The sequence below is a fragment of the Natrix helvetica genome (genome assembly GCF_964273705.1).
Source record: "Natrix helvetica genome assembly, chromosome: 2".
NCBI classification, from domain to species: Eukaryota; Metazoa; Chordata; class Lepidosauria; order Squamata; family Natricidae; genus Natrix; species Natrix helvetica.
The window spans coordinates 125,408,746-125,953,127 of NC_138552.1; the positions used below are offsets into that span (position 1 = coordinate 125,408,746).

The 544,382-nt window shown below is 38.9% G+C and overlaps 1 protein-coding gene and 1 long non-coding RNA gene across 2 annotated transcripts; both read left to right on the forward strand.

Annotated features, from left to right (window-relative positions):
* Window positions 1-58,407: 58,407 nt before the first annotated feature.
* PKHD1 (PKHD1 ciliary IPT domain containing fibrocystin/polyductin) lies at window positions 58,408-365,116 on the forward strand (the record flags this gene model as incomplete). The annotated part of the gene is given in 62 exon segments (XM_081943866.1): window positions 58,408-58,441; window positions 61,546-61,623; window positions 63,100-63,241; window positions 64,964-65,072; window positions 74,802-74,842; window positions 80,238-80,276; window positions 85,405-85,495; window positions 86,804-86,937; window positions 88,892-88,907; window positions 88,909-89,007; window positions 99,839-100,114; window positions 101,495-101,584; window positions 105,663-105,753; window positions 121,577-121,783; window positions 122,416-122,534; window positions 128,358-128,377; window positions 131,028-131,222; window positions 131,819-131,886; window positions 134,686-134,877; window positions 134,972-135,294; window positions 135,298-135,775; window positions 136,364-136,596; window positions 136,598-136,904; window positions 138,080-138,117; window positions 138,121-138,223; window positions 147,991-148,168; window positions 150,589-150,739; window positions 187,929-188,085; window positions 196,350-196,539; window positions 214,379-214,403; window positions 214,407-214,585; window positions 214,893-215,050; window positions 216,632-216,826; window positions 218,046-218,171; window positions 223,855-223,985; window positions 232,601-232,735; window positions 236,183-236,315; window positions 240,484-240,730; window positions 243,218-243,400; window positions 250,472-250,569; window positions 266,772-266,841; window positions 266,874-266,914; window positions 277,190-277,303; window positions 278,371-278,458; window positions 279,863-280,017; window positions 281,100-281,246; window positions 281,814-282,014; window positions 282,017-282,694; window positions 284,933-285,098; window positions 285,331-285,468; window positions 296,788-296,857; window positions 300,102-300,213; window positions 327,078-327,238; window positions 327,240-327,664; window positions 327,739-327,861; window positions 341,733-341,868; window positions 345,996-346,112; window positions 347,253-347,259; window positions 348,660-348,767; window positions 352,029-352,187; window positions 353,356-353,481; window positions 364,782-365,116. Coding segments are annotated over 61 exon segments (9,432 nt in total). The 5' UTR covers window positions 58,408-58,441; window positions 61,546-61,565.
* Window positions 111,684-118,755, forward strand: LOC309386170. Its single transcript, XR_014174364.1, has 3 exons — window positions 111,684-111,759; window positions 112,389-112,527; window positions 118,691-118,755. It is a non-coding gene; the product is annotated as an uncharacterized lncRNA (long non-coding RNA).
* Window positions 365,117-544,382: the final 179,266 nt, after the last annotated feature.

The following is a 544,382-nucleotide window of genomic DNA, read 5'->3' on the forward strand; positions in this document are numbered from 1 at the left end:
AGAGTTTTATAAATTCCAGTGTGGTAATAAAAATGTATTTGCAAAGTTAAAATTAGAATAAGTTGAGTGCTCACATATGCTGTATCTCCTCTTATACGTAACAAGCCCTACTACCTTGAACTATATATTTTAAATTTTAGGTAAATGTTTTTGATGGATTGTATAATATAAAAATATTTTTTTCTATCAGAAAGAGCTTTTATCTGTTGGGGTAAATAGCACCAGCATTCTGAAAGTGGGCCTGTTCTTAATGAGCATTTAGTTTACTGCTGAATCACCATGTCTTCAAATGCAAGCAGGAGAAGCTAGCTGGAATGCAAAGTAGCACTGATAAGGGGCAAAGAGGAAAACAATAGGCTGAGTCTTTCTGCCTCAGTGTTTTTTTTCATGCACAAAAGTATAATGTTTACTGCAAACAGTAAAAACCCCTATGTTTTTTATGATATCAAGATTGCAAAAAGCTTTCCTTTTTAATGTTGTTTGCATTGCACATTACAATACAGAATAAAACTGAGCCCATTTCTAAACAAGTGGCTTGATCTTACATCAGATTATATATGGAGCAGTTCCAGTGCTTATTATCTGAAATTTAGTTTCAGTGAGCTTAAATATTAAAAATAAGGATGTATGGTACTATCCTTTTATAAATCACATTTCAAAAATAAAATTGATTTAAATATCTTCTGGTTCCCCCCCCCCCCCCCCGAGAGTACAATACCAATCTCAATTTAAAACCTTTAAATATGTGTGCATGAATCTAAGTCTTTCGAAGTGGTTCCATTTGAGACACTGGCTGAAAGAACATAATGAGCTTGATGTTTAAAAAAGCTATAAAATGATGGGTGACTGATCAGAGAAAAGGGAACATTTCTAAGCAAGTTCTGTTTTGTTACATATTACCAGTTTATATTTCCATCTCTTTCAGATCTTCAAACAATACCTTAAAAGACCATAATATTTTTATAATATAAATTATATAAATAATTTTATATAATTATTTAAATACATGAATTTGCATAAATATGTTGTGAAACATTCATTGTTTATGGCAGTTTTTATACATCATGTTTTCAACCATTAAATATTCCAGCAGCCTACTTTGAATTTCTAGACAATTTTTTACTCAGGACTTGACTAAGCAAAACACAGAACAAAATGTGTGTTTTCAATTAGAGATCAGCTAGTTCTCTGAAGACTAACATGTAAAATGTAAATTCATATAAGAAATCAGGAGTGGTGCATTTGATATTTATTTATTGGATACATTTAAATAATATTGTTATAGACACAAGTTATTTTTGCACAAGATTATTGGCTTTTCACTCCAGTATATCTATCCTGGAAACTAGAGCGGCACAAAAGTTTTGAATTCAGACTATTTTGCATGCCACTGAATTATTTTGATGAATCTGAATTAATTCTAATCTGCTGCCTTCAGTTTGGCAGGAGAAGCAAATACTACACTGTTGACCTGCTCAGACTCTAGTTTTGGCCTCCCTAATTATCTTCTCTGAGTCACCTTCAGATAACATTACTTTGCAAATTGTGATTTGAGATAATCTTACGCAAGAGTTTTACTGAATTTAGTAGGACTTACTTTGGAATAGATACACATCAGATTGTTACACATTTTGCCACTTTTCTTCATATAGTCTTATGAAGAGAATCTTATAGTCTCAATTTACCAAAAGCCTCTTTTTTGCATTCATTTGCTAAACTATATTTCATTTCTATAATGTCCTGGTATTTTTTTACAACTTCTTTCTGAAGCCTTAATAGGAGTTAGTAAATTTTCTTGTCTTACTACTTTTCTACTCATTACAACTTTATTTCTTTATCCCCTCATGTATGTACTTGTCTTTCTCTTTTCATTTTTCAACCTTTTTTCCTTTATTATTTTTCTTTTTTCATTCTTTTTGAAATGACTTTCATATGTATTTCATTAGGGAAAAATAAAGTTACTTTGCTTTCTGTTATGAGCTGACTCTAACTTCTATATGTAATACTAAACTCAGACTTTTCAAAAGTTCTGATCTGCTAACTACTACATCGTCACCTTCTCTATTTTCATAAAACGTAATTAAAGTAACCTGATAAACTAACAGAATAAATTCACCATTTAGAAAAACTAAGGTTCCACATGCTTCCATCGCATGTCCATGCAGTGTGCTTCTCAACCTGATGGAATATTCTCTTTCTAATTCACTTTCCCATTTAACTGCAACCCTGGGCAACCCTAATCCCCCTTACCAAGTATTAATCTGATCTGATTGTTCTTTTTTCTAAGATCAACCAGGGTTTTGTAGGTTATATTTACATCTATATATAATGCGACTTATAAATATCTCTAAGATGGGCCAAGTAGTTTTTTTCTCTAAACGGTCAGACTTCTTTACCAAACCTCACCAAAAATTATTACTTAAAGCCGAGATTGCCAAAGAGAGGCTGTTATACTTTGGTCATGTCATGAGTCCTGACTCACTCAAAAAAACAATCATGCTGAGAGTGATCAGTGGAAAAAGGAGAAGGGGCCTCCTTAGAACCCACTGGCTGGCCACTATAAAGGATGACACCAGGATGAGAATGGAGGATCTAAAAGAGGCGGTATGAGATGGGCATGGAGAATGCTGATCCATAGAGTGGCCAAAGGGTGGATACGACAATGGCTGATGACAATTGCCACTTAAGGCAGAACTGGAAGCTCTGCATGCAAAGGAGCCCTAAACCTGACCATACAAAATAATGCTGGGCTAAACTCTCAAACCATTAAAACTTAATTTACATTAGGAACACTCAAAAATAGGATAATGTCTCATATTTTAACCGAGTAATCAGATGTAAAATATTTCATTAGAGTTAAGGTGGCCTTAAGGAGCCAGCAAACCAGTGGTCCTACCTGATAGGCTGAGTATTTATGTCCAACAAGAAACTTGATGAGAAATTCCAAAACACCCAAAATTGTGTATCCCTGGCAACTTTGTGCAAATAAAGAAGCTGCTTGCCAGGGATGACACATGACGGGGGGGAATTTAGAAGTGTCATTAATAAACCTAACCACATTTTACCCAAGCATGCTACGTGGATCCAGCTTGACTGATTAGTTGATGATTCACTGTTTTAGCAAAACTAGAAAACTGGGTGGAATAAACACGGTTTATGGTTAAATACCCAACTGGGTATTGTGAGCAAAGCCACCCAAATAGAAAGGAACTCATTTCAGAAAGGAAGCCTAAACAGTGAACAAACAGAGTTCTATCCAAGATAAGAAAATAACTATAACTAGTAACTGCTTCAGGGGTGGGTTGCTGGCGGTTTTACTACTGGTTTGCAATATGCACACACGCTGTTCAATGTAAATTATTTTTCACGCATGCACAGAACAATTTACAGTGAACTGCGCACACGCAGTCACTAAAATCCAAAATGGCGGCAGCCCAGTGGCAGCGAGGGAACAGGTTCGGGGGCGTGGCAGGCCTGGGACACTGCTTGTTTTGTGACCCCAGCCGGAATTCCACTACCGGTCTAAACCAGGAGCAACCCACCTCTGAACTACTTCCATAGGAACTGCACAAATAGTTCTTATATTGAAAGTTAGATTTGGCCTTCTCGGGGGGCAGGGGGAGAAAGAAATGTGGAAGCTCCAGCCCAGCTCTTCTATACCCACCCTGCACATAATAAGAATCGAGAGAAGACCAGGAAGAAAAAAGGATTAGAAGTCACCCTCTGTGGGATGTGCTCACATCTGGGAATAGGCTGTCGTCTTCCAAACAGCACCTGCTAACCTTAATCATGCATACACAGACTGAGAAAGTTACTGAGGGACCTAGTAAGCCCCAATGGGACAATAAGGAATTCATCGTTTGAATTCACAGTTTGAAAACAGCTATGAGAATCACCCTCTGCCCTACACACCTTATTCTGTGTTTGGTTTCCCCCCTATCTCCTTTGGTCACTGGTTGGAGTCACACCACGCTAAATCATAAAATGTTCTCATTTTGGCTTAGATTACTCTGTGAATCCTGCCATTGTTTATTCAGTTTGCACAGTTGAACAAACCATGACTTAACATAATGTGTGGTTGCCATAGTAACCAACTAGAACAAAACACAAATGCTTAGAATAATTATGCTGAACACATCAGGCTGACAATAGTAAATCTTAGCAAGAAAAGAGTATTTCTATATTCCCTATACCAGGGGTGTCCAAACTTGAGAACTTTAAGACTTGTGGACTTCAATTCCCAGAATTCCCCAGCCAGCATGGCTGGCTGGGGAATTCTGGGAGTTGAAGTCCACAAGTCTTAAAGTTCCCAAGTTTGGACACCCCTGCCCTATACATTTAGATTTCCAAACTGCAAACCTCTTTAAAATACTGAAACTCCTAGTTCTACAAGAACTTTTTTTGAGTAGTTGCTTTGTTTTACGTATTATACATTTGTTTTACTTACTATAAATAAATATAAAATATTTATAAATAAAATCTTATAGGATGATAAATATAAAAATAAATAAATAAAATAGTCTAAAGGCAGGAGTTACTAATATGGAAATAAATACCTAGAATTATAGGTTAAGACATACAACTGTACTGCTAAAGCTTGCTATTTCTTTAGCATAACCTATGTCTCGCTCCTTTCTTTCTGCTTGCCTGTTTTCAGTTTTAAACACTGGTCTTAAACTGATCAGCTTCAAAGATATCAATCTGAACCGAAACATTATTTTATGCAAAAATTCAGCTTATGAAAATAGTAATCTAAAAAACCCTCTGCATTTGTGCTTATTGTGTACAGTCAGCTAAGTCTGTTGTGGTCTGTGGGTGGCTGTTTTATCTTCTAGCTAGCTTCTTTGCCAGTAGAGCCATGCTGTTGCATCATAAATGCCAGATTAGACACCTCTTCCATCTGCTGCAGGTTTCTAGCATGCCTATTTCAGTTGCTGCTGCTGCTGCTGCTGCTACTACTGCTGCTGATTGGTTGTGTGTGTGTGTGTGTGTTAAAAAGCCCACTTTACTCAAATGAAATAAAATATATATAAGGAGCATTAGGAGGGTAGGATACAAACAACTTATAATTTTAAAAAATATTAAAACAAACATTACAAAAAGATAGGTAGGTAGGTAATATATATCTAAAAGCAAAAATATAAAAATTATATATGAAGAGATATAAACATTAAATAAATATTTTTAAAAATAGCAATAGTATATTTAATATTAATCTTTTGCCCAGGGGACATTCCCTTAACCTCAGAGGAGCCTCAGACAGGTACTAATTGTTTTATTTTAAACATTCACATGATGTTTTGCTCCCTTCCCTTTTGCTGCTTTGTTTTCAGATGTCTTTATTTTTATTTTAGCTAGGAGCTTCAGATTGGGGTCTCTGAAAGATCCTCACTTTTACCTCTACTCTCAGTTGCAACAGTTCCCAGCTGCACAAATACATTGGCATTAGATGGTGGGCTGTTCCAGGCATTTTGATGCTAGATGTTTTGGCCTATTTGGACAAACATTCAGAACCAGCACTATCTTTAGGTTCTAGAGAAAACACTCTGGAACCTTTTGGAGATACCTCCTTCATCAGCAGGCTTATGTGGTAGGTTTGTCTTTTCATTCAGATCCTTTTGCTTAATATAGATACTTTAGATACTTTCAACTAACTTGGTCACCTCTGTTCTTCTTCATAAACTAGCTAAAAGGCACCAATTACAACAAGAGCCTTTGGGGAATTCTACTTTGAAACTAACTCCAACATGAAAATTGTCCACTTATTTCATTCTGATTCTCAGAGGGGGACACTTGAAAAATCCAAAAGTTCTAGAGTTACCATCGCATCTGAATAATTAGCAGATGAAGCGCCAGAGAAGATGCCTAGAGAGTGGTTGGAGGGCCGGCCAGTCCAAATCTGACCGAACACTAGTAAGAACTCATATTAAGTCCTACTTAGTGGTGATAAAAGCAGCAAAATGGGAACATTTTTCCGCTCTTATCGCATCCGCAGATAACTGCCCAGCTGCCCTGTTTAGGGTGACCCGTTCCTTACTTAATCAAGGAACTGGGGAAGACCATTTGCAGGGCAGGGCTGAGGAATTAGTCCAGTATCTGCAGGACAAAATTGCTCAGATTCAGATAGGCTTGGACTCTGACTGGGTAGATTCGGGCAAGTCGACGGGGATTAATCTTGTGGAGACTATCTGGGATGAGTTTGATCCTGTGATTCCCGAGGGCATGGATAGGATTATGGGGAGACTTATTGCTGCCACTTTTGTGCTGGACTCGTGTCCCTCCTGGTTAGTTTTGGTTTCCTGGGAGGTGACACGAGGCTGGCTCCAGGCGATTACCAACACTTCATTGAGAGAGGGATTCTTTTCCACCATCTTGAAGGAGGCAGTGGTGAGGCCCCTCCTTAAGAAGCCTTCCCTGGAGCCAGTTTCTTTAGCCAACTATCTTCTGGTCTCCAACCTCCACTTTGTTGTTGAGAGTGCAGTAGCACGTCAACTTCCCCAGTACCTGGATGAAGCTGCCTACCTGGATCCGTTTTAGTCGGGTTTCATGCTCGGGTACAGCATGGAGACGGCATTGGTCGCATTGGTTGATGATCTCTGGCGGGCCCGGGACAGTGGTTGCTCCTCTGTCCTGGTCTTATCAGGCCTCTCGGCGGCTTTTGATACTATCGACCATGGTATCCTATTGCAACAACTCGGGGGATTGGGAGTGGGGGGCACCATTTTGCGGTGGTTCTCCTCCTACCTCTCGGATTGATCGCAGTTCATGTCGACTGGAGGGCAGAGATCGACCCCGATCGGCCTCACTTGTGGGATGCCCCAGGAGTCGGTTCTATCACCCCCTCCTGTTCAACATATATATGAAACTGCTGGCGAGATTATCCATGGTTTGGAGTACGGTATCATCAATACGCTGATGATACCCAACTTTTCATCTCTACCCTAAACCACCCCAACGATGCCCTCGACATGATGTTCTGGTGCCTGGAGGCTGTGCGGATCTGGGTGGGGACGAACAGGCTCAAGCTAAATCCCTCCAAGACTGAGTGGCTGTGGTTCCCGTCATCCCAATTTGTGCATCACGTACCATCTTTGATGATAGGGGGAGAAATTTAGTCCCTTCAGAGAGGGCCCACAATCTGGGAGTCCTCCTGGATACGGGGCTTAGTTTAGAAGAACATCTTATGGCCATGACCAGCCTGGTATGCCAGTTGCGCCCCTTCCTGGACTGGGATGACCTGTGAACAGTCACTAACGCCCTCATCCTTTCTGGCCTGGACTACTCTAATGCTCTCTACATGGGGCTGGCCTTGAAGAGCACCCAGAGGCTCCAACTGGTCCAGAATGTGGCTGCACGAGTTGTCATGGGGGTACCTAGGTGCTCCCATGTTACACCCCTTTTAAGCACTGGTTGCCGGTTGTTTTCTGGGTGCTATTCAAGGTGTTAATTATGATCTTTAAAGCGCTCCATGGCTTAGGCCCAGGGTACTTGCGGGACTGCCTACTGCCACCGGTAGCCTCCCATTGTCCAGTACGATTCCACAGAGTTGGCCTCCTCAGGATGCCGTCGGCCAGGCAGTTTCAGCTGGTGATCCCCAGAGGGAGAGCCTTCTCTGTAGGAGCACCTTCCCTTTGGAATGAGCTGCCCCCGGAGCTTCGCATAATTCCAGACCTCTGGTCTTTCTGGCATGCCCTAAAAAGTTGGCTTTTTCAGCAAGCCGGCCTGGACTGAATAGAATAAAATAAATTATTAATTTTAAATTGTCAATTTTAATTTAATCCTAAATTTGATTTAAATTGTCAATTGAAGGTTATTGGATTTCCTATTTAATCTTTTTTAACTTTTGTCATATGTGTTTTTATGTTGTACGCTGCCCTGAGTCCTTTGGGAGAAGGGCGGCATATAAGTCCAATAAAACCTAAACCTAAACCATGTGGATGTAGTACCATTAAGGACTACACATTGAGTATGGTTTATCAGCTAGTTACAAATCCATCTGATGGTGATGCTATCTATCTCACTTTTTTCTATCTTACCAAGAAGTAGGTTAGTACCAAGACTTTGTCTTCTGGCAGATTCTGGCTAGCTGCTGATATTCTGCCTTAGTTATGTGTTCCTATTTCCATTTTTGTACTTATCCTTTTTGTCTTTCAGTTTATCAGAAAGATGTTTGTGCAGCCATGCTGGTTTCTTCTTGGATGTCTTGTTTTTCTTTTTCAGTGGTATTGTGCTGGACTGGGCTTTTATGATAATATTTTTCGAAGTTTCCCAAGCTTCTTGTTTGTTTTCTACTTTGGTATGTGGCAACAACTCTGAGGATGCAGGTAGAGAGCAACTGGAATCACCTAGTAAGCTAATCAATAATGCAGTTCGGATCTTTCACATGATAGGTATTAGTTAATAGGACATCGTAATCCTAGGGCAATCTTTTCTAGCATGGTACCTTCCAAATACATTTGTAATTCTAAGAATTGTAATCAAACTGGGAAAATTCAATTAATTTGAATTTGATTAAGAAACTTGATTATTTCAGAAGGTAGTTTATTACTCTTCAGATGTCTGCATCATTAGAACAAACTCAGAGTGGTAAAATCACAGATGCCAAAATTGTTCACCAAGCTTAGCTTACCATGAGACTCCAGTTGATCCTCCTCTTGATTCCCTTGGTTACACATATGTGATGATACAGAAGCAAAAAAAACCCCAACCCCTTTCATTGATAGAAGGCCCTTCTTCTCTGAGGGACTCTTGGGGTATCAATCCTTATTCATCCCTTAAACTGAATAAGTTTTTTGACTGAACCAGGAACCTTAAACACATGGTGCTGTCATGTTCTTTACTAATAGAAAATATGGTAGGAAAGTAGGGAAGGCTAACTGCAAGATGAGTAGAAGAGAGAACTATAGTCTGTAGCCCTCCTTTGTCAGTAGGATTTCTTGGCATAACTTTCAATTACCTCTTCAATATTTTTCTCCCAGGACTGTCTCCCTCTCACCTGTTCAATTAAATGACTCTGAAATAAAATGGAGTAAATATCATAGGTGAATTTATTATTTTTAACCTGGGCAAATCTTTTTTTCTGGTGTGTCTGGATTAAAGTTCTAGAAAAAACACTGGAACTTTTTGGAGATATCTCCTTTATCAGCATGCTTATCTGATGGGTTTGTCTTTTCATTCAGATCCTTTTGCTTACTGTAAATACTTTAGATACTTTCAACTAACTTGGTCACCTCTGTTCTTCTTCATAAACTAGCCAAAAGGCACCAATTACAACAAGAGTCTTTGGGGAATTCTACTTTGAAACTAACCCCAACATGAAAATTGTCCACTTATTTCATTCTGATTCTCAGAGGGGGACATTTGAAAAATCCAAAGGTTCTAGAGTTACCAGGGACCGTATTACTGTAGTCTAAGTATGATCAGAGCAAGATTAACATGGCAATGTTGTGATCTGTGTGGCAACCATCATTCATGTACATCAGAGGTGGGGAACTGTGTTTTTTTGTGATTTGTGGACTTCAACTCCCAAAATTCCTGAACCAGAAATGCTGGCTCAGGAATTCTGGGAGTTGAAGTCCACCAGTCATAAAAGGGCCATAGTTTCCCACCCCTGATGTACACAAACACTATTTGAGGCTTTATATTTTATGAGCTTGACCAGCATGTTTTCACTGTCTGACAAATCCATTGAAACTGAAAGCACCAGTAAAACGATGTAACTTAATACTTTTGCAAGTTACAAGGAAAGCAAACAAAATTGTATTTTTGCAAAGGAACATAAATCCCATTTTTATTAATTATTACAGCATTGATTAGCATTGTGTCAATTGCCTAACATGATTTTCAAATAATTTTTTCATCTCTAAATATCTGTACCAGCTACAAATAATTTGATTGATCAGAAGTTTTCAATAATAATAGTGATCAAAACTAAAAAAGTAACCCATAATCAAGTTAACGATTGTTGATAAGAAAGACAAACAAGTCTGGATAGTATCTGGAGACAGCAGAATAGAAAAGAACTGGAGAAATATCACAAAATACAAAAGCCTGCAAATAGAAGTAGAATGACTGTGTCAAAAGAAAGCAAAGGCAAAAGCAATAGTAATAGGTGCCTTAAGTGCAATCTCAAAACAACTGGAACACCACTTGAATATCATTGACATTGACAGAATCACCATAAGTCAACTGGCAAAAGGCAGCTTTGCTTGGAAATATCTTACATTGTGCAATGATACCTCTAATACCCTCAAGCAAGAACATCATCTGCCTATTGCAGATCCTTGAGAAGGACTTAATTAAAATAGGCACACTTTAACTACACCAGCTCCTCTTCCCTCCGGAAGCTCCTCCTCCCCCCCTCTCGCAGGTATGGCCTCCTGCCCTTTCGAGGGCCCACCTTGAGGACGGGTTTATTAACCCAGAGAGGTGGCGGAAGCGCACATTGAGGGGTTTTTTAATTAAATGTTGTAATTGGTTACCTCCTCCGTGCATGTGTGTCTCTGTATTTTTGTATGTTTATGTGTTTGTACACATGTTTCTATGTTCTATATGCCCATTGTACGCCGCCCCGAGTCCTGCCTGGAAAGGGAGCGGCTAATAAATTCAAATTTATTATTATTATTATTAATTATTGAATTATTAGGTTTTACTGTGTTTTTTATTTGCTGTCTTACAACATGTTTTCTTTTTGTTTTTTGAGCAGGTCAATGACTATAAAGGTAATAACTAAATGCTCTCGGGTAGCTAAGAATACAAATCAGTAAAAATTATTTGTGCAATAACCCAGACAAAGGAACAAAAGTGTCAGACTGAAAGACATGTCAGCTGCTGACATTATATTCTTGGTATTTCACTTAAGTACAATTAGTAGGGTACCAAGCAGGTCACCTCATTTCTGAAGGAAATAAGTAAAGCTATAAAGAGCATAACTGGGATTCATGCAAGAGGACTCATGATTAATACCATTCTGGCGGTAACTGCAACGTGGGTACAGAGCTCATCTTGCTGGGCTGCTATTTCATTTCCCCCACTGTACACCCACATTAGGTCTGACCTCCCTCTCCCCTACATTTGCAATGAATCAAACTGACATCAGCAATAGGATGGGAAAGATTTGTTCTGCTGAATGGCTTGTGCTGAACTTGCTCTCAATCACAGCCCAGGGAAAGTGCGGGGGAAAGTTTCACAGGCAACTCAACTGGCCTACCGGTCATAATACTTTCCATTTGATGCACTACCTGCCATTACAACAAATTGATGACACTCACCATTGTCTGTCATTCAGTTAAAAAAAATGAAAATAGGTCACTCTGTCATTCTGTCCCCTTCCTGAAAATTACGGTTATTTAGCTTACAGACAAATGTTTACTACATAAAAAGTCTTTAAGGGTAGAGTGAGAAAAATGATTTATCCCCCAACAGCATTCTGAAACAACCATTTAGAGAAAATGTGCTATCCAAAAGCTATAATGAGATAAAGTCTCCTTCAATCCCTGGGGGATTATTGGAAAGTTTTTTTTGGCAACAGTGTGATAGTGGTTTACCATTGGCTTTTTCTGGGATTTTCTTCTTTTGACTTCACAGTGTTACCTGCAACCATGGATCTTCCCCATCCAAGCATCAACATGTTTTGGCCTGCCAGCGGTCAGCGGAACTGGCAGCAGATTTGGACAGTGAGGAGATTGAGGAGGAATATGAGCCAGTCCTGGAGTCTGGGGATGGCTCTGATGAGGGGTCTGTGTTGGAGGCAGAGAGGGGCCAGAACCCTATGCCAGCTATCAGCTGCCTTAAGAGTCAGACATCAGTGAGCAGATGAACAGCTGGAGCCTGTTCCCAGTGTGCGCATGCGCAGAGTTGCCAGATGAAGGGAACAACTAAAGAACAGGGGCAACTTGGAAATAAAGCCAGATGAGGAATGCCCCCTCCCAGAGGAAATAGGGGAGCGAAAGGGGAGTGGAGTTTGCAGGGTTTGCTAATTGGTTCGTGACTCTCTGAGACTCCTTGTCAAGTTCTGCAGATATCGGCCAGTCAGTTCTCCCAGCCAGATAAGGTCTGTGACCGTAAATCCTCCTTTGAAATATTTTGCTGGCTGTGAATGAGCAGAATTCACAGCAAATTAAGAGAAGGGACAAGGAGTTTGTTTCATGCTCTTGGGAAGCCTCGGTCAGAACACAACCAGCTCTCAAGCCTTGATAAGGTAATCAGTTGTTGCTACCTGAGGAGGAATCTGGCCTTATTCTTATGTATGCTAGTGATGTCTAGATTATTATTTGGAGAAGAATATCAGTGTGCGCCCATTTCTGTTACCACTTAAATATTTATTCCCATTCACCACTAATATTTTGATGGTTACATGCACATCATGGGGAAGGATTCATTTCCTTGGCAGAACAACACAAATGCCTTTCTCAATCTCAGTCACCCTCCATATTTTATACCAGTGTTGCCTTTAAAACTCACTTGGGGCTGGAAGAACTGTTCCTGGATTTGGGAGAGAAAACACTATGACTTTTTCATCCATCTTGATAATGCAAATCATGAGTATGCCAGGCAAAGCAAAAAACATTTATTAAAAGGGATATATCCTTATATTAGGTAATAAACTTTAGCCCAATCTCTCAGTCTTTTTTGGTATATGTGATGCATCATAAAACAATAAATCAAACTATAAGATACATTGATTAGATATGAGAAGTAAACAATAGAAAGCATTGATCCTAGATAAAATTCCACAACTGGGAAAATTATGGGTTATGTCAACCTCTTTCCAGGTCAAATTTGTATCTTCCTTAATACTTGCAAGTGTAAGGATTTCCAGAATGCAATCCCTATTATTCAGTTTCCGAAGAGGCTAGTATTGACTAACAACAAAATAGTGTTGGCTAAAATAAACCCCACCATGGTTTCTTGAACTTTAAAGGAGACATGGAGTCCATGCTGAATGTGCTAATATTATCTTTAAGAAAAAACAAATAAGGAAGCTTAAAAAGACTGAGAGAGACTAACTGGACCAAGTCACTGGCTAAAGCAGGACTTGAAATCATGATGTTCTGCTTTCTATCCTACTGCCTTAGCCATTAGACCAAATTGGCTATGATTTTTTTTAATTGCATAGATTATAGAATAGAATAGAATATTTATTTCTAAGCCGCGCCCTCTCCCGAAGGACTCGGGGCGGCGTACAATAAAACAAATAAAATACAAAGTACAATACAATACAATACAAATCTGGACAGGACATACATATTACAAGGACGTATATAAAACGTATACAAAACGTATACAAGGAGGAGGTAGGCTAATAGCTAAAAAACAATTAAACAATTAACAATTAAAAGAATTAAAAAGTCACAATATTTAAAAACCCCGATAAATAAATTCTATTGAATTACATTAATAAAAAACCCGTCAGGAGCGATATAGTTGGATCATGGTTGAGCCAGGCCAGCTACTTGGAATAGGTGGGTCTTGAGCTTAACTCTGAAGGAACGGAGGTCGGACGTCGTCCTAATATCCGGAGGGAGGTCATTCCACAGGGCTGGGCCCGCCACAGAGAAGGCTCTACTCCTAGGCGCCGCCCCTCGACACTGTCTGGTGGACGGCACCTGGAGGAGTCCCTCTCTGTGCGAGCGAATTGGTCGCAGGGATGTATGGGGCAGAATACGATCCCGCAAGTAACTAGGTCCTGAGCCATGGAGCGCTTTAAAGATCGTAATCAAGACCTTGAAACGCACCCGATAGACCACAGGAAGCCAGTGCAGCTCGCGCAGGAGAGGTGTCACATGGGAGTACTTCGTACTCCCCATAATCACCCGCGCGGCCGCATTCTGGACCAACTGCAGTCTCCGAGTGCATTTCAAGGGAAGCCCCATGTAGAGAGCGTTACAGTAGTCCAGGCGAGACGTCACCAGCGCGTGGGTGACTGTGCGTAGGGCGTCCCGGTCCAATAGGGGGCGCAATTGGCGCACCAGGCGAACCTGGTGGAACGCCCCCCTGGCCACGGCTGTCACATGGTCATCCATGGACAGCCTGGCATCCAGGAGGACGCCCAAATTGCGCGCCCGCTCCATGGGGGCGAGTTGAATGCCCCCAATGCCCAGAGATGGGATTAACTGGTTGAACCGGGGGGGGGGGGGGCGAAACCCACAGCCACTCCGTCTTGGAAGGGTTGAGCCTGAGTCGGTTGTCATCCATCCAGACCCGTACGGCTTCCACACACCGGGACATCACTTCGACGGCCTCGTTGGGGTGGTTCGGGGTGGAAATGTACAGCTGAGTATCGTCAGCATACAGATGATATCCCACCCCGAAACCACGGATGATCTCACCCAGCGGCTTCATGTATGTGTTGAACAGGAGTGGCGAGAGGACCGACCCCTGTGGCACCCCACAGGTAAGGGGGCTTAGGGTCGACCTCTGCTCCCCTGCCAACACACGTTGCGTCCGGCCAGAGAGGTAGGAGCCAAACCACCGCAAAACGGTGCCCCGGACCCCCAACCCCTCCAGTCGGTGCAACAGAATACCATGGTCGATGGTATCAAAAGCCGCCGAGAGGTCTAATAGGACCAGGATAGAGGAACAACCCCTATCTCTGGCCCTCCAGAGATCATCCACCAACGCGACCAAGGCCGTCTCTGTGCTGTGCCCGGGGCGAAAGCCGGACTGGCGCGGGTCTAGATAATCATTCTCCTCCAGATGTCGTGGGAACTGAGAAGCCACCACACTCTCTACAACCTTCGCCAAAAAGGGAAGGTTGGAGACAGGACGATAATTGGCCAGCTCCGTAGGGTCCAGGGAAGGCTTCTTGAGCAAGGGTCTCACCACCGCCTCTTTCAAGGCGGCCGGAAGAGACCCCTCAACCAACGAAGCATTCACTAGGCCCAGGAGCCAGTCGCGTGTAACCTCCCAGGATGCCAGTACAAGCCAGGAGGGGCACGGGTCCAATAAACATGTGGTAGGTCGCAGTCGTCCACGCAATCTGTCCAAATCCTCGATGACATCCAAGTCAAACTCCTCCCAAAAAGGTTTCTCAAGACTCGCCACTGGCGTCTCGACTGGGCCACTGAAGGGGACCCAATCCTTCCGGATTTGAGCGACTTTATCCAGCAGATATTTCCCAAATTCCTCTGCCCTACCCTGTAAAGGGGCCTCCCGCGGCCTCTGAAACAGAAGGGAGCGGGACACCCGAAACAGGGCGGCAGGGCGGTTCTCTGCGGATGCAATGAGAGCGGCACAGTATTGACGTTTGGCCGTTCTCAATGCCACTAGGTATGTCCTCAAATGGGCTCGTACCTGTGCTCGGTCAAATTCGGATCGGGAGGATCTCCAACGACTCTCTAGGCGTCTCTTGCGGCGCTTCATCACCCTTAGCTCCTCGGTAAACCAAGGAGCCAGGGTGGATCGTTGCCGCCGGAGAGGCCGCAAAGGCGCCACCCGGTTCAAGGCCCCGGTAGTCGCATTATTCCACGCGGCCACCAGGTCCTCTACCCGAGGGCGGGTCAGGGCTGCAGGAGGTGGCCCAAGCTCCGTCTGGAACCTATCTGGTTCCATCAGGCGCCTGGGGTGGAACCATCTAGTGTTTTCCGGTTCCGCCTCCCCGCAGCGAGGGGTAGCACCAGGGAAGTCAAGTCGGAGGAGTGAGTGATCTGACCATGACAGAGGAGTGATGGTTAAATTCACTCCTCCCAGATCACTCAACCACTGGCCAGAGACAAAAACAAGGTCCAAGGTGTGACCTCCCTCATGTGTTGGGCCCTGAATCATTTGAGTCAGGTCCATGGCTATCATGGAAGCCATGAACTCCCGAACCCCCTCTGATGCTTCTCCCACCGATGGCAGGTTAAAATCCCCCATCACTAGAAGTTTGGGGGTCTCAACCGCCACCGATGCGATCAGCTCGAGGAGCTCAGGCAGGGTCGCTGATGTATGGCGGGGAGCCAGGTATACTATCAGCAGGCCCAACTGCCTCCCAGGGCCCCATTTCACAACAAGGGATTCACATCCGGACGTCTGTGGCACAGTGGACTCCCTCGGCTCTAAGTCCTCCCGGATAATCACTGCTACCCCACCGCCCCTTCCCCGGGCCCGGGGCTGGTGAAATGCTTGGTAACCTGGTGGGCACATTTCCACGAGGGGTAAACCTCCCTCGTGGCCCAACCATTATGAATGTGTGCTAGCTTTCTAAATGACTTTTTTAAACAATAGGCTATAATCACTGAATATATAGCATACTGTCTATCATATTCCTGAAAGCTGATCAGGTGAACTCACAAAACATGCTATTATCTTACATAACGTCTATATTTTTTTCAAACAAATCATTTGGTCCAGTAACCCTGTGGATTCCCCTTCATATCCCCTTGATTGTGTGTGTGTGTGTGTGTAACTACAAGGAAATAGTTAAAAGGAAAAAAAAAGCCACAATTGCCCAGAACCACAAGTGGAAACCTATCTCTGCATTACAGTGGAAAAATAATGTCTGAGATAATATAAAAGGAGATGCTATTGCATTCATGAACACAGTTTGACCTACTAATCTCACTGTTAGAGCAGGAAGCAAGTCAAGATAATAACAACACAGAGAGTAATTATGACATCCAAAAGATTGCCCTTATTGGTGAGTGCACTATTTATTGCTGTTAAAAACTATTCTTTTATCTCTGTATTTTTATCTCCAGATATCTAACATTTGATTTTACATACTTGTTCTGTCTTTATAATTTTTGAAATCATTTTTTTTATGCTCACGTTATAGTTATTATATTTTTTTATCATAAACAAAATACCTCCAATCTATTTGATACCAAAAATGAAAACTATTGGTTATTGAAAAAAGTTTTTTTTCTATATAATTATACTTATTTCAGACATTTCTGATAATCTGAAAGATGAGCTGTACTTGATTTTCTTTTTGTCGCTTAATCATTGATCATTTGGTTTTCACACTCTTAATTGTACACTTTAACCACAATACCGCACTGGCTGTCTTAAACAATTCTCAATGCAGTTCAGCATTTCAGTAAATCTTGAGCAGTGGTGACTCTCAATTTGCAAATTAATTATTGCTTCCCACCAACTATCTTAATGCTTGAGTTGTAAACTCTAATATTAAAATAACGCAAGCTACCAAGGATGGACATTTTTTGCAGAAGAGATGATACTTTACTCTTACCTATGTCTGATACATCCATGGATTCTTTTACAGGTTGTTCTGCTGGTACTGGTACTTGCAGTGGGGAATTTAGCCCATGGAAGAAACACTAATACAACTAATAACAAACCAAGGGGAAGAATGACTGACAATTGTCCAACTCAGCCAGGAATCCAAGAAGATACTGAATTCCCAGAGACAGTGAAGGTGCGCATATCTCTTGCTCATGCAGAATCAATGACCAGGATGCCTCGTGATGTTAAAAACAGATCTCTCTCTCCATGGGATTACAGGTAATATTCACTCTTTTACTGTTAAACTATATTAGCTACAATATATTATGGCAGTGACAATCCCTCAATGCTTTTTGAGTGCTTCAAAAATTCTGGGATATGAGAACTTCTAAAGGTTGCAAGATCTTATGAGGTTGGCAAACCTAAAAGCTATACACATTTTCTGGAAAAAAAATACACTGGACAATTCATAATTGGATAGGCAAATGTCACTTGAATTGTTCATCAATTTGTTAGATTCTTAGTGATCACATTTATTATTCTGCAAGAATATAATATGGCTTTGTGAATATGATTTTTAGTTAGTTGGTCAATTCCAGTCTTTGCACTTACATTCATTACTATAAAAGCAATGTAGGAGAATTTTCTTTATGGTTCCTTTCTTAAATCTATTATATGAGATGAGAATGGCCTTTCTTCAGGATAGGGCCACATAGGGAATTGACTCATTGATAAATTCTAGCTGACAATAGAGATAACACTAAGCCACAGATTCAACCATTTTCTTATAAGGCAAAATCTCTTTTATCAACAAAGGGATGCTATAAATATCAGATATGATTTCTGAATAAAAAGCAATGTGGTGGTAATTGTTAAGGAGACCAAACAGTCTTTTCTGGGTTTTTTGGTTCAGGACCATAACCAAAATATGGGGGAGAGAACTAGAAAATTCTGAGAAACATTCACCATAAATATTTATGTTCACATTTAAGGTATGATTAAGGATTTCTGGGTGATATGATTCTGTCTTGTAGGAGACAAAATTAAGATTCCTCTTTAGTCTATCTTTCTCCCCTAATGGGTGCTGATTAACATTCAGGGTTCCATATTCATCATGAATTTTGTTAAAGAAACGTTTTTGCTATCATGTGAACCACATCTTTCTCTGTCTCTTGTGTGTTAATTTGCAGTGTTAAGGAAGATCCTAACAGATTCCCACACACCATTTCTGAAGCCAGCTGCCGTTATACCTTTTGCCTGGATTCCACGGGGAAGAATCTAAACTATGCTATGAACTCTGTTCCTATTCAGCAGGAGATCTTGGTTCTGAAGCGCAAACTTATTGGCTGCAAGCAAAGCTATTGGTTAGAGAAACAGGTGATCACTGTTGGATGCACCTGTGCCTTTTCTAGTTCCAATGCTTATCAGAAAAAGGTTTTCTAATATAGTTGAAAGGTGGCACTTTATTGACTGAAGTAATCAGGGTGATACAACATTTAGTTGGCTAATTGGAAAGAAATTGGTAACCTTGAAGGTCAAAGAAAGTAGCCTCCTTTGGAATTTTATTTAGAGCTCTTACAGTGTTTCAAAATGTGTTTAAATGTTCTGGGAATGTATCAAATGGTCATTTTCTTTAATTGGGGGTGGGGGTTGGGGGGTTGGGGGGCGCAGAGTTCAGATGTTCACTATCCGGCCACTCCATTGAAGTCTTGCTCTTTACTAATTTTGTATGATTCATTGCCTGTTGTCTTGTTGATCTCTGTGGATGTCCTGAAAATTGCAATGCATATGATATTTAAAACTCGAGGAGGAGCAAAGAAGAAATATGCTTTTGTCTCTATTTATAATATGTATTTATAATACCATATTTATGCATTTGCAGAAACATTGTTGGATAAAATTTTTGTAGTTTATCAGTATTTATTCAGTAATTTATGTAGTAAATAAAAAGGTTGATATATTTAATTGTCCACATAGTCATTGGTTTCCCAAATCTCCATTTTGGGACATGAACATCATTGTGAGACACAACTATTTGGTATTTAGAAAAGGTGCTCTGAGTCCATGGGATAGGCTAAACCAGAGCAGACACATGTCTTAATATGGATGAAAATGTAACTCACCTCCCATTACGATCTTTTTGAAGGAAAAAAAAAGAGCTACTGAAGAGTAGCATGGAAAGCAGAGCTCAGGATCAAACATGGCAAACTCTGTCCTGGAACAAAGGTTCATTCCTTTCCAAAGCTCAGCGGGGCTGGGTGCAGTTGGTGACCTTGATCATGTCAATCTTCTGCTCGAACAAAGTAATGGATTCAATGCTGGCCCAGTTTCTTAAGGATCCTATGGTCTTACGCTGGTCTTCCTAAGGGACACAGTTAATAGTATCTGACCCTGTTTCAGGATAAATAAGCATCTGCTTATGTGTCAGGATCTCATTTTGGATCTAACTCTGTCTGCAGGGTCTATTCAGTCCCCAGTCTAGTGCATCTCCAATCTCTGTCAGCTTTTCTATCATTTTTGGCAAATTGGCGAGACTATATACTATGCAGAAATTCTGGGTCTGATATAATAAAATAGAAAAATAAAGAAAGCTTTAACGATACTTTTTGCATGACTTTATCTAAGGGATTATTGAAAAGAGGCTTCTGGAATAACCTTACTTTATATTCCTTCCTTCGGACTAGTTTCTATGGTTTGTATGGAGGTTCTATTTTGGAGTGTTTCTGACTTTCTCTTTGGGCTGTTTCAGTTCTATGGGGCAATGACAAATGAGCCTAGTGGCCCTGATATGTGGGGAGTCATACAGGTCAAGCCTCTCTGTTTTATTATTTTATTTTATTTTTTTGTTTTGTTTCAACCATGTTATCTTTACCTTTTATCCCTTTGGCAACAATAAGGACATTGCACTAGTATCTGATGGCTCCAGCATAGCCCTAACTATCAGCATGAATCTTTCTTTCTTGTCTCATTTTTTGGGATATATTTATTTTGATTAGTCTAAAACTTCATTTTGATATTCTTTGGATTAAATCTTCCAGTTTGCACTGGGATTACAGATATGTAGTAGCCTCCCCTCCCCCAAAAAATCACCTTGCATTTAATCTGTTTCTTGGTATCTTATCATCTTTTCATTCTATTGATTTTGTGGAATGAAGACTCATTTCATTTGATTGATGTAAGTTTAAAACCGCAGACAGTCCTTGAGTTCCTTCCAAGAATATTTCCTGAACTAACTGAACACTAACCGAGAGCTTCAGAATGTGGTGCACTGTGGCTTTGTGCGTTTTGTTCTATCAATTAATACTTTGAATAAGGACACACTTGATCTTCTACCTCTCCTACATGTCTGCTCAAGTATTGAGGTTGAAATGCTTGGTCAGCCTGTCCTAAATTTCACATCCATGAAAACCTCTTTTGGATACCGGTCAGAGCAGGAGGGCCACTGACACAACAACCTCTTTGGGTGACTATTCATCTCTGCTAATAACCAGGCAGTGTTAGAGGGGCCAGAAGATAGCTGCAAACCTCCCTGCCATGCACAGGTATTTACATTATTTTTTTCCTCTGTGCAAGGTGCAGTGAATTTCACTCCAGGATACTTCTCTTGCCTTATTTCCCCAGTACTTGGAAAGTTTCACATGGGTCTTCTGTGTAGGCTACCTTCACAACAAATTACAATTGTTCCAGGGGTGGGTTCCTGCCAATTCTAACCTCTTCTATAGAAGAGGTTCCACAAATCTACAGTGCCATTTAGAACCCGTTCCAGCTCCCTCCCCCCACCCATCCACACATCATCAAGATGAAGAGTGAGAGGAGGAATTCTGGGAGCTGAAGTCCACAAATCTTAAAGCTGTCAAGTTTGAACGCACTTGGGTTGTTTTTCTAAAGGGTTAGGGGTGCAAGGGTCTTGTAACTTGACAGCTTTTAGACTTGCGTGCCTCAAATGCCAGAGTTTCTGAGCCAACATTTTGGTTGCTAAGCAAGAGTGTTGTTAAGTGAGTTTTACCACATTTTACAAGTTGACCACACCCACCCAGTCACATGACTGCCAAGCCACTCCCATGGCCGGCAAGCCACTCCCACAAAGCAGACCACACCTACAGAAGAGGTTCTAAAAAAATTTGAAACCCACCACTGAATTGTTCCCATTGTTGATTCTTTTAGTGGTGAGGCAGTATGTGCGCATTGGATACATTTTGATAATCTGTCTTCTATTCTCTCTTAAAAACAAATCTCTCTCCCCTGAAGAGAGGCATATGGAATTCATAGTAATTGCCACAAAGGGTATGTGAGAGTCACTTATATTCAAATGGCTAGGATTACTATTAAGATTCTTATGATATATGCATAAACTTTAAAGCCAGGGAAAATATATCTGAACCTTCATTTCACAAGGGAGATGTCATATTACAAAGGACCAAACTACTGAATGTGAGCAGTATGCTTCTCTCACCCCTTTTAGTCTCTCTAATGTCAAGAATGGAAGTCTGATTGGCCTTCAGCTTTGATGGATGGATGGATGGATTTTGTGTCATTGAGTGATTTTCTCCAGGAAGATCTGTTCCCAACCTGGTCCTTCAGAACTTCAAATGGTGCAGCATACCCTTGTAACTGAGTCCATCCACCTTGCTATTGATCATCTTCTCCTCTTTCCTTCCATCTTTCCCTGCATGAGATCCTTCTCCAGAGACTTATGCCTTCACACACAATGTGTTCAAAATGTGATAATTTGAATCTGGTCCTTTGGGCCCCAAGTGAGAATTCTGTATTGATTTGTTTGAAGATCCATTTGTTCATTTTCTTGGTTGCCCAAGCTATTCTCAGGAGTCTTCCTAACACTAAAGTTCAAAAGCACCAATACTTTTTCTAGCTTGTTTTTTCAAACTCCAATTTTACTGTCAGAAAACGTTACTTCTGTATTAATATGAATGCATAATATTGTGTTCCAAACAAATGTGACTTTGCTGTTAGAGCACTTTGACTGTGAGAACTTCCAAACAGCCCACACTTCTCCAATCCTTACAAACCATTTGGAAACTGACTGTGTGGATACTTATATTCTTTGGTATGGTGGGAGGTTGACGAGATCACCATGAGCTATCAATTCTCCCATCAGAAAAGGGTGAATCCAATTCATTCAGTGCTCTACTTCTTGGATGGTGAAGAATCAATGTAGAGTGACAAAGTATGCCCAATAGTCCTGCTTGAGAATATTTCATCTGCTATTTATGGAAACATTTTATACTGGTGATTTATCAGGAGGGCTATGACTTTATTAAAAATTTGGCTTTATTGGCATGTTTAAATGTTGCAAGGATCTCCTAATGTGTGTACTGTATGTGTGTGTGAAAGAAAGAGATTCAGGAATTCTAGCATGGGATTAGATAATCCTGACATAAAGTTATCTTTGCATGAGTTGCATTAAATATGCAAACATGAATTGAAGCATAGAACCTAATTTATACATAAATTTCTGAATACACAAGCCAATGGAAAAGTTTTTATCAGAAGAAAATGGTTTCCTTTTAGCCACCTGCAGATATCCTCATACCACCATATGAAATGTTTTGGTTTCATGTTACTTTAAATAAAACACTACTCAGTGAAAGAGACTGTACGTTGTTTAACATTTTATGATACTTTCAAGTTCAAATAAACAAAATGGAATAGGACAAGCGATCAAATCTGAAAACATGAAATCTTTATTGTATAGAAGGATATTCTACAGAATATGCAACTTTTCTCAATTGATCTTGCCTAATGGAAGATCTTAATTCAATTTTTCTGCTGAAAAAGTACTGTCTCCCCCCCCCCCTTATCCACAACAGTGGTGCTTAAAAATTTGTGAACCCATTTGAATTTTCAATATGTTTGCATGCAATTATCTAAAATGTATTGTGTTCCCCACACAAGTCCTAAAACTAGGTAAAGAAAACCTAATTAAACAAATGAGTCAAAAACACTATACTTGTTTACTTTTTTATTGAGGAAAATAATCTAGAATTACATATGCGCCTTTTAAACAGTGAGAACATATGTGGAAAAGTATGTTGGAATGCAGCCAATATATATTTAAAACATATATATTAAAAGGATTTCCTCCTAAATGCATTTTAGGAAATTATGTGGCAAATTCATTCATATCACTGTATTTTTCCTCCTACACAGTTTAAAGTTAATCTGGAAAGTTGCAGCATCAGTCTTTCCTGTCTTAGATCTGTTTTTTAACTGATCCATGACTAGAGGTTAGGGTTAGCGTTATGATAAGAAATGGATGATACTGAATGATAACAGATAATGAATGAAAACTAACAATCAGTGCTTAGAAAAACTTGCATGTAAATGTAAATTTATCCTTCAAAAATGTTTAAGATCTTCGCATTTAAAATGTTGGCTGAAAATATTAATAAAAGTGAAACCACAATGCCATTTAAAATAAGTAGAAATGAAAGAAAGAAAACAATATAAAATTCTGAAGTTAAAAAAGAGTGCTTGCTTATTCAATTTCATATCTGCAATATGAACTGTAATATGAAACAGATTGGGATCTTTTGTTAAATACAGAATTCATTGTTGTTGCGGTTTTGCACAGAAATGTAAGAGAAGCTTAAAAACAACCAGTGACAATATCTTCACTGGTTGTTTTGAAATATAGAAATATAGAAGAGTTTTTGAGTAGATAAGAGACCTCATTGATGATAAATTGTTTTCTATGGATCTTCCAGATAATATGGAACCAATTTAGACTATGAAGAGATTTCTTAAAATTTGACCAGGAAACTATATGAAAATGAGTTGCATTAAATAAAAGTATTCAACCCTTTCTAATAGAGTTTATGCATGTATAACATCACTTTTAATTTTATAATTGTAAAAATTGCATACAAGAAAATTAAAATGATGATCTCACCTTGAGTTGGCTTTACACAGGTGGAATAACCAATATGTGAGTTGTACATACAGAATAATATTGGCCCCAACTTCAGTATTTGAAGATAATAAAAAACGATAACAAGGACCAGTTCTTTCACATTTTCCATTATAAATGGAGAAGCTGTTTACTGCTACATTGCAATTCATATGGGAGCTACCAGCTGATGGTCAGATTAATTTGAGATGTAGTAATCCTACTACATTTGAGGAAAATAGTTCTAAAGCATGTACTGTATGTGAAAAAAATACTTTTGTAGTATAGTCACATATTGTTCAAGAATTTCTGAACAATAATTAAAATTTTTAAACAATATTTGGAATATCAAACAATATTTTAAACCTGTCTTTAGAATTTATGGATTCATTGTTTGAATGGGACTATTAAAGTACATTTGAATTGAACTATTGAACTAAAGGAACTGAATAGACTAGTAAATACAATCAAATGTTTTTAGTACTCTCCTGTTATTTGAAACATTTGGAATATTTACCTTGATCTGTTTCCTTAGAGCACTGTAATAATCATACTGACTTAGTTAACGTTATATTTGTCTCTTTTGTAAAATATAGAATTTGCCACTTTAATGGGAAACTGAGCTCTCCTCAGCAACAGCCAACTAGCTTTGTGGCAGATCATTTAGTCCTGTTAAACGCAGTATTTCTCAACCTTGGTGATTTTAAGTCCTGTGGACTTCAACTCCCAGAATTCCCCAGTCAACATATCTGGCTGGGGGATTCTGGGAGTTGAAGTCCATAGGACGTAAAGTCGTCAAGGTTGAGAAACACTGTGCTAAAGAATCACACAGATTCACACAGAATCACACAGAGTTTTAAGGATCTGCATCTTCCTTTTGCCTCACAACAGTTTAACATAGAAAGCTTTGGGCAGAACTTCCTGGAGTTTTCAGAAGTGGAAAATCTAAATTTGAATCAGCTGAATGTATGTTGTGGTAGAACATTGAATAAGGTTAGCACTGCTATAGCTGGTTGAAGGGGACCAAACCTCCAGGAGAGACGGCCTTGGTTCCTTTTGACCAGCCAGAGCAATGCTTTTCTTCTAATGTATATATGCACATGCTAATACATATGAAGTCATTACCAGACCCTCAGAAGAACAAGTAGACAGCATACAAATGCTACAGGCTGACACTAAAACTCTTATGTGAACTTCAAGTTGAAAAGCTCTCTGTTTTGGCAGCTGGGCTAAATAATCATAATCTGTTTAGTTTTACAAAAATGACAAGATTTGACAGGATTCAGAGACATAACCCAATACTAGTACACGTAGGAGTACTTATCTTCCCCTTTGAAAGAAATGGGTTTTTCCTCTTACTTGAAGAAAACACTGTTGTCAGCTGGAATCACCTGCCAGCTGTCATTCAAACACTGATTTTTGTAAAGCTATTCCAGCTGTACCTGACTGACAGCTGCCAGGGGCTGTTCAACTCCTTGGCACGTGGCAACTTTGTAACCGCAACAAAAGAAGCATTTTCTAGCCTATATGGAACCCACAAGCAATGAATGTATGAGGCTCATCACGAGCTGGGTGAAACTTAAAAGTATTTTCCATCAACTTTCTGTAAATCGCTTAAGCCATTTATGGATTTCTATGATTTAGGCATGATTATGCATGATGGGTCTTTTATAATGTATCCTCTATTTTCTATAGCAACATAAAATTAATCAAAAATGTTAAATGAGCAAAATCAGTATAGGTTTTTTTTCATATTGGCATTAAGTGATCAATTTCAGATTTAAATCCTGTCTTATTGTATTAGAAGATTGCAAATAACAAAACTTGTCTAGAGCAGCAAATATAAAAAAGAACTTAAATAACCAGACATAGAGGAGAATATCATATTCTTATGTGTTATAGTTGCTGATTGTTATAGCCCTAGGAGGTGTTACTGTTGCTATCAAAAATCCTGACATAATTAAAGTCACTAAAGTTGTGTAACATTTCATCATTTTCTGACCCCATTCTGAGTCTTTTTACTCAATTTCAATTTCATAAATACTCAAGCAATTTATTTGATATTTTTGGATTTTTTAATGTATAACCTCAATTTCTGTTTGCTAGATGTATTTTTTTTCCTTTCTAAACTACACAAAGACATTATTTGTTACCATCTCCACTTATTATTTCTCTCTCTTTTGCTCAAGGTACAAAAACTATTGCTTATATTTGCCATTTAATGAGAAAGAAATTGATTAAAGCATATCCTGCTAATTAAAATACATAATAATACTTAAAAATATATTGGAGAAGCTTATTTAGTGACAACTGCAGTCTGTTTGCATACGTTCCAATAAGCCAAAAAATATTCACATTTCTGAAATCAGGACAAAACCTTAATTGTAGCATAATTGATTTCTCTGTCTATGTCTTTCTCTTTCACTCTTGCCTCCATATTATGAGAAAGAAACACAAGTATCTACATAAGCAGACAAGGATTCCTCAAAGTGCAGATTCATCTTTCTGAAACCACACACTTCCTTACATTCCATAGTCATACAATTCATATGAGATTATAAAGAAGCGTGTTGTCTCAAAAAAAAAAAATCCACTTCTGTCAGGAGAAAAGATTAATGATTAGAAAGCTCACTAAAATGATGCTTCTAGAGAAGGGTATTAATGTGCAATCACTTTGCATTTTCAAACATAGAATTTTGTTGGAGATTCAGATTGTATTTTTTCAGTTGTAACCCTTCCATTTTTTGTCTCCATCTTTTCTGAAGCCATCATTCTTTTTTTTTCTGGAAAAAAAGAGGGAGAGGGAAGAAAAAAAGCGATATTTCTAGCAAGATCTCAGTTTTTCAGAATACGATAATTATATTTCCTTAGTTTCAGAACAGTCGACTGACTTTGGTGCATACCTATATAATCTGATCTGCAAATTCTACACATATCAAATACATCTAAAAGACGTTTCAAATATTTTCAACTCACCTGTAGCCCTGTCTCCCATCATTAAATGATGATAGAACTGAATGTGATTTAAAATGGTCAACTGCCATAGATAGCTTCTAAAGAATAGATTGGAGTAATCTTCCAATAAGTATTAAAGTAAAGCTCTATAAAATTCACTTCTCACTTCCTGCAGTCTACGTGAAACAGAATGTATTATTTGTCCAAAGAAATCCACACTTTTAAAATCATTTTGTAATGTGGACTGAAATTCAAAAACTGCATACAAAAATATGAATATTGAGATAGAACAATGCATTAAAGTGTTAAAGAAAACATACATTACTTTTTTAAAAAAATAGCTTAGATTAAGGATATAAAAATGTATTGGGAAAAATGCATACAACTTTTTGTACTTTTTTTGGTCAAATTTAGCAATATATACAAAAAAAGTGAAAAGTAACCTTATAAAATTAGGTGATCCACTTTTACATAATTTAAACTTTTATTTAAAATTGTCTCAAAATTATTTTTAAATATTAAATTTGTATCTTTAAGCACTTAAAGTGGTTTCTAACAATAAATTTATCTTATTTTTTTTTATAGAATTAGTTTCTTTCCCATTCAGCTATGCCTGATAGATCATGTGCCACATCTATAAAGAAATAGAAAAGCTTAAGAAGTATAAATAGCAATGCTTAATGAACAGAAACAAATGGCTACATTTCCTTTAGTTTTTCATACTGATTTTTTATGGTTAAATAATAAATCCAAGCAGCACTGGGAACAATTACTATGTGACTGGATCATAGCTATTACAAAGATGGATGGATAGATGGATGGATGGATGGATGGAAGGAAGGAAGGTAGGTAGGCTGAAAAATCCCCTATCTATGGAAAGTCAGTTACAAATTTGCATGTAGCTTTCAATAGGACAACCAACCATAATTGGATATGAGGAATCATCATTATGGAAGTGCTACCTACATTTTCCTTAAAAGAAAGAATCAAAACATGATTAAGAAGTCTCTTATCATTATGAATAATTTCAGCCCAATATGCCACCGGGTGCAATCATGGTGTAGAGATAAGGTTAGAAGGAGGTGAGTTGTTGACATGATCTGGAAGTGAAGGATGATCTTCAGAGAGAGCTGAAGTTATGATCTTAGGCAATATCCTATTTTGGACATAGGAAAAAGAATACAATTATGCCTAATTCTGCAAGGGGTTAGCTCCAAGGGCTAAGCAAACTGTTCTTCCTTCAGAAGTCAGAGTCAGAAACAAGGAAGGGCAGATAAAACAGGGTAGATAAACCACCAGGCCAACATATTTCATTACCTCAAATGAAGCAGTACATGACACCTTTCACTGTGGACTCCAGAGACTAAAAAACTGAAGTATGATCCTTCTTGGGAGAGAAATATACAATATATTTTTAAAAAGGCCTAATAACTTCGGGCCATGCCAAACAAAGGCTGCTTGGCAATCAGAAAGAGAGAACGGGAGCAGCGTAGCCTCTTTGGAGTTATAGTTTTGATCTACTTATGGTCAACATGTGACCAGAGGCCTTTCCCAGGATGCCCATCAGGGCTCCTGATTCTCTCCCACTTGCAGGTAGTTCTGTAAAAGAAGAAAAAAGCAAACTCTTCTGCAAACTCTAATTGGCAAACAGCACTCCCAGCAATAGTAGCTATAGTTCATTCACCAAGATTAATTGATATTTTACTTTTCTGACTCCCACTACTTAGAACACCCCCCCCCCCCCCAGTGTAGCAACAGAAAAATTCTATGGAGCTAAGTTAAGGTGACCAACTTTTTTACAATGAAAAGGAGGACAAATAAATTGGAAAAAATATATCGTAAATAAAAGAAATATTTTATTCATTGCAACAATAATACACTAAAATATGATATATGCATAATAAAAACATTTGCAACATTTTATATTGTAATTATGCTTACATGCCTGTTAATTATTATTTAAATGAGTACTTTTCCATTGAATTAATATTTTTTGTCAATGTATCATCTTCTAACAATATATGGGAAATATCTGAACAAGAAATATCCTTCATATTGAATTTTACGGCAAGTGCTGCAGCTAGAGTATCAACATTCAATCTCGATTTCTCACTTGTCGAAAAATCATTGGCAATTGAAAAAAACTCTTTCAACTGCTGCATTAGTTCCAGGGCAGCACAACGTAAATTGAACAAGTATAAATAAATGTTCACATGGAATATGTTCATTTTTGAAATGGCTGAAAATATCCACCCATCTTTTATTAATTTCAACATGTTGATTTTCCCATTGTATTAATTTTTCAGAATTTAAATATATATTCAGTCTTCTAATTTCTTCAAAGAGACAATTGTCATCTATTTTAATGTCTAGCATTTCTTTAGATAAAAATTCAGCACAAGATTCAATATCTGTTCAATATACTTGCAATGAAGTAAAAAAAACACCATTAAAAACTGTTTAATAAAATACGTCACATAACGCGCAACAGATTAGCCTTCAAATATCAAAAAGGAGGACATGTAGGAGGACACTTTTCAAGGGAGGACAGAACTTACAAAAGAAGGACTGTCCTCCCTAAAGGAGGACGGTTGGTCACCTTAGCTAAGTAGTTCAAGATCATTTCAAGGTTGTGTCCTTACCACCATAACATATTGTCTCATTTTCTAAAAGTGTTGAAATAAACTCAGAGAAGGCTATTCCAAGCATTGAGATTGAATATATCATACAAGGACAAATCACATCTCTGTCTAAACATTTGCAGCTGGGTATGAAATCAAACTGGCAAAGCAGAGGAGTAATAACTGTAGTTGTGTGAATTATTCTATCAACTTTATCAGTCTACTGGTATAGCATATTGTTTTTCAACCACACTGGCTGGGGGAATTCTGGAAGTTGATAGTCACAGAATCTCAAATTTGCCAAGACAAAGCTGAAAAACACTGTTATAGGATTTAGGCATTGAAGTCATTCTGATTATTAGTAGAGCAGGGGACAATGTAAATGAAAAGAGAAGATTTTGCCAAAAGGTGAATAATATAACAGCAAGGCCAATGGAAAATAAAATTAACTCCTATTTTTTTCTTATTAAAAATAAACACATAAAAAGCAAATTAAAGGGGACAGTTTGAAGAAGTTATTAACACCAAAGTTAAATTCTCATCTATAAATAGGGGTGATTATATAATGAATAAGCCTGATCTGGTGACAGTAACCCAATCATCTCTGGACTATAGAGTGACACATCTGTCCATTCCTGGCATGTAATATACAATGGGAGACTGATAGATGCAGCTGTTTCTTACTCCTTTTAAATGGGTGACGATTTAAGTACTAAGCAATTGCGATCAAACATTTCCTATATTTTTTAATTGCTTGTCAGTTGGAAAACTTTCTGGTTGTTTGATAAGTAATATATATAGAGCTTGCCCCAGATGCTTTATAAGAAATGTAGAACATTAAATCACTATCCAACAACTTAAAAGATGTACCCCCATACTACCACTTTTGATTCCTGAAGGTCAATGTAGATGTGGGAATTGCCTTTAAGATCTCTCTATACAGTAAATATTAATTTTTACTGTACATGCTAGGTTTCTGACCACCTGGAGAAGCATTTAATTGGACAGTGATATAATTTTACAATAGGTAGCCTTTCAAGGTGATGTATGGCTGCCAGATAACCTGCAATATTATTCCTGGCTCCCAAATTTGTACTCAATTTGCTTTTTGGTAACATAGTTCTTCCTGAAAATCAGCTAAAAAATATTTTTTCAAACAGATCGTGTCTTCTGTTATTTCTGTCACCCAGCTGATTTTTAATATTTAATGCATTTAATATACTATTACTTCTTAGCATATAAAAACAGAAAGGGATTTGGGGTGTTTGTCTGAGTAAACCTTTCTGCTCTATGAGAATTATGGTAGACTGTACACTGGTTGGATCTTCCTGGCATGGCTGGCAGTGAAAAGCCCTTCTTGTTCTATTTCTGTTCCACTGTTCTTAAATACCAAATGCTACTGCAGGAAAGATAGCTATGAAATTGAAGAATTTTCCAGCTGTTCCTCAAACAAACGCCTGATATAAATTCATGCTTTATACAATTTAGTAGCACTGATAAAGGGTTATGTTGTGCCTCAGCTCTAATAGTCATCCAAGAACTGTTGAAAAACAGCAGTATAATGACAGATTGCAACATGCAGCTACAATAGAAAAGAACCTCAAGCAAAAAGATGGGGTGATCCAACAGCCAAATAATTAGAGGTCAATTTCAGTGTCAGCTAAGAAATAATTTAATTTCTGGCACTGGGAATAAACCTGAAATGTTTTTATTCCTTGAATTATTTTCTATATAAATTATATTAAAATAATTGATGTCTCCTTTAAAATGCTTACTGGAAAGTAGTATGGGCATAAAATATATGCTTGAATGTAAATTTAAAAAGAAAGGTTGCTTTTGGTTTTCAAAAACTGTTACATTCTTACATAAATTTATTCAGCCTTGATAAACCAACTAGTAGTCATGTAATTCCCCAACTAAAATTAATGTAACAGAACACAGGCCTAATAAACTCTAAATTATAAGTAGTCCTGCACTAACTAGCTGTGCTATTTAGAAGTCTGTCTGACCAATTTTCTGAAATATTTCTGAAATGCAAGATAGCTTTAGATAAAATAAAATTATACATATATTTAAGGCATAAAACAGAACATAATGTAGTTTGTTTGGCATCTGGAAAACTGACTGTAGGTAATGTATATCCTAGGTAAACAAAGATGTTTCTTCTCTGAATATTGGGGACAAAATGGAATGCACCAACTAATACACATCTATTTAGAAGTTAACCCTATAATACTGAATTTAGTCAGATTTTACTTCTGAATAAATATGCAAAGCATGATTGCTAGTATCTTTAGCACATCAAGCATCTTTGCTTAGTGAAGCTAATGGATGTGTCAGAAAGTATGGGAGTGCAAACTCACAAACTACACAATAATATATATTTTAAATGCCCTATTTACATTAAAAGTACATGTTATATTTATTGTTATGAATAAGCGATATACTAGAGATAGTATTATAATCAGAAAGACAGAATGACTTATCTTTCCCTCCTGAGTGATTCTTAATGGTAGCTTGCATTAGCTGTCTTAGCAATGTGACATCTCCCTCTGGTTCTTCATTTTCTATTTAAGTAAAAGCTAGTCTTTCTTAATAGTCCTATATTAATGCATTATGTACAAGAATAAGACATATTGAAAGCATTATATGTAAAATCAATAAATAACAATTAGAGCTTAAATGAAACCATTCTTGATAATACCTCATAAATCAACTGGAGACTTCCTCTTGATTCTTGTAATGCTGATGGACCCATAATTCCATCATCCATGTTTGTAGAAGAGTATGTGAAGAATTTTTTTCTGTAGACAATCAGACCAAAAATATTTCTCCTAGAAGCCTTAAGACTTATCATTTATTTTCTTTAGGTTTTTAATTAATACAAAAAACTTGCTTCTCCTTCTTCTTCTCCTCCTTCCTTCCTTCCTTCCTTCCTTCCTTCCTTCCTTCCTTCCTTCCTTCCTTCCTTCCTGATATCTGTATTTGCTTCATTTTCTATTGCTTTGACTAAAATATATCTATTCCTCTCTCTTAATCCATATAGAATTTTGCTCCTGGCAACAGTTCTTAAGTCCCTTTTCAACCATTGTAAAGCTGCTTAATGCAAGTTTCAGTATTTCTTGTCTCTCTTATTTATTCCAAAAAAAGAATGCCTTGGAAAGGCCTGCATGATCTTTTTTGTACTAGATGCACTTCCCCGCCTCTTAGCTTGGCCTCCCACCTGTCTACGTCCTTTATGGACCATAGCCACATCCACACCTCCTGTCCACCTCAATCATTAGCAGTGACAGCAGCACAGAGAGCTGTTGAATTACACCTCTTCAGCTGTCCTATCTTTTGATTTTGTTTCATATAAGATATCATCTTTATATGCAAACATAAGATGCTCTTAGAAAGAAGTATTTTCCTTTGCTATATAATTCGGTAGGATAAGCAGTTTTATATTGATCACTTCCAGCAAAAATTCACTGAAAAAGGGAATGAACTATGAGGAAAATCAGACAAGAAAGTAACAGACAATTGGACATGGCAAAAATCAGGAACTTGAAATTGAGGAAGTCTATAAAATGAGAAATTGGCACCCCTCCCCTCCCCACAAATGTAATGTATCTGTTTATAAATCGAATTAATTCAAGGAGCTTTAGGATATCCATTTAACCATTTCTTCAGATCTGAGAATTTCCTTGAATGTTTATTGGGAAATTTCAGTACATTTAAAATCTAGTCTTTTTTAAAAAACCTTAGAATTTCATTTCAGGATTCAACAATACATTTGGCAAGAATATAACATAATTGAACAAAACTACTTTTCAAATATATGTATAAATATATTTGAATTTCATTTATCAGGCATTTTAAAAATTATATTCTTTTATGATTTATTTTATTGACACTATCTGTATTGTTTTGTTTCTAAATTTTGTTAGTTATCTTGAATATTTGTCACACTGCAAATGAGGGTAGAAATAAAAGCAAGTAATAGTGAGTAATAGTAATAATAGTAACAACAGCACAATATGCTAGTTGATGAAAAGAAAACCCTTATTTTTTACACAAATGTAACAAAGAATTGGAGTTTTTGGAAATGTACTTAGTCAAATATGATGTTATGTGAGGATGCATGTTGGCCAAATCTTGATGTAAAATCAACATTAAATTACTACTTAGTAGGCTCAATTCTATTCTTTTTGCTACTACAATTTCCAGTTTCACAAACAAATAAATATTAAAGAAAATGAAATGAAATGAAAGAAAATTTCTGGAAAATGTATACAACTGGAACCTACAACTTTTCCCAATTACTTTGGTATATGTATTTGTATACACATGTACATATTATAATTTCTCAGCTCTATGTTTTAGGAGAGAACTGCTTTCAGAAGTTTCCCATGCCAGAATATTTCTACTAAAAAGAAATGTCTCTAAAGCGATATCTCTGTTGTAGGAAATATTGATGATACATTTTGCTTCATATAGCTTAGTTGTCTTGCAATATAAATTTTCCTCTTTCAAGAATCACTGCCTCAAGCCATCTTTCTTTCTTTGAAGAATGAGCAATCCAAAAATCAGTGCTGAACTACTTCATAAAAGCCACAGCCATCATTCTTCATAGCTGAAATTCTTTACCAAACAGGTGGACTTTCAGTATGTCATGGGTCAGGACGAGAACGTCAGAAGAAAAGGATTTACAAGTAGACAAAAGAGGGAAAAGAGGTTAAACATACGAATCTACAAACAAAAAGGTTCAAATGTGAAGGGAAACATGTCTGCACAGAAAGTAGAAAATGTATTTACATTATTCCTTGTTTAAACATGATTTGGTTATTAAACCCAAATTGGTGCAGTTCACCCAGTGTACCAGTGACGTGCAGTCAGGTGAGGCAAGTGAAGCATAGCCTCACCTCTCATCATGAAAAGAAAAAAAAAACATAAAAAGAAAAAATAAATTTACCGTTAAACTAGTCAGGCGAGAGCTCGCGGTGAGGCTTTAGCCAGCTCAGCCTCTCAGGTGACAGCTGAGGTAAGGCTGAGCTGATGACTCTGCTTAACTGTTTAAAAAAAGCCTCTAAAAAGCGCCCTCTACTATGAAGCAGCAGAACTGCATGCCTCTTAGTCTGACTTTTTAGGTGTTTTATGATCGCTATGTGTGGAACATGTTTCTTGTGCTGAACAATCATAAAACGCCTAAAAATTTAGACTGGATGAGGCAAGTAGTTCTCCTGCCTCATAGAAGAGGGCGCTCCTTCTTCCTGTGACTCAGCGGCAGCAGGGTAAGTGACAGCCACAGAGCGCGACTCATTCCGGATTGCTGATTGTGGAGGTGTGGGCTCCCAGCTGCTTTCGCAGCTTCCTAGAGTGCCGAGAACCTTCACACTCTCCCATTAGCCCCAAATGCCACTTCTTGACAAAGAAGCCTAAGCAAAGGAGGGCTGGGCAGAGTAAGAGGGAAACCTTAGTGAGGGCTGCTGGGGCTGCATTGCCCCACTGGGTTCAGGGACTTCTGCCTCTCATGCCGTGCTTTGCAGCCACTGCAGCCCCACGCAGATCTCTTCAGGGTGCTGGGCAACCTGGTTCTGGGGATTTCTCCCCCCCAAAAAAGACTGACCGTGGTGCTGGGAGCCGGGTTGTGCGCGGAGGAGCTGGCGGCCAAAGTGGCCTAAAGCAGCGCTAGCAAGCATGTCCCACAAGAAGAGCCCCAAGGGCAAAGGCGGCAGTGCTGTGCTCTCCTCCTCCCTGCCCACTGCCCAGCAACATGCCGCTGCCAATGCTGCCTTCTACGTCTGCCTTATGAAAAGAGATAGCCTAGCTGTTAGATCTGGGCAACGAGAGAACAGACTGCGGACACGAAGTGACTTAACAGCTCTTTATTAGTAGTAGTAGTGATCCAGCTTGCTCTGTGGCTGGAGGGTTCCCCTTTTATAGTACTCGGGTACGCCTCTCGACCAATCAGAGCGATACCTGTTTCCCGCTGTAGCAGCGGACCAGAGAGGAGACTTCCTCCGATATATGCTAATATCTAACACCCCTCCCCTCCTAGACGGAACATTGCGGTTAGTAACATAGTCTTTTAGGTATGTTGGAGTTTGCCTTAATCGGGAGGAGCGTCGCAGTTTGGGTTGGTTAGAAGTGGTTGCAGGATCGGATGCTTTTTCTGCTTTGCGTTCGGAGGTTTTCGTGCCTTCGTTGCTAGGGCGTTCCGGAGTCTGCTCGGCTATGTTGCTTGGGGGTTGCTCTGCTTCGTGCTCGATCTCTTGTTCAGACCTGGGCTCGCAGGTGTCGTAATTCTCTGCGATGGGGCTCTCGAGTGGCTGGCTTTGTAATGGCAGATAGCTCTCGTCCTCCGTTCGTAGATCTGAGTGCGCCAGGCGACCCCGTAGTTGATCGATGTGCCTTTTCCAGTTCCGCCCATCTTCTAGTTCCAACAGATACGATCGTGGACCCGTGATGCCAATGACCTTTGCCGGCATCCACAATGTCCCCCCCTGCATAGTTGTGGGCGTATACTGAATCCCCTATGCTAAAACTCCGAATTTTGCTTGTAGAGTCTGGGGGAGCTGTGGCAGAGTAATTTGGGTGAAGACGGTCCAGATGAGACCGTAGACGGCGGCCCATGAGTAGTTCAGCGGGGCTCCTACCCGTCGTTGCGCTGGGGGTAATGTGTTGGATCAATAGGTAATGGTCAATGCGTGTTTGCCAATCACCTGGACCCATCCTAGCGAGGGCCTCTTTTGCGAATCGCACCATTCTCTCCGCCTGTCCATTTGATGCCGGATGGAATGGCGCAACGAGGGCATGCCGAATTCCCTGACCTGCTAGATATGTCTCAAACTGCATGGCCGTAAACTGGGGCCCGTTATCGGAGACCAGGAGGTCGGGCAGGCCATGAGTGGCGAAAAGTCGCCGTAGAACCTTAATGACTGCCTCTGCCGTGGTTGAAGTCATTAGGACTACTTCTAGCCATTTCGAGTATGCATCCACAACTATAAGGAAGATCTGACCTTGGAATGGCCCTGCGAAGTCGATGTGTATTCGCGACCAGGGTGCTTTAGGCTTCTCCCATTCTGTGGCGGGCGCTTCCGGGGGTGCTGGTCTCGATTCCTGGCATGGGTCGCAAGTGGCCACCCATTTCTCTATTTCTTTGTCCATGTTTGGCCACCAAACGTAACTTCTTGCTAACGCCTTCATCCTAACAATCCCCGGATGACCAACATGTAAAGCATCTAATACATTCCTACGCAAAGCATACGGAATAATAACTCGATCCCCCCACAATAAACAACCTTGTAACACTGATAGTTCATCCCGTTTTGACCAAAACACTTTGAATTCCGGGCCCACGTTTTCCTTTGGCCACCCCCTCCAAACCCAAGTTTGAACTTGCTTTATTAAACTGTCTTTAGAAGAAAACCTTGCAACATCGTAGGACGAAACCGGTCCTGAGTCCAAACAATCAATGAGCAGCACCGGTACTTCGGGAGTGGGGTCTGGCAAAAGGTCCGGTAGTGGGCAACGGCTGAGTGCGCCTGCGTGTCCTAGAGTGGAACCCGGTCGATGAATTAATTTGTATGAGTACGCAGCCAGGAAAACAGTCCACCTGGTCATGCGTGGAGAAAGGGAGACTGGAGTGGGGCGGTTTCCCGCCAAAAGTCCCAACAGCGGTTTGTGATCTGTAATCAGTTCAAAATTGCGGCCGTAGAGGTATTCGTGGAAACGTTTTACTCCAGCTACAGCAGCTAGCGCTTCCCTGTCCATCTGGCTGTAATTCCTCTCGGCCGATGAAAGAGTCCTGGAGTAGAATGCGATGGGTGCTTCTTTCCCGTCGGGCATCCGGTGGCTGAGGACTGCGCCGACTCCAAAAGGTGATGTGTCGCAGGTCAATACCAGCGGTAGTGTCTGGCTGTATTGGACTAACAATGAGTCAGTGGTGAGCAGGCGCTTTACTCCGGCAAAAGCTGCTGCTTTGGATCGTCCCCATTTCCATGGTGTGTTCCTCTGGAGTAGACGGTGTAGTGGCTCAGCAACGGTCGCCTTCTGTCTCAGAAAAATGCTGTAGAAGTTAAGTAGTCCGAGGAAGGCCTGCAACTCGGTCTGATTTCGTGGTGTGGGGGCGTCCTGGATCGTCTTAATTTTCTTTGAAGTGGGGTGTATTCCCTGACCATCGATTCTATAACCCAGGAATTCTACGCTAGGCACGTTAATTTGGCATTTTTCTTTTTTGAGGCGGAGACCCTTTTCTCTGATTCTGGCCAAAACAGTTCTGACTCTTTTATTTAATTGCTCCTCATTTGCAGCGGACACCAAGATGTCGTCAAAATAGGGGACGACTCCCGGTATCCCTTGCAAAAGTCGTTCCATGACGCTCTGGAACAATCCTGGAGCAATACTCACACCGAATTGTAGCCGGTTGCATCTGAATGCTCCTCTATGCGTCACTATAGTTTGGGCCTCCGCTGTGGCGCTATCTACGGGCAGCTGCTGGTAAGCTTGTGCCATGTCTAATTTAGCAAATACCTTTCCTGGCCCCAACGAGTGCAATAAGTGCTGTACTACAGGCACAGGATATGCGCTTTGTTGTAGCGCGACATTAATCGTGCATTTATAGTCCGCGCAGATGCGGACTGATCCGTCTGGTTTGACTGGGGTCACGATGGGCGTTTCCCAGCGCGCGTGATCCACCGGCTCAAGGATTCCTTGCTCCACTAACTTATCTATTTCCTTATCTATTTTTGGGCGGAGTGCAAAAGGCACTCATCTCGGTTTAAGTCGGATTGGCGCCACTTTGGGGTCTAAATTGAATGAAATTGGTTTACCCACATACTTACCAAGACCGGGGCTGAACACATCCTCGAACTCCTTAAAAATCTGCTCAGCGCTGCTGTTTTCCACGGCGTTGATCCCGGTGACTTCTAACCCCAAGGATTCAAACCAATCCAGTCCTAGGAGGTTTTGTAATGGTGCGCTGGCAATGGTCACGGGCAGCTGGGCTACGATGTCCTTGAAGCGGATCTGGAACGTGCCTTGGCCTACGATGGGGACTCAGTTCCCCTGGTAGTCTCGTAGCAGGATGTCTGGAACGCGTAGTTGGCTCTTTTTGAGGCTAGGGATAGCATGTTTCATGGATGCCCATGAAATGATCGTCAGGGACGATCCTGTGTCAACTTCCAGCTCGCAAGGTGAGCCCTCCAAGAGGACTGTGACTTTCAGCTTTTTAGGCCGCTTGGTGCGGACCTGGCTTATTGTTGTGAGATACGTTCGCAACTCCTCTCTCTGGGTCAACTCTATCTCAGCATCTGTATCCTGAAAATACTCTCGCTGAGCGTCTTGATAGAACGCTCTCTCAGCTCTTGGTGTGTAATCTCTCTGGGGATACGCTCGCTCAGCTCTTTGGGAATTTTCTCTCTGGGTAAACACTTGTGGATTTCTCTCTGGGCGCCCTTTTTGATTTCGCCAAGCCCCTGGGTTGGGCTTCTGTTGGCGGTACATTGGTGGCTGCCGTGAGGCAGGGACTTCGCTCCGGCACACTCGTGCGATGTGCCCAAGTTTGTTGCAGTGCGAACAAACAACGTGCCTGAACCTACAGGTAGACCTGGGGTGATTCCCTCCGCAGTTTGCGCAGGGCGGCAAACGGAATCCGGGTCTCCCCCCAGGCCTCAAGTGACTGCTCCACATCAGGTGACTGTCCTCGAACTCGGGATCCTCGTAGTCGGGGCTTGCGTCCTCGTAGTGAACTCTGGTTTGCCTCGGAACTGGCTGGTTTTCGCTGAAACCGCGTTGTATGGTTACCGATGATTTCTCCGCTGACTCTGACGCTCTTGCTTCGTTTAAAGCTATCTGTAGGGTTAAATTTGGGTTTGCCAACAGCTTTTTTTGTAGTGAAATGTCTCTTAACCCACAGATAAGCTGCGCTAAGATATGCTCGTCCAGATCCCTGAACTCGCAGTGAGTTGCTGCTTTACGCAGGGCTGCAACATATTGATTGATTGATTCTCCCGCTTTCTGGTTCCTCGTGTTGAATTCCTTGCGGCAAACATGGCGGGACGGTTTTGGCGCGTAATGAGTCTGTAGAGCCTGTTGCAACGCCGTCCATGATACTGCCTGTATTGGAGTAGGCGCGGTGAGGTCTCTGGCTGTGTTGAAGACTTCTTTTCCGCAGTAGCCGAGGAAGATGTTTTTCTTCCGGGCGTCGGTGATTCCCGTGTATTCGTTCGCTTCGAGAAAACACTCGAAACGAATCATGAAGGCTTCCCATTCGTCGTTCGCTGGGTCGAATGGAGCGGGGGGAGTGTGCATCGCCATCTTCTCTCGTTTGAATTTGCCGCGCTGCGGTGACCGAGATGGCTGTCGGAATTTCTGCCGAATTCCTGGGCTGGATCAAATCCGGAGATTCTGGAGTAGCGTTCTTCGTCCTATCTGCCTCTCGATCCCATCCTCGTCGCCAATGTTAGATCTGGGCAACGAGAGAACAGACTGCGGACACGAAGTGACTTAACAGCTCTTTATTAGTAGTAGTAGTGATCCAGCTTGCTCTGTGGCCGGAGGGTTCCCCTTTTATAGTACTCGGGTACGCCTCTCGACCAATCAGAGCGATACCTGTTTCCCGCTGTAGCAGCGGACCAGAGAGGAGACTTCCTCCGATATATGCTAATATCTAACACTAGCCGTGTCAAATGAGCTTGCCCTGCAGCCTCCTTCATTCACACGTTTGGGCAGGGGGTGGGGCTTTCTTGCATGCCTTCAGAAAGCCGCCCCCCCATTGCCCGAACATGTGTGAATGAAGGAGGCTGCAGGGCAGGATCATTTGCCTCTGCTATCTCCTTTCATTCTCTGCCTGCGTCACAAAATGAGATAGCCTAGCCAAGCAAATGAGTCTGCCCTGCAGCCTCCTTCATTCCTTCCTTCTCTCAGCACCCACCAAAGTGTTCCCAAAGCGTTCTCATATCCCAGATTAGGAGTTCCCAGGTGATTGCAGACAGAATGAAGAAGAAGAGAAATAAAGTCCCCCCTGCAATCTCTTGGATGTAACTCTAAGCTATTGTCCATGTGACTGGCTTGATTGGCCAGTGGGATGAGTGGATTCCAAAAGGAATCTGTTCATCCATTTAGACCCTGGACAGATAAGATTTATCTAGTCCAGTGATGGCGAACCTTTTTTGGCTCGCGTGCCACAAGTGGGGGGAGTGCAGGGGGGTCATGTGCGGGCGTGCCGCACCCATAATGCAACATGCGACCCCCCCAGTGCGCATGCTCGCACAATGCACGACCCCCCCATTTTTACATGCTTTTTTCACCCTCCCCAGGCTCCAGGGGCTTTATAGGAGCCTGGGGAGGGCGAATAGAGCCTCCCCCCCCCGGAGGCTTCAGGGACCGTCCGGAGGCTTCCCTGAAGCCTTCGGATCGCTTAAAACCACCCTCCGAGCAAACCGGAAGTGTTGCTCGGAGGGTCATTTTAAGTGCTCCGAAGGCATCAGGGAAGCCTTGACAGTCCCTGAAGCCTCCGGAACGCTTAAAACCACCCTGTGAGCAACACTTCCGGTTTGCTCGGAGGGTGGTTTTAAGCGCTCCGAAGGCTTCAGGGAAGCCTCCGGACGGTCCCTGAAGCCTTCGGAACGCTTAAAACCCCCTCCGAGAAACCCGGAAGTCACTTCCGGTTTGCTTGGAGGGTGGTTTTAAGCGCTCCGAAGGCGTTAAGGAAGCCTCCGGATGGTCCCTGAAGCCTTCGGAATGCTTAAAACGACCCTCCGAGCAACCCGGAAGTCACTTCCGGTTTGCTCGGAGGGTGGTTTTAAGCGTTCCGAAGGCTTCAGGGACGGTTCCTGAAGCTTCTGGGGGGCGGGGGAGGCTCTTTTCACCCTCCCCAGGCTCCTATAAAGCCTCTGGAGCCTGGGGAAGGGGAAAAATAGCTTTTAAAAAGGTGAACTCAGCTGGCCAGTGCCTTGCGTGCTCTGACAAATGGCTCCGCGTGCCACAAGTGGCACGCGTGCCATAGGTTCGCCATCACTGATCTAGTCCAACCCCTTCCCAAGGCAGGAGTCCTTCCTTCTCTTTGAGAGCTGTCAGTGGCAGTCTGGCAGACATGAGGGAAATGGTGTGTGTGTGTGTGTGTGTGTGTGTGTGTGTGTGTGAGAGAGAGAGAGAGAGAGAGAGAGAGAGAGAGAGAATGAAAAAATAAGAAAGAAAGTTGGAGACAGATAAGAAAGAAGGAAGAAAAAGAAAATAAGTGGGGAGAGAGACACAAGAATGAAAGAAGGAAGAAGAAAAGGAAGGAAGGAAGGAAGGAAGGAAGGAAGGAAGGAAGGAAGGAAGGAAGGGAAAGAAAGAAAGAAGCCCAAAATTTTGGTTGCTAAGCAAGAGTGTTGTTAAGTGAGTTTCACCACATTTTCCACCCCACCCAGTCACATGGCTGGTAAACCACTCCCACCTAGTCACATGGCCAGCAAGCCACTCCCACAAAGCAGGCCACACCTTCAGAAGAAGCTCTAAAATTTTTTGAAACCCACCAGTGTATCAATGCCTCACCAGCCATAAACCTCATCGCACGTCACTGCAGTGTACTAATCCCAAAACAAAAAAGCCAACACATTATGATTTATTTGGGACATGTAATCCCAATCTGTGTGCAACCAATATTTATCCTACCTAAGAATTCATTCCCTTTACACAAAGAAGAAATCACTTTTTATAGGATCTTCATGTTTCCTTAGTGGAAAAGTGTTTGCTTATTTGTTTATAAAACTGGAAATTGCAATAACAGAAGGAAACCAGAGGTGTTGATGCTTCAGATTCCATCTAGTCAACAAAACAAAACAAAACAACTATCTTATTGCTACTTCCATATTGGAGCAAATAAGGGGAGCTCATTTTGTCATGAGACTCAAATTTGCCTAATCAGAGGCAAAATATTTCCAAGCAAAATTTCAAATTTTAGGTAAATATGAGAAAGACCATCTGCAAATAACAACAGATTGCCTGCTTCTAATGCACATGAGAGAGATATGTGCTGTGCCAGGGAAGATGGTAATGGAGAACCATTGAAAACAGACTTTGATGATCTATTGATATACAGGTAGTCCTCAACCTATGACCAAATTGAGTTCAAAATTTCTGTTGCTAAGCAAGGCAGTATTTAAATAAGTTTTGCCTCATTTTACTACCTTTCTTACCACAGTTGTTAAGTGAATCACTGCAGTTGTAAGGTTAGTAACATGGTTTTAAAGTGAATCTGGCTTCCCCATTGACTTTGTTTGTCAGAAGGTTGGAAAAAATGATCACATGACCATGGGATACTGCAATCATCATAAATACATGCCAGTTGCCAAGCATCTGAATTTTGACCTCATGACCATGGGAAAAATTGTCATAAATCAACTTGGAATGGTGACTAAATGAAAAGTTGTAAGTCGAGGACTACCTCTATGATATACAGCAGGAAATGCCTTTATCTTTCTTTTAGTTTCTCTAAGCACATAATTGGCCTTAATTATCATTAATTTTTTCTCTAATCAGGTTTCATGAAGTGAGATGAAGGGACTGAAAATTCTATTAGATTACATTTGCCCTTTTGCACTTTCTATAGTTAAGAAGCATTACTTACTTAATTTCAAATTCACAGGTAGGGTGAGAATCAAATATTTGATACCTAATTATGCATGACTCTTTATAAAATACAGGAAAAAGTATTCAGTTAAAAACAAGGAATAATTCATACAAAATATGGCTTTAATATAGAATTCATCCTCCTGAAAATCTGCTTTCATTTTATAAAAATTATATATTTTATATATACAACAAATGTGTAAGTCCAGAAACCAATGAAAGAAGATCTGAAGGGGAAGAGGCTCATTTTCCAGTTAGTTGTAGAAGGGCTTTCTCTGTACTCCACCCTATACTTTGGAATAATCATAGAACATAGAACAATAGAGTTGGAAGGGACCTCGGAAGTCTGCTTGCTCAACCCCCTGCTTGAGCAGGAGATATATTTCAGACAAATGGCTGTCAACTCTCTTTTTGAAAGCCTCCCGTGAGGAGCACTCACAACTTCTGAAGGCAAGCTATTCCATTGGCTGATTGTTTTCACCATTAGGAAATTTCTCCTTAGTTTTAGGTCGCTTCTCTCCTTGATTAGTTTCCATCCATTGTGCACCATTAGTTTTTATTTAAAACATTAAAAAATTTATTTACAAATAAAACATTTTAACCAACTCTTTGGTTAGTTACCAACCATTGTTTGTTGTCTTGCCTTTTCATGCTTTGGAAAATAATTTGACCCTCTTGTCTTTGTAGGAGCCCCTCAAATATTGGAACACTGCTATCATGTCTACCCTAGTCCTTCTTTTCATTAGACTTGACATACCCAATTCCTATAACCGTTCTTATATTTTAGCCTCCAGCCCCCTAATAATTCTTGCTGCTCTTTTCTACACTCTTTCCAGAGAATCTTTCTTATATTGTGGAAACTAGAACTGTATGCAGTGTTTCAAGTGTGGCCTTACTAAGGCTTTGTAACTAGAACTTCATGTAATCTTAATTCTATCCTTCTATTAATGCAGCCTAGGATTGCTGCTACTCATTGTTGGCTCATATTTAAGTGACTATCCACTAGGACTCCAAGATCCATCTCAAAGTTACTGGCATTAAGCCAAGTTTCACCTAGTGTGTACCGATTCAGTTGGTTTTTCTTGCTTAAGTGTAAATCCTTACTTTTATCTACATTGAATTTCATTTTGTTAATTAGGCCCACTGTTCATCTGTCAACATCATTTTGGATCTTGAGCTTGTCTTCTGAGATATTGGTTCATCTGCAAATTTGATGAGTTCCCCTTCTATTCCCTCATCTAAGTCAATTATGAAAATATTGAAGAGTACTAACCCTAAAATGGTATTTTTGGGAACCTGACTGCTTATTTCTCTCTACCTGGATGTAATTCCACTGAGGACTACATGTTGAATGTGGTTTGTCAGACAGTTACAAACCCATCTGGTGGTCGTGCTGTCTATCGTCTTAATATGCCATATTTTTCAGAGTATAAGACACACCTTTTTCCCCAAAAAGAGAGGGTGAAAATCTGGGTGTATCTTATACACTGAATACAGCATTTTTGGCCTCCTAAAAACCCTGCCCCGCGGATCATGTTTTTCGCAAAAATGGACATGCAGAGGGTTAGGGAGGCCTGCAAAGTGCTCTTGGGGGCTGGGGAGGGCAAAAAAGAATGAAAATGGGCCCATTTTTCACAAAAATGGAGGTGTTTTTGCCCTCCCAAGCTCCCAGGAGCACTCTATAGGCCTTCCAAGCCCTCTGCATGCCCTGTTTGTTTTTCAAAAACTGGGCCCATTTTTGCAAAAAAATAGGTCGTTTTTTGCTTGTTTTTGCCCTCCCTGGTCCCCAGGAGCACTCTACAGGCCTCCCAAACCCATGACATGCCCAGTTTTTCACAAAGATTTGGGAGGCCTGCAGAATGCCCCTGGGGGCCGGGGAGGGCAAAAACTTTTTTTAAAATTTACCTCTTCAAAATCTTGGTGCATCTTATACTCTGGTGCGTCTTATAGTCTGAAAAACACAGTATTTAATATGCCTACTGTGTATCTTTGGGATCTTGTTGAAGACATGTATCCTAACCAGCTTTTCCCTATGTGAATGTTGGAAAAGTGATTTCACTTTTTTGTCTCTTTCCTCCCCTGCCCCATCTTTTTCATGTAAATACTTTACATATTTGAATTCATGGTTATAAGATTGTCTTTTATTTTACATTATTGAAAATTTCCTTGAGATGAAATCATATGGAAGCAGTTGAAAAATGCATTACATATGAGGAGGAGTCAACGTCGGGATGATATGGATGTGCGGTCTCGATGCTCCGAGACCACAGCCAATACTTTTGCCGCTGGGTGGTCCAATAGGACCTAAACCATCCCGCAGAGTCAGTGAACAGGAAGAATAGGTCTTGCTGATCTCAGGGACATCACAAAGTCCCTGATGAATCCAAGAGAATTCTTTAAGCCGGTGACAAAAAATCCAGACATTAGGCTGATGAAGTCGGGATGGCTCCAAAATGGAAGGATATAGAAAGAGAAAGTGTTTCCAGCTGGTGAGGAATTTTTGCCATTTTAAAAGAGACTGCTTATAAAAAACTTAAAGTTAATTTAAATTTGAGAAGAGAAGAAATAAGCGGAAGAATTAAGCTTTGAATGGTTTTGGACAGTGGGTTATCTTACTTTTTAAATGCTATGTTCATGGATGGAATTTATGCAAGCCATTTAAAATGAATGGATTAAGTTTTCTTCTTCTATTTTTTTTCTTTTATTATTATTCTTTGTAATCTATGGACTAAAATCCTACTTCTTCACTACTGTGAGTGTTTTCCCCCTTTTCTTCTCTAACTCATTCAAGAATTTGACTTTTGTTTAACTTAGAATATAAAAAAGATACACAAGGAAACAAAGAAAATTGTGACAACAGAGGGAAAGAAAAATGCTGCTGCTCGGAGGCTGGAGGTTTGTGTATTGGAAACAAAACACTCTTATTTTCCTCACTGATTATTCTGGTGCGGCACTTCAAGGTCTCACCATTTATTTATAGAGAGTGATAAGAAGAAAAGCATACAGATGTTCCTTTGAAGTATATCCTTAACCAGAGAAAAGTGAAAATAAGACTTTATTGTGAATTTATGCTTAATCTTGTAAAAACCTTCTAAGCCAGAGCAGCAATGCTTGTCAGCTGGAGATAATGGCACAACTTCAACAGCAGAAAGAAAATTTAAGCCTGCAAAAGATATTGTTAGAAATTCAGAAATTATCAAATACATTTGAAAGAATAGAGAAGAAGTTGGAAAACCTAGGGCATCTAACAGTAAAATATGATGAAGAAGTTGGAGATGTTTATCAAGTGGAAAAAGTGGAGGTCAGAGTCCTAAAAACCGAAGAGGTAAATGACCATAAAGAAATTAAATCCGCTGGTATCTATGATGATTGGTTTGTGTCTGGAAATGGAAAGAGTGGAACACTGAAAGAGGAATTAAATGGAGGGGAACTCTACCCCAGATGGCAAAACACAGAAGAAGAAAAAACAAAAGAATTTATGGATTTAAAGAGAGAAATTTTATTAGCAACATCATTGATAACACCACTGACAATTAAAGATAAGCTGATTAAGGAAACAGAAGAAGGGCATTGAAATTACATGAGAGACTTAATAAGCAAAGAGTTGCTAAGAAGAGTCCCTACAAATTTGATTAAGGAGATGATTAGAGGACTGATACCAGAAATGGCAGAAGACATGAGACTGTTTTGCTACTGGAAAGATACAGGTTGATAGATGGAAGTGCGTAATTTAAAATTAGTTAAACTTAGTGAACTTTAGTGACAATAGATATAGTCAAATAAATAATTGATAATGATAATAATATATACATATGTATTGTTATGACAAGTAATAATTGGATATGAATATTTGAATGGTATCCATGAAAGGAAGATTATAAATCTGTTTGGTTATATATAAAGGCTAATAAAAAAGAACTAAGTTAAATTTAGTTAAATTTTGATTATTAGGGGGAAAATGTTATGATACAGGATACAGTTAAATAAAGGAGGGATAATGATACAAAGGAAAATATATATGTATGGGTACAACATAAGGAAACTGGATGTAAATTATAAACAATGATTTGGTAAGGAGGATTAGAAATTTTTGTTACTAAATATTATGGATGTTTACACAGAATAGGCCATAAGGATTCAGTGTTATTGGAGGATTTTAGAAATAGCAAATGAAATGCCAGTAGGTGGTTATGTTTTAAACCTTGATATATTTTATGATGAAGGACGTGTAAACAATTGTAGTCAAATAAAAATGGAGATATGATGATGGTAATATGTATAAATATCTGAGTGAAAATACTTGAATTAATATGAATTATGATTGATGACTGTGGAAGAGATGCACGAAAGTTTTTTGTAACCAACTGATACACTTTCTACAGTATGTAAAGAAGGAGGATTCTTTGTTGTGTTTTGAAAATTAAAAAAAATTAATAAAAAAGAAAAGAAAAATGCATTACATATATTAACAATGAGAAAGTGATACATCATTTTCATGAGCCTTCATAGTTTAATTGCAAATAATCTTAAAGTGCATAAATGTGCTTGATTTCTTTAATCTGTAAAGGCTGGAAAATTCAGCTTTACCAAAGAAATTTCTGTATTCTTTTGGCCCAGAACCTGTTTGTTAACCTAGACAGGTTCAAGGGTAGGAGTGTATTGGAGCAATTGTGGCCTTCCACACCTGCTTGCACAGTTGTGAGGGTGGGGAAGCAGTTGCTGGTTAAGACAAATTCTGAGAGTTCTTTGGCATGGGAGGCCCAGTGCAGCTGCTCTCTTTCTTGAACATTTTGCAGTGAATTTTGTATATATGATTTGCCTCAGAAATTTGGAAATGTTCTACTGGAACTGAAATCTTTTACATGTCTGTTATTAATGTAATATTCATCCCCTTAATTTCATTACATGTTTTCAGTGAAGACAATCTCAAGTGAAGGAGGGATACCAGCTACTATATAAAGACTGTAACTGAAGAAAGTAATATGATCAAGGATTAAAAAGAAGCAGATTGACTTATTTTATTTAAATTTTATTTAAATACCAAGGCTAATGGCTGGAATGAAATGAAAGATATCAGGGCATAGTTCAGTATCATATCTAGTTAATATTCAAAATGTTATTTATTCTAGAACTGCATATTAATCTGTTAATTAATTGGGTATTAATGACTATCCTTATACTTAATGTTTTTCCTTTAAATACTTAAATAATAAATGTGAGTTAAGAATAATGTAAACAACTGAAAAAGAAAAAAAAGAATGGAATGGAATGGAATAGAATAGAATAGAATAGAATAGACAAAGGTGGGGTGCTACCAGTTCGCACCAGTTCAGGCGAACCAGTTGTTGAAATTGCAACTGGATTGCCAAACCGATAGGGACGGCTGGCTGGCACACCCCTGAACCGGTTCCCCGGTCGTCCATGCCATTGCCGGCATGTTTTTTAGTCATTTTATAATGTTCTGCGCATGCACAGAACAATTTACAGGCAACTGCGCATGCGCAATCAAAGTGCACACGAAGCAAACCAGCAGTAACGCTGGCAGCAACCCACCCCTGATAATAGACTAGACTAGACTAGATTATACCAGATTACTTTATTGGCCAAGTGTGATAGACATTACAGGGAATTTGTCTCCGGTGCAGAAGCTCTCAGTGTATATGTAAAACAACAAGGTAATAATGCTCATAATATCAAAGTAATAATGATCATACTAATGATACCAATAAGAGAACACGATGGAACAGATGAGAAGGATAAAAGTAATACAGCCATGCTACATGAGTAAATATACTTAGACATAAGACTACTGTGGGAATAAATAAAATAATTTGTAACTATTTTAGAGAGAAAGCTTCCAAGTATTTAAAAATGCAAGCATTTTAAGAAGCAGACTAACAGATGTGAAAGTTTTGCACTTTTTTTTCTGTATGCTTGAAGACATTGGCAAGAGTGAACAGCACCTGTTTTCTTGAAGTTTATGCAGCTGCTCTCTAGACTGTAAGCAGAATGGTCAAATGTACAGAATTTCAGAAATCTTGTACCATTAGAGAAAAAAGGTCAGAGGTGGAAAACATCTTGACTGACAAACAGGTGTAAACGAAAAGGGCAATAATACTTGCAGTGTCTTACAGTCTATCCGGATGATAGTGTAGGAAACAATAAAAATAGTATCATAAGCAAGTCACAAAGTTTTGTTTGCATTATACTGTTCTTTAAAACATCCTAATCTGGAGTTGTGTCATCAAAATTTAAAAATAGGGTGTTTATTGGGGGAGGGGTTAATAACCTCACCTTCAATGTTATATTCTCTTTGACATAACAGATTTATTTTTTAAAAAACAAATTGTCAGCTGCCCTCATTCAAATTAGATTATACTGGAACATACAAAATGTTTTTCTTTATGTCATCCCAGTATCTGAAAACTTCTGGAGACATCCAGGAGGAATAGTTGAGTACCAGATTAATTTTAAACTGTGCAGTTTGGAAGTATCTGTTCTTCCAAATTTCTGTTTTCCCTTTTCTTCATAGGGTTTCACTTTTCTTCTCCTAGTTCCTATCATTAAATGCCAGTTACATTTCATGATTCGTGATGCTTAGATCCCGTTACTGTTATACATTTCCACTTGTCATATTTTGAAAGTCATTCCTAGAATCCTTGAAAATAGCTCGACTCGCCTGCATCTCAAATGTGCAGCTTGGGAGGAGCATGGACTGAGGGTGAGACCAACATATAGAAACATTCTTTCCAAGTCATTATCTTTCCATCATTAACATACCTGTTTAGTGAAGAAGAGGATTAATTTACATGGAAAGGAAACAGGCACAGGCAAGGGCAGATTTAAAAGTCTTTATGCATTGCAAAATTCTAACTAGAGAGAAAGCATGCCGCATGCTGGCCAAAACCTCACTTCCTGCACACATGCACACTTTTAGCCTGTGCAGCAAGCAGCAAGATCAGGAAGAAGGTCCTTTTCATGTTCCCTTGTGTTATGTATCATAGTTTTCCCTCTGGTCCATTTCGCTAGAGGGCACTGTGCTCGAATCTGATTGGTTGACTGTTTGACAGCCAGCATATATAAAGGGCTGTCAAACAGGGCTCAACTGTTGCCAGTTAGCTGAGTCGCGCGAAATGTGAAGTGCTGCGTTTGGCAACCTGTTAGCAATAAACTGTTAGCATTTGTTAAGTCCTGTCTCACCTCCATTTGTCCACCCATGTTCTCCCAGCTAGAACATTGGCGACGAGGATGGGATCAACAGGCGGAGCCCAGGCAGAGCTGTGAAAAGTCACTAACCTACGAGCTAAGTCACTGAGAGCTGAATTCCCTCAGGAAATCACTCGACGAGAGGTCGAGTGTGTCACTTGCCTACGAAGACTGCCTCTGGTTAATCGACAAAGAAAGAAGTTACCTCAGAGATGGCTTCAATGAACACACTAGCCGCTTTTAACATGACTGCAGAGACTTGGGGCTCCTATGTTTCCCGTTTTGAGTGTTTTTTAGGCTTTACAGACCTAACTGAACAGCGGAAAAAGGCATGTTTCCTAAATTTATGTAGTACAGAGATGTTTAATCTTGCAGAGACCCTAGTTGCCCCGCACTCCATCCACGATGTGACCTGGGAACTTTTAATGTCCAAGTTAAATAATCATTACGCCCCAGTGCTGTCCCACACAACGCACAGATTTGCCTTTTACAGAAGGGTTCAGCTTGAGGGAGAGACAATAAACGACTATGTGGCTGCTTTACGAGCCACAGCTGTTCATTGTAGATTGATTGTTGGGGGTGTTAGAGACCTCCGTATACAACGCCGCCTGCTGGCCAAACCTGAACTCGACTTACAGACGGCCCTGGATGAAACCAAGGAAGTAGAGCTGTCAATGAAATCTACAGAGGAAATCCAGAGATTCTACAAACCACAACCCGCAGATAAGACTACCGAGGTGCACTATGACGATGTTATCGATGACACCGGGGCCACCGGGAACGACAAAGTACATTGCCTAAGGGGTGAGCAATCCAAAGGTCAGCAGGGTAAAGCCATGTCCCAAACAAATTGCCCAGGGTGTGGGGGTAGGCATGATAGAGCAGACTGCCGTTTTAAAAATGCGTCCTGCCTGTTGTGGAAAAAAGGGCCATTTAGCAAGGGTTTGTAGGGCAGCTGCGCCTTGCGCAAGTGCTTTAGAAGGGAACTCTCGCAGCACCAGCCAGGGTTTCAAAAAACCCTCCAGTTTTGGTAGGAATGCAGGGTTCAGGAAGTAGGATTCCTGTTTTGCAGTCAGTGAGGACAGAGATGAATCTGAAGTAGATCAGATTGCCCATACCCCGAGAGGGAAAATATTCCTCACCGTTAGACTGGAGGGCAAACCCGGTCAGATGAGGTAGACACTGGCTCAGCCGTGTCTATAATATCATGGGCAGACATTAAGAGACTTGTGCCAGACATTTCCCAAGCAAGATTGAAACCGTGCCCATTAAAGTTGAGGGATTTTCAGGGAAATCCCATTCCAGTGCTGGGAAAGTTTTTCTGTAGGGTGTCCTTTAAACAATATCATAAGAGACTTCCTCATATTGTAGTCAAGGGTCCCAGGCCCAGTTTGTTAGGTTTGGAATGGTTTGAAGCCCTGGGACTGACCATAACGGGAATAGATCAGGTTCAGACCACTCCATACCTTGACATGCTAATCAAAGAATTTCCCAAAGTTTTCAGGGAAGGATTGTGAAAATACACTGGCACCCCCATCTCTTTTAACCTAGACCCCCAGGTACCACCATGGCATCTGAAGCCACGTAGGGTACCATTTGCATGGTAGACGCGGAAATAGACAGGTTATTGGCCCAAGGGATGTTACAGCCTATTGACCATGCCCGTTGGGAAACTCCCATTGTCACACTAGTTAAGCATGATGGCTCTGTGTGCATCTGCGCTGACTTTAAATGCACTTTGAACTGTGCCTTGCAGCAGAGCGCATATCCCGTGCCCGTGGTGCAGCATTTGCTGCACTCCCTGGGCCAAGGAACCATATTTGCAAAGCTTGACCCGTGGATGAGGCAACTGCTGAAGCCCAGACTATAGTTACACATAGGGGTGTGTTTAAGTGTAACCGTTTACAATTTGGGGTCAGCGTAGCACCTGGACTTTTTCGGAATGTAATGGAACGGCTGCTACAGGGGATACCAGGCGTCGTTCCCTATTTTGACAACGTCCTGGTATCAGCCCGCTCCCTATCCAACCTCCTGGCCCGATTGCGAACTGTACTTCGGTGTTTCCGTGGCGCTGGCTTAAAACTTAAAATGACCAAGTGCCAGATTGCAGTTCCCCAAGTTGAATTTTTGGGTTTCTTGGTAGACAAGAAAGGCATTCATCCGACCCCTGAGAAAGTGGGGGCTATTAGTCAAGCTCCTCCACCTACCACCAAAGCCGAGCTTCAAGCTTTCCTGGGTCTGCTCAACTTTTATAATATTTTCCTGCCTCACAAGGCGTCTGTTGTGGAACCCCTGCACAGATTACTAGACCACTCAGCGAAGTGGGTTTGGGGCAAGAAGGAAGCCACAGGTTTTGACAATGTAAAAAATTCTTAATGTCTGAGAGTGTCCTGCACCAATACAATGAATTCCTCCCTGTGATTCTGACTTGTGATGCGTTTCCTTACGGCATCGGTGCAGTCTTAAGCCACCGTCTGCAGTCAGGACTAGAAGCCCCTGTGGCATTTTTCTCTCGCACTCTGTCTTCGCCCGAAAGGAACTATAGCCAGCTTGATCGGGAAGCCTTGGCTATAGTAGCCAGGGTGAAGCACTTCCATTCTTATCTCTATGGCCATCATTTCCATATAGTGACAGACCACAAGCCCCTGCCGGGCATCATCACTGGGGACAGACAAACGCCCCAAATTCTATCTCCAAGATTCACGAGATGAACTGTATTCCTGGCTGCCTACAACTATACCTTGCATCACAGACCAGGGAAGCACATTTGCCATGTCGACGCTTTGAGCAGGTGCCCTTTGCCCATCACAGTGAAAGACCCAGCCTGCCTCTGAGGTTTTGCTGATCGACGAGATGCAGCTACCAATAACAGCAGCTGATGTGGCCGTGCACATGAGTTGGGACAAACTACTCGCCAAGGTGCTGGCTTAGACTGAACAGGGATGGCCAGAGAAACCACTGGGCATCGAGTGGCAACCCTTCTCAACCAGGCAACACAAACTCTCTTCTCAGCAGGGTTGCCTCCTGTGGGGTGGCCGAGTGATCATTCCTGCCTCCTTGCGAGAAGCGGTGCTGACAACTCTCCACGAAGGCCACCCGGGCATAGTCCGGATGAAGTCACTGGGCCGGAGCTATGCTTGGTGGCCGGGCATGGACCAGGACATTGTGAGGTGGGTCTCTGGCTGTTCCCAGTGCCAGGAGTCCAACCTGCCTGTCCCAGAGCTCCCATCCAGAATTGGGAGCAGACAAGGGCTCCATGGTCCCGGATTCATATGGACTTGGCAGGCCCAGTAAAGGGTCAGTCTTTTCTTGTTATTGTTGATGCTTATTCTAAGTGGGTTGAAATTGCATTATTGTCTACCACCACTGCCCCGGCCATTATCAAGGTGTTAAGGAGGGTGTTCGCGACCCACGGGTTACCTGATCTAGTCGTTTCTGACAATGGGCCCCAATTTACTGCAGCATTGCTAGACAATTTCTTTGCCAGGCTAGGGGTCCGACACGCTTTTGTAGCCCCTTCAACCCAGTGGCCAATGGCCTAGCGCAGCGGTTCTCAAATAGTGGGGCGCGCCCCCCTGGGGGGGCGTGAGGCTCCGTAAAGGGGGGCACGAAGGCTCCCTTTCCATCTGGGTGCAACGGCGGCGGCGGCGGCGGCGTGGGCGAGGCATAATATATCCCGCCTGGAAGTGGCAGCACTTCGGACTGTGGATTTTCATTGGAGACGCGGGCTGGAGCTGTGCAAGAAGCCTGCTCGGGCGGGGGTGAGAGGGAGGGAAGCATGGCTGTCCCAGGCTTCCCTCCCTTTCCCCCCCCCCAGCCCAAGCAGACTTTTTGCACAGCTCCAGCCCGCGGCTCTGATGAGTCTCTGAGCAGTCCCCAGCGCTGCCACTTCAAGCCAGGATATATTCTGCCATGCCCTCGGCGGCGTCTTTATGCAGGTAGCTCGCCTCCCCGCCAGCAGCTCCACCGCCAGCATTCCGTCTGGAAGCGGAAGCGCAACAGCCGCTGTTGGGGAAGGGACAAAGGGGCGGCGGTCACCCGATCTTGCCACCGCCACCCCTTCGCCCCTGGTAACGGCGACTGTTGTGCTGCTGCTTCCAGCTGGGATGCTGGAGGAGCTGCTGGCAGGGAGGGAGGGAAGAAAGGGAGGAGGGAGTAAGGATAGACAAGCAAGAGGGAAAGAGGAAAGAAGGCAAGCAGGCAGGAAGGAGGCAGAAGGAAGGAGGGAAGAATGGAACTGGAAGGGAGGCAGGGAAGGAGGGAGGGAGAAAGGAAGGATAGGAGGATAGGGAAAGAGGAAAGAAGGCAGGCAGGCAGGGGGAAAGAGGAAGGAGGGAACTGGAAGGGAGGCAGGAAGGAAGGGAAGGAGGAAGGGAGGGTGGAAGGAAGGATAGACAAACAAGAAGGAAAGAGGAAAGAAGGCAAGCAGGCAGGAAGGAGGCAGAAGGAAGGAGGGAAGAATGGAACTGGAAGGGAGGCAGGGAAGGAGGGAGGGAGAAAGGAAGGATAGGAGGATAGGGAAAGAGGAAAGAAGGCAGGCAGGCAGGGGGAAAGAGGAAGGAGGGAACTGGATTGATGGTTTGGACATATCATTTACAACCAGTTCTTGAAATTATGGCTGTTGCAGCAGCCACACTGGCAAGTGATTGTGATCTGAGCTTCTGGCAACCTGTTTGCATGAATGATGGGTTTTTAAGCCCTCTGAAATCATGTGATCACCATTTGCAATCTTCCCTGCCAGCTTTCTCACAAAGTCAACAGGGAAGCCAGCAAGGAAGGTTGCAAGACGCTTCCGTTTTCCAGAACAGTGTTCCCGTTCCTCTGTTTGCCTTGGACTATACAGAGTTACAACCATTTCAGCATCCCTGTGGATATTTGATCAAATTTCGAGTGATTGGCAACTGGCATGTATTTATGATGGTTGCAGTGCATGGGATCATTTTTTGCGACCATCTGACCAGCAAAGTAAATGGGGAAGCTAAATTCACTTAACAACCCTGTTGCTAAATCAACAACTGCAGTGATTCAATTAACTGTGGACAGAAAGGTTGTAAAATTGGGCAAAACTCACTTAACTATTGGTTCACTTAGCAACATAAATTTTGGGTTTCATTGTGGTCATAAGTTGAGGACTACCTGAAGTCTTTCTTTCTAACCCAAGGTGGAAAAATGAAAATGTTCTAGCCAAGGGCAGGCAGGGAAATTAGCATGCTGTGCTGGAGAAAAGAAGCTCTCCCAGCTTCATTTCTCCAGTTCAGGGCACTACCTCTCTTCCGTGTGCTGAAGACTACAAAGCATTTCTAACTTTCTAGCATGATGATGGTGAGGGGGACCAGCTTGCTGGGCCAGAGAAAGGAAGCTCAGAGCAGTGCCGTTTCTGCACATGGAGGGGAGCTGCCCCACTACTTTAAAATATTCAGGTGCACCTGCATATGAATAACATCCCAGGGGTCTCTTGGTAAAAAACTGAAAGGACTAAAATTTTCCCTAGTTTTTTTTAAAAAGTGTAATAATGTTTCCCAAATTCAAAGAAAAAAACAATCAAGTAGGCAACAAGTTTAAGGGTTAGATATTCATTGTAATAAAGAACTTTTTCTTTCAGTTATGTGAATTTGATAATTTGTGGTCTTAATTTTAATCATGAACACTATTTCTAGCTATTATAAACTGATTTAAATAATATTTATGAAGGCTAATAAATGTATCCTAATTCAGTACTCCATCCTCATCTATATAATGCAGTTGTTCTACATAATTAGTTTTATAACTAAAGAAGGGGATTCCATGTGTATACTTTGCTCTGGTGCTAAAACCTTATTTTCTAAGTTGATTGCAGACAATGTTGTTTGTGCAGAATATGTACTGGTCCCATTTTCTCAATTGTGACTCAGCACCGCCACCCAGTGCCCAGAAAACTCTAAATCTTTCCTAGTTAAGCTTGAAATTTTGTTTGGGGCAGGAATTGAACATTTTATTTTCTTTCAAAACACTATATCAGTGCAAGCACACAGATTTATCTGGAAACTGCTGATATATTTTTTATTTGGATTGGAACTAGAAGGGCTTTTAATTAAATGCAGTGATATCATCATATAATTAGTATTCATGGAGCAACATTTTGGGTGTCAAAGGCTTTATAGTCATTCCCTGAAGCCTTCTGGAAAATCCAGATTTTTACCAGCTTCTGGGGGGCCATGAGAATGGGGTTGTTCTTGCCTTGGGTGGATGTGGTGGGCAACCTATTCCATTGAGAAAAGCTACCACAGGGAACTACCCATTCTTAGTGCCTACTGCCACATCTCCTGGGAGGTGGGAATCATTAGTAGATTCCCTGGTTGTCCAGGTCAAATGAGCAGAAGGTATCTGCAAAAGGTGGACTCTTTAAGTACCAGGTTTCAAGAATTAAAGGCTGCCACCAAAATCTTGAATTGCACTTGGAAGCACACTGATAGTCAATGCAGCTCCCACAATACTGGTGTAATGTAAGTATCATAATTGATTAATAAGCATGTGTGCTGCATTATGAACTAGCTGAAGTTTTTGAATGGTCATAAAGGATATCCCCATGTAAACAAAAATTTGAACCCTAGATGAGAGATGACAATCATCTTAGCCCATCCTGTTTTAAAGTCGTAACTAGTACATCCGGTAGAACTGGCCAAAGAATCTCTTGGCCATGATGTTCAGACCTTCCCCAGTTAGGTTCCTAGGAAAGAAAGACCCTCAACTCCATTTGGTTGAAGTGATAGGTCCTTTACTAGAGGTTACTGTCTGCAGTAAAATCAGGCTAGAACTAAGATTCTGCACAAAAGGTTACAAACATTTCCCCTCATCCCAGCTGCCCCCCCCCTCTTGACCAGTTTGTCTTTGGCCAATAGAGACCCACAAAAATGTTTTGAGAATCGCTTGGATGTTTGGAGCAATCCACATTCCATTCTCAGGCTTTGTGGCCTTGAAGTGGACAGGCTGGTTTTGTGCATCTCGGGTCTCCATCAAGATGTCAGCTCCCTCCCAATTTCCCATCTCTGTCCCATACATGTTTTTTGCCCCTAGCCTTTGATGGCAGGATGCTGGCAAGGTCCCAAGCCAAAGACACATTTCTTTCATCTGCTCATCTAGCAGGAGCTGCGAGTCCAAGAGGACCCCTCTCCCCCAGATTGCAAATATACTGATTCTGAAAGAGGACCATTCTACTGGGAGTCATAGTTGGTACAGTCATAGAGTCAATGGGCTTTGGAAGTGACAGCAATTCTGCCTTGCTTGGGTTGAGTTAATGGCCATCAGTATTCACTTACAGTACTGTAATTGACAGAGATATATAATATCTCCCAATTTTTCAGTGCATCTAATATAACAACACAAGCATAGTGCTTTTAGAGTTCATGCATTTAAAAGTGGCTTCATTCTAGGTAATATTTCTGAATAATGAAAAAAATATATACCTTTTTTTAAAGTATGAGGTCACCATGCCTGAGTGAAACAGGTCCAGTTTTCACTCAACCTGTTTAATATATAAAAGTCTGTTAATGTTCATAGATAGGAAGTAAAAAGTATTAAAATGTAATAGATTTTTTTAAAAAAACTTAAAAACATCAAATAAGATACTTGTTGCCTTACCAGAAATATTCTAAGCTACTTATCACTCTGATTATTAAAAAAAACTTGGAGCAAGTTTGTTTAATAGAATAAGTAGCTTATGTTAATCATTAAGCTTGGCCTGAGGGAAAATGGGTTTTCTCCCCCTTTTATTTTTTTTTCTATCACAAGAATTCAGAATGGTGGAACAACTTATTCCCGTTTTCAAAAGAAAGTAATATTTGGATGGAGTTTTTCCACCCCTCTCATTTTTGATTCAGTACCAGAAAAGAGAATGGAACAAAATGAAATTTTATGTATTTAAAGGAACTGTACTGAACAACTAATTCTGAATTTTCATTTACCACAATCAGAATGTTCAATCAAAAAAGAGGAAAAAACAAATGCTATAATGGTAGGTTTCAAAATTTATTAATTTTGAAATGGGTATATTGATGATGGTTGTTTTACTGTAGATTAATGATTTGAAGGGAAAAAGAGAGAGACTCCATGATATATGGCTGTCTAGAGGTGCTTTCCCATTCTTAATGCTGTTCACCTACTGACATAGAAAAATATGAAAGATTTTCTAGCCAGGACAGTATACACCACTATTTAGCACAAAGGTTTTTGTGTTATTCTTTCTGAAGCTGGGAAATCTTGTAACATCGTAAATTTATCTAAAGAAATAAATTGTTATCCACGAAACATTCCATATAATAATAATAATAAACTTTAATTTATATACCGCACCCTTTCCTAAACAGGACATATAGTTAGTGAATGAAGTGAAAATCTCCTTCTCACTCTAAATTTGTATATTACCAAACAGGTTTTTAGATCTGTTTGCAACAACAATAAAATTAAACAAATCCATTAAATCTACAAAATGCTTTGTTAAAACCAACCTATGTAGTTGGTACTAGAAGGATAATAACAAAGAAGCCACTTTATTAATTTTTTGGGAGGGAATTTCATTATGAGGTACATGGAGTAATACTGAGTTTTTGAAGGTGAAACTTTAATAGATTGAGTCCAATATAGGCAGATTAATACAACCATAAGAATTTAGTTTAGGGGTCCAAGCTCTAAATGCCTTGATAGATAAGCATCACTATTTCAAATAGAAACAGAAAATCTGCCTGAGATTATCTTTTTATGGAAGAGAGATGCTTTAAGTCATATTCAAACTTCTTGGGATCCTGAGACACTGCATATACTTCCTAGGATGAGAGTAATTATTTGTTAGCTACTGACATAGAATGGTGGGATGTTGCCTTAGAAAAAAGTTTGTGTTTGTGGCATACTGGCCAAAATGTGACAAAAGTAACTCTACTATCCTTAATATCACTGTGGAATGCTGCACATGGCATAGGTGTGATTGGTAACTTAGACAGATCTTAATTTTAAAAATATACTCTGTAAAAACCTCATTTGACCAAATGAGACATAGAACAAAATGAGTGGATTATTTGGAGACACCAAAATGAAGACTTTTTGGCAAGCGTTCATTTTAAAAAGCTTTCTTTATTTTAAATATGTCAATACAATATTTAAATATATTAAATAAATAAACTTTATTCACATGTACTCATGGCAAAAGAATAAGTGTAAATCTGAAAACAAGATTCATTTGATTTTTTTAATGGGGAAAGATTGAGAATATTAAGAAGGGATACAGGTGTAATAAGAAATGTTGAGCATTGAACAGACTGTTATTTGATAGTGTCATAACTGGAATGGAAAATGAAGAAGTAAAATAAATAATAATGAATTTGCAGTGCAAGAGAAGAAAGTTTGAGATGTGTAGGAAACAGTATTTGAGAATGGTATTAGAAAATAGGCAGTGGAAAAAAAGAAACTGAAGGAAAGGATTTGTTGTTTATTCTATTTGTAACTGATCTATTTGTGTGATCTTGTTAAAGGTTAACATGTGATTATGCATTTGATTTTGAATAGGAGGCTATGTGAATGACTGTGAATCCAAATGATTTTCAGTAAGTTTTAAATTGTATGATACTGTCAGAGTTGTGGAATTGTAAGATGATGTACTGAAGACCAAGACCGTTGTGTTGATAGAAGAAATGGAATGGAATGAAAGATTATATATCAGTATGAAAAGGAAAAGAAGATATATGCGTTTTGCATTTTGTTAGATTCCCCCCCCCCCCCTACTAAAGACAGAAAAATGAATGGAAATTACTAGACATGAAAATTTTGGTAGAAAAAGAAACTAACATGTTGCAAAGGATGATTTTTTTAAAGCAAAAAAGATGGTATATGAGTATACTTTGCCACTTTGCTTTCTTTGTATGCCAAGAAAAATATAAAAGTATGCTGAATGCAGCGCAAGTAGACATTGGGTCAAGAATGAATGGCTGCTGAATGATAGTGGACATTCAGGAGCCATTAAGAAAGAAAGTAATATGGTCATATCAATAGAATAAATGAGCTGTATTTGGACAGAACATATAAGGGCTAGATGAACAAAATTAAAGGCAAAAGGCAACAAATTAAGCTGTCTATAGTATGGTAGAAGTAAAGGTAATTCTGCAAGAATAGAGCAATAGGAAGATGCATAATGTTGGCACAAGCCAGATTTAGCTATATTTCCCCTCCCCCTCCTTATCTCAGCCTTTAATTTATTTGGCTCACTATTTTTCATTCCTTTTCTGTGCTTTGCATAAAGCTGCTTATCCCAAAAGGGAATAGCATGATGGGCAAGCATACATGCAGGGAGGCAGAATGTTTCTGTATCTTCTCAGATCTATCTTTTTGCCTTTGATTTAAAGACATGAGAAGAAATTTCTCTTTGACAGTTTTTTTTTCCTGGTTTTATATAACTATTCTGATCTGGTGTTACATGTCTACTGGGCATCTATCTCTAAGATGCAAAGGGATCTAATGTGAATAAAGGACTGTAGAGTATATTTCTCTTGCAGGGAAAATGGGAAAACTGCTGAGCTTTGATCATTTATGATATCACAATCTCAACAGGAAGTCTCAAATTGAAAGCATAGGAGGAGGATAAAGATGGATTTTTTAATGTCATTCTTTTTCAAGGTTTTGCTTCTTTTTGTTGCAGGTAAGTTCTATGAAACCACTTTATGAAGCAACATTATTATATAACATATTCATTACAGATGTATGTCTGCCTATTTGATCCTATCAAGCAAGGGAAAATCACATATGATTCCTTTTGTTTGAATATTAACATAAAACAAGGGACATATAAGAGAAATGAATGGCAATTGCAGTAATCTCTGACTCCACCGTATTCATACTGTTGTGCGTCCCTGTGAACCTTCTTCCTTCTGTTGGCAGCCACTCAAAATCTCACTTAACCAGAGCAACGGGAATGGCTCATATTGCCATCACATGACATCATGTGTTATAACTGTACCACTTTGTGGCAAAAATTCTAGTCCTAGTTACCGACATTAATCAAGGACTACCTATTTATCAGAAAAGTGGATGTCTCTGCCATTATATAACAGACGGTATTTTCTTTCTTTTTAGTTAACTTGGAAAAATTAATCATGGAACCTAAAGCTGGCAGTCTTGGTGGTGGAATTTGGATCGCAATAAACTTTGATGGTACTTTGAATACCTGTTCCAACTGCTGGGTATTTTTTTTTAGATAAGCAGTTGCTTCACACGGTTTAGGATGACATTATCTAAGAATTGGCCTAGGAAGCTTGTGGCCCTCCAGATATTGCTGAATTACAGATTGTCTGATCCACAATCAGATTCTTCTGAGCAAAAAGAAATAGCAAAATACCTCTTTTAGAATGGTCTTTGTCATATACGCTTTGGAATTCTTTGATTTGAAATTCCAGTGGTAATGCATGACTGGGAAACCTGGATTTTGAGTATAAGAAAAAGAAGGTTGACTCTTTCAAATTATGGATATAATTTTACTAAAACATCATGGGTTGCAACAACCCCAAAATAGAAAATAAATGTTTCCTTAAGGTAATGATTAGCAAAGAAAAGTTGGGTATATTAGGTAAACAGAGGATAGACTTAGAAAGCAATGTCTATGCTTGGCAAGTTTGAGAATAGTAAGCACAGAAGAAGAAAACCACAATAGGTAAGTGGGTGGAATCAAGGACATCAGGCGTGGTATTCAGCAGATTCTGACCAGTTCTGGAGAACCGGTAGCAGAAATTTTGAGTTCAGAGAACCGGTAAATATCACCTCTGACTGGCCCCGCCCTCATCTATTCTCTGCTTCCCGAGTCCTAGCTGATCAGGAGGGAATGGGGATTTTGCAGTAACCCATCACTGGAGTGGGGAAGGAATGGAGATTTTACAGTATTCTTTCCCTGCCACGCCCACCAAGCATGATTTGCCCACCAAGCATGCCATGCCCACTAAGCCACGCCCACAGAACCGGTAGTAATTTTTTTTTGAATCCGACCACTGAAGGACATGCCTTAGAAACTCTACAACTTTTAACTAGAAACAGATTGCAGTAGCAAGCACAGATCCTGCCATCAATAGAAGTTGAGATCAGACTGAGGGAATTTCAAATCTCCTGAATCTCAGGCAGCATTCCTTCAAAACGAAGTGCTGAAATCAGACAATGTTGAAAAAAATTAGAAAAGTTTGTGGCCAAGGATCAAAACAAAATTACGGACCTTTTGTTCTCAGGCTACACAAACTTTCTGTTTTCAAAGAGATATACCTAGTGTGTAAATAGATTAATAGCAAGCCACATGCTCCATAATTATGGAAACAAAAGGAAACTAGGGACGATTTGGCAATCAATTAGTAAATTGCCATAAAGTTACACAATGAAGAAAGAGCTAAAGGAAAAGGTAATCTATTGTATATTTTAATATATTTATCCTTATTAAAGATTTGAAAGCATGTGTGATATATTAGTAATATCTGAACCTGGTACGAATGAAAAGGAATATCAATATTTATTTATTAGTTTATACCATCCATGTCTCTATAAAGTGACTTTTTATCCTATACAATCTTCTTTATTTCAAAAATATTTCAGGTTGGAAATATGATGTGAACGGTAAATAGTAATAATAATGTTTGATGTTTTATTTATTAGTTTGTCACTTACCATTAGGTCTCCCTCATTTGGTCAACTGGTCACAGCTCGAAGTGGCATTATGGAATCCAGAGCTGCCTCCAGTGCTGTGTGACATTATGCCTGTCAGTTTCTTCATGTCCACAATAAAATGCCAAACAAGGTACAATTATTTTCTGCATGATAATTACTAGGAGCAGAGCATAATATTACATGCCTGTGACCATATAGTTAAGATATTTCTTATAAATCATTCAGCATTTTGAGTTTCCTTTAGTGGGCATTCAAACAAGTGGGCATCCAAACAAGAAACATACTGGACATAGGAAGATGTTGGTGCCAGGTCCCTTTGTCCATCTTATCTAGTATTCTGACTAGAATACTAGGCCAGATAAGCTGTCATCTCCAGATGCTTGAGACTTCATCTTCCATCATCATAGCCTGAAGAATCAATGGAAAAATAGTTGGAGAATTATCAGCCAAAAGATCTAGATGGCACCATGTTGCCTGTTCCTGTTTTAGAATTCTATGGATGACAATACTCACTTGACTTTTAGCTACAAAATTATTTTGTTCTATATTGTCACATTATTAATGTTTTCTTTGCTTGTTATTCATTCTATCTTTGCTATCTTGTTGTTTTCAAATCTTTTCCAATTCACTGATCACACTAAACAGGGGATAAGTCCTATTGTAATGAGAATTAACTGATATATTTTTAAAACTTAATATAAGTCTCATGAGTCATCATCAATTTAAAATAAAGGTAAATAATTGTACTGTTTTATATAATATTTCAAGGTAAGGCAATCCAGTGGCTTTGATATTTGGATGTTAGGGGAGCTGTGGTGTAAGACCTTTGGAGATGGGTGGGTAAAGTCAACACAGACTAAGAAGTCATATTGTTGAGTAGGATCTACAACTCCTCAGATCTGGTAACTTATTTCTGTTAAGAAACTGATGAATAATAGTAAAATAGTTTTAGTCTGTGTTCTGACCTAAAAGCCAAGGAGAAAGTCAGTATTTTAAAAACCTATGAATAACGATTAACAAGTCTAACACACACCTGAACAGTGACGGAAAAATATTTAAGCCTAAAGATTAGATTTCTGGACAATTATTATTAACTTAAACCATTGACCTAGTGCACTTTGCTGGTAGTTTGTAACTGTATTCCATATAGAGTTTGCTTTTTTCTACCTCCATCCTTACAATAAACCAAAACCAACCAACCAAACAAACAAAAACATAATCATATCACCTAGTTTTCCTTGGTTTTGTTTTGTACAGTCTTTTTTTCATGAAAGAGCCACATCAGTAACTGAAATGCAGCAAGAGGTGGTGGTTTTTTTTTTCCTATGTGAAGAAAAGCTTACTCTGTTTAAAACTGTTTGTTGCAACTGTAAGCACAAGATCTCTTCAACTGTTACAGTGATGAAGTTGTTTGCTCTTATGTATATTTGAAAAGCCCTAGTTCTTAGCTGGCATGCAGTAAAAATAATAGAATTGTTCCTTTTTTTTAAACTGCACACAAACCAGTTAGTTTTAGGCCTGTTTGATTAGATTAATAGAGAAGACTGTACATGGCTAGGTTATTAAGTTGAAGTTGCCATATCTTCTTGATTCTTCGTCTTCACATCCGTTCTATTGTTAGTTTCCTTTTCCACCTGCTGATCTATATCCTGATGTTTCTTCTGTATCATTCATCCTCTACTACAGAAAGTTGAGGGCAAACAAATTTTGTAGACAAAATCAGGCAGAGGAAACCACAGTTTCCTCATGTCTAACTTTAGTTATAAAATTAATTGAATCGTGCAAAATGAGAAGCTCATTGTCTCTCTTAATAACAGTGTGTGTTTCTCTGTTTCCACTTTTTTACTTGAAGATCTTCTCGGGAAGGACTTTACCATCTCTTGTTGAGTTTGAATGGACAGAGTATCAGCAACCAAGATGAATTACATGAAGGGAACTGTACATTCCAGGTACATAATAAAGTAACTTAAATAGTAAGACTCCGATAACCAGGAACAGTGACAGATTATTATTTTTATTCCAAGAAGAATTTAAATATTCAGAGTTAGTTTTGCTATATGATACCATGGAATATGAGTTTTCTAAGTTAAGTTGTACCTCTTTTCTCCAAAAGAGAAATCATCTAGAGTTTTCTGTCATTGTAACTAGATAATGGAACCGTATCAACACAAATGTGCTTTAAATGATAAACAAATGCAAAATACAAATGCAAAACATTATATACATCAGAACGTCTAGCATTTTCTACAAATACAACCGAACTTTGATTGTACATGACAAAGCCATATTTTAACATATTGCATATTAAATTGCCTGTTCTCCAGTTCAATTGACTTACAAAACTTGTGACAACTCTTGGAGAGATACAGATGAAATATATACCAAGTAAATAAAACATAAATTGCTGGTTTTTGTTTTGGCAACCTGGGACCTATGGACATGAAAACATTATTCTCTTTCTAATAGTTGTGACAATGTAGACAGTATCTGGCTATGACTAATTTCGGGAAAAGGAGTTCCATTTGGTCGATTCCCCTACCCCCAATAGTATCAAACATGTCCAAAAAGTATTGTGAGACACTGATCTCCATCATGATAATCAGCACAATGAGAGGAGTATTCTTATCCCCTTCTTATCCAGAAATATATGTTCTGTAAAGGATGATGGCCTTCTTGGAAGTTCATCAAAATTTATATAGGCACCTAAAAATGAAGCTTAAGAAAATGTAGTCTGAAAAGTCTCCAAATGGGGTTTGTATCAAGATGTTCTTTAAAGTTGACATAATAGAGGTACCATTGCCCAATCTTGAAAACTATGTTATGTATCTAAAAATGGGTGGACCCATATAATTTCTCCAGTGTTAAATGCATTACATTTGCTCTACATATCTATTATAATTATTTATTTTCATCTTGCTGCTTTTTAAAATCGAGATTCTTTTTTTAAAACATATTTTGGTATTTTTCTCTAATATAAATATATTATTTATGAGCAAAAATACACAACCACTACCAGAAAAGTAGACAGTATCATGCTACATTGCACTGCAAGTTTGCTTACATGTTTGCAATTATTTAGTGAAATGACAATAACATGCATATGTTTCATGTGTAGGAAGTTATCACCCAGCCCTCTCCCAGAAAAATGAAATATCCTAGGAAATATTGATAAGGCAGAATATTATATTTTCCTGAATGTGAAAAAGGGAGAAACACATTTTAAACACTAAATTCCTACAGCTTCCTGCCCATCCCCACTTTGTCAATGGGCCATTAAGAAGGCCAAGCTAGTCCACTTTACATAATAAAGAGTTCTCCTCTTCAGCTGTGATGGGATTAAGGCAGGATAATAAGCCTTTACTCAACTGACCACATGGCATCTGAACTCAATCAAACCTGAATTCAAAACAGCCTAGAGGGTTGCCTCTGCATGGGCCCATGTGAGTCTGGCAACCAATCAGAATACATTTCTTACACAGGAACAGGAAACAGATAGGTGGGGCAGAACAGATTATAAAAATCCCTGCAAGCCCTTCTTCAGCCCTTCTCTTCCCTTCTCTTCTCTTCTCCACCAACATTGAAGCATGTGATCACTTTTCTGTTCAGGGCTTAAGCCATGTGGTCCTGTCCACCATTAAAACCATCTTTCCAAGCAGCCTCCATGTCTCCAGTGTCTTTTTCCCCACTTGGAGCCGAACCCAGAAGGACATTTCTTCCAACAATTGGCGACCCAGATGGGACTCCAAGCTAGCCTAACAAATGGATATGGCCCAGGTAAGCCTCCCATGCCGGCACAGACCCCATTGAGTCTGTGGGTGGACTTTATCTTGGCCTTAGCCATTTGGATCTAGGCTTTAAAGGGGTTTTGAGTTTGAGCTCAAAGGCTGCCTGGAAAGAAGGTGAGTACCTCTAAATTTTAATTCTCTAAAATTTAATTTTAAAGCATGGGAAATGTGTGTATGCCTGCCTGTGTGTGACTAGTGTGTGTGAAAATGGATGGAAAAGTGAATGGATTTTTTATTTTTTGTTGTTGCTGCTGTTTTTGTCCTGTGAGAGAAAAAAGCTAAAGCCCATAAGAAAGTTAGTGAGAAAAAGGGAGGTACGCATACCCGCTCCGACAGCACCCCTCCTGGGTCACTGTGCGGCTGGTCCTCTGGGTCTCTTTCCCCAAGACTTGAAACTGTAAGAAAAGTCCCTGCGTGAAAGGGCGCGAATCGAGAGAAGGTTCCCGCGGTGAGGAACGCGTCAAAAGTCCCTCCGAAGGGCACCCCCCGAAAAGTCCCTCCGAAGGGCACCAATAAGACCCTCCGAAGGGCAAACAGAGAAAGTCCCTTCAAAAGGGCGTGAAAGGTCCTCTAAGGACGCGAAAGTAAAGCGGGGAAATACGAAGTGGCAAACCCGGCTAGGACGAAGTGAACCCACATCTAAACGGGATCATGGGAAGCGGTAGCTCGAGGATAGCCATGGAAACCCCCCTAGGGGAGTTGTTGGGGGCCTGGGACGAAAAGCAAATGCCCGTCCTGGCCGGAATGAAGAAAAAAAGAGCAGATTGTAGAAAATGGGCTTTGCTGAAAGATGATACAGGAAAAACTAATTTGGCTAAAAAAGGTACTTAAAAGAAAATGGTGGGATTTCTTTTTTCTCTTGTCTGTCTCTTTCTCTGTCTTTTATGTAACCACGTGGTTTTTGTTTGTTAAGATTTGTGCCTTCCCCAATTTAACTGAAATTCATGGTGGGAATGATTTTGTTTTTCCCTCTTTGTCTGTGTGTGTGTATGTCTAAGTCTTTGTGCACCCTCAAGGTAATTGTAACTAAGATGTCTCCAATCCAAAAGACAAGAATTTTAAAGTGTTCAAAGAAAGAAAGGAGTAAACTGGCAGAAATTGCCTTTGCTCAGTTTGTTGGGCCTAGAAAACTAACTGAAACTGGGAGGAGTCTTTACTTTGTGTCTGTTCTGGCCAGCAGAAACAGAGTAAAAATATTTTTTTTCCTTCCTTCCTTGCCTATACCTTAAAGTAACAACCCAGGAAATGTTTGCAAGAAAAGTTTCATCCTTGCATTTATTGTGTGACTAAATGATTTTACCTGTTCATTTCTTTCCTGGAGCATGTGAATCCATACCCCATTTCTCATCTGTGATATCCCCATAATATCTGTTTATCTGCTGAGTAACTGATGCTTTTATTTTTCAAACTCTGCCTGCAAGCTATCTACCCCCCCCCCCACGCCCCTCCCTTACCTCTAATCCTCCAACAATGCCTTTTCTGTGGGGGAGGGAACCTTGTTCTCATGTCTTTCAGCCCTAGAAGATTGTACTCTTCAGGTGAGTATAGATTTTTTTCCCTTTTGGGGGGAGGAGGAGAGTGTTGCCTTGTGTGTGCATGTATGAAATGAAGGAAATTCCTACTAAAGGTTTGCCTTCAACCTGAGTAAAAACCCTCTGCACATTTTTCTGACCAACCTACTCTATTAGTCCTAAAGTAAAAACCTGGCCTCCAGAAGGCAGTTTTGATTTAGATTTTGTCAACAAATTTGCTGATTTTCTGGCCACCATCAGATGAACCAAGGGCCCCACCCAGATGCAAATGATGTGTTAATGAAAGTCTCCATACATCTTGGATCTTTAAAAATATGCCAGCATGTGCTGGGAGAGCCAACCTAGAACCCTGGCTGAATGCAAACAATGTGTGGACAAACATCTCTGTACATTGTTTCTATACATCTTGATATTTAAAAATGCCAGCGCGTGCTGGGATATCAAGATAGAATTTGGATCTTTAAAAATTAGCCAGCGTCCGCTGGCAGGTCCAAATTAGAAACAAACACCCCAGGGCAGAGACAGGCATTAACAATCTAGTGCGTGATCATTTCCAGACCTGGAGGGAAGTTGAGATCCTTTAATAATAGAAAATGGAGCTCATTGGCTTATGTACAGCTCCCTGAAGTAATTGTAATAACTGCCTTGCATGAAGAAAGAATGAAATGGGATTTTTGTATGTGAAATTAATGATTGCAGTGCAAATGTGAGTATGTTGATGGTAAAAGTTGGTATGAATGTAGTTTGATTCCCTTTCATATAAAGAAGCAGTAAGTTACAAGGTTGTTTAATGGTATGTGTGTGTATGCATGTGTGTTATCATTTCCAAACCTGAAGGGAGGGTGAGATCCTCTAATAAAAGAAAATGAAGCTTGGTGGCTTGTGGAAAAAAAAAAGCTTCCTGAAATACCTATGATTGTTTGGCATGAGCATGCATGAAGGTCTGATTGCAGTATGAATGTCAGTATGTGTCCCCCATGCCCCAGGGAGTGATAAGTGAATGGATCCAGAGATCCACGTGATTGCCTGTGTGAATTCCCCCCCCCCCCCCAATCTTCCTTCTGGGTCATTCTTTGGAGGGAAAGGAGAGGAGAATGAGTGCCTGCTCATTTTTACCATGAGTGTGTGTATGAAACGCCCCAGTGATACCTGTGAATGCCTCTGGGCATTCCCCCCCTCCTTCTTTCCCTCCTTCCTTTTGGGTCATTAAAGGCTGAAATTTTTTCTCCTCACTTTAACCACTTTCCCCCCCCCCCCTCTCTTCTGAGAAATTTGGAGTAAATGGGTGATCTGATCCGCTTACCTTTCACTATTGTGATCTTTTATCTGCATATAAAATTATGCAGTTACATTTCTTTGCTCTGAATACAATTTTGATTTTTTTTTCTTGAAATTTTTGAGGTTTAAAATGCTTAATTAAACCTATAAAAAGGAATGATTTTGAGATATTTTGCTTACATTTGTAAATGTTTTAACATACTTAATGAGAATTTGCTTCCATCTGAATGGAATTTGATATTTTGGAGTGTTGACTCAAAGTACCTTTTTTTTAAATTGCAATTTTTTTAAAGCTGTTCTTCTTACCTCCCTCTTTTACACCTGTGCATTTTTAAATGTTTATGAGTCAAGGTGCTCTACCCTATGATATTTTATTTGTTTGTTTGTTTGCAACACAAGTTGTTGTCCCTCTTGGAAATTTACTCATCTTACTGCAAAAGTGTTTCAATCATACAGGCAGTGGGAATGCCATGTTCCATGAAATTTACCTCGTCTGCCTCCTGAAATAATGTTTGGATTTCCACACTTGGACAGAATGGGTGAGATTCCACAACATGAGACTAAAGATATGTCTGTAAAGAACTGTATTCTTGGCCTCTCCTCTTTTTTTTTAACCTCAGAAACAAAGGACTGCTAACTCAAACCATAACTCTCCAATTTGCTGCTTGTGATTGCCTCCTGATAAAACCTGACATGAGGAAAAAAAACTTAGCCAAGCCTGGGACAGACTGCCAAGACTGACTGACCACTCTTACCAGCAAGCCAAGCCTAGTACCATCCAGCAGACATGAAAGAACCCTGAAGGAGATGAAGAAGTAAAGACCAAAAGACTCTTTTCAATTCCCAGAAGACAGCTGAAAAGATTATGGGGAGGGTGGAATTTGATAAAGTTTTCTTTCTCTGTTTCATTCACAGAAATTTATTATGCTTTCTTCCTTGCCTCATTTATATTGTAATCAGTTTAATGTACTCATGTAAGAATTGTATTTGAGAGTGGCTGGCACAGCAAGATCTGAACACCTTAGATTTCTGGCTGGTGGGAGGGAAATTTTGTCCAAAATGTCTGTATTTTCTGTATTGTAGAAGCAGCTACACACACACACACACACACACACACACACACACACACAAAGAGAGAGGGAGGGAGAGAGTCCCCATTCAGAACTAGATTGAAACTATCTCCTTGACCCAACTCCACAAAGCATTTCCTAGGTTGATTTTTGTCTTTGCACAAAAGCCTAAACAGTGATATCTCCCTTTTAATCCCATGGGGGAGGGTCAGTTCCCCTCAGGCAATTCCCCCACTTGAAGAGTAGCAGAAAAGATCTTCAAAACTCAAACCCTGTGACTCAAAAATAAGTGATGCTGCCCAGTTGCCCAGTAAAGCAGGACATGTTGCACTGGTGGTCTCTGATAGGAATCCCAGGGCTCATTGTGTGTAGTTTTAAAAATACTAAATAGTCTGGATTGCACACTAGCTAAACTCAATTTGGCCTCACTAAAATAGGAGCCAGGGCAAGTTAAAGAAATCCCTTGGAAATGGGCAGCCTGTACTTCTTTAAAAGGAAGAATCCTTCAATGGCTGTGAAGGTTTTTTTGGGACTTCTGCTTGCTTGTAACCTGGAAGCTCACAGAAAGTGATATCAAACATCTGATATTAATTGGCATGGTAAATTGGATATTGTAAATTTCTTTCCAGAAATTGTGCCCTGGTTGCTAAGACCTTCATGGTTGAAAGCTCTCTGGGAGCCACTGAAGGGATCCTTCTGCTGTCTCTTTCAATGCTTTTCCATCAGAAAAATTAAGTTTCCCTGATCTGACCAATTTTATCTTTTGTCAAAAACATGTGCGTTCCACTCACATTTTTTTTTGAAAAAAAAAAGGAGGGATTGTAGGAAGTTATCACGGAAGTTATCAGTTACCTGCAGGATCGCGTCCTGCCCCATACATCCCTGCGACCCGTCCGCTCACACAGAGAGGGACTACTCCAGGTGCCGTCCTCCAGAGAGTGCCAGAGGGCGACGCCCAGGAGTAGGGCCTTCTCTGTAGTGGGCCCCACCCTTTGGAATGACCTCCCCCCAGACATCAGGACAACAACCGACCTTCGCTCCTTCCGTATGAAGCTGAAAACCTACCTGTTTCGACTAGCTGACCTGGCATAATACTACAATCCCTCCAGCCCAGGGCATTTTTAATTGGTAATTTTAGTTTTTAAGGGTTAATTTCACTGGGGTTTTAACTTTTTTAGGTATTGTAACTTATTTATTTATTCTTACCTCCTCTGTACGCTATATAATACTTTTGTACGTCGCCCTGAGTCCCTGTGGGGAGAGGGGGCGACTAATAAGTTCAAGTAATAAATAAATAAAATAAAATCACCTAGCCCTCTCCCAGAAAAATGAAATATCCTAGGAAATATTGATAAGGCAGAATATTATATTTTCCTGAATGTGAAAAAGGGAGAAACACATTTTAAACACTAAATTCCTACAGCTTCCTCCCCATCCCCACTTTGTCAATGGGCCATTAAGAAGGCCAAGCTAGTCCACTTTACATAATAAAGAGTTCTCCTCTTCAGCTGTGATGGGATTAAGGCAGGATAATAAGCCTTTACTCAACTGACCACATGGCATCTGAACTCAATCAAACCTGAATTCAAAACAGCCTAGAGGGCTGCCCCTGCATGGGCCCATGTGAGTCTGGCAACCAATCAGAATACATTTCTTACACAGGAACAGGAAACAGATAGGTGGGGCAGAACAGATTATAAAAATCCCTGCAAGCCCTTCTTCAGCCCTTCTCTTCCCTTCTCTTCTCCACCAACATTGAAGCATGTGATCACTTTTCTGTTCAGGGCTTAAGCCATGTGGTCCTGTCCACCATTAAAACCATCTTTCCAAGCAACCTCCATGTCTCCAGTGTCTTTTTCCCCACTTGGAGCCGAACCCAGAAGGACATTTCTTCCAACACAAGTAAACCCCCATATGGAGTCCCAGGAAAAGAAATGACTTTAAAAGTAAAATACTAATGTAAGTGGTACCCTAATAAGCAATTAGCAAGCAAAGATCCCTGATTTCAGTCTTCAGTCTGTGAAGAAATGGGGGGTGGGGGTGGGGACTTATGCAGGAGTTGCTAAATTGTCAAAGGCTCCAAATGCTGTTGAGCAAAAAGACCAGCCTTTCAAAGAGAAAATAAAAGCATCTCACTCATACTGCTGGAAAAGCAGGGCTGAAGATCATGAGGTAGAAGACATTGCTGGAACCTGGGTAGCCATAGTTTTCCTGAAAGATGCAGGTACATTTTACATTCTACAATGATTTACTTATGTTCCTTCATAGTGATATTTCACCACATGATTTTGTGACAATACAATGGAGGTTTAAAGCAAGCAAAATAAATGGCCGACTAGCCAAAGACAGTTTAATGTGTTTTAGTGAATTTAAATGTAACGAATTTATATTCTGAAGTTTACATTGATTTAAATTCAAGAGGAGAAAATGTCAAATCTTTCAAACTAGCAGTATCTAGGAAACCTGACCTTGGAAAAACAAAACAAAACATCTCACTTGGCATTTGGATGAGAATCCCCCCACAAAGAAGGAAGTTCACAAAACATTTCAGAAGGCAGCAGTGACAACCCACGCCTGTACTGTTGACAAGAAGTCCACATGGATTTGTCCATGAAGCCACAAAGAGAACAGCATGTATAAACAACATGTATGCAATAATTATACGATTGTGTAAGTTAGCAGTTACTAACATACAGGTAGTCCTTGATTTACAACCAATCATTTAGTAACTATCCAAAGGCACTGAAAAAATGACTTATGATTGGTCTTTCCACTTATGACCACCATGGGATCCTCATGGTCATGTGATCAAAATATGGTGGCTTGGCAACTAGCATGTGGTTGCAGCATCCCAGGGTCATGTGATTATCATTTGTGATCTTCCCAAGCAAAATAAAAAAAATCAAGCCAGATTCACTTAATGATCACATGATTTGCTTAACAATTGCAATGATTTACTTAATCATGGCAAAAATGATTGTAGAATTGGTCACGATTCAGTTAATAATCACCTTGCTTAGCAATGGAAATTCTGGTCCCAGTTGTGGTTGTAAGTAAAGGACTGCCTGTACATCCCAACTTCTGATACAAGTCAGAGGTGGTATTCAGCCGGTTCTTTCCGGTTCAGGCCAACTGCGGGAGGCTCTGCCCACCCATCCCAACATAATGCACAAGCACATGAGACGGGCACTTACATTTGCAAACTGGTAGGGAAGGTAAGTGAATCCAACTGCTGATACAAATATATAAATGGTGGCATTTGCATGATGACATCAACACATGTGTGTCATTGTTTACCTTTCTTGTCTTGGCTCTGTGAACACTTGAGCACCAGGAATCAAGAATTTCTTGAAGAATTCTGCATATAATATGCAATATATCACAATAAAATTAATCCTAAACCAACTGGAGGTAATATACAATCAAACTTCAAAACAGTATCCACCCATTAAACTATCTTTATGAACAATTTTTATCACCTCTCAAAAGACACTTTATTTAGGGGCAAATCTAATCTCCAGTGGAAGGCTTTCTGGAATCAATTTCCTAATTTGCAGAAGTAGGTCAAGTAGGGAATTTGCAGAAGTAGAGAAAGAGCAACAGTTTTTCCCAGAAAGTGTGTATCATGCATGCCAATTTTAGCTGAAAAAAGCAGTCCTGTGTGGGATACCATGTATGTAAAATTTTAAAGGTGAAAGGAGTGAAAAATAAAAAGTGAAAGAAGCTTATCATAAGCTAATAAAGACGAGGAGGAATGACAATGTCAAATGGGATGAATGGAATACTTTGAAGTTCATTTATGTCTAGTGTATAGATGAATGAGACTTTTAAAACACATAGTAAAAAGATGTTTTTTTCTGAGCTGTATTTCTTATAAAGGATATTTTTGTTGGTTTGAATTTGCATCAAACAAATCAATGCATCACTCCCCTTTCTCATTTTTCATATAGATTCATTTTGCTTTTGAAATAATATGTTCTAATTTCTGCAATGTAATATAAATTTATGGTCGGATTCTGGCCCAGGATTATGAAACTTATAATTTCAACGTGGAGTTTATTGATGGGTAAACCTACATTCAGTGTTTCTCTGAGTTACAACGTCCAGTAGTATTTTCTCATATTTTGGAAAGGCAGTTAATAGGGATATTGAAGTGATATAAAACTATTGTTCTGTCCATCTGCCTTCCTATATATTTGAAGCAGAATAGAGCAGGTGTGACCTCTTTTTTTTTTAAACAAAGTTTTATTGGTTTTTTAAAAAAATAATAAGGAAAAGGGTATTGGAGTAGGTTACAAATTTTGGCAGTTACAATGTGTGAAGGGTATCCCCGCCCCCCGTACTCATAGTATTCATTTAAACAAATAATTCAATATTACATAGTAGTAATTTTTCAGCATATAAATTCATATAAAAGTTTCAATCAATTTGTATAAAGCCGATTTCCTTTCATTTTTGTGATCTGAGTTTTCTTAGTATTGCCCCTTCTCCCCCCGGCAGCAGAGCTCCGGCCCCTCCCGTGTCTTGTATGTCGGGTGTAGGATCATCAGGTACATCTAGGAGTGCTTTATTTTTTTCCATAAAGGTCTGTGCCTCTATGGTTGTATTGATTCTAACTCTAGTATCCTCCCAGAAAATTAACATACCTTCAGGCATCAACCATCTAAACCACACCCCTTTCTGGTAAAGCTTCTTCGCTAATTGCGAATAATTTTTTCTTTTCTCTCTCACTTTCTTGGGGATCTGTTTCAGAATGGTTATTTCTCTATCTTGATATTTCAACACTTGCCCTCTTTGTGCACTCAGAATCTCATCTCTTGTGGTCTTTTTGAGAAATTTAACATGTACCTCCCTGGGAACATTATGTGTTCTAGCATATGCTGAATTTACTCTATAAACCAGGTCCAGTTCCCACCCCATCTGTTGTTTTTCTTTCTGTATATATTCAGCCAAGATGTTTGTCATGATGTCCCTTAAGTCTTCATCATCTGCCTCCACTACATTTTGGAACCTAAGAAAAAAGGACATTCTTTCAAATTCTGTTTTCATTTGGTGGATTTCAATCTCCTGGTTCCCCTTCTGCACCCCTTGCACCTCCCCCCTCATCTCAGCCATCCCTCCCTCCAAAAGATCCAGTCTCTCTGTGTTTTTACTCGTCTGGTCTTGGTTCGCTTTCAGCTGTTCTCTCATCTCCTTCAGTTCACTTTTTATGTCCTCCTGTCCCTTTAAAATTTGTTGGAACATCTGTTGAAAGTCCGTCTCAGCAGGTTTGGGTTGCATCAGTGATATTAACATTTGTTGTCCACTCGGACTTGAAACTGTAGATGTGGGGGCGGAGACAGCAAAGCCCGGCTTCCCCGGAGGTGGTCTTTTAGGTGGCATTATGTTGAGCAGTGAAAGTTCAAAGTCAATACAGAGAGGAAATTAAGGAGGGAAACCGCGGAGAGAGTTCAGGAGGCTAGGAGTCCAAGCAGAGAGGAAATTATTCTAATTGCTTCTGGCAGTAGAGTAAAAAAGTCCTTTGTTCCAGGGAGATGCAATTCAACAAGAGATTTGTCTGAGTGTCACAGAGGACAAAGACAGGAAGCCTGAACTTCTATAGGTGGAGTCAATTTTCAATGTTTATAAAGACAACGGAAGTGTGCCATCTTGCCCTGCCAGCTTCGGGGTTTAGAGGCATAACAGAAAGTTTCCAAAGTTTCCAAAGTTTTCAGATCATCACCTCATTTATAAAGTTAAAATCCAAAATCCGCCTTTGTTATGGGCATGAAATCATTAGTTGGCTCTCTCCCTTCCTCCTCCTCTAGGGCTGAGAGCAAAAGGTTTTAAAGCCGCCTGTCCGAGGGGGGGGGGAAATCCCCCTCCCTCCAGTCACACCTCTCCAGCCAAGTTGAAAATGACTTTAAAGACAGCTGGCAGTTTTTTCTTTTCTTTTCTTACGAACAAGCAAGGGAACAGGGGGGGGGGAGTTTCCGCCTCACCACACAGCAACCGCGTCCTTCAAATCGTGCATTCTTCCAGCTGCCTCCTCATGAAGACGCCACAGCGCCTCCCCATCATGCCTCCCGGTGCCTAGGTCGATGCGGGCCCCCCTGGCTGCCGCCGACTCAGGGGATCCCCCGCTGCACTGGCCCTTTGGCAGGAGCCTCTACGAGGCATCCTGTGCCCCCCAAGCGGTGGGAGGGCCCACTAGAAGAGCGTGGGGCGAGCAGAGCCTGTCCGTTGGATCAGCAGCCGGAACTGGAAGTCAGGTGTGACCTCTTGATGGTGACATGTGGCTGTGCAAAATGAGATCAAGAGGACTTTTTTGCTAATCTATTTAGATTACACAATTGTCTGAATGGGATTCAAACATCTGATAAGCAAGTGATTTCATTGTTTTTGCTGACTGACATAATGTTTTGGATATAATATTCAATTTGTTCAGAGTGCTGGTGGAAGATACTACCGTAAATGAAGGGCATTTAACTTCCTTGTAAACTTCTTGTTATATTTTGTGAAGAAATAAGAGGAGAGAGATGTGCCTGAATTTAAGACATAAGGAAAGAGACGATTAAATTCCAATAAAAGAAAATATCTCTAGATCAGGGTTTAATTGTGGAGCCCTTGGTGCTCTCTGGGCTTGGCTGTTTGGTTGTAGACATTTAATTTCCCAATTAGTAATATCATCAGTGTTAGTGAGTGTGGGGTTAGCTCCCTGTTCATATAATGTGACTTGCCATGCCAGTGTTGGTGGAGGTGTGGTTTTCCTGTTGGTAGTTCCTTCATTAGGGTATTTGTGTACTGTATGTGTGTATATGTGAGAGAGGGAGAGGGGGAGGGAGGAAAGGAGGGAGGGAGGGGGAGGGAGAGAGAGAATATGAGAATTTTTTTCCCTGGCTTGATTAGCTATATCCCTTCACTACTAGGCCTGTAATCCTTGAGGCAAAAAATGGGTGGATAACTATTTGTTCTGTTGCCAGTCAGCAGATATGTAGCATGTAAGTTATAAATCATTGTTTCTTTTATGCTATATTCTTTAAAGTTTAGAAGTTTACCAGACAAGTCTTGTATTGGTGCTGGTTGTTTGAATCAATATAAATTGGTTTTAGAAGTGCCTTAAAAGCTTTAGGTTGCATTCATTCACCTGAAAATAAGTCCCATGGAATTCACTGAGTCCACCTTCTGGAGTGGACTGCTGAGTATTAATGAAAGTTAATTTCTAGCTTTAGATGGTGAGGGAAACAATCTCAAGTTGTGAAATCAGTTCTGACCATTACAGTATTGGTCAGTGAGACTTCATTGTGGGTGGATTCAGAGACAATGAGACCTTATGTTGAGACTGTTTTCAACCCCTCCTGCTTTTAATTCATGAAAAGACCTCTGTTTCGAATCAGGAAATCAATGAAGCTTTCTTGTGAAGTGTTTTAATAAGTCATTGTTTAGAAGTTCTGAGACTGGATAGTAACTTTTTTTTACAGGAAAAGAAAGTAGGTCAAGTATTAACCAAGTATTAACCTGAGCTTATTTTTTACTATCTTCTGGCACAACAATTTGACTTGATTCAGTTAATGTGTTTAAAACTTTCCCCATCGAATGCATTGGGATTCCATCTTTCCTTCAAGGATAAAAGATCAAGGTTGGGATTCAGAAATTGGTATATTTTATTACAGACGTTGTTCCAGTGTTAGGGTACAGAGACTGGGTGGGCAATAGGAGATGGGAGAGGGCAGAAAGACCTTGACACTCTTATTATTTTTTAATTGCTGTTATACTGAAAGCCATTGAAACCAATTGGCACAGTTCATAAAATTAAAATAAATAATATTTCATTAATTTAAAAAGTCATCTTCATCAGTGAGAGCTGTGTTGTACATCTGGTTACAAACAAAATAGTAACACTTAATATTTTGGGCCAGTTTCAAGTCTTTAAGTGCAATCCATCTCTCTCTCTCTCTCTCCCCCCCTCTCTCTCCCTCTCCCTCCCTCCCTCTCTCATTCTGTCTCTCTCTCTCCCTCTCTCATTCTCTCTGTCTCGCCGTCTGTCTATCTATGTGTTATGTGGCAGGTGTTTGTTTAAATCCATTATCCAGATTTTTTTTATTTTGTTATCAACATAGCGGTATACTGAAAAATAACTGCTTCATTTTTCTGAGCAAGTGAGAAACAGCAAGTGAAAGAAGATAATATCAAATCATAAACTTGGAGGTGGTTACTAAGAAAAATTATTTTGCAAGAATAATTAGCCAGTCTGGGCCAAATATAGACTGGCTACTCCCTCAAGGCAATGATAAGAAAGCAATTCTCAGATTATGAGTAGACATTGAATCAGAAAAAAAAAGCTGTCCTTGGGAAGTCAAAGGCAACAGATAGCATGGATGAATGGAATCAGAAAAAATGCAGCAATGTCTTTGGAATGAGGAACCTAGAGATATGTTAATATAACAGGCATTTGTCCATGTAGTCACCAGAGGCTGATCCTTATTTGATGATATATTATTAATTATCTAATTATTCCCCCATCCCCTTTTTACATATGCAGTATCAGAATGGTCTGATACAAATCTTTGGTACAATCACATACTGAATTTTGCGATCAGTTCTGGTCAGTGTTGTGTATCAAAAATTATATTATAGATTTTGAAGTGGCAAGCAAAATGTTCAAGGAGTTGAAGCGATTTTCTTATAAAGAATGGGTTCCTTATGTTCAGCTAAGCATGGCTATACAGTCCTGAATGCTGGCACATACAGATGCATCTATTCTCTCTTGTGGCAAAGAAAAATATCATTACATTTATTGTTTGTAAATGACAGTAGTTTGTGTAGTATATCTTAATTTAGGATCAAAAACTTTAAAAGCATTTAATATTATCTCAATGATTTTGTGTTCAATTAACACCTGAAGGCAATGGCCTGCAATTCATGTATCATTGCCTTTTTAGAAATCTTTGTAATGAAGAAACATGATCTCTCTTCATTTGAACAAGATATTTTAACCTTTTCAGTAATATTTTCTTTTGCTCTGTTTACAGTTGTGCTATTCATCTAGTTGATGGCCTGGGGACTGTAGTGTGTCAAGTGGAAGGCAACTATATTGGTTAGTTAAAATTAATACATACATACATATATATATATATATATACGTTTTTATTCAGTGTTATAAACATGTATGTGTTGATCTTCTTCTGGAAGGAATCAACTAGCTTTCCTTTCTAACTCTTCCTGTTATATTTATTTCCAATGGATACTCCTAGCCACTGTGACAAAGCATAAGTATAAAACAGTAGCTAAAAGCATTGTGAAAGCTAAGGAGACCAAAAATATTTTCCTAGGGAAAAATGTCAAAGTGAACACAAAATTTCTATTCAGAATTCTGAAAATTGTTTATTATATTGATGAAAAACAAAAAAATCTAAAATATAGCATTCATAAATTATGCATTCAAGTTCTTACACTGAAAGTGTGTTTTCTTTTCTTACAAGGTCACACAATGTTAGCTTTTCAGTATATAATAAGGGAAAGTAAGCAAAGGAAAAGTTCTTTCATTTGCTTAATAAAGCCCCTATTAATTTACATGGGAAAATGCCTTCATGCAGTTGTGTACCAAGGGCAGAGCAGTGGTCTGTCCCAGATGCAGGCAACTGGAGTCATATTGTTTGACAATTTGGAGACAGTAAAGAGGCTCTCTGGAGGTGAGGAGTTAAGTCACTGTGGCTGGTGTGCTGGTTAGATGTTTGGCATCAGGCAACCCGGGGAATCAGTGATAGAAAGGTGAGTGTCAAAAACTGATCTGCTCCAAGTGTCACATATGTCAGGTATGCCTTGCATTCATGAAACCTTCTCATTCCCATCTGGTTTCAAGCATGAGGCCATTTAGGAGAAATGAATAATGTAGAAATAACTTAAAGAGATAACTTAAGAGCAAAAGCAATCTATTTGGAAGACCCATAGTTTAAAAAATGTTGAGGTCCAGCACAAGAGACCACCTTTTATAACTTTCAGGATGAGCTACCAACTTGACATACCATGGCATAAGATAATGCTTTAGCCAGATTTTTTTTTGCAAGTATTGCATTTCAGTAAATACTTAGACTTAGCACACAAATTGGCAAAAGGTCATAAATGTATATATGTATTTAGTATCCTGCAGTCTTCTGTCTTTTTTATTGTTGGAGAAGAGAGCAGAAGATTTAAAAGCTCATCTGTTCTATAATTTTTTCCCCCAGCCTCTGAATTTTTCTGATGAATAGCAAGCTTTCTTGTTTTCTTTAACTTTTAAAAGAATGCTTGCTGCTTACAGGTAGTTCTCAACTTACAACCATTCATTTAGTGATTGTTCCAAGTTGTAATGGTACTGAAAAAAGTAACTTATGACTGTTTTTCATAGTTATGACTTTTGCAGCATGCCCATGGTCATGTGATCAAAATTCCCACTCTTGGCAACTGGTACTTATTTATGACAGTTGCAATGTCCCAGGCTCATGAGATTCCATTTTGCCACCATCTGACAAAGTCAGTTTCACTTAATAACCATGTTACTAAATTAACTGCAATGATCCTCTTAACAAGTGTGGCAAGAAAGATTGTAAAATGGGGCAAAGCTCACAACTTACTTGCTTAAGGATTACTAGTATTTGGATACAGCGGCTTAATCTTTGAATTCTATTTCTGAAGTCAGAGAGACGGATATCAGGGGGTGGGAGAGGAGGGGGTGGAAGCCAAAGAGGTGGTTGAAATGGAATTACTTTTTTTATTTTTGTTAATGTTAACAGAATTGAGCTAGGTACATCTTTTTTTCTTCTAATAAAATTTTTAGTATTGTATTTAATTTTCTTTAATTCAGATCCATATTTAAAATTTAAATGTTTTGTCTTTATTTATCTAATATTTATTAAGCTCCCAAGAGTGCAAGAAGCCTATAAGATGGGAAAACTGTTCTTGAGGAAAAAATTATCTACTTAGAAGCCTGAGTATTGGGCATTCCACCAGAAAAATATGAGAAAGAGACTATATATTTGATTTTACATGCACTAACTGCAGCCAGAATTGTATTTGCACAAAAATGGAAGTAAGATGAGATCCTGACAGATGAGAGTGTAATTAAGAAAATATTAGAATGTGCAGAAATGGATAGACTGTAATGTTTCCTATTAAAGACGAAGAAGAAACTGAATATTTTTTGATATGGGACCTATTCTATTAATGGCTAGATAATATAAACAGAAGTTAGAAATACGGGGATATAAAAGGATAAATGTTAAAACAGAGATTTGTTAAAACAGACAAGCTAAATATTATTGTTATTATAGTATGAATGTTGTTGTGATTAATACTATTACAAACTTTTGATTACAATTGCTTTAAAACAGTTGTATTCAGACAACACACTGTTTGATTGAAATGGAATTTTTTGATGTTATATAATTAAAATAAATGAAACATGGGAAAAAAAAGAAGCCTGAATATTTAAAATAAAGTATGTCAATAAACTCAGATTTTAAAAAAGGAAACAAATCTGCAATGTGCTGCAAAAATTACAATACATGATTATTATGTTGCAAGAAACATTTATTCTACACAATGACAGCTTTTTTTTTGAGGCTCAGGTGCTAGATTAGACCAATTTATATTAGTGGGTACTCAAATGAATCATATGAGATAGTGATTATGCTTAATAGAAACTTTAGAACTGATGTGGAATTTGAGTACTATTACAATGAAGAATAGTTCAGTTCTTTGACAGTAAAGAGAAGTGATACCATTGTTCTGCTAATAGTTTACTTATTTATTTTATATTCTCCTTTTATTATTATTATAAAGAACTCAAGGCAGCAAGCATATACTAGTACTCTGTTATCCTCCTCTTTTCCCCACAACAAAAACCCTGTGAGATGAGTTGGCCTGAGAGACAGTGAGTGGCTGAAAGTCACCCAGCCATTTTTCATGTCTAAGGCTTTTCATGTCTCAAACCCATGGACTCCTAGTTTCTAGTCTGGTGCCTTAACCACTAGATCTGGCTATCTTTTAACTTTTATGGTTCCACTAAGAACAATCCTGAAATATTTAATAAATGTTATCCTGAAATTTTGCAAGCTATCAACTTTTTTTTATTTTTAACTTAAGCAAAGATTCTCTGTTAGATATATTTCCCAAAGACCCTCATTTTACTTTTCAAAAGGACATATTGGACTTTAAGATAGCCTGCATTTTTAAAATCTAGACTGTACAGAATGTACTTTTTTTTCTCAAGTGCACCACATCTGTTTTAGGCCTCATTAGTTTTTTATTTCTTTTGCTTTGCTGTGGACTCCTCAGTAGGCCTTGTTGCAGAGGTGGGTTCCTGCCAGTTCTAACCTCTTCTATAGAAGAGGTTCCACAAATCTACAGTGCTGTTTAGAACCGGTTCCAGCTCCCTCCCCCCCATCCACCCATCATCAAGATGAAGAGCGAGAGGAGGAATTCTGGGAGTTGAAGTCCACAAGTCTTAAAGCTTAAGGTGACCAACCGTCCTCCTTTAGGGAGGACAGTCCTTCTTTTGTAAGTTTTGTCCTCCCTCAAAAAGTGTCCTCCTACATGTCCTCCTTTTCAATATTTGAAGACTAATCTGTTACGCATTATGTGACGGATTTGTATTTGACATGACAATTCGTCAAGACTCGGTATAGTGCGGTATAAGACGCGATTATGAGACGCATGCGCTCCGCATGGGAGACCTTGAGAGAGAGCGCCGCGTGCAAGTGGCTTTGTTTACTTCTTACCGAAACACAACACGGCACATATGCACACAGTAGACTCACGGCACATCGGCAATTGAATGACTCACGGTAATTATTTCTTTCTCAGTGAATATTCAATTATACAGGGGTAAGTACAATTCACGTTTTATTAAAGAGTTTTTAATGGTGTTTATTTTTACTTCATCGCAAGTATTTTGAACAGATATTGAAACTTGTGTTGAATTTTTATCTAAAGAAATGCTAGACATTAAAATAGATGACAATTGTCTCTTTGAAGAAATTAGAAGACTGAATGTATATTTAAATTCTGAAAAAAAAATACAATGGGAAAATCAACATGTTGAAATTGATAAAAGATGGGTGGATATTTTCAGCCATTTCAAAAATGAACATATTCCATGTGAACATTTATTTATACTTGTTCAATTTACGTTGTGCTGCCCTGGAACTAATGCAGCAGTTGAAAGAGTTTTTTTAATTGCCAATGATTTTTCGACAAGTGAGAAATCGAGATTGAATGTTGATACTCTAGCTGCAGCACTTTGCGTAAAATTCAATATGAAGGATATTTCTTGTTCAGATATTTCCAATATATTGTTAGAAGATGATACATTGACAAAAAATATTAATTCAATGGAAAAATACTCATTTAAATAATAATTAACAGGCATGTAAGCTAATATAAAATGTTGCAAATGTTTTTATTATGCATATATCATATTTTAGTGTATTATTGTTGCAATGAATAAAATATTTCTTTTATTTACGATATATTTTTTCCAATTTATTTGTCCTCCTTTTCATTGTAAAAAAGTTGGTCACCTTAGCATTTTGGACAATAGAACGTGTTTTGTCGTCCTTTTCATTGTAAAAAAGTTGGTCACCTTATTAAAGCTGTCAAGTTTGAACACCCCTGGGTTTTTTTTCCTAAAGGATTAGGGGTGCAAGGATCTTGTAACTTGGCAGCTTTAAGACTTTCGTGCCTCAAATGCTAGAGTTTCTGAACCAACATTTTGGTTGCTGAGCAAGAGCGTTGTTAAGTGAGTTTCACCACATTTTACAAGTTGGCCACGCCCACCCAGCCACATGACTGCCAAGCCACTCCCACTCGGCCACATGGCTGGCAAGCCACTCCCATCCAGTCACATGGCTGGCAAGCCACTCCCACCCAGTAACATGGCCGGCAAGCCACTCCCACAAAGCAGGCCACACTTACAGAAGAGGTTCTAAAATTTTTTGAAACCCACCACTGCCCTGTTGCAACCTCAGACTATGTTCAACAATGAAATATGATATCAGAAATTCAGGCCAATAATTGTCAGTTAAGAACTGGTACAGAATCTATCAATTTCCAATTCTATGATTTTTATGCTCAGTTTTCAGAAACATCAGTAATTAAACAGAAATTATTAATTTATTGGCAAACAATTGAAATGGAAGTGATGTCTCAGAATTTTTTTTCTTAAAAAACCTGCCAACTACAGTGATATTATAAGAAATTGTTTAGACAATACAAACTATAAAACTGGGGAAAGGTCCTGACAATTTTCCACTTGAATGGTAAGGGGAATGTTTGCTTTCTGAATTTTGGTTTTAATCAAACATCTGTAAAAGGAAAAGAAGCACAAGAGGAAAAGAAACAATGAATAGCTAAGAGATTTACAAGCACCAAAGTACCGAATAGGTTGGGTAATTTTGATTTCAGTCTAACTAAACATCAAGTATGTCTACTTAGGCTATATATTTTTAATGTTTGCTGAAAGGTTCAGTTAATTCTTTATTTAAACACTGATTTTCTCAGTGTTTCATCCTAATGTTACAATTTCTCCCTCATGTTATAATCTATCGGTGTCAATTTTACCTTCTTCTCATTTGAGTATCTCTGATTGTTTTTCTTGTTTTGATGTTGCAGGTCAATAGTACACAAAGATGCTTGGCTTATAAGTGGTAAACAAGAACTTTTCTTGTACCAGACATTCTCAGATACTGTGCTCTATCTTGCTGTAACATTTGCAGTGCTTCATTTTGAAAGACCGTGGAAGGAATGTGAAAATAAGTTTAATCAATAACTGTTATATATTTTCGTGCTTGTATTCATTACTAACTACTAGGAAACATTGTACAATCTAAATTGTTCTTGTTGGCATGTCGGCCATAGGTAGCCCTTGAATGTGTTTATTTATTCATTCATTAAATTTATCGGCTGCCCATCTTACCATAGGGTAATTCTGGGTGACTTACAGTTATATATACAGTTAAACATAAAAAGTTAAAATCAGCCATTAAAACCAAGGACACATGGGGAGGGCAAGGGCGGAGTGGGGGTGGAAGGTGTGTTCTGTCATTACTAAATCAGCCACCTCCATTTCACTGTTCCCCCACTGGGGCCTCAAGCTAATTGGCAGAGCCACATCTTTAGATCCTTATGAAAAGATGGGAGGGTTGTGGGTTATATGTTATATGTTCAATCCTTTACTGATAGTTCCAGGCCTTGCACATTGATGACTATTATATGGTTCTTTCAGCAGCTTGAAGGAAGAGAAGTCTGTAGATCCAATGAATGGCACACCTTCCTTTCTTATTTGTTTACTCTCTCCGATTAGAGACATAAATTAACCCCTATTTGCAAGATAGCTTTAACCATACCATATTGCATTATAGTCATCAATACACAATCGTGGGAGTTCAGTAAAGAGTTGGACATACATTGAATAACATCTAATAAATAGAGATTACCTAAACCTGGCAAGTTCCAGCAAGAATGAAAATGGTCTAATAGGACATCATTGGTAGATAGTGAATACAACCAATGTAATGGAACATTATATACCAACACCACCCACCTTAGAGGGAAAGTATTGGGGCTCCTAATTTGAGGTGCAGACAAATTAAGATCTATTATTTTCTAGCCTGAAAGTGTAAAGAAGAAAGGAACATGTACCATCTATAGTATTATTTTGATATTCTTCAGTCTAATCCCAGATATATGAGATGTAAGTGTGTTTACCTAGGATCCAGTATGTTTTTTCCCTGCCAATTCTAAGTGAAGACTCAGACTTTCTAGGTGACTGTGAGAATGAGGAATGATTGTTAAACCAGTTTAAGTCAAGTTTTCCTGGAGTGTCCTAAAAAGTTACTTGTTACTTGCCACAATGTAGTAGGAAACAAGCTAACCAAAGAACACTTAGGTACATTTTGCTTCTCTCTCTGTCTTATTTTTATTGCATTCTATGTATTTAAGCCAAAGCTTCAGGAGGTCACATAGGAGGTCTTCCTATGGAAGCACATAGGGTGCTTCCTATGTGATGTAGAACAATGACCTTTTAGGAGCCTTTGTTGCACTGAGAGCTTTCAAAGGCACAGTTCTGGGAGAAGAAACAGAAGCTTTAAGAAGTTACAGGGATCCATTTACTTTTGAATCTGAAGTGCTGCACAGCCCTAATATGTATAAAATTTCAAGCTAATCTCCATTTTAATCACTGTTTTATTTATCTAATCAATTTCAAGCGGCATTTTAATTGGCTGGGAAAGCTGTCTGCCTAAAACAAGTTTTAGATTGATTGATTGATTGATTATGTGTCATCAAGTCATTTTTGATTCCTAGAAATGACATAGATAGATGTCCGTAAAGGAGAAAAATGGAAATGTAGAATATTATATACATTTACATATAAAACCATTCATGGATAAGGGGACTTTGTATTTTTAACCAAATTATCATGAAAAAATTGCCACCTGCAGATAATCTAATCCACATTTTTCATGGTACTTTGATTAACAATTCAAGGATTTCTTTATGCATGAATAAATATGGCAAATACAGGTACCTTGAAAAAAAGTATTACTAGATGTACTCTTTAATAAGCCCATCTGCAGGTAAGCCAAACCCAATTGTGGGTTGTATTTTGGCATGTATAAATCTTAGTTTATCCACAAGTATATGTGATAAATAACAAATCAGTTGAAGGACTAGTATAACAGTTGAAATCAAGAAAGCAGTAATGTATTTTGGGATTAAATATTACATGTATAGATATAAATGCTAAAATTTCCATATATTAATTAATATAGATAATATAAAAGTGTTTATTCAAGAGGCAACTGGAGTTTCTTGCTTTTCTTTAAAGACATTTCACTTCTCATCTAAGAAGCTTCTTTAGCTCTGAAGAAGCTTCTTGGATGAGAAGTGAAACATCTTCAAAGAAACACAAAGAAAGTTCAGTTGCCTCTTGGAAAGCACCTTTGGAACAACCATGACCTGGATGACTGGGAATCTCCATAGATTTTACAACTAACATAATTAAGATTATTTTCCAAAGTAAAAATTACAGAGTCAACCTTCCATCCTTTCTTTAAAATGTGATAATTTCCCCCCATTACATGATCAAGATCAGGAAATGCATCACTATTTAGTTATGAAAACACTACACACTAGTGTTCTTATATAGTGAATGCTTGAACTACCAGACATTCGAACTACCACCGACCTCCGTTCCTTCCGGCAAAAGTTAAAGACTCACCTATTTCAATCAGCTGGCCTGGCACTTTCTTAGTTTTACCTCCCGGGATTTAATTTAATTTATTTATTTTAATTGGGTTTGGGGTTTTATAGGCTTTTAACGTATTATATTTATTATTCTATTACAGTCTCACAACCTCCTTCACCAGTATTAATTTAATTGTTTATGTATGTATTTTACAACGTATTTTAGTGACTGTACACCGCCCCGAGTCCTCTCCGGGAGAGGGGGCGGTCTATAAGTGTGAATAATAAATAAATAAATAAATTGAATAGAATACCAAGGGCTCTGGAAAATATCACGTCTTCTTTCCATTGCTATCCATTGTTTTTGGTATGGATTCACTGGTTTCTTAAGTACGCAGACATGTTCAACCAAGAAACATATTCTCAAAACATTAACAGCAGTAAAGCAATAGCAATAGCACTTAGACCTATGTACTGCTTCACAGTGATTTACAGCCCTCTCTAAGTGGTTTACAGAGTGAGCATATTGCCCCCAATAATCAGGTTCCTCATTTTACCACCCTCAGAAGAATGGAAGGCTGAGTCAACCTTGAACCATGAGAATCAAACTGCCGAACTGCTGGCAGACGACAGTCAGCATAAATAGCCTGCAATACTGTATTCTAACCACTGTGCCACCACAACTCCTAAATAAAGAAGATTTATTTGCCATTTCTTGAGTCATTTCTTGAAATTTCTAATATTCTGGGCTGAAATAGTGAACATGCCTTTATGATTCTTTTAAAAAGGAAAGATCTTTTAATTCAAAGTAAGGATTACTATATGGTAACTAGTTCAAATTACATCTCTTAGACTCAACAGAAGAATCTTGTTTGAGATTAGGTAGCTGAATATCATTGTTTTTGCTGTCCAGTGCACAACTACGTGGTTTTTTTTGTGGCACCAGAGACAAATAATTATACATTTTGGATTCAGGCAGATGGCAATGCTTCTTTGTATCTAAGCCTCTCAGATGATCCCAGAAAAAAGGTATGACATATGACAAGCTATCAAAAACCAACATGGTAAAACGATGTCCTTGATTAATTGTCTATAGAATCCCACTTTTGGGAATTTGAACTTTGGCCTTGCTTGAAATGAAAGGAATATACATTCTCTTTTAATTAACTGTGGACTTTCCAAACATAGCTACTTAAAATGAATTGGATAACTTCAGGAGATATGGAAAACAAATCTGGAATAAAAACCTGAGTTGTGAGACAGATCTATAATTTATATGCAAGATGGGTAAAGTAGGAAATAAGCAATTCTTTTGATAGATCTTAATCTAAAGAGAACTGCAACCCAGTTTTATGTATATATAATAATCTGGAAACCAAACTATTTATTTATAGCATATCGCCATTTCTTATGATGAGGTTCCCCTTTATGGAATGGAACTTTTGGCAGGCTTGGGTTCTCTCTGCTAAATATAAATTGATTGGAATTTTGTTACCAATACTATACAGTACTGGATGAGAGCACAACTGTTTTAGATGTTTGTAGCGATTTTTATTCACTATACCAAATGATTGTCTACAATAGACTGTTATCATTCCCACTCCCATTCCAGTCCTTGCCAGTGAATCAAGTGATTCAAAGGAATTTAAGTGAAATGTTTATATTGCTAGTCCATGTATGATACAACATACACTAAATAAACAAACAAACTGAGTTTTAAACAGTCTCAACTCAAATGGTGCTTTAGTGCCTGGGGACTGAGGCTAAATCTGTCAGGAACTAATTAGCATTAATAGGCAGATATTTATCAGTGGCTGCTTGCTGATTTGTAAATAGCAATAGTAATAGCACTTAGACTTATATACTGTTCCATAGTGCTTTACAGACCTCTCTAAGCAGTTTACATAGTCAACATATTGCCCCCAACAATATTGGTTCTCATTTTACCGACCTCGGAAGGATGGAAGGTTGAGTCAACCTTGAGCCCATAAGGCTTGAACTCCTGGCAGCAGAATTAGCCTGCAATACTGCATTCTAACCACTGTGCCCTCACACAGCACAGTCGGAGAAGGAATAATCACTTCTCCATTGTATTTTTTTTGTCCATACGTGCTTGATGGAATTCCACAACACATATTTCAAAAGATCCAGCTTTATTACTATTTTAAGATGTTCCTTGGAGAGGAAAACACACCTTCAGTAAGTCAATCCTTTTTTTTTTTTTACCAAATTATGGCAAGTCTCTAGTTTTGTGCTTTTTCATTAAACTGGCTTCCTCGTTGTTAAGGAAATAAATGTTCTCAAGTGGAGTAGGTTTACTTAAGTTATTCTCTTTTGTTTCCAGCGGATTGTCATGCAATTGTCCAAATGCCTTTTTCAGTCATCAGTCAAACTAATTTGTTGATAAAGCAAATTCATTTTCTTTATTCCAGATTGATAGGGGTGAAGGTGGTCTCATCAAAAGTCAGTTATAAGGTCTCTTGGATCTTTAAGGCAGGCCGGTATGTTATTTTCCTCTTACTTCTCTCTTACTTTTCCAGGGGCCTGCAGGCATTATTCAGAGAAGTGGGATGTTCTTCTAGATTAACGGCTTTTGCAAACAGGGGTGGCTGAATGCCTGCCCCGTTTTTTGGGTGTTATTGTTTGCTGGCTTGATTGATTATCAAGGGAGGGGTCCTCTTGGGGCTCGGTCTTTGTGTTGCCAGGAGTTGTGAAGCGTACAGTGTGTTTCTTTGTTGGTCTTTCTTCTGATGCTGCTTTTGGCATGGAAGCGTTGGCCATGCTATAGAAAACCTCCTCATCAGAATAACGTGTTCTTCTCTTGGCTTTTTTCTCAAGAGCAGAATGCTTGGCACGTTTTTTGTTAGCTCTTTGCTTCTTCAGTTTGGCTTTCAGAAAAGCTGAACGTGTACGGTTATAATGCTTCTTCTTTCTTGGTCTACCTACTTTCAAGGGCTTCCTGTGATAGATGTTGCCCCTGTAGGAAGTCATTGAATGCTTGGCTTTTTGGGCTGAGAGCACATTGTCTCTGATTCTTCGGTCCAGATATCGGGACACGGGCATACGCCTCTTTCGATAGCCGCTCCTTGCATATCTCATTATGTGTCTGGTTCGTGTTTTCCTACCTCGCCTAGAATTATGCTTCTTTCGTCTACTTAGGAACTTTCGGTATCTCCTTTGGCGCATCCTCCTCTTCCTCCGGAAGTAGGCCTTCCTGCCTCTTTGGAAAGCAGCCATGATTTTGCTGGTTGTTACCCCTCCCGTTCAGCTTACTTGCCCCCTTACAAATGATAGTGATCTCATTCTAGCTATGCACTTATATAATGGGAGCCATTCAAATGAGGGATTAGCTCTAAGTGCTCTGATTGGCTGGTTAGAACAATAGCTCAGGAAGCTACCTAATAATGCTTGATTGTGAGATACTTATATTAAATCATGAGAGTGGGACTCACTGTCTAGTTCAGTGTTGTTAAGGGGAAATTTTCCAAATGATACATATCTTCAGAACTCAGATTTGCTACCAAATATCAGAACTATTTTGGACCCAAAACAGAAAATATTGATTGCTTGTTTGGCTAACATCCTGTTAACTTTTCATTCTATCTTTTTTAGCTCCAAAATGCATAACACAACTGTACAGTATTTTTCCCTGCTTTGAGAAAGTATCTGCAGTAACTAGTTGTACTTTGCAGAATGTTTTAGGGCATGTGTACTGATAGCATATCATAGGGATTTTAAAGGAGTTCTCAGGCCTATTTTTCTAGCATTCTTTTTCATAATACCAACTACATGCCTGAGAACAAGAGAATTTTTCCATTTCCCCAGCTGCTTTGGTCCTGGAGATGATCTCCAGCACTGCCAAAAATATTAGTCCTAGCAAAACATTGCTTTCTATGTCTTACTTCGCTTTCCTAAATGAATTTTTCTTTCTTTCTTTCTTTCTTTCTTTCTTTCTTTCTTTCTTTCTTTCTTTCTTTCTTTCTTTCTTTCTTCTTTCTTTCTTTCTTTCTTTCTTTCTTTCTTTCTTTCTTTCTTTCTTTCTTCACTTGGGCTGCCTTACCTCATATCTTTTAGTTTCATAATTTTCTGCTTAAAAGAATTTTGTTTTATTTCACTTATAGTTGCAACAGGATTTTGTATATAAACATTGCTATACTAGCAATTTTATTTTACACCACTTTTCCTATTTTTTTTAATGTATCCTGGAATTTTTTTGTTTGTTAATATATTTATATTGCAGTACTGATAATTTCTCCAGCCTTGAGGGGCTGACAGTGACATTTTTTCCTTAGTATTTATATGCCGCCCTTCTCCCAAAGGACTCAGAGCGGCGTACAACATTAAAAAACACACATCCCAAAAGTTAAAAAGAAATTAAATACATATCCCCCCCCCCCCAAAAAAACCCTGAATTTATAAGACAATACATTTAAAAATGAGTTAAAATTAACAGGCCAGGCCGGCTTGCTGGAAAAGCCAACTTTTTAGGGCGCGTCGGAAGGACCGGAGGTCAGGGATTATGCGAAGCTCCGGGGGCAGCTCATTCCAGAGGGAAGGCGCTCCCACAGAGAAGGCTCTCCCCCTGGGGGTCACCAGCCGACACTGTCTGGCCGACGGTACCCTGAGGAGGCCAACTCTGTGGGATCGTACTGGACGGTGGGAGGCTACTGGTGGCAGTAGGTGGTCTCGCAGGTACCCTGGGCCTAACCCATGGAGCGCTTTAAAGGTCATAATTAATACCTTGAATCGCACCCGGAAAACAACTGGCAACCAGTGCAGGCCGCCTAAAAGGGGTGTAACATGGGAGCACCTAGGTACCCCCATGACAACCCGTGCGGCCGCATTCTGGACCAGCTGAAGCCTCCGGGTGCTCTTCAAGGGCAGCCCCATGTAGAGAGCGTTGCAGTAGTCCAGGCGAGAAAGGACAAGGGCATGAGTGACTGTGCACAGAGCATCCCGATCCAGGAAGGGGCACAACTGACGTACCAGGCAAACCTGGTAAAAGGCCCCCCTGGTCATGGCCGTCAGGTGTTCTTCTAAACTAAGCCACGTATCCAGGAGGATTCCCAGATTGCGAGCCTTCTCTGAGGGGGCTAAAATTTCTCCCCCTATCGTCAAAGATGGAACAAGATGTACAAATCGGGATGAAACCACAGCCACTCAGTCTTGGAGGGATTGAGCTTGAGCCTGTTCCTCCCCATCCAGATCCACACAGCCTCCAGGCATCGGGACATCACGTCGAGGGCATTGTTTGGATGGTTTGGGGTAGAGATGAAAAGTTGGGTATCATCAGCATATTGATGATACCGTACCCCAAAACCACGGATGATCTCACCCAGCAGTTTCATGTATATGTTGAACAGGAGGGGTGAGAGAACCGACCCCTGGGGCACCCCACAAGTGACGTGCCTGGGGGTCGATCTCTGCCCTCCAATCAACACAAACTGCGACCGATCCGACAGGTAGGAGGAGAACCACCGTAAAACAGTGCCCACCACTCCAAACCCCCCAAGTTGTCACAGTAGGATACCATGGTCGATGGTATCGAAAGCTGCCCAGAGGTCTAATAGGACCAGGACAGAGGAGCAGCCCCTGTCCTGCGCCCGCCAGAGATCATCGACCAACGTGACCAATGCCGTCTCCGTGCTGTACCCGGGCCTGAAACCCGACTGAAACGGATCCAGGTAGACAGCTTCATCCAGGTACTGGGGAAGCTGACGTGCTACCACACTCTCGACAACCTTTGCTACAAAGCGAAGGTTGGAGACTGGACGATAGTTGGCTAAAGAAGCTGGGTCCAGGGAAGGCTTCTTAAGGAGGGGCCTCACCACCGCCTCCTTCAAGGTGGTGGGAAAGAACCCCTCTCTCAATGAAGCATTGGTAACCGCCTGGAGCCAGCCTCGTGTCACCTCCCGGGAAGCCGAAACTAACCAAGAGGGACATGGGTCCAGCACACAAGTGGCAGCGCTGAGTCTCCCCATAATCCTGTCCATGCCTTCGAGGGTCACAGGGTCAAACCCATCCCAGATTGTCTCCTCAAGATTCAACCCCTTCGGCTTGCCCGAATCTACCCAGTCAGAGTCCAAGCCTGTCTGGAACTGAGCGATTTTATCCTGCAGATACTGAATAAATTCTTCAGCCCTATCCTGCAAGGGGTCTTCCCCAGTTCCTTGGTTAAGTAAGGAGCGGGTCACCCTAAACAGGGCGGCTGGGTGGTTATCTGCGGACGCGATAAGAGCGGAAAAATATTGCCGTTTTGCCGCTTCTATCGCCACTAAGTAGGATTTAATATGAATTCTTATTAGTGTTCGATCAGATTTGGACCGGCTGGCCCTCCAGTCACTCTCTAGGCGTCTTTTCTGGCGTTTCATCTCCTGGAGCTCCTTGGTAAACCAGGGAGCCACCCGGGATCGACACTGGGTCAGAGCCCGCAAAGGCACAACACAATCCAAGGCCCCAGCGGCAGCCCTATCCCAGGCTTCCACTAGGGCTTCAGTCGAGCTGTGAGCAAGGGATTCAGGAAAAGTCCCAAGCTCCATTAGGGACCTTTCGGGGTCCATCAGGTGCCTGGGGCGGAATCATCTAGTCAGTTCCGCCTCCCTGCGGTGAGGGGTAATGGTATGGAAGTCAAGCCTCATGAGGAAATGATCAGACCATGACAAGGGTTGAATAGAAATATCCCCTAAATCTAGATCATTCATCCACTGCCCAGAGACAAAAATCAGGTCGAGCGTGTGTCCCCCATTATGGGTGGGGTCTTGAATTAACTGAGTTAGGTCCATAGCTGTCATGGAAGCCATGAACTCCCGAGCTGACTCGGATGTCTCGCCAATGGAAGGCAGATTGAAATCCCCCAGGACCATGAGCCTGGGGAAATCAACCGCCAATCCAGCTAATATATTCAGCAGCTCCGGCAGGGCCAATGAAACATAGCAGGGAGACAGGTATGTAACAAAAAGGCCCACCTGAGCTCCAAGGCCCCACTACACAAAGAGGGACTCACACCCGCCTATCTGAGGCACAGTGACCTCCTGAGGTCTGAGACTTTCCCTAATAACCACAGCTACCCCCCCGCCCCTGCCCTGGGCTCTTGGCTGGTGAAACGCCCGGAAGCCTGGTGGGCATAGTTCGCTAAGGGGCACCCCGCCTCATGGCCCAACCAGGTCTCCGTAATGCACGCCAGGTCTGCTCTACCCTCTTGTATGAGGTCGTAAATGAGGGGAGCCTTATGTACCACGGACCTGGTGTTAAGCGACACCAGCCAGAGACCAGGGTCCTGTAATCCCAAGCACCCGGGCGTGCGAGAAGGGCGATGAGGGTCGGAACGTGCGATCGCTCTTAAACAGCAAACCCGCATCCTCCGAACATCATTTGGCCCTCGGTCCCCACCATATCTGCCTCTCCCACAAACAGTAGAGATGGTGAACCCCCCCATGGAATGGCTTAATGTCTCCCCCGGAATCCCAACCCTTTCTAGCCCTCCCAACCCACGCCCATTAGTTAGCTCTGGCCTGTGCCCTGGCAGACTCCCCCCAAGCCTGTCTGAGCCATCCAAATCAACCCCCCTCCCCCCCTTAAAATTTGGTTTAAAAGCCCCTGTAAAAAACCCTTAAGAAGTCTCTTCTTCGCATGCCACATATAACATCATTGTCAATAGCAATGATCTTCCCAAATAACAATAAACAATAATGTGAAAACCAACAGACAATCACAAAAAGAAAAGATGCATTTCAAACAAAGCAAGATTTATGCCACAGTTAACAGGAACCAAAAAGACATTGAAATAAAACTATTTTATTCTGTTACCAGAATTGAAGTAAGACTGGAGAAATAAGGTGGGAACTAATATAAAGAAGGCTAGTTGACTCACTAATGCCCTGCAGCCTTCAAAATGCCATTTTTTACAATGTGCAATGTTTTCATTTAGTCATCTACCAGAATGATTATTTGCTTTGTTATTTATCACTAATGTAGACCATGTTAGCAAATTGTATACACTGTATTTGCAAAGTTAGGCTTCTAATTTCAATATCTATCACTGCAGACTTGCTTATATTGAAATGACTGCTATTTTAATATCCATCCCCAATGTGGAAATTCATTTTTGGAATTTTTCCCCCTCTGTTTCTTTTTGTTTTTACCACGTAGGAATATCTACAGGGGAGTCAAAAAGAGTCAACCTGTGTCTGTATGATTGAAACAAACTTTTCTGCCACCATCTTGTTTGATGTTATCAGCAAATGTTGTTACTTCAGTGAATGCTCCAACTCCATGTCACTGACAAATAGATTAACAATTTTCACCCCAATATATATCCTTGACTGCCCATTTATTTTTACTGTCAGTTTGTTTAACTAGTTGGGGAAAAATTTTATTCCAGTATTTTCTGAAGATTTAATTTTTGAAAATCGAAGAAAATTGGATTTTTAAGCATATTACCTTTAGGTTACAAGAGGTAAGTATACAACTTAGAATGGCAGAATCTATAGTGATTCTTCTTCAAAAATGTATCCAGATGTAAACTTAACTGGTCTATAATTTTACTCATTCTTTTTTTCTTTTAATTGTGCCAGAGGCTAATATTACTGACTGGCTTACAGTTAAAAACAAATAACTGATTTAAACAGCTAAACTAATCATGAGGATTGACTATGGCAGGAATCTGTCAAATACTGAGCAATTAAGGATTTTTACTGTAATTAGGAAAAGTCATTTTATTTTATTTTGCTTTTGGAATCAATTTTTCTCAACCTGGAAGCTTATGTCAGTGCATTTTATTAGATTGGTATTATTTGTATTAATTATAAATAGAGCTCATGCATGCCTGTTTTCTGTTCTGTACGTTTTTCTCTTATAGAAAAAAATGAATGATGGATATGTGATGAGAAATAATTCTAGGCATGCAAGAAATATTACAATTTTAATTAGTAGATTTTTCAAACTGCTTCAGTCAATCTATCTTTATTATGGTCATGGACCAGCACCATAAATAAAAGCATTAAAACAGAAATAATAATAAAAATAACAATAAAAGGCAGGATAATATATTGTGATTTGTAGGTGGATTAACAGTGGACAGTTAAAGTTACAGTTTGTCTAATTTTATATAAAACGTATCAGAATTTGGCCACATTTAGAGAAACTGCTTCATACTGATCTGATACAATAGCTGCACATAAAAAAGATCAGTAATTCCCAGATATCTCAGATATTTTATTAGGTACTAAACCTTTTGTTATAGAAGAAATACTAGATGAAAAATGTCCCTTTTAATATTTGTGTCCCAATTTGAATATATTTTCTTGTCTTTTGAGGAATGAAATTGTTTTTGTATAAACTATTTCTTGGTATCTCATAGTTCAGTATGAAAAAAAATGTGAAACTGATATCATGATAATTGATAACTGATTATTGCCCTATTCAGAGGTGGGTTCCTACCAGTTTGCACCGGTTCGGTAGAGCCGGTTTGTCAAATCTACCGAACTGGTTAGAAGAGGTTCCATCAGTGGACCCGGGCGGAGGTTCCACTGGTGGACCTGGAAGTAAGTTCTGGAATGCCTGCCCCGGCCCTGTTGCTCACTCGCCCTGCCTGTCCGTTGCAGCTTGCACGCTTCCCCGCCTGTATGCACTAAACTAGCCCAGCCCACCGATCACTGATTGTCTGGAGTCCAGCCAATCAGTGAGCAGGCTGGAGTTGACCCACCTGCTTCTAACACCCATTTAAAAGCATGACGGGTCCTCACTTTATTTCATTTTGTTTCGCTTTGTCTTCCAGCAGCTTGCTGCTTCCCTCAGGTAAGCAACTAAGCGCAAGGAGGGGGGTGGGTGCAGGTGGGAGGCTAGCTTATGCCAGCTTGCGGCTTTCGCGAAAGCCACAAGCTGGTGTATGCCACGTGGCTGAAAGGGGGTTTCCTGCTACCCCTCTCCCCCTGTCTCCAGTCTCACCTGGCTGGCTAAGCCTGCCAGGTTGTGTGCCTAGCTGACCCTTTTGTCCCTTGTCCCTTCAGTCCAGCTTACCTGCTGCCTCATCGCCTGCCTGCTTCCTGCAGCATCCATCACATTAGAGAGCTGCTGATTCTGCCTGCTGGTAAGTGACCCGATTTTTTTTCTTTTATGCTTTTAATGTTTTTTTAAAATAATATTTTATTTATTGTGTATAGAATTTTTTAAAATCGTTTTATTTAAAAGTATTGAGTATATAATTTTTAAAAATGGTTTATTTCAATTTATTGTTTGTAGAATCTTTTTAAAATTGTCTTAGACTATTAAAAAAAATTCTATCAATAAATTAAAATAAACCATTTCAAAATATTCTATACTCAATACATTTAAAAGTATTGTGTACAGAATATTTTTAATGGTTTTATTGTAATGTATTGTATATGGAATATTTTAATGGATTCATTTTAAATTATTTTGTGTGGAATCTTTTTTTAAATTGTCTTATACTATTAAAAAAAATATGCTATCAACAATAAATTGAAATAAACCATTTAAAAATATTCTATACTCAATACATTTAATTCAGTGCAGCTTAACTTCCTGTTTCTCTAGACAGAACAGTGAGTTGCTTCTTCACCCATTTGAGTTATTCAATTTAAGAATGTTTCTTCAGAAGCATGATGGCTTCTAAATGTGCCAAAACCTTGCCACCAGTCTTCTTGGCACCTTTTATGAAAGGTGATAGGAAAAGCATTCAGTGTGGAGTTTCTGAAACCAAAATCTGTGATAGTCAATTAGAAAAAGTAAAAATGTTGAAATTGCTACTTCAGATATGAAGCAAATAGTAACTACTGGTCAATTCTATTGTAATCCATTTGATACAGAGTCTAATAAGAAATTATCTTTGTAAATGTAGAATAATCTCTGAGCTTGGTTGCTTGCTTGCAGACATTTCATTGCCCAACATCATCAGTGCTAGTGAGTGTGGACTTTGCTCCCTGATTATATGCAATAGCTTGCCTTGTTACTGTCACCAGATGTAGGTGAAGAAGCTGAGCTGGAAGGCTGGGTTAAATATGTCCTCAGTTTGGAGTTATTGCATTTTCACAATAGTCACGCTCCCGCCCCCTTTGAATTCTATTGACAGTTATCTAGCATCTATTTATGTTGTGGCCCAGCAGCGGCCAGCTGAGCTGTTGGTGGACTCTGACAGCGATGACCATTATGGGACTGCTCTGGAGGATGAGGAAGACTCTGGAGGGTGTTTGGAGTCAGAGCAGGAACTAGAGAGGCCTGTTGGCCACCAGGTGGCATCTGAGTCAGGGAGCAGTGAGGAGGAACATAGGGAGGTTGTCCCTGATGTGCATGTGTGTAGATTTGAGAGGAGAAGGGAGCAGCTGTGGAGAAGACGTCATAGAAGGAAATAGGGACAGCTGGCTACAATTGTGGCCTCTCCCAAAGAGTTTATAGGTGGAGCAACGGGAGGGGAATCTTTGCAGGAAACAACAGTCCATTTTACTAGCCGTTGAGAAAGCATTCCGTAAATCTAATCTTGGTTTCTTGAAGATAGCTTTCTAGGCTCCTAGCCAAGGGGTGGCTTTATCTCCGAAATTAGTTGTGGCAGACAGCCAAGCCTGTGTCTGCATATTCATTAGAATCATGGGACAGAACAATTTACCTTTACCCTTACCATTAGTTGACTAGATTCTTGTATTAGAGGTAATAAATAATACAATCTGTGCTTTAAACTCAATGGAGGTTCCTGCTTTCATGTTTGATACTTGGAATTATAATTTGGAAAAAAAATCATTTTATTTTTCCTTGCTTTCTGAATCAAATATTCTTTATGACTTGCGGACTTCAACTCTCAGAATTCCTGAGCCAGCCATTTTACTGTTCTCATTTCTTTGGTCAACAGGTGGAAGTTGTATCAATTCCTATGGGCACCACTGATTGGTCAACACTTTGGGAAGAAGATTGGTTTCATCCTAGGAAGCCCAAATTAGAGAAATATGAGCTAATTGCTGGTACAATGTACTATATGGAAGCTGTGCATTATGGGATAGCCCCAAACAATGGAATGAGCATGGGGTTTCAGGTGCATAATACCTGGCTGAACCCGGATGTGGTTAGTACTTATCGCAGAGAGAGATACATAATACAAGCCAGTGCTATCCATCTTCCAGAGATGCAGGTAAATTCCAGAATATAATCTGAATTTGAAATTTTGGCTGCTTCTGCACAGTTTTCCTATAACAGTTGTCAATTGAATTGATAAAATTGATTGATTGAAATTGATAAAACAATGAACTAATGTTGTTACTTGAATTTATTTTCGAGTTGAAATTGTGAATTGAAGTCCCACTTCTTCAACGAGTTGCATAAAAGTCATAGATTGTGTGAATGATTGCTATAAAATGTAGTGTGTGTGTGCATCTGTGAATTTGTCATTTCTTTTTATGTTTTTATTATTTTCTTTGTACTGTTTTATTAAAACAGGATCCTTTATTATAATTATAATGTTAAATCAGGTTTAGATATTATATTTTCATAAATGGCAGTAAAAAAGGCTTATATTATCGTGGCCATCTCAGTGTATTTATATGTACATTTTGTCCATTACAGTTTCCACCATAATATAGATGCCACCAGACTTCATCTTTTTTTCTACTTGTATTCTGCCCATGTATTTTACATGTGACTGCTGGTCAGTCTGAGCCATGTTTATTTCTTCATCCATTAATACATTTATGGATGTAAACTGATGTTGTATCTGTTGTGTACTAAACTCTCCTGCCAAAGACTTGCATTGCTAACTTCACCTGCCATAGACTTACATTGCTCGCTCCTGATTGGCTACAACGCAAGCAGCCTGCCGGCGGGAGAATCCAGCCACCCGATTGGTTAAACGCCTGACAGCTCGAGTATAAAAGAGCTGTCAGCTGTCTTTTGCTGCTGTTTGCCGGTCCGAGATTTGCCGTACTTATGAGCTGTTTGTCACTGTTAATAAAGGTTGTGTTAGCTTCAACCTGTCTTGCCTCAGTCCCTGTCTGCCTCGTTCTCCCTACAGAACAGGATCATTCTTAGCAATTGGGAAATAGGCTGCTCCCTTTCATCCCTGCAAAGGGATGCAAGGCTTCTTATGATTAATTAACTAAAGAGAGTAAAGGTTTTGTTCATTATTTATTTATTTCTCAAATTTATATGCCACCTATCTGGTCTAGAGGCAACTGTCGGCACCTTACAACAATTTAATGAATGTTTTGATGCTAGGATTATTAGAAAATAGTAAACAACAATTTCAGGGATTCTCAGACATTTTCCAGGATGACTTCATGAGTTCCTTTATTCCCTCCTCCCTAAATGAAACTATTTGCAGAAATTTTGCTGCTCTGAAACTGTACATTAAACTGGGACTCAAGGTTATCAAATTCAAAACTCTTCTAAATTACATACTACATTCATTATGTGGTTTAGGAGAGAATGAAGAATCCCAAGTTGTTAAAAAGTACTATTTTTATTCAGAAAAAATAAATATACTTTGTAAGCCACCCTTAATCTTTCTGCTTTATAGTTGCAGACATTGTCTGGCAGAGGATGGTTTGGTCTTGCTTGGGACAATGTGACCAGTAATCCCATGTCAACAAACATTACTGCTGATCAAGTAAAGACTCCCGGATATAAAATAATTAATAATATATACAAAATGTAGAATTGGGATGGTAGCGGTGATTGGTATAACAGTAGCCTCAACATCTAAAACTGTTATTAAATTTTATAAGCAGAGATCACACATTAGGAAAAAATTAGGAAAATAGTATCAGCGTTCCAAGTATCATGCAGAATTAAATCAGAATCCAAGACAAAACTTTCCTTAAAGTTCCAATTTAATAAGTCAGACATCTTAGCACATCTGTGGAATTCCAACTCTGATTTGCTTCCTGGAATTCCACCGAGTTGAAAGTTCATGATCTTATTCCCACACCCATAAATCCATCACATGGTCCAATCTTCTTCTTCCACACTGGCATCTACACCCCTCTGCTTCCGGTCAGGTGTCGAGGTGCGGAGACAAAAGATGACCTTGGCTTCTAGAAAAGAATGACAACAACACATTCCACAATTCTACTCCTTTCTATTCCCCCCTCCCAATTACTACACCAATGACACAGCATAGGAAAATAATAGAAAGTGTGGCAGGCCAAAGATCCTAAAAGGAATATAATTGCAGGCCTGACAGTCGGCCTCTCCTCAGAAGAAAAACGTTTTCTGGAAAAGAGAATTAAAATTAGAAGTTACCATACACAATTAACCACCTCTGCCTCCCCCAGGGGGACCCTTTGGCTTATCGGGGAACTTCTCATCGAATTGTTTCACTAAGTAATCCGCTTTTAGATCTCAACTTTTCACCCCAGTGGCTTCAGACAAAGGGTAACCCTTCCAGTGCACTAAGTACTGTAAGTGACCCCTATTCAGCCTGGAGTCTACGATTTTTTTCACCTCAGATTGTGTTTCCCCTTCTATCACTACAGGAGAAGAGTGAGCTTGGGTGGATGCTCTTATGCTAGACCCAATTACTGGTTTCAACAACCTACAATGAAATTCTGGGTCAATTTTCCCTAGACTTCTGGGTAGACTGAGTTGAACGGTAACTGGGTTAACTATCCTCACGATTGGGAATGGACCTAGAAATTTTGGACCAAATTCCTTGCTAGGCATTCTCAATTTTATGTATTTGGTAGATACAAAAACTTTGTCCCCCACATGAAAGGGGGTTTGGAGCAAGCAATGTTTATCAGTTTGCTTCTTGTAGGCTTCTGCCGCAACTGCTAGAATCTTCTTCATATTCTCCCATCCTTTCTTTAGCGTGTCCATCCATTCATTCAAAGACATGGAAGAAGGAGGTTCTCTAGGCAACTCAGGCATGGCAACAAATTCCATGCCACTGGTAATCTGGAAAGGAGTTAAATCAGTGCTGCTGTGGACTGCGTCATTGTTCGCCACTTCGGCGAAGGGTAGCAAGTCCGACCAGTTGTCTTGTTGATAGTCCACAAAATACTGGATGTATCGTTCCACCACCGCATTGGCTCTCTCTGCTGCGCAGTTCATGCTGGGATGAACCTCTGAGCTCAGTTCTTGTGTGGCTTCACAAGTTCAGTTATTAGTATTCCTTCTACCTGCTCAACCCGAATGGGACAGGCTAGAGGTCTTGTGCGTATGCCTAGTTGCTTGACAATCGACATGCTGATTAAGCATCGAGTGCAACCGGTGTCCACAACTGCTTCAACTTCCCCTTCTACCCCCCTCTCAGGTACTTGGAGGTTAACTTGGAAGGCGAAGGGGTGGATGGCTGCACTCACCATTGGGTCATCTTCGGCATTTTCCTCCTCCGAGGCCTCCCTCTTGGTAGGACTTTTCGTCACCTTAAGTTGGGGATCCTCTTCCAGAGGTTGTTGGCCCAGATGACTTTTTTCTGGTGGCATCTGGGGCCTTCTCTTTACCGCCATGGCAGTTGGTGTGCTTGTTTGTGGCATTGGGGCTGGAACCAAGCACTCTGACGCTCTGTGGCCAAGTTGACAGCAACGGTGGCATTTTATTGGCCCCCACAAAGGAAGGAACCGAGTTACATCTCTAAACTTAGGAACCGCCTCTTCACGTTGTTCTGCTATCCATCCTGCAGCTTCCCTCTTGGTAAACTCTTCTTCCATTGTTGAGAACCTTTCTCTGTAGGAAGGTGGGGTAAGAACCTGTTGGGGCATTGCAGGTGCACATGGTCCTGCCATCCATCCTGCAGGTCTACCTTTGGTAAACCCTTCTTCCATTGTGGAGATTGCTTCTCTGTAGGAAGGTGGGGTAAGAACCTGTTGGGGCATTGCAGGTGCACATGGTCCTGCCATCCATCCTGCAGGCCTACCTTTGGTAATCCCTTCTTCCATTGTGGAGATTGCTTCTCTGTAGGAAGGTGGGGTAAGAACCTGTTGGGGCATTGGAGGGGAGACTGGAACCGGTGGGGAGGTCAATCCCTCGGTTGGCCACTGTCCAGTTATCTGCCATGGTGCCATCTGCTGAGGGAGGGCAGGTGCCCACTGGCATCCCTTCCACCCATGACCTGGGGTTAAGACCCATCCCGGGGTTGCCTGCTTCACAGGTTGCAGTTCAACCAATGATACCTGGCTGGGGGGGGGGTTATGCCAAGGACTCCTCTGCTGGCTTGGAGGAGTTATGGGCCAAGTAGGTGCCCTCTGCTGACTTGGAGGATTTTCCCATGCTGATGGCCACGGATTTGCCCACTGGAATCTTTTCCATCCATGCCCTGGAAAGAAAGCCCAATTTGGTGGTGCTTCATTCACAAGCTGCAGCCCAATTTGCGGTGGCTGGCAAGTGAAAGATGCTGGCCAAATCCCTTCTTGCTGTCTGGGTTGAATTTCCCATTTTGATAGGGAATTTTCCTTCAACTCAGTTGCAGGGTAATAAGTCATTCCATTTATCGCTGTTTGGAAGGAGTAATTATCTCCACTCCAGTCCTCCAGTCCATTGCAGCATTTATTAGTGAAGGGGGGGGGGGGGGATTGACACGTTTGGCTGAAGAAGTTGGTCTGGGATTCCAAACATCTTGTCGTGTCCAGCTGTGTGCAGAATCTTTCCCCCCTTGCATTCCTCCAGATGCTATAAATCTTAAACAGGAATTCCTTCTCCTTTGAAGATTTGCAGAGAAGCGTCTCATCTCAGCTTCTTATCTCAAAAAGCTTACTCATAATTGTTCGCTGATATTTTACGCTGACCCAGTCAGTGTTGGAAATTCAGCCCCCCCTCACCAGCCCCCCATGCGAGGGGGGGTGCTGGTGAATTATTTTAAAGGGAGAGTTGGAATAATGTCAGCATTCTAGGTATCATGCAGAATTAAATCAGAATCCAAGACAAAACTTTCCTTAAAGTTCCAATTTAATAAGTCAGACATCTTAATACATCTGTGGAATTCCAACTCTGATTTGCTTCCTGGAATTCCACCCAGTTGAAAGTTCATCATCTTATGCCCACACCCATAAATCCATCACATGGTCCAATCTTCTTCTTCCACGCTGGCATCTACACCCCTCTGCTTCCGGTCAGGTGTCGAGGTGCGGAGACAAAAGATGACCTTGGCTTCTAGAAAAGAATGACAACAACACATTCCACAATTCTACTCCTTTCTATTCCCCCCTCCCAATTACTACACCAATGAAACAGCATAGGAAAATAATAGAAAGTGTGGCAGGCCAAAGATCCTAAAAGGAATATAATTGCAGGCCTGACAAATAGTTGATCATAGTAATAAATAGCTGTAAAATCTATAATGACATTTTATGGTTAGCTGAGGTACCCCAGAAGCATGACATTTAAAGAGTATGGAACCACAGCTTCTACCCTGAGAAATGAATTTAAAATGTCATTTACTCAAAGACTAAATTCTGACATGGAATCACAATTCAAGCTAAATTAGTAAATACTCTTGATCACTGTAAATGATTTCAAAAATTTTAATGTTATTAGAAACTGTACGCATATCTTTGTACACATAGGATGTATAAAATCTGCTTCAGATATCAGAATAATTTCTCTTATTTTTGGTACAAGGCAACTAGACTTATAGTGAGGAAAAGTATTAGTTGTTGGGTTTCAGACAGCCATATGTCTTAAATTGGGTCCTGGTTGGGTTTGGAACTCTGCACTTTTTAAAAAGAGAACATAATTTTATTTTTCAGATGGAGCATGAACTGGAGGAACTTCTTTCAGTAAAATGTGAAATAGAGCTATCATCTGCTAACATTTTTTTGCAAGCAAGATTTGAGCAAAGTAAGCTTGTCATTTTCAGTTCAAAAGACTTTATTTCTAAAAAAAAAGCTACTGTAAAAGAAAGTAAGGAACCTCTGCAAACCTTCTCCAAAAACTAAATGTGTGAGCACATCAGAAGTGGTTAGCTCCTGGTTTGGCCCGGTTTGGTTGATCTGGTACTGGTTTTTTGGCCTGGGTTACAGAACCGGCAGCGACCCAGGCTGGCCACGCCCCTGAACCAGTTCCCTGGTCCCTGCTGCCGTTGCTGGCATGTTGTTTTGTAGTGCATGTGCAGTTCATTGTCAATTGTTCTGTGCATGCACGAAGAACAATTTACATTGAACTGCATGCACGTGTGCAGCGCCCGTCTGGCGCAAGCAAAGTAAACCGGTAGTAAAACCGGGAGCAACCTACCTCTGGATCACATGCATGTGTGCACATGTGCGTGCACACAAACACAAAATATTGGTCAGAAATAAAATCAAGAAATACATTATATTATTGAATGAAAAGGTATTTTATTTCTTTATTTAATTTATTTAAAGTGAATAAAATGTGCTATTTCTTTGAGGGTAGTTTACAAAAAAATCTGTAAAAATTGGCCACATACGGTTATAACTAGAGTAGACTAAGTGCAATGTGATATATATAGGTTAGCTTACTTCTTGCACAATCTCTCCTTGCTTTTCTTGTGGTCTTGAATGCTGCAAAACCAGCATGTGGTTTCCTATTTATCACCTAGATATGCATCTTACACTTGAGTTGTATAATGTGTACCATATATTATGGGTAATATTCTAATTTATGTGCTTAACTGGAACCCTCTTTCACTAAAATTGTTATGTGCAAGTCTTTACATGCTGCAACTGAATTTTGGCATTAATGCTCTTTTGCAGAACTGAGACTGCCACTTATATCACTGGGCTATTAAAGTTAGTCTTGCACTCAGGTTTGTCTAGGACAGTGATGGCTAACGTTTTTGTCGTCGTGTGCTGAAAGCGTCCACACCTATAATGCAATGCGCACGCGACCCTCCTGCACTCCCCCTGCATACATGCGTGAACCCCCATTGCACCCTTTGCCCTGGGCATGCAACCCCCTGTGCATGTGCACACAACTCCCCCATGATCCTCCCTGCACATCTGCCCCACGCCCCTCACCCATTTTTGGCTTCCAAGTTGGTGCAGGCTTTCCAGGCCCACAACAGGGCATGGGGGGCTCACGCACCCCCCTATGCCCTGTTTTGAGCCTGGAAGACCTCCTGCACCAACCTGGAAGCCAAAATGGGGTGCGGGGTCATTACACGAGGCCCCAAAATGCAATGCAGGCTCCCCCATGCATGCATGCACATGTCCCCCACATGCACCCCGCCCCCATGTGTGGCAGAGACCCAAAGACCAGATGGCTGGTGGGAGGTGTGCATGCATGCGCAGTGGAGCTGGGTTGGGGCGATGGCTGGCATGCCCACCGAGAGGGCTCTGGATGCCACGTGTGACACGTGTGCCATAGGTTCGCCATCACCAGTCTAGGACACACTTTGCATATAATTTTTCCTTACTTTTTCTACATCTGCCATAGATACTGAGAATCCAGTCAACGGTGGAGTCCTCGTCAGTTGGACAGAACCCTTTTGTGGAAGATTCAGCAATTTCAGCCCCCAAAGTCTTAATTAATCCCTCCTTATGATGTCACTACATACACACACGTGAGTAATGTTTTTCCAAGAAGTTTAAAGCAGTGAAAGGACTAAATATTCAATCAACAGGATGACTTTGGTGATGGACACAATCCATACTGGGGACAGGAAATCTCATTTGGCCTCAAGGCTAACTGAATCTGTGCAAGCATGATAAGGGATGTAAAGTGGGTAAGTGTAATACACTTGTGTATGCGGGGCAGATGTTTTAGGATAATAGTAAGTTGCTCAAAAGAAACCCAAGTATGGAAATGTGTTGTTCTTTATTATTGGCAGCCATATTGGAAACAAATCATTTAAGGGGAAATTTTGTTCTTTTCCTTCTTTACAGTTGTGCTTTGCATATAAAGGCTATATGAGCAATACCCTCTACATTGCAGTGCCTTATTCCAATACCTTTCTAGATACTGTGAAGAAACATGTGACCTGCCAATGGAATCCGAAATCCAGTCCAGAAAGGTCTATATCTATAAACATTCATTTTATGCACAGTCCTTTTCTTTTTAATATAATTAACTGCAACATGTATGCGTCTGACATATAGGCAATGGAACAAGTACTTAATGAAAGGGAATCAAAGCCACTTCTTCTGATGATTTTGATTTCCAGATATTTCTTGGATATAGGTCTAAGTATGCTTCTCCATTTTACTATGCTGGCTCAAGTAGCTGAGAATTACATTTCAGCAATATCTAGAAAACTTCTCTTATGTTCAAGAATAGAGACCTAACCATAAACCTCTAATTTCATTCCAATGAGTATATAACTTTGATTTGGCAAATGCTGTAGAGCAAGGGGGTTTTAAACTTTTTCAGGTCATGGCATCTGTTGAAAAGAAAAGAAAAGAAAAGCAATTCCAGAATTCTGATCAAGAGGCAGAGCTCTGCATTGGCTTGCCTTTGAGCAAACTTGTGTTTGTTTGCTTGCTTGCTTGCTTGTTTGGCCTTAGTCTCTCATAGATCCTGTCAAATTCTCATGGAAATGAATGGTGCCATGGAACACAATTTGAAAGCTGGTTTAGGAAATTCACAGGAATATTGCTAGGAAACTTGATTGGAAATTATCAAAGTCAAGTATACACCTTTTAAGATGTTGCCCATAATAAAATCTGAACATGGAATCAAATATGCAGGACTGTTAAGCAAAATGTCTACTTGCATTTTCTTTTATCTATTTTTTTTTATTGAAAAGTTTTACACAAAACAAAAAATTTTTTAAACATTTTCTCCCTCCCCTCCCCCTCCCCCCACCCCCCCCCCGTTTCCCCACCCTAACCCTCCCTAACCCAACCCCTGACTTCCCAGATAGAGACAGAAGCAACAGTTACCAGCAAATCTGAAAAACAAATATCCCAATAATAATATGCATATATCAGAATAAGAACAGGATAATACAAAAAAGACAAAAAAGGAAAAAAAAACCATCATAACCTCCTTTCCAAAACCATTACTACATATTTATGAAACATTTCTCAACCAAATCCCATAGACACTTCCTTTGAACCGTACCTTAATTTTACAAAATCAATCCAGGGATACCAATCTATAATATACTTATCGTAAGAGTGATCTTTTAGATATACAGAAATTTTATCCATTTCGGCAAGATTTGCTACCTTAAGTATCCATTCTTCTATAGAGCATAATTCTGCTTTCTTCCAATATTGTGCTACCAGCAGTCTAGCTGCTGTAATCATATACAATATTAATTTAGTTTCAGCAACAGTGCAGTCAGGTACTATGCCCAATAGAAAAAATTGGGGAGCAAATTTAATTTTTTTTTTTTTAAGAATCTTCTTCTGCATTATCCACCATATTTTAATCCATAAAGCCTTAACTTTCATAAATAACATGCAGCACCAAACCATTCTTTTTTTTCAGGAGCTGAGGCTACAAAGCATTGTCCCAATTTCCAATTGTCCAAAAAATTTTGATCACTAGACTTAATATGCGTCTCCTGAAGGCAAATTACATCATTTTTATTCTGTTTCAAATAATAGAAAACCTTTCTTCTTTTTTGTGGGGAATTGAGTCCATTAACATTCCAGGTCAGCAGCCTGACCATCGTCAAGCTTAGTTTGAAGCTTCTGAAGCATAGCCCTCATATCAGTAGGAAATCTCTTAGGCCTTGCTCCTCCCACGGCTTCAGATTGTGTAGGTACATCAACAGAGATACTCGAAGTTTGCTGTATAGTCTTCTCCATTTTCTTTGCCGTTGCTCTAGTAATTCTCTGTTCTTTAAATTCCAATCCCAAGCCTACTGCTTCTTCCAGTCTCTCCACAAGCTGTTTATCAACTGACGCAAGTGCCGAGGCTGCTATCTCTATTGGCTCCTGCTGAACAGGCTGGGTCTTTTCCGATTCCAATCCTGGCTCGCCAGCATTCAGAACCTTGGAATAAAAATCTCTGGCCTTCTGAGTAGAATCCAATCGATATCTTTTCCCAGAGTAAATCAAAGTAACGCCAATTGGCAACTCCCATCTAAATTGCAGGTTACGTTTCTTCAGCTCATCCGTCAAAAATTTAAACTCTTTGCGCAGCCTAAGCATTTTTAATGGTATTTCTTTCAAAACTTTCACCTCCTGATCTCGCACAGTACATCTCTGATGATATGCAGCCTGTACAATCTCATTACGCAGGTATCTCCTTTCCAGATGAACCACCACATCTCTTGGCAAGTTTCGCTGTCTTGCATACCAGGAGTTAACTCTGTAGGCTTTCTCAATCTGTTGGAGAATCTCTTTTGGATCCACTTGTAGAAGGGGGGCAAAAGCCTCCGCGCAAATCACCCTCAAATCTTCTCCTTTCCCGCTGTCTTTATCCTCTGGCAAACCCCTTACCCGCAAAACAGCCTCTAACTGCTTGTACTGGAATAACAACTGCTCAAGCTCAATTCTATCCGCCCTCTCTTCCAACTTGTCTGCCCGGTATTCCAATTTTCCAACATCCTTCTGAGTCTCTTTAACCGCATCATCCAGGAATTCCAAATTTACAGCCAGTCCAGAAAGGGCAGAAACAACATCATTTCTAATATCTTGATTAGCCCGAGCTGCCTGATCCCTCATCTCTTCCATAGTTTGGTTCATTTGATCCATTTGGTCCTGTTGGCTTCTCATTTGTTGTTTCAAATCCAACATATTTTTCTCCATATCACCAAACTTAATGTTCAAAGTATCCAATATTTCTTTATTGGTAATTGCTGCAGGTGGTGGATTTTGGGATTGAGATTGAAGTTGTGCCAACAAGGACAGCTGAGATTGTTGTAAAGGAGAGGAGGTGCCCTTGGGCTTGGTACCTCTCTGTGCAGCCATAACTTGCCAAGGCGCCAAGCAAGTCAAAAAAAAAAAAAAAAGGAAAATCCTCTTTTCTTTTTCCCCCCCCTCTTTTTCAATTCCAACCACCAGATGGCACTGTTGTATAAGGTTTCAGTAAGAGTCAATTAAGGAGAACAAGCAGAGAAAGAAAAGTAGCCATTTTAAAAGGAAAAAGTTCTCCGTTGTTTTTTTCCCCCCAAAGTGAAAGTCTTTGTTATAAAGCTGTAGAATAATAAGAGAAAGCAGAACCCCCCCCCAAAAAAAATACTTGCAGCCACCGCTTCAGTCTCAGTCTGACCGTTACAATTCAGCACCAATCAACAATGTAAACGGAGACGTGCCTTCCAGAGCTTGCCCTGCAAAGCAGGGGGATCCAGCTGTTGGAGCTTCCTCTCGGGCCACCTGGGGAGCACCGCTTCTGCCTCCAGGAATTCCTTCCTGGAGGGTCCAAACGGGCTCAACCCAGCCCGAAAAAGCTCTCCTCCGCCTCTTTGCCCGAGGCAGAGGATTTTCGCCCCTGGGAATCGCCGATGTCCGCGATTCCCGGCGAAACAATCAGCTGTAGATCGGACGCTCTAAAGGGAGCGTCCATTGCCCTGGTGGCATCCGCCGGAAGTCTGCATTTTCTGAATGCCATGTAAAGTGTGATACTGATGTTTATAAACATCTGCAATCTTGGGGGGGGGGGAAGGCATATAGATAATGTATATTTATTTCTGCTTTCCTTGCAGTTATAAAAATAGCCTTATCATTCAAAGTTGTACATTTCCTTTTAAGTAGACATCTAATATAAATTGATGTGATGAATGCAAAAATATATTTTTCTTTCAGCTGGAAATTCATATGCATCAACTTTTGGAGAAACTGTCTGTATAGTTCTGAATTCCTTAATGATCTTCCCAAAAATTATTCAGTGTTTTTGTGCCAGGTTGATGTAGAAGCTCCTGCTGCTGCAACAAAGAGACACATGCCTGGTTTTTCATTGATGAGATCATTGTTTCAGATCAAGATGTATTTGGTAATCTGATATTCTGCTTTTTTTAATTTTCTTTGCTTTTGATAAATATAAAAGTAAAATATAAATGAATTTGGAGGGACAAGAGCAATATTTTTTCATCAAGAAATAAATGCTTGATAGAATTACAGTTACTGATAATTTGGGAAACATTTCAGTTGTAAATTCTGGATCTAATTAGTGGGAAAGACAATTGGGAAAGTTGGGAAGGAAGCAAAAAGCTGGAACAAGCAAAGTTGGTGCATAAACATTATAGAGATATCATCAATATCCCAATCTGAGACATCAGTTATGAAGGGAACCAAGGATTTTAAACTCAGGACTACACATAATACATATATAAGCAAATTCCTAGATTCTGCAGGATCTGTTCTTCGTTGTTTCTAGGGCTAGTTCATATTGGCAGGCTTCTTATTTATCTGAGCATTTCCCTTAACTTAATGAAACTTTTGAAGAGCAAGTTGAAATTCCTAGAGAGATATTTATTTCAGTGGTAGAGAGAAGTTTGATATAAATTATAATGCAATTACTTTTATTTTAAGAATCTATATTATATGCATATTGAGTGTGGCAAGTGGTAAGTCTTGTCTTTTATAGCAGTACTATAAAAGGCAAAAGTGTTTTCTTTCCAGTTTTTCAGAAGGAACCCTGGTCATCTTGCCCACATGGGAACCTCATAGAATCTGTTTTGGTTGCTGGCATCCCACCTATATTTAATGTATCTTTTTTGGTAGCAAATTATCACAAGAACCTCCCTCTTCTCTCACTCAGGTAAGAATAAAGGTTCATACATATTTATGCTTTGATTTCCTTCCTTCTTCCCTCCCTCCCTCCCTCCTTCCGTCCCTCCTTCCTTCCTCCAATGAATCAGAGAAAGCCAGATAGGACTTTAAAAATAGTTGAGGTGTGTAAAGTAGGCCAACTATATGGTAAAACATCTTTATCTCAGGGACTTTCAGAGCAAGTCAAGAAACCCATTTGGACTTTTCCTAAATTCAGTTTCCATGCTCCTCTTCAGAAAGATGTTACAGTGTTATTTTTGGTATTCCTTCTGTTGATCCTTATCCTGCCACAGGAAAGATGATGCCAAATGATTGGATTCTTATTTCCTGTCTGCAGGACAAGTTAAAGAAAGTGACTGGTGAAGTCCCCTCGATGTTTTCCCCCTATTATGTTAGCTGGTAGAAAGAATTAATCAATTTACTCTTGTTCATTGAGCTGGGACTGGGAAGAGGAGGCAAGTTTTGATAGATGGTAAATTGGTACTTCAATATAAAGTGTGTTGGAATAACAGGAAAAACCCTAACACTGGAACAGCCAAGAATGGGTTAAGGCTGCCTTGGGGATAATCTGGGATCAGGTTAAGGCAATATTGTAAAAAGAGCAGAAAACAGAGATTGCTGGAGCATGTTTCTGCTGTGATTAGATGCATGTAAAGAATGGCACTTAAGTGAATTGCATGCCTATGAAAGGCTTTAAATAGCATCCCACATGGATTGAAAAAAAATCTAGACAGTCCCTAGATTGCAGCCAAGAGATAGTTGAAACTTATCCAGATTGATGCAGCCCAGGCAGGAAAGCTCTAATAGAAATAAGGATACATGCAAATATTTTTCATTAGCTATTGGTTGGATGGAATTAAATTGGGTAGTGGGTAGGGAGGGATAATTTGGTATACAAGCTTAAGAAGAAATGTTGAATCTTGCATAAGTGTGTGGGAGAGAGAAAAAGAGAGAAAATCTTGAAACTTTATTTTTTCCAAATCAGCTCTAGCAGAAATCTTGCATGCAATTTAAATTTACATATTAGACCAAAACAATCTTAGAAAGACATTCAAAACAAACATATGTAATAATGAAGACCACAGTGTTAGCCTAATTTTACACTATTAATAAAATGTATGGAATGAATTTTTTAAAAGGACACCTTAGATTTGAAAAACACTGAGATTTATGTGTTAATTTTATCTGACCCTTTGGATTAGTTTTGAAACTGAATGTAGGTTTAGAAAAGATAAACAAGGTTAGTAATCTCCACAAGAGTTTCACAGAATTACTGTATGATGTTCAGCCTGTATGTGGCAGACACTTGATGCCTTTGTTTACACTTTATACTGTCACACAAACTAATTAATCATGCTGGATGAAGTTTTCCCATGTGCTTTGTTGTTGTTAGTTGCGAAGTCGTGTCCGACCCATTTCAACCCTATGGACAATGTTCCTCCAGGCCTTCCTGTCCTCTACCATCCCCCGGAATCCATTTAAGCTCACACCGACTGCTTCGGTGACTCCATCCAGCCACCTCATTCTCTGTCGTCCCCTTCTTCTTTTGCTCTCAATCTTTCCCAGCATTAGGCTCTTCTCCAGTGACTGCTTCCTTTTCATTAGGTGGCCAAAGTATTTGAGTTTCATCTTCAGGATCTGGCCTTCTAAAGAGCAGTTAGGGTTGATCTCCTCTAGGACTGACCAGTTTGATCGTCTTGCCGTCCAAGGGACTCACAGAAGTCTTCTCCAGCACCATAGTTCAAAGGCATCAATTCTTTGGCACTCAGCCTTTCTTATGATCCAACTTTCACAGCCATACATTGCAACTGGGAAAACCATATCCTTGACTATATGCACTTTTGTTGGCAGGGTGATGTCTCTGCTTTTTAATATGCTGTCTAGATTTTCCATAGCTTTCCTCTCCAGGAACAAGTGTCTTTTAATTTCTTGGCTGCAGTCCCCATCTGCGGTGATCTTGGTGCCCAGGAAAATAAAATCTGTCAATACCTCCATTTCTTCCCCATTTATTTGCCCCCACGTGCTTAGTTTATAAGTATATCCAAGGTTCTAAGGAAATTGACTTTACTCACCATGGTTAATTGTGGCAAATGTATAATTGAACAAAGCTGATAAATTAGGTTTTTGTATTCATAGAAGTGTACTAGCCACATTATATCTTAATGTGCACTTGTCATACGTTTTTCAAATGTCTCCCAAAATCTAAACTTTGAAGATGCTTCTCTGTAAAAGCTTTACATTTCCATGTCTTATGTCTTTTCCTACTGCCATCTAGTGGTTGCTGAGGTTTTCACAGTTGATCAGTGGATGAATTGAAACGTTTAATTTTTATTTTTTGTAAATATGAAGAATTAGGAATAATTAATATTTAATTTGCTTATTGACTTTTATACTTTTGTAGACTTTTGTATTTAATCACTGGCATTCTGTGTTAGTAGGAATATAAATATTTTCTAATTTATTTTTCTTATGATGCATTTTTAATTGCATATGAATTGTATTAATGAAACTTTATGTTACATTTATAATTATCTTTTTTTGGAATGAGGTTTGAAACTTATTTTTGCATAATACATATGGGAAGCAATTTGTATTGTCTATAATTAAAGCCTGAAAAAGTTAAGTTTGAGTTATGTGTAAGTAAATCTATTATTTAAGAATCTTTATTCAATTTTTCTCAGTTTTCTTTATTTTATTCAAAGTGCTTAATAAAAGACTTCTGGTTGTTTTGTAACAAATACCTTTGCTATTCCAGAAGTTTTCCTCTACACATAGTTGAGAATTAGAGGCACCATGTCTCCAAATGTCATTTACTGGAAAACATGAGGAAAAAAAGCAATAATAGTATTACCTTGTGTCTTGTTTATGGATTTCCTGCTGATTTCTGGTTGGAAATGGACACCTATAAACAAATATTCTAGAGTTGCATTTGAAGTAGCTCAATTCTGAGACAGGAATGGTATTGCAAAACTTGCTTTCATTTATTTGCTTATTTTTTCACATAGCAGGGGTATGCCTTTGGAGGGACCCGAGGGGACTGATCAATTGTTGATGTTTATGAATGAGACAGGAATCAATTTGACAGTCCAGAGGATACAAGGTGCAAGGCCACCTCTTGGAGGAATGACCATGGCGCTCAGAGGGCGACAATTGAGTCACCTACCACACATCAATCGGCCAAGTCCGCACCAGGTGGCCAAAAAAGCTGAAGGTCACAGTCCTCATCGAGGACTCTCCATGTGAGATGGAGATCAACACCGGGTCATCACTGACCAACATGTTGTGGTCAACCCTAAAGCAGGCTATCCCTAGCCTAAAGAAGCAACATCTTCGCACCCCTGACATCTGCCTACGCGATTACCAGGGAAACCAGATCCCCATCATGGGCCAAGGCACCTTCCATGTGAAGTTCAAGCAGTTCAGTGGGAAACTCCCAGTGACAGTGTCAGCGGCAACCTGCAGAGCCTCCTAGGGCTAGATTGGTTCCAAGCCCTGGGCCTAGAGGTGACCGGTATCAACGCTTTGAAAGACGATGGTGCTGAAGCCATCTTTAAGGAGTTCGAGGATGTCTTCGGCACCGGTCTGGGTAAGTATGTGGGGACTCCAATTTCCTTTGGTTTGGACCCCATCATAGCCCCAATAAGGCTAAAACCCAGGAGAGTACCTTTTGCTGTCTACCCCAAAATTGACAGGGAAATTGACAAGCTCGTAGGCCTGGGCTTCCTAGAGCTGGTCGATCACGCACGTTGGGAGACCCCTATAGTGACACCTGTCAAATCTGAGGGGTCTGTCTGTATCTGCATGGACTACAAGTGCACAATAAATAAAGCACGACAACAAAGAGCCTACCCTGTACCCATTGTACAGCACCTCCTTCATTCATTAGGCCCCGGAAAGTTTTTCACAAAATTGGACATGGCGCAGGCATACCAAAAATTGCCTGCAGATGGTGCTATGGCAGAGGCCCAAACCATTGTGATGCACAGGGGTGCATTCAAATGTCACCGCCTGCAATTCAGCGTTAGTATTGCACCTGGACTGTTCCAAAGTGTCATGGAATGGCTTTTGCAGCGGATTCCAGGAGTCGTCCCCTATTTCGATGACATCTTGGTATCGGCTGCAAATGAGACGCAACTTTTGAAACGAGTATGAACAGCTTTGACCAGAATTAGAGAAAAAGGCCTCCGTCTTAAAAAAGAAAAATGTCAAATAAATGTGCCTAGGGTTGAATTCCTGGGGTACCTTATTGATGGCTCTGGGATTCACCCAACCACACAAAAATTAAAAGCAATTCAGGATGCCCCCATACCTCGCAATCAAACCGAGCTGCAGGCATTCCACAGGCTCCTTAATTTCTACAGCGTCTTTCTTAAACAGAAAGCCACTGTTGCTGAGCCCTTACACTGTCTCCTGGCTAAGAACACAAAGAGGCAGCCCCATTTGCCATGGTAAAATGACTCCTGTCGGAGGACTCCTTTCTGGTACAATACAGCCAGACCCTGCCGTTGGTGCTGACCTGTGATGCTTCCCCGTTTGGCATCGGCACTGTCCTCAGCCACCACATGCCCAATGGAACCAAAGCCCCTATTGCATTTTACTCCAGGACCTTGTCTGCCGCAGAGCGGAAGTAGAGCCAGCTGGACCGTGAGGCTTTGGCTGCAGTGGCCAGAGTAAAGAGGTTCCATGAGTACCTATATGGCCGTGACTTTGAACTGGTTATGGACCACAAGCTGTTGTTGGGCTTACTGGCTGGGGACCGGCCTACCCCAGTGTCATTATCACCCCGCATGACCAGATGGACCATCTTCCTAGCTACCTACTCCTACTGCCTCATCCACCAACCAGGCTCCACTTTGGGGCATGCTGATGCTTTGAGCTGCTGCCTGTTGCTTGAACTTCTCACTGACCCTACCCCCGAGACTCCAGTCCTCCTCATTGACTGCCTTGAGATTGGGCCTGTCTCGTCCAGTGACGTTGCCCGTCACTCTGCAAAGGACTCCACCATCAAACAAATTTTGAACTGGGTGTGGAGGGGGTGGCCCAAGGGGCCTGTTGGGGCTGACTTCAAAATGTATTTTTGCCAAACGCGATAAGTTATCAGTTGTAAATGGCTGTTTACTGTGGTGGGACTGGGTTGTTGTTCCACCCAAACTGCGCATTGCAATATTAGAGGCTTTACACGTAGGGCATCCTGGAATTGTCAGGATGAAGTCTTTGGCTAGGAGTTAGGTGTGGTGGCCCAACATGGACAGGGAGATCGAAGAATGGGTGGCTACCTGCACACCGTGCCAGGAATCCAGACCAGCTCCCCCAGAGGCGCCCGCTAAGGAGTGGGAGCAACTGCAAGCACCGTGGTCTAGGGTGCACATTGACTTTGCTGGCCCAGTTCACGGCCAGACATTTCTTGTAGTTGTGGACGCCTACTCAAAATGGTTAGAGGTAGTCCTGATGACCTCCACTATGGCAGAAGCGGTCATCAAGGTGCTACAGAGACTTTTCTCCATGCACGGCTTGCCCGACGTCTTGGTCTCTAACAGCGGGCCCCAATTCATGGCTATGCAATTTGAGACCTTCCCAGCATCTCAGGGAATCAGGCATGCTCTGGTCGCGCCATTCCATCTGGCCTCCAATGGTCAGGCGAAGAGAATGGTGAGATCTGCAAAAGAGGCCCTATCTAGGATGGGCCCAGGAGATTGACAAACACGGGTTGACCACTATTTGCTAATTCAGCACATCACACCCAGTGCCACTACAGGGAGAAGCCCCTCTGAGCTTCTCATGGGTCGCCGGCTAAGGTCCCACTTAGACCGGCTATACCCCAATTATTTTGCTTCATCGCCCCCAGACTCCACAAGCAAGATTCGGACATTTAGTGTAGGGGATTCAGCATACGCCCACAACTACACCGGGGGAACTCTGTGGATTCCTGCCACACTGATAGGCATCTTACCTCCTAGAGCTGGAGGATGGTAGGAATTGGAGAAGGCATGTTGACCAACTCCGTGGCTGCCTCTCCAACTCCACTCTTAGACAACTAAAGGTAACTCCTGCATGAGTTAGCCCAAGCCCTACCTAAACAGAGCAAACACTCACTCCTTCCATGGCCAGCTCAAGCCTGAGGGTACCGGGAAACCTATCTGGTTTTGTTGCAGGCCCTCAGCGAGCTCCAAGCGAACCAACTCTAGAAGCTCCAGCCGCGGCCTGTGAAAGGTTCCAGGAGCTTCCACCAAGTGGAGGTGCGGAGCAAACAGGTCCGTCCGACCTGTTCAAGGAAACCCTACCTACTGAACTGCACAGGTCAGGCAGAGTGACCCAAAAGCCAGCCTACCTGCGTGACTACGTAACAAGTAGGATTGTTCCATCCAAGTGGGGAGGGGTGTTAGATACTTGTTCTAACTACAGTGGTTTTCACCCAGGTCCTCTGTTCCAGCAGGAACAGAGGTTTAATCCTATTGGTCGAAGGCCTATCCATTACCCAATCTAACATGAACCTTGCTGGACTTTAGGAAATTAATGTACCCAGTCAATGGCCAAGTCACTGGTTGAGAAGCATGACTAAAGATGATCTCAATCAATGGGAATAAAATGCTTTTTCTTGGGGCTCAACAAATTCTTCCAACTCTTGGTGGTGTTTTAGATCTTGCCTGTCCATCATGATTCTAAGCAACTGACAGCAGAAATATAAAAATGTATAATATAATATGCAGCAATGTAAAATACTGTAAAACAATGTAAAATATAAAACAAACAAAAAACAGCAGAAGAATGCTTTAAGGACAATACAAATCTTTAAATTAGCAAAGTTTGATAAGAACCACAGCAGGTTCATCAACAAAGCCCCTCTTAAAAATGAAGGTGTTTACCAAACTGAAGGAGCTGGAAGCAAGGAAGTGAAAAAGCTTTCCTGAAAAGATGGTTACAGGAACGTGGGCTTAGCCATCAAATAACCTGCTACTAGTTCTGGTTGTACAGACATCAGTGGTAACACACAAAGGAAGAGTCAAGAGGGCAATTAAACTATGATGGCCTGATTCTAGGCATTTTCAAAGAATAATCTATTACAAATAGAACAATGGAATCTAGTTACATCTCACATATTAAAACATTTATTACTATGATAGCTTTTGTGGATTGCAGTCCATTTAATCAGCAGTTCCTGAGGGAGAAATTTCCTGAGAAACAAATAAGAACAACTATCCCAGTGATATGGGACATATGGGACAGGTGTTGTAGAAATATTAGCCTATAGCTTTCTGTATTGTCTCTTTCAGGACTGTAGTTCTGTGCTCATGATTTCTTGGCAAGCCATTTGCTTGGAAATGAAAACACCAAAGTTATGTGACAATCAGCAAAATTTTGTTTGTGTAGGATGATATTACTATATATCAAGGAGCCCTGGTTGCACAGTAGTTAAAGTACAGTATTGCAGGCTAACTCTGCCCACAGCCAGGAGTTCAATTCTGACCAGCTCAAGGTTGACTCAGCCTTCCATCCTTCCAAGGTCGGTAAAATGAGGACCCAGATTGTTTTTTTTAAAATATATTTTTATTATTTTTACATTTAAAACAATGCAATACCGCGGAGTCGGAGTGACCATACATTCACATTATGTACAGCTAGTTTCAACCATTAACAATTACTCTACTTCAGTGACGTGCAGTCAGGTGAGGCAAGTGAGGCACAGCTTCACCACTCTCATCATGAAAAAAAAAAAGTAAAAGGAAAAAGCTGAGCTAGTTGCTGCCTCACTGTGGATGACTCTGCTTAACCTCACTGGTGCTCTCCCTCCCCAAGTGTAGTGACTTCCTCCCCAGGCCCCCATTCATTTCTCTCTCTCTCACACACAGCTGGATAAAACTATATAAACATCTAGCCCAGCTTCACTGATTACAAGTTTGAAAAGGCAACGTGGCTCCACCTGCAATCAAACTACACTTGGGGAGGGAGAGCACAAGCGAGCACTGAGGAGACCACAGGAGGAGGCAGGAAGCCAGGCAAAGAGCCATGCTGTAGTACACACACTTCCCCCCAGCCTCTTTCTTTTGGAAGGCTCGGCTCGGCTCCCCTCCGGCTTCTCTGCCTCTCCTCTCACCCCAGCCTGCCAGCAGGAGGTGGTGGGTGGGCTTTATTGTGTTCCAGGCATTTCCCACCCAGACAGCAGGCTGCATTTGCAATGGTGGAGGTGTTTGGGAAAGGCAGCAGGGGAATGGGGGGGGGGGATGGCAGAGGAGCTGCTTTCAAGCCACTGGAAAAGATATCCAATCCAACTTTTGTGTGTGGGAGGTTTGTTTGAGAGTGAGTGAGAGAGGGAAGGGGTAGGAGAGATAGTCCAATCCAACTTCTCTGTGTGTGTGTGTGTGTTTGAGAGAGGGGGAGGAAGGGAGGGAGGGAGGAAGGAGGGGAAAGAGAAGAAAAAGAAAAAGAAAGAAGGAGCAAAGGAGAAAAACAAATGCTGTCGCTTTAAATTGGAACTGAGCATGCCTGGCTGTGGAATTCTGGGAGTTGAAGTCCACAAGTCTAAACATATTTGAAACCCAGCACTGTGTCAGTGCCTCACCAGTCATAAACCTCACCGCACGTCACTGCTCTACTTAATACATTGTCTGTCCTTCTGTCCAATCACCATATATACATTTGTTCCAGTCTTGTCATCTTGTCTTATACCAATCATAAAATCTGTTCCATACTTCAAAATATTCTGATTCCCCTTTATTTTTAAGTTCAAGAGTGAGCCTATCTGCTTCTGCACAGGCCAACACTTTTCCAGGACCCAGATTGTTGAGGGCTGACATTGTAAATCATCCAGAAAGTGCTGTAAAGCACCAGGACACTGTACATAAAATTAAATGCCATTGCTATATTACTGTATTGTATTTTATGTTGATTTTAATGTAATGCAATATCTATATGTCTTATATTGGTATAACTTGAAGTAATAAATTAATGTTACTTTCTTTGAATTTCAGATGATACTGAACACATAATAGTTCACATTATAGGATCTGGCTTCACTGCAGATCATTAATCATTGCTCATAGAAACAAACAACCTAACTTGCAAAATCCTAAATTCAAACCACACTAATGTCCTTTGTCAGATGAATGTATCACCAGTTGGATTGTATAAGGTGACATTATTGGTAAGACATTTTGGATTTGCAGTCAATACCAGTGGAGAAAGTAGTATCTTCCTGAAGATTACACCTAGATTGACTTCTGTTGAGCCTTCAACAGCTTCAGAGATAGGTATGTCTGAAACATACTTACTTTTGATAAGTGTGTGTTTGTGTGTGTGTGTGCACGTATAAACACACACACATGCTATCTCTATGCCAGTGGCAAAGTGAGTTCAAAAATGAGCAAATGCATTGAAATCCTAGGACTCTTTTTATTTTTATTTTTTCTAGGAAATCACATTTGTGGTTCTGAGCCATATATAAGACTGTGGAAGAAAAACAAGATAAATCTCTTGTTTTTGTAATGTATTTATTATCTAGAATGTGCTCCTTTTATAGCTGTGGATTGTGTGTGTGTGTGTGTGTGTGTGTGTGTGTGTGTGTGTGTAGATGGAATGGTTTGGTGCCCTAGAGGTGGAGCTCTAGCCTCACAATCAGAAGCCTGTGAGTTTGATCCTAGGTAGAGGCAGATATTTTTCTCTCTGGGCACATTGATAATTTATCTGCTGAACAAAGTTCCACATTGGCATCAGGAAGGGCATCCATTTCAACATTGCTAGCTCCATTTAATTGCCCAGACTCCACCCCAGACTCCACCCAGCAAGGGATTATGGGGTAAATGAAAATGATGATGATGATGATGTGTGTGTATACTATACATATATATTATTTCATTCGTTCCTGCCTTGTACATTTTTACAGCAATTCTATCAGGTTCAGGTTTAGATGGGATAAACACAGTACTCTTTGGTTCTCAAACTTGTCCCATCAATTTCAATGCCAGCAGTGCAGGGAAAATGGAATGCAGGCTTCCTCCTTGGGTAAAAAATACTTTCAATTATATTGCAAGGCTATAACAATTCAGACTAATTTGTGATGATTTGATGACTATAACATTGTGTGTGTGTGTGCGTGAGAGAGAGAGAGAGAGAGAGAGAGAGAGAGGGAGGGAGGGAGGGAGGGAGGGAGAGAGAGAGAGAGAGAGAGAGAGAGAGAGAGAGAGAGAGAGAGAGAGAGAGAGAGAGAGAGAGAGACTGTGTTATATTTACCCTTTTGGGATTATTATTTTTCCTTATGAGACTATGAAATTAATTGCATGTAGGCTTATTTGAATTGTTTATTTGTCTTTCTATGTGTTCCTATTCATTATTGCACATGCTGTTGTAATTAGAGATAATAAGAAAGGGTATAACAGCACAGCTAATACGTGCCTCATTATAAATAAAATTGGCTGATATAACTAATTGATCAGTTACTTCAGAAAAGAATTTAGGATATGTTTAATTAAGCATAATTGGAACAGATAAGGTTGCATAGAGTTCCCGTTATATTATATATTATTCCACAATAATATTAACTAGAGTACAGACACCGCTAATGTCAAGATACAAACATTGTGAGGATTGAATATATGAAGTTGTCAATTTCAGCATGTTGTCACATATTTCCTTCAGCATTTCATTCAGTAGTATTTTAATTACTCCATGACTGTAATGAAATTTCAACTCTTATTTGGAAACTCCAAATTCTCTCTTATGCAGTTATGGACAAGCATACAAACTAACTGAACTTCCACTGGGGACTTTATACTGCTCCAAAATCTGCTCTGAACCTCCGTAATCTCATGCTATTTTCTATGTTCAGCAGCATTGAATTGATTTATTTCTAATTTAGCTGTCATTTATTTATTCAATCAATTTATATAGCTCCCAATCTCAACAATGACTCTGGGTGGCAGAACAGAATACCCCCCCCCATATATATATATATATATATATATATATATATATATATATATATATGTATGTATGTATGTATGTATGTATGTATGTATGTATGTATGTATATGTATATGATGTATATGTATATGTATATGTATATGTATATGTATATGTATATGTATATGTATATGTATATGTATATGTATATGTATATGTATATGTATATGTATATGTATGTATGTATGTATGTACGTACGTACGTACATACATACATACAAAAATTAGATTATACAGCAGCTGAGAAAACAAATCATCACCACATAGCCAGAAGACTGATCCGTCATGCATCTGGAACTTGATCCAACCACAGAAGTAGGTCTTTAGGCCTTATGAAAGGCCAACAGGGCTGCATCAATCTGATCTCTGGAGGAAGCATAAGGGTGGACACTGAGATAGAAAAGGCTTATATTCTGGCCCTTGATGCACTGCATTTCTTAGCCAAAGCATAATTTGCCCATCTTGCCAGACCAGAGTAGTTGAGTAGAAACAACTGGGAAGATATGGTTCCATGAGTAACAAGGCTTCAAGACATAGAGGGTTTGGGACTTCCGGTTCCGGCGGCTACAGCGACGGGCAAGTTCCTTGCCTGCTCCCGCTCCCCGGTGAGCTTCCCCGTCGCTGGGGGGGCACAGGACGCCCCCGAGAGGCGTCCTGCCGAAGGAGCGGCTCGCGGAGGACCCTGGCATCGGCGGCGGCTGGTGGGGGCTTCTCCGCTTTGCTCCAGGCATCGAGGAGCAGTCTCGGAGGGACGATGCAAAATTGAACGAAGCAGCGGCGGTGTGGTGAGATGCTGCCTCTCTTAATTCCCTTTCTTTTGATTTGATGGACTTTTCAGCAATTTTAAAAGTTAAACTCTCGGATTTTTTTGGAGGTGCGGCTGGAGGGAGGGGGATTTTCCCCCCCCTTGGACAAGCGGCTTGAGAAAATTTTGCTTTTGCCCCCAGGGGAAGGAGGAGGGGGGAGAGCCAACCAATGATGCCTCACCCCTGTAAAAGTGATTTCCACTGGATTTAGCTCCAGGACTTATTGATGACCTGAGAACTTTGTGAACTTTTTAAAACTTTACTATGCCTCTGAGCCCAAAGCTGGCAGGGCAAGATGGCACACTTCTGCTGTCTTCATGAACTGTGAAACCTGACTCCACCTTTAAAATTCAGGCTTCCGGTCTTTGTCTCCGTGTCACCCAAAAGACTCTCTTGTGGACTGTTATTTTTTGAACTTCCTGGGGGGAAAATCCCTCTCTATTGCTAGACTGACTAAAGGAACTCCCATCTGCTTGGATCTTCTGGCTCCTGGACTCATCTGTCTGCTCTACTTCTCCAGCTGTCCATTCTCTATACTGACTGACTTCTCTACTTTATAAACTATGTCTCCAAAAAGACCACCCCCTGGAAAACCTGGCTTTGCTACTTCTGCACCGACATCTGCAACATCCAGTCCTGCCACACAGTCAAAGATTACAGAACTGATGCAACCTAAAAGTATAGAGATGGATCTGCAACAAATGCTCCAGCAACTTATACAGGGCCAGGAAGAAATTAAGAAACAATTAAAGGAAATGAAGGAAGAAATTAAAGAGAATCAAGTCCAAATTTATAAGAATTCACAGAGACTGGACCTTGTGGAGGGTGGGGTGGCAGAGGCAAGGGGGGGGGTAGAAGCATTGCAGAAGGGAAACAAAGAACTTGATATCCAACAAATGAAAACAGAGTTTGAGAGAATGTCCTTTTATCTTAGATTTCAAAATGTTATAGAAGCGGATGGGGAAAATATAAGGGACATTATGACTAATATTTTAGCTGAATACATACATAAAGATAAACAACAGATGGAATGGGAGATAGATCTGGTCTATAGAGTGAATTCAGCATATGCCAGAACACACAATGTACCCAGGGAGGTCCATATTAAATTTCTTAGGAAAAGCACAAGAGATGAAATTCTGGGTGTACAAAGGGGGCAAGCATTGACATATCACGACAGGGAGATAACCATCTTGAAGCAGATCCCCAAAAAAATTAGGGAGAAAAGGAAAAATTATTCGCAATTGGCGAATAAATTATACCAGAAGGGGGTGTGGTTTAGATGGTTGATGCCTGAAGGTATGCTGATATTCTGGGAGGAGACAAGAATTAGAATCAATACACCCATAGAGGCACAGGCCTTTATGGAAAAAAACAAAGCGAACCTAGAAAAAACAGAAGACTCTACAATGGTTATACAGGACACGGGAGGGGCCGGAGCTCTGCCAGCGGGGGGAGAAGGGGCAATACCAAGAAAGCTCAGATCACAAAAATGAATAAGAAAAACACATTGGTATAAACAGACCGAAAGTAATAATGAAATTATATGTAGACTTCATATTATAATATATAAATTGATTGAAAATGTTTCTAGAATTAATATGCTGATTTTATATAATCATGTATTAATGTTTCATACTTAGATGTACTTGATGAGTTTGGAGGGAGGGGGCGTCTGCCACACTTGCAACTCCAAAATTTGTACACCATTCCACCTACCCCTTTCCCTATAAATGTTTAAAAAAACCAATAAATTTTTTTGGAAAAAAAAGAAGACATAGAGGGTTTGAAAGTGACCAACTAGAATCTTTAATTGAACCTGAAAGCATACTGGCAATCAACACAGCTCATAAAATGGCATTATATGCACCAAATAATCAACTACCCTTGCTGCTGCATACTACACCAGTTGAAATTTCCAAATGTTCTTTAAGGGAAGTTCCATGTTGAATGAATTGCAGGAGTCCAGATGAAAGTTCAGAAGGACATGAGTAATTGTGAGCAATGTCTCCCACTCCAGGGTCAATTCGATCAGATGGGCAACCCTACAAATTTAATAAATCAATGAATAAACAAATGGATTTGTTTATTCAGAAGAATGCAAAGACCCTCTGAACCATGGTTGCTCTTCAAGCTTGATTTACAAATCCAGAAGCTCCAGATTGAGTACTAGGTCTGTTCTGAAGTAGCACCACTGCATCCAGAACCAAGGATGGAAGGTCCCAGGCATCAGCATGTTCAGACATCCAAAGCTACTCAGTCTTGCTTGAATTGAGCTGCAGCCTGTTGCATCCCATCCAGGCCCCCCACAGCCTCTAGGCATTGGGACTGGTTGTCTATAACATCACTTAGATGGCCTGGGGTGGAGATATAAAACCAAGTATCATCAGCATACTCACTCCACCATCAGATGTCCTTTCCTAATAACTTTATGTAGAGGGTACAGAGACACCTTCTCCTCCCACCAACGCTGTCTGGAACCAGTCCCAGAAGGAGGAGAATATTTTCATTTGCATGGCTGAGAACTTCCCTCATCATTCTTGTCCCCCAATTCCTAGGACAAGACAGTTTCTCTGTACTCTCCATAACCCACTCAGTAGCTGAGCTGCAATATGTAGGCTACAGCAGGTATCTCCTTCCCCACGAGGACCAGGATGAACCACAGAGCAAATGTATATAGTATGAACCAGGATATGGATGAGAGGAGCCAATGATAGGGTGCTATTCTTTGAACACTCCTAGGCATAAACCCTTTGAGCCCCAAAAGAACTGTGTATTGGTGAAAGTGCTCAGTCACCAAGCCTTTCCTAGACTGTAACAATGGAGAGGAGATGGGAGAAAGAGAAGAGATGACTTCTTCCCCATCACTGCAGCAGGCTTAAACTTTGTGAGAACTGAACAGGGGAAGCCATCAGGGCTCCACTCTTTCCATGTGGTCTAGCTCTCATTCTCTTGCTTTCAAAATAATGAAAGGTAGAAGAGGTAGAAGGCAGGGGAGAGCTACTGCTGATGAGTCAAAAGATTAGTTGGGGGAGCAGTGGAGAACAAGATGGTACAATAGCACTAGTGGCTCCTCACTCCCTCTGTGTTGTTGATCTGCTCCAGTTCCTATTCTTTGAAGTCATAGAGCAAAGAATAGGAAAGAGGGAGCCCAGCATCCCCTCTGGTAGTGTCCTCCAAGCTACCAGTTTGGCTGCCTTTAATACAGAGGTGTCAACCATAGCAACTTTAAGATCAGTGGACTTTATCTGTAGGAATTTGCTAGCCAGTCAAGCTTAAAGTCTTAAAGGTTGCCAAGGTTGGGCACCCTTGGTTTAGTGTTCGCATGTGCCTACTTTTTCCTATTGGGCAGCTGGTTGGCTACTCTTGTTTTTTATGACCTGAAAGAAGAAGAGCTGAGGTTGGCCACAAACTGTTTTTGAGAGTAGAATGTTTGCAATGTCAGAGGGCCTTGGATAGCAGGTCTTGTTACATACAGACGTTCATTGTTTGTTTTAAAGAATTTTATTGATTTTTAAAAATTTATGGGAAAGGGTAAGTGGATATACATTTTTTTTGGCAACTCCATCGTGCTAGAGGTAGAAATCTCTCCAATTCTCACAACTTTTACAGAAAAGAAAAAAACAAAAGATAAAAGATGAGCAGAAACAGCATCTTATTATACATTGTATCAACCATGTGTTCAATCATTTCTTTTGCCACTTTCTAATGTATCAACAATTACAATGATATTTCAAATACATTTATTTTTGTGACCTGAGTCTTTCCAATATTGTTCCTTCCCCCCTGTCCCCAGGCGGAGCAGTGGCCCCTCCCTCCTTCATGTCTTGTATATTGTCACCTTTTTTACTACCTCTTATATTTTCACCCTCTAGGAGGGCAACTATGTTTTTTAATGAAGGCCTCTGCCTCCACAACTGTATTAATTCTAATTCTGTTTCCCTCCCAGAAGATCAACATTCCTTCTGGCAATAACCATCTAAACCAAACTCCTTTATTATATAATTTCTTTGATAAGGAGGAATACTTCCTCCTCTTATCTCTTATATTATCTCTTAAGATCTTCGTCTTCTGTCTCTGGTAGGTTCTGGAATCTGAGAAAGAAGGACATTCTTTCAAGTTCTATCTTTACCATAACATTTTCCAATTCTATATTCCCCTTCTGGACTGCCTTAACCTCCTCCCCAGCCCGGCCTCACCCTCCTCCAGCACACCGAATCTTTGTTTATTTTCTGTTGTTTGCTGCTGTACAGCTTTGAGCTGTTCTCTAAAATCTGCCACCTCTTTTTTCAACTCATTTTGTCCATGCATAAGAGCCTGGAACATTTGTATAACAGATAAGTCTTTTGAACTATCTCCAGTCCCTTCTTGTTGTGAGAATGATGAAATTTTTGTCTGTTGAGTCGTAGGGCTGGATGTAGAAGAGGTAGGTGCTGAAGCTGCCTTGCCTGAAGGTGGTTTTCTGGGCCCCATTTGTCTGAGTTCAGAGATGACTGTAAATCTTTTGCAAAAGAAAAGAAGCGTGCAGCCGAGCATGTCCGAGAAGACAGGCAAATCCAAAAGTGAAAGTTAACCCTCAGTCACAGTTCCAAGCCAAGAAGTCACAAGAAAAAAACTTAAATAATTCAAATCCAGAAAGACCACATAACAGGAGGAGCTCCAGGAGTCCTTCAGGAGGGAATAGCAATATAAAGCCAGACTTTCTTCAAAGGTAGTTTCAAAAGGCAGACTTCATTTATAAGTGTGAAGACGAAGATGGAAGTAGGCCATCTTAGCTCCCCCTTTCACAGGGAACCAGGGAGCAGAACATCAAAAATTTCCATAAAATTTTTAAAACAAGTCAGCAATCGCCTCTTCCAATTGTAATATAAATCTTTTCACATAGTTAGTACAAATGACTAATTCAACTTTTTTTTCTCTCTCTCCATTCCGAGATTGAGAGATAGTCCAAATGCTTTGCCCGAGAGGGCTGAAAAAAAACCCCTCCAATCTTCCAACTTCAAATAGATTGAATCCATAACTTACAAAAGGCTGCTGCTTATCAATTAAAAGGGGTTAGGGAGGTTGGAGCAAACTTCTCATCTCCAGTACTTCAGCCGCTACTTCTAATTAGCTACTTCCTTCTGGAATCCATTCAGTGGTGCTGCTATGCACCCTCCACACTCCCCGGCTCCTGAGGCAAAGCTGGGAACACCCCCCCCCATGGCTGCTGCCGATCCGGGGGTTCCAGCAAGCCGCCCTACGGCAGGTGGTCCCTCCAAGACCGCCTGTGCTCCTAAAAGGAGCCCACCGGAGAAGCAAACAGCGGACCAACGTCCGTCGCCTTTGGAAACCGGAAGTGATCTCTCAGACGTACATTGTAAAATGTATATGTTTTCACATGCTCACCCGGGATTGGTTGCCCAAACCCTGGGAAGTTTAAACAACTGTCATTGGCCAGCTCCTTAAAAGGCAAGTTCCGGCAGCCCAGCCACCAGAGCGCAGTCACTTACTCTTGAAATAAAAAGTGCTGAAACTCACTCGTGCCTCTCACCTGCTGCTTCTCACTGATCAAACAGGTCTATGAAGCAGAAACAGGTGGGAGATTCAAAACCTTAGAATAAGATCAGCAAGATTTTTTTTTCAATTGTAGGCTTTCCCCACATAATCTTGGTGCCTAGTTCACTTCATGGACAACAGATATGTTATCAATATTTTGTCATTCTTTTTTCTCCTAGAGAGGAGGAGAGGATACTGTTCATCTAACCCTAATTAATGAACATGGATTGACTGCTTTGACAATGCTTTTACCTATAACCCTTCTCTAAATCCATGCATTGTGTCAATGAACAGAAATCAAAGTGGCATAACAGGTAAAAAGAGAGAGATAAGTTTTTTTGTTCTATTCTTATTTGATTTTTCCAATATTTATATCTTTCGATGTATCGTTTGAAAGTGTTTGGCATATTTAGGCAAAAAGGTAGTTAAAATTTAGTGGTTCAGAATAAAAAAAGATCACAACTGTGCTGTTCACGAGGCATCATGTTGGGTAGGTAGGATAATTTTGATACCAAAAGTGCTACCTTCAGGAGTCTCTCATTAATATCTCAAAGGCAGCCTTTTCAGGGTTTTCCTTTCAACTAGACCTAGATAAAACATTTGTGCTTGCTCAGTACATTCCTAGCTGTTAGTCATGCTTCCAATTGGCAGATTTGCTTAGGCACATCATTGAAGGAAAAAGGTTGAGAGATCGAGGAGGCTATCTAATATCCAATTATACCTGTCAAGGCTGCAAGTGCAAACGGGAGAGACGACTGTCAATGTAAAGAAAATCCCGTGTTAACCGTGAATACTTTCTGAGTGCAGCACATAACTTGCATATTGGTAGAATGAATTGAGACATAACAGCCACTGAGATTTATTGCAAGATTTCTATCAAGAGCACAATGTCTTTGATTGCCAGGTGTTGAGGCTAAATTGTCAGACAGGTTTTTTTTTGCCTCAATGTCCTGCTTATCACCTTCCCCTTATCTTACAGAACTGTATTTTTGGAGATAAAAAGCAGAACCCAAACTGTCCTCTCTGAAGACAGTTTTATTTCAGGCAAAAATATAAAACACAAACATATTGTCAACCTTTCAATGTGGAAATAAAACAGAATATCGGGGTTTGTGGAAAAGGGTTGTTATGAGAGTAGGAGGTTACTAACTATAACAAAAAAGTATTGTCTGTATTTTTTTCTTCATTGCAGGAGGTCAGCTGCTTGTGATAGGTATTTTTCGTTTTCCAACTATACTCCATTTGATGTGAAGGTCAAAATTGGGGATACTGCAGTTCAGATTCAAACAGTAACAGATCATGGAATCAGTGTATTGCTGCCTTCTCTTGCAGAAGGATTGCATAGGCTTTCAATATTGCTCCATCATCTCCCACTCAACACAAGTGGGTAAGAGGCTCTGATTTTTCATGGTTAACATTTGCAACGTAATAGAATTTTAAGAGAAATAATAAGACAAATGAGAATGGAACCTGATGCCCATCTGTCAACATGTGTTGACAAGACGGAGCTGTGATTATTTTGGGCAACTTGATTAGGTTATTATGAAATGTCCAGTATTGTATTTGCAGTTTTCATTTATCTGCCCTTCTGAAAACCACACACAGTAGGACATTATTCTCTCTTTTCTTTTTAAAAAAATGGAGAAATAAATTTATTATTGGAAAGCAGTGCACTTAAGATCTTTCTGGTAGGCTAGCATGAGAAGCTGGAAGGAAAAGAGATTTGTTTCAGTCAGCTGAGGATCACATGCAATTGAGCAGAGGGGTAGGCAAGACTTTTGGTAAATGTTCAAGAACATATGCATTTCTGTACATACAGCATCATGTCGAAATCCAGAACTGAATATCTTGCAAATCACATCTGCCATTTCCATTGAGGCAAGTGATATTTGAGTTAATCAAGACTGAATTAAAACTTTTTGCAGATGATGAGGGAAAAAACCCCAAGCTCAGTTAGCCATAAGAGTCTTATTTATTTTCCAGATTGGAGCCATTAATCCAGTATGTTACAGAGATCTTCAGAATAGAACCATATTGTGGCTCCTTCCTAGGTAAATAATGTCATTGCTTTGTACATGCATGTTTAAGAAGCAAAATCTTGGAATGACTGAGAAGAGACTCTAGAACAGTGATGGCGAACCTATGGCACTCGTGCCACAGGTGGCACGCGGAGCCATTTGTCAGGGCACACGAGGCGCTGCCCTGTTAGCTGGCCAGCGCGCATGCATGCTGGCAGGCTCAGTTTACCCTTTTTTAAAGCCATTTTTCGCCCTCCCCACGCTCCAGAGGCTTTATAGGAGCCTGAGGAGAGCAAAAAGAGCCTCCCCCGCTCTCCGGAGGCCCTCCGGAGGCTTCATGAGCTTCCCTGAAGCCTCTGGAGTGCAAAAACCCGGCCCTACGGGCAAACTGGAAGTTCAGGAACAGACTTCCTATTTGCTCGGAGGGTCATTTTGACTGCTCCGGAGGCTTCAGGGAAGCCTCCTGAAGGTCCCTGAAGCCTTCGGAGCGCTTAAAACGACCCTCCAAGCAAACCAGAAGCGACTTCCGGTTTGCTCGGAGGGTTGTTTTGACTGCTCCCGAGGCTTCAGGGAAGCCTCCTGAAGGTCCCTAAAACCTTTGGAGTGCTAAAAACGACCCTCCAAGCAAACCGGAAGTGACTTCCGGTTTGCTCGGAGGGTCATTTTGACTGCTCTCGAGGCTTCAGAGAAACCTCCTAAAGGTCCCTGATGCCTTCGGAGCGCTCAAAACGTCCCTCCGAGCAAACCGTAAGTAACTTCCGGTTTGCTCGGAGGATCGTTTGACTGCTTTGGAGGCTTCAGGGAAGCCTCCTGAAGGTCCCTGAAGCCTCCGGAGGGCTTCCGGGGGGGGGGGGGCTGGGGAGGCTGTTTTCGCCCTTCCCATGCTCCTATAAAGCCTCTGGAGCCTAGGGAGGGCGAAAAAATCATGCAAAAATGGGGGGGTCGCACCTGTAGTGCACGCATGTGCACTGGGGGAGGTGCATTGCATTATGGGTATGGCACGCCTGCACATCACCCCCCTGCGCTTCCCCCACTTATGGCATGTGAGCTAAAAAAGGTTCACCATCGCTGCTCTAGAAAATAGCACATTTAATGGATGAAGCCTGCCGTCTATTCTATGAGAGAGCTCAGATGGTCCAATACTATTTGTATCTTGTCTGCTTTTTCTAAACCCTCTAGCTACCTAAGGGATGAATATAATATATCACCTTTACATTGAAAAATCAAACCATTTGCTTTCTATTTTGTAATTAATATTTTATAATATGATTTTCTATCTTCAACTCTCATTTTCCAGTTTTGCTTCCAATTCCTTTTCTTTTCTTACATTACCATTAATGCAAAAGTGGCATTCAGCTGGTTCTCTCTGGTTTGGGTGAACCAGTAGGGGCAGCTGCAGGAAGCTCTGCCCACCCACCCCAAAGTAATATGCAATCTTCTGCGCATGCACTTACCTTCCCACCGGATCGCAAATGTGAGCGCACGGACGCTCGCATTCACGAACTGATAGGGAAGGTAAGTGAATCCCACTACTGCATTAGTGAGTTCACAGGAGCTAATTATTTTAGCAAAATAAGTAAGTGTGGAGAGGAGTTAAATCTTATTTCAGAAAATGAAATAGTTTTTTCTGGCTTTCTCTAAAGAGTAAATGGCTTCCATCTCCTTTAGGTGCAAAGAAAGCAAATAGATGATTCTCAGTCCCTAATGTCAGGATAGAGGAAAGAAATACTTTCCAAGGCTGAGTCATTCCTGCCTTTAATCTTTTCCACTCAGAACAGTAATGTATAGGTTAGTCCTCGTAGCTTATTCGGTATAAGTGCTGAATTTTCCTCCCTCTCAGTTTTATATAATAATACTTTATTTACAGTCACAGACCAAACATGAACAGTACAAAAGAGACACAGCAGCCAGTCACCAAAAGCCCAACTAAGGGAGGTTAATTGTGGAGGTTAATCTCTCAGTTGATTGTGGACAGGTTGGGTTACTAGGGAGAATTTGGATTACCCAGCAAATAAATAAGGCACCAAAAGGTGAAGGACTTGAGACCCAATCTATTTAATATTGCAATATAGTTGGTGAAAATGGAAGTTGAATATGATTTTATTCTTTATAGCAATAGCACTTAGAATTTTACAGCACTGTAAAGAAGTGTGGTAGCACAGTGGTCAGTACTGCAGGCTATCTCTGCTGACTGCTAGCTGCCAGCAGTTTGGCAGTTTGATTCTGAGTGTCTCAAAGTTGACTCAGCCTTCCTTCTGAGGTGGGAAGATTGAGGACCCAGATTGTTGGGGGCAATATGCTGACTCTTTAAAGCATTTAGAGAGGCTGTAAAGCACTATGGAGCAGTACATAGGTCTAAGTGCTATTGCTATTTACAGTATCAGCATATTGTCCCCAACAATCTGGGTCCTCATTTTACTGACCTTGAAAGGATGGAAGGCTGAGTCAACCCTGAACCACTCAGGATTGAACTGCTGTCAGTGGGCAGAGTCAGCCTGAAATACTATATTCTAACCAATGCACCACTACCGCTCTTTATATTAAAGTTTTGTTTATATTAGTATTGTAGTAAATTGACAAAATCTCAGAACACTAAACCACTAATATAGAATTTAAAATACAGAAACACCAACAAAACATATATAGAAAATTTAAAATACTGGAAAAGACAAAACCCTGAAACAATTAACAGCCCGAGCTTCTTTCTATCTGGGCTGCCTCATTGGACATCTTATTCTGTGCTAACAATTAATACAATAGAAATTTAAGTTTTCAAATTATATTAATTGTGAAAAAAGTTAACATTCGCTAACATTTTTGTCTCTTTCCTAGGTGGAACATTGCTCACCATTTCTGGAATAGGTTTTAGCAACAGCCCAGCCTTGGTATTGGTTCTGATTGATTTTCAACCCTGTGCTATAATCAGCATAGCTGAAGATAAAATTCTATGTCGGACCCCACCACCCACTCAGCCATCTGATACCATTCTCAAAAGTCTTCTGGCAGATATAGAAGTGTACATAGGCAACCAGTCATTGGTAGAGCCATTTCAAATGAACATCTTACACTTTTCTTTACAACATGTCTTTGACTCCAAATATCATAAACATTGAAACAGAATTATTGAACAATAGTCTGAACCTAGGCATAGAAGGAGTCAATGTAACAAATTCAGTAGCTATCCTGGAACACGTGGAATGTCCCCTTGAAGTACAGAAGATCGACCACTCTATAACTTGGTCTCGGTGTTCCTTACCTCTAAGGATTTTAAAACCAGGGCGCTGTGTTATGAGAGTTCTCCAGAAGCAAATGGGCTTTGCCAACATACCAGCTGAGATGCAGCATTTTACAATATACCCACAGATAAAGACTATCTTTCCATCTCGTGGCTCAGTGTGTGGTGGGCAGTTGCTCACAATATCTGGCCATTCTCTCAAATCTTAGACAAATTCTGCTTGGGTAAATCTGACAGGCAACTTGTCTTGTGATGTCCAAAGCTTGAGTGAACAGAGCATAATATGTGCACTTTTTTCAAGCAATCCCCTTTTGGATGATCAGCAATTTCCTGACGTACACCAAGCTCTTAATATCACAGTAAATGTCAATGGAATGTATAGCCGTTGCTTAGGAGACTGCTCCTTCCATCTTTTTGCAAACAAGACTCTTGTTATTGATGCTGTCACTGTGAGGTTTGCTGGGATCTTAATTTACTTGTTAATCAGAATTCAAAAATTAGTTTGGGCAGTGGATGAAATGCTTATAGAGGTGGATGGACATCTCCCTTGCAATATAACTTCCTTGAACAAAACCAGCATTGAATGTCAGATGCACAGCCTTGATGCAAAAGAACATAGCATTTCAGTATGGAGCAGAAGCTGGGGTTCAGCCTGCCTGAGACAGAATGACTCCAATATCTTCAGAGGTACTCCTGTGGTGCAGTGACGTGTGGTGAGGTTTATGGCTGGTGAGGCTGGTGACGTCATCAGGAAGGCGGGGAATGGGACCACGTGTGCTGGAGGCTGAGGCTGCCTCAGCCTCCAGCACACGTGATCCCATTCCCCGCCTTCCTGAGCGTGCTCAGCCAGCTCGCGCTCCGCAGTCCTCGAAAGCAACTGGGGAACGACGAGAATCTTCCTGCCTCTGCTGGACTTTGTGCGCTCCTCACGACTGCATATTGCAGTTGCGAGAGCGCACGAAATCCAGCAGAGGCAGGAAGGTTCTCGTTGTTCCCCAGTCGCTTTCGTGGCTTTGTCATCTGGGAGTGCCGACAACATTTCTGCCTCCGCAGCTCCCGGGCGCGGCCGGACGGAGGTAGCCAGAATGGCATCAAGGCGGTCCGGGCAGACGAAAGAGCGAGCGAGGCAGCCTGATCCTAGGTCACTCGCCCGCCGGACTGCCTCGGCGCCATTCTGGCTACCTCCATCCGGCCGCGCCTGGGAGCTGCGGAGGCAGAAATGTTGTCGGCGCTCCCGGATGACGAAGCCACGAAAGCGACTCCCCTGTCTCCCGTGACCGCACGTCCCTGCTGTGGTGCTCCATCTTTATCCCCAGAATTTTAGTCTCAATGATGGAGGCCTCCTGACCTTAGAAGGTGCAGCACTTCAAGGCAGGAGCAGCACCTCAGTTCTTGTAGGAAATCAGAGGTGTCTCCTCACCAAAGTAACGTATTGGGCCCTTAAGTGCCTTGTGCCTTCAGGCCAAGGGACAGCAATCGTGGGGCTCAACATAGACACTATGTCATACATATCCTGCTGGGGAAATAAGCTACAGTGAAAAATTCACCCCAGTTTTCCTCTCCCTTCTGTCTTCCACAGGCCAGTTTCTCACAATAATGATTTCAAAAGTTAGGCAAATGGAAGACATGTACGTTTTCATTGGAAGCTCTTCCTGCATCAATGTTACTAGCAAAAGTACCAGTTTGCAATGTGTGGTTTCTCAGCTTCCTGCTGGAGAATATAATGTGACCGGTGGAATTGTGCAGAGAGGTTCGGCCACCTCCACTTTGGTATTCACTTCGGTCCTGATAGTTATCACAATGAAAAACAGCCATGGTAAGTATGTGGTTGCTTCCTCGGAATGGAAGTCTGTAATCTCAATGAATCGACGTGAGAAGCAGACCTGAGAGTTGTAGCAGCAAACTTAGAATTTCAGAATGAGATTTGGTTGGAGTCTTGTTGTCTTTGTGAAATAACTTGCTGTTTCTTCTATATTAGAATTTTTCCTCAAAGTGATAAACATATGGTTTTCCTTGCAAGTCATAGATCATGTTTATGTTTTCTGTTCTCCTGCAACAAAATGTAAGAAACTTTTTTTGTTTGATGCTCAGAAAATACTTGTGATATCACATTTCTTACAGCAGAAATGCTTCATCTTCTGAGCTAAAAAATCCCATTACTAGCTTTGAAGCAAGTCCAAGTATCATAGCTGACTTTCACCACCTTATTTGACTTTCCTTAGTCATTCTACAGTTGGAGACATGCTTCATGAAAGTAGATGGCCAGCAAAACCACGTGTTAAGTGTCAACTGAAGGATATTACGAAGTGTTAATACATCACATTAAAAGAGATACATCGTAGAAAGCAATAGCTCTGCAGATGATAACAGTGGGATTCTAATAGGTTATTAATAATCAGCTTGTACACTGCAGTTTAAATTTGTTGTTATCTGTCTTAGAGTTTATCTGTTGTGTTGTTTGGAGTGATAAACAGGGATGGGCAATCAGAGATTCTCAGGACACTGTAAGCCCCCCTATTTTTTTTCTCCCAAAACCTCTCAAACTCCCGCTTTCACAGAATGATTTTTGGTAGCCTGCTTACTTTTATATACAAATCAAAATTGAAAGTAGGCATGGTAAGCCTCCCTTTTGGGTGACTTTTGGAAAGGCTCAAAAACTTTTCCCAAAATAATCCCTACCAATAAATAGATTTTCTCCTGCTCCACTCCAAGACTAGATTAAAAGAAAATAAATAGAAAAGAACAAATGAAAATTGCTTACACTTTGTGTAAGGTTTTATTCTTCATACTTATATGCCATCTTATTTGTATACTCATATTACTTTCCTTAAAGATTTGTGAAAGGAACAAGGAGAGTCATTGCCTTTATATATTATTAACTTTCTTCTAGAACATAATGCATGTATTTCCAAAATGTTATGGGAAGCTGTAGATGATAAATTTTAGCAATAGCAAATTGTGAAATGCTATGCACGTTATTTCTTTTTCAAGGCAATATTGATAGAGGAGAAATATATATACATGGAAATTGATTTTCTCCAGGAAATACCTCAGTTACCATTTGTGGTTCTCCTTGTGAAATGCTGAATGTGACCACCACAACTGATTTGAGCTGCTTAACGGGACCTTTAAATGGTCAGTTGAATGACTGAAATGTGTTAATTCTGATAAGAATAATAGAGAAAGAAAATATGTTGATTGCACTGCCAATTACTTCTCACTGCTGTGGTCACTGTGTGATTCTCTTGTTATTTTAAATATAATGAAACTGGTAAGTTAGGAATTGTCCTTCAGTATGAACTTAGGGATGCAGTGGCTCAGTGGCTAAGACGGTAAGCTTGTTGATCAGAAGATCGCCAGTTCAGCGGTTTGAATCCCTAGTGCCACATGATGGAGTGAGCTCCCGTTACTTCTCCCAGCTTCTGCCAACCTAGCAGTTCAAAATCACATTAAAATGTAAGTAGAAAAATAGGGACTACTTTGATGGGAAGGTAAAAGTGCTCCGTGCTCCTTCAGCATTTAGTCATGCTGGCCACATGACCAAGGAGACGTCTTTGGATAGTGCTGGCTCTTCGTCTTAGAAACGGAGATGAGCACTGTCCCTAGAGCTGGAAACGACTAACACGCATGTGCGGGGGTACCTTACCTTTATGAACTTGAAAGAAAATGGCATATCCATGAAAATGTTACAGGGGTTAACTAAGTAAAAACTGATCTTGATTTCTATCACATCACATGCATATCTATTGATTGTTAGGTCTGTTTCATCCTCTTTTTGTGCAATTTGTTTCTTGGAAAGAAAACCCTAACATGCAAATGTTTTTAATAATTTTAACAGTGTTCACAGTTTTTTTAAGTGCATGAGGAAGTTACAACTTCTCCGCTCCTCTCCTAGCTCCTCTCCTCTCCTCTTCTCCTTGTTGTAGAATCTAGAAAAATGTGACATCTGGCACACTAGGTGAAAAATGCCCTAGAATTAGCCATGCATTTTGACTTGTTAGTCTTTCCTGTTCTGTCAATATTATGATAAGGCAACTACCTATCTTTCTAAAGCAACCATAATCTCCCTTTAAAAATATCTTCTTCCCAAAAAGTTAAAATCAGCAGCCAAAGTTGTACTGCTTTGCTAAAGAAACCAAGGAGACCTCCATTGGCTAGATGAGCCAAGAGAGAAACATTAGGCATAATCAATTAGCTGACAATTTGTTCCTAAAAAGGAAAAAGAAGGGGAGAGAGTATTTCAAGTGTTAGTAAGGAAACAATTTCTTGTACAGAAGATTGCTGTCTTTCAGAAACTTCAGAAACTTATTTGATAAAGGGTGCTGGAAAGCCAGTTTGTCCTTGGAATTAGATAAGATAAAGTCAACATTCAGCACAATTTGTTTTTAATAATAAACAAACATTTTATTAAGTTTATCTCTAAAATACTGAAATAATAAACATGTCTAATAACCTGGAGTGAATAACAAGAACAACCTTTTGCACAAATGGAAAATATCCACTTTCATGGAAGAAATGGTAAGCTAGGGTACATTTAAGTTTTCAAAACATTTCCTTTGCCTGTGTTTGCTTATAAGCAAAGTGAACAAGTAAAACAAATGAACTCACAAATATTATATTAGTAGTGAGCTCCCTCCCATATTTGGGCATACCAGGGGTCATAACACAAATACATACCTATTTCCCTGGCTCAGCTGATAAGGAGGAGAGCCTGTGGCTTAGTGGCTAATACATCTGCCTAATATGTAATACAGCCCAGATTCAAATCCCAGTAAGGGTATGGCTAGCTGATGAGAGCTAAATAGCTTGAAATAGATCTATACTAGTCTCCCTTTATTTATTTATCAGCACAAATACAACACAAACATAGCAAATATGGTTTTCTGCCTGGATGGTCTTCTGTAATGAGCCGAAAGACAGAAAGGGAGAGTAGTGAGCTCCCTCCCATATTTGGGCATACCAGGGGTTGTAACACAAATACATACACACACACACACACACACACACACACACACACACGGGCATACCAGGGGTTGTAACACACACATACATATACATATACATATACATATACATATACATATACATATACATATACATACATACATACAGCCCAGGTTCAAATCCCAGTAAGGGTATGGCTAGCTGATGAGAGCTAAATAGCTTGAAATAGATCTATATTAGTCTCCCTTTATTTATTTATCAGCACAAATACAACACACATATATATATGTGTGTGTGTGTGTGTATGTATATATGTATATGTGTATATGTGTATATGTGTATATGTGTATATGTGTATATATGTATATATGTATATATGTATATATGTATATATGTATATATGTATATATGTATATATGTATATATGTATATATGTATATATGTATATATGTATATATGTATATATGTATATATGTATATATGTATATATGTATATATGTATATATGTATATATGTATATATGTATATATGTATATATTTGTGTTACAACCCCTGGTATGCCTTTATTTATTTATCAGTACAAATACAACATATATGTATATGTGTATATGTGTATATGTGTGTATGTGTATATGTGTATATGTGTATATGTGTATATGTGTATATGTGTATATGTGTATATGTGTATATGTGTATATGTGTATATGTGTATATGTATATTATTGTATTGTAATGTAATATAGTATAATATTATGTTATGTTATATTATATTATATTGTTATGTTATGTTATATTATATTATATTATATTATATTATATTATATTATATTATATTATATTATATTATATTATATTATATTATATTATATTATATTATATTATTATATTATATTATATTATATTATATTATATTATATTATATTATATTATTATATTATATTATATTATATTATATTATATTATATTATATTATATTATATTATATTATATTATATTATATTATATTATTTCTGAATTACTGTTCTCCGCCAACATTCCCACAATGTTTTAACATTTAACATTTCTTTTTTGTGGCAAATAATTTAGGAAACATCAACTTTAAACTATACAAAAATAATTTTTCTAATGATCAGAGTAAAACGAGTTCAGCTAAGTTATGAAATATACAAAAATCATTGCATTGAATTTCGCAATTGGATTATATTTATTCATAAGAAATATAGTTAATTGTTAGATCTTGCAATATTTTAAACTGCCATTAGATGTCAGTAAATGAACATTGATTACTATTACTGATACCACAGGGAGAGTTTTCTTTATATGTGTTAGGCTGGTTGCTTCAAACCACAAACTAATTACTTTTGCTAGTAGAAGAAGATAGAACTTGAGAAATAGCTTGCAAATAAAAGTTTGAGTCAGAGAAGAAATATTTGAGGTTTTTAGTTTACAATAAATCAGTTGAGCTAAATCAAAGGCAGGCTAAGAGGAATAGTCAACATTGGTTATGTGGTTATGAACCCAAGGAAGAACTTCAAGAATAGGCAAAGTCTTTACATCATTTTCCCCCACAGGGAAGGTTAGAATGGGAAAATCAAAATATTTTTAATGAACAGGAAGTATTCTGAGGCCCCGGGTTAGGATTAGGTCTGCATTTCTCTGAGAAGATACACGGTGATGGTGGTTCCATGGACTGAAAAAGATATTTGTTCATACAACAAGCAATAATGTATGTTGTAAGAAATGGCTCATTCTGTTGGAGATTTGTGTCAATTTGGCATCTGTTTATTGCACTGTAGTACTGGAACAGTTAATAGGCAAAGACAATTGCTGACATAATCTCCTCTTCCTCTTGCTGTTTTTTGCAAACAGCAAAAAAACATTCCATCTAGGCTTCAAACTAGCAGAGTTGTGTGGCCTGAAGAGATAGGAAGTCCCCATTTGTTATTCTACAGCTAGTTCCTCAGAATATGAAGCCTTGGTGATCTTCTCTCTTGTTGCCTTCTTCCTAAAGAGTATCAGAGATGGTAACATGATTATTAAGCTCATTAAAGTAGGATCTGAAAGCTTTTGTCAGGCCTGCAGAGATTCCTTTAAGAATCTTTGCCTGCCACACTTTCTTATAATTTCCTATGCTGTTTCATTAGTATAGTAATTGGGAGGGGGGAATAGAAAGGAGTAGGATTGTGGAATGTGTTGTTGTGATTCTTTTCTAGAAGCCAAGGTCATCTTTTGTCTCCGCACCTCGACATTTGACCGGAAGAAGCTGGGTGGAGATGCCAGTGTGGAAGAAAAGGATTGGGGCATGTGATTGATTATGGGTGTGGGGATAGATCATGAACTTTCAACTGGGTGAACTCTCAGGATGTAAATCAGAGTTGGAATTCCACAGATGTGCCAACATACCTGTATATTAAATTGGACCTTTAAGGATGATCCTGCCTCGGACTTTGATTTATATCTGCATGGTATTTGGAACGCTGACAGCTTTGTTTAAATAGAAAAAAAAACCCTCCTAAAACACAATTCTTCTGATAAAGAACGTTAAGGACCTAGTAAAAGATATAAAAAGAGGTTTTCTGAAATCTATCGCTAGAAAGATTAAAATGGAAGAAATTTTAGGAGATCAAGATCGAAAGAATCGAAGAAGAAACACTAAACAAGGGTAAGAGGTGATAGTTACTTGGTAAGAGGTGATAGTTACCTAGTTACTTGCGGGATCGTATTCTGCCCCATACATCCCTGCGACCAATTCGCTCGCACCGAGAGGGACTCCTCCAGGTGCTGTCCACCAGACAGTGCCGAGGGGCGGCGCCTAGGAGTAGAGCCTTCTCTGTGGCGGGCTCAGCCCTGTGGAATGACCTCCCTCCGGATATTAGGACTACCTCTGACCTCTGCTCCTTCTGTGTAAAGCTCACCTATTCCAAGTAGCTGGAATACCAAGTAGCTGGCCTGGCTCAAACATGATCTAACTATATCGCTCCTGACGGGTTTTTTATTTGTGTAATTTAATTGAATTTATTTATTTATTTAGGGGTTTTTAAATATTGTGATTTTAATTGTTTTTATCCATCAGCCCACCTCCTCCTTGTACACGTCTTAGTACACGTCTTTGTTATATGTATGTCTTGTCCAGATATGTATTTTATATGTTTTTATTGTACGCCGCCCCGAGTCCTTCGGGAGAGGGTGCGGCTAAGAAATAAATATTTATTCATTCATTCATTCATAGAAAAGCTTGAATGGATACTTTGCATCATCTTCATTGTAGAAAAAAATATTAGGTAAATCTGAGTTGATAGTTTCAGAAAGGGAAGTTGAGATGCTGAGAAAAAGAGTGATGATTAAAAAAAATGGATGACATCAGTCCAATAGGTACTGCTATAAAGCCTAGAACAATCAGGAAATACTTTTTTTTAAATAAGGACAATGGGAACCCTGCAGTTCAGATATTCAGAAAAAATTCCTGGAATCAGATTGCTTCAGTTCTATATATTTCTTTTATGGTTGGTTCCAGATTTTTTTTCCTGCCAAACTCTGAAAGATTTAACAAGAAAGGTGCTGAAATCTTTATGTCTTTTCTTTCTTCCATTGTGTGTTACAGACAAGAACAGAAGTAGAATCTTTAGCTCCAGATTGACCTTTTCAATTGGCTGATTTAGTAACTGATTTAAGATGCTGCTATTGTCCTTTAAGAATTGTACAGAGGTTGTGACTTTTCTTTTTTCTTTTCCATAGTCAACATTTATTAGGGCATGATATAGAATGACATTCAGTTAATTCGTCCTTTTTATTCAACTTACAGTGCAACTATGTCTGGGTGTAGGTATGCACACACACAAACATGTAAGTTGCACTGAATTGAGTGGAATGTACTTTTAAGAAAACGAGTTCACCCCATAACTTTCCAGATGTTGCTGATCCAGAATTCGCAACCAATGTTACCACTGCTGAGGAATCATGGAAAGTGTAGCACCACAAGCAGGAAACTGTCAAGTTTCTTTCATTTATAATATAAAGGGATAGATTTGAGAGCGTTATAGTTATCTTATTTCCATAATGTTTTTCTTTATCTTGAGAGATAGTGGACCCTGTCAAAACCAAAAGGGCAGACAGAAACAAACCAAATATCAGGCGTCATATATCGAATCCTGTGCAGCAACTGTGAAAATAACTTTGTTGGCCAAACAGGAAGAAAACTATCAGCCAGACTGCATGAACTGCAATTCCTGGCTACCAAAAGCCATGACCTACTATCCCTCATGTCCATCCATGAAGACTCAGAAGGACACAAATTTGATCTAACTGGAACCACAGTTGTAACCCAGGTGAAATCAAGGAGAGAAAGAGAATTCCCTGAAGCCTGGTTTTCCACCAATAAGTCAATAAACAGACACATTGACATCGATCCAGTCTACCAATAGCTGAGAATGAAAGAACTGCTCCCAAAGATAGTATTTTAAAATGAACAAACAGGCACCCCACTACGTAACAACAAAAAGCATAACTCATCAGCTCACAAGAAATCGGATAATGTCTCATTAACAACCAGCCAATCAAACAGCCCAGACCATGACTCAGAAGCATCTGAACAGACAACACTAATTTACATCACACAGACAGTACTTAAAATCAAAGACCATGTCTTGGTAACAACAGCCATCCAATCAAACAGTCTGTAATCAGATGTACGTATGTGTGTATATAGGTGTGCTTGTATGTACAGTATGTGTATAGGTGTGTATATATATGTGTATATAACATACATACACACACGTGTGTGTGTGTGTGTGTGTGTATGTATGTATGTATGTATGTATGTATGTATGTATGTATAGTGTCACAACCGCTGGTATGCCCAAATATGGGAGGGAGCATACTGCTTCCCTTTTCTGTCTATTGGCTTCTGTCCCTCATCCAGGAAGAAAGCCATTTTTAAAATGTTGCCTTGTTACATTTGTGTTGCATTTGTGCTGATAAATAAATAAAGGGAGACTAGTATAGATCTATTTCAAGCTATTTAGCTCTCATCAGCTAGCCATACCCTTACTGGGAATCGAATGTATTTATCAGCACAAATGCAACACACACACATGTGTGTGTGTGTGTGTTGCATTTGTGCTGATAAATAAATATGTATATTTATGTGTATATGTGTGTATGTGTTATATACACACCTACACACATATATATACACACATATACATACATATATATATATATATATATATATATATATATATATATATATATATATATATATATATATATATATATGCTGGTTTTGTTGTATTCGGGTCTTTTCCCGTGTAAACTTTACACGGGAAAAGACCCGAATACAACAAAACCAGCATACCTACACCCGTGAAAATCTACGAAAACAAATATATATATATATATATATATATATATATATATATATATATATATATATATATATATATATATATATATATATATATATATATATATATATATATATATATATATATATATATATCTTGCACATATATATATGCTGTCTTTTATTCAAAACTATTTCCATGGTAGTTTATAATCAGAGAGTATAATGAAACATTCACTTTGGTTGATATAGTGGTATTCATAAAAAAACTATCAATATCAAGGCTTACCTAACTAACAATAGTGTTTACTTAGATCAACTCTATATTTATATTTATGTAACTCTAGAATCATCTCCGTGTTCCAGTGATCTCAAAGTGTTGTCCCTTTTGGGCCCTGAGCCATTTATTTTCAGTTCAGCTGCTGGGCAATCAAAAATGAGGATTGTCTTGTTTTTGTAGTTAAAATTGTGGGTGGACCACTTTCTACATTAATGGCAGCTCCTATCTCTGAACTTGTTCCCACTCACCTATGCAGATAACATACCAAGACAGTATAATTCATTCTTCTGTGGGCAAAATATGGTGCTGTAATGGCTTCCCTTTTTAAAAGTGATTTTTAAAACAAGACAAAAAAAGCAAATGCAGAACATAATATGGTACATGTAGATTGCTTATATGGAAAAATCACCCTTTTGAACCCTTTAAAATTGTCTATTATCTATGAAAATATTGTTGAGAATTAGAGGAATAAAATTAGTGTAAGTATCAGGGCCAGATTAAGGCCAATGGATGCCCCAAGCACAGTCCAAATACTGCTCCTCAGTCCTTCCATTGCTAAAGTGGAAAGATATCAAGATTTAACCATTGCTGGAGTCCTTCAGAAAATGGCATGCCAAGTGGCAGGATGAACTTTTTTCCTGCTGACAAAAAGCTGACTTTGATTTACATCTGCACTGGACCACTGCAAGGATTTTGTATTTTACTAGTTTTTAAAAGAACTTTGCTGCTTTATTTTACTTTTTGAATATATTTATGATCTCTTTTTTATTCTAAAGAGATGGGAATTTTCTCTTTCTTTTTTATTTACTTTCTATTATGGGAAATGTTATCTTAATTTTTCCTGCAGATATTTTTTTATGGAACATTTACTTATTTTGTCTTTGAGAGGAATTGTCTATGTTTTGTTGTGAAAGTCCAGGTATAAAGGAAATGTGGATTATTGTATGTGTATTTTAATATTATGTATATTAAAATGAAAACTATACATTAAGGATTAACATTATATATTATATAATTTTTACAATGCTGACAAAAAGAGATACAAAGGAAAGGTGAGAGCCTCATCAACTTTATGTCAAAGTCTTCTTGGAAGCTTTTGGGGAAAAATGCTTACAAGCCCTGAATGAAAATTTAGATAAAAGACTTGATGATGTAACAACAGTCATAAATCATCTTAAGGATGATACTCAAGTACAGGTAACAGCAGCTAAATCAGAGTTGCAATTGGGTGGATTGGAAGTCAATTTGTTGCTGACAGAATTGAAGGAGGAGGAGCTTTGAGAATTGCAGGCTCTTTGGAGAAGGCTGAAAGGGGCATGGATTTAAAAGGCTTAGTGATGGCCATATGGATTAGTGATGAATTGGACTTTCTCACGAAAACTGTTGGAGATTGTGGATTATATTTATTCTATTCAATCAAAGATGAGATGTTGGTGGTTCAATTTGCACAAAAAACATCTGAACAACAAGTGCTGTGGAGATATTCACAACAGAGAGCTATGATTTGGGGGAATGAAATGCAATTGTTGGGAAAGATCCCAGCTGTAATTTTAAGGAAAAACTTTATTATTAATAATCAGTCAAAAATATTTGATCTTAGAAAGATCAGAGATAATAACTGCAATGATTTATGGTAGATTAGAAGCCATTGGGTACTTGCTGTGTGTGAAATACAGTAATAGATTGTTAACAGTGGCCTTTTAACTTTAGTTTTCTTGTTGGATTTACTTGTTAACTGTTTTTTTTTTACAGTAAATAGATGGTAGGTCAAATTACCTGGAAAGTAGAGCTGTAGTTCATCAACTGTAGACCTTAGTTATGCAAACTATATATATTCTTAAATATACTGTATATATCAGTATTTAATTGGAGGGACAATATGTGTATATATTTTAATGCATATTTTTGTCTTCTATAGTTTTCGCTTTGTTTGTTGCTATTTCCCCTTTTTCTATTGAAATTTGTGTTTTCATTTTGGAAATACAATAAAAAAATTATTAAGTCTCAATAACTGCTGAAAGCTAAGGGTGGCAGTGAAAGAGTTAAGGGCATGACAGCCCAGGGACAAAAAATGTGGTTCTCCCCTTCCTCTGATGTCCTAAGCACTGTGTTTACTTTGCTTAATGTGTTCAATCCAGGACTGGTCAGTGTGGCAAATAGTTCAATTGGGATAGCCAATTTTCGAGGTGGCCTTCTTGTGCCTTTCAGGAACATCATACCATGAAACTCATCTCATTGCCATTGTAAATCATCACCAAGGGAATCAGAAAAATGAGACTCTGTCTATATTTCTCTAATTGTTGATGTTCTCTCACCTCCCCAATCCTCCTTTCTCAGCATCTATAGCCGTTCTGTGTACTTTAACATATTCTGCAGAAGAGAATGGTGAAGACTGCAAAGCAGCTGGTACAGTACCGATCCACTGTGACATCCAAATCGAAGCAAATGCTGATGTTGTTACAGCAGCCACCCAATTCCTATTCTTTTGTGATGATTTGGCTTATTCCTCATTAAGGTCTAACAAGACCTCTATCAACTCATCCCATGTCCATTTTTCTGGCCTCCTTCTCAGTTTAGATATAGTTTTTTTCTAACTCTACCTGGGATCTTACACATTTATTTCAAAATACATAGTGCCTGGTTCAAAGCAAAATCTACAGAATACTGCAGGGGGGAGGGGAGATTAGGGATTATGAAATACAGGTACACAAAAAACTTCTTTTATCTCAATTATGTTGATTTACTGCATGAAAAATGCTATATCAGCAATTGTATGAAGCATTGATCTTGCAAGCAGACTCATTGTGGATTTAAGGCAGAGATAGACCACCAGTGGCCCTTCAAATGTTGGACTTCAACTTTCATGATACTCCATCACTGCTAAGGCATTAAAAACTCACCTGTTTCAATCAGCTGGCCTGGCACTCTCTTAGTTTTGTCTCCCGGGGATATATTTTAACTGGGTTTGGGTATTTTAATTGGGGATGTTTTTTAGGGTTTCCATAGCATATTTATTTCTTGTACAGTCTCTTCTCCTCCACCTAAATGTTTAGTATTTAATTGTTTTTATACTATTTATATTGTTATTCATGTATTCTATCTGCATTTTATCTGACTGTACACTGCCCCGAGTCCCTTTTTGGGAGAGGGGGCGGTTTAGAAATCCAAAGAAATAAATAATAAGGCTCATGGCAACTAAACCATATTTGGAAAGCAGTATGTTGCCAATTCCTGGTTTTAAACTACAAATCTCTGTGCCACCAGATTAACTAGGCACCAGTTTCTTAATGGCATACATTGGTCTGATGTTCAGGGAAGTGGCTACATTATTGAAAATTATTGCCATTCAGCTTGCAATTGTGCAACGCTCTATGTTTCAAACTGCAATCTGATATACAATAATTAAGGTGTATTGACATCTCCTATGCAGTAAACTGTAATCTGGGTTTTCTGCCATGCTGAAATCTTACTACTGATACTTTTTTTTGGCAATTTCTTTACAATTTCCAAAATTGTCCACACACAGCACTCCTTTCCCCTGATGAATTTGTTTATAAGCATATCTAACTTGATCGGAATTAATTTATTAGTAAAACAAAAAACGAATGGCCTGAATTAGATAGCAAATGATGTCTTGTCTTGATGTTTGTAATGATTTGGTTACCCAGGATACAGGCCAGATTTTTAGTACATTTCCTGCTAATTCTTGAGGTGTTAAGATTTCAAAAAGAGTGGCAAAAAGTGAGAATGTAACAGTCCTGTGGCCAGCTTGCAGAGTGATTTCATAAACAGTTTTATTAGCGCCTCTGATGACTGAGACAATAATTATTGCTGAAGGCAACATTGCAACTATTCTCTTTTTTGTAGATACAAACATGGCTTGTGGGGATGGGGATTCATCTTTTCATCGTGACATCTTAAGTCACAGGAGTGAAAAGAAGTTGGCAACTCTAATGAGGAAATGCTTCCCTGGTTTTGGTGATGACAGGAAAGGCCAAACTTTCAGCACCAAAGTTCTGACTACCTTTCACACAGTCTTAAGGATTAGTAAACCTGAAATTTGTTAAGGCATTTGGAACACATACTAATCATTGTTCGGTATATAGACATAGATATTAGAATCTTAAACACTCGCCACTCTAGTAGGCAGCTGTCAACAAGCAGAGCTAATTAAGAATGACCCTTTATTTGTTTTTCCCCTGATTATTATGAGTATCTTTCACTCCATCTACCACTTCCTAATGGGAACAGAGATTGTATAGAAAGGGGCCCCAGTAAACTAACTGGCACATATATCGAATCTGCTTAGCCTGGGCTGTTAAGTAAGTTTAATTAATTTACTAAGTTAATGTTCCAGAGCTAGCATGAAAGCATCATTGCTATCAGCTGGGTAGCAGGAATTGGAACCCTAAATGAGCTCATTTTTTCACAGTTGGAATTAGGGACCAGTTAGCCAGTTATATGGTTTTCCAATTTCTGCACTTGCCCTAAGGGAGTTGCAAGTTATTCATTCCCCAGGATTAAGTGTGAGTAAGAAAAAATAGCTACTTGGGATTTGCTTCCATCTTTGACTCAAGCAGTGTCTATTCTCTTTAGTTTTCTGCCCTAGATGTGAACGTGTATGTTTGTTATTTTGAGAGGCTGGCAGTACAGCATCTCTAAGAAACGTTTCCTATGTGTATTTTTTTGTTGGAAAGGTTTGCAGATAAAGGTGTGTGTGTGTGTGTGTGTGTGTGTGTGTGTGTATAGTGGGGGGGGGGGGAAGCAAAACAAACAATAAAAGAATGGAAACAAAATTACAGAAATTTGCAAAGTTTGACAAATGGTGGTCTGGAGTTGCCACAAGCTAATGGCTTGCGATGATTAATAAGAGTAAAAATAATTGCATTTCATTAAGATTGATGACACCCCATTTAACCTCCCTTCTCGTTTCAGCCCTAAAGTGGAAAGAGATGAAGTTCTCATCTATAATAGCTCCTGTAACATTACCATGGAAACTGAGGCAGAGATGGAGTGTGAGGGACCTAATCAGCCAATTACCGCCAAGATTACTGAGATATGGAAAATCTGGGGCCAGAACACTCAGGTATAATCAAATCTTTTTTATAGACTGATTCAAACAGCTTAAAATTAAATTTGCAATATTGTGTACATTTAAGTGAAAAAAATAAATAAACCTTAGGCCAGGCAGAGGCAATATATAATTTTAAATGCTTTCCAACTGAATAGCCGATCTAATGCACAGCAAAGGAACTAATTCTTAACTATGGTTAACCACACTTTAATAAATATGAATGAGGCCTGCTGTATTTAATTGCTTTCTGTTGTCTCTCTATTTTTGCAAGCTCCTTTCTTATAAATGATGCTTCTTCCTGCCTCTGTTGCTGCAATCAGAGATCACAATCACAGATTTTTCTCCCTGAGTTATTATGGTCTCTTCTCATGTTCTTCAGGCAATGGGCTATTAGCTAGTTGAAACAGGAAGATGATAAGCTTTATTGGAATATGGACTAGCAGTTAGATACTTCACGCATACTGCCAGATTTTTTTTAAATAAATCAATGTTGCCTCTTCAGTCCTTATGAAAGAATTAAAATAATTGAAACTATTTCTAAGTTGTGTTATTTTGAATAACATGGAGTTAATCAATTGACGTGTCATTCCTACATTCCATTAATATCTGTAAAACATATAAATATTGCTTATACTTCTCTGTCTTTCTTTCCTTTGGTCCATATTTGGATTGCTCGCTGTAGGAATTCTATGTGTACACACATATATATTGTGTAACATTCAAGTGATTTTTTAAAAAAAAAATCCATTGTTGTCAAAAAAACTGGTAGTTTCTGTGCTATTCAGACAAGTTCAGGGCAAAGGCTAAAAATAAATCCATGCAAATGGTATACTTATGTCTATTGGATGCATTTAAATTCTAGTAAGTATAATTAATATCCAATGAAGTCCTTATTTTTCCTCAATTCAGCCTGTGTATACACTACTTAAGATTTCCTCAGCTGGGAGACATGTAATCTGCCAAGAGTCATTGCTTTGCAGTGTGTAACAAATTGAATAAATAAATAAAAATAAACAAACATTTTTAGTGTAAATTTGGATAGATGGGGAAAATGACAAGAAAATCTGCTTGCATAGTTTTCAGTTTGAGTAGATTTTTTTTCTTCGTTGAGGCAGCTCATGAACTTAGCCTTTTCATTATAGAGGTCTTTGCAGTTTAGCAATAATTCCTTTTACCTTTTATCTTCTGGAAATGATAGGTAGAAAATGGTTTCAGGGTTAGGAGATGAGAAAATAGTCTGGGGATGATCCTTTAAAATTAAAACATTATTTAAATAAATGAATTTGTAGAAATGATAGGAGATTAAAACTTTAACTTGGCACAGGGACTGTAAGTTGGTCCTTTTTACATAGAGCCTGTGGGAGACATTTAATTAGCACCACTCATACCAAGAATGAATGAATATAGAATTTGATTTCTTTACATTTTCTTGGCTTATATATAGGTCTTGATCTGGCCATGTGCTACTTATTGTCATTCCTTTCTTTAATTAATATTGTGAGAAGGTAAACCTGGGACAGCCAAGTATCTACTTTTTCATATTTTTGATCTCTCTTCTCATCCATTACTATACATTTTCCTGAAGTCCTGGAACCAAATTCAGAATGAAAGACAAGGCAGACAAGATGGATTTTTTGGTGGGATGGGGGATGGCAACTTTTCTTCACAAACTTAATGAAGTAAGAAGGGTCCATCAAGTCCAAACTCCTGTTCTCTGTAGGAATATAACTGAAAGGATTCATGACTGACAGATGTCCTTTCTTTGCTTGATCACACTCAATGAATGGGAGCTCACTGCCTCTCTGAGGGATTAGTTCCAGTGTTCTACTTTTAAGTGGCTTTACTCTTAAAAGTCCCCCTCCCCCACCCATAGTATTCAACTGGTTTCCACTTTTCCATCTTTTGGATTAAGGTCTGAAATGAGGGAGGTAATGTGATAACCATCTAGCAGCTTTTGCACAAGTAAACAATCAACATGTCTATTTGCTATTGTATCCGAGGAGGCACACCATGCTTGAGGGCAAGAGTGCAATCAAGAGTTCCATTTCTATTTGCCACAAAAGAGTCTGCATTAAATAGATGGGGCTGCTCTTATTTGTATTGCGCGGTTGATGTGAATGATCTAGGAAAGAAATATTTGTGAAGAAGATAATTAAACTGTAAGATTGTGTAGTTGTCTTCACAACTATATATTACTGGAATGCTTGTTTTCTTAGTGATGCAAATGGTTGCCAGGTCTGTCACCTTACATATCTGAGGGACTGGAAATGCCTACCGTTTCACACTGAGAAATGCAGTTAGGGACTATTCATGTGACTCATGTGAGTGTAAAGATAGGTTTATATTTCTAACAATGGTTTGGGAATGAGGCAATAAAATGGAGCATATTACTTCAGACTACAATTTAATTTTTAAAATCATGTGTTATGTTTTATATCAGGGGTAGTCAACCTTTTTATACTTACCACCCACTTTTGTATCTCTGTTAGTAGTAAAAGTTTCTAACCGCCCAACGATTCCACAGTAATGGTGATTTATAAAGTAGGGAAGTAACTTTACTTTATAAAATTTATAAAGCAGAGTTACAGCAAATCCTTACCGCCCACCATGAAAGCTGGAACGCCCACTAGTGGGCGGTAGGGACCAGGTTGACTACCACTGGTTTATATAATTAACAGAAATGTTAGCTGTGGAATTGGAAATAATGATTTGGGTTCTCTGTAAATTTTGGTAATCTAACAGGAGTAGAAATACATAGCTTTATATCCTGGGAAGAAGCATATAGAGAGTAATTTCATGCACAGAGAATTTACTACAATCATTGAAATATTTTCATTGTCATGTTGCAAAGAGTTCCACATAGAATACATGCATACAAAGAAATTGTAGTCTGAAGTTGTGAATTTAGGATTTAAATTTCCTGCTGATTGCCTTTAATGGATGAGCACCATCAATTTTATTCTGAAGAAGAATAAGTATCTATTCTCTCTCCCCCCATCAATGATTATCTTTATTCCACTTCCCTTTTAGGTTTTTAATATCTATGGACATTTTTGCAATAGCACTCAGACTTATATACTGCTTTACAGTGCTTTACAGCCCTCGCTAAGTGGCTTACAGAGTCAGCTTATTACTCCCAACAATGTGGGTCCTCCTTTTACTGACCTTGGAAAGATAGAAGGCAATCTTTAGCTGGTAGGACACGAACTGTCAAATTTCTGGCAGTCGGCAGTCAACAGAATTAGCCTGCAATATGCATTTTAACCACTGTGCAACTACAGTTCATGATTTTAACAACTGAACTGTAGTCTGAAGTAATATACATTTTATTGCCTCATTCCCAAACCATTCTGTTAGAAACATAATGATTTTGTATTTTGTATATTTGCTGTTGAGCATATTGATCAAATTACATAGCAAATGTATGTGTTTGTATAGGTGTGTGTGTGTGTGTGTGTGTGTACCCACACACACACACACACAGAGAGAGAGAGAGAGAGAGAGAGAGAGAGAGAGAGAGAGAGAGAGAGAGAGAGATCAGCTATTTGGTTTAGCTCACATAGTTAGTTCCTGTTCTTTTGGAGATGAAAACTGTATTCAGTTCCTGCTGCCATTTTCTTGTTACACCACATGCAGCCTTTCTGTTGTAAAGAACTATGAATTGCAGAATCTTCAGTGTGTCAACTGAAGCCTAATAGCATGTATGTATTGAGGAGGAGCAGATAGGTCAGATAAGTGGTTTCAATTTTACTTGACAGCCTCTTGCTAAGATTTATGGCACTGTGCAGTATATGCATGCTTCTACATAAAGGCTTTAATCATGTCATGCAAACTGCCCTTCCCTTCCCACTGGAAATAATGGTGCCAGTCAGAAAAAATGCCTTAATGGCCTCTTGTATGTTGGGTTACAGTAATGGTGCTATTAGCAAGAGGTACAAAATGTCAGAGAAGTATTGGGACTTCACCTTTTTCCTTATACGTGGACATCTCTAAGGAATTTAGAAAGTTCTGCATGCATTGGTTCAAAATATGTCTTATCAGTTGGCATCTAACTTTGTTGGCATTAGCGAAATAAATTCATGTTGACACATACTTGATAGTTCTGGGAAATTCTGATATTGAGAAAACGACATGTCAACGTTTCACCATTCTTCCTTCATGAGAAAGCAAGTGACCTTTTACTTCCACAAGTAGCAATTCATTAAACCCCATTCAAAAGATCTTTCTTTCCTTCCTCTGCTTCAAATTATGTACTATAATTATTTATATAATTCTTGAGAATGGTAAGTCTACTTAATTTTACTTTTTTCTTGGTAAAAGTATATGAAGTAGAATTTCATAGGCTTACTAATGTAATATACAATATGTATACTGTATAATATATAGTACGTAAGTATGCATGGTTGCAAACCTATTATAATGAATATACTTTTTTAAGAACTGAGAACAGACTTGCGGCAAATACCGGAAACTGTTCCTATATTTCTGGACATTATTTTGCTTTAATGGCATTTTCCAGATTCTACTACTTTGTTTTCACCAAGCAAAACCCATATTTGTATGTTAGAGGCTGCCTGCAGAACAAATGAACATATAGCTAAGTAATAGTCTCTGGCTTTCCTCTGAAGTGTTAACTGTGGAGCCGTGGTGGCACAGTAGTTAGAATGCAGTATTGCAGGCTACTTCCGCTAACTGCCAACTGCCAGCAATTTGGCAGTTCAATTGTTACAAGCTCAAGGTTGACTCAGCCTTCCATCCTTCTGAGGTCGGTAAAATGAGAAGTCAGATTGTTGGGGGAATTATGCTAACTCTGTAAACTGCTCAGAGAGGGCTGTAAAGCACTGTGAAGCGGTATATAAGTTTAAGTGCTATTGCTATTGCATGTTTATACTGATATTGCATTGATATTCCATCTGAGTGAATAGTTATTTGATTTCTGTGATTTGCACTGTGGATTAGATGAGTGAAATAGTTTGATGAAATATTATCAGCAAATGTTGGACTGTGGATTTAGGGAAAGATGAAAGGGCAGCTTGTTGGAAACTGGGTAATGAATTAGACTGGATGGAACACAGTTGACTGTAGTAATACTTTCGGTTTGTAAAGGCTTTTGATAGATACAATTGTAGAAATTATGTTGTAAAATCAGAAATTGGTTAAGAAAGCAATGTATGGGGGCTTCTTGGCTTCTGTTGGCTATACCATCACATGATGACCAAAGGATGAGGGCAGCAATGCATTATCACTCATATGTTAAATATTTTGCATATCTTTCATACATAATATTGTACATGTAAGAAATAATAAATATAAGAAAAAAATTGAGAAGAACTTAACAGCATTTCCTGAGCATTTGTTCCACAGGCCTTTCCTGTTACTGCCATACAAAACTTATGACTCATCCTTGATGAGAACTGGTTTATTAGAATCCATTTAATATTGATTTTGACTTTGGGACATGGCTTTCCCAGATCTGACAGATTTCCAGAATCCAACCCTTGACGTGTCAACCTTTTCCTTCTCTTCCCTCCAAGTGTTCCCAGCAATGTTTTCTTCTTTGTTATTTGGCAAGTGACCTTCTGCTAGGATGGCAGGAGAGGGAGGAAGCACCAGTGAGCAACTTGCACTTCTAGGCATGTGCTAGTAAAGACTGAAGTGGGAATCTGATTGCTTTCTCTGCAGTAGCCGCCATACATCTTACTCTGGGGAAGATAAAATCTAAAATCACAAGCATTCATTTTCTCTCATCCTGTATAAGACTTAAAGCTATTCTTCCTGCTGTTTCTTAATTTTTTTCCTTGCAAGTTCACTTTTTGTAAGATGAACTTATTGAGCATTAAATAGGTTTGAATTGTGTTATTGCCTCTTTGCCTACTTTTTCAAATCACTTCAGCATTTTTGAGTTGGAAGATTTAAGCATCAAAAAAGTGAATTCACCTCTTGACTCAACTTTCAAAGGTTTAGTCTCATGTACCTAATATCACACCCACTCACTAACTCCTCTCCAACCATTAATAATAGTTTCTTAATATGTCTTAATTTCTTATAGTATTACTCTAAGTATGGTTGCTTGGGCTTTAAGCATTCTTTCTCCTGCCGTTACATATTGAGGGACTTTTTGCTGGACATTTTGGACATTGGACATTGAAGGACATATTCATGTTTTGATGAGTTTTTATTTAGTAGTTCCATATAATGGCTACCCATCCCAAATGAATTATTCTAACAGCTCATTGTGTTCAAAAATATAAATAACAGAAAGGCAAGAGCAAAACAAAACAAATCAAAGAGTAGCCATGGTGAAAACAATTCTATCAAGAACAATTAACACAACAAATTTATGGACTCAACTCCACCTCTTTCTGTTCTGTAGGGAGAACGAGGCAAACAGGGACTGAGGCAAGGCAGGTTGAAGCTAACACAACCTTTATTAACAGTGACAAACAGCTCAATGTAAGGCAAACCTCGAACCGGCAAACAGCAAAGCAAATGACAGCTGTCAGCTCTTTTATACTAGAGCTGTCAGAAGCTTAGCCAATCAGGTAGCTAGATTCTCCCGCCAGCAGGCTGCTCGTGTCTTAGCCAATCAGGAACTAGCAATGTAAGTCAATGGCAGGGAACTTCAGTACTTAACACCCCTCTCCTCCCAGTTGGCACATGCATAGTCCGCCAAGTACGCTGGCTGGCGATGGCTCTGCCCTGACCGTCTCAGTTCAGGGCCAGCGGTCAGAGGAGGAGTCTCTGCTGGCTGGGCCTGTGGAACTGCCAGAGACTGAGCGTCCGAGACAGCGGGAAGAGTGACCTCCACTGGACCAACTAGACTACCAGATAGGGCAGGCAATGAGAACATGTTGGAGAAGGGTGCGGAAGCAGCTTCTAATGGTGTCAGTTCACCAGGGCAGGATTGGGCCTGTCCTGGTTGTTGATCTGCTGCACTGGGAGGTCTCTGATGAAGCTGATTGATGTGCCGGCACCACTCTTGCCCATTATCGAGCTGGACCCTATAAGAGTCGCGTCCAGTTAGCTGTGTTATTAGTCCGGGGAGCCACCTTGGTTTAGCCCCGTAGTTTTGGGCGTAGACCAGGTCTCCCACGTTAAAGGTTCAAGTCGAGTTGCCTGTGTTGGGACTTTTCTCTGTGGCATAGCCAGGGTGCAGCCGGTCCAGAGTTGTCCAGAGCCGGCGACCCATAAGTTATTCTGCAGGACTTTGGTTGGTAACCAGGCATGGAGTTGTATGCTGCGCCAGAAGGTATTGGGACATTTTGTCATGCCAATTTCCTGGCCCCAGGCGGCCCAATGCCTCCTTAGCTGACTGGATGGTTCTTTCCTCCAAGCCGTTTCCGGCCAGGTGAAACGGAGCCATGGGTGCATGTCGTATGCCATGCTGGCCTGCGCACCCAGTCCAGCACTTTGGAGAGGACAGGGTCTGTTGCAGATAGCCTGGCAATATCCCACGTGGATACTGGCATGGCTAATTTCTCTACGAGGAGGACTGAGGCAGCGGGAGCAGGGTCCACCACAGGCGCTGGCAAAGGGCAGCAACTGAGGGCATCCGCATGCCCCAAATTCTTTCCTGGCCTATAGATAAGCTGATAATTGTATGCTGCCGGGAAAATGGTCTATCTGGACATCCTAAATGACAGTCACCCACCAAGAGACCCAAGGGGGGTTTGTGGTCAGTGACCAATTGGAAGAAACAACCATAGACGTAGTCGTGAAAATGCTTGACTCCTGCTACAGCAGCCAGAGCTTCTTTGTCTAGCTGACTGTAGTTCCTTTCTGCAGCTGAGAGTGTACGGGAATAATAGGCAATTGGGGCTTCTGAGCCATTAGGAAGGAAGGGCTCAGAACAGCCCCAATGCCATAGGGTGATGCATTGCACACCAAAACCAAAGGGAGGTGGTCACTGTATTGGACTAGCAGTGACTGGGATGTGAGAACGTCCTTAACCACCCAAAAAGCATGGGCTTCCTTGGGACCCCAATGCCAGGGCATCTTAGAGTCCAGAAGCCTGTGCAGAGGCTCTGCCAACAAAGCCTTATGGGACAAAAATATGGCATAAAAATTAAGAAGCCCTAGAAAAGCCTGAAGCTCTACCTTAGACGAAGGTGTGGGCACTTTTTTGATGGCCTCTATCTTTGACGGGGTAGGGTGGATGCCTTTGGTGTCCACAAGGTACCCTAAAAATTCCATGCTGGGGACCCCTATCCTGCATTTTCCTTGCTTAGGTTTTAGCCCAGTCTGGCGAAAATGGCTCAGGACTGCCCTTAACTTCTTGATGAGTTCGGCTTGATCCCTGGCAGATACAAGCACATCATCAAAATAGGGTACTACCCCCCTGGCAGCCTCTGGAGCAATCACTCCATCAGGCTCTGAAAAATGCCTGGGGCTATGCTAACCCCAAACTGCAACCTCTTGCACTTAAAAGCTCCCCGGTGGGTCACGATGGTCTGGACCATGGCAGTGGCTTCGTCCACCGGAAGGCTCGGAAATGTTGAGCCCCAACACAGAGAACCAGTCCAGCCCTAGGAGGCGGGGCAGCTGGCCTTCAATGATGATGAGGGGAAGAGGCCCCTGGAAATTATGGCTTGCAACCTGGAATGTGCCACAACCCACAATAAGAATCTGTTGCCCTTGATAGTCTCTGAGGCGAATTGGGCACTGCTTAAGGGTAGCCTTAGTAAGGCTGGGCACTATCCACTTGATAGTGGCCCAAGAGATGAGGGATTTGGAAGAGCCAGTGTCCACTTCCATTTTACAGGGCTCTCCCTCAATTTGGACAGTTAAATAGATCTTGTGGGCCGGCTTTGATAGAGATGCATGGGTGATGGCCCATTCAGAGTGCTGTTGGTCACCCGCGATGGTGAAACAGTCTTCGTGGTGCCTTGGAGCCTGTCTAGTGGACTGCCTTGCCAAGGCGCGTTCAGGAGGCCGAAGAGCAACTGGCATGGCAACCCTGCATACCTTGGCCAAATGTCCCTTCCTGTCACAATGTTGGCAGATGGCGGCTTTTAACCTGCAAACTGACCTTGCATTGTTCCCACCTCAACTGAGGCAACCCGGCTGAGGCAAAAAGTCTGAGTTCATTTTTTCCGGGTTGTCAGGTTGAGGTGGCTGATGTTTTCTTCGACGTCGGAAAAATTGTCTGCATCGACTTCGTCGTGGTGGACTGCATGGCCCCTGCTGGCATGAGTGGCTGGTGGCAGAAATTTTTGAATCTCTGCAGTAGATTTATCAGACATTTCGTATGCCGTGGCTTCATCCACAGCTGCGTGAAGTGTCAGCTCTTTTCGCGCCAGCAAACGTCACTGAAGTCTGAGGTCTCTGATACCACACACCAGCTGTTCTAGTAGGGCATCCTCCAGCACTGGGAAATTGCAGTGTAGAACCGCCGTTCTGAGGGACGCCATGTAGTTCGACACGGATTCTCCTTCTCTCTGGATCCTCTGTCGGAACGCATAGCGCCTCGCCATATGTGAGGGAGTTGGAGAATAATGGTTTTTTAGCTTCTCCAAGAGTGTCTCCCAGGGCATTGAGTGCACTGACTGAGGGGCTGCTAAAGCCCTGGCTGTGCCAAACATCTCGTGGTCGCAGGCGCTGAGGGAATGGTCTCTTTTACGGCCGCTAGACAAACCAGTGAAGTCGTTTGCCTCCAGGAAGCACTCAAACCGTTCCATGTTTCAGTGGCTGGGCTGAATGCCAAGAATGCCGGTTGGGTAGCCATCCTGAGAAGGACGGCCATGAAGAATCAGAAAAAAAATCAGTGATGAGTGACGTCTCGTCGCTTAGTGACTTGAGACAGCTCTAACAGTGACTTCGCTTTTGTTCTTTACCTCAGACCTGATCCCACCCTCGTCGCCAGTGTTCTGTAGGGAGAACGAGGCAGACAGGGACTGAGGCAAGGCAGGTTGAAGCTAACACAACCTTTATTAACAGTGACCACAGCTCATATGTACGGCAAACCTCATACCGGCAAACAGCGGCAAAAGACAGCTGAGAGCACTGTTCCCTCTAAGGTGCGCGGCTGCGCGGCCGTGCACGTGGCAAGAAGACACCACGCAGCAGTTTCCAACTGCTGTGCAGTGATTTCTACTGTCACAGGCGCCGGAGGTTGGGGAGGTCCTTTGCAGATGGCTAGAACTGGCTGCCCGCAAAGGACCTCCCTAGACTTGTTTTGATGAGCGTGGGACGACTGAGTTCAGCAAAGCAAGCCCGGGGAGGTCCTCTGTGGGCGGCCAATCCTAGCTGCTTGCGCCCGGTGCTGCGGCTAAAATAAACCCCCAAAGCCCCTGCCGCTACCGGAATATCTGCTGCCGCCTCCTCCTCCTCTAACAGCACCACCACATTTGCTGCCCAACGCTGAGGCCGAGGTGAAGCCGCCAAAGCTCCCACCGGCGCCCCCGCCCGTGGCAGCGGCGCCTCCCCCTCCGTTCAGAGCACCTGAGCTGGGCCCCATGTTACCCCCGTCCCCTCCTCCTCTGCTGTGCTTTTGAGGAGCCATGAGGCCGCAGGAGCCAGTAGGAAGGCGGCAGAGGGGGCAGGAGCAGGGGAAAAAGGCCTCATGGCTTCTCAAAAGCATGGTGGAGGAGGAGGGGGCAGCAGGGGTAACGCGGTGCCCAGCTCAGGTGCTCCGAGTGGAGGGGGATGTGCCGCCGCCGCTGCCATGGGCGGGGGTGCCAGCGGGAGCTTTGGCGGCTTCACCTCAGCCACCGCGCCGGGCAGCAAATGTGGTGGTGCTGTTGGAGGAGGAGGAGGAGGAGGAGGCAGCTGTTATTCTAGTGGCGGCAGGGGCTCGTCGGCATCTTCAGCAGCAGCCCTGCCCCCTGTGAAAAAAACCGAAGATGGAGCAGATCCATGCAGATGACATCACCGCAACATGACTGGAGGAGAAATTCTGGGAGTTGAAGTCCACAAGTCTTCAAGCTGTCAGGTTTGAAGACCCCTGCGTTTTTTTTCCTAAAGGGTTAGTGGTGCCAGGATCTTGCAACTTGACAGCTTTAAGACGTGCATGCTTCATTGCCAGAGTTCCTGAGCCAACATGACTGAAGGAGGAATTCTGGGAGTTGAAGTCCACAAATCTTCAAGCTGTCAGGTTTGAAGACCCCTTGGGGTTTTTTTCCCTAAAGGGTTAGGGATGCAAGGATCTTGTAACTTGACAGCTTTAAGACTTGCGTGCTTCAAATGCCAGAGTTTCTGACCCAACATTTTGGTTGCTAAGCGTTGTTAAGTGATACTATATAACACTTTTAATTAAGCAGGTACCTTGAAGAAACATAACTTTGAGTTTCAAATAATACTGATTTTGTTGTTGTCTTAGGTGACACCTGTGAAAAAAATTCAGGTGCTGCTCAGGCATGAAAATGTGCCGCTCAAACACTATACTTTTCTGCTCACACTGAAAAATATTTAGAGGGAACATTGGCTGACAGCTCTTTTATAGTCGAGCTGTCAGGCGTTTAACCAATCAGGTGGTTGGATTCTCCGGCCGGCATGCTGCTGCCTCTTAGCCAATCAGGAGTCAGCAATGCAAGTCTATGGCAGGCAGTTCAGTACACAGCAGTTTATATATTATAATTGATGCCCATACTACTAACTCAGTTTATGATAATGTGAAACCACATGATGAATGCATACATCTACTACATAGGCGTATGGGGCACATTAATTTCAAGATGCTGCAACAAACTGTTAAATTGTCAGAAGGAGTAAAGTTAAAACCTTGCAGTAAATATTTAAATTGTAATGTGTGTAGTCAGGAAAAGAGCAGGGTTACTCCAGCAAACAGATGGAATGGGTTTAAAAAAAAAGAAACCTCTGGAAGTTGTTTTTGCTAATTGGACCTATGAAACCTAGTTTGGGAGGTGCCTGTTATGTTTTGAGTATCATGGATCATTATTCAAGATACCGTTTCTGCTATTTACTGAAAGACAAGACAAAAACGTTTCAACATTTATTTAATTGGTTAAGATTTGCTGAAAGAAAAATGAAATCTAAGGTGATTACTGTTGTAACCGATAACGTAACTGAGTTCACAAACCTTAAATTTCAAACAATGTTGAGATCAGCTGGTATTGAGCATAAACGTTCTGCTCCTTATAGGCCACAACATAACTCGTTTGTAGAACGAAGGGGGCAAACATTACAAGCCATGACTAGAACTATGTTAATTGATTCAGGATTGCCTGAAACACTTTGGGGTGAAGCTATTATGTGTAGTTTTAAATAATGTGGTGAATACAACAACTGGTGAATTGCCATTCACTCGTTGGCATGGTAGAAAACCTGATTTAAGCTATCTTCACACATTTGGAGCCCCAGCATGGGTGCATATTCCCTCACAAGTAAGACTGAAGGGACAACATAGAGCTAGGCAATTATTTTTTGTAGGTTATGAAGCCACTCATAGATCATTTAGATTTTGGGAAAAAGGCACTATGAAAGTACACTATAGTGCTAGTGCTCAATTTATTGAATCCATCCGGAGATCGCTTCCGGTTTCCAAAGGTGATGGATGCCGGGCACCCGCTGTTCGCTTCTCCGGTGGGATATGGATCTGGTTTACAGGATTAACTCAGCATATGCCAGAACACATAATATTCCAAGGGAAGTATATGTTAAATTTCTTAAAAGACCACAAGGGATGAGGTGCTAGGGGCCCAAAGGGGGAGACCACTAAAATATAAAGACAAAGAAATTACCATTCTTAAGCAAATTCCGAAAAAAATAAGAGATAAGAGGAGGAAGTATTCCTCCTTATCAAAGAAATTATATAATAAAGGAGTTTGGTTTAGATGGTTATTGCCAGAAGGAATGTTGATCTTCTGGGAGGGAAACAGAATTAGAATTAATACAGTTGTGGAGGCAGAGGCCTTCATTAAAAAACATAGTGCCCTCCTAGAAGACGAAAATATAAGAGGTAGTGAAAAAGGTGACAATACACAAGATATGAAGGAGGGAGGGGCTGCGGCTCCACCTGAAGACAGGGGGGAGGGAGCAATATCGAAAAGACTCAGGTCACAAAAATAAACGTATTTGAAATATCATTATAATTGTTGATATATTAGAAAGTGGCAAAAGTGATGATTGAACACATGGTTGATACAATGTATAACAAGACGCTGTTTCTGCTTATCTTTTATCTTTTGTTTTTTCTTTTCTGTAAAAGTTGTGAGATTTGGAGAGATTTCTATCTCTAGCATGATGGAGCTGCCAAATTTTTTGTATATCCACTTACCCTTTTCCATAAATGTTTAAAAATCAATAAAATTCTTTTAATAAAAAAAATATTGAATCCGTTGGTTGGGATAAATTGGAATATAACAATGACATAGTTATTGAAACCCAGGTATTTCCTAGTGGTGAAATAGAAAGACCAGCTATAAAAATTAAGGAGGAAGTGCAAAGTCAGGAGGAGTTAGAAGAACGTGAGCAGACGTAACAGGAGAGTCCACTGGTGATCCCTGAGTTGCCTAGGTGTTCTACCCGTGTAACAACACCACCTGAGAGATATCAAGCTAGTATAGCGTGTCAAGTAGATAAAGTTCCTGCTACGTATCATGAACTATCAATGTATCCTAAAGAGGAGCAAATAGTTTGGAAAGCAGCAATGAATAGGGAACTGAAATCTTTACAAGATCTGGAGGTATATGAGAATGTAAGGTTACCACCAGGTAAAAATGTAATAAGGTGTAAATGGATTTATAAGATTAAAACAAGTGTAGAAGGGACTGTTACCCATAAAGCTAGATTAGTAGCACAAGGTTTCAATCAGTCAGCAAATGACTATGATGAGGTATTTGCACCTAGCTTAAAAGCTACAGCATTACGTGCATCATTAGTTTGGGCAGCTAAGCATGGATGTGTAGTAAATCATTTAGATGTTGAGACAGCATATCTCCATGCACCGTTGCAACACACTATATATTTAAAGAAACCTGAAGGGTTAAACACTGATAGCAACAATGATTGTAGGAAGTTAAAAAAGAGTCTGTATGGTTTAAAACAACCAGGCTACGGATGGAATCAATGCATAGTGAAGGAATTAGCAAGGGTAGGTTTTAAAGCTGGAATGGCTGATCCTTGTTTATTTAAGCATGAAAGCGATGGTTTGATTTCATTATTGTTATTGTTTATAGATGATATAGCATTGATTACTAAAACAGAGCAAAAGTCTATTGAGATTATTACACTATTAAAACACGGTTTAAAATAAAACACCTTGGTGAAATAAAGAAATATCTTAGTTTAAAGATAGATAAAACTAGGAGAGGATATAAAATATCACAAACTGAGAAGATCAATCAGTTACTCAGGAATTTCAAAATGGAACTGTGTAAACCAGCTAAAACTCCAATGAGTCAAGAATTTAGCCATGATGATATAAAAAGCCCAGTTTTTGATAAAGGTATTTATCAATCCCTAATTGGTAGTTTATCTTATCTTAGCAATTGGTCTAGGCCAGATATTGCACATAGTGTTAATCAATTGGCCAGGTTTAATGCTGAACCTACTGAAAGGCACTGGCAAGCTGCTAAATGTGTATTGAGATATCTTAAACAGACAATACACTATGCCTTATATTTAGAGCCTAAGGATGAACTGATATTAACCACATATGCTGATGCAAGTTTTGCAACTGACGTGTCTACACGTAAATCTACATCAGGTATTGCGATATTCTTAGGAAAGGCATTAATTGGATGGCAGTCTTATTGGTCAAAAACATTTAAGTTTATCAACAATGAGGGCTGAATTTTCATGTTTCTAAGCAGACACTGAAACAATACTCACTGCAACATGTCATGGCTTGAATTGGGAATGAATACCTTGGGGTGAGATATTTCTTTAGCCATTGTTGGCTCAACCACAAGATTTTGTATCTGTAAGCCCAGCAGCCCAGGAGCAAATGACTGGCCAGGGCCATGATCAGCCCCTGGAGGGAAGGAGATGCCAGGCACTGCAGATAACCAGAACTGGGTCTGCCTTCAGATTGGAACTAAGTGTGACAGACTCTTCACTCTGTGGAGCAAAGAAGACTCTGGTTGGAAAACATGGATGCAGGATGAATTTGCAATGGTCAGGGAGTAGGAGTAGAAGGATATTGTCCTTTCCTGTGTTCTGAGAATGATGTTGATCTATGCTGTGAAGGGCCAACTGGAAAAAGCAGATCTGCCCATTATCAATGTTCTAGAGTCCAAAACATTTGGTTGCCTTCTGTTGAAAAGTAATTTATTTTGTGGTTAGCATTTGGTCCAATTCAAATTCATATGAGCAAAGTATATATTTTATCAATTTCTGGTAATCTTTTTGCTCCCAATAGAATTAGGTGAGCATCCCTTTGAAAAATAGAGTCAAACGTCTAGGAAGGAAATAAAGCACCCAGGCCATCCAACAGCTAGATAAGCAGAAACAGCATCAAATAAACAATCAGAAAAATATCCTAAACAAGAACCATCCTCCCCGCTTCAATTTTTTTTAAAAAAAAATCCTGACAGGGCAAGCTGCTATATATAAAAAATCAGCAAATCTTGCTCTTCCTTGCAATGATAATGTTATTTAGTCTGGTAATGAAACATCTTCAAGAGAACCCCCAAGCTTAAAGAACTAAGAATCCAACAATTTTACTTTACTTTTATTTTTAACAATCAAACTAGTCAATGCAAAATGTGATATATCTATACTGACAATGTGCTTGGATATTAAAGTGAAACAAAGAAGATCCAGAAAGTTATATCATAAACAAAGTAGATGTTTCTTTCCCTGTATCCGAACTAACATCAATAGTCGTCCATATATTGGCAAAGCGCACATTTCAGAATTCAGTACTGCAAACTGCAGGTGGCATTATATGATAATAGTTTTATACCCCATTCTCAGTCCCAGAATCCATAAGTTTTTATATCTTGATAATTCATAATATGAGAAGATCATACACACTGAATCCTTTACATAGAGCATTTTGTCTAAAGTCACATTTAAAATTTTGTGGTAATAGTAGGAAAATCTCAAATCAATCAAAGCTCCTCATATTAAATTGTATAGAAAATCAGTTAGTAACATTTATTGACAAATATCTTGATAGAACATATGAGGAAATATTTAGTTACTAGATTGTCACACTTTTTTGGGGGGGTATTCTCACTACACCTCATTTTTCACTTTTTCCATTCATACTGGTAACAGGGACCTAGCATTCTGTAGCCACTGAATTTGCTTAATTGTCACTAACCTCTGTTCTTTTCTTCTATAAAGTCCACCCCCCACACAATTCTTTAAATCTTAAAGTTCCCCTGAGAATGCCAATATCTGTTTGCTTCTCAAGAGACCTACTTATTACTTATTACTTATTAGCTACTTATTTCATCATGGCAATTCAGCACCTGAGTTTGTCATTAATGCAGGATCATGATTAATGTATGCATAATTAAATTGTGTGTAAAAGCACAAACCACTGAGAATTCCTTTTCAAATCCCTTACATGTTCACTGTACCATGTAATTAACATGAGGAACCTATGTTTCTGTACATAATGCAGTTTAACCTACAAAAAATGCTGATTACCTGTCCCATAAGTCCTAATTAGCTCATGACTAGATGCTACCGTAAGTATTATGATTACACAGCAAAATAATTGAAAAGTTATATTGCTCAATTTCTATCTTTTCAATATCTAGTAAAATGTCAACTATCAATATATTATAAGGTGTTGTATAAAATATGTTGACCATATATGAGAGTTACATTATCTCCTAGACTTAAGAAATGTTTGGGTCAGACTTAAATCACCATGGATTATTATAGTCAATTATTATTCCAGTTTAATTGGATTAAATCTAATAATAATATAAAATGATTTAATAGAAATACTGAACTCCTATTTTAATCTGGGACCACTGGGTCAAGGAATATTTCCAGGCAGATTCAATGTACATGCAATATAGATACAGGACAACCTACTAGATATACAAACAAGAAGCAAATCTACGCTCACCAGCACTGGTGATGTTGCCTAGTTGGGTAATGAAACACTTGCAAGCATACAAGCTAGCTAAGAGACCACCAAGGACATCTCATATCAACCCTGACCTACATAAATTCTCTTCTTTTGAAGCAATTGTATGAAGCTACTGAAGGTAAAACAAAGTAAGTGTTCATCTTTGATTCGGAATACACTGAATGGATTTCCATTAGGGAATTTGCAGGCTAGTGAGCCCAGATAGGTAAAACTAAGCTGAATGTAAACATTTGAACTGACCAATTTATAGATTGCATATATGTGATTGTTTCTTTGTCCCATAACAATAGTAATAATTTCTGCAACATCCATTAGTGTCCAAGTTATTTATTCTAAAATTTCATCTTAACTTTTTTCTTAATTACCTATTTCATCTTAGCTTCCATAGGAGGAGTTGTAGAAAACTCTGGACCCTACTCATTTAGTTGTTCTAATAAATGGTGATGAACTGGAATTTTAGATTTTGCCTTTTCTCTCTTTCATCATTTTATTTTATCTATTTTCTCTTTCTCTTTTTTAAAACATTCAAGTTGATAACCAGTTATAGTTGTGTTGAAACTCTAGAATTTATTTTATTTTAAAGGTAACCTAGATTATTTTCAGTGGCCCTACTGCTTTCAATGAAAATCAAAGTGGTAAAACCTAACTATAATAACTTCAGGGTAAAGAATGGCCCAGGTCCTCTTTATGCAGGTATCCATTATTAATAATGACAGTAGTCAGCAATATCTGGGATTAAAATAGAATGACCTCTATACATAAAGTAATTATAAATATTTGTATAAATTAAGAAAAAAATAAAAGATTCATTGGAGACCAAAAGGAGCAAGAGGGATTGCTGAGTTACTGTTGGGCATTTGAGACTGGGGAAAGAAATGGAAAAACAGAACAGACAGGAGATAGCTTGGCTATCCTAGAAAAGAGCATTGACTGATTAGTTGGAATTCACAATTTCATTACAGTAATGTCCCAAAGGTGCTTTTTCAAGAGGCAACTGGACTTTCTGGTTTTTCTTCTTCAGTTCTTGGATGAGAAGTGAAATGTTTTCAAAGAAAAACCAGAAAGTCCAGTTGCCTCTTGAAAAAGCACCTTTGGGACAACCATGACCTGGATGACTGAGAATCTCCATATCCATTTATCACTGAAAGTGCCAATAATGCTAATAATAACAATAACTTCAACATCAGATATTGTATTCTACCTTCCATGCTGAAAATGTAATGCAAAGTTTGATAATTGAGTTAGCAGTCCATATGTTTTCCATTAATTCTAATTGGGGAGAACATGCACTATATTGCCAAAAATATTCACTCACAACTGAATCTGATTATTTGGATGGGTGAGCAAATACTTTTGGCAATATAGTGTACCTCCCTTAATACCTGTGTTTTACAAACCACTATGATGCTCCAAGTCTTTTACTCCATACCATTGCCCTTGTTTACATGCAAGTGGGTGAGTATTAGGTGATGAGCATGTGAGAATTCAAGGTATCAAAGCCATCCCCTTTCCCCCTTTCAGGAAACATGTTAATATACATGCTTAGTGTTTCTTTAGTTTAGATGTAGTTTGGCTTGTTGCTGCTAATTACTCTATGCTGAGGCAGATTTCTGTCTTATTTCTATGTCTGTAACACCTGGCAAGTGGTTATTTACTTCCATTACCTCAATATTTCTGTAGCAAAGAGAATGTAACTATACAGATTCATCATTCCCTCCCCTCTTGATTATCTTGTAGATTTTTCTTACTTACTTACTTACTTACTTACTTTATTTAATTTCTAGACCGCCCCTCTCTTAGAAGAGACTCGGGGCGGTGTACAGTCATATTAAAACAATTGAACAATAAATATACATAGTATAAATATAAGATAAATAAAATAAATATAGGACTGGAGGAGGTAGCAATAGTTCACTGTACAGATTTCTTAAATCTTGCTATCCAATTTCTCTATCTTCTTGGTAACTTGATTTAAAAATTAAATAAAAAATGATACCGGAATGCCTCCCCCATAAGAACATTAAGGCCCATGCAATTTATCTGCAGTAAGAACAAAAGTCTTAGGTTAAGGGCAGATATTGTTAGCATTTCCAAGAGATGTGACTTCTGCAAGGTTGTTAAAACTGTGGAAGTAAAGCTAACATGGCTGCCTCAGTATCCACAGGCAATGTGAAGAGATAAATGGTTGACCCTGGCCTATGTCAGGTTAGGATTGATGCCACTATCAGCTCCAGTGCCTTTCCAATGATTTTTTTTTTAAAAAACACCTCTCTGATAGAGTGTGCTATCTAGTTACTGCCATGAGGGCAATAGCCTGCGGTGGAGTTGGGTAGGGGAAGGGAAGGAAAGAGAAGGAAAGAGAAGAGAAGAGAAGATGGGGAAGAAGGTCAATTTAAGAGGACAATCTTTCTGAGATTAAATGGGGAAAGAGCCTTGCTTTAAAAAAAAGGAATTTAGGAAATAAATAATAAATAAATAAATAAATAAGAAAATAGCTCCTAGGTATAAGGACAGAGTACACAAAATATGCTACTCCTCTCTTCCCCTATACAGTAGAAGATGCACAAGGTTAGGCCTTGGGCAAAACTGAACAACCCAGCACTGTTAAATTGTAAAAGGTTGCATGAGAGAGAATGATAATGCCATCTTTGTTTAAAGTCTGTGACATTTAAAATATCTCAATATTTCTCACAAAATTCTAAAACATTCTCAAGATTCAGAATCTATACATTCTTTGTTTTATAAAATGATAGGATCTTGAGCTTGTCTCATTTCTTGGGGCCTTAAACTTCACTCCTCACCAGATGAAAAGTCCAAACTTGCAGCTCCTTAATGCATGCCTCCCTTTATTCTTGAATAACTGCTTCCAAATATTCCATAATCACCCATAGTTTGCTAAAGTGTTAATTAGCATGTGGGTGAGTAAAATGAAACATTCTTAGCAACCTATGCCATAGCTCCCACTAGTACTTCATGAAAACTTTTTGTGTGCATTTAAAAGTGAATTATATACTTTATGTTTTGACTGGTGCATATTTTAAACGATTGCAGCTTTGTCCCTTTTGAAACTCATCTGTAAAGAGGGTGCCACTCCTGAAAAAAGAAGTCAGATATAAAATTGCAGCAAAAAGAAAAAATGATTTATATTACTGGTCTTATTAATCTAAGGGAAGTACAGGTAGTCTTGATTTATGGCCAGATTGGGAGTGGAATGTCAGCTGTAAATTGAGGGGCCCACACGATCAGACCCTGTTTTATGACCATTTTTACAGTGGCTGTTAAGCATATGGTCATAAGTGCAAATCCTAGAAAAGAATGTCAGAAATCAGCAAAAAATATCGCAAATTATGGTCATATGAACACATATAGTCACAAACGTGAACTGGTTCTCAAGCTGCTGAAATGCAGTCATGTGCACATGGATGGATAGCACAACATTTTGCAATGACACACTGTAAAATTAAACTACCTATAAACATTGCTACGGTTATAGCAAGTTACGTTTCAGTGATAGAACTTTATACAACTAAATTGAATGAAAGGGAGTAAATCTGAATACTAAGATGTACTTTCTGTTGCTTCCAGTTTAAATGTATCAGACATAGAGAAAGCTCTATTTCTAGATGAACAATTAGGAAATTTGGGGTGTGGGGGGGTAGCAGCAGGATAGCCTCAATATTAGCTATCATATCCAAAATTGTTTCTTTGGGGACTCAATTCTTTATCTGTTTTGTTTTGTTTTGTTGGAGAGTTATCCTCTTTATAATAAAAAGTCATTTGATGCACATTGATCCCTTGTTTATCTCTCACTCCTCCTTTAAAACATGCTATAACAACAACAACAACAACAACAGAATAACAGAGTTTTTCTGAGTCTGTCCCACCTCTCACCCAAGCAGGAGACCTTACGTCATTTCTGACAGATGACACTCCAGTCTCTTCTTGAAAGCTTCCAGTGATGAAGCTCCCACAACTTCTGAAGGAAAGGTGTTCCATTGGTTGATTGTTCTCACTGTCAGAATTTTTTTCCTTATTTCTAGGTTGAATCTCTCCTTGACTAGTTTCTATCCATTATTCCTTGTCTGGCCTTCAGGTGCCTTGGAAAATAGCTTGACTCCTTCCTCTTTGTAGCAGCCCCTCAAATATTGGAACACTGCTATTATGTCTCCCATAGTCCTTCTCTTCACTAGACTAGCCACACCCAGTTCCTGTAGCTGTTCTTCGTGTTTTAGTATCCAGTCCCCTAATCATCCTGGTTGCTCTCCTCTGCACTTTTTCTCAACATCTTTTTTAATAGTGTGGTGACCAAATCGGGATGCAGCATTCTAGGTGTGGTCTTACTAAGGCTTCATAGAGTGATATTAGTACCTCAAGGGATCTTGATTGAATCCCTCTGTTAATGCAACCTAGGATAGTATTGGCTTTTCTAGATAGCTTATGTAAGTTGTACTTGTTTTGATGGACTCATTTTAATTTCCTATATTGATGCTTCCAGACTGAACTGCATTATGCCCGCTTTTAAACCTGTGTACTTGTTCAGGAAAGATGCTGTAACCAGGCCAGCATATTCTATAGTAACGATATATATACAGATAGGCTAAATAAAGCATATTGTTTTTGTGTTAGAACAGGTAAGGTGATGGAAATTGAGTGGTTAGACACTCATGGTTGTTGGTGTTTTTGTGCATCTGTGCATCTGTTTTGCATTGATGGAAAATGAGAAACTAGGCTAAATAATCTAAATACTGAAAAGGTATGATAGAGTGTGATATTATTTTACTTGATGTTATTGTCAATCTATTCCACTTTTTTCCCCTCACTTTCATGTATTGTAATATTTATTGATGAGCATATAAAATGTTAGGGAAGCCATCATAAGACAGAATATGAAGAAAATCATGTATAATAATTTCAAGTAGAGTCTTCTATGCTCTTCCTTATCAGGTTTGAGTTTACATAGGTCTCTGGCTTGCCACAATCTTCCCGAAAAAGCATTCCTCTTCTATATACCTAGTTTATTGTAACTGGTACTTTGAAGTTTTTTTTGAAGCTGTATTTGGTGCAAATTGAACAGTTGATTTATGAGAACTACTATACATTAAAAGATTCTTCCAAGGACTCTACATTTGTTACTAGTAGGTTCTGGGTACAATTCAACCAATAATTCTTTTTTTGTACATTTTTTAATTGGTTTTAAAACATTTATGGGGAAAAGGTAATAGGGTACATAGAAAATTTTGGTAGCTCCCCTGTTAGTAGTAGAAATCCCCCCAAATCTCACGCTTCTACAATTTTAAAAATAACATATAAACGATAGCATAAACAGAATTCTTACTTTATATCAGCCATGTGTTCAGTCATCTCTTTCTTTGTCACTTTCTAGTATATCAATAATTACAATAATATTTCAGATACATTTATTTTTGTGACCTGAGCCTTTTCGATATTGCTCCCTCCTCCCTGCCCCCAGGTGGAGCCATGCCCCCCCTTCCCCATGTCTTGTGCATTGCTGCCTTTTTCCCCACCCCCGCTATCTTCGTCCTCTGGGAGAGAAAAATGTTTTTTTTAATAAAGGCCTCTGCCTCATCCACTGTCTTAATTCTAATTCGGCTTCCCTCCCAGAAAATCAGCATTCCTTCTAACAATAACCATCTAAACCAAATTCTTCTATTGTATAGTTTCTTTGATAAGGAAGAATACTTCCTCCCTTTTTTCTCTAATCTTTTTTGGAATTTGCTTTAGAATGGTTTCTTTCTTTATCTTGGTATTTTAGAGGTCCCTCCCTTTGGGCCCCTAGCACCTCATCTCTCGTGGTCCTCCTGAGGAATTTAATGTGTACCTCTCTTGGAACATTATGGGTTCTGGCATATGCTGAATTAATTATGTAGACCAGGTCCATATCCCACCACATCTGCTCTTTGTTTCTCTTAAGGTATTCTGCTAAAATTGTGCTCATAATATCTTTAAGATCTTCATTTTCTGTCTCTGGTAGATTCTAGAACCTGAGAAAAAAAGACATTCTTTCAAATTCTATTCTGGCCATAAAATTTTCCAGTTCTAAATTTCCCTTTCGGACCTCCTTAACCTTTTCCTCCATCCCAGCTGCCCCCTCCTCCAGCACCACAATTCTCTGTTTATTTTCTGTTGTTTTATATTGTACCCCTCTGAGTTCATCTTTGAGGTCTGCCACTTCCTTCCTCAGTTGGTTTTGACCTCTCATAATTTCCTGAAACATTTGGTTGACAGATAATTCTTTTGGGCTCTCTCCAGCCGCTTCTTTTTGTAGCAATGAAGTAATTTTCGGCTGCTGGGTACTTGGACGGGAAGTCGCTGAGGCAGGAGCCGAAAGTGACTTGCCCGTTGGTGGTTTCTTAGGTCCCATTGTTTAAGTTCAGAGATGGTAAGTCTTTTACAAAGAAAATGGCATCACTGGAGCACGCAGCCGGGCTGGTCCAAGGTAGCAGGTGAATCTGAAAGTAAAAAGTTAATTCTCCTTCACTGTTCCAAGACACAGAGGTACACCAGGAAGGGAGAAACCAAATAATTAAATCCAGAAAGTCCATGAAGCAGAAGAGATCCAGAGCACCCTCAAGGGAGGTATTAAAAGATGCCAGAAATTATCATTTTCCCCCCCATGGTGGTTTCAAAAGGCAGACTTCATTTATAAGTACAAAAACGGGAACGGAGAGGAACCATCTTGACTCCTCCTTTTTGCAGGGAGAAGAGCAAAAGTTTTGATTTTTAAAAACAGCTCAGCAAGCATTCTTGCAACTGTGATTTCAGTCTTTCTCACATCGTTAATTCAAATGGCAAGTCAGCCTTTGTTCTCTCTCCATTCCAAAGTGGAGAGAGAGAGTTTGAATGCCACTTTGTCTGAGGGGGGTTTAAAAAAACAATTCCCCCCTCTAATCTTCGGTTTTAAATAGATTGAACAGAAACTTATGATAGCCTGCTGCTTATCCGTTACCGATAGTTGAAGAGATTAGGAAGGATCCTCCACAACCAACATTTCAGCCATGCTTCCTTTGATTAACTTATTTCCTCCAGAGCCCATTTGGCGAAGGGGCAAGCATGCCCCCCTTCTGCTCCCTGGCTCCTGGGGCGAAGCTGGAAAAACCCCCATCAGCTGCCGCCGAGTCTGGGGGGTTCCAACAAGCCGCCCTATGGCAGGGGACCCCTCCAAGGCCCCCTGTGCTCCTCAACAGAGCCCACCGAGAAGACAAGCGATGGAGGAAACGTCCGTCGCCTGCAGGGACCAGAAGTTGACTCAATTCAACCAACAATTCAAGGTGTTGGTTTTGATCTGTATGGCTTAAAACTAGGTATGCATCTATCTATTTAGTAATATAGAGTTAAATAATATAGACTAATATAGAGCTTAGCCACTACAATATTACCTCTTTGAAATGTGCATATTGTGATGGGATACTGATACTCTTACATTTGCAAGACATGACCTTGAGTTGCAGAAGTTCTATATGTATTTTAGAATCTTCCTGTACAATGAGTTGAGATTTTGTTTCCTGTAATGTTGATAATAATATCTATAGTTTCAATAAATTGCTCAGATCACCAACTTGGGAGAAATGTTTCCTATGATTTGAAACAATAAACATTGTGTTCCTGGCAAGAATAACATGGACAGCAGAGAAGGAAACTAAGAAATGTAAAATTGTGAGACAGACAACCACAGATGCTACAAACAATAATGATTTGAACTAACCAGCCATATCTGTTTTTATGGGTCCCTGGTTCAATATTTAAGTAATAAATTTGATTATAAATATAAGTAAATAAAATATAATAATAAATAAAACAATTCAATAATAATACAATTCAATATCCTACTGTGAATTTTATTGGACTTTAGGCTGTATCTTTATGGCTGGGGATGGTTGTACCAAGGGGAAATGGTGTTAAAATCCCCCTCTCACCTGTATATGGTGCATCTACGCACAGCTTCACCCTTGTCTTCTCTGTTACCCTCGCATGTGAAAGCACCGTTTGATCAACCCAAAATTCTATTTCATTCTATTCCCTTAATTAATTACCAGTAGGGTGATGTGCCTTACCTTCTGTGTCTGGAAATTGCAGTGATTACTCCCATGCTGAGAGACAATCCTCCCCCCCTTTCCCATCCAGGATTTATGCTTTTCTTTTGCTTCTGTCCATGTGCAAATTAGCCTTTTCAGCCCATGAACTGGCTTATGTTATGGGTGGTGACCTGAATGTGCCCACTTTCCTCCCCTCCTCTCAACTCATCAACAAGCGAAACTCTTTCCAGTTGGCTTTTGAATCTTCTGGCTGTATTTGTGGCTGCCCCTGTCTGAGTAATTAATGATAGTGCTGTTGTTTATGAGCTTGAGTTGCTAACACTCTTGGCTGGAAATGCGTTTCTACCTTTGGGGCCTGCTAGTTTCCTGTTTCCAGTCCCACTTCACTGGTCCAGGTCAATATTTTCTGTGTAAATAGATTTATCCAATAATGGCTGGTGGGAGAGTGTGTCATTCATCAGTCCAGTAGCAAATGTACCAGGCCAACTTCTAGAAGAGCCCAGGAGGCTGCACTACCATAGCTTGGAAGAGAATTTCTCTTTTACCCTTATTAAATGTGTAATCCTGTATATGCTGAACAACTTTAAACTGTAATACAGTACTGGTGAAGTATTGAAGGCACTTAACAAAAGTTCACTTAGTTTTAGAGGACTATTGTTGTACATGTGCATGCCTGAACTGGGACTTAAATATGAGTTGATCAAAATATACAAACTCCCATTATTTGTCAGTTAAGTCTTCTTTAATCTGAAGCTTTCTAGATATTTTGACCTGTAATAGTAATCTGTTCTAGCCATCATATCTGTCAATCATGGATGGGGGGATTTGTAGTCTTTGGGGTGACTCATGGGGGGAAGACTGGATTAACCCATTAACAGCAACTACATACTCTTCCCCAAATAGTTGGGAGAAATGTGGGTTGTTAGATGTGCTGTGTTCAAATGACAAGTTCTCCAGCAGCAGTGGCACTAAATGGTTAGCACAGATGTGGATGGCAGATGAATTAAGGTACTTGACATTATAGTCAAGGTGCCACATGTAACCCATCTGCATGTCATCATAAAAAAGAAGATATTCAGAGAATACTGTAAATCATTATTATGCAATGCTCTTGAGAGCAGCTAAGTCTTCGTAATCGGCAATGAAATTCTTCCCTGCTGACAAGGCTAATATTCTTTTTTCCACCATTCCACTAAAGAGCTCAAATTGGAATGCCACAAACATATCACTATTTTTGAGAATGCTTTTCCATGTGATCATGCTGGGATATGCTAACTTCATACGAACATGAATAAATATAATTTTAAACAATAAGTATCTACAATAGAAAATGGTGTCACTAGAAAGCTCCAAGGCTCTTAGATGCAGGTTGAGTGTTCAGTGTTTGTAAAATAAAGATGGATACCTAAGAACACCTTGCAATCATCACCTGTTGAAATTTGCCAGCCAAATGTTCAATTTCCAATTGAATTTTCACCCCATGAGTTTTAGTGAAGATTAAAACATTTGCACCTCATTCACACCTCTACAAGTTGTTCCAAACCAACTCCTACCGGTATCAAACAATGCCATTGTTATGAGGTATGTGCTGCAATCTTCAGAGGACAAAATGTTTTTTAAAAGTGTCCTTTAGATCAAAGCACTTGTCTTGACCTAGTATATAGTATTCAAAGCTGCATTCCTTCCATATATTTATGCTAAGTTTAATAATCCATAGGTTTTGGATCAGTAGTACTGATTCTACAATTTTCTAGATGTACAAACCTAGCATTGATCTCTGAAATATACATAGCAATGGGATGAGTGAAACAGGCTTTAAATAGGTGTTCTTAACTTGTGATTTGGTGAGGCTTCCTATGCCAGAGTTCTCCAACCTTTCCAGCTTGGAGAACCTTTCTGGGAATGGTTAGGCATAAGTGGCAGGCAAAAGTGTGCAGGTGCACAAATGGAGCATGCACATTCACCCACTGCTTGTGTAAGTGGGGATGCATACATGCTTGCCCACTGCTTCAGATGGCCCAGTTCTGAACAGCTCACAGCCCAGTAGTGGGCTGCGGCCCAGTGGTTGGGGACCCCTGTCTTGAACTACTTGAGATTCCTGTTATCTTCCTCTTGGTATTGCTTATTTTGGATGGCACAAAAGAGAAAGGCAAGGCAAAATCAAAATATAGCATAAATTGTTCCTGCCAATATTAAATAAAAGCTTGGGACAATCATGCAAACAGGATACTTGGCCATTTCTGATGCAGTTTGGGATAATTATCCATCAGCCTTGTTTACTTCCGATATGCATTCTTTTTGAACCAGAGCACTGAGTGATGCAAACATATTTTTGTCTGTAGTGCATAACCTATGCCCATACACGTTGAAGAAGATGTAACTATTACAATGTCTTTTAAAATTATTCCTCTGTTCACTTTGCTAATTGCTTTTTAATTAGGGACTGGATTTTCAGAAAACATTTCCCTAAGAGCTAAAAATAATCAGCATTTGTTTGTGTAAATAATGTTGTATCCTCAAGGAGATAATGATTTCTATTTTTGCAAGAATATGGTGGCTACTGCTATACAGATAATCAGAACAGATGGTTGCTAATACATTCCTTGAAAAAAAAAAGGCAACTTGGCAACAAAAATGTACTTCCTCTATTCCATCATTTCTGAATGTCTGGTTTTGCTTCCCTTCAGGTGGCTAAGGAGAAGGCTAAAGGAAAGCAAATCTCTCTGGTGTATTAATCTGAGAAGCTGTCAAGAGTTCGCAGCCTGAAAAGTACGCACAACGTCTTCCATCATTGAAATTAAGTGTTCTGAAAGGTGGTGTTGGAGTCCTAGTTCCGTGGCATGGGGAAATATAGACACTGTATTCCATCACTTAAAATGTTAACCTTGTCCCTCATTGGTGACTTTGAACAGGAACACTTTCTCCATGCTTGCTAGTTAAATGGCAATCTGTCAGTGTGTGTGGGGTGGGTGGGTGGGTATATGAAGGCAGGGGCAAGGCTCTATTGTGTTATGTCAGCCTCTGTGATTTGATTTTAATGTTCCAAAGTCTCACATCTTTGGTCTTGTAGGACCAGGTGGGGAGTGTTAATACATTACTTACAGATTTCCTATTGCCTTGACCATCCTGACCTTCCATCCATGGACCATAACTAATAATACGAAGCCTCTTCTTGGCACAGCAAATACATAAATAAAATTAAGAGAGTCCCCTGCCCCCCAATCAGACTCTTTGTCTCGTGGCTAGTGTGAAATATAAATACGGTCCAGTGACTGTAGTATGGATTTGAGCTGAACCAGTTTTTGCATTATTTGTTTGGCTCCAGCTGTATCATTCTACACAATTTCTAGACTATATTGATTTCAGGTGTTTGTTGTCTGTGAATTAGATTGCCTCTTGTATATATGCTGGGATAGCTTTTAAGCACTCCTAGATATTTCAGTGCACTTTTTATCTTAAATCTAAGCAACACGAGAGATGGCTAATGTGTATGTATTTATTCCAATGTAGATGAACTTATTAGAAGAGAAAAGTTGTATCACTAATATATCTAAGGAGAAATAAAGAGATTCAAGCCCTAGTTAACTTTTTTTCTATCCAGGCCTCTATGACTGCGATTTTATAAATAGTGAGGCATTACTATTACTATACACTGACTCTGTAAACTGCCTAGAGGGGGCTGTAAAGTACTATGAAGTGGAATATAAGTCTAAGTACTATTGCTATTCAAATTTCTTAATACCAATTGGCCTAAAATGCTAGGAAATGTTCACAATAGGAAAAAAAATGCCTTGTCTGCCAAGGCATTTATATAAGAAACTACTATGTAGTGGAGACTTGACTGTTACATGTTGGAAGATAAATAGTTATCTGTGAACGGAAGGGATTGTGTTACAGTTGATAATAGAATAGGAAAAGATGTTGTTGGAGGCTGACTTTTAAGGTTACTGCTTGGAGAGACAATTCGCTTCAAAAAGACCATGGTTTGCCATTCCTGAAGAGGATTGGACAACTACTGTCCTATCTCAAACTTTCCTTTGGAGGGAGTGGTTATTGAGAAAATGTTGGAACTGCAGTTGAAGGGAACTCTAGAAAACTGGGATTACCTGGATTTTTGACAGTATGGGTATGAGATGGAAACCTCATTTCTCATTTTTGTGGATGACCTATGGTGGAATTCAGGTATCAGTAGCATAGCCATCTTTGTCCTGGATCTCTTAGTATCTTTTTGAACCATGTATAAGAATTGAGAATTTGGGACATGGTAATTCCCCAAGAACACCTGATTGGGCAGGTCCTAATGGGTGAGGTGGATTGTGGTGGAGAGACATTTATCGTGGAATGCATCAGGGATCAGCCCTATTCCCTGTCTAGTTTAACACAAAATCATAGAAATAGGTCATCATATGTTGGTCTGGGATGAGGTATCATCAATATGCAGGTGATACTCAGTTATACATCTCTACCCTAAGCCCATTGAGATATGCATGGAAGTCATGATCTGATGTGTAGAGTCTTTCAGGTCTGGAGGGGGTAAAATCCAAGCAAGACTGATTGACTGTTGATTCAGGGATTGGATGATTTTTGATGCAGTCATTTAAAAAGAACAGATTCACAATCTGAGGAACCTGCTCGACTCACAGCTGCTCCTCAAAGTGCAACTGGCCAGTAAGGTTTTGCACAGCTTCATCCAGTGTTTCAGATGACACCTTACCTAGCACTTACTTTGATCAATGATGACAATAGTTCTTGTCGTCTCTAGATTAGATTACTGTAACTCACTCAATGTGGGATTGCCCTGAAAACTTCAGCTGATCCAGAATGCAAGAATATTCATGTTCAGTCATGGTCAGTCATGATATTGCTGGATTACATTTCTGCTGCAGGAACTAAATTGGCTACCAGTACGGGTCCAGGTTCTGGGGAGTGTCTGCTAAAAGATAAAGAAGAAGAGGGCCTAGCAGCAGGCATTCTCTGTTTCAGCTTTCCTTTTTTCCCCTGGAATAACTTTCTCCCTAAAGCAATGACTTCCATCTTCATGGCCTTCTAGAAGTAGGTGAAAACATAACTCTTTCATAAGGCCTTTGGGGATCAATTACAACCAGCACAGCCATAATCTAGAAATGTTTATTTGTTTGTTTATTTATTAATCAAATTGTATGGCTATCCATCTCACAAAAAGCAACTCTGGGTGACATACAATAATCAGAAAAAATAACACATACACTGTAAAACAATCATTGTAAAAATGTAAGAATCAATATTAAAAACTAAATACTGTTATTAATATTGTTATTAAAAGCAAAAATATATAAACCCCAGGCAAAAAGTGAATGAGTGTATCTATCTCAGTGGTGGAATGAACTAGAAATATCTCTGGTTCCCTGGGACTCTTAGACCCGAAGGCATAACCAGATCTTGAGGAACTTCAAGAACATCAAGAGGGTGGAACTAATCTAATTTTGGGTGAAAGAATGTTCCATAAGAGGGTGCCATGGCAGAAAAGATCTGTCACCTGGGTCCCAGCAACGTACATCCCTAGATTATGGTACTGTGGCATATCAAATCTAATGGGGCATGCTGATTCAATTAAGGAGATGTGATCCTTCAGATAATCTTGTTTCATGCCATGAAGGGCTTTAAAGGATAAAATTGGATCCAGAAGCAAACTGGCAACCAGTGGAGCTGGCAGAGCAGAGATGTGACATGAACAACTCTTTCTGGTTTTGGGACTTTGCTACTCAGTTTATTCCTTTCATTTTAATAAACCCCGGAAGCCCTGTTCTAGTAATAAATATTCTTAAGTGATTAACTATTGGAAAACTAATCTTCTTACAAAAAGCTACTGAAACTAATGTTGGCTTTAAGTGCTTTTGGACATCAAAAATACATTTGTGTTTTTTTTCATATGCTCTGCACATTCTCTCTCTCTCTCTCATAGATACATGACTTCCTTTATGATATCATCTGAATGTCTCACATATATCTTTTTCTATTCAATTGCACATTTTGCCCAGATGTGCTGAGAGCAGGTAGGGACTTCATAGCAGCTCATGAACCCAAAGCCAACTGCTTGCTTACTGATGATTGATATTAATGCCTGCATTACCTAATTCAGCAGTTCTGTTTCTTGTTTGGTGAAACAGGGGAAGCAGCAGGGGGGGGGGGAGGTTTTCTTTAAAGCAGGAACAAGAGTCATGAAATAGTCCTATACTGAAATCATTTCTCCCTTTTTCAGTGTTATGATTACATTTCCATATAGTTAAAACTTTAATAAATTAAAACTCTTTCCCATTGAACTGTTTTTATAATGTATCTGATCTGATTCAGATCTTACCTATGGTATTTGATCCTTAATTTGTTGCATTGATATGCATTGATTGAGCTCCTGTGCCTGTCAGTTTATTAAAATTAATTAAATTTAAAATTACTTAATTTGGGCAATTGTTTTATTTTGTACATGTTATTTTAATTTTGATCTAAGAAATGAAAATTGCAGCCAAATGTATATGGCTCAGTTAGTATTAGAAATTATTCTAATTAAATGAAATTTTGAAGGAAGAATGAAATGCAAGGGAGAATATTTGACTTCACAGGATAATATAAGAATGGAAAAATCTGTTTTTATATTGTAGACAGATATTTATGTTATATATATGAGTATAACAAAGTTATTAGGACATTTCGTGATTAACTAAAGAAAGACAGCCTCAATCTTTCCTTCCTTCCTTCCTTCCTTCCTTCCTTCCTTCCTTCCTTCCTTCCTTCCTTTGTGTCTCTTTTTCTTTCTCTCTCTCTCTTCTTTCTTTCTTTCTTTCTTTCTTTCTTTCTTTCTTTCTTTCTTTCTTTCTTTCTATCTTTCTTTCTTTCTTTCATTCCTCTACAAAACATTTTTTGCTTTATCATCCGTTTATAAGAATTATTTCTTATAAATGAGCTCTCTTGGGCAAGGTCTCTAATGTGTATAGACAAAAAGTACTATATTTATTTATTGAACAAATAGTAAGAATTCACTAATTCATCATACTATGTTTCATGACTTTATTTTTTTTTAGTTTGGTTATGTATTTTTTGCCTTTTTACCAAGAATGATGTTCAATATAACTAATGAGATCAAAAGCAGAAAGGGACACAATTAGAAACCTAAAACACATAAAATATATTAATAAAATGGAGTAGCTCTTCACTTCTTATTTTCATAGACCTACCTAAGAGATATTCAGTATTAGGCTTTCCACTTTTATAAGGGGGGAGGGTAGTGTATGGAATATAGTTACTGCATATTTTGTAAGAGGTATTTATTCATTATGTTACATAAATGACTTGATTTGAATTAAAAAGATGATGGTGTGAGTCAAGATTCTTGAAAAGCTGGTAGCTGGGTGATTCCAGAAATTCTCAGGACAAACCTATTAGATTATATCAGTCTGACTTCAGATCTGAGATTTGTTCGAAAGGATAATCTTTGGGCTTTTTTAGGTGGCTACATCAATGTGCATTCCTGACATCTAAACTCTGTTCTGCCTCAACAGTGAGAATGGTGTTTGCTGTTGTCTTTATAGCTTGAATGTGGGACAACTGAAATGGAGTCACCTCGCTCAATTAGTTGGCGTTGCAAATCCAGTGGTAATAACAATAGCTCATGACTTATTGACCACAAGGGGTCAGTATGCAAAAGGGCATCTTTTCAAAAAAAATACAAAGCGCTGTCTGGAGGAAAGGGAGGGATATATATATAATTACAAATAGGTTTTAGTAGATAAACTAGCTCTAAATACTAGCTGCCTTGATTTTAAATTAATGGTCTACAAGTTAGTAAGCTAAGGTATATGAAGGAGAATTTTATTTAAAAATAGATAGTCATTTTGTGATAAGTTGTTTGCAAGATAAAATCTATATAATGCTGAAAAGCAAAAGGCAAAAAAATGACTTGTAAGGCCAGGAGGAAAAAATAAATAAAAATGCTTCATTTGCGATGGCTCAAATCGACTGCAAGCCATTTGTCCTAGGAAAAAGGTTCAAGAATGTTAGACTGCATTTGAAAGAAAATGACTCATCAGTCAGAACTGTATAAGAAAAGGCCAAGAAGCAATCAAGAACAGAGCAGCACAACCACCAAGCCGTGTGTGTTTCTTTTGTTTATTGCAACTTCTTTCTTTTTAATAATTTGCCCTCTCATGAAGGCCTACTTGCATCCCATACTGTCCTTACCTCGATGCCTTTATTAAGATTATTCTCAAAAAAATTCTTTCAATTTCTCTTTACAGTCCTCCATTATTAATTCCTCTTGTAATAAAGTTTCATTTAGCTTCCATCTCTAAGTTCTAACTCTTCTCTGACATGTTAAAGTCACCGGGTTATGATTAGAAAAAGTCTTTGTCGATATCTCCATTTTAGCATTACACCTAACCAGCTTTTTAGAAATCCAAAATATATCTATACTCGATGTCTTTCAGAAAAATAAGTGCATTTGTTACAGTCACCATCTTTATGTCTCCATATGTCTATAAGTTCAAGGTTATCTGACATTTCAAAAAGATTGTTGTTTTAATTCCTTTCACAGATATTTTGTCTTTTGGAGGGCAAGCCCTCCAATCCGATCTTTCAATAAATACCAGTTTTCATATGGCAAGTCTATTGGTTTTCCCATACATCCCTTGAAAAACATAGCTTTGTTTTTTCAGGCATACATTCCTAGTATCAGAATATTTATTTCATTCAAATTTATTCTATCTTCACATATCTGCTATAATCATTAGCCAGAATCAGTTTTAGTTGCACTTGGGGTTTATATACAAAAACATTTCTATTTTTCTTAGTCTTCTCTACTGAAATAGATTCTTATTCCAAATGATTATAAATCAATGTTTGATCTTTTTTTCTTATACATGTTTACTGTAAGCAGATTTTTATCTTTTCAAATAGTGAAATATCTTATTTCATTTTTGAGGAATACTCACCCCAGTTATATCCACATTATACATTTAAAACACATACCGGTATTTATGTTGCAAACTTGGAAAAGTCTCTACCTGTAGCGCCCAGTGTGGGAATTTCTTCCACAGTCTCTTAATGTATTTGCTGCATAGCTGCTTTCTTTTGATCCCCTTGCATCTCTTCTAATTGGTGTTTAAACTTTCAAGGAAATCTCTTCACATTTTGGACTAAGTTAAATTAAAATTTCTGCTAGTTAAGTTGAAACCAGTCATTCCAATTTATCCCAATGAAATGGTATCTTTTTCTGTTTTGAGTTTGATAGCCAAGAAGATGAATTCCTTTCTCTTATGCAATATTTTGATAGGTATTTCTTTAAGTAAAATTACTTCTGAATTATTATACAGGTACTCATTGAGTTATGAATGTAATGGAGCCTGCCAATTACCTTTGTAACCTGAGGATTCTTTGGAATGAATCACATAAAATGAACGTGATCACTCCCTGCTTTTGCCCACACATTCGCTAATTGAATGCGCAGGTCGTTAAATGCATATGAGTTATCTCAGTGTGGGGAAGGCCATGAGGGGCCTAGTGATGGAACTGGCCACCTGATTCAGACCATCCAAAGCCTCCCCTGACCCACTGAGCTACCTTATGCTCCTTCTCCTGGGGTCCCCACAATTCCATCCCCCCCATCTTGCCATGCCAGGTCACTTACCTTGTGAAAATCTAGCAAGCTGTCTCCTCTCCAGCTTCTCTGCCATGGTTTCTTTGCCTGCTTGCAGTCCCAGTGTGTAAAGTGTTTACAAGCCAACAAGACTTTGAGGCAGAGAAATCACATTGCTTCAAGCCTTCCATCAGCTTCTGGGGGTTCTGATTTCACACCCAATTCTTACCTTCTTACCTTTGCATATCTTACACTAATTTGTACACTTTATCCACAGCTGCATCTCATTCCAAAAAAATTGGTAAGCATTGAGCAACACATTCCCTAATATATTTACCAGGTTTCCTCAAAACTGGGCAGATTTGTTTCTGTCTTAAATCTTTTCCAATTTTATTTATTATTTTCCTTATTTTCCAAATTTCTTAGATTTTTTCTCTTTAATTTATTTAATCTTTCCACTTGTTTAATTATATAATTTTCAATCTGTTATTCATCTTGCAAAGTTTTTCTCTATTTCTTCAAGTGTCACCAAATCTCTCTTGACAGATTTAGTCATTGATGCTGTAATATTCTTTTGCAATTATTCTATTTTTAATTTATAATGAAAAAAGAGAAAGTAAAAAGTAGATTGTGACCTTTTTTTCCTCCTTTCTTTATATCCTTAACTCTTTGGTCCCATTTAGCATTCCATAGTTCTATAGGCACGTAATCTTGCACAATTTACCCTTATCTCTTTGTTTAATAAAATCAGCCAATCATCTCTTTTAAGGAAATTTAATCAGTAGTTCATTCCCACTGAGATATACCTTATTTATTTAATTAATTCAAACATACTTTCTAATAAACAATATTCCCAATTCAGCTGCTCTCTTAATTGCTTTTAAATTTTTATACTTAAAATGTTTGGTAGGCTTTTTGCTGTTAGTTGCTTTTAAGTCCTTACGATTATTTCTTTAGTTTTTATTTTAATTTTGCTCTCAGCCAAAGGAAAACTCACTAGGTTTAGTTGCTTTACTGCTTCAAAGATCTTTATAACATTTAGAGTATTTGTAATCCAAAGTGAACTAGAAAGTGGAGTTTTGGGCAAACCAAGTGTCCTTAATGCATGCTCTACATGAGGCTGTAAGCATCCTAAGCATCAGCTGTCTGTAGTACATGTGGGTGATCTTATGATCTGTCCTTTTTCTGGAGAGACTTTGTTGGTCAGAACCTTCTGGCTACTCATCTCCATAATGCTGTCTCTCCTTTTCATTTGCTACATATCCTCACTGGAAATTTCAGATGAACACTTTCAGGAAAAAATAATAAACTTAGATCAATATCTAAAATGAAATGCTCAAGTTGACTCCTTTTAACTTGCTCAGTAATATAGTTTTTCTTAAAGTAGCATCCCGGGTCATTTGACAAGCATCCTTTACAGGTTATATTTAAATATAACTTTAAAAGTTATATTTCATTATTGGGATAAAGCTTATAAAATGTTAGTATCCACTGTACAGCAGTCATTTTTTGTAGTGAAAAAGTGTCTTTGAAGTTACTTCAAAATTTCATGAAATCACATCTGATGAAAGCTTTAAGAAGGGATAAGCCATCTGTCTGAACATGTAAGTCAACAGCAAAAGATATTTGGGAGTTTTCCAGTATCTCTTGGCCCTTAGGAGGCCTGCAAAGATATCCTTCTCTTCACATACAAGACAACTGTCAAAATTTGCAAGGCTGGCAAGCACAAAACACAAAAACCAGTTGGATTTCTGGAAAGATCTTTATTGATGGTAGGGTAATAGAATTTTGAAACAAATTATCCTGCGCAACGTATACCTAGTGTGATTAAGGCAGAGTTATTCTGAATCTCTTTCTCACAGTCTCCCCCTCCGACCAAATCTTCTTAACAGCTCCCTTTATTGTCATACTACTTCTTTGTGTTCAAAAGTCTGATAAGTAAGTCATGATCAGAGTTCTCTCCTTTTTCTATATAGCATTTACACAATGTCTTAATCAACACAGCCACTTCCTTCAGGTACTTCAAATTCCAGTGGTATGACTGAATGGGTGGCTATTTGATAGCAGTTTGTTTTAGCTGCATTTATGCAACTATGGGGTGCCTTCCTTAGAAAGGTTTTCCTACTCCCTACTTGGTTGATTTTAGTTATTATTCAATTTGTACAGCCACCTATCCCAAGCTAGTTACTCTGATTTTTAAAAAAATTTCTCATGCCCTGTAAATTATTGAAAATTATTTCATCACCATAGATGTTTTAAACCATTTGAATCCTTATTTGTGTTTAGTCTTTATTCTTGTAAACTGCCTTTGAAATTGCTCCTGATTTCTTCCTTCCATTGGAGGTTGCTGAATTTGATTAATACCGATGTAAGGTCAACTTTTGCCACAAATTGATTCCTAAGTTTAAAGAAATGAAGTATTCAAATCCAAACAGATATGTAAAGTAAGGATTGTATGATATATCCAAATGTGCTATTTCTACCACCATATTTGTGGTGCTAATGGTTTTGATTTCTGTTTCATTTTAGAACACCTTGCAAATTCAATTTTGTGGACAATGGTCAAAAAACTTGACCTGGCTTAATGGACATCCACCACAAGATGGCGATAATGTCATAGTAGAACGAGGACAGATTTTACTACTGGATACTAACACAAGCATTCTTAATATGCTTCATATCAAAGCTTTGATTCTTTTTTTTTTTAACCAATCCTTTTTTCAGGTGAAGGAATTTCATTGTTAGAGAAGCCTGAAGGAGAGTACTAGTACATGCTAAATGTATGGAGCACTGGGAAAATTCTTTCTTGCTAAACTTTACTAAATTATATTTATTTGCCATTCCTATCTGTGTGTATATACTCACAAACTAAAGTAACAAGATTGAACAGTAGCAAAAGTAGCAGAAAGTATCCTGTCTTTATGGAATTATTCAATGCTACTTAAGACACTTAATCTTTGCACACTTACATATAACTTTAACTTTAACTTTTATTTGATTTCTAGACCGCCCCTCTCCCAGAAGGGACTCGGGGCGGTGTACAGTCATATTAAAAACAATAAATATATCATATTAAAAACAATAAATATAAAGATGTAGTATTAGTGCTGTAGTAATCAGGGGTGGGTTCCGGCAGACACTGCTGCCGGTTTGCTCAGGAACGTGTCATGTGTGCGCGCGCGCATGCGCAGTACAACTAAAATTGCTCTGCGCATACGCAGAAGCAAAAAACAAAATGGTGCCGCCTATGGTGCTGCTGGGTTTGGGGCCCCTAGGTTTGGGGCCTGGATCGCTGCCAGTTCCAGCGACCCAGGCCGCCAAGCTACTACGAGTTCGGCCGAACTGGTCTGAACCAGTAGGAATCCACCACTGGTAGTTACAACAATAACATTAGTGTACTCATGTTGTGATAAACCAACACGGAAATGGTTACTGACAATGTTGCTGATGCTTTGTGGTGTCTGCTCTGACTTTTATTATATCAAATTACCAGAGTTTCGAATCCTAGGATGAATACAAGGGAGGTTAAGTAAAAGACAAATTCTGATAGTTCCCCTTCCACAGCTCTCCAAAAGCCACACTAGTGCTGGTGTCCCCTCCTGGTGTAGAAGGAAAGATGGAATGGAGCTAGAAGAAGGGAAGACAACACTTTCCAGTTTGTGAACTTGTGAACTTTATTAATTTATGTTCCAGTTTAAAGCCAATGTTGAATACAGATGTGTTGAATCCATAAAATTGGAGAGGACCTTGCAGATGTTTAAGAACATTTCTCTGCTTTGTGTAGGAAATCTAGTGTAAGATCATTCCAAATTGTTGGCTATGTAGTACTTGCCAACCCCTATTATCTGACTGCTTTGTTTTTACAAATAACCTTTTAATATACAATCCCACTCTGCTGTTTTATTAAGCTCATTTAACAGCAGCAAATCCCTTTTTCTGTATTTGAAAATGCTCCCTGCATTTCATGAGGACTAGCTGGGGTCTGCCACTGTCTTCTTAGGCACATGTACCATTCTGTAGTAACATTATATGGATAATAATTGCTATATCAGTAAAACGTTAAAATTCATCAATATACTGGTTGCAGTGGGGCCTGTTTCTCCTTCCATTAAGAATTTCCAAGAATGCCTTGATAAGAATTTTGTATAATGGAGGAAATCTTTAAGTGCTTTGCACTGTTAACTTTAGGAATACATAATGGCTCATGAGAGAGGTAATATTTTTTTATTGGCTTTCCGAAAGATATGTAAAATTTTTCAGATGGTATTATTTGGATAATATAGCCATGTAAACTCAGGAAAGCTTGCCTTATCAACTCATTAAAAATAGCCTTTTGAACACAGTCAAGTGAAAAAAATGGCCCTAGGAATGCAGGAATGGTTCCTGAAACAGTCTTAGTTTCAGGCTAAATAAGTTAAAGAATCCACTTCATATGCTGCTTTTAATTCCATAACGGAGAGTCCCGTATTGTATTCTGAAGTAAATATATTTAGCAAACTTACAATGAAGCTTCCTTTAGAAGCAAAGGTATTCAAGAGTGTTTTAAATGAGGATGTTAGACTTTTCAACTGACCTGCTTCTACTTCTTAAAATATTGTTGTAGTACCTCCCACTTGGCAATAATTATTACCTAAACAAATGACAAAGGGAGCCAGGAGTGGTGATGGGGGAGATACAGGGAAGGAGAGAGGAGACAAAGGAAGATGAACTAGCAATTGGGCCAGAGATATTCAAATGAGCCACAATCTGAGCTAGCTCACAAATTGTCCTATAAAACATTATCATAATGCAGTTCAAAATGAGCCTCGCCACTGGCAGTGTGTCAAGTAGCAGGCTGTGCACCAAATGGGGCATTGCTGAAGTCACAACATCCACCCTTGCCCCATACTGAGAGATTTAACTTTCATAAACAAAAGTGGGGTGCCAATCCATGAGAATGGAAGCTGTGCTACAGGCAGGCTGACTCTAGCCTAGCAGAAAAGGCTGCACAGTGTCTTGCTAGTTCATTTACTTTTATGGAAAAAGCAATGCTGTTCATTGCCTTAGAAGGGTTCCATTTGAGCTTGAAAGGATCATAAAATCTTTTAGCCTACCTTTTTAAAAAAAGTGGCAGATAATAATACTACAACAGATCAAAACAGTGGATAATAATACATAGAGAAATGCATGTAGAAGAAACTGCTGTCTTATCACCACCGATGCCTTAACTCATCATGGAGAAACTGTGATAGGTCAGCATTTGGCAGGAGTTTGTGTGTATAAGTTGCTTCCCCCTCTATTATTTTAAATAGGGATATTTTAATAAACAAAATTGTAAAGTCATCATTGAAAAGAGCTCTTTTTGTCTTCATCTGTGGCTGTTTGGAAATAAACTGCTGCTCGGGACAGAACTTTTTCTTCCTCTCTTTAGTTGCCAAACTATATCAATATTATTATATGTAGCTGTATTATATTTATATTTTTCAGGACACCACACAAAAAAAGTCCTATAAATTATGAAAATGCTCATGTAAACTTTGACCTGAAAAGCGAAATGCTCTCAAGATTTGATTTTGTTGAGATACTACTACCGTTTGTCTTAATCTTATCCAGCATTGTTTTAAATGGTCATGACATACTTCTAAATGCAGAATGTATGACGGTCACAAAGTGGACCTATTGTTGTGACTGTTGCTTCCATTTGCTCCATTGTCTTTTCGGCACTTTAAGTCCCCGCACTTCCACTTCAAAATGCAACTAGATCTCGTAGCTCCATTAATCAAGAAAGTAAATCAACCGCCATGGTGGCTGGTCTTATTCGACTTATTCTGTCTCTCTGAAGTCTGTAAAAAAGTCCCCATGAGTAAAAATAGGTTTCCACAGCAGCTGTTACCATTGCTGCTGATCCTGCCATCCATAAATGCCTGTATGCAATGGTCATAACCTTCCTTCTACTCTGGCACTTGCTTTCTTTGGCAAGCCTAGCCACAATTGATGAAGTGCAGCAAACACAATGCTGCTTCAGCTTGGTTCACGTGGAGCAGTTTTCCTCCAAACAAGATGCTCTATTCAAGCTGCCGATTAAATCACCATTGCTTGGCACTGGCCCTCTCAGGGAAGAGTCCAAGCAGCTTGCAGGAGAGCACATGCCATCAGAACAGATGGGCACACATGCAGATGGCCAAGCAGCATCGGCATCAGTTTGGGGAGTTTATTTCTGACTGAGAATGCTCAAGCAGCTGCCTCCATGAAACTCTGAGTGGGAAGAAGGCTTTGATCCAGAAAAGTGCTTTCATACGCTGCTTGACTTTAAGCACACATTGAGTTTCATTAATCCTAATGAGGGAACACTAGCATATTAAAAATGCAGCACCCATTTAAATGCTTGATGAATTGGGAACTGGAATTGATACTGTTATTGCATTATGAATGTGTGATTGATTAAAAAAACACTTTGACTCATTGCAATGCAAGACTTTATAGGGACTACTTTCAACTACAGTACAATGTTAGACTGGCTGGTGGTATGCAGGTATTTCTAATGAGAAATATGCAATGCTTTCATAGGTTGGCAGACAATTTTTCATCATGTTGTCTTTACTTTGAGGTCCTTGGTGCTCTCTGAGCTTGGGGTTTGTTTGCTTGTTTTTGTACACATTTCATTACCAAACTAGGAAACATCATCAGTGCTAGAAGGGAGTAAGGCAGTAGTGGGTTTCAAATTTTTTTAGAAGCTATTCTGTAGGTGTAGCCTGTTTTGTGGGAGTGGCTTGGCAGTCGTGTGACCAGGTGGGCATGGCCAAACTTGGAAAATGTGGTGAAACTCACTTAACAACGCTCTTGCTTAGCAACCAAAATTTTGGGCTCAATTGTGGTCATAAGTTTTCTTTCTTTCTTTCTTTCTTTCTTTCTTTCTTTCTTTCTTTCTTTCTTTCTTTCTTTCTTTCCTTCCTTCCTTCCTTCCTTCCTTCCTTCCTTCTTTTCTCTCCTACTTTCTCTCTTTCTCTCTCTCTCTCACTCTCTCCCCCCCCGCCTTATATTTTTTTGAACCCAATCAGCACTTGGCCTTATTTTCAGGAAGGTCTTACTATTTTCGGGCACAACTTGGGGGTGGCAGGTGGCACGATTTCTTCCCTCTGCATGGATTCCCCACTACCTTCATTGGAAATGAGGCGGCTGTCAGAGGAGAGAGCAGCACATGCCTGTGGGCTTGTCCAATGAATCCTAACCTCCTGTTCCTTCTTCGGCTTTTGGACAATCCCGCGTGGCGTGTGCTGCCCTCTCCTCTGACAGCCGCCTCATTTCCAATGAAGGTGGTGGGGAATCCATGCAATTTCCTCCCTCTGCATGGATTCTCCATCATCTTCATTGGAAACGAGGCAGCTGTCAGAGGGGAGAGCATCACGCGCCCATGGGCTTATCCAATGAATCCTCACCTCCTGTTCCTTTTTCGGCTGTTAGAAAAGCCCACATGGCGCACGCTCCCTTGTCTTTGACAGCCGCCTCATTTCCTGTTGGGGGGGATACAGAGGGAGGAAAAACATGGATTTCTCCCCCCCCATTGGAAATGAGGCAGCTGTCAAAGACAAGGGAGCGCATGCTCTGTGGGCTTTTCTAACAGCTGAAGAAGGAACAGGAGGGGAGTTTGGCTGTTGGAAAAGCCCGCGTGGTATGTTCTCCCTTCTCTTTGACAGCTGCCTTATTTCCAATTGGGGGGGATGCATAGGGAGGAAAAACATGGATTTCTTCCCCCTCATTGGAAACCAGGCAGTTGTCAAAGACAAGGGAGTGCATGCCACATGGGCTTCTCCCAATCGTCTCTCCGGCAAGGGAAGTGATTGGGTGGGGCAAGCCTGGTGCAGAGTCAGTGGGTGGGGGAAGCGAGTAAGGAGGCAGGTCAGGGGAGGGAGTGTTCTGGTATGTGGCCTCCGGAAGAACGAGTATGGAAAGACACGCTAAATTTCAGGAATGGGTATGGGCATACCAGTGCGTACTGGTTGAAACCCACCCCTGGAGTGGGGGTTTATTCTCATTTCATATTCCAGTGGCTTGCCCTGTTGGTGTTAGTGGGAGTGGTCTTGGTGGTTTCTTGTGTGTTTTTGTTTTCTCTGAAATTCTCATAACTAGATTTACAAATAAGAATTTATAGGAATGACATGCTGAATATTTCATAGGAAGTTCACGTCTAAATTATGTGTTAGGCTTCTATTTCAATTCCTCTTTCTTTTCAATTTTTCCAAAGAGTTTATATTCAGATACCATTTCCATGGATATCTGATGGAAGTCCTTACTCTTATGATCCATAGATCTTCTATAAGCATTGTATGCAGAAGAACCTATTCTTGCATTCCCTTAGAGAGAGACTGCCTCATCTCATCTCTTTACCTTGTGCTATACAATGGATTTTTAAAAGCAAATGTCTAAAAGTGTTTTTTTTCTTGTGAAAGAAAAAAAGAAAGAAAGAAAGAAAGAAAGAAAGAAAGAAAGAAAGAAAGAAAGAAGGCAGACAGACAGACAAATTTGCCAAAACTTTCAGTTGAACCAAAAGGGCATTGCAGTTGCCTGCTGATATTTTTTGTGTATATTTTTTGGTTATTATAAGCAGCATAAATATTTGCTATGTCAATGGTGCCAACATGACATGAATGAGAAAACAAAGACTAAATGGAAGAAGGGAGAATTAAATTTGCTGTCCCATTACCTATGCCTTTCCAAGGATACTAATGCATTTCCTAGTAGGGCTTCATTGATGCTGCATGGATTCTAGGCAGCAGAGAATTCATCTTGGTCTATACCTCTATCATCAAATGATAAAATGCTGTTACAATCCAAGATAAATCTTCTCTGAGATGATGCCTAGATTTGATATCTTCTGGGAAGTTGTAGAATGTTTCTTTTAATCTCTTTCCTTCAAAAAAGAAAGATGATGGAAAATACTGTATCTCTCTTTTTACTGTACCAAAGTGATATACTTGAATTTTAATTATATATTTAGTTTGGTTGGAAATCCTCATAATTACTGTAAGTTGAGTTCATTTTTATTTTTCAGGATAACCCGACAGTTATCCCTTGCTTTCTTGAGTAGTCATAATAAACAGTAAGAAATGTTGGAGCCAAATACTTTGGTTAATCAGCATTTATTATTTTCTGCTCATGGGAAACAGATCAAGTGCTATGAAAAAAGAAAGCAGGTTGTCCGTATGTGTGTGTTATCCTTATAGAGCAAAAGCTGCACATTATTATAAATTAATAAAGTGCAGAAAGGGATGAGTTCAGAAGGCTGGCAGTTGAGACACATTATATGTCATTTACTTGTTTAGATAGAAATGCCTGTAAACTCTGAAAAATGTTATAATTAGCTTAACAGACTGGAATGTAATCTTTACCTGTCATAGCAATTCTTTCTCTCTTACTTTACGGATATCTTTATCACTCAGGCATTAGCTTTCTCTTTAGTAATGTCTGGATTTTTCAAAAATGACAGTGAGAAAAAAAGTGCCCACTGGGGAAAAAAGAAATTAGATTTTTAATATCACTTGAAAAGTATATTTATGATTGTACTTTATCACATGCATTGACATTGGCTGTGTCAGCTGTTGTCAGAGGTCTTCCATCCCTAGGTACATGTTAAAAAATGTGTGTTCACACGTATGGCTAGGAAGAAATTTGAAGATCTTTCTACTAAAGTGTGACATAGAGTGAATCTTCCTCTGTGAGAAGTACTACTTTGAGACACTAATTTAGAGAAAGTTTACTTAATTCTCGTTGTGAATCAATTTGCTCAGCATGGTTCTTCCATTCTTAAGCAAATAGAAATATTTTTGTGTGCTTGCCAATGATAGGCAAACAATCATTAAGTTTCTGAAAGGGAAAATATCTTATTTAGCATTTTGGTTCCCCAGCATATGGATTGCCACAGTGATTCAGAATCCCAAGAAAATGGAAAACAGAGTTAGAGCAGAAACTGAAACAAAGTTCATTTTTATTTATTTAGTTAGTTAGTTTGTCAAACATGTATGAGATAACAGGTATAAGTATAAACATGAACATGAACACAGGAAATGGGTACAAATAAATGGGGACAGTAGGCACACTGGTGCACTTATGCATGTCCTCTTACAGACCTCTTAGGAATGAGGTGAGGTCCAGAGTGGACAGTTTAAGGTTAAAGTTATGGGGGTTTGAGGATGTAACAATAGAGTCATGTAGTGCATTCCAGGCATTGACCACTCTGTTGCTGAAGTCATATTTTCTGCAATCGAGTTTGTTATCTGTAGACTATTAGTCATATTAGCTTGATAATGAAAGCAACAGTAGGAGCAAAATAGGCAGGTTTTGAGGCCAAAGAATAGAGGACAATAAATAAAAACAAATTACTTTTTCAGAGAAGTAACTCACAAAAAGGTATCATTCTGGAATGTTGAGGGAAACTTGAAAGACTTGTACCTATAGAAGCACAAATTTAAAATTTAAGTGCGGCAAAATTTCCAAGCTTGAATGAATACAAAATTTTTAAAAAATATATTTTAATTTAACCCTATGATCATATGATCTTATATTAGAAGGAGAAAGTATGCTAAAGTCAAAGAGGGGGAAAAAAAATCAGAATAAGAACATTTTGTTATCTTTTTTCCTGGCATCTTTTCTTCTAATGTTACATTGAATAACAGAATAACAGAAAAGAATAACGGAGTTGGAAGGGAACTTGGAGGTCTTTTAGTCCAGCCCCCTTCTCAAGCAGGAAACCGTATAATATTTCAGATGAATGATTGTTCGATCTTGTTCTTGAAAATCTTCAGTGATGGAGCATCCACAACTTCTGGAGACAAGTTGTGAGAATGTGTTCTCCAGTTTTAGGAAACCAACTTTACTTTCTTCACTGAAAATCATAATAATCAAGTCTTTACTACTCTGTGAATGATATTGCATCTTATGACTGTTTACAGTTAGTGTTATTGTTGCTCACTTTAGATGGCAAACTGGCATTTATTGGCCCTGGTCCCCTAGAACTTCACGCTCATTCCATCCTTGTGTCTGATGGAGGAATACTTCAGGTTGGATCTCCCGGGAAGCCATTCTGTGACATGGCCCATATCCATCTTCATGGAAGCGTCTATTCTGAAGAGCTTTTCCCATATGGAGTGAAATTTCTGGCTGTGAGAAATGTCCATGCATGGTGAGTTACATAGAAAAGTTTTTGCTATCAAATGGATATGTATTTTGATAATATTCATAGTTGTGGTGAATATGGGTCAGGTTTAATGAAAAAATAATGAGATATTTGGAAGTGCTTAGCTTTCACAATTCATACTGCCAAGTTTTAGAGCAGAGCAAGAAACAAGTGGCCCTCCAGGTATTTCTGAAATTCAAGGTCCATCAGTTTAAATTGTCATTGGTTGCGGGAAAAGGAGGCTGCTGAGACATGCTTTCCTCCTGGAAATTTTGTTGCTAAGTTTCAATGGATAGTTGACATGAAACTGTGACATGATATCTGAAATGGGTGTGTCAACCTCCATTTAGGTTTACAATGTGAGTTGTACCTACGACATCTCATCTTGGCCACTCTGGCCATCAGCGCCATCTGAGCTCTATTGTAACCTCTCGTCAGAAACATATGCAGAATCTTGCTCTTTTCCTTCTTTAAAACAGCAAATTTACAGTATGGGTACAGGTTTCTTTTTGTAATTCCCTGCTGCTGTTCTGGCTAACCATCCATGAAGTAGAACAGGAACATATTTGGAGTGCTTTTGAATCTAATGGTATTAATAAAAATGCCAACAATGCCCAAGTTAATAATGAACATTTGACTGGATGGAACTACCCATAGCAATAGTAGCCTTGAGTGCAAGACAAGAGATAAAACAGGGATCTGCAAAAGAATCTGTAGTCACTTTATTTTGCTGTCATAGTTTGCTTTTACTTTTTGAAAGTGCTGCCAGTTCTAGACAATCTATGGAAAAATAAAAGTGTGTCTTTGTGAGATGATTGTTATGTGTGTTAGAGAATCTCCATGAATGAATGTATGTGTCAGGCCTGCAGCCAGGTTCCTTTTGGGATCTTTGGCCTGCCACAATTCTATCTACTATGCTGTTTCTAGAGTGGGGAAATGGGAGGGGATAGTAAGGAGTAGGATGTGATGTAACAAAAATAAAATTCCTTTTAGATTGCCAAGGTCATCTTTTGTCTTGGTACTTCTGCACCTAACCGGAACTGGATGGGTGGAACTGCCAGCATGGCAGTGGAAGATTGGACCATCTGATGGACTTCTGGGTGTGGGGGTAAGATCTTGAACTTTCAACTGGGTGGGGAAAACCAGGAAGCTTTCAGAATCAGGTTTTCCCAGATGTGCCAACATGACTCTCTTAATAAATTGGAACTTTGAGCAATACTTTGCCTTGGAATTTGATTTAATTTTGGATGTTACTTGGAACCCTGACAGTATGTTTCTGTGTATTTATTCTGGGTGTCTGAAAGTTCCACTTCCTTACCAGAAATTCCTGTTTTAAATATAGGAGGTAGGAGATGACTGACTTTATTTAGCACAGAGTGAACATTTTTAAAATTTATTTAGGATTTATTTAGCCATGGAGGGAATATTTGCTTTCAAATGGCAGAAGATTTGCATCACTTACTCTGCCAAATAACATCAGACAAAAACACCCTGAATCTGGCATTTCTGAACTTACGGTTAATTTTCAATAAAATCAGTTTGTTCAACTAAGGCTGCATTAGCTGTTACTTACATATTTCTGTGGTTGTGATGCCTCCTTCTGTTAGTGAAATTACATGGTAAATTCCAGCTGCTGACAGAAATGGAGCAAAAATGGGGCCACAGAAAGCCATATTTAGCAAAACACAAAAATAATGTAACGTAAGTGGGTGTGAATACCTAACAGATCTCAGGTATATAAAATCATCTCAGGAATCCAAGGGGTTCTTGTTTCTTCAGTTTGGAAAAGAAACACATGGAGTGAAACTATGGCCATGGGCTGGTTATTGAGAGCCCGCCACAATAAATTAGTTGAGTTCTCAGCTATGAAGGAGCCTCCATTCCTCTGTAGTTTGCTACTTGAGAGAGAGAGTTAAATATCTATTAGAAAGTGCCATACAATAGCAGAGTTGGAAGGGACCTTGGAGGTCTTCTAGTCCAACCCCCTGCCTAGGCAGGAAACCTATACTGTTTCAGACAAATGGCTATCCAACATCTTCTTAAAGACTTGCAGTGTTGGGGCATTCATAATTTCTGGAGGAAGCTGTTCCACTGATTAATTGTTCTAACTTTCAGGAAATTTCTCCTCAGTTCTAAGTTGCTTCTCTCCTTGATTAGTTTCCACCCATTGCTTCTTGTTCTACCCTCAGGAGCCTTGGAGAATAGTTTGACTCCCTCTTCTTTGTGGCAATCCCTGAGATATTGGAACACTGCTATCATGTCTCCCCTAGTCCTTCTTTTTCTTAAGCTAAACATACCCAGTTCCTGCAACCGTTCTTCATATGTTTTAGTCTCCAGTCCCCTAATCATATTTGTTGCTCTTCTCTGCACTCTTTCTAGAGTCTCCACATCTTTTCTACATCATGGTGACCAAAACTGAATGCAGTATTCCAAGTGTGGCCTTACGAAGGCATTATAAAGTGATGTTAACAAGTCACTTCCGGTTTGCTTGGAGGGTCATTTTGAGTGCTCCGAAGGCTTCAGGGAAGCCTCCGGATGGTCCCTAAAGCCTCCGGTGGGCCTCCAGGGGGGGCGGGGGAGGCTCTTTTCGCCCTCCCCAGGCTCCTATAAAGCCTCTGGAGCCTGGGGAGGGCGAAAAAACCATGTTAAATGGGGGGGGGAGCTCCTGTAGTGCGCGCATGCACACTGGGGGGTCACGCATTGCATTATGGTGCGGCATGCCTGCACACGACCCCCCTGCGCTCCCCCCACTTGTGGCACATGAGCCAAAAAAGGTTCACCATTGCTGATCTATATTGTACCTGTACATTTTGTTTTTGTTGCCTAAATGTAAAACCTTACCCTTTTCACCATTGAATTTCATTTTAGTAGATAGTGCCCAATGTTCAAGTTTGTCAAGATCCTTCTGTATCTTTAGCCTATCTTCTGGAGTGTTGGTTATTCCTACCAGCTTGGTGTCATCTGCAAATTTGATGAGTTTCCCATTTATTCCCTCATCCAAATCATTGATGAAGATGTTGAAGAGTACTGGGCCAAAAACAGAGCCTTGGGGTACTCCACTGCATACTTCCCTCCATGAAGATGCAGTTCCATTGAGGACTACACGTTGAGTGCGGTTGGTCAGCCAGTTACGAATCCATCTGGTGGTGATGCTGTCCACCCCACGTTCTTCTACTTTATCTAGTAGTAGGTTATGGTCTACCTTATTAAATGCCTTACTGAAGTCCAAGTAAACTATATCGATGGCATTCCTCTGATCCACTAATTTTGTCACATTATCAAATAATGCAATAAGATTAGTCTGGCATGATCTGTTTTTGACAAACCCATGTTGGCATTTGGCTATTACTTTGTTTGCTTCTAGATGTTTGCTAATTCGTTGCTTGTTATCTATTTCAGAATCTTTCCTGGTATTGAGGTCAGGCTGATAGGTCTGTAGTTTCCTGTATCTATTTTTTCCCTTTTTTGATGATGGGAACCACATCAGCTCTTATCCAGTCCTCTGGTAGTTCCCCGGTGCTCCAGGATCTCTGAAAGATATAGTTCAGTGGTTCTGAGATCTTGTCGTTCCTTCAGAACCCTGGGGTATAATCCATCCGGTCCTGGTGACTTGAACTCGTCTATGGTAGACAGGTGCTTACTTACCATTTTCTTCCCTATTTCAACTTGTGTTCCTAATCTGATTTTTGTGGTGCTGTTTTTGATAGGTTGGACTGTTTTATCCCTTTGTGTAAAGACAGATGCAAAACATGAGTTAAATAGTTCTGCTTTCTCCCTGTTGCTTGTCACCTTCTTGCCACTTTCTCGCAGCAATAGACCAATTGTTTCCTTAACTTTTTTCTTGTTTTTAACATGTTGGAAGAAGCTTTTTATTTTTTACTTTTGTGGCAAGCCTTTCTTCATTGTGAGCCTTAACTTTCCTCACTTCATCTTTACATGCTCGGGCTATTTGCTGATATTCTGCCTTAGTTATGCCCCCCCCCCTTTCCACTTTTTATATTTATTTATTTTTGTCTTTCAATTTGTCAGAGAGTTCTTTATGAAGTCATGCTGGTTTCCTTTGGGACCTGTTATTTTTCTTCTTCATTGCTATTGTGCTAGACTGAGCTTTTGTAATCTCATTTTTCAAAATTTCCCAAGCTTCTTGAGTTGTTTTTCTCTTGAGGATTCTCATCCATGAAATTCTTCCCAAGCTCTCTCTAAGTTTATTGAAATTAGCTCTCTTAAAGTCCAAGAGTCTAGTTTGACTTTGTTCTACTACTTGTGTTTGCATAATGTTGAATTCCAATATTGCATGGTCACTTGCCCCCAGGGTTCCTGTGGCTTCAACACTTTCTATCATTTCCTCTCTGTTAGTGAGAATTAAGTCCAATATGGCTGATCCCCTTGTCCCCTCCTCTACTTTTTGGGAAACAAAATTGTCTGCTAGGTTTGTTAGGAACCTATTGGATCTTCCACTTGGTGCAGAGTTTGTTTCCCAGTTGATGTCAGGGTAGTTAAAATCCCCCACTACTATTGTGGTGTGCTTCCTACATACCTTAGTTAGCTGACTAGCAAAAAGTGCATCTACTTCCTCTGCTTGGTTGGGTGGCCTGTAGTATAGACCTATAGCAATGTCATTCCCCTCCCCCAACCTTTAATATTGACCCAAATGCATTCAAGATAGTTCTCATCATTGTTGTGCTCTATTTCTGTAGAGAGGTAATTATTTCTTATATATAGTGCAACTCCACATCCTCTTTTGTTTGGTCTATTTCTTTTAAATAATTTAAATCCTTCTAGCTGTATGTTCCATTTGTCAGTTTCATCCCACCAAGTTTCTATAATGGCAACAATATCATATCTGCCCTCTTTTACTTGAATTTCTAATTCGCCCTGTTTATTCCTCATACTCTGTGCATTGGTGTATAGACATTTGAGTCCATTTTGATTGATCCTGTGTTTACTGCCTACATAACCTGTGTTATGCTGGACTGCCCCTATTTTCTTGCCACTTGTATGATTCATGCACATGGTATGGCACTCACTATTAAATGCTTGGTTTTGCCTGACAGCGGGAGTGATAATCTCACCCGCACAAACATCTGTGTTACATGCACTGATAACCCTATGAATTTTAGATTGCTGGGGACAGAAATGTTCTGTATCAATTAATTCTCTGTCCCCGCTGTTCAGTTTAAATGTTTATCCAGAAAATCTGTGAATTTAATGCCAAGTAACTCAGTCCCTTTCTTGGATGGATGCAAAACATCTCTTTTGTAGTTTTTTATTGGACCAGCTGCAAACATCATGACTAATAAAACCAAAGCCTTCCCTTTTACACTACTCCTTTAGCCACACATTAAACTCTGCTACACACTGTCCCTTCCCTTTCTGTTCCTTATATCCTGGTAAAACCTCTGAAAAGATAAGCCTACAACCTATACTGCTAAGTTCATACCCCAAGCTCTGGAAATCATTTTTCACAGAAAGTACATCTTTTTGGGACAGATCATTTGTGCCAAGATGTATAATAGCATCAACATCACAGTCCTTACTTGCATTCTTGACTATCTGAAGAATACGCCTCTTGTCTCTGCCGGCAGTAGCACCTGGCAGACACCTGACCTCTTTTAAAACCTCCATATCCTTTCCTAAATTTACATCTCTTATGATTGAATCACCAACCAGAAGGTGACTTCTCTTTTTGCATACCTTGCTCTTCTTGCGTGACTGATGTGTGATACCTGGTTCCCCATTTCGCCTTTCCGAAGTAAATTCTTCATTTTGGACCACGATCCCCTGCTTATTTGAGTCATCATTATCACAACTACCTTGACCTGTCTCCTTAGTGTCTCCATTAGGGTCAGCAAGGGCGCTATATCTGTTATGCTGGCTCACAGCAAAAACTTTGTGTTTATGGTTCACAGCTCTCACCCTGCCAGATCCCACAGTTGTCCAGACTTCTCTTCTCCTGCAGGATCTTTGCAGGGGGGGGGGGGGGCTGATAGCGTGGCATCTCCATAGAGTGGAATAGCCTAATTGGACACCTAATTTCTGCTTGGAGAGCACAAATTAGAGATTCTAGATTGGTAATCTGTTTATGTAGACTAGTAATTTGTTTACAAAGGGGGCAGTATCCAAATTTGAAAAGCGGACTGTGAAAGACAGGTGCAAGACAGCTATTACATTGAACTAAACCGGTCATTTTGAAATAAAATAAAATCACAATTTCAAGCTCACTAATCCAGAATGTATTATTACTATTTGGGTTTATGGACATATGATTCTACCTACTCCTCTTTGTCTCTCTGCTTCCCCCCTTCCAGCCAGCAGCTCCAATCACCAGCCACAGGAAAGCTCAAATGAAAAAGGGAACAAGAATATATGAGGAACCACTTTATCTTGATGGGACTAATCTGCCCCCCTCATTTCAGTGGAAAGTGCCTACTTCAGATCAGAAGCCAAAGAATTTTAGCTGGAAAGGTCCAGGTCCTCTGCAATATTTTCCCATCAGAGGGTGGGGTCCATCCTCACACTCTTGGCCTTCCGGAAGAGCCTAAAAACTTGGCTCTTCTGCTTGGCCTTGGGCTCCCAATAGGGGCCTGCTACAGTGGATGTGGCTGACAGGATCTGGAAGATTCTCACCCTCATCTTGTTTCTTAACTTTTAATCTTTTTGTTTTAATTTTATAGTGTTTAGCACTTTTTAACTTTTTATTATATTGTAAGCCACCCATGATTGAGATGGGTGGCATATAAATTTAATAGCTTAATAAATAATAAGAGAGATAGGAGGATTGCAAAAAAAGAGAAATGGTTGTTTGGCTCTTACCCTGTATATCATGCAGGTTCTTAAGAGAACAAAGCTTCCTACATCTGTCCTAGATATTCTTGTTCACTAGCAAGAATTCTGAATTTTATATTCTAGGATACACAGAATGTTTTGATGTTAGGTGAGGGCTGCATGCTAATTGGAATAATAAAGAACTGGCTTCTTCAAAACCTATATGTTTTATAATAAGCACTCTGGGTTGGACTTTAGTACTGGGGAATGTATGCTGTGAAATTGACCTTTTTTTTCTTGTACTTTACCTGATATTTCAAAAGGAGAGAATGAACAACTTCTTACTTTCCTATTTTCCCCTTCTACCATGTCTCTGTGAAATGCTCAGGTTCAGATCTCTAAGCCAGTCCCAACAATGAGCTGTCTAGCCCTAATACCAAACAGTAAGGGAAGGGCACAGGAATGGTACAGAAATAAGGTGGGGGTTTTATACTTCTTCCTGACAGCCGTTCCCAAGCAATGGATGTATAGCTTTGGCTGGTCTGGTTTGGCTGTAACGCGCGTGCCCGCTTGCTTCACCTGCACATGCGCACTGTTCAATGTAAATTGTTCTTCGTGCATGCGCAGAATAATTTACAGTGAATTGTGCACATGCAGTCACTAGAAACCAAAATGGCGGCGGTCCAGTGGTGGTAAGGGAACCGGTTCAGGGGCGTTGCAGGCCTGGGTCACTGCCGGTTCTGCGACCTAGGCCTGAATTCCACTACCGGTTTGGCTGAACATATTTTGTTATGCTTTTGTACTTTAAAAAAAAACACAACCAGATAGGACTTTGTTTTCAAAATAGTTCTATCTATTGGTTTGCAGCTGAGGCTAGAAAGTGGGAAATCAAAACAGCTGTTAGGAAGCTGAAGAACAGAGAGCAGTGAGGCCCTGAGACATTATTGGAAATGTTTCTTGGTTTTCAATACTTTAGAAATGATGCCGCAAATCTTGGGCTTGCTGCAGAATTATACGCGGTCTGAGCACAATTCCTATGTGTGTATTTTGTATAATTAAATTTCAGTGAAAGTATATAATCCACTATTTAGTGTGAACATAGTGGAAACACACACACACGCACACGCACACATACACACACTCTTGAAATAAAACAGGAAAGAGAACATTTATTTTGCGCCTTCATGCTTCTTACATCAAATCCAAACTCATTCAAGTGCCAATTTAGGATCAACTTGGCTTATAGAATAAAACAAGCTGAACTGTTTGACAACATTTTTGAATTTCTGAAATAGTTGTACCTAAGCACACATTGAAATCATTACGCAAACAAGCTTTTGAAACATTTTAGCTGTCTGAGTAGACAGAACGGAATATAATTCCCACTTATTTCCCTTTCAAATAGTAAATTTTGCAGGAACTGTTCCATAGCGATGGCTGAATCTGATTGTTTAATAACAACGTGTCAGATTCTCTGTTTGATATGTTAATATGACTCTAGGTTTTCCCAGAATTCTCTCTGAGTGGCAGTTTGGCACTCGGGTGGTCAGAGTAGATTGAGAATTTTCACAGTTGCCTTTGGCTTCACACCGCCCATAAACTGCATGCCAATCAACGTCACAGTTAAGGGGGTTCTCAGTCAGCTGGGGTAACTTGAATTTTTGACAATGTAATTATGGCCCTTGCATCCACAATAGAAGTCTGAACAGGATGGAAGGTTTTTTATTGATTGTTTCAGAAGGGAAATTTATCAATGTCTCTGACACTATTCATATGTATTCCCTAAAAAACCTCTCCTGACAAGTTTCCAAAGAGAAAACTAGCTCGGTGGCCTTGTCCATAGTTTTGTCCTTTCTAACAAAATTGATCCAGGCTGGTCTGAAAGAACTTGCATAAATTTGACATGTGAGTTTTAGTGCAGAGTATCAGCGTAAATGCTGTTTCACTATTGCATACTGCATTTTGTTATTGGGAACTCAGTAAAGGATGACATGCCAGAGAGTAGAATTTCCAAAATGGCATGTAGCCTTAAAGGTAAATTTTGATAGTCATGAAACTTGATACCTTGATATTATTAATCTCAGTTTACTCATATTCAATCTGTTCTATGCCTTCCATTCCTTTCTTATTGCTCATTAATCAATTCAACCTCATTGAGAGCCCAAATCATGGAAAGTAAGTAAGTGCTGCTGAAAAGCACTTTTGAGTTGAATCTTCTGTGCTTCTTCAGGATTTTAATGATTCATTGTTTTGTATACTTGTACAATTTAGTTATTTTTGGCAATGTAGGTCTGTATCATGCCCAATACTTTTTGGCAGATCAATGTGTGCTAGAGGCTTATACTTTCCAACTTCCACACTGATTATTAAAAACATTTGTAGAATGCTCTATATTTTCATTTAATAATAAACAAATCTTGTCACAGAAGTTGAATCATATATTCTAAGCACAACAGGGTGTCTTGAAGATGATTTTAAATTTCAACTTGGTGAATCTCCTTGGAACTTTTAAATTCCTTTTAAATGAGGAACTCATCAAAAATCGATCTGATAAGTGGATGCAACATATGAAATTGACCCACTTTATACTATTGGATGCTGTGATTGTTATTAAAAAACATTGGAAAATTAAAATGTATCTTTTATTGGATTGCATTGATTCTTAAAACTGTAGAAACTTTCTTTGTCTTACAAAATTGAAAAGGTACCATAGGTTTGAAAAAATTTATAGTGAAAGATAAATTTACTTGAATCTGATCACGATTGAGCACAATAATTTTGTTTTATTGATAGATTATGCCAGAAATACTAAATGTAAAGTTATATTCATTTTTTTCCCTTTGGTATTACACTCTACCGTTTCCCCCCCTTCTTTAATTATTTCTATTTATTTTATAGTTTTGGATTGCTCATTCATGCTGAGAGACAGAAAAAAAGAGTACAGAGTTGTTACTGTAAAGCAGTGCTCCCCAACCTTTTTATCGCCGCGGACCGGTAAATGTTTGATAATTTTTCCGTGGCCCGCTTGTTTTGATTTAATAATTTTAATTTAATTGTATTTAAACATGCCTTCAAAATAAAATACAGCTACACCAAAAAATGAATATAAAGTCATTTATTTTATTTAACTCACTAGAATGCCAAATCAATGAGAACCCTGAGCTTGTTTCTTTGCAACGAGATGGTTCCATCTGGGGGTAATAGGAGACAATGACACCCGAAGTGTGTTGCTTATGTCCAGTTTATTCCATTGTTTTGTTTTGGTTGCTGTCACTGCAGAAAACCCCGCTTCACACAGATAGGTTGTCGGAAATGGCAATAGGGATTTAAGTGCTGTGGTGGCAATCTCAGGGTATTCCGCCATGACTTTAATCCAGAACACCGGCAGAGTTGTTGTCTCGAATGTAGTTGCCAGCGTGCCCCTTTCAATACAGAGATGCCAGCGTGCCCCTTTTAATACAGAGATGCCAGCGTGCCCCTTTCAACACAGAGATGGCAGCATGCCCCTTTCAATACAGAGATGCCCCAGCATTCCCCCTTTCAATACAGAGATCATCGCGCCATAGTGCCGAGTCTCCTCAATAGCAGAGAACCCCCCCCTCCGTGCACTTATGCCTGAACCCGCACAAACACATTCGACCCAGGAGTTGTTGACCTAAATAAGTGCAATAGGCCTGGGTGAATGAGAGGGCATTCTAATAAAACCACTGCTGCTCCTCTTTCCGTTTGATAGTGCTGAGTCCCCCCCACTTATCTTACGGCAGCTTCTCTTCAGTCCCCGCGTCTCCGACCTCGAGTCCTCAGTCCTCCCGTGGCGCCTCCTCCTTGGCCAATGGCGTGAGGTTTGCCTTTCGGCCAATGGCGTGAGGTTTGCCTTTCGGCCAATCAGTGATTTGCCAGGAGGAGCATCAGTGTAACAATGGGCGGGCTTGGGAGGGCGCAATGCTCTGCGCCTCGGCCGCCCGCCACAGTGAAATGATTTAAAGTTCCTCGGGCGGCCCGGTGCCGATTGATCCACGGACCGGCACCGGTCCGTGGCTCGGGGGTTGGGGAACAAGGCTGTAAAGTATTGTTGATATCACATGAGCTTACCACTATTACTTATGTATTCAGTACAGTACTACATAAAGCTGTGTGTATTATAGTATTTATTGTATAACCGTAGAAACTTGTCTTTGTCTATTTTTAGACCTTATGTTAAAATTTCACATTTTGGTATCATTGATATAAACAGTCTTTTTGCTATAGAGAAGTTGTTCTCCCAATCAATGCTCAGTTAATAATTTAGAAAATGAATTAAATAATTGAGTTATTATATTGAACAACCATTTTTTTGTATTTCGGAATATTTCCAGCTGTAAACGTTTTGGTAAAAACATAATTACAAATTTAATTTCTTGGGTTTTTACTCTAGCAATCTTTCTTTAGTTAGAAATCTAAGTAATAGATAAACTTTGTGGTTGATAGCTTTATTTTTTCCACCCTATACTGCTATAATATGTATTAACTGCTCATGAATAAACTGTAGTAATTATTTTGCTTCCAAGGTATTTTAGGTCAGGGTGGGACCATAGTCTTGAAAACTGTCAGAATAAACATCTGTCCCTCAAGTCCTTTTACTCCCTCAGTTCTTTACAGATGATCAGGGCCAGGTTTTGCTGCCATGAGTGCCAATTTGAAGTTTTGGAAGAAATCCAGTTTGTTTTAAACAGGTGGAATTACATGAAGGCGTCTTCAGAGCAATTTAAAAATAACTAAAATGGCAGGGAAGGTTTCTGCAAATACAATGCTATTTTTTGTTACTCCACCAAAGTGAATTAACCCGTGACAATTCAGAAAGTTGATAGCATGATATTTTCACTCTGGACTATTTCTACAATTAATAAAGATTAGGTGTCCGTATTCTAGTATTAGTACTGCTTTATAAAGCCTTAATAAGGGAACACCTGGAATACTGCATCCAGTTTTGCTCACCACATTACAAAAAAGATGTTGAGACTTTGGAAAAAGCGCAAAAAGGAGCAACTTAAGATGATTAAAAGCCTGTGGACTAAAATTTATGAAGAACAGTTGCAGGATTTGGCTAGTCTAGAGAAAAGGACTAGGTGTGACATAATAGCAGTATTTGAGAGGTTGCCACAAAGAGGAGAGGGTCAACTTATTTACCAAAGCACCTGTAGGCAGGGTAAGAAACCATGGGTGGAAACTAATCAAGGAGAGTAGCAACCTGGAACTAAGGAGAGACTTCCTAACAGTGAGGACAATTAACCAGTGAAACAGCTTGCCTTCAGACGTTGTAAGTGCTTCATCACTAGAGGTTTTTAAGAAGAGATTGGACAGTCACTTGTCTGAAATGGTATAGGGTCTCCTGCCTGAGCAGGGTGCTGGACTGGAAAACCTCCAAGATCCCTTCCAGCTCTATTCTGACTGAGTATACCCGAACCCTAACCCTAACCCTTACTATTGGCTCTTCACAAACTGCCCCCAATAAAAAAAAAAATTCTTGTTAGCCTGAAAAAATGAGGCCCTTTTTCTTTTACAGTACCTTGCCTTCAGTGATGGAGAATTTAAGTGAGTGTATCCAATTTCTTTGGATGAGTTTTCTTTAATTGTAGGGATACTTTGCTGTTCCCTTGCTTTTAGCTGAGTTTTGATCAATTGTGGAGAAGTCTGGAAATCTTTACAAGTTTGTTTCTTTGATGTACACAAACGTTGTGTTGCAGCATGCAAAGAATCATACCTCCCCCTCCACTACCAGTAGAGTTCACCTTGCACCATTTGAACTTTCCTGTGCATTTGTTAAGATGCCAAAATTGCCAATTAAAATCATGGGATAAAATTCAAATGCAGAGAAATGAATGGACTATGCTGAATGTGGTGGGAGATATTGGAAATGCATTGCCTTTTCTTTCTTTTTTTTTCAATGAAGATAAGGGAGAATCTAATTAAGGAGTGATCAAAGCACTTAGGGCAGGGGTATGAAACTCAAGGCCCAAGGGCTGGATCTGGCTGCGGGATGCTTAGGGGGGCAGCCCTTCAGAGCTCCATTTTCGCCAGCAGAGGATTGCAGGAGACCGTCACAGCCAAAAACAGAGCTCGGGAGCCCATTTTTGCTGGCAGAATGCTTGTGCCACCATAGGTACACCCAATATGAATGACATCAATCTGGCCATGCCCACTCCAGCTACATTCACCCTTTGAGGTCAAACACAACCCTGATGCTGCCCTCAATGAAATTGAGTTTGACACCCCTGACTTAGGGAATGGGGCAATAAGATTAGTGAATGGAAAATTTGACAGAGAAAATGATCACTCATTGGCTTATATTCTCTGCCATTTACAATTGACTAACATGAGCCAAGCAAAGTTTAATTCAAGATTCTCAGTGTGAGCTCCTGAGTCTCATTCACAGACAACATAGCACACCAAATGTTTTGCAGCTGTAATAGTTAAGAACAACCTGAGGAAAGTTGATACAAGTTCATGTTAATTGCAAATACTTTGCTGGAACTAAAGCAGAGGTGATATGCTGCCGGTTTTTACCGGTTTGGGTGCGAGGCTCTGCCCATCCACCCTGACGTCATCACGGACCTTCTGCGCATGCTCCAGCTACTGAACAGGTAGTGAAGAGAATAGAATACCATTACTGAACCAAAGTTCTATATCTTGGTGTGGCAAACTCCTAGTGGTTAATTTTTAATATAATGCTAATTTTATCAAGAATTTGTGTTTGAATAGTGCTGATTTATTGCATTTTTCCAGGTGAGATTTTAGATTGCAATCTTTATTTCCTTTATACTCTATAAAATAAAAGAAACAGTTAATACTGCTTAGTTGCCTGAGTGATGAGTGGTGGCTGAGTTGGAGACATAGAAGGGACATTGGATCAATGTACTTCAATTATGTTAAATCAAAATATTTAGATGAAATCAGTAGCTTCTCAAATATATACAACATTTACAGAATATGTGAAATAAGGGTAAGAAATTCAGGGCCAGGCCAAGATATTTTACTGCCTGAGGTAGAATAACAAATGGTGACCTTCTCCTCAAGTCACAATATATAATATCTTTAACTGAATAATTAATTCTGACACTTATGAGAAACTCCCACAAGTATCTTTCTCTAGCAGGAAAAATATATACATATTTTATTAAATGATAAACAATGTGCTTCCTTTTCATGACATCCAGAATCATTTGTCCAACTCAGCTTATCACTATGTGCCTAATGTTAGGGCTGGTTGGCCCTGCAGCATTTTAAACAAGGATCAACAGAATTAGTATAACAAGATCGTTATAAAGATAACATGATGTGTGTAAAATGCCTTTTATTCTAAAACAGTGTAAAATAAAGTAAGTGTAAAGTAAGGATTGTTATTATTATAAAGGGCCATTCCACTCATCATATATGCTTATTTTAGACCACCTCTTTGGCCTTAGTTCAGTTAACTTGTCAGGTAGCCTTATTTTATAATGGAATATCTGCTTATTCTGCTGCTGGATAGAAATGATAAGATCTGTCCCTTCTTGGAGGAATCTTTCATTTCAGGCATTCCTAGAAAATCTAATAATGTTGGTATGGGAAGGGGCTATGCTAAAAATCCCTCCAAGGTACCTTAACGTTGTGATGTTAGTCTCAAGAGACTTATCTTTAGCTGGTCTTGAAATAGCAATTTCTTTCACTTGGAAAATACTAGCAATAGCAATAGCACTTAGACTTATATACTGCCCCATCATAGTGCTTTATGGCACTCTATGAGTGGTTTACAAATGTCAGCATATTGCCCACAACAACGTGGGTCCTCATTTTACCAACTTCGAAAAGATGGAAGGCTGAGTCAACTTCAAGTCCCTTCAGGATCAAATACTAGACTATAGGCATACTTAGGCTGCAAGACTGAATTCCAACCACCCAGCGCCACCAAGGATAAACTTTACTGTTATTCTAATAGCTTATCTGAAATGCTCTTTTGAGTATTAGTTGATTTGCTTTATATGTTAATGGTTGCCCCTATCTTGCCATCTTCACACCTGAATGTCCGTCCCAATTCAATATATATGATGCCCTGTCTTTGACTTAACCAATGAATTTATTTGTCCAATTGTACTTCCTGTCTAATTTTCTTCCTCAGGTGAGAGTTTCATTGATAGCCTCCTTGGATCCAATGTCATTTTTCGGATCATGACAATAGAAAGATGCATAATACAGTATATTATTGTTGGATATCATTGAAGTATTATGCTGATGAAGTTCTGCATAAAATAAAGTCAAAATGAAATATTCTTTGAAAAAGCCTCTTAAGACTTTAGACTGACTTTTACTAGAATGCTTATATGAAACTATACCTCAGTGAGAGACTAAGTGGTGTGCTACAAGATTCAGTCCTGGGCCTGGTGTTTTCAGTATTTTCTTTAGGCTTTGAATGAACAGAAGTGTTCACAACTAGCCACAGTGATGAAATGTTCATTGGGATGACATGCTACAGGCACTGCCATTTTGTACTTCCATCATAATTTCATAAGCAAGTACTAAGAGGTAGAATTTATGTTGTAGTGCAACCCTATCTGATATTTTTTTTTTTTTTTGGTATAAGAGGATAACTGTCAGGCTTTCAAGATTCTGTTATGATGTCTTTTAACAATAAAACAGATCTTCCAGTATTCCTTGGATTAATTGTTTCCTGACCCAGCCTGCCTTGCAGGCTGACAGCAACTGTCATAGAAATTGACTGATCCTCTAATAAAAATATATATAATTTACATTTTAGATAAAGCCAACTTCACACACACTATTTCATCATTTCCACAACTTCTTTAAATAAAAAGGTTTGTATTACTATTTATAAGATTGATTGATTTTTTAAAATCAATCAATACAAAAACTGTGTTAAATGTTGGAGAAGCAAGAGATATTTCATATTCCAATATAAAGAACTGAGAAGGCTCTTCATTGCCATAAAAATACTAAGCCCTGAGTCATTTCTGTCATTGCATGTCCACTTTGAAGATCCTCAGTGGAGGCTAGTGGAAATTCCAGCATGTTCCTTGAACTTGTCTGGCTTGTTCAGGAAGAATGAGCAATACACCAGCAAGCTTCCTATTCTATCCCAACCACACATTTTCCCTTTGCATGCTAACAAGCAAACCTTAACTAGATGAATCTGCTTTCATATTTAAAGTGAACAGTTTACTACATAATTCAGCTGATTGTAGCAGTACTTTCATCTCAGAGACACTTTTATCAAAGCCACTAATAGGATATCCGGGAACATATACATATTGTACAACATAGACAAGGAAATGTACACTAACTATGTATTGTTGTTATAAATTTGAATTGTGGATATTCATTGATACTTTGGTGATTTACAGGTAGACCTTATTTGGTAGTTTATAGGTAGACCTCATTTAGTGACTACCTCATTTTGTGCCTCATCACAGTTATGATGGTGATGGTGATGATGAAGAAGTAACTTTACAATCAATCCTAATATTTATGAATTTTGCAGGTCTGAGAAAAGATCATAAGCAGATAATTCAAAGGCCATTTGAATTGTCAGTCTCAGTTGTGGCATTAAACAAGGACCACCCGTATTGCTTTTGTAATCTGCTCAGATTCACTTTGATTGATGTGGGATAGAAGAACTTTGATCTCCTTTTTCCTCTCTGAAGTAGCTTCCCTGAAAACAGTGTCTTGAATTCATACTTCTAGGGAATTGTATATCAAAACCTGAATTTTAGGAAGTTGTGAAAATACTACACAATCGTTTTCTTAAAGAAAACTGCATTTAGTGGGATGGATTAGACTTTTTTTCTGATTAAGAATGGTTAAATTTATGATTAACCATTTCTGTCTATATTAATGGAATACATCCCCCCCCCACTAAATTAATTGCTTTGTTGTGGAGTACAAATAATACATTATAGAATGCAATTAATGATTAAGTACTGTGGTGTCTGTACAAATAAAAACTGAAAGCTATTAATGCTGGGATGATTTATTTTGGAAATATGATTTCCAAAGTAGGTATGAATATAGATTTGCCCCAACGGTATAGTTGTTACTTAGTATGACATTGATAAGTTACAAAGTACACTGACTTATTTTGTATTGTGAAAAAAGTATATATCTTTGAGTTTAATAGTTAAGTCTCCTCTGTATTATTATTACTTATTTTTATTTATCAGTACTAAAAGGAAAAGAGAAGAAACTGCTTGGAAAAGGAAAATAAGTATTTAATTTCTAACTTCTTTTTCTGTATTCTGATAGGTGGTGTTTACAAACATTTAAATCACCTTTAAAACATAGTATAAATGTTTTTATTTGCCTTATTACATGCTCTACATATGGAAATAATTCCTGCTGAAATTTAGTTAGGCTTCTGTTGTGGATTTATGCTATTCATTTTGCCATTGGAAGTATTGTTGAAAGCAATCTTCATATTGCCTGTGTGCTACTGGGAATAGCACATCATTGGGACCAACATCCCAGGAGAGATTATTTTCTTCTCTGATCTGAAAAAAAGAAAAAGAAAAATATTTTAAATTGTATATTCCACTGTACGTTTTGGAGACAATACAAGAAAATAATTGGTTGGCCAAACCTTTTTAGTTATGGAATTCAAACCTGATGTCGTTATGACAGCCCTTGTATTAGGATGACTTAACATTTTCTTCAGAGCATTATATTGTGTTGGGGATGTTTTACAGGGCTTAGTTTGTGTTCCTTAGTTTGTGCTCTAAACCAGGAGTGGGCATGGCCAGTGCATGATATATCTGGCTCGCAGGCTGTGAGATTGACACCCATTATAGAACATTAATTTTTCAACCCACTTTAATGAAGTGAAATAGTACATAATGAAAATGTTTAGTATTTTTCACTTATAAGTACTAGCAAGCAGTATTATATTAAAAACTTAAAAATGAGTAAAAGGCAAGTTCTTAATCCATACATCGTTCTCATTATGTTCTTAAACACTAAAGATTTGGTTGGGTTGTGCTTAATATTCATTAAAAATGTCATCCTTCTTTTCCTCATATCTGAATCTTATTTAATATTTCAGGCTGTGTCCCAAAATATCAGTCACATAGTTGAAATCAGCAGCATACTCCAATGATACAAAGTTGGATTTAATGGACTTTGTGGATTGGAAACCTGGAGATGAAGTTGTTGTATGGGGAGGAAGTTTTGAAGGTACTCAAAAGACAAAAGAAATTCTTACCATTAAGGAAATAAATGGTACAGATCTCTACATTATATCTCCACTAAGGTAATCATGCCTGAATTGGCAGTGTTGTGTTGGCAAGGCTCATGTGATGTTAATTTGAAGTTCACAAAACTGTGGATCTGCATTGGTACAATTACATTTCAGCTGGAACAGTGACATATACAGACAACTGTGGTGTCTGCTGATTAAGTACTCATCACGGAAAGGGGAATCAGTGCTGATGCTGCTAGAGGATGTATTAAGGCTAAGTTCTGCCTTCAATTCAGCTTATTTCTGGCATTTAACAATTGATGGAATTGTTGACACAATTTGGTAGAACTATCAGTATTTATTCTTATGTATCCTATAGATATTCTTACAATGTTACTGAGAAGCAGGTTGTTGAAGAGCATCATGTTTTTAGAGCTGTTGTGGCATTGCTGAGTAGGAATCTAGTCATCCAAGGAAATGTCACAAGTGAAAAAGTTTCCCATCTGCAACTCCGTAAAGCAGCAGCTATTTCAGGGGGTGAATGAGGAAGAAGTGCACACCCATGCACAACAGAAGTAAATAAGTGAGCAGAGCATTGTAGTTTTTAACATCTCCGGTTTTTATCATTATTTCAGAGGCCCTTTCCAGTTTACTTCATGTACGTGGTAACAAAATAATAATCCACTTTTCAGTATATGAAATGTTAAGCAGACCGAACCGAGGCATTTTCTGCTTGCTTCAACGGGAAGAGTTGGATTAAATTAAATTAAGTAGGCATTTTCAGAATATAATTTTGTACTTTAGATTAATGTACTAATCTGATTCATGTACACACCTTTCTTCCCCAGTTTTAAAGGGAAAGAATATTTTAAAAAGTATTTTGAGATATTGTAAGAAATATGCATCAACATGAAGAAAAAAATGAAACACTACTTAATTAAGAGTGCCCTTCAAAGACTGTGGAAGAGAATGCTAATATATATGAACATTGGATTTGCTATTTCACAATGTACTCTTTAATCAAGGAGATAATTGTAGGAATAATTTATATTTTTGTAAATTTTTGAGACACATGCTGAGTACATTAAACAGTTTATTGGATTCTTGTCACTGAAATGTTTTTTGTAGATATGATTTTCGTTCTACATTTAATGTTTTAATGAGTATCAGTAACAGTAACACTGATACAAGAGACTGTCTAACAGTGGCGTAGCATGGGGGGTGCAGGGGGTGCCGGCCGCACCGGGCGCAACATCTGGGGGGGGCCGCACTGACTCGCCCCGCGCCGCCCTTTGCCGGACTGTGGCCGCCTCTTTCCGCGCCCGGCTCGGGCCCCGAACTAAGCTCCCCGGCCCCGGCCCGCCCAGGCTCCTCCTGCTCACCGCCTACCTCCCAACGGAGCCGCCAAGACCCGCTGTGCCGCCCCCGCGGGAGCCGAAGGAGAGCGGCGCTGCGCTCCGTCTGCCCGCGGCTGCAACACCACTGCGTCCTCCCGCTCCGCCTGGAGCGCCCCGGGAAGCCTTCCCGAAGCCCCCGGTGCGCCTCCCACCCCCGTGGCACCTGCTTCCCTTCAGTCAAGCCTTTTCCTGCTGCCCTGTCAAGCTCCTCCTCGGGAGGAAGGCAGGAGGCCAGCATGGAGAGCCTCACTTGACTGATGCCGACCAAGGGGCAGCTGCAGTCGGGCCGCCCTCGGGTTAGGGGGCGCAAATTACTTGCCCCGGGTGCTGACAACCCACGCTACGCCACTGCTGTCTAAAAACAATGCTTAAAGCAGCAGTTCCCAACCTTTTGGGGACTATGGACTAGTTTCATGGAAAACAATTTTTCCACGGGCCGGTGGTGGTGGTTTTGATTTTGATTTCTTGTCTGCCGCTGACCTGAGCTGAGTGGCCCAGTTCCTAATAGGTATGGAGCGGTACTGGTCCATGACCCAGGGGTTGGGGACCTCTGTCTTAAAGGATGTCATACAATGATTGCCATTCCTATTAAGTATTACTTCAAGTCTGATGATTACATATTTCCTTTGTGATTTACTGAAATTCTCATCTCTTCTCTGGGATGTTTGAATAGTCTCAGTTCTACCTCTAAATAATTTCTACCTCCCTTGTTACTTTTCAGATAACTCAAAGTGCCTCTATAAGAGAAGTGAGAGAAAACCTGGGTCTCAGAACATGGGGGTTATTGTCATTGTGGAATCTTATTACGATGAAGAGAGCCTGCTACATTTGGCAGGGGTACAGCTCTATCATAGAGGACAAGCCTTCCAAAGGCATTTCAGTGCACTGACTGTGGTTGGAAATGCTCAAATGATTAGTAAGACATTTTAATTTCTAGAGGCGATTGGGGTTGTTACGTTAAATGTTTTCTTTAACAGGGTTTTAAATGTATTTTGCATCTCAGTACAATCAAAACATCATTGATGAAAGCAAACAAGGATGATTACTTCTAGAAAAGTTCTGGACATTTGAATCAATAGTGGGATTCAATTTTGTTTTACTACAGGTTCTGTGGGTGTGGCTTGGTAGATATGGTTTGGTGGGCGTGGCAGGGGAAGGATCTTGTAAAATTTCCATTCCCTCCCCACTCCAGGAGAAGGTTACTGCAAAATCCCCATTCCCTCCGATCAGCTGGGACTCGGGAGGCAGAGAATACATGGGGGTGGGGCCAGTCAGAGGTGATATTTACCGGTTCTCTGAACTACTCAAAATTTCCACTACTGGTTCTCCAGAACTGGTCAGAACCTGCTGAATACCACCTCTGATTTGAATTCTGCCTGCCAATTGAGATGTTTATTTTAATTCTATATACGAAAAGTCTGAAAAAAGTTATGGAGGTGACATTGCTCCCCCCCCAAAAAAAAATTCTGGCAGCTAATAATTATTCCTCTGTTTTCATCATCAATATGCTAATCATACTCAGTATGATTTCAGTATCAGTATGTTTTAGCACCAGTATGCTAATGACAGCAACTCTGAATCTCTTTTAAAAGTACAGTTTTAGGCGAGGTGAGACCAATTAATCAACTGTATATGTATCTATACTTAGTAGTAAGCTGGCTATAGACAGCCTATTAAATTTCATCCAGGGACAAACAAGCTGTTGTTAGTTAATGATTTAGCTAAACAAAACCTGTTTCTGGAAGCTTCCTCCACTTCTGATAGGACTTCCTTAATGATGGTAATTTGTCTGTTAAACTCCATGCATAAACTCACTCAGTACTTCTGCTGGTAATTAAACTTCTGTTATTTTCTCTCAGCTTTTTATCCATTTGATGTAATTGATTGAAATGATTCTGCTGTTATTTGAAACAACTATTGGTACATTCTAATTTTGATATTTATCTTATTTTATTAAATGTATATGCTGCCCATCTCACTACCAGAACAATATTTATTCCTCTGCTGTCTTTAAATCCACTGTAATATGTCATGGGAATTCTGGCTGAAAAGGAGACTTTTAAACACTATGGAATTGCATCACTTTTCAGTTTTGCTGATCTGTATCCAGGTCTTTTTCTTTTTCGCTTTTTTAGAATCTTATATGCAGCATTGTATTGTAGTGGATTATTTTGCTCAGGGAGTTAGCCTATCAGGAATATCAGAGTTCAATATTGAAAGTAATACTTTTTACAACATTATGGGCCATGGAATTAAAATAGGTAAGTGTACTTAAAAAAAAGATTACAGGGTTTGCAGAAATTTTCAGCCCCAAAGGATTATTTTAGAAACTTTTTTCACTCAGGATTTCCCCAACCCCTTTGCTTTACATTTCTGTTTCCAGAGATTTTATTTTCAAGTAAAAAAATAATCATTCGTATAAAAAAAAGAAAATGACATTTCAAGCAATTTTTATAAAATCAGAGAATTAAAAAATAGAAGTCACTAGTAAAGCAGGTTCTCAAGCTTTCATAAGGGTTCAGTGGATGTCTTGGTGTTTTCATGCAAACAAGTGTTCAAGACATTTTTGTGAAGCATTCAGTAATGATGAAATGTGGAAGCATCACAGGTCAGTGGCCTGCTAACCAAAAAGGCGTACTGTGGTATCACAGCTATGTTTTGGCTCAATATATCACGGAGCAGAAGTCTCTCCATCAAATGAATATTTAAATGAAAAGACACATTTGACACAGCCTGAGCCCAATGCTGGAAGGGACAATTCTTGGTGTTTTCTTTTTCTTTTTCTAATTCGGTTGAGCTGAGATGAAGCTATGTTTGTGCTGTCTCCAATTACAAACATACAAGCACAGAGGGGGATTTTAAGAATGGAAATGTCTGGGTGCTTCACCCTGCACCATCTCAGTGGGGAGCACTAATAGTAAGATACTTTTAAACTACAACTTCTTCTATTTATCCCCCAGCCCCGCCAGTGCGTTTTGAAATTGATTTTGGTTATGTTCACACCTGCCAACTTCAAAATGTTCATCACAAAGTAATTAGTGTTTCAGGTCTGTGACAGGAGAGTGCAAAATGGCATTCAGTCAGCACCTATGCTGCCATAGCTCTTGTAGTAACAAGTCTCCTACCATCCACTCCATATAAAAATAAATCTGTTGCTACTCCCACTCACTTTTTCTGTACATACCAGATATAGGTGCATTTTTCAGTTTGTTACAACATCTAACCAGTTCTGGTAATCCAGACAGGAAGCATGACTATATGGACTAATACTAATTTATTGTAAGGTTAGAATCTTTCAAGTCTGATAGTAAATTTCTCCCTTTGCAGCCCAAGAAAACATTCCTTTTATGGGCTAAGGTGCCTCTTACCTAATCATTTCCCTAGCTATGGCTCTTCCCCCTGATGCCCAAATTCATTCCCATATAACATTATGTAGGGTGAGCCACAGTCATAAAGCCGCCCTTCCTTCCCTGTATTCAATAGCTCCAAAGAGGTTCGATAATGAAAAGATATATTATTGATCTGCAACAGGCACTTCCTCAATACTGCAACTTGAACTGCAAATTGTTGTGGTTGAGAAAAGGAGAGATAAAAGCTAAACAATCCCTACTGAAATAGATTGAAATAGTAACAGGACACTGAAGCTGTATGGGTTATGAGAGAATGTATGATGCTATGAATCCAAGAAGGTAAGCTTCTCACTGGAAAAAACTGTATGCCCACAGCTTTGACAGGAATACACAGTTTGGCTCTGGGTATTCCTCTGCAAGAAAAGGGTCTTAGAATGAGATAGTATTTTGTGAGACTACAGATCTGCAGCTGGTTCTGAAACAACATAAATATGTAAATCCCCAGGATTCAGAGACTGGTAGAACTGTCTTCAAATGAAAGTCACATTCACACATAGTTATCCTGACTAGCTTTGTGGGAGGTATCCATATTTGATAAGCTTCATCTCCTCATAATGTTTCTGTTTTCTTGTGGTTTTTATTCCATTTGATAGAACAAAAAACTCTTATGGAAAATTTAATAACTTAAATTGATAAGGAATATAACTAGACTAGAACTAAATTCTAGGTTTTTATGCTAGCATCGTAAGCTCTACATCAGTGATGGTGAACCTATGGCACGCATGCCATAAGTGTACGCGGAGCCATTTGTCAGGGCACGTGAGGTGCTGCCCTGCCAGCTGGCCAGCGCGCATGCGCGCGCTGGCCAGCTGAGTTCACCTTTTTAAAAGCTATTTTTCGCCTTCCCCAGGCTCCAGAGGCTTTATAGGAGCCTGGGGAGGGCGAAAAGAGCCTCCCCTGCCCCCCCGGAGGCTTCAGGGACCGTCCCTGAAGCCTTCGGAACGCTTAAAACCACCCTCCGAGCAAACCGGAAGTGACTTCCGGGTTGCTCGGAGGGTCGTTTTAAGGCGTTCCGAAGGCTTCAGGGACCGTCCGGAGGCTTCCCTGACGCCTTCGGAGCGCTTAAAACCACCCTCCGAGCAAACCGGAAGTCACTTCCGGTTTGCTTGGAGGGTGGTTTTAAGCACTCCGAAGGCTTCAGGGATGGTCCCTGAAGCCTCCGGGGGTCAGGGGAGGCTCTTTTCGCCCTCCCCAGGCTCCTATAAAGCCCCTGGAGCCTGGGGAGGGCGAAAAAAGCATGTAAAAATGGGGGTGTCGCGCGTTGTGCGTGCATGCGCACTGGGGGGGGGGTCGCACGTTGCATTATGGGTGCGGCATGCCTGCACTCAACCCCCCTGCTCTCCCCCACTTGTGGCACGCGAGCCAAAAAAGGTTCGCCATCACTGCTCTACATCAAATCAATATATCATACATTGAGTACATTCAATTTGTATGACATATCAAACAAAATAGAGTTGGGTCCTACAAAATAGAACAATATCTTCTAAAATCCATCCATCCACCCATCCATCCCTCCTTCCTTCCCTCCTTCCTTCCCTCCTTCCTTCTTTCCTTCTCCCTCCCTCCCTCCCTCTCACTCTAAGATGCTCACAAAAATAGAAGCAACATATAAAAATTAACCAAAACAATTGCAAAATAATCACAAGATGGCAATCCAGCAATAAAGCAAACATAAACATATGGCAGCCATCAGCTTTTTGGACAAAGAGTTGATCCAGATGGCTGCATTAAATTTTTATCCACTGGTCTTTGAATTAAAAGAAAAGTATGTTGGTGTAATCCATGGTGCCCATGGCTAATCCCTATTTTAAAACTGGAACTCACAAAAGGTACTGTTCTTATTAACCTATTGAGAGCAAGTTAAAGAAAAGCATTAATACAGATTCTGATTTCATTTACTCTTCCATTTCCCCTGGAATTTGGGTTTTCTTAACTCCTAATCCTAAAGATCTGTGGTGGTGTATGTCAGAAATATAAACATAACACTGAAAGTACAAATACCAAATTAGTGTCCTTGTTAAAGTCAGCTGGTGCTAAGGACTCCCTGAAAGATATAGATTTAATTTGTTTATGAAATGCTGGCAAATTAGAGGTTGCACTTCTTTCAATGGAAGAGAACACCAGAAAGAAAAGGCCACCATAGAGAAGATCCTGTATGAGAAGGGCAGCTTTGGAGAAGTATAGGCAAGAGCTTAGAATGGTAGGTATAGCCATCTGTCTAGCTGTCCAAGAAATACTTTGAAAGAGTCGGGCAATTCTTGGGATGGAGAACCTCTGATGTGCCTCTTTGTTGTAATCCCTCCTCTTATGAATACAAGCTAATCACATGTCCAAAAGTAAATCAAGATCCGCACCCACCTTCTTAACCTTCCTAGGGGCCTGAAGACCTGACTCTGCCAATTGGCCTGGGGCCCCACCAGCATGCATGACATTGGAGATGTCATGCCCCCAACTCTCCCATGCACATCCTGCTCCCTTCCTCCCCAACTTATTAATAGTAAATTATTATTATGCATTTTTATTGTTCTATGTTTTATCAGAGTTTAGTGTTTGTAAGCTACCCAGAGGTGCTTCTAGGCAAGATGGGTAGCAAACAAGTCTAATCAACCGACCAACCAACAAACTATCAGTCACAGGAGGTGATGATAATGAGTAAATACCATCCTCAACTAGCGTTTCAAGAGAAGGGTAATATAGTGAATGACCAAGGAGTCCAGTTCTGACCTGACAACTGGTGGCACCATAGGAAGCCAGCATAGAGCCATGGAAAACACACTATTGTCACTATTGTGATTGGCTGATGTGCAGTAACAACATCATAACCATTGCATCCGCACCAAATAAAGCCAAAGCCATAATGAAGTAGCCAAAGACACTGTTCCTGCACCAAAGTAAAAGAAACCAATAAAATGTATAGCTTGAAAATTATGAAATACTGTCAATGATGGAAGAACTAGCAGCGTGAGCTGGCACATGCAGGTGATTTTTCCTAGGTTTAATCAACCCTTTGTGCAGCAGATAACCAGCATTACAAAAAGACCACTGCACCTGCTTAGAATACAACAACAAACAGATCTGTGTTTCTCATGAAGCCAGGTAGGACCCGAAGAGGGATTTTCAAATACATTGGTTGGGTATTATGTAAACTGATGTTCTGCAGAAGCTGCTTGCCTGGTCTCTCCTGGAGCTCAAGTCACAAATACCATGAAGACCAGTTCCCAGCAACCAGAGGGGAAGGAATGTCCCTGCAGGTCCCTAAATGGGCTATAAAGACCTGGGATAGTAAACCGCAACTAAAGCAGCAATTACATTCCATTTACTGGATATAGTTTTCATCATCGCATCCAGTTTACTGGCTATAGTTTTTATCCCTAATAAAAACTATATCTAGACAATTGGGAAATTCCTACTTTAAAACTGGAACAGCCAAAGATAACTGTAAGCTGTTTCAAGTATGGGCTGAGGATAAGATGAAAGATATGGGGGGGGGGGGGATGTTACCAGGGCATATTCATGCTGCGGTTAGGGGGACAAGAGGAAAAACCCCAAGTGAAAGTGAATTTGTGTAATCAAGCTTCTTGAATAGGAACACTTTAGCCTGGAGAACAGAGAAGCCAGCTAAGCCAGCAGTATCCAGTGAGTTTAATTTACTACGTTCCCGTTCCTATGAGATCTGTTGTTCTTCTGCTTTCAACAGTTATTAAAGATAAGCACTGCTGCTGGCTGCTTATAATGACACTTTCATAAATATATAGAATATGATGATTTTGATACAACAGTAATGCTCCAATAGATCAAAATCATCTAAAGAGAATTTTGATCAGGACAAAAATGTTTGCACACTATTTAACCAGATCTAGGCCAGCAGCAATTATTAAGTGAGGAACAGTACACACCAAGCAACAGAACAAAGGCTTATTAAAGGATGCCGAACAGGGTCTTGATATTTGTAAATGCACCACAAAGCTCATCATCAATAAAGCATGCACAATGTACTTTAACATAAGTTACATCAATTAACCAGATCAACACCATGTTAGAAGTCTGCATTTATACAGCCTCAGCAACTTTAGGAACACTTGTGTGTAAAGCACAGTAGTACATGCACGCTTGCACACACACACACACACACTTTTTTGCTTTACCAGAATGCAGAATAAAGGGCTCCGTATGTATATTGGTCCAAGTCTTCAGTTTGATCTCTAACTACAACTCACATTTACTTTTACTTCCCTGCAGCAAAGTTTTTTTTAAAAGCAGCAATTATTTACTAAGCAGATGGGCAGCTATGCAGCTGCTATTGGGACTTGAGCTTACCTGCTGCTGTCCTCAGAACAGTCCATTTCTCCATCACTTCATTAAGCCTAATTCAGTAGCAGCTGGGGCCATGAATAATAGGGTGGGTGCAAAAAAAGATAGATAGATATGATAGATAGATAGATAGATAGATAGACAGACAGACAGACAGACAGACAGACAGACAGACAGACAGACTGATATGCAATAATTTATTAATTTGCAATTATATTTTTAGGAGCATGGCATGACAATAATAAAATAAGATGCAATACAATTATTGGACTAGTGGGTGCTGATGGCCTTTCCAATACTGCAGTTCTGTCCCCAGCTGGAATATATATCCAGTCTTATGATAATATGATTGAGGTAAGATATAAAGACAATGCTATTGTACAACGGGAAAGCAAAAATCAAGTGATATTGTGATACATTTTCTTGAAGCTTCCTTGCCCCAACCGTTAGATTGGTAGATTAAATTAATGCTCGTTCTGCTATTTCTTTTTTTTTAAACAAAGTTTTATTGGTTTTTTAGTATTTTACAAAAGGAAAAGGTATGGGGAAAGTTACAAATTTTGGCAGCCGCAAACTGCGGTGTGTATACCCCCCCTCCAGACTCATGTTATACATTTGCATAGCATTCAAATATTACATTATAGCATATAGTCAGTGTGATAAATTCATTAATAATTTCAATCAGTTTATATCATGTGGATTTTCTTACTTATTTGTGTGATCTGAGCTTTCTTGATGTCGCCCCGTCTCCCCCCGTTGGCAGCGCTCCGGCCCCTCCCGTGTCTTGTGCATCTACTGGGATATCTTCTGGTTTTTCTAGGAGTAGTTTATTTTTTTCCATAAAGGCCTGCGCCTCTATGGGTGTATTAATTCTGACTCTTGTCTCCTCCCAGAATATTAACATACCTTCAGGCAGCAACCAACGAAACCACACCCCTTTCTGGTATAATTTATTCGCCAATTGCGAATAGAATTTTCTTTTCTCCCTCACTTTCTTGGGGATCTGTTTCAGTATGGTTATCTCCTTATCTTTGTATATCAGGGCTTGTCCCCTTTGTGTATTCAGAATTTCATCTCTTGTGCTTTTCCTAAGAAATTTAATATGCACCTCCCTGGGGACATTGCGTGTTCTAGCATATGCAGAGTTCACCCTATAAGCCAGGTCTATTTCCCACCCCATCTGTTGTTTTTCTTTCTGGATATACTCAGCCAAAATATTTGTCATGATGTCCCTTATGTTTTCATCATCTGTCTCCATCACATTTTGAAACCTAAGATAAAAAGACATTCTCTCAAACTCTATTTTCATTTGTTGGGTGTCAAGCTCTTTGTTTCCCTTTTGCACGCCCTCCACAGCCCCCTCATCTCAGCCGCCCCCTGCTCCAAAAGATCCAGTCTCTGTGAGTTCTTATTAATATTTTCATAGTTCCCTCTAATTTCTTCTTTCATCTCCTTCAGTTGTTTCTTAATTTCCTCTTGTCCCTGTAGAAGTTGCTGGAACATTTGATGAAACTCCAAGTCCGTAGTTTTAACTTGTTTAAAGGCTGTCAATGTTGTTTGAGTACTCGGACTTGAGGTTGTAGATGTCGGGGCAGAGGCAGCAAAGCCAGACTTTCCAGGAGGTGGTCTTTTAGATGTCATTGTTGGTAATAAAGGGTCCAGTCAGTATAGAGAGGAATCAATCAGAGTGGTAGAGCAACCAAGAGAGTCCGGGGGGTAGAGAGACCAGGCACCAGGGAACTCTCTAATCACCCTGGCAGGGAACAGACGTTTTTTACTCCAGAGAGTTCAAAAACAAACAATCCACAAGAGAATTTTTCAAATAACACGGAGACAAAGACCGGAAGCCTGAAGCTAAGAGGTGGAGTCAAGTTCAGCTTTCATGAAGACAACGGAAGTGTGCCATCTTGCCCTGCCAACTTCGGGCTCTGAGGCAACAAATAAAGTTTTCAAAGTTCAAAGTTCCCAAAGCTTCCAGATCGCATTGTCTTAAAACCTGAAGGTTTAAATCTGAAGATCCATTTAGTTGGAGTGTGACCTCCTTGGTTTGGCTCTCCCCCTCCTCCTTCCCTTGGGGCTACGAGCACTTTTGTTTCTAGCCGCTTGTCCAAGGGGAGGGGGGAAAGCCACACCTCTCCAAATTAACAAAAGTTCCAATTAGCACAACTGACGATTTTTGAAGTTGGTAAAGGGTGTGAAGAGAGTCTACACCTCACCGCACCGCTGCTGCAGCCTTCAGCATTCTTTTTTTCTTCCGGACAGCCTCACAGCGAAGATGCTACGCGCCTCCCCTTCGCGCTCCCCGGTGCCTGGAGCGAAGCGAGAGCCCCCCGACGGCTGCGGCCGATGCAGGGGTCCTCCTGCCGTGCCGCTCCTTCGGCAGAACATCTCTCCGGGGCGTCCTGTGCCCCCCAAGGGGTGGGGAGCCCACCGGGGATGCGCGGGGCGGGCAGTATCTGCCCGTCGCCGTCAGCCGCCGGAACCGGAAGAACTCGTTCTGCTATTTCTTGTATTTCTTTCTATTTCTTCAGTTCAGTTCTGAACTGAAGAAGCTTCTTGGATGAGAAACAGTGGTGAGTTGCAGGCAGTATGCCCCGTACTGGCATACCGGTGCCTGCCCAGAACACCGAGTACTGTTCCGGTATGGTGCACTGGAGGGCCCGTCCGCCCTCCTAAGCTCCTTACCTGTATTTGAGCTCTTTGGCACTTCTGCGGACGTGCACGGAGCACATGGCGCCTCGGCGATGCTCCACCGAGCAGGCAGAGTGTCCCGGAGACTCACAGAGGCATCACAAGAGGTAAGAAGACATGCGCATGCTGCATGCATTCATGTGGTGGATGCCGGGCCCCATTGCAACCATACTGGTTCCAATGGGATCCAGAACCCATCACTGATGAGAAGTGAAACATTTTCAAGGAAAAGAAACTAAGAAAGTCCAGTTGCCTCTGGAAAAGCAGCTTTGAGTTTCTCTATGAACCTTGAATAAATAGTATGCAATAATGGGCCTGTGTATCTTTCAGTTTTCAAAAAATCATCCATTGGAAAAGACAGGAAGAAGCAAGTAGAAACAAAGCAAATAGAAACAAATGCTTAGTTTTCAACTTTGCATTAAACAAGTATGTATAGTGCCAATATTATAAATAAAATGTAACTTGGTTGTACTCCAAATTCTATCAGACATTCATACAGAAAGATATTTCTGGGAGTATAAAGCTACAATGAAATCCAATGAGAAAATAAAGTTCCTCAAGAATGTATTTCTACATAAAATTTCCTATTTGCCTAAAAGTACTGCTGTTAAGCTACTACTCCTCTGCATAAATATACAGGCATTCCACTCCTCCCTGGGTTAAAAATAATTTCTGGACTGAAACTGAATCACTGGCATTCTAGGTAAATATCCAGTGACATAATATGAGTTGACAATGGAAGATCTACATTAACTCTGCTATGGGCAGTATGATATGCAAAGCTATATTTCTGTAACAAGGTGCCTAGACTTGTCCTTTAGGCATTACTCTTATCTCTTTGTTTTGACGCCCAAAGAAAAATGTCATGCACCATGACAGTAAAAAACTGGATAGGTCACAAGTCTGGAAATAGGATATGGGCCTTTCTTTCTCAGGCTACTAATTCTACTGATTCTCTTTGATCTAGGTCACAACTAGTGTTCTCAAAGCCATTCATCTAGTAACCTCTGGCAAGTGAGTTGGTGGTTGTGCTTGCAATCCCTTTGGGGATATAGCCACTTGGCAAGCATTTAAAATGACACCAGTGAGCACCTTTTGGCCACTGCACATCTGGATCACGTTTCCATTGTGATTTTGTTTAGTGCTGAATGTCTAGGCAATATTCCCAGTTAATTGCCTTCTCTCTTAGAGTCTCCTAATGTTGAATCTTGATTTGATAATGAAATAGTTTTATTTCAAATAGATACATGGGGGGGGGGAGCATGCTGCTATTAATGAGATGTTGTAGGCTGATAGATACTCCTAATAAATCCCACCTAATTGTGGGATTGTTATGATGTATTTAATTAATTAATACAGTATTTTGATTTTTCTTATTGCTTTTCTTATGGTATATATTCAGACATATCTAGAGAAGAATCCATTTGGTTTGTATTTTAAGATGAACTGATCTAATTTCTCATTCTTGATCTATAATGTGAATCAGAACTCAATTATTCTCTCCACCCTCAAAAAACATACAAAAGAATGTATAGTAAGAAAAATAGTAGTACTGTTTAAGAGATTAGGGAAATTAGTTCCCATCTGACCATAATACTTACTGAATGAGTTGGGGCCAACCACAGCCAGTCTAACTACTGTATATCACAGGGTGGTTCTGGTGCTAAAAAGTGAGGGAACAAAGCAACTTTGAGCCCCTGAAGAAACTAGAAGTAGCTACAATAGAGGAAGTCCATATTATGAAAAACTATTCAAAGCGTTGCAGAAACAAAATGGAACAAAGTTTTTTTTTAAATGATCTAAATCATGATTAAAAAGAACGGAACCCTAAATCCAGTATTTGATGTCCATCATTTGGAACAGTTGGGGGGAGGCACATTTGTATGTGTCTTCTCAACTTTCAGAGGCCTATTATCTTAAACTCCATGGATTTGATGGAGATATCAAAGTGCTGTTAGTGATGATAAATTCTCCTGACTTATAGACACAAATTTGTTTGGTGTTCTTGGTGTTTTTTGATCTTTGTTAAGTTGGTTCAGATATCCTAATAACTGCTATTTCCTCTGCAGAGTAACATGGTGTGTGGCACCGGACATGGTTACTTTTTTCACCTTCCTCCTGCAAGATTAGGATAAACAGTGATGTCCTTCAGCAATAATGTAGCTCATTCCTGCTCTAGGTATCTTTTTTCCCTTTCTGCCTATCTGGCTAAGACACTGAGCTCGTCAATCAGAAAGGTTGGCAGTTTGGCGTTTTGAATCCCTAGTACAGATCTCCTGCGTGAGCAGGGGGTTGGACTAGATGACCTCCAAGGTCCCTTCCAACTCTGTTACAGTTATTTTGTCATCTCACACATGTCAACAGATATACAACATGCACATACATGAAAAATCTGCAGTAATTGGGATAAATGTGTTTAATACTTTATCTGATGTTTAATAGAGTTTTCCTCCAGCAGGATGAAAACATATTGATATGCTATGGTTTATTTCTCATAGAATATGTAAACAATTCATTTCATTTTCAGTTACATATAGTATTTTTCTTTCCTAACCTATTCTGTCATGTTTTCATCTCTTATGTTTTACTCATTGGAGAGATGTGGCATCGATACTAATATTTCTCATGTTGCTGTATTCTGATCCTTTTTTTTGGCAAAATATTACATTTGCAATGTAAAGATTGACACAGAGTCCCTGACATCCTTTATGAAATTGTTTCAGTTCATTAACAAATGTTATGCATAATTGCCATGAATTATTATTATTTATTTTTCTCCTAATCTATATTAATTTGATTATCTGTATTTCAGTTTCATGTTGTGGTTAAAAGCCCAAGCTAGAGACCAGGAAACTGTGAGCCCTAGTCCCATTTTAGGCTTGAAGTCAGCAGGGTGACCTTGGGCCTGTCACTTTCTCTCAGCCTTAGGAAGAAGAAAATGGTAAACCACTTTTGAAAATCCTTGCCAAGAAAACTTCAGGGACTCATCCAGGCAGTTTATCAGGAGTCCAAAACTCACTTGAGGGTACACACACACACACACACACACACACACACCCCATATTCTTGCAGAAATTCTCATCATGAACAGGTTGAAAACAGAAGCTATAATAATCTCAACCAAAGAACTACATGAGGGAATCATTGTAATTTTGGAGCGGACTGGCTAGACCAGGATTTTAAGTCTTCTTGAGGCTGAATATGCTTAGTAGTTGGAAGTGGATTGCAAATATTCCATTTCTTGTGTTAATTAACTATGTATTTTCAACAACTTTCTAAAATACACATCACAAATGCAATTATTTGTTATGTCCCACCTTTCCTCCAGAGCTCAAGGTGGTACACACAGTGCTGTTTCCTAGCACAATACCAATGTAGAAGAAAAATAACAGGTTCCAAAAGAAACCAGCATGGCTTCATAAAGAACTCTCTGACAAATTGAAAGTATAAAAAATGGAAAGGGGAGGGGGACATAACTAAGGCAGAATATCAGCAAATAGCCCGAGCCTGGAAAGATGAAGTGAGGAAAGCTAAGGCTCACAATGAAGAAAGGCTTGCCACAAAAGTAAAAAATAACAAAAAAGCTTCTTCCAACATGTTAAAAACAAGAAAAAGGTTAAGGAAACAATTGGTCCATTGCTAGGAGAAAGTGGCAAGAAGGTGACAAGCAACAGGGAGAAGGCAGAACTATTTAACTCATGTTTTGCATCTGTCTTTACATAAAGGGATAAAACAGTCCAACCTATCAAAAACAGCACCACAAAAATCAGATTAGGAACACAAATTGAAATAGGGAAGAAAATGGTAAGGTAGCACCTGTCTACTCTAGGCGAGTTCAAATCACCAGGACCAGATGGATAACACCCCACGGTTTTGAAGGAACTGGCAGATGAGATCTCAGAACTACTGAACTATGTCTTTCAGAGATCGTGGAGCATTGGGGAACTGCCAGAGGACTGGAAAAGAGCTGATGTGGTTCCCATCTTCAAAAAAGGGGAAAAATAGATCCAGGAAACTACAGACCTATCAGCCTGACCTCAATACCAGGAAAGATTCTGGAAAAGATAATCAAGCAACAAATTAGCGAATACCTAGAAGTAAACAAAGTAATAGCCAAAAGCCAACATGGGTTTGTCAAAAACAGATCATGCCAGACTAATCTTATTACATTCTTTGACAAAGTGACAAAATTAGTGGACCAGAGGAATGCCGTCGATATAGTTTACTTGGACTTCAGTAAGGCATTTGATAAGGTAGACCATAACCTACTACTAGATAAAGTAGAAGAATGTGGGTTAGACAGCATCACCACCAGATGGATTCGTAACTGGCTGACCAACCACACTCAACGTGTAGTCCTCAATGGAACTACATCTACATGGAGGGAAGTATGCAGTGGAGTATCCTAAGGCTCTGTTTTGGGCCCAGTACTCTTCAACATCTTCATCAATGATTTGGATGAGGGAATAAATGGGGAACTCATTTATTTGCAGATGACACCAAGCTGGCAGGAATAGCCAACACTCCAGAAGACAGGCTTAAGATACAGAAGGATCTTGACAAACTTGAACATTGGGCACTCTCTAATAAAATGAAATTCAATGGTGAAAAGAGTAAGGTTCTACATTTAGGCAAGAAAAATGAAATGCACAGATACAGTATAGGTGGTACCTTGCTCAATAGTAGTAACTGTGAGTTGGATCTTGGAGTCCTAGTGGACAACCATTTAAATATGAGCCAACAGTGTGCAGCAGTTGCCAAAAAAGCCAACACAGTTCTAGGTTGCATAAACAGAGGGATAGATCACGTGAAGTGTTAATACCACTTTATCATGCCTTGGTAAGGCCACACTCGGAATACTGCATTTAGTTTTGGTCGCCACAATGTAGAAAAGATGTGGAGACTCTAGAAAGAGTGCAAAGAAGAGCAACAAAGATGATTAGGGGACTGGAGACTAAAACATATGAAGAATGGTTGCAGGAACTGGGTATATAGAAAGAAGGACTAGGGGAGACGTGATAACAGTGTTCCAATATCTCAGGGGTTGCCACAAAGAAGAGGGAGTCAAACTATTCTCCAAGGCACCTGAGGGTAGAACAAGAAGCAATGGGTGGAAACTAATCAAGGAGAGAAGCAACTTAGAACTGAAGAGAAATTTCCTGACAGTTAGAACAATTAATCAATGGGACAGCTTGCCTCCAGAAGTTGTGAATGCCCCAACACTGGAAGTCTTTAAGAAGATGTTGGATAGCCATTTGTCTGAAACAGTATTGGGTTTCCTGCCTAGGCAGGGGGTTGGACTAGAAGACTTCCAAGATCCCTTCCAACTCTGCTATTGTATTGTAATTTGTTGTGCTAGAATCACTAAATTACTCAATGAGTGCTAGTGTGGTTTAGTGTTTGGGAGCAGAAACCCCACTCCCCAGAGATGCTAGTCCACCTTCAACTATGGAAATGCTCTCAGCCCACCTGAACTTACAGGCTTGTGTGGTGAAAAATAGGAAGAACAAGCACTATGTCTAATGTCTTAAGCTCTTTTACAAATGATGGGATGGAAATCAAATAAATCATATAAATAATGCATATAGTTAAAACAAGTGTGTCATCTGATAGAAATTTGCCTAGATTTATTTTTGTTGTTTATGTTGCTATAAATAGCTATGGACTCCTAATGCATCCAGCATATCACCCTCAAAAGGAAAACAATACAGAACCTGTTATATCCCAAAATTTTACTGCTTAGCAGTGCAAAGATGGAGTGAAGGTACCATGCACTCTTTCTTTCTAGAAACAACAGAAAAAGATTTTTAAAAAAGCTAGAGAAGAGAAAATGGTAAAATTGTATATTAGCAGCATCATATTGCTATATTTTAAATAATGCTGGAAGTTATTTTTATGATAGTAAATGTGTGCAAATAATTCCTTTTTGTGTTCATTTTCTATATCCCGGAGCATATTATTATGCTTAGAGAGAGAACATAGTAATACTGATAGTGAATGTCTTTGCAGCTTATCAGTCTTTAATTTTTGCCATCTGCTAACATATAAAACTAAATCAATAAAATTGGTATTATTTTAGACGATTTCTTTAAAAATTGATTTATCTTATGAGGCAGGACACAGGTTTGTCTTCTTGATTTATTATTGTCTTTTAAACTAATGAGAAACTTTGTAGTTAGCATTATGCTATCTACCCTGAAAGCACTTTCAACAAAATAATGCTAATATATTACTTTAAAACAATGCTAATATGTTATTTAAAAATATTATTCTATCAGATTATTAGCACCAGCAACCTTCAGCTTTGGAACTTCCACATCTCTTCCTGCAAAGATTTTGGTATTAACATTGTGGAAAGTCTTGGAAACATTTCTGTTGTCAACAGTGTACTAATTGGCCACTTCCATGAAAAGGTATGCGGTTACAATTTTTTCAAAGAATCAAGTTAAAGAGCCAAGAACACAGAATTAAAACCACAGCTTTCCTGGATATTAATTCAGGAATTGAATTTTCTTTCATAAGCCAGCCTTGCAGAGTTATGATTTGAGTGAGTCTTAGTAACCAAATTTTTTGAAATCCAAATAATATTCATTTGAAATCTATTATTGAAAAAGTTCTATGTGTATCAGACAAGAAAGTATACTCTCTTCAATTACCATTTTTCTGTCTCCATACATCAACAAACTCTAAATTGTCCATCAGATTTTTTTAAAAAACCACTTTTGGGTAATTTTCCTTGACTAATTTTAACATTTTTCTGTGAAGTTCTGTTCATTTGTTGGAGGTCACTTCATTCCAATCCCCAGTCAAATTTTCATTAGGAGAAATCTATTGCTCTCTGTATAGGTCATTTATAGAACATCACTTTATTTTATTTATTTATATCCCATTTTTATTATTTTTATACATTTACAGAATCGTCATTTGTGGCATAAATTTTCAATATGATAACCTCAGTCCCATGTAAATTAACCTCCACCCCAACAAATCTACCATGATCATCAATCAATACAAGTTTTGGTTTTAGTTGAGGATTTTATATAAAATATTTTTCTGGGATTTTTTGTTCCAACTAAAGTAATTTTTTCACTCAAGATTTTATAAACCAAATATTGAATCTTTTTTTTCTAAAGTGAGTATTTTTTTTTTTGCAAATGATGATTTTAAAAAATCATTTAAAGAGAATTGTTTTATCTATATTCTATCTTAAACTTTTGTAATTCATGATAAAGCCAAAAGTTTAGAACAATTTAAACCTGTAGGCTTCTTCCTCACAAAATGGATGAAAACATTTCTTGAAACATTTCTTGTTGTTGCAGATCCTGACTTTATTCTATAAACTTTATCTATTTCTGCCTCAGTATCCTTCTCTTGGCAGTTTAAAAGTTGTCTAAGTTAATTACAGTTCATTCTAATGCACTTTCATTGAAAAATAATCTTAAAAACATTTAAAATTTCTTAAATCATCTCTCTTTTATCTGGAGAGATTTTAGTGTCCAGCATTGGCCCGCTGGGCTCTATCTTTGAGTAGTTGTTTCCACTCCTTTGAGGACATCTAGTTCATCATAGCCTCAGCAAAAGCTCTACTTCAAAGGAAATTAAAAAACAACTTGTATTTTATCAAAATGATGAAAAAAACAGGACATTTTTTTTGCATAGTGTTACTCTTGCCTCCTCCATTTGTCACCCATCTTCCATCTTTATTGAACTATGCTGCCTTGGCAAAGATATGGTGAAAATAGCCCAGGATATGGAAATCTAGAGGCAAGCATATTTCTCTTGGAATTGTAAGATTCCACATGCCTAGATTTCTTCAAACTAATTTTCTATATTATTCCAGGAATTTCACATGCCCAAATATATCTCAAGGCAAGAGAGGTAAGATTGTTTTGCATAAGTGAAGGTTGGGAAAGTGGAACTTAAAATGAGTCTAATGGATGTGAACATTGAATCTTGAAATAGATTTTAGTGTTAAGAATAAGAGAGACCAAATTTTGATTGCTTTAAGTGTGAAGAATGAAGAGAGAACCAGAGAATGAGGAATAGGGGATAGGTAGAGGATTAGAATGCAGCTATCTTTTATAGCACTGATAAAATATTTTCTTTGGTTTTTCTGTCTCAGGATACTGAGCTCTTGATTTCTCAGTATCTTACTTGTTAAAAGATTTTGAGGCACTCAGCTGTGCCTTGTTCCTTACAGCACCCCAGGGGGCTGATTATCTTTGATTATCTCATGATAAAGAATCTTCTTGTCATAATTTACATATTAATTTATGTAATTTTAGCCTTTAATAATGATGTCTCTTTAACATCAATTAAAACTTTATGACATTAATTTAACAAGAAAGCTAAACCTTCCATTCAGCCAACCCTTTTATATTTAAAATATGCTTTTAACCAAATATTATTTGTTTCTTTTAAAATTCTACTTTTTGCATTGATTCAGACCCACTGCAAATTAACAGGAAAAATAGGTGGAATTTCAATGTGAGTCATGTGTGTACTTCTGCTAAATAGCTATTAGCAATTTAAAAGTAATTGTAATTTCTAGAGATCTATTTTTTTAAAATGTAACTTTTGATTTTTGTACATCTTTTATTTTGTGACCATCCCAAAGACAAGCTGTGGCAAAACATGGAGAGCTTTAAAAACACAAAACATATATCATGGATAACCAGAGCCAGAGAACAGTCTCTTGATCAGGAGGTGCTTTACACAGTTGCTACACTCTGATCACCACAGCTTGACTACTGTAATGTGTTGTACATAGGGCTGTCCTTGAAGAACACCTAGAAGAACACCTAGAAGTTTCAGCAGAATGAGCAGTGATGGGCATGCTTTGGTATGTCCATGTAACACTTTTGCTCCAAGTTCTGCATTGGTTATCAATTTGCTTCTTGGTATGATTCAAGTGTTGTCTATTATCTATAAAACCATTCATGTTACAAGGCCTGGTTACTTAGGCAACTGCCTAATGCTAACAGTATCTAATCGGTTTGTCTGACAGCATTATCACACTCTGGTTTCTTTCAATTAAACAGTGCCATCTATCAGAACCCTAAAAGCCTTCTTTCTCTGTAGCAGTATCTGCCTCCCTGAAATCAGGAAGTCCCTCACTTTGTTGTTATTTAGAACAGTTATAAAGTCTCCCAGGCCTTCAACAAAGGTGAATGAAGGCCGCATCAGTTCTTTTTTCTAACCTTGTCCAGTTTCTGTCATTTTGCTTTTACTTCTTATTTTTGTTTCTGATTGTAACTCTATTGGTGAAGCATACAGAGGTGTTGGGAATTGATTGGGTACACATTTAATAATAAATAAATAACACACACACACACACACACACACACACACACACACACACAAAATAAAAAGCACTTAACAGGGGAGAATGAATAGGGCCATGTAATATGAGTTTGTGTGAACCGAAAGAAATGATGGTGAGTTTGAGGGAGGTAGAAGAATGGGAATGTAACAGATGCAGCAGATGGACAAGATTAATTGAGATTATGAGCAGCATATCAATTTGATAAGTGAATGAATGAATAAATAATGAGATTACTAGAACATCCATAGAGGATCTCCAAGTTATTACCAAATTTAGATTACTACTGCAAGTATTTATTTATGCAGTTTCCAGAGCAAACCTGAACTTGGTGGTGCTGTTCTAAATGCAGTCTTCACTCTTCTACCCATGTCCCAATTTCTGCATGAAAAAGGCAGCATCTATAGATAAAAGTATCTATACTGAGTTTGGTGGCTTAAGATAACTGTCTTAAACTAGTTTAAGCATGAACAGCATTATCATATGAATTCATGCACAACTTAATTTTACACAACTGTTCTTATAGTTCTTATAGCAGGATAGATGTATGTTGACAGAGCTGAAAACTTCTCAAAAGCATGAACTATTGATTTCACGTGCAACCTTGATGTACTTTGACAGTCACAACTGCACTGAAATTACTACCTGTTCTGGCTGTTACCAAGGTCAAGGTTAGTTAGATTTTTGGTACTGAACATGGTTGTGATGAGAAGTGAGTGTGAAGAGCACTAAAGAGTATACAAATATTTTTGCTCAAAACAGTTCATAGAAAAGAAACAATCAATTTACAGTACATATCCAAAGGCAATGCATCTTTTTCAAACGGGACAGCTGCATTTGCTAGGATATGGTAACAGAAGAGACCATGGAGTTGATGTCACTTGAGGACAAGCATGCAGACTCTGTTTTCCAAATGTAGAAGGTGAAGGTCTATAATGAAGAGCCTCTTTTATCAATGGATGCTCTTCACATGAATGAAGTCTGGTTTTATCATGTGGAGAGCCATTGTGGATAGAGGAAGTCTCACACTGCATAAATTCAACTTCTATATCCAGAGAGCCACAAGAGGAAGTTGAGCTAATAGATTGGCTAAATAAAAATAGAAATTCTAAGTGTAGTACTTCGGATAAGAGCTTTTAAACTCAAAAATGCTTATTATACAGTAAACATATGTAGGATTTCTTTTGCTTTAAAGCCAAACACACACATCTCTACCAACCTGATTCATTAAAATAAAAAAAGGATACAGGCTTATTTTGCAGTTCTTAAAGAAAAGCAATAGCAATAGCATTTAGGTTTATATACCACCCCATAACACTTTATAGCACTCTTTGGGCAGTTTACAGTGTCAAAGCTTTATTTGCATATTGTCCCCAACAATCTCATTTTACTGACTTTGGAAGGATGGGAGGCTGAGTCAACCTTGAACCTATCAGAAGTGAACTACTGCACCACCAGAATCCCGAATTACAAACCCAACAATAATAACAACAAGAGAAAAGCTCTTTATTATTTAGCCATAAGAACATATTTCAATGCAATAAAATAAAATAAAATAGAAACTGGTATAGGGTTTTATGCTTGAGCAGAGGATTGGACTAGAAGACCTCCAAGGTCCCTTCCAACTCTGGTATTCTGTTAAAAAAACATACAAACCAGAAATTCAACTCATATATTCTTATCACCATTGCAATTTGCCCCAATCATATCTACATACACAGTTCTCATTTCCACTGTTTTATGCTAAAAGGATATTCAATACTTGTGTTCTGACTGCATATAAAATATATTGTTCTAAGTTAAGGGGTGTCAAACTCAAGGCCGGGGGGCTGGATTTGGCTAGTGGGGGAATTAGATCTGGCCCATGGGCCTGCTCTGAAAACAGTGAAGGACTAGCCCACGTGGCCCTCCCAAGCTTCGTTTTTGCTGGCAGAGGCCATTGCGGCCCAAAATGGAGCCCAGGAGGGCCATGTGCATCATCTCCGAGCTCAGTTTTTGCTGGCAGAGGGCTGCAGGAAGCCATCGCAGCTGAAGACAGAGCCCAGGAGGGGCTTCGTGGCTGAAAATGGAGGCCCGATGAGTGACATCAAGCTGGCCATGCCCCCTCTGGCCTCGCTGCCCCACCCTAGCACCTGAGGTCACAACACAACCCTGATGCAGCACTCAATGAAATCGAGTTTGACACCCCTTTAGTAAAATATAAGTCCCAGAGTCATTTGTCATACAGGTATATACATATACAAGCATGTATGTACGGTACATGCATATATTTTCAAACAAACATACATAAAATAAAAATGAACAATCACAAAATAGAAAGGAATTTAATACACATTTATTTATTATTTATTTATTTCTTTGGATTTATAGACCGCCCCCTCTCCCAAAAAGGGACTCGGGGCGGTGTACAGTCAATGAAACACAGATAAAATACATAAATAACAATATAAATAATATGTAAACAATTAAATACTTGAGCATTTGAGTGGAGGAGGTGAAACTGTGCAAAGAAATAAATATAGTATAAAAGCCCTAAAACATCCCAATTAAAATACCCAAACCCAATTAAAATATATCCCCGGGAGGTAAGACTAAGAGTGTGCCAGGCCAGCTAATTGAAACAGGTGAGTCTTTAGTTTTTGACGGAAGGAACGGAGGTCAGTGGTGGTTCTGATGTCGGGGGGGAGGTCATTCCAGAGGGTTGGGCCCATCACAGAGAAGGACCTACTCCTAGGTGTCGCCCGCTGGCATTGCCTGGTGGACGGCACCAGGAGGAGTCCCTCCCTGTGAGAGCGGATTGGTCGTAGGGACGTGTGTGGTAGGATGCGATCCTGCAGATAACTAGGTCCTATGCCATGGAGCGCTTTAAAGATGGTAATCAATACCTTGAAACGCACCCGAAAGGCCACAGGCAGCCAGTGCAGCTCGCGCAGGAGGGGTGTTACGCGGGAGTATCGTGCACTCCCCATGATGGCCCGCGCGGCTGCGTTCTGGACTAGCTGTAGTCTCCGGATGCGTCCCAAGGGGAGCCCCAAGTAGAGGGCATTGCAGTAGTCCAGGCGAGACGTCACCAGCGGGTGAGTGACCGTGTGTAGGGCACTCCGGTCCAGTAGGGGGCGCAATTGGCGCACCAGGCGAACCTGGTGGAACGCCCCCCTTGCCACGGCTGCCACATGGTCATCCATTGACAGCCGGGCATCAAGGAGGACGCCCAAATTGCGCGCCCGTTCCACAGGGGACAGTTGTTCACCCCCTATGGCCAGCGATGGTATCAACTGGCTGAACCGAGGTGCCGGTAGCCACAGCCACTCAGTCTTGGAGGGGTTGAGTTTGAGTCTGTTGTCCCACATTGAATAACCCATAAAGAAAATAGCAACAAAGAATTTGTAATTTCAACTTGATCAATCTGATTTTGTAAGTCTTTAAAGAGGAAAACTAAATTCACCCAGCTTGTCAAATAGCTTTTTCAAAAGACAAAGGTAGCATGACATTTTCCAATTAACAGAATATACAATTTTCTCAAAATTGTCTAAATTGCACATGTCTGAAATGCAATCCATTATATCTGGAATGATAATATTTTGCCATCTCCTGTTGGATCCCACCTTTGTGCTTGAAGACAACTGAATATAGTTGCAGTGTGGTTTAGGAACCCATCCTTTCCCATTATTAAAAAGTTCTCTCCTTAGCTGGCTTCCATTCTGGCTAAGCAAACCTTGGGAGAGATGCTTTGCTTCAACAAGGCTCTGAGCAAAGTACCTCTTTGAAGATGTTTTGTGAAGCAATGCAATCCTTCACTTCTAAAGAAGAAAATGCTGCTTTCATGTTGATTTTGAGGCATGCTCAGAAGACTCTTCTGGCCAGAGGAAGCACCAGAAGCACAAAGGGTCCAGGGGGATGAATAGTACTAGGAACACAAAGCTCCTTGTCAAGGTACTGTTCAGCTGCCTCACACAAGCCTAATTTTCACTGTTCATGCTCATGGCAATTCTTAGCCTTTCCAAGAGAATTGTATTTAAATAATAATAAAAATAGCTTAGAACTGAGGGGGGGACTCCTTCTTGGAACAAACTTCAAAGCTAAAGTAGTAATATTAATAATAACAACCATGCATTACTAGAACATATACTGTTTTTAAAATCTATATGGAGTCAGGAATAACTGTGGTATGAAATTAGTGAGTAGATTCAAAAACTTGCTTATTTGAGATACCTGCCATGGAGACCAGAAAAAAGACATTACTGCCTTTTCTCCAATCCTAGCAGTTTACCTCTTGCTTAACAATTTCTTGGCTGAAATATGCATTCTAAAAACTGTTCACATATTTTAGCTAATGGAATTGTGTGAAAACAGTCAATAGTTAGAAACATTGTGCAAAAGACTGTGGAAATGCATTACTAATGGAAGATTTGTTTGGTGGTCTGAGACACACCGTGTTTGCCTGAAAATAAGACAGGGTCTTATTTTCTTTTGACCCCCAAAGTAAGTGCTTAGCTTTATTTTTGGGGAGGTCTTATTATTTTTTAGGTGCAGGGGGCAGCGAGCATGGTCATCTCAGGGCTGTTGCTGTGTTGCAATATTTTCAGGGAGGCTTATTTTTGGGGGAGGGCTTATTTTAGTACATGCGCTCAAAAGCCCAATTGGGCTTATTATCCTGGGAGGTCTTATTTTCAGGGAAACAGGGTAGCAAAAAGAAAACATTGCCAAGAAAACTGCTGTTGATTTGATCAACAACACCAACATCGTATTTTACATTTTTGAATTCTCAGTTTTCATTGGATGGGATTTTATAGCTTCCGTTAATGTCCTATAATATAGTATATTCCCCTTCTTTTTCAGGAGGCTTTATTGTCAGAACAGCACAAGTCCTCCTCCTCAATGCCTCAAACTGGCTGTCATTTCCATTCCCTCACTGTGCCATCCTCAAAGATCTAGACGGCTCTTTCACTGGACAACCAGGAAGTCAGATCCTTCCTTCTCTGGATATTCTTCCAGATTCCTGTAGGACAATTGTCAATGCCAGTCAAGCTGTCAATGCCGGTTGTTGTTTTGAAAATGTTACTTTTCATCGTATGTCTATTGGCCTGTAAGTTTTTGCTTTTTTTCCCCTAATATGTAATTGTACAAAATTTAGCAAGTCACACTTTAACAAGATAATAAGTTGCAAAAATAAGTTTCTGGCTTAGGCAATCTTGAGAAAACAATACGTTAAAAACATCCAGTATCACAAAAATCATTTCATTGTGGGGAATAAAACATATGAATGGGACAGGAACATCCAGCAATTGCATACAGAGTAATTGCAGGAAAAATGTATTTTTAAAATAAAAATACATTAGATTAAGGATATAGCTCTATTGATGTTAGCTGCTTCAAAGCCGAGGTGAAGGTTCTAATCTACCATAAGCCATGCCCTAAAATCAGAAAATTCTAGTAGATAGGCCCTAAGAAGTGAGCCCTGGACCTCTTACATAGGTTTTAAAACTTGGGTAAATACATAGATGTCCTTGAATAAACTTGGATTTAATTTTAAATTTTTGGAATAACAGCACACGGTCATGCTTTCAGTATTTGTACAAAACCTCAGAACAAGTATTCCCCGACCACATCTTTTTTCTGACTTGCCTCCATAACTTTATGTTCATCTCATCCCCGGTGTACAAATAAGGTAAGCTTACATTCTTCTTAGTGGACAGGTGTTAAACTACACCTTCTCCTCTTATTCTATAATAGTCCATGCATAGTCTCAATGTGTGAAAATCTGTCAGTGATTATCCTGAGGGGAATTTGGGTGACTGTAGTGTTTAGGAACAGAGATAAAAGAGACAGAGCAGGGATTGGCAATGGGACTATTGTTTCATGCTGGTATGTGTGTTGACAACTCAAGGATGAGAGAATAGTACTTCAAATCATCAATTGGGAAAGGCCTTAAGCAAAATGCAACTTGGACACTCGTGGGTGTCTACTATACTATTAAATTTCTATTTCTGAAAGAAAGCATTGCAATATTGATGCATGCGTCCCCGGCCTCATTCTAAGCCAATTTCATTGTTGCTTTATTTTCTTGAGTTATATCATTGTAGCAGATTATTTCACAAAGGTAACAAACAGAAAGCATTTAGAGCTAAACGCAGTGTTTGCCATAATATAAAGGGGGGGAAGGGAGGGGGGAACCCCCTTAGGATAAGTAAGCTAATAGTAAACATAAACAGGAGACTTAATATTTATTCTACTCATAGTTGTTGATTGGTTTAGCAAACCCTTTGTGAGCCATTTATGTTCAACCGTTCTGCACACTACACTTGAGCTAAATTACATAATAGTTTAAAGAACCATGATGGTAAATTGTACCGCAGACTGTAAAGTTCTATCTACTAGTCATGCCAGATTTCTGTAGCAAATTGCTTCTTAATTGAAACTTCTCTGGGTTTAAAAATGCAGCACTGCCTATCAGTCATCCAGGTTTTTCTCTTCTTTTTAACTCTTTTGAAAGGCTCCTGGCAGTTTGAGCCAAGGGTTAATTTCACATTACCACCGTGGTTACCTCCTCCTGGTTTCTTCTTCAGAAAGAGAAGAACAGATCTTAGAGAGCTGCCTCCTCCTTTGGTAATGAAACACTTTCCCTTTAATGATCCATGCAGGCTCCCTCGGCTCCTCTGAATTAAAAATGCTCATGCCCTCCTCTGCTCCATTAACATTAAAGAGAGGTAGATTGGTGGCTATTTAGGGCACAGTGAAAATCACTGGCTATTTAGAGCAAATTAAAATGGTGCTAATTATGGTGGTAGGAATGCTCAATTATGCTAGCAATATAGTAGTTCTATTTTGGGGTTAGCTTGACAGTATGAAGTGAAACCATTGCTTGGAAAGATAATATAATAGTCAGCTCATGATTTACCTGGACATTTTGAGTAATCAAAACTATTTGTTGCCTTTCAAGTGTCTTATTCTGCCTATCCATTGTTTTAGAACAATAGGGATGGAAATGAAATTATTTTATTCTGATTTTAATGCATTTATCCAGTTTGGACCTCTAAGATTTAAATATGTTGTTGATCAAAATTTGCATTTTTTTTGGAGTTTGGTAAGCAACTTGAAAATATATGGGCATGTTGTTATTATGTTATTCTTTGTTGGAAATAAATTCAGCAAGAGGAGTCCTATAAAATCTACACTGAAATTCTGTGGTTTCTTCTTACGCAGAAAGACACAAAAATTGGAGGGAAACTAAGAAAATGAGTAAAACTGGGAATGATGGACTTACCTTTATTTCCAACTGCAAGGAGCTTGTAATTCTCAAAATAAAAAAGTTGAATACCAAGGAGTTATCTTGGTATTCTTGATTAAAGATTCACTCAAGCAAATCTGAATTGTCAAGTAGGTTGTCTACTTGAAATTTTTTGATGGGAATTACAGTTGGGGAAGTGGGATGTATTGCCATTCTATACTATCTGAGCTTGCTGATACTAAATACTGTATTTGAAAGGCAATGGTGGGCTAACGCTGCATCAACATAGCAACAGTAAGTATCAAAGTGAATATTATTTAGAAAATAAATTTGATTTTTTTTCAGAAAGTCCCCAATCTTCTCATCTAATTTAACTGTAACTAATAGTCACAATAAGGTGATCACTGTCAATTATGTGTCTGACACTTTATCAAATGCCAATGGCTGGATGACTCTTCTTTTGGATCAAGAAATGCATACTTTGTCATTCAGCAGTCCTCTGCTTCAAAGAAATTTGAAGATAATGAAGTTTGTTTAATCCATCAATTGTTACAGTATCATTTTGTTATAGGAAATAGAAAAAAGAATTTTGAAGCCAAACTAACATACAATTACATTTTAATCTAATGGAGGGATTAGGCACAGAGAATAGGATACGTAGGGTCTGTATGTGATATGGGTCATTCACAGGTCACAATGAATATTTTATAATGGGAAAGACCATTTCAGAGCTATAAGATAGCAAGGAACACTCTGGGTAACTCTGCATTATATGTGGCTTTTATTGGCAAGGCCATGCTCTTGAAATGATTACTCATTTCTCAGTAGCAAATAAATAGCCAAATCCATTTCTCAGGAGTAAATAAATAGCCAAATCCAAAGATCATTATTCAAAAATTAGGGGATGGACAGAGGTGAAACTTTGGCATTTATGAGTCTGCTGAAAAATTGCTGTGTCCCTTCTTCCTTCTCATTTACACAATCAGTAATGTACTTTATTGCAGTCCAGATATAATTCAGAAAGGAAATATAAATGTTTGCATGCTTCTTGTGTTCTACTCCATAGTATGTAGCTACATTTGATAATTTTGCTGTTGGCAATTATCTATTATTGGAGCATGAAGCGTTGCCAGTCCACAGTCAAGTTACAGTGTTTTGTGGAAGAAGGCAAGGATCTCTACTCCAGGCTGATCCTTCACATAGACATCACAAGGATTGCAAATGGTTTTTCAACAAGAAAACGAACAAATTAACTTATTTAGGTAAGAGCTTGATGTTTAAGGCTGTAGTTGATAACAATGCTGATTGAGAAGGAATTGCACCAGAGGTGGGTTGCTCCTGGTCCAGCCTGGATCAGGTAAACCAGTAGTAGTGGCAGTGGGAGGCTCCACCCACCCGCCCGGACGCTTCTGCACATGTGCAGAAGTGTCGTGCATGAGCGCGCCCGAACCGGTAGTAAAAAAATTGGCAACCCACCAATGAAATGCACACAGATGTTGGAATTGGTGATGGACATCACACATTAACCATATTGAGTAGTTTGTTCCTTTGTGAAGCAATTTGGAATTCAGACACTTCCTCTGAAAATTGCTTTTAGGTTGTTAGGCTTGCCACCTGCTACAGGAAGGTGAATTTTTCTCCAGAATCAAAATCTCTTTGTGCTATTCCAGAAAGACTAAATTCTTGGAGAAACTAGGAGCACATAACAATAAGTGGTTTTATACATGGAAACTTATTTGCATAACTGAATTGTGGAGTTATTTGTGCCAATTGTAATCAGTGTAGTAAATATTAGCTGAAAAAGAACATGGCATGACTAAAGTGACAAGAAGCTCCTTCATATGAACAGCATCGCATAATAAAAGTGCCTTTTTCTAACTCAAGGAAGCCTGAAGTAGGCTTTAGTCTCTCCCCTGTGCACAAGAGAGAAAATGATTTGTTACATAATTCTTTACCTGAAAGAACTTTGGAGTCTTAACTGCCAAAATAACAGAAGTTATTGCAACCAGAGACTCTACAACTATTTCACCTAAGCTACATTTTTGGTCTCTTTGCATTTATCAATAAAAGTGTGTCATTGTTCAAACCATGAAGTGATTCTGTGTGAACTCAGTTCTGTTCCTTCTGAGTTTAATGGCCCAAGATCTTTCCAAGAAAGGACCATCTATGTTTTGATCTTTTTACTATTCTTTGAAATAAAACCAGAAATTTTCTTTATTTTTAAATTGTGGAGATAGTCTGAAAAAAATTAGTCAGCTAATTAATCCCATTTACAAGCTTTGTAGGATTCTTCAGCTGTCACTCACTTCCAGGCCTAAGGCCTCTAGTTTAGTGCCTATTCTCCTGTTCATGTGACTCAGTCTCCATGGCTACAGGTTGCATCTGCTGACACCCACACACTACTTACTGCTTAATTAAGAATTTCACGCTCAGCCCTTATCTGCAGCAGAAAACAAGAACATGCTGTTAAGAAATCCCAAATATAGGCCACTGCATAAGGGAAGCCTTTATTGTAGGTTTGACTCTGTGGAGCCTCTTTAACTACCCTCTTGGCAACTGAGCTGCCACCTTTCAATCAAAAATCATTAAATGGGGCAGAGATAATGAGCATGTCTCATATCAAAAGAAGGATGTTTGCTTGGGCTGAAGAGAAAAAGCTGTAAAAGCCTACCAGCCCTCACCACTTCAAAGGAGGCGAGGTTGCTCCGTCAGCAGGACCCAGAAAGCATCATTTGTTTCTGTTTGACTTATGTAAAAGGTCTGGCATGTTAGAGTCCCGTCTTGCAGCCGTGGGTCTCCCCCCACCCTCCCGCCCCTTTTTGCTCGTGTGTCAGCAGTTAGGCAGCTGGGCCCTAACCGTATCCGCCAGAGTATCTAATCACTTGACTCTGTCTCAACAATGGACACTTGTAGGGGGTGGTCGGGAGGAGGTCTGTGCAACAATAGGAACACAATTATTGCAGCTGCTAGGGAGGGCGATAATTCTTCTTAGGGAAACCAAAGGGACCTTGTCGAGGTGGTAGAGAGGGGAAACCTGAGTCTATTCTTAATAACCAGACTTTTGGAAGTACTTTGCTTTGCCAGTGGGGCTCCGGCAGCTGCTCTTGTCCTAACCTTCTCTAATAATTGTACATTCTGTCCGAGGTCAATTTACTTATGACCTCCTTCTTTTGTGCCAGTTAAAAGCCTTTTAGGGTGAATTGTTGAAAAGTGGCAGGAGTGCATTAAACCTTAAATTTAATGTCAATAAATACAGATCAGATGCCAGATCATTCACAGGCAGGCTCTGAAATTCACACAGTGTTTGCTTCAAACTGAATCTCACAGTTTAAAAAAAAATCATTGTTATTCTGAAAGCTGAGCATGTGAAGGAAGACATCGTGGAGACACAGCAGGAGCTGTTCATCGTTAACTTAGAGGCTTTATAGTTTTCCATCCTTAGTTGCTCTAGGAAGCGTCACACATATTCTCAGGTCTGAAAAGCAAGTTTATAGGACAAAAAGCAATATCAAAATTGATATACAGAATAATGTGGCCAATCTTATTCAATGTATACTGAAATGATTTTGTGAATTTGTCTTGGTCATTTAGAAAATACTCTACCAAGTTACGGATAACTCAAGCAAAATATATTAAGAAGCTCTTATCCAGTAACAATTAACTTAAGCATATAGAGAAATGTATACAATCTAGTTATTTATTGACATACACAGTGTCAAAGAGATTCTACAAAGCTGTCTGAAGGAGTAATTGCTTCTATCCCATAGACTGGTAAAAGATATATGTGCCAGGGTCAAAGGAGCTGACCTGTCAAATTCTGAAACAAAGACAATGAAGGACAATGGAAATGATCAGAAAACTTGAAATTAAACTTTATAAGAAGAGCTTGGTGTAATATGATACATTTGGGCTTGAGAAAAAATGACTAAGTGGAGCTATGACCACACTGTTAAAGCATCTAAAAGGTGCTACAAGAAGTAGAAGCAGGCTATTGTCCCAGATTGTAGATCATAAAATGGTGCTTTTGATTTGCAGATATGTTTGAAAATCCAGGAGTGAGCATTTTTTAGATTTATATCCCATTTTTCCTTTAGGAACTCAAGGCAGTATGAGCAACAACACTCACTTCCTATGTTTTCCCCCGTGACAACATCCTGGGGTGGGTGGGTGGGTGGGTAGGTGGGCTAGAAGGAGTGACTAGCCTTGGAAACCTTGGGTCTTGAAGTTTGACTTAAAACTGGATCTGGGGTCCCATGGTGCCAATCCAATACCTTCACTGCTACATCACACTGGTTATACGTATTCTTCAATGCTTCCTAATAGCAAGAGCAGTTCAATAGTGAAATTAATTACGAAAACTGTGCAAATCCTTTGGAGGGGATGTCCCTTCAATTATTCTAGGTATCAATCCTGGTTGAAGTGTTTCTGTGCTTGCAAGGTCAGAAGATCAGGAAAAGACTTTGAAGATGCCATTTGGACATTCTGTATAGCCCAATAATGTAATTTTCAGAATCAATAAACTCCACTTTTATTAACAGCTATATTTCAGATTATTGTTAACTGAAATTGTGCAATTAAGAAAGAACTTTGTGGAAACTTAAAGTTTTGCAAAAGTAAAACATAAAGATAAACTTAGTTGATGAAGGGAAAGGGGAATCCAAAAGGGGAAAACCTTAAAATATTCATTGGCTTAAGAATATGGATTGTCTGAATGGAGGAAAATGAAAAAAAAAACCGGAGCAGAATTTAATGGAATATCTTGAAAAAAGAGCACATTGGTCTAGCTAAACAATTGAAACTTGTTTTGTGTATTTTATATAGTGTCCTTCAACCACATTTTGAATCACATTAACAATAAAACATGATAAAAAGAACTTTAATAATGGAGGAACAATTTTGCTTGGTTTAACAAGGAGAGCATTGTCAGCGGGAGATGCCTGGGAAAACTTAACCCATCCTTTCCCAGGCATTACCTATAACAAACAGCTCTTTCTTAGCACTTTTTCCCCTTAGCTGAGCATCTGACTCTTTTCCGTTTTTTGTATAAGGTGTATTTAAAATGCATGAATTCATACAATGCACATCATAATAGGAATATTTCAAAACACGGGATTCCTCACAATTGAAGAATCTTTGTTTTATGAAGTTAGAACACTTTTCAGCTTTTATACAGCATCCTTATGTCTTACCAACTTTCTAAATTTAGTTACAAGGAGAGGCCTAATCCAAGTGACATTTAAAGTTGAAGGCATATTCCTTTTATCAGAACCGGATATGTAAATTCAGTTTTAAAATGTGGTCTTGTTTTACTCAGCACTATTCACTCTAACCCATAGGATATATTTCTGGGTAGTTAAGCTTTTCTTTGTTTCTGGTCAGTGTTTTCTCTTTACATAAAATTTATATAAGAGCCATGCCCAGTGTCTGCCATCAATGCACATGACAGATTCACATCCATCCTATTCCCATTGCTGAAAATAATTTTTATTTAAGCAATTATCTGGTAAATGAAAGGATTAGCTTTTGACACCCTACATTTGCTCTCCCTTCCCAGATAGTGTTTGTCTTCCTTCCCTTCCTTCCTTCCTTCCTTCCGTCCCTCTGTCCCTCCCTCCCTCTTTCTTTCTTTTTTCTTTTTTCTTTTCTTTTCTTTTCTTTCTTTCTTTCTTTCTTTCTTTCTTTCTTTCTTTCTTTCTTTCTTTCTTTCTTTCTTTCATCATTCAACTGCCACTTCTGAATAGGAAGCCAAGTAGACAGAGACAGAGAAACTAAAATGAATGAAAAGATTATAAAAGTGTGCTTTAGAAAGTTCAGAAGTAAAGATGATATTGTAATTAAGCAATTAATTTATTAACTACTCTCTTAATTGAAATATAAGCCTCATTTATCTCCATTCTAAATATTTTGCTCTTTAAGATAATCTCACTTATTTACTTGCTTTTTTGCTTGTTGATAAAAATGGTTAGGTGGGTAATAATGGGGAAATCTATATCTATAATTTTGATTTCATTATATCTTAATTAATGCCTGGCATCAATTTAATCTACCTTGAACAAAAATTGTATCACACAGGTAGAAATTTCAGAGAACCTCTACTGGGAAATGTATATCCACTTAGAAACAAATGATTAAAATACTAGTTGCCATTTTGAGGAAGATAAACATTGTTTCCAAACATCTTAGTAAAGTTTGCCAAATCTTTACTGAGGAAGGAAGGAAGGTAGGTAGGTAGGTAGGTAGGTAGGTAGGTAGATAAGTAAGACAGTAGACCATGGGTGTTGAACTCAATTTCATTTAGGGTCACTTCAGGGTTGTATTTGACCTCTGGGGCCAGAGTGGGCATGGCCAGAGTGGGTGTGGTCACTCAATGTCACTTGTGTCTGGAGCGCCTGAGGTGGCCCAAGCACTATGCCAGAGAAAACGGGCTTCCGAGCTCTGTTTTCAGCTGCAACAACCTCCTGCAAACTTCTGCCAGCAAAAAGCCTGGTGGGGGGGAGGGAGTGTGGCCCTCCCAAGCTCCGTTTTTGCTTACTTACTTACTTTACTTTATTTAGATTTATAAACCGCTCCCTCTCCCCGAAGGGACTCGGGGTGGTGTACAGTCAGAGTTAAAACACCATATACATACATATACATAGAGGAGGCGATATAGAAACTGTACAGTAATGATAAAATTAGTAACAACATTAAAATCTACCCCAAAATCTACCCCAAAATTAAAATAACTGCCAGGAGGATTAAAAAATAGGACTATAAATGGGCCAGGCCAGCTAATTGGAACAGGTGAGTCTTGAGTTTCTTGCGGAAGGAGCGGAGATCAGTGGTGGTTCTAATATCGGGGGGGGGGGAGGTCATTCCAGAGGGTTGGGCCCATCACAGAGAAGGCCCTACTCCTGGGCGCCGCCCGCTGGCATTGCTTGGTGGACGGCACCCGGAGGAGTCCCTCCCTGTGAGAGCGAATTAGTCGCAGGGATGTATGGGGTAGGATGCGATCCCGCAGGTAACTAGGTCCTGTGCCATGGAGCGCTTTAAAGAAGGCAATCAACACCTTGAAATGCACCCGAAAAACCACAGGTAGCCAGTGCAGCTCACGCAGGAGAGGTGTTATGTGGGAGTATCTAGTACTCCCCATGATAGCCCGCGCGGCCGCATTCTGGACCAGCTGCAGTCTTCGGGTGCATCTCAAGGGGAGCCCCATGTAGAGAGAGCGTTGCAGTAGTCCAGATGGGACGTCACCAGCGCATGAGTGACTGTGCGAAGGGCGTCCCGGTCCAATAGGGGGCGCAATTGGCACACCAGGCGGACCTGGTGGAATGCCCCCCTCACCACGGCTGCCACATGGTCATCCATCGACAGCCGGGCATCTAGGAGGATGCCCAAATTGCGTGCCCGCTCCACGGCAAAGGTACCATAAGCCAGTCCTTCGCTGTTTCCAGGGCAGCCCTGTGGGCCAGATCTAAGCACCCCGTGAGCCAGATCTGGCTCCCGGGCCTTGAGTTTGACACCCCTGCAGTAGACAGTCAAGGAGGCAGACATACAAAAATAAATTCTTTCTTTTTTCCTAGATCCGGTTTCTTTTGTTTCTCCTCCTATTTACAGATGGTCCCTTGCTGAATCCTGGAATGACGTGACAAAGGGCTGGGGCGGCTACAATAAAAGTATACCATCAGCTGATGAAGATGTTATCATTTTGCCAGGTAACTATATTTTGTTAATACACTATATTTTAATAATATAGTCATTGTAACAATAGAGCTTGGCACAAAAGTTACAGATAACCAATCTAATATATAAATATGAAAAAGCCAAATTATAATACTCTAACTTTCTGATTTCTTTACTGCTTTTTCTACAAGTTAAATACTCATTTGTCAACCAACATCTCTATGTACATTTTCATATCTTCTGATATCACAAGATGAAATATATAGAGATTGCTTATGCCAATATAAGTACATGTTCTTGGAAGAAATATTGCCTTTTTTGTAATAATTGGCAATCATATACAGTCATGTGAAAACAGTAGATTTTTCTCAAGGCTATTGAAAACGCTAGAAAAGGCATCAGAGGAAAGACACAGCAAACAAATTGGGATCACATTGCTTTGAGAAGGGGCACTTCACTCTAAACTTCACTTGAGTGAAGTGTACTTCAAAGATCCGCACAACTTCTTGTATCTGTTGCTTTTCCTAACTGTTTTTCTTAGGAAAGCATTTTGATTGCAATAAGGCAGATATTGGTTATCAATAAACAGATCTGGATGATTAGTCAGTTTAGCAAATTTTTTCAAACAAGTCTCAGATTTTTCAAAATTGGAAAGCATTTTAGAGGTCAGATGACAAATGTTGGACTGAGGATCTTTCCCACAGTGAATTTTCAAAAGAATCATCCCCCCCCCCCTCCATTTTTGTTGTAACGGTGTAGCATCAATTCAAAAGTAGCATTTGACAAACTCTTACTTTCAAAGAAAATGACTACCATTTGTACACACTGAGTTGAAATAGGTGAGGAGGATTTTCCCTGCCTTTACATAACATGGGATTCTGGACTTGGATTTGGATTAGTCTACGATGCTCACAAAGTTGAGACTTTGGTTAACCTTGTCCATGTGTTGTGAGTGTAGGAAGTTAGCACCCACTTGTCTTCCAGAAAATGAAATATTTAGGAAATATTAAAAGGGCAGAATATTTCCCCCTAAAAGGGAGGAAGAAACTCAGCTCCCCCCCCCATCTTTGTCAATGAGCCATTAAGGCCTCAGCGAATCTGCTCTACATATCAAAGGTAGGATTCACCCTCTCATCACATGGCACCTGGGAAGAAGCAATACTCAACCAAACTTAGACTCAAAGCACAGCCTACATAGTGGCCCCTTCATGGCCCCATGGGAGTCTGCCAACCAATTAGAATACAAGCCCAAGTTCAAAGCCCAGAGAAGGCATAAAACCAGGGACTTTCAGCATCTCTGTCCTTTTTTCTTCTTCACCCAACATCTGGAAGCATATGATTCCCCTTTTCTGTTCCGGAGCTCAAGCCATGTGATCCTGTCCACCATTAAACCATCTTTCCAAGCAGCCTTCATGTTTCCAGTGTCTTTTCCCCCACTTGGAACTGAACCCAAAAGGACAGTTCTTCCAACATGAGATTAAGGAGTTTTTATTGTATCTTCTGAGTACTAGTTGGTATTTATAGATGTACTTTGTTAGTCTTCTGCCTGTGTTTTCTACATAGTGATGGTTACAGTCCTTAACACAGTATGCATTGAGGTTTTGTTAAGATATATTGGAGAGCTTTAGTATGGCTTGTGTGGTTTTAATAGTCTGTTGGCAGTGGTGCAATCTTTTTTTTTTTTTTGCTACCGGTTCTGTGGGTGTGGCTTGGTGGGGGTGGTCATGTGACTGGGTGGACGCAACCAACTTTTTTTCACTTTTTAAAGCATTTTTTCCTGCCAGTTCGAACAAATCAAAAGGAAACAAAAATGCTTCAAAAAGCCGGGGTTGGGGAGGGGAGCTTCCAAGGAACGTGTGGCTCATAGCTGAGCCATGTGATCCTTGGAAGCTTTTTTTTTTCCCTAACGGTTTGCAGAACCAGGGACAATCGTCCTTACTGGTTTGCCTGAACCGGGCCGATCTGGGAGGATTTCATCCCTGTCTGTTGGTTGTTTCTGAGTTATTCTCATTACAGAGAAAATGGTGGTAAATTACAAATACAAGTGCTAAATTACCAAAGTAACAACACAAACTTCCACAATAGTGATCTGTGTAAGGACATGATAGCGGTGTTCCGATATCTCGGGTTGCCACAAAGAAGTCAAACTATTCCCCAAAGCACCAGAGGGCAGGACAAGAAGCAATGGGTGGAAACTAATCAAGGAGAGAAGCAACTTAGAACTATAGAGACATTTCCTGACAGTTAGAACAATTAATCAGTGAAACAACTTGCCTCCAGAAGTTGTGAATGCCCCAACACTGAAAGTTTTTAAGAAGACGTTGGATAACTATTTGTCTGAAGTGGTGTAGGATTTCCTGCCTAAGCAGGGGGTTTGACTAGAAGATCTCCAAGGTCCCTTTCAACTGATATTCTAAATTCTAAACATTCTTCAGACAAGTACAAACAGACTCAGAAACAACTATCTAAGACTAAAACCCTCTAAAACAAATAAATAAAAAAACCAATCGTGTTCCTCCCAAAACAGAAGTCATCTATAGCATACAATGTAAAGATTTATTAAAAGTAATAAAATAATGTAGAAATTGTTGATAGTAAGAGTGTTGAGATGTATAGCAAAATGTGTATTTAGAGCTTAAAGCCTATCTTTTTCTGAAATTTAGCTTTTTCTGCAATAGTTAAAGAGACGTAACATTCTTTACCACAGTCTTATGTTAATGGTTTCTTCTGTTTCCATCATTAACTTTTTACCTATTTGATTCTCCTAATACAGGTGAAAATAGAGATTATGTGTAGTTCCATGTTCATTAGTTTTTAATTCCATTTCTAACAAAAATTAAGACATTTTGAAATAAATTTAAGCAAAGTTTCATTGACTGTAAAGTATTGATTTTATACACAAAGCATATATTTGCAAACAAATCAAGCAATAAATTTTATAAAGTAACATAATAACATTTCTAGGAAATATTCATCTACAGAATGAATAGAATGCCTGGTGAATGGTTCCTTTCATCTTTTGGCCATGCCCATTTCCTTTGCCTCAATAAAGTAGGAATAATCCTTGTTCCTTTAAGTTAGGTTTGTGTTGCAGTGTCTCTAAGTTCCACCATGTCAGTGCAGGCAACTCTACACTCCCGCTCTTTTATTGTAATGTTATAATTCATGATGGGGTGGTGCGGTGACTCAGCGGTTAAGATGCTGGGCTTGTTGGCTGGAAAACTTGCAGCCCAGGTGCGAGACTTGAGCTCCATACAACAGGGTGAGCTCCTGTCCTTGCCTCAGCTCTGGCCACCCTAGCAGTTGGAAAGCATGCAAAGCGAGCAGATAAATAGGTACCACTTCAGTGGGAAGGTACAGAGCTCCGTGATGTCATGTTGGCCTTGAAATGGAAATGGAGATGAGCATCACCCCCTGTAGTCAGCAACAACTAGTGGAGTAAAATCTGCAGGGAGTCCTATAATTCATAATACATTGCATTATTTCAATGCCGATTTCTAAGGAATAATGTTTATATAATATGATTAAATTACTAACATTCTACTATTTAGAAAGCTTAAAGTATTGAAAATAAAAAGAAAAAAACTAAAAATTCTACCAGTATTAATTACCATTTAGGATATCAATGTTACAAGCCTAAGATTAACTTTTCATCCAAAGTTGAGTGTAACATAAAGAAAAAAGAATCACTACAATTCACATCAAGATATTAGTTAATGTAATACTTTGGTCTTGTACTAATTACTTAACATTAAGATTTTATTGTATTATTGCTTTCTATATATGTAACTCAATACCTTTCTAAAACCATGTTTTAATATGGATTTTGGTGTATTCTGTTAAAGCAGATGTAAAGCAGATGGTGTATATATATATTAATAGCAACTGTGAAGAGGGCTTCACCTACCCAATATATACTGGGGTAGTTTTACATATAATGACAATTATGGACAAGTAGCTGCTTGCTCATAGCCAGAGGTGGCATTCAGCAGGTTCTGACCAGTTCTGGAGAACCGGTAACCAAAATTTTGAATAGTTTGGAGAACCGGTAAATACCATCTCTAACTGGCTCTGCCCCCATCTATTCTCTGCCTCCCGAGTCCCAGCTGATGAGAAGGAAATGGGGATTTTGCAGTAACCTTCCCCTGGAGTGGGAATGGAATGGAGATTTTACGGTGTTCTTCACCTGCCATGCCCACCAAGCCACGCCATGCCAAGCCCACCAAGCCACACCCACAGAACCAGTAGTAAAAATGTTTGAATCCGACCACTGCTCATAGCGTCAAAATATCTTTAAAAATTCACACCTGTCATTTGAATCATGTGCTACTATTGGCTGAGTGTCAATACAGTACAGTAGATTGGCATGTATTTGAATATTTATTTGGGAACATTTGTAATTATTTTCATAACATTGAAGAAAATCTAGGATACATTTCTTATGCTATGCATGAACAAATAAAAAGCAGATTTTATTCTAGCAACATTCACAGCTTTCCATGGTTTTTTCACATTCTGTGGTGCTTAAAATAATAAAATCCTGACACAATATATGAAAAAAGAATGAGGAGCTTGCCATAGTATGTTGCATCAGATGGCATATTTATGATGTCATGTAGCCTCTGGCATTGTTTTTAGTGGTGGAATCTTCTGTCTCTCTCATTTGGCTTTGAACTTCTTCTGTTTGAAGAGACAGACGCTCATGCTTTGCATCTCATGTAATAATACTTCCGTTGTGCTTGTGCAGCATTTGGTGATGCATTTATGGCATTTTATAAAGTAAGAATGCTGATCAAAGAGATTCTATGTCACTACTTGAGTCATTAGAAAGCCTGTTTTATGTCAGAACATTAAGATTCTGCTGGATTATTTCTTAATTTTTCTGTAAAGAAATTAACACATGATTTGGGAAGCATATCCTTTTAAAATAAATCCTAGTATTTTCTGAATAGTATTGCATATGGGTGGGGATGACATTGAATTAAATCTAACAAAAGCTGATCTGAGGATTTTATGAACTCAGGAATATCAGGTGTGGTCACTTTCTTGAGGATTTCCCTACTCAATGGACATATATATCCAGGGGTATATCTATGTTTTCTTTTTCTTAATTCTACAAAGAAGCCTTCTGTTGTTCTGACGCATTCTGCAGCTCGTTATAATTATATATAAAATTATTTGCCCAATCTTCTGTTACCCATTATGCCAGAAATAGCAATAGCAATAGCACTTAGACTTATATACCACTTCACAGTGCTTTTACAGCCCTCTCTCATCAGTTTACAAAGTTAGCATATTGCCCCCAACAATCTGGGTCCTCAGTTTGCCAACCTCAGAAGAATGGAAGGCTGAATGAACCTTGAACCTGGTGATATTTGATCTGCCAAATTGCTGGCAGCCAGCAGTCATCAGAAGTAGCCTGCAGTACTGCATTCTAATCATTACGCCACTGCAGCTCGTTATAATTATATATAAAATTATTTGCCCAATTTAATGAACTGTGTGTGACATCAGAGGTTATGGACCATAATCATTATATTATTTTTGACTTCGCATCCCAACTTCCAGACTAGAATCTGGTCTACTCACTAATCCAGCACACCATTGTCTGTGTCTTTCTGCCTATCTGTCTGTCTGTCTGTCTGTCTGGCTATCTATCTAGTTATCTGTTTAAAACATTATGCAAAAAAGATAAAACTACAGAAATAAGGAAATGTTACAATTAGGATGCATGTATTTTAAGGTTTTAGAAATTCTCTGTATCACAGGACAAAGAATTAGGAATGAAGACATTGTCTTATAAAAATGTTTTTCTAACTCAGTTGGCCATCTTAACAATATTTGTCAACAGCATGCATTTTGTTACAAGCACATTCTTTGCAATTATTTTACAATGTAGGCTCTTTCTTCCCACCCCTTCTTCTGTGATGGCTTTCCCTTCCTTTACATCTGTGTTCTGTTGAGTTTCCTTTTAATTTTCAGTGTGAAGATTTTTCCAAAATACTTGCTATATAAATGCATGACTTTGAATCAAATGGGTACAACTGTATTGTAAGAGGGTATTTAGCATTAATATTTTGCTATATGACTACAGCAGTATTTTTCAGTAATATTGCAAGGGAGCAGAGGGTATTCTAGAGAATACAGAAGGGAAATGGAAATTACACACAAATACATACAGACACACAGACACACAGACACACGCACACACATAGCACTAATTTTGGTCTGCCATACTTCCTTATTTCCGCTATTAGGAAATAAAATATACAGATGTATTTAGACATATATCTTGATTTGCAAACTTTGTAGCTACAAAATAAACTCATAAGATATTTTGTGCATTCTGCCTCTGTATTGGGAAAATATAAATCTTGCCACCAAAAGATATTAGGCCAAAATTTTACTAAAAATGTACATGGACATGCATTCTATTGAATAACAGCTTAGAAATTGCTGTAGAATCTAATTAAATGAATATAACATTGGAAAAAGAGAAACTGCATGAAAAGATGGCTGACAAATTCTCCTATCCCTGAATTTTTGGAGGCTGCGGAATTTGCAGATAGTATTTTTATATTTTTATTATATATGGTGTTAAATGGTTGGGCCACGAGGGAGGCTTACCCCTCGTGGAAATGTGCCCGCCGGGTTATCGAGCATTTCACCAGCCTCGGGCCCAGGGAAGGGGCGGTGGGGTAGCAGTGATTATCCGGGAAGACTTGGAGCCGAGAGAGTTCACGGTGCCGCAGACATCCGGGTGTGAGTCCCTTGTCGTGAGATGGGGCCCTGGGAGGCAGTTGGGCCTGCTGATAGTATACCTGGCTCCTCGCTATACATCAGCGGCCCTGCCTGAACTCCTCGAGCTGATCTCATCGGTGGCGGTTGAGACCCCCAAACTTTTAGTGATGGGGGACTTTAACCTGCCGTCGATGGGAGAAGCATCTGAGGGGGTTCGGGAGTTCATGGCTTCCATGACAGCCATGGACCTGACCCAATTAATTCAGGGCCCTACTCACGAGGGAGGCCACACGCTGGACCTTGTCTTTGTCTCTGGCCAGTGGACGAGTGATCTGGGAATAGGGGATCCAACTATTATTCCCCTGTCATGGTCAGATCACTCACTTCTCCGGCTTGACTTCCCTGGTGCTACCCCCCGCTGCAGGGAGGCGGAACCGGAAGGTATTAGATGGTTCCGCCCCAAGCGCCTGATGGAACCAGATAGGTTCCAGACGGAGCTTGGGCCACCTCCTGTGGACTTGACCCGCCCCCGAGTGGAGGACCTGGTAGACGCATGGAATAGTGCGACTACCGGGGCCCTAGACCGGGTGGCGCCTTTGCGGCCTCTCCTGCGGCGACGAACCACCCTGGCCCCTTGGTTCACCGAGGAGCTAAGGGTGATGAAACGCCACAAGAGACGCCTAGAGAGTCTTTGGAGATCCTCCCGTTCCGAATTTGACCGAGCACAGGCACGAGCCTATCTGAGGACGTACCTTGTGGCATTAAGAGCGGCCAAACGTCAACATTGCGCCGCTCTTATTGCGTCCGCAGATAACCGCCCTGCCGCCCTGTTTCGGGTGACTCGCTCCCTCTTGTGTGAGAGACCGCGGGAAGCCCCTTTACAGGGCAGAGCAGAGGAGTTTGGGAAATATCTACAGGACAAAGTCGCTCAAATCCGGATGGGATGGGCCCCTTTCAGTGGTCCAGTAGAGACGCCCGTGGCGAGTCTTGAGGGACCGCTTTGGGAGGAGTTTGACTCGGTTGCCATCGAGGATTTGGACAGGTTGCGTGGACGTCTGCGACCCACCACATGTTTATTGGACCCATGTCCCTCCTGGCTTGTACTGGCATCCTGGGAGGTTACGCGCGACTGGCTCCTGGGCCTAGTGAACGCCTCGTTGGGTGAGGGGTCTCTACCGGCCGCCTTGAAAGAGGCGGTGGTGAGGCCCCTGCTCAAGAAGCCTTCCCTGGACCCAACGGACCTAGTCAATTATCGTCCAGTCTCAAACCTTCCTTTTTTAGCGAAGGTTGTAGAGAGTGTGGTGGTACAGCAGTTCCCACGTCACCTGGAGGAAAATGATTATCTAGACCCGCGCCAGTCCGGCTTCTGTCCCGGGCACAGCACGGAGACGGCCTTGGTCGCATTGGTTGATGATCTCTGGAGGGCCAGAGATAGGGGTTGTTCCTCTATCCTGGTCCTATTAGATCTCTCGGCGGCGTTCGATACCATCGACCATGGCATCTTGTTGCACCGGCTAGAGGGGTTGGGAGTCAGGGGCACCGTTTTACGGTGGTTTGGCTCCTACCTCTCTGACCGGACGCAACGTGTGTTGGCAGGGGAGCAGAGTTCGACCCGGAGGTCACTCACATGTGGAGTGCCACAGGGATCGGTGCTCTTTCCTCTCCTGTTCAACACATACATGAAACCGCTGGGCGAGATCATCCGTGGTTTTGGGGTGGGATATCATCTGTATGCTGATGATACTCAGCTATACATTTCCACCCCGAACCACCCCAATGAGGCCGTCGAAATGATGTCCCGGTGTTTGGAGGCCGTACGGGTCTGGATGGATGGCAACCAACTAAAACTCAACCCTTCCAAGACGGAGTGGCTGTGGCTTCCGGCCCCCCGGTTCAACCAGGTGCTTCCATCTCTGGCCATTGGGGGCGTGCAACTAGCCCCCATGGAACAGGTGCACAATTTGGGCGTCCTCCTAGATGCCCGGCTGTCCATGGATGACCATGTAACAGCCGTGGCAAGGGGGGCGTTCCATCAGGTCCGCCTGATGCGCCAATTGCGCCCCTTATTGGACCGGGATGCCCTACGCACAGTCACCCATGCGCTAGTGACGTCTCGCCTGGACTACTGCAATGCTCTCTACATGGGGCTTCCCTTGAGATGCACTCGGAGACTACAGTTGGTCCAGAACGCGGCCGCGCGGGTGATTATGGGGAGGACTAGATACTCCCCTGTAACACCTCTCCTGCGCGAGCTGCACTGGCTTCCTGTGGTCTACCGAGTGCGTTTCAAGGTTTTGATTATGATCTTTAAAGCGCTTCATGGCTCAGGACCTAGTTACATGCAGGATCGCATCCTGCCCCACACATCCCTACGACCAATTCGCTCACACAGAGAGGGACTTCTCCGGGTGCCGTCCACCAAACAGTGTCGGGGGGCGACACCCAGGAGCAGAGCCTTCTCTGTGATGGGCCCAGCCCTGTGGAATGACCTCCCCCGTGACATCAGGATTATTTCCGATCTCCGCTCCTTCCGTGTACAGTTGAAGACCCACCTTTTTCAATTATCTGGCCTGGCTCAACCGTAATTTTTTCGTATTCCCCGACTGTCTTTTAAATTTTAAATTTTTATTGTATATTGGGTTTTATTATTGGGGTATGTTAATGGTTTTAATTGTCTAAATGTTGTAATTTATTACCTCCTCCGTACATGTATGTCTTTGTATATATGTATGTTTATGTGTTTGTACACACGTGTTATGTTTTATATGTTCTAGTGTACGCCGCCCCGAGTCCTGCCTGGAAAGGGAGCGGCTAATAAATTCAATATTATTATTATTATTATTATTATTATTATTATTATTATTATTATTATTATTATTATTATTATTAAATGACCTTTCTCTTTCTTTTTCTCTCTAGTTTTTCTCAGCAGAATACAGGATGAGTTTACTAAAAAGAAACTAAACACCTTCAAAGATTTAAAACTTGTTAAGACAGTGACAGTAGATAGCTCAGATAAAGGTCTCAACAATGACCTTGCTGTCATTCAAACTGCATGTATGAATACAGGACAATCGAGCCCCCATTCATGATCTACATGACCTCTGCTTCTTTTGTTTATTTATAGCACAAGGAGGGGAAAGAAGCCTTCTATTCAGGTTGGAACCATCTGTTTTCCAGTGTTTGTTTGACTAGTAACTTGACCTGATGATAATGTGGTGTCTGAGTTACAAAACAGATTGAGTTGTTGTGTAACATTTTTTATCCCTGGAGTTTAGTGGCAGGCAGTGTGGAAGAAACACAGACTGTTCATCTAAAGTATTAAGCAACATTCAGTAGCAAGGTCTTCACTGAATTTCTTTACAGACTGATAGTTGGGAGTAGGCGGAATTTTCCATATGCTTATTTAAAGATTAATTGAATTAGATTTGTCTTGAGGGTTTTTAGCCTTAGCTGCAATAGGAATAACAAGAGCAACTTAGTATATATTACGATGCACGTGGTTTCTGAACGCTGGATTTGCTGGATGCATTTTTCTTTGCTAAAGCCTTTTCATAATCCATATAGATGACAGAAAAAATCATTTACAGGTTGCTAACAGCACCATCTGCTATAATGCAGCCATTTGTTTTGTCTTTTAAAAATGCATTTGAGTATGTGCACAAATTCTGGATTTTAAAGGTATAAACTGTACTTGTCATGAGATTGGAGGTAGGTCTGAATATAGAATAGTTACTTGATTTTCTCATCCTCTGCTTGGATGTACATGCATTTGTGTCCTTAGCATGGTATAAGAAGTTAGAGTTAATGTTGTTCCATTTTGTTTCTTTTCTTTGTTGTTAATAGCAGGAAAAGATAAATTATTTTTAGAAAAGCCTTTGAAATAATGATCTTTTGAATGTAGGGTGTTGGTGGTATTCTAAGTCTTGAACCATAAAAAATTATCTCCTGGTCTGTAGGTCTAAATATTGGTGTGTGTTTCTTCTTTACCTCTCTGACTGTTAACATTTATTGAGATCTCCATACATACTCTCCATGTACTTTCCTAGCTTTTCTTGATGACTGTTACATATTTAAAACCAATTGGACAAGAGACTTGAAGAAAAAACCTTGCAAACTCAAAGTCTCACAGCTCCACTCCATCTTCAGGCAATGAGTTGCGGCAATGAATTGATGACTGCCTTTCACTCTCTGGAATAGATATTCCACTGCAGTTTTGTCAAGTCAGAACTGCAGGCAACTGCACCAGCATAGACTCAGGGAATCAGAGTCAAAGAATAAAACCACCAGACAGGGCTGGAAAAAGTCCTCAAAGCATGTCAGCGCTGAGAAGCCCCCATGGACACGGCCAGTCTGGAGTCTGAGAATTAGAGCCAGGCTAAAAATGTCACCCTTTGATTTTCCATCTATTTCAGGAGCTGAGATATCAGATGAAAAGGTCAACTGAAGGACTGTATCCATACTTTTTCAGCAGGAGGGTGGAATTTATAAATAACTGGTGAGGAGCGTCCATCCCATCAGCAGCAGACTGTTGGATGTTTGCATGTGAAATAAAAAAGCTGATGGTTGATTGGTTTAACTTTCCCTCAGTGTGTTTACTATCACATAAAATTCTCACATAGTTTCCTCAGCTGTAGCACAGACTTCTACTTGATACAGAGGAATACCAAGATACTTTTCAGGTTCCATGCCTTGTTTTTATGTAAAGAAATACACTGTTTATCTCCTGGATTCCCAGGAGGTGGAATCAAATTTGCAACATCCCATTATTTTATCCCATTAGAAAGACAAGGTCTTGTGGTATTTGGGATTGCTTTCAACATGAGTAGTCATTAATTATCTTCATATGATTTTTGGCTTTATGAGAATTAGAGTATTACCTTTTATTCCCTTTGTTAAATACATAATAAAATATCTTGGCATGTACTTTTTTAAATTAAAAAAAAACTTTTACTTATACTCATTTTGGAAAAGAATTCTAATAAATTCTGCTATCCCAGGATTTGAAGCTAAAATTGTTTTCTTACCTTGTAGAGGAATTTCTACAAAATGTTTGCCCGTCTGTAGAATAATTGGCTTGGCACAGGCATACACTCATATCCAATCCCTAGAAAGCAGGCTGAAAGATCCTATTGAGTCACCACTTTTCCTCATTTTAAATAGTTGTTCTGTATTATTTTATTTTATTTATTTTTATTTTAAGACCATGATCATGGTATCTAAACAGTAGAGCTACTGAGAAAGGTAAATGAACATTTTTAAAACAAAGCTTCCAACAATTAGTGAATGACATTACATATAGCAAGACTTCTGGAAAGGTTAAACACTAAGAGAACATATCTTGCTTCTTGATGGTGTTGATGAACATTGGTTTTAAATCTCTGTTCCTCTTCTCTGCCTTGGTTGGTTTAATCTGTCTATACTGTGGGTCAAAAATCTTCTGACTCTTCCATATGAGAACCAGTAAAAAGAGAGCAACAAAATGCTTTTGTTTTAATTCTCATTTTCCATTAGAACGCTGTTCTTAAAAACACCTCTCTGTCACAACCAAACTTGAGATGGCCATTGTTTTATTTACTTATTTACAATGTTTACATGCTGCTCAAATTAAAACCTGCTCTAAATAGCTTACATTTCCCATTTGAGTAATTAAGATTTTAAAAGAGTCTAAAGCAAATAACAATTTAATGCAAAGCATGGTACTAGAGATAAATAAAAGTCCGTTATAATCCAGTTTATAGGAGACAGCATTTCACAACATTTCAATGCTGAAGGTTTTTCATTTTTAAGATCAACATAAATAATAATACTTACCTATTAGTTGAGGGAAAGGACATTTCCAGAAAACTCCTCTCTTTTTCATTGGAGTATTTGACTGGATTCTTTAATAAGAGATGACTATGTTAACATCATTGTTTGATATCGCTAAGGCTGGCCTTTTGTTGTAATAAAACTTACTATTTTTGTTTTATCTTAAATCTAAATTAATGCTAAATCTATGATTTGTTTTAACACATAGTTTAGCAGGTATTAATCATTTTATACTATTATATTTTATGACGTGTATCTTGTCACTTCAACAGCTCACTAAAAACACTCCAGTTTTACTTATATCTGTGAACTGTATGCCATTTTTTGCTGAGATAAAGATTTCTTTTTGAGCTCCTCTCTGTCCTTTGCAGAATATTTCTTTTGTAGGTGATTTTTTTTGGGATTGTACAGGGAGGGTAATCCATTCTTCTTATGGATGCCATTGCATTGACAGATGGCTATTATTGGATGCAACCCAAAACATTCAGAACACCAGGCCTTTATAATACAGAGTTTTAATTAGAGTTACCATATGTCTAGTAGTTTCTAGAAGAGTCCAGTTCAAACCCTGAATGCCCTATCTGAGAAAAGGGGAAAAAAAGCCAGGGATTACCTGTTTGTTTTTAAGAGGCTGAACAGCCACATATGTATCAATTATTGCTCTTTCCATACCTTGCTCTTTGCTCTTTGGATACCACTTCTTCATTCTCCTCATTCCTTTTCTTCAATATTCCTGCTCTTTGAAGTCATTATCTGCTTCTTTCCCTTTGATCTTTTCTTTCTTCCCAGTTTAGTCTGACTCCCTGCTCCTGTATCATACCATCATTCTCCTTCTCCATTTGTTCTTGTTCAGTCCCCTAAGTCATGCCCAACTCTTCATGATCCCATGGACTTCAGCATGCCAGACCCCTCTGTCCTCCACTGTCTCTTGGAGGTTTCCCAAATTCATTTATTTATTTATTTATTTATTTGGATTTCTAAACCGCCCCCTCTTCCAAAAAGGGACTCGGGGCGGTGTACAGCCAGATAAAATGCAGATAAAATACATGAATAACAATATAAATAATATAAAAACAATTAAATACTAAACATTTAGATGGAGGAGATGAGACTGTACAAGAAATAAATATGCTATGGAAACCCTAAAAAACATCCCCAATTAAAATACCCAAACCCAATTAAAATATATCCCCGGGAGGCAAAACTAAGAGAGTGCCAGGCCAGCTGATTGAAACAGGTGAGTCTTTAATTTTTGACGGAAGGAGCGGAGGTCGGTGGTGGTTCTGATATCGGGGGGGAGGTCATTCCAGAGGGTTGGGCCCATCACAGAGAAGGACCTACTCCTAGGCATTGCCTAGCGGACGACACCAGGAGGAGTCCCTCCCTGTGTGAGCGGATTGGTCGTAGGGACGTGTGTGGTAGGATGCGATCCTACAGATAACTAGGTCCTATGCCATGGAGCGCTTTAAAGATGGTAATCAATACCTTGAAACGCACCCGAAAGGCCACAGGCAGCCAGTGCAGCTTGCGCAGGAGGGGTGTTACGTGGGAGTATCGTGTACTCCCCATGATGACACGCGCGGCTGCGTTCTGAACTAGCTGCAGTCTCCGGATGCGTCCCAAGGGAAGCCCCATGTAGAGGGCATTGCAGTAGTCCAGGCGAGACATCACCAGCGCATGAGTGACCATGCGCAGGTCACTCCGGTCCAGTAGGGGGCGCAATTGGCGCACCAGGCGGACCTGGTGGAACGCCCCCCTTGCCACGGCTGTCACATGGTCCTCCATTGACTCAACCCCAAAACCTCGGAGCATGAGGACCTCCACCTGCTCTCTAGACGTCTCCTGTGGCGCTTCATCACCCTTAGCTCCTCAGTAAACCAAGGAGCCCGGGTGGGTCGATGCCGCAGGAGAGGTCGCAAAGGTGCAACCTGGTCCAAGGCCCCAGTCATCGCCTTATTCCAGGCAGTCACTAGGTCCTCGGAGCGGGAGCGGGACAGGGCTACAGGTATTGGCCCAAGCTCCGTCTGGAATCTATCCGATTCCATCAGGTGCCTGGGGCGGTACCAGCTTGTAGAGTCTGGTTCCGCCTCCTCGCGGTGGGGGATAGCGCCAGGGAAGTCCAGCCGGAGGGATGAGTGATCTGACCATGACAGGGGCGTGATGACTAAGTCCCCTATTCCCAGATCACTCCGTTCATTGCATTGATGACATTATCTAACCATCTCATCTTCTGCTGTCCTTTCTGTCTTCTCCTTTTGCCTTCAGTCTTTCCCAACAACAGATTCTTTTTCTCCTCCATAGCCCTGTCCTCCTTGTTGTTTTCCATCCTGCTTTCTTGTTTTCCAATGGCCAACCTTAGCCCTAGCCCAGAAATGACCCTTGCCTCTTCCCATCCTCTTCTCAGCATTCCCAAAGGAAAGTATTAATATGTGCCTGATTGCTGTATGGGTGCATGGAGGAATATATGTCATTCATAAAAGTGGATTGTTATATGGCCGGGGAGATCCACTGTCAGTTCCCATTTGATTTGGGGCCAGTTGTTCTCTTTCTGCCCAAGCTAGTTCAGTGTTGTACCTTTGAGGATAAAATGAGGATAGGATAGGATAGGATAGGATAGGATAGGATAGAATAGAATAACAGAGTTGGAAGGGACTTTGGAGGTCTTCTAGTCCAGGGGGTTGCTTAGGCAGGAAACCCTACACCACTTCAGAAAAATTGTTATCCAACATCTTCTTAAAAACTTCCAGTGTTGGAGCATTCAAAACTTCTGGAGGCAAGCTGTTCCACTGATTAATTGTTCTAACTGTCAGGAAATTTCTCCTCAGTGCTAAGTTGCTTCTCTCCTTGATTAGTTTCCACCCATTGCTTCTTGTCCTACCCTCAGGTGCTTTGGAGAATAGCTTGACTCCCTCTTCTTTGTGGCAACCCCTGAGATATTGGAACACTGCTATCATGTCTCCCCTAGTCCTTCTTTCTCTTAAGCGAGACATACCTAGTTCCTGCAACCGTTCTTCATATGTTTTAGTCTCCAGTCCCCTAATCATCTTTGTTGCTCTTCTCTGCACTCTTTCTAGAGTCTCACAATCCTTTTTACATTGTGGCGACCAGAACTGGATGCAGTATTCCAAGTGTGGCCTTACCAAGGCCTTATAAAGTGGTATTAACACTTCACATGATCTTGATTCTATCCCTCTGTTGATGCAGCCTAGAACAGTGTTGGCTTTTTTGGCAGCTGCTGCACATATTTCAAAGGTTGTCCACTAGGACTCCAAGATCCCTCTCACAGTTACTACTATTGAGCAAGGTACCGCAATACTGTATCTGTGCATTTTGTTTTTCTTGCCTAAATGTAGGCCAAAAAAGTAAAGTATAAATGCAAAAAAGAAATATTTTTTCAATCTTGATTATATCATGTGTATTAAGTAAGTATATTGTTTATTGGAAGGTTTGAATATTTTGACATATTTTATTAATTCTCTGGAGAATTACAGAATTTCCTCCCATTCAGATCTAATTTAATGGGGAGCAGAAATTCACTTAAATAATTCATAAATTAAGTAATAGTCCTAGTCTTATTGTTCAATTTAACATCTTATAAAAGGAAGCAAAAATGAGGCTACTTTTTTTAAAAAAGCAATACATTAACCAAAGTAATGCTCTGCAGCATTTCCTTCTTTCTAAGACAGAACTGTCTTGGTGGATATGAATCTCCCATCCCTACGAGGTCTTTATATCCAGGGCACATTGGAATTCTCATTAAACACCAGCCATCTTCTGAGCGCAGACTGTATATTGTGATTGCTGCTGCTGGTGTCTTGAAAGTGGGTAAGTGAAAAATAATAATAGCTGGAAGAGACACTGCATGTCTTATCTTTTATTTTATTTTTTAAATTGAACCAAGTCTAATTAGCCCCAGGCATGAGGAAGCGATGTTGGGGTATATATGCTAAGGGCAAACGATGAAATCTAGAAAGAAGAATAACATCATAAATTGGTTCTCGTGCTATCTAACATTTATTAAGTTCTTGCAATACGCTGGGCATGCTGTAGCACAAAAGGTGTTCTAGTCGAAGTGGAATCTATTCCAGATAAATGCTCATTGGAATGCAATCAAAGGCTGTTTCACACTGAGCAGAAAACCTGATATTTTTCCTCCCTGGTAGATAAGGGGTGCAATAGAGCCTATATTGAGTTAGGCCCAGAAAATCCTTTCTCAACACCTTGAATTGGGTTTTATAGTTCAGTTCAGGATTTTAAACACTGCTGTGACATGAACTGATTTAGCCACCTTCCTTAACAATCAGGCAGCTGCTAGACCATCTTCAGGAAACAGTTCTGCACCAAGTGTATTGCAGTAATCCATTCATAAAACTATTAAGGCATGGAGCAGTAAAGCTCCTGATGTGGAACTTCAAATATTTTATGATTAGTAGTCCCTACCCCATCACAATCCTTTTGTGATTAGCTAAGGCCATACAGCAGTTACTTTGTGGTGACGCTTGCAACCCTTTATTCACATTCCAAATGTGTTCACTACTTAAAAGGGATTCATATCCTTTTTTATCCTGAAATTGAACTGACTTTAATTTGCATAATACTAATACTGACCTAAATTATCCTTAGCATTTAAATATACAAGGTGTTGTCATTCTTCAACTTGTTGTATTAGTGATCTAGTTAAGACATGGAATTGAAGCTCATCAAATTTGCAGATGACATAAAAACAGCATAATTAGGACCTTAGACTACAGAAATACAATTCACATTTATCTTCATAGTTTAAAGAAGTGGTTTGAAAATAACAAATAAATATTTAGCAGAGGGAGATACAAAGTTGTAATGGTATGTAGGAATGATCTTGTGGGACAGGAGGAAAAGCTTGGTCTAATGAACCAAATTTGAGTCCAAAGAAGGAGAGGTGATAAAAGGATCATGCTGAGTTTTGGGGAAAATAAAAGTGAGGAATGACAGGGTACTTCCAGACTTGCAAGATTATTTTAATGTAATCTTAAAGTAAAGATAAAGCTAATGCTCCTGGTTGTTCTTGTCTGGACTACTTTGCAAGGTGCACATCAATCTTCCAAGTCTGAAAATACCCCTGCCATCCTTCACTTTTATTCTCCCAAAAGCTAGGGAGGAGAGACCCTTCTGAGCATTTTTGCTACCTCTCTTCCTTTGGACTCAAATTAATTTTGTTTATCAGACTATTGTCTAGCTCTTTCACCTGACCTCCAAGGTAATTTCCAAATACTACCAGGGTAGCAGAGATACAAACAAAGGAAGTGCCACCTGAAAAGTATAGTTTCCAAAAGATTCAGAGAAACTGAACACATTCATAGAAAGGTAATTGAAGATGATCAGGAAACAAGAAAGTAAGAACTCTACAGAAATAGGGACGGATGTTTGGCCTTGAGGATTAAAAAAATATATGAAGAAGTGGGAGGAACATAACACCACTCTTCAAATAATTGGAAATTTGTCACATAGAGGGTCAAGGTCAGTTCTCTCTCTTTCTAGAATGAACATGTTATAATTGGAATTATAGGAAGCAGATTCTAATTTGATGCTTTAAAAAAAGCCTTCTAACAAGAAGAGCAGTTTGACAGTGGAATCATCGGGTCAGAGAGCTTGGTGAGCTCTTCTTAATTAGATGTGTTCAAGCAGAGACTGGACAACCATCTGTCTAGGACACTTTAATTTGGATTCCTGCACAGAGGTTGGCTTCCGTAGCCTAAATGGTCCTTCCTAATTGTGCTGTATAAGAATTAAAGCAGGCTTGGTAATTAGTAAAATGGGGTCGGTTCTTTCCTTTGATTCAGAGATAGTTTTGAAACTTTCCATCCTGACCTCCCCGGTTTTAATTAAGAGCCTTGGAGAATTTCTCAGCTAAGATCCAAGAGTAGATGGAGACAGCACTCACTTTATAAATTTTGTAAAGCTGCTTGGGTCCAGAAGAGATTTATTGCAGAGGCTATGTTCTCCAATGGATTAACACAGAAGGAAGCATATGAACTTCTGGGCATGTGACCCAGAATATAGAAAGCCACACATCAGTGGAATCAGTGCAGAATTTTAGAACTGAATTACTTGAAGATTATCATTCAGATTATCTCAGGGTGGAGTAGCATATAGGGATTTATGAAAAATGAGCAATAGTCAGTTTAGGAATTCGAAGCAATTGGCAATTAAAGAAGATGGAGAGAAAGAGCTGGCTCTGAAATGGATTAAGACAGGGAGGGGAAAACTAGATGAGAGGATCTACTTTCACTAAGGATCACATGGCTCTGTTTGGGAAGAGGAAATGAAGGAAATTGCTATTACAGGAAGAACTGGAAATCAAAACTATTGAAAGATTTCCAGAAAGGTAACATTCCTGGGCTTTTAAAAAACTATTCTATTTTGGTTGAAAGAAATCTTGAGCAGTTGTTATGGGAATCAGGACCATCTTAACAGCATTATGGGCCCCCGGGCAAAGCAATGTACTGGGGCCCCTACGACTACTACTCACAGGAATAAAAATGTAAATGGTCGATAAAATTAAACATATATTTGCATGTTAGTATTAATTTAAAAATGCAGTAAATGTAATAAATATGTTGCTGTATTTATATGATACAAGGTGCATTGAAGGATTAAGATACACAGATTAGGGCCCACAGGCAAGTGCCCATCAGCCCATGCGTTAAGACAGCCTTGATGGGAATGTATCCAATAAGAGCCTGGTCATTTGTGGCTCTTATCTATTGGTTTTCTGAACCATTTGTTTGTTTTCTTGTCTATCCATGGAATTCTCAGGAGTATTCCACAACACCCAACATTCAAAAGCATCAATGCATTAAGGAGATATAGCCCAGGGTTGAAATCCAGCAGGTTCTGACAGGTTCTGGAAGCAGAAATTTTGAGTATTTCAGATAACCGGCAAATGCCAGCTCTGGCTGGCCCCAGAGTGGTGTGGGAATGGAAATTTTGCAGTATCCTTCCCTTGGAGTGGGGAGGGAATGGAGATTTTGTAATTATCATTCCCCTGGAATGGGTTGGGAATTTATTTATTTTATTATTATTTATTTTATTTTATTTTATTTATTATTCATATTTATAGACCGCCCCCTCTCCCGGAAGGGACTCGGGGCGGTGTACAGTCACTAAAATACGTTATAAAATACATACAAAACAGTTAAATAATTAAATACGTAGGTGGAGGAGGTTGCAAGACTGTACATAGAATAATAAATATTAAATATAGTATATAGTATATTAAAAACTTTTTAAAACCCCAAACCCAATTAAAATAAATAAATCCCCGGGAGGTAAAACTAAGAAAGTGCCAGGCCAGCTGATTGAAATAGGTGAGTCTTTAACTTTTGCCGGAAGGAACGGAGGTCGGTGGTAGTTCGAATGTCAGGGGGGAGGTCGTTCCAGAGGGTTGGGCCCATCACAGAGAAGGATCTACTCCTAGGTGTCGCCCGCTGGCATTGACTAGCAGACGGCACCAGGAGGAGCCCCTCTCTGTGTGAGCGGATAGGTCGCAGGGACGTGTGTGGTAGGATGCGATCCTGCAGGTAACTAGGTCCACTGCCATGGAGCGCTTTAAAGATGGTGATCAATACCTTGAAACGCACCCGAAAGGCCACAGGTAGCCAGTGCAGCTCGCGCAGGAGAGGTGTTACGTGGGAGTAACGTGTACTTCCCATAATAACCCGCGCGGCTGCGTTCTGAACTAGCTGCAGTCTCCGGATGCGTCCCAAGGGAAGCCCCATGTAGAGAGCATTGCAGTAGTCCAGGCGAGACGTCACCAGCGCATGAGTGACCGTGCGCAGGGCACTCCGGTCCAGTAGGGGGCGCAATTGGCGCACCAGGCGAACCTGGTGGAACGCCCCCCTTGCCACGGCTGCCACATGGTCCTCCATTGACAGCCGGGCATCAAGGAGGACGCCCAAATTGCGCGCCCGCTCCACAGGGGACAATTGTTCGCCCCCTATGGCCAGCGATGGAGTCAGCTGGCTGAACCGAGGCGCCGGTAACCACAGCCACTCGGTCTTGGAGGGGTTGAGTTTAAGTCTGTTGTCCCCCATCCAGACCCCGACGGCTTCCAAACACCGGGACATCACTTCGACAGCCTCGTTGGGGTGGTTTGGGGTTGAAATATACAGCTGAGTATCATCAGCGTAAAGATGGTACTCAACCCCAAAACCACGGATGATCTCACCCAGCGGCTTCACATATGCGTTGAACAGGAGAGGCGAGAGGACCGACCCCTGTGGCACCCCACAAGTGAGTGGCCTCAGGGACGATCTCTGCCCCCCTGTCAACACACATTGCTTCCGGTCGGAGAGGTAGGAGCCGAACCACCGCAAAACGGTGCCTCCGACTCCCATCCCCTCCAACCGGCGCAATAGGATACCATGGTCGATGGTATCAAAAGCCGCCGAGAGGTCTAATAGGACCAGGATAGAGGAGCAACCCCTATCTCTGGCCCTCCAGAGATCATCGACCAACGCGACCAAGGCTGTCTCAGTGCTGTGCCCGGGTCGGAAGCTGGACTGGCGTGGGTCTAGATAGTCGGATTCGTCTAGGTGTCGCGGGAGCTGCTGCGCCACCACATTCTCGACAACCTTCGCCAGAAAGGGGAGGTTGGAGACTGGACGATAGTTAGCTAGCTCCATTGGGTCGAGCGCGGGCCTCTTGAGCAAGGGTCTCACCACCGCCTCTTTCAAGGCGGTTGGTAAGTATCCCTCACTCAGTGAGGCGCTCACCAGGCCCAGGAGCCAGCCTCGTGTCACCTCCCAGGCTGCCAGTACCAGCCAGGAGGGGCACGGGTCCGTTAAACAAGTGGTGGGTCGCAGCCGTCCACGCAGCCTGTCCAAATCCTCGGGGGCAACAGAGTCAAACTCCTCCCAGAATGGTCCCTCAAGACTCGCTGTTGGCGGCTCGTCTGGTCCACTGACGGAGGTCCACCCGCTCCGGATCTGATCGATTTTGTCCTGAAGATATTCCCCAAACTCCTCTGCTCTACCCTGTAAGGGTGTCTCCCGCGCCCCCTGCGATAAGAGGGAGCGAGTCACCCTAAACAGGGCGGCAGGGCGGTTATCCGCGGACGCAATAAGAGCAGCACAATGTCTACGTTTGGCCGCTCTTATTGCCACAAGGTAAGTCCGCAAATAGGCTCTTACCTGTGTTCGGTCAGATTCGGAGCGCGAGGATCTCCACCTGCTCTCTAGACGTCTCCTGTGGCGCTTCATCACCCTGAGCTCCTCAGTGAACCAAGGAGCCCAGGTGGGTCGATGCCGCAGGAGAGGTCGCAACGGCGCAACCCGGTCCAAGGCCCCAGTCATCGCCCTATTCCAGGCAGTCACTAGGTCCTCGGAACGGGAGCGGGACAAGGCTACAGGTATTGGCCCAAGCTCCGTCAGGAATCTATCAGATTCCATCAGGTGCCTGGGGCGGTACCAGTTTATAGAGTCTGGTTCCGCCTCCTCGCGGTGGGGGATAGCGCCAGGGAAGTCCAGCCGGAGGGATGAGTGGTCTGACCATGACAGGGGCGTGATAACTAAATCCCCTATTCCCAGATCACTCGTCCACTGTTCAGATACAAAAATGAGGTCCAGTGTGTGGCCCCCTTCGTGAGTGGGGCCCTGCACTAATTGGGTCAGGTCCATGGCCGTCATGGAAGCCATGAACTCCCGAGCCACCTCGGAAGCCGCTCCCGTTGACGGCAAGTTGAAGTCCCCCATGACCAGAAGTCTGGGAGTCTCAACTGCCGTCGCTGAGATTAGCTCGAGGAGCTCGGGCAGGGCTGCTGATGCATAGCGAGGAGCCAAGTATACAATCAGCAAGCCCCACTGCCTCCCTGGGCCCCAACTCACACCAAGGGACTCACACCCGGGTATCTGAGGAACAGTGAACTCCCTCGGCTCTAAACATTCCCGCATAACCACCGCCACCCCACCACCCTTACCCAGGGCCCGCGGCTGATGGAATGCTCGAAAACCCAGTGGGCACATTTCCACGAGGGGTAAACCACCCTCGTGGCCCAACCAGGTCTCCGTTATCCCTGCAAGGTCTAGCTCCCCCTCTGAGATCAACTCATTAATGAGGGGGGCCTTGTTGATGACAGACCTTGCGTTGCAAAGCATCAGCCGCAGGCCCTGGCTCTGTAGCACCTGTCCACCTAGGCTGCAGGGGTTGGTACAAGCGACTGGGCGTAACCAGCAGCCACGGTCTCCCAACCGACCTTGGGATCTTATCCTGTCCTCGCATCCCCTCCTCCCCGCGACCGTTGTAATAGGACAACCCTCTGCTATCGTGACCTTTATATTCCCCCCCTCCACCGCATCCCCGTCCTTCCTGGACTCACCCGTCTGTCCGGCTCTGGCCGTCCTCCCGGTCTGATTAACCCTCCCCCCCACCCTGGGACCCCCTAAAAACAGTATAAAACATTTTACTAAAAAGCCCCTCAGCTTCCTCTTCTTCCACCTCTCGGGGTTCACGAACCCGTCATCAAGGCTGGCCCTTGAGAGAGCCAAGGGCCATGGAGATTTTGCAGTATCCTTCCCCTGCCATGCCCACCAAGTCCCACCCACCAAGCAACCCCATGCCCACCGAGCCATGTGCACAGAACCTAGTAAAAAAAATTGAATTTCACCACTGATATAACCTTGTCTTATTACAAGAAAACAAATGAGTGGATCATCAAATAAATAAACCAAGAGTTCTCACTCCATATGCAAACCAGCAAGCTCAAATTATCATAATTCAGGCACATTATGTGAAGACCTGGTTCTTTGGAAAAGGCTCTAATACTGGGAAATTTAGAAAGAAAGAAATCACCAAGCAGCTTTGTGGATGGACTCCGTTACACTGGTAATAGGTACACTATTGGAAGAGCCAAAGGAGCAGCTTAGGGACAGATCATCATAGAGAAGATCTATCAGTACGGTCACCATGAGTCAACAACAATTTGATGGCATGAAGTATAAAAGTATGGCATAAAAAGAATCTCCATATGTTTTGATTTCAGCTTTCTATCATTATCACTTTTTAAAATAATGTTATTAAAGCTGTGTCACAACCTATGTATCTGCAAATTGAGGTGTTGTGATTCTGAAATCATGGAAAACCTGGCTTTGGGAGAAGGCTTATTTGACAATTTCTTGTTTATAAAACATATGCTGATATCACTATTTATTAGGATGGAGCTATGCTCTGGACCTGGCTGAATTTTGAATCCTGAAGCATGCTGAATAATTGGAACAAATGCAAAATATTCCATGAAATTCTATTTCTCAATTCGTTGTTCAAGTGCTGCAGATGCTAGTGCCACAACAACTATGTACAAAACAATCAGTGCAGCTATAAAATATTTCAAGATATTTGCCTAAAACAAAACAAAACAAAACAAAAAACTCCACTATTTTTCTACCATGGGTCCCAGAGTTTTCTTTAGCAAGATTTGCTGTGCTGATTGGGATAGGGTTATATTTTCCATTTAAAGTCCATATATCCCTAGGTAGGGGAGAAAAATTGACAGATTTTCTTTCCAGGCAATCTTCCTATGATCTGGTGAGGAGACAGGTGTGTATTTTTTTTGACTATGCAGAAGACTACAGGTGGCAGTTTAAATAAGGGTATCCTCCATCTTTCAAAAAAAAATAATCTTACAAAATACAATGGTAGGAGAAGAAGAGTGGGACTGGATTTCATAATTGATAAATCAGCTTTATTATTAGATCAGTATCTATTTCCTCAGTTTCGATGGATTGGTAGTGAAATGATGGGAAAAGTTCCTCTTAATTCTTGATTGGGGAACATAGGACCAGATCAAGGTCATGGATTCAGTTGTTTTATCAGATAGAAAACATTACAATTTGCTGGGAGTTTCAAAATATTATGGCCTGGTTAGTCAAGAGACAAAAAAAAAATCATCCTACTCCACCTCTCTAGAAAACAGCATAGGACCTGTTCTGTTATGTAGTGGAGATGACTCAACAGAGATTATGGACAGAGAACTGAAGAAGGAGGTCTGGCTGCCCCTTAGTCCCTCGCTCTGGCTATGGTCTTTGATTTAAAAAAAATAGTCACACCCCTAAAGGAGACAAGATTTTCTTGAATGCTGCAAGGAACTCCTTTCAGAGATAACATAGTTCTGCTTTTTATTATGATGACAATTATTATTCTGGGACTGATCAAACCAGCTCCAGAGCAGCCTGGAGTAAATCAAGCTATTTCCAGATGCCTGAATTGGCCTCCAGATTGAACAGGGTGGTCCTTCTAAGTCTCTTTGTGTGAATCATTTGCCTGATTTTGGATCAAGATTAGTTGTATCTATAACAAGATTAATTGTCATAGACACTTCATTAAATGAGTTGCTAAGATTAATTCTTGTGGATGGATATTACACTTTCTCTTTTCCTCACCAAAGGCATGTTTTCTGAATATTAAATTATTGTGGCATGATGGCTAATTCTACACAGATTTCTTTGTTTAATTCTACATCTGCTGCAGTTTGGGGGTGTATAATTGATTTAATCTCTAATTTTAAAGGAGTGCTGAACTCTCTTACTGGACTCTGCTTACATTTCTCTAGGGCAGAAGTTGCCCTACTTTTCCCTTCAAGTATCTGCTTCATGCTAGACTATTTTCTTCTGAGTCTGTAAACTACCCTGGGTGAAATAAATAGGTTCACAGTTGGAATACAGCTCACTTTGCATTCTAAGAGATAAAGAGTTATTTCCATCCTCACTTTGTTGCCTTTTTTATTCTCTTCTTGTGTTTCCAATATCATCAGAAGAAATCATTTAGGTTTCAGACACTGTATCTCTGAAAGAGATGTGATTCTTCCAAAATGTCAATTGAACCCTAGTACGTACATACATACATACACATACATGCATACATGAAAAATGCCAAATATTTTTGAGATTAACTATTTTTTCTCTCTACTAAACTAGTCCTGTTTCATACCCGACTAAAAAAAAAAAGAAATTCTAAAACATATTTGGGAAAACTGACATTATTAAGCAAAACAAATATCTGTGTCAGAACAGCCAGGTTAATTAAGAAAGAATTATTATCTGTTTTGAAAGGAAAGATTTAAAGATTTTTTAAAAAGATTATCCTCTCTGGAGAGAAAGAGTTTTCACCCATTGTCTTTGCGTTCTACTGGACAAGAAAGATACTCTGTTGTATGAAGTATCAACTTTTCTACAGCTATTCTTCCTTCTCTCACCCTGTTTATCTTTTTCCTGGTAATCTGGGTTATTCTGGTTAAGAAAAAACAGGATTGCCTTCCCCCCTTTTTCAGCCACTGTTATTTATGAGCAAGCAGTGCCAGTGCTCATCATATAACTGAGATCACATGAGAATTGTTACAGTTCCCTTTGATGAAGATGATAAAGTTGACCTTGTGGGATGGAACAGTGGTAAAAATTTATAGCATAATTTTAAATATATATATATATAGTGAAATCTGGTGAGTTATGCAAGTGCCAGAGCTTATCTGATTTAGAATGGGACACAGACAAAAATCACAAAATCTATGTGACAAAATCCTATAAAGTAAGAGCTGGAGAAATTTAGGGTTTCTGAGATTCTGAATGAACTTTGTATAGGATAAATTCTATCCTGCAGTAGAATAAATGCTTGCTATTATTGTAAAACCCAGTGCTTTTGAACTCTAGTATGTAAAAAAAGCATGACCTTCTTGCTTCACTGAAATTTCTTTTGGCGAATTAGTTAACTGTTGTGATATTATAAATGCTTTAACTGTGGATTCATAGATTTAAATTGATTTTAACAGTAAGAGGGGCACTGAAAGCCACATGTAGCTAGGCAGGCCTTTGACAATTATTTGCTTGCTGGAAGTAGAAGGAACATGCATGTTAATATTATTGTTGTACTTGGTTTAGCTTGTTCTTGGTATGTGTTTTGCAATGTTTAAATACTGCAATGTTAATATTTATGCTTTTATTTTATTTGGTTCTTACTCACATGTATGTGTATTCATACTTTTATGTAAGTCATCTTGGATAAATGTTTAATATGTAAAAGGGGAGAAACCAATGTTTCATACAAATTAATTAATGTTCATCAATTTCCCATTAGGCACATTGCAGCATCCATTAGAAGAAAGGAGAAAGGTGCACATTCTCCTTCGGGCATCTGAGAGAGTAAATTGTGATCGATGGAAAGGTTTGAACATTGGTCCTGGAACCATTGGTATGGATACCATCTTCTGAATTCCTCAGTGGGGGCTTGGGAAAACCTTGATCGAAAATGTCCTGTGCTTAGCATCAATTAACAATTGTCTGTTTTGTTAAATAGTGTCTGCATTTTAATTACTAAATCAAAAGTGGATAACCTGAAGCAACATGAAAATATTTAAGCACTTTTTTCCTGCAGCCAACAATATAGTTGTGCCTTTTCTGATTTCTAATCTATGCTTCTATGACTGTGCTTAGTGTGGGGTGTGGGTATATCTCACAACCTGCCCATCAGTTGTTTAGTAGATTGTTAGTAGCTTTTGGAAGAATAGGGTGTTTAAGGCATATATTCTATCCTGAGATGAATTTACACAACACATTTGAGAAAGATGGAGAAAGAGGACAGGGAGATTGTGTATTTGTATGTGTTGGGAGAAGTTTATATGTGTATTTAGGAAGAAACTTTAGACCACCGTGGAATCATGGAAGGCAGATTAATTTACTTTCCTACAAAAGATCTCTTCTCCATAAACATGCAGGAAAAGGATTGAAACAGAGTTATAATAGGTATTCTGATCATGCACCTGGCTTATAAATTAGGTACTTCTGATGGAGGCTTTGTGGATATGCATATCCCAATCTCCAATCCCCCACTCTGCACTATTTGCTACCCTCGGCATCAAAGAGTTTGCTTATCAATGTACCACAGTGATAGGCCAGTAAACAGGCTTTCATTTGAAATAGGAAATACCCTCTCTTTTCATTTTTCCCCGTTAGATTTTCTAGATATGCTATCTTTTTCAAGGCATTTAGTCCCACAAGGAAGTCATCATTTTCCTATTCTAACGTTGGTATGACCTTACTGAGCATATGGGTTATATACTAATCTAGAAAGCCAATTCACTCTTTTACTAGAGTTGGAAAGTGCCTTGGATACTTTATAAAGTGTCCAAACATTCTCCATCAGTACAAAATGGTTTGGAAAAGTACACATCTGGCACAACTGAGAAGTCCTCCCTAGTATGTTGAAGATCTTGCAAAGGTTAGCATCTTTTGAATCATGTTTCTTCTCCTTTTTTCAAGGTGTTTTTGGGAAGCTGCAGTTGCACAGTGCTTACACCAAGAAGTCATGGACACATCTTGGAAATGATGTTGCACCTGGAAATGAAAGGTAGGTGATAAATTATAGGTAATAGGAAGGAAGCTCTTTTTATTTTTATTTTTGGTTTCTTTTTGAAGCCCTGCCCCTTTTTTTCAAAGAGTCAACTGAAGAGTAAATTCAGGACATGTAGGACTTTTCTGGCAACATTTCAAAATGATTCTGAATTAAACTTATTTGTATGCCACCACATTAAAAATAACTTTTGATGGCACACACATAAAAATATATATAAATGAAAACTACAGCAAAGCTACAAAAGGATGGCAACAAGAATTCAAATCAAGAAAAGGCTCTCTGAAAAAGCTTTCTGAAAACATGTTTAGGAGCTTGCAGAAAACCAGTAGTAAAAGAGCCAGCTTGATCTCCATAAGGAGGTAAAACAAATAAAGCAATTTCCCCTTGCTTCGGTCTCACAAATAATTTGAAAATGTGGGATGTGCAGATGTTTCTCCTGCTTGATTAAATTAGATGAGTAGAAGTTGGCCAGAGAAGGTCCTGAATGTTTCCATGAAGAAAATTTCCACAAAAGAAAAGAATTTGATTGGTCAAAATCAGCACCTTAAATTGGACCTTGAAACCAAATGACAACCAATGCAGGGTCCACAATACTAATGGTATGCACTCCCAAAGGCTACATTTTGAACCAACTGCAGTTTCTAAATATTATTTAAGGGCAGCCCCAAGTAGAGGGCATTTCAGTAGTCTAGATGGCTAATAATAAGAGCATGAGTTGCTGTTGGTCAAGTCCTCTGATCACAGATGAGGCCAGAACGGGCATATTCATCAGTTGGGCATATGCCTCTCTGACCACATTTCTACCTGCTGATCCAACAGAAGCCAGAAGGATGCCCATGTCAGAAACTTGCTCCCTATTTACCCATACATGAGTAACTTTTGGTGGCGATAGAAGAAATGCATCTGTAGAAATTTGGTGCATCTGTAGAAATTTCATCTTTTCAAGATTCCATTTTGATTTTCTCTCCTATCAAAACTGACAGGATCCAGGCACTGGGAAAAAGAATCAACATCATCTCCTCTTTAGCCCAGGGTGACAATTTCCAGTTGGATGTCATTAGCCTATTGATGATACTACACCTGAAACCATTGAATGAATCTTTCCAGAGACGTTATATACTGTAGATATTGAAAAGCAGGGGAGACAAGACTGAGCTCTTTGGCATCCCAAGCTAACCTTTCCTTTCCTACCAACACAGAATGGAAGGAGCTGAACCACTGTAAAACAATGCCTTCAACACTCAGCCTTCCAGGACTTTATTCATTACTTTGCTGGTACTGTGAGAGCAGATTTGTTCACACATTATTTTCCTTAATTATAGTTCAGTTTTCTTCATTATTCCAGAGAAAAATGAACGCTACACTTCTAAATATGTCTTCATCTCACATTCTTTACAGGTTTATGGTGCAAGATCATTTGGACTGGCATCTGGGGGACAGTATTGTTGTCAGTTCCTCTTCATATGAAACCCATCAAGCTGAAATAATCACTTTAGAAAATGTTAACAATCGTAGCATTAGGATCCGTGAGCATCTTCTCCATAGACATATTGGTATGCAATTTGTCTCCTTTGCTTAGATTATATCATATATATTTTTTGCACATTAATGGCTATGTAACATTCATTATTTTTCCTCAACAAACTTGCCATTATTCAAAAGTGTTTTCTTTCTAGGATGCCTTAAAATTTTCACTGCTTTAATTAAGGAACAAAATGGGAATTACAAGTTATTCAGAAGGTATGAAGACAAATCAGTTGAAATAGAGATTTGTGTCTGGAAGGGCAAGAGTTAGAGTCCCAACCCAAGTACTACAAAATTGATTTTAAGTTCACATGCAAAGGCTATGAATGTACAGTGTTATACCCAGAATGTTTCAGGAAGAATGTTACAGTATGTGCATCTAGACTCTAAATGTAGGCAATCCTCAGTGATTTATAGTACCACATAGTTTAACCCAGCCATCACTGAAGTGATATAAAATCTGTTTCCATTATGTTCTTTTGGCACAATGGTTGGATAATTTTAGAAGATACTATAAATCATGGGCAGAGATACATTAGGTTTCTCTAGGGAAACTATAATCAACATATATTGGACTAGCAGGTACGATCTCATTCCCATTTTGTATCTTTGCCTCTCAACTTAGTTTAAGAGCTGATATTGCTTCTTAAGACATTTAATCAGTACGTATACAATAAATGGATTGTTTCAATTATTTTTGTGTTTAATTGCTCTCTCATATTACTAGAATTACAAATGTTTGCAAAATTTTAGGTAGGTGCAATAAACTCTGACCTTATATTTAAACTCTTTTAAATTTGAGATGCCATGGAACTGATTTAGGCTTGTAAGATATTTGATCACAAAACAGCTGAGGCACTATGCTCCCTACTTCTGATTTTGTTATTCTCTGCATCAGTGATTGTTGTATGAAATAAGGAGAAAATAAGGTTGTTAAAAGTGATAATAAAGTAAATCTCTTTCCAAATGACTGCAATAGATTATGAACTCCTACTGTACATAGCCTGGATATATGAACTGTTTTAATAAGGGAAGAATTAGTAGAGATCCCATGTTTGGTTTATTAAACCTGCTCCACTTCTATTGTTTTCTGACATTTTGATCTCTGCAGGGCATTCCCATATATTAGAAGATGGTCAATGGATTCCCCTGGCTACAGAGGTTGGGCTTCTGACAAGAAACATTCAGATTAAATCTGACATGGATTGCATAGGAAGATGTCTGGTGAGACCTTGGGGCTATGCAAAACAAGATGCAGGTACTTAAGTATTTGTATTTATTTTACACATTGTTCTTAATCCATGTAGCTTAAAAGAAACATATTTTAATTTTCTAGATTTCTCATGTATTTTTAAGAACATGAATTCATTTTATAGTTATTACATTAAACCTACTATTGTGGGTGATTTTTCTTTCCTCCATTCAATCATGTCCAATTCTCAGAGACTGCCTGAACAAGCCCCTGCAGTTTTCTTGGGAAGGTTTTTCAGAAATAGTTTGGCATTGCCTCCTTCCATCAATTCACCCAAAACACCCTTATGAATGTGAGGATTATAAATAATTTTTATTTTATTAATAGTGTGATTACATAGTAATAATTAGTGAGCAAAGTATAGCTGTTAATGAAAATAAAACATAAATCATTGAGTAACACATTAGTTGCTGTTGTTCTTTTTTTAAAATTTGGAATAGTATAATCTTAAGGGTTTTGAATTAATATTTTGTTAGTAGAATACCATTGTTTCTATTTTTCAAGATATGGAAGGTTATCCTGTTTCCTCACCAAAGTCCTGATTCTTAAATGTGTCTTTCTCCCATCTTGCAGGTGTGCTTCAACTTTCAAATGTTGAAATTTTGAACTTTGGATTGTCACGGTCTCCATCAGTTGACATTACAAATTCATCCCTCAAGTCTTTCATAATTTCCTCCAGCATTCACCACAGCTGTGGTGTTGGTAATCAAGCCATTACAAGTAGTGGGGTCTTGCTACATGATAATGTGATATTCAATACAATTGGGCATGGTATAGATTTGAAGGCCAAAATCATAAACTCATCAGCAATCTTGTTGTCTTAAGCAAGCAACCAGAAAACTCAAAGTTCTGGGTTGCTGGCATCAAAACAAATGCAGTAGAAAGTGTTATGTTACATAATAATAGTGTGGCTGGTTCAGAACAGATAGCCTTTCATATAAAAGGTCAAGAATGTTTCTTAGCAGAGGATCTTTACAAAGGCAATGTAGCTCATTCAAGCCTTCATGGGGTGCATTTATATAAAGGAGATGGCTTTCCAAACTGCACTAAAATTATAGCCTTTTTGTCTTACAAAAACTATGACTATGGGATAATGTTTCATCTTGTAGGAAGTGTAGTAGTTGAGAAGGTGACACTGGTGGACAATGTTGTAGGACTTTTGCCAGTACTTTATGGCCCATCAGCTAAGCTGCACTGTCACCAGAAAAAACAGCACCTGAAACTAAGAAACTCTGTCTTCGTGGCTACTAGCACTTCCTTTGATTGCATCAAGGACAGAATCCATCCTCTTTCAGCCAATGTGGCAATGACACACCGAGCTCCACGTAATCCCTGGAGGGGCCGAATTGGCATGTTATGGCCGTCTTTTACCTTGGACTCTAATTGGTGGCCTGACGCTCCATGGCATAAAATAAGAAATTGTTCAATAGTTATGGGAGTCACAACTCTACAAGGTTAGTACTTTAAGAGCTAATAAATAATGTGATCTAATAAATACTGAAATAATAAATACAGTATTAAATCCTGGAACGACAAATGGTGCTTGGTTATTAAAATGTTATTTAAAGAATTCTTAGGAACAGCGCCTATTTTATAAAAAACACTTTAGACAAGCAGATCTATTATGGTGCTGCAGATTATAACTGACCAAAGCCCAGTCCTATGGATATTTTCTTAGGGATGGTCTGATTTCAATGCAGCAGATCCTGATTTTGTATGCTATTGTATCTAAAGCCAAACTTTAATACAGTTTTATGTCAAAATACATGTCTTTATGTCAACTTTATTCTTTTTCAAGATACCTATGTATATTTTTTCTAAAATATATCAGCACAAAATTATTAAGATATTTTTAAACGACACCAACAAAAAACAAAAAAAGAAAAAGTAATTGTAGTTAGGGGACCAAGAACCTGTCCCATAAAATATACACATATGTAATAACAATGTTTCTCACTGTAAAAGGTTTATGGAAGGAAAGACTCATTTTAATGGAAAAAAGACTCAAAACAAATCTATCTATATGCTTCTGATGAAAGTGGGTATGTGTCTCTGTGTGTTTGTTTTTGTGTGTGTGTATATACCGGTACCTAATCTCATGGGAAGCATGAGAATCCATGGTCATATTATATATTCACCGAGTTTGTACATACTAGATTAATCTAATCTAACATGAATAAACCGGGATGTCATTTTGCATATGCTTCCCAAGACATATTAACATGATTAATATGAAATATTGTTAAGAGAGCAAGTTTTGTCTACTTAAGACACCAGGCTAGAAATGAGGAGACCATAAAAACTAGCTGGGTGACTCTGGGCTAGTCACTCTTCCCATCTTATGTCCTAAAGCTTAAATAAATAAATAAATAAATTCCTGTCCCAATCAATGGGTCAACACTTGATCGATCCCAAAAAATAAACCCCACATTTGAAGAAAACATTAAGAAAAAAAAAGTAAAAGAAAAAATACTAATTTTAAATAATTCACTTTGAAGTAACCTACTTGTTTAATCATGGCAAACTGACTTATTTGGCTTGCTTGAATTTTCCATAATAGTAACTAAATATAATTAATTATAGGCCAGGTTGACATTGCTTGCTGCATTTAACCATAATTCCTCTGTTGGCTATAAAGGAAAGGTAGGAAGGAAAAGAGAAATTGATGGCCTGATGCCATTCATTTTTCTTTCTTCTTGACTTGTTAAAATAGGGATAGAAATGGGCTCTCTTTAGAACTTTGGAATTACAATTCTTCAAATTATTTGTCATGCACCATGGCAGTTGCAACTGATGAGATCTGGTATTTAAACAAACAGAGAACAGTAGGTTGGTTATTCTTGAACTAAACCATGCTTAGCATGATATCTATGTACCACTACTATTTTCTTCTGTCCTTCTGAGAAATAGACAGGAAACTGACACAACTGTTTGTTTTGCTAAAGATTTTCTCCTGAAAACAAAAATGGACATTTCGAATAATTTTAGACAGAACATTGAAGTATCAATTCAGTAAAGCCCCTGGGGACATAAACTTCTCATTGGAATCAATGAGATCTTTAACTGAATCCTAAAACATAAATCCTTTATTTAAAATGGGGGGAAAAGTTTGCAAATCTATATGAAGTTAAACAAATTTTACCTCTAATTTCTGCTTCTAGCTGACTTTTTTAAAAAAAGTGAAAAAAGTGCTATCAACAATTAAAGTAGCACGATTATATCATAGACCAGGGGTGTCCAAACTTGGGAACTTTAAGACTTGTGGACTTCAACTCCCAGAATTCCCCAGCCAGCCATGCTGGCTGGGGAATTCTGGGAGTTGAAGTCCACAAGTCTTAAAGTTCCCAAGTTTGGACACCCCTGTCATAGACCATACACACCAATGCAGCTACTTCAAGATTTAGTTTAGCCTGAGATATTCATTTGTATCCCATCTTTATTAATTTTACAAATAACTCAAGGGAGAATATAACCAACATATCTCCCTCCTATTTTCCCCAGAAAAGCAACCCTGTAACCCTGTGGGCTGGACTGAGAGAGAAAGAGTGACTGGCCCAGATGGTCTTCATTGCTAAGGCAGGACTAGAACTCACAGTCTTCTACTTTCTAAACTTAACCACTTGACCAAACTGGCTCTTTATATAAATTAGTGTTGCCATTTTCCTACAGTGTTTTTACTTTCCCTTTATCAGATATAACCTTTGGTGGTTTTAAAAAGGGTTGCTATACTGATGACCAAGACATCTGCATCATGACAAATCCAGGATATGGAGGCATCTTGCATCTGATCGCGTCTGAGCAGACCAGAATGCTCCATAGTGGGGAACAAAATACGTTCTATTTTCATCCACTGCAAACGTGGTACACTTATGATCACTTATAAATAACCCACTCTGGATAACTCTTGCTGAGATTTCCACACTATCATGTTTGATATACTTACAATCTGTAAAACTATTGGTGATTTGTTTTTCTTAGGGTTGCTTTCTCCTATTTCTTGTTTTATCAGTAATTGTCACATTTGGTATGTTCCCTAAGCTGAGTTCAGGATAATTTTTCCCAAGTCTCATATTTCTTTCTTTCTTGTCAGAGTAAATGAATCAATATCTGGCTCATTTGGTAATGCAATTTGTGGGAGGTCAAGGAAAGCTCTTTTCAAAGATTTGGATGGAAGTGCCCTCGGATTGGATTCACCTGTATCAGTTCTCCAAAAATCAGAATTGGATTGGTAACAAGCTTACCAGGATGCTGGTAAGTTGCTAGTCAAGGGTAGACAACAATACAGAAGAATTTTATAGGCGAGAGGGGGAACTTAGAAGGAATCTGGTGCTACTGTGACCATTTGAAGACAATTATTCCTGAATATATACTTGGTGTCTTTATTCCAGAAAGATGGCAGTATGACAATAAAGAATTTAACGCCATTGTCTCAGGGGTACAGTTTCCAATTGTATATGTCTCTCCTAGTTCCAGGGCAAGTAACTTAATTCAACATAACCTTTATATGTATTAACGGCAGCCTGGTCCACATTTATTCTTCAATAGAGCAAGGTAATTTTATTCACTTTTCACAAGCGTTTTGAAATCCCTTAATGAGAGATGCTTTCTAAACAATTGACCTAATAAGATTTTGTGTGAATCCCACAGAGAATGGTAGACCCGCCGGCATCAAGTCCTGCTCAGACTTTTTAGAGTAAACTGCGTTTTCAAAAGAGCTATTTTGTTATATAGCCATGTGCTGAAAGTGCATGCAGTGAGGCTCAGTTCCCATCCTGATTAAGACTGTGCTGAGACTCGAGATAAACTCTTTAATTACAATTACTATCTCTGGAGCCTGCTGTTCATGATGGTGGCCATTTTGCAGGAAAGTTACATCGTTTATGACTTCTGCTGGATAGGAGTTTAATGCAGGGGACTGTAATTAATCCCATTTTCCATCTTGCCCTGGAAAGCGATTAAGCGCAAAAAGAACTTTAATCTTTAAACAAAATGTTTAATCTTTAAATAAAACATCTAATGTCTTCCAGGGTAAAAGGCATTTCTCTAAGGATCTATCTTAGAAGCTGCTTAGAGGACTGATTAATTCACTGTCTTGCACAGACATGATCTTCCCCCCTTTTGTTGACCTGATTATGAATCACAAGTCAAAGTCAGACACCAAGGTCTATCAAATACATCTTTAAAGACAGTTTTAATCAGTCTTTATGATCATGTACATATCAGGTCATAAGCTTCTTGATTTGTCATAAAAAAACAACCATCTTTGCCATTTTAAGAATTTCCAGAAGAGTTTTCTAGAAAAGGACATATATGGAAGTCATTGAGAAAAGGCCCCAAGAAGGATTTGACATTGAGCTAATAATCAGTGTCATTAGTAAAAACTTTGTTTAAAAAGAAGAAGACATTGATGATCCACCTCTATTTTAAATGTGTTTGTACATCTTGGGAACCTCTTTATTTATTGGCTTCTCATTTTCAAGTCCAAACCATGGACAGGAAACATATCTCCTTAATTTTAATGACCCGTCATTTATAGAAGTGCTTCTGCTGCACTACTTTATGGTGAATCCTAAAGCATTCATTCCTGGAAGTTCAATTCTGAAAACAAATTAGATGCTTTATCACCATATTTTTGTTTGCTGGTATACCAGTTAACTTTTTATATTATAGTTTATTTTTATGTATCAAGCTTTAATTGGGGATATCAATTTTTATGACATATATTATATGATAACTTTTTGGTAAAATGTTGAGATAATGGAAAAAAACACCATGCAAGGAAATTTCTTTTCCTGATAACTACTGATCTATACTCCTCAGTTGGGATGAGTTTCCTGTATCTATGTAAAATAATTGTAGAGCATAAATAAGGTGTCACTGATGGAGATACTGAGGATGAATACAGTTACCAGAGCAATGGTAAAATTCTTTTTTTTTTTACTACCCGTGCTGTGGGTGTGATGTGGCTTGGTGGGCGTGGCAGGGGAAGGATACTGCAAAATCTCCATTCCCACCCCACTCTGGAGCTAGCCAGAGGTGGCTTTTGCCAGTTCTCCAAACTACTCAAAATTTCCGCTACTGGTTCTCCAGAACCTATCAGAACCTGTCAGAACCTGCTGGATTTCACCCCTGTACCAGAGCAATGAGGGGAAAAGCAAATCTTAAATCTGAAACAGGCAGAAATCTTCATATTCATATGACTATAAGAAGCAAGAACTATGGCACAATCAGACTAGTAACATTTTTTTTTCATTATAGCCCTTCTCAATAAAAGTAGTCTTAGTTTCCCTGTGAAGTTGATTCCTGGTGTGGTTTACATTGTGGGATTAAGAGCAACTGAGGTTTTTACCGTCTTCCTGCTATCAAGACTGATTTTTTAGGCACCTTGTTAGAACAGAAAAAAGGTATTAACTGGATTTCCTCCCTCTATTATCATAATCAGCCAAACAACCATCCAATCAACCAATCAAATCAACATAATACAATATTAAAAAATTAGAACAGTTTTGAGGAGCAATATCCTCTAATACACAAAATAAATTAATTTTTGAACAAGGGGGCCTACAATGAAGTTTAAAAAATTCCAGAATGCTACCGTATTATCATGGAAAAGGTTGCTAACCCCCCCCCCCACATACAGGTATCGTATTTCCCCAAAAATTAGACAGGGTCTTATTTTCTTTTGACACCCCAAAGTAAGTCCTTGGCCTTATTTTCGGGGAGGTCTTATTATTTTTAAGGTGCAGGAGGCGGCGAGCGTGGTCACCTCATGGCTGCTGCTGTGTTGCAATATTTTTGGGAGGCTTATTTTTGGGGGAGGGCTTATTTTAGTACATTCACTCAAAAGCCCAATTGGGCTTATTATCCGGGGAGGTCTTATTTTTTTTGGGGGGGGGAGAACAGGGTAGTCTTTGACTTACTAATACAATTGAGCCCAAAATTTCCATTGCTAAGCACAACAGTGGCTTAGTGAGTTTTGCTCCATTTTACAATCTTACTTGCCACAGTTATTGAGTGAATCACTGCAGTTGTTAAGTTAGTAGCACAGTTGTTAAATGAATCTGGATTCCCCATTGACTTTGCTTGTTACAAGGTCACAAAAGATGATCACATTACCCGGGGACACTGCAATTTCAGTTGCTGAGCATCCGATTTTTGATCATGTGACCATGAGATGCTGCAACAGCCATATGTATGAAAAATACTCCTAAGTCACTTTTTTCAGTGCCTTTGTAACTTCAAATGGTTACTAAATGAATGTTGTAAGTCAAGGACTACCTATATATAACCTTCCAAGGGACTTTTCATGCTCTGCATAGATATTAGAAACTATATGTCCATTCAAAATGAACCTGAAAGAACAGATCAGGGAAAGATTGCCACAGAGAAAATCTATGTGGTTGCTAGGAGTTGAAAATCACTTAACGGCACATAATAAATTCAAAATAAGAATTTTAAAACATATGTTTGAAAGAAAGAAACAACATACAATTACCCTTAACTTAACACAGGGGTCACTAAATTTCAGCCAGGTTCTGAGTGGTATTCTGGTTTCTTTGACTGTGAGATAACTGAGAGGTGAGAGGCATGTTTGAAAAATAAAGGGAATAAATTTAGCAGGAATAATTCCTCCTGAAAAGTTATAACATGTGAATGGAAATAATTCTTAAATTCTAGACATCCGTTCTGAGAGAAACTAGATTCCTAAGGAAGTGTCAGAAAAGGATTTTAAATAGGGTGAAAAATAGAATCCAGAGGAATGTAAGATTAATATATTTGACTGATGTTGTTAAAAGAACAGTATAGTAATTGCGTATGCATTGAGAGATGGGCGACAGGACAGCTAGACTTTATCGTTCCCAGATGAAAATTAAGTAAGTAACAAGGTCGGCCTTCTCAAGAGTGAATAAGCCTCACACTTTACAGGATTTGCATGTGAACTTGAAGAATGGCATTGCCCTAAATTTCCCTGGCATATCCATAACGAAGACAAACTGCTGAGTGTCAGTGCGCAGTACTTGACACAGAAGAAGTGCTGTGTTTTGCAACAATTAATTTTGCAGAGGAAGCAGCCTGTTTAAAGATGCCTGCAGCACTCACTAAAAGTTGTGTTGTTTTTCAAGGCCACCAGATACACAGTTGGCTAGGCTGCCTAATAAACAAAACAACAATGCAAAACCCCTTTGGCTGGTGGGGCTTGCGAGAGAAGGTAAAATGACTAATGCTTACCTGCCAGGGGTGGGTAAAGATAATAATTGTTTAGCCTGCAGCAGATCTCTGTAAGGGTTAAAAATGACAGAGATACTAGGTGAAAACTGTAAGATTGTTTGGTTTGAAGCTTTCAGCAATACCCAGACTGTTATTTACCGGACTTGGTCGATTTACTTCTTAATGCAATAATGACCTGTGAAATGAAACGTGAGCTAGACAATTGTTCCTCATTGTTTCCAGTAAAACATTCTTTCATACCCCATTAAGCCACCATTAATTCCATATGAAAGAGAAGCCAACACAAATACACTGAACCTGGTTTTCCTTTCTCTCTGTCACGAGAGCCCTTCTTTTTGCTTTGTTCCTCTAACCCTGTCGTGTTTGCTATAGGACAAATGGTGTGTTTGCAGATTAAGTTTTAAACAATATACAATAAAGCCATATAAATATTGATTTAAGGCTGCTGTTGTTTCAGTCAAGGTCTACCGTATTCATTCTGTGTGCTGGGTCTGAAGTCAGGGAAGTGCAGTTACTGGGAATGGAGGGGATAAACACAAGACAGGGACTGGCAATGGCAATGGGGAGAGCTCATTTCATGCCATTATTGCTTTTGAAGGGCTTAAGGATGGGCAGAAAGGCTTGCTGTTAATTTAATATGAACCTCCCTCATGCATTTAATTCTTCTGCCTGCTGTGCTGCAGTGTCTACATGTATTGCAATTGGGGGGGGGGGGGAATTCTTGAATTGGTTACCCAATTCAATCCTGTGCATGTATGTTGTAAACCTCCCAAAAAGGAGAAAGGGAAAAGGGGAATGAAGTGGATTATTATTATTTAGCGTATGATGAGAACAGGACAGAAGTGAAATAAACAGATATACACTGTTCATGTAATTAAAGTATTTTTTTATGGGGTATCGCAGTGATTTCATAACTGGATGTCCAATTCAGCTTTCCAGCCTATTGCCTCTGGCGTTGCTTCATGCAGAACGCCTACAGAGAATGCATGTCATGGGCAATCTTGCACAATATGTTTAACAATAACAATTAAGTATATGGAACCATGGGAAGGAGTAGAAGGAAACCATGGGAATAGGGGCACAGTAAACAGAATGGATGAAACCATGGGCACAGGAAACATAGTTGTCTATAATGAAAAACCCAGATCCTGGGAGAAGGGAGAAAGTTCTTTATAGTGGGGTATTTGGAGGTTGAGAGTGGATGAAGGACAGAGAGAAGGAGAGAAGTTTATAAATGTTTCTTTCTAATATAACAGAGAAATCTGATAGATCACAAGGACTTGCTTTTGGGGAAATGGGTCTTCTAGATGAAGTATCTAGCTGCGAGAAATGGGAAAAGGAAAACATTAGTTGGAGATCACAGTTGCTCCAGTAGTTTCCCTATTGGTATTCTATGTCCCGAGTAAATTATTAAAACATTTAGTTCCCCTCTTTGCTTGCTGCAATCTTCATGGGTTTTGGGCTATGACTTCATGTATTCGGTGCCTGTCTTTCTTTCTTTCCTTATTTATTATGATCATGCACATAAAATCCATCAAAATTCATAAATGCAAAAGTAGCAAAGGATCCAGGAGGCAATAAAATGATCAATTGCTTGATCAAATAAACTATCAAATAAAGAAACATTTGAGTGCTTTTGTGAAGTTTCAAGCAGAAAGCTTCCATGGATAATGGATGAAACAAGCTTTCCCTGTGTTTTGATTGTCTTATCTTTTATGTTTTAATGTTGTAGCCTCTTAGTTTGTGAGTTGCCAAGAGTACTCTGATTGCAGTGGAGTTAAAGTTAGGTAAATAAATGTTGTCCTGTTCACTAAAGCAATCCTTTTGGTAAAGGAAATGAAGTTTTGTGACACTACCAACACATTTTCATATATGGGGATTCCCCCCCCCCCGCCATTCAGGTCCCTGCAGGATTTTTTTGCAAAGATTTTTCAGAAGTAGCATGCCATTGTCTCCTTCCTAGAGCTAAGAGAAAGTGACTGGCCCAAGGTCACCTAGTTGACTTTGTGCCTAAATTGGGATTAGAACTCACAGTCTCCAGGTTTCTAGCCTGATGCCATAACCTATTCACCAAATGACTTTCATATCAAATTAATATAGATTTGTGAAAGAAATGATAGCATTATATAACAATTCAAGAAAATTAGGCATGACATTTGCTAATGAACCGAGAATTTCATAAAGGATGGAGGGGACCATCTTCCTCTCCCCTCCAGCCAGTCTTGCCCCCCTTCTTTGGGCTATTTTCTATAATTAGGAGCAGTCTTCAGTCAGATGTTCTGCTGGTGCTGTTCCTAGTCAAGCACTCCTTTCCTTCTCCATTTCCACCCCCGCCCCTCTAGAGCTCAGAAGAGTTAGTCAGAATGACAAAAATAGGTATCAGATAGAGCCTTCTAAAGAGGCTCTGCCTCAACTTAAGCATGTAGCAATCTAGGGTGTACCATCTTTGGCGCACAGGGCAGAGTTACAAATTATCAGAAGCAGGCAAAGAAAATACTGGCATGAAAATGGTTGTTGAAGAAAATACATTCAGAATGTTCCGAGAGACACACACATTTTACGGCTTCTTCGGTTTCAAAAAATGTTTCCCATTTACATTAACATTAATCTGATGTGACTGTGACAGCAGAACAACCATGAAATATATCAGCATTTCCAGGGGTTGCTTCGCAAAGTCTAATCTTTTTTTTTTTAATTTTACATTTCCCCCTTTTCTTTCAATTTTTGTGAATTTTCATGTGTTTTCACATATCAGTTTACTACTAATCCCAGGATCTTTCTGAGGGTGTGGATGGGACTGTAGCATGAGCCTCTGTATGGAGCACCAAAAACTTATTATTTATTTGGTAAAATTTTAAGATAAAATTTAAAAACATATAAGAAAAAACCTAAAATAGCTTCTTGCCTTGCTAAGATAGTTCTTTTTACAGCATGCAAGACTATAGGTAGTCCTTAACTTCTAACCAATCTCCAGGACTACTTATGACCTGAACTTGAAGTTCTAATGGTGACCCTTGCTTCCAAAGGTTATGGGATCCTATGGGGTCTTGGCAACGAACCAGCCCACATTTGCAACCATTTGCAATGTCTCTGCAGTCACATGACTGGGATTTTAAATGTGCCCCCCCCCCTGGAAATCAGTATTTACTTCCAGGTTTAGCAAAAACACCTATTGCAGGCATTAATTTGCTTAACTATCTCTGTCTTCACTTAACCATTGTGGTGATTTACTGTAAAAAAGGCTCATAAAATTGGGCATGGTCAACCAATTTTAATAAGCAACATGACTCACAACCATATTTCCAGAATCAATCACTGTCAAAAATCCAGGGCTACCTGTGCCTTCAAAGAAGCATCTGTGCTGCATGAGAATACAGTGGACAGAGTATATTTTGATTTCAGCAAAACATTAATGATATACTCTATAACATTCTGATTGGCCTGCTAATAAAATATGGACTGTTACTATACTACATAAATGAGATTTGCTCATCAATGTTTGATGAGATACCACCGATATCAGAACCACCACCGACTTTCTCTCCTTTCGACGAAAACTGAAGACTCACCTGTTCCGTTTAGCCGGCCTGGACCATTCATAACCTCATTATACCTCTTGGCAGATATATTTTAACTGGGTAATTTTAATTGGGTATTTTTTAGGATTGTTTATATACTGTTTTTATCTGTTTTTATCTGCTTTACCTGTACAGTGTTGTATTGCCTCCTCTTCTATGTTTTTATGTTTCCATGTTTGTAGTCTATTTTATCTATTTCATTTGACTGTACACCGCCCCGAGTCCCTTTGGGGAGAGGGGGCGGTATAAAAATCGAAATAAAAGGTAAAGGTAAAAGGTTTAAGTAGAATGTAGGTATCACATATGGTGGTTAAAGGTTCAATGCTATGCCCTGATTTCTTTAACATTTATGTTAATGATTGGATGAAAAGAAGGAGACAATGTTTATTCGACCTGCATATGACTCAAGACTGAGTACAATAGCAAATGCCTAGAAGCACAAAGTGACCTCCACATTGGTTGCATGATCCTAGCAAATGAAGCTGCCACTTTAAGCAGCAATGGACAAGTACTACATCCTCAGGTGCTAAAAAAAACTCCCACCTTTTTGAAACTGAATCTATGCATTCATTGCCAGATTGAAAATTTATTTGATTAGATTCCTCAAATAGTTGAAAAGTGTTACATTGCTCTGTTTCTTTTATCATACCAAGGATAGAAAACAGAATAATAAGCATACATTTACAGGATGCCTCTCTTCTAAATCCCCAACATGGTGTTAGTGAGGCTGAATTACCAAAGTGAGCTTCATTTCGCTAGATGTGTTTCATGGAGATGTTGATTACTCATGTCTCATGAATGCATTGATTTAAATCTCCACAATAAGTTTCACTTGATGGCCTCAGCAATTTCCCTTCCAATGCTGTACTTTTACTATTCTGTTCTCCTTTCAGCATTCTACCTGCCATGTTCACACAAGCTCCAGTATTACACCAATCTACTTCTTTTTTTTAACTGCAGAAAGTAAAACCTCTCAATTTTGTAAAGTGATACATTAGACAGTTGCCACAACTGCCATGCTGGTTATGACCCCAAGAGACTTTGGTTGAAGCAGTCACCAAGTCCTTCCTAAGTCTTATGCTATGACATCACACACATTCATTGCATAGTGGGGATTCAGTGTGATGTAAGTTGGGATTTAGTAGGATTTCCAGCAGATGGGCAGGAAAATGAAGTAAATGAAACTTTTTGGAGGGTTACATTAATCCTTCCAAAAGGAATACGGAGACATTAGCTAAGCCTGAAAAAATATACTCAAAATAGAACCAGCAGTTTGCATCTGTGAATGGGATCTCATTTTCTGTTTCTGTTAATCACTACTGACCACAGTGAGCTGGAGGCTAGAAAATAAAGTGCAAGGATAAAGAAAGAGGAACTGATTTTATTGTTCTTCTTGTGAGATTTTAAAGAAACATGGCATGGAAAAAATGTCAGCAAAAATCATGACCCAAATCTCTTTATAAAAGAAATGAGTTCATAAAAGGTACAAAGAACTTGGAATTGCCTGCAGGCTGTTACATATAGAGGGTGAGTTTCCTAGTAATTAAAATTCACATAAGACCAGAAGTAAGCAAGTATACTGTATATTTGAAGCCTGGGAAAAGAGGCACTCAGGGAGTAGTTTCCTTTGAAGAACACTTCTTAACAGCTTCTCCTTTCTATGGAGGTATGAAATTAGCATAGAAATTGTGTGTGTGTGTGTGTGTGTGTGTGTGTATGTGTTGTATTTGTGCTGATAAATAAATAAAGGGAGACTAGTATGGATCCATTTCAAGCTATTTAGCTCTCATCAGCTAGCCATACCCTTACTGGGATTTGAACCTGGGATGTGTTATATATTAGGCAGACTTGCTAGCCACTACACCACCAGTTAGAGAGAGAGAGAGAGAGAGAGAGAGAGAGAGAGAGAGAGAGAGAGAGAGAGAGAGAGAGAGAGAGAGAGAGAGAGAGAGAGAGAGAGAGAGAGAGAGAGAGAGAGAGAGAGAGAGAGAGATATAGATATAGATATAGATATAGATATAGATATAGATATAGATGATATAGATATAGATATATAATCAGTCCAATTTGGAGCCTATGTAATTTCTTAATTGGGTTTATATCAGCCCTCTGCTCCTGAATTGTACATTACATTCATTTTGCTTTATTGTTAATTGGACAAATTGTAACTTCAGCTGCTATTATGGTGCAAATCTCCCATCTTCTTCCATTTTGGAATCAAATCTCCTGCTTACATTTAGATAGGAACAAGTTTTCAGTGATATGCACAAACTCTTAAGTATGTATTTTAAATGATGTTACAAAAATGTAAGTTCTTTTTCCTTTTATCTGCCCTGGCAAAGTAACATTGGGATCAGGTTTTGCTGCAAAAATCTGAAAACATGAAACAATGTAGAATAAGTCTACAGTGATGTTGCGGCACGGGAGGAACTATCCATAAACATATTTTATATTTCTCACAGAAACATACAGATTGGGAGTTTGTAAAGATCTAAATTGGTTGTGAGAACCTAGGAAGCTTGGAATCTTTGCTGTGGAAAGATTTGCTTGAAAAGTCAGCTAATTATAACATATTGTGGAAAATGCTAAATATACCCAGTGAAGTACATTCTAGCCTACTGTAAAGAAAAAATGTAGGCCGTGATTCATTTGGCTTGGAGACCCCTGTCAATTTTGTTTTTAAGAGCACAGATGATTAAGCATCAATTGGGTAGCAGGAAATAGTCAATAACTAAGTGCTCCTGTTGGTATTTATTTTTTTGCCAATCTGCTAGCCATCCTCACAGCAAAATATGGCCAGGATTGGAGGAGAGTCCCAAAGGTGCTTCTTTTTCTGGAGGCAACTGGAGTTTCTTGTTTTTTCTTTGAGGATGTTTCACTTTTCATCCAAGTAGCTTTATCAGCTCTGACAGGATAGTGGGGAAGGGCTGATTAGTATTAACAAAGGTTTCAAAACTCTGAAACAGTTTTTCATCAAATATAGTGTTTGTGTGTGTGTGTGTGTGTGTGTGTGTGTGTGTATAGTCACCTATGTGTCTATATGCCACCTTGTGCCAGATCCAAACTTAGTGGAAAACATTTTTCCCATCTTCGCTATATAAAATCTTCTGCCTTGATGATGTCACACTATTTCAACTAAAACTCCATTATATTATCAATATAATATATCAATAGTCTCAATTACTGCATCCAGGAGAACATTTTTAATTGTTAGAGAAGGTAAAGGAAGAGAAATTAAATTGAAATAATATATTGACCTATTTTTGGTGTAAGAAAAAAAAATTAAGGAGCATATATTTTAATTATTTATGAAAAATTAACTAAACAGAGATGGGGATTTTGATAATTTATTCAGAATAAATCCTTTTCTTTTAGTATCCTACAACGGAAGTTCAAGTAATAAAACTGTGGTAGGAACAGGACAAATAAAAGGGCTTATTTTTTCCAGGCAGTAAATAATGAATGTATGCACTATAGACTGCACAGTTTTATTCCTGAAAAACAGTACTATAATCCAGGCAAAAATAATGTTAGCCAAATAAGGTAAATTAAAAGTTTTTATTGAAAGGCAATATAATGTAATTGCTGAGTATTAGATGCAAACCAGTTCTTTCTTTTTTTCTTTTCCCTCCCTCCCTCCCTCCTCCCTTCCTTCCTTCTGATTTGACTAACTTGATTTACATTCAGGCCTAATACAGCAGGAATGTTTTTGTGAATTTCAGCTTTTCTATGCCTTTTAGCAACTGTCTAGTAGACAGAGATCAATGGGTGAACATTTGGCAATTATTTCCCAAGGAGTCTGACATTCTGGTAGGATCATCAACCTTTGTGGAAAATGCAGTTCCATAAATCCTAGGAAGTTGCTGCACATAGTTTTGACATTATTCAGGTGAAAAGATTCTTCATGGGAACTACAAATTCCAAGTAGCTTGATGGTCTGATTGGATGGCAGCATCTATATAAACTATAGGGTCATTGTTGTTTCCCAAAGACATTGCTGTAATGCTGCTAGGTAGATGGGTAATGGGGTCAAAGTTTCTCAAAGGAGATACATACTACCATAATAATGTTTTCTGAACTTTGACAGATAGGCAACACTATGACAAATGTGCCATATTGAGAGGTAGAAGGACTGCAAACACTATGTTGTATTACTTTTATCAAAAGAGAAGGATGGAGGGAGGTAAAGAAAGGTATAGAAATTTTTAGAATAAAATTTTGAACTTCATTATAAAGGACAAAGAATTTTACATTGGAAATAGATCTCTTTTGTTTTTTGCAAGCCATAACAAAGATAAGTAATTTTATGATTTTAACAACTGGACACTAGAAGAGGCAAGAGATTCTAGAGGGAAAAAATCGCCACGCCTACATGTGTCAATTAACTGGGACATACGCAATGATGTAAAAGTTTATAGCTCTGAAAATATAAGGGAAAATTGAACCACATGAATACATACATACACCGGTAATCAATTATATTTTGAACATAATGTGTCCTCAGAGGCAGACATCATGACTGATACTGTTGATATCGACAGTTGATATCAATTCTATATATAGAATTGTATCCCTGTGTTTTGGTAGGCACTTTCTCCACTTCCTTCTCTGTTATATCCTTCTGCATATAACTATACGTATTGTGGCATTGAATACAGTGATAGAAGTGTTAAAGAAAATGAACTATGATGTAGATGAAAAATCATTCAGAACAGTGAAACACCCAGCTATTTTTAAAATGTAACTGTAACTGAATAGGACTAATGTCTTAAAAAGTAGCTTTGTTTTCAGAAATGTCTCAGACATAACACCAAGGTTGTGAGAGACGGAAGGAAGCTTTGCATGCATAGTTTCCTTCTATATCTTTATCTGGAAACTTGTTTTCTCTGTTGACTTCCAAATATTACCATTTAATGAAATGCACATTTCCTTCATGTATTTTGAACATACTCCAATACCAGCAAATACCAGAATTTCAAATGTTATGATAGGATAGGTTCTTCATTAGTTTGTTTTCTTTTCATTCTCTCTGTTTTGACTATGTCCTTTTTTTATTATAAATTCTTATATTTGCAATCAAGAAGTCTGAAATGCTTCCAACTGAGGTAGATAGCTATTCTTCACAAATTGTCCCCAAACCAACCCAGCGAAGCCAGCTGTTCTGAAAACAGGAAATTGAGGAAGCCAGGTTGATCAAGAATATGGGATATTTCAGATAAAATATGTTTTTCAAAAGCTTATTGTACTGCAGTGTCTTATTGTACATAAAGTAAAAAATATATAGCTGAAAAAAAAGTGATGTGCATGAGAAAGATAGTGATAATCTAAATATGGTAGAAGTTCAGTCAGCTGGTTCTTTAGAGTGAAAAACATTGTCTTTATTTGAATTGTTATTTTGTTGAGAATAAGATAAAAATTAGAACAATTTTTATCTTAGTTTTAAAGAATTGAGGAGTATTGAATTGAACCCAAAGACGGGTGGTTTAAATGACTTTTATAAGACCATACCAATATTAGATACCGTAGGTTTCTTATATTAAAAAAAGTATTATAGGGCATTTAAGTACAGTGAATCAAGCTTCTTACATGCAACACCTTATCTCATTTGAACAGTCAAGAAACCCTAACTATCTATGCCACATTGCACAGAGTGAGAAGAATAAATAATAAAGAATTGGAGAAATATTCTATTGGCAAACAACCTTTTTGGAAAACCTGAGAGACTAAAGGAGAGGCAGAGTTGTAGACAGAGTGGATAAATAAAATATTAAAATTGCTATAATTGCTATATAAGCAATATAAAATTGCTATAAGATCGATGTAATATTTGGAGGGGGGGGAAGGATCAAGTATAGCTTGAGTGTATGCTTTCAGTTGGAATTAACAATTGGGTGGATATCTTTTTTCCAAATATTTCCTTTACTTATATCCTTAACTAATTTCTCTTCCTATTTTGGGCATTTCATTTTTTTGTTTTATCTTCCTTGGAAGATCAAGTTGTATTAATTTTGTGACAGGAAGGATTTTTAAAGCCAATCTAACAATTTAGGTTCTGTGCCTGACAGGTTAGTTGGAAGTGTTGAATAAAATGATTAATTAAACAATAAAACTGTAAAAAGAATTAAGGTGACCTAATTTATTTTAAAGTCTGTTCTGTTCTTGCATTGTCTTTGTCTTAAATAACCTTTGTTATAATAATTTTATTTACAGTCAGCCCTACTGACAAAAGAGGGTAAACTTTGTAAAGTAATTTAAGTAATAATTATAGCTTATAATGATATAATAATTAATGTGTTGAGGCTACAGTTTGATATTATAAACTGATTTTTAAGGATTTTTTCTTGTCAGCACCATTTCATAAGTAGAAAAAGAGAGCTGGGGAAATCAGTACTTGGACTGTACTAAATATTCACTGCTTCCCTATATATCTATTTCCTTACAACTATGTGCTACATTTATACTAAAGAAAGGGTTTTTTTTTTAAAAAAAAAGAAGTTTAATAATCCTTGTAAATTGTCATTCTAGTGAATGAGAACAATTCTAAGTCTTAAGAACAACTGTACAAATGCCAAGTAAATAGAAAGGTTCCGCTTTTTAGATCAGCTTCATGGTATGATGCTAGTTAAAGAGAAAGAAAAGAACATTGCAAGAACTAAGTCCAAAGATGCAGTTAAAGTTTTGTCAATGGGGTAACATTAGTGACACTTTGAACTTCACTCTGCGCTTGCTATCAAGATCAATTACTTGAGGTTGTTGGTTTTAATGCTGCTGTCATTTATGATTTCTCAGGACACATGTTAAACATTGCACCTTCTTGGCCTTGGAAGTGTGCCTGTTCTGTTGCAACCCCTGCCCTATGCAACATCCTCTCCCCTGAGACCTGACAGACCCCCCACCTTTTTAATCTTTTGGGGCACACTCAAAACTTGACTCTTCTCAAAAAGTTGGGCTTGGGTAAAATGAAAATATTGTGTGTTGCATCAGGAAAGTGTGTTTGCGATGCAAGGTATTCCCCTTTGGATTAATGTTTCTGTATTTGATTTTTGTTTTATAGTTGTATACAGGGTTTTTATTTGTTGTAAGCGACTACTGTGATGTGTCTATGCCTATAAGGATCAGACTAATGCAAGCTGTGGTATTCCCTATGACACTTTATGGAGGTGAAAGTAGGACTTTTAAAAAAGAAGGATAGGAAGAATATTGATGCCTTTAACTGTGGTGTTGGAGGGGACTTCTAAGAATACTGTGGACAGCAAAAAAAAAAACCCAAGTTGATGCATTATTAAAAAAAATAACTTAGAATTCTCATTTGAGGCATAAATGACCAGTCTCAGAGGATATTTGAACACATATGCTCTCTGGAAAAGGCTCTAATGCTGGGAAAGAAGAAAGTAAAGAGGATGACTAGCAGCAAAGTGGGTTATAGAGGAGATGGGTACATGGTTGGGAAACTTGGAAGGCTGTCTTTGGGATACAATGTTATAGAGAATATCTGTCTATGTAGTCACTAGGAGTAAAAAAACAATTTGATGGCACATAAACAATGAATCATGGACCTGTCTGGCAATGCCCATGGCATATGAAAAAATGCAGTTTGAATGTGTAAAGACTAAATAGCAAAGATTATGAATTAATGACTAAAATGAAATGAAATAAAAAAATTATTTTAGTCTGCAACCTCAAAAAGGATGAATTTTATTACAGATTTAAATGAAGGAGACCTAATCTTATAGACAAGCATTAATTAACCTATGTGGGTGTAGTTGTAGGTTAATTATTAGGTTTAATTTAATTAATTTTGAATGAAAGATCTTAAATAAGTATCAGAAACTATCATTTTTGCTATCTATGTTGTGCGCATGAATAAATGCAGGAATATATAGATTGGAAATACTTTCATATTGTAAAAGAAAATAGTGAAAAATACAGGGGGAGATTTTAAACATGAGGTAGATTATTTCTTGGTAATTTCAAGAATGGATTTTGAGAAAAATGAATATGATAGTAAAGAAAAAAGTGAAAAAAAGTTCAACAATTACAAGAGAGACTCTGAATATTATATAATTATATATATATTACATTATTAACTATATATAATATATGCATAGAAACAGCTTGGAACTGAGTGAAAACAGTTATGTTATAAAAGTGTCACAAAAGTATGTGGAGTTCCGCTAACTGGAAGGATTATAAAAGATTTATTGGTGAATTGATAAAATGGTAAAAGCAGTGAATGAGGAAAATGCGTATGAGAAATTATATTATTGATAAAGAATGAATATGAGAAAAATATAAGTGTATGGAAAGGGAATAATCTCCGGAAGAACAAATGATATTAAAAATAAGAGTGAAAAAGTGATGACACTGAAGTGGGGGAATCTTGGAAGGTTATTTTAAAGGTTTGTATGGGAACTATGAAATTATATAAAAGAAAAAGTTTTTAAAGTTTAAGAAACTTAAAGCTGGTATAAAGACATTGGAAAGAGAATTGTTAAGAAGTATGTATGGTAAAAAAGAGGAAATTAGTTCAAGAATGAGTTGAAGCTGAATTATATGTGAATTCAGTACAAATGTGCATGACTAGTAGGAAAAGTAACTTGCTGATATTTGGTCTTACATCACAAATGAATAAAGATCAAATTATAGAACAAATATATGAAATATGTGATTGGGCAAAAGAGAGGGGAAGACAGAACAAGTTGTACTTGGATGGAGTTGATGAAATCTTCACAGTAAGATTTTTAAAGAACAAAGGATATGAAACAGTGGCTTGAAATGATGGAAGCAAAGATGGTTTGTAAGAATAGAAAGATATAAAAAGTTATAGTGGGTGGTGTTGATATAAATGCGGCCAGGTATTTTTCTTTTTTTTTTTTATATATCATGTCCTTAATTTCTCTGGTTTACTATTTTACTGCTTTTCTGTACTCTGCGTAAAGTGCCATAGCCTGAAAGGGAATAGTGTGACGGATGTGTATGTATAGATGCAGAAAAGGACATAAAAGAACAATTTTCTTCCTAGAGTAAAATAAAAAGCTACTAAATAAAGAGAACAAAAAATATAATAAGTAAAGTTTAGAGAAGTGGTTAAAATAATTGGGTGTCCACTTGTTTGGCATGTTCTTCAATGCTTATTTAGCAGTTTCTAAGTACCATCTTATTCCCTCAAAACACTTGGAAGAATAGTTAGAAATATAAAATAAAATATTGGCTAAACCTGTATGCAAATGCCCAGTGACTTCTATGTTTAAATATTCAAAGATATTGAGTAATCTATATTACTGCCTACTCTGAGTTATCCTCATTCTGAGCTTTGTAAATGGAACTATTCCAGGAAGAGTTGGATCTATTAAATTTAATGCAATTAGGATTTATTACAAACAGTATCAAGTGAGCATTCAGCTGTTGAACTAAGCACTCCTCCAATCTTGCTCATACTTCAGGAGTTTAATCATGGGCAAAATACAAATCACTAGATCAACTAAGTGGCAGCAATATATATTGTCCCAATAGCAACAGCACTTAGATTTATTTACTGCTCCATAATGCTTTACAGGATCAAACTCTAAGCTGTGGGCAGAATTTGTCTGCAATACTGCATTATAACCACTGTGCCAACAGGGCTCCTAATGTAGCCAAAACTTTCGATCCTTGTGTTTGTTGTGTGAGTATAGGATACCTATAAAATATATCTGAATTCAAACTGAATCAAATAATTGTGTTTCCTAAAAATTCCCTTCATTTTGACTGGAAGCCCTGAGTTTGCCACAGACTGCATATAAATCCCTATGTGTTTCCCTGGTTTTTAAATTAGGGTTGCCCCATGTATTCCTCTGCCAAGCTCCTCATTTTATCATCTGCATGGAAGGCAGATACAACATGGTTCTTTTCATGTTATGGATAGCTGTAACATTGACTTTTTGTGGCTTGTGTAACTAGATGAAAATTCAGTTCAGCTGGGCTTTTTAAAAAGACCCTAAATTTGGCAAACATCTTCATAAACAAGATGGGGTGAGTGCAAGTGACAGAATCTATCCCTTTTACTCATTGCTCCAAATTATTCATTTCTCCCTATACCAACCATTTTTAAAAATAATAGTTATTAAACTATCCTAGACCTAGTAACATCCTAAATTTTAATATTCAGATCTTTTCTGGAGAGTGCCAAGAATATTCGATTAATTCAACTGTGTAGTACATTTTTAAAACAGATATAGCTTTTATTAATTATATTCGTTTACATACCACATGCTCCAGACAAGCAAGTTAGTTCAGAATGGCATTTTAATTCTAAAGTTTCTTTCTCTACCTAATTTAGCTAATTGCAAAGCATAGAACTGTGCTTAATTGTCAAGGAACATTTCTCAAGTCATTTCAATTAACTTGAAATCTGGTTTTTCTTTGTTTCAGCTAAATGTTAGGAATGAAGATAAAGATTAATTTGGATAAGAAGTAGAAAATAAATGTTTACATCTCTTCAAAATGTTCTGTTTTATCTGAATCACAAGTAACAGGAAGTAAAGAACAAGTAAAGAACAAGTATCTACCTGGGGAGTTCATTTGTAATCCTTTATGTCTTTTCCCTAGAGCAAGGTTGCTCTCATTCCCAGATGTCAATTATGAAAAACTGGTTGAAGTTCAAACTGACTTCCTAACAAAGCTGAGTGTCTAATACATGTTTAGGTTTGGAGCAGGATTTATAAAAATTTAAATAAAGATGGCTGTGAATGGTGACACATTGGCTGAAGGATCATTTTCAGCCCCAAACTCTAGTGCATCTTATGCAACCAACCACAATATAGACAAAGTAACATAAAATGAAAAAGCTAAAGTGCTCCGGGACTTTAGAGTTCAAACAGACAAGCAGTTGCCACATACAGTAGTAGTCCAGAGTTAACAATTATCAACAAGAAAGTCTGTATAGTGGACATGCCAGCACCTGGAGACAGCAGAGTGGAAGAGAAAGAATTGGAAAAAACTAGTAAATATAAAGACCTATAAATGGAAATAGAGTGACTGTGGCAAAATAAAGCAAAGATAGCACCAATAGTAATAGAGCCTTGGGTGCAACCCCAAACTATCTGGGGTATCACTTCAACACTGCTGGTAATGACAAATTTACCATCAATTGAACTGCAAAAGGCCGCTTTACTTGGAACAGTTTATATTCCACAATGATACCTTTAGAATACAATACAAGAGAATGGAATGGAATGGAATGGAATGGAATGGAATAGAATAGAATAGAATAGAATAGAATAGAATAGAATAGAATAGAATAGAATAGAATTCTTTATTGGCCAAGTGTGATTGGACACAAGGAATTTGTCTTTGGTGCATATGCTCTCAGTGTACATAAAAGGAAAAGAGAAAAAAAAAACATTCATCAAAAATCATAACATACAACACTTAGTGAGAATCATAAGTTACTATTAAGCAATCAAATTATTCTAGGAAACAAACAGAACAATATAAATCATAAAAATACAATCAAATGGTTATAATCATAACTGGGAGGAGAAAGGTAATAGGAAGGATGAGAGGAATAATAGTAATATTATTTCCTTAGTCATTTCCTTAGAGTCCTGTGAAAAAATCAGGTGGAACAATGGCTGATGACCTCTTTCTATCGGTCCACCAAGAAAGTGTCCTCACATATTGTATTACAGTATGGTGTGCTGGTTTAACAGCTGAGGACAGGAAGACACTACAGAGAGTGATCAATTTAGCACAAGAAACCATTGTTGTCCTCTGACACCACTGGATGACATCGCCAGATCTCGCTGCTTTAGCAGAGTAAGGAAGATACTCAGAGATGATTCACACCCTGGTCAGTGTCTCTTTTTTCTTTTTCTTTCTCTTTTCGTTTCTGCTATAATTTTGCACCAGTGAGCTTAAAACCAATTTCGTTGTATTTATTTACAATGACAATAAAGATTATATTTATACTCCTAATACAATCTTAGTTAATAGTTTGACAGTGTTGTGGGAATTAGTTGTTTAGTGGAGTGATGGCATTCAAGAAAAAACTGTCCTAGTTTGTTCTGGTGTGCAGTGCCCTATAGTTTTGAGGGTAGAAGTTGAAACAATTACGTACAGGATGTGAGGGGTCTGTAGATATTTTCTCAGCCCTCTTTTTGACTCTTGCGGTATACAGGTCCTCAATGGAAGGCAGGTTGGTAGCAATTGTTTTTCCTGCAGTTCTAATTATCCATTGAAGTCTGTGTCTGTCTTGTATGGTTGCAGAGCCAAAAAAAAAAAACAGTTGTAGAGGTGCAGATGACAGACTCAATAATTCCTCTGTAGAACTGAATCAGCAGCTCCTTGGGCAGTTTGAGCTTTCTGAGTTGGTGCAGAAAGAACATTCTTTGTTGTGCTTTTTTGATGATGTTTTCAATGTTAGGTGTCCATTTTAAGTCAAGACTTAAAATATCTCAAGATTGAGATATGATAGGACCTAGAAACATTGTCAAGCAACATCTGCCTCTTTCAAGTACTTGGGAAGGACTTGATAGGTAGATAAAACTGCTAAATCCAGTCTAAAAGTTTGGCTGCATGTTTGATCAATCATAATAATAATATACATATATTAAGTACACCCAGTATATTTATGATACTCAGCTGAACATCTCAACCCTAGGTATATTGGTAAAGCACGCAAAGTACTGGCCCAGTGTCTGGAAGCTGTTCAGAGCTGGGTGGTGAGGAATAGACTTGAACTAAAACCTTGTAAGACTCAGTGGCTGTGGCTTTTTGCCCCCCACAACTGAGAATGTTTTCACTGTTGGTCCCCATGTGAGACTTGTGCAACATGGAGAGAAGGGGGAAGGGGGGAGGGAGAGAGAGGGGGGGCGGGGGAGGGAGAGAGGGAGGGAGGGAGGGAGGGAGGGAGGGAGAGAGAGAGAGAGAGAGAGAGAGAGAGAGAGAGAGAGAGAGAGAGAGAGAACACTCCCTTGAACACATGTTTCAGTGAGGTTGTTCTGCATCTCCAGGGATGGGTTGCCAATTTTTTTTACTGCAGGTTCGGGTGCGCTCCCGTGCGCACTTGCACGTACGATGCTTCTGCACATGTGCAGAAGCATCCAGGCAGGTGGGCGGAGCCTCCTGCCAGTGCTACTACTGGTTTGCCCGATCCATGCCAAACCCACCTCTGTGTATGCTGCTACCTGTGATGGTGGGTTGGGGATTGATGCAGAGCTTTTTATTTTTCTTCCATAAAGTTCTTAAAGAGAGATTGGATTATCTCTCCCCCTTTTAAGCTTTGAATGCAATGCCAAGATTTTGAAAAATCCTGTTTAAAGTTTTGCCTCATTGTCTGATTGCATTCTGATTAATTTTATTTTTCTGTCAGTTTTACTGCTTTATTTATTTCTTTAATAGATTTGTATGTCCACTCAATTGACACACAACCCAGGGCAGCTAACAATCAATAAAATAAACACCACAATCAATCAATAAAATAAACAGCATAATTAAAAACAATTTAAAATGTTTTGACTTTGAATGTAGTGTATTTTTCTTTTTACGTTTCATTATGAAACACTTGGGAGCCTTTTTGTGAGGTTGAAAAGCTGAGTAATTAAAAAAAAGAATGTTTAAATAAGTGGTAGTTTGAGGGCGGGGGGACACAGGAAGCATCTTATCCTGAATTGGTCTATTGCTGCACCTACTGTTGACATGGACTGGCAGGGGCTCCCCAGAGCTTTTGCAGCCCTACTTTGAGAAGCCTGAGATTGATCTTAGGACAGCCTTCATGCCAAGCAGCAGCTTGAATTGGTCATTAATTTTTCAACATGCTATGCTCAAATGCTATTCTGCTTCCTGGAGATTTGTATGTTCTCTATAGGAAAAAAAAAGTTGGATTCTGTAATTTGGAGACCTATTATATTGGTTAACTGCATGAAAATGGAAACTGTGAAGACAGCATCTCCAGAATGGAGAGGATTCCAGAGTCACTTAAAATCACAGAGTTGTTACCAATATAAATGGGAAAGAAGGCTTCCAGGGATAATTTTCCACACATGCTGTCATTTCTATTTTCATTTCTGACCTCACCATTAAACTTACTGGAGAAGCAGTATGAAATGACAATATACAGTGGAAGAGAGCATTAATCTTATTTCTCCTTATATATGAAGATGAACTTGTTTAGTCTTAACAAAGCTGCTGTTATAACTTCATCCTTCCCTTCCTCCTTTTTTTCCTTGTTATACTTGATAAATACTGTATTGAGATTCTTCCAAAACTTGCTTCTCTCTCTCTCTCTCTCTCTCTCTCTCTCTCTCTCTCTCTCTCTCTCTCTCTCTCTTATGTGCTTTTCACTTCTTTAGTATTTATAGTCCTGCCACCTCTCATCACTATGTGAAACAATTATTACAATATGTGATGCAATCTCTCTGTGTCTCTCTCACCCCCCATCCCACACTTCTATCTATCTAATATTTCCATAAGTACATTTGGTATTTCCCCATTATCAGGTGCTGCTTGTGACAGACGACAATAAGGGATTGATATACAGAACTTTTCCTGCATCTGGTATGAGGATATTTACCTTTTTGGAAGCTAGATAACCATTCTGGTGTGCAATGCATCCTAGAGCAAAACCGAGACTGTGTATTTTAACTATTTAGATTTATTTTTGTTTTTACTGTTGCCTGAAATGCAATTAATTATTTGATGGATGCTAGAAAATGTAGATGTGAACTTGAAGATCCAATGTAGTTTTATTTATGTACTTAAAATATTTATATCTTGTCCCTTAATCAGAATGATTCATGGTGTAGCTAACAACTATAACAATATAAAATAGCCACAATAAATCAGGAAAAAAGCAGCAACCAGTCACTTGCTGAAGGTCAGGGAGGCAGAGCTAGGGGAATGGAAAGAGGAAGGGGAGCCTGAGGCAAGGCGCTGCTTATGAAAAGTCCCCTTCCTCAAGCAGAGGCTTTGAACCATATTCTTAGGGAAGAAGTGGCATGGCCCATGGTACCCAAAGACACCATGGTACTTATGACACCACCAGATGGTGCTAGGCATTACTTTTTCTTTTAATAGCTAAAGGAAAATATTGCAAGGTTCCTATGTTCTTGCATGTGATTTCATAGAAGTTGCATGATAGAGAAATAAGACAGAAAGATCACACATCAACATGCAGCACATTAGATTTGAAAAGGTGTTTCAGAGCACCTCCAAAAAAACAGCTGAGTCTTCTGCTCAGATTTTGCATCTTTAAAGCAATCCTGAAAAAAAGGTTTTAGGTGGAGAAGGAATTGATAGGTACTGGTTTAGTGGTGGGTTGCCAATTTTTTTACTACCAGTTCGGGCGTGTGTGCATCCACAGAAGCGTCTGGGTGGGTGGGCGGAGCCTCCCGCTACTGCTACTACTGGTTTGCCTGATCTCGGTCGAATCGGGAGCAACCCACCTCTGTACTGGTTGTGTGCATTTTGCAATTGTTCTTCAACATTGTACAAAATACCACAATGGTATTTTGAAAAGATAATTGATCCATTTGATAAAACTAGAAAAAGCTTCAGGAATCTTAACAACATGGCTTTTAAAACTGGAAAGTTAAGAATTCATTATCCCAAACAAAAATGGTATCCTGTGTAGTGTTTCTAAAGCGCTGTCTCGGAATACTGACATAGTTTTAGCACTGAATAGTTTAGCTACCTTTGTGCCTCATGCATATATGTATTTTTTTTAAATAAAAAAGCTCTTTATTTCAAGTGAATACTCAAGGAAACATAGTCATCCAGGTCAGATATTTATAGCTTTAGATTTACTCAATGCGGCTGCAAAAATCTAGATGACCATTAGATGGCATTAAAAAGTGTATTGTTTGCAGCATCTATCTTATGATCATCTGGCTAGGTTCTTTTTGTCATGGGAAGTTCACAATTACAAGCAGATACTTTTAGGATACTTTTATTTCAGCCTAAATAAGGAGGGCTATATGAGAAATCAAGGAATTATACATGTATACGTAATGTCAACCACACACACAGCAGTTCAAGAAATCAACAGATTTCAGCCATGTTTACATGACTGAGGAAAAAGGAATTCAGAATGCATGCTTCTTTCCACCTTATTCTTCTTGGTGGTCCCCCCCCCCCCAAATGCAGTATTTTATATGATTCAAATGTAAGCAAGGTAGGCAAAAGAGATATGTCAAAAAAAAACAATTAGTCATCCACTATTTTCTTCTTTGTGAAACAGCAGTAAGCAATGAATCAGAATTTTGATCACAACCCAAATGGCGATTCTAATTGCCCTTACCATTTTCTCCACAAGTATGGAATCATTCTCCTTTCTTTTTGCCTCCTTGTTCTATCTTTCTAATCTTCCATCTGCTGGAGGCAAGATATTTTCTGAGAACTAAATATTGTATATCTCTACAGGCAGCCTCACACTCCTGGATTGAGGGTTATACGCTCAGTTCAGGGCCATGTTTCAGTGTAATTTGAATGAATCCTGAGTGGCAGGCTGGCTGCTCGCCTGAGGGTGAGGACATCTGCCTTATAACATTATGAGAAAGAATGAAAGGTAGCAGCTCACTCCATTATCAACCTTCTGGAAAGGGATTTGAGACATCTGATTTCTGCCTTGTTACCCGGTATGCATTTGAAGACCACTGGCTTGCAAATGTGGCTGTGTGGGAATGCTGGAGGTGTGAGAAGCCCATATTTATGTATTTATATCAACTTATACAGCTACTCCCCTCAAATATATGACTCTGGGCAGTTCACAACAATTAAAAACAATGTAAAAATAAAGCTCCCCGAAGTACAAAAACAATGTCAAACATGTAAAAAGAGACAATAATGCAACCATAGCCAATATTTTAGTTTTACAATAATCAACACAGCCCATGTACTGGCCCTGCCACAGGTCCCTATGCTTAATGGCAAAACCAAGCTTTAGGGCCTTTTTGGGTTGGAGCTAATCTGATATAAAGCCATTAAAATGAAATATATATCCCACTTTGTAGATGGGGGTGCTTGGCCGAAAGCCCTGTCCAAAAGTGTCCATCACTTTCTGCAGGAAAGGTGAGAGGTGGGAACATGAATTAGGACCATGACAGATTATATTTAAATACACCTTTGCATATTTGGATGAATGCTCATTTAAGCAGCAGGTTCTAGCTCTTGTAGGAAGAAGCTATAGGATCAAGTTTAGGTCGGAATGTGGTTCCCACCCCCCAATATGATGATATATACATAATTCACATTGATCAAAACTGTGAATTGTCTCAGAAGGAGAGTTCCTCTTCGAGCCAAGAATAACTCCTCTCCTGGATGAAATAGAGAAAGAACAGGGACAGAAGACTGTGGTTTCTCAGGAGAAGTCTCTACACACCTGCCTCATTACCCTGACATGGACTGGGAGTCACAAACAAGTTAAGTGCAAAAATTAGGTTCATATCAGTTGTAAATGTTAAAGAACACCCTTATTTTCTTTATAGATTTATTTATTTATTTATTTATTACAGTTATATGTTGCCCATCTTGCCAATAAAGTGACTGTGGGCGATTTACAAAATGGTAAAAAATAAATATAAAAACAGTTAAAATCAGTAAGAATTTAAATTATGCAATATTTTAATGTTCAATATTGTTTTAAGTTTCAATGGGATAGCCAAAGCATTTTTATGAATTTTTGATGGTATCTTAGAAACAGAGACCTGACTTCTATGTATAGAAACTAGCTCGTCCTTGACTCTATATAAGGTATTAATTTTCCTTGTTTACATGGAGAATTAACATTCATTTCAACAAAGAACAGCAAATCACTAAGCTAAGGGATGCAATGCTATGACACCAGCACTTGGGAATTAAATTGATTTGGTAGACCACCAACTGTTCTGTGAGGAGAATTCTAAATATTTATTGCACTTTTATTTACAATTCTTTGTATTAATGTGTAGCTGATTCAGACAACTGTTATTCTGAAAGGCAGGCTATAAGTAATGGTAATTAATGAATTATACATAAAATAACAAACAACAGGATTCAAAGGATAAGATGTGTAGCCATCAACATTTTATTGGTTTTTAGTGCCATTTATCTTAGACTCGAAGTCTATTTTTACAAGGAACTGAAAAGTATCTTTAATTCATTTTATGATTTTTGTAAGGCAATATAATACCAAAGTTCTAGATGTTGTTGTATTAGAAGTTCCATCATCTCTGAAACATTGGTCAAACTGTCGGATGCTAATGGAAGTTAGAGTTCAGGAGTGTCTAAAGGTCCCTCAGCTCCTGTCATGTTCTAGTACTGGCAAATATATTTATAAAGTTGCTTGAGAGTGAACTCAGTGATATTTTTTAGCTTCCTGTAAAAATACGTCAAATATTAGAATAAAAGATTTCTGTACTGGCATCATTCTTTATGTACTTTCCATTTGAAGACAATAAATGCACCACTTTGCTCTCCACATTGTGCAATTGATTTCTCAAAGTTATCCCATGGTACTTCATAATTCTGTAACAGCTGTAATGTTTAGTCATAATACTCAACAGAAGAAGAAAATCAACATTTAAGATTTCATTATAAAACAGTTTCTGATGGTAGAGATCCAGTTCGTTTTTCTTGCACATGGTATCAATCATATTAGTAGTATTATTGTTTTGAAAGTATTCAGATTCAAAGCTTTTGAAGGTATTTTTTTTTAGAAAATATGGAACCTTTCCAGTGGACAAATTACTGGCCGATTCTTTGCCAATTCCACTACGTACTTTTTACTCTAATAGATCTCACTGGAGGCAGGAAAACCTTTTTCATCCTATCCTGAACCAAGAATCAAACCTGTCTTAAGGAGCATTCTTCCTTTTGAGAAAGTTGAAGTGCTGTCCCTGCTTTCCAGCCTGAATTTTGGCGGGAATGGGATTGGAGAGGCTATTGGTGAGGTGGTGACAAATTCAAATGTAAAAGAATAGAGACACAGCTTAGAGGGGCCATTTCCAATTCACATTGTTGCTTTTGAGCAAAAAAAAAACCACACTAATACATGATATCCACTGTTTACATGTTGCTGGAAAAATCCTACTACACTTCTAGTGTTTTCCTATAGCAAGCATAATGTGTAGTGCTATCTCAGAAATCTGGGTCAGCCAGAATTTAAGTTCAGGTGATTCAATTCCTATGACAGAAGTCACCCAAAGCTCCAGCTGCTTTCAAAGCAGGTTTTGTGCATCAAAGAAGAAGTGTCTTTGTGCTACCAGGAAATCACCCACATGCTGTGCCTATTTGGAAGGTCTGGACATAGAAAAATGGCACAGCCTGAGCCAGCTGTACATTGTGATATCTGCTGTACTCTACAGAAATAGAGTATTGGAAACGTGACTCGTGTTTGCCAAGTTAGGCATGTTTTAATAGACTTCACCTGAATGTTCAGCCAGCTCCTGTTATACAATTTGGTGAAAGGAATCCTACATGTAGAGCAAGCTGTTCTGTGATGAGGAGAACATCCAGGGACTGAGGATAGGGGCAGAATTTCCCTTTATTAGAGAAATTGCTATGCATTAAATGTTAGTGTACCGGACTACAATTTAGAATGGATTGTTGGTGATCCCTAATGTGGAAAATTAGCAGAATCTACCCATCAAAATGTATCTGTTTCTTTAGCATCAATCTATTACACTTCTGACACATCAAACCCATGTTTTTGCAGTCTGGGCATGTCTTTTATGATTTCCTCCCTTCCCAATTTCAGAGTTGGGCCTTCCCATGGAATTATGAGGTTCAGCTATTAGCAGTTTGCTAATAGAAATCACTGCTGATTGTCACTATTGCTGAAAGTATCCTATTACAAAGGACTGAGGTATCAGGAAAAGGTATGCTAAGGGCGGCTGCTGCTATGGGAGTTTTTGGTTGCTTAATACTTGATGCTTGACTCCCAAATTAATTTGGGAACAGTAAGATGGAGAAAAGAAAGTGTGGGCATCGGCATCAGTAATTCATTACTTCAGTTTTGTGTGCTAGGATTCAATCTGCTGCTATAGATGAACAAACCATGGTAGTTGGCACTGTACAAAATATTGTTCACTTATTTATTGTTAAATTATAAATAAGCAAGCCAAATTCCTTAGGGTATTAGTTTTGATCTTCTGTGGTAAGTACTTCTTTAGTAAATGACATGTTTCAGAGGGCTTTTAAAAAAAAAGGGGGGGGGGTTCCTCTTCCTTCTGTGACAGATTTTGCTTGCTGCTTATAAATCTGGATAAAAAATATACTACCATAATGATGCATCTAGAAATCTTAAATTGTTCCTTTGAAGTTTTATTTTCTCACATAGATGCCCATATAAGACAAAACATGTCAACGCTTTGTTTAAACTATTCTCCAACTTCAGCTGAAAGAAAATTTGAAAACATGTAGACACAATTTGATTGGCATTTCTGCCACTGTGTCAAAATCTCAAGGTTTTCCTTTTCACTGTTTCTCTGTATTTAGCTTTTTCTGTTTGTAATTGTTGGCTAATTTTTGGCATTTATAAGAAATTCTGATCCTCAAAATCCTTTGATTAGAGCTAGTAACAGAAGTTTTGCCTTTATTTTCTGTTGAACCAAAATGGTTATTACTTGTTTGAAGAAACTAAGTTATACATTTTGCCCTAATATAACATTAGATCATATGCTATTTTCTCCTTTCAAAGAAAATGTGCAGAATTCCAAATGGTTTCAGTACACAAACTGCTCCAGGGTATGAAACTTGACTGTATTGCTTCTGGTTTTCAGTTGCGAACAAGCATCTTTGGCTGGAAAAACAAAGTGTACATTCTTAAGTAAAATAACAAAACACAATTCATGGAGCCTTTTTAGGTTGCCCACAAAATTTAGCTGTGCACATGACTAATTTGTAAAACAACTTCTTGGAAATCACACACACACACACACACACACACACACACACAAAATTGGTATCAATGGATGATAAGCTTGGTCAATGACTGTCATTCTTATTTATTTTTTTACTAGCCAATAACCCAGCGTTGCCTGGGTATTTATTTATAGGGGGAAAATGTCTGGACCAAATGTAATTTCTACTGTTGGATTTCCCCCCTTACCACAGGGAGCTCCCTTGTGGAGTACTGTGAAGCCCTTACCATGGCAACTCTACTGCCCTACACAGTAGAAGCCATTTTACGCCAGTATAGTAGAAGCCATTTTAAGGCACAACAGGCTGTATCTTAACAGAACACACACCCCGAGGGGTTTTAAGGGTGTCTTACCTCCACAATATTTTTTCCCAGAGAGTATGTCATCTGGGTACCAGGTTTGGTTGAAATTGCTCGAGGCATTCCAGAGTTATTCTGGAACATACACACACAGCCATTTATATATATACAGATTTATTTATTGCTGCCATTATTGCCAATATAATCAATTAAATCTTAGACCAGTTCCTCCAACTTGATTGTGCCCCAAATGTGTAGGACCTCAGCATTCATAACCCCAAATTGTTTGTATCTATCAACTTGTACAAGTCTGCTTGCCTATTTTGAGAGCTCCACTAAAAACATTTAACAATAGAAGTTAAACCTGAATTGTAAAGTCTTAAAAAGGGAGCTTGTTAGTCTTGGGAAATCTTATAAAGATTCTTATACTTTAAGGATTTTTATAGTTTATAATGTTCTACAAAAAATGTTCCAATTTTTTGAGAATCTATTAGTATGAAAAGTGTCAGAGTTCACTGGATATTGGCCCTCAAACCTGCATTCACATCTCAGAGGTCAGAAAGTTGCCAATTGCCTACGCAATCGGGGCAAAAGTAACTACCGAGAACCCGGAGAGGCAAAAGTCAAATTCTATAATCAAGAGGATATTGTGACATTTTCCAAAATTAATTCCTGCAGGCAATTCCAGATTGGTTATTCTACTAGTGTAAGCTACATGTGGAATAGCAATTATGAAACATGGCATATTATTAATATAATTGTTTGGTATGTTATTAAGGAGTCAGGTTTTCTATGTGCAAATACACTGCAATGTTTTGTCCAACTAATGCATAAATTACAATTGTATCTTTGTACAATTGTTTACTTTAACCAGTACACCACAGTGGTTCCCTTATTTGGGTTGGTGATATGCAAGTTAGGATCTGACCCTGATAATCTTTCATAGACCTGCATATGCCTCCAGGAATTTTGGGCCACAATGTTAGTTGAATAATTCTAGTGACGTGCTTTTTTTGTTTTGCAGGCTGTTTTAATCAACACACCATATGTGATATGTTGTGGTGGTAGTTTTAATCTTTGCTTGCTACCCAGAATAACTGCTGGGAGATGGGCAGCTGTAGAAATCATAAATACATCTTGTAGGAAGTGAGTAGTAAAAGAAAATGATTCTTCTTTTCTCCCCAGCCTTTTGGATAATTGATAACCAGCTTAGCAAGAATTGTTGGCACTAGGCTGAAGGATAGAAAAAGAAGGTTGCGAAGTAATAATATATTTGCTTTCCTAATATATTGATGCCTATAAAGATGCACTCCTTTCAAAACTCAAAATATTACCATTTCCATATTTTATTGTATTTTTTGAAACAGGCAAGACACAAGGGGAAATATGGGAACTCAGCTGTTTGATACCCATATGTATGTGAATGCAGTAAAAGCAAGGGGACAAGAAATAATAATTTTCCCCACCACCATAGTTATGGAAGGATTGTGAAATGGCCATATATTTGATTAATGACACTAATGGGGTTATGTTCTGATGAAAAAGAAACCCAATACTTGTTGCATAGAAAAAATACAAGGAAGAAGACAGAAATTTTGTGATATAAACTAAATGATACTGAATTCAATATTTGTTTATTTATTTAATATACAAGGCACTCTATTCTCAGAGTAGACTCTGCATTAAAAATATTAATAGTTTGCATTGAATTTTTTTTTCATTTACTTGTTGTTGGCAACAGCCTAGCCCTAACTGCACCTTAGATAGTGTATTAGAATGTGTATTCTGATGTTGAAAGCACTAGTTTGAGACTGTCCCCCTTATACTTTGAATTCATGTTTAGAAAATATAAGTGTTAATACCATTATAAAGGTATTGTATATTGTGTCATAACTATAAATTGATGTTCTTTGGTGAATATCTGGAGTCAGATCCAGGAGCAGTGGTCTTGGGTCATCTGTGGTTTACATTTTGTGGTTAAGCTTATGGGTATTATTTCACATTTCACATGCCTTTGTTCTCATTCATGGTGCAGTATGCTAACAGAGAAGGATTCTCAAATAACTAAACATAACATTTCTATTCTGAAGAAATCATTTGATTTCCAGACTTTATTTTTGTAAAGGAACGGGATCATTTATTAGTGATGAGAGAACTCCCTCTAGCAAAATAAAATAAAATAAAGTCATACTGATTTTCTTTTCTTTTTGAGGGAAAAAAAACCTCTTTCCTTTAAAAGTGCTGAGAAAACGATGACATTTCCTCAATTACTTCACATCTAGTCACAAGAAATGCATGCAGAACAGGCAGCTTGTCTTACAGCACATCTCCACACTTTCTGGCTATTTTCACCTTCCTAAGAAAAGGCACCTTATCTTTGAAAAGAATGAGATGAGTAATCCATGATTGCTACAGGCAGAAGCTCTTTTCTGGCTCTCTTTAAGTAAAGATCACCCTCATGAACATTTCTGCATCATTTTTCTCCCAGGTCAGTTTGGAATGCTAGGAGAGACACGATTCTCCTGCCTTGAGCATCGCTTTTAGTGACTACATCATCCTCATTTTTCAAAGATGCTTGTTTGAGAAAAGATGTGGTTGGCAGGAGTGGGTGTATGTGTGATGAATCCCATTTTACACTGGACCTGTTTAAGGAAGGGCTGGGTTTGACCTAATGTTTTCAACCTGGGGAAATGTGTATTCTGGAAACCTTCAATTGGGAATTTATTTCCCTTTCCCCAGTTTGTCTTTTAGAAAGAGATAGAGACATTTAGAGATGAGAGCCTCAAAATCCTCTTGCTTTAAAACGAAACCTGGTAACAATTCTCTTGCAAGTTTATTTTACTAATTCTTTCATTGCTTGTCAAAGAGCATGTTTTTGTTTTGTAGTAACAAACAAGCTCCTTCCTCTTCCATTTCTCTACCAAAGCTGCAGTGGTGGTGAGTACACACACTCTTGCTAACTGTTATGATGTTTGCTGTCAAATTCATTTATTTATGCAACTGCTGTGGAACGGCCCCAGGCGGATAAGCAGCCATGCAAGATTTCAGAGTCCTGGTGTGGGGTCATGAAAGGGAAAGAAAGGAAGAGATTGGGGGAGGGGGGGAGTTGGGGGAAAGACCACTGGTTATGAGAAAGGAACTGACACAGGAAATAGTCACATATGGCACAGATTTATTGTGTCCAGGATTTCCCATTCAAATCCCATTATAGCTACAGCTTAGAAGGCTTGGAGCAGCTTGGAGCACAACCTTCATTTGTTTTTAGATCTGGCATCCAATGAAATCAAAGCTTCATCCTCAAACCAGAAGTGATGTGTTTATCATGCCATGGCGAAGGAGCCAGGGCTTGGTAGGACATTGGAAAAGAATGCAGCTTTGCATTCTGTTGTGGGAAGCAACCAATCAGAACTGGCAAAAGGGCTGGAGGCAGTTCTGTGTGTCTCTGGGTATGTCGAAATAAACTGATGAGCTTTAGGTTAAATTAAAGCAGAAATAACTGGAGAGGATAATATAGAACATTAAAACTCTGTGACACAGAAAAGAGAAAGACTTTGGGTATTTTCAGCTCGAGATGTGGAAGAAAGTTGCTTATGAGGAAACAATGAAGGACTAATTGCCTTGGAAGATGTTTTAATCAGGCTGCAGATTTATCAAAATGCCTTCCTATCATAAGACAGGAAATGATTTTTGAATTATTGTATCTCCACCTCTCAGGTACGAACAACCAGATCCACCCATGAATTGCTCATCAATTAGCTACTTTATTGCTCATGCCTATTTCACAGGAATCTTTCCAGACTGGCAATCTGCACCTGGATCAGACTAGATAAGGTTGAACCCTGCTTTCCTGTCCCAACTAAAGATTCCAGACAAATTCCCCATTTGGCTTCTCCCCTTGGCTTGGCCAGTCTCCCCTCCAACATCACCTATTTATACTAATTGCCACACATTGTCTTTTCTCCCCCACTAATTAACTTGCATTGCTTCATTTAACATGTTCAGGTACAATGAACTCCCCACCCAACAGGTCCTCTCCATTATTTGCCTCATAAGCATTTACGTTTCTAGGCTTCTTGGTGTCTGAATGCCAGTGCTGTTCCACAGAGCACCAGCAGTTACAGGAATGTGAGATTGGCTATGATGCTAGAGTCAGCGGAGAACTTAAATCTTAAGTAAAACTTAAACTCTTGGCTTTCCAATCAATAAAATCAAAACAGAATCTGCTGCAGGGTGTCCCCTTTTCATTGGTTTGGACAAATACTTATCTTTCAAAAGAACAAAAATGATGAAAATATTACACTTCAGGGTAGCCAAACAAGGGCAGCCAACCAACAGATATTAAGAACTACATGGCTTTATATAGGTTGTTGTTTTTTCAGATGTTAATTAGAAAAATTATATGTTTTACAATTAGCTGCCTTGACTGTTCTCTAGGCATGGATGGGGCTTTACAAATTGAATAGACATTTATTTATTGGTGTAATTCCATTCTTTCAGACTCCAAGTGACGTCTTCTGCGACAAGGGGACTCCTACTTACCATAACTGACAATATGTCAAACCATCCCTGTTGTGTTTGGGGAACTTCCTTCTTATTCTTCTAATTGGGCTTATGAAGCTTCTAGTGATGAAATAGCACTTGCCAGAAGTTGGATGTAATTGTACATAATTCTGCAGACGGATTCTTGCTCTAGCTCACAATTCTTAGAAGAACTTGTTTTTCTGACTATTCATTATTCTGAGTCAAGTGTCTGTATACAGATTTGGTTTTCTTGTTATCAGCCATTCACCCAGTACTTAAGTACTTAATCCAAAAGCAATAAACAATTTTATGTTATCTTGCAAAAACAACATAAAAATACAAGCCTACAACCATGAGAAACAATGAATAAAATATAACAATAATGATAACAGATCAAAATAAGAAATAAGAGGAGGAAAAAAAAATATTAAAATGGCATCAATTATAAACTTTTAAAAAAGATCTCTGAAATAATTCAGTTTTTACATTTTTCTAAACACTGGAGCTAGGGATCTCCATTAGAAAGTTGTTCCAAAGCAGTGTTGGCTACCACAACAAATGTTCAGTCTCTTAATGTCTATGGAGATTCTCAGTCATCCAGGTCCAGTTGCCTCTTGAAAAAGCACCTTTGGTTCAGACTCTTAAATGTCTCACCATGTAGGGGCATAAATAGCTTTTGAAATAATGATATAACTTTATTCAACTTTGGTCAGACCCCCATCTCAAGAGTCCTGGATACCACACTTCAAGAAGGAATTATAGAAACTGGAACTGTCTCAGAAAAGAGTGTTAAGAATGAGAATTTGAAACTTTGAGTAAATGTCAATCTTTAATTCAGATTCAAAGTAGATCATCCTCTTGGGTTGTTTTTTGAATAATGAAATATGTTATTCACACAATGGTAAAATCAAGAAACTCCTATTAATTTTTGTTGTGACAGAATTTGATAAAATATGCAGGTATAAAAGATATAGGCCAATGACAGTTGCAGAAACTGAAGTTTTATGGATCTTAAGCAGTCCTTGAGGTTTGATGGAATTCAAAAATCATATGTAACATATTACAAAGGGTACAGATGTATATATACTGTATTACAGACAGTGTGTGTAAATAGTCTCATAAAATATACATCAATCACAGGAAAACATAGTCATTCAAATGCTTGCAAATGCACATGATCTATAACATTAAAATGTTAAATGCTCCTGAGCCAGAAAAGAAGAAAGAAGCGGGGGAAGATGGGAAGATGGGAAATCTAATAAATAATTATATAGATAAGATCCAAAGAAGATCCTTCTACGGCTAGAATACTTTAGGATAAAGTGGACTGATAGTTTTTAAGAAATGATGAAGAATGAGATATGGAATAATTCCTATACAGAAAGTATTGTGATGTAGGACCTTATTGGAAGATATCAAAATTAGTCATAAAATCCTACCTGATCTCATTTTCCTTTCTTTTATCATTTTCCATTATTGGCAATACTGGGAAAAGTTTAAATAAACTTGGAATCAAAAGGATGCTATGCGGATTTGAGAAGGGATTGAAATTTCAAGATCAGCCCACTTCTATGTGAACCAAAGTTTCCCTCCATTCAGATAAGCTTTAAATATCAGTAATTCTAACTTTAAATATTGGTAATTCTAACTTTAATCCTCCCAACTTTAACCCCCATGCATAATCTATGACTAGGTTCTCCAATTACTACTATTATATGGAAAATGTTTATATATACAAAGATATAAAAAAAATCTATTTTCTTTAAAGATTAAAATAAAACCAAACAAAAATTAACCGGTATAGCTGAGAGCAGAAATCAAACAAAGCCTTAAACCCAAAAGTTAGAAATAAAATTCTAAGTATGAGATTTATCCAGTCCTCTATCATAAATTTAAGATCAGGTTGCTACCAGGTTGCTTATAAGGGTGTTTGAAAGTTTATCAGTTTGTGGCTGCTAGCAATTCTTCATTACCTAATAAACTCCTAATTCAAAATCCTAATTCAAATCTCATCAAGCCTTTCTGGGATATTTGTGACACAGCATCTTTCTTTGCACAATGACCTGGATTATATGAATGGTTACATCATTAGTTCAGAGAGTCTTAGCAAGCAATATAATATAGAAATAAAATATGAATTGCTGAATTAAGGATGAATCCAGTTTGGTGCTGTCTGTGTAACTTTGAATAGAGGTTCATGTGCCTGGAAAATTATTTGGATTTATGGGACAAATATTGTCCAGAATTCCTTGCTTTCTAAAAATTAAAGGCCTTACTTAAGTCTGGACAAATATCCTTACAATGTACTAAAATTCAAAAATACTTCCGTTCAGGCCTAAAGAAAAGTGATGTCATTCCTGGTGACTTCATGGATATGTTTATGTAGTTATCTTACTAATAATGTGAAAATGAGTTTCAATTGCTTTCTCCCTGTCTGGACATGTTCTTTACACTGTACATTAGGAAGATTTCTGCAACTTGGTCAGATTCTGGCATAGATTCTGGAAAATATTGCTGAAAATGATTTTTTTTACATGAAATTTATTGCTTGATAAATCATTATTATCTTTCTCGTTTGAGAGAGGGTTAGCTCTGTACAAAATATTTAGTCATTATTGCAGTCTTCCATATTGGTACATCAGCTACAGTATTTTCATATTTTAAATATCATATTCAAAATTTAATTATCCCCATTATCAGTTTGCATTGTACTTGTTTTCAAAAACCACTTAAAAGTATTGGTCATACTGCAATCATGTGAAGTTTCTAAGCCACTTCCTTCTACATTGAGGAAACAGAGTTGGTTTTTATCTGTGTAGGCTTAACAATAAAAAATAAAATCACACTTCCATTCACTTGCACAAACTTGTTGCTGAATCCCAGATTCACCTAGCATTCATGAATTGGATAGTCAATTGAAACAAATTCTAAGCACAGATAAATGATTAATTTTATCTTTTTCATTACATTTCCGGGAATAATGATTGACAGATTCAGCCTATATGGAATTATTGGCATTTCACAGAGGTTAAACTGAGATACAGAGAAACTGAGATTTGAATTAGGTTTCACATGCAAATGAAGACTATAGGAGAAATGTGTCCCATATTTATTTGCATGAACAATTGTGTGAATTGAAAACAAAGTATCTTGTGACTTGTATGGCACATAATTTCTGGATTCCACTACCATTCATTTTAAAATATTTTTTATCTTAAATTGTGTTCACAAAAGTGTGTTCTGGTTACAGAAACATTTATAACTGTGGAAACTATAGATAAAATGTATTTCTTTGGGAAATTTGCCTGTTTAAACAAATTTATATTTACTGAAATAAGTGCTGTTTAATACTTGTTTGAATGGTATTTAATTAAAATCAGACTCAGTAGTTACTTTTTTCCAAGATACAGATCCACAGCAAGATCTTATTGTGATGTTTATGGAGAGCAGGAAAATAAACATATAATTCTGTATGTGGTTTACTGAATTATTTGTCTCACTTTCTAATGGTGGAATATATCTGATGGCTTGCCCAGGGCAACCAAACTACAATGTGCACCTAGTGCCCCATTAATTATGTCACTACTTTTATTTTTACTGTGTACCTGCATTTGTATTTGCATTAGAAATATATGACTGGCAAATCTGGCTATGTGGAAATAACACGGTATGACATTTATTTTATGTTGATAAAATACCTTTTAGAGAAATTTGATGACATCTCTTTGTTTTATTCAAAAATGGTTGTGTTGTTCTTTGCAAGTATGTATTTTGAAATCTATCAAAAATTATGGTATGGAAGAAATTACTTGCAGGAAACATTTGTGCCAACCTGAAGGAGAATTCATTAATGTTAATATATTTCATTCAGTTTTAAAGACAGAACTTTAAACAGGTGACAGAAGTGATTGGAAAACAACAAAGGTCTCCATGCCTTTAAGTATCACATCTATTTTTAAGGAACATTTTAAAAACATTTTCCTTCTTCTCCTTTTTCTAAATAAAGGACATGAGTTGTGTGGTGTGCTTTTTTCCTAAGTAGAGGACCCCCATGGCATATTTTTCTTTTCAAATGTGAAATGAGGTGGAAAATCCTCATTTCACGACAGGAAGGACAAACATTGATACAAAGTTAATATTTGTCAGAAACCCTGGGAGCAACTTGAGTGTTTTTTTTTTTTTTTAAAAAGAAAGTAAATTAAATAAAATAACAAATTTGATGTGAAGATGTTTTTTTTTAAAAAAATGGTAAAGAGGAGACTACACTTTCTTAAATAGAAAAAGAAAGAAAGAAATGAAGTTAGCAGACATAGTTTTGCTTGTTTCTTCTTAGATGCAGGGCAGATTTCTGTGTCACCCAGTATGTGCAAAGTTCATGGTTTTGTGAGTGAATAAACAAAAATGCATGCTATTTTTTTAAAAAATGAATCAATAAACCATATATATATATGTAAGTCTTCTGTCACATGTATTAACTTAGATTTAAAATATTCACTTTTCTGATCTTATACATTCACTTAGGTTTGAAAATATCTCCCATCTATTTGATCCCAGGTGTTCACCTTCATTTTGGTTTTTCCCGACTTTTCATGGCACAGGTAATACACCAGTGGCTATGAGAATGCCAGTTTACCTTCCCTTCCCCCACTTCTTTTTTTGCATACAGAAACATAACCAGTTTGATTTAATTTTGATCATTTAGAAAGAAGCTTCTGGAATTTATCAGTGTGGTTCTTCATCCTCAATGTAAATAGCTTGTGTCACCTCAATCCTCAGTGGTGAATCAGTATTTATTAAGGCCTGTCCACTCTGGCCTTTTTCTCCAAGGAGAGCCGCAGGCAAATTCAATGTTGCCCCTGACACCCTGTGTCACTTATCTATTTGTGTTGATGATGAGAGTCAGCTGCACACAGGTCTCCCTTTCCTCTTCCTTTCCCGGCCCTGCTTACGAGCACCCCTGCTTGGATTTTCATGAGGAAATAATCAGATTAGGCCTTCAGCAATGAGTTCATATGGAGTTCTCTTTTCTCCAATGTGCTACTAACTGAATAAACGTGTTTTGTGGCAAATTGTAAATGACATTATGATTACCAAGGCCAGCATGGGTTTCATTTGAAAAGTGATCAAAATTGCTGGCCGCAAAAATTGTGACTGGCAGATAAGGCCGTTTAGAAGGAGGAGGGGCTGGGGGCAATGCAAGAGAAAGGGACATATCTGGATTCTAGCAAAGGGACATATCTGGATTCTACAAAAGGAGCAATGGAGACCCCAGCCATTTCAAAGAGAGGCTGGCTCAGAGGTGGGACGTCCAAGAGGCAGGTCACATGGGTGGTTGTGGAGCGTGGATGTCAATGGTTGGTTCAGCTGTTTGCTGGGATCAGGTAACAATAATTAACTTGAATAGTTCAAGAAGACTTCCAAGTTTTTTCAGTTCCTTTCTGACCAGAACCTCTCAAACTAAAAGAGTCATCATAATCTTAGGGTGCTGTGGGGGGAGGATGTAGATATGGGCTAATTGATTTTCACAAGTCCAGCCTTTTATAATTTGGTAAGTGCTGCCAGCTGTATTTTCTTTTTCTTGAGAGCTATTTTTTACATTTTTATTTATTTTTGTACTATGTACACCTGCACGGAGCATCCATGCCTGTGCAGAAATGTTTGTGGCAACATGTATTGCATAGGGTCCAGATCAAATGGATTCAAAGTGACAGGAAAAACCCTTCTTTAGAGAAAAATGTCTCTGTCATTGGGGTCTCTGTCCCCAATCCAGGATATGGTGGAATATGAAATTGGAAAGCTAGAGAATTGAATGTAAACATGACCTGGTGAAATCGGGTGCTGTTGGGGCAGCAATAGCTCCTGATGCAGCCTTGCCCCAGCATATTTGCTCCCAGTCCCCCAGCTAGTGTTATGCCATCAACAGTATCAAGAATGCTTTTTTAAAGCATATTTTAAGACTTGACACATTTCATCTTCTGTTTTCTCACCTTTGCCTCTATGGAGGAAGCAATGCAGAAAACACGCTCCTACAGAATCTGAAGTATTTTGGCCAGCAGCATTCAGGCCCTTTAGGTGTTGCTTTGCTATCTAAATAAGGTATAAATAAGGAAACCTGAAGAAGGGAATCAGTCATGGGAACCTTGTTTCCTCATTGACCTACTACTCACGGGTGGGTTGCTGCCGATGTTACTGTCACTTTGCTTCGTGCACGCTTTGCTTCCCTGGGTTTGAAGTTGTGGCTGCTCCACTGCTTCCATCCTGCCATGGTTCCCCGCATCATGTGATTGTAATTTCCAATGCTCCCTGACAACTTTCTTCAAAGAAAGTCAATGGGGAAGGTGGCAGGAGTCATTCCTGCTACCACCACCTTTTTATGTGCCTATGATCATTCTGTTTCTCTGTTTAGGTAAAGAAAGATCTCTGAAATCCAACAGGACACAGGTTGTCTAGTGTTCCACTGCTTTTCTCCCAACTAATCTCTGATTCTTCTATTTTCATCATTCAAAAGAATGAAGCATGTAACCATCACCAAGTTATAGATTTTGAATACGCTATGAGTATATATTCTATACATACTCATAGCAACTTAGCAGCTTTGCTGTACCAATTCATATTTCATGACACACAGTTTAGTCCTTTCACTTGTAATTAAGCCAACAACTTCATTAAGCCAACAACTTCCAATTCAGCAATTCTTGATGTTGTATGCCACCTGTGAATGGGTTGGGTGGCTATATAAATTTCTTTAATAAATAATTTCCGTTTCTTTCATTCCCTTTGTTAATGTATATTCTTTATTATTTCCTCAATTTACATTCCAAGTCACAATCTGCAGATGCCAATTATTTTTCTCCAAATATACACATAGTGATTAACCTTCTATGTGCCCATCATGGTCAGTTTTGGCTTTCATATAAAGTTTTTAGTCACCCAGAATAGAATAAAATGAAGTTGCCAGCACTGGTTGGATTTGGCCACATGTAGCATTTCCCACTAGTGAAAGGACAGTACCACACTGTTTTAGCATATTTGAAGCAGTGATGCTACAAGCCAAACCAAATTCCAATTTTATTTCAAGAATGGTCATGTTATTTTTTTGCAAGGTAGAATATCTAATCTACCCTTCAAGTAGAGGCTACTTGAAAAGCAACAGGTTGATGTCTTCATCTGATCAACTAGCAGATATATGCAGCATATGAATGCACTCTTACTTAGAATGGTTTGAAGCAAAACATCTTAAAAACTATGCCTTCTGAAGTACTTTCTGTATTTAAAGTAGTGTATTGAAATGGAAGAATGAAGAATATAGAGTGAGTCTGAGTTAATTTCTTTCACAATAACAATCTCTAGCAAAGGTTCTTCTGGGAAATGTAGTATGTTCTACTGTGCATTTTTTTTCTTGAGAACCAATATGCTCTAAGCCACAATTTACTGTTGAAACTGAACCACATCAGCTCTTTTTAATTGTGACTTTTAAATATTTTAGAACTATCCTTAAGAATCCCCCCCCCCTGAGGAAAATCACTTTCAGCCCCTGCTCCAAACACAGTCTCTTCACCAAGCCATATTTTAGTTACTGCTCCATTCATAATCTTTACTCATTTATTTTCATCATTAAATGTAATATTCACATCCTGCTTTCTGCAGGAATATAAGTGAACAATGCTGGAAGTTTTTGCTTAAGCTGCCTAAATGAGCAAATATGATTTGCATTTTTCAGTATATGTTGATCAGAACATAGTTATGCTTCACTTTATGCATGTCTTTGAATTTTGGGAGTCTTAGGTTCAACAAAACTATAGCACTCTGTGAATACAGAGTCTTTTTTGCCAATGAAAATATGTATATTAGAATACAAGGTATATTTTAGGAAAAATGCAAGTGTTGTGGACAAAAATACAGTTTTGGTATCATTTTAAAAATATTAATGCAGAAATAGATTGAGTAAATGCACATCAAAATGTCTCCATTTGACGTTCTCCCAGTAAATGGGATATATTTGGCAAAATTACATTAATTTATTCTAGTCTGATCACATTAATAATCTAACCGACTGCATATATAACAGGTTAAAATAAATGTCAACTTTTTAAAAACAAAAATGCCTTTATGCTATTTTATTTCATTAGAAATAGATAAATGAATACTTGTTGTTTTTCCTTTCCCTGCCAATCTCTAGAATTTCTAATACATTTGATGGAAACTGACATTACAATTGCTTTTCAAACACTGTTGAGAAAAATGTTTGGTTCTGGAAGACTGATGACTAAAATCATAAGAGTTGTTAAATCTGTGCTGATAATCCTTTTTTAAAAAAAAAATATTATTTAACAGGCATTTTCAGGGAAGAAGGAAAATGCATTCTCAAGCCTTCACCTAATGTTTACTTCTGTAAGGAAACTGACCACGCAATGGTGATTTTGGAAAACATGGACACCAATTTAGATCACAGGAACCTCTCTCCATCTCTGTTGATAGCTAGTACCTTTGTGGACATCTTTCTGCTCCAAAGAACTTCCTGTGATATTTTACTCTCTACTGCCGTCTAACAGCCTTTCTAAGATTTGCTTTGCTGGACCAGTTCCTTGGGCATTAAGACTCTACTTTAATGGTGGTCGCGACATTGTCAGAATACTTTTAGCTATCTCCTATGATGAACCAAGAAGCTTTCATGTTTTTGTGAAAGAGAACTCTATCCAACCAGTCTTGTTTTTTTCCAGCCTTCTTTGGGAAAATGCCACAACAGGAACTAATTACTTCAATTTTCAGGAGAATCTTCTGTATGTTGCTGTTCACTGGAATGAAGCTATAGAAATACATACACACAGTGCTCTTCATATTGCTTTCACCGTATTAGAGAATACTGGAGAGAAAGCTCAGGCAATGCTCATTCAACAGCTGGCAAGTTTTTTACAAATTGGGCAGGATAAAATTAGAGCAGTCTCCAGTACTTCAGGAAATGAAGACACATTAAGGATTATTGCAGATTAAACAGTTTGGCCAGTACACTTATTGATGCCCAACAAACTGGAATACTTCAGCAGATTCTGAGTTTGCCAGTTGATTCTCTGGTGGTGATGGTTTCCTCAGCTTCAGTTCCAACAACAGAAAATTCTAGGTAAGCGTGCTGATTGTTAAATACTGATATTTTTAATGTGTCAAAACTAATATTAAAAACAAGCAGATGATTGTTGTCCTTTCTTAAATGAAGGGCCACTGAACAGAATAGGGGATTATTTCTCCACTACCATCCATAGTAATACTGTGCAGCAGCCCTCAAATACCTTCAGAAGGGAATAAGACATTTTACATTATGTTTGTGTTACAAAGTTTGTTAGTTTGGATTTGTTGTTTTTGGTTATATATTCATTTTAAGATTCCATATTGTTCCCCTCCCCAGAACCTAGAAAGAATGTGGAGTTACTTCTGAATAGTTTCATGCATTGTTCCTCACTTATTGACAGAAGCTTGCCAATTATTTACATAAGTATAGATGTACTCTGGAAATCGCTAGGGAGCATCTGTCTTATCTCTCTTTCCCCCTACCAAACTCTTCATTCTTTGCTTCCTCTTTACCCTTTGGAATGGAACCTCTTCCTCTTGGGAATCCAGACTACATCCCACTACATCTACTTTCAATTCAAATTAGCAGCTAACATAATTGAATAATATTGCAAAGTATTACCCCAAATACTGAATGAAAAAGGGCAGTATTTTTTATTAAAAGCAGATTAAAACAAAATCAAAAGTAAATGTAAAGAATTTTTATTGGCTACTTGGGCATAGTTCTGTTGGAATGGGGTGCGTAGTTCAATAGATATTACTAAAAAGGCTCATTCTGAGTTGCCCCCTGCTTTATTTCATTCATGTCAGGTTGTTTATTTATTATCTATCTATCTATCTATCTATCTATCTATCTATCTATCATCTATCTATCTATCTATCTATCTATCTATCTATCTATCTATCTATCATCTAGCTACCATATTTTTCGGACTATAAGCCGCACCGGAGTATAAGACGCACCAAGGTTTTGAAGAGCTAATTTTTTAAAAAAGGAGATAGGTAGGGAGATAGAGGGATAGAGAGGAGAGAAAGAAAGAGAAATACAGTAGGTAGGTAGGTAGGTAGGTAGGTAGAGAAAGTAGTTAGTTAGTTAGGTAGGTAGGTAGGTAGATAAAGGGAGAGAGAAAGAGAGAGAGAGGGAGGGAGGGAGGGAGAGAGAAATACAATAGGTAGGGAGGTAGGGAGAGTGTGTAGGTAGGTAGGTAGAGAGATAGATAGAGAGAGAGAGAGAGAGAGAAATACAGTAGATAGGTAGGGAGAGTGAGAGCAAGTAGGTAGATAGAGGGATAGCAAGAGAGAGAGAAATACAGTAGACAGGTGTGTAGGTAGGTAGATAGATGGATAGAGAGAGAGAAATAGAGAGAGAAATACAGTAGGTAGGCAGGGAGAGAGAGAGTAGGTAGGTAGGTAGATGTTTCCAGGTGTATTTATCCATGTGCTGGAGAAGGAAATCACTGACAAACCCTAAGACTTTGTTCCTCCTGGTACAGCACTTCATCAATGTAATTCTCATCAGTTAAAGAGCTTTCCAAAAGGGAAAAAAAAAGTTTTTGCACTCCTTAAACCTCCCAAAAACTTTCTGAAACGTTCGTGAAAACAGGCCCATTTTGTTTCAAATAAAAGGCATGAATAGCCTTGCGGGGGGCTTTCAGAGTGATTCTGGTGAGGTGGGGGGGGGGGGCAAAAAAAGAGCAAAAATCGGCCTGTTTTTCACCAAAATGGGCCTGTTTTTCATCAAAAAAACTGCATGCATTGCCTTATGGAGGCTTATAGAGTGCTGCTGGGGGGGGGGGGGCAAAAAATGCCCCATTGTTTGCTCATTTCTGCCCTCCCCATCCCCCAGGAGCTCTCTGAAAGCCTCCATAAGGATATGCACGGCCATTTTGGTGAAGGGGGCGGGGCTTCGTGAAGGAATAAAAAAATGCTGTATTTGATGTATAAGATGCACCCAGATCTTCAGCCTCTTTTTTTTTGAGGAAAAAAGGTGCATCTTATACTCCAAAAAATATAGTATCTCCCATGTTTATTATTTTACATCTTTAAATTCATTTTCCACTTTATTTTGTCATCCAACATATTCCTTGCCCATCTCTTTGTAGTAGACTGGATAGGATTTTATTAAGATAATATAGCTAGGAAGCATTATATTGATCATTCACTTCATTATCCATTCTATAGACGTTCCCTACAAGGATTCAGTAACACATTCTGACCCATGTGGTCAACTATTATTTTTCGTCAAATGTGCACTAATGCTACTATTAAAGACAGGTCCTGGGACAACGTTTTTGACACAGTAGCATGATGAAGCACAAAACAGCAATCTGCCCATTCTGATAGTTGCTCAGAATTTCACACTTCAGCAATAGGTACGGTAGCTTAAAGGTTCTGCACTGTGGAGATTGCTGTCTAGCATCATAAGCATCATTTCAGAGCAATCTATTTATGACAAAAGAGTTCAGACAAAACACCCCTTTATGCAACGATACATTTCTTGATAAAAGAAAACTAGTTCTAAAGGAAGAAATTAATGTACATTATAACAATAGCTTCTTGGATGGTTGCGACATCTCTATGGCAGCCATGATGGATTTCAACTGAGAAATGGAGGGGGTGGTTGCATCTTGTTGCATTCTTTGCCTCAGAGTTTTGAGCAAAAGTAGTTTTCTTAAAAGTCCCACAAATATCACCCTTATAATGGCTGGAGCAATTAATTGCATAGATGGGTATGTTATAGACCATGGATGTCAAATTTGATCACATCACGTGATGTCATGTGATGCATCATGATGTTTTTTGCGTTTGCGGAGCCAGGGTGGGTGTGTCCTGTGAATGGTGCATCTGGTGGGTGTGGCCTTGAATGATGCAGGCCACCAATTTGACACTCCTGTTATAGACAAACTCTGCTTAATCTTATTGAACTGAATTAGGAATCACGGGATTATGAACTGTCTATGCTATTAATCTATTCAATAACCATACTTTTCTGGTTGGATTACAGAATGGCTAAAACATTAAATGTTAATTTAAGAGAGTTATACTGTGAGATAATAAAATGCAATTAATAAATAGTAGTAAAATATCAGTTTGATGTAATGATGAAAGGCACTGGAATAGAAGTTGGGAAACCATGATTTCTAGTCCTGCTTTAATGATAAAAGTCACTCTGGGCCATTCACTTTCACTCATTTTTAGGAAAAATGTCATTTCTTCAGTCATAAAATTGCATGATGGTGTTCCTCCAGTTACCAGATATCAGGGTTAACTCCATGGCCCATATCAAAATTATAGAAAGTCAGTTTCATCTAGTGGTAGATGAAATCCAGCTAGGTAACCTTGAGTGAATCACTCCTGCTCAGCCCAAGGAAGAGGCAATGACAACCATATTTGAAAATGTTGCCTTTGACTCAATTTTTTTTAAAAAAACAACAACCTTACACAACATTTGAATTTGAAAGGGCTTAAAATCAAGCTGATTTGAAAACTACAGCAATGCATGTGAGAACATCAATGTTTTCTTTTGTTACTGACTCAATTATGTGCATGTTTCCCTGGTAATGAAAGAAAACTCTATTCCTTGTAGCTTTTGTCCAACTTCACTTAGTTGAGAGATCCAAAGGAAGACCTCCAAAGATGTCCAAAGACTCGGGCAGATGCATTTTTCTTTGCAGTATTATTCCCTAATAAGAATATTGTTAAGTTGGCACAAAGGCGAGCGGAGTCGTGAGGAGAATTAACCAGACTTTATTGAACAACAACAGACTCAATGTATATACAGGAGAGAAGCAAGCAGGGTTCGTCTGACAGCTATTTATACGAAGCTGTCAGACGAACCAGCCAATCCACAAGCCGGAGTTTCCCCGCTCTCAGCCAGGTCGCGTCTTAGCCAATCAGACGCGACCTGGCTGTTGCTAGTGCAGATGCCGGCTGTCAGGGGGAATTCCCTGACGTCATCTGCCTGGACACAATACTCCTTCCCCCCCAGTGAGTGCACATGTGTAGATGATGCACATACGTACTCACGCAAATAGGCTGGGCGGCGCCGGACCCGCCCAGAACGCCTCAGTTTGACAGGAGGCGCCGGAGGAGAAGGTGGTGCTCGTCGAAGCTCCTCCCGCAAGGGAGTGGAGCTCCGGGCGCCATCTTGGAGGCCCACCTCGGAAGGAGAACTACACGGATCAGGTAGGCAGGGCCGAGGGGGCGCGGTCGAAGGCGGGCTTGAGCGGGGAACATCTGGGTAGGCATGGCCTGACTCGGGGAAGGCCAACAGAAAACCGGGAGGAAATCGCCTAACGGGCGGCACATCCCCAACTATGGACTGCCGGGAGGCGGCGTCCGAGGCCGGAAGGGCCCAGGGCAGCTGGACTGGGTGAACAGTGACTGGTGGAAGGGCACCAGGAAATGATGTGTTGGTGGGCTCAGGTGGAGCGACGTCGATGGTCGACCTGGCAGGGTTGTTGTCGCTGTTGAACGGTAGGCGGCGCCTCAATTGATCCAGGTGCCGCCGCCATTCGGTCCCATCATGTAGCTGGACCCTGTAAGAATAGGGGCCGGTTATGGCGGTGATGGTGGCAGGCACCCACCTAACCGCCCCCGAGAAGGCCTGAGCCCACACGGAATCTCCCACTACGAAGGAACGGGGAGGGGGCCCCAGGTTGCCAGGCTGTTCACTTGAATAGAGCGGGTGCAACCTATCCAAGGTGGTCCGCAGGCACCAGCCCATCAGCAGCTCGGCTGGAGACTTCCCGGACAGGGGGCAAGGAGTGGCATGCTGTACCAAAAGGTAAGCAGCCACCCTTGATGGCCAGTCTGCCCCATCCATCCTGCTTAACGCCTCCTTGGCCGAGCGGACCGCCCGTTCCGCCCGGCCATTACTAGCTGGATGGTATGGGGCGACCGGGGCATGGCGGATGCCCTGAGAGGCCAGGAACAACTGGAACGCGGTGGACGCAAATTGAGGCCCGTTATCAGAGACGATGACGTCCGGCAAGCCATGGGTGGCGAAAAGCCTAGTCAGTTCTCTGATCGTGGCCTCGGCTGTGGTGGACCTCATGAGAATGAGCTCCACCCAGCGCGAATATGCATCCACCACCACCATGAAGACCTGGCCTCTGAAGGGGCCCGCGAAATCCACGTGGAGGCGGGACCAAGGCCCACGGGGCAATTCCCATTCCCTCGGCGCGGCTGCCGGTGGCGCCGGTCGGGAAAGTTGGCAGGGGGAGCAGCCGGCCACCCAAGCGGCTATCTCGTCATCAATGCAAGGCCACCAGACATAGCTGCGCGCCAGGCCTTTCATGCGCACTATGCCCGGGTGGCCCTCATGAAGGTGAGATAGCACCTGGTGGCGCAGGCTGGGTGGAATGACCACCCTGTCACCCCACAGGAGGCACCCACTGTGAAGTGATAGCTCCAACTGCCTGGCCTTGAAGGGGCGAAGGTGCTCTGGCACCGGTCCCTCAGGCCAGCCCCTCTGGACCCAAAGCATGACCTGGGACAGGTCAGGGTCAGCCCTAGATTTTGAGGCCACCTCTCCGGAAGAAAGGGGCAGAGCCAAATCTGCTATGGCCAAAACCGACAGGCAAGGCACTGTCGGGGGGTCTGAAACGGGAAGGGGGCAGCGGCTAAGGGCATCAGCGTGCCCTATGTGCTTGCCCGGACGGTAGAGCAGAGTGTAGCTGTAAGCAGCTAGGAACTCTGTCCACCTAGTCATGTGAGGTGAAAGGATGGGAGGGGTCGGCTTGTTACCCGCCAAAAGCCCAAGGAGTGGCTTATGGTCGGTGAACAAAGTAAAGTGCCGACCATAGAGGTAATCGTGGAACCTCTTAATCCCTGACACTGCAGCCAGAGCCTCCTTGTCAATCTGGCTGTAGTTGCGTTCCACAGACGTCAGTGTCCGGGAATAAAAGGCTATGGGGGCTTCCAAGCCATTGGGCAGCACATGGCTCAGGACTGCCCCCAAACCCACGGGGGAGGTGTCACAAGCAAGAGTCAGAGGCAGTTTGTCCGAATATTGGACGAGGACTGCCTCTGACGTCAGCATGTCTTTGACAGCCGCGAACGCATGCGCTTCGCGGCTGCCCCAGCGCCAGGCTGCCGATCGGTTGAGCAACCGATGCAGCGGCTCGGCTAGTGACGCCTTATGCGGCAAAAATGGCGCGTAAAAGTTCAGCAAGCCTAGGAACGCCTGCAGCTCCGTCTTGGAGGCAGGCGTGGGGGCGTTCCTGATGGCTGCTACCTTGGAAGGGGTGGGGTGAATTCCCTGGGCATCAATTGTGAAGCCCAGGAAATCTACCCGGGACACAGCAAATGAGCATTTGCTGTGTTTCAATTTTAATCCCGCGCCCCTGAAACGCTCGAGGACCTTCACTAGTACTTCGATGAGGCCCGATCGGCTGCTGGCGGCGATCAGGACGTCATCGAAGTACGGAACCACGCCAGGGAGCCCATGGAGCAACCGCTCCATAAGGCTCTGGAAGATCCCCGGGGCTACGGAAACGCCGAATTGCAAGCGGCGGCAACGGAAAGCTCCACGGTGGGTGACGATGGTCTGTGCGGCCGCCGCCTCCTCATCCACCGGGAGCTGCTGGTAGGCCTGCGCCATATCCAGTTTCGCAAAGATGCAGCCCTGCCCCAAAGAGTGGAGCAAATGCTGCACTACCGGAACTGGATAGGGGTTCGCCTGGAGGGCAAGGTTAATGGTGGATTTAAAGTCAGCGCAGAGACGAATGGAGCCATCCGCCTTAATTGGGATGACCAAAGGGGTCTCCCACTTGGAGTACTCCACAGGCTCCAAGACTCCCTGCACGACGAGCTTGTCCAGCTCCGCATCAACCTTTGCCCTCAAGGCGAAAGGCACCCTACGGGCCTTCAGCCTAATGGGGGCAACCTGGGGATCTAGGTTCAAGGAAATGGGCGTTCCCTTATATGCCCCCAGCTGCCCATCAAACACATCGGTGAACCTAGCAAGTACGTCGGCCACGTCAGGAGGCGTTGCCATCACTTGTCTCACCCCGTGCTCTGACAGGCCCAGTGCCGGGAACCAGTCAAGGTCCAGGAGGGCTGGAAAAGGCCTTTCAACTACAAGAAGGGGTAGGCACCCCGAAAAGTCCCCATACTCCACCCGCACCAGGTGACAACCCAGGGTAGGAATTAGAGTCCCCTGGTAGTCCCGTAGGGTTGCGTCTGGGGAGGAGAGCTGGGTCTTGGAGATGCCTGGACAGAGGCGGGAGAACTCTGCCCATGACAAGAGGGATCGGGAAGACCCCGAGTCCACCTCCATGGTGCAGGGGGAGCCTTCAATGAGGAGCAACACCTTGATGCGCTCCGCACCTGCACCAGTGTGGAAGGCCAACTCTGCGGGGTTGGCGTGTTGATCAGCGTCCACGGCGTAGCAGCCTCCGCGCGAAGGCTGCTGCTGCTGCTGTCGTCCAGGACGGCTCCCGGGTCGTGGCTTGACGGCGGCTGCGGTCGAGACGTCATCTGGGCGCTGTGGCAAGGGGAACTGCGCTCTGCAAACCTGGGCCAAATGTCCTTTCTTAAGGCAGCGGTGGCATACCGCGGCCTTAAAGGGGCAACCAGAGCGGTCATGGTTGCCTCCACAGCCCAGGCAAGCGGTCACTGCTTCTCGGGCTCTCTGAGGAGCGCGTCTTCTGGAGGACTGGCCTATGCGAGCCACTGCTCCCTCCTCAGGGTAGTCAATTGGCAAGGGGACCAGCTCGTCCACTAGGCAAGTGCGGCCTGGCGGAGGCGGCAGGTTAAACATCTCCGCCATTGACTCATTGGAGAGTTCAGCCGCCCTTGCCTGCTCAATGGCCCCGGTGAGCGTGATGTCCGCTTGTGACAGGAGCCGCCGGCGAAGGCGCAAGTCTTTTACACCGCTGACGAACTGTTCTGTGAGGTTGCGGTCGAGATTGGCAAACTCGCACCTCATCGCCCCTGTGCGAAGCGACTGAAGGAACTGGCTCACCGATTCCTCCGGCTTCTGCACACAGCGTCTGAAAGCGTAGTGCCTCGCCACCCAGGATGGTGTAGGGGCATAGTGGCGCTGAAGACGCTCCGTTAAGGTGGCCCAGTCCAGTGAGTGGACTGGCTGAGGAGCGGCTAGTGAGCGGGCGGCGCTGAACATTGGTGTGCCACAGCAGCTCAGGAAGAAGCTGCACTTCTCGTCATCCGGCACATTGCGTCGGCCGTTGGCGATCAGGTAGCACTCGAAGTGCTCCAGGAACGCTTCCCATGTCTCGCCGTCGCAGCCGAAGGGGACGAAAGTTGGCATCGCCGACATGGTCTCCTCAGAGTTCAAACTAAGCAGGACGAACAGGTCGCCAGAACAATTGTGCCGAGGTGGAACGTTCGGTGGGTTAGCGGCAGCTGGATCCCACCTTCGTCGCCAGTGTTAAGTTGGCACAAAGGCGAGCGGAGTCGTGAGGAGAATTAACCAGACTTTATTGAACAACAACAGACTCAACGTATATACAGGAGAGAAGCAAGCAGGGTTCGTCTGACAGCTATTTATACGAAGCTGTCAGACGAACCAGCCAATCCACAAGCCGGAGTTTCCCCGCTCTCAGCCAGGTCGCGTCTTAGCCAATCAGACGCGACCTGGCTGTTGCTAGTGCAGATGCCGGCTGTCAGGGGGAATTCCCTGACGTCATCTGCCTGGACACAATAAATATGATATAGATATATTTGGCACCAGCAATATTGTTAATTTAAAGGGCCTTCTTTCTGGATTTAGTATTACTCAACATATTCTGAGTCACAGGTGTTTTTTATTTGGACCAGATTAACTATGAACTCTCTTTAATTCCCTTGGGCCAAACATTCTTTCCCTAAATGGTGCCAGATCTTATGGGGGGAGTTTGTTAATGCAAACTAATTCTTCTTTAAAATTCATGTATCTGTTTTTATATAATTTTACTGGATTTCTTTATGCTTTATTCATTTTAAAATTACCATGTTAATTTGTGGTTTATATCTCTTCTAAATTTTGGAATCAGAAATGCTGATATACATTTACCTGTAACAAAGCCATGTGAGTCTGAATCTGCTTATGGATACGTATTTCTCCATTTCATAGCTATAAAATGATAGGTGTCGGCTATTAATCTATTAACTTAATAGGAACTTAAATCTCCAAAAGAGATTTTTTTTCCTGATCTCCTCTTGTAACTTTCCAAGACACACTCACTTTCCTGAATTGTGATCAAAATTCAGGAAAGAAGCAATGCAGAAAAGAAACAGTGTAGGCTTTTTAAAAAATTAATTAAGTCCTACTGTAATCTTCTCTTTGTGATTTGTTCATATTACAAATGAAGTTCTAAGTTAAGGGTAAACATTCCCTTGTGATGTTATCATTACTATTGCATTTATGGGACATGGCCATAGTTCTAAATTTTGTGGAAGATTTCTTTTAGATGCATCGAGGCAGTTGAAATAAATAAATAATAAATTCATTTAACACTTTTTGCATACTTTTTTGGTCATTGTAATTCTGTGTACCAAACTAATTTTACAATGGTTCAGAGTGGGTGCAAACTGTAAAAAAGCAAACCTCAGGGAAAAAAATAAAATAAAATTACAGTGGGAACAGGAATATATTCTGACATAATAATTTTTCAATCCTCTTTGATTCAGAAGACTAAAAATCTATATCAGAAGTCAACATGTGGTAACAGCAATGCACATTAGACCTGTGAGAAGAGGAACTGCATCTCTATCTGCTAATTTAGAGAAATTAGTGAAGCAACCTAATATTAAGACACAGTGAAGGACGTTAGGGCCAACATGACATTTGCCACGGCCCGCTGCCTAGTACAGCTCTTTAAAGAAAGCAAAAGCTAGTTGGCTGAAAGCACAGTAGGTGAAGGGTTAAATACTTTAGCTGTTGGGCAGTTGGAATTTTTTATATCTTTGCTGGAGGACCTTGTGTCTGCAGGCCATAGTCACATTATCAGCTGGAAATTGGATAAGGACAGCACAATGACAAATCCAGGTTGCTTGCAATAAGGTGCTAATCCCTTTGCTTTAATATCGAAGCAGCATGTAATGATGTTTGGACATCACTCCAGTTTACTGACGACCCCACTGGGGCTTGCAATAGAAGCGTACAACCACCTAACAAGGTGTCAGCTGACTGCCGTCGTCAAAGCAACGGACATTGCAATCTAATCTTCCTTCCATCCCTTCCAGCTCCCAATAAGGCCCAGGTTATATAAGTGGCCCATTGATGCTTGGTAACTGGAATCAATTAACGTTAATTCGCACAATGCTATGATGTATTGTGATCACTTTCATTTCAGGGAAGGGGGAAAGAAATGGCTATAATTCACCTAAAATGAGGTTGTCTATGGTACTGAGGTATTAATTGGGTGTCCATATTAAATGGGAAAGGAACAGAGCAGTGAAGGAAAAGTGGAAGGATGAGTGACTCTCTTGGCTGCTATTGACCTATCAGAAGAAGACAGTGCCCTTTTCCTTTGCTTTTATCTATTACAGTTTTCCCTATTGCGTGTCAAGTTGATGTATTATAAAAAATTCATTTGGTGACCTTTCACCCTCTTTGCAGATTAAACAATTTCACCAAGATGGCATCATTAAGAGGGCCTTGCATTTAATGATGATTTCTCTAAAAGGCCACGGAGATTCGATTTTAAGCTAACAGATTTATTGCACTATTATAACATATCGTAAAAATTTCTACCACCTATGGTCTAGTTTTAGGTTAGGAAACTGTTAGGAGTTTATGCGGAGTTTAAAAGCAGTATTACCTTGGGATATGCTGCTGCACCAATTGGCACATTTTCTCCCCTGGCACAATCCTGTTTATGTTTAATAAGTTATTGTTCCTCAGGTGCTAAATTTAAGGGGCAAAGTAGAGACCTGCCTGGATCCACTTTTTAACCATCCAAATTAGATATTTAGGCCTGTAAAACTGTCAGAGTAAACCACACTTTTGTCAATCTGTACAATATACAATTTGAGTTAAACTTATCTCTTTGAGGGAGCAAAAAAAAAAAGAGCCCTCTGGTTACCATTAGCAACCACAGAATGGCTGGAAGGGAGAGACCATTCTGGGGTGAGAGACAGAAGGAGGTGGAATTCTACCATGGGAACAAACTCATTTGTTCTGAAGCTCATTGGTAAACACAAGTATTGTTCTTTCCATTATCACCCAAACCTTAGTGCTTCAGAATGAGAAGATATGTCTAGTACCAAGAGAAAGAGGAAGGGGGAAAAAACCAGCAAAAATGGTTTTAGCCAATACAAAATAGACTCACTGGCACTGTTGCCTACTAAGAAAGACTACTAATAGTACAAAAGAAGGAGTCTAACAAAAAACTGGACAAAACGACCAGGAATATAAAACATCCTATAGGAATTTTCTTGCTCGGTGAATATATCTAATAACTTATTTTTTTGCTAACATCAGTGTCTTGACTTTTTAAAACTGAGCCTTCAAATATGATCTGAATCAATTACCAGAATCCAAAAGAAGATCTGCATCAAATAAGTCTACCCATATCATTTATCTCTGACCAGAATCTATACATAATATGGATTGTAATTTAATATGAATGCCTATGTACAAAAGAAAGCAGTGTCTTTCATTCTTGGTAGAACAATTAAGGTACTGTATAGGTTAATTATATATTCATTTAAAATCCAAATTAAAAAGATATGACAAGGGGAACATTAAAAACCAAATGCTTCATCCATACCCTCATATGAATCCTATTAAAATTTTTAGGCTTTTACAAATAAGGAAGAGATTGCCTTCCAGTCTATTACTACTGAATTTGGTCCTTGATCTCATTTGCCTAATCTCAAAAAAAAAAAATATGTCTTGGAATCCTAAAGCAATTGGCTTGAGAAAGATGGCAAATACAGTTTCCAGAATTCCATCTCTTTCCATTCAGATTCCATCATACTGATTCCAGTGTGAATTCCCAATACACATAAAAGGATTACATCTTAATAGATGATTAAAATAATTTTTTAAAGAGAAACAAGAGAACAAGTTTTTTTAAAGAGACAGAGAAACAAAAGAAACAAGAAGCTCACTGCAATAGTTATATTGAGGTTAAAGTAAATTTGCAAGTGCAAAATGCATTCTGCCACCACAGGGCACTATCCTTTTCACAAGAGATGGAAGAAAAATTGGTACTTTCTGTTCAATTTACAAAGATTGGCAGATATAGCAAAAAGGGCAGAGATCTATTAATACATGAAAGGGTCAGATTGGATACAAGGAACTGATTCTACTTGCTTAGACTAGGGGAAGTCTAAAGGGTTTGGACTTGAAAGGAATGTCTCATTCTTGCTCCCTGAATTTGTCCTTGAAATCCTTACAGATAATTATCCATCTATATGTATTTTAAAATTTACCATTCAATCATATGTTTTTAAATTTAAGACACCACTTTTATTTTTCATCTATCATCTCTCTCTCTGCAATAGTGGTGAATGAATCTCCCTCCCTCCCTCCCTCCCTCCCTCTCTCTCTCTCTCTCTTTCTCTCTCTCTTTCTCCATCTCTGTATCTTCTTTCTATTTTCATTCTCTGTAATAAATTCATAATAGTAGAAATTATGTTTGGATAAATAAAGCCAGTTGGTATTAAAATACATAATACAATTTTTCTGCCTTTGCAAAGGCAATGGGATTTCCAAGTTCCTTCCTTTAGATTGCAGCTCCAGGTGCTGAATGCCTACACTCAAATAACATGGATAATAACTACCCTGTGTATTCCCCAATGATTTATAGTCAGTTATTCATAGTTCTTGGCTTTCAAATGCTTTTTTAGGTAGAGACAGGAGAAATAAAATGATGTATTGACATTATTATCGAGGGCTGATAGAACTGATTCATATTGAAACCTTATTCTTGAACAGAAAATTCTTTTGACCACTGCAACTGGTGGTGGTGGTGGTGGGAATCTGTTAAATTACATGCTTCACTAAAATAGTTTTTTCTGTTTATGTATGATAAATTTCAATAGTAGCTCTAAGAAGTCCTATATACAATTATCTTCTAATATTCTGCAACCCACTTTTCTATTCTGCTATATTATTCCTAAATAGTTATACCAAAAAGTAATAGATGTTTAAACTAGCCATTTAAAAATGAGTTCAGTTTTATTTTGCCTCCCTACTGTAATTTGCAAGGGCAAAATCCTTGCAGACAAAGAATGTGGTAAAAGCTTCAGAATGCAAAGGAATTCTGTTAAAGAAATTGAGTTAAACTAAAGTGAATTAGCTCTCAATAAATCCATTGTTTGTAGACATTTTAAAGCAAACATCAGGAGAACTGAATAAATAGCTTTTATACTTTTCACTTTCATTTTGAGGCAATATCAAACCCCAAATTACCACTCTGTAGCAATGGATTAGAAGCATATATAAAAAGGATAATGATAAAAAGAATTGGAAAGGATGTGAGGCCATGTGGGCCCTAAATGAAGCATATTTTTTATTCAAATGCAAAAGATATTCCCAAAGTGCTTCAGATTTACTCCTGGAATATAAACTTAGTGGGGTGCCTATATATATATGATACAGCTAAGAAAATAAAGAATCACACTGTTGGTAAATAAATATAGTCAACCCAACTACTGCATGCAATGCACATTATGAGAATAATATTTTAACTGTATAACGGAAGAGGAAATGTTTCTTCAGAGTTCTATGTCACTTCTATATACCTTGCAAATTAATTGGATTTGGTATTTGACATTCTTTTAGTTCTAAGGTGTGCTAACTAGATGGATATTGTTCACACATTCTTTTTCTGGGTGTTTGGTGATAATTTCAATTTTTATTTATTTATTAGTGAGATTTATTGGCCGTCCATTTTACCATGCAATTATTTATGAAATAATTGATTGATCATGGTTTAATTTTTTTAAATGTATTTTTCCTTGATGAAGAAATAGAAGTAGCTCAACTTCATGGAGTTGCCTCTATGTCCGTTCGTACAGCATCTATGTCTGGATTCAACCCTCCAATGGAGTGATGGAAAGACCATTGCTGAGGCAACCACAAATTATTTTTCTGGACAAACAGGTATGAAATTCCAAGATATACACTTCATTTTTTAGGTTAGAAACTGATGTAGGATCTAGGGCTCCTAGATTTATTTATTTATTTAAAAAAATATAGACCTTCTTGGATATTGTTATAGTTAGGTTAAATTGGAATATGTTGTAATCAGAGGGGAAATAAAGGAAATTCCAGATAAATTGATCAACGGGCTGCACACAATCTCTTCATTTTAGCCTTTCAGAAATAATATTAATTGTAGCTCAGGAATCTTGCATTTCTACTACTCTCCCCAATAGCTGCCAAAATCTGTTGTAGGTTCCCATTAATGTTACCTACCATTCCCATTGTTCCCACAACTCTATCTTTATTAAGGATTGCCAGTGTTTTATTCATGACACCACACATATGCATGCATGCATGCCCACACACACAGACAGAGAAAGAAAAAATGAGTGATGGAGAGAAAACAGAGTACCTACAAATTTCAATATAATTTCCTTTTATCCTCTTTGCAATGGATAGCAAATTTTCTGCAAGACATTAAATGAAGCTTAAAATTAGCAAAAGACTTGTTTAACCTTCATAGAAGGCAGAAACCTTGGCTGGATTACTTAATCTGAGATTATGCAAACCTCTCTTCTGCAACTGCTGGTTTAGAATTTTCTCTGCTTTTCATTTACAGACTGTACATCACTAATACATGCTACTTATATTAAAAGAAGCCAGTGTAAACAATGACTCTGGCAAATATTTGCCTTCAATTTAAAGACTAACTAGAGGGCAGTGATGGCTATTTTATATTTTTGCTTCCTGAAGCCATAGCAGAATAAAACAAAATGTGAACAATTCAGCCCAGGGTGCTATCGGAAAGGTGAGAGAGATGTTTCTCGTGTAAAAGGAAAAAGATAGCTTGATGGCTCCAATATTACTTGACTAGCTACATTGAATAGCATGAATTGATATACTTAATTGAAATCACTATTTTTTTACTCAAAAGCTGTGAAACAGAGAAGAAAGTGAAACTGAAACAGTCCTGATTTGTTTTTCCAGCCTTCTTCAGTATTTATGGAGTCATTTCCAGAGCAATTTATTGTATTTGTTTCTATTTGTCCTTTCATAATACAATATTTTAACACTACTTTCCCAAACAGTTTTAAGAGAATATTGCAATTAACATATGAAGGATTGTTCTACAGATTTTTTAAAAATGTTCAGTTGATTAGCTCTGTAATATGATCCTTAGTAAAAGCATCAAAGATAAAATGACAAATAACAAGAGATTCTTTCTTTCTTTCTTTCTTTCTTTCTTTCTTTCTTTCTTTCTTTCTTTCTTTCTTTCTTTTCTTTCTTACCACCCTTCCTATCTCCCTTCTCTCTCTCTCTCTCTCTCTTTTCCTTTCTCTCTCTCTCTGTCTCTCCCTCCCTCCCTTCTTTCTTTCCTTCCTTCCAGGAACGGAGAATTGCGCCTTTGGGTTTTCCTTCTAAACCATGGATTGTGACAGCTTGCCTCAAAAACTGCCCAGAAATTATGTTGAAAGGTTTGGATATGTATCATTGATATGAAATGAACAAAAGAATAGCAATATAAGAAGGTAGAAATAGGAGGAAACCCACCAAATGCAAAATTATCAAGCAACTACAAAGAACACTGCAAATATAGATATAGATATAGATATATAGATATATAGATATATAGATATATAGATATATAGATATATAGATATATAGATATATAGATATATAGATATATAGATATATAGATATATAGATATATAGATATATAGATATATAGATATATAGATATATAGATATATAGATATAGAACTAGAAATGACTCCATTTATCAACGTAACCTAAATAAGAAATCTCCTGCTGGGATGCTGAGAACTATTGTAGCTGAGCTTCAGATATCCAGATAACGAGGCTGTTGAAGTGATGTCCCGATGTCTGGAAGCCGTACGGGTCTGGATGGATGACAACAGGCTCAGGCTCAACCCCTCCAAGACAGAGTGGCTGTGGCTTCCGGCTTCCCGGTTCAACCAGCATATGCCATCGCTGACCATCGGAGATGATCAATTAGCCCCAGTGGAAGGGGCACGCAATTTGGGCGTCCTCCTTGATGCCCGGCTGTCTATGGAAGATCATGTGACAGCCGTGGCGAGAGGGGCGTTCCACCAGGTTCGCCTGGTGCGCCAGTTGCGGCCCCTTTTGGACCGGGAGGCCTTGCGTACAGTCACTCACGCGCTGGTGACGTCTCGCCTGGACTACTGTAATGCTCTCTACATGGGGCTCCCCTTGAGGTGCACCCGGAGACTGCAGTTGGTCCAGAATGCAGCCGCGCGGGTAATTATGGGGAGATCGAGGTTCTCCCATATAACACCTATCCTGCGCGAGCTGCACTGGCTTCCTGTGGTCTACCGGGTGCACTTCAAGGTACTGGTTACCACCTTCAAAGCGCTCCATGGCACAGGGCCTAGTTACCTGCGGGATCGTGTCCTGCCCCATACATCCCTGCGACCCGTCCACTCACACAGAGAGGGACTACTCCGGGTGCCGTCCTCCAGAGAGTGCCAGAGGGCAGCGCCCAGAAGTAGGGCCTTCTCTGTAGTGGGCCCCACCCTTTGGAATGACCTCCCCCCAGACATCAGAACTACAACCGACCTTCGCTCCTTCCGTATGAAGCTGAAAACCTACCTGTTTCGACTAGCTGACCTGGCATAACTCTACAACCTCCCCAGCCCAGGGCATTTTTAATTGTAATTTTAGTTTTTAAGGGTTAATTTCACTGGGGTTTTAACTTTTTAAGTATTGTAACTTATTTATTTATTCTTACCTCCTCTATACGCTATATAATACCTTTGTACGTCGCCCCGAGTCCCTGTGGGGAGAGGGGGCGACTAATAAGTTCAAGTAATAAATAAATAAATAAATAACTACTGAATGGCAGCAGAGTTAGGATTTTCTGAATTTTTCCCTTCCATCTGGTAGTCACTTGGATTTATGGAGTCCAGATCTGAAAGCTTTAGGGGAGCCACCTTTAAGAAAGTCTTTACAAATATACTCTTACCTGTGAAAGGAACATTTATTACAACAGGTCTCATATTAGAAGATGGACACATCTTTTAATATGAGGGAAAATAACAAATAAGCAGATGTCATGCCACATAAAATTTCAACAATAATAAGTGGTAATCTGAAGTGTGCTCAGAAATGGAATGCCAGTAAGTTCAGAATCTGTCTTGTAAACCCAAGAACTGCTCAAACTTTGGTATCATGTGAACAAGGTACTTGAAACTAGCATGGACTCATAATAGTCTGCAGTGCTATCATTCTTAATCTATAGGTTTTATTTTTATTTTTTTAATCAGTTTGGGTGCTGCCTCAGTCACTAAAATAATTCCATGCATCTTGAAGAGATTTGAGACACCACCTTTAGCCAGCCTGAGATCTCTGTAAAAAGTACCAAATTGGCATACTTCATCCAAGATCAATAAAATGTTTGGAAATTTTGTCTGAATTCCATAACGCACATATCAACACTACAAATGTTCTCCTGCAGTAGATTCTAAGTGAAATGTTCTTTAGCCTCTTACGTTTTGGGATTTCCGGCAACAAACAATTTGGCAGGATTCTTCCTTTGTACAGTTTGACAGGACAAGATATAGGCCTAGGAAGTGAATATTCTTTTTCTGCCAGTTATATTGCAAAAGAAAATATAGAGTAGAACAGTGATCTCAATGATTTCAGTATAAAGAGGGCAGAAAGAGTTAGGGTTAAAGTCTGCCTCTCCTTCCCACTCAGACTTAATTAAACCCTTAAGAGAAAAACATTCTGAATGATTTGAAGAATTTTTGCCTCTTTCAAAATGGTGGCTACTAAGTACAACCCATAGTGACACCACCACCCGTGCTTGCTGAGCTATTGAAAAACAAAAAGTAAATAAGCATCGTCAGCAGCAACAGAGCTGCTTCCCATTGTGTACAAATTTGAAGACGCAAGTGGACTTTGCTGATCTGTGCCCTGATCATGCTAAATATACCTTTTCAAGGGCTGTGTAGGCCAGATAGATAGATATGTGGCTGACCGAGAATAGAGAAAAGGAATTCAGTATGCAAATGTCTTTCAATTATACATTTAATGATCCCCAGTGCCCCCCTTGTGGTCTTTTAAGCAATGAATGTAATGGCCTTATTGCTGTGACTGACATTAACCTTGGCAGTTGCTCAGCTGGATTAAGCTGGCCTTGTGCCAAGGAAGCCAATGAGGTAATTGTGATTTACATGCTGGCTGATGACATCAACTGCACTGCTCGTTTCACTGGGTGGACATTTGTCTACTAGGAAAGAATGGTAAACACCTGAAGCATTTTGCCCTGGACAGGTGCTGAATTGAGATACTAGCAATTTGTCATAGCATTGACAACCATCCAGACAATAAGATACTTCATATGCAATCTCTAGAATAACTCAGCATCATTATTTATTGTACAATACTTTTTTCTTAATTCCCCCCCCCCCTCAAATTATGAAATTACTTTTTCTTCTTTGTTCCAACTGAAAATATATTAGTCCATGAAAGAAGGAATAGAAAGAAGAAAAATACTGGAAGAAGTAGGCTCAAATAAAGAACAGTCACTAAACAGGATTGAGGCTGTGGGGTGGGGGTGGGGGAAAGCATTCTTTAAAAGAAACATACATCAAATTAATGGACAATAAACTCCAGGAATAAAAGAAGAGTGCTGTGCAGATGTTCGCTATGTAATCATTTGCTGCATTTATTCCTTTGACAAATGCCCAAACCTATAACAATTATGGATTGTTGTAACTAGCATCTCAAGAAAATGATCTGCCACACATACTCAGCCTGCTTCATTTGACAGCCGCCAAACTGCTTTTTGCAAAGTAGTTTAGCTCCAAATTAGCTCTCTACAGCATTAAATACCAGCTTGCCAGGATATCTTTGAGATGAATACCCCATATATCCATAATATTCTGGGATTTGAAGCATATGTGCCAGAAAGCTGAGATCACCTCCTTTTGAAAATACAGTATATATTACTCTGGGGTTCATGTCAGTCTCAGAAATGGCAGTCTTAAAACGTTCCAGTGATGCTGATGTTAGGATCCTTTGGAAAATTTGCACTTCTACAAATTGAGAATGTTATTAGTGGTCAAGATGTTATGATATTCACATAATTATATGATAATTTAAGATGTGGAAACACCAAATAAGCTAATCAACAGAAAACCATGTGTTCATAGAAATTGTTATTTCTTTTTATCCCCTCTTAAAAAACATTGCTATTTTAAAAAAAAACGGAGCTTGCCCCACAGCAATGATATAAAAAAATGAAAAAAATTGTGACGTTATATCTAAAAATGTAATCTCTTACTTCATTCTTATAGCAGCAATGTAGTGTCTTGATTTCTATCTTTAGTCTTCCTCTATGTACTGCAAAGTCTTAATTTGACAAGCCCATCTGTATTAATTCATTGTGCTGTACATGAGGTTGTTCTTGAAGCTACATCTGGAAATTTCAATTGGTCTAGACTGCAGCAGTGTGCATAGTAATGCCCCTCCCCCACATTTCCCCATGTAAACTTCTGTTGTATGAAATGCACTGGCTTCCAGTTTCTTTCCAGGTGCAATTCAAGATACAGCCCTACATGGCACAGGGCCTTGCTATCTGCAGACTTGCCTTTCCTTAAGAACATTTACCAGTCATACAATACCATGATAGAAAGGATGAGCATGATTCTAGTCCTTTCCGTAAATGTTGTCATCTGTTGAGAGCTATGAAGCATGCCTTTTCCATTGGAGCCCCTGCCCTATGGGACATTCAACCCAAAAGAAAAATGTAAAGTAGAGACCAAGATACACAACCAAAATCCTGCTTTTCATCTCTACAAGGCAAATTTTCATCTCTACAATTTCCAAATCTTGAAAAACCTTGAAAAATATCCAATTTTAAAGATTGGATCAAATTTGGCAGCCTTGAACCTTTTAGCCTTCTGTAATTTTTAAAGAATAGGCAAGCATTGGGAGAAAATTAGATGACTGTACATTAGAACGGATCACCAGGTTATTGTTTTATCATTTTGAAATGTTTATATACATCTTTTAATTTCTTATTGGGAGCCATCCAGAGATACTTAAAAGATGAGTGGCTATATAGAAGTTTTCAATTAATACTATACTTCTGTGTCAGAAACACCAAAACACTTCTGTGATGAAAAGGTCAGCTGGTGACATCACCATTGCCCAGGGAATGCCCAATTGGAGGCTCCTTTTGTGTCCCTGTTAATGAGCCCACTGAAGTGGTACCTATTATTCTATTCCTGTTTGCACACTTTCAAAGTTTGCACACTGCTAGGTGGGCAGGAGCTGGAGTGAAGGACAGGAGCTCACCCCATCACACAGCAGCACTGATCTTGAATGTGGGCTTGCTGATTGTCAACCCAGCTTTATAACTACGTACATGAGCCATAAATAATAAATAAATTGGGGCAAGGGTATTCATTAAATCCAAATGACTATTTAATCTAAATTTGTATGATTAACTTTTACATTATTTGTATCAGTTTCCATCGTTTGTGCAAATTTGATCTGTTGCATTCAAAGTCCATTAAACAGAGATCACTAAATTGAGATTTCATTGTAATATCCTATTGCATGGAAGAAAAAGGTAGATTATCTTGATATATATAGTTTCTTACTTACCTTTCTCTTCCAATGTTTTAAATAATTGTCACTATCATACATGAACTTCAGTAGGAATTAATAATTCAAGTATGGATATAAATTATTTTCAGGTAACACAAGAGTAAAGGTCCAAGATGGACAGGCTAGCTTTCAGAATTTGATTGTGTCCAGCTCTTGCTCCAACTGCCACCTCATTTTCAAAGTCACTTCTCCTCCAGGTAAGATGCTTATCTAGTAAAAAGTCTAATGGATATCATATAATAAACATTTTCCAAAATTAAGCAGACAATGGATAACATTAAAGTCTTCCTATAACCTGCTCTTGTGCTTTCTCAGGGATATTAAAATGTATTGTCTGTGTATATTTTATTTATTTCATTAAATTTATATGCTGCCTATATGTGTGTGTGTGTGTTTGTACACAAACACATATATAGCATACATATATGCAAAATAATAATCTCATTAGCAATGGTTTTTGAAATTATAAAAAGAGAGAGAGAGAGATTTTGTATTTCAGTTTATTAATATCTTCAAATCCAATCTGCACAATAGTTCATTTATACTAGAAATGGTGATCAATTTATAAAACTTTTCATTGTGTAGTATTTATGTCTGTCGGCATCCATCTATATTCCAATTTTATAGCAGATTTTGGGGTTTTTTAATCAATTTAGACATATCAATATTTCAACTTCTAGTGTGAAATGAAGTCTGCTTTTGCATGTTTCTAGGTGGATTCCAAGAGTTGGAAAAGCAGATTCACGCATTATGCACACCCAATGTAATGAGAGAATTTCCCCCATTTTCTTTGCTTTTTATCTTAGATAATTCAAATTAAAAGAGAAACATAATTGGTCCTCGAGTGTTTCTTCCCTAGTGCAAATAAACCATGTTGCTGTAATTTTAACATGAAGATAGTGCACTTACATATTGTTAAAATGAAACTCAAGAGTACATCTATATCAATAAACTACATAAGATAATTTCAGAATAGCTTTTTCAGTATTGGTCTGTGGGGGCAAATGAGAAATTCATTGAGCTCTAGAAAATTCATAATGAACTGATTCCATCTTAGAAATTAGATATGGAATTTTAAATATGGAGAAAAATATGGTGAAAAGCTTGGGTAATGGCTATGCTGTTTTCTTGTTGGGGGGGGTGTTCTATTTTTTTTTCTTTTTTGTAACTCAGCTATGTGTAAGTCTGAATGTGTGTCTCATTTTTATAGTAAATGTGTTTTAATGATTTTTTTTACTGTTGTTAGCTGCCCAGAACCATGAACTTGAGATAGGTGAATGTATAAATTGAATAATTGAATTGAATAGATGAATGAATGATTGGCAGACATCTGGAAGTTTTCTGTGTGTAGTATTGATTAATGAATGACAGAGCAATTTATATTGGTTCAACATGTTGTCACAACATTTATCAAGAGACAATTCATTTTACATATGAAATTCTTAGCATACTTGTCATAGGAGATCTTTTACTTTTCCTACTGATGAGTATCTTGCAAAAGGGAAGATAAAGAGTAACCCACTTTTATCCTAGCCATTGGCAAGCCATCTTGTTTCCCAGAAAATAATTATATCAAGAAGAGACCAACTTTTCACCCTTGCTTCTGCCAAACAAAGAAAAACTATGGAGAAAGAAAGATAGAATACACAATTTGTAACTGAAAGTTGAAACAGAAAGCAAGAATCAGCTTCACCAAAAGTCAGTTGGCCAAAGAACCATAAAATGTTACTCTTGGAATAATAAAATAAGGAAAGATCAGCCCCCATCTGAACTGCATAGATGTACTCGTGCATTTCTCTACATTTCAAAATGCAATTCAAAACATACTGATGATGTCTCCTTGAATGGTGACAAAATGTTTGCAATTAAATTGCCAAGCTCGGAGCTCAAACCAACAGCTTAACTACTAACTGGAGCTACTAATATTCAAACACGTTGCATATTTAAATATTTTTGAGTCAAAACTCCAATCCCAGTAATCTCATAGACACCTTCATGAAGTTTCCATGGCAATGGAAATTGTTTCCTATTTCCTTTTTCTATGTTTTTTATTATTATTTCCTAGTCTAGTCTACAGCTCTGGGATTCACTTGCATCTTATCAAAGTATTAATAGGGACACATGCCTGATCAAAGACCAAATAATATTTGGAGTTCTCCAAGAGGCAATCAGAATTGCCCTATAAGAGCAATAGATTCAAGAAATAGGTCAAGGGGCCAATACATTCAAGGTGTTAAATCAATTCTTTGCACCAGTAAAAATAAGATGGATAGATTGTTTGTTTCTGAATTGCATTTTTTTTCAAACAATATGTCTTTGCAGGTGCATTCAGCTTCATTTACTGACATTTTCACTTAAAGGGATAACTGAAACTGAGAGTATGGTTGAGGCTGAGACTGAGAAGGACTTTTCCCTAGGACTTTTACATAAGCGTAAAAGCAACTGTTGAGAAAGATAATCAAATATTAGCATGTTTGTCAACTCAGAAGCAAACCCGGCTGGGGCCATTGTTAAGTAATTAAGCTCCCCGTTAGGAGAGCGAGTATGCAGAGAAGCGTAATGAGAGTGATATGGAATAACACGCACAAACCAGCATACAGAGACACTGAATAGTATAAAAATATAGTAGTTTACTATGTAGAAATATAGAAGTATTCAGAGTCCGGTTAACAGTCCAAGTCATACACGGTTCAGTAATTCAGTTATCAAAATATTCAGTCTAACACACAAAGTATAGCTAAACAGTAGCAAACCACAATACCTCAAAAATACACCAATGAGCATTTAACAAAACAGAGAGAGAGATCTAACAACCATTCTGGCTCCCTCTTATGGTTGCTTGAGGTAACAAGCCAATTACATCTGTTAAGCATTTAAAGTTACAGTAAAGTAATCATAGCTTATATACATTGCCAAGCCAAGCCTAGGGTTACATCCCTAACAGCCATCTTTGAGGCTTCAGGTTGTCACAAGGCAAAAAAAGATAGGGAGGGGGAAAATAGATAATGGGGGTTTGTGGTCAAAATAAAAAGTTTTCCTGTGGGAACCAAGGACATTCCAACAGGTTTTGGGGAGAGGAGGAGTGGAGTAACCAAGCAACCGGCCAGCACCTCTATTGGGTAATGTGACTGATGACTTGGGGGAAGTGGTAACTTTCACTTTTTAATTAGGTGAAAACCACAAGAACTTTCAGAGTTGGTTTTCACCAGTTGTGCCAATATAATGTATCCAATAAATTGTTCTTTGAGGAATCTACCTGCCTCGGAATTCTGCTTCCTAGGGGTTCATTTCTTGGAACGCTGACGTTGGTATTTATTATTGATATTTATAATGACTTCATTGTTTTATTGTGTGAAACAGTCTGAGACACAGTTTCCTTTCTTGTAATATTTGTTTAGGTTTAAAGCATGTGTTATTTGTTTTAATTAGTTTAAGCTACATGTTTATTTTATTATCAGGTGCTGCCTTATCTGTTGAATCAAGTTCTTTTACTGTTTTCTCTGTTGCTGTATCAGAAAAATCCGCCATCATCTTTACTGCTCTCCTGTGTTCAGTAGCCTCCATACTTGTTTTGGGATTTGTTCTTATTTGTTGGCTCAAGAAAAGCAAGAGAAACAGTAAGTCACAAATTGGCATGATGATTATCTGCTGTGATTTATAGGAAAAACAGACTTTGCAATTAGTAATAGCTGGTGAAGGAATGTTGCAGTCCCCCAGTTACAACAGGAATGTGGAAGTGCTTTCTGCTGATCCACATTTGATTTGCCTTGAGCCATCTGTGCTAGTTCCTGATGGGGATCTCTTGGGCCACTTCTCCTATCACCATTGGCACTGTGTTCCCAATGAGTGAAACAAATGGGAACAGGAGACATATTATGAAAGGAAAAAAAATAGCCAATGCACATTTGTATGCTAAATCAACTGTTTCATTCTTCTTGAACGAGCACACAAACCAGAATTAGATTTTTCAAAAATTTGGTGAGCAGCTATTTGAAAATACTTATATTAGAAGTAATAGATACACAAAATGCATGTTGGCAAAGTTAACATACAAGAATGGCTATAAAGAAAAAAAAAAGTCCAAGTACGTTTATATGAAAATGTGTGTGTTAGAAGGAGTGAATATGAAAAATGTCCTGGAATAACATTATCGTTGACTTTTTTAAAAAAAATCAACTCTCTGATGCAGATATAGAAAGAAACAAACTAAAATGGAAAAATTAGAAACAATAAACCTGAATTTTATCCAGCTTCACTCTTCCCAGCTGTGTCAAATGTATTCTGCTTAAAATGCAATGTAATTGGTACTGATTATTATATGTTGCCCTGAATTTCTTTTACTTTTCTAACCTCCAGTGGTGTATAAAAAAGGATGGGGACTTTTCCATGGTCTCTTCCCAAGTTTCATGGTTGGTCAATGCCTCTACTAATATAATCCTCTGGATTTAAGTTGCATTTTTGCCAACCAGATATGTAGTCAAGTGTTTCAAGTTATAGTCATATGTATTGTTTGGAAATTTTGCACTTCAATTCAAGTTAAAAGGGTCTTAATATTTCAAAGTTGAAATGTCAGAATTTAGGCATTTATGTTTAATTTTTTAAATTATAATGTTTATAACTATAATACTTTTATTTGTCAACCCATTGCTCTGGAGAAAACGTTCCTGTAAAAATCAACAGTATACATAAAATGGTTCTAGATAGACATAAATTTATACTAAATTTATTTGAATTAATGTATGTTTACTGTTATTCTCATTAAGCTTTTTAAATATTTTGATGTAGAAAATAAGCTCAGACTATCTCCGAAGAATAAAAAATGCCCCCAAATACAGGAAAATCAAGCAAATTGTGGTATCCATCAGCACTGCATTTGGAAAGAAAATGAACATTCCACGTCTATGAGAGAAGGTGAGTTGAATGAATACCAAAAAGGCTAAATCCCATTACAAAGCATATTTTATCTGAAACGTTTTAGCTATGATAATTTAGACCTCTGCCTGGAAGAAATTTAAACCTCTCTCCTGACAGAGATTTAATTCTCTGAGCTGGACTTTCTGATACATTTCCCTCACCAAGTATACATACACACAAAGAGAGAGCAAGAGTGTATGTGTATGTGAATATGCATATTCATATACACATGTACATATATATGTCTCTTGTCAGACTTGGGGGTGTTTTTTGAAACCCTGACATCTCTATCGTAATTAATAAAGGGAGGTGGTGGCTCAGACACTGAGCTTGTCAATCAGAAAGGTCAGCAGTTCGAATCCCTAGTGCCACGTGATGGAGTGAGTTCCCATTACTTGAAACAGCTTCTGCCAACCTAGCAGTTCAAAAGCATGTAAAAATGCAAGTAGAAAAATAGGAGCCATCTTCAGTGGGAAGGCATTCCGTGCACCTTCGGTGTTTAGTCATGCAGGCCACATGATCACGGAGACATCTTCAGACAGTGCTGGCTGTTCATCTTTGTAACGGAGATGAGCACTGCCACCTAGAGTCTAAACGACTAGCACATATGAAGCTGCTGAAGTTGGGACAGCTCTGGAATGGGAGGAAAACGGAAAGAGAAAATGTGTCCATCTGGTGAGGAAAATTTATTATTGTAAAAGAGACTACTCCCCCCAAAAAATTAAAGCTAAATTAAATTTGAAAACAGAAGAGAACAAGTGGCGAAATTAAGCTACATTAGACAGTGTGTTATCCTTTTTTAAATTTTCTTTTACAAATGGAACTTTTGCAAATGTTTCCTATTCTTTAAATTGAACAGATTAGTTTTTCTTCTACTACTTTTTATATTCTTTTTTTTATACATATGGATTAAAATCTTTTTCCTTATTTTTATAATGCTGGATTGGATGGGTTTTTTTTCTTTTGCTCCATTTAAGAATTTTGTTTTCTTTAAGTCTGGAATATAAAGAAGATATAAAAGGAATATCTGTAATTACAGAGGGAAAGGAAGCAACACTGCCACTTGGAGGCTGGAGGCTTGGAAAGCTTGGAAATATTGTCTATTCTTTTTTCTCTTTGATCATTTGATTTTGCATTTCAAGGTTCCTCAGCTTGTTTACAGAGAGTGATAGTGAGAAGAGCACAGATTGTTTATACAGGTGCTTCATTGGCAGCTGGAGTGGAGTGAAAGCAAAGCCTTGTCTTGAAAGATTATAAATGAACTTGTTTTAAATTTAATAAAAAGTTTTGAATGTCAGAGTGGCAGTGTTTACAAATTGGAAGAATGGCGCAACTTGAAAAAGAAACTTTAACATTGCAAAAGATTATGTTTGAAATTCAAAAATTATTAGAAGTAACAGAGAATTGAGAAGAGATTGGAGAACATAGATTTTAGAACAAGAAAATTTGATAGAAAAATTGAGGATGTTCATCAAATGAAGAAAGTGGAGGTCAGAGTTCTAAAAACTGAAGGAAAAACTAAACAAAGAGACAAGAAAATTGTTGATACTGACAGTGAACTGAGTGTGGCTGGAAATGGAAAGAGTGGAATATGGAAAGGGGAGATAGATAGACTGGAGCTCTACCCCAGATCTCAAAGTATAGAAGAAAAGAGAGAAGAATTGATGGAACTAAGGAGACAAATTTTGTCAGAAATACTAGTGATAACCAAAGATGAGCTGATCGAAGAAGTAGATGGAGGGTTTCGAGCTTATACAAGATATGCAATAAGCAATAAGTTGTGAAGAGAAGTCCATAGAAAACTTACTAAGGAAATAACCAGAATACTAATGCCACAAATGGCAAGAGACATAAAATCGCACTATTCATGGAAAGAAACAAGTTGATGTAACGAAAGCTTATAAAAAATTAAGTCAATTTAGTTAAATTTAGAGCATCATGTGTAAAATGAAGTGATAATGGATACAGTTAAATAATTGATTGATAATGATAATAGTGTATGTGTGTGTGTGTGTATGTATGTATATGTATGTATGTATGTGTGTGTGTATATATATAAAATTTGATATAAATTGCAAATGATGACTACGAAAGGAGGTTTAGAAACTCTGTTATTAAATATAACCAATTTTATATAGAAAATGTTATAAAGATGTAATGTTACTGGATGATATTGGGAAGAGTTGATGGAATGCCATTATGTGGTCTTGCTTTGAATTTGGAATATTTTATATAAAAGGATGTAAAAATAATTATAGTCAAATGAGGTATGATGATAGTAATATATATATAAATATATATATAAATAATTATATATATATATATATATATATATATATATATATATATATATATATATATATATATATATATATATATATATATATATATATATATATATATATATATATATATACTTGATTTAAAATATATGATTTGATATGAATTATAGGTGATGACTGTGGAAGGGATGCACAGACGTTTTTGTAACCAATCGACACACTTTCTACAATTTGTAATGGAAGATGGTTTTGTGGTGTGTGTTTTGTGTGTGTGTGTGTGTGTGTGTTTGGTCTGTTTGTGTTTATTCAAAAAAAATTTAAAAAAAATTATGAAAAAAGAACAGAATACCTGGTTGTTTTGATATATGCAAGCATTATATTTTGTCATAATTTATTTTTAGAGAACCTGAAAAACAGTATGTAAAGCCACATAATTTTTTTTTAATGGAAAATGAATGAATAGCTTATTTGAGACAATTGTATAGGTAAAATTTTGGTGGAAAGGAGTACCTGGAATGAAAGTAAGGGAACTCCACTGGTCAGAATGGGCCAACTCACCATGGCCAACATGCTGCAGGATAACTCACCATGGCAAACTCACTGGTAGACAACTCATTGCAGGACAATTCAACAAACACAAAAGTTAAATTAATATTGATTCTACATTTAGACAAGAAAAACAATATACAGTATGTGGTACCTCACTCAACAGTAGTAACTGTGAAAGGGATCTTGGAGTCCTAGTGGACAACCATTTAAATATGAGCCAGCAGTGTGCAGCAGCTGCCAAAAAAACCAACACTGTTCTAAGCTGCATAAACAGAGGGATAGAATCAAGATCACATGAAGTGTCAATACCACTTTATAAGGCCTTGGTAAGGCCACACTTGGAATGCTGCATTCAGTTTTGGTCCCCACGATGTAGAAAAGATGTGGAGACTCTAGAAAGAGTGCAGAGAAGAACAACAAAGATGATTAGGAGACTGGAGGCTAAAACTTATAAAGAATAGATGCCGGAATTGGGAATGTCTAGTTTGATGAAAAGAAGGACTAGGGGTGACATGATAGCAGTGTTCCAATATCTCAGGGGCTGCCTCAAAGAAGAGGGAGTCAAACTATTCTCCAAAGCACCTGAGGGTAGAACAAGAAGCAATGGATGTAAACTAATCAAGGAGAGAAGCCTAGAACTAAAGAGAAATTTCCTGACAGAACAATTAATCAGTAGAACAATTTGCCTCCATAAGTTGTAAATTCTCCAACACTGGAAGATTGAATAACTATTTGTCTGAAATGGTATAGGATTTCCTGCCTAAGCAGGAGATTGGACTAGAAGACCTCCAAGGTCCCTTCCAACTCTGTTATTCTATTCTATTCTGCCTAAGCAGGGGGTTGGACTAGAAGATCTCCAAGGTCCCTTCCAACTCTGTTATTCTATTCTATTCTGCCTAAGCAGGGGGTTGGACTAAAAGATCTCCAAGGTCCCTTCCAACTCAGCTCGGAGGAGCTTCCGGGGCGAATGGCGGCTGTCGTGTAAGCTCCGCAGTATTGCGGAGGGGTCTCCCAGCTGGGAGAGGTGCTGCCGACCCTCAATGTCATTCTGAGGGTCGGGCTTTGTCGGCGATCACCCCCTGGCTCTGCCTGGCTCTGATGGGTCGGGCAGGGCGCTTGGGTGGTCGGCTGGCCGGCAGGAAACCGAGAACGCTGAGGACGCCGAGCGCAGAATGAATGTGAGAGTGCCGAACGCCGAACGCCGTTTGCCTTTTGCTGAGCGCTTGGCGCTGGGCGGAGAGTGGAGCGGAGAACGGAGCGGAGAGGCGAGAGGCGAGCAGAGGTGTGTAGTGGGGTGTTCGTCTGGCTGGTGGGAGCGCCAGACGCTGAGCGGAGCGCCAGGCGCTGAGCGGAGAGACAAATGGCGAAAGGCGAGAGGCGAGAGGCGTGGAGAGGCGGAGAGACGTGTGGAGCCACAATGATGGTGACTGGCGTGTTGGCGTGTTGGCGTGTTGGCGTGTTGGCGTGTTGGCGTGCTGGCCGGGGCGCTGGTCAGAAGCTGGAGGCTGCTTCGTTGTGTGGATGGAGTTGAGGAGAGGAGAAGAGAGGAGAGCTAAACGAGGCGGCTGGTGGAGGGGGAGCTGAGTGAAGCACATTAGAACAAAGACAACTGGAATGGCAAGCTTGAAATCTAAGGTTGTGGAATCTAACATGTCTATCATCTAACATGTCTAACATCTAACAATAGCCCCTGCGAAGATGAGCTGCAGGGGTCCTGAGGAGGCAAGTGTCCATCTTTTCCTGGGCCTGGTCATGGAGGAGAGACACCAGGGGGATAGGTGGACATTTGCTGAAGGTGTGACTTTTTCCCTCCTGCCTTTATCGAGTACTGACTCTCTTGCCACAGCTTCAAACCTCATTAATTTATTTTACCATCGACTAGCCCACTAACTTACCTTTTCCATCCAGGGTTAGGACAATATCTACGACAAACTATGATACATCTCAGCATCTGTAACTAATTAACCTTGCCCCTATGACTTTTCAATTATGATTCTTATGTACACGAAGTCGGATTTACTGCAGCTGCGGGAGTCCCCTCTCTCGCAGGTCTGGCCTCCAGCCCTCTCGAGGGCCCACCTTGAGGACGGGTTTATTAACCCAGAGAGGTGGAGGAAGCGTAAATTAAGGGGTTTTTTAGTAAAGTGTTTTTTAAGAATTTGTAGGGGTTCCAGGGTTGGGGGGTGGGTGGAGGTCAGGAGTGATGATAGAGCCAGGTCACCAGGTGTGGTCTTGAGGGGAGGGAGTGGAAAGGAGGAGAGGGAGGTTATCGTTCCAATACAGGGCTCTTTGATTCCAACGGTCATAGGGAGGGGCAGGCGCAAGGACAGATTAAGAACCTGTAGTCGGTTGGGAGACCGTGGTTGTTGGTCACACCCGGTCGCTTGTACCAACCCCCGCATACTACGCCGCCCCGAGTCCTTCGGGAGAGGGTGCGGCTAAGAAATAAATATTTATTATTATATTTTTATTATACTAGGTGGTCAGGATCTGCAGACCCAGGGCCTGAGGCTGTTGTTATGCAATGCGAGGTCCGTTGTTAATAAGGCCCCCCTCATCTACGATCTAATTCTTGAGGGGGAGCCGGACCTCGCAGGAATAACGGAGACCTGGTTGGGCCACGAGGGAGGTTTACCCCTCGTGGAAATGTGCCCACCAGGTTATCGAGCATTTCACCAGCCTCGGGCCCAGGGAAGGGGCGGTGGGGTAGCAGTGATCATTCGGGAAGACTTAGAGCCAAGGGAGTCCACTGTGCCGCAGACATCCGGGTGTGAGTCCCTTGTCATGAGGTGGGGCCCAGGGAGACAGTTGGGCCTGCTGATAGTATACCTGGCTCCTCGCTATACATCAGCGGCCCTGCCTGAACTCCTCGAGCTGATCGCATCGGTGGCGGTTGAGACCCCCAAACTTTTAGTGATGGGGGATTTCAACTTGCCATCGGTGGGAGAAGCGTCCGAGGGGGTTCGGGAGTTCATGGCTTCCATGACAGCCATGGACCTGACTCAATTGATTCAGGGCCCGACACACGAGGGAGGCCACATGCTGGACCTTGTTTTTGTCTCTGGCCAGTGGATGAGTGATCTGGGAGTAGGGGATTTAACCATCACTCCCCTGTCATGGTCAGATCACTCACTTCTCCGACTTGACTTCCCTGGTGCTACCCCCCGCTGCGGGGAGGCGGAGCTGGAAGATATTAGGTGGTTCCGCCCCAGGCGCCTGATTGAACCAGATAAGTTCCAGATGGAGCTTGGGCCACCACCTGTAGACCTGACCCGCCACCGGGTAGAGGACCTGGTGATCGCATGGGACAGCGCGACTACCGGGGCCTTAGACCAAGTGGCGCCTTTGCGGCCTCTCCTGCGGCAACGAACCACCCTGGCCCCTTGGTTTACTGAGGAGCTAAGGGTGATGAAACGCCGCAAGAGACGCCTAGAGAGTTGTTGGAGATCCTCCCGTTCCGAATTTGACTGAGCACAGGTACGAACCCATTTAAGGACGTACCTTGTGGCATTGAGAGCAGCCAAACGTCAATATTGTGCCGCTCTCATTGCATCCGCAGAGAACCGCCCTGCCGCCCTGTTTCGGGTGACCCGCTCCCTTCTGTTTCAGAGGCCACGGGAAGCCCCTTTACAGGGCAGGGCAGAGGAATTTGGGAAATATCTGCAGGATAAAATCGCTCAAATCCGGAAGAAATGGGTCCCTTTCAGTCGTCTAGTGGAGACGTCCGAGGCGAGTCTTGAGAGACCACTCTGGGAGGAGTTTGACTTGGTTGCCATCGAGGATTTGGACAGATTGCGTGGACGGCTGCGACCTACCACATGTTTGCTAGACCCGTGTCCCTCCTGGCTTGTACTGGCATCCTGGGAGGTTACACGTGACTGGCTCCTGGGCCTAGTGAACGCTTCGTTGGGCGAGGGGTCTCTTCCGGCCGCCTTGAAAGAGGCGGTGGTGAGACCCTTACTCAAGAAGCCTTCCCTGGACCCAACGGAGCTAGCCAATTATCGTCCTGTCTCCAACCTTCCCTTTTTAGCGAAGGTTGTAGAGAGTGTGGTAGCTTCTCAGTTTCCACGACATCTGGAGGAAAATGATTATCTAGACCCGCGCCAGTCCGGCTTCCGACCCGGGCACAGCACGGAGACGGCCTTGGTCGCGTTGGTGGATGATCTCTGGAGGGCCAGAGATAGGGGTTGTTCCTCTATCCTGGTCCTATTAGACCTCTCGGCGGCTTTTGATACCATCGACCATGGTATCCTGTTGCACCGACTGGAGGGGTTGGGGGTTCGGGGCACCGTTTTGCGGTGGTTCGGCTTCTACCTCTCCGGCCGGATGCAACGTGTGTTGGCAGGGGAGCAGAGGTCGACCCTAAGCCCCCTCACTTGTGGGGTGCCACAGGGGTCGGTCCTCTCGCCACTCCTGTTCAACACATACATGAAGCCGCTGGGCGAGATCATTCGTGGTTTCGGGGTGGGATATCATCTTTACGCTGATGATACCCAGCTGTACATTTCCACCCCGAACCACCCCAACGAGGCCGTCGAAGTGATGTCCCGGTGCTTGGAAGCCGTACGGGTCTGGATGGATGGCAACCAACTCAAACTCAACCCCTCCAAGACGGAGTGGCTGTGGGTTCCGGCCCCCTGGTTCAACCAGTTGTTTCCATCTCTGGCCATTGGGGGCGTACAGCTAGCCCCCGTGGAGCGGGCGTGCAATTTGGGCGTCCTCCTAGATGCCCGGCTGTCCATGGATGACCATGTGACAGCCGTGGCAAGGGGGGCGTTCCACCAGGTTCGCCTGGTGCGCCAATTGTGCCCCCTATTGGACCGGGATGCCTTACGCACAGTCACTCATGCGCTGGTGACGTCTCGCCTGGACTACTGCAATGCTCTCTACATGGGGCTTCCCTTGAGATGCACTCGGAGACTGCAGTTGGTCCAGAATGCGGCCATGCGGGTGATTATGGGGAGTACTAGGTACTCCCATGTAACACCTCTCCTGCGCGAGCTGCACTGGCTTCCTGTGGTCTATGGGGTGCGTTTCAAGGTTTTGATAACGATCTTTAAAGCGCTTCATGGCACAGGACCTAGTTACCTGCGGGATCGCGTCCTGCCCCATACATCCCTACGACCAATTCGCTCGCACAGAGAGGGACTTCTCCAGGTGCCGTCCACCAAACAGTGTCGGGGGGCGGCGCCTAGGAGCAGAGCCTTCTCTGTGGCGGGCCCAGCCCTGTGGAATGACCTCCCCCCTGATATCAGGATTACCTCTGACCTCCGCTCCTTCTGTGTAAAGCTCAAGACCCACCTCTTCCAATTAGCAGGCCTGGCTCAACCATAGTTTTATCCTATTGCTCCTGACGGGTTTTTTAAATTTTGTAATTTTTAACTGAGGGTGTTTTAATAGCTATTTTAATTGTATTTTTATATATATATTATGAGTGTTACCTCCTCCAGGTACATGTATGTGTATGTGTTTATTTGTATTTGTATATGTATTGTATATATATGTATATTGCATGTGTTTTATTGTACGCCGCCCCGAGTCCTTTTGGAGAGGGTGCGGCTAACAAATTAAATTTCATTCATTCATTCATTCATTCTGTTATTCTATTCTAGGTTAGATTGTATATTGTATATACTCGATGGAACTATGGTCAATAATAATAAAACAAAGTCAATCCAGAAATACAAGAGTTACAATAATTTTGATGAAAACATAATCTACAATAATAAAAGTAACTGAATGAGACAATTAAAACAGTATTGATTTGTGCCACGGTGAGTTGGTCATGGCAAGTTGTTCTAGACCCCCAATGGTAAATGCTGTGCAATCATTTGCAAAATAAAGGCAGATGGATTATTTGATATTTCCTATTCTTCCTCTTATGCAGGAAGTTGAGCAGATTCCTATCTTATTACAAAAGCAGAAAATATGTTTAGAATTTTTTCACTTTTCTCATACAATGTTACATAATGGAACAAAAACTTTCTCCAGAAAGAAAAGTAATTGCATTTGTTTCTGCATGTGAAACAGCATCTTTGGATCAGGTCATAATGTTTCCTTGTGTTCCTTCAGTTATTCAGGTTGTCTGGTAGATAATAAAATTTAAATAAAGTTAGGATTTTTTAAGCTGTGTCAGTTATTTATTTACTCTATATTCATAGAAATCAATTTTTATCTGGAAATTGCAACTAGCAATTTTCATACTTCAGTCAACTAGGATCTTTTTTCAAACATGTCCAACAATTCTTCCCTATTGCTTATGCCTCTATGATTTTAAACCTATTTCACACTGTTCTCCTTGTTTATTTTGGTGGTGGTGGGGGGGATCTTTATACCCCTGCCATTGATACAGTATAGCTCAAAGAATCTCTATGGAGTGCAGAGTTGATATCTGTCAGAAATCCATTTGAAGAGACTAGAAGCATTGGAAATGTGGATTTACAGGCGGCTGTTACATATAAATTGGGTTGACAAAATCAGGAATGAGGAGGTGATAAGCTGCCTGGGAAAGCCAAGGGAAATCATCAAAACCACAAAAAAGCAAACATTAGAATATTTTGGACATGTGATACAACATCCAGAAATGTATGGCATAGCTCACTTAATTCTTCAAGGAAAGATTGAAGGCAAACAAGGTCCAGGCAGAAGAAGAACATCATGGCTTCAGAATCTAAGAGACTTGTTTGGACAGAACTCAACAGCATTTTTTGATAAAAATAGGATCACCAACATGATTGGCAATGGCTGATGGCTGATATGGCAGAAGAAGAAGAAGATCTCAAAGAATGCACCTGGCTAGAGTTTGGTTTCCATTCATGTTCTAGGGTTGGAGGCAAAGAAGGGCTAGATTGCAGTTTGTGAATAAAAGCTTAGCCTCAATTTTCTCTCTCTAAAAATATTGCTTGAGAAGGCACAAGTATGTGTGCATAAACTGGGGAGAAGAATGGTATGTTATTCTACTGAAGATAAGACTAAGATAGAATGCAAAAAAAGAATTGCAAGTGCTTTTCTGGACTCAAACTTGTTGCATATGAAGGAAGCAGAAAGAAGCTAGTTTTAAGTTTCATTTTCTGATTTTAATTAATATTTATTACAGAAGAGCAGAAGGAGCAAAAAAGGAAATGCTACAGTTTGTATGTTTTGATATTTGCTATACTCTTTCAAAATACAGCATTCAGCTGTATGCCTTAGGATACATATCTGCTATAAATTCATTTTTTATCTAATTTGTCTGAGATCTAAGCTTCCTGTGGAGGTCTGAGATCAAAGGATCTGATTCTTTCTGATGTTGGCTCTGACATATAATGTGTGCTGACTTAGTTCTGTCTATAAAATCACAGTAGGAGACTGTCATAGTCCTTTGGAACCTTTACATAGTGGACTTTTATTTCAGCTGGTAAGGATGACAGGTACCTCAATGATTGGAGCTAACATGTAAATAATTAATGGGAATATTTTCCCCCCACTCTCTCTCTGCAAAAGAAAATCTAGGCCTTTAGATTATTTTTTAAAAGAAATTGCTGGAAGTTCAGAAAAAAAATCCCTGATATATTCAGATTTTAAATAGGAATAACAATATATTAAGCTAATATAAAATGTGTGACATGAAGTATCTAATTTCTTAAACATCCCCTACCTTTTAAAACATTGTTGCCTTTGAAAATGGAGAAACTGTCAAAGGTAATTATTTCTCCTTCGTTTCTGCCAGCTAATTTTATTTTCCGTGGAATATATTTGATCCAATATATTTTTTGGCATTTTAACTAGTGTTTAGGGATATAAAACAGAGTAAACCAGTTTAGAACTTAATATAACATAAATCATCTAAGAGATTAGATTTGCTTTGGTTTAGCTACTTTCATCCAACTGCATAATGACATAGGACTAAATCCAAATATTTCCCCTTTGTTGATAAAAGATTTTAATCAGCAGGTTGGGGAAAGATATGATTTTCATCCATTTCCGCTTCTTTGATTGCTCATTTTCCAAATTCTCTTACAAAAGGATACTTTCTAAAGCCAACCATACAAGAATTCACTGATTAGCCCTCCCTGTTCTACTGAAGGAATCCTTGCACTGGCAAAGGAAATTAGCTGGATTCTGTTCATGGTTTTAAAGGATCACTATATGTAGGCCATCATAATGAGAAAATATGTGTTCTCTTTCTTTCTTCTTTCCTTGTTTTATTTCTGGAATATAAACACCATTTTCAGATGATTAAATGTAAAACACAATAAATAAATGTCATGATAAACAAACAAACAAATAAAAATAAAGTTTAAACTGGGACAAAGTATGAAAAATGAAAGCAGCAAACATAGTTTGGCTAGTCCCCTTTTCTTTTTGGCATCTAGACTCAATACACAGTTTCTCCATCATGTGTCAGTAGCTGTTGAACAGCTTTTAAGAAAGCTGAGAATGTATTAATTTACTGTCATTACTGACAGACTATGTGTTTTCTAACAGATATAAAACTGTGTGAACAACTTACAGAAGAGCCATTAAAGACGTTACATCAAAAAACATTGAGCACCACATTAACAGGGACAGCAAATGAAATCGAACAAGACCATTGGCTCAATAAAAGGAAATCAACCAGGGAGTCTCTGAAGCTTCAAGAACTTCACATCAAGGAGCTTAATGAATGGAAGAAGACCAAACAGCATATCATTGACTATGTTCAGCGTAAAGAAATGAAAGGAGAGCAATTCATAGACCAAAAACATAAAAGACACAAAGAGATGCCTGTGACAAAATCTGAAGAAGATGTGAGGGGAAAACAGGAAATTACAGTATCATAATATCCAAATGTTCCTGAGTGTTTGGCTGCTTTTGTGCTTCTTGTTCTTAATGTAACTGCATATTTTGAGACATAGAAAATGGAGACGATTTGTTTAATTTTTAGAGTGAAATGAACGAAGACCAATGGGCAAGCAATGTTCCTATGAATTGTTTCTAGCAGAAGTCACTGGGGATGGTTTCAGTGGTGTTTTGTTATCTCATGATCACTGTTATTTCTCTTACTTACTGATTTTAGCCATATTCTACTATATAGCCATGATGGCAAAGTAGTTAGAATGCCATATTGCAAGCTAACTCTGCTGACTGCCAGCAGTTTGACCCTGATTCAAAGTTGACTTTCCAAGATCAGTAAAATGAGGACCCAAATTGTTGGGGGCAATATACTGACTCTGTAAACCAATTGGAGAGGGCTGTACAGCACTGTGAAGCAGTATATAAATTTAAGTGCTATTGCTATTGCTAGAGGTGATGTAGAATGATAAACCACTGTTTTTGTTTGCCTTGTTACTTGCTTATTTAGCTGTGGGCCTTATTACAGAAAATAATATTAAATTAGTATAATCATTTAAATTATAAAATTGTTTAACTAAATAAAATAGTTTAAAATGCTAATTTTTTTCATGGCTAAGGCAGTGATACAGACAGACCTTTCCAGCACCATTTTCAAGAACTGTGTTAAAGTCTTATGAATAAAAGCTGATTTAGAATTTACACTGGCCTTTGGAATTAGCACCTTCCAAAACTGCTGTCCTGGCATGTAGTCCACCAGAACTCACAAAATAAGTGGGATCAGTATAGTGACTTTTCTCATTTTCAGCATGAATAGACATAAAGAATTCCAAGTGAAGGCTTGAATCATTCCATCATTTCTGATAAATTATATCCAATAATGTAAATTTCCATTGGATTAGCACTGCAAGTATTTTATGCTGTTACTGTAATTTCTAGTGAAGATCGTATGAATGTAGTTCCATGTACATATATGCGTACAATTAAGGTGCACATTTGCTTTACAAGTTAAATAAGACATCTTAGTTATCTACTGTTCTCTGGAATCCAATGCATTCATTATTTACATGCCTGTGTAAATAAGTGTCTAATTTCTTAAACTGGGTTGCATTCATATAATAGCAAAATTATGTTTGCTTCATTATTTTAAAGAGATAACAAGAACTAAAAATATGTTGAATCTGTCACATAAATGATTGTGTCAATATAAATATATTATATGGGAAATTCAGAAGAGCAGAGCCCAACACTGAGGAGAAATAGCAAACAGTTTAATCAGTAATAACTGGATCCCAACTTTTCAAGAATGGGATCAATGGGAAATGTATATAGAGATTCTCAGTCATCCAGGTCATAGTTGTCCTTTTTCAAGAGACAACTGGACTTTCTTGTTTTTCTTGAAGACGGTTGAAGACAATAATGATCATTGGGAAACAAAGACTTTCAGGGAAATCGAGAGCTGCAGGGTAGGAAATCCTAGGGATCTGATTGTTTGATAACATTTAAGGAAGCTGGCTGGTTGTATTGTGGTGCTTAAGGAAGGCTTCAATTCTTTGGCTCTGATGGGATTGCAGGGGGCATTGTCTGAAGGCAGGATGGATAGATCTGGTGCTGACAGGGCTAGGTAAAAGACAGGGAGGAAGGGGGTGGCAATTGACTCATATTTATGACAGTTGCAGTGCCCAGGGTCAGATAGCCCTCTTTTGGGACCTTCTGACAAGTAAAGTCAATGGGGAAGCTGGATTCACTTAACAACTGGGTTACTAAGTTATCAACTTCAGTGATTCACTTAACAACAGAAATTTGGGGCACAAACTACCTCTAATTTAGCAACAAAAATAGTATTTACTCCCACAGGGCAATATAAGTTGTTGGAAAAGTCTTATAAAGATGCCCTTCTTCCAGTTACATTTAATGGAAAATACTTGTTCTGAAGCCCTGGCTGGTTAAGAAGGAGATTTTCTTTCAGATAGTTGGACTTTACTAACTATTTAGAAACTGAATTGGCTTGGAAATAAATTGAGAATTAAGATAAGTCCTTGGAACATAGTTACAGCTTGATACATTTGGTTGGGATTCTAGCAGCTGAATTATTCATCCGTTGAAATTTCCAAGGTTAGGCCCACATATAATATTCTGTCATAAAACTATTTAAAATACTTAACAGATGTATTTCTATAATTAACTATGCCTATCAATGAAAGACTCTCATTGGTGAAATATCAAATCCATTTAAGTCTGTAGTGACCATACTGGAATAAGGATCAATCCCTTTATCCCAAATAAGGTGTACATACTTGTACTATGACAATATGGTGCAACAATTAAGTTATTAGACTAGGGGTAGGAAAAAAAAAGTTTTGCCATAGAAACTTACAGATGATTATGGAGCAGTCACACTTAGACTCAAGATTGTTGGGCGGAATAAAATAAAGGGAAATTTCTGTGCAAGCTACTTTAAGTTCTAGCCATCTAGACAACAAATCTAAATAACAAATAAGCATAAATGCATGGTTTTGGAACCCCAACTGAATGTGCAATTGATGGAGAAATGTGCCTTGAAATAAATGGGCAGGATAGCTGGCTTATACAACCATGTTTGTTTCAACAGAAAAAATGAGAGATTTGTGAGTGTGCTGCTCCTTTGAAATGTCTATACTGTAAAAGAATTTCTAGTTGTGAGAATCTACTTAGGGTTGCAGACTTGATCTTAATAGTTTTAATGTCAAAAGCAGGCAAGGGATGAAAATCAGTCATGCTGATACCCTTCAAACTGGCTACTGATATTTTCCCATCAATGTACCACTATCAGTTTCTACCAAATATAATATTGTATGTGTGTCCAGCATATTAATAATACAAGAGGGGTGAAATTGCTAGAAATATCCTCTCTTCTCTCATGCTGACAAAAGTTATTTGCTAAAACCCCTTCATTTGATGAGTGACAGGAGACTCGTGTCAAGTGAGAAAATGAAATGTAAATTATATTAAACACTTCTCTCATCTCTGGGTACCAATCCAGATTCCAAAGTAACACATCAAATCAAATCCTGTCTTTGCCTAAGGGCAAATGAAGAATCATTTCTCTTTAATACCATTCTTTTCTAGTAAAATATTTTTCTGTTTAGTAACTGAAAAATTAAAATATAATCCCCGTGTTAATCCTGGAGGGGGAAAAATGAATATTTTTAGCAACAAGAAAAGCTGTGATTGTATTTTGTGCTGTTTTTCCAACTTTCATGCCTGACCGACATAGCTTACTAGTAATTATTGATTCTATGCTGCATAAAATGGCACCTTTAAAATACTCCAGTAATTTTCACTGCAAACATTTTATCCCTATGTTTGCTGTGAAGCAGAGGAATGGGGCAGTGATTTTCACAATGACAAATTTATTGGCAGATGTAGACCAAATTATATTATGACTAATGTCTTTGTGAAATAAAAAAATTAAAAAGTTGATTATATATATATATATATATATATATATATATATATATATATATATATATATATATATATATATATATATATATATATATATATATATATATATATATATATATATGGCTAGCTGATGAGAGCTAAAAAGCTTGAAATAGATCTATACTAGTCTCCATTTATTTATTTATCAGCACAAATACAACACAAATATAACAAAGGCAACATTATAAATGTGGTTTTTCTGCCTGGATGGTCTCCTGGAGTGAGCTGAAGGACAGACAAAGGGAAACAGTGTGTTCCCTCCCATATTTGGGCATACCAGGGGTTTTGACACTATATATATATATATATATATATATATATATATATATATATATATATATATATATATGTGTGTGTGTGTGTGTGTGTGTGTGTGTGTGTGTGTGTGTGTGTGTGTGTGTGTGTGTGTGTGTGTGTATGTATGTATGTATGTATGTATGTATGTATATAGCTTCATGAAATGGGTAGAAAAAAGCAGGATACAGAATTTGGCTTTGAACAAGGGTAAAAGTGGGGAAGGTATAAGGAACTGGACTATCTAGGTCTAAGGAACTGGACTATCCAACTGTTAGAAAGCACTGCCAAAAAGGAATATATTGTACATGGCTTTTTCCATTTCAGATACTTGTTGAATAGCTAACGATGGGAGGTGGGGTGGGGGTGGGGGATGGATATACCTAAAGATCAAATGAGGGTTTCAAATTCTCTGGGATTCTCAAGGCATGAATTTTAATGCTATAAACTGCCTGGAGTCAGCCGTCTAAATTTGTTTAATAAATAAATGAAGCAGTTATGTTGTTGCAAAATCCATGTAAATGAATCACAGTTGGGTGGCTTAGAGATATACTAGTAGAACAACTTTAGTTGTACTTTATACAACTCACCTTGTGGCATATAATTATATGGCTTCTTTTGGATGTGGATTGCACAATAGTCAAGAAGAATACCAAACTCATTTATAAAAACTGCTCAAGCAACAGCTTACTATCATAGGGAGAATTCCACATGAAGAACCAGAGAAAGAAACTTCCTCAGTCTCCCATGTCACAATGCAATTCTTTCCTTGCCATTGACTGACTCAGACCTGAATCACCCGACTGGATTGGCCTGTCCCACTTGTGCTGGCAAAGGAGGGTCCCATCAGCCCAAATATTCTGGCTGGCGAGGTCGGGGGGGGGGCTCCTCTCCTGTTGCTCCTGTCCTCTGGAATATCTTGCCCCCCCCCAATGTGAAGTTAGCACCAACCCTCCTATCCTTTCGTAAGGGCTTAGATATGTGGCTCTGCCAGTTGGCTTGGGTCCCCAGTGGGGGAACAGCATGGTGGAGGTGGTGGATTGAGTAACCTACTCCGCCCTCCCCATGTATCCTTAGGTTTTAACATTTGATTTTAATTATTTATGTTTTAATTGTATATGTATAGATATATTTTTATGACTGTAAGCTGTCAGAGCTAACCGATGGTAAGATGGATAGCTAATAAATGATAAATAAATGATAAATAAATAAATAAATTTTAAAAAAGAACAGACATTCCCACTGCCCAAAGCACAATACAGTTCCCAGAGACCAAAGGGAACCTAAAGTAGCCAACAGCTACCAGGCAAATCTGATTGCTGATGGTTGGTGAACAGAATAAGTTTGTATTCACAATAAAACTGTATTTTACGTATACTTTCACTGTATGAAATACTACCCCCAGTACACCTAAGGATGAATTAAGGTTGCCTGAAGGCAGCACCATGAGGACATGGCTACAAAAAGAAGTAACGGAGATACCTGTTTCTGTTGCAGTTAGTTACCAGTTTAAAAGAAGTCATGTACCAACATGCTTCATATATCATATATGGCACTAACTCTAATATGTCCAGTCCTATGTTTCTTACAGCAGTTTCAGATCCCTCCCCCCCCCCCCCCAGTTCTCCTGGCTGAAACATCAATTTTTTCCCCCCATTTGCACAATTATCTACTGAAACTGCTCCAGGTTTACTTTCTTGTTTGCAAAATGGGAGCAGAGATAGGAATGAAAACTTTGTAAGACAAGTGAATTTTTCTTCTACCTGCTGGGAAATATATTTAAATCCAATGACTTAGTTTTTTGTTCCACATTAGATTTGCTAGAAGGCTTTGAACAGTGACCATAATTTGTATTTCATTCAATCCTGTTTGCATGCAGGCTTTGTATTAAATTTCTTTGCAGTGAATTCAAATGGCATAGAAGTAGTCTTTATATAAAATCCAAGACCTTCATCTCTTTAGAATTGAAGCAAGTCGGATTTTATTCCTGCCAAGACATACTAACTGGCCAATAATACTGATTAACTAACACTTTCAAAAGTGCTGAACACCCTCTATGATCATTATGACTGCCTCACAAATTGAGAATGTCCCTTCACTGACACTGTCTAAACCTAATCCAGATTGCAGTCTTCATTATGTCACTAACGGTTACAATTGCTACAGATTTGCAAGGCAACTTCAAAGAGGAAGGGGAAGGAGCAGCAGTTATGATATACAAGGTTTAACAAAAATGACAGACAATGATTCTAGGCAGGGAAAAACACATTTCTTCCAAGATAAAGCAATAACAACAATGAAAATTAATTATAGTGGTAGAAAACAAACGAGGTGGCAATCTAGAACATTGAACAATATGTCACATTCAGGAATGTCTGTTTGAAAGAAGTTGTGACTATGGGCTCATTAAAATTAACTTTTGGTCTTCACAAATTGGAAGTATTCCCAGTTTATTGAAATATTTATCCAGAACAAGATATAAATATATTTGATTGTTCAAATGGAAATGTGTGGAACGGTTAAAGAAATCAAAACTTCAGTCAAAATTTGGTACTGTATAGGTATTTGGAGAGAGACATAATGTACAGGTATTTCAAGCAAATTCTGACAGTTTCCAAAATAAGTTAGCAGCAACAACATCCTTTGTTTTAAAGACTAAGCTAGATGTTAGAAGGAAAATATGGGAGATCGTAATCTCTAGATGCAAATTCTATACGCAGCTTTATTGTTATATTCTATAATAATAGAATCCTGAAAATCTGTCAGAGTTACAGTATCTTCTGCTGCCTGTTATATAAAGAATTAAGATGAGGTTAACAGAAGGTTAGCTCTACACACCAAAGTATCTTTCCACACTAATGCAATGGAGATCAAAATAACACATCTAATTTAGTTTAAATTTATATTGATGCACATTGGCTAAAACCTAATAATTTTACATTTGACACATACTGGCTGAAAAAGGACTTGGAGTTCTGATGAATGTGATCACAGTGTAAAGATGTTTTGAAAAAGCAAAAATATACATTAGGAGTAATTAGGAAAGGAACTGAAAATAAAAATATTGTGGTTAAATACAGGTGGTCCTTAATTTACAGCCATAATTATGCCCAAAATTTATGTTGCAAAGTGAGACGTTTTAAGTCAATTTTGCCCCACTTTATGACCTTTCTTGACACAGTTGTTAAGTGAATCACAGCAGTTGTTAAGTTAGTAACAAGGTTATTACATGAATCTGGCTTCCCCATTGACTTTGCATGTCAGAAGGTTGCAAAAGACGGTCGCATTACTCCAGGACACTGCCACAGTCATAAATATGAGTCAGTTGTCAAGCATCTGAATTTTGATCACATGACCATGGGAATGCTTCAGCAATCATAAATCACATTTTTCAGTGCCATTGTAACTTTGAATGGTCAGTAAGTGAACTGTTGTAAGTCAAGGTGTCAGGCATGTAGTTATGTTATTTTTAGGATCTTTGGCCTGCCACACTTTCTTATAATTTTCTATGCTGTTTCAATAGTGTAGTAGTTGGGAGGGGGGGATAGAAAGGAGTAGGATTGTAGAATGTATTGTTGACATTCTTTTATAGAAGCCAAGGTCATCTTTTGTCTCCGCACCTCGACACCTGACCCGAACCAGAGGGGTGTAGATGCCAGCGTGGAAGATGGTGATTGGAACATGTGATGGATTTGTGGGTGTGGGGATAGATCATGAACTTTCAACTGAGTAGAATTTCAGGATGTAATTCAGAGTTGGAATTTTTCCATAGAGGTGCTAACTTGCCTGTAGAATAAATTGGACCTTTAAGGATGTTTTGCCTTGGACAATGATTTATTTCTGCATGGTATTTAGAACCCTAACATTATTCCAACTCTCCCCTTTAAAATAATTCACTAGCACCCTCCCCCTCGCAAGGGGGAAGGGCTGGTGATGGAAGAGCTGGTGATGGGTGTCGTGGCATCCCCAACGCTGACCGGGACAGCGTAAATATTAGCGAAGAATTAATGAGAAGCTTTTGGTGATAAGAAGCTGAGTGCCGGAACTTCAAAGGCAATGCAATGCTGCTTCCAGTTTAATTGCATCTGGAAGAATGCAGGAGGAGAAATGACAAGAGGAAGGAAAGTCTCAGACCAAACTTCTTCAGCAAAACGTGAGTGCATGCTCCCCCTCCTTCCCCCCAGCTTGGAAGCAAGGCTTGGAGAGAAAAAAACCCTAGAACGGAGGTTTGGGCTCCTTCCAGACGGCAATAAATGAAATGGCTTATTACCCTGCAACTAACTGGGAGAAAGATTCCCTTTCAAAATGGGAATTTCAACCGAGGCAGGAAGAAGGGATTTTGCCAGCATCTTTCACTTGCAAGCCACCACAAATGGGGCTGCAACCAGTAAATGAAGCAAAACCAGATTGGGTTTTCTTCCCAGATTTTGGATGGAGAGATGCTACTGGCCACCTCCTTTGCCATCAGCATGGGGAAATGCTCCAAGCCAGCAGAGGGCACCTACTTGGCCCATAACTCCTCCAAGCCAGCAGGAGGGTTCTTGACACAATCACCCCCCTAGCCAGCCATCATTGGTTGAGCTGCAACCTGTGAAGCAGGCAACCCCGGGATGGGTCTTAGCCCCAAGTCATGGATGGGAGGGATGCCAGTGGGCACCTGCCCTCCCTCAGCAGATGGCACCATGGCAGAAAGCTGGGCAGTGGCAAACCGAGGGATTGACCTCCCCACCGGTTCCAGTCTCTCCTGCAAGGCCCAAAAAGGTTCTTACCAGACCTTCCTACAGAGAAGAAATCTCCATGGAAGAAGGGATTACCAAACAGAGGCCTGCAGTGTGGATGGCAGGAAAATGTGCACCTGCAAGGCCCCAAGTGGTTCTTACCCCACCTTCCTACAGAGTAGCAATCTCCAACATGGAAGAAGGGATTACCACAGCCAGGCCGGCAAGATGGGAAGCGGGACAAGGTGCATCTGCAAGGCCGCAAGTGGTTCTTACCCCACCTTCCTACAGAGTAGCAATCACCAACATGGAAGAAGGGATTACCAAAGCCAGGCCTGCAAGATGGGAAGCAGGACAAGGTGCATCTGCAAATGCCCAAAAGGTTCTTACCCCACCTTCCTACAGAGAAGCAATCTCCACCATGGAAGAAGGGTTTACCAAGGGGGCAGCTGCAAGTTGGAGAGCAAGGCAGTGTGATGAAACGGTTCCTAAGTTTAGAGATGTAACTAGGTTCCATTCCTCGTGGGGACCAATTAAATGCCACCATTGTTGTCAACTTGGCCACAGAGCGTCAGAGTGCTTGGCTCCAGCCCCAATGCCACAAACGTGCACACCAACCACCACGGCGGTAAAGAGAGGGTCCCAGATGCCAGCACAGAAGAGTCATCTGGGCCAACAACCTCTGGAAGAGGATCCCCAAATTAAGGTGAGGAAGTGTCCTACCAAGGGGGAGGCCTCGGAAGAGGAAAAGGGCAGACAATCTCCAGAAGAGGATCCCCAACTTATGGTGATGAAGAGTCCTACCAAGGGGAAGGCCTCGGAGGAGGGAATTGCCGAAGAACAAATGTGTGTACCAATCACCATGGTGGTAAAGAGAGGGCCCCAGATGCCAGCACAGAAAAGTCATCTGGGCCAACAACCTCTGGAAGAGGATCCCCAACTTAAGGTGACGAAGTGTCCTACCAAGCGGGAGGCCTCGGAGGGGGAAAAGCCCAAACGACCTCTGGAAGAGGATCCCCAACTTAAGGTGACAAAGAGTCCTACCAAGGGGGAGGCCTCGGAGGAGGGAATTGCCGAAGAACAAACGTGTGTACCAATTGCCACGGTGGTAAAGAGAGGGCCCCAGATGCCGCCACAGAAAAGTCATCTGGGCCAACAGCCTCTGGAAGAGGATCCCCAACTTAAGGTGACGAAGTGTCCTACCAAGGGGGAGGCCTCGGAAGAGGAAAAGGGCAAACAATCTCCGGAGGAGGATCCCCAACTGAAGGTGGACAAAGAGTCCAACTAAGGGGGAGGCCTCGGAGGGGGAAATGACCAACCGACCTCTGGAAGAGGATCCCCAACTACTGGTGACGAAGAGTCCTACCAAAGGGGAGGCCTCGGAGGAGGAACAAGGCCAGCCGTCGATGATTGAATCCAAGAGCCCAGAACCTACAGCACCTGCAGCAGAGAGCCCTAAATGGCCATGGGAAGAGGTCACAATGGACTTCATCGTGGAACTCCCAGACAGCAGTGGGCATAAAGTAATTTGGACAGTTATTGATTTGGTTTCTAAGCAGGCACACTTCATTGCTTGTTCAGGATTGCCATCCGCAAACGAATTAGCGAAAATGTTTGTGAAACACATTTATCGCCTGCACGGAGTACCCAAGAGGATCATTTCAGACCGCGGAGTCCAGTTCACAGCCAAGTTCTGGAGAGAGGTCCTGAGATCCATTGGGTCCACACAAGAACTGAGCTCAGAGGTTCATCCCAGCATGAACGGTGCAGCAGAGGAAGTCAATGCGGTGGTGGAACAATACATCCGGTGTTTTGTGGACTATCAGCACGACAACTGGTCGGACTTGCTACCCTTCGCCGAAGTGGCGTACAACGATGCGGTCCACCGCAGCAGAGGATTAGCGGGTTTCCAGATTACCAGTGGCATGGAAGTTGTTGCCATGCCTGAGCTGCCTAGAGAACCTCCTTCCTTCATGTCTTTGAGTGAATGGAGGGACATGCTAAAGAAAGGATGGGAGAATACGAAGAAGGCTCTAGCAATTGCAGCAGAAGCCTACCAGAAGCAAGATGATCAACATCGCTCGATCCAAAACCCCTACTGTGTGGAGGACAATGTTTTTGTATCTAACAAATACATAAGATTAGAAATGCCTAGCAAGGAATTGGGTCCAAAATTTCCTAATAGTGAAGATAGTTAACCCAGTTACAGTTCAACTCAGTCTACCCAGAAGTCTAGGGGAAATTGACCCAGAATTTCATTGTAGCTTGTTGAAACCAGTAATTGGGTCTAAAAGAAGAGCATCCACACAAGTTCAATCTCCTCCTGTAGTGATAGAAGGGGAAACACAATCTGAGGTGGAAAAAAATTGTAGATTTCAGGCTGAATAGGGGTCGCTTACAGTACTTAGTGCATTGGAAGGGTTACCCTTGGTCTGAAGCTACTTGGGTGAACAGTGGGAATCTAAAAGTGGAGAAGTTAGTAAAGCAATTCAATGGGAAGTTTCCCGAGAAGTCAAAGGGTTCCCCTGGGTGGAGAAGAGGTGGTTAATTTTGTTATGTTAACTTTTATGTTATTCTCTTTGCAGGAAATGTTTTTCTTTTGAGGAGAGGCCGCCTGTCAGGCCTGTAGTTATGTTATTTTTAGGATCTTTGGCCTGCCACACTTTCTTATAATTTTCCATGCTGTTTCAATAGTGTAGTAGTTGGGAGGGGGGAATAGAAAGGAGTAGGATTGTAGAATGTATTGTTGACATTCTTTTATAGAAGCCAAGGTCATCTTTTGTCTCCGCACCTCGACACCTGACCGGAACCAGAGGGGTGTAGATGCCAGCGTGGAAGATGGTGATTGGAACATGTGATGGATTTGTGGGTGTGGGGATAGATCATGAACTTTCAACTGGGTGGAATTTCAGGATGTAATTCAGAGTTGGAATTTTTCCATAGAGGTGCTAACTTGCCTGTAGAATAAATTGGACCTTTAAGAATGTTTTGCCTTGGACAATGATTTATTTCTTCATGGTATTTAGAACCCTAACACGAGGTCTACCTGTAGTTCGATTAGGACAGGGGTGTCCAAACTTGGGAACTTTAAGACTTGTGGACTTCAACTCCCAGAATTCCCCAGCCAGCATGGCTGGCTTGGGAATTCTGGGAGTTGAAGTCCACAAGTCTTAAAGTTCCGAAGTTTGGACACTCCTGGATTAGGACATGGCTGACCCAGGTTCATATTAGTACCTGATGTCTGGATTTTGGAGTCAGTATCTGTGTCCTAGTTCATCCTACTTCACAGATTTGTTGAGAAAAACAAAAAGGAACCAGCCATCTACCCAGATAGAATGCTGTTCATAAATTTAGATGCTTCCAAAAAAGATTTAGGCAAATTCACAGTAGAGAAAGTTAGAAACGGTGATAATCCCATACTTCTCCAATTTATAAAACATGGCTGCTGGAGCCAAGATTTTATTCTAAAATTGGCATATGTGGCAAGTCATCCAAAATTTATTTATAAAGTTTATAATACCACTCTTCACTACTATAAGACATTTCAATTTACTCTTGATACTTACCCCACCCCCCCACTCCCACTATCACTTCAATAAAGTTGGGAAACAGGAAAGACAAGCTTAATTTCTTTTCTCCAACCTTCTTTAAGACAAAACATTAAAAGGAATTCTCCACAATAGGAAGAGATTAGGAGCTGTGGTGGCACAGTGGTTAAAATGCAGTACTGCAGGTTAATTCTGCCCACTGCCAGGTGTTTGGTTCTGATCTCCTCAAGGTCGACTCATCCTTCCATCCTTCTGAGTTTGGTAAAATGGGGACCCAGATTTGGGGGGGGGCAATATGCTGACTCTGTAAACCATCTAAAGGGGGCTGTAAAGCAGTGTGAAGTGGTATATAAGTGCTATTGCTATACATAAGGCTACTAGTCATCTGGGAAAAAGAGGACGTGTCTTCCTCTTTATCTTCATGTCCTCCATCCATTAAGCAGAGCCTTAAAATCCAATGTGGTCCATCTTTTTAGTATCATAGATTTTTATTAAATTTAGAATTGTTTTCACAACGGTAGCCATTCAAATATCCATATACTGGGACTTTATAAATTGCTTTCTCTCATTCATCAGCAGTTTCAACATCCTACATTTACCTTACTTAATCTATTTCTAGATTCTGACTATCAGCTTTGATCCAGCCTCTTCAAATCTAATATCATTGTGGTCTATACATAACATGACTTGTTATATATTTCAATAGTGAAATTTGTAAAGTGCATCATTTTCACTTCTATGTATTACTAGCATTTTGCTGGGAAAAGTAATTTTCGATACTTGTAATTCTAATTTTTGGCACCAATTCTCCACAATTTGTCCCCCCACCTTTCCAATTGTCCTTGTTCCCCTTCGCTTGTTCAGATATTTAGTAACCTAACAATATAGATATATAAATGAGGGGTCCTTGGTGGTCTCTGAGCTTGCTTGTTCTCTTGCAGATGTTTCATTATGTAACTGGGTAACAGCATTAGTGCTGGTGGTGGAAGCATTTGATGCTCATATGTGGTACCAATATATAATATTGCTATGTTTGTGTGTGTATCAGTGGTGAGTTGCAGGTGGTACGCCCCGGTACGGGCATACAAGAGCCTGCCCGGAACATCAGATACCGTTCCGGTACAGTGCTCCAGAGAATGCACCCACCTGCCCGAGCTCCTTACCAGTCTTTTAAGTCTTTGGTGCTTGGGCGCATGTGCACGGCACATACAGTGCCTGCGCTCAGTTCCGCTGAGCAGCTGGAGAATCATGGAGGCTCACGGAGGCACTAAGACACATGTGTGTGCTGCGTGCATGTGCGTAAGTGCTGCGGGCATCCATGTGGACACCGCCGGGCCTATTCTAACCGTACAGGTTGGAACGGGATCCGGAACCCACCACTGGTGTGTATGTATGTATGTATGTATGTATGTATCAGTGGTGGGTTTCAAAATTTTTTAGAATCTCTTCTGTAGGTGTGGCCTGCTTTGTGGGAGTGGCTTGCTGGCCATGTGACCGGGTAGGAGTGGCTTGCCAGCCATGTGACTGGGTGGGCATGGCCAACTTATAAAATGTGGTGAAACTCACTTAACAACGTTCTTGCTTAGCAACCAAAATATTGGTGAAGAAACTCTGGCATTTGAAGCACGCAAGTCTTAAAGCCGTCAAGTTACAAGACCCTTGCACCCCTAACCCTTTAGAAAAAAAAACCCAGGGGTGTTCAAACTTGACAGCTTTAAAACTTGTGGACTTCAACTCCCAGAATTCCTCCTCTCGCTCTTCATCTTGATAATGTGCGGACGGGCGGGGGGAGGGAGCTGGAACCGGTTCTAAACGGCACTGTAGATTTGTACATAGACTATAGAAGAGGTTAGAACTGGCAGGAACCCACTCCTGGTATGTATCTGTCTCTGTCTGTGTGTCTGTCTGTCTGTGCGTATGTGTGTATGTATGTAAGTATGTATAGATATAGATATAGATGACAGATGACAGATATATAGATATAGATATATAAAGATATATAAACATATATGTATCTCATTTGACATTCAACTTCCATTCAAGTTTATAATTACAACACAGTAATCAGATTCTATTAATTTACAATCATAAAGAATTTCTCTTTAAGAACATTTGTGTAGTGACTCCAGAAGATGATTGGGAAACATACTGGTAATGACAGTGAAGTCAAATAAATGATAAAGCACAATTCAACCTAAAATAGGGGGGTGGGGGTGGGGGGGTGGCACATGAAAAGTTCCTGCTGGAAGACATCAGGCTTCTTTCAGCTTAAGGCTTTGAAGGAATGAAATGTTAAGTACTGTCCCCTTAGTCTGAAAATCCAAATACACTAACGATCTTATCTCTAGCAGTCCCTGGAGAGCAACAGCAGATTGCATTTAGTCATCCGCTCAGGATATTTTGATCTTTGTTTAAGTAAAAGGGAGTATACAGCAGGCTTGCCAAGCAAGTCTGTCTAAGATACAAGTGCAGCACATCTTTTGGATACAGGACATCAGGAAAGTGGTTAGTTTTGCCTTTTACCCTTTCCATCTGATGGCCCCTTCACCTTTTCTCACAAATAAATATCATCAGTCTAGGCTCAAAAGAAGATGTTATTTCAAACTCCAAACAGAAGAATCAGTTCTTCTCTCCATTCCCTGGGCTGGAAAGGCAGCCTCAACGGAAGGTCCACATTAACATTCTGCTGGCATTGCCTGAGCACCATAATAGACACACGCATCAGCTAGGCCCAATATTAGTGATGGTACTGGGAAACTATCCTTCCTTTTGGCTGCCTGAAGGCAGCTGTGATCCCCAGCTTGTCCTATCTGTCAGTCTATTTGATCTCCAAATGAATTGCTTTTGATAACAGCTATATAAATGCAGAACTGTTCCGCTGGGCCTTCTTAAATGAGAGTCCTCTCTTTCATCTCCTAGTCATTTCAAAAAGCAGATAGACTTGTTAGAGGTTTTTAATGCAATGATTTATGTTTTATCTTGCCTGGTTCGAGGCAGCATTTATTTAGCACTAAATTCTTCCCAAGCCTATATATGAGAAGAAAAGCTTGAGCACAACATTGAAAATTCATAATATTATATATTCTATATATTTATGTCCCATTCATATGCATACCTACTATGTATACCGTAGCATTTAAAAATGGATACACTGAGAGAAAATGAGATAATTATCTAAACAGTGAGCTTCATGCTGGGTGTAAATATGCATATAAAAATGAAGTGAGGAAAAAGGGTGCCTGTACTGTATATGTGAGTATTAATAACCAATTACCACCTAGATTTTTTGGGGGAGTTGTGCGCTTTGATAACCATAGCTTTTGCTTTTACCTTCAATAGTAATATCTATGCAAAAAGAAAAAAGAAAAGAAAACAAGAAACATTTCACTAAAAAGATAACATCTATCTAAAGTAGATTTATAATATCTTAAAATCATTCCTGGGAACCCCAGTTCTCCAAACAGATAAATGCTCATGTTTCCTTAATTTATTTTTTATACTTTTAAATTTATAGTGCAATCTTTGTAGATATCTATCACCTCGGGCATCTTAATGCTTAGGTGGAATGCCCATCTATTTTAAATAAATAAATAATATGGATTACTTTAAACATAGACTTTTGTAAACAGAGCTTCCATTTATCCAAATGCTCAATTGCCTGTAGATTCTGGATATCTCCCAGGCAATTTTTACAAATGAGGCTGTATTGCCTTTGAAAAGGAAGGAGAAGAAGGAAAAAGATTTCCTTTAGGTTTCATGAAAACAAATTTCTTGCAGACTTGAATTAGCATATTTGTGCTGCTTATCTGAAAAAAAGATCAATTATGCTGAATAAAATCCCAAGGTAACCAAAGCAACTTGGAAAGTTTGTAATGGATTGCTCATGAAACTGGGCCCATCTTTGTTTAGGGTATTTGTTAAATACGTTAAAGGAGGCCACATTAAGAACAAATGGAATTACAATGATCTTGGGGATGCAAATAAAAAGCAGAGGTCTAAGATGGAGGATACAAACTACCCAAACCTTCAGGAACATATTTATAAGTCATTGAATAAGACATGCTATGTTGACTAATTTATAAATTCTACTTAATGGGAAACAGCACATTGGTCAAATACCTATTAGAATCTATTAGATATACACACTGGGGCAGGATAATCCATAGATCAGCATTTAGAAGTAACAACTCATGTAATCAAATGCCTCTCTCTTCATTGAACCATATCATTATCTGATGTGTTTGTGTTCACCATTAAGATGTCACCAGCAAATTCTGGGTAAATTCAAATGAATATGAGTATGTATTAACAAAATCAATGAATATGTTATCAGAGGCAGGATGCACTATGATGGGGCAACTTCCAAGTTGCTCCAGGATATATCCAAGGAATTATTTAATTTTATTCCCACATTCATCAATTTGTAAAGTAGACTGGGCTTGTTAACAATGCCCATTCAGTATATTTCACCTCAAAACCTAGAAGCCTTCAGAAATGTCTTCTGGCTATGGGAACTGGGTGGTTTCAGAAACGAGGCAAAGTAAAACACCAAAAAACTTTAATGAAAGAAAACACTTCTCTGAAGCTTTGTACAACTCTCTAGGATACTTAAAACACAACATTTCATCTTCTCATAGCATTTGTAAATTGATACAGTTTGCTTAGGTTTTATAAAGACAGAGTAGCGAAGATTGAGAGTGGAGGAAAACAGCTCAGAAACCACAATGCACAATGTCTCATAATAAAATGTTTTCTTTTCTATTGGGGAATTTTCGCAGTTTTGTTTTGGGTTCCTCCCTCACTTTTACCCATATTACTTGTCTCACATTTTGGAAAGTAAGAGAAACATTGGGGGATACAGGAGAAAAAAGGGAAGGGAAGCCTTATTATGAAAGTGCAAATCTGTTAGATGTAGCCCATTGTTTCAAGCAGGAATAATAATACGACCAAAAATCCAGGAATTACTTATATAGGACATTTTGATAGATAAGGCAGAATTCCTCACAAAACAGACAGAAAGGAATCATTTAAAGAGTAAATAGTATTAAAGTAGACTTACAAAATGGATGTCCTTATGTTACCTTGTTACTTATGACTAAAGTTGTTCTCCCCCCCATCACATCCCAATCCATCATAGATATTTTTGTTACAGCTTTGTTATGCATGGAAGAATATAATAAGAAATGAAAATTAACCCACATCACCGCAATTCAAACGCCATATCATAAGGAAGCTAGATTTCTATATCATATTTTTTTTCTTAATGTGTTGGGTTTTGGGGTGTCACAAGCGACAATGAAGTTATCAGAGAGGCCACAACTAATTTTTTCAACCGTTTCTTTGATGTTTGGAGATATAGGTTAAAGCAAAAGAAATGTGAGTTAGACTGAATACAACAAAGGCTTTACATTCAACTTTTGCTTCATTAACACAACCACAAATATTTTTGCCTCTGAATTTCTAGGATGAAAATGTGCAAAGTTATAGAAGCCATTCAAATGGGTCTGAGCAGAAGTGCGCTCCTACCAGTTTGGCTGGTTTGGCAGCAACATATAGTATGTTTGGTATGTTGGCCTGGGTCACAGAACTGACAGTGACACAGGCTGGACACGCCTCCAAACCAGTTCCCTGGTCGCCGCCACCAGCACTACCAGCGCCACCAGCGCCACCAGCGCCACCAGCGCCACCAGCGCCACCAGCGCCACCAGCGCCATCTTCTTTTTGAGTTCCGTGCATGCACAGAATAATTTCCATTGAACTGTGCATGCATGCTCAGAGTGCACATTAGTGAACTGGCAGTAACGCCAGCCTGAACCCATCCCTGGCTCTGAGGATATAAATGCAGGCCATTAGCCACAAGATTTTTATTCCTAGTAATTGATAAATATAGGTAAAAAACATTTGCAGGAACATAAAGCTGGCATTATTGTCCACACAATTAACAACTGCATGGCAGAATGAAGGCAGTCCAAGATTGTTCATGTCTCCTACATCCATCTTCACATTTTCTGATGGGGTCTGGTCAGACCTTTCCCCAGCTAAGATATTTTATTAAAAGATATCAGCTTTCGGGAGCTGAGGCTCACTTTTTCAGATTATAGAAGCTATAATATTGCATGTGTGATGAAGTAAACTGCAACTCACAAAAACTAATGCCTTTTAATAAAATGTGTGATTTGGAAAAGATTTTATCAGATTCCTCATAATTTTTCACTCCATAGACTATTGTGGCAGTCCTTCTACAAGCTTTCCTTTTTTGTAGCCTAAATATTTTGGAAGATATTTGTATCAGGGAACAAAATGCAAAAGGGTCCTGCCTTGACAGAGAATTCTAAGCGATGGAGATAGATGGGTACAGCCAATTTCACACTGCTCTCAAAGGGCTGGATGGTGACAAGATGTGGGGGAGTCCTGCTTTTGCCCCCAAGAAGAAGGAGAACAACCCTCCTTAGCTTTCCAGGTAAGAAAAAAAAAAAGGTCATTGCGCATCTAGCCACCCTTTCAGCTTTATCTGCATTTTCTGTGACCCATTTATTCACATGTCTCTCTGTCAATTTTGGGTGGGCAGTAAGGTGAGGAGAGGGGAGATGTGACAGGTTCTTCTGTTCTCAATGTATAGTATCACTTATTAAAATCCTGTTGTCCTGACTATTGTCACTGCCATTGAAGCCTCGTTTATTTCCTTGAAAATCTGATTTGTTTCATTTTATTACTGTGTTTGCAAAGTAACTGATATCAGATTGGGTGGGAAAGAGCTGCTATTTACCAGCAGGCACTGATGGCTCCGTCTTTGTCTGCAGGCTCGATTTTGAGGCCTAGTCTGCCCTGGGGCTGCAGTAGGAATAAGATTACTGGCAATAACTGCTTCAACTGCTTTGAATAACAGACACAACTCAGAGAGCATAAAATTAGCATAAACACAGCATCAGTGTGTTCCCTCAGCGGATTCAAGGCAGGCAGGATATGGAAAATTGACTGAAATGGGGTTAAACAATGCAAAAATCTGCAGTGTAGGAAATATGGGAGAAAAAAGAAGGGGGGTGCTGTATTTTCATGTTGCAATGGGGGAAAATGCAGACTTAATGATAAAGATATTCAGAGTGAGGAAAATGAAAGAGGTACTTTCTGCAGCCCCCCCCCTCAAAACAAGACAGCCATAGGATCCTCCACCAAATAATTTACTGTGCCATATTGTTTTCTTCCTGAGGGTAAAATAAGAGTAATAACAACAGTAAACAAAGATGCTGCTTGGTGCTGAAATGGATTTCTCTTTTAATCCAAGGAGGAGTTTCGAGGTTTGCTTGAACACTAAGAAAAGCAATTCTTACAGCAATTTTATCGACTTCAATTTATAAAATACTAAAATAAGAGTTGCTCCTGATAGATCCAATAAAGAAGAACATTAATTAAGGATGTCTGTGTGTCACATCTCCTAAACAGAAGCTATAACTTTGCCATTTGAATGACAGTTCCATTACCTGCAGGATGGAAACACAGAAACTAGAAGAGTCCAAGTTTTCATAATATTATCAGACATTTATGCTCAAATGATCTGGGAACAGTGAATTGAGAAGGAAGATAAGGTTTTCATAACTGGGAGAGGTCAAAATCACCCAGACATGGGCCAACCCCAAACCACCCCAACGAGGCTGTCGAAGTGATGTCCCGGTGTTTGGAAGCCGTCGGGGTCTGGATGGGGGACAACAGACTTAAACTCAACCCCTCCAAGACCGAGTGGCTGTGGCTACCGGCACCTCGGTTCAGCCAGCTGATTCCATCGCTGGCCATAGGGGGCGAACAATTGCCCCCTGTGGAACGGGCGCGCAATTTGGGCGTCCTCCTTGATGCCCAGCTGTCAATGGATGACCATGTGGCAGCCGTGGCGAGGGGGGCGTTCCACCAGGTTCGCCTGGTGCGCCAATTGCGCCCCCTACTGGACCGGGATGCCCTACGCATGGTCACTCATGCGCTGGTGACGTCCCACCTGGATTACTGCAACGCTCTCTACATGGGGCTGCCCTTGGGACGCGCCCAGAGACTGCAGTTAGTTCAGAACGCAGCCGCACGGGCTGTGATGGGGAGTACGAGGTACTCCCACGTAACACCTCTTCTGCGCGAGCTGCACTGGCTGCCTGTGGTTTTTCGGGTGCGTTTCAAGGTGCTGATTACCATCTTTAAAGCGCTCCATGGCACGGGACCTAGTTACTTGCGGGATCGCATCCTCCCACATACATCCCTGCGGCCAATTCGCTCACACAGGGAGGGACTTCTCCTGGTGCCGTCCACTAGGCAATGCCAACGGGCAACACCAAGGAGTAGGGCCTTCTCTGTGATGGGCCCAACCCTCTGGAATGACCTCCCCCCCGACATTAGAACTACTACTGACCTCCGCTCCTTCCGGCAAAAATTGAAGACCCACCTGTTCCGATTAGCAGGCCTGGCATAATTACAACTGTCCCTCCTGTCAAATGTATTATCAACTGGTTATTTTAGGGGTTTTTTAATTTATTGTTTCTATTTTAGGGGTTTAAAAACTTATATTTATATAGCTTTGTACAGTTCTTTTAATTGCATTTTAACCTCCTCCATGCCAACTGTACATATTTAATTATTTAATTTTTATTGTATTTTGTTATATTCTGTATGGACTGTACACCGCCCCGAGTCCCTTTTGGGAGAGGGGGCGGTCTAGAAGCATCAAATATAAATAAATATAAATAAATAAATAAATAGCTATTCAAAGTCTTCATACTGGGCTCCAGAACATGACCTGATTTTGATTGTCTGATTGCTTATTTTTTAATGTTTCCCTATGGCTTCCCATTAAAAGAGCTCTTAAAGGGATTTACAGTTTAAAATGTAATTACAATTTTTATAACACTATATTGATTTTGTAAAAATCAGCCTTATAAAAAAATTGGGAATTGTGTTTTAGTTGGTGTTAAGATCTTTTCTTTTTTTATTTATAATTTTTTTTCATTTTCATAACAATCACATATATACTATTACATAGCCAACATCATATTGTATTATTAAATGTTTACATCAATTCATCTTATCATAAACTACCCCCAAAAATTGTTGGCTCTTCTGCTCTCCATACACCATATTTGTACCTTATCCATTTCTTCTGCCTCTCTTCTCCCCTTCCCTATCTCCTTTCTTCCCCCTGTCACCCTTCCCTTCTCTACTTCCCCTTCCTCTCTCCTTCTCCTCTCTCCCCTTTCCACTCCTCATTTCTCTTCTTCTTTCCTCCCCCCTTGCCCTCTCTCCTATCCCTTTCTTCTTCACTTACCTCTCTCCTCTACTTCCCACTCTTCAGCTCATTTCCTTGATGTATTTCAGCTTCTGAGCAAGCTCCATTTTATGTTGATGGTATTTATAATTCCTTTTCAATATACATATTTAATTAAAACATGTATTCTCCTCCTTTTTAAAAACAAAATAGAACAAAGAAGTATCCATATATAGTCATTGTGCTTTTAAACCACCACCACCCAGCCTAATTTTGGCCAAGATGTAGACCTGGTTACAATTCCCAGCTATTCTCATCATTATCTTTATATAATTATACATCCTTACATGCCCCCAATTTGTGATTCTGTCTTTAAATCTCAATAGTTTCCCATTGTAGGTGTATTTCATATTCCCTCTCCATTTTTCCATATCTTGGATTAGATTACCCTTAATTGTTAATAAATGACAATCCTCACTGTTCAATGTTCATTACAATTCCCTTAATCTATTATATAGAATAACAAGCAGTAAACAGCTCACTTTATTCATCATCTTAAAAGTTCTATATATGTCCATGTTTCATATATTTTAACCCATGCTTAGTTGTCCTTCTATTGTCATATTCAATCAATTCACAACTCAGTTTAATTATCATGTCTAAAAGTGAATCACAAACTTCTGCTTTACAACCTCCCCATATCAGTTTCATTTTTACCCATATTCCATATATTTTAACCTTTGTTTAGTTATCTTTCCATTATTATATTCAACCAGTTAGCAACTCCACTGTATTGTCATATTTGGGAATAAAACCCTTGTCTTAGCTTTATATTTTCTCATATAAGAGTTTATAGTAATCTGATTTTTTTCCTAGTAAGTCTTTGTTCCCATCTTCTCCCTTTTCTTTGTTTTGACACATCCACTCTCTTCAATTTTCCCCAGGCCACTATCAAAAGGATATTTTATATTTCTCTTTGTTGGGGCATAATCTCCTACTTTAACTTTCCTTATGCCACTAACAACTTCAACCTCTTTTGTCTGCTTTTTATTCCCTTTTGTTGGGACACCTCCCCTTTCCCTATACCACTGCCAAGACCAATGTAGTTTTTTGTCTGCTTTTTATTTCCCTCCATTTCTACCCCTTCATTTCCTTGCCCCCCCTTCTTCTTTGAATTCTTCTTTAGATATCTGCTTCTCTGGGTTCAGAATTCTATTTAGACTTGATTTTAACGATTTTAACGATTTATGCATATTTTTTTATAATTTCATGTAGTTCTTCAAATTCCCAGTTTTCCATTATATTCAATTCCAAAGTTACAGTTAGTTATACAGTTCTTATTTCAGAATTCTGATACACCTTACATGTATCTACTTCAGCTTCTGTGGGGAAGAGTGATGGGTGCCATCTTGGTCTTTTGTTCTTTCTTAATGTCCAGGAACTTTGACAAGAAGTTCTCCAGCTGGACAGACGTGGGGGATGTGAGTTCTGAAGAACCTACTCCATCTGATAAACCTACTCTGGGCATCCTTTTTTGGATCAGAACCCCCCTGGAGGGGAGCAAAGAAGGGCAGCGTCTCATCAGACCCAGAGGGAGGCAACAGGTCCCTCGCAGGTCAGAGATTTGTCTCATGAACAGGACTGGGGGTGGCAGCCTGCAATATGGCTGACAAGATGCTGACTTCCAGTCAAAGCAAATGAACAGGTGAGGAAGAGATGAAAGACAGGTAAGAAAATTTATCTAACCCACAGCCATAAATCAAACCTGGAAAAGGCAAAGAAATCTTGAGAGCATAAATAATATTGATGGTCAGATTGGGATTTTCTCAAAAGGAAAGAAAGAAAGAAAGAAAGAAAGAAAGAAAGAAAGAAAGAAAGAAAGAAAGAAAGAAAGAAAGAAAGAAAGAAGAAAGAAAGAAAAGGAAAATGGAGGGTTGAAATACCATCCCCCCCCAAAGCTATTTGTTTGAAACAAATTCGGACAGAAAGGGAGAAAGCAGTGACGAACCCACTCAAATATAATCTCTAAATTTGGTTTTGGATTTGAAATAGAAACCAAACATTCTGAAGGATTTACTTCATTTGAACTTCTTCCAACTAATCTATCTTAAGCAACTTCAAAAAATCAAGAAAATTCTTCTCATTGATAACTGATAATGTAACCTTGACTGTGCGGAAAGTTTTAACTAACCAACTGCCATCAATCAGAATTTGGAAAAGCAGGAGGCAAAAGAGAAACATACCCGAATCTGGCTGTTTGCAAATTTGTTCCAATTGATATATTTTGAGCAGCTGTGGTCAACTGGAGGTGGAAGGTGGCAGGGGAAAGAATAATAACAGAGTCAAAACTAGGAAATGTGAGGGATTTTACCCCCTCTTTCTTCCTTTTTCTCTCTCTACAAAAGATTAAGATGGCCCTGCTTCTCTTCCGGTTCCACAGTAGTTGAATTAACTAAATTTAAGGTGGACCAGAACCTTGAAATAAGACTTGTATAACTAACTGCAAGTTTAGTGCTAAGTTCTTTTCACTGGAGAATCTTGGAACCAAACTGTATCTTTTAATACACAGTATTTTTTCTTTATTAAAATGTGAGAGATTTATTTGTACCAATGATACATACAATAGTAGAGTAGAGTTGGAAGGGACCTTGGAGGTCTTCTAGTCCAACCCCCTGCCTAGGCAGGAAACCCTATACCGTTTCAGACAAATAGCTATCCAACATCTTCTTAAAGACTTCCAGTGTTGGGGCATTCACAACTTCTGGAGGCAAGCTGTTCCACTGATTAATTGTTCTCACTGTCAGGAAATTCCTCCTCAGTTCTAAATTGCTTCTCTCCTTGATTAGTTTCCACCCATTGCTTCTTGTTCTACCCTCAGGTGCTTTGGAGAATAGTTTGACTCCCTCTTCTTTGTGGCAACCTCTGAGATATTGGAATAATGCTATCATGTCTCCCCTAGTCCTTCTTTCTCTTAAGCTAAACATACCCAGTTCCTGCAATCGTTCTTCATATGTTTTAGTCTCCAGTCCCCTAATCATCTTTGTTGCTCTTCTCTGCACTCTTTCTAGAGTCTCCACATCTTTTTTACATCGTGGCGACCAGAACTGAATGCAGTATTCCAAGTGTGGCCTTACCAAGGCATTATAAAGTGGTATTAACACTTCACGTGATCTTGATTCTATCCCTCTGTTGATGCAGCCTAGAACTGTGTTGGCTTTTTTGGCAGCTGCTGCACACTGCTGCCTCATATTTAAATGGTTGTCCACTAGGACGCCAAGATCCCTTTCACAGTTACTACTACTGAGTATGGTATCACCTATACTGTACCTGTGCATTCCGTTTTTGTTGCCTAAATGTAGAACCTTACTCTTTTCACCATTGAATTTCATTTTATTAGATAGTGCCCAATGTTCAAGTTTGTCAAGATCCTTCTGTATCTTAAGCCTATCTTCTGGAGTGTTGGCTATTCCTGCCAGCTTGGTATCATCTGCAAATTTGATGAGTTCCCCATTTATTCCCTCATCCAAATCATTGATGAAGATGTTGAAGAGTACTGGGCCTAAAACAGAGCCTTGGGGTACTCCACTGCATACTTCCCTCCATGTAGATGCAGTTCCATTGAGAACTACACGTTGAGTGCGGTTGGTCAGCCAGTTACCAATCCATCTGGTGGTGATGCTGTCTAACCCACATTCTTCTACTTTATCTAGTAGTAGGTTATGGTCTACCTTATCAAAAGCCTTACTGAAGTCCAAGTAAACTATATCAACGGCATTCCTCTGGTCCACTAATTTTGTCACATTATCAAAGAATGCAATAAGATTAGTCTGGCATGATCTGTTTTTGACAAATCCATGTTGGCTTTTGGCTATTACTTTGTTTGCTTCTAGGTGTTCGCAAATTCGTTGCTTGATTATTTTTTCCAGAATCTTTCCTGGTATTGAGGTTAGGCTGATAGGTCTGTAGTTTCCTGGATCTAATTTTTTCCCTTTTTTGAAGATGGGAACCACATCAGCTCTTTTCCAGTCCTCTGGTAGTTCCCCGGTGTTCCAGGATCTCTGAAAGATATAATTCAGTGGTTCTGAGATCTCGTCTGCTAGTTCCTTCAGAACTCTGGGGTGTAATCCATCCGGTCCTGGTGATTTGAACTCATCTAGGGTAGACAGGTGCTCACTTACCATTTTCTTCCCTATTTCAATTTGTGTTCCTAATTTTGTGGTGCTGCTTTTGATAGGTTGGACTGTTTTATCCCTTTGTGTAAAGACAGATGCAAAACATGAGTTAAATAGTTCTGCTTTCTCCCTGTTGCTTGTCACCTTCTTGCCACTTTCTCCTAGCAATGGACCAATTGTTTCCTTAACTTTTTTCTTGTTTTTAACATGTTGGAAGAAGCTTTTTTTGTTAATTTTTACTTTTGTGGCAAGCCTTTCTTCATTGTGAGCCTTAGCTTTCCTCACTTCATCTTTACAGGCTCGGGCTATTTGCTGATATTCTGCCTTAGTTATGTCCCCCTCCTTCCACTTTTTATACTTACTTTTTTTGTCTTTCAGTTTGTCAGATAGTTGTTTATGCAGCCATGCTGGTTTCTTTTGGGAGCTGTTGTTTTTCTTCTTCATTGGTATTGTGTTAGACTGGGCTTTTCTAATCTCATTTTTCAAAATTTCCCAAGCTTCTTGAGTTGTTTTCCCCTCGAGGATTCTCATCCATGGAATTTTTCCCAAGCTCTCTCTAAGTTTATTGAAATTAGCTTTCTTAAAGTCCAAGACTCTAGTTTGACTTTGTTCTACTACTTGTGTTTGGATAATGTTGAATTCCAATATTGCATGGTCACTTGCCCCCAGGGTTCCTATGGCTTCAACACCTTCTATCATTTCCTCTCTGTTAGTGAGAATTAAGTCCAGTATGGCTGATCCCCTTGTTTCCTTCTCTACTTTTTGGAAAACAAAGTTGTCTGCTAGGTTTGTTAGGAACCTGTTGGATCTTCCACTTGGTGCAGAGTTTGTTTCCCAGTTGATGTCAGGGTAGTTAAAATCTCCCATTACTATTGTGGTGTGCTTCCTACATACCTTAGTTAGCTGACTAGCAAAAAGTTCATCTTCTTCCTCTGCTTGGTTGGGTGGCCTGTAGTATAGACCTATGGCAATGTCATTTCCCCCACAACCTTTAATATTGACCCAAATGCATTCAAGATAGTTCTCATTATTGTTGTGCTCTATTTCTGTAGAGACATAGTTATTTCTTATATATAGTGCAACTCCACCTCCTCTTTTATTTGGTCTATTTCTTTTAAATAATTTAAATCCTTCTAGCTGTATGTTCCATTTGTCAGTTTCATCCCACCAAGTTTCTGTAATGGCAATAATATCATATCTGCCCTCTTTTACTTGAATTTCTAATTCTCCCTGTTTATTCCTCATACTCTGTGCATTGGTATATAGACATTTGAGTCCATTTTGATTGACCTTGTGTTTACTGTCTACATAACCTGTATTATGCCTGACTGCCCCTATTTTCTTGCCACTTGTGTGATTCATGCACATGGTATGACAATCACTATTACATGCTTGGTTTTGCTTGACAGCAGGAGTGATAATCTTACCCACACACACATCTATGTTACATGCATTTATAACCCTATGAATTTTAGTTTGCTGGGGACAGAGATGTTCTGTATCTATTAATTCTCTGTCCCCGCTCTTCAGTTTAAATGTTTATCAAGAAAATCTGTGAATTTAATGCCAAGTAACTCAGTTCCTTTCTTGGATGGGTGCAACCCATCTCTTTTGTACAGTTTTTCATTGGACCAGCTACAGGCTTCATGACTAATAAAACCAAAGCCTTCCCTTTTACACCACTCCTTTAGCCAAACATTAAACTCTGCTACACGCTGGCCCTTCCCTTTTTGTTCCTTATATACAGGTAAAACCTCTGAAAAGATAAGCCTACAACCTATACTATTAAGTTCATACCCCAAGTTCTGGAAATCATTCTGCACAGAAAGTACATCTTTCTGGGATAGATCATTAGTGCCAAGATGTATAATAGCATCAACGTCACAGTCCTTACTTGCATTCTTGACTATCTTAAGAATACGCCTCTTGTCTCTGCTGGCAGTAGCACCTGGCAGACACCTGACCTCTTTTAAAACCTCCTTATCCTCTCCTAAATTAACATCTCTTACGATTGAATCACCAACCAGAAGGTGACTTCTCTTTTTACATACCTTGATCTTCTTCTGCGACTGATGTGTGATACCTGGTTCCCCTTTTCGCCTTTCCGAAGAAAGTTCTTCGTTTTGGACCACGATCCCCTGCTTATTTGAGTCATCATTATCACAACTGCCTTGACCTATCTCTTTAGTGTCCCCATTAAGGTCAGCAAGGGCACTATATCTGTTTTGCTGGGTCACAGCAAAAGCTTTGGGTTTATGGTTCACAGCTCTCAACCTGCCAGATCCCACAGTTGTCCAGACAGCTCTTCTCCTGCAAGATCTTTGTGGCAGAGGGGGCTGATAGTGTGGCTTCACCATAGAGTGGAATGGCTGACGTAGACACCTAGTTTCTGCTTGGAGAGCACAGATTACAGATTCTAGATAGGTAATCTGCCTAAGTAGACTCGTAATTTGTTTACAAAGGGGACAGTATCCAAATTTGAAAAGAGTACTGCGAAAGACAGGTGCAAAACAGCTATTACATTGAACTAAGCCAGTCATTTTGAAATAAATAAAATCACAATCTCAAACACACTAATCCAGAATGTATTGCTATTTTGGTTTATAGATATATGATTCGCGCGCCGTTAGGCGCGCGGGCCCCCACCTCAGTGTCTTTGTCTTGTGACTCACCCCCTCCTTCTCTCCAGCAGCTCCAATCCTAGCTTCAGGAAGCTTCAAAAAAAAACATATCAGGTTCCCATATTTATTTCTGACTTACATGATAGGTCAGTTATATGCAATAACTTAAAAATATAAACATGAATCTAACTTTCATTTCTCCTTACTCTTTACAAAAATGTATCCCCAATTTTCAATAAGAAATGAGAGCGCTTTAAAATTAAAACTGTAAAAACTCTAATATGAATGTGCCATCAGTCATATATGGCTGAATAGAAGCTGACTGAAAGATTTCCAAGATACATTAATCAGATTGTCTAGATATGATTATGCAATGCCAACAGTTTTGCCATATATATGCTTGTTAGTAGTCAGTTGAATCATTTCAGGAATATGTAACAGGTTTTGAATAAGTTAACTGTTTTGAAATGAAGAAGTAACTGTCTTCTTTCTCCTGAATGTAAATGGTTAGTATATTATCACTATCCACAACTATTTATTGTAAGCTGTGTGTGTGTGTGTGTGTGTGTGTTTGTGTATCTGCCTGAAAATAAGATCTATCCAAAAATAAACCCTGGCATGTCTTACATGTGTCTAATCTAAGCCTTACCCCCAAAATAAGCCCTACATAAAAGCCTGTGCAGCCACCCAGCCACCCATTCTGTATGGTTGCTTGCCGTATTGTGGCCATGAGGTGAGGTGTGGTGGTGGAGCTGCCCCATATGCCCCGCACTGACTTATCTCAGGCTCCCATAGCCAGGCTATCCACACCCCGACACCTGCCTCGTGGCGGCAGCACTGGCAGCCATGTGCAGCAGGAATCCATGTGGCCAATGGCCCACTTTTTCTACTTGCTTGTGGCCACAACAGAGCAGGAGGCTGAGCAGCATACTGGTGCCATGGCTGTGAAGCATGTGAGAAGTTCTATTCCCCCATGTACCTCCCGTAAATGGGGGGGGGGGAAATAAGCCACCCCCAAAAAAATAAGCCCGAGTGCTTATTTTGGGGCCCAAAAGAAAATAAGACCAGGTCTTGTTTTGGGGGGAATACATATATCTATATATCTACATATTGATATATCTATATTGCATTTGTGCTGATAAATATATAAAGGGAGACTAGTATAGATCTATTTCAAACTATTTAGCTCTCATCAGCTAGCCATACCCTTACTGGGATTTGAACCTGGAATGTTTTTACATGTTAGGCAGTTGTATTAGCCATTAAGCCACAAGCTTTCCTCCCTTATCAGAGGAGCCAAGGAAATAAGTAAGTATTATGTCAAAGCACCTGGGAGGGAGCATATGTCTATATATCTATATCTATAATCTATGGAGGAAAAAGAGAAATTGCTTGACCAACCTTTGATTGATTTTTACCTACTACCGTAGCTAAAGATTTTGCTAAGCTAAGAAATATCTAACGTATCTGGTGAGTGGAGTTTACCAAATTATTCAAATTTTCTCTCCTATATACAGTACTTCTATAATATTTTATTTTACTGATGTGAACTTGATTTTTGAACTGGAATGGCCAGATAACAATCCTTAAATGAAATAAAAAAAAATCTTTTTTCCATTTCAATGTTGTCTCATATAATCAACAGTATAATAAGATGTTTGAAATTCAGATAATATTTTGTTTGTACATACATAATCATTCTAATCCTATTCAAGGTAAACAGCATTATAGACAACATAGAAAAAGAGTAAGAAAAGCCAAATAAATTACTGTCATGAGATAAAAAAGAAAGGAATTATAATTGTCCAGCATTCCTCAACCTTTCTGGTTCAGTGGACTGCAAGTGGCAGGGGGTGGAAGGGATGTTTTTGCATGTGCCACTTTTACAAATGCAGGTTCATTTGCACATGCTCACTCGTCCACCATTTCCATAACCGGGCTCTGGACAGGTTGTGGCCCAGCACTGGGCCGTGGGCCAGAGGTTAGGGACCCCTGGTCTAATCGACATCATATTATTCATTCACAGTACATCTCCATAACTTTCTATCTGAGCAAACGGTCCTTGCTTCCACTATTTCACACATAAACTTCTCATTTTCCCTTATTTGAAGATATGAACTGAATTCCATTCTTAGAGTTTTCTTTTTTCTTAAGTAATCATTTTTCTTTCATATATTTGTTTTTGCAGTTGTCCCTATACATACCTTTGTACAACCAAACCACTGTAGCAAACTTCCTTCCGACTGTTCCTGTTTACTTGTATAACACAACCTTCTCTTACTCCCTGCTTAATTTTGAACCATTTTATCAGCATTCCATTTAGTCTCTCTCATACTTTTACTGCAACCAAACTTCACCTCCATAGGTGTGCAAACATTCCATAATTCAAACCTATTCTTTTATCTTTCTATATATACACAAATAACACAAACGTTCTCACATTCATATATTTCACATTTACACACAATGATTGTTAAAGAGCAAAAATATGATCTAGATATCCCCTACTCAGCATAAAGAGATACTGCGTTTTCCAAATTTTGCTCACTGTCATCTCCCCTATATTTTAATCTGGATGCAATCAAATAACTTCCTAGATACATTTAGCAAATTAAGTCCCCCTTTATATCCACTCCTCACTTCTATTGGGAAACAGTAACATCATTCTTCTACACATCAGGCACAAATTTACCTTTCATGCACACGTTAAACAAGTTGCACACTTATTTCATAAACAAATTTTATCCATACCTAAATCTTTTTTTCAGTTATACCATCTACACCTGCAGTATTTCATTTTTTCAATGCTTTCATATAATTTATAACTTTCTTTTGAAATGTGGTTAATATATTTTATTGTATTTCCCATGGAAATAGATAAAAGGAACAGCGAACAAGTAACAGCAATATTTAAGAAAATGGGAATAAAAATGAAATAATCACAAATAGCAATGCTTTCAAAACGTTTTTTTAAAAAAAAACATTTAAGTCTGGGTCATATATCAGAAATGCTAGATTGCTTTCTATACCAACATTCTAGTTCTGCAATAGATTTATGAAACTCTAAGGACTGGCTGTTGAAATCTCTGAAAAAACATTGGATTAGACCATGCCAGTACTGCCTTTTTTTTAATCTGTGGATTTTAATTCATACTGGAATAAAGTGCACGTGGTAGATTGCTGTGTACATTTTGTCCACATCAAATTCAGATGAATTAGTTTATACATTTTATGTCAATCTTTTATAACATTTGCAATATATCCATGTTCAAGAAATACTTCTTTAGATATATTCCACTATTGCTAAATACTTTACTTTTTATTAATTTTACTCACCAAAGTTAGCTTTTGTAGAAAATTGTGTTTGTATTTTGAAAGGAAAGGAAAAATCTGTTGCAACTGAATCTAAGAAATAACGTTTGAGTTCTGGGTAGTTCTCCTATAGCCATACTATATTCTGTTTTGCTTTCTATGAATGCAGTCTTGCAGACTTGTTTCATTCATTCATGCATTTATAATTCTTGAAAGTAATATAATTGCACAATTTTTAAATTTGAATGTACGCAAAGATAGCTTACAAGTTTTAATGAAAGGAGAAACAAAAGGGATTCTTCAGAAAAATTATACTTGTTCCTTCTTTTCTACTTTTTACCCCCTTCTTTCACAGTCCTAATGCTATTGCTATTCACTGCTGACTGAATAAGAGAGAAAAATTCTCCTCATATTCTTCATTCAATAAATCCATAGCAGTTAGTACGTATCACCCTGATTTTGAGAAGGTTTCCTTTTTTTCTGAAAAGAAGGCTCATAGTTCCACACTCCAAAGTTAACAACTAATGGCATATATTGGATTCTTGCTGAATATTCCCTAAAGCCTTCTTGGTTTTTATTAGTTTTTGCAAAGGCTATGTAGATATCCATATGCTACTTGGAGTTTTGCAATATTCACATGAGGAACTCAAAATATCTGAATCCTTCTGGAATCACATCAGTGTCTAATTTATCACAGAAATTAGTGACACTTTAGTGTATGTTTTGTTTTATGTCTTTTGAGTAGATAATAAGATTTTTGCATGTCCTGAGAGAATTACCTTTTCAGTTTATAGAGATCAAATGATTTACCCTGGTAATTAATACTTAATTTGTTTGCATAATGGGATTATTTTGTGATTATCACTGTAATTATATACTCAGATAATGAGAGAGAATATTGCTTTGTTCTTTTAAATAATATTTATTATACTTTTATTTGCCATTGTTCATATTGCTTGTCAAGTATTTGAGAGAACTGTTATTCTATAAAGAAGGTTATAATAACTGAATCAAGAAAACAATTAAATAATTTCAAAACAAGACATTTAGGCTGCAAGATATGCCCTTTGGTATCAGATGATAAACTATAAGTGAAATTTTAGGCAAGATGTTTTGTAGTTGAGATTTCCTAATACAAAGAACAGTATTTTGGAGAGACTGGTGCAATATATATGATATCAATTATTGATATGAATTTATAGTAGAAAAACAACAACTCACCGATCACTTTGAAGAAGCTGATTTTGTTCTGTTTAGAAATGTATTGCATCTCCTCTGTTTGACTTAATTTGATTGAAAAAATCACATGTACATCAGTGCATATGCTATGCTTGCATTACTCTAACATTTTTGAAATGTAAATTTTGTAAATTTTGCTACTACATTGTCGCATTTGATAGCATCATTATGTTTTTTCTGACATATTTTTGTAGTCATTTAGTAAAAAATGCATATAAATGTTTACACAAGCCTTTCAATAAAGGATAGCATGTTTCATTGTCAATAACGGTGGCTAATCTTTATCAATTATCAAAACAAACTATGTCCTACAAATAAAGACAACCTATGAATAGTTAGTTGAGAACATTACATGTTGCCTCTTTTTCATGAACCCACCAGAAGAGTTGTGATATCCTACAATAATAGTGAAAGCATTCAGCTATTTTCTAATTTGATGTCTTCTTCTGTTTCTGTAAGATTTATATGAACCATAGCTTACATTTTGTTTATCATAGATGTATCATAGATATGGAAAGTTCATTGAACTGACTTTTTTTCTGTCTTTTCTTTCAGAGAATAGCTGGCTTTGATGCAATGGGATACTGGCCTCTTCCATATCCCCTAATTGTTTCCCAAAATAGTCCACAGGAATGTTTTTTATTATCAGAAGCACTTCTACTTGATTCTTCAGTGATGTCAGTGCAAAAGCCTACATTCTTCATGGTTCAAAACTACTGTGAAAATTTCAAATGTTTCCAAGTTTCAATAAATTAATTAGCTTATTAAACAAATAAAATATCTTCAAAACCAGACAAAACAAACCAAGCACATGCTTTAAACAGCTAATCCTCCTATAAATACCAGGAAGGAAGGACATGATTTACAGGCAATAACAAGAACATCTCAGTATGTTTAATTCCTTCCTATTAACATAAATAAATATTTTATTTTTAACCAGAGTTTTAAAAAATCATTTATAAGACTACTGATTGAGCTGTAGCATGTTTTATTAAGCAATGACAACCCGCCTCCCAAAATTTTGACAAAAAGAAAACATGGTTATGATCATGGGCTCACCAGCTGAGCTTGACTCAAGGAAGGCCTTAATTTTAGTAGTATTCATTAGAACATGGACTATTACAATAAGTTTCAAAAACCCTTCAGAGTTATCATTTGCTTAACCTTGCCTTCCATTCCTGAAAATGGAATGGGTCACACCATTTATAATAGGATTAGTAATAATTGCAAATTACATCTAAGGGCTAAAGTAAGGCAGGGTTGCAATAAAATAATGAATACCTGAAATAAATAAGTGTTAAGTCCTGTAACAGTGAAAAACAGATTTACACCTAGGAAAAGCACCAAATTGTATCATTTAGAATACAAAGAAAGGTTAATTATTTTAGTAAAGGTAAAGAAAGAAAATATAGTTAAATGTCTCACATTTCATCTTCTGATGGATTTTGAACCTTGTTACATTAGTCCATGCTCTGATGAATACTGCCTTCTCAAGTAGGAGAATGAATTCTCACAAAAACACAAATCTGGTGGCCTCTCATCAGGCAATGCTACGTTACTAGAATTCTATATTCAAGGTACTTGTGAGCAAAGGACAAAGAATTATTCCTTGATTTGTGTCTGTATATATATGTTGCTGAATCAATTCACTTCAGGATAAAAGTTATGGACCCTTTACCATAACAATTCACTGTGGATTGATAGTGCAGTGCTGATAGGGTGGTAGTTTTTTTTTGTTTTTTTTTAACTTTCCAGTCTAGAGATAAATCTTTGGTCCAAAGTCATATACCTTCTGTGCGTAAGGGAGGACAAGAACCTGGTCCACCCACTCCTGGTACATCACCTTAGACAGTACACTATGCAGGCTCCTCTGTATGTTCATATCAGTGGTGGGTTTCAAATTTTTTTAGAACCTCCTCTGTAGATATGGCTTGCTTTGTGGGAGTGGCTTGCCAGCCATGTGACCGGGTGGTAGTGGCTTGCCAGCCATGTAACCAAGTGGGAGTGGCTAGGAAGTCATGTGACTGTGTGGGTGTGGCCAACTTGTAAAATATGGTAAAACTCACTCAACAACGCTCTTGCTTAGCAACCAAAATGTTGGCTCAGAAACTCTGGCATTTCAAGCACGCAAGTCTTAAAGCTGTCAAGTTACAAGACCCTTGCACCCCTAACCCTTTAGAAAAAAAACCCAGGGGTGTTCAAACTTGACAGCTTTAAGACTTGTGGACTTCAACTCCCAGAATTCCTCCTCCAGTCATGTTGGCTCAGGAGCTCTGGCATTTGAAGCATGCAAGTCTTAAAGCTGTCAAGTTACAAGACTCTTGCACCCCTAACTCTTTAGAAAAAAATCCCAGGGATGTTCAAACTTGACAGCTTTAAGACTTTAAGGTTTAGATAGGACTCTTAGAAGTGGGCGGGGTGATTGGTGAGCCAGCCAATCAGTGAGTGGCAGGCAGGGCAAGCGTGGTGTGGATGGGCAGGGGGAGGGAGCTGGCACCGGTTCTAAATGGCATGGTAGATTTGTGGAACCTCTTCTATAGAAGAGGTTAGAACTGGCAGGAACCCACCCCTGGTTCATATGCACACAAACACACACACATACACAATTTGCTACATGAGGCCTCCTTTGGCAGTTCAGGTATGCACTTGAAGCTTATTGCACACAAACAAAAACCCCTTATGGCTACTAAAAATGCTGGAGGAGTTTTTAAGAGCAACCCCGAAGCACTCTGATGCAGGGAACACTGTTTCCACAATGTTAAGTATCCAATTGAAATGAAGTGAAGCTACCTTGCACAAACTTTATATAATATTTACCAAATTATTAATTACTTGATGGCAAATATATATTTCAAATCTATAGAACAACATGTTGCTGCTGGCACATAAGTAAAACATTTGTGAGCTTGAACATTTGTTTATCCTTTGAAACTAAACTGCAACATTCTCAATGTAAACTGGCAATCCTTCTATAGCACGGATTGTTTTCTTTCTCTGTATATCAGGTCTATTCTGAAAGAGATTGTATTCTTCCCTTCACTAGAGGAAGGAAAGGAAAAGGGAGATTTCAAGGCCATTAGAGTCTTAAATGTTAGTCCTGACTGATAACAATAGTATCATTTGCTTTTTTCTGTCCAGATAAGCTGTCCAGGCCACCTTGACATTCCCAAGGAGATGCCAATAAAGTACATGAAGACTGTAGTAAGAGTGGCCTCTTCTCCTAAAAAGGTGGACCTTGTAGAACAAGAGGTGATTCAGGCATGAGGGAAGCCTGCAACTTTACTCTTTGGCCTAGCACGCTCTTTGGATAAATGTATAACTGCTGACAGCTAAGCAAATCTTCGTGGACCCAGATTTCTTAAAGAAATAAACAAATGAACTGCTAAAGACTGTTGTGATAAAGGAGAGCCCTTGATTCCAGCAATAGATTTCTGCCACAGAACTGTGCTATTTTTTTTCCTTTACAGAATCTCCCACTACTTTGATGGAGGATGTGGGAATTTTAGTTGACCTTTATTCTTCATTTGCATACTATTGTGTCTGAGTCTATTTCTGAAAACATTTCATTCCCTATGAAACTCTTCTCCTTCCCAGGTTTTTTGATGGACATTCTTGATTTTGATTCTTTGATTCCATCTCCAACTGCTGGAGAACGGAAGAGTAAAAACTTGCAAACCTCTGTTCATTTTGTGATGAATTCTTTTTAGAACATTGTGTGAACATACTTCTGTTCCTCTAGAGCCGTGGTTCTCAACCTGTGGGTTGGGACCACTTTGGGGGTCGAACGACTCTTTCACAGGGGTCACCATAAGACCATAATAAGACTATTGGAAAACACATATTTTTGATGGTCTTAGGAACCATCAATTTTATGGTTGGGGGTCACCACAACATGAGGAACTGTATTAAAGGGTCGCGGCATTGGGAACATTGAGAACCACTGCTCTAGAACTTCTCCTGCCTATTTTATTTCCTAATGTTTGAAATTTTGCCAAAGCCTTGACTAACTGGATTTATTCTGCCTAAACATCTAACACAGAGGAAACAAATCCTATATATTTATTTTGAGAAAAGTGAGATTATTTTACATCTTTAAAATATGTAAAAAGGTAAAGGTTTCCCTGTCAGTCATTCCAACTCTAGGGTACAGTGCTCATCTCTGTTTCTTGGCCAAGGGAGCCAGCGTTGTCCAAATAAAATTTCCATTGTCATGTGACCAGCATGGCTATATACCAAAGGCATATAGAATTTTACTACCTTCCCACTGAAGTGGTGCCTATTAATCTACTGGCATTTGTACGATAGCAATAGCACTTAGACTTATATACTGCTTTACAGTGCTTTACAGTCCTCTCTAAGCAGTTTACAGAGTCAGCATATTGCCCCCAACGATTTGGGTTCCCATTTTACCCACCTTGAAAGGAAGATCTGATGAAAGGAGATCCCTGCCATCCCCACGCAGTCATCTCTGATGGGCTTCCCGGACCATCTCGGACAACTAATGTGAGTGCATGCCCGCCTCCTTCCCCCCAGCTTGGAAGCAAGGCTTGAAAAAAAAACCTGGAGTGGAGATTTTGACTCCTTCCAGACAGTGATAAATGAAATGACTTATTACCCTGCAACTGAGTGGGAGACAGATTCCCTATCAAAATGGGAATTTTAACCCAGACAGCAAGAAGGGATTTGGCCAGCATCTTTCACTTGCCAGCCACAAATTGGGCTGCAATCAGTGAATGAAGCACCACCAGATTGGGTTTTCTTCCTAGAGTATGGATGGATAAGATGCCACTGGGCACCTCCTTTGCCTCAACATGGGAAAATGCTCCAAGCCAGCAGAGGGCACCTACTTGGCCCATAACTCCTCCAAGCCAGCAGGAGGGTCCTTGGCACATAAACTCCCCTAGCCAGCCATCATTGGTTGAATGGAAACCTGTGAAGCAGGCAACCCCAGGATGGGTCTTAACCCCAGGTCATGGATGGGAGGAATGCCAGTGGGCACCTGCCCTCCCTCAGCAGATGGCACCATGGCAGAAAACTGGGCAGTGGTCAACCAAGGGATTGACCTTCCCACTGGTTCCAGTCTCCCCTGCAATGCCCCAAAAGGTTCTTATCCCACCTTCCTACAGAGAAGCAATCTCCAAAAGGGAAGAAAGGATTACCAAAGGTCGGCCTGCAGGATGTATAGCAGGAAAATGTGCACCTGCAATGCCCCAACTGGTTCTTACCCCACCTTCCTACAGAGAAGCAATCTTCACCATGGAAGAAGGGATTACCAAAGAGAGGCCTGCAGGATGGGAAGTGGGACAAGGTGCATCTGCAATGCCCCAAAAGGTTCTTACCCCACCTTCCTATAGAGAAGCAATCTCCACCATGGAAGAAGGGTTTACCAAGGGGGAAGCTGCAAGTTGGAGAGCAAGCCAATGTGATGAAATGGTTCCTAAGTTTAGAGATGTAACTAGGTTCCATTCGTCGTGGGGGCCAATAAAATGCCATCATTGCTGTCAACTTGGCCACAGAGTGTCAGAGTGCTTGGCTCCAGCCCCAATGCCACAAACGTGTGCACCAACTGCCGCAGCAGTAAGAAGAAGGCCCCAGATGCCACCAGAAAAGAGTCATCTAGGCCACCAACCTCTGGAAGAGGATCCCCAACTTAAGGTGATGAAGTGTCTTACCAAGGGGGAGGCCTCGGAGGAGGAAAAGGGCAAACAATCTCCGGAGGAGGATCACCAACTTAAGGTGACAAAGAGTCCTACCAAGGGGGAGGCCTCAGAGGGGGAAAAGCCCAAACGACCTCTGGTAGAGGATCCCCAACTTAAGGTGACAAAAAGTCCTACCAAGGGGGAGGCCTCGGAGGAGGGAATTGCCGAAGAACAAACATGTGTACCAATCGCCATGGTGGTAAAGAGAGGGCCCCAGATGCCACAGAAGAGTCATCTGGACCAACAACCTCTGGAAGAGGATCCCCAACTTAAGGTGACGAAGTGTCCTACCAAGGGAGAGGCCTCGGAGGGGGAAAAGCCCAAACGACCTCTGGAAGAGGTTCCCCAACTTCAGGTGACAAAGAGTCCTACCAAGGGGGAGGCCTCGGAGGAGGAAAAGGGCCAGCCAGGGATGATTGAATCCAAGAGCCCAGAACCTGCAGCACCTGCAGCAGATAGCCCTAACCGACCATGGGAAGAGGTCACACTGGACTTCATCGTGGAACTCCCAGACGGCATTGGGAACAGAGTAATCTGGACAGTTATTGATTTGGTTTCTAAGCAGGCACACTTCATTGCTTGCTCAGGATTGCCATCAGCAAACAAATTAGTGAAAATGTTTGTAAAACACATTTATCACCTGCACAAATTGCCCAAGAGGATCATTTCAGACCGCGGAGTCAAGTTCACAGCCAAGTTCTGGAGAGAGGTCCTGAGATCCATTGGATCCACACAAGAACTCAGCTCAGAGGTTCATCCCAGCATGAACTGCGCAGCAGAGGGAGCCAATGTGGTGGTGGAACAATACATCTGGTGTTTTGTGGACTATCAGCAAGACAACTGGTCTGACTTGCTACCCTTCGCCGAAGTGGCATACAACGATGCGGTCCACAGCAGCACGGAATTAACTCCTTTCCAGATTACCAGTGGCATAGAATTTGTTGCCATGCCTGAGTTGCCTAGAGAACCTCCCTCCTCCATGTCTTTGAATGAATGGATGGACAAGCTAAAGAAAGGATGGGAGAATATGAAGAAGGCTCTAGCAGTTGCGGCAGAAGCCTACAAGAAGCAAGCTGATAAACATCGCTCACTCCAAAACCCCTTCCTTTTGGGGGACAAAGTTTTTGTATCTACCAAATACATAAGATTAGGAATGCCTAGCAAGGAATTTGGTCCAAAATTTCTAGGTCCATTCCCAATAGTGAAGATAGTTAACCCAGTTACAGTTCGACTCAGTCTACCCAGAAGTCTAGGGAAAATTGACCCAGAATTTCAAAGTAGCTTGTTGAAACCAGTAATTTGGTCTAACATAAGAGCATCCACCCAAGCTCAATCTCCTCCTGTAGTGATAGAAGGGGAAACACAATCTGAGGTGGGAAAAATAGTAGATTTCAGGCTGAATGGGGGTCGCTTGCAGTACTTAGTGCACTGGAAGGGTTACCCTTTGTCTGAAGCTACTTGGGTGAACAGTGGGAACCTAAAAGTGGAGAAGTTAGTAAAGCAATCCATGAGAAGTTTCCCAATAAGTCAAAGGGTCCCCTGGGTGTAGAAGAGGTGGTTAATTTTGTTATGTTAACTTTTATGTTATTCTCTTTTCAGGAAATGTTTTTCTTCTGAGGAGAGGCCACCTGTCAGGCCTGTAGTTATGTTATTTTTAGGATCTTTGGCCTGCCACACTTTCTATTAATTTCTTATGCTGTTTAATTAGTGTAGTAGTTGGGAGGGGGGAATAGAAAGGAGTAGGATTGTGGAATGTATTTTTGTCATTCTTTTCTAGAAGTTCAAGGTCATCTTTTGTCTCCACACCTCAACACCTGACTGGAAGCAGAGGGGTGTAGATGCCAGCGTGGAAGATGATGATTGGAACATGTGATGGATTATGGGGTGTGGGGATAGATCATGAACTTTCAACTGGGTGGAATTCCAGGATGAGAATCAGAGTTGGAATTCCACAGAAGTGCTAACATGCCTATATGATTAAATTGGAACTTTAAGGATGATTCTGCCTTGGTCTCTGATTGATTTCATGCATGGTATTTAGAACGCTGACTTCTGCTCTTTCTTCCCCCTTCTGCAATCTCTGCTTGTTTTTCCCCATCAATTCCTTGACTTCTTTCAATTCATCTTCCATCTTGCCCACTTTCTTTTCTACTTTGTTTACTTGCTCCTTAAGATCCTTAAGATCCACATGTATGGCTTGCAACATATTTTTTAACTCCAAGGTAGCTTTATCTTGTTGTGTTGGTATGCTTGTTACTTTCTGTGTTGCTGAACCAGGCGGTGTAGCTGTTGCAGATGCATATGATGTTATTTTCTTCATCTTGGTGTTTGAGTCTGACATTGTTATGTTTGAGTTATGATCAGATTTTATAATCCAAAAAGTAAATTAGTAGATTGATTGTAATTCTGAAGTTGCCCACAGCAGTTCAAACACCAGCTTCCAATAAACCAACCCCTGTTCTTTAGGTTCTTGCTACCTTGATCCATTCACTTTGTAATGTCAAAGTGTAGTAAAAGAAAGCAAGGAAACAATATACCAGGATAGAGAAATAGCCATTCTGAAACAGATCCCTAAGAAAGTGAGAGAGAGAAGAAAAAACTATTCGGTATTAGCGAAGAAATTATACCAGAAAGGGGTGTGGTTCAGATGCCTGATGCCTGAAGGTATGCTAATTTTCTGGGAGGACACAAGAGTCAGAATTAATACAACCATAGAGGCTCAGGCCTTTATGGAAAAAAATAGAGCCCTCCTAGATAAGCTTGATGATATTACACCAGATACACAAGACACGGGAGGGGCCGGAGCTCTGCTGGTGGGGGGAGAAGGGGCAACATCGAGAAAACTCAGATCACAAAAATGAACGAGAAAATCTGTTTGATGTAAAGTGACTGAAATTATTTGAAGATAAAAGTTTATATGCTGACAAAATATCATCGATTTGTAATAATCTAATGTATTAATAAATGAAATGTATGAGTACGGGGGGAGGGACCACCTCCTGCATATTGCAACTGCCAAAATTTGTAACTTATTCCACTACCCCTTTCCTTGTTTATTTTTTTTAAAAAAACCAATAAAATTTTGTTTAATAAAAAAAAGAAGCAAGGAAACAAGAGAAAAGGGATTGGTGAAAAAGCACTCACCCCAACAAAAAGAAAGGAAAAAGCCCCAAAATTAATTCCACAATTGTAATCCACACTTCATTGCAAAAAGGCAAGATAGAGAGGGGGGGTGGGGAGGCGTGAAAAAAAAAGAAGGGAAAAAATAAAAAAAATGCGCTAAAAAAGGACCAAAGTAGACAAGTGGAAAAACAGAGAAAACCTTTAGTATAAGTTGTCTGGTTTATCCAAGTTCTTTCTTCCAGTAAGAAAGAAAAAAAAAGTGCACTGTCAGAAAGGTATTCTCAACAGTCCATTATAATATAGCAAAAGAGTGCAACACTGTGTTTACACAGCTGGTCTTAATTTCTTTCTTCTGGAGAGACTTTATCATCAGTTCAGTATTATCAGCCATAGTTCAAGGCCATTTCTTCTTAGCCAACTTTCTTCTTTTTTTCCCCCAGCCAACTTTGTTTAGCCAACTTTTATTTACCACTAGATGGCAGTAAAAACAAATGGCAATGCAAACAAATAATTCATCATATTTATCTTTTAAATTCACAGCTTCGAAAGCAAATCAAGAGATTGTCAAAAGTTACTAGAAAAACAAAAGCGCAGAGTAAAAGTCAAAATTCCAATTTGCTTTCTAGCCCTTAAACAGTTAAACAGTTCTCAAGATCTATTGTTCCTTTCATCTTGCTAATGGCTTTGTCTGTCGGTTCACTGCTGGTCCGAGGGTGGGAGAGCTTTCTAATGCCCGTTCTCCCTCTGTCTCCTGCCACTCTTTCTTTTAAAAAAGTTTTCAACCGGAGGTTAAGGTTAATTACAGGAATGTTGTACTTTCAAGCAATCTTGTTATCTCACCCAGACTCCACTGATTTTCCAAACTGCTCAGCTGTAGTAGCTCATAATGTTTGACTTCCCTGCTTTGGGTCCAGAAGCAATTGCAAGCAATTTGCAGGTGTTTTAGGGGAATTGTGGGTTCCTTGACCACACCCACCTGTGCTCCTCCTCTTCACTGCCTCCCAGGGCAGCTAAGGTTAAACACTCCCTCAACATAGCAGGGAATCTGATGGTTCTTTGGAGAGTCCCCCATAGATCACGTCCTGTTGCTGAGATTCAGGCCACACACCCTTCCCCATATAATTTTTAATGCATAGGCATGGGGCTCAATCTTTTGTATACATGATAAACTTACCTAATAATGTTTATATACAAAGCAGATAGTAAAGAATAGGCATGGCTTACGTCTGTTCACTAGAATTCACGCAAAAATATTTATAGGGCAACCAGATCTGAGCTGCAAATATCAGGATATCTATTATATAGTAGGAAAGCATTAAGAGTTTTTCTGAAGGGCCCCTGAATTTCTGCAGTCTATATCCGACAGTTCTAATATTCATGCTCTTCTTGAAGAAAATAAAATTCTTTTATTACAATAAGCAGCAAGATCCACATTTTGATTAATAACAGAAGATTTTAAATCAAAGCACTATAATGTTCAAATTCCTCTTTCTTTTTCAGGAAATGATTTGTTTTGATGGTTTTGGAATGTGGCTATAAAATTGGCAAGGTTTTAGGAGTTTAATGCTGAGTATTAATAATGTATTAAGAACATCAGTACACAGTAGCAACAGTAGTCCTAACAACTGTTGTAAAAAGGAACTAGTCATGATCATTACAGGAAACTGATCTGAAGAGCATTATGAACTCAAGAAAGCACTGAACTCAATAAAAGTAAATGGGAAGATTAGCAGGTGGTTTATATTATGGGCTTTGGACTAGGAGACACACATCCTCACTCCTAAAGATGAACAATGAATAAAGGAAGACTAAGCTAAGAGGAAGGACCTGTGCCCTTCTTCTTCTTACATATGTTGCTGCACTTTAAGAGGTCTAAGTATACACAGATCTGATTACTGACATGAATGTTTGGTGCTGCTATTGTGGCATTTTTTAAAATATTGTACACATTTTGACACACAAAAAATGGATTTTTTTTATTTTCTCTTTTCAGCAAGTTCTACAGCTGTAGGTTATATCAGTTGAATCCCCGATTTCCCTTTAAAATGTTGTTTTTTAAAGCTGTTTTTTTTTTACAGAATGACACCCAGCCCTATTTGTCTTTGTCATGTGAGTTTACACAGCTTGTGATGTGTGTTTTCAAGGAGATTCTTTGGAGAGCATTTTGAGCCTTGCTTCTTTGCAATGATTCTGTGAATATTTCTGAATGATTCATTTGTACAGCTGCATTACTCCTGAGATTTATGTCCTGCAAGGCATTTGAAATGACAATGCGTCTAGAAAAGTATCTCAGTGCCTACAAAAAAGAGTTATTTCTGAACTTTTAAATAGTTGAGCCACTGAACATGTGAAAGATTATAGTTCTTCAGCTCCATATTAATATACATTATCAACTACAGTATTTGATTGGGGAACAGGATGAACAAAAGCAGATAATATAACATGATGAGAAACAATGATAATGGTCAGTATTGCAAAATCTGCATATTGCTCATGTTTCATGAAGGTTGCAGAATTTTGCAGAAACATAACTATTTGAAAGTTAAGGTGAGTTGCTCTTATTGTGAAAAAGACAGACCTTTGCAAAAAAGAAAAGAAAAGAACACCTCAAAGGTATAAAAGAAAGTAGAACAGTTTACAAGATGGATGCTAGAATCTTTTATTTCATCTTTTATATTTACTGTATTCTACTGAAAGTAATGAAAATATTCATCCCATCTCCATGGAATGTTGTAATGCTATCTAATGATTTTTAGTTAGTGGGCCTTCCAGTCCAGGCATAGCATGATTAGAAGAAGGAGTTGTTTGTTTTTTTAAAGGTTTTTTTATTATATTAACTTTTGAGATGTCAGTTAAACTGAAATTCCTACTATTGTATAGTGCCATAGTATTCTGGAGAAAGCATCACAAAATATATTTACAAGATAGGTGTTTATATTGCTCAAATATGTAAATATTTGATATTGCCTCTAACATGCAAAGAAGAATCTATTTACATATTGCACAAAGATACATATAGAGATTTTTTTTCTGAAAAGAGGCCAAAGTTTGTGTGTGTGTGTGTGTGTGTGTGTGTGTGTGTGTGTGTGTGTGTTTATGTCAAGTTCTGGCCCGACCTGACTAGTGAAACACCTGCATGCATTCTTCAGAGCAATCCCTAGGATTAAAATGATAGTAATGGACTGAAAAAAGAAAGCTCTTTCTCCTGCCTCTAATTTAAAACCTAATCCATTTTTATTGAAAAAGAGGTTCCATTTCAGCTGAGATCAATTCTTATCTAATATCAAGAGGCAAAGAATATAAAACTCTACTAGGACATTTTATGTTAATACAGTAAACAAATGCAAACATCCTTGTCTTCAGTATTAGCAACTTCTAAGATTTAATACATTTATACATCAGCATTTGGGATTACTGAGCTGCTTCCTCAAGACTAGAGTGCAATTTATTATCAATATTAAAAAATAAGATATTTGCACATTATTCCTGAAGTACATTTTAGAAAGTTGAGCTGGAGTACCACTTAATAGCTGCCACTTTAGAAACCAGATTTTATCCTTTATCTGCTGCCTGGCTCCTACATTTCTTTCCTAGTTTGTCTTCACCATTCCTGGTGCTAATGAAATCTGAACTTGGGGAAAGAGCCAAAGTAAACAGGGACTTTAAAAGAATGATAGAAGTGGCTTCGGCACATCCTCTTGGCAGCTGAAGACTTGCCTTAACCTATCCCAAAAAAGTGATTGGTGAGTCTGTTGTAATCAGTTCCATTTCTTTATCTTTGTATATGTTTCAGTTGAATACTTTGAGAAGAGCTGAGTTTCTAGAAGGTTGACATATTCTCTTTGGTTACTGTTAATTCAACAAAGGAAAGGCAAATATGTATGTTGAATTAAACCAGTTTTTAATGTTTCTGAAATCAGGCATTGTTCTTTTGAAATGGAAGCTAACATTTTGTTAACCGGCCAGACCCTAAAAATCAATGTAGGTAGGCCATGTTCATTCAACTGATTTGAACTTCTGGTCCTCATTGGATTGCAAGCTCACTGACTGGTATCCTTCTTAGATTTACTGAGTCAACAGAAATGGTTGCCAGTTTCTCATGTAATTCTCCACTGCATCAACAAAATGGCTCCCATTCTTAGTTTGTATTTAAGGAAAATGATTGAGAACCAAGTTGATCAAACCACTTTAATGGAAGCAGTAGCTATATGTCAGGGTCATGCTGGTATTTGATTTATCTGCCTAAAGGGGAGACTTTCATATTGCGTTCAGCCAATGATTGCTGCAAATTTTCTATTCCTGTAATTCTATATTAATTGGAAGTAACTCAGTTTCATTAATGCTGTTGGGCTCTTTGGATTTGCCTGACAAGTGACCACATTGAAAACTAAGTAGAACAGTTTTTATTTTCCTTACATATGTATAAATACATGGCTAATGCCCAGAGGAGACTTTTACTTTCTCTGATTCCACATTTGCTGGTTCACAGTGTTTCACCAGCATATGGCTGGCTTTTTTCTGAGTCCAGATAAGTGTTGAAACCCAAGTCAGCCTCAGGCTTTGCACCAAGGATTAAGAGAATCTCTGGTAATAGCAAATGCTGCCTTAAAATCCTTACCTGATGTGAATTATATCAATGCTACACTTTCACTTCACTGCTGCCACCAACAGGACACTCCATAAAAATGAGCACTTTTCTTATCTTCTGTAGTGATAAGAATTTTATATGGCTTGGAGAAATCACTGGAATATTAATGAAGGTGCTTGTTTTAGGGGTGCAATGTATCTACATATATATATATATATATATATATATATATATATATATATATATATATATATATATATATATATATATATATATATATATATATATATATATATATATATATATATATATATATATATATATATATATATATATATATATATATATATATATATATATATACCTTACTTTGCAGCATCAGGAGATTCCTCTCCCCTTATTTGCAATTTATTCTTGGTTATTTTGATTGAAATGCCTGGTCTAGGGACCTTGGGGTAAAGAGACATGTCCTATTTCCATGGCACAAAGCTCATAATCAGGATAAACCCAAGCAATTTCATATTGGTTGAAGAAATATTATGGTTATTAATGTAATACACTACACCACTCTGATATATAGTGTGGTTTTGGGAACATAGCATCCAACTGCAAACCATTTTTAAAAATTCATTCAGAAAAGGCCATGATAAGCACATGCACTTGTATGCATTGCAAAGTGTAATATGGAAAACATATGTATACATTTGAATTTGGACAGAGATACTACTATGCAAGGGTGTGTGGGTTTTTTGCATCAACTCCTCAGTGCTTGCCCCTTGATTGGTTACAAACATCTTCTTCACTTTACTGAGTATTTGGAAACATCTACCAACCCCTTTCCTTGCTTCTCAAATTGACTCATTCACCTTTCTCTTTTTCCTCAGAGACATATTTCACCAGCTGCTTCCAATAATGATATGAATGTTGAGGTTTTCTTCAGAACTGAGCAGTTCCCTTCAGGCCACCAAACACCAAGAGAATGTTCTGACAACATAGTCAAATTGAAGGGCAGCATACTCCAGAGACATTTTTCCAATTATAGGCTATAGTACAGTGATGGCTAACTTTTTCCGGTCAGAGTGCCCAAAGTGCACCCGCGCCCCCAAACCCCCAAAATACAATGTGCGCACCCCCATGCATGCACCCCACCCCATGCATGTGCACCTGCCACCCCCCACACATGCCCCCCCATGCATGCACATGTGATGCCCTTAGTCCTTTCCTTGGCATTTTCCTCCACTGGTCATCAACTGCACTGGAGAACCTCCATCAATAGAGGAAGTTTCTTTCTATTCATAATCACCTTTTTTATTATTCCAAGAAAACTCCCCACTCCCCCTGGAAATAAGTAGTTCATTTGGGCTTTGCATGAAGAGAACCAAAGACCAGAACCAGCCCATGTAGCTTGTATTATAAGTATTCTACTTAATTCCTAGTGTCTCTAAGTAGAACTGTATACTGTCCTTCCTTAAAAACTCAGATTCTGCTGCCAGCCAGGCTCAGTAATGGACCAATGATCAGACACAGGTTATGACAATATTTGGCTCAGAGCTTTGACTAATGTAATTTTATTCTGCATGTACTACAGAGTGAGGAAAGTCATTGCAGAGTGGAGATCAAGGGTTCTAGCACAATATGTTGGGTGTGCCTAGGCTCATGCCATGTTATTCTACTGTTTGTCAGCGTCAAATTTCCTGTTTCAGCCAATGAGGGGCTGAGGGCTTCTGCTTTCTGTCAGTGCTTTGATGCAATGACATATCTTCTCCTCTGATTAGATTAATGCTGGCAAAGCCAGTATGAAAAACCCACACAGATTACCACTGTCACCCACAGTAATTACATTTATTCATTTCCACTTACCTGGGTTTTTACAAGCTAAGCAAGGGGCCAAATAAGCAATAAACACAGAAGCAAGAAATTAAAATGCTGCTCTGTTTGCTGTGAAAACAATCAAACCATCATCTTTCTTTAGGCAGCTCATTCATCATCCGGGAAGGCTGAGCTGTGATGATATGCAGGGATGGAAATCTAATGTTATTACATGTAAATTCACTAACATGAAATTACTGCTCCTGATGTGATTTCACTAATAAATTAGTTCATTTCCACCTTTTCGCAAGAGACTTTAGGGACTGTGGAGAATTATACATCTGTCTTGCAACCTCCCTCGACTTATTCCTAGCACAATTGGTGATTCCGGTTCTGTTTCCTCTTTACCCTTCATATCTGCTCGCTTCTGCTCTTCCATTAACAAGAGGCAGCCATCAGAACTGTAAGACTTATTAGAATGGATTGAAGTCCTTTCCAATGTGCCTTTCTGCAGCCATCTGTAACTGCCATCATTTGTTAAGTAACAATAGATCCATCTGCTAATGCTCACCCTGACAATAATTTTTAAAAACCGCCCCTGACCTATGGGAAGGAAAATGTGTATATAGACAAATTTGTTATCAGGTCTGGTAAAAATAGCCCAGCTAACGATATCTAAAGTTTGAACCTCCCACTTTGCCCAGGCCAGTCCTACCCATAAAACAACTCTTCCACTCTTTGAAAATGGCATTGGGTGGCTTTTTAATTGTCTTTGTTGTTGCTAAACAGGGTTAATGGAAGCTTAAGTCAGGAGAATGTGTAAATCATACATAGTCCGTCGGGATTGAGATGGCATATATATTTCATACATAGAATAAACTGATAAATATACTGTATTTATTGAATGAATGAGGAAATGTTATCTCTAAGTGATAAAGATTTCCAAATGTATATTAAGACAATGCCTTTTTTGACCAATTGAAAGGTATAATGAGGATGATGTTACCTAGTATGGTAATGAAAAGTCTGCAAGAAAACAATCAAGCTCAGAGAGCACCCAAGACCCCACAATTCTGTCCTGAGCTACAAATATTCTCTTCCACAGAACTTTTTAGTATTTGGCAAGATATGACTCCTCCTCTTCCTTCTCCCTATAAACTGCACAGAAACTTTGACAGAAAGGTCTGTGATTTTGTCATAGTATCATCCTAAAATATGCTGGGATTTGAGAATGGTTAAGGAGAACCCTTAAGTGATGTACTAGATACCATTATATTTATTTTGCTTTATTCTTATTATAAATCCAGAAGCTTCTCCTTTGCTGACTAGCTATATCATGGGTTTGAAGCAACACTAGAGCAGATCTAATGACACAAGGGCTGTGGTTTCTCTTAGAGCAGGGGTATGCAAACTTGGGAACTTTAAGACTTGTGGACTTCAACTCCCAGAATTCTGGGAGTTGAAGTCCACAAGTCTTAAAGTTCCCAAGTTTGGACACCCCTGTCTTAGAGTGTTTAGAGGCCTCAGGTTGCTTATAGAGCAAATCAAGCATGGTTGGCCATCCTCCTTCTCTTTTCAAGATCTATTAGGAATTTTTCTTACAGTTCAGCCTAGGCAAGAGACTCTTTCTTTTACTAATCAGTCAGCCTTATCCAGTACTCAGAATCACTCCAGGTGGGCAAATGAGAAATAACATCTGAAACCAAACAAACACCCCATCGGTTTGTTTAATAACATGACACTACCTTGCTGAACAACTGCATTTTATATGTAGTTATTGATTGTAATTTATAATGCCCATTAGGTCTCTAAATTGCTGCTAAATAATGGTAGGCACTGGAGGTTTAACAGCTCTTTCTGATTCTTTGGTGACAGGCTGCCAACAGCCTTTGCCAAAAAGGGCAATGATGGATCCCCATTGGGGCGGCAGTAAATTAGGTTATAGTCTTCTCGATGCAACAATGGAGGAAAGAAAATTAACTATCAATAAAAATCTATAAAGCCACACTGATTATTCCCAGTCAATTATATCAATTAGAGATCAAACAGGGAACCCCTGCAGGACTTTAAATAGGACTAAGCAAGGGGCCAAAGGAGGCCAAATTGTGTTACAAAATGCAACACTCTGGGCAGCTGCAGGAGATAATCATTGCTGTCATTGACAAAGGGGTTGCTTTATTAGAAAGCTGGATATTGCCCGCAGGCAGGCAGGCTTCTGGCAAAGAGGACAAAAGCTCAGCGGTGAGAGAGAGGCTGGCTCCAACCCAGGGAGGTGGGGGGGAAGCTCCTTGATTGGTTCTTGCTGATGTCTGCTCCATGCAATCTCTTTGTCATTCAAAAGAGATCAGACTGAATGTTCTCCTTCATCTACCTCTAAGTCATGGGCTCTCTATTTGGGGGGCGGGGAGGATCAATACGGAATGAACTGGTTCCCCGGGTACATATGCATTCACCTACGTTGGTGAATTTTAAATGTAGTTTTTATTTTGTTTTATTTTTGAACTATCTGATCTGATTAATTAATTGTAAGCCTTCCCGTTCTACCCCCCAAAAGAAGCAGGTTAATCCAGTTCAAGCTATCCTAAGGGAAGGGCAGTCACTTGTATTAAAACATCTGAAATGAAGTGGTGCTTTGGGCCCTTTAAACTGAGATTGAGTTGCATCTAAGGTCCTGCCTTAGATATTACACACGTCTAAACACGCTGATATTATCATGATTATTATGTTAGGTTTCTGCTAGCAAATGATAATTACTAACTAAAGATTACTTATTCATAATGTGGAACACTGTTGGGTGATTTTTTTTTATTTTGATCCAGCAAGGTTATGTAATTTTTACCTTGCTTCAAGTTTAAACAGTGAAATTGGAAAGGGGCTCCCTAGAGCAGTAGTAGCTCAGATCACAATGTGCTTTTTCAAGAGGCAACTTGACTTTCTGGTTTTTCTTTGAAGATGTTTCACTTCTCATACAAGAACCTTCTTGGCCAAGAAATGAAACATCTTCGAAGAAAAACTATAAAGTCCAAGTTGGCTCTTAAAAAAGCACCTTTCAGACAACCATGACCTAGAAGACTGAGAATCTCCATAGACAGTTCAGATGACTGTGTCCAATACTAAAGATCCCAGCTGTCCATGCAAACTGCCAGGACAGAAGTGAAAAGTGGGAAGAAAGCTGTGATAACTTCATAATTCCTCTAGACTTTACTTATATCACCTCCACGGACTTTGCTTACTGAAACAATGAGACAGGATGAATTTCTAAACAGAAGATTTTGAAGTACAAAGGGAAAATATTAGGATAATATTCTCAAGATGATCACTAGGTGATATCACTTTGCTGCCAACTACCGGTAGTAGTCATTTGGATTTTTGTAATGCAGATCCTATAATTCTAGATATGAGCACCCTTAAAACATCCCCTCATTTTGATAGGGGATCTAATTTTAAAAAGACTGTCCTTCTCCCATTTTTATCCCATCCATGATTTTATTCAATCAAGTCTTGGATCTGAGACTATTTATCCTTCTTCTACTCTGGCAGCAGCTCTTCGGAATTTCAGATAAGGGCTGGACCTGGGAAACTTCCTCATTTAACAAGTATTGTATGATACAATTCCTCTCCTAAAAATAACCAAAAAAATGTTTTCAGATGGACTGTTCATAGGACTACTGATCCAAAGGCATATCATTTATTCTTGCCATGTTTGGGGATAGGAGAAAAGAGAGTAAACAAACATGGGACACTAAGAAATAAAACTGCATCTAGTTCAAAATAATCAAACTCGATTATTAGTTTTGTCTTTCCAACATTGATAACAAAATCTTTCCAGACTTATTTAGAGATTTGAGGTTTAACTTGGAACTCCTTGTCCATACAGCAGATTATCATTCTGAGCTCTGCTATATGTACATATTAATCAGGTACATTAGTGCCTCTGTTATTTAGCTTATGGGAAACCTTGAAGCATTTGAGTGACCAGAGTAAATTAATATCCATTAAAATATACAGTACAATTTGAATGGGTTTCTAAAATGTATTTATTTATTTAATTCATTATAAAAATTATGGTTGCCCATTTCGTATATAGTATACCCTTACTAATTATGTTTATGACTGACATGCTGGCAAGGTCTGGTCTCGGGTAGATCCACGTTCAAGGATCCAGGAAACTTTGTTGACTTTGGAGATCTCCCTCTCCCCGCTCTCCCTCCCTCCCTCCCTCCGTCCCTCCCTCCCTCCCTCCTCTCCTAAAGACTTCCTAAAGCTCCTTGAAGAGGTATGATATAAATCTAGCAAACAAATACATGAAATAAACCTTAAAATGAAATAAAAATCTTATTTTATGAGATAAATAGTGAATTCCATGCACTAAACAATTGAATTCCATTCATTAAATATGTAATTATTATATTTTACATCACCCCGATCCATAGTATTTTACTGATGTATTATACTAAACATAATTAGTACTATGTTCACCATAATTTTGTCCATTTCATTTGATATTTTCTTACTGTTATATGGTATCTTTAATCCATGCATTTGAAAATGATTTTAAAAATAACCATTTTTTATTTCAGTTTTGCACAGATACATACTTTTCTCATTAAACCTTTCAAGCTCTCTGAGATCTAAACGATAATGTATGCAAGTTCCCTAATTACTACTGAATTTAAATTTTAGTATTAAAAATAGGGGACATCATTAATGAAACGTTAGGACTAATTATCTTCCTTAAATTATCCTAATTTTCCAATAAGGCTACTACACCCAGATTATTTTCTTCACAAATAATAGGTTTTTGAACTAATTGTAGCCAAAGAAATAAAAACTAATTGGAATTTTAATACTTGCCCCAGTTGAAACAAAGGGCAGGTATTTCAATTGAAGAGAAAAAAAAACAACAGCATTCTGCTACATCAAGAGGGAGAGATTTAAATTTAGTTCCAGCAGAACTATCTTTGTGATTTCGTATTTATTTTAGTTGTTAGCCAGAAAGCCTCCATCCAAAACTGAATATCTGAAGATAATCTTTTTCCCCCCCTATTTGGTCATTTGCAGAGATCCTGTCAGTGGTGGGATTCAAATAATTTAACAACCGGTTCTCTGCCCAAAGGATTTCTTCCAACAACCAGTTCCCCAAACTGCTCATGGTTCTCCCAAAGTGGTGCGAACTGGCTGAATCCCACCACTGGATCCTGTCTATATCTTCAGACATGAACTTAGACTCTGTATCAGTGGTGGGTTCCTACTGGTTTGGACTGGTTTGGCCGAATCGGTAGTAGTTTGGTGGCCTGGATCACTGGAACCGACAGCGATCCAGGCCTGCCACGCCCCCAAAGTGGTTCTCTGGCCAGCACCTTAGGCGCCGCCATCTTGTTTTTTGCTTCTGAGCATGTACATAGAAATTTTATTGCACTGCGCATGTGCACACATCAAGCATGTGCATGAAGCACCCATGAGCGAACCGGCAGTATTGACTGCCGGAACCCATCCTTGGTCTGTATTATATAAATGTCTCCAGAAATGCAAGAAAAAGTACGGCAAACAGAAATGGGTTGAATCAAGTTTTGGAGACAATCAAGGCCTATAGAAAAATCTGCACATATCTTGTGTTTGCTGTATTTTTAACATGCAGCCATTTTGCGCATAAGTGCTTGAGCTGATATACTATATGTGTGTACCTGGAAAAAGTCCACATCTTGCTGTTCTGTCTTCATGTTATAAATCTCCTTCCTTGGCTTCTTCCATCTCTTCTCAACAGGTTTTGTGAAAAGATTAATGGAAAATACTCAGAAATAACTGATGATAAAAAAAAGTTTCTGAGCTAATTCTCCCCAAAACAGCCGCAGGGTTGAGATTTCCTGATGTATAAAGCTTAGCCCACTTGTCTTCCCCCTTAAATGGATTCCTACTGCAATTTGATTAAAGGATCCTTTCTGAGCACAGAAAGATTGGCATTAAACAAGAAAATGTACTTATGAAAGAATGAGAGAAAGAAAGCAAGGGTGGGGGAGAGAAGAGGAGAAACTAATTTAACATTTGATGAAATAGAACATGAGCTTCCAGAAGATGCTCTGAGTTTAGGAGTGGGTTTTTTTCTTCATTGCCATCCTTTCCTCTCTCTTATTAAAGGCTGGAGCAATTTAGAAATTGAGACAGTGCTTCCCACTTAATAGTGTAGCTGTTAATCTTCTTGCCACTCAGCTCTCAGTATTGAACCCAAGAGGGAGGGAGAAAGAGGAAGAAGAGCTCCTCCTGTCACACCAGCTGTGGGTGGGGATGAACTGCCCTGAGGGGCCTTGAGCTGAGGGGAAAAAATATCAACTGCGAAGGAAAGGCAATAACCAAACTCTGTAACTGCCTAACCTGCCATATAAATGAAACAATCAAGGAAGACCGCAAAGGAAACCCCACTCATTCCAGAGGCAAGAGAAGTTGACTATAATAGGTCCTGGCTAAGACAACTATTTTAGCTAACTCCTCTTCCAAGTATCTCCCTCATTAATTTTTACTAAGGAGAAGTAAATCAGAGTGGAGGACTAGCAGAATATGATAAGAGAGTGTTGGGAATTGAAACTCAAAATAAGGGGCAAAAATTTCAAGAGCATGTATACAGGAAGTTCAGTCAAATTACTAGGGATTGAGGATTATGGGTTTCTAATCATGGGGAGGCAATCCTGTCCCATCCAAAAGTTTTGGATTTTAATTCCCATCAACATCCACCAACATGAATCATGTGGGTATGATAGTCCCAAATATCTGCAGGGAGTGAGATTATGGATTTCTAATAGATTATCAGTCCCACAAATGACATTCTTAAAATTCATGGAGACATTTATAGTAGAAAATGTGCTTAAATCCATGACAGTTATAACAGATTCAACTTTATAGACCTGCTTGTTAAGAGTCTGGGATACTCTGTTCCTGAACATCATTGGGTTTATGGCTGGATAAAGGCTGTAGTTGACTTCAAACTCTATCATAACACTAAGGGCACCAGAATACAAGGAGGTGGTGTTTCTGCATCTCTTTACTGCCCTCTGGGGTCATCCAGAGGTTTGCAACCCACATAAGGTAGACCAGTCTAAATTAAGAATAGTAGTTTATAGATTTAAAAGCATTTGTTAATTGGTTGGATCATTATTTCCAAGATCAAGGTCCTGGCATTCTCCCTAAGGTTGTCATGCCGCATTTTAGCATCATTCTACAAGGTGCAGGCTGTTTGTTGTTGTTTAATTTCAAGGCCTAATGATAAAACCCTGCTTCAGTCCATACCCTTTGGGAACCGAGATGCAGCTCTCACTCAGAGATCCTAGGCAGCTTAGTAATGTTAAAAGGACTCCCTCCTTCCCTAGCCAGGCTCGCTGCGAAATGTTATTAGCATTAGGTAATGATCTGTAAATGTGTCAGAACTATGCCACCTAGTGACATCAACACCAGTTTCCTTTGGTGAAGTCACATTGATTGCACAACAGCAAGCCACAATACAATTAATGCTAATTTGGTTTCTTGGCGGATAACTGCTGCACAGCACTTTGAGCATCTCAGGAACACTCCTGGAAGAGTTTCATGCTCTAGCTTTTTGATGCTTGTTATTTTTATTCTTCCTTTTCTTCAGGCAAAATAGAACTTGGATTTGAGAGGGAGACACTTCAACTTCTGAAATAGCTCTGTTTTGATATCTTGATTTTTTTTCAGCCTATATGAATTGTCTCTCAAAGATGTTCAAGGCAAGGTCTCCCCTTAATTATAAGGGAGGGGATATTCTCCACATGTACATTATTTTGATTTAATTAAGCCTACAAAATGTTATTTATATTGTATTCTTTATGATTTATATTGTTTTGCTGCAGTACATTCCATTACAATTAAAGTAGTCAATAAAAGAATGTGCAGTATGCTACAATAAAAAAAGCTTATGTGTAGTGCTTTATATATATTTGTATTTTGTTTTGTTTCTCTTATTTCCCTGCACTAATAATGTTTGCTACTGAATTCACTAAAAATTACATAATCAGTCAGTCGTCTTTTCAACAGTGTATTATCTATCCAGAAAGGAAATGAGTAGTTTAGTAAAAAAATCATATTACATTAGTGATATAATAAACATGAGAAAAGAGCGGGGGAACCCTATATTTAAAGAACTGAAAAGTTTATGGATTTATCAAAAGAATAGAGACCTGAACCAGGCACATTAGTAAGCAAATTCTTTAAACTTTCCTTGGATATGCATTTGCTTATTCATTGAATTTATACTCTGCTTTTTCTATTAGTTACAATTAGGCCGAGAGAACATAACTATTTAAGTCACCCAGTGTTCCAGTTCAGGTCTAACACCTAAAATTAATGAACGGATTTGTCATTATGGACAAAAAGTAGCAGAAGATAATGTTATGGGGAAAGCAGAAATACAGTACATTCTTGGAAAAATGAAGCTAAATTAGTTACTGAGAAAAGAACAATTGCCTCTCTGTATTTCCTGTTCCAAAGTTCCAAAATGGAGGAAAAATATGCCAGACATAATTTGGGAAGGAAGATACATAAACAGAAAAGCTACCCCAACCCTTTCTACTGCTCCTTCATTCTAAGTGTAAATTTTGAAGTATTACTGGTTTTTTTTTTTTAATAAAGACACATTTTGAATTGGTCTACATGTACAATCATACTTAACATTAATATTCTGACTTTTTAAGACTGCCTAACATAACTTTGAAGAAGATGGGTGAGATCTGCATAATATATTGAACTTCCTAAAATTATATCTTAGTCAATGTTAGAAGCCCTACTTTTTCAGAATAATGCATTATGTTGGAGTCCTAAAATAGCTTAACAGATTGCATCATTTAAGATTGGGGAAGACACTATTCTTGGTGCTTGTCCTAAATAAAATCTTCCCAACAAACTTACCCCCCTCTCCACCAGCTTTCTGTTGTAAAGAAATATTATGGGTTGCTTTTCTTTAAAACACAAAGAAATACTTTCAAATGTGACATGCCTCTCTCCAGCCTTTAATCTTGAAACTGTATTTCACTTTCTTGGAATCCAATCTCATTTTCATTTCACCTTGCCCCATATAACTGTTGTTTCAATTTATTCAGAGAAGTTTCACTTAACATGAAACATGCAATAGAATAAAATAAATGATTAATTTAATTGTTAATTTTAATCTAATTTTTAAAATTTTATTGTTAATATTAATTGAGTTTGTTTTTGGACACTTTATTTAATTTCCTTTTTAACTTTTGTAATATATGGGTTTTTTTATGTTGTACACCACCCTGAGTCCTTTGGGAGAAGGGCGGCATATAAATCCAATAAACAAACAAACAAACAAGCATATTTCAGCATTGCTGACTTGTTGACTTTGTCTCAGCAGATGGCTAACCATGTCTGAATTTTGTAGTTAAATAGAGTGGGCATGTGTTAGTGTTTGGATGGAAGAATAATAGAGTTCTGCAGCAAAAGATTGAACTAGAAAGTCAAGCAATATGCATGAAAGAGGGCAGTAGTAAACTAGTCCTATGCACATGTTAAGAAGAACTGTACGGACATATCCTTGTAGCTACTAAAAGCTGACCTTGACTAAAGGGTATATTTAACTTTATAAATCTGTATGACTATGTCAGCATAATTTCTAATTAAAAATTAAAAATAACTACTGAATACTTTTGTTACCTTGGAAGATAACCAAGAGAGTACAGGTGTATAAAATGTGTAGGATTTTCACACTAACCTACTAAAAAAAACACTTGCAATTTATTACACATTTCCACAAATCTATTTGTGAGGTCTCAAGGGTTGCCTGGCAACACATAACTTTAATTGAAGTAGCCACCCTTGGAGAAAACTTAAAATCAATTGATGGCATGTTCTCAACTAAAGTCACAAGGATTAGATTTGCTTTACACTATTTTCCAATATGGTTTAATCATTTATGATTTAACTGGGGAAGAGGTTTAACATTTGAATTTATCCACAATTTTCACTGATGCTGAAAAATATTTCCCTGTTTCAATTACAGCTAGTCCTTGACTTATGACTGTAATGAAGCCTGCCCATCATGGTCCTAAGACATGACTTTAAAGAGGTCAATAAACGAATGCTGCAGTTGTAAAGCAACTGACACAGGTGTTCAACAAATGCTACAGTCGTTAAGCAAACTCATCATTTACTATGGGCTGGTTTTGCCAAACAAACAAACAAAAAAAAAACAGAAGTAAATGCTGGGTAAAAGCATCATACACCATAATGCAGGGGTGTCCAAAGTTGGCAACTTTAAGACTTGTGGACTTCAACTCCCAGAATTCCCCAGCCAGCAGAGCTGGCTGGGGAATTCTGGGAGTTGAAGTCCACAAGTCTTAAAGTTGCCAACTTTGGACACCCCTGCCATAATGCAAATGCAAACAGCTGTAAATGGAGCCTGGTTGCTGAGAACCTGACATATAATCATGTGACCGCAGGATCCAGCAGCCATTGGAACTTTGAAACCAGGTAGTCCTGGGGAGGTCCATCATATGTTTGAACAGTCACTAATCAACTAATTGTAACTCAAGGACTTCTTAGGCAGCCGATTTATTAAATTTGGTCGGAGATATAGTGATATTCAACTTTGAGATGTTATACTATACCACATGATTCAGCTCACAATAAGTAGTTATATCTTCAAAATAATAATTAACTTTAGTTGGGTGGAGAAATAGTTTGCATACTTTGCCTTTATGGTAGCATCGTGTGTGTGTGTGTGTGTGTGTGTGTGTGTGTGTGTGTGTATGTATGTATGTATGTATGTATGTATGTATGTATGTATGTATGTATGTATCAAAGCCTCAACCTGGATTTTTGTCTGTGTTTGTAACAATTCTTGATTTTTAAAAAATCAGAGTGGAGAGGTCACAACCTACTATTTGATAAGATAGAAAAATGTGGGTTAGACAGCATCACCACCAGATGGATTTGTAACTGGCTGATCAACTGCACTCAAAGTGTAGTCCTCAATGGAATTGCAACTACATGGAGGGAAGTATGCAGTGAGGTACCCTAAGGCTCTGTTTTAGGCCCAGTACTCTTCAACATCTTCATCAATTATTTGAATGAGAGGATAGATGGGGAAATCATCAACTTTGCAGACAACACCAAGTTGGCAGGTATAGCCAACACTCCAGAAGATAGGCTTAAGATACAGAAGGATCTTGACAGACTTGAAACTGACTGTATGCCATCTGCTTGGCATCTTCAATCATCCCTAAGGAAATGGTGGGCCTTCATATGCATTTCCAGCCATGCTTCCTTATTCTTTCCAATGGCTGCCAAATTGATACCTTATAAGCCAAAAAGCAGGATAATGCTTGCTGAATAAGGTAAGGATAAATCTGTAGTGTTCTTCTAAAACTAAGTTTCTAAGGAAGAAAGGAAGAGTTTTAACAGGAAATGTGGTCTTGGATAACTATTGTCAGATAATTGTGAAGCAACTAACAGCAAAGTTTCTAAAGATATGAGAAAGCTTTACGGGATATTTCAAGTTATCCCCTAAATTTCACTCATGCATTATGAGCATGAGATAGTACCTGTATCCCAAACTGGAAATGCCTAAATTGAAAGGGGATATTACAGTAAACTGGGCAACTAATGCCCCATTCGGTCATCATTTCAAATATATTTCTTTACCTAAACAGAAAAACAGAATGACCATGGGTGGGCAAAAACAACAACCCCAAAAACAATGGGAGCAGGAACACCTTCTGATTTCCTGCCAGCTTTTACATAGAATTTTCTTGTAAAAAGCTGTCAAATAGTATCAGAAATCTTCCCTCCTACCTCCCTCCCTTCCTTTTGTCCTTTCTTTCTCCTTCCTTCCTCACTCCCTTGAATTTCTGCAGGCTTCACTATTTACTTTTCTTGTGGGAAGCTTGCAAGGAGAAAGTCAGTGGGGAAGGCAGCAGGAAATTGCAAGTCCAAGGCCAGCAGACATGTAAGTGGCTGCTGCCAAGAAAGGGGAGCATGCAAGGGGAAGCGGTCAGGAATGGTATACATAAGAAATGTTATATGGGTCAGGAGTGGTGCACAGGAGGTCACAGGTGGGGAGGGTGCCTTGGGGTTCTCAGGAATGTGCAGATGATAGATGCAGGGCATCATTGTCTTGGGTATCTGGGCCCCTGGATTTGGTACATTTAGCCCATCTGAGATGCCTTTGTTCAAAAATTGGCATCCTATGATATTCCATTTCACCCAATTAAAGATCATGAAACCAAACATTTTAATAGTACTGGTAGTCCTCAACTTACTACAGTTTGTTTAATGACCATTCAAAGTTACAATGGCACTGAAAAAACTGACTTATAACCATTTTTCACCTGACCTTTATAGCATCCCGATGGTCATGGGATTAAAATTCAGATTCTTGGCAAACTGACTCATATTTATGATGGTTGCAGGGTCACATGATCCCCTTTTGTGACCTTCTGAGAAGCAAGTCAATGAGGAAGCCAGATTCACTTAACACAGTGGGTCTCAAACTTCCTAATGCTGTGACCCTTTAATACAGTTCCTCATGTTGTGGTGACCCCCAACCATAAAATTATTTTATGTTTTCTGTATTTTTTCAAAAATATGTGTTTTCCTATGGTCTTAGGCGACCCCTGTGAAAGGGTCATTTGACCCCCAAAGGAGTCCCCAACCCACAGGTTGAGAACCACTGACTTAACAACTGGGTCAGTAACTTAAGAACTGCAGTGATTTACTTAACAATTGTGCCAAGAAAGGTCGTAAAATGGTGCAAAATTCACTTAAGAAATGTTTCATTTAGCAAATGAAATTTTGGGCTCAATTTTGGGTTGTAAGTCAAGGGCTACTTGTATCAGTGGTGGGTTCCGGATCTCAGTGCAACTGGTACGGTGCAACGGAGCCCGGCGTCTCCCACATGCACGAGTGCAGCACATGCATGCGTCCTTACCTCCGTGATGCCTCTGACATCAAAGGAATACTAATATTAAAAACAGAGCTGCTTCAGCTCTGATTCAGATGCTTTTTCTCACAATCCTTCTAAACACTTTTCACAACACAAAGATGTAGAGTTATTATGTACAAAAGGCCTTGTTATATATGTACTGAGGGCCAACCCTACAACCAATGAACACTGACATTTGATTGCTTAAAATGATAATAAAAAGAACCATACAGACAATTACTGTTGTCATCTACATTATTCCCATTGTTCTGTCTCATAAATTAACATCTGTTTATAACTAACGGTCTGAAATGTTGTTTTGCTGCCCTTGCTTTCTGATACAGTGCCATGCCTGTTCTCCTCTTTCTCCCACCCAAAGAAAAGAGTACTTGGTTACAAAGAACACCTTTCATTCATCAAAATAGATATCCAGGGGTGGATAATGGCAAACCACACACATACTGAAAGTAACTGGATCTCATCAGTGGAAAGATCGTCAAATACTTTAGATCCAAATAGTTGGATCTAAAAAAGAGATTGAACAAAGAATACTTAACATTTAAGTCTTACTTTGTCCCATTTTTCATCCCTTTATTTCTATATTAGTTTTATATCCCACCTTTCATTTAGGAACTCAAGGTAGTGATATGAATGGAAAGTAGGTAGTAATGTCATGATTGCAGTATATATGCAAGGGTTCTTATTGCAGGAACTGGAATGGACACCATGATTTCTGAGAAAGGGACGATGTACATTTTAGAAAGAAGAAGAAAAAGCCATGCCTATGATTCAATCAAAGCCTTCAGTATGGTGGACATTTAGACATTCTGATCAGGAAGAATGTCTTGAAACGTCTACTTTGTTAGCCAGCTTATTGCATTTGATTTGTAAGCTTTTCAAAGCATTGAAAGCTGAAATGTAATAGTAGTTTATTTACTTATGAAATGTATATGACTGCCTGTCTCACACAAAATGGCTTGGGGTCCCATACAATAAAACCAACAATTAAACAATCTTAGAATACTTGAACATAAATAAAAACAAGGTGAGAATGTTATATGTGATACAGCCAATGTTGAAGGGTTAGTGACAGTTTTATTTCTGAAGTACATGCAGGAATAAAGACAAATGTTTGATCTCTGCAAGTAATAATTACTGAATAAATGTCAAATTACTGTCAACAGCCTCATGTCGATCAGCTAGTTTTTAAAAAGCACAGCTAATCAGAAAAAGCAGCATATAATGCATTTCATTGGTCAGCTGAATATTTAACCAATTAGGTGAGATAAGCAATATTAATTATAATATTATTGTAATTGTAGTCATAATATTATAATTCTTAATTCTTAATATGGTCAAGTTTTGATTTGATAATGAAGTTGGGAATATCCTTTCTCTTACTAATCATTGTGATTTATGTGTTGATTTGTGGGTTAATTGTGGGTTTAATTTTGAATAAGGGGCAGGTTACAATTATGGTTTTCAATACAGTTTGTGTGAAAGTAATTTTTTTCCCCTACGATCATGGAAGTGTAATAAATAAATACATAATAGATAACACTGTGATAACACATGAGGTTACAACACAATAGCACTGTGCATGCAAACAATGTGATTTTGTGATGCACATGTGTCAAAAGGTATTATTAAAAATGACCTTTCATCAGAGTTTGTCACACCAGGTTTATTCATCTTTACTTTGCTGGTTTTTTTTTCTTCCAAACAGTCCTATATCACTTTAGCAATTATGATGGAAAAGTGGTATAAAGGTATTATGGCTAAATAGTTAATAAATGTAAATTGTGATTGAGTCAGTTCACCTGACAGTAAAATTAATGAAGAAAGGGAGGACTGCTTCTGGAGAAACCAGTGATATGAACTGGAACAGGATTCTTATGACCGGCAGTCTCTACATAGTACTTCATAACAACATCTCTAGGAAACAAACCATATCTTTTAATTTATTTAGCAAGAAAATTTTAGGGCAAAAGTACAATTTGACAAAGACACAGAAGGTAGTATTACTAATTAATGAGACATTAATTGTCTTCCCTCTTCCCTCTCACCTGTCTGAAAAGAGTTGAAAAGTGTTCAAAAATCCCTCCAAATATATCTGCCCACCTACTTGAGAATGAGAGGTATAATTTCCTTCATAAGAAATACTAATGCTTCTTGGAGTCTCCTGGCTCATTCCTTTCTGCTAGATCTGACCGTAGGTAGCCTGAATATTTGTTCAGTAGCCATTCAAATTACGACGGTGCGGAAAAAAGTGATCTTCATACTTACCACCATCGCAGTGTCCCTGTGATCATGTGATCACAATTCACACTGGTGTAGTCCTGTGATAACTCATTCAATGACTGTAACAGATGGAAGTGGGTTGATCCCAAGTGGGTTGTAAACTGAGGATTCCCTGTAGTCATAAGAGGCAACAATCAGATGAATATTTGATGGCCAAAAACATTGCATATTTGTGGCATGGACCGTTTAGCACTCGGTTTGTCCTCTGAGCAGCTTTGCCTCCATCACTTGACCATTGCATGATGGCATTCACATGCTGTCTGCTTCAAAGCTGCATCAGAAGTGTCCATTAACCTGCCTACAAATTTTCAAAAGCAAGGAGATTCCTGGGTTTTCCCCCAACGCTGGAGAGATTTGGGAGGTGTATTGGGGATAGTACAGACATTCATTTGGTTTGGGTGTCACTCAATTTCTGTTTCCTGAACTCTACATAAACTGGAATGTGTTTATATCCTGAAATACATGCTTTTAGAATTTTCCATTGGATGTATTGGTAACATTAAACAGTATGAGTTGCAAAAGCAGAGTCAGAATGATGTGTAGATCAAGGAATTTTCTCAGAATCTGTTTATAAAAATGTATACTCTTGTGGAAATTGTGTATACCATGTTAGAGAAACCTTTGTACCAAAACCAAAACAAATAGTGGTATCACTAAAGAGAACTAATAACTTTCTGCCTTTGGGATCTGTTACTGCATCTAGAGATATTAGGATTTACAATTTGTACAGGCTCTGTAAAATGCTTAGATTTATATATTTCTCAGAATGCATCAAAATACATTGAATTGTCAAAACAAACATAAAGTCATTGGTGCAAGAGTAATGTAATCAAAATGAATCTTATATCATTATAACTTGAGGGATTCTAAAGTTAACACCTATTAGACATTTTACACAAATCCAAAAGTCAATGAGAACATTTCTATGTCAGGCAAAACCCTTCAAATATCTTTGGCCAACTTGCTCTGATAGCAGTTTTAATTTATCATTTTTTCAACTATATCATTGGGTTTTTATTTTAAAGTCTACATTTTTGAAATTAGACTTCTTACCATTATTCTCCTCTTTGGGATTTTTTGGAGCTCACATATATATATTAGTATAGTATAATATAAAGTATAATATAAAAATATAAAAAGGCAACATTAAAAATAAAAATATGGTTTTCTGCCTGGATGGTCCTCTGTAATGAGCCGAATATATATCTCGGAGAAGCTCTAGCAAGTTTTACTAAATACAGACATTTGTTTCTAGTCTTAAAGGTTACCAGGCACATTTGGTTTTTTAATAGGCAAGCAATTATATTTTTATCCCAAATCATATGACAAACTGATACTATGGAATTTATAAATATCAGGGAGGATCTTTCTTTATTCGTGATGCTTGGGCCAAACAATCAGTGCTTTAAAGCAGCTTGATTTCTAAGGATTGCTGTAAAGATTTTGAGCAATTATGTATTGAGTACAACTTGCAATAATTACATATTATATATGAAATACACAATACAGTTATATACAATACATACAAAGAATCTATTTGTGATGTGGAACTATACTCCTAAAAAGTAGAATTTGCTGTTGTAAACCTCTATTTAGGCTGAGGTAATCCTCTATTGTACCTCTATTGAGCCTGGAGCATGGCAAAAAGAACAATTCTTTCTAACGGAACTGTGGGCAAAATCTAAAATGTTCAAAGAATTAGGCTTTACTTCACATTTGTGGCACCAGACTGTTGAATGATGAAATTTTATTTGTGCACCTTCCAAGATATTTTGCAGCTGTCTTTTATTAGACTCATTCCATTACCTGCCAGAATTCTTTGCACTATAGCTCTGTCATGAAGTCTAGTGCACGAAGCAGTACAAAACTAACTATACTGGGGATGGCAGAGAGGCGTGTGTTTAAAAGTTTTTATTAAGCATGCCTTGAGACTATGACCAGACTGACAGGAGTCTTAGCTGAAAGGATTGCAACAACAATTTTCAATTATAAGGGGGAGGCATTCCATAAGGAGTTAAGGAAACAACCTCTTCCCTCTTCTTCTCAACATTTTTGAGCCCATAAATAAATGGTGTAATAAATGACAGACTTCAACAAATTGTCAAAAGCTAAGTCAAAGTGGGGATGGCCCAGCTTCTGTTCACAATAGGCAAGGGCAGGTGCTTTCCTTGGTTCCTCTCTGCCAGGAAACGCTGCTGGAATGCATGACCAATTGGATTTCAGCAAAAAATAAATAAAAGCCTGGCTCCCTTTAATAGTCAGAAAACACTAACCTTTTATTTCCCTGTTTCCCTCCCCCCCCCCTGCTCCTTTCAATATTGCCTTGACTTAACCCCTTGAGTGAAGAAGAAAAGAGCCATTTCAGTTAATCTTGCACCTTCAAAATAAAGGCTTACATTAGTTTTCAAAACAAATATTTGCTTTAGCGGAAACAAGGGAACTGGAACTGAACTTGCATGCTTGGAAAGAGGAAAGATAGTTATTTATTTTATAAATAAATAAACAAATCAGAGATATAATTATTCCAGATCATGTTGGTCTAAAATATGCTGATAATGGATATACCACCTTTTAGTTACTAAAGTATATCCATAACACTCATCAGTCCTTTCTCAGTTGGATTACATGACAAGCACCCAGTATTTGCACCCTTCCTAGTCGATCCTGTATTAAGCAGAGAATACATTACATTTTCAAATGCCGTGATGTGTTAGATCAGTGGTTCTTTATATGGGCCATATGTCCATCCCCAACTGGCCATACCATATTTCTAGGGGGGCAAGTAGGTTTCTGAGGGGCCCACTCAAAGTTAATTGCCAGGCATATGTCAAATTTCTCAAAATCATCATATCTCATTGTGCCAAATTCAAATATTGAAAATTTACTACGATTTACAGTAAATATCTTAATGGAAAAGGCAATTTAGAATAACTATGAAATTGATCACAGAGGTAAATGAAGCCATAAGCAAAAAAATAAAAAAATAAAAGATCGAACAGTTCTGTTCCAGATCATGTCACTTAACCTATTTGAAAACATTTTATGGGTATGTTCATGACTCCAGTTCAAAATTTTGTATCTATTTTTTTTTTAGAAAGTCAGGCAACGTGTGAAGGCTATCCGTGTTCAAGGTGAATGCAAACAGACCATGTCCATTTCCAGTTTTCCTGCAGAGCTTTCTCTGGTAAACATGAAAGTCTTCAGTAATGTATTCAGCCAGAGTTTACCAACTGCTTCATGATTAGGAGCACCTATCCATGTACATTCTCCTTAGCAGTGACGTGCGGTGAGGTTAATGGCTGGTGAGGCTGGTGACGTCATCAGGAAGGCAGGGAATGGGACCACGTGTGCTGGAGGCACACATTTCTGCCTCTGCCCTCCGCAGCTCCCGGGCGTGCACGGACGGAGATAGGCAGAATGGCGCCGAGCCGATCCGGCAGGCGAGCGACCGAGGATCGGGCTGCCTTGCTCGCTCTTTCGTCCGCCTGGATCGCCTCGGTGTCGCTGTGGCTACCTCCGTCCATGCGCGCCCAGGAGCTGCAGAGGGCGGAGGCAGAAATGTTGTCGGCGCTCCCGGATGACATCATCCGGAAACGCCGACATTTCTGCCTCCGCCCTCCGCAGCTCCCGGGCGCGCATGGACAGAGGTAGCCACAGCGACACCGAGGCGATCCGTGTGGACGAAAGAGCGAGTGAGGCAGCCCGATCCTCGGTCGCTCACCTGCCGGATCGGATCGGCACCATTCTGCCCACCTCCGTCCGTGCGCACCCAGGAGCTGCGGAGGCAGAAATGTCGGCATTTCCGGATGACGAAGGCACAAAAGTGACTGGCGACTGTCGCTTTCGTGCCTTCGTCATCTGGGAGCGCCGACAACATTTCTGCCTCCGCCCTCCACAGCTCCTGGGCGCGCACGGATGGATGTATAATATTATAATATTATATATATATATATATATATATATATATATATATATATATATATATATATATATATATATATATATATATATATATATATATATATATATATATATATATATATATATATATATATATATATATATATATATATATATATATATAATATTACATACTATTATTTCATGAAGAGAGGTGAGGCTCTTCCTCCCTTGCCTCCCCTGACTGCACGTCACTGCTCCTTAGACATAAAAAGATGTTCAACCAAAGATTGTTTTCTTCAGATTACATACAGTAGATCTACCGAGGTTCCGGTAAAAAAAAAGGAAATAGATTTACACGCACACCATGCCATCCAAAACACTTTTAACTCTAGTGAGTGCAGGTAATACCTGCAGAAGAAATCAGATCTACAAATGAGATCTGATGATAGCTCTTATGCTCTAAGCGTTTCACAAACAGGGCAGAAATTAATGCAGAACTTCTGTGACTGAACTACAATTTTTAAAACATCTGGAAGTCCAATGAAAGATTTCCCTTGTTCCGTATGGACGGCAATTCTCTGCAGAATAAGTCTTAACAAACTTAATTGATTTCCATGTCAGTATTGGATCAAGTTCCCAGGCATCTACAATGGCTTAGATGTTTTGCTGCATATATTTGTGGGTTATGTAGGTAGAACCTAGAGTACCTTACCCTGAAGTGTATTTGCAGGTATCTAGGAAAGTATTCCTAAAACAAACTCATGCATGGTGTCCTCTGACCTACCACTGAAACTGAAGCATGATCTGAAATGGTATAGGGTTTCCTGCCTAGGCAGGGGGTTGGACTAGAAGACCTCCAAGGTTCCTTCCAACTCTGCTATTGTGTTGTATCTAGGAAATATGCATCCCTTATTGAGCAAAAGTATATGTTACACATATGCATAAAGATTTGGTATGTGGAGAGAATAAATCACCCTTTATCATGAATGAATAATTAGCTTAGGAAAATGGAATATTCAAATTTCAACTACAGTCTGTAATCTATAATACAACACTCCATATACATATCTTGAGTGCCTCCAGTTATACTTAATGGGAGAATTAAAAGAAAACTTCTTTCCAGAATTTTAACAGACTAAATTTAAAAGAGGAAATGCTTTCTCTGTACCTGCCTTAAGCCTTGTAAAGAAATTTTCCATAGTTGAGGCACAGAAACATTACAAATATTAGTTTGCTGAAAAACAGATTGATTTTCTGAGTCAGTAGTTTGAATTACAGCTTATGCCAAAGCCCAATTATTCAAAAAAAAGTGGGGGAGGAAAGATTTATTCATTTGAATTTTTTTTTCTTAGCCAAGGGAGAGGAAACCCACAATGTTACATAGCCTGCTTTTTAGACAGAGTTGTATATATATTATCACCCAGGTTGGTTAAAAAGTACAGACATTTGAAAATACCTTTGTGTTTGTTGTATAACTGCACATTTTACACAGCTGTCCCCACTAGGTAGAAGATGTAATTCTAGTGATAAATTGCAAACTGAGTCACATGCAAAAAAGTTTTCCTGAGAAAAAAATGTGGCTAGTGAAATTAAGAGGCTGTTTATATAAGCAGTAATTAACAGGTATACCCAGGTTTCATAAGATACTTAGCTGCTCATAGTACAGCTAAATAGCCTATAGGGGGATGCCTATAGGAGGAAATAATTTAATGAGCTTTGCAATTTGATATTAAAAACTTAATCAAAATTTACAGCTGAGTACTTATCTGGTCTCTAAATTTATGTTTATGTTGTATATATGTAGTAAAACATTTTTCCAACCAGTTTCTAAATTCCAGCCAACTGGGAATAATTGTATTTAGGAATCAAGCAATTTCATTCTTTTCATTAATTTAATCCTTATGCAGAAACAAAACAAAATATATCTCTTGACTTTTTTGTATACTTTTTATAGTATGGTATATTTTTTCCAGCATTGGCAGTAAGAAGGAACAATGGTCAATATTTATTCATTTAGCATATAAAGGCGTAAATTTGACTAGAAAGCTTTAGCCAGAGAACCGGTTCGGGGGTGTGGCATGCCTGGGTCACTGCCGATTCTAGCAACCCAGGCTGCCAAACCACTACCGGTTTGGCCAAATCGGTCTGAACCGGTAGGAATCCACCACTGCCTAAAGGATTTAACAAATGATCTTTGGGTAGCTGCACATCTATTTCTAAAAGATAGGCTAAAGACATCCACTGATAGCCTTGTTCTCCCAGAAATATTTAAATATCTTTATGGGAAAGAAATCTGCAATTTATTTGTTTGTTAAAAAGGCCTGATGGTTTTGAATCTTTGTTCACTTCTAAGACAATTTCATGTGCCCAAATAGAAAATAAAACAATTTGTGTTTTTTTTCAGCTAAGATATGATAATAGCAATAGCACTTAGACTTATATATCATTTCATAGTGATTTACAGCACTATCAAAGTGACTTACAGAGTCAGCATATTGCCCCCATCAATTTGGGTCCTCATTTCACTGACCTCAGAAAGGTGGAAGGCCAAGTCAGCCTTGAACCGGTGAGGATCGAACTCTTGGCAGTGAGCTGAATTAGACTGAAATACTACATTCTAACCACTGTGCCACCATGGCTCCTTAATGATATGGCTGCTGGAAAACATAACCAGGGAGAATTGGTGTTGTCACCTGTCAGCTGCCAGCGGAGCTGGTGGCAGATTCAGATGATGAGGAGGTTGGGGAAGAACATGAGCCAGTTCTGGAATCTGGGGAAGGCTCTGGTGGTTGCTCTGCGTCGGACACAGAGATAGAGCCAGGGCCGCTGGGCCGCTGGACATTTCCCGGCCACTGGAGAGGCAGTTGCCTTTGGAAGCTGATATGAGTGAGGAGGAATAACATCTGGGGCCTGTTCCAGATGCATATATGCGTAGAGCAGTTAGGAGAGGTGAACAATGGAGGACAAAAAGTCAACTCGGGAAGCAAAACACATGACACTGAATGGTCCCTCCCTGGCTGGGGAATAAATAGAAGGAAAGGGGAGTGGTTATTATAGGAGACAACAGTTCCTCTTTCTGAAGATTTTGCTCATTATTTTTTTTTTTGTGCCACAAAGACTGCTTGCCAGAACTTAATTTGTAGCCTTTTGGCTGGGAGCTCACAGTCTTGCAGTTATCGCAAGGAACTGGTGAGGTCTGTTACTGCAGTAAATTCCTTGAAGGACTATTGCCTGGATTTTTTGGTGGGTGAATGCAATTGATTCACAAGAGGAAAATAAAGAGGGTTTTTCATGACAAGGAGTCTGTTTCTTGCTTCTGCTAAGGCTGGATCAGAACAATTGATATCTCCAAATGAAGGATGTTGTCCATTCCAATAATACATAATTTCAATAAAATTGGCATAAAATATGCTCCTTTTCTGCTGATTTATTATAGCCAGCTCTTCTTAAATGTTGAAGTAATCATTTTTTGGGGAAAAAACTTTGCTGAAGATGAAATAATTCCTTCCATGTAAAATCTATAACACAGTCCTGTAGCAGATAGCCAACAGTTGCTCAGTTTTGATCTCCTTGGTTCTTTGGGAGGCCTAATGATCTCCATTGATTTACATCTCACACCGCTCAGAAAGGGAAAGCATCTAATTTCAACTACCATGAAACCTTCAAGCATTAGAATAGTTTTATATAAGATCTAGATCATTGTTAGTCATTGCTAGATCTAGATTATTGTTAATAATATGTTCAAAAAAAAGCTGAACATCTTATTTGTGAAAAGTAATGCTTTGTCTTTGAATAGTTCTTGTTGCTATCAAGAAAAAGAAATCTTAAATAAAATCTTTAAAGGTGAATTGACATGTCATAGTTGCATATTGTTTGCAGAACAACGGTGTTTAATAGAAGTCATTTACACAGGATATTTCAAATTATTAACTCTAGAACAGGGGTATCAAACAGGGGACCCCAAGCTACATTTTTGTGGGCAGAGGGCTATCAAAACAAACTAAAGATAAAACAAAAGGAGAAATGTTTCCCCTTTTGCATTTGAGCATGCAAGAAGGGACAGGAAAGGAGAGAGGGAAAGAGGAAAGACAAATAATAATAATAACAATAACAACAACAATAATAATAATAATAATAATAATAATAATAATAATAATAATAATAATAAGTTTTTATTTCTAGACCGCGCCCTTTCCTAAACAGGACTCGGGGCGGTGTACAGTCGTTGTTAAAACCATATACGTATACATAAACATAGACGTAGACGTAGACGGAGGAGGTAGAAAATGTACTGTACAATATTTAGCTCAAATACAAGTAAATTAAAATACCCTTAAAAATTTTCATAATAAAATATTTGCCAGGAGATGGAAGATGGAGCTATACATCGGCTAAGCCAGCTAATTGGAACAGGTGGGTCTTAAGCTTCTGTCGGAAGGAGCGGAGGTCGTTAGTAGTTCTAATATCGGGGGGGAGGTCATTCCAGAGGGCTGGGCCCATCACAGAGAAGGCTCTACTCCTAGGCGCCACCCGCTGGCACTGCTTGGCGGATGGCACCTGGAGGAGTCCCTCTCTGTGAGAGCGGATAGGTCGTAGAGATGTGTGAGGTGAGATGCGATCCCGCAGGTAACTAGGTCCCATGCCATGGAGCGCTTTGAAGATAGTAACCAATACCTTGAAACGCACCCGAAAAACCACAGGCAGCCAGTGCAGCTCGCGCAGGAAAGGTGTTATGTGGGAGTATCTTGTTCCTCCCATGATAACCGCGCGGCCGCATTCTGGACTAGCTGTAGTCTTCGGGTGCATCTCAAGGGGAGCCCCAAAGAAAGAAAAAGAAGGAAAGATGGGAAGACAGCAAGAAAGAAAAAGAAGGAAAGAGGGGGAGAAAGAAGAAAGGAGAATGAAGAATGAAGGAAAAAGAAGAAAAGGAAGGAAGGAAGGAAGGAAGGAAGGAAGGAAGGAAGGAAGGAATGAAGGAATGAAGGAGATTATAATGAGAGGGAGAGAGAGTCTCGGGGAAGTCTTGCCTTAACACCACCGGTGCCCCCGATATGAGTTCCGTGTTACAACCACTATGGTCATGCCCCATGCCACACCATGTCCAATGCCCCCCTGGCCCTCCAAGATCAAACACAACCCTGATGCGGCCTTCAATGAAATCAAGTTTGACACCACTGCTCTAGAAGAAGGCTTCATGTCTTCTCTCATGTCCTCAGGATGGACTATCAAGCCTCTCCCCTCTGTCTAATATTTTGAACTCCCAATTACCCTTCTCTAAACATATTGGAGAATTTATGCTGGAATAATCATTTAGAGAAACTTACCCTATTGATACTTCCTGAACTACGGAATGAAATTGCATACTTCAAATTGACACTTAACAGTGGATTTTGCACATAAAACTAAACATAAAAGTGAACGAATATTCTGTGGATTTCTCCTTCCCTTCAAGTGATAAAGGTGATTAAAAAACGAGCTGTAGGTCAGGAACATCAGAACTAGAGCAAAACAGAATGAAAAGGTTTGTCCAGTCTATCTTTATAAAGTGAACATCTGCGAGGATGGACCCTTTCCAATGCAGTTTATGTACAAAGATGACATCCTTGTAGACTAATGCATGGAGCCAGGTGGAGCAAGTTCTTAGAATGGGTGATGTCATGGCAGGGGCTGACCAAGGCCTCCAAACTCAGATATTGAGAGAAGTAGTTTGGAATGTGAGCTGGCAGTGACTGAGCAGGAAAGAGAGAGCTACTTGGTGCTCAATGAAAATGTTGGCCCAGCATATGGCAAATTCCACACTTGGAATCCATAGGAACAGAGCTGCAGTTTTTCCTCACAGGGAAAATTCTCTACTCTATAGAGAATATTCTCTACTCTACCATACTCTTTATTATTTACTACAGTAATGCATAACTACACATTGAAAGAATATGGTAGATCTGGAAATCAGGCAACAAAGACTGCCACCAAACTAATTAGAGACGTGGAATATCTTCCTCTCAGGAAAACCTGCAGCTGTAGTATTCAACTTAGACCAAAGGTGAGTAAAAGTAACACAGTAAAGACAGTAGTCCTCGACTTTAAAACCACAATTGAAACTGGAACTTCTATTGCAAGTAATGGAGTCATTAGGTGAGTCATGCTTGATTTTATGACCTTTTGTCAAAGTCATTAAAGGGATCACATGGCTGTTAAGCAAATCCAGCTTTCCCCATTGATTTTGTTCCTCAGAAACCCTCTGAGAAGGTTGCAAATGATGAACACATGGACTCTGGAATGCTACAACCATCATAAACATCTGCCAGTTGCCAAGCACCCAAATATTGATCACATGAGAGCAAGGCATTCCAACAGTCATAAGTGATAATTCATAAGTGCAAGGGCCAGTTGTAAGTAATTTTTTCAGCACCATCATAACTTTGAACTCATGAAACAGATGGTCGTGAGTTGAGAACTACCTATATTTTTAAAAATCGAGAAGAAAAATTAAACAGAAATTCGTCCTTATGCTTAATCATTAATTTAAATCAAATGAAAGAAAATTCATAACTGGTAGAAGAATTTTAGAAGGATAAAAATTCTAGACACCTTGTTACTATATGCTAGGAAGAAGAACAAACAAACAAGCAAACAAAAAGTGAGCAACACTACTATTACAATGGCAATAAAAATAACAACCCATTGTCAAGTAGTTTTATTTTTCACTAAGGGAGAAAGAATGGACTTAAATGCATGGTGGGTTTCTTTTTCTCTGGCTTTTTATTTGTCTGTTTACAATATTTGTAGACCCGCCATCACAAGATAATATTTAACAAAACCTCAGAAAAACAGCAAATAAGAAAAATAAAAATGTAACTTATAGATAAAAAGATGAGACACACCCAATTAATTGATGAGCACCAAAGCCCAGTGGATTAAGAATGTTTTTGCTGGTTTGCAGAATGCAAGGACAGAAAGTGCAATGCCCACGGAGGAATATATTTCACCACCACAGAGAAGACCTGCTATCTGACTCAAGTCCGATATACCTTCCACAGGGTAGGGGGCATTCCAAGAATGGCCTCTTGAAATATTTGGACCATGGAGGAAGACACCGTTTTGGAAAGGCAATGATGAATCTGGATGGGAGGACTTACCAAGATGGATGTGCCTCTTCAAAAAAGGATGGAAGCAAAGAGGGAGAGAGATGCAGTTGAGAAGTTATGTTCTCCTCAATGTCCTCCATCATTGCCTAGGTGAATATTACTGAAATTGCAAAAGGAGGAGGACAAAAGCATGATCTGGCAAAAAAGCCAGCCACACTACAGCCTTTCAGCACTTTGTGATCATGTTCTCATTGTTATTCTGTTTCTAAGCACTAATCAAAATCATTCCTATGAAATACAGGACTGCTTTTCTTGTCTAGGGGTTTCAAGATGAAATAGAATATTTGGAAACCGCCAGGTCAAATATTACAGATATTGAGTTGCATGATCCTTTTAGCCAGGATGAATTGAACTTCACCTCAATCCTCTTTTGCTACAACTCTTGGAATCCAGAACTAATTGAAGAGAACAATCTTCCAGAACAAACATGGGCCATTCACAAATAACAATTGCTATTAGCCATAGCATAACTATTGCAGATTCTGCCCAATAATAATTTGGCTGATGCTTTCATGAGCAAGTTGAACCATTTAGCATGATGAATGCTAGACTCGAGCAAGTCCTGAACTTCATCTGAAAAGCAAGATTTCCCAAGCCAACTAAGTAAAGGAGCAATTGTTGTTATCACTAAGGGTTGAGTAGCAGTGTAAAATGTTGTAGCATTATGAGCTTGAGGTTGGAAAATTGTCCAGTCTAAATTGCTGTGTGTCACTCCAGGAAATAATATTAAATATGTGCATTTGAATGTGAATAGATCCTATTTGCTGTTTTACCTCAGACAGCACTGTGTCTTGGGTTATTTCTGCAAGTCTCTTTCACACTACAAAGGATAGTTAATCACAGTCTGACATAACCATTATGCCAGCTATTTCTTCTCCCACTATGGAGTACAGTCAAAAATGGCCCAGAAGTTACAATTTATGTACACAGAGACTGCAAGAGGTGGACCAGTTCAAAGCACACAACAAGGTTTAGTCTCTGTATTTAAAGATCTACAACTGGTACTAGTAAAGAGAATGTTTGTAGCTCAAGGTTGAACTATTGAGTTATTGGTATTCTCTGAATTTCTTGGTTTTCATTTACTCAGGTTTTGATAAAATTTCATTACCAAAAGCTGTACTGATGATGTTACTTAGTTTGGTAATGAAATGTCTGCAAGAAAACCACCAAGCTCAGAGAGCTCAAAGACCCCACAATCTACAATTGATCCAGCTGAGCACAATTTAAGGTGTTGTTATTAGTCTTTGAAGCACTGAATGACTCCAGATCTGACTATCCAAGCATACTGTAGCTCTAGAGGCTTTCCCTTCTGACGCACAAGACACAATCTTCACCTGGATTACTGCAAGACCAGGGAACAAACTCCCTTTGGATTTGCATTGGGCCCCACTCTCAGCATTTTAGAGATCTTTAAGGATGGATATCTTTCAGAGAGTTTTTAATAGTTGACTGACTTTAGCATTGGTTTCATTTTTGTGTTTGTGTAATTTGTTACCTACCTTGAACAAAAAAGGAGGACTCAAATCAAGTGAGTGAGTGAGTGAGTGAGTGAGTGAATGAATAAATGAAGTCTCTTTGATAATGGTATAGGACTACCAATAATCTTAAACAGGTTTTGGATGGTTATACCTTCGTGTCAAAAATGCTTGATGTTACTGCCACATATAGTTTAAATTCGTTTAAAAAGAGCAGCTGGCAGAAGGCACCGATGCAAAACAATACCAGCATTCTGTCTATTTTCTTTGAAAACTTGACTGACCAGCAAGATTGTACTGTTGCTTGACCCTGACTTAAGTAAAATACAATTTTTCCAGTTGCTCCTCCCTATCCCCTTCAACAGTTGATGCCTTAATCGCAAATTTCACAAACTTTTGCTTAGATGTTAGAATTACAAAATTGACAAAATAAGTTGTAAATTATTCCCTATTACTACTGTAAGTAAGCCAGTAAGCATACTGCATACTGCTAAATTGTATGAACAGGGACAAACATGGGATTTAGCTAGACTCACGGGTGTCAAACTGGCGGCCTGTGGGCCAGATGCATCACGCATAGGGCACGCCCACCCCAGCTCCGCGAATGGGAAAAACATGATGGCAATGTAATGTGGCGAGTTTGATACCCATGAGCTTGGTGATCAATGAAGAGAGGGGATGCACTTACAGATGTTCCTTATTTACTGGATGGCAATCCAGATATATTTCTTCCAGGCATTTCTTGTCTTGTAAAGTTATTGTCAGCCTCTGCTATGCTTGTTTACTATTGGCTGCCATAGAAACGGGGAGGGTGGGGGCATGGTATTGGGGAAGGGAATTATATTGTACTGGAGGAGTCTTGTTCTCACCATCTTCTGCGCATGTTGGTGGCTGACGGTTGGCCTTGACCAAGTCCAAACATTAGCCACCAGCACTTTCTGGCTCAGATCTTGCTTTCCTTTTTGCTGCTTTCAATTCATATCTAGTAAAAGTACTTTATCTCTATTCAAATGGAGTTGAGGTTTTTCTTTCTTGGATATTGAAGGAGGCATGCCTGACATTTATTGGATTTTCCACTCATATAAAATCTTTTTCTTTTTTTAAAAAAATATTTCATTTGGTTTTCGGAAATCATATTTTTCTTGCTCCTCAACTAGCACATCTTTGAAATTTTGAGTTCTACAACTAGGGTCAATTTAATTATGGTATGTACTACAACTCTCCTATACCAATGCCCTTTAGTGAATGGTGCAAATTTGCCTTTATAAAAAGTGTTTATTAAAAAGCATTATAAAAAAGGATAGTTCCACTCACACATCACATGAAAAAGATGATGGCATTATAGTTCCTAGGTTAGTGCTAGATATTCCATTAATTTCATTTTCACCACATTTCTCCTCATCTTGACTGTAAATTAGTTTGGCCCCACTGTTTATGAATTGACACATCAAACTGATACACATTTTCATGCATCCCTTTTTCCTGTCCAGTGGATGTTTATGTACTTGTCTCCCTACATGCGCTATTTATAAGCATACAACAATGATTTTTTCCCCTCAAATATTTATCCATCTGCCCATACTGAGCCCATTTTTGCACATTTTTTGGTCATGAAGCATGCTGAACCATTCTGAGAAGGGGAAATTTCAGAGCATAGGCATTTCACTATAGCCTGCATAGCCTTCAATGGATTTCAAGCTTCATTTCCTATCCATCTCTCATCAGTGCATAAAAAACATCATTAAGGAGAAACTGTTGTACTCCTAAATATCTGAAAAAGCTGAAAAAGTAATACCTTCTCAAAGTAATTGCACTTTTGGGTAACATTGCAAGGTAATTAGAATACAAACAGCACATGAAAATATAGCTTGTTTGGATTTGTAGTAAATAATGGGTTGTATCCAAATTGACTTTGTGCAAGACAAGGCATCTTCTTCCCACTGAGCCAGCTGTGTGGGAAGTTACAATAGGTAAAAGAAGAAACAGGATAATTGCGTGCTTCTCTTGTTCAAGAGGGAATGCTTGCCACCAGCCAAATGTCTTTCACTGGACATTTTGCAGCAGCATTCAAATGACACACTACATGCAAATAAGAAGAGCATGCAGTTGTTTGCAGCACTTATGTTATTGGGGGATTCATTTCCAGCTTTGCATTATAAAAATAGTTTGGGAGAATTGATGCAGTGTTCAAATTAATAAGATTCCAGTTGTAACCCCTGATTGACAAGAGACCCCTCACAGCCTTTGGAGACAACCTAGATTGAAGGAAGAGAGAAGGTAGAGATGGAGTAAAGGGTCAAAGAATAAAATGATGGGAAAGGACTGGAAAATTTCAACATGTAAGGATAGTTGGTTTCATGGTGGAAGGCAGCTACTATTTGGAAAGCATCTCTAGGTGGTAAACATTGCATATGCTTGTTTGTTTGCTTCATAATTATTATTAACTTGATTGTTTTATAAACTTCCTTGGAAATCATTGCAGATGGGTGGGAGAATATTTGTGTGGGTGTCTTAAGACTGGGCAAGATTTAAAGGTAGAAAAATGCCTCAGAGTTTGCAGGGGGTACAAAAAGTATTGGTTTAACTCCTGGAACCAAATCTGGTTTTGGGGGGCGGGGAGAGTTGCAGGGCCATTGGTTTTTTCCCCTTTGGGTAAGGGTTAGGGTTAGGATATGGATGTATTTGGCAAGCAGCCTTGTAGAAGATGTTATATTTTTTATAAGTGTAGTTAGTGGAAACTAATGAAGCAGAAGCCAATAATGACAAATTCGGAGTATTCTATAGTATGTTCTGATTCAATTGCATTCATCCACCAGAGGTCATTAGATGATCAAATGACACTTTTCTGATGTATTTTTTTTAAAAAATGTGCTAGGTGGCTTGATGAACAGCTAAAATCAAAGTGTAGACATGCTTTTTTTCCCCATTTCAGAGTTAGGGCTCTGGTAACGTTATTTGTCCTATGAATTAAAATGTTCCATGTTGATTAATTATGATTAAAGATAGTTATTGACTTGTTAGTTCCACAAATATATAAAATTATATAATCTAAAATAGAATATCTTTTTCCACTAATATATCCATAAAATTTTGAATCACACCAAAATTGCACCATATTTTTTCCTAGATTTCAATTAGTTGTTTATACTAAAACTAGTTTTGTTTTATGTTTGAAATCTGAAAAACCTGCAAACATTAAAATTCAATACAGGATTCACTGAGGAAAGTCAAAACAAACAAAATATAACCCATACTAAGTAATAACTAGGGATGGAAAATAATTCAGTCATGAATTCTATTTTGAGAGGATTTGATATTTCTGTTCCTAGGGTATTCATGATATGACAAATACTAACAGAAATTAAATCCAAGTAACATTCATTATATTCGTAATAAATATTTAAATAAAGCTAACCAAATTCTGTATGAGGCAATAATGATTTTTTCTCTCTTACATTTGAAATGTTAATCCAGCCACGATGTCCTATAAGCAGACCTGCAAATTACTTTTCTTGCAAAAAGAAAAAAAGAAGAGGAAATCTAATCTGAGATTAATGCCAATCTGTGCCTTTCCACGCAAAACAGACAAGAATTCCCAGTCATTTACACTAAAGATAAGTTACAAGAAGGGTGACTTCTGATCATAATACTGTAAGTTTCTCTCTTCTCAACTTCGTATCCTGCTTCCTAACTGCTCCAGTAAGGCTTTATAAAAGTTTTCAATTGAAATCAAGAAGAACTTTGCCAAATTTATAGTTGCCCAGAAGTCATTTTGGGGAGTTGCAGTGCATGGGCAGAGAAGGGTTAAGCTTCCTCCCCCACTATTATAATTAGGCTTGGCGGGGAGAACAGTGGGGCCTCCACTATTTCCAACATAAGGTTTTGTTTAAGTCTAATGAAAGTATTTAGGGAATGGGAAGCCATGGGGAGCCTATGGGTCACCAGTTTCTCACTCCCAACCTGGTTTATCTTTATCTCTCAACTTTGCAGACAATGAATGCCAGTAATGGAAATATGTTTTTACAAAATCTAAAAATCTAAAAAAAAAGGTTGCGTATGTATACTTACATACATCTACTGCAACACACACACACACACACACACACACACACACACACACACGGTTCAAATAAAACACCACACATAGAAATGGATGTCATGTGAAATAAAGTTTTCTCTAAATGTTTGCAAAAATGTCTTTTCTTGATTAATATGGATGTCTCAGAATGTCCACACACAGACTCAGATGTAAACAAAAACACAATAAGCATTGCTGGCTTTTTATTTGCTGGTGGCTCTTAGAATGCAAAAGCTCAAAGTAGTTTGTGGTAGATCCTAAGACAGCAAAATCCTAGAGGATATAGGTGTGGAACAAAGAAAGGTCCCATCTATCTATCTATCTATCATCTATCTATCTATCTATCTATCTATCTATCTATCTATCTATCTATCTATCTACACTCTAATTGAGAAAAAATGCAACCTTTAAGTTGTCAATTAAGGTGATGTATAAACAGTTTAGAATCTGACTGTCTGAAGGATATCCTTCTATTATCCAAATATAAAGTTATCTTTTGGATCAATCCAACTTCCAACTAAAGGTATGATGGGAGAACTGAGTGAAACCTGCACAGAAGGTCAGTTCAGTCTTATTACCTTTATGTGTATTTCTTTCTCAGTCAAGCTGGCCTCGGAGCCATCTCGGATGCCTTCATTCAAATCTATCTGTCTGTTCATCCATCCATCCATCCATCCATCCATACATACATACATACATACATACATACATATCTAATTTCAAGTAATGTTGGTTTTTCAAAATATTATCCTCAAATGTTACAGTGTTGCTCAGTATTCCTAAACTTGCATTCTTGTTATTTTATATATTTCATCCTCACGCGACACCTTCCTGAGAATTTCACTGAAGAGCTGCCTAAAAATATTTGAAATGAATCTCCCAGTTTGTTTTCTCTTGGTGAGGAAGCAGACTTTACTCCCTGCAGCAAAATGCTAGGTATATGGAGAAAAAAATTGCCTTGTCCTTTCTCAGGATATATTTTCAAAGAAGAACTTGGAGATCTGAAGAAATTACCCTACCGGGTGACCTCTCTGGTTCCGATTTAGAGGGGTCAGCGGCAGGGGTAACTCTGCTCCTGTTGGGGAAGCAAATATGGAAATCACAGCCCAGAAGACAGAGAACAACATGTGCTGCCTGGCAGAGCCTTTCAGGGCATTTCTTTATTTTAAAAGGCAGCCTTGTTCCGGGAGACAGACCATTTGTCAAAGCACAATATGTGTGTGAGAGAGACGTAGGCCTGGGCTACCCACCTCTGGTCAAGATGTCATTTTGATCCATTATTAGCGCAACCAGAAGGGTGCAGTATATTTATTTCAAAAATGTGTACATGATTTCATATGGGGCAGGATTTGAAGCAGAAGAAAAGTTGAGAATGGGAAAGTGGGAGCAAAAAGGAGACTTCCTCAGAATCCTGTGCTGTTCTTGCCCTGGAAAAAAGAAAAAAGAAACAGGAGAGCCAAGTGTGTATTTTCCCCACCAGTAGGTGAGAGCTGTAGCATGTGTCCCATCCCCCCTGCAGTTAGAGGCCCTGAAGTTCATAAGAGAACAAAAAGGAATTAGAAAGCAAATGGCCCTGGAGCTGCAGCTGATTCAAAATGATCAAATGCCCAAGCCATTTGTTCCATTGTGGAAAGATACACCGGAGACAGGCAGATGGGTAGGTGTCTGTATGTGAGCTCTGAGATGGGTATTAAGGACAATGCAGCTCTTCTTATTGTGACATCAAAGACAGTACAAAGAACCAGGGTTGCAGAGCTATTATAATGGGTAAGAGGCCTACATTCTGACTCTTTATTTATTTGCTCAGAAGTAGTTTTTCTAAGATAAAAATGCATAAACCAGACTCTTAAGTTTAAACACAATGCTTGTGCTGAAATCAATGGGACTTAAATTTGCAGTGCTTCAGTTTGGTTGAATAATACCCTTAAAGTTCAACTCCAAGATGTGTGGTTATTTAAATGTAGAAATGTGTTTAAAGCATCAAATATAATCCATTAAGTGGCACTTTATGCACTACTCTTTTAAAAAGAAAAATGCAAATGAGAAATACATAATTAAACCATGGGCATTTTAACTTTGAGCACTGTTCTGAGCAAAACACTACTGATATATGTATGGAAAAGCAAAATATCTGGTGTTTAAAAATTAAGAATAAAAAAGGTAAAAAAAAGAACACTTTGGTACTATGGCTATTCTGCATATTTTGGAGTTTGAAGGCTGCAATGAAAAGTAGTGAATGTGAACAGGTTTCTGCCCAGAGCAGATTTGCAGTATAATTTCTCTTATTGCAAAGCAGTTAGTCTTCTTGTGATGCTTCTCTAATTCGGTGTCACTTTAACCTTACATTGAGTAAAGTTGCATTGGTGAAAAGGAGCATTTGATTTTAATGGAATTTACTTCCACAGAAAATGTATATATAAAAGAGCAGCTACGTAGGTTGTTTATTTTGAATTATTTGGTTTAAATTCCCATTGGGGCTTGGATATATGGCATTCTACAATGCATAAAACAACAAACTGACATGGTTTTTCTTTCACACACTCTGTCCAAATGTAACCCTTTGTGTAATAGGCAGATGATTTTGATTATTTAGGCGATAAGCAGAGATGGGTAAATATTTGGATTGAACTTTCAGTAAGATTCTTTTTAAAATAAAACTGCAAACCTCAAATAAGTTTAAGATTTAAAAAGTCTGAAGGAAGGACTAAACCAACAGCATTCTCTTCAGTCATCTCAGTTTTTAAAAGTTTGGGCTTGAATTGTGGCTGCCACTAGCATATGTCTGTCACAGCTTTGGCCCTTCTCCTTATGTTCAGCTGTTACGTACAGACAGCTAAAGCTTTGACCTCTCCAAGCAGGGAAGAACCATTGACTCTGGTCAGTGCTGCTGAAGGAAAATTCTTTTGACAAGAATTTATTTTAAAAATGATTTATTTTAAAAACAGAAATGTTCCTCTCTAAAGAGGCAGAAGAATTTAAAATATGTAAAGAACAAAGTTTTAATTTCCACCTTTTTATTTTTATTGATATATAGCCACTGGAAATTAAGAATACCGAGAAACTGATAGAAACTTTCCATCTTTAGTAGCCATAGTTCCCCACTGAATGTAAGATTTCTCCTTATTAGATTAGTAATGAGGCAATGATAAGAAATACATGTACTTTAGTGACTTGGAAGTAATTTCTAGCAAACTTTTTCAAAGTTTGTCACAACTTCCTCATGAAACAATCAAAAAAGCTTGTTCCTTTCCTAAAAACAAAAGTTTGCTAAATAATGATACTGTTAATTTGCAGGACACAATACTAAGACTCTTTCAAATGGTTTTCTCCTTAGAAATCAATCTCTATTCTGGAACATTTTGCTCCTTGATAGTTTGCTGATTTTCATGACAAATGTCTTGATGTTTCTCAGCAAATAAGATAAATAGGTTAAAAATAAACTGATGAAACATGGAGCTCAATGTCTCCAATGAAGATTAAAAAATAATCTTCATAATATAAATTAGCTAATATTGTATATTTTTTTAACATATAGGGATATAAAGAAAACAATGATCAATACAAGTGTATAAAATCTTCTTTCCCACTTGGGGAAATGATTGCAATATTTTGGATAATCATTTAGAAACACTGAAACTATAAATGGAGCAAAAAATTTTTAAAAAAAATCTGGATCAGGACATAAACAAACTTTTGGTAATTCTTTTCCTTTTCAAATGGTTTGGGTTTATTATTTTAACAGCAGTGCTGCCTTTCTGCTTCTCAGCATTAGGTGGTAGTGAATGTCTGCCATAAGGGGCTTTATTGTTAATCAGCGTTGGAGGCTGAGAGTGAGTAAATTTATATTTATAGTGCCTAGGGACCATCTCTGCGGTGTTGCTTCAGGGCTACTCAAAGAAGGTTGATTGGCTGATAAGTAATAATTGGGTGACTACATGCGATTACATCTTCCTGGGACATCATATTTTCAGCTATTAATAAATTGATTGTGATAAATATAATATCAATATTTTATGCCTTTTCTTTTTAGTTTTATGGTACTTAAAATTGTAGTTGAGATTGGCTGTTTGAGAAAATTATTTGCTACTATTATGTAAATTGTCTGAGAAGTAATGAATTGAATTGAAGACTGGGTACAAATGTGTCATAATGCTTATATTAGGCAGTATAGTTTATATTACAATGTGATGTAATTTCCTCAAGGAAAACAATCTGGATAAAAAATGTTATATTTTTAATGACGAAGATTTGAATCTTTGATTCAAATAATTCTTTGAATTATATAAAAATGTAATGTTAATTAGTTTATTTTTGTATACAGTTGAAATAAAACATTCAATTATGTTTTTCCAAACATAAAAGGTTATGTTAATTAAAGGTCAACATAGAAAGCTCTACAGTATGTGTGTATATGTATGTATGTATGTATGTATGTATGTATGTATGTATGTATGTATGTATATATACTGGTCTCTTCTTGCAATCTGCAATTTTTAATTACATTTTGAATGCTCACCCCATACATATTTTTTTAACATATTTATTGAAAAAATGTTGCTGTTAACTCAAAGAATTAAAATTGCTTTATTATGATATGAGAAACAAATCTGCATATTCATTTTCCCCTCATATGAAAAGGAGATGGTACAACATTTGGCTACCTAATTTCTAAATATCAAGCAGATATCTTGATTTCAAAGCTGGTATCCCAGCTATTTTTTATTCGTGTTCTCTGTATTTTTATCTCAATCTTGTCTTTTACACTATTGGAACTTTTTCTGTGTAGTTATAATATGCAATCATACAATTCCCAAGACTAATATAGCTAGTTGCAATCAAATACCCTGCAGATTACAGTGATAGTTTGGTACTCAGCTGCTTTGAAACTCATAGAATTTGGGACTCAATACATTTTGATGTGAAAATTTTGTCCCGTATTCATTATTTGTTTGGTACTTAGCTCACAAACTAAAACTTGTTGGTGTCAACTGCCTTATCTTATGGGGAAATTTTTTTTCATACTCATCATGACTCCTGGAACCAACTAACAATGAGTACCAAGGTACCAATGTAATTGGATTTGGTCCACTTTTTAGTTCTGGTTTAAAATATAGCAATGTGTAGCTCACCCGATGTTGCTGATACAACCTCAGCATTTATTAGCAATTCTTGCTGGCACTATTAGTTGTGACTAAGTATCATATAAAAAAACCCATGATAATCCCACCCTTGTGTAATACAAATCAGTTATTTCATCTCTATATGGATAGATCCTATAAATATCCTCCAGAAGTTGTGAATACTCCGACACTGGAAGTTTTTAAGGAGAGATTGGACAACCATTTGTCTGCAAGAGTATAGGGTTTCCTGCCTGAGCAGGTGGTTGGACTAGAAGACCTCCAAGGTCCCTTCCAACTCTGTTATTCTATCCTATTCGAAATTCATATTTTGTCATTGATTCAAGAAGCAAATCCCTTTCTTTGCCTGCAAAGGTGTATTATAAATACCACAGGTGTATCTGGTCAGAATATACTATATTAAAGTCCTTTTGATGTAAGAGAAACTTCATATTTGAAATCATTTATTGTGGCTATAAACCATTTCTGTTCACTTTAGTTAAGAGGAATGTTTTCAAGCAGCATATTTTTGATGAATTTTTCTCTCTTGGGATTTCTGACCTCACAACTGACACTTCAGATGTTCCTTCCTGTCTTCCTTTGTTTCAAGTTCATAAGTCCATTGACTTCCCTGCAGCCTCTAGATCTGCCTTCTCACTGCAGGCAGTCAATCATATCAAACTGAGCAAAAGCCTCAAAGCAAAGACATTGGAGATGGTGAAGAAAATACCATGAACTGTAAATCCACAATGATGTCTGCTTTATGAAAAAAATGCCTAAAGACACATTTTTATTCCCCAAAGCATCTTTGCGAAAGCATTTATTACTGATCCTAATTCCTCTTGCAAACTTAGTTAATACTTATGGATATCTTTTGCATATAGAACAGCACATGTGCTGTTCGGATGACGTGACTTGCTAACTGATGTATAGTTGAGCTCTTAAAGCTACCAAGTGGAAGGAAGAAAAGCCTAAAGGGATATTCAATCTAAAATAAAATTATATGATACCTTTTTAAAAATGTTATGGTCAATGAATATTCCATTGTTTTAATTAAGCTGTAACATATCCTTAATGTAACATGACACATCATGCAAGAAGATTTTTGCCTCTGTTTGTCCAATTATCTTTCTTTTCTGGGGAAACCGAAGTATTCTTCTGTTGGGATAGTATATAATCATGTATGTAATTCACAGTTCTGGGATTATATCTATATGATTTAATAATAAATTGGCAAAAACTAGCCCCAACACCACTTTTGATCATTTAGTTTGTCAGATAAAGTCTCAGAACTATACCCCTACTTTGGAAGAGTTTTTTTTCCTCCATGCCAATATGGTAGAATTGTTTGAAAAAAAATCTGAAGGCCTTGATACATGCTTTGGTAAAATGGAAAAATCACTTGCTTTTGGAAAAAAAGATCTATTTTTGAGGCATATTTCCCACGTTGTTAATGTGCTTTGTAAATCCACAAAGCCTCTTTTGTCTAAAAATGAGGGAGGCATACACAACAGATGGTACCACCTTGTGCTTCCTTTTAAAAAGTAGGGGTTTTTTTGTCCCTGATTTAAATCAATCCAACCATGCCTTTCTCTATAAAGAACTTACATCTATATGGTTAAGACAATCAACTTTTGTTTTGTGGGGAATGATTGCTACTTAGCATGGGCAGAGTATTATCCAGGCTACATAAAATGGAATACTTAATTAGACTGGGTTAAACTGTAACAAGTCTATAGCGCTTTAAAACAGGATGGGTAACCTGTGAACTTACAGGCATTGCTGAATTTAAATTCTCAATAGTTCTGAACTACATGGCCAATGAGGGGACTAGGGACTGAGATCCGACCTTTTTGAGAGGCTGGGTCTCTAACCATAAACTGCCCAGCCTATACATAGCTTGAAGAGGCCTTTCTGGAGGTGTCCCCTTTCTTCTGGGTACATGGGAGAATGCCTTCTCCAATATTAGTCTCAGGCTGTAGAGTGAAATGCAGTAGTTGGATGCCTCTATGCCTCTGGAATTAACAATAACAAATTCCCATACACAGCTACTATTTTCTGAAGTAATTATATTGCCACCTAATGTTCCTAAAAACTAACAAATATAATCTTGAATGAAATGTCTCAATCAAGAGGCATACAAAAATAATTTCTGGTGCCCTTAGCATATAGAACCCTTTCATGGGGGATGGCTCCAATTAGAATCCAATTAAAAATCCATGCTTTTAATGTGCAATTTACAAATGTACCAATTCACTCAATTAATAGCTTCAGCCCTTGAAGCTTCTTACTCTTTTACTTGGGAAAGTTGAAAGGAAAGACACTGGCAAAGCAGAATGGTAGACTAGCTGCTCCTTTTTGTATTTAAGCTCTACAGAATCACATTATTTAGAGAAATAAACTGTAGTGATGCTGATGGGGAAAACCTACCTTGCAAACAAATTCAATCAGATTAAGATTAATTAGCAGAGGAGCCCCTTTATTCGTTGATTAAATTTCAGTACTCATAGGGATCCAGGAAAAGATAAAAGACTAATCACTGGATTACATTTACCAAATACTAGAATGCAAAGCAGTGAGGGGAGTATGAACTGAATTTCCTGGCCCAAAAACATAGAAATCATATTGAAATGAGTTCTTCCAAAATTCAGCTACCACTTCCATGTTTATTTTGTAAACCTTAAATATGAAATTCAAAACTGAAACTGGCATTTAAACCCGAACAGATAATGAAATTTATTATATGTTAAAGATTTAATATTACTGAATTTTTGCTTTACTTCCCATTGAAATAGTTTCATAGAAATTACTGATTCAAGAGTGGGATTTTTGAATAACTCCAAAATGGATAGAGGGAGAGATACATCAGTGCCATCATCAAGACTGACCTTCAGTCTTAACTCTTCCTGGTGTATCTCAAGAGCTTCTGCTTCTGTGATTGATTTTGGAACTTCACCAATTTTTCCATTTTTTTCTCTACCATCACTACCTCTTTTTAAGAACAAGTGACTAATCCCACTCTGGAAAAGCCATAAATACAGGTAATCCTTGATTTAGGACCACAATGGAGTCCAGAATTTCCATTGCTAAGCAAGGCAGTTGTATATAACTGCATCATTTATGGAATGACATCATAGTTTCTGTGCCATCATTTTGACATTATTATGACTTCTGATGAATACCTCTACAGATAGTATATAAAGTTAGAGCGTATTTATAATAAGTATATAGTATCTAGAACCAATGGCTAGGATAGGTACTCATCTCAAACTCACTCAATTGGGAATAAGTTTTTATTTTTTTCAGTAAAATATTAATCAAATAGGATACTTGATATCATGCTACAAGGATGAAGGTATCATCATTTCCCAAAGACTTGGGCTATATGAATGAAGTATGGCTCGGCAGGAATTGAATCTAGGCTTCTTAATCTGACCAAACTCTCACTTGTTTGGACTAGAAAAATACTTCAGGCTATGTTTACATAGTATGGTAAGTTTAAAGGCATAATTGTTGATCAGGCTTTTACCAGCATTTTATCTCTATACTGATAGTTTTTAACCAAACTTTGTAACTTAGGTGTGGTTTGGATCCAAAATGGTCACCACATGCAAAGTCCAGAAACTGGGAATAATAAGTCCCTCAGATCTTAATTACAGACCCAGTTTCCAAAATGCCAGTGGGTGAACATTTTTGTATTCAGGTGGCACAATGAGCTGCAAAACTTGATTAAACTATAATAGAAGAAAACAGGATTTTAAATACTTGATATTCCTTTACCAAGCTCTTTGGCTTAGTTTGATGTATGGACACAGCCTCAGTGGAATGTGTTGTAGACTAGTAATATAGCACAACAGGTGCTGATATTTGCAAATCAGAGGAAAATAAAGACCAGTCTATTGGTGTCGCTGTGAAGCCACTTGTCCAAAATCTGAAAGCTCCCTTTATAAATACCCTGCCTTATAATTATAAATATAGAGAAGAAAATGGGATTGTAAATAGATGTGCCATAATTGGTTTGGTTAGTCCTACAGTTCAATCGTACAGTTGGACTGCTCAAAGCTACAGCTCATAATGGAATTAAGGATTAGAGGGATATGTTCTGTGAGGAATTATGTAGTGAGAGTGATGTTTAATTAGAATACAAGTGAAAATGAAGTTACATCTCTTCACTCTACACTACATTCAAAGAAAGAATATTCAAATGTAATTCAAATGGGAAAAAAATCACTAAGATTAACATGTAGTTTGGCCCTAAAACATCCATTATAATGAATTACGTTTTTACTTTATACTCCTGAAGTATAGTACAATATCATATGAGGATAATGTGGTATGATTGTTAGAGTACATGTCTTAATTTTAACAATCAACACTCATTTTTTGAATTTGCACAAAATATGTGGAGATTGTTTATACCCTAGTATCAACTTCACCCCGATATCAAATTGAATTTTTCAAACCCTTATTTACCAGGTTGGACGCTTGCTGCAGAGTAGCTTAATAGAGAAAGAGAGATGGTATTCTTTTTGAACGAAAGCACAGTAAAGAAAGAGGAAGCCCACTTATTTAATTAAAGAAGAAAACTGAAATGGCACAAGACAGAAATGAAGGAACTGACGAAGTGAAGGCCCTAATATATGTAAAAGAATATACCAACTTCATAGCCTTGAGAAATACCAGTCTACTTGATGTAGTTTAAAGGAAACTTTCTTGCTGGGCTTTATCATAGTGAAGTTTTGTGTTCTCAAATTCCTTGAGACAGGCTTCCAAGAAGTATTCTGAGACCCTTTCAAAATAATCACGGGGTGCCTACTTTTATTCTCTTATGCCAGGAATAGGGAACATGTAACTGTCCAGGTGTTTACCTGAACAATGCTGTAAAACCTAAGGTACCACAAGTTCCCTCTCCAACTTTTCTTTACAAGGTTGTTACAAAGGACTAGCTGTTTTAGGCATGTGAGGGTAGATGCATGGCATCTAAAACGAATATATTCTGCGTAAAAATTAAAATGGCTTCATGTGCTTTGTGTTCTACCACATTATCCATAGAACAAAAACTAGTTGAGCCAGGACTACCAAATGTGTACAACCAAAAGAAATCTCTGATGTGAGTGTGGTTTATTTTAAAGACATATCATTCAGTAAATAACTAGAGGAAACATCCCAAAGCCCCAAGTGCCTTTGAGAGGGAGTTTATGATCAGAAGTTAACTTTTGAACCCCACCCAATTCTGAAAGCTCCTCTGATTTAGAATGTCTCCATGCAAATTGGTGTATTGTGTGCCCAGTCCTCTCTATAGAAAAAACACTAAATCTGACATCTTATAATATTTTCATATTAAGTAACTACAGAGAATATTTTGGTAAGAGTGTTTAATCTCAAATGTTCAATTTTAATCAGCTTGAACTATGGTCTGTCTTTCCCTGAACTGAAATCCACCAATCAATTCTGCTTTATCTCCCCCCCACCCCTGTTTTTCTTACCCAAGGCTATGCCTTTTGTAAAAGGGTATTTATTTTTAATGGATTTTTTAATGAATTTTTCAGTCAAGCTATTAATAATGCCATTAATTATAGGCAGCTTATATTAAAGTGCATGCTGGCCTCTTAATCCTGACCCCCAGCTATTGGCTTGTAGCTAATCCAGCCTGGTGTTTGGTAGTGCAGGGCAGGCCTTAGCCAATGTCTGCTGGCAGGCGTGATTAGAAAGAAGACAGAAGTCAGGGATAAGAAGGTGCAGGGGAGGGAATAGAATTTTTAGGGACTACGTTGCCAGAGGGTGGAAGTTTAAAACCAGATGATAAATTAGTGTTGTGGGGATAATCCCAGAGATGCACTTTCAGCAAGAACTTCCCCTGCGGAAGGTTTTTCTTCGCCTCCCAGCTCTGGTCTGCTTGATAACCCAAAGGAGTACTGGGCTGATTCAGCCAGGGCTGTTAGATGTGCCTGCTGCTCTCCTTCAACCTGTTCTAAACTAGCAGATAGACAACAGAGGTAGATCTCTCCCTTGCTCCTCTTCCCCGGCGCTCCAAAAGGTGTTCCTTATCAGCAGGTTAAAGATAATGGGGCAATTTTCGTGTCAGAGAAAGTGATTCCCTGCAAAGGAGGGCTGAAAGTGTACTCAGCGGAGCTTTTCCTTCAATTAGGACCACTATAATTGTTTTCTGCTGAGCAAACGAGGACTTTCTACAATGGATTCCAAGATTGAGACTGAACTTTCTAACTGTACTGGGACTCTTGTGAAAAGAAATCTGGTTTTTCAGCATAATAAATTCTTTCACCATAGGAAGGTCAGACAATTCAACAATCTGGCTTATTTTTATGTCTGTTTGGGAGGCCTATTTGATTCCGCGTTTCCCATCAAATAATCAGAGGGGTTGGGGGAGATGCTAGAATGCACAGTGGCAGTCGTAGATTGCCGGGTTGTTGTTTTTTTAATGTGCAAGATAGAAAAGTGTTACTTTTTTTTAATTTTACAGCTCAGAGTTTGCTCATTGAAGCACATTTTTCCTGTTTTTCAGTACTTCCTAACCTTGTCATGCACCCATGTGATGCTCATATGAATTCTGTTAACGTGCTGAAGAAACATTCAGTAAAGAAAAACATCCTAAACCCTACTTTTTCCTGTTCAGTTGTTCTCTTGAAAGTTTCTGCTATAAAAAAGCAGCTTAAAAATGCTTTGATAGCCATGGATCTTCCTACGTGCTTTGATGGCCATGGATATTCCCACTCAGCAGAAGAAACATGTTCAATTACTGTCTCAGCCATTAGCCACCCAGTTAGTCTCTCTTTGGAAAACAGGTCAGAATTTCTTATTCTCTGCTCAGTATGTTAATCATAAAACTGGTATCGCCATTTTATAGCTGTGTAATACCAGTCCCCTTTGGCAGATATATTTTATTTGGATAATGATGTGAAATTTAAGATCTACATTTCAATTGTACAAAGCCATAGGCAGTTGTCAATTTTAGTGGCAGATATAGACTTGGAGCTAAATTCCTGTGCACAAGCAAAAAATTCCAACAAGCACAGCACAATCCTAGTCCCTTAATAGAAATGCATTTTCTCCTGTTGAGAGGTTGTATTTTTGAGCTGTGCACCACAAATCATTCATGTTTTATTTATTTTCAACTAGATGCTTTGTAACCTGAATTATCTTTGCAGAGGATTTTGGAATGGGTTTGCAAGATGAAATATTTCAAATGATCAATGTGATAAAAATGTGAAAACTGTATATCGCTGTAATACTAGATTATAGAATATTACAGTATAGTATATTGTATTATTTACAATACTATGCTATAATATACTATATTATATATAGTATAATTTAATAGACTATATTGTGTACTATACTATATTGTAATCTATATCAATAATATATAAGGGATTATATTATTACTTATAATAACAATACTCTGTATTACAGATGTTTTACATCACACTGTAGATAGCTTTCATGCAGAAAAGGTTAGTATCAATTTTTCAAATCTCCAGTTTAAAAGTACCTAATTCCTCTTCTAGAGGATGTGGAAAAGCCCCTTTGCTAGGCAGGGGAATTGATAAAGATAGAGGTAGCTTTTAACCCACTCACCCGAACTCTTAAAGTTCTAATCATTTTGTAATCTAATAAAATGCATTCCAGTCTTGCTTGGAAGCAATGGTCCTGCTTCAAACTCTTCAGTTGGAAGGAGGCACAAATGAGCCTTTTTGGTTGTGGCATCTTGAAATTTGGGGGGGGGTTCATTTTTCCCCCCAGAGGGACTTGCCCTGTCTCTTACCTGACTCTATTGTGTCAGCTTTTTCAAGTTAGGGTTTGTTTTCATGAGGGTTTGTTTTATTACTCCGGGGTTCTCTTCTGCATTTATTGCCTTATTGATTTCTTATTGGTTTTCATTGATCTTATGTAAATTACTGTGTCGGTAAGTTTTCAATGTCTTAAATGAATCAATAAGTAATGAGCCATTATTTCTATATTTGAATTCAGGAAGGAATTAATTTACAGCAAGGGTTGGTTTTTTTTTTTAAGCTAACTGTATTCTTATTTTGGGAATTCCTATTTTTTAGAACAAAGTTTATTCCTATGTTCAAACTGTTCTTCAAGCAGATCAATTAACCTTTGAGAAGACCAAATCAATAGTAAAAGAAAGAATTAGGGACATTGATCACCAAAATGATATTATCAGTGCCCCTGCCTCCAAATCTGAGATAGCCACAAGCCTTCTCCAGCAAGTTATCTATACAATTTAACCCTAAGCAAATATGGATGGACCTTTTCCAGAGCTGGCTTTGATGTCCTCTCATCAGTTCTATTGTCAGGAAGATTTCATGGAATTTCTTATTTACAGAGACTTTGCCCCTGTAGGCCCAGGGAGGTAGAAACCCTTGCTTATGTCCTCATATAGTGTCATTTTAATGATACCCCAAGATGTGTTCTCATCTCCCCAATCATCTAAATTTGAGGGTCATGCCGGTAAATTGTATGTTTATTACTTTTTCAGGGATATTAACTCTACACTCACATGCCAGGTGGTCAAATATCTTTATCAAGTCATGCACAAAACTTTTAATTAGATACATTGTTTTATTGTCTTTTTTTCTTTTCTTTTCCCCCCTGATAATGAATTGCTATACCAATATATCTCTTTTCCTAATGAAAAAGTTGGTCAAAGCGACCATTTTGACCCCCCAGAGCTTCACATAGTTCCTGATCTTCCTTTCTTGAGCCCCATAACCGCAGTGACCACAATTGCTGAAAATTGGTAGAAGGGTATCTTATTATTTTAAGTTGGAAAACATATAGAAACTGTAACATAAACCCTAAGATAGACATAGCACTCTGTGTGTGTGTGTGTGTGTGTGTGTGTGTGTGTGTAATGATTCCTTCAGATGCCTCACCTTTTTCTGTGATACAAGCTTTTTGCAGCCTTTAACATCCCCCTGCATGTGGCCTGTGGCCAATTCTATTTTTTTCAGATAACAGAATGAAGAACAGAGTTTGACGGGACCTTGGAGATATTCTAGTCCAACTCCTGCACAAGCAAGAGTTCTTATATTATTCTGGACAAATGGCTGTCCAGTCTCTTCTTAAAAACCTCCACTGATGGAACACCTACAATTCATTAAGGCAAGCTGTTCCACTGGTTAATTGTTCTCACTGTGAGGAAATGTCTTATTTCCAGGTTGGATCTCTCCTTTATATGTTTCCATCTGTTGCTTCTTGTCCTGCTTTCAGGTGCTTTGGAGAATAGGGTCTCTTCTTTGTAGCATCCCCCAAATACTGGAACACTGCTTTCATGTCACCCTTAGTTCTTCTTTTCACTAGACTAGACATATTCAGTTACTGCAACCTTTCTTCATAGGTTTTACCCCCTAGTACCCCTAGTACCCCCTAGTAAATAAATCTTTATTTATTTGGAAAATTTACATAGGCACCTACTCATTCACGGCGACTTTAGGTGTCTTACACAATATAAAATACAATGTGGAAGAAATAAAAATGAAAAAGATAAAAATAATAGATATAGATAAATATGGATAATTATAGTATTGATTAATAAATAATAATAATCCCCCAGGCTTCTCTGCTCTTCTCTGCACGCTTTTCTTTTTTTATATAGTGGGGACCAAAATTGGATGTAGTATTCCAAGTTGGTCTTACCAAGGCACTATAAAGCGATACTAATAGTTCTTTCTTTAATTTAATTAATTTAATTTAATTGTCTTTCCTTTCCTCCTCTCTCACAATTTGCTAGAAGAATTCTGATGACCCAATGATTTCAGCAAATACTAACTCACTAATTTTTCAGTGGTCATTTTCTCGTGTTTATTATTATGATTGGATTTTTATTTTATTTCTTTACTTAATAATATGTATCTTAACTTCAAAGATGCAGCTTTGAAGCAATGTTAGGCTATAGAAATGGCACTGCACAGCAACTGAATCCTTTCCGCAAGTCTGTTTGTCTTTTGTTTGTCACCTTTCTTCTTCTCCTTCAGATATGGATCTCACCATATGGGGATGGGATAAAGCAAAACTTTATCACAAAAAGAAAAAGCAGGAGAAAATTGGAAGCCTAAATCTTCCATCTCTAGCCTTTCCCTTCCAAATATATATTCAAAAGCTTGAAATGTAATCCTGACTTAGGAGAGCTTTCCCCACCTCCTCTTTGTCCCTCCAGTGATAGCTCCATTAGGGGCACATGCCACATACTGGAATATTTCCTAAAGATTTAAGGAGATAGTCAGTTTTACCCATATTTAGCCTCTATTCAAACTAAATTGTCCATTTCTGGTATTAACATGCCAGTGCTACTCTATGTCACGTTGTGCATGCAATGTGCTGTAGTGTACTGGGATTTGAAAACAGAAGCTGACTTATTGTTTTGCTCACATTTGTTTTGATATGTTATTTCTTTGATTCTGTCTCTATTGATCTTTAATAGCTTCCAGATGGGATGTTTTATAGCTTGGGCTCTGAGAGATTGAAAAGTACAAAGGAGTGCAAGAAGGCAGCCCATTAGCTAATTAAAAAAAGAGTTCACTGCATTATATTCTAATAAAATCTGAAATGTTGGATTATATTAATGACAACTGCACAGGAAATAGACCTAGTCCAGTGGCATTCAGCAATGTGAGCTTTTAAGCCATTTTAGCATAGAAGCAACAGCTGTACGGTAAGAATCCCTTCCATTTTTTTTGCTTCTCTCTCTTTATTGTAGTTTAGCACAATAAATAACCCAGACGCCCTGCAATGGCCCTTGATTGCCAGTTAATTCAGTATGGTTCCTTTGCAGGGAAACTTGCAATCTCCCACGGAGGGCACGGCTGCGTGTGTGCACTGCAGAAATACATTATAGGATTTATGTATTGTTACCCAACCCAGAATTAAGTTTGTTCTCTTCTCAACATAAGTGTCACGGGCTTTTTCTTTTGTTGCTTGTATGGGAACATTCCAGAAACATAATTGAAAATAATAGTGACTACAAGACTGCAGATCATGGGAATTCTCATCCATGAATATGTTTATTGATTCATTAAATATATTTCTACACTACCGCAATCAAAATAACTTTCAGTGGTTATGTAGAGAAAGAAAAATGCAATTTAAAGTAGACACCAGTATAGAAAATACAGACAAAATAACAACAGAACAAGAAATGGGATTGATCAAAGATCAGAACAGAAAGAGGCTCTCTGAACAGCTTGGCCTTGAAAGGTTTCTGAAAAATTAGCAAAAATCTTGATTTTCACAGGGGTTGATTCCCCCAGTATTGGCAGCGTAATCAAAGTGAGATCCCCCTTGTCTCAGCCCTTTCAAACTCCCAAAAGTATGGGATTTCTGGCAGGATGATTCTTACTGACTGGAGTAGGCAATCCTGCAGATAGCCAAATATAGTCATGCTATTAATATTTAATAACTATTAAATATAATATTATTTTAATGTGTTAATCAATTGTGATACATCAATAGAAAACTCAGTTATATTGTCAAAGAATATAAAATGTAAGATATTTTACTATTGATTATACTTATTGCTTCCCTTTCAACAGATTCCTAGGGCATCTTAGAAAAAGTTGACATTTTATTACATTAAAACCAATCTTCTTTTGATAGACTTGTAGGCAAGAGGTTCTTTGGTCAAATTTTCTGGAGGTTTTTTTTTTTAGTTCATATTAATACGTATTTACAAGATTACCCATTCCTTTATCTTTCCCAATTTTAATATTTTATGAAACACAGACTGTTTATAATTTCTTTAAAAACATGATTGTCAATATTTATATGATACCAAAAGACAAACTTAGTCTACTATCCTGTTTGTTCTTATTACAAGTATTTTTTCCTTAGACCAATATTTGCTGTTCATATTTTTTAAAAATACAGAATGCAAAAAGTTAAAATAGCAACGCAATGAATGCAAACAATCTTCAGAATGCTATAATAAAAATGATCACTGTAAAATCCAACATTAAGTAGTTGGGTAAATAAAAATAAGTTTCTATTTATTTAAAGGTCCCCAAATTATGTCAAGCTATGCATTTTGTGAACAATCGCTCCAAACTTGATTGCAGAAAATATGACTTCAGCAACAGAGTGGTCAATGCCTGGAATGCTGTACCTGACTCCGTTGATACATCCTCACACCCTCACAGCTTCAACCTTAAACTGTTTACTGTGGACCTCACTCCATTCCTAAGAGGTCTATAAGGGGAGGGGGGTGTGCATAAGCGTACCAGCTTGACTACTGTCCCTGTCCTAATGTTCCCATATATTTGCACTCATTTCCTTTGTTCATGTCCACGCTTATACTTATACCTGTTTATCTTGTACATGTTTGACAAACTAAATAAATAAAAATGTAAACGTTGGTAGGCTCAAGTTGGCACCAGATTCTCAGAATAAAAGCCACGAAGGTTTAAAATACTTGGTACAAACTGATGCTGAAAAGTATAAAAACAAGCTAGAAAATATTAAAAGCAGAATTAAATTAAATATGATCATTCATAGATAATAGGCTAGGTTGGGAAAGTCTGCTCCCTGTTTTTTCAGCAGCATCATTGTATTTCTGCAAAACTCAGTGTCGTTTTTAGCTACCAGAGCAACCTTGCCTCCCCCCTCCCCCAAACCCACTGCCATTATATTGGCATCTGTTGACTAATTTAGTTTGTAAACTATTGCTGGAAGCAAATATACAGAAGCCATAAAACATGTCCTTATGATTTATACTGAAAATCTTATTTTGCTTTTGGGCCACACACATGCATGCATACACATATTCACACATAGCGCAACTTCTTTTAGAAGAATTATGAAATTGATTGGGTCATTCTAGCAGCTATCCAAGTGGTATATTTATAATATCTCAACCGCCTATCAGAAGTACAATATGCCTTCCCTTCTCACATTGATAGAAATGCCAGGGTAATAGAAAGAGGATGGTAAAGAAAGGATAGTTGAGCAGCCAGTCTCCAGCTGGGGACACTGAGGCAAAGGAAACTTTGCGTCGGTGTACCCAGGGCACTGAGTACCAAGCAGGAGTTGAGATTTGGAGCAGCCTCTGAAAGGGTTGAGTTTAAACCAGGGGTGTCCAAACTTGGGAACTTTAAGACTTGTGGACTTCAACTCCCAGAATTCCCCAGCCAGCTGGCTGGGGAATTCTGGGAGTTGAAGTCCACAAGTCTTAAAGTTCCCAAGTTTGGACACCCCTGGTTTAAAACCAATCATAATGATATTAACTGAATGAAATTTAATGCTAATTATTGCTCTCATATTATTTAGAAATATTTGAGGGAGGGTTGAATGTTGTTTCAGGCTGAATTACTCTCATTATTTTATAATGATAGCAGGAAAATTATTATTAACAATATTATTTCAACATTTTATGTCTATAAAACTTATAACTGGTAAATAGAATAAAAATGGAAGCTTTGCTTGTTTCTATTTTGGCAGGGGCCAGATACTTTGGTCAGTGGTTGGGACAAACAAGAAAAGTTGAGAACTTTTGTGATATTAAATATTTGTTGTAAAGAGATTCTGTCCCTGTCAAACTATCTCTCCCTCCCTCCCTTCTTCTTTACCCTTCCTACACACATGCAAATACACACATAGTTTTATATTATTAATATTGTTCTGCCAAGTCATGTACACACACACACACACACACACACACACACACACACACAGGGTGTTTATATGAACAAAGCATTTTAAATCTACAGCTGCAAAGTGGGACTTTCTTCAGAGAATATGGACTTAATTGTATTTTCAGTCATTATTTATTTCCAGATTAACAAACGTTTGGCATAACCTTATAGAAAACAGACAATTTAGAACAAAACATTATTAATACATTGAGGAGCTAAACACACGTATAAGATTATGCCATAGTGTTTATGCATGGATATATTTGTGAGTGAGTGTATGAAATTGTTGAGGAGGGCTCTGCTAGTGATTCCTAATAAATATTTTTGTTTCTGTAGCATTGTTTTGAACTATTTTTTTCATATCTGTGAATGGAAGCAGGAGGTTGGACTAGAAGACTTCCAAGGTCCCTCCAAATCTGTTATTCTGTTTGCAGGGGGGTAGTCAGAGAAGAGATTTCCAGTGGTCAAAATAATAGTCTAGTGCCCCTTTCCGAGTTGTTTCATTGGGACCTGTGGGTTGATTGCAAAACAATGTGTCCTGTCTTCTTTCAATGGGGAATGCCTGGAAGAAGTGTTCAATTGAGTATTCCTATCCGCTCTCTGGCTCAGCTGTGTTGTACGTGAAGGAATGTGACATTTAACTCTGGACACACATATGAATCTACTACTGCCATGAATGGCCGAGGTAGCTCTGCCTATTCAGTATGCTATCTCAGAACACATGCAGGCTGTCTTTTAATCACAGCACAAACCAGCTCCAGTAATATATTTTCCTGCCAAGTCTCCATGACATGACCTTCCTCTCTTTCCAGATCCCTGAGTGAGATAGCCTTAAGTTATCCTGAGATGGGATCAGAAAGGCATTCATTGGCTGTTTCAGCCTGATGCAGTTACGCCTCCTCCTCCTTCCTTACTCAGCCTCTTCCACAGCTATTCCACTGTAGATTTCCTAAAGAGTTGGACTCTGCAGTCCTGTAATGATGATGGGCAGAACTTGTGATAGTGGTGCTAGCAGTGCTGTGTATATTTTCATTCTAGGGCTCTTATTGGTCTAGCACTAGACTGAAATAGCAAAAAAAGTAAAATAGCCACACCATCCCACAACTCACACTTTTCAAATAGAGCACAGAGGAATCTGGACATTGGCATTTACTACTTAAGTAAAGAATAGAAAGGAAGGGGAAAAGAAACCTAAATAGAAGTGTGGTTCATGATTACTGTTTGGGTTGGTTTTTTTTAAAAAAAAACTTTTACCTATCTAGAGCACGTGTGTCAAACTCAATTGTGTCACGTGACATATCGTGATATATCGCAACAAAATCCTTTGCCTTTGCAGAGCCGGGGTGGGTGTGTTCTGCATGTGATGCATCCAGCCCATGGGCCACAAGTTTGACAGGCCTGATCTAGAGTTATACGAGCCTGGAGAATCAGGGCCTCGTTTCTTCTGCAATACCATGATTGGTGGATGTTTTTCCAGGTGGCCATCAATGTGCTGGAGAGAGAGAGCAGCAACAATGAAGGAATCAATCAAGCCTCATGTGCCATCCATATGTTATCATGATAGCCTCATTCAGCAAAGAGTCAGGAGAGAAGCAATAGATAGAGGAAGATTGATAGAGGGACTGCAATGTGACCAGCCACTGTCCCACTAGTAGACTCTCCTCTTGGCTTGAGGATGATTGGATAGCTCATCAACCTGGGAGTGGAGGGGGTTTAAGCAACACATTTGTTATGTAAGGTATTTCAACATTTATTAGTGCTAATATTGAATGGACAAGTGTCAGGCCCAAAACCAAGAATAATATGTAGTAATTCTTCCAGGCTAAGTTCTTTATAGTTTCACACTGAAAGACAAAATCTTGCCAGACTGAGGAATCTACTATCTGCATCTACAATATACCCTGAACTATTATGGGAGGGCTGTCTTCACCCTCTTCACCCACCAGACACATGATATCTGGGCTGAGTTAAGTTGCCTCTTACTCTTCTGAAATGCACCACCTCCCTCCTGAGGAATCACCTTCTCACTACATTCCAACACATCAAGGCTTTAATTATAGTACCTGTATCAGGAAATGATCATAATCATACATGCTGGTCTGATGCTTTAGGATACCACTATCTGGAAAACCCAATTGGCCCAAAACTCTAAACTGATCTTATCTGAGTAGCAGCTCCCTTCAATGGATGGTTGACTGTTCTGAATACTTGAAATGAGTGAGATTACAAGGCAGGGATAAATAGCATGAGTATTGGTACAAGTATTTGACATGCTCTCTATTTTATGGGATGTTTACTTTGTTTGAAGATGTGTTTAATTTAAAAAAATTAAAGAGTTAGCTAACGTCAAACTGTAGCAATGATCACCAGTACAATTTTTATTTTTCAAGACTGCTGACCCCCCTACAAACTTCATGGCAATTTTTTGAGAATAGAAATGGTTTGGAAATATGCAGAACAAAGTCAAATAAAACTGATAGGCATGCAGAACATCCTCCCTAACCAAATGAAATATCAGGAAACATTCTCATTAGTGTGTATTCTTGTATTCTGATATTTGTTGTTGCCACACTACTGTGACAACTCTTAATAAATGGTGGGGGTGGGGGGGAAATTGCCGTGGTAGTCATTTTGTGAAAGCACTCACAACTATCATCCAATCCATGAGACAACTTCTGTTCCTTTTTGTAGCATTATCCTTTTATTTCTGAGTCTAGTATTTTACTGTAACTGAATGTATCAATATATCCCATGTTCATGAAAGAATTATTAAAGGATCTGATTTCTATTTTTCTCAGTGTCTGTTCAAGTAGAATATGAATTTTCCATATTTTTATTTTCTTGTTATTGGTAAAGCTAGTATAAATGCACAGATCAGTCCTATAATTCTGTCACAAAAACCAATGGTGAAAACAAGGATAAAGAGAAGGATTTGATTATATTAAAAAAGGAGGGGATAACCTATCTCTGCTTCCCGAGACAAATATAATTGCAGGAGCCAATTTGCTGCTGCTTTGTTTTGAACTGGAAAGGGTTGGAGAGGAGGGAGAGCTGAAGTCTGCATTAAAGTTGAAGAATTAAATATAGCATTGGGGCTAATTAATTATAGTTTGATCATTTTGACACCTTCCAAAATGACCCAACCACATACCTTGAAGCTTTGTCAACTCAATTGCGTCTTTATTTTTCTTGCCTTTAACCAACAATGAAGACGAATGCCACTCTTCCCTCGGTTTTCAATCACCTCTGCAGAAGTGCTCCCCTGGCAATGTGCATGGACAGACCTAATTAATCCCCCCTCCGCCCTGCCTTGGGTCTATACATCACCCTGGCAGTTGGAACTGCTGCTTGTTTTAAGGCGATCACGCCAATGAAATGTTCATCTGTTTTGCCATAATTTTACCACAGGTGGTGATTTGTAATTAGAAAGCACCGGCCCAAATTCTGAATTTCTCCGCAACTCTTCCTCATCTCCTTCCATGTCCCTGTTGTGAAAGATGTAGCCCAACAGGGTGATATGATGGGGGAGCCACGGAGGGAGGGAAATATTGGAGATTTGGGAGAAAAGGAGGAATGGGCTGTGGCCCAGCTGAAAAAAAATAGGACATGCTGACAGAAGCACAAACATGTCCCAGTATAGGATCAAAGGACTGCAAGCAGGATGAGGCCAAACCATTATTAGCTTTATTGGGGTGCAGTCTCTATTACTTGGTTAGGATGGGGAGGCAAATAGATGCAATCCTTTTGATAAACATTGTTGATTTCCTTCTCATCTCTTTCCTCTATAACGTTCCTGGGGACAAATGTGCAATTTTAAAAGCAGTGAAGTGGTTCAACATTTAAGCAATGCTCAAGCTGAAATATGTTAATTAAGACTTTTAAAAAGTGGGTTCCGGTATGTTTTAGTACCCCAAACCCTAAGGTGCCCATTTTTTCTTCTCCTGCCTGAGATATTTCCACAGATGTCATAACTACTCTCTGTAGAATAGTCTCCAAATCATTCCAAATGTCAGAAAAACATTTTCGGTGTCATAAAAATGTAGAATATGATTTTTATTACAAATAAACTTTGGGGAGAGTTTATAAGATTTGTCATGAGGAAAAAAAACCTTTCCTGCATTAGTGTTGCAGTTCCTAGCATTGGAAATGGTCAACTCTGCTGCAAATCATAGAATAGGATTATAAGCAATGAAGCACCTTATGGAAGGTGGCCAGTGGTGGGATACGACTGGTGCATCCCGGTATGGGTGTACCAGGTACTGTTCTGGGATGGTGCTCCAGAAGCCCACCTGCTGGGAGCACCAGGTACTGTTCTGGTATGGTGCTCCAGAAGCCCACCTGACCGCCTGCCCTCCTTACCTGTATTTGAGCCAATCGGGGCTTTTGCATAGGCGCACGGAGCGTATGACACCTGCGTGATGCTCCGCCAAGCAGCTGGAGCATCGCGGGTGGTAAGTTTGCATGCATGCACTGTGTGCATGCATTTGGTGGACACCTGGCCCCATTGCACCATACCAGTTGCAGCAGGATCCGGAACCCACCACTGAAAGTGGCCTATAAGGACTTCTCATGTAGGGATATTGTAATGATGTTCATTCATTCTCTAACTTCTCTACCCCCAACTGATTGAGTGGAGCTGTGTCTTGTTCCTGAATTCATCCTAGGTCTGAAAACATGTCAACAGCATGATATAAAGACTATTCTGTTCCCTCCATTGGGAGAAATGCAGGATTCTGGCAAATGCATATTTGGCTGATGCCTAAATTTATGAACCCCTGTTCAAGAATGCACATTCCTTGCAGAATTACATTCTGCACAAAGAGTGCAGCATTTCTTCACTCTTTGGCAACCTGATGCTTGGGCTGCCTCCCACATTTCTTTTTTCCTGGGCCCTCAACTACTGATATGCTTGTTTTAATTTTTATGTTTAAGTGAATTCAGTCTAGAGCTCTTCCACCTCCCTAATGAAAGAAGCATTCACTCAAAACAAACCACCAAGAGATGTTGGTGGGTTTGACTGCCAACCATGCCCTCAGCACCATTCTTGTTTTAATGAATATACATGGTTTTTCTTGGCGCTCTGCATTGTGGCCCATCTGTTAGCATGGCACAGTTCCTGCTCACATGTAGGATCAGACCCTTGCCCTGAGGCACTGATTCTACGTAATGTTGGGCTGTCGTTATGCTGCTTTTTAAAAAAGAGAGAGAGAGAGAGAGAAGTAGTAAGAATGGCAGGAAGCCTTTCCCTGGTGTCATCATAGCAGCACTGGCGGCACATGTCTCATTTCACATGAACACACCAGTTCATGTGAAACCACAACCCACCAGTTAAGCAAGCAGGGCAAAGGAATCATAGAGAGCCCAACAAAAAATAAAATCAAGAGCTATCATTGTGAAAACTTCCTGAAAAGAAAAGGTTGATATGCAAGCGAACGTTGCCGCTTTGCTGATAGACATTGAGAAAAGGAGAAAATTCTAGTACTTAATATTGCCAAATGTTAAATACTATTATTTATTTGAGCATCATCTCAGTATATAGTAGTATATATATACTGCTCCAAAAAGCAGTCACTGTTTTTGGTACTCTTCAAGCCATGTGTGTTGCAACTAAGTGCTACCCAAGGTATACACACATATTTGCATTTTTCTGAATTTGGGATAGAACAAAGAGAGAATTATTTGAAAAAGAAAATTAGGGAACAGATATTTTAACAAGGGACGTGTTGAGCTAAGCCAAAGATAGGGGCTGCCAGATAGGGTAAGTGACAAAGTGTTCATTTGTCCCCCAACTAACATATTGGAGAAAATGTTTTACAGGGCAGCTTAAACCATGATGGTACATTGAACTGATAAATTGATGTTGATGAAAATTAACCTTCCACTGGTGTGTGTGTGTGTGTGTGTGTGTGTGTGTGTAGTCTCTCTATGTTTGTCTGTGTTCATGCATGTGTGTGTAGACAAAGATAGTCTTAATTTCAGGTGTGTTCAAATCAGCCAATACCACTTTTTACATAATTCAGACCAAAATATATTTCTCCAAAAGTCTCATAGGGGGTATAAGGAAGTTCCTGAGAAAAGTGCTTATGACAATTGAAAGCTTTGAAACAATCCACTTCCCTTTCAAAAAAATATATATCAGGAAATATTTGATCATAGCATGGTAGAACATTTATTGGTATGACTTTAATAGTATTCACTAGTTTCCAAAGTCAGATTAAATTAGGAATTTTGGCTAGGTGGAAATGGCATCACCTGCCCACCCTTCATGGCCTTAACACCATCACTTTACTCCTGGTTGCTGTTTCTTTTTTCCTCTGGAATTAGACAATGTTATCAACCAGCAATATGGATCTCATTTGATCTAAATGGATGCTGCAATCCAATAACGATCCCATTATAGCTTTCTTCTTCCCGTCCCTCCTTCCCTCTTTACCTACCAACACACTCTGGTTCCTATGCTTTACATTGTAGACATTGTAGGAGGAGAGCCATGTTAATAACTAAAAATTAGAAAATGCCTAATAGCACCTTCTCTCCTAGCAAATTTTCTGATATTTATTCCCTGCATTTAATTCAGAACACTGGGAAAATAATAGCAGAACTGTGTTGGCAAGGCTTGCTTTTTTTGCCTCTGGATCAAGGATATGATACGTTCATTATTAGTGAAGTCGGTCAATTCTATCAAAATTTTCCCCATTATTTTATTGGCCTCCAAAGAAAGATAAAAGGAAAAGAAATAAAATCCCAAGGGTTGCTTCCATAAAATGCATTGGACTTTAGAGCTTGTTTTATCATTAAGCTAAGTATATGTAATCATTCTAATGCTCAATAGATCAATTAAACTTCTCCATATAATGGATAATAGAAAGGGTAGGAGCCAAAAGAATGAGCTCTTTTAAAGTCATTGGAAGTGTGATCTAATTTACCACTACTACCTTACTGTCATTACCTCACCATTTCTTTCCTTTTTTCTTTCTTTCCTTCCTTCCTTCCTTCCTCCCTCCCTCTCTTCCTCCCACCCTTTCCTAACATACTTTTATTAATCGGACTTCTAGCCATTTAGGATAGAAGAGAGTTCAACAAACTCATGTCAGTATTTTGATCATATAGCAGACAAACCAATATTGGTGGGGGAAGGAAAATGTAAGGGCATTAATCTAGTTTATTAATTTTCCTCTCCTGTCTTTAAGGTGCTACTGATAGTGTATCAGCTGAAGGAGATAAAAACTAAAAGGATTTGGGGTTTTCTCTGTTCTGCTAGTTATTTCAAAAAGGAATTAATCACTTCTTTCTTAGAATTAGAACAAACCAACATACACACACACACACACACACACATACACATCAACATTTTGCATAGTGGTTAAAGCACCAGTGTAGAAACTGGGAAATAGTGAGTTCTATTATAGTCATAAGTACTACAAGGTTTTTCAAAATTCGTGCTACAATTATAAAGTAGCGTTCCCTTCCTTATTCTATCATAAGCAATTTGGCCTATACTCAGCCACCTTAGTAGAAAGGCATCTCCAGCATAAGTTTATAGCTTTGCCGCCAGCTGGTCCCCACAGTCTCATAGAGTTTTTGAAAAATATTTGAGAATTCTTGGCTTCCTCTGAAAGAAAGAAGCTCTGTGCCATGAGAGGAGTGAAAGGTGGTGTAGAAGGGATAACGGATAGAAAAGGGACTTGTGCGTTGGAGGGAATAACCAGGAATGTGTCTTGTTCACAGTTCTCTCAAGCTGGCAGCTTTTTCAGTGACTTCCTCCTCCAATTCCTGATCTAGTTCCTTGCCTAAAAGGGTTAGAGAGAGGTAGAACCTAGAATAGAAAATGTCTACTATTTTGATCACATTCAACCATGTACCTAAAATATTAATACTTAGAGGTGGGAGGGCAAAACCTTGAACAACCAGGTTGCCTATAAATAAATGTAACCTTCCTATACTGATTATGAAATGTTTTCAGTGAGTAACCAAGTGCTATATCGTTAAATGTATTCCACATATGAAATTTTAATATTTGTATGTCATGTTTACAGACTTATTTTAATTTAGATTGCTTCAGCACTATCAGTTCAACTCACCGCATACTGACTGCTTCCAGTTCATTATGGGATTAGAAACATATTGCATTTAAAAAACTGTGCTTCTGCATCCATTAAAAACAGAACAGTTTCAAAGTAATTTATGATTCTGATTCTTTCCATTTCTGGAAATGGAAATGTGATTTTCAAAGATCACATTCACTCAACAGTTGGCCACAGAAAACATGGTGTCTCTCTACAATATTGTCTTTATTTTTATCAAAATTTACAAGTATCTACCTGGACTTTGATCCGGGAGTAATTACTTCTGCTAGATATATCGACATATGTTTTTGTAATATTTCCCATGTCCGACAATTGCAGAGAAATAGATAGGGTTAACTTAATAGCTAGCTTTTTCTTGCACATTTTTGTTCTTTCTGCTTTAATGTTAATGTTGTGATAGATGCTGTTTGTGGGTCAACTTTTCATGAAAGGGCTTATGTTTCTGTATGAAATTGAAATGAAATGTCAGAAGTTCTGAGCACATTTAATTACCTTACCTTTCAGTGATTGGCTACTTCTTTCCCTTAAAAAAGAGTTTAGAAAGGCATGGTGTGCCACACTCATAGTTCTCTTCAAAGTTCTTTCTTATATTTAAAATAATCTCAACCATTCCATGAATATCTGATCATCTGACCACAATGGACACAGAAATCCTTGATTGGTAGGGTAGTAATTATAACTGTAATGAAATAGAAGGAAGGGGACCACTTCTTTTGTGAGGAATAACAATTGTCTTAAGTGTCAGGGATGCAGTTTAGCATGACATTATAAGATATTCAATTGAAGATAATATTATAGAAAACAACCTTTGCAGAAAGAGGCAGTCTGCATGGAATGGTGATGATGATGATGTTAGCTTCAGCAGTGCAAAAGGTAAAGTCTGCCAGTATATTGTCAAAAATGTCAGAGTGTAGGCAGATGCCACAGGCATCTATTACATGCCTTGAGGTTGTCAAAACAACAACAACAGTGCAGCATAACTCCATCATACAAATTATATACTTGTATCATAATATAAGATGTATATCGGTAATTTATATCAATTCCATGGTTTTTACCTTTCTGGGGATGGTTGGTAGAACTTGTCGCTGATGTTTTTGTGTGAGCGCTCAGGATTTAAAGTGCATTATTAAGAAAAACATCATTTACTTTCAATTTGATTCCTCAACAAAGCAAGTTTATTTAGTGCTAGAAAAGCCAAGTCTGGATTCTCCTATTTTTTCCAGCCCATTTTTTTAGTGATAGTCAGCAGGGAACCAATGAAGAAACAAGTGCTTGCGGTTTAAATATATGCTAGACAACCTGTATTCTGTTGGGTTACAGCAGTGTTTCTCAAACTTGGCGACTTTAAGTCCTGTGGACTTCAACTCCCAGAATTCCCTGGCTGGGGGATTCTGGGAGTTGAAGTCCACAGGACTTAAAGTCGCCAAGTTTGAGAAACACTGGGTTACAGTTTCAGACATATTTACCAGATTCCTCAATGCCTTCAACAATGACAACATTTCTAATGAACTGCCCTCTTTGGGAAAATCGGGATACATTCAGAGATGCTCTGACAATAGAACATGTGGAACTGTATAGCATAGTAAAACATCAGCACAGGATTATTTTTTGACATTTTCTATTATGTCATAAATGCTTCATGATATTTTTATGTCATAAAATGTTTTATAACATTTGCCAAATTTCAATTCCACAGGAGTTATGGGTTTTAGAGTTTGGGCACATTCTGTAAGTTAGCCTGTTTGTAGCATCTTGATTCAAAATTCAAAAATTGTTGCCCCGTGATGCATTGCTTTATCCAGTTAAAGGTCATGACAGTGCAAGTTTTAGTAATAAATAAATTGCAAATGGATCTTTTTTCCTCTGTTGTACATTATGCAGCTTAAATGCACATAAGTATACACCAGAGTTCTTCAACCTTACTGGCTTTGCAGACCAGCAAGGGGGTGGGAAGGGATAATTGCCCGCTTGCCTGCAAGTGGTGGGCAAGCACATGCACGTGCACACTTCCATAGCTTCATTTGTACAAGCAGAGGGCACAGACACCCACCACTCATACAAATGGAATGCGCATACACATGTTCACCCACTGCTCATGCAAGTGGGGATGTGTGCATACTTTCCTCCCACTTCCATGGCCCAGTTCCTAATGGCTTAAGGCCTGGAAGTGGGCCAGAACCTGGGAGTTGGGGACACCGGTATACTCTGCCAAGTTGATTTAATATGTGGGTGGATAGTTCTATTTCTAAAGACTCTGCCTTTATACAGAGTTAAGAAAAAGGATAAAGATCCTGACTCTTATTCTGTGTTTCAGATTGGCAGTAGTATGAACCTGATCATTATGTTTTCCCTGCTTCCCAAAAGATGTGGAGGTTGTATCTGAAGTAGATCTCTAACTGTTCTAAGCACGGTTCTCCTGATTGTGACCTGCTCCAATTCAGGAATCGTCAGAACTCAGACTAACATTTCTAACATAGAATAAAACAGCCTAGCCAATCTCAAAATCATCATCCATCACTGCTTTTTTTTACTAAACATTAGGTCTTTATAAACCAATGCTGTCTAGACCTATCTTTGGTTTGCTACCGTAGCTATTACAATTTATCAAAAATTTTATTCTTCCCATAGTTGTTTTCAAAACTTTTCACTTTTCTTTGCCAGTACAGTAGCCTGCTTTTCTCTGTCACAAGAAAAATTGTTTGTATGGAAAACTAAACAGATTTCTGCTCTTGGTGGTAAATGAAATCTCTTCTGATAGGATGTCTGGACTCTGGCTGCATGAGTTTCATGTGAGTTTCGTGTGTGTGTGTGTGTGTGTTTGTGTGTGTGTGTGTGTGTGTGTGTGTGTGTGTGTGTGAGCATGCCTCTCCATATCCATATCTATTCCCACAAACTCAAATCCAATCTGTAAACTTTGTACCTTCATCTACACATGAAAGGATAAGGAAGAAGCAGTCTCGAAAAATCACAGTAGCAAAGTTGCTGTTCTGCCAAGTTAGGTGACATTTGTCACTGCATAACAAATCCTGTCAGAGACCTGGCCCAGCTTGCAAGGGGAAGCCTGACCTATCAGACTGAATGGAAGCTGACAGAAGAGATGTCTGTCATGTGAAATGGAAAATTGACAGGAAAATGGTGACGTGTAAGACACCAGCCAAAGGACCGCAAGCTGAGCTGTCACCAGGAATGTCCTCAGAAATGACAGTGCAAGGCTAACTTTAGCTGATGTCAGTTTAATTGTCCTTTATATAAGAAAGAAGAAAATTATGATAGCACCAAGAGGTGGACCAAAATGACTCTTTGAGGCATCCACCATTTATTTATGCACAGTTGGACAGGGGCTGTCTTCCTCTACCACCTTTTCTACGGAAGGCTCTCAGGTAACAACAGTAGATATGACCCCACCATCTGAACAGGGGTCACTATGAAGAACAAGGAGGGTCTTGCTAAGCATCATGGTGGAACTGGATGAGTGTGCAAATATTTACATGATGTGTGCAAATAGGTTGCAGGGTCCTGAAGGGAATTGCAATAATTTTAGAAAGGAATGGTTGACTTAATGAAAATGGGCAGATTTTTGTACAGTGAAACACTAGCCTGTCTCACTAGTGCCCTTTTCTTTTAGCATTTGCAACTTGGAAATAGTTACCACTAGCAAAGACCAATGAACTCCTGTCTACTTCATTCTAGCCTCTTCCAAACTTACCCTCTATCTTAGTAAAGATTTATTCCTAGCCCCCACATTGTTGCTCAGCTTGAGTTATCTCTGCCAAAAGCTCTTTTGGTCTGTCCCCTGGTTTCTAGTAATCGCTTGTGACTAATGAAAAAAGCTAAACCATGGAAGCATTGTATTTGAACAGAGAAGCAGCAAAGCTGCCTTACTTTCTGCTATATACACTGCATCCCTCCGAGGAGCACAATGTGATGGCTTAAGGAATACAGCCAAAAAGTGGTGCTTCCCCCAACCACCAAGCCCCATTTCAGCTCCTACTGAATCTTGCTTCTATGATTGATCTTGGGCAAATTGTTTTATGGTTTCCTTCTGCATCTTTTCTCCTATGACATGTTTGTATGCCGCACAACACAATGTGCCCCTCCCCAATCTTGGATGGTATTAGACCTTTAGGTGTTACTGTAATACAAATAATAAATCTAAAGCAGATCCAATTTTAGCATTTTGAGAGGGAAAGGGGAAAAAACTTTCCTCCCCTTCAGCAAGAGTTTGAGGTTCAGGCTGTGGCAGATCAGATGATGGGTTCAACTAGAAGGCCCTAGAGGGAGGAAGAGGAAATTAGAACTGGGTTTTTTTTTTAAAAAAAAAGTGGAGGGAAGGGGAATGGAAAGAAACAAGAAAAGAACATGAGCACTTCAGAAATGTCCATTGTTCTTTAAAACTAGGATTGCTACTCTCCTACCACAAGTCACTGGCCATTGTTTGTCTGAATATTGTTAGCTTTTATTCACTCTATACGGAATAGAAATTGTTGGATGGCATTTATGCTGACCTTTTATTTTTGTTTTTGCCTTATTTCTCTTTCCCTCAATAAATGGTTTGCTCAATAAATTATGTCCTTCCATTTCTTTATCTATAACATGTGTTACTGAACTGTGGAAAAGACGGATCCAAATAATACTATCAAGCCATTGAAAATGTACCGTCTTAACTGGGTACATTAGTTAATCTGCTTGAATCAGGAAATTAAATCAGGTTGTAATCAAATAGAACCATATGAACTTAATCTATGCATTTAATGAATCATTTTATTTCCCTACTTTTAAATAATTATTTTCTAAAACCTTTGCATTACAAGCGTTCTAATGAATGACAAAAACTCTCCAACTTCCCACCAACTGCCACCACCAGTAAGTTTCATACTGAACATTAAATAATAGGAAAATTTGGGGCAAAGTTTTTTGGATAGTCATAATCAGAGCTAAATAATGCAAGAATAAATTGGGATTCCCCCCCCCCACCTAACTGTAAGGGCCATTGAACTTAATGGGACTTATTTTGGTGAACACATATATAGGACTGTGCTTTGAGACTAATTATTTCTTACCTTCATTAAGAAATGTAGAATTAAAAGAAGCATTATTACATTGGTTTTAACTGATCATAAATAGTTCTCTTTGAAACATTGTTCAAAGCCCTATCACTTTAAAAAAATGTATGAACAGCAGGTAAGAAGATGTTCTTATTTAATAAGGTTCACGGGGAGGACAGAAATAATTTGAAGAGAATTCTTTTTCTGTATGACAGTGGAATGCCACTAAATAAGAAACAATGTGTCATCCCAATTAAATTAGGATTCTGCAATTTCTGCTTTTTTCAATGTGGCATTATTTCATGTATTTTGAACTTGGCTATACATTGAAACTTTATTTGAAAGTGAGAAAGAGAAAAGAAGAAATTAATAACAGGTTAACAAAAACTTAAATAGATATAGATTTCAGGTGAAAATCAAAGGAAGTATGTAAGTGTCAAAAAGTTTACAAAGAAGAAGGAAGAATAAACAATAGAAATGAATATTTTTAATAATAATTTTAATGTGAGAAAGCAAAATCTAGAGCTCCAACTTTTTAAGATTTTAGGATCACTTAGGAAATATTAGATATGTTTGATTGTGTAATGAGACCTGCTTTATTATTAAGAAGCACTGATCTCTGGCTGCAGCAATGGTGCTGGAAATAACCATAATTTCTTATTAGCAATCAGTGAAACATTGATGGGATTAGGTGCCTATCATCCAGCTTCTTCAATGCAATTTTCTTATTAGGGTTGCCTTAGTCAATTGCTTGGGGCTGAATCTTGTATCTAGTCAATTTCATTCTTCCTTTGTTAATGGTAAGCAACGCTTCTTTCTCTTTAGCAAGGCAAGAGTTGGAGGGGCTTTGTTTTTGGGCCACAAATAGTTCCCTTGGATCTGACAAGTTTACTTAAAGTGGGGGCTTGAACCTGATCCCTGTCATGCTTGCAAATTCACAGGGAATGTCCTGGAAATAAACATCTCATCTCATTGTAGCCACAACAATAGATAGATAAATGGTAAATAGGTAGGAGCATGTAGATAGATATCATTTTTTTCATCCTCTGTTTTCTTTCTATGCCTTGAAATGAGTGACAAGATTATGCAAAAAAGCAGAATTATGGAAAATCATATTTTCCATTACGTATTTTCTTCACACCAAATCTTCTTACAGCTAATGCATTGTGCTGTGATAACAATTTAAAATGTTGAAGAATTTAAAGTGTTGTTCTAATGAAGCAAATGTTTTAACTGAATACTCCTTTTTCATTGTATGATCAATATTGTATTTGGTGCCCTTAATCTTCACAGGTTGCTTGCATGTTGTTGGGTGCAAAGCTAAGTGACTTAGTCCCTGTTTACTACAGTTGTTCACAGCTTCTAAGGGATGCCTTAGTCAAATAATTCCCCTGAAACTGAAGCAAGGATCCACTTTAAAAGTAGCAAACTTAACCAGTGTAAGTCAAGTGGTTTTTGTCCCTTGAATGAAGTTCTTAGTTATTTGGTGACTTTTCTTTTCCTCTGGGCTGTTTCAAGCAGCATGTGATATTGCTGCTTCACTTCTGCTTGTGAATTTGCCAAGTGGAAGTGAAGTTACTGTTTGGGAAGAGCCTGGCTAAGTTTGCTTTGGGCTTTGTTTACATACCAGCTTCTTTCTTGGAACCAACCTTAAGCCTGAAGTTTACCAGCGTTTTAAATTTTTGGTTGTTATAAGTTATTTCCCATAATGATTCAGCACAGTTCTTACACTGGACAATTTAGAGACCATGATGTTTTTCTTTTCTTTTCCTTTTTTTTTTTTTTACTGCTAGCTCTGCCTTAAAAATTTGTCCAAGGCGCCCCGGAGAGGCGTCCTGCCGAAGGAGCGGCTTGGCGGAGGACCCTAGCATCGGCGGCGGCTGGTGGGGGCTTCTCCGCTTCGCTCCAGGCATCGAGGAGCAGTCTCGGAGGGCGCGCGTGCGTCTCGCTTCAGGCTGATCGGACGATGTAAAAATAGAAGGAAGCAGCGGCGGTGTGGTGAGGCGCTTCCCCTCTTCATTCCTTTTTTCTTGATTTGATGGACCCTTCAGCAATTTAAAACATTAAGCTTTCGGATTTCTTTGGAGGTGCGGCTGGAGGGAGGGGGATTTCCCCCCCCCCTTGGACAAGCGGCTTGGAAAAATTCTGCTTTCGCCCCCAGGGGAAGGAGGAGGGGGGAGAGCCAACCAATGATGCCTCACCCCTGTAAAAGTGACTTTCCTTGGATTTAGCTACATAACTTATTGATGACCTGAGAACTTTTTGAACTTTTAAAAGTTTACTATGCCTCTGAGCCCAAAGCTGGCAGGGCAAGATGGCACACTTCCGTTGTCTTCATGAACTGTGAAACCTGACTCCACCTTTAAAATTCAGGCTTCTGGTCTTTGTCTCCATGTCACTCAGAAGAATCTCTTGTGGATTGCTGTTTTCTTGAACTCTCTGGGGGAAAAATTCCTCTCTATTGCTAGACTGACTAAAGAAATTCTCCTCTGCTTGGATCTTCTGCCTCCTGGACTCGCCTGTCTGCTCTACTTCTCCAGTTGTCCATTCTCCATACTGACTGATCTCTCTATGTTATAAACTATGTCTCCAAAAAGACCACCCCCTGGAAAACCTGGCTTTGCTACATCTGCCCCGACATCTGCAACATCCAGTCCTGCTGGACAATCAAAGATCACAGAACTGATGCAACCTAAGAGTACAGAGATGGATTTGCAACAAATGCTTCAGCAACTTATACAGGGCCAGGAAGAAATTAAGAAACAATTAAAGGAAATGAAGGAAGAAATTAAAGAGAATCAAGTCCAAATCTATAAGAACTCACAGAGACTGGACCTTGTGGAGGGTGGGGTGGCGGAGGTGAGGGGGGGGGGTTAGAAGCAGTGCAGAAGGGAAACAACTTGATATCCAGCAAATGAAAACAGAATTTGAGAGAATGTCCTTTTATCTTAGATTTCAAAATGTTATAGAAGCAGATGGGGAAAATATAAGGGACATTATGACTAACATTCTAGCTGAATACATAAATAAAGAAAAACAACAGATGGAATGGGAGATAGATCTGGTTTACAGAGTGAATTCAGCTTATGCCAGAACACACAATGTACCCAGGGAGGTCCATATCAAATTCCTTAGAAAAAGCACAAGAGACGAAATTCTCTTGTGGGGGGGGGGGGGGGGGCTAGCATTGACATACCACGACAGGGAAATAACCATCTTGAAGCAGATCCCCAAGAAAATTAGGGAAAAAAGGAAAAATTATTCGCAACTGGCGAATAAATTATACCAGAAGGGGGTGTGGTTTAGATGGTTGATGCCTGAAGGCATGCTGATATTCTGGGAGGAGACAAGAATTAGAATCAATACACCCATAGAGGCACAGGCCTTTATGGAAAAAAACAAAGCAAACCTAGAAAAAACAGAAGACTCCACAACGGTTATGCAGGACATGGGAGGGGCCGAAGGTCTGCCAGCGGGGGGAGAAGGGGCAATACCAAGAAAGCTCAGATCACAAAAATGAATAAGAAAACCACATTGTTATAAACAGACCGAAAGTAGTAATGAAATTATATGTAGATCATTTATTACAATATATAAACTGATTGAAAATATTTTTAGAACTAATATGCTGATTTTATATGATTATGTATTAATGTTTTATACTCAGATGTATTCCATGAGTTTGGAGGGAGGGGGAGCCTGCCACACTTTGCAACTGCCAAAATTTGTATACCCTTCCATTTACCTTTTTCCCTATAAATGTTAAAAAAACCAATAAAACTCTTTGAAAAAAAAATTTGTCCAAGGCAAATACATAAAACTGACATGGATATGAGATATGTTGGCCATATCGAACCAAAGCCAGGATTAATTTCTTCAAAGAGCTCACCATTCCTGCTATTTGTATTTATACTGTGAAAAGAATCAAATATCTGTAGTCACTTAGATATATCTCTACTGTAACCTATGTAGAACTTTTTCCTTGAATAAATTTTAGATTGGATTAACTCCCTTTGCCCTCTTTGAATCTCAGATGTCCAGATTATATCAGGGTTCCTTCTCAGTGACATTATATTGACTTCATGAACTACTTCATATTCCTTCTAGCTTCCTAGCAGTTTCCTTGTTGCTTGGCATTCTCTTCTATGCTTGTTTCCCAACTAGGCTGGCATGGCTATTCCATTCCCTTGCCCAACTCAGAAGACTGAGACTGAAACAGAATGAGACTGAATTTCCCCTTCTGTTCCAGGGAGCATCCATGCACAAGCAAAAGAAGAATACAGAGTCAAATTCAGTATGCATATCACATCAGCAGTCTTTGTAGGACACTATATAACAGATCTTTAATGTTTCCCTAGTCAATTATAAAATCCGCAGGGTTGTAGGGTTGGCACAGTAATGGATGGAGCTGGAAAACATATTCCCCACTGTTTATCAAATCTATGCATTAAAAAGAAAATGATAGAATATGACAGAGTTAACATTACTTTTTTATTAGTAGGGAACTAGGAAAGTTTTCCTAGGGACACGATGGCTCAGTGGCTAAGACGCTGAACTTGTTGATCAGAAAGATCGGCAGTTCAGCAGTTCGAATCCTTAGTGCTGCATAACGGAGTGAGCTCTGTTACTTGTCCCAGCTTCTGCCAATCTAGCAGTTTGAAAGCATGTAAAAATGCAAGTAGAAAAATAAGGAACCACCTTTGGAGGAAAGGTAACAGCGTTCCGTGAGCCTTCGGTGTTTAGTCATGCTGGCCACATGACCACAGAGACATCTTCGGACGGCGCTGGCTCTTTGGCTTTGAAACAGAGATGAGCACTGCCACCTAGAGTCGGGAATGACTAGCACATATTTGCGAGGGGAACCTTTACCTTAGGAGAGTTTGGTTTTGGTCTATTATAGTCTGTCACTTCCCCTTTTAAAAAAGATAATTTATGTACTCACATACATATGCAGCTATAATGTTGCCCCTAGTAACTAGGGCCTAGTTGTTTAAGTAAAGATCATAGAAGGGAAAGCCTATAGCTCAATGCATTTTTATAGACAAACATTTATGTTCAAATCTCTAGTGGATGAGAAATGGGGTGTATAAATGGATGCTGCATGGATTTCCCATAGCCAGGTTAAATGGCAGTTGGAGAGTTACACTCTGTTTAGACAGAGAGCTTTAGGGATAGCTTACATTAAGAAAATCATTGAGCAGGTGATGCACAAATGTGGACATCTTGCATTCTCCATCATCCAGTCAGAGTTGAAGAAGCTTCTTGGATGAGAAGCAAAACATCTTCAAAGAAAAAGGAGACAATCCAGTTTCCTCTTGAAACAGCACCTTTGGGCTAACCAGAGTTGTTTGGGAGTCAGGTCAAATAAATCAAATAAAATCTAAAGTAAAAACTCAAATCTTTGCATTTCAAGATAGAAATTATAGAGAAAGCTAAGAAGGAGTTATTATCTGCATATCTTCCAGATGCAGGCAGATGCATGGCTAACTTTTAGATTCCTTGTCATCTCTTTGGGAGAGCACTAGATGAGAATAGTTTTTATCCTTTGTTTCCCCAAAAATAAGAGGGTCTTATTTTCTTTTGACCCCCGAAATAAGCGCTTGGCCTTATTTTTGGGGAGGTCTTATTATTTTTGAGGTGCAGGAGGTGGCGAGCATGGTCAGCTCATGGCAGCCGTGTGTTGCAGTTTTTTGGGAAGGGCTTATTTTCGGGGGAGGAATTATTTTAGTGCATGCACTCAAAAGCCCAATTGGGCTTATTATCCGGGGAGGTCTTATTTTTGGGGAAACAGGGTAGTACAAGAGATGTGATGCACTGCAATATCCCAGAATTCATTGCTGGATGTGTCCTGAGACAATGCTGAATAAGTGTTGTATTTTAAATCTTGTTTACTATATATGGTTACATTCCTAAAAATGTCTCAGTTTTGCGAGGAATCAAGAAGAATTATGCATGCTAGTAAGTTTCAATGCTTCAGGAATAATTTTTTCAATACAGGAAAAACTGCATTCACCAACCTTAATTACATTCTAAGGAGGCGCCTTGAAAATGGGGCCAGGACCCCTCTGTCCTTACTGTAATCTCAGCAGAGAAATGTTTAATATTTTAGTGTGCCTTAAAGCAAGTGTTAGCTGAAGTGTAACCATCCAAATCAAATGTCCAGGTCTCCTGTTGATATTCTTTTCTTGCTACCAGACTCTCTCCCTTTCTCTTTCTCTCTCTTTCTGTCTTCTGCACACCAACACACTAGAACTTCATAAAACTATATGCTAGAAGACTATTGTATTCATCTAATATCCAGTTATTAGTAAACCTCAGATTCAGCTGTGCCATTAGAGTGGCTTTGATGATGATTATGGGCCATCAAACTGGTGTCAGCTCTTAGTGACCACTTGAATAGATTTTCTCCTGAGCTGGCCCTAACCTGATTGTCCCAAAAGTGCTTTATCAAAAGGTGACTGGACTTGTTTTTCCCTTGAAGACATTTCGCTTCTCATCCAAGAAGCTTCTTCAGCTCTATTGAATGGTGGAGGATAGAAGAAATTCAGTCATAGCTGATTCCTTCCATCCTCCACCATTCAGTTGAGTTGATGAAGCTTCTTGGATGAGAATCAAAACATCTTCAGGGGAAAAAATCCAGTTCCCTTTTTAAGAAAAAGCACTTTTGGGACAACCATGACCTGGATGATGGAGAATCTCCATAGACCCTAACCTGATACATGTCTTCCAACAATGCCACTGTAACTGAGCCCATCTACCTTGCTGCTGGTCTCTTTCCTTCCACCTTTCCCAGCCTTAGAGCCTTCTAGAGTAAGATCTTTACTTATTGGGTCCAAGACAGAATAAATTGTGTTTAGCTCTTCCTTTTATGGTATGGTACTTTCGAATATTGCCACTCTTTTATTTGCGTCCCCCATCTCTTAAGGAATGGGTGAATCTTGATTATGGTACATGTACACATGTCAGTGTGTCAATTACTACTACCTAAGGGGAGCTTGCCTGCATAAGGCCATGTTTCCTTACAAATTTTAAACTGTAGAAATCCTATTAGTATGGAATCCTTTTTTATCCTTTTTTAAGGAAATAGTTACACTCTCTTAATTAATACATTCTGATTCACAACAGGATATTGTGGGGTAAATGAATAGCAGTCCCAAAGAGCCTTCAGCAATATGTAAGGATGGAAGCTCTGGCACAGATCCTCTATGTGAGATAATAGAGCTATTGCAACTCTATATTCCTGCATATTCATTTACAAAATATGGTTGCACAATAATTTCTTTTATTAGGGAAAGGAAAGAAAAGGAAGCAGGCTCAGTAGGCAAGAAATTATCCAAAATATACTCTTAAACTAGTCAAAACTGCAAGGAAAAAGTAGATTCATCATTTAAAAGCAATTAGCATTTGTATTTTTTTTGTGGACGTTCAGTGGGAAATTGGTCAGAAAAATAGTGCCTTTCTATCTTCTGACACTGGAAATGCAACCCATTCTAATCTTAGTACTGCTGGGGGCCGGGGGGGGGGCAGATCCAAATGGGAAATTTGTACAGCATGGATTTCCTTTACATGTCTTAGAGCTGAAAATAGGCTGCTGTGCAACTTGATTGAAATCACCCAGTTTGTTTGTTTGCTTGCTTGTTTGTTTGTTTGTTTGTTTGTTTGTTTCTTTCTTTCTTTCTTTCTTTCTTTCTTTCCTTCCTTCCTTCCTTCCTTCCTTCCTTCCTTCCTTCCTTCCTTCCTTCCTTCCTTCCTCTAATATGTGAGCAAAAACTAGTATGGATAAATAGATGAATAAGAAAATGAGTAGAGTAGAGTAGAGTAGGTAGATACAGTAGAATAGAATAGAATGGAACTTTATTGTCACTTTAAATGTGCATTCATCTCTCAAAAGATAACCATCATGTATATACCCACATACACACACATATATGACACAGAGAAACATCAGTCTAGTTTGAATGTATACTTATACGTGGCAAGAAAAAAGAATCCTGTGAGTTTACAAAATGGATGGCATAAGAAAGCTCTTACAGAATCTAGTAATCCTGTTATAGATACTTCAAAAGTTCCTCTCAGAGGGGAGCAACAGAAACAGACCGTGAAGTGTGTGTGTGTGTGGGGGGGGGTTCTAACAATGCTTTGAGCTCTAAGCACCTAGCATTTAAAAATGGTATTCTGAATAACAGGAAGCAAGCTTCCTATAATCTTCTCAGCTGTCCTTAGCACTCTCTGTATAGACCTTATATCTGAGGCACTGTTACCACCTGTATGATAAAGTGATCATAATCAATATGGTTTGAAATACACCCTGCAGCATTTTGAACATTTAGACATTAATTTTCATATCTCTCCTATTTCTAATTTTCACAGAAAGATTTGACCCTCTTAAAGTCACAAAGTCACAAAGCTGAATCTTTTATCACTTTGGATTTTAAGTTTAGATTTATAAATTTGCAGCCATCAAATAACCTCAGCAGTTTTGTCTGTACAAATAGATTACCCTGGCTCGGACTACTTGCAAAATTATTAAGAATTATTTTTTCAAGGCAAGTGATGACAATATAATTATAACGTGCTCATTTAAGAGCAGCTTCAACAAATGAAATTCATTTAGCATGAACACAGATATTTTTGGCAGGAAGTCAAGGCTTTGTTAGAAAGTTAAATTGAGCTATGTCCAATCACATATTCCAAAATATCCAGTTTGTCTGACTTAGTTTAACGAAAGATAAATACTGGTTATACTGGTTGCCAGTTTGCTTCTGGGTCCAATTGAAGGTAATAGTTATCACCTTTAAAACCCCTTAAAGCATTCACTCTGGCAGAAGGAGCATGTTGCAGATCCATCAGTCAAGGAACTTTACCTGATGGGTCTAGAAGAAGAGCCTTTTCTGAGTGACCTGCAACCTTTAGAACATCTTGCTGCCAGAGGTGAGATCTGTCCCTACCCTTTTGGCCTTTCATCTCTGACAACTGGTGTGGGTCTCCAATGGGGTAGTTTATGCTGGAGGTGGTTAGTGGATTAATATAGAAAATCATATCTCTGTACCACTCATGTACTTGATTCCTAGTTTTATCTAATTCTTCTTAATACTAACATTTTTATATTTGTGTTTTTATTGTATTGTAAGCTGTCCAGAATCACTTTGGATAGTGAGAAAGCTGACATATCAAACAAACAAACAAACAAATAAATATCTCAAGTATAGTAGTAGAACTTTAATAAAAATTAGGATCATAACCAAAGAATAAGAAGCATCAACTGGAAGCATTTGAAGTTTTTCCCCCCTCTCATTTTCTTTAACTAAAAATAAGGCTGGAAAAGGGTCTGAAGGTTTTAAAAATGTACAGTTTATCAATTATTGACTACATGTTGATTATGTACTGTAGCAGAATAGAAAGATGGTTTGAGCATCTTCCTATATATATATCATTCATTCTGAAAAAGCAAGTGGTTGACTATGGGTATTTTTGTTTCTTGCAGACAATAATTTCATCACAACAGTAGTGCTAGACTATTATGTTCAGATTGGTTAAAACCACAATGAATGTCAAAGGGCCACCTCAACCTACAGTATCTGCAGCTTCTGAATCTACTGAAACACAGGAATATAATGATCTTTTGAACTTATTCAGAACATGCTGAGGTTGAAATATTATCATATCCTAGTTCCAATATATCTTGCAGAGGGTCTAATTCTACTAACACAGCTAGTTATCTCTTAAAACTTAAGAGTCTGATCAATATTACTAAGTAGTACCTTCCTCTTAAGGCATTAAACTCTCAACAAGTTTTTCTTGAGTTTGTCTCAGCTTCATGGAATTAGTTCTCTTAAGAATATGTATATAGTCTGTATTGGAATGAATGAATGAATGAACACACCCATACACTACATATCCCACTTTTTTCAATTGACATAAAATGTTTTCTATAAACATCTTCAGCTGTATGTAACTTCATACAGCTGAAGATGTTGCAACAAATTTAATCTGAGGAGCTAAATGGAGTCGTGAGCCTTGTGCACAGAGCAGTCATTTCATCCAGTAATGCTTATGTTACCATCTTAACAGTTTTACTTGTTGATAATTACTAATGTTAAAAGGCCCCGTTGGTATTGGTGTATTTATGTCTAATAGTGTAGTGCAATTTACATTAATAAGACTCATTAATTTTCCTACCACTGGAAAGGAGAAAGGTTTGGAGACAAGCTTCTATAATGTGTTTCTCCTTGCTGGCTACATAGATTTCTGCTAAGTAGATTTTTATACAACGATCAATGACTTCTTGTTGCTTTTATTGATTATTTGTTTCCTTGCCAAAAGGAAGGAAGGTTTGTTCTTAGAACTTCCTCTTTCACATTAAGCCTTTTCTTCTTCCTGGGCTGTTCTCATCATTTCAGATGAAACTGGAAGCTGATTGACTTTCAGGCTCCCATTTCCTCCCTCCCTTCTCTTTGTCTGCATTTATGGCAATCAGAGAAATGGGGATGTTAAAATTATGCCCAGCTTTAAAAAAGAGAACTTTAAGAGAAACAGTCCCTCTTTTGAACATGATACAAATGACTCAGCCCTTCAGTCATGTCCAATTTTTATAACAGGAAATAGAAAACTAATTACTGGCTATTTTGGTCTTTCTAAATCTCTTCTTTTTTATTGGCAGGACAATGAACAGTTGCTCTGTATAGGAAGAGAGGCCACAAAGCAAATAATTTATTGGACTTGATTTCCATAATGACTTTTCAGGCCACAGACTAGCGGACGCTGGCAGATCAGCACAGCTGTCCTGACCTGGCATCAAAATATTTCTTGCTTTTGTTTTTCCCAATCAATCTGAGTTAGCATTTTAGTCCTTTTAAGGCCATGGGAGGAATTGGAAACTAAACATCTATGCATAGAACCAAATAATCCAGTTTTGCTAAATTAATCCAGTCCCATTAAATTAGCTGTATATCAACAGGCTTCTGGAATATGCATGTGTATTTGGGGGGCAAAAGAATGAGAGGAATACTAAAGCTAAGTTTTGTACTATGATACCTAGGTCTATTCAGTGCATACACATAACACCTTTTGGTGAGTCATTGCAGCAGCTGCTGTTCTTGGATTTTGAAAAACATAGTTGGGTTCAGGGATAAGACATTTTAGCTCATTACCATTACCAAAGTGGTTCACAGCCCCTCCAAGGAAGTGTATTTGTTTGTTTATCAAATTTAGAAACTGTCCATCTTCCTAAAACTTTATAACCTGTACATAAAATTTTAAAAAGAGGCAAAGATTACTGAAATTCAACATTAAAAGTTAATTAAAAGCTGGGCAAAGGTCTTCAGGGCATTTAGAAGCCCCACCACTGCATTATAATGTTATAAGGCTTAATAGTTGATTTTATTAAGTTGCATACTTGTTGAGACTTCTCCCTTTACTATATGTTTTGTTGCAACTTTCAATAATTGTAGTTTGAAATTTTCAGGAAGGAGGAAGAGCACATTACAATTCAGCATTACAGATAAATCTCAATCTCATTAGCTGCTTCAATCGTCCTTTCAGTTTTGCTTCCCTTTTAATATTTTACTAGCTCTCTATTCAATGGGCACGTACAAGTATTGCAATGAATAACCCTTTTTTATTTCCAAAATGTTTTAAAATATGGAGAATTCCTGGCATGCTTTTTGATATCTATCTATCTATCTATCTATCTATCTATCTATCTATCTATCTATCTATCTATCATCTATCTATCTATCTATCTATCTATCTATCTATCTATCTATCTATCTATCTATCTATCTATCTATCTATCTACATCTACATCTACATCATCTACATCATCTACATCTACATCATATATATGCAGGGGTGGGTTGCTGCTGGCATTACTGCAAGTTTGCTTTACGCACGCCCACTGCACATTGCTTGTTCATGCGCAGTTGCCTATAAATTGTTCTGCACATGCGCAGAACATTAAAAAATGACTAAAAAACATGCCGAGGAACCAGTTTGGGAGCGTGGTGAGCCTGCCGCCCCTATCGGTTCAGCAACCCAGTCACAATTTCCATTACTGGTTGCGCTTGAGTTTTTCTGTGAGTTTATCAAATTTATATTTCTCAAATTGATAGATGAACCAGAATACTGAAATCTGAACTCTAGAGAATTTCAAACATTTGAAAATTCCTATATTAAGGTAAATGTGACCCAAAACTGTATCAAGGCAAAATATGCAGTACAGCAAAACAGAGCTTCTCAAATTTTACTTCTATGGCTCTCTAGTTTGACTCAATTTGTGTAACCCTCACTCAATATCACTGGGGCTAGCTGTGGCACCAGTATGTCACTTTAAATATTTTTTAATCCAGAATATATATTGCAAGAGTCTGCTAACACTGGGAATGTGTGCTGGCGTAATAGAAAGAGAAGCTCAAAGTGAGTTTTGACAGCATTTAAATTTTGCCTATGGAATGCTGATCAGGATTTTTTTTTAACAAAAATTGTGACCCATCCCCTCCTCACTGCCATAAATTGCTCATGACTTTTCAGGGGATCCTAACCAAGATTGGGAATCCCTGAACCAAAAGATGGAGAAACCACACAAAGATAAAACTACATACAAAACTACACATCTACCTCAAATGAATGCAAAAATATGCATATAGGTGGGGGGAAAAACCCTATGGAATACTGTACATAAGTTCACCTTTTTTCTGCCAGACTTATACATTAATGAACAAAATGAATATTCTAAATTCACTGGGAGTAAAATTAGGAAGTGAAAGAAAGCAAAACTGCTTTTTCTGTGCAATTCCCTTAAGAGGCAGATTAAAATGGACTGACAAATGTCCCATATCCCAAATTCTAGAATAACTGAAGGTTGACAGAGCATTGTAAAGATGATACCAAGAGCTACTAGTGAAGAGACTGTCCTACAAAATACTAAAAAAAAAAGTAGAGGTAAGTAAAGCTTCAGCAGATCAGCATAGGATATCCCAGCAGCACTGAAGCTTCATTCAGCATAGCCCAACTACGCCCCGAGTCTCTTTTGAGAGAGGGGCGGTTTAGAAATCCAATAAAGTTAAAGTTAAGTTAGTGCCCAACTAGGACCTTACACTTCTTTTAATCCTCTTGAAAGGTCTAATCTAAATTCCTAAGTGCTACAGCCCAGGTAGCCCCCTGCTTTCTAAATGTAGTATTACAGAGAAGATTAGGGTTGGCTGAAGTTGATACAGATGTGTATTGAAGCACATTGATAGAATTTACTCTTCTTTCAGATAGGTTTGAGTTCGATACTTCTTGAGGACAATTACAAATATCACAAAAAAATCGACATTTGGGTTTTGCCAAGGAGCCATTCCTAATAAAGAGTTATGAAGGTGCCCTCAGTGCACTTAATATATCAAAGACCTGGAAACTGAACAGAATCTTTCTTCTTCACTAACACAATTTTTCTGAGCAATCAATCCCCTTTTTACAAACTAGCAAGGTATTTATATTACATAACTGTTCCAAAGAGTGCTAGCTTAAGCAGGTTTCAACACTCTCCCCATATGAATTTTAAAGGACCAATACAAAAAAAGTCCCGTATCAGCTGAGATTATGCCCCTGGGAACAAGGAGCTATTGAAACTACAGCTCATGTCCTGCTACACTATAAGACCTCAAAAAGACCTCACCTTATAACTACACCCAGGAAATTCTGAACTTTTTAAATGTACAATTGTTGTTATTAAACTGGTATGATTCAGTAACCTTGAATGTAGCTAAATTTTATTATACCTTCTGTGAAGTTAGACTTTAATTGTCCACTAATGAGCCCACCGCCAATTGTAATATTTTACCTTGCTTTGTTTTGATTATATTTTTATTATTAATGTTGTTTTGTTGGCAATTCTGGTCAGTGACCATAAAAAAAATCATACTCATGTGTTTATATTTAAAATATACTGTGCTACCATATTGTCTTTTTCAGTGTAACAATTTAGTTCAGTTTAGTGGAAACATAGAAGAATCTTTACGAAATGCTGAAAGAACAGGAAAATGATGTCACCACATGTACAATAGTGGTGCACAAAAAATACTGAAGCTGAAAATGGTTTGTCAATTATAAAATTAACCCACCTGACTAAACATACATGTTAAACCCAGGACAGATCATTGGAAAGAAGGCCAATGAAACAGTGTGAGGCGGGAAACTTTATAAATAGAATGTCCATAAGGCAATGTTTTCTTCATCTTCTATTTGGTCTCCAGATGGCATTGGAAATAAAGGAACCCGGCTGCAGATTGCAAGGATGAAAATTTGATATTTCATTTCAAATGCAAATTCTTGGAACATGCATCAAAAAGTCTTCAATGTTGTGGTTTGAGTTTTAAATTTAAAAATATTTCTTACTTTTACAAAACCTTAATTTGCATTTAATTAATTCACAATTAATTCTATTAGTTCAGATTTCAGGTTAGTTCAGGTTATATTAATACCCAGATCTATAGGCTTTGTGTGTGTGTGTGTGTGTGTGTGTGTGTGTGCATCCTATAGTATTGCCTAAACAATAAAGAACCAGCAACTGCAGACTAACCCTTAGAAGTCATAAAGGCCATGAAAAAGATATTCAGACCCCAGGATGAGCCTATATCTACAAAGATCAGGATCATATAAGCAATGGCTTTCCCCATGACACTCTATAACAAAAGTTAGTCTCTGAAGAACTTTTGAATTTTAGTGCTGGAGAAGACTTCTCAGAATACTATGGATGGTCAAACAACAAACAAATTGATCATAAACAGAACAACCCAAAACTCTCATTTCAAGCAAAAATAACCAAATTCAAATTACTCTATTTTGGACACATCGTGTGCTGTCTTAGCATTGTGGAAAAATCCACAAAGTTGACAAAGGCAGAAAAGAAGAGGACGACCAACAGGAAGTGGATGACTCTGTATACATTTTAAAGTCTTGAAGGACTAGGTTTCCTGGAGAAATTTTACATATGGGTTTACTATTGCCATGACTGTGTTCAACCTAGACTTGACTCCAAATATAAAATTTTTCAGATCCTGTAAATATTAACTGAATAAAATAAAATAAAATAAAATAAAATAAAAGTAAGCAACGTTTAAAGATAGAAGATAAGTCTAGGTTGCTACAAAGTTGTTTCAGAAATGAAATCCAAAACCTGTTTTAAGGTTATTGCTTGAGCAAACATCTTGAGGAATCTCTACAAACATAAAAATATTTTTAGAAGATTAACTGATTTAGCCACCAATAATTCCTTTTTGTCCCATCCTGTTTTACATCAAATATGAAAAATGAACAAAGCCCAACTAATTCAGAAGCCAAACCATTTCTAAGAATCCAGATAGTGTCTAATGGTTTTCATTAGGAAAGGAACTATAAAACTCAAGGTACTAAAGTAATCTAGGAAACAAAAACAGTAGCTATAATTGTGACTGATCAAATTACAAAGGAAGTTGAGGGATTATATAAAAAAGGAGAATGAATTATGCAACAGATCACACCATGTCAAACCCACCATGTCGAGTCCACACCAATGTGCACTCTCACAACCAGAATCTCTTACATAGTCAGCTATCAAGCCTGAACTCAGAAGGATGGAAAGCCTCCAGAAAAAAGTGTGTCTGGTGCCAATGTTGTGTAAGAATAATGATTTAACAATCATCCTTAGTGCTTTAATAGCCATAGGAGGAAAAAAATACACTTTCCTCTTTATGGTAACTAATCTCATTCAATAGAGTTCGTTGTTTCTCTTTCTGTCAGACAACAGGCCCTTTCAAGGAGAATAGTGCCATGTGTTAGGATTGTTCAGTGGAATTTGGATGAGGCCATGGCAACATTATGGAAAGGAGGAAAATATGTTTTCCATGTTTATTATTTCCATGCCAAGTGCATGAAAACTGATTAAGAATCTGGGATGGTTGGAAGGGAAGGGGAGAAATATGCACATAAGGATATAATTCTAGTAACAGGACAGCAATAGGATAACTTAAATGCTCCTCATAAGAAAGGAGGTGGTAAATGCTTATGGTAGTGTAGTATAGTGTTGGGTTGGATTGGGTTGGGTTGGGTAGCACAGCACAGCACAGCATAATACAATACAATACAATTATTTATTTTATTTTATTTTTTATTTTTCAAGATTTATAGACCGCCCCCTCTCCCCGATTACAATACAATTACAATACAATATAATACAATACAATACAGGGCTATTCTGGAATGGGAGTAATGTAATGAATGTGTTGATACTTCAAATAATAAGTAAAAAATAAATAAAATTCAGTTTATCCAGTTACAATTTGGGTACAATATGTTCTTTCAGGTCATAATTCTACAGTAGCAAGTAGGAGTGACAAAGTGCCTCTGTCTTGGTCAAGCTGATGAGAACAAGTCAGACTTTGACTCCTTGAAACCCTTGTCAGCCTGCTTAGGTGGATGATTTTTCCCATTAATGGTGCAGAATCAAAACTCAGTTTTGCCAAGGAATTCTCATCTTCCCAGCATATAGAGTAGTTATAATGGCAGCCAGCTTGCTCTTCCTCCAATCAATCAATCAATCAATCAATCAAACTTTTATTTATAAACCACGCCCTTTCCTAAACAGGACTCGGGGCGGTGTACAGTCATTATTAAAAACCATATACATATCAAAATAGAATACATATACATAAACATAGACATAGATGGAGGAGGTAGAAAATATACTGTACCATATTTAATTAAAATACAAATAAGATTAAAATTCCCTTAAAAATTCCACAATAAGATGTTTGCCAGGAGGTGAAAGATGGAGCTATAAATCGGCTAAGCCAGCAAATTGGAACAGGTGGGTCTTAAGCTTCTGTCGGAAGGAGCGGAGGTCATTAATAGTTCTAATATCGGGGGGAGGTCATTCCAGAGGGTTGGGCCCATCACAGAGAAGGCTCTACTCCTAGGCGCCACCCGTTGCACTGCTTGGCGGATGGCACCTGGAGGAGTCCCTCCCTGTGAGAGCGAATAGGTCGTAGAGATGTGTGAGGTGAGATGCGATCCCGCAGGTAACTAGGTCCCATGCCGTGGAGCGCTTTAAAGATAGTAACCAACACCTTGAAACGCACCCGAAAAGCCACAGGCAGCCAGTGCAGCTCGCGCAGGAGTGGTGTTATATGGGAGTATCTTGTTCCTCCCATGATGGCCCATGCGGCCGCATTCTGAACTAGCTGTAGTCTTCGGGTGCATCTCAAGGGGAGCCCCATGTAAAGAAATGGTAGGTCTGACCACACAACATTGCTCAATAGACTTGGCCAATATTCCTTATAAATTATCTGTATACCAGCAGCATATGCTACATTCAGGGATTCTTCCATAACCAAGAAACCAAGAAAGTGATTATGGGAGAAAATGGCAAAAAAAAGACGACATTTTCAAGAACCATTGTTATTCATAATCATTATATTTCAGAAATTGAAGGTTATACTTGCTCTCCTTTCCATGTCACATTGCCTTTGGAAAATAAGATGTTAGAATAAATAAATAATATAAAGAGAGGAAAAAGAACAAAACACAAATTAATTAAGCAAGTACAGTTTGGATCAACAGGAAAAAAAACCACATATCTTAAATGGATTAAGAAAAAACCATTATGTTATTGTAGTAGCTTTATACTTACCAGTTGTATAACCAAACAACAAGGTTTATTGTTTATTTCCACTACAGTAATATGCTAAAATAGTCTTCATTTGTAATATATCATATGAAAGGAAGATACAACTTCTAGTTTCAGCTTCCATTATAGGCAAATTCTATATATTTTTTCAAATATTTTAAACCCATCTTAAACCTATTGAGTCATGAAGACTTTTGCAAATACAACAGAATATGGAGCTGAGACTTTAGCTTAGTAAGAATTGTAACACAACTTTTTTTTTGCTAACTGCTTGGTTTTGCCATATATATTGCAAACTGAAATTCTCTATGCCATATTACAAATATCAAATCATGGAAATAGAGGTCTACCAATCTATGAATGTCCTTTGGTAGAGTTACATTTATTAAAAATAAATGTTTCAGAGCTAAGATAGAGTCAACAGTGTTACCAAGTAAGTTCTCCATGTAACAGGAATCCCTTTCCTGCTCATTTGCAGTAATACAGCCAAATATTGTATTCATCATAGCTTGCACACTAGACTACTAGTGCATTAAAGTGATTTTGGTTACATGGAGATAGAGAACAGAGACAATGGTTCCTGCAGACAGTTTTCCCTGACACTGGCACTATCAATACGCTTAGACCAATAGCACCTACCATTAGGGGGCTTAAGTCTTGGAGGACCACAGATCAACAGAGTTGGAAAAACATTTAACTTCTTTTCATTCCTTGCAATGAGATGGCTGAAGTTTAGACTAGCAGCCAGGGTCCTTTTTCAAGAGGTAGAAGCTGGTATTACTGAGGGTTGTATTCTCAATAATACTGATTACTTAGATAATACATGTCAAACAAAAAGTCCACGGGGCAGATTGCTTCCAAACACAGCAGCCTCATCTTCAGCCTCCTGTGGCGGGGGGGGGGGGGAGCAGGCAAGGCTAGGAGGGTAAATCTGGAGGACTCCAGCAGAGGAAGGCGAGACCAGGGTGAGTGCCAAAGCCTTCTTCGCCAGAGGAGCCTTACCGTTCCTCTCAAGCCATATGGAGGACCCCTGGACAGGATCTGGCCCGTGGGCCTTGTATCTGTGGTAGAACATCCTTACTAATATTGAAACTTCCCCTCCAAATTTAGGGGGAATAAAATCTAAACATTTTCACTGTCCCCTGGGCACTATTTCTTGGCTTTTTAATAACTAGGGGGGGGGGGAAATCTTAAATGAGGTATGATTGTCAACATTTTTTAAAAAAATGTTCCTAATTTATTGATTATTTTAGTCCACTGCTATAAGAAACCGCTGTTGAGCATCCTATTACTTTTTCAGACATGTGAGAAGTGCTAGAATGTCAGTTTTCCATTAAAAGGATATAGTCTGTGAACACTAAGTACTGAAATAAAATGTGTGCTTAATTAAGACTTTAATTTTTCCTGAGTTCAATTAAAAAATAAAAAGGTTGGGGGGAATTACATCCCTATAGGGGCCTATAATACTTCCCTAAAATGATTCCCAATCTTATGATTTTTATTAGTAAGCATCCATTTGTGTGAGTAATTAATTAGAACATTGGGAGATAATTTTATTTCTGCTAATTGTATTCTCAAGTCTAGATGATCATTAAACCAGCAATGCAATCTATTTAGTCTACTGAGTCAAATTAAACTGACTTCTTATTCCATCAATACTGAAATAACCAGGATAAAATCTTGCTCTGGAGTGACAGGATGTGAATGCCTATGGCTAGGTTAAGTACTATTCACTTTGCTTTTTTGGGTGATATCCCTTCCTGGGTGGCTGGCTCTTGTTGCTGGGCTAATACTAATTCCCCCGGGGGCTTCAATTTCCATTTCTTGGGGTGGTGCCTGGCATGACTTGGGATTTCAAGGTCTCAGATGTAACCAACCATAAGCCTAGTCCTAAAAAATCTCTTAGTCCTTTCTGATCTCTTACTCTTCTTAACCATAGTATCTTTCTGGATTGCCTGCACACTTTGGTGATTGGAACCATAGTTTCCAATCTGTTTTGCACTCCTTTATTAACAGGCAGATCCAATCAGCTGTAGTGGAGGAGAGGTCATTTCTTTGGATGCCTTTTTGTGGATGTTGATTCTATCTGTCCTGTTGATTCTATCTCTCCATAGCATAAGGCCTATGGATTCATTGGTTTAAACTAAGGTATATGTTGATGATACCTTGCTATAAATTGCTCCTTCGGGTTAAACTGGATATTTTATTAAGACCATGAATGTCTGGAGGATGTAAAAGTCTTGACTGGATGAAAAAAGTTGCTTGAACCCAAACAAGGTATAGTTCCTATTTGTGTAGAAATCATCAGGTTTGTATATAAGCTATGATTACTGTACTGTTACTTTAAATGCTTAAGACATATAATTGGTTTATTACCTCAAACAGCTATAAGAGGGAGCCAGAATGGCTGTTAGATCTCTGTTTTGTTAGATGCTGATCGTGGATACTGTTGATACTGCTTGTGAGTTACTGAGTCTTGCTACTGTTAGCTACTTTGTGTGTTAAACTGAGAATATTGATAACTGATTGACTGAACCATGTATGACTTGGACTGTTAACTGGACTCTGAATACCTCTATATTTCTACATAGTAAACTACTATATTTTTATACTATTCAGTGTCTCTGTATGCTGGTTTGTGCGTGTTATTCCATATCACTCTCATTACGCTCTTCTGCATACTCGCTCTCCCAACGGGGAGCTTAATTACTTAACAAGGTTCACTGTCTATTCTGTTGGATACTTTTAATGGGTAGTGCTCCCATGATTGAGGACCCTTTTGTAATCACAGCTACTGACTTATGAGCAGGTGAAAGCTACAACAAGGTCTTCACCCAGATTCAGCTGGTATACCATTTGAAACCCTACATTTGGAGTAGAAAACCCTGGCAATAGTGATTCATTATCATCATCAGATAGATCACAGATGTCAAACTTGGTGTCATGTTGCCATCATGTGACGTTTTGCAACATTTTCCCTCTTCATGGAGCTGGGGTGGGAGTGGCCTGCGTGTGATGCATCCACCCCATACGCCACCAGTTTGACACCCTTGATATAGATCATTGCAATGCATTCTACATGAGGCTATCTTTTCAGCACCTGCAGTTGTTTCAGAATCCAGTGGCTCATATGCTGATGAGTGGAGCTGACAAATAAATACAGCTGAATTACACTTCTGTTATGGCTACTGCAGAGATAGCCACTAGACTTCTGGCTGTAATGCAAAAGATTGGATATGGCCTTTAAAGTCCATAACGGCTTGGCTCTCAAGTGCTTGTAGGGCTGCCTTCTCCATTTGGAACCAAAACATCCAGTATATTCATTCTGGGTGGAATATGTGGAGCTTAAGAAGAAAGGTTTTGATAGTAGTATCCTTCCAGAGACTAGATCAGCAGCTACTTAGACCTTCTGAAAGAAAGTCAAGTCAGGATAGAATTATTATGTGGATCCTTTGTATGTCAAGTTTGGTTGGAAATGATTATAATAACCCTTGAAATGTGGTAAATGATGGCAATCAACTGCCAGGAATCATTACTTCTAGTGGCTTGTTTATAAATTAGAAGAACAATAAATTAATGAATACACTTCAAACAATTTTAAATTTGCTATTTGTTGGCTTCCTGGGAGATGAATCTTGGTCTTATTTAAACTGTGCTAGTGAGCAACTAAAATTCCAGATAATCAAAATATTTTCATTAAAGATTCCATATATTTTTAAAATATTTAGCTTATTTAGCTTATTGTTTATATATTTATGCTTATCCCATCTTTAAACCTCAAAGGACTCCTTTACCAATTAATTAAAACCAACACACATGTTAAGATACCAAAATAGTCATTAATGACTAAGTACTTTTTATTAAATTTGAGAAAACCTCAGATTTAACCTGAGGAAGGTTTTGATTGAAGCACATTGGACAATTATTTTATTAATGTTACTTATATGTTGATATTTTCCCTTGATGTTTGCTCTGCTCTGCTCTTCATTATAAGAAAAATAGCTGCAGAATCTGCCCAAAATGTCAGTACAAAAATCTGGTTGGATTGATTTCAGAGCTTAATCTTGTTTAACTTCTACATTAAATTTTTACAACCATAAAAACTAATGGAGACTGAAGTCACAAAGGGAGATGACACGACCTATTTGAAGTTAGAAAGGCCATTTAATCCATCTTTCACAAAGCATCTAGTTACATATATCAATGAATAATAGAGTTTAGTTGGGAACCCAGCTGTATTCCTGCTGTTGATGTCATACAAGTAGACCTTGCCTAATGACCAGTCACTTAGTGCCAATTCCTAGTTATGACAGACTCCCCCAAAAGATACGGCTGCAGTATTCTGACAACAACACACACAGAGAGAAAGAGAGGGGGGGGGCGTTTCACATGATCATATTTTGGGTATTTCACAACCAGCCCACTCGTGAAATTCAACTGGTTCTGTGGGCATGGCTTGGTGGGAGTGGCCAATCCCCATTCCCACCCCACTCGGGCCAGCCAGAGGTGGTATTCTCCGAACTACTCAAAATTTCCGCTACGGGTTCTCCAGAACCTGTCAGAACCTGCTGAATTTCACCCCTGAACCAGCCCATCTTTTTGGCCAGTTTCTATAGAAATGCATTTGCTCACTTTACAACTGTGGCATTGGTTAAATAACTGCTGCAAAAAATGGTCGTAAAATTGCAGCAATCACATGGTTGCTTTGACTTATGATGATCATGACTTATGACTGAAATTCTGGACTCCGTTATGGTTCTAAATTGAGGACTACATGTATTAAACACTAGAAACAAATGAAATTTAAACAAAAGAAATTCATTTGATGTTCCATAATCCCTCTCTTTTCATTCAAATGCTTCCCAACAGTGTGTGGGACTGTGCCATTATAACAATAATAAAATTGCCATTATTCATAAGGCATTGCATGCAGTTGATTCTCTTTGGAGAAACTCTTAACAGTTTGCTTTTATCAAATCCTTGCAATTCCTAGTGCTGGCCAGTAAATGAGATGCAGGATTAGAGTGGCACCACATTTTGCCCTAAAGTGACCAGCCTCCATTCTCTTCCAAAACAAAACTAATGTGAAATAATTGTGTAGCAATATTTGTTTAGAATGCAGTGATTTTGTAATTTCTTTTGTCCTTTCAAAGAATTGGTGCTTGGTATTTAGTGGCACTTTTTAAAGTTTCATTTCTGTGTCAACATTTACATTTTCATTAAGGGAGGATTTCTCCTTGAACTGATGTCCAAATTAGACAAAAAATCAATATCATTTGTTCAAGTCCGCTATGCCATGTGCTGATCACAGGGAGCTGTACAAAATATTTAAAGAGCTGGGTTTTTAAAGCTCCAGTGAGCATATATATATGTTCTGGTTAAGTCTTCCCTTAGGCTATCTGATTAGTAGAAAGCTTGCCCTACTGCTGCTGCTGCTGAAGGACTTGGAGTAAAGCTACTTGTTGTGGTACGTGCAATTTTGCTTTGACTTTAAAAACAGTGGTCGAAGGTCTTCCTTGGAAGATCAGAAGGGCATGGATGTGTTTCTACCTATCAAGATGCTTAATAGCTTTCTGCCAGTGGATTTCAAAACATTTCATGTTTTTAGTTTTGTTTAGGTTGGGCTACAACTGTATAAATGAATGTTTTTTATTAATGTTTTTTAATATTTTTAAATTTCAATTAATAATTTTCCTTTTTCTAGTTCCTGCATTTTTGACACAAGATAAGATGAGGTTAAAAAAAAAACTGGCAAGGGTTTCTAAAATCCCTTGTATGTAATCATATGGAAAGAAGATGTTAAATGTGTTTTTAAAAACAAATTTTAGGTAAATATTATTTTAAAATTTTAAATTGTTGGGAACAAAACTATTTTAATAATTAATATCCCACTATTCCTTAACAAGGAGTCTAAAATAACAAACAACAACAACAACAATGGAAACAAGCATCAATTAAAACCAGAAGACGTATAATACCAGCAAATGAAAATCACTAAAAAGTCTGTCGTTATTATTCTTCAGACACCTAACAAACTGAATGAGGACTTTTTGGGTGGTATGAAAATGCTTTTAAAGAACCAGTTAAAGAACTGAAAAGTAAGGCTGTTTGTTCCACCCATTCAGTGCATCGCTTTCAGTGGTTCATGGTCCTCCTAACCATGAATGAAACTATCCTGGTAACTTTCTACTCTAATGCCAGTGACCTCATCTCATCACCAGCCGATGGCTGAAGCAACTAAAACCCAACCTTATGTGCTCCAGCTTTAAAATTGTACTTCACTTGTCTTGCAATGCACCTTTTTTAATGGGTATAGCGGGGTTGCTGATGTAATCAAGAACTGAAGTCTGGTCAGCAATATTTGGTTGCTTTCAGATGCTGCTTTTCTTCCAGTTGCTGGGCACTGCCCCGCATGGCCATTTTGGCTTCAGCTATGCGAGAGACCAGCTATGCTGACTTCCATAGGGACATCTGCCAGTGTAATGCCTGACCCCCAATGGGATAGATTTTGCTTTGTTTCAGATTGAAAATTGAGATGATTTGTGAGGAAGGGGAAGTACAAAAAAGTATTTGACAACTATTAAGGTTACAGACTATCTTCCATTATCTTAGGAAATCCCCAAGCAGAGCTAGTAAAAAAAAAAGGACATTATATATTATTCTTTTCCTACTGAATTAGATTGTCATGAGTTCTTTAGAGGAAATGGAGAACATTGCCGGTATCCAGAGGTGGCATTCAGCAGGTTCTGACCAGTTCTGGAGAATCGATAGCAGAAATTTTGAGTAGTTCTGCAAATTGGTAAATACCACCTCTGACTGGTCCCGCCCCCATCTATTCCTTGCCTCCCAAGTCCCAGCTGATCAGGAGGGAATGGAGATTTTACAGTATCCTTCCCTTGGAGTGGGATAGGAATGGAGATTTTACCGATCCTTCCCACCAAGCCATGCCCACCAAGCCACATCCACAGAACCGGTAGTAACAATTTTTGAATCCCACCTCTGCCCCTTTCCCTCAGGTTCTGAAAATTTGCAACTGACTACTCCTTTTCAGGAGATGTCCAACATTAAGGGCTGGTTTTATTATTATGAAAAAGAATCACAAGAACTGGTTGCAGTGTTCTAAGGGAGACGTTAGGGTCCACGGGGGCATAATTTTATTTTATTTTAAATGACATCATTCTGGTTTTATTTTGTTTTATTATTTATTTTATTGTATATTATTTTGCTTTATTATCTAGCCTGTATATTTAACCAAAGTCTGAATTTACAGGGTGCCCAGGAGCAACAGAGCAGATGCTTGAAAACATTAACATTATTATTTATATTACTATTTAGTTAGTTGTGCTGGAAGGTATTAATATTACCATCATCATTATTATTGTGAAACAAATACTGTGAAACATGGGCAATGACAGGGGGAAAAAATGAGCAAGTATGCTAAGTATTTTTTTCCTGACAATAAAATCTATAAATCAAATGGGGGGGGATACCCCATTTAAAGTAATCTCTATCACTAAACATACCTCAAGACCAGAAGGAGAGTAATTAACATGGCTTTCACCATAGAGCATTCATCTGAATTTATGCACATCCTTTTCCCTCCCTCCCTCTCTTTCTCCTTTTCCCAGTGCCCTTTATTTATCTTAGACTTGCTTTATTGAACAGCTTTTATCACAACTGTTGTTTATTCATGGGCAGCTCTCTATCAAAAACAAGCTTCCCGTCAACTACCAACTGTCCAATATGGAGGCCTGAGATCACATGGGGTTCAAAGCGAGAGGAGGACAACAGGGGTTTCATTAAAATGTTGAGCTTAGGGCCTGAGGATAGAACAGTAACGATGGGGTTGAGGAGCAGAGGAAAATATCATGTGGCCAAATAAGTTTTAAGTGAGGAAGGGAAAAAAATCTGAGCAAACCACCTGTGGTCTCCTTGGAAACTGGCATGCAACCCCTCTAGCCACCTTTTAATGAAACCCCAGAGCCCCCTTTATTAATTTATTTAAGAATCTATTTTCCGAAGCTTCATAAACCACGCATAGCTCATTCTCTGACACATCTTTGCCATGCTAAATAGTTCTTGTCACCATGAATAATTAATTCTTTAATTAGTAATAATGAGATGCTACTGCAGAGGTCAGGCTACTGGACCGGCAGCCAAATGTTGTGAAAATGTCGCTGGGGTTAACAAGGCAGATGTGAAACCAGGTTGAATTGGCAGTTCTGGTGGACTCACTTCTAGCAATGGCCAGGATGGGGGTCTTTATGGAAAGGGAATTGGGGTAAAGTACCGATGAGAACACCTGTAATTTTATAAATGGGTGGGAATTTGATTGACATAGCACCATGAAAGCATGGAGTAGGGTAGTTAGAGGTTCAGACTATAACAATGGGAAAATGGGTTGAAGTCCTCCTTTAATGAATTAAGTATCCTCTGTGAGTGATTATAATTTTCAGCACAACATATTTCACAACATAATTATAAAAACAGCATTAGAAGAGTGATTAGTAGGGCTACAAAAAAGAGAAAGAGACCCTTCACACTATATATTAGTATCAATGAAGTTGCTATCTTCGAATTATTAAAGCAACTGCCTCTTTTAGAAATATTGTATGGCTGAAGGGAAATCTCTTCTTGGCCAGCTCAGCATGGGTATGCATGCACAGTCATTAGGCTCTGCTGGTAGTCTCAGCAGTATTGTCTAGCACAAAAACATGCATGCAGAAACAGGTTGGGCAGATTTTAAATCAGACAAATGCATCTCACAAAGGACATAGCTGCTTTCATGATGTAAAGGAAGATGCTTTGTTTCCAATAAAGTACATTGCAAAGGTCCTCTTTCAAATGTTTGGCACAGTCCCAATGAATACTATGCACCACTGGTGGGTTCCGGATCCCGTTGCAACCGGTACAGTTGCAACAGGGCCTGGCGTGCACCACATGAACGCACGCAGCCCGCCTGCATGTATGCGCAGCATGTGCATACGTACTTACATCTTATGATACCTCCATGAGCCTCCGCATGTACATGCACAGAAGCGCAGAAGAGCTCAAATACAGGTAAGGAGCTTGGGCGGGCAGGCAGGCCCTCCGGAGCACTGTATCAAAACGGTATCCGGTTTTCCGGGCAAGCACCAGTATGCCCGTACCGGGGCCTACCGCTGCAACCCACCACTGCTATGCACATTGAATTCAGTTAAAGGGAATTTCTAAATTGCATGACACCAAATAGCACTGCAATTACAACTATATCTGAAGTTCATTTCATCCTGTAAGTCCTTTTTAAAAAGCAAAAAAAAAAAAAAACCTAAGTTTTTGTGAATATATTTTATTAAGAATTTTAATTACCATTGTAAAAACTAATACAAGCTAAATCAGAGAAAGAGAATAGAAAAAGGAATACAAAGTGTAGGAAAAAGAAGAAAAGAAAAGAAATAATATAATAAACAAAATGAAAAGAAATCTATAAAGTAGTGACTTTCAAACTTTACCACAACAAATATAAACAAATTTAGTTACTAAATATCTTCCTCTCATCTCATATCCCTTATTTATAAACAAATTCATAAAACATCAACGTTTCAATCCTAATGTCAGCAAAAAGTCCATAAAGATTAGCAGATTTTTTTAAAAAAGAGTATTATGTTAACCTTGATCTAATAAATCAACTTTATATTCCTTCTTTTTACTTCTAACAGTCTTGATCTTCAATTGAATCAAATGTTGCCATAGGATTTGATTTCTCTTCAGTTCTTTATCCCGTTACATGGATGTTTTTAAGGTTTTAACAAACCTCTTTTTTAAATCCAATAAGAAAACATTTTCTAGGTCATTGTCTTAGTTTATTATTTGTATTTCCTTTTTAATCCTGAAAATCTCAATCAGTTTCTTTTCTATATCTAGAAAAGTGTTCTTTCCAAAACACTCTTTTGGTCTATATTTGCAGTTCCACTTTTAAAATTTTCTCTATCTTGTCAACCAAAATTTGTTCCACATTTGTCATTCCCTCATTAAGGAATATATATATATATATATATATATATATATATATATATATATATATATATATATATATATATATATATATATATGTGTGTGTGTGTGTGTGTGTGTGTGTGTGTGTGTGTGTGTGTGTGTGTGTGTGTGTGTGTGTGTGTGTGTGTGTGTGTGTGTGTGTATGTATTTGTGTTACAACCCCTGGTATGACTAAATATGGGAGGAAGGTCACTACTCCCTCTTTCTGTCCTTTGGCTTATCACAAAGTCCATGCAGGCAGAAAACCATATTTTTATTTTTACTGTTGCCTTTTTATATTTGTGTTGTAATTGTACTGATAAATAAATAAAGGGAGACTAGTATAGATCTATTTCGAGCTAATTAGCTCTCATCAGCTAGCCTTACCCTTACTGGGAATCGAACCCAGGCTGTATATATCTTAGGCAGGAGTTTTAGCCACTAAGCCACGGGCTCACTTCCTTATCAGTTGAGCCAGGGAAATAGGTATGTATTTGTGTTACAACCCCTGGTATGACTAAATATGGGAGGAAAGAGGGAGTAGTGACCTTCTTCTGTTTGTTTGTCCTATGTATATTGCTGGGCAGATTTTGCATGGTATTTTGTAGACACAAAATCCAGTTAGAAAACCAAGGAGTCTACAAAATACCATGCAAAATCTGCCCAGCAATATACATAGGACAAACAAACAGAAGAATAAATGCACGCATCACAGAACACAAGAACGCAGTAAGAAAAAAAGAAAAAACTTCCTCCCTTTTCCAGCACCTTAAAGCTACAGGACATGAAATCAACTTTGAAGGAGCCAGGTTAATCTCCAAAACAGAACACCTCCACAAGAGAATAATCATGGAAGCCATCGAAATAGAGAAACACCCCCACAGCATGAACAAACGTGATGATACCTCCCACCTACCAAACATCTGGAAACCAGCCCTAGCCAACAAACGAACACCACCCACCACCCAAGCCGTTAAAATACAAAACAATAATGCATACACAGCCTGCACCAATCAGCACCAATCTACCAATCATGATACAACCACACAACCAATCATTCCACTTACTGAAACAAAGCCAGCACCCCATCCCCTCCCACCAAGACTTACAGAAAGACGGCAGCTCCGATCACATTTTAAGCCCACAGCTTGAAGATGGCAGGTGAGATCCTGCCGAAACGTTGCAAAGACAATCTCAACCTTACACGGGAAAAGACCCGAATACAACAAAACCAGCATATATATATATATGTATATTGTGTGTGTGTGTGTGTGTGTGTGTGTGTGTGTGTGTGTGTATGTATGTATGTAGGTTACAACCCCTGGTATGCCCAAATATGGGAGGGAGCTCCCTACTCCCCCTTTCTGTCCTTCGGCTCATTACAGAAGACCATTCAGGCAGAAAACCATTTTTTTTTAATGTTGCCTTTGCTATGTTTGTGTTTTATTTGTGCTGATAAATAAATAAAGGGAGACTAGTATAGATCTATTTCAAGCTATTTAGCTCTCATCAGCTAGCCATACCCTTACTGGGATTTGAACCTGGGCTGTATTACATATTAGGCAGGAATCTTAGCCACTAAGCCACAGGCTCTTCTCCTTATCAGCTGAGCCAGGGAAATAGGTATGTATTTAGGTTACAACCCCTGGTATGTAATTTATATGTAATATATAAATTTATATATTACATTTATATATACCAGGGGTTGTGACACAATGTATGTATGTATGTATGTATGGTGTCACAACCCCTGGTATGCCCAAATATAGGAGGGAGCTTACTACTTCCCTTTCAATTCAATTCCCAGTAAGGGTATGCCAAGCTGATGAGAGCTAAATAGCTTGAAATAGATCTATACTAGTCTCCCTTTATTTATTTATCAGTACAAATGTAACAAATGTGTGTGTGTGTGTGTGTGTGTTGTATTTGTGCTGATAAATAAATAAAGGGAGACTAGTATAGATCTAGGGAAGAAAACATCATTACTGACAATATTGAACTGTGGTCACTAATTTCTGGCTCTATCATTAAAATATATCCTTTAATATTTCTAATACTATAACCCTTTAGGTCATTGTATAAATCTCAGTATTAACTAATATCACAAATAGTCTTGCATTTTTTTCATTCTACTTAGAGTATTTAGTCTCCTCTATTGTCCAGGTTTTTAAAACCATAAGGTAACTTAGAATAATTAGGATAGCCAAAATAAGTCTGTTTCTAAGAAGCTATTTTATAATTAATCCCAAAAGTAAAAGTCAATATTCCAAATGTATATGGACCCTTAATAAGTTCATAATTTTAAGATAAAAATCTTATTTAGCTTTTTTCTGTTTATTTCAAGTTCTATGTTCTTAACCTTATATTTCGTTTCCCCCCCCCCTTTGGTTCAGAGTTGAACATTGATTTTCCAAACTTAGCTGCACAAACTCGGACTTCACATGTTGTCTTGCATGTTTACTTATCCCAATTGCATTCCACATTTTCCAATATTACAGTGGCTGTCACATTCCCACTGTTTATATAAAGTTTCCATAAAAATAGAGGAATGAAAATGAATTTCATGAAAATTGTTGCTAGAACATTTGTAGATTTTATTAATTGTTTTTTTTTTGCTTCTGTAGCCTCTGCGGGGGTTGGATTATATGACCTATAAGGTCCCTTCCAACTCTGTTAATCTGTTATGCCAATAGGTGACTAGAGAAGAAAATTGCGGAGATATTTTTTCTTGTTTACAAGAGATTATAAAATTTCCTATCCTTAAAAATTCAGAAGAATAAAACAAAACAGAAAAGATAGGCATGTCAAACATGGGTAATATAGTGGTCTATCAGAACACAAGACTGAGTGAGGGTCCTATCTAAAGCAAGTAATTAAAAATCTTATAGACTCTGCATTTCAATATTGAAGAGGAAATTGTTTAGGGAGATGATATGCAACAGTTATTTGCTGAGGACGGTACAACAAAGGTCAAGCAGGGTACTATGCTAAGATTTTGAGATTTGCATTAAAAATGAGTTTTGCACTGAAAGTAAAACAAATCAGGAAGACAGGTCACAATATTGTCACAGTCCTTTTTCATATGCATTGCTGAAAAGTGGTTAGTTTCTTATTTCAAATGTGTCAGTGTTTTTCTCTCAAAGAAATATACCAGTCGTTGAAAGACTAAACAGAATGTCAGAGTAAACTAAGGACAGATTGAGGTCCTCAGGCATATATCACTTATGCATACTGTCCACTAATGCATTCCTTCCCATCTCTCACAAAAATGCACAGGATTATAGTATGTCTCTAGGAATGCTGCTATTAAGGCTACAAAACAACCGTTCCTGGTAAGTAAGCATTACCTTTCAAGTTAATCCTAATAATGGACATTAGGAGAAAAAGTTGGAAATGGTTTTTTTTTTAATATCCATCCATGTTGTACTCTGACATGACCCGCTAGGTTACCATCTCTGTAATTCTATCAGACAGATTGAAAGTAATACATATTATTTTAAAAAAAGCAAGCTAAATGTTGCAATATCCATAAAGTTGGCAACTCTGTGTGTCTTGTTACAAGTTAAAGAGACTTAGCATCAAGAGCCCAGAATGGGGAAGCAATTTATCAGGTGAGATATTCCAGGCAAAGGTACCAGTCCCAGTTTGAAGCATGAGATGAGCCTCCAAGTGACTAAATTATGAGGTTGATGGGGGATGGAAGTTTTGAGAGATTTCAATATACCTCTCTGGTTTTCAAGGAACTTCAGCAACGACAAGGCATTGGGTCCTTGCATTTGAAGCTGCATTCTGCATTGGGTGGGTTGGATGCTCATCCTGACTCTTAACTTCATTGAATCCTGCCATAATTGGCAGACTGGCAGACTTGGGTACAAAAGCTGAATTACAGAAGTGCTGCCATATAATCGCCACGGGAAAGCATTAGAAATGTATTTTTTTGGGGAGGAGAGGCACCAACGTTGTAACGATACAGACGTGAGGTCTTCATGCTCTGAGACCGCAGCCGATACTTTCGCCGCTGGGTGGTCCAATCGGACCTAAACCGTCCCGCAGAGACGGTGAACAGGAAGAATACGTCTTGCTGATCTCCGGAACATTGCAATGTCTCTGATCGATCCAAGAGAAGTTCTTCAAGCCGGTGACAAAAAAATCCAGCCATTAGGCTGATGAAGTTGGAGCAGCTCCAAAATGGAAGGATACGGAAAGAGAAAGTGTTTCCAGCTGGTGAGGAATTTTTAACCGTTTTAAAAGAGACTGCCTATAAAAAACTTAAAATTAATTTAAATTGGAGAACAGAAGAAATAAGCAGCGGATTTAAGTTTGGAATGGTTTTGGACAGTGGGTTATCTTACTTTTTAAATGCTATTTTCATGGATGAAATTTATGGAAGCCTTTTAAAATGAATGGATTAAGTTTTCTTCTTCTATTTTTTTTTCTTTTATTATTCTTTGTAACCTATGGACTAAAATTCTCCTCTTTCATTAGTGTGGGTGTTCTTCAAACTCATTCAAGAATCAGACTTTTTTTAACTTGAAATACAAAAAAGAAACAAAAAAACAAAGAAAATTGCAACAATAACACTGCTACTCGGAGGCTGGAGGTTTGTGTATTGGAAATGAAACACTCTTGCTTTTCTCACTGATTATCCTGGCTTGGCACTCCAAGGTTTCACTGCTTGTTAATAGAGAGTGATAAGAAGAAAAGCATACGGATGTACCTTTGAAGTATATCTTTAACCAGAGAAAAGTGAAAATAAAACGTTATTGTGAATCTATGCTTAATCTTGTTAAAACCTTCCAAGCCAGAGCAGCAGTGTTTGTTAGCTGGAGATAATGGCACAATTTCAACAGCAAAAAAAAAAAACTTTAAGTCTGCAAAAGATATTCTCAGAAGTACAGAAATTATCAAACACATATGAGAGGATAGAGAAGAAGTTGGAAGACTTAGAGCATCTAACAGTAAAATATGATGAAGAAGTTGGAGATGTTTATCAAGTGGAAAAAGTGGTGGTTAAAATCCTAAAAATCAAAGAGAAAAATGAATATAAAGAAATTAAAATTGCTGATATTGATGGTGATTGGTTTGTCTCTGAAAATGGAAAGAGTGGAATACTGAAAGAGGAATTAAATGGAAGGAAAATCTACCCCAGATGGCAAGATACAGAAGAAGAAAAAACAAAAGAATTTATGGATTTAAAGAGAAAAATTTTATTAGCAATATCATTGATAACACTACCGACAATCAAAGATAAGCTGATTAAGGAAACAGAAGAAGGGCATAGAAATTACATGAGAGATTTTATAAGTAAGGAGTTGTTAAGAGGAGTCCATACAAAGTTGATTAAGGAGATGATTAGAGGACTGACACCACAAATGGCAGAAGATATGAGACTGTTTTGCTACTGAAAGAAAGATACAGGTTGATAAAGGGAAGAGTATAATTTAAAACTAGTTAAACTTAGTGAAATTTAGTGACAATAGATATAGTTACATAAATAACTGATAATGATAATAATGTATACAATGTGTAGTGTTATGATAAGTAATAATTGGATATGAATATTGAATGGTACCCATGAAAGGAAAATTAGAAATCCTTTTGGATTATATATAAAGGTTAATAAAAAAGAACTAAGTTAGATACAGTTAAGTCTTGATTATTAGGGGGGAAATGTTATGATACAGGATATAGTTAAATAAAGGAGGGATAATGATAACAACGTATATATAGGTATGGGTACAACATAAGGAAACTGGATGCAAATTGTAAACAGTGATTTGGAAAGGAGGATTAGAAAATTTTGTTATTAAGTATGGATGTTTAGCTAGAATAGGACATAAGGATTCAGTGTTATTGGAGGATTTTAGAAATAGTAAATGAAATGCCAGTATGTGGTCATGTATTAAATCTTGGTATATTGTATGATGAAGGACGTTTAAACAATTATAGTCAAATGAAAATGGAGGTATGATGATGGTGAAGTGTATAAATATCTGAATTAAAATACTTGAGTTAATATGAATTATGTTTGTTGACTGTAGAAGAGATGCACGAAAGCCTTTTTGTAACCAATGGATACACTTTCTATACTATGTAAAGAAGGATGTGTTGTGTTTGTTTTGAAAATAAAAAATAAAAAAATAAAAAAAGAAATGTATTGTTTTTGTGAGAATTCTTCAACAAAAACCTGAGAGAGGGGATCAAGGCACTGCGTTACTGGTCATTGAATGAACGAACGAACAAACAAACAAACAAACGAATGAATGAATGAGAGTTCTCTTACACTAGTGATTTGGCAGAAAGGGCAAGCACTGATCAATTTTTGTGGAATTTTAAGCATGAATCAAGAAGCCGGTAATCTGGAATTGCACTTTGTCACTATAGACTCTTTAAAAAAAACAAACTTTGATTCATAGTCATGAAAAGTGTTTTCTTTTTTCTAAAGTAAATTGGTCAGCTCTTGTTGATCCAGAACCAAGCATGAGGTCTTAAATTTGTGTGATCTCCTAAAACATATGCAAATTGACTTACCTAAATGAGGCTGCTTTACTGCTCCAAGTACGGTAAGTGTTAATTTAGTTGAATGTCTGTCCTAATAACCACTGCTACTACTACAATCCCAGAAGCAAATACAACATCTCTTAATTGTTTAAGATCATGGCCATCTAATTTTTCAGCTTTAAAGTTGGAGATTGCTCTATAGTCATTGAGATTAAGTTGTAGGTTGGTGTGAAGCACAATAAAACACACAGTGCAGAGTCAAGGATTAACCCTGCAAGAGAATCAAGAGCTGAGAGGCCAGCACAACTGAACCCAAAAGGCTTGTAGGAAGCAATGCTAATAATCCACTGAGCCAGTTTGGGGATTTACTTCTCCCTTATCTGCCCAACAGTTCCACCATCCACATGCCAGCACAATCCTATATCCTCAATGAAAAAAAGCCATATCTCAAATGCATGATCAAATGCAAACCAGTGGAAGATGATAGAAGTTCCCATCCGCTTTCTCTTCAAAATTGCAGGAGAAGTTATAGTAGGAACATTCCTTTTTGCTTCTTTTTCAGTTCAGAGAGCTTGGGCTACCAAATTCCCAAATCATGGGAGTTCTATTTCAGTCCACAGTTCCACACATATGAAGATAATGCGTGAAAACATATGGAAAACCTCTATTGAGATAATAGGCATTGGAAATATCATGACACTATTGGCAATATTTCCATCCTAGGTTATCCAAGTGCTAAAGAAGTATTTGACAAACTTTTTAAGATTACAGTGGTTTTATGATGCATATAACTCCATAAACCAAAAGGAGTTCTGGTATTTTTTGAAAGTAATACATTTTGTTTGTGTTCCAGTAAACCAATTTTCACAATATAGACATTTTTGTGGAGCTAGCAGAAATTGTGAAAAACCAAAAAGAAATAACAATGGAACATTAAGTTAATTCATGTTAAACATCTGTCCAGCCATTTGGCTTTAAAAAGAAGTTAGATTAGGTCCATGCTTATTCTTTAATATTAGGCTGGTTAATCTGGATAAATGTTATTAATTTGTAAGGTACAAAATTGTTTCTGTCCTCTTGGTTTTAAAATACAATTAAGAGCAGCTTTCTTTGGATCTTTCATTTTTGTACTTTTTGCACCTTAGAAGACAATACACATTAATGTATTTGAAATATATATATTTGATGGAGATTTTATATAAAAGTAAAATTGGTTTTGAACTCAGGTTTTCTGGTATGAGCTTAAACTATCAATTTATAGTTTTTCTTTTAATATTGTCATTTGGTCTGCCTCTTTCTTTTCTTCTATTAAGGAATATGTAGACACCATGTAGATATTATGCAGATTGATTTCATAGATAATTAAGATGCATTGTTATACCATTAACCTTCAACAGGCGATATTACCTTTATCTTTATTGGAGACTGTTATATTTTTCATCTTATTTTCTATGTGGACCTTTTAAAACCAAGATAATGATCAGCATAGAAAATATGGCCACATCCTTTCTAAATACAGATAGGCCTTAAGTGTGACAATCCAAAAGAACCATTCCTGATTTACTTTCAATTCACTGAATGCCATGGAACCTGCTAGCCTTTAAAGTTGCTTTCACATCTGGGAGCTGCTCCCCATCGGGAAGACACTGCCCATCTCTCTCCTTCCATGTCCTTTCTCTGGCCTACAGCCACTCTCCCCAAAGTTTCAATTAGCCTCACTGAGAGGAGGGTGAGGAACAACCTTTCTTCTTTCTAGTTGAGATGATTTTCATTTTCAATCAAGGAAATATTATTTATTATTCATTAAAATATCTCCCCTAATTATTTGCTACTTAGCACCCCTTCACCAGCTACTACTAGACCACAATCAATCAATCAATTACTTTTATCCACCATTATATACAATCTCAATCAATAAGATGTCGTTCTCCTAACAGAGTTTCTTTTTTCTTTAATTGAAAGCATACATCCACTTACTGCATTGTCTTTATCTTCTGCATGATTTATTGTCACAGAAGAAAACTTCCCTGCAGACTCTGAACATGTGCCCTTGCCAGTGCATGTGAGGTCACTGATATTGTCATGAGCAATCTTTGTCAGCTTTTGAGATGAGAACTAATTTGACCTAATCTAACTTGACAGTTAACTTGATACTTCATTGGTGAAATAAGCCAACTCTGGAAACTGATGTGGAAAATAAGAAAGGGGGGATTGCATCGGCATTTAATTTCAATGTAGGCTTTAAAAATGCTGATCTCAAAGGAAAGGACTTGCTGTCTGTCCCAGATTGCCAATTAAAAGCCCGAGGAGCAATAAAGGAGGACACAGGAACAGAAATATAACTAGGCTTGTAACAAATCTTTGGAGTTCTTCTTGCCAGTCAGAACATGTTAATGTTATTTATCACTTTCCACTTGAAATTATATAAAACTGGAGAAATGTTTTAGTGTTAGAGTACACACGTTTGTCTCTATTCAGTTTGCCCCTGATTTCTCCAGCTGAAGCAAAAGAAAGTCCCTTTTCTAAAGCTTCAGTTATAGCGATTGGATACTATTGTTAAAAAAAAAAAATCAAGATCCAAATTGCCACAAGTGCCCAAAATTCTTTGGCAAGTATTGGTTCCATAATGGGACAGTCATAATAGCCAACAAACAAACCCTTCATCACTCGTTGCCCATTCTTCCCTTCCTCTAGATATGACAATGCCCTTATCATCTTTTTGGTGGAAACCAGGGTTCTGTTTACTAGTCCTTCTAGGCACAGGTCCTTCCTTCCTTTCTTTTTATTTTTTTTAAAGTATGTTAAAGATTTTTTTTAAAGAAGATTAAAATTTAATGCAAATTAATATAGATTGAGTGGAAGAAACATAAATCAAAGAGAAAGCTAAAGGTAAAACAAAAAATAGGAAAAAAAATACAAAGTAACTTCCACAGCAATTATAAGCACAATCATAAATTTACCTCTTACTCCATGGTTACACCTTTATTCTCTTCTTTCTACAATCTATCATATCTAATCATTAAAACCCTAAACCCTACATTCAGAAAACCTTTTTTCCCTGTTTTGTGCAAAATGTGTATAAGGATTTCCACCAATAAACATATTTTTTCTGATCAAAGAAGACAATTTAACCATCTATTAAACTTCCATTATCTTCACCAACCATTCTGCCATTATAGGTAGTGCAGAATCTTTCCATCAATATATATATATGATAATCTTATTGCAGTTATCATATAGAAAAACAAAGTTTTCTCTCTCTCTCTTTTACAATAGTTCACCCATCAATCCCAAAAGAAAAGGTCTTATCACAATTGTACATTGATCTTTAAAAACCATCAGCAGATTCTTTTCTGTCCTGGGGCACAAGAGAAGATCCAGTGAAAATGGCAATTGTTCGACCCTTTTGGTAACCTCTCCATCTCCCACCGCTCACCTGTGTTCATCATCCTCTGTCAAACTATAGTGGGACTACAAATCAAAGCCTAGAAATAAGACGTGCAATTTAAAATAAGGGAAGGTTGCTCTTTAGCCATGAAACTGGGTGATGAAATGTTGATTTGGATTTGTTAATTTAAATAGACTCATAACCCCATCATAATTCTATGTACCAAACTTTTCCTGTCACAGCAAAGAAAAAACAACAACAATCAGGAATAAAGTTGCATATACTAGACTTGGCTTGGTTATCAATGGCTTATATTGAGTTCTATAAAATAAATTAAACAGGCTGTTTTGAGAACAGGGTGACAGTAGATAAATGATCTTTTATCTGGTCTGTTTTACAAATGTTGTCTTTGTACATTTTGCAAACCTATATTAGCTAAAGTTTCCTGAAAAAGTCCCCTGATATCCATCAATTATCTCCCATAATGTTTTGAAATACAGGAGAAATTTCTAAGAAATTTAGAGAATATGTATTTATTTAACCACTGAAGGTTTTTTTAAAAAAATCTGACAGCTGTGTTTTTGATTCCACGATATTCAGGGAAGTTATGAAACAGTTTCAAGGATGTTTGTAGGCCTTCCAGAGAAAGAAAAACCCAAACTCTTAACCACCTTGTCTAAAGTTAGGTAGATCCATACCTCCCCCTTCTAATTCACCCCCCTTATAGATTGTCCTTGATCTAGCTTAGTCTGTTTTGCTCTTCTTCTTGTGATTGAAAATAATAATATGCCATTAAGAAGGACAGGGAAGCAAGCAAGAGAGAGCTTCAGAAGAGTTGTTCTATATTGGATGAAGACCCAGCTAATCTATGGTTTTGCTACTAATCTAGTATTTACTACTTACTATTGATGCCAGCCCTGAATGCGTGTGTGAGTCCATTCCCATCTCTTTCTCATGCAATACATGTGGTGTGACATAGGGATTTTTGTCTCTGGCACTTATCACATCATGTTTTGTCATATGTTCATGATATTTGTTTGTTTGTATGTTTATATATTTAGTTAGTTAGTTAATTGTGTGTCTCATTTTTACACCCCTTTAGTCAGTTTACAGTAAAATACATTACACATTATAAAAATAGGGGGGAAAAATAAAACATATAGCAGCCAAGCAAAATATAACCAATCAGTCACACAGCCAGGTTTATTGATACCCAGAGTCCCAGGTTTGGGTTGAAAGCCAAGTTTTTAAGGCCCTTCAAAAGGCTAACTAGGACAAGGCCAATCATGACAGAAATGGCTCCCTGTCTGGGGTCTACCAGTCAACACGCCCTACTCAATGGTATGTGGAGTGGGTCCTGCCTGCCAGGTCAGGTAGGACATTGCCTTTATTTTATCTATAGCCCATGAGTGACATAGATATATTTAATGATCCTTGCAAGAGGAACAGGACACTTTTTAAAAAAATGCCATTCCAATTTATTTGTGTCCTGTTCTTCTTCCAAGTAACTCAAAATGAAAATAGTATTTAGTAGCATAGTATTAGAAAATAATATTCCTGCAGTTTTGCTCGATATTGTCCTCAGGACAATCTCATGAAGTTGGATACTCTGAGACTGAACGTCAAAGGGGAATCTGGATTTATAAAGGCCAGATAAACGCTCTCCTATTACAACACAGTGGCTTTAGTTCATTTTATTTATATTGAGCTTTTGGTGGGCCACCATGTAAATAATGAGGCACTAAAATAGCTGGTCAAATGTCGCTGAGCAGATGCCTCCTCTGGCAGCTAGCCTGTGGATCCAATAAGGATGTAAATAAGCGGAGTAAATTTGATTTGTTACTGGAGATTGTTGAAACTTACAAAATGCTTAGATCTGTTGATAATGCTGGACTGAGACTATAAAGATGAGATGCTGCTGACAGAATTATGTTTTGTCATCCCAGATTTTTTTCTTTAAAAACATCATGACTAGACATGCTATTTTATGTCTTCTTGATTATTATCTAAGCAGATGTGTGTATTATGCATTGGATCCATCATCTTTCCTGGTTTTTTTATGATGCAATTTATGATAGCAGCACAATAATCAGATCACAGTTTGAATGCATCTGGTGTACCATTAGATGCTCCTGATCCTGTTTTTCCCTTTTCCCTTTCTGTTTTCTGTTTTTCTTCATCTGAGTGCAATAACATAACATATAAAGCAAAAAACAAAAGGTTAAAATAATCTCACCCCAATTACTGCTGAGCGAGCTGGATTTTCTGTACACTTGCTGTGATCATCTCTCTCACCTGTGAAGAATGAAGATGTTCTCTAAAGGGCAAATGCTGCATGCCATGCTCTTGAGTTATGGGTCATGAAAGAAACAGAATGCTTGCCCTTGAGACACAAGCTATCCCACATGCAATATATTTTCCAAAAGTGCAGGATGCTCATAATTCCTGGATGTCTGTAAACTCGGAATTATTACGATTGCTTTAGTTTGGTTCAGGATTTCTAAGCAAACTCCTCATATCTCTGTAAAATATCTATCTTGCTGACTGTATCCATGGCTCTGTTTCATGCTTCTGCCACAGGTCATCTAAGCAGTTAATCACATAAATAACCAAAGTGCTGCTCATAAACTCCCAAGTCGTGATCCTTGGTATACCCCATGAACATAGCTCTTGGGGGTGCTGCAATCCTTAATTCAAGTTTTCAACTAACCCATGAGGTTGAAAAGGGCTGCCACTGTAATTTGAAGGTAGTGATCTGAAACACAGGTAGGTTAAATGACCTCACCAAGTATACCTAGTAGTTTTGAAAAGTGTATGAGTTCAAAACTGTAGTATAGAAGTACAATCCAAATAACTAAACAGTGGCCTCTTCTATTTCTCTTGAGAAATTCTGATAAAATCAGGAAACAAAGAACCAGCTTCTGATTTCAAATCAGCAAATATTACAAATTGCAAGATATGTTTTCTCTCTTCCCATATTAAATTTTTAGCCTGTTTCTACTCCATTACCTTGCGGATTTCTGTCCTTTAAAGGAAAATTTAAATTAAGGAGATATTAGTTTTGAACAAAATAAGCAACTTATTTGTTCTGTTCCTTTGATATTGATAACAGAAGTCATAGCCAGAAGCCTAAAATCTTTGATCTTTTAGTGGTCCCCAGTCCCTATTTTGTAACTTCTCCCAAGCATCCCAAGATAAGTTACAAAGCAAATTATGGCAAATTGCCAAATTTTGGCAATATAAAGGGGGTGGTAGTGTAGTACTATTTATTTATTTATTTATTTTAAGTGAAAATGGATAATTTAAACACAAGGCTTAACCTCACTCCAGGACTGCAAACGTAAAAGCAGTTTGATGTCCTCTTGATATAGATAATAAGAGTAATAATGCAGAATGATTTTCACTGAAAAATGAAGCCGATTTTTAATGGTCAACATGATGCCAATTCAAGCATTAAGGACTAGCTCTGAACAAATAATTATTCAGCTGAGGAGCTTGTTTGCAAGGAACAGTGTATCCCTACATTGATACAGTGTATCAATAACAACAGAAGCCAGTTCTGTATTTATTTCTTTATTTGATTATCAAATTTATATGCCAATCATCTTGTGGTGCACAGATGACACTGAAGGGCTGATAAGAGTAATGCAGACATTCTTGCTCATGTAAACTGCTAATCTGGGATGATATTATAGAAAGACTGGGAAAACAGAGGAAAAAAACCTCTGTAATGGGGGCTAATAGCAATAGCACTTAGACTTTTATACCGCTTCACATGATCCAGTATTTAAGTCAGAAGTCAACATTCTGTGCCCAACACATCACTGGGACCTACTTACATTCCCAAAGCAGCCTAAGTCTATGCCACTGAAGTCTGGCAATGCAATGGTTGATTTGGACAGGCATTTTTAAATTAAATTCTGATTCATTTTAAGAAAAGGCAGGTCTAAAGCATTGGCTTTTGTAGGTTTGTGTGGCTGCCACACACTGCTGGCTCATATTTAAGTGATTGTCCACTAGGACAACAAGATCCCTTTCAGTGACAATGGCTGGGAAAAAAAATCTGGACATCAAAAATGTCTTATCTATGTTTTAATTGAAGGAGAAAAGTGAGAATATAATAATGTTGTTAAATAGACTAATAATGATACAATGTTTTAATTGAAGGAGAAAAGCAAAACATAATAATCTTGTTAGACTAACAATAATACAATGAAACACTGACATATATATGAATAGTTTAGAATTTTTTGTTATAAAATGAAGGATAAAGATAATAAATGAACTAATGTACATTTGATAGAAGATTGGTAATATAGTGTATAACTTTAAGTGCATACCATAAAGATACCCTGTTGAAAGCAGTGAAAGATATACAAACATAAACACTAGGTAAATTCTTTTATATTGTAAAAAATATTTAAAATGAGATAATGATTGCATAAAGGTATGTTGTTGTTAAGCAGACAATCAAGAATGTAAGAGAATTAAGCTTATTGAAAAGAAAGAAATATTAATCGTAATTGAACATATGCTGCACAATGAAAGTGAGGTTTTTGGCAATATTGGATGGAAAAACTGGGATTGTATATGTAATTGAAAATACGGATGTAAACGCACTTGTAACCAAATGACATGCTATATGTAATGGATGAAAATTTTTTAATGTTGTCTTTTATGTTCAAAAATAAAAAAAAAACATGGAAAAAAAGATCCCTTTCACAGCTACTGCTATTGAGCCATGTTTCACCTAATCTGTACCTGGACATTTGGTTTTTCTTGCCTAAGTGTAAAACCTTTCTTTTTTTCTGCATTGAATTTCATTTTGTTAGATTTTGTTAGATAGAGCCCGGTGTTCAAGTCTGTCAAGATCCATCTGGATCTTGAGCTTGTCTTCGGGATGTTGGCTATTCCTGCTATCTTAGTGTCATCTGCAAATTTGATACCTTCCCCTCTATTCCCTCATCTAAATTGTTTGTGAAGATACTGAAGAATACTGTTCCTAAAATAGAACCTTGGGGTACCCCAATGCTTACTTTGCTCCATGTAGATGCAGTTCTATAACACATTGAGTACAGTTTGCCTGCCACTTACAAATCCATCCAGTGGTAATGCTCTTTATCCCACATTTTTCTAGCTTATCAAACAGTAGGTTGTGGTCTACTTTGCCAAATGCCTTAATGAAATCCAACTATACTATGTCCATAGCATTTAGCTAATTTAGTCACTTTGCCAAAGAATGAAATAAGATTTGTTTGGTATGATCTGTTTTTGACAAACATATCTGATTATAATTTTGCTTGGTTCCAGGAGTTCAAGATTTTGATTATCTTTTTCAGGATCTTCCCAGATATTGTAATGCTGGACTTGAACTGCTTGTAGGAATGTAATAACTTCAGGCTGATTTCTCTCTTGACTCTGGCCTCGGTTTCTGCCACTTCTCCCCTTACAATTGTCAACTGATGGGAGCTAGGAAGCTTGCCTTGTCTGTAGCAGTCCCTTCCTTATGGAACATTCTACTTCCTCAAGTTCGACAGGTTTCCAACATTTTAGCTTTTAGTAAGACTTTGAAAACCTGGCTTTCCTGTAAGAGCTAGGAGAAAATGCATGTCAAGGGTTGTTGTGCATCAAATCTGAGGTGATTACACATCAAAGGTTTGAATTGGCACTCTGTTTTTGTTGTTTTTTCAATGTTTCTAATGTGTTTAGTTTTATAGTTTTAATATGACTTTTATGCTGTTTTAACTTTTGATTGGGAGCCACCCATAGTTGCTTATAAGATGGAAGGTTATATAAGTGTTTTTAATAAAGAAATAGGATTTGATGTGTATCGCATCAAGTCGTGTGTTGGCATGTAGTGTAATACTAGTTCTGTCAGCAGTTAATATGCAATTAGTTGCAAGTGCTCTATATCCAATTAACCAGCAACTATTGTGTCACTATACAGTGCAATGCGAGCTCTGTATTTAAGATGAAAAAGTATAATATCTTCATACAGACTGCATTGTTTAGAGCAGAGTGGAGACATGTCATATAACGGCTGGAAATGATCCAGTGTAAACTAGTTTTTTATTGTAAACATGTTAGCAATATCTCTTATAACAAATGTCTGACAGTGTCTGTCAAGTTTGTTGATCTTTGATTTTCCTTTCCTTAAAATTTATTTGCAGTGCCCTCTGGTTTAGATCAGATCTTCCCGTTAGGTGGTTGCCTCCTGCATTCATATAACATGCATCTTGGCCTTACCCTTCAGCTTTGGTATCAAATGCAGAGACAAGCAAAATAGCCCCAGTTATGGACAGCAGAGGAGACCACAAATAACCAGTGACTAAAATCATAAAGCCCTAACAAAATGGATATATTTCTGTAGAAGAAGTGAAATTGCATGTTTGAATTGCTAATTTTAAATTCTTAGTTGTAGCCAGAACTTTAACAGTCATTAATAATTTTCTACATCCTACTGCACACATGTAGGTAAGACTTCTGGGGATTTCAATTCTATAGTTATAGTGATAGGTTCTCCATTTGCATGCAAAATGTACCTATCCCACACTTTATATTCAATCAGACTTCGGTGTGGGGACTAATAATGTCTTGAGTTTCAGAAGTAGGCAGATATAAATAACCATTCAAAAATGTGCACATATACACACATGCTTTCTCATTTTTAGTAATCCTCCTTCGTGAATGTTGTCTCTATTTCAATATTCAAAGAATATTGAACACAAGACTGTTGGGTAAACCAATAGGTAAGTTAAGGAACAAGGCATATCATAGAAATCTATCTTATTACCAGTTACCCCACTATTAGCTACTTGAATTTTATCTAACTTTGGCAATGGGTAGAACCCGGATACACCAATGAAACACACAACAGGTGAATAATCAGCAATAAGACACAGATATATTTGGGCAATGGCTCTGCAACTGTGTCTGTGAAAAATAGCATAATTGGACCTAATCAAAATTTCATCTAACCTGTCCTTCTGTTTCTAGCATTATCAGCTAGCTTGATGTCTTTATAAAATGAAGGGATGCATCCATCACTCTCGATGATGTACCCATCACCTTGCTACCAGTCATCCTCTTCCTATCTTTCACCTTTCCCAGAATTATGAATTTCTCAAAGAAGCTAGGTATCCACTAATATACTCAAAAGCTTAAGCCTAGTCATTTGTGCCTTTCAGAATTATAGTTTTGGCAGCTAAAGTTTTCTGTCAGTGAAAGGATAACCTACAGATACTATGGAAGACAGATGATCCCTCGTTAACCACACTCATGCCATGCAGAGCTTTATAGATAGAAATTGGTATCTTGATTTGCACCTGGAAGCCAATTTAAGATGTTGAAATGAAACTCAATGTCTTTGATTTTCTGCAATTCAATAGATCTTGCAGACACAGACACACAGACACATACACTTAACCATATCAAATCAATAAGTCAAATAGAATTGATTTGATGGTTCTAATGAAATCAGATTAACTAATTGAATCAATCATTTTAATAAGTTCCTGTATGTTTTGCTCTCCATATAACAGATAGTTAAATCCTTGCATTATCAAGCTATAGCAGTTACATTTTCTGTTTTGATTTGTGGTCAAAATAATAAACCATAGAATCTGGGGAGAGAGACATATAATTATCAAAGGATACTCCAAGCATGCAATTATCTAAAATAATATAAATATTTTATTACTTCTTTTATTATTAATATATTATATATATTTTTATAAAAAAAGACTTTTTATGATAGTTTTTGTCACATTGAAATAATTATCCCCAAATACATTGTTCCTATGGGCATGTAACTGTCAGCATAACGTTTTTATGATAGTTGCAGTTTTGGGGACAAGAAACATACCAACATGATTTAATCTACTAATGAATTGTTTAGCTCCTTTTGAGATATGTCATTTTAGTTAAACATTTAGCTTTAGAATTGCTTGTTTCATGGAAATCCCATCTTTTTATCAGTTGACACAGGACATGATCACTATTAGTGGCCTGGGATCTATTTATGGGAACTTCCCTGAAAACTTGCTATTTTGCATATTCTAAATTGCCCTAATAAAGTTATTTTCTCAATATAGTGATTCTTCTCCTTCTTGATAATAATTCCTTTGGCCATTATCCTGAAAGATTCAGTCTTTTGGGAAACGTTGATGATCATGTTGGGCACTGCTGTCACATCAAAGATGAATATCATCTTCAGGATGACTACTGTTCAACCAGAGCAAGAACTATGACATGACTTAAATCATCGCTTCTCTTTGTCTCCTTCATCTTTCACATTAGGGACAGCCAGCTGAAGCCCATCACTTTGAACACTTACATTTTCAGGCTAGAATTTCAATGAGTGCTCTTAGAAGGTTGTGGCAATATCAGAGAAGGTTTGTTGCCAGTTGTCTGTTATTCGGTTGCTAATCCAAGCCTGGCCAGGTGCATGGCCTGCAGGTAAGTTGTGGGATATTGTTGAATACCAGATCTCTTTGTTGCTTATTATCTTGTTAGCTAAGCTGTCATGAAAATTCACTCTGTTCGTGTGTGTGTGTGTGTGTGTGTGTGTGTGTGTAACAGCTTAATCCAATTACATTTCTGTATATTGCTCTACTCGCTCTAATAGAGCCTCCGCAAAATGACTTCTAAGAAAGTGGAAGAATATAAATAAAAATTATGAACAGACCATAAACTAAATGTAAAGTACCAATCTAGCATTTGTGGATAAAATATTACTAGATTAATCCTCCGTGTAATAACGTATGTAGGTATGTCTATAAATGAATGTTGCAAATAAAGTATTGTGGCTGTACCTATTACAGTATATGTTTGTCAGTCTCTTACATTGAGCTACCAGAATCATAGAATTTGTATCTGACTGAAATTTGGACTGCTCATGGTCTTATCAGGCTTAATTTCCTCCCAGAAGGAGTGACAAGATTACAAATAGTAAAATGATGCTAGAAGCAAGGCAGGGAGGAGGAAGAGAAACAGTTTGATCCAATGCTGCTGCTAGGGCTGAACCACTAAGTTTCAGATCTATTTTCTAAATGACACACAATTCAGTGGTCTCCATTTCTTGTATTTCAGCAGATCTCCTTCCTGGTTCTTTCTTCCTCCTTCTCCCCCAAATCCCCATCCTTTCCTCTGGATTATTTCATATGAAGAACCTGGCTTGATCCAAGGTTGTAAGAGCTTCATCCCTGGAGGCTTTCAAGAAATGGTGTAGGATCTCCTGCTTGGGCGGGAGATTGGACTAGATGACCTACACGGTCCCTTGCAAGTCTGTTAATCTGTATATGTATCTTCCATTTAAGGAAAAGTAAGCAAGACATGCCTATGTTGCTGTCTACAGAGACCAGAACAAGGAAGTTCACAGAGGAGAACAATGGAAGGAACTAGAAACTGCCTGCTTTAAAACAGTTCTAGAAGGAAAGGAACTAGAAAGAGTACACCCAAATGTTTGTGAAGACCTTATGAGCAGAGGCATCTGTAGAACTGATGGTTTCATCAGAATGAAACATCATAACCAACTCCAATCTTTATGTACATGCATGTACATGTACATCAAGGACATCACATGTTGCCTACAATTTTGGTAGCCCCTATATCTATAGTAATCACAGTCATCTTTCTGAATTTGAGGATTAATCCTCTTCATTGATGCCTCCTTCACAGCAGTGATTCCCCAGTGTGGCCCAATGCTGGGTAAAAAGGGCTCACTCAAATCTATACATCAGAAATCTATTTTTCCCAGAAAAAAAAGGAATAAAGAGTTGAGTTTTGTCAACACGTGACATACTTTTTTTAAGTCATAAAAACCGTATATCACATGTTGACAAAATTCAACTGGGGAAAACAGATTTCGAATATGGAAGAACAATGCATCTGTGCTAACAGAAATACAAATGTATCACTTAAAGCTAGTCACACTTAATCAATTTGAGCATTGCCCAGACACATGACTGTAGGAGAGACTGATACAATCCCAACAGTGGAAGGCCTGTTGGTTATAGAGGAAAAATGGATATAATGTTTAAAATGTCCAACTAGATTTGAGAAGTTCCAAGTGACATTTTCTCACTCAGGTAGGAGGGTCTGCATGTCCTTAGGATGTTGTCATTATAACTCCCTCCTTGTGGTTGTTTTGTATTAAATTGGGGAAATTAGTTGTAAAAGGGAGAGAAAAATATTGTATATTATCGTGAACACCCTGGAGGAAAGGCAGGGCATAGATTATGTCAGCCCTGTCTTCCTAACTGATCAGTTCTCATTTTATTTTTTGCATTATGTATTGTGCAATAAAGATTTCAGGTAGCAGTGGGTACTCATTCTAGTACTGAGTCAGAGGTGGATTGCTGCCAGTTCGGCCTGGTTCAGCTGAACCGGTAGTGGCGGCAGTGGGAATCATTGTGCATGAGCATGAATGAACCAGTAGTAAACCGATTAGCAACCCACCATTGTACTTAGTGCAAGATTGAGTATCCAGACTTCTCCAGCCTAGAGCCCTCCAAAGATATTGCGAATTCTGTCAGTTATGTCACAATCCTTCTGGAAGGTACTAATGCCGGACACAGTTTCCTTATACACGAGATACATATCAATATATGAAATTAAATCATAAAAACAAAAGGGTTCTTTTCTGAAGCTTTTCTACTTTGTGGGATCATACTTCCCATTATAGCACTAAATTATTGGGGGGGGGATCTTGATTTTCTTTTAAGGTAAATTTAGTAGTAACTATATGGTTAGTTGTACCTGGAAGCTTCTGCATTACATCTCAGAGAAACCTGCCAGACCTACTGGTGTGGAACAATTTGTCATTTTTCTAGTCCAAATGAAGAGTAGCTGTGCAATCTGCCATATGCATTGTGTGAGATCTAACAGAGGGATAACACACCTGAGAATTGAAGAACATCTGGCAGAAGAGTTTACATTAAAAAATAATAATAATAAAACACCCCACACTGACTTTGGAGCAGCATCTGTGTCAAGTGCGGCATTCTGCTACACTGGGAAAGTGAGAAACAAAAGGAAAAATGAACTCAGATGCCCTCTCTGAGTTTCAGATCTAGGTCAAAGGAGGCTACACAAGGATGTTAATTTAAGTCCTTAAAATAACATTTTCAAACAAGCAAAAGAAACTAAAACTAGACCCATCTGCTTCCATGTTATTTCAGGGGCCATTGGCTGTATCTGACCTCAGGAATGGAGCAAAGGTGGAACAGATAGGCCGTGCCTTCTAGCAAGAGGCAATAAGAGATCAGGAAGGGGGTGGATGATTTAGCTGCAATACTGGGGCAGTGGGGGGGGAGTTGGGGGAGAATAACAAGAAGGGCATGTGGAACATGTACAGATCCAGAATTGTGGGCTGATCTGGAGAGCTACTTCATTTCTGTTCCTCCTCCAACCTTGCTTTTCCTCAATGTGTTCCTCAAATGAATCTCTGCCCCTCTAAATCAGGGGTGTCAAACTCACGGTGTCACGGCAGCATCATGTGATGTATCAGTACTTTTTTCCCCCTTCGATAAACCAGGTGGGGGCGGGGCCAGCACATGATGCATCCGGCCCGTGAGCTGCAAGAAAAAAAGTAACTACAATGAAAATCTTCCACTTTTGCAAATACTTTAAAACTTCTCTTCAGCCACTTGTTAACTTTGATTCTCTCTTTACCATAGAACAAAAAATATGTGCAGGAACATTTCTCCTTATATAATCAGAAGCTTTTCTCACTACTTATGTTCCATTTGATCAGCTCTTTGAAGACAAGTAAAGTATTTGCAAATTATCTACCCATGCTTTTTTCCTATAACACTGTAAAACTTGAAGTCTTAGATTTGATAGTCAATGTATATAAATCAAGAATCACTATAGTTGGAGATCTAATGCAACAGTGAAAAGATTGGCAAACACACTTAAAATTCAGCTTTCTTTTCACATGTCTCTATAGAAATATAACACTTTCTGAACTCAGCAGATCAGCTTCTAACATTAATCAAATACATCTATGCATGTTAATCCTCCAAAGTTGGGTTTAGTTACTGGCTGTTTTCAGCTTTTTGTCAATAAAAGAAAATACTATATTACAGATCTAAGTTAAACATGTTGATTACTGCCCAAAATGTATAACTTCCATAAGAGCACTATAGAATGAAGATGTATTAACTTTTTTTAGAGTCAGTGTCAGTGTCAACTGCCAGAATAAGTCCCTGAAGTTTTCTTGGCAAGATTGCAGAAGTGGTTTGCCATTCCTTCCTAGGGTTGACAGAGAATGACTGGCCCAAGGTCACCTGGGGCTACAATTCAGTCTCTCAGATTCTAGCCTGATGCTTTTACCACTACACCAAACTGGCTGAATTCCAAAGCTTATAGCACCTGGTATTCCCAAGTGGTTTCTCATCTAAGACCTGATTCAATTTAGCTTCCAAGATCAGGCTTCTCAGGATACCATGATTGTAGACAATTCTCACCAACCACATATGTAGATTTTTCTATTTCTATCTTACCTTATGCAGATGATGTCTTTTCTTCAGCTGTATCCCAGGTTGGCCTCCACAAATGTTTAGGAGCAATAGTATCATTCTGTGCTTGGGAAAACCTAAAATTAGCTGTGGTAAAATAGCTTAAAATGGCTGATTTTTGCTAAAACATTTAACCTTTCTAATAATTGGGAAAATCAGTTGTAAACCTTAATGAGTAAGTCAAGTACTTCAAATATCTAGATAGAGACTTTCAAACACCTACCTCTTGAAGCCACAAAATAAGTGAGCTCTCATCAAAGAGTTTCCAATAATTTTATTAGTTTTTCAAACCCCCAAAACAATAATTATAACCATCTAGAAATAAAATAATTTAAAAAGAGGTATTAAATTTGTTGTATATGACACTCAACTTCTACTTGAAAAGTAATTCAGTCTAGCTTTTTGAATGTTAACTTTTTAACATTCTTCATGTTCCTCAATCTACTGTGAACAATTTCTAGGTTAGAACTTGGCTGTGTCTCATATGAGGCCCACCTGCTGCTTTTGTCATCTGGAGTGAGTCCTTGTCTATCACACTTTGGATATCTACTCTTCCTCTTGCAAAAAGCAAATAGGAATGTGTATACTGCACACTTTGATAACTGTTATCCAGACAAATGAAATCTATCAAACCTTAGCTTGTCTGAAAAGAATAATGAAGAAATCCCACTTTCTACAATGGGACATCTTTACAAAAGTCTTCACTGAGCCAGAAACTCACTATTCTAGCTCTGGAAATATTGGTTCCACATTCAATATAAACATATTAGAATTTGATTTTAAATAAAAATGGAAGTTGAGCAGCTGGAGTTCTCTGAAGTTCCTGTTAAGAGATTTTTTGATATTAATAAATAATAAACAGAAGGCTTAGATCCAATAAGTTTGATACATTAATGCAGTGACCACTTACATATGAAGATGCAGCATCATATTAAGAACCCATTCACTAAGCCAAAAGAGGGTGTCTGGCTTAAATAGCAGAAGTCCAATTTAAATGACAAATTCTAAATGGAATGCATCGCAATTACTGACAGTTAATACTAGCCCAACTAATAAAGCTGTAATTAGATCTCATAGTGGAGCTATAAAATAGATGTGTAAAAGACTGATTGAACCAACTGCTTCCTCATCGTCTGAGGGACCACTTGTGCTGATTGCTTAATTGATGATCCCATGGAAACCGTCACTGAGCTATATCCCTCAGCTTTGGATGTCACTAACAACAGGGCAAATAAATAATTGGGCAGTATAGGTAAATAATGAAAAAGATTCAGGATGCTAGCAAATGCAGTCTACTAATAAACAGGCCAAGGGGTTTGTTTGTTTTTTTAGTTCCTCTTTCTGAGAATCCAAGTAATCTCTGTGATTTTCCTTTACCTCTACTTGCTGAAATACAGCAAGATCAATCATTGGGTTTCCTATAATATCTGATATATACTCTGTAATTTCTAACATGCATATATTATATAATATACAGTAACAATACAATTCGAGTAACAATGAACCAATAATAGCATTATATGTATTTTAGTTTTAAGAAAAACTTTAAAATGTATGTATTATTTTTATAGAAGCAAATAGGATTGTGCTTAATGATCAATGACCAATTAAAGATTTAATTACCCATATATCATATAATTTTACGCATTGAAAGTGCACTGGCATCATCATTACTGCTTGAAATTAGAGAGCACATTCATCTTAATCACTAAGATACTAGCCAGTAAATGACAATTGAAACTTATCTCACTCACTTTAATCCTTTTTAATATTCTTCCATACCTTGACATAATTATTCTGAAACATAAAATTCCTATTAGTCAACTAATCCCCAGGTTGTCCCCTCAAATCAAGGAACAGTAGGAGGGAGGGAGGGAGGAAGGAATTTTTTCTTGCTCAAAATTAACTTTCTCAAAAAAGGATTCCATTATGCTGCTTTTTAAATTACTTGTATTTGGAGTGTAAGCTAGGAGTACTTTTTTTTTCCAAAAAAATTTATTGGTTTTTATACATTTATGGGGAAAGGTAAGGGGATATACAAAAAAATTTGGCAGCTCCCACACTAGTGATAGAAACCCATCCAAAACTCACAATTTTTACAATCTTAAAAACAAAAGATAAAAGATAAGCAGAAAACAAGGTCTTATTCTATATCGTCAACCATGTGTTCATTCATTTTCCTTTGTCACTTTCTAGAATATCACTAATTGCTATTATTTCAAATACTTTTATTTTTGTGATCTGAGCCTTTTCGATATTGCTCCTTCCTCCCTGTCCCCAGAGGAAGCCTCAGCCCCTCCCTCCTTCTTATCTTGCACCTTACTGTCCCTTCTGCTACCTTCTCAAAAAAGGATTCCATTGTGCTGCTTTTTAAATTACTTGTATTTGGAGTGCAAGCAATAGGAGTACTTTTCTTCATTGAATAGGATGCCTAACTTGAAACTTATAAATGGAAAGAAGAAACAGATGGAGGGATTCATGGTTAAAATTGGTGCTGTTAGGCAACACCCCCTAGAAGGAGCCAGGGTAAGAGAGCCAGGAGTTTCATGGGCTTTTTATCATTATTACTGATGGCAAACACGTGAATCACAGTAAATATCTGCAAGTTAGAAGGAATGTTAAGATCATGATTTTGGTGTGCACATTGGTATTCGGTGTGCAGTGCTCTGACTTTGCCATGCACATTAATATTAAAGAATTGTCTGCAACAGGATCAAAATATCATGATCACAAAACACTTTGATTTCTGTTTCAGCAGGAACTTACTGCTCAGAGAGATGGCAAACTGAATCAAGATTTGAAATCTGGTACTATATTTGGTCCAGGTAGCAAGTGGTAGTTCAGCTGGAGGGGGGGGGGATCAATATATTACAGTACTGAGAATATGGATACACCTATCTGTAGTGACTTTTTATCCCCAACCAAAGTTAGGTTATAAATCTAATGAAGAAATACATATAATTTTTTATTGAAATTGATTCAGCGATAATTTAGATAATACTACAATTTATACAATATATTACTTTGTGCAGAAAAAAAGAAGCAATTCCTTCATTTTCAGAGTCTGACATCTTTATGCTTTTCAACCCATTTGTTCAATAGAGTTACTGCTCTTCTCACAATTCTTTGAATAATAATCTGATCCCAGCTGCAGCCTCTGTCATCTTTTACAAAAGCTAGCCACAAATGTGTTGGACTTCATTTTTTAACATGAAAAATAAATGCTTTTTAACAATAACTTCTTTGCAAAATGTTAAAAGGATACTGTTAATGAAGTAGAAAACAATACTACGTAAAATCTGAGCTGATTTGAGTTCTTACATATTTAGTGACTGGTCAAAGTTACAGCAGCACTGAAAAAAGTGACATACATCAAGTCCTTGGACTTACGACAGTTGCAGTATCTTCAGGCTCACATGATCAAAATTCAGGTGGTTGGCAACCGGCTTGTATTTATGATGGTTGCAGCATCCTGGGGTCACGTGATTATCATTTGTGACCTTCCCAGCCTGCTTCCCACAAACAAAGTCAATGGCAGAAGTCAGATTCACTTGATGGCTGTGTGATTCACTTAACAACTGCAGTGATTCGCTTAACAATTGTGTCAAAAAGTGTCATTAATTTTGACACAACACACTAAACTGCCTTGCTTGGAAAGAGAAATTTTGATTCCAACTCTGGTCATAGATGGAGAACTACCTGTATTCATTTTTGATGTTGTCTTGGGATTGAGACTTTTGAATGGATGGAGAACATGTTTCCTCCCCCCCCCCAGCAGACAGTATCATGCAAATAGGAGAGTTCAGCAGTGTCCAAATGGTGGGTATGTACCAGTGGTGAAATTCATTTTTTTTTACTACCGTTTCTGAGGGTGTGGCTTTGTGGGCGTGGCAGGGGAAGGATACTGCAAAATCTCCATTCCCACCCCACTCTGGGCCAACCAGAGGTGGTATTTGCTGGTTCTCTGAACTACTCAAAATTTCCACTACCGATTCTCCAAAATCTGTCAGAACCTGCAGAATTTCACCCTGGTATCTATAATACATGATAAAAAGAAGGAAGTTTCAATCGCCTGGTTACAGATTAATGCATCGATGCTGTGGATCCCCTGCAAGTGGCCCTACAAATGCTAGGAATTCCTGTTCTCATATAATAATAATAATAATAATAATAATAATAATAATAATAATAATAATAATAATAATAATAATAATAATAATAATAATTTATTAGATTTCTAGACCGCCCCCTCTCCCCGAAGGGACTCGGGGTGGTGTACAGGTATAAATTTAAAAAACCATACAAACAATAATATACATAGCTAAAATTAGATTAAACAGCCCCTGTACGAATTTATAAAAATTAAAAACTTAGACCATAAAACCAATCATAAAAATTTAAAAATGAAACTGAGGTGGGAAAGGTGGAATTAGGCCAGGCCGGCTAGCTGAAACAGGTGGGTTTTAAGTTTCTGACGGAAGGAGCGGAGGTCCGTAGTCATTCTAATGTCAGGGGGAAGGTCATTCCAGAGAGTTGGGCCCATCACAGAGAAGGCCCTTCCCCTAGGCGTCACCCGCTGGCACAGCCTAGTGGACGGCACCCGGAGGAGTCCCTCTCTGTGTGAGCGAATCGGCCGAAGGGATGTATGGGGCAGGATACGATCCTGCAAATAACTAGGTCCTGTGCCATGGAGCGCCTTAAAGATGATGGTCAACACCTTGAAACGCACCCGAAAAGCCACAGGCAGCCAGTGTAGCCCGCGCAGGAGAGGTGTTACGTGGGAGTAGCTAAAGACTCCCGAGACTGTCCGCGCGGCCGCATTCTGAACCAGCTGCAGCCTTCGGGTGCACCTCAAGGGGAGCCCCATATATTGTACAACATAATACTATCTTTGTAATGATGGTAAAGTAGGTGGCATATAGGTATATGTGTGCGTGCCTGTGCTTATATACACAGAAAAAGAATAATAATATATAAGCCAGACTTTACCGTGGGACCATATAATCAGCATTACTCAGGCATTTCTAAATTCTTATTACCTTTTGGAGAGAAAAAGTCCTCATTAAATTACTAAAAAACAAAGCAAAACAAAATAACCCACCCAACTAAACCTTGTTACAAACTAAGTGAAACAGTAAAATGTCCTAAAGGCCAATTAGAAATTGCAATACTGGGAGTTTTATTACAAGTAACTTCACTGTAATTATCAATCAATGGATTCAGTTGGAAAAAAATTCTCAAATTCACAGCTGGGGAAAAAGATACTAATTATTTCCTGTTAATTAAGGCTGAGCTGAGACTTTGCCTTGCCATTCTTCAAGTCAAGGATTGACACATCAGTGTTAATATAACGCTCAAGGTCCTTTTCAAAGGCTTTATTTCTAATGCTAATAAATTGGTGTCACATTATTTTATGTGTCTTAAGCAATCATGCCATTATCTGTCACTTAAACATGGCATGTCTGCATAAACACACAAGGCGATATAAAAACATTGCCCAGAATGAAATATGGGGATGATTCAATTTGCTTCTGAAAACATGGAATTGGAATCATTTGTCTTTCAACAGGATGATTAGAAGACACTTCAAAGATAAACACAATTCACAAAGACTTAATTTGGTTCAGTCAAAACAATTCTAGCAATTTGTAGATTTTTTTTTTTTATATTCAGGGTGAAATATATATTATTGATCAAAACAAGTTGTAACTTTCAACAAACATGTAAATTTTAGGGCGTATCAAATTTTTCAACTTTCAATTTCCAAACATTAGGAGTGCTCATTAAGAGTGAATATTGTAAAGATATTTTGGCTGCTTTAATATAATTTAGATTTGTTTGGTAAGTAATTACATAAATATCATAACTTTTAAACATTTTATTTGTTTCATTTGTGTATCTCAGGGTTTACTCATATGATCCAGTTAGGCTGCTGACCAGAACAAATTAAAATGTGTGAAGTGGGGGGAATGAATGGGATTTTCACTGGCTCAATAATGTCAGATTACAAACAATAGGGTGTTTGGTATAATACAGAATAGGTTACTGAACATTAAAGGTAAGGGTTCCCCTAGCACATATGTGCTAGTCGTTCTCGACTCTAGTGGGTGGTGCTCATCTCCGTTTCAAAGCTGAAGAAGTCTGAAGACGTCTCTGTGGTCATGTGGCTGGCATGACTAAATGCCAAAGGTTCACGGAACGCTGTTCTTATTTTTTCTACTTGCATTTTTACATGCTTTCGAACTGCTAGATTGGCAGAAGCTGGGACAAGTAACAGGAACTCACTCCATTACACAGCACTAGGGATTCAAACTGCCAAACTGCCAACCGTTCTGATCAATAAGCTCAACGTCTTAGCCACTGAGCCACCGTGTCCCCTACTGAACATTACTGTTCTACTTAAGTATTTAAAACAAAGCTTTTTGACAGAAGGATATTCTGAAGTAATGATAAAGAAATGCTAAAATCAATAAAAGAATAGTAATTAGTCCAATCCCTTTTCTCCCTTGCAGTCTTTAGAGGTGTAACCCTTGCAAAGACTAGGTACAGAGCCCCCCCTTGCATTCACTGTGCAAATGCAAAAAGGCTTAATATCAGAAGAAGGTTGTTGTCTGATTCCAGAGCTCCACTCCACCTACTAAGCTGCTTCAGGAGACCCAGAAAAATGCAATAAACTACCTTCAAAGCCAGAGGTCAGTTGGAGAGAGAGGAGAAAGTTGGTTAGCCTTGCAGATCTCATAAAGCTTAATTCCACTCAGAAATGCAGTGGCATTCCATTGCCACTGGTCTCTATAGAAGAGAGCTCAGGAGTGTTGTGACAGCTTTCACTGTTTCATCATTCAATAAATGGCTCTTGATTGGACAAGAATGTCCATTTGGAAACCCTAAAGGGAAAATAGGCGATCACTCTGCAAGTGCCAGCAGGGCTTTTAGGCATCATTTGAGTGCATGAAACTATATTCTACCCAGGCCGCATCTTTTATGAGGAGGTACTGTCATTTCACTGCCCAGTGAAAATGTATTTGTCTGTCATGGAGAATGAAAATGAGTTCTATTTCATGTGCAAATGCCAGGGGCAGATTTGCTTGGGCTAACTTTCCCAATTTAACAAACTTTTGTCATCCCCCCCCAAGACACTTTTGCATATTCTAATTGGTTTCTTCTTTGTCCCTAATAGCACCCCCCCCAACTCCCTGTCCCATTCCTGCTTACTATCTCTTTCCAAATAAACAGAATATTTTTTTAATGATAGACGATTACTAGTCACTCACTCAGTCTTGGTAAATCATTTGTGCCTTCCAGCAGTCATGAGTCATGGGTCTTTCACATTTTGTCAAAGAAATCTAATCCCTATCCTTACCCTTCATAGACCAGATATCCTAAAGATGGCTGGACATGTAATTGCCTTGAAGTGTAAAATATTTCTGACAGTATTTATTACATGGTTGCCATGCAATATCTCTATGGTTATGTCTATGTCAGCATTTTTCTTATAAACACCTTCTTAGCTGGAAAAAAATCTGCTTGATCAAATTTAGGGATTGCATGTTCCAATGACTAGGGATCAAGCGCATAAATACATACATACATAGTAAATGAGTCCCTATGGATTTTACTTCACTAGTCATTGCTGACTATAGGGAGCAGTGCTCATATCCATTTCAAGGCCATTGAGCCATCACTGTCCAAAGAGATTTCCACAGTCATGTGGCCAGCATGACATCAAGGAGCACTGTTACCTTCCAACTGAAGTGGTATCTATTTATCTACTTGCACTTGCATGCTTTCAAACTGCTAAGTGGGCATTCTATTTGTGCATTCTATGAAATATAAATCACTTTTACCCATTTTATAAAGTTTGAGCTTTCTCCAACTCAAAGTTCACATCTTCCAAAACTTTTAATAGGAGTGCTCAATTCAAAATGCCAAAGGCTTTCTCTGTGTCTAAGAAAATCTCTGTAGCTTGTTTTTCATTATATTGTTCCAGGTATTCCAAAATGTCCAACATTTTTGTAACATAGTCCTTTAACTGTGTTTTAAATAAAAACACATGTTGGTCCTCATTAATAAATTCTTGCAAAATTACTTTTAGTTCATTAGTCAAAATCATTGGGAACAACTTATAGTCATTATTCAATAATGATTGTAGCCTATACTGTCTTGTTAAAATCCCTTCTTTAGATATTAGTGCTATATTGACCTCCTTCCAATTCTCTAGTATCTTTCCTCCTGTAAGTTAGAGCTCATTATATTTTGTACAGATTGTAGAAGTCCATTCACAAAACATTAATAGTAAGAAGAACCTGATAATGTACTTGGTCCAAGCATGTTTCCTGGTGTAATGTTTTTGATAGTTACAAAAACTTCCCTTATTATTATAAATCCATCCATAATGTTTCCATTCCTTTGTAGTTCTCCATAAATTTTGAATCTTTAGTTGTTCATTTATGTTTTCCAGAAATAAATCACTTGCTTTTTTCAAAGTCAAACTATTCAGGAATACAGTATCTCGCTCTTGTAGTTTTCGATATCATTTCCTCCCCTTCTTTTTGTAATTTATGCTAATCATTTCCCTGGCTTGTTTCCAAATTCAACCTTTTGCTTGATATAGTTCACTTTTATTTACCATAGATAACTGTCATTGTAAAACCTTAATTTATTGAAAAATACTTATCCTCTCTGGAAACTTCCTGAATTCTTCTTCACTCGATCTCATTCAAGAGTGTTTGCGTTTACACTTGATTCTTTCTTCTTCTTGAGTTCACTATTATGTTGAATGAAATAAGCTCTGATGAAAACGCTATTTGCATCCCAAACCATTCTTAAATAAGTATCTTTATTATTTTCCAAAAAAATATTTTAATGTTTTTACAATCTTCCAACATTGCTTCTTTTTGTAACAATATTTCAGTCTTCCATATTCCATTTTCTATATATCCATCTAAAACCATTGGATCTTCTTTTAAAAACCAAACTCATAGGATTATAATCCTCCCCAAAAAATGCATTAATATTCTTACTTTAGAAATCTTATTGGTCAAATTCTTTGAAATCCAAATCATGACTATTCTTGAAAAGGATCTATGTTTTTTAGAAAATTATGCATATTCTCTTGAATTGCCATTCTTCTGTCTCCATATATCAACCAGCCCTAAATTGTCCTTGAATTCAAAGAAACCTTTTGGTAATTTGTCTTCTGTGATTATAATATTTTTCTCAGAAGTTCTATCTAAGTGTGGGGAGATCACTCAATTCCAATAGGCCATCAAACACCAAACCTATTAGTTTGGTCTGGTGGTTAAGGTACAAGGTTAAGCCACAACTGGGATACTGGGAGTTCTAGTCCTGCCTTAGCCATGAAGGCCAGCTAGGAGACCTTGGTCCCCTCCCTCTCCCTCCCCCCTCCCCCTTCTCTCTCTCAGCACAGCCTACCTCACAGGATGGTTGTTGTTGTAGGGAAAATAGGAGAAAGAAGGTGTATTGGATATCTTTGCCACCATAAGTTATTTATAAAAATAATAAAAGTGAGCTATAAATAAATTCTAATAAATATGGGCAGAAGTAACACCAAACAGTGCACAAATTAGGGAGAGTGAGTACAATATTACAAAATAAAAATATTAGGTAAAGATGAATAATTTCATGACCATAAAATATGTATGCTATTATCATTATTTCTAATTCAGGTAGTCCTTGATCTATAACCACAACTGAGTCCAAAATTTTCGTTGCTATGCAAAACAGTTGTTAAGTAAGTTTTGCCCCATTTTACTTGACACGGTTGTGAATCACTGCAGTTGTTAAGTTAGTAACACGATTGTTAAGTGGATATGACTTCCCCATTGACTTTGTCAGAAGGGCATAATCTCAAGACAGTGCAACCATCATAAATACATGTCAGTTGCCAAGCATCACATGACCATGGGGATGCTGCAATACTCTTAAGTGTGAAAACAGTCATGTCACTTTCTTCAATGCTGTTATAATGTTAAATGGTCACTAAACAAATAATTGTAAATCAAGGACTACCTGTAACATTGTCTGGGCAGATTTTTTTTATAAAGTTTTTTTTCATTTTTTTTTCATTTTCATAACATATACATTAATAATACAATAATACAATAGCAGAGTTGGAAGGGACCTTGGAGGTCTTCTAGTCCAACCCCCTGCCTAGACAGGAAACCCTATACCGTTTCAGACAAATGGCTATCCAGCATCTTCTTAAAGACTTCCAGTGTTGGGGCATTCACAACTTCTGGAGGCAAGCTGTTCCACTGATTAATTGTTCTAACTGTCAGGAAGTTTATCCTCAGTTCTAAGTTGCTTCACTCAATTAGTTTCACTCCTTGATATAGCCACATGTACACTATTACATAGCCAACATCATATTGTATTATTACATGTTTACATCAATTCATCTTACCATAAAACAATTATTGGCTCTTCTGCTCTCCATACACCATATTTGTACCTTATCCATCACTTTTGTCTCCCTTTCTCCTCCCCTTCCCTACCTCCTTTCTTCCTTCTGTTATCCTTCCCTTCTCTACTTCCCCTTCCTCTCTTCTTCTCCTCTCTCCCCTGGGCAGATTTTATAATTATTTTAAAAAGTAAAAACATTGAAAAGAAGAAAAGGACACACCATACAACATAATTAATGAACAGCTCTGGAAAACTAGTATTCCACTTTCAGGCAGCCACTTTAAGAAAGTAAGGCATAAAGATAAATGAGGATGTTTTTATAGGTTGGTTTGGGTTGGTTTTGCAAAATGGTTTTGATGGAAAAGTCTAGCAGTAAATAGCACAGCACACTGACCTACTCTATATATTGGTCATATTTGCTCTGCTAATTTGCCACATTGAGAGCACAATCCACAACATATTTCTTGAGGGCAGGAATAGATCTTCATTTACTCCAACCCACCACAAACATGACTTGTGCCTGTTTTTTTTCCTGTTCCAAATGGAAAGTAGAAATTTCCACCTTGTGCCAGCTCAAACATTGCTGTCTAACTTGCTGCTATACTTTCCTTTCTTCTAGATTCTCCCTGGGCAGAAGAAGCATGCACCATTCCCTTCTTTGGATTATCAGTTTAGTTCCTGGAGCTCTCTTGTGTCTGTTGCAGCTACTGTTGAGAAACAGAGTTCTTTCATATTTATACTCATTAAAGGTAAACAAGAATGTTTTTAATGAGGAATGATAATGCATTTTTGCAAGGCAAAGATTGAAATGCCTTTTGCCAGCTTACACAAAATGAAGATAGGAGGTTACAAAGATTGGCACTACAAAGGACTTCCTTTTTACCTTCTCCATAACAATCTAAAGCATATCAACCAGCAAATATCATTGGCAGGGAGAAACAAATCTGAGACATAGAACATTCAAATAGTGCCACATTTTCTGCCCAATAACTTCTGACAAAGAGAACTACAGTATACTCAAAAATAATATGGCAGAACTAGACTGAGGGCAGAAAAAGTCAGGAAACTTGTCAAGATTTGCAGCCCTTTCTTTGTAAATGTATTCCACACATTTTTAGTTTACAAAAATCATTACTAAGTGTGGAGAACATAGTACAGGTTTGTAAAATTACTTATTATGGGGGGGAAATGGACAGACCATATTCTTCTCATCACATTAGGACAATTTTATCCAAGGAAATTGATTGGCAGTAGATTCTGCAAAAGAAAAGATGGGTCTTCCCACAGCACATAATTAATTTATGGGATTTACAGCCACAGGGTGTGTTGATGTCCATTATCGGAGATGTAAGAACATTTCTAGTAGCTGTGATAGCTCTAAGGATTTATAGAGCTGAATACTAATTGTTGGAGGTCAAGCAGCAAGGGAAGATGCTAGTCTTCCACCCATAGTTATGGCTTTCCTGGAGGCATCTATCGTGCCATAGTGAGAAGCAGAATTCAGGAGTAGATTGGATCAAGCAAGGTTCTGATACTATGGACATTTAAAACACTGTTGCCAGAATGTCAGAATAAATCTTTTAGTTTGATAAAGAATACCAACTTTGAAAGAAAGGAACTATTTTTATCAAACCATCTTCATCTCATGTTCCATGCATAGTTAAGACAATCCTTAGCTGTTCTAATTTTAAAGAAGTATTTACCCTCTTCTCCTATTATAATGTTGGTCTTGTATATGGTTTGACATGCTTCATGGACAATGTGGTTGTTGAAAGTTACTTTTGGTTTCTTTCTGGTTGCTGGAAATGACCCTTTTAAACTTGGACTGCAGGACAGGCCAAACATGGAGACCTGCGCTGTGTCATGCTTGAATGGAGTTTTCCATCATGTTTGACAGGTCATACACAAGTTTCTTGTAAACATGGTTTAGCTACACTCTTTTTGTAAAATAAAAAAGTTTGCCTTCCTTTAATTACCATCCAAACACTAAAATTGTATTTAAAAGACAGATTACCAGTCCCTTGAGACAATGTTAGTATGTGCTGCACAAAAAGTAAAAAAAACCTGGATTTTGCCAGCAGTGTGCGGCTAGTTCTGCTATTTTTGGATATATTATCAAATCTTTTGCCAATAAGGAGTTTTGCAGAGCCATATTTTTTTATATTTTAAAGCAAAAAAATGTTTTCTAATTCATTCCAGCTTTTAGATCATTGGATGTTACAGAGGTAGACCGCACATTTGCTGCCAGTGGTCTTTCCCATGTCACTAGAGAATGTCACCAATCCTTTTCTTTAATATGGCTGCAATAATTACACTAGAATAGTACCCTTCACCAACTCTGATTCTATAGCACAGTATGAATTGGTAGCAAGGGTGCCACAATTTATCCAGCATGCTTTTCTAAGAAAAGCCAATTTTCATGCCAAGTCAAGGACTGGTGAAAAGCACTTCAATGTAACCTCTGAAATTGTTCTCTTGGTTGGGGTCTGTATATTGCAATGGAGGCTTTCTTGTCTTCCAAAAGCTTTTGCTCTAGAATAGAATATGGTAATATGTATTGCTATGAAATTTATTTTAGTTGAAAATTTATTTATAAATATGTATTGCTATAAAATTTATTTTAGTTGAAATATAACTACCATTAAACTACAAAGCAACGCAGTTTAATGATCATTATGTTTCAACTAAAATAAATAGGGTAGAATTTATGGTGCATTTAAAAAAAAAACATATGAGATAAAACATATCTTTTTTTCCTAAATCCTAAGAGTAATATCACAACATAAATAAATGAGCAATTATAATGTTTTTGACTCACTTGTTTAATTGTGTTGTTTTTATCTAGTTTTAGGATCTGTGGAGAAGACATCATGTTTTAGGTTATATTTATGTAGAAATATTGAGCATTCAAGTATCACTTTAGTCACTGAGCTATTTTCTCAAGTTGAATGTTAAGTGAAAACAGGGAAGTGTTTGTGAGCATGGATTTTCTAGGTGGAGTTTTACATTTCGATACAATAGCTCTGATTTTGCTTCATGAAATTCTTGATTCTGTAACCCTGGGCATAAAAGCACTGAATGAAATAGAATATATTCCTGCATCCTAATATACAGTATGTGTCAAAGAACATCAAAATGTATGGATGAATGAATGATGACCACTCTGCCTTTAAAAGTTAAAAGTCAGTAGTCATTCAGGTCTGTCTTTGGCATTAATCAAAAGATAGATCCCTTGGAAAACAGAAAGGAAAAAAAATCAAATCTTTATGTTATCAAATCTGGAGATTCTTCTATGTTTTAGTTTTATACATTTTTTTCTCAGTTGGAGTGCATCAGATTAAACCTCAGTGAGGTAAATTAAAGTGAAGATAGAGCAACTTTTTTTTTAAAAAAAAGAGCCACGTTTTAAAATACAAATTGAACTGAAAAAGTACAATGAAATATCAAATAGAGAGCAAACACAAAACGAGCAAGTGAGAAAAGAAATAACAATCAATATAATCCTTGCTCCTGGCCATGCTGAACTCTAAGAGGTCACAGCAGCCAGGCTTAAATGCAGTTCAGAGGTGGGCTCGGTGAGGGACTTTTCACCAGGCCTGAAGTTGGAGAAGGCCTTCTACCAGTGACAAAAGAAAGGTACTAGGAACAACCTTTAGGGCAAGTTCCTTATCAGCACAACCAGCCAAGACAATATGTTCCAGTTTGGTGTGGGGAATCTTTCAGGTATGTTACATTTGTTCATGAGATAAAATGAACAGTTTAAAGAAAACAGTAAGAAGCAAACTTTACAGGGTCATTAGGCTTCACTTCCAGTATACAGTGAAGATCGAAGAACCTGTGGCAGAACAGGGATCAGAAGATTCCATCAGAAGATTCCAATCCCTTGTAGACCCTGCCTCTGGCTCTGAGAAAGGATACTGTGACAGTATTTGTGGTCACCCTATAATAGAGAGTGTTATACAAAAAAATAAAATCAGCTAAGTCATGTACAGGGATATTTTGCAAGAAGGAAAATAGAGGGAACATATTTCATCTGAGGGTTTTTGAATCTAGTTGTCAACTTAGTAACAAAGACTCAGACTTGTTTTATCTAAAAGCAATTCATTTGTTTTATTTTAAATAATGAAAAGTATGTATGTATTGGCCAAAACCCAAACAAGGAACTACTGTAAGGAGCAAGCAGTTGCAGTTAACCATGAAGTGTAGGCAGGCAGACATACATAGATAGTACCAAAGTTACCAAAGCTGCTAAATGGAGGTCAGAAAATGATAATTATAAAACTTTGAGAACTCTTTTACAGATATCTAGTAAGCTGATTGGTTGGCTGAGTCAACCTTTACCAACCCCAAGAGAAGGCTGAGTCAATCTTGAGGCCTATCAGGATCAAACTCCAGGTTGTGAGCAGAATTAGCAATACTGCATTGTAACCACTCTGCCATCAGGGCTCCATTTTCTAATTCCCTCTTGGATTTGTGTTTGTTTGTTTATTGTATTTTTATACAACCAGGCTCTAAATGATTCCCAGCAATGTACCACAATTAAACATAAAGCAATTCTCATATGTGATATAAAACTAGAATAAATAACAAAATAAAATGCAAGTGGGGAAGATTAGCAAATCATCAGAATGGGAACTGTCCTTGCCTCTCAAATACTCTCTGGAACATTTTGATTCTGAATTATACTATAGCCAATGGGGAACTTTGGAAGCCTTGAAACTGAGGGGGGTGATGTGTTTTCAGAACAGCTATTTCTGGTCTGAGAATAGTTGGCTCCCACTTTGTCTATCTTAAACTTATAGTCAAATACCTTAACCCAACTTTATTGAAAGACCACTGACACTACATTCTATTATAGAACTCTTGGAAAGTTTCCAGTGCTTAAGTACTGCTTTCAATCAATATTTAACCTTTGGGTGAATATTAGAATATCCTGGTTTCTAGAAGCTGATAACACAGTGGGAAAGACTGCCATGAAAAAGTATTTACAGAAAAAGAGATATTTCTTTTCATTCTCCTGACACTCTATCGTGTTAAGTAGGAAGAAAATCTCAAGGCAGGACTATGGAATTCTGTGGTTCATCTATCAAAATGGGTGGAAGAGAAGAAAGTGTAGAACCCTGGATTTTAGCAGTGACTTCTCAAGAAAAGAAGTTGCTTAAGGCTGGATACCAGCTGGCCTGTGATGGATTCTTGCCCTAACTCTGTCCTTGTACTGGATATTCTGAAAATAAATATATTGTGTCAAACAATGAAATGATTGAAGTGTTTGTCCACTGTCGCTTGCATAGATCAAGATGCTGTTGAAAGAAACAAGAACTTTACTGTTCCTTCCTTCCCATGTATCTGGTTAATTGTATATTCAATAAGAGACCTCTCCCTCTTGTCCCAGTGGCAAATTTTTGAATGCCATTTTGATTTTTTGGGACCTTAGTACTGATACTTTGCTGTTTTCCTTGCCTAAATAAAAAATACGGGGAATTTGTAATGTGAGAAATCTTTAGTAATAAAAGTTAAGATTGCATCCAGCATCATAGCTTCTTACTTATCTGAAAGAAGGCCAAATGTCAGCCTTAGCTTGATCCAGCTATGATCCCTTTCTGGAAACATAATTTAATTATATTAATTGATAGCTGATAACTGACTCTAATATTGACAGTTATCTTCTGTTCCCTTGCTTAAAGAATTAAAGTAGCTTTTTCCATCTGCATAAATTAATTCTTAGATTTGGAAGAATTTTTTTTAATCTCAGTTAACCTAGGAATCGTTTTATATTTCAGATAAAACAAAATGACTACCCAAGATTGAAATATGATAGATGGTGGTATATCAGCCTGACCATGTATTTTTAATGTTCCTGCATATAAAAAATAAAATAAAATACCCAAATTCTATGCAGTGAAAAAAGAGATTTACCTGTGAAAAAGGACATGTATTTCAGATTCTGATAATTTAAATATATGGAACAAAACACTATTTTTTCCTAAGCAATAAGTAAATTGACATTAAACATTTGAACTGTACAGCTAATGATTAAAGTGTGAACTAGAATTACACAAATTGTATTCATATTTCAAGGGCTGGATTTTTTGCACATGTTATAGCACATAATGTATAAAACCTTCCTGAGCCCACAAACAGTTTCTACATATTTCTTGCCTTGCCCTTCCAATTTTCTTGGGCAGTGAAAAGAGAAAGGGACAGAGGCAGTTCCTGATCCTTTCAGGTGCTTCTTTTCTTGCTGAATATCTACTGATCTAATTTTTTGTTTTAACAGAAAGTTATTAAAGAGCAGTGTCAAATTCTTGCACTGGTTGAGAAGGGGTACAGCTCCAAATCTTCTACTAAATCCAAAGGCCTCCTGGGTGAAGTGAGGAAGGGAAGAGATCTGGACCGGACAGAGAATACCTGGTTCAGGGTAAATGAATCCCTGCCTAAGCACCTTCTGTTTGACAAAGGTAATGATAAAATAGAAGACACAACAAATGGGGGTTTGAAAATGTTCATCTTGCAGGCCCACTGATCAGAATTCTTTCCATTTCTTGTTATAATTAAACTGATGGCCAATTTAGAAATGATGTGATAAAAGTAATTAAAAGGAACAGAAGCAATATTAAACCCTTTCCTTTAGAATCCTCCTTCCCTTCCTTTTCTCCCCCCCCCTTCCAGTTCCATTTTAATCATTTGTACAACTTTACCATTGCAAAGTGTGCCATTTAGTTAGTCAGTTCTTCTTTCATCAAGTTAAAAAATAAGATACTTCTGAAAGGGCCCAATAGAGATGGAAGCACATTTCACACTACACAAGCTAGGACTGTAACAGCATAGCAAATAAACACATTCTAAAGATAATGAGAAAACAATATGAAAGAGGCTATAATAGTTGCTGCCTATTCTACTTTCTAAGGGACGCGGTGGCTCAGTGGCTAAGACACTGAGTTTGTCGATCAGAAGGTCGGCAGTTCAGCTGTTCGAATCTCTAGCACCGCATAAAGGAATGAGCTCCCGTTACTAGTCCCAGCTTCTGGCAACCTAGCAGTTCAAAAGCATGTAAAAAAGCAAGTAGAAGAAATAGGAACCACCTTTGATAGGAAGGTAACAGTGTTCCATGTGCTTTCAACATTTAGTCATGCCGGCTTCATGACCACGGAGACATCTTTGGACAGCGCTGGC